This window comes from Miniopterus natalensis, chromosome 12 (genome assembly GCF_054644295.1).
Source record: "Miniopterus natalensis isolate mMinNat1 chromosome 12, mMinNat1.hap1, whole genome shotgun sequence".
NCBI classification, from domain to species: domain Eukaryota; kingdom Metazoa; phylum Chordata; class Mammalia; order Chiroptera; family Miniopteridae; genus Miniopterus; species Miniopterus natalensis.
In genome coordinates this window covers 26,557,439-27,134,154 of record NC_142092.1, presented here as the reverse complement: position 1 = coordinate 27,134,154, position 576,716 = coordinate 26,557,439, and the positions used below count along the sequence as shown (strand labels likewise).

Genomic DNA, 576,716 nt, shown 5'->3' with positions numbered 1-576,716 from the left:
AGAAGAATAGTGTGTATACTACAAACAACACAAGAAGTAAAATGAGTGTATCTTTCAAACTTATTTCATTTTTTTGTACTTTTTTCCCCTGGAAAAATAAAATATTACTGTCAGTTTTCTCACAGAAGAATTGAATCTATCACTATTAGTTAAATAAATATACAGTGTTGTTCTAGGTATTTTAAAATGATAGTTGTTAAGAAGAAAACAGTTGTTTTAAGAGTATATGAACAACTAAATAATTTTGAAATATGTACTTTTATTTGAGTAGTTGTGCTCAAACAACAAAGGTGAATTTCAAGAGTCTATTGAAGGAATTTCTATCTTTCTTGGGTTCTTCTAAAGGGAAAAAATAACTTTTCTCTCAAGAGTAGTTATATTTTATTGTATAAGCAGATGGTATTGTGTGTCATGAAATAAAGTAGAAGCACTTGGTTTCCATTAGATAGAGGCTGATTCTCAGAAACATTTCCTCACAACCAAAGTTTGGAACAACCGAGCTTGTGGGTGGCTCTTGTGCATGACAGGACTTAGGTCCTGGTTCCAGAGGGGTACTGAAAGGCAATGGTCCTCCCTCATCATGCATACAGCACCATTTTTATGTTGTAAAGCCTCTCTTATTAGCACATCGATATTTACGGCTTTACTACTCAGGAGATTGGTCTGAGAGTCTGGAAATTAAATTTAAAACAGCTTCCTAACATTAGATGGCACCTCAGTTTTTGTTTTTGTTTGTTTATTATTATCTTTTGTTTTGTTGGTAATGAAGACTCAGATGATCTCATGGGACACATTTTTGGCTTTGAGTTTAATACCTGGAGTATTAGATTATCAATCATGGCCAGTTAATGGGGTTTAGAGTTATGAAACAAAATAAATTCTATGATTAACACAATGGCTATAAAAATCTCTAAGCTTCTGGTTCTGCACCATGAACTTATACTCATATTAGACTCCAGGTTTATATTCTGAGGTTACCGTTTTGACTTTGTCTCCTTGGGACAAATGTTCTTACATGACCTTTACTTACTGTACTGCCAGTGAAACCTAGGAAACAGACATCATCAGCAGTCTTGCCTGGACAATTAAGAAATAAGTTCAGAGGGATAATTGCTCCATCATTATTTCTCTTTACCTTCTGACAAATTAGAATTTTTTTACATTGAGTTGACCATATGTTCAAATCTGGGCAATTTAAAAGGCATTGTTTCAACAAAAAACGCACACACGAACTCTGGTCATTTCCTCTCCCTCCTCCTATACCTTAGGCGGGTGATGGGGATCGGGTGAGGGTGGGGTTAAGTCAGATTCAGGTCAGTGTTAAGGATCTACTTTGCATTCACCTCCTGTGATTTATGCCCATGCCAGTAAATAGAGACAACATAGAATGAGGAGGACTATGGTTTTAAAATGTGGCTGAAGGTGGGAGGGGAAAGGGAGACATCTGTAATAGTGTCAATAATAATAATAATAAATGTCTCTGATTGCTTTGACATTTTAAATAAAGTTTTTGTATTATCCTGCTGCTTCCTAACAGACTCATGCCGATGAATCAAGAAGATAGAGAAAAGAATTTGAAGCAATTTTACACTGCCTTTGTCCCAGCAGGAGTCCTAAAGCAAAACCTACACAAGTGCTGTGGGAGGGTCTAGAAGGCCCAACACAGAGTGTAACATGAGACGGCTCCAGCTAAAGATCTAGCCTTAAGATCTTTAATGGGCAGAAGGTTCTAAGACTTTTGTAGATGTTCAAGCCTCAGTACTTTTAAACATACTGACTTTGAGAACTATTTCTTCCTGAAATATTTCTGCAAGAGTTCAAATACACTGCATGTTATTCACCCTTCCTGGCTTTAGACTATAATGGAAAGGACAAGAGTCAGCTGCCACAGTCTCTCCAAATGTCTCCAGAAGTTGCCCCTTCACCTCCAAAGTCTGCTGGTTTTTACCCAAGATTCAGAAATACACTGCAAATTGCAAGTCTGGAGTCAGACTAGAATTTGTGGTGGGAAAAAATAATTTTAAACATCTGTTTTCTTCTTCTTGCTGTCTTTACAGGAGAGAAAATGCAAAGATAGGCTTATGGTTTGGGGTATTATGAACATAAAGAAGTAAAATGAGATGAATGCAAAATTGGAAGAGTGGCAAGATCTTGCCATCTCCCAAAATTTTGGAATGAGTGCTTTTTAGTCCATGATGTGGGTTTAAAAGGTGAAACAGCAGATGCACAAATATCCAAATACATGTAGCCAAACCTAATCAAGTATTTGCACTTATTATATTTTATTGAGTGTCTACCAAAAAGGTTTATAGATTGGGAGAGACAATTATTTCAGATAGTTTCTTCAGAAATATATAAAATGATTAACTCTAAGAGAAGTTTTAAGTAAGAGTTAGATATTCATTATTGCTAACTACTGTATAAATCACCAGAATACTTCATTATCATAAATGATAATAAAATGCCATATTGATGGCTGGGTAAGAAATTTTAGAAAATTTCATTTCATCAGTAAGTAGAACAGGAAGAAATAATGGACAATTCAAAGTTGAGAGATGAGAATAAAGTATTAATGTAAGGGTTAGATGATTAAGGTTAACTTCCAGTATTGTCTTTGAGATAGAGAGCTAACTTCTATCAGTTACAGTCAGCCATATAATCCTGGCATAGCCTTATAAGTATTTTTCTATTTTACAGAATTTAAGAACTATTTTAAGGTTGGTATGGATAGATCTTAGCATAAAGCCTAGCACATAGTAGATACTCAGTAAATATGTTTAAATAAATTAGTGACTTAAAATGTGAGAGACAAGGGGTGAATCCAAGACAATCCCAAATTCTTAATCTTGGGGAACTGGAAGAGTAGCAGTGTTACCAGTAAAAAGACTAAAAGAAGTTTAAAATTGGGAAATTGATAAACTTGGTGTTGCATAAGTTATTAATCAAAAAATAGAGTTTAACAGTAAATATGAGCAGAGGTTTATATCTTAATTCTTTTGGTTCTCAATGACATCTCATACAATGTTACATATCCCTCATAGACAAGGAGATCAGGATAGATGCTGATTACTGGGATTGCTTCTTTCTGATCCTCAGACACATACCTTTTCTTAATAATCTTTTCTTTTTTGAAATAGATTTAATTCCTTCTGTGCATTGTAACATTTTTGGTGGATTGAGCATATACAGAAAAAGTCAAAATTTATAAAAGTGTAAGATATTGGTTTAAATGTGACATGAAAGCTAAAAGAATATTTAATTATAAAATGTATAATAGCCATTTTCATTGACTTTTTTTGGAAGGTTGCAGAGGGAACTTGAAGTGTTTTGCAGTGCTGCAAAGATTATGATAACCAAATCAGTAGAGGAGCAATAAAGTAGCTAAAGCAGGAGGGAAAAGATAAGGCTTATTGAAGGGAAGACATGAGCACACAGGAGAAAATTCCCTTAGCAATGAGCTGTCTATATTTAATTTAACTCTGTTTCTAAAATGTCCTGAATTATTTACATATTGAATAATTAGAAGCCAAACCATTAGCTGTTTGATAGAAGTTCATTGTAAATGTGTAAATAATAAAAACTTATAAAATATGATTAGACAAGAAGGCAGTTATTAATTCTACCAGCAATACCAGCTTAAAAAATGTTTCCATTACAATGAGTATGAAATAGAAAGTAGTCTATTTTTCTTAATAAAAAAGACTTAAATGTGTTTGCTAATTAATATACTTTGACTAAGCTTCACAGTTTCTGTGCCAGATTCATTATTACCCTAATCATTTCAGGTTCTACTATAATTAAAATGTAGATCATTGCTATTGGCAGATGAAGATTATGTATGGTGAGGAAAACGAATTGTGTCTCCAGCAAATATAAGGAGGTGTGCAGCAAATCTAATTAGAATAGCAAATTGATTGATCAACTACATAGTGTATTAATTTTGGTAATGAACACATGATTTTATTATTTCAATATTAGTTAATGGGTGAAAAAGCAAATGTGCAGGAAGGGAGATTTAAAGCAGTACTTATCAACCAAGGGCAATTCCTCCGGGGGACCTTTGCCAGTATCTGGAGACATTTTTGATGATTGCCACAATTTGGGGAATGTGTGTTGCTACTGGTATGTCGTAAGTATACAGGTCAGTCTCTGTAAGAAGGAATTATCCAGTCCAAAATTGCAATAGCACTGAGGTTAAACAACTCTGATTTCCAGCATGTATTTCTTATGGTTGGTTGTCATTTAATTTTCCTTATTTGGGAACACTTATATATTGCCATGGACTTCATATTATTTAATAACTCTCAAGAAGACCCTTCCCCTTTTTAAAGGTCACATGGGCAAGACCATCCTTACAGGTCTTAATGATCATAAAATGATGACCACAGTGACTTAATGTCCAAAATATTTTGCTTAAAGGTGAATCGCCATTAGTTTGACCTATTTTCTCCATTTCATGTTTAAAACAAGATAGGATGGTATCTGGGACAGACACCTACATGTGAGAAGAACTTATGCCTTCATGTCCTTGAGCAGCAGCTGTTCATCCACTAACCTAACTGGAAACCTCAGGTCTGAACCTGTTTATTCATTGTTATTTTCTTTGACAGCTGTAGCTCTAAGTACCCCTCCACAATGTACACATGGTTTACCAATGATGTTTTCTGCATGTAGCTCAGCTGGGGGGGGGAAAGCATCTTCCTGTCATTTTTTATGAATCTGTTCAATTCTGTTCACCTCTCTGGCCACTGTGCAATGCCTTCCCAACTGGACTTGTTTTGTCTCGAGCATCATTCAATCCATGTGTCACAAATGATTTAGAATGACCTTTAAAAATCCTTGTGTATGCCACTCTCTGCTTAAATTCACCAAGTGATTCCCACTGTGCCTGGGATAAAATTCAAGATACTTAAAATAATCAACATTGTCCCTACTAAGTGAACTGGTCCCCACTTCTCTAGCGCTGTTTTGATTCTCAAGCTCCTTCTCAGATTGTGTCACAATGACACCAACTTTACTCTTTCAGACCTAGGGCCTCTAAATATGCGGAGGGTCATCTCTCTACAAGGCTCCTCTTCATTATATGATATCTGTCCAGATGTCATTTCCTCATGCAAATCTTCCCTGACTTTGCTCATTTAAAACTAAGTCATCCCACTTCAAGTATCCTTAAAAATTGTACCTTGTATGGTCTGAAGAAAATAATATTCAAGACTATAGTTCTAAACATATGCATAAAATTAGGCAAATGATAAGATTACAAAATTATATATTAGTCATTGTAAACGATAAAAGGTCAATTGGTTAATCACAATAGCTTCAAATTATACTAACAAATTCTGTGTTCATTGAGAGCCTGCTTTGTGCCAGATACTATACTGGGTTCAATTAAGATATAAACGAATAATGTTGACATAATATTGGTGCTTTGATGAGTTACAGTCTCTAGTTGGAGACGTAAAATATTGAAACACATTAAATAGTGGATAATTCTGTACTCTATGCTATGAGTACACTTCAAAGATTAGGTCATCTGCCAACAGTATTAAAATGGTTACTGAAGAAACATACCTAGTTAAACCTAACAATACACATTATAAAGATGGTGCACAACTAGACTGAACTAGAACTAATCAATGAGAAGTATAGCAGTGGGAATACAATATGTTACTTTGGGAATTTTTTGGGACTGCATCAAACTAATTCACATTCACGTATGGTTTCTATTCTATATTTACAGAACTAGTTACTTTGAATCTTATGTTCATCATTTTATTATTTTTTCCCTTGAAAATTGCCTCAATTAAATCTTACTTTTAATTAAACAATAATATAATCTGTCTCAATTGTTTAATGCATTGGAAATAAGATTTACTAAAGATAGAACTTTCATTCAGTTATAAAACTTTATCACATTAACAACCGGTTTGTCAGTTATTTTAAAGAAAGTAACTACTGTCGTGGGCTCAGTAGGCTCCTTTCATTCATAAGAGATATGCCCCCATGAACTTTCTCCAATACCTAATATTTCTTAGTACTAAAAAAAAATAAAAAATTTTAATAGCTAGGCAACATCTAGGAGGAAAGAAGAAGAACAGAAGTTGAGTATGAAATATATATATTTTATTTGTTATGTTGATTCATTCACTATTTAAGGTCTAGCTACTTTTTATCAGCCTACTATGGCCATAACTAAAAATCTATCTTTAACAAATGGATAAATTATTAACTATCATGCTCTTTTGGATTACTCATGCATAGCTTATGAATGCCAATGGTCACCTCCATGATTATTTAGAGCAATGCTTATGGTCCTAGAAGTCATCAGGTTGAGATATAGGGAGGGCTTGCATAGCAACTATTAAGAATTCATTCTTCTATTCTTCTTTAATCCCATTTTGTGGTTGTTGTTTGTCTGTTTTATTTCCTGAAAATATGCTGCGGTGCTTCCTCTGGCTCTACCTGCCATGAATTATTTCCTATGACCTTTCGGCAAGCCTGAAAGAAACTTAGCAAGCAAATCATTCTCTTATTGCACCCCGACCTCATACCAGACAAGCCCCTGTTGTTGACAGGCATCTCTCTGTTACAGGGGTGATCTATTCCCTTTTGCTCTTCCCCAATCCCTATGCAATCCCCGTGAGGAAATGGATGCAGAGTATGGGACAAAGTCCATAAATTTACGTTGCATGCAAGACCCACTGTAAACTTGTTTCTGATTATTTTTCCAGTTTTATCTTTCTCCAGTCTCTAAATTCCATTTATATTTTAGTAATATTGGCCCATCTTATTGATTTGTAACCTGGTATCTTACTGTGTTTTAGGCATTCTTCCAAGGACGTTTATTCTTTTCTCCTCTTTTTTCTTTCCAATTGGTTAATTCCTATTCGCTCTTTATGACTCAGCTCAGACATTACCTTTTCCCTTGGAAACCATCCCTAATTTCTTGTAGCAATGTGAAGCAACTTCTCTGCAAATATCTAGCACCCTGTGCAAACAAATCACTGAACTTTGCACACTGAATTGGCATTTTTAGTTTACACATCTGCTCTTCTCTTTAGATGATATGCTGTTCAAGGGCATGACCTACCATACTGCATGGCAGTAAATATTCATTGGCTTGACAAAAGGAAACCCTGTCTTTTCTATTTTTAAATATAATTGCAAAGGTATTAGCACAAAATTACACCTAAAACAATAAGAGAGATTGCCTGAAAGTAAACTCTAAAATAAGCCAAACTTCAACCTACTATTAGGATAAATAGACCATCCTTGCCTTCAATCCAGGGCCCTGCTTTCCTATATTTATACACCAATATATAGTATTAATGATAATGATAATAATAAAAATAAATTGGTTTGGGATGCCATTCTCAAATCCTACAAGACACATAGTTGGTTTTATATAGGATTTGAAGTTTTAAGATGATTTAAGGGGGTAAATTAAATAGGCTTGACCATAGTAATATACTATGATTATTGAAATAGCCCACATGTATGTTATATATACATTTTCTGTTTCTTAGTTTTTCAACAATTCATTCTTATAAGAAAATTATACTGCAATAACACTGACTCATTAACTTTTTTAATACATTGTCATATTTTAAAGTCATCTTACAAAATAAAGAAAATCTGCTGTGGTGTGATTATGTGGATTTTACTAAATGTTTTGAATAAGTTTACCATTTGCAATTAGATTCAAGAAAAATGAGAACAGTCTACCATATGGATTAGAAAAGAGATTTTGATGGAAACAGAAAAGGGAAAAGTTGAAAGTTCATATTCATGTTTCCTCAGCACATGGTGCCTGACAGATTCCCTAAGCAAATCAAAGATATAGGGTTCACTCACAGGGTCTCAGATGGAAAGGGAGGATGCTGGCCATGATAAGACAGATAAAGAAACAAACATTGGCTACTTCATTGCCCTCATCTGTAGATTATCTATGGAACATAAAATTCAATTTTTCTTCTGATTTGTATGATTCATCCTAATTTTTCTATGAGGAATACTTGTAAACAGTTAAAAAGATAGATAGCAATCACATTTGATCCACTTATTTCCACTCCTGAGTAGGGCTCAAGGAGGCAACTGTTTTCAATTCTCTTAGCTATTACCTTCATGTTTTAAAATTAATCAATGCAATTTATTTATTCAACAAATATTTCATGTCTCCAGTGTGCCAGGGGTGTCTAGTACTTAGGACAAATCAGCAAGCAAATAAACAAAGACACCTGCCTTCATAGAGCTTGCAATCTAAGGGGCCACAAACAATAGATTTGATAAATTAGTAGATCACAATTAATGGCTGATAGTACAGAACGATTGCTGTGGAAAAAGAAAATGAAGAAAAGGGCCACAAAGGTGGGGAGAACTGAAGGAAAAAGCAGTCTGCAATTCCGAATGCAGTGGCCAAGGCAACCTTTCAAGAAATATGATATTTAAGCAAGACTTGAAGGAGGTGAGGGAGTTGCTATCCGAAAGCTTCCTTAGAGCTCTTCTTTTTCTCTGTGCATTTGCTATTTTTATTCTCTCTTTTTCCTGTTTTATACTTTCTTAAAATATCTGTTGATCCTTGAAGATTCAATTGAATTCAAGAGTGAGGGACTTAAAGCATTTTATATGCTCTGTGTACATGGGTAGGGTAGGGCTTGCTGCTTGGTAGAATTTATTTTAGTATGATATAGCAGCAAATCACTATTTCTATTGGAAAGCCCCAAATATTAGTATTTCATTTATTTCTTATAGGGCAGTTCAATTTCTTTAGAGAAAACAGTATCTATTTATATATATATTCCCTGGACGTGGAGCATAAGCTTGACTGTTGGCTTTCTAATGGACAAGGGAACAGAGCTGAGGCCTTACTGTTCATTTATAAACTTTTATTTACTCTACACCCTTCAACATTCCTGATGTCCTTGCATCCAGGGACTTGCTTGATGATTTCCTATGAGCGGAGGTGAGAATCCACTGTCTCCTATAAATCTGGGTTGGAGTAGTCACTTGGCTGCGTGAGAGGATTTTATATTCTAGGAGTCTAACTGTGCCTTACACAGATTTGTCCACTAGCTCCCTTATTTTCAGTCCCATACTTTATTCCCACCTTCTAGGATTCCTGGTCTCTTCAATTCCTGAGCCTTTCTGGGAACCTTCTGGAAAATCAACTTGCTTCTTGTCTTTACCTACTCTCTCTGCACATATTGCATTCTTTTGTTTTACTAATTCAGTTAAGATGTCTGAGACTGAGTTCCATCTTCCAAAATTGTGTTCCTATCTTGCCCAGCTGTAGTTTCATTTTCGATTCTGTTGTTATAGATGTTCACATATTAGAAATTACTTTCTAGTAATATCTGCAGGGTTCCCTGATGGGACAACAATAGATGTGTGTTCAATCTACCATGTTTAACAAGAAGTCAGTACAATTCAATTAAATAAATATTTATATGGGCTCTATTTAGTCTGAGGTACTGTGCAAGGTGTTATTGGGAATACATAAATTATTAACACAGGACTTCTATGTTGCAAAGGCTCAGAACTTAGTGTGGGAGAAATGCACACCCCTCCACAGCTGTAACTCATGCCTGATTAATAAATACCATTTACTGGGTTGAATCGTGCCCTCCAAAATTCAAGTCCACCCTGAACCTCAGAACACGGTCTTATCTGGAAATAAGGTCTTCACAGATATATCAAGTTAAGATGAGGTCCTAAAGGATTAGAATGAGCTCTAAGTCCAATAACTCTTGTCTTTACCAGAGAAAGGAGAGGGAGACTTGGCTATAGAGACATAGAGGAGAGACAGGGAAAAGGCCATGTGATAACGAAATCAGAGATTGGAATGATGCAGCTATAAAACAAAGAATTCCTGGGGCCACCAGAAGCTGGGAGAGGCAAGGAAGGATTGTTCTCTGGAACCTTCAGAGGGAATGTGGCCTTGCTGAAACTTGATTTCATATCGCTAGTTTCCAGAATGTGAGAGAATGCATTCCTGTTGTTTTAAGCCACCCAGCTTGTGGCAGTTTGTTACGGCCGCCCTAGGGAACTAGCACATAATAATGCAGTACAATGTGTGACAGGAGAACACAAGCAGTACACAGCTCACCACATATAAACGTCGCAAAGATCAAACCCTCTGCATTTATTTTTGGTCAAGTGGAAATTTTACAAGTAAAAACGTGTTTGACATTATTAAACTATACGCAGAAGTTCTTGCTTATTGAAGGTCTGATTTTTCAGTGTTAATTGCTAAAATGAGGGTTTGAACACCATCCACACATTTACATTAAAAAAATCACGTCTTTTCTCAAAAACAGTCATGGGTACCTTCTATATATATTTGAGAAAATAAAAGTATACTTATTTAACATCATGTAATCGTTATTTCTGAGAAAAAGTTGAATGCCATTACAAGGCATTCTTGCCTCATGAATTTCCTTCAAATCAATAGATATGGCCTCATTATTTTTTTGGCTGACTTTCTAACTTCATTAACACTGAGGATAACTTTTAAAGAAGTACTCTATTTTACCATTGTAATACAAAGTGTTACCAAGATTATCTCAGCTAAAGCAGGAGTAATGGTTTTTGGCAAATATATTTGAATATCTTGGAAGTGCGGATGAATGTTAAAGAAACTGAAGTCTAGAAAGAGACAAATCTTGTTTGATAAATTCTAAAGACATTACAAATAAAATGAAAAGTGCTGGTGATGTAAGATTCAAATTGTTAACATTTGCTCAGCAATTACATATGAATTAACCAACCCATCAATATGAATTGATGCTCCTGAGACATTTCAAGTAAGCTTTGCAATCTAATTTTGAAAATTTAACCAAAATCTTTAGGGAAGATAAACCAGCGAAACCAGCTATGGTTGCAAACACATGGCAGTTAGCTGAAAATTGTTTCCATAGAGAGGAAAATGACTTCATTCATCACTCGTAAGACCAAACATTTCCACTTGAGTGACTCACAATATATATAATAAAACAGTTTGGTTCAGTTTTTCTTTTGAAAGCCAAGTGCTTACTAGCAATTCTTTTTCTCAAGCTTAGAAAGTGATTTTTTTCTTTATTTATTTCCTTCTAAAATCCTATAGCCTTATCCAAAACTAAATTTTAGCTTACCTCTAGCCTATGCCTCCTTCTGTATTCTCTTAATTAGGAAACTGAACCATGCAATTGCCAAGACAGAAGACTGTAAGTCCCCCTTAGCTGTCATTCATTCCTAGCATCAAATCAGTTGCTGAGTCCTTAAACCACTAACCCCGGGCCTCTGCCTCTTCTCCATTCTAACCACCAGTGCTCCAGGTAGGATTCCATGACTTCTTGACAAAATTATCCCTGCAGTCTCCCTGTCAATCTCTCCTAGGCAATTCTCTGCACTGCTGTCAGTGTGATCATTCTGAATTACAAATCGGATCAAGTTAATCCTTGCTTAAAATCCTTCAAAGCTCCCATAACTTTCAGAATAAAATTCACACTCCTTCCCTTAGCACAAGCCCTTTATGATCTATCACTTGTGACTAGTTCAGCATCATTTCCCAAAAACTCATCACACTCTGTTTCCTCTCACTGCACTAAACCACCAGATCAAAACCCGGGGGCACATTCTGTTTGTCTGCATCATACCTTTGACCAGGCTCTCTCCTTAAACTGGGGCTAGCCCTCCTCACCATTTATGATAAGTTTTCCTGCAAAACTTCATTCAAATGCTATGTCCTTGGTGGGTTTGTTAGCTGTCTAGTTTTATTCTAGCCAGGTAGACAGCTTAACATTTGTACTTTCAGCCTGAGAATAAATTAAGAAAATTGTAAATTTATGGCTATGGTGTCTTTAAGTAAATTTTACTTTTGATGCAATCCTGGATGCATAAAAACAGTGTTTAAGAGCATGGCCTCTGGAATCAGACATCCTGTGTTCAAATTCTAGCACTACCATTTGTAAGCTGTGTGATTTTGGGCAAACGCTTCTCTAAGCAACAGATTGCATAAAATAATACCACTAACTGATAACACAAAACTCATATTTATTGTCAGATCATTCATGATTTCATGATGTAAACCCTAGAACTATATTTGAAAGGGAATAGGTGTATATGTATGTATAGTCAGTCTAGATCTTAAGTGATGAGAATTGAGAGAATATTGCTGTGATATGTTAAATATCTACTATATTTTTGGATGGCAAAAATACTAAAAAGACTCAGCACCATCAAATGTTTTGCTGTTTATTGAGGCTCCATTTCTTGAGAATAGATTATTGGAAAGAGAAACAAGAGATGGACTTTGTGATGAGATTCTTTTTCTGTAATTCTCCACCTGCTCTCCCCAGGAATAGAGCCAATCTACTAGAAACTATCTGTTACCTAGGGTTGTTAGTTGCTATCTTAGCTTTAACAGCATAAAGAATCCAAAGAATGGATTGAGAGTAGTTTTCTCTTCTATTTAGCTGCATCTGATTGAAATACATATGTAATTAGAAGTTTATTTTTGTAGATTAAAGAGTTATTAAAATGGATATTTTGATGCAATTTAAAACATAATATATTCTACAAATGAAATAATATTTTTGTGTCGAATTTTTATCACATGAATTTATTTAAACTACAAAATTCTTAAAGACTGTGAAGTATGCCTGGTTAATTAGCATTAGAGAGCAAAAATATCATCACACGTTATTTAAAGTAGAGTCTTCAAACTATTTTGGTGAAATTTATGTACTAGCACATTTTCCAGAAATAGCACTTAATACTACTACATTATATAAGGGATATAAGTTAAGCTGGATCATAAAATAAGGCACTTTACTTTTCTTCTTAGCCTCTCTGAAAAGCACAAGAGAAAGAAGTAGTAATTTATTTTAAAGTCTTTTTTTTTTTTTAATAAAAAACATTTTCTCATGAAGCCCATGTCTTTGAGATGTAGCCCTAGGATGACTTGGTGACCTCTTCCTGTCTGTGCTGTCTGTATCTCTGCTGTACTTTTCCATTCTCCTCCCACCCCCCAACCCAACACAAACACTCAACTTTCCCAAGTGGTGTAGACGAATGCTCAAAAAACAATTGTTTTTATTGCTGCTTAAAAAACAAAACCAAAACAAAAGTAGAATATCAACTTTCAGGAGAATGTCACAAGCCAATATTAGGCGGTAGCAACAAAGCTACCAGCTGCTGGAATTGTCTATCTTACCTTATCTCATATGTCCACCTACATGCCTCACAACATATATTCTAATATCCATACTTCCTGCTTATAACAAAGTCTCCTCCTTCACTGAAATGTAACCAGGCTCCTCTCAGCCCTCTGCTCAACCAGGCCTGGCTTTAAGGGTCTGTCTTTGTACTTACAGAATCCAATTAGTGCAAGAAACTAAGTCATCTTAGTGAAAATCCCCTACCCTTGACATCTGACCATCCTAGATATCTGCTATCATCTCCCATCACCCTAGCCTGCCTTCAGCAAGAATTCTGTTGAGTATATCTAGCAAGAATCTCCCTTACCCCAACGTTTCCTCTTAGTAATTTTTCATCCACAAGCCTCCACCCTACTCCTTAGTTATAAAGCCCCACAGTCCTTGTTGGAGTTGAGTTGAGTTGAGTCCACTTTCTCTCCCCTACTATAAGACCCCACTGGAGCAGCTCCCTAGAGTAAAGTCTGCCTTACCACCTGTAACAAGTGTCATGAATACTTTTTTTTCTTTAACAAGTCCTAAGACCAAATATTTCCTCCTTACTGCTCTCATTGAGCAGGGACCTGCTTTTTGAGGCTAGAGAATTATAGAAAACTTTTAGCACATCAAAGAGGACCTCTGAGAGAACAAGGTCCACCACAGAGTAGAATCTGACACTCCATATGGTCTCTGCTGTTCCATAAACTTTTTACAGAGAATCTTTGAAGACAAAACACAGCACAAAGCTATTTAGTCCCTCTACCCTCTCCTCTGTACTGCCACATTAACTTCCATAGTAAGTGACTCAAATTTAATATGAAGTGATTTAACTAGGAATCTGTCTGCTTGAGAAGGATCATGGATCATGGATATTCTCCTTACAATGTGTGAGGATGCTTGCTTTTATCCTACATAGGATATAATTCAGTATCATGTTAATAGAGTTTGAGTGCTTATCTGAAAACCTTCTCTACTATCATAGCACTCTGCAAATTGATTGGGAAAATAAAAGATTATTCCAAAAAGAAACTCTCATCCAGATTCCCTGTAGGTCTCACTTCTTCTGACCTGGATATACCAAGGCTACATCACACGGGTGGTTATATTTTGGCTCTGCTGATGTTTGTGAAATGGTGCTTGGAGAGAAAGTAGAAGGACAGAGAACACATTCAGGGATTTAATGACAAAGCATGGTGGGATGTGCCATAGTGAGGGCGGGTTTCAAAGCAGCATGACTGCAGACGCACAGCTTGCAGAACTGAGACCCTTATCTTGTTTCCACACCTGCCCTGTCAGCAGCTGCAGCCTCTCAGCACAAAGCCTTGCATGTTGCTTCTCTCCTTGCCCTTCCCCCCTGCTCCCTTCTCTGACCTGCTTCACCTGCAAGCAAAATGCGCTGAAGGTAACTGATGCTCTGTGGATCAAGTTCCTTCAACAGAAATCAACAATCCTGATTCGACAACCAGGCCTTTGGCAGAAAAGATAGAAAAAAAAGGTCCCAATTTGAAGTCTATTTAATGACCAGTTATTGCATACCTACTATGTGTAAAGCATTTTCACACATGGTATCAGATGTGTTTCTGGGTGGTAGGCCCATGCTTGATAGAAAAATAAAGAATCCAAGAAGGCAAATAATTTAGTAACCTTAGCAAATAAATGTTAGTACTAGAATTCAAACCCTTGTCTATTTGAGTCCAAGTTTGCACAGGGAAACAGGAAAAGGCAAATGCCAGTAATTACTAGTATTTATTGCATGGTTTTAGTTGCTTACATTAAACTATCTCAGTACTATGAAGTGGATATTTTCACTTTGAATTCCAAAGAGAAACTAAAGCTTCAGAGAGACTAAATAACTTGCATAAGGTCACAAAGCCAGAAAGTGATTGAGCAGGCATTTAATCCCATATCAAACACTAAATTGTTATGCTGCTATATAACAAAGGATGTGTAGAACTTCAGGAGACTTGCAAATATGCACAGCTACCAGTACATTAAAAAACAACACTGATAAATGTTAAACTGGAAAAATCACTCAAAGACTTCCAAAACAAGGAAATTGCTCCAGTGTCTTTCTATTTGCTTAGTTTAGGAAGTTCTCTAACTTTATATTACAATTAACAAGATACTCCCCAAACCTCTGCTGCAGACAAAATAACTAAACGCTATTATCATTTTACCTGAGGAGAATTTAGAAGAAGGATGCTCTTTCTTGCATGTGATCTTCTAAACTTACCCCATAATTAGCTGTAAAAATGAATTTAGAAACCCCTATCCCTGACAACCAAATTGTTCCTTAATCTAAACTGCAATCATTATAAAAATTTAAGGCTTGAAGATCCACCATTGCTTTAAAAATAATACAGAAACAAAAGAATCATTCTCCATTTGAAAAATCACTGAAACCAATTGACCTATACTCTATAAGCAATTGCATTCATTGAACGTATCATAGGTAGATAAAAATAGAATGTATAAAGTAATTAATTAAACTATAATCAGCAAACAATAATTCTAACCTTGCACATTAACTTTTTATCCCAGTGTCAATAATAGGTTCTAAGACACATTATAAATTGCAGTTAACTGTAGTAAAATAAATTGGAAGTTTAATCTGCAACCCCTGTTTATTCTCAGTAAAGGAGGTGTAAGTTTAGTACCCTAAAAAATGTGTTTTCCAATTAGAAAAATTTAAATCTCTTATATTTAATTAGTGTCTAATATCACAAACATTAAATTTTATTTCATTTGAATTAAAAGATTTCACCTGATCCTTAAAACAGACAAATGAGATGTGGAGGACCAGTTTTATTATACCCAATTAACAACTGTAGAAACAGCCTGGCCCCCATGGCTCAGTGGTTGAGCATCGACCTAGGATCCAGGAGATTGCAGTTTAATTCCCAGTCAGGGCACATGCCTGAGTTGTGGGCTCAATCCCCAGCAGGCAGTGTGTAGAACGCAGCTGATCAATGACTCTCATCACTGATGTTTCTCTCTCTCTCTCTCCCTCTCCTTTCCTCTCTCTGAAATCAATAAAAATATACCTAAAAAAGAAAACCTGTAGAAGCTGAGGATATGAGAGTTTAAATAATCAAGCTAGAGTGTTAAAGCATCTAGAGCATCCAGGAGTGCAACTTGAGTCTCTCTAACTCCATAACCATGTGGATTCAATGCATAAGATGAAGAAAATTCCAGATTACAGAGGATTTTAGAAGTTGCTTAGTCAGCACAGAGATTGGTCTCTACATTGTATTTGAAAGGAGAGGAATACAACCCTGTAACAGAAATGTATTGAAATGTACATTGAAATGTGTATAGATGATCTCTCTTTTGGAGCACTTGGGGGTAGGGATAAAGCAAATTCAGAGGAAAACTCTTCCAGGGGGTTATACATTTGATGCAGGATAGTAAGAAGCTAGGACAATTCCTGGGCAAGTGGAACAGGGAAACTGAGACAAGGTAATTAAACAAGGCCAAACAATTTGAACAATTTACAGCTAGCTAATGAATCACAAGCCTTATCTTCTCTAACCAAGGACACTTGAGAGCAAATGGTTTATACCTATCCTTTCTAACCAGAGAATAAATAACTTAAATCACCCTGGTCAGGGAGGTAGGTAACAGAGACCCAATTAGTGCCATTTGTGCCAGCCAAACCCAAGGACAGATGAAATCAGGAGAACAAATAACATCCACTCCCCCACATTAGAGACAGACAGACCTAAGATAAAAGTAAAGCAGTGAAACTGACCAGAGAACGATCCCCAAATCCCCTATCCTCTCATTTTAATGCATCAGCATAGTGAAGGACACCCCTAGAAAGCTTATGAATATTCTGTTAAGATGTTCCCCTGAGACCCCTTAAGGTTCCTGCCCACAGAAGGGAGATAAAAACCCTTAAGACAAAGGATGCTAGTACAGGGTCTCTCTCTGGAGTATGTCCATGCCTCTGTTCCCTCTCTGGCATGCTTCTTTACTTTTCTCTCCTAAGCTCTATGCTATGGGTCCCCACAAGGCTTGTAACCGAGGAAGCAGTGGGCAGTGGTAGCTTCTACCAGACTAAGCCCCTGAACCTGCCTCCAAGGTCCCCTTTTTTCTGACTTTTCAGTTAGCTAACAGTAGCCCTGCTGTGGCTCACTGCTTTCCTGAAACATTTCTAGGGAGCCAAAGCAGAGCACCACATGGGCTTTCCTTGCTGCTTCTTCTACCATAAGCCTTTCCTTAGTTTCACTATCCTTAGCTTTAATAAACATACTCTCAAAATCACCTGGATTTGCACTGTGAAATCTTTCCTGCTCAAAGTCAAGAACCCACACACTACAGGATGGCTTGAGGAAGACCTGCTCCAGGCCTGGTCCCTTTCCAGTAACACAACTATACTTTTAAAATAGGCCTTGTGCCTGAAAATAAAGCATTAGTATAAGTACAAGGTACTGAACAGGAAACCTGACCTCTGATTTTTCCCATAGAAAGGTTTAGAGACTGGAGGATCAGTCTACACCCTAACCTCAACCTGCTTCTGCTCTAGTTGTGTTAGAGAGAAGCCTAAATCTAGCTGCTCAGTGCCCAGTGTAACTCCCTAAGTCTCAAGGAGAATAGCTGTAGGCACCAATGAGGTGTAGGAATCAGGAAATATGTGCTTTGCTGATAATAGGGCAGGCCTAGGACCTGTTTAGAGTACTTATCTATGAGTAAAAATCTACTCAAACCCATGCCTCAGTCTCTGAAAAACAGAGAAGATTCTAGGAAGATTCCTGTATCTTTTTAATCCTCTTACAAAATTTGTTAAGACTTGATTTTATGTGTTGATTTCCTTATGTGTGCAGGCACACATACATGCATGTATGAAAACAAGGCACCTATCAACGTCTCTCTATAGACTTACTTTACATTCTCAGTACATTTGATGTTCAAAATCTAGACATCCTTTAGCTAGTTAAATAAGCAAAGAAGCTGTTTTACTCTAACAAATAAGAGAGAAATAGTTTATTTCTCAATAATATTTCCTAACTACTGTCAGTACTAGCATAATTTTCACCATTATTTGTTTGTTTGAAGGTGGTGGAGATATTGGCATGTGCATTAATAAGATAGTCTGAATATGGTAATTTTCATAATGAGATTTATTGTACACGCCTCCTGGAATAAAAAGAGGACTGCTCTGTTCTAAAGCATTTAAGTGGCTGTAGGATAGTGAGATTCCATTATTTTTAATGAAACAAAATTGATATTCTGTTCATTAGGATGCTGAATGAGTTGCAGAAACAAGTTCTATTCTTACATCACTTCATGTAATGAGGTGATATATGAAAAATTCAGTTTTGTGGTGTCAAACTCATGGATCGAATTTAAATGAATATAAATTAATAGCAAATGCCCCATCAAGGAATACAGGTGATATTTTTCCCTGCAGTTTTTGGTAATTTGTGATTTCATGGCACACATCCCAGCTTGACAAAATTTTACCAAGTGAATGTGGAGCAGCAGCTAACATTTGAGAGGTTTAAAAGGCTTCCTATTTTTCACTCACTTCTCTAGTGCCTAGTGTAGTGTAATAATGTAATAAATGCCTGTTCAATTAAAGCAAAATAATTTGAAATGCAATTGGACTGAGTCACAATGTGATGGATCAATTTGTCCATAACCTCTGAACTGGTGTCAAAATAAATAGCTTTTATTTTCATTCTCTAACTTACCAAAATGAACCTAAAATATCTCTAAGGCAATTTACTCTGATTCATTTATTTATTTTTAAATATATCTGAAATAACGGAGGAGATACAATAAGCACAAAGGACCATGACAATCTTCTATTTTTTTTCCTTTGATTCTCCAGACCCCAATTGCATTTATTACGGGAGTTTACTTTGTCAATCTCAGTCTCCTAAACTTCCCTTTCTGCTCATACCAGCTCCATGTGGCATCTCACCATGAAATATTTATAATATAACTCATCTAGGTTGTATTTACTTACTTTTATATCTAAATTTTAAATAAGGCCAGCTAAACTTAAGTTGACTTTTAGAATTTCATTAATCTTATATCACATTATCCTACAGTGAAGTTGATCTTTCCCTTATTTTCTTTTACTTTTGCAGCAAAAGTATAGAAAGAAGTTTAACTTCACCAAGCTTGCCTAATCATATATATCTTCACCCACAGTATTTCCTCCTTTGAAATGTACAGATAGAGTGGAAAGGGACTACACTTCACTGAGTTTGTTGAATAGTACAACTCAACAAATGGTTACATAGAGGGTGGGGCAAAAGTAGTTCTGCAGTTGTTTGCATGGAAAATAATGCAATAATAAATAATAATAAGGCAAGAATAAACAATGTGTTTCAGGTACTCACAACTGTAAACCTATTTTTCCCCTCCCCCATTTATTCATAATATCTCTGTGAGGTACATATCACTATCCCAGGAAGTTAAACTATGTTAAATACTTGTCTTGAATCACCAGATAAATAAAATGTATAAATGGAATTTTAGGAGCTTTTCCATCCAATTCCAAAGTCTGGGTTGTTTCTACCATACCAGATGTTAACTCAAAACATTGTTTTAAAATAAAGTTGAATGGAAAACCTAACCTGGTAAATCCACTTTTTGGTCAGCGCATTTTTATTTCTCAAACACATTGATTTTGTTGACTTATAGGTAATATGAGATATATTTTACTTTCATCTTTTTTTTTTTTAATTTTATTATTGTTTAAAATATTACAGATGTCCCTTTTTCTCCCCAATGACCCGTTCCACCCAGTCCCTCTCCCCACCATTGTCCATGTCCTTGGGTTGTGCATATCTGCATATACATTCTTTGGTTACCCTCTCCCGCTCCACCCACCCACCCTCCTCCATCCCTCTGACATTCGTCAGTCTCATCTATGCTTCCATGTCATTGAATCTATTCTGCTCATCAGTTTATTAAGTTCTTTAGATTCATCTCCTAGTCTTAAGTGTACTTATTATACAGAAGTTTCCTTCCCAGTCCTTAATTGTCTGATAAACAAAGGAAGGAGAAAACTCTAGGAGCAAACTGAATCTGGAGTGGAAGTCTTGTTACCTATTCTTTTTCAGATAATTTTCTTTATTGTAGTAACAGGCACATGTTACTTGCTACATGTGAGCTACTAAAAGTCACACGAAGAGTCAAAACACACACAAGGAACTTAAGATGCAGAGACTTTTTCTAGTATATTTCTTCAATAGATATTCTAATTCATTGACATGTACATCTACGTGCCCTTTGAATCTTATAGATGTTCTCATAGACAAAATATTTTACCAACATACAGTTTATGCCACAAAACTTTATGTTTGGTATAGGCTCCTAAGTCCCTAAAGATCCTGAAGAAAATTTTACATACTGACAATCTATGACAAAGTGTTTACTTGGAAATACCCTTCGGTTATCATTTTATACCACTAAGAAGCACACTTTTCCGAGAATTTTTCAGTCTATGAAATTCTTACAGGAATAAATAATGCCCTCCTTTTCTCTTTGTCTGTGATCCTCACTATTACTCCCTAGTATAACACCTGACCAGCAAACAGTTTCTTAAATATCAACCGACTGATACATTTTTCAGGTTAGACAGATTTGAAATTCTTTTATTAGAAAATCTATTTTGCAACGTATGTAGAGTTTCTGAAGCAAAATTATCCTCAAGTTAGTACACGTCTTTTATTAAGATGATTCATAGATAAGGTAAATGAGACATTTCTTGATCCAAATTAAAAAAACAAAGCTTAAGACACTATTAGTGTGATAACTCTTTGTGACATGTACATACAAGGCAAGCTTTATACTCTTTCATGTATCTTCTACTGTGGTTTTGTAGGGGAGGAATATATTAATAGTAAAATCAACTATGCCAGTTATCTCTCAAAATTATAACATGAAATTAAATGAGCAAAGTTCAATGCGTGGAATGATGCTCAGCCTGGTATCTATATAAAATAGCATTTAATAAAATAATACAACCAATCATAGATATATTTACCAAATTACAGCCACTGTATGGTCAACAGTTTCCCCAGGACTCTCAGGAAGCACACAGGGATCTTTATATGAGTCTTTGGTGAGTGACCTCTGTGATTCTGTAAATACTCCTGTCTCCCACAGAGCATATTGAGCTCATCAAGAATAAACCATCTCTAAAGTTAAAAACTCATTTACATCTGAATCTGCCTTCATCTCCTTCTCTACAATGTTGACAAACACTTCTCTCCTTTAAGACAAATCTCCCCACTGGTCTTGATCACTTCTCACTCATAAATATTAATCTAAAACAGCAATTTTCAACCTTTCTCATCTCACGGCAGACATAAATAAATTACTAAAATTCTGTGGCTCACCAAAAAAATATTTTTTGCTGATTTGACAAAAAATAGGTATGATTTTTATTCATTCACATCAGACAGCTATTGTTGTGTTGGCTGTTGTCATTTTATTTTCAATTTGACAATCTAAGAGAAAAGAGGTCAGTGCGCCTGACTAAATAGTCAGGTATTTCATGTTTTAAAATTTTTTTGCAGCACATTGGTTGAAATTGCTGACCTAGAACCTTGTTTATTTTCTATATGTGTTAATTACAATGTCTCCCTCTCTACTAATACATTTCTTACTTTAGCATCTAAGATTTCGTACTCCTTCAGAACTGCAATCATCCAGGTTCTGTCTTCTACTCACTCTGTAGACTTTCCAAAGATAGCATAATTCATGCCCACGTTCAACCCGTACTATTTACAGATAACTTCCCATCTAGTAGGTTGAGCAAAAGACACTTCACTTAGGTCAACCATCTGCTGCAAATCTCCCTTCTCTCAGGAGATCCACAGGCATGTCATATTCCGTATTTCCAAAACACAACTACTACTCTTCCCCAAAACCCTGCTATTCCTTCTGAATTATCTACGTTGGTAAATGCCATCCAACAAGCTTCAAACAAGGAAGTAATCCCCTATGTGTCTTTTCTTTTACCTCCTTTCATAATTAGAAATGAAATTCTGAAGTTCTGTTTATCCCCTGACCTAAGTCTCACATCTGCTTCTACCTCACTGCTATTGTCTTTATCACCTACACTAATTAGTCTTCTAGCTTATCTCTCTACATCCAGTCTTGTCCCTCTAGAGTTTATGCTCTACACTGCTGTCCATAATATAGCTAGAAAAATTCCAGTTCTGATCATCTCATTCCCCATTCTTAAACCTTACGATACCTCCTCATTTTCCATAAAATCAAGTGTAAACTCATTCACCTGATGCCCACGGCTCTATATACTCTGGCCTCTGCCTCAGTCTCTAGCTCATTTTTTAAGAATGACCCCCAAGAACCAAGCTATTTAATGCTTTCATGTTAGTTTCCCAGTGATTTTTGTCAAGAAATACGTTCAATCAACATTCATAAAGTCAAACACTATACTGAAGAAAATGTGGTAGAAACAATAAATTGGTTACCAAAATAGGTGCTTTCCCTTCCCTAGCCTAGAGTTTTATCACTGGAAAATCACCTTGCCTTCAGTTTGACCACGTCATAGTACTCACCAATGGATTGGAAGTGAAATTAGTGTGTGCCATTTTTGAGTCAAGTCATTAAAGGATCACTGTGCCTTCTCTATGCTCTTTATCTCTCTCTGCCCATTGGCTATATGCAAAGAACAATGGTTTCCTAGGGGAAGGCAAAGCCATAAGATGAAGAAGCATGAATTCTGAGATACGGCATGGAGAAAGCTGTCTGCCAACAATGATCATCCACATTGAATTGTTAGTTGAGGCAAACACCTGTTTTGGTAGACTACTAACACTTTATGCTATATTTATTACAATAGTTAGTGTAAGCCTAATAACATAAGAGACAAAAATGAGTTAAGTAAAATGGGATCCTTGGCATCAAGAAGCTCTCAGTTTAGTTGTGCAATGCTTTTCCATAATGTTAGTCAATATAATTTTAATAGTTGTATAATGCTACACTTAGGGTAAAGAACATCATTTATTCATTCTCTTAACACAAGACATTTCATTTCTAACTTTTCACAATGACACAAAACAATGATTAATAGCTTAGGTTATATAATTTGTTTCTCTTTCTATGCTAGTTCCATAGTCTAACTACCTTGAATAGAATTGCTGATCAAAGATAGAAGATTTAGATGAATTTTGAAACTATAGTTTGATCAATCATAAAAGCCTGACTCATGAACATATCTCTGAGTTGGAAGTTTGACTGATCTAGGATGTTGGCTTTTAAAGACTGTAACATTTATATACAACATTAAAGAACCATTTTTATTTAATGAAATAAAAATGATTTATGGCATTTTAAAAATCAAGCTATGGTGTCTCATAAGCACCTTCTATTTACTGAAACATACCCAAGTCATTTTCATAATGATAATCTATCAGGTAAGAAAAAAGTTATTAAGCTCATTAATCTCGATCAGTTACATGTTATAGCAGAGGTGATCTATGGTTTGGGGTTAAAAAAGTGATTTTGCCTTAATACTTGTTTAAAATGATTTGCCACAATCAATATATATAAATATGAAACAGTTTTCCAATGTGCCATTTAGAGGGTAGGAAGTAGTAGACTTTCTTGCAATATCTGAATTTACTGTGATATTCACTAAAGTCAAATAAAGCTGACAAGTGAGATTCTAAAGTCCCAAGAAATAATCACAGTTTGGTAGTAACATTATTTTATCTCTTCTCAATTCTAAGCACTAACTGGTATAAAGAGACAAAGACATTACAGAACTATAATAATGCTAGTATGTAAATATTTCAGATCTGTTTGAAGAACATCGCCTTTTAAAGATTTTATTTTTGCTGGCAAATAAATATAAAGGATTTGAAATAATCCTTTATAAATAGATTTCAAGATTTGATAAAAATGTTTTGATCTCTGATTATGCTCTACTGTCCTAATACAGCACTGATAGTATCCAGATAGTTTTTATTTTTGATCCATTATAACCTCTATCATAATATAAGATAACATCAGTGAACAACAGTTACATGTGTGCACAAGTTCATGATGGAGGTGAACTCGTTGACTTTCAAATGCAATGATAATAAAGGTGGGTAAACTCTCTGCTCTTCCTCCCACCTGCAGGCTTCTGGATTCATGTGTTGATTTATGCCAGCTCAATCTTCTGACTTTTCATCAAGGTGTTCAATATACAGAACCTTCATTATGAACTATAGTTTTCCCTATCATTATAAGAAACACAAGTTAAGTGAGCTTTACTCAAACAGCAGTGATTGCTTTCAAGTTCCTGAACATGCTGCATTCAGTGGGCTTGACAAGAAGGATTGATTTATCACTTTTAGATAGATTCTTAATCTGCAAATCAATAAAAGTGTTTCACTTCAGCAGTGGTACAGGGTGAATGACTCACCCTTGAAAGCAGAATAAACCAATGCTGCCTTTCTTCCTTTCTTTAATACACTCAGATTGCAACTGTGCTTTTTTCTTTGCTTGGATTACTTGCTAAACTCCAACATTTGGGAGTGTCTGAGACCAGCCTGGTTTCTCCATAGAACAAGTTGGGGAGTGAATGTTAATCTGCTATGATTGTTATTTTAACACTGTTGTTCTTTTCATTGTGTAATGAGAAGGTTAAAACTAAAACATTCTTTAGCTGCCCCCCTCATCCCCCAAAATAAAAAAAAAATGGGAAAACACACAGGAAATGGCCATCACCTTTCGCAGAGACATGGAGAACATTTTGCAGCGATGTGACATACAGTGTTTCTTGCCTTCAGAACTAGTAGAGATTTTTGAATTTAAATATAGGGCAATTAGGTTGGTAAAGGCTACAAAAGAGTAAAATTCAAACACAATTCTCCATATGTCATCTACTCTTCATGCTTTAATAAGGGTGTAGTAGATTTTAATTACTTCTTATGGGAACCTCTTAGGTAGTTCAGAAGTCTGTTCTAAGTTCTCAGGAATTCCAGAAAGAAGGCACATCAGCCTCAATAATCATCAAATGATTATTAAAATTCTTCTAGCATTAGTAGTAATTAAGACAAAAAAATCCCAAAGAACTCTGTAATGATCTTCTGGTATAACATAAGCATTTTGTAATTGTTTACATTTAATTTGACAAATCTAGAATAATTTTTTTTCCTGAGACAATTTAACTTAAGAAACTGCATGGTTTTGTAACGTCCTTATGAAAAAGAATGGTAGTGGCATTTCTACTTCAATTATATTGGTGATATTAAAAAGGAAACTTCTAAATAATAGTTGATGAGAAATCTAACTTTAACTTTGAAAGCTTTTGAGAAAGTACTCTCATGGTTTATCCAAATACTAGTTTTGTTTGAAAGAGCATAGAATGGAAATTGACTCAAATTTAGGTAAATATGATTTCTTTATTTGTTCATCTTAAAACTTGTTTTATCTTGGCTGGGTTTAAAGAAACCATATTGTCTTCTTTCTTTTTCCTTTTGTTCTTATTTTTACCCCAGTCTTATTATAAAGATCACTTATTAATGACCTACTTTTCTTCACCCACATATCAGCATCCATAGACAATGTGGGGAAAAATGAAGCTGAGATTGCGTATTATGTTTTTACTTAAGAGATATGTTTGGCGAGAACCCTCATCTGATGGGGAATGAAACATACTTAAAGAATTAAGTCTATTTATGAGAATCTCCATTTAAAAATATAACACTCATCTAGTTATTAAAATAAAGGAGGGATAAAAGCGGAAGAAAGAAATCGAACCCTGTTAAAACATCTGGTTAGTCTTCCTAGCCCATCTCTAGTACACACAGGTCCTTTATACTGAAGGGTGCCACCCTCATCAGTCTTCAGCCACGACCCCCCTGACCTTATTACACGGCATGGATTGGGTAGAACTTCCTGGTGGACAATGAGCATGTATAAGCCCAGACCATATGCGTGCGATTCATCCTCGTATGTTCAGGTCACAGCAGGGTGGTGGATATGTGGTGGTCACTAAGTATAGGGCTTTTAAATAGATTCACAGTGCAAAATCTCTACTGAAAATATTTTCAAAGTGGGGAAGTATAAGTGCTCCCATATATAAACACAATATATGGGCTTGAAGATATGCCACAAAAAGTGTACCGGAAGGCCTTTGAAAAAGTTTATGACACTGATTGACCCTAACAAGACAGCCAAAGCATAGAGACCTAAACTTCTTATATTCACCTGTACATCTTCTGAGTCCAATCAGCATCTCAGGGAAACTACTCATATTTTAATTGGACTGAGAAGTTTTATTTTGATTGAAAATCAGTAATAGTCTAAACAGGGTTCTCTTTAACCAAGAAAGTGGGGAGACACTTCACACCTTCAGTACCTGTTAGTAAACAAGATGGGCCATGACAATTCAAGGAATTCGAGCCAATGATTACAGCCTCAGTGAAAAGGAGATCATGATAATTCCTAAGAGCCCAACACTGAGTTATAAATTGACATCACTTCATGCACTGCATACATATCTTCTTGTAAAAACGTGTATGATACGTTTTTTTCCTCATGATTCTGACTATGTGTGGGACATAAAATATTTGGATCCTAAAGAAATTTAAAACATGTATCTTAGCCCAGAGTTCACTGAAATAAAAATTATGTTTTTATTAAAATGTAGTCTGAGTATCTGATTATTTCATAAAATCACAGTTAGAAATAAGAGATACTGGTTAAAATCTTTAGATCCACAGCATTCACATTCCCGTTTTCCATTATTTAGCAGCTATGTGACCTTAGCAAAGTAATTTATTTTCTCTTTTTCAGTTTATGCATTTGTACAATGGGAATAATGGGGGGGGTCTATCTCAGATGGTTGTAAAGAGGAATAAATGAGATAATTCATGTAAGGTGCTTGGCACAGAGTAAATGCTTAATATATGCCATCTATTTTACTAACTTTATGGTACTAGCTAATTAACTTGATTTTGATTGAGGCACTTTATAGCCTTTATTAAAATATACATTAATCCATCATCAAATATTTATTGTCAAGGCAGTCTGGTAAGTTGTAGTCTTAAAATTATTTGCCATAAATAATTATCAAATCATTGTAAATTCTGACTTCTTGAGGCCTGAATAGTTGAGCAGTTATTCTAATTATGCAAGGCTCCAAGGGTACAGACAAACTAAAGACATGGAAAACGGACATGCTTCAGAATTTAGTCAACAATGGTATGAAAGATACTATAGCTTAAAGATGTTTTAAAATATTGCACACCAGTAAAGAGTCCTATGGCCTTCATCAATTAAATCTGTGGCCTTCATATACTATTAGAATTCCAAATGATAAAAGCTACCAGTTACTAGGTATTTATTGTTGGCCAGGGATTGTGCTAATGCTTTATGTACATGACTGCATTTAATTCACAATTTTCCTATGAGAAGAGTGCAGTCATTATTCTACAAATAAGAAAGCTAATATCCAGAGAGCTTAAATAATTTACTTCCAAAGCACATTGCTAGTGGCAAAAGCTGAAATTTGATGGTAGTTTATAACTTAAACATGTCACTGTACCAAGCTACCTCTCATACACCCCTTCCTTATTGAAGACACCATTCTGGTGTCCTCTTACACAACTGGCATATGTATATAGCAGCAAAGGTCTCTGAGTCACACATGTGCATGGCGGGACCTCAGCCATGTGACTTGGATCACTGCTCTGTTTTATTCAATGAGTAAATCTGTGCAATGCTATATGAGCACTGTAAGTTCTTGGCGTTAGAGAATTTAGTATTTATGATTTTAATTATTTTATAGAGACTTCAAGGGTCCATAGACAAATAATTTGTAATTTTGTTGAGGTGGCAATTTGAATATGTACTGCCACAATAGTGTGTGACTCATTTAGAAAGGGTGGAGACCTGGCTGAAATCACATCTGCATTTTTACATATTATTCCACAGTATTTCTGTGCACAGTTTACTTGGACAAAGTGATTTCTAACAATTTCTATTATGTTAGACTTTTTTTAATAGAAAGATTACCCTGCCAAAAATAAAAAACAACAACCCAAAAACAAATTACTAAAGCTGGTCTGAAAGAATCACCCCAATTTTTCAGCTATTTTGTACTATATTTTTAGAACAGTTAGTTATTTTGAATATATCTGAATGGATATATTATGAAGCTGTTAGTGTACTGTAGGTTAAAATTTAAGTCAGGTTTTTTCCTAATGATACCATTCAAATGGTTACTATGTGCATTAACAAAATGAGAAATGATAGTCTGTTTTATTTAAAAACAAAGGAGAAGAAAACCTTATTTTGTTAGTCAAATCAATAATAACAACAATGCTTTCAAACTACACTGAGATTTACAGTTTAACCAGATATATATCTTTCACTTATCATTTAACTTTGTTCTTGAAACAACCATGTGAGCTAGCTAAAATTATAAGTATCCTAACTGCGAAGGTGGAAAAAGGAGACTGTCAGGTGTTAAGTAACACACTCAGAACTCATTTTATTCACTAGAAAACTGAGATTCAGGGAGATTGAGTAATTTTTCTAAGATTGCAAAGCTAATAAGTAGGAGGAAAATCAAGATCAGAAACCACATATTTGGACCTTTAATCATCTAAATATAAAATTTAAAAAAACAATGAAGAGGGTATAAATTATTATAGAAGCAAAATTTGGAAAAAAGGAAAAATATGAAAGCATTGGAAATACTAAAAAAGTGAGATGATGAGACAAAGACAAAATGAATTCTAAAATAAAGTACATTGAAAAATAAATGTCAAGGAGAGAAAGTAGGAAAAATATGCAAGCATCCAGAAAGGTAAAGAAAATAACAAAACTATTTTTTCATAAATGACTCACTTGAAGACACTGTTCCATCTTGTAAGACATAAAGACATTCAGCCTTGGGTTTAGAAGGCATTAATAGCCATGAGCAGCCCAGGCAGCAACTCTCTCTCGTCACAGAAGCTAATTACCTTTGCATAATGGCCTGTCACTAAGTAGCAGTGGCTTAGTCACAGTTAGGTTGGGAGGGGTGCTGGCTTCAAGAATAAGCCACAGAGCTAAATGGACAAAGTAAAAGGGACTATCCCCGTGTTTACTGAAGATGTCAATTTATTTCAAAGCATGAAGCTAGTCTACATTGTTTAGCAAGAACAATCTTACATAGAATCCCTGGCAGAAAAAGCTACCATTTACTGAAATTCATGGTAAATTATTAAACACTTGGCATAGACTCATTTATGTTGAGCAGAAGCAAAAAGATTAAAAAAGAAGTCCCACATGCACACAGCAAGAATGTAAATTAAATCTGCCTGTATCTGAGTCCTTCAGTGCTGCTACTTCTTTAGGAATATTCCCTATTCTGGTCTGTTTTACTTGATAAGCGATCAGGGTATTAACTGTGCTTGCCATAGAATCTAAAGTAACCATAACAGAAACAGTTATTTGACTTTTCTCCAGTAATTTTTTTTCCTATCTTGCTTTTTCTCTTTCAAACATTTACATTTGTAGGACAATCCAAGAAACTAAATGGTAAATCTATGATTGTTTTCACAGAAATTTGGAAGAACTACATGAAAATATATGTAGCAAAGCTCAGAATATGAATGAAAAACACTTTAAAATAGCCACATCCATGATATATAGCAATCGTATCTTGAATTTATTCTAATTCTGTTTCTACTGAAAGAAGTCAGGATAATTAAAGGCAACCTCCCTCAGCTCTGCTGCTCAGCCTGTTTGTTTTCAAGCTTTAAAAGTCTTCACTTAGAGAATACACAAAAATGGAGAAATGTGATTTCTCTAACAAACTGGATAAACGTCCAGTGTCCCACTGTGATTTAGAGACTTGGTCCTTGGTAGCTGTTTCGTCTTCAGAAACAACTTCATATTTCAGGCTAAGGCTGTATCAATTCAAATGGGTTATCAGCTAAATTTCCTCTGGCGTCTGAGATTTAAACACAATTCTGAACCCATTCGTTCATGTTCTACATAAACCAGTTTCCCCACTGAGACATCTGTAGGGTCCTACATTCCCAGAGCCACTTTTAACTGCTAATCCCTCTGATAGGTATCAGGGAGCTGGCTTTTCCTTCATTCTCTACCAATTCCCACAAAAAGCATTCACATACTAAGCTGACTTTAGTGAAAATTTAGGATGATGGAATGGGTTTATACCACAGCAACACAAACAACCTACAAATGAGCATCTGATTCCTGTGTCACTAAAACCTTTATCTGCAATGCCGTCTGGAATTTCTAATTAGCCATTGTTTGCCTCAAAACTCCAGATCCTGCCATGTTGTCTGATTTGCTTCTTTACTTTCTTTTCTCTCTTTCTTTCTTAAGCTCTTGACACTCAAAATACATGTCCATTCCTTATTTAAATCAGTTGTCTTACTGTCTCCTTCCAAACTTCTTGCTTAATGTATGCCTTCTATTTCCAAACCATTTTCCTAAAAAAAAATTCCATTTCTAAGTGGAACACTTGATAGTAGCTACATAAAGAGAAATACATATCTATGCTTTCTCCCCACCTGCTCCAGGCATTAAAATAATTTTTTTCAATAAAATCAAGTACAGTAACTTTTGGTGATTTATATTCTACACAAGTAATTGAAATAATGACTTCACATCAAGCAATTGTAATGTATGACCATATTAAGGAGGAAACATGTATTCAATATGAAAACTAATAGTCAAAGAGTAAATACAATATAATATTATTAAAAATCTGGTCAGTACATCTTTACTCTTTAATTATATAAATGTACAATGAGCTATTAATAATATATATTGACCCATTTTTATTAAATTTTGACAAGAAATTAATTTTACCCTAGTATAATCAATACCCTTAAATGGAACCAAACTCATATGTAGTATTGATTTCTAGGGAGAAAAAAGTCATTAAATTTTTGCTTAGGGGAAAAAGTACAATTATCCATAACCTGAATTTTGGAAAATATTAATTCACTTTTTTCTAGAAAGAGACATGGAAAATTTCTAGTGATATTGATCTATAGAAAATTTCAAACAGGAGTACCGTGGGAGGGAAGAGGCACTTTAAAAAGAAATCTTCGATTTCCATGTAGCAATTAATGGAAAGTTTTGCCAGTATTAGGTTCTAAGTAAATGGTAGTGAATGGAATATGTTGGGTCATTCGGTTGCATAGAATGGATAACTTGGCCATGCTTGCTAAGATATCAGTGTAGGAAAACTTGAAGACCAGGATTTGGGCTGGAATACTGTCATGCATGAGACAGCTCTAGGGACAAATGACTCTGTCTTTCTCATGGTACATGATGTTTCTTTACACGTGTTCTCTTTCTGTCTTTCCAACACCAGCTTCCATATAGTTGCTACTCCCTTATAACTAGTTTACACTTGGCTTAGGTTTACTACCTAAGGCTCTATATTTTATAGCAATTTTGCTGTATCCTGCCCTCTTCTATCCTGCTACCAAAGGAATGAGTTTTCTATTTTCTAATTAAAAATTTCTTAAAGCTCAGAAGGGCGTGGCTCAGCAGTTGAGCATAGGCCTGGGATCCAGGAGATCGAGGTTCCATTTCCAGTCAGGGCACATGCAAGGGCTGTGGGCTCAGTCCCCAGCAGGGGTTGTGCAGGAGGCAGTCGGTCAATGACGACTCTTTTATCACTGATGTTTCTATCTCTCTCTCCCTCTCTCTTCCTCTTTCTGAAATCAATAAAGAAATATTTAAATATATATTTTATATATATATATATATATACACATATATATATATATATATAAAATTCTTAAGGAGTAACATGGTTGTCTTTTTTAAATTTTATTTTATTTTTGTAATTCATAAATTGTACATCATTGGCAGGACCACCTACCATGTATAGATGTATTTTCTTGGATTAGATGCCTGCCTAATCCCATCAGGTGAGACTGGAAGAGTAGAGCACAGGCTTTGTCAGAAGAGCTCCCTTAAAGGGGAGTGCTGTCCGAACAGCCAGTATGAGGTCTCTCAGGAGAGCACATAACTATGGATTGATCTCTTATCAATAACAGGGGTATGCTTTACAAATCAGAAACCAGAGGATTCTTGCTAAGATTTCTAACTGAATCAAATAGCCATGGCTATGTAACACAGGTGGATAACTTTCACAGAATGGAATTTTCTGCTTGCTCCCAGCTTCCCACCTCTTTCACACTTGCTGTCAGTCACTGGATCAAATCATCTCAAATAAGTAGGTGCAATGACACAGCAGAAGAGGGGCATGCACAATAGAGGCTGAGCTCTGGTTTAGGAGACCATCCATCAGGTTGGACATGCATAATAATTAGTTCATTTTGATGTGCTCGACCTCATAGCAACTTCTCCTGGGGAAACCAGAGGGAGAGTTTAAGGAAAATTAATGTGACCTTTAGTTGTTGCTTAGAGAACAACTCCCCTTCTTTTTGCCCTGCCAATGGAGGGGACAAAAGGCTATGCTAATTACATATTTGTTCCCTCTCTATGGAGTTTGCCTGAAAGCTAGTCTATTCACATGTAGAGATCAGGAAGTCTGGTAAAGAAAAAGAGAGAGAGAAATATGCAGAGGATAAGTTCATGCTCAAATACGGTTCCAGTGTGGACATCTGAAATACACTTTTGTATCAGTCATTACTTTGTTCTTCTTTTACTGAGATGACAAAAGCCAATAAAGTAGTTGGGGAGAGGGTCAGAGTCAAATTAATTCCAGAAAGAGTAGATAAAGCATGCATACTTGTTCTACATATTCACACACACACACACACTCACAATGCAGATGGCTTGAAGAAGCATTTATTCTTTAGATAAACAGATTGATCCATATGCCACACAGTGTGTTATTTTATCTAGTTGCTAGCAATAATTGGAAAAACAACTCTATATGAATATGCAAAACATATACCTATTATCACTCTGTATCAAATATAGACAATAAATACCATTATAGAGGAAAGAAAGTGTGTCCCATTTGTGCTGGATATAAAAACAAAATAATACCATGTGGGTACTAGAATTATCAGGGGGAACATTTTTAAAAAGTATATGATTGTCTAATCACTATGTTGTACACCTGAAACGAATACAAAATAACACTGAATGTAAACTGTAATTTAAAAATAAAATTTAAAAATGGCTCAGATGGGAAAGAAAGAAGGAAGGAAGGAAGGAAGGAAGGAAGGAAGGAAGGAAGGAAGGAAGGAAGGAAGGAAGGAAGGAAGGAAGGAAGGAAGGAAGGAAGGAAGGAAGGAAGGAAGGAAGGGGGGAGGGAGGGAGGGAGGGAGGGAGGGGGGAGGGAGGGAGGGAGGAAGAAAAAGAAGAAATACGAAAAAAACCTTTATACTGAGACTGGGAGTCTTTCTTCAGGACGACATTCAACATTTTTTAGCAATGCTAAGGATAGAAACAACCAGCTCTTGAACTTTGAAGTAATTGGTTCACAGCTGTGCATATTCCGAGATGGAAATACGAAGATACATTTGTACAGAGGAAGGAATTTTTGGGGCGGGGGGAGGGAGGAGGGTAGTTGCAATAAGGTAGTTGTCAAACTAAACCCATACTGCTATAAGTAAAATTAATTGTATGAGGAAATTCAATTCCTGATACTTTCATTGGGTGGGTACATGTGCTATATTTCTTTTTTTTAAATTAAATTTATTGGGGTGACAATGGTCAGTATGAACATACAGGTTTCAGGTGTGGATTTGTTACAAGATCAGTATATTGCTCTGTGTGCCCACCACCCAAAGGCATATCTTTTCCCATCATCATATATTTCTGAAAAAGAACTCTTATGTTTTTAAAAAGTTTCTTGTTAAGGAAGCAACAGTGACCTAAAGTGATTTTTCTTTATTTTTCTATCATAAAAGTGTGAATTGGACATGGTATCAATCCAACATGATGCCCTTCAAGCATTTAGTAAATGTGTGTGTTCTTGGGGAGGGACAGAAAAGAAGAACACATTTCTGGCTACCAAGATGTTTAAAATATACTTGGGAAGGCAAGATTAGCACATCTGAAAGAGGGATGAGATAGAATACACCCATAATCCGAAGAGAAAGATTAGTGGGGCTGAAATAATAAGAAAAGGCTTGTTAGGCAAGAGAGGATCTTCTTGAAATAGTGGATATACAGTAACACAAACGCAGAAAGAAGGCATTTTAGGGACACATGAATATAAAACCCACAGAGCAAGAACTGAGCAAGTGTGGAGGAAGGGGAGATGATGGAGTGAAGACAGAAAAGGCAAGGCTTGCTTAGGGGAGAGTAAGAGGTGTGACCAGCGGAAACGTCCCATTGGATTCTTTGAAGAAAATGACAAAGAGAGCTTTGGTTCTATATGGGCTATTTGGAAACCAGGAGATAGATATAAAATTCTGCAACGCAATTATAAGTGGACACATGTTGAGGAAGGGGAAGGATGGGGGGGCAGAGCTTGTCACACAGTAAAAAGAGCACTGGTGCCCGGCCGGGCGTGGCTCAGAGATTGAGCATCGACCTAGGATCCAGGTGATCAGGGTTCGATTCCTGGTCAGGGCACATGCCCGGGTTGCAGGCTCGATCCCCAGTCAGGGGCGTGCAGGAGGCAGCCGATCAATGACTCTCTCATCATTGATGTTTCAATCTCTCTCTCTCCCTTTCCTTTCCTCTCTCTGAAATCAATAAAAGTATATATTTAAAAAAAAAAAAAAAAAAAGAGCACTGGTCTGTTAATGTAATGAAAATCTAGGACCTGACTCCAACTGTCTAACTTACATGCCGTATATTGTAAATATGTTACTTGATCTCTTGACTTAGCTCACAGAAAGATGATGGAAACTTCCAAGTCTAATATTTACAACCATTTTATTATGCATTCATATGATGTCAAAAACAACACACTTAAGCTAAAGAAATATACTAAGATGATGTGGCTAAAAAACAAGTACAATAAATAAGATAATTTTAAAATTCTAATGTACTTGCTATCTGTAGCTTTAAAAAAGTACATAGTATTTAAGTGCCTGAGCATCTAAGGGTGAAGGGGAGGGAATGTTGATGAACTAGAATATTTCCAAGTCCCTTCAACCCTCAAAGATTTTATTCCAACAGATTAGAACCTCCACAAGAAGAAACTGTGACTAACCTCATCTAGGCTCCTAATAGTGTCTGGCCCACAGAAAATGCCTAATTTGCTAAGTGTTGGGAGAATATACCTAAGTGTATATGCCCATAATGTATACTTTGCTGTAAGTTTCATCAGTTTTTAAAAATTTATTAAAGACTCACTCCAAGATGGTGATTCAATCATAGTTTCTTAAAAATAGACATGGTTTCAGTTGTACCTTACCTGAGGAACCTGCAATTAAGACAGCTCATATACAAATTAATCAAGAAACACAAGCACATTGATGGAACCAATAAAATAAGTGTTTATGTTAAGTGCAAGTGATAATCTCGCACTGAGCCCTAAGGGGAAGGCTACAGTGATTGCTAATCCATCCATTAACAACTGCTCCTTTGTTTGCTATAGTTTCTTGTTGGCTTTCAAGGTGTATGGGGCACCCATCCTATGGCTGAAAGCTGTAAAAGTGAGGGTGCTAACTGTGGCATCCAAACCCTTCACTCCTAAGGGAGATGCTGGGAGCCGGGAGTATCCTCCCCATTGTATGGCACTGTGCCTGTGGTGGGCTTTACAGCAAGAGTGTGTCTTGGTCTTTCCCAGCAGTTTTGATTTGGCAGTTTCGATTTCTCATCTGCCCAATGTGGAGGAGGTGCTCAGCTGGTTTGGGGATTTCCTGCAGAAGGAATTGCACCATGTGTAGCTGTATGTGTCTTTGGGAGACGGGGAGTTCAGAAGACTTCTATGTTGCCACCTTGGTTGACCTCTCCTCCTGGATATGTTTCATTATCTTTCCATGCCTCTGTTTAATTTGTCTATAAAATAGACCTAAACAGGGCCTCTTCCTAATGGGTAGAAATAAGATAATGTGGAAATCTATGAGCACACTGCCCAGCACTCAAAAAGCATCCAAAAACACGTTAGCTTCCACCATCATTATATTATCATTATTATCATTACTATTATTCCTACTATATTGCTGTGTTCAGAATTGCAGAGAAAACACAGATTTTTGAAGGTACTTTTAGGATAAGAAAATGATACTAGGTGAGAAATCAACATTAGGTTCCTATCAATATGTGCACATGTATCAAAAAGCTGGTCATAACCATTTAAAAAGGAACCCTTGTAAAGGTAGAATAATTGGAAAGTTGGGAGTAATCTTATGATCCAGCTTAATAATGAGTAAAAGGCAACTGTTAAAAAAACAATAGCTCTGCTAGTCTCTGTGCATTTAATATACACTCATCTTGTGGTCGGCTGCAGTTTCTAGACTAATAGTCCCCAAATGAAAAAATTGCATCAACTGAAAATTTGGTTTCTGCCTGATAGTCTGAGTTAGCTTTGCTATATTAGACTCAAATAAGCAGTTTGAAAAAGCCTTAAGAAGTCATTGTCATTCCTGATTGCAGTTCATATTAAATTACCTGGAGAATTCCATCCCCAGTTGAATTGCTCGTCACCAATCTGATCATTCTCCATAATTAGAGTCTTTTGGTGAAGGGTAAACTCTGAATATTAATACCAGAAAACTAGATTTAGAACGAAGAACAGGATGGAAGGCAATTTTGGAATCCATCATTAGGGTTTTCAGCTTTATAGTCATAGAAATTATTCCTTTTTATGTACGCTTTATGGGTAAACTCTACAATAGATAGCAACAAACTCATCTTGTCATTTGTTATGTTTAGCGAAGATATTTTTTTCTACTAAGTCTTCTTAAATTGGTCTTCCCTGGAATAGTTTTTTTTCAATCTGGTGTTTTAAATTAAATAGTCAATTTAGAGGTCCTAGGAATTTAACATAAAGTGAAATGATAAATTATTTTAACCAAAAGTTATGTATAGCAATCACATATTCGATGTTACTTTCTTTTTTTTTTTTTTTTTTTTGGTCTAGTTTGTTATCCCTCCCTCATTAATTTTTAGCATTAAAAACATAGAGGTGAATTGGACCTTAGAGACAACTTAATTCAATGCTCTTTTTTTTACAAATCAGAACCCAGAAACTTGAAAAAAGTAGATCCTTAAACTTGAAGGCAAATTGTACTTTTGTACAAAAGATACAACTAAATGTCCGATAAAATCTAATGTGTACAAATCCATATTCAGAATGTGATAACATAACATTTTATTATAATAATAAGGGATCCTAAAAACTAGAGTAAAATCTATTATATATATATATATGAATGATAAACCAAAGAATTTGGAAATGTGGGGAAAAGAAAATGCAGAAACCCAAAAGCAAGACATTGAAAAAAAGACCATTACAAATCTTAGGCTAGAGAGCTGATTGTGATCAGGTTGGAAATTTCAAGTTGTACACAGAAAAGGTATAAATGTCATAGTAATTTTATTTTCTAAGTTTTTAGTAGGAGAATGCATGCATAAAAACATTAAAGATATCACACATGCGTGCATACATTTTCTGTGAATGTCTTTATCACAGGAGAAATGTAAAGATATAACCTCTGTACCTTCATTATTAGAGAAACCAAGTCCAGGTTTTGATGTATCTTTCTAAAACTACTTCCTCCAGAGATATTTACAAATGTCTGACTTTGATGCTTTTCTGGAAAGAATGTGAAAATGTTGGTCATGGAGACATGAAAATAACATGTATTTTTTTCAAGGGCAGAATCCCTTGCCCACGTGCTCTGGTACTTAGGGAAGCATGTCACTCTATCAGTTTTTGGACTCTTAATTAGAAACTGTGAATTATAAACTTGTTACAGGGAATATACACTGAGTTTTTCCACCTTGCCCTTGGTATCCATCCAGTTGATGATGGTGGACAGGCTGCCTACATAGTTCTTTACTTCAGCAACAACTTCTGTACCTTTTCCACAGGCCGAAAGAGTAAGGATAACTGTTTTAGCCTGACTAAGCAACATATACTGTACACTGGCAGGCAGTTAATAACTGCCAGTGGGTGAGGCTAATCATGCTCTAGACACAGAAAGCAGATTTGGTCCAGATAGAAATAGGGCAACCTTTTTGAAATAATAAGTACCAATGAGATATAAGATAATATAATAATTGCTTTACCTTATATATGCCTGCTAATTTTAAAGAGTAAGCTTTTAAAATTCCCCTGAAATACTGATTTTAATAATTATGTCATAAATTATGATTAAGTTACTTGAATATGAATCTTGTCTTATGATAGTTTGTATTAGTGAAACATTTTTCAGTGACAGCTCCCTGTAGTGAACTACTATAGTAATTGTTATTTTGTTCATTGACATCCATAATATATTACTTTTTGCAAATATTTTTTTTAATCCTCACCTGAGAATATGTTTATGGATTTTAGAGAGAGGGGAAGGGAGGAGGAGGAGAGAGAGAGACATCCATGTAATAGAGAAACATCAATTTGTTGCCTCCCGTAAGCACCCCGATCAGGAATCAAACCAGCGACTTTTTGGTGTATGGGAAAATGCTCCAACCAACTGAGCAACCTCTCTGAAGCTTTTGCAAATATCTTTATATAAACTAATAGTTTTTTGATGGAAAGATCTATTTATGAGTCATTTTAGTAAGTTTTTTTTTGGTTTTTGTTTTGTTTTTTAAAGAAAATACACTACCAAAAGATTCTATTAAATAGAATACAGTGGGCAGCCCTGGGAGATGTTGCACAGCGCTTTCCCCTTGCCTCTCTCCCAAAGAACTTGGAAATGGGAAAGATAAATGTTTTGTGAGAGTGAAATTATGAAGTAAATAAGTAAGGAATTAGGACAGAAATATGTGATCCACCATTGACGGAGAAAATGTGACATCATCTCCCAACCAACATAACTATAGAAACAATATATCAAAGTTTGGTCGTCAGTGACAGCAGAGAAAAGGGACAACCTGAGACAGGTCTTGGCAGTGCGTCTTCTCCTCCTGAGAGCAGAGAGTGATCTGCCCCAGGCCTGTCTCAAGAAATGATGTTTTGTAGATCAATAACAGGAGCCATTCAGGTAATCTAATTCCTCTTATTCTAATTTCATGCACACACAGAGAAAACTCCCAGTTACAATTTTATTCAGAGATAGCCAGAAATATTTCCTTACAGTCATGTTTTTCATTTTAAATTCATAAAGTGTTGGTTTTATATACTAGTCTCTGTGAATTTGCTTAATAGGAATCTACCCATAACTGATGGAAAAGCTGACAAATGAAATACCTGGACCGACAAATTTGAGGACCAGGACTTGTCCTGTGGTTGACTTGGGAAGAAAAAAAAAAAAAAAAGCCACTCTATAGAACTTTCTGGGCAGCCAATTGGCTACTTAAGGACAAGGAACTTCCTGGGCAATGTCCTTTTACATTCAAATTGATCCATACAGGACATCCCTTGCCAAGAATATTATAAACTTCTCCATCAAAGGTAGGACTGCCTGCCTCATAATTTGTGTTTCTGACACTAACAAGTACTAAATAAATAGCTAGGGGTTGTTATGACATAATAAAATGCAAACATAAGTAATTCTAAAGCTGCCTTCATATGGGGTGAGCAAAAGTAGGTTTACAGTTGTGAGTACGCAAAACAGTTTATTCTTGTATTATTACTTATTAATTATTATATTATGTTCCATACAAACAACTGTACACCTACTTTTGCTCACTCCTGTATACTCTCCCCTCCACCAATGAAATAGATGTATTAAGAGCATATAACTTTGATCAAAACAACATCCCATGAATTTGTTCAGAGACTGTTTTGTTTCATGCACAAATTGCTCCGTTCCAGTGACAAAGTACATGGGAAAAGTGCCCTCATACAAGAAGGGAGTCGTTAAAGAAACGCGGCTAATTCCCTGCTTATTTAGTGTTTATCAGCGCCTCTGGAGTAATGCTCAGGAAGACGGCAACGACTTAATCTTGCCTTGACTCATATTCAGAAGATCAAGTTCAATAGCATATAGGCTTAGTTGTCTATTCTCTGTTAAGAATTCCATTGTTAATATGTTGTCCCTCTGGCGCTATGTTCTAATTCAGAATGTAGCAAAATGGCTACTTAAAATAGGTGTTAGAAAAGTATACTTAGACATTGGCTTAATTAGAAAATTAATGCCCAAACACTAACTAAATGAAACTATTTTAGGGCTTTAGGGAAAAAGTTTTAGGTTTTTTATCACACTGTTGTTATTTTAATTTTGGAAGGTATTTTACTTTTTTTTTTTTTTTTTTAATCAAACTGGTAGAACATTATAAAAAAGTCAAATTACCTAAAGTTTCCCAGCAAAAATGTTGGTAAAAAAATAAATTTCCTAGCTTTTCAGCATTTCTTTCAACTTTTTAACATTGGCAAACTTGTCACTATTTGAATACTTGTTTTCAAAACTTCCTACGCAAGGGGTTCTACCAAGATTAAATGAGAAATGTGGCAAGTTTTCTATATCTTTATGGATAACATATGGTGCCGATGAAGCTAAGACAAATGATCACCTCTTCTTTAGAGCTATAAATGAAAAATGAATTTTAATTTTGCCTATTCACCGGTGCCACTGGGAGGTGCATTTATATAGGCATGAAAAGCATGACCTACAGCTGAAATAAATGAAAAAGTGGTTTCTTGTTAACAAAGGCAGCAAGTCAAGAGTGAGATGAGATATCAATAGTTGAGTATGGAGGAATATATTAAAAGTTTATACACATGAAGGAGTCTTTATGTGATCATTTCCAATTGAACAACTTCTACACTTAAAGGATCAATATTATTCAGCATTTTTTTATCTCATTAAAACAGAAAAAGGGGTCAGTCTATGAATTGGCAAGACTCTCCTTTGGTTTCAGAATGCTAACTGTATTTAACAAATGAGAAAAAAGAAGTCTCAGGGCTTCTGGCTTCAGGCATTAGTGAAAAGTACAGCCAACTGAATGTAATTTTCAGATGTTCTTTATATTTTTCCATAATATATTTCAATTTCATGATGACTTTACTTTTAGATCAAAGAAACCAAGGAGACCTAAAAGTCATTGTTTTAAACAATGGCATTTTGGTTTTGAAATCATGAGTTATAGGATATTAGGGTTGTCATATCTGTACATGCAACCCTTTTTAATTGGTTTGGACTTGTATTTTTATTGCAAGCAGGTTACTCATCTACCAATGAAAACATAGTTTGACAGGCAAACAATTGGTCAAATACCACTAAGCAATCAATTTGTCTGAATTTCTTCCATATTATCTAATAATTCCATTTGTTCCAATTTCTTTTTTGTCCCCCTCTTCTTCATTCTTTTTTTGTTGAACACACGCTTTTGCATTACTTAAACTGGAGTGAACTTGAGGGATAGCACAGTGCCATATCCATCTCTATATCTTACAATAAGTGCCTGGTATAGTCCTGGCATGAAGATGTTGTTTAATACATGTTTATTGACTAAATAAATAAAAGGTATATGTCAAATGGTCTAGCAGTTTTATTCAATTATTTATATCAACTTGATTGGTAGAAAGCACTTCAAATACCTAATGAATATTTGCTTACTTCATTGATTGGCTGGTTCCCCAATATCTTAAGATCATTACTTGTCACATCAATTAACTACTGCAGAATGAAAAATGCTAACCACTTTGAGGCTAGGGCAATGGAATATCTTCACGAAAGCTTTTAGTACCAAATTAGAATACAGTGGGTATAAAGATATCATTTGTTTTAGGTCAGTTTCTATCACCAATATGTATAATTATAAATATGAAAATTTTAAAAATTGCTAATCTGTTTGGAAGCTCTTTATCAGAAACTAATATACTTTAAGTGGGTAACCTGTATGTAAATATATTTCAAGATGAGAGTAACTGTGAGAAGTCATTAGTAATACAAAGTCTCATTAAGAGAGATAAATAAATGGCACTCGAGGAAGGAATGAGAAATAACAGGTTTAATTTGCACTAAGGCACTCTAAAAAATTACCAAAGATAAAGTGATACTGACCAACTAGGATAATTGATCAAGATGGAAGAAAATTAACAGCCAATAATCAATATGGGAATAAATGCCTTTCATTCAAAGAGAAAAACAGATGTTACATCAGGCATTCTATGATGCTACATGTGAAGAAGAAAGTGTATGAAAAACTGAGACTATAATATGAAGAAACTAATTTATTTTTCAGAACACCGAAGATTGCTTTAGAAGGGAGTTTTATTTATTGACAGTATTAATCTCTTTTTAACCTTCTAATTATCCTTATGCATCACGAACAAATGTTTTCAATGTCGAAATGCCACAGGATGCTGCAAGTAGTTAGCCTGAAATACAGTATTCAAAGTTGTTCAGTTAATGGGATCAATCCCCATGTAATATATTAATTACCGCTAAAAGCTTGGTAGGTGTCTGATCATACTGTGAGTGACTATATAGTACAAAATTTAATATCTTTTAGGACCAAAGAGCTATGAATTAAATAATGTTGGCCTCAGCTGGAAAGCTGTTAGACATATCTTGGGAAAATGATTATACTTCCTACGAACAGGAATTAATACCAGCAGAATAAACACAAGATTATTGTAGACATTCAAAGCAAAAAAAGAAATATTAACTTAAAGATATATGTTAATTTCTTTGGCAAATAAATGTTTCTTGAGCTAGTAGTTTCCTGGATAAAAAAATATACCTAGCTAACCATGAGAGTAAATCACTTGTGACAAAAATGGTGATATTAGGACAAATTTTGAGGCTAAATGCTTTCAATTTTTCTAGCAATATATATTTACAAGTTTCATTATGTTCAATACAGAATGAGAAATGCATATGAATTTTTTCCTATTAATAGATGTATGTAAACATGTCTGTAAAGAAAAATATAAAATTATTTTCCATTGTTGTTAAAGCCAAGAAAGGGAAAATAAAACTATAGTAAATAATGATATCACAAAACATATTACAGTTGTAGACTGTGGTCATTTGAGGAAAAGATGGTGTTTCTGGCTTTCTTCCTGGCCCCAAGGCCTTTTAGTCTTGCAGCTGCTCCACTTAACCTCCTCCCTCCATCTGTGGGTTCAGCTTGACTCAGGGCTGTGAGATGAGTGTCACTTTAGGCAGATGGGCCTCTAAAAGAAGCCCTTTGTCAAAAACTCTTGACTCAGTTTCTGCTCCACTGTGAACTCAGTATCCCCCCAGGGTCCAGACATCAGATAGCATCTCATCTCCTCCCTTGTGAACCCTAATTCCCACTAACTACATTTTCATTCAGTTCCCATGCTCTAAACAGCCATTAGTGCTTGGTTTTCTGTCATTTGGCCAGCTGATGCCAAATGGCCATCTGGGGTTTCTAGGGGTCTGGACTGCCATTTACTGCTCTGCTGACCCATTTAAATTGACATCCTAGGTTCGGACCTTGAGTTTAGACCTTAGATAATAGTACTTGTGCCCAACCTGACCTTGAACAGATCTGATTTGGAAGCTGATTTTTGGAATGATCACTCCTTGTACCTCTTACTGCATTGCACTTACTAAAGGAAAATAATGTATGGATCAGAAGAATTCTCAAGAAAACACTTCAACAATTTAAAGTAAGGAAGTCTTTCAGTAGCTGGAAGAAGACAGGAATATTAAATAATATCTTTGTAAGTAATGAAAAGATTGGGAGATCTCATGGCCAAGTGGTAGGCAAGGAATACTACGCTGCCTTTTAGAACCTCCACACTCAATTTATTTTAACATACACTTCTATGTAGTGTGCTCTTAGGTCCTAGCTTATTTTATTCCCTTTTATTAGAAACTTAGAAAGAGGTGGAGAAAATGGTGAAAATAAATTTGTATCTTATTTTATTTTATAAGATGATGATACATGGTTGAAGGGAAAAACAGGAAGAAAAATGCACACAAAAGCAATATTAGTAAAGAAAACCCATTCCAGGGGAGGAGTTTAATGCACATTTTAGCTCTGTGCTTTCTAATTTGGTCAAAGAAATAGAAGAAACATGATTCATTATGTTGGCAGCGAAATGGCACCAGAATGTTACCAGCACATGAACCTCGGTTCAGCAGCCTCGGCACTTGAGTTCTGGCTAGAATTCAGAGGCAAGACACACACACAAGCAAAATTTCGTTTAGAAAGTCACAGAGGTAGAAGTGAGCTGTAGAAGTAGCTAGCTGGGCTGCCTGGGCCCAGGAAACAAGTTAGACTGAAGAAGGGCCCTTGGAGCTTAGGAAAAAGAAAGCAAGGATATAAGCATCTGGGGCAAAAAGAAATTGAAAGACATGGGCATGCTCCAGAGAGAGAGTCAGCGCTGCAGAAAGAAGGGGGTAGGAAAAGATGCTGGCATGCTGAAGAGAGAGCTGTGCTAGGTCCTCCATCCTAAGGACTTTTAAGGGCCCAGATTTTAGGAGAGATCCCAGAGGAGGATCTCAATAGAATATTCATCAGCTTTTCCAAGTATGTCCTTTCAGGGTCCTGGTCTCTATTGATTGGTTGGCACTAGGGGAGGGAAGCATTGTGCTTTTTTTTAGGGGGGCACTGAAACACAACTGAGGCTTAAATGTCATCTTTAGTTTGGCCAAAACTCTGACTCGGTGGTCACAGATTCGAAGCTTTGTTCCCAAGATTACTTGATGCAGGTCAGAACCTCATTGTCTTGAAGGCTTAACACTTAAGGGAGTGGTTGTGCAAGGACTTGTATGGGAGTTATATGAGGATATTCTCTGGCCCCTTTGTTTCTCCTCTAAGGAGGTGTACCTCATGACTAGTGACATAAAAGGGGAGGAAAGGTCAGGGGAAGGTCCAACCGAATGACCAGTGATATGAAAGGTCAGGGGGTCTAACTCATTAGACCAGTGATATGCTAGGGGAGAAAAGGTCACCCTGGGGGTGAGGTCCTTGTTTTCCCAGTTTGGCCCATTGCTAGGTATCCGAAGCTTTCCACCCTGGTGACATCCCATGCCTGGCCTATCTTTTCTACTCTGCTCATGCCTGCCTAACTGCCTACTACAATTACATGTATATTGGAGGAAATACTAGACTGGTTACTGAAAGAAAAAGCACGGCTTTTGGGGGGCTACTGAGTCCTATGGAAAACACTTCAGGAATCTTGACACAGTATTTTCTATTTAACAAATTTTGGTTACCTGCACATTCATCAAAGCAGTTCTCACAAATTATGTGTCTGACCTTTTTCAACTGATGATTGAGTCAATAGAACCTAACAATATAAGTAACTGCAGATATCAGAGTTTAATGCAATAGAGAAACTATTTTTTCCAGAGTTAATAAAATCAGATAAAACATTATCTCCGACAAGCCATGCTATGAAAAAAATTCTATTGGAAAACAATGAACAGGAGAGCCTTCCTTCCCCCCCTCTTTGAGGATTGCAGGGCAACTCCTACAGTGAAATGAAGTGAAACAAATATACTTTAAAAATAGAAATTAAATGAAAAGGGGAAGGATGCTCCTTCTTCAAATTTTAAGCTAATGGTTATTTCCTGTGTTAAGTTATTTATAGCCCAATACCAATGAGTAAGATAGGTTATCTAAATTCCTGAAAGCACATTACAACTTTCTCTTGGAAACTGAACTCCTCACTTTTCTTCCTAATTGAGCTTGTACACATCAATGATATATAATTTAAGGTGCTATAAATATCTCCTAGATAACCAATGGTGTTGAAAATACCCATCTCTCAATTGAGCAAGTGCATTAATTCTATGAAGAATATGTTATTACATGGGCAACAGGTCTGAACAACTTATTTGAAAAATGTTAACTCACTTTAATGAATGAAATATGTGTGTGTGCACATATATATTGCATTGTAATGTTCATGTTTAGTTTGCGTTCATGCCTAAAATTCACAAATGTAGAGAGAAAGAAGTCTCTGGGAGCGTTCCACAACCATGTTTTGTTTGTTTTTTTATCTTGAAAACCAGCTTAGCTTTTAAAAAATTAAAAAGTTCAACATTTTATATGGTGGACACAACCCAAAACAGGGCCAATGACCTGAATATATTTAATATTTTTATTTTGATAGAGTTTTGCATTCTATTTAAGAAGCCACATCTTATATGAATGAACAAACATATATTTGAACTCACCATAACTAGGAAAAAACATGATATATACATGTGGTTATTATTTATAGAAGATAATTAATGCATATTGTTAATTCTGCCAATGAGAAAAAAACTTCGTAAGACTTAGCTAGAAAGCCGGAGAGTATACTGAAGAAAACCACTTTGTTACTAATAATAGCAGTTGGAGGGATGGTGGAAAATATGTGATTTGATAAAATTACATCCTAAGGTTCATACATTTGGAGTTGGTAAATTGAATAGCCACCCACTAGGAATCCCAAGCTACTATTGATTTTGCAGAAAGGAAAGTGATTCCTCAAAGAAGTCTCTTGAGATTCTTGACTCTCAAAGTGGAATTTTATAAAAGCTAATTTCAGATCAAAATATCCATGTGGACTACCATGTAGATATTTTTCAGTAATTATAAGAACTTGCATTTAGAGATATACTTTTTCTTAATTAGTTTAATATTGAACTCTATTAATTCAGTAATAATATGTTCTCTAACCTATGAGCTACCTCTAAGAGCTCAGTCTCCATTCTCTGTACATGTCCTTTTAGTGGTTGCTGTACTAGGTTTTTGTTAAGCTAAGCAGTATGAGCCTTGGGCAGAGAGGGCATGGAGGCAAAGGCTTAAGTCTAGGTGACGGCTGGAAGATCATGAACTAGGCATGAACCGTGGGTCATGATTTTGACTTACAAATTTCCTCATAAAAGAAATTTTTGTTTAATACTTTCATTATACAGATTTTTTTTTAAATCCTTTCTTATGGTGTAGCCACTGTGGAAAACAGTATGAAGGGTCCTCAAAAAGTTAAAAATGAAACTGCCTTATTACCCAGTGATTCCACTTCTGGATATATATCTGAAGAAACCCAAAATACTAATTTGAAAGAATATATGCACCCCTATGTTCACTACAGTGTTATTATTTACAATGGGAGCAACCCAAGTGCCCATTGACAAGTGGATAAAAAAGCTATGGTACATATATACAATGGGATATTACTCAGCCATAAAAAATCATCTTACCATTTGTGTCAGCATGGTCCTAAAGGGTATTATGCTAAGTGAAATAACTCAGTCAGAGGAAAACAAATACCATATGATATTACTTATATATGGAATCTAAAGTAAAATATAGATGAATGAACAAAACAGAGACTCATTGATATGGAGAACAGGCTGATGGTTGCCAGTGGGGAGGGAGGTTGGCAGATTGATTTGAAAGGTGAAAGGATTGAGAAGTACAGATTGGTAGTTACAAAACGGTCATGGGGATGTATTGTACAGAATAGAAAATATAGTCAATGATATTTTAATAACTAAGTGTGGTGCCACATGGATACTGAAAATATCAGGGGGAACACTTTGTAAAGTATTTGATTGTCTAACCACGATGCTATACACCAGAAACTAATACAAAATAATATTGAATGTAAAATATAATTGAAAAAAAAATTTAAAAAGAGAAATCCAAACAGTAAAGAAATATATATAATTTTTATTATGAAAAAAATTGCTTCTTCAGAAGTTGCAAGTCTACATATATATATATATATATATATATATATATATATATATATATATATATATATATATATAATTATAATCCCATAGTCATCCCATTTGGCTAGCTTAACACCAAAGCTAAAATAATCATGGATTCAGGAGGTATGTTATCTAGATGCAAGTCCTGATCCTGACACCTTCTGGTTGTATGATCTTAGTAACTAATTTAAACTCTTTGTTCCTCGGTTTTCTTCTCTATAAAATGGGATCAATAACAGTACCCACCTTTGAAGGTTATAATAAGGATTAGATAAGTTAATAAAGTACCTGGTAAAGAAAACATTGCATAAGTATTTCTACTATTTCTCTAAACTGTGGCTTTATAATATTTCAATTTATTTCTATATTCATTAAATGCATTCATGGTATTAACAGTGGAACTCTGTCTTGCAGCAAATTTTCAGGTGAAAGTTCAACATGCAAAGAAAGTTCTTCTCTTGGAGAGGCTAGAATAGGGCCTTTTGTTGGGAAGCTTCCTCATCTATTGCCATAGAACTCTCTGTCTCCCCAGAGCACAGGTAGAAAATACATTTCTTAAAAACAAATCTGAAATGTAGAATACATCTCCTTAGCTATACTGTCCTTAGACGGCTAACGGAGGCAAATGTTCTACTAAAATGTGACTGTGTAGATGGCAGTTTTAATTAAGGAAAGAATTCCTCCAAATATTTAAGAAATAATATTACATAGCAAACACAAGCTTACAATAAAATAGCAACATGGGACAGTCAATAATCACATGGCCCACGTATAATAAAGTTCGATCTTGAGGAGAAGTAATTTTAAAGCAACCAAAAATTAATTAATGATAGAGATGTATAAAAACCATACAAAGTTATTACTATAATAATTACAAAAAAGTAATTACTAGCATCATTAAACAGGTCTATAATATAATTATAAGTATACTTATTAGTGATGTTTATTTCTAAAATTTGAAAGGATGTAAGACTTTTTTAAAGTTGTTACTTTAGTTAGCTAATTGCTGATGGGAAAGAAAACAAAAGGGGAGACATGGTTGAGCATGGTCAGCTGCAAAACAGAGGCCTGCTTGTTTCACCAGGAAGCTACCGCTTCACACCCCAGGGAGCAGGGGAGGTGAGGGCTTGTGCAGTAGACGTCAAGATGGGGCAGAGAGAGGTTCTGGACCATAGAGGCCTGTCAGTCTCACCTGGGAAAAAGATTACTGGTTAGGGGAGAGGAACCAATGCAAACCTGGGAAATATGGGGAAGTTAATTGGCTATTTTGAAAAAGCTTCTGGTTCCTCCCAAACCTGAGAATACATAATCCCAGGAGACAAAGAACTCTCCCTCCCTCCCTCTCCCTCTCTCTCTCAGTGACCTGCCCTGTTCCCTCTCTATAGCCATGTGGTCCTAGAAGCCACGTGGCCACTAGCCACATGGCCCCACATGAAGTCTCCACACAGGAGCCTGGGTAGAGCAGCAAAGCAACCAACTGCAGCCACGATCACAAGCTAAGCTAGTCAGATGCTGGACTGAACTAAGCTTTACTATGGCACAGGATCTCTGGACATCGACTCTGTTTCTGGCCCTGATTTTCCATGGTGAGTTGGACAGAGATGGAACATTGGGAAACCCCTTTAATTTTGCTTCCTGAATAAATATTGCCAACAGACCTCATACTCACTCCTGTGTCCCTGGAAATGCTTTTCCTTGCAACACTGCAAAGTCACGTAAAATGCATATAGAGAACTTTATGCTCTTTAACTGTGTTTACTTATGTTTTTAAGATATAATATCTTATTAAATGCTTTTTAAACCTTTACTCTTAACATAAATGCCCTTCATGAATAGGCAAAAAATTATGATTTTATTTTACAGATAAACCCGTGTTGTATATATTATTTATGCATCTATTTGTCGCTCTATAAACCTTACACTTCTGAAGAGTTTATGCTTTTTCTCTCTCTCTATATATATACACACACAAACACACGTAAGTGCACATATAAGTATCCTAGATGCCTTTCTTGTAATACAATCTACAAAATGAAGAATAACAATTCCTATTCACTTCAACATTATATTACATTATGTTTTTAGTTTTTATCCCTCAGGGTAAAACCATTTACTGAGTGGCCCTTATCGTTCACATTGATACAGAGGTTGCATTTTTGTGAAGCCTGTTTCAGCTATAAGTTTTCATTTTTCTTTAGCTATTACAGAGAATGGCAAGGACAAAAAAAACAACAACAGGCACTGTGTATGGAGTTACTTTATATCACTAGATGAGTGTGACTATAAGTTAAATATATAACATTAGATATTGGGGACTTGATTCATGGTGCATCTAAATTCCGTTATTAACTGGTGTGGTTACAGTGGTATTCTTTTGAATTTCAGACATTGAGGATAAGTGTGAGTAGTGTTTGTTGAGAATCACTTACAGTTCTCTCACTCTGTGCATGAACTCCACAATGGCTGGTGGAATCAAAAGCATCACTGCCTTGGATCCCAGCTCACTAGCCTTGCTACTGAAACTCTCTAAGTTACTGCTCACATGCCTTTCAGACACATGTAAGGATCTCAGGAACCATTCCTGCCTATGCAGTGGCAAAAAGAATTTCAATAGTACATCACGAAAGTTTTTAATTCTGTTTCAGCATACATATTGATATCTGCTTGGTTTAAAAAAGCGAAAAGCAGTCTACATATTCAAGCGAGAGAGTGGATTGAATATGTTGTTAATGCACTCTTTCACTGTTCTCCACCAAACAAACAGCATATTTGAACTTGATTTGGTATGTGTAGAAAGGAAACGAGAATGCTGCCTGGTACATAGGTGTGAACAAATAAGGTATTTTGTTGCTCTTTTTGGGTGATTTCAATTTACTTAAAAAATCATCCAGTAAGATAGCTATAATGTCTCTGGCAATGAAAGTTGTGACTAGAAAATAGTTTTCTACTTTCAAAATAAATGTCTTGGCTTCCCTCCAACATTTATTTTCAATAAATGCCTGAGCGTTTTTCTTGTAGCAAGAGACCATTATCCAGTCACGATGTTCAATCCCATGACATTATCTCTTAAGTAAAACTGTAATGTAAAGAATAAAGGACTTGCTGATTGAAAGAGTCTGTTAGTATGCTGGGTGGTGAACAAATACTATGGGTAAAAATAACCCCTTTAATTGTCGTTTGAAATGGAAAAAACACACCTTTCTTCTCTTCAGGCACACTGTATATTGGGGCTTATGATAAAGAGCTTGGCCAAGTGATAGGACAGAAAGTGAATATTCCAGCATTTACTAGATTAAATGATGATGCCTATAATTTAATCCCTGATGTATTTGGTGCTTTACATGGCTTCTCTTGAACAGTGTGTTGGATGTTCATGTGGCTTGTATTAGTGAAGATCTGCACTTACCCTAATTAAGGCGCTTTTTTTATGAAGCTTCCTATATAATATAAGAGCCTTGTGTATGGCCTCTCTTCTTCCAATAGTCAGTGGAGATTTGGGTCTCCTTAAATTTTAATCAACTCAGGTGGCTAAACCTATTTTGACAGGAAATGGTTGCTGAGATGATCAGTGACTGAGTAGATGTTCATTATCAGATTTATTGTTTGCATTTTGCAGCCAATCACTATCACAGTGGAGGCATCATACACCCTTAGGGAAAAGGAAGCCATTCTGAAAATCAGTGCTTCAAAGGGGATAAAAATACATTTAAGGAAAAAAAGTGTTCCTAGAGACAGATCAGATTGTATCACTCCTCTGCTGAAATATTTTACTTCGCAAACACCGTGCCATCTGTTAACTTCTGAACTCCTTTATATAGAAGGGCAAGGCGCTTCTTAACATAGAATAACAAGAAATATCGAAGACTAGCTTAAATTTACCAGCCTACCCCTTCTTTGGCAAAGCACTATCAGGCTGTGAGCTAACTTCCTCTCACCCCTCATCTTGGACATGGACCATGGGCTGATATTTTTCTGTCTAACATAAGGAACATTGCCATTGAGCTTTAAGACAAGTTCTCTGGTCTCCCAACAAGACTGCTGCCATTGTGAAAATAACTTTGTCACCTAACTTACTTACATTTCTGAACCTCATTGCAAGCAGAGTAAATTTAACTTTCTATAGATTGAGCCCTGAAGTTGTAATGTTTTTCTATTTCCATTATTTACTTATTTAGCATACTAATAATGGTTGCATAATAATGGTTGTGGATCCAGTGTTAATCTAAAACACCCAAATTCATCCTTACGGTCAGGCTGCCATATTTCTGGGACAAGTCATTATGGAAAGGGGCTTTTAGAAACTCATTTAGAAACACAATCATGCGTTCTCAGGTGCTAACACCCCTGATTTTGCAGATAACTCAATGATGAGAGTTAGTAAACCAAGGCTGGCCAGATAAAATGACAAATGTATGTTTTTTTAATTAAAAAACTGTCAAAGGTGCAATAAGACATGAAGAAATAATCTAATGAAAGCTGTCATGACCATCATAAAAAATGAAGCAATACTATTCCCCCAAACATAGGCTTATATTAAAATATAAGAATTAGCTATATGAAACTCATTAGGTATCATTGTAAAAATGCTTCCATGGATAATGTCCACTATAAAATTCATAAGCCTTGCATATGAGAACCCTTGACAAACATCTCTTGTTTTGGGAATAAACCTTAGACTGGATTCTTAGATATTCTTATCTATCTTTAGACAATTAGAAAGCTCAGAAGCAAATGGGCAGCTTAACTCTTACAAGTGCAGAGGTATATGACATGGATTTCTGTATACTAATTTTACTTCTGGTTTTATTTTTGTATTTTGTGGCCTCTTACTCTGACTTTCCCAATAGTTTGGCATGTCCTTTTGTACTATATGAATCTTTTTTATAAGATTCTCCAAACCTTTTGTGTAATCACCTGGGATACAAATAACATAATCCTAAACTGTTTGCTTCCTGTTTTGTGTCAATTTCTTCTGACAGGTAAACAAAGAGTCATGGTCTCATTCTTCTATTTTAATTCTAATATAAATTGATCATAAATATCTTTGGTGATAAAGGTACTCGTATATTTGCTTCAGAGAGGTACCAGAAAGGCATCTGTCCAGTGTTTCACTCTGATTATAACTCTTTTATTTTGAATGTAAAATTGAAAACACCAGTATTGAAAAGGAATTTTAAACAAAACACTCAAGTGTCATCTAAATTGAGCATAAATCATCAACTTAAAGGACAACAAATGTCATATTAAAATAACAAAAGGAAAATATCCTTCAGGTGACTGGGTCAGGAAATCTCAACCTTTTAAGATTTTGTTGTTGTTTTTTAACTGAGAGTGTCCAGCTGTCATCAAAAATGAACTCTGATGATCTTTCCATTTCAGGGCTTTGGGACATTTTTTTAAGCCTGCAAAGTCATTTCCGTGAAAGCTCACAGGACAACTGGTACCCTAAAGTCAATTCTCAATTACCTTTGGCATGGGAGATAGGATTACATGGACATGTGTTGACAATTTCTAGCCATCCCTCAGTTGGTTCTCTCAATATCTCCCATCAGCAAGAAGCAAAATGTACAGATTTGAGTTGTACATCATTTCAGCTTGAAGAGGGAAAGATTTGAGTTGTACATCATTTCAGCTTGCAGAGGAAACTGAAATTTCTAAAGCTATCTTGTAGAAAGTCAAATATGAAGAGAAGAAACAAAGGTAAGCCAAACACAGTATAGCCTGTAAGGGGACATGCACTGGAAGAATTCCAGATGATTAATAAATATTTGTTGAGATTTCCTAGAAAGAAGAAGAGAAACAGATGAAGGTGCTTGGGAAAGGGAACAGTATGCATTCTATGTACTCTAGTTCTCGAGTACCAAAGGACACACCATTTAAAACTCCTTTAAGGTGTTCAGGTGAACCTCACTAGATGAGAGGCATTATCATTCAGGGAAGAAAAATATTAAGCCTAGGAACATTATAAAAAAGACAAGTCATGGAGAAAACCAAGCAACCTTGGAAAGACACGTGTTGGCTGGGAAATAAATTACACTGAAGAGCTGGTCTTATTTTCTCTTTTCAATTTAGAAAGGACTTAGGGGCTGCTAATGTCTCAAACATATATTCTAATGTATGCATGAGCAACAGACTGTAAGGCTTAAGAGTGAAGGCTGTGGAGCTGCTCAGCTGAGTTCATAGTATGGCTCCACTTATCGCTTTGGGCTACTTGTTTAAACTCTGTGACTCCATTTCTGTATCTGTCAAATGGCCTGTGTGAAGATTAAATAAGTCAGTCTGGCATATAATTAGAGTTCAATAATAAGAGCCTTATTATTCATATAAGAATGCTATCTTAATGCTGATATACAAAAAGAAAAGAAAATATTCAATAATCCTACTGACAAGCTAATCCTTGATAATAAAACAAAAACAACTAAAACAATCATTCAAACAATGAAACACTAATGTATGCTTTTGGCATATAAATGCAAGTCATACTGTGAAGCAAAAATAGAACATAAAATCCATCTTTCATCTTTTCCCTCCTTTGTCAAGAGTTCCTTATGATGTATTTTTAGAAAAATAAATAAATAGCTCTTACATATTCTTTCCACTATTTATACAAAAGTGACCATACTGCCCATTATATACATTTTTTAGTACCTAAATTTTTGTCCCCCACATAATCATGTATCTTTGAGATCTTTCCCTGTGGGCACATGCAGTGCACTCTCACTTTTTAACAGGCTGCATAGTATCCCACGGTAGAGATGTAAAATAATTTATCCAGTGACTCTTTATTGTTAGAAGTTTAAGTTGTTTTGGTGGCTGATAAACACAAATAATATTTCAAAAAGTATTTATACATTACTTTGGATATTTTTTTGAAAAATTCTTAAGGTATATTCCTAGCAGTGGAATTTTCAAATCAAGAATATGGACCTCTTAAAATATGACATTTTTTAAAATGTCCTACAAAGTTGTAATATCAATTAAACCCCATATACACTTTCAACAGCATCTGGGAAGTCTTGCCAATCTGGTTATGTAAAAGTTTATTAAGGCTAATTAACATTGTTACTTGATTTTTCTATGCTGGCTAACAAAAAGCAGCACTTTGATTACAAAATATTTTGTGTTATTGCCATTTTTGCATAAAATAGTAGTTATAAAACTGGATGCTTTTATATTTACCCATGGAAGGGTTTTCAAACATCATATCCCTATCTTATGAAATTTTTATGGTCAAGAACAGTTAGCAACCTGAATACAGAAACTGCTCTTCCTAGTACTTTCTTTTTCTTTTTTAAAAAATATATCTTTATTGATCTCAGAGAGAGGGAGAGAGAGAAAAATCAATGATGAGAGTCATTGATCAGCTGCCTCCTGCATGGCCCCCACTGGGGATCAAGCCTGTAACCCGGCACACGCCCTGACCAGGAATCGAACCACGATCTCCTGGGTTATAGGTCGATGCTCAACCACTGAGCCGCACAGGCTGGGCCTTCCAATAACGTTCAAAATATTTCTTTCTTTCTAGGACTAACATACACACAGAGAGGCACAACTACAATACTACATACAGACACACACAGACAGAGACACTCACAGGCGTACACAGGAAGCCTCCTACTATCAAGAAACAGAGCACAGCTACTTTAGTAAATGTTAGCCCCGGCATTGCTATTTAAAGAAAACCTAATAGGTTAAGAATTTAGTAAAGTTAATTCCAGTTTTCTGAGGTGTGCTAACCCATTACAAATTTAAGATAATACATGCATAAGTGACATTTTATGTCTCTCGCAAGGGATCAAACAGATTTCTCAAATTTGAGGTTACTCATTAAAATTTCCTAATAATATATATTTATACCTGAAGCAAATTTATTAGAAATTTTACCTGCAATATAAAAAAAAGGACCTCATTTGTTTTCATGAAATTCTGCACTTAACTCAGCTTCTGGAATCTGTCAGGAGAAAAACTCTTCACTCTGCTGCCTTCACACAAAACTTCTGGTTGGTTTTTTAATGCCCCCGACTGGGGACCCAGCCCGCAACCCGGGCATGTGCCCTGACCCTGAATCCAACTGCTACCTCCTGGTTCGGACGTCCATGCTCAATCACTGAGCCACGCCGGCCAGGCAGTTTTTATTTATGAATCTTAGTAGGTTTCTAACACATTTAGAGAAAAATATAGCCAACTTGGAATAATTTTCCAAATTTAACTGTAGAGGCTTTCTTATGAACATGGCAGGTTAATAATTACTATAAATCATGCCTATATATTTCATATTAGAGTATTATAGTCTGTAGAAATATCTTTATTTTTCAGTGTTTTAATAACTGTAAATGTCTGGGAAAGGAATATCTCTTTAAATTTGTAGGAAAGGGATTGAGAATAAGTCATGCATGTAAGGGTAGAAGCAATTCTGTTACTTTATGATTTGAGTCTTTACTCAATGATTTTATACAAAATTATTTTTCTAAAATATAAGAGATTTATTATAATTATAATATTCATAAAAATAAAATGTGATTATTTACTTGTATTGCTTGGTGATTGTATTCTCAATTAATATATTAATGTATCCTACAATTTCCCAACTCTTCCAAATTTTAATGCAAGGATAAATCACATGGGAGCCCTCTGGTGGTCAAAACAATGCTATTAAATTTTCACTAGACAAGTTAGGCTTAGTTTTCAACTCTCACTGAAATGCTAAAACATTTGACATTTAATTCATATTGACATATTTATACCATATTTATTCAACTGATGTTACAAATTGCCTATGTATTCTATTGTTCGTCACCAAACTCACAAGGTAATACTTCACATACATAATTCAATATTTAAATTATATAAAAATATTATATTTCTTTGTGAATATAGAGAATCAGAGATTATCTTAGATCCACAAAATTACTTAATCATAGAATTTTACAGCAGGAATAAGTCTTAGAGTTAATTTAGTAAAATTCCTTCATTTAATGAATAATAAAAATAAAATCAAAGTAGGTTAAATGCTTTGCATATAGTCATAGAGTAATTACTGGAAGTGATGGGGCAAGAGTCCATTTCTATATGTTACAAAGTCAAGCACTCTAAAAATGCAGTCATTAACCTCTGCTTCAATTTATTTTGCAGTCCCTTTGCATAGGATTTTTACTTCTGGTTATTTTAACCTTCTTTTCATGAGTTTTAAGAAAATTCCTGCTTCTGAAAGTTTTTCCAGGTTAAGACATGAGCATCAAATGATTTGCAATTTAAAAGTAAGGCTGAGGAATAAAAATCAGAAACAAAACTAAGCAACAACAATAAATATATTAGTTTTCTATTGTTGTATAATAGATTACCAGAAAGTTAGTAGCTTAAAAGAAGACTCATTGTGAGCTCACAATTCTGTAGTTAAGAATCATCTGGGAGCTCTGGGAAAGAACCTGCTTCCAAGCCAACCTCATTCAGCTTGTTGACAGAATTCAGTGCCTGTGGTTATAGGACTGAGGTGCCTTTCTTGCTGATTTTTGGCAAAGGTGTTGCTTTCAGCTTCTAGAGCCTGTTCTAAGTTCCTTGCTACATGGCCTCCTCCGTATAAAAGCCAGCAAAAGAGACTCCTCTTTTTTTAAAAAACCATCAACCATCACATATCAACTCTCATTTTTAGGAAATGCCTGGTTCCTTTTAGGTTCACAGGGCTATTTATAGGTCAGTATCACTCATAATAATTTTTCCTTCTTAAAGTCAATTGTACTATAGGACATAATCTAATCATGTGAGGGATTGAACAGAATGTGTATCTTGAAGGACATTTTAGAATTCTTTCCACCACAACAAGATGAAATTTTCTTACTAAGGCATACCTCAATAAAAGGGAATATTTTACTTCTTTTGGTAGTTGTCGTGATTCTTGCACTATCTCAATGTATAATTTAGCATTACAATAGAGGTTATGCACTAATAAAGTTTTACAATATTAAAGTATAATCTTTAAAATTTATTAACTTTTCCAATGAATTTTTTAAAAATTCTGCCCTTATGGAACTTATATTCTAATGAGAACATAGAGACAATAAATGATAAATATAATCAATAAGTAAACCATCTAATATTCTAGGAGATGAGTGCTATGAAATAAAAGTAAACAAGATCAAAGAGATAATGATAAGAGGAATTCAGAGAATTAGGGATGGGATAGGTAAGTAGAATATAAAGGGTGTTCATCACTGAGAAGGTAAGGTTTGAGCAAAGACATAAAGGAAGTGATGGAATTGCTCCTGGAGATATCTGGGGGTAAAAACTCCAGGTAGAAGAAACAACAAGTGCAATAACCTTAAGGCAAGATCCTGCCTGGCAATTCCAAACAGCAAGGAGGAAAGTGTAACTGCAATGCAATGAGGAAGAAAAGAAGAGGCAAGGACAAGAGGCAGTGGGGAGCTACACATTATGGTGTCATTGCAGAGTCTGGATAAAATGAAACACCATTGCCAGAGGGTGATACATGCGGCCTAATTTATAGAAGGACCGCTCTGGCTGCTTTATTAAGAATGATTGTCAAGGAGTAGGAGTAAAAGCAGGCAGACCTTGGTCCACCCAATGGCTTGGACCAGAGTTTTAGGAATGGACGTAGTGAGAATTAGATTCTGAATATATATTGAAAGCAGAGCTAAGAACATTTCTATTATGTACAATCATGGCATATGAGATAAAGAAAGGAGCTAAGAGTGGCTTAAAGATTTTTTAGTTTGAAAGGCTAAATTGATAAAACTACGATCATTTGATGATGAGGGCGGAGAAGGTGATAAAGGTGAGGGCCACACTTTGTGGACATGTTGCATTTGAGATGGCTTTAAATATCCAAGTGGATAAGTGAAGTAGGCAGTTGGATACATAAGTTTGGAGTTCATGAGAAAGATCTGGCTTGAAAATATAAATCTGGGAGTCATTTTAGAAGATTCCCAAAGAAGGTATTTTAATGCAGTGATACTGGATGAGCACACAAGGGACTAAGTTGAGGCATAAAATAGACGAGAACTAATGGCTGAGCCCTGGAGCCCTTCAACATTAAGACATCAGAAGATGAAAGACACGTCAAGGAGAGGGCAAAAGAGAAACCAGTAAAGGGAAGGAAATTCAAAGTATCACAGAAGCCAAGAAGAAAATGGTATCAGAAAGAATAAATGATCAACTGTGTCAACTGCTACTGACAAGTTTAAATAAGGAGGGGCTGTGAGACTAGGTCATTTGATTTAGCAATTTGGAGGGCACTGGTGAAATTGACAAGTTTTGATGGAGTGCTGGGGTAAAAGTCTGACTGGGGCAGTCTTAAGACAGAAAATGAGAAGATAAATGGCAGAAAAGGAGTACAAACAACAATTTCAGGAATTTCACAGCAGAAAGAAGTCAAGAAATGGGGAGGGGGCAGATAGCAGAGAAAGTGGGATGAATGAAAGTTCAGTTTTTCTAAAAATCTTGTTTCATGGTTATGGAGACAATCTAGTAGAAATAAAAAGTTGATGTAGGGCAGACAGAATTGTTAGAGTGCTGTCTTTAATCAAGTGGTCTGGAGCTGAGGATTACTCTTGTTGGATAGCAATGGCCTTACTGTTTTTCATGCCTATCAAAAGCCTCCACAGCCCATGTTATAATAAATCAATTTAAATTAAAACACATTTTAATTCTTAGAGAATTTTTATTATGAATTGCATGGGTGCTTGGCATATTTTATTAAATAAGCTGTTTTAAGATATCATTTTTTTCTGTTTCAGTCACATTTAGAGCAAGTAAATTGTGTTGATAGGAGTAGTGAGGGGTAGAAATGTATTAACAGAGCTAATCATGTTCATGAGAAAATGCCTCTCAAAGAAGTCTAGTGTGAGAGTCAGAAAACTCAGTTTGGGGCCCCAAGTACCACTGACTAGCTCTTCTACATTTGCAAAGCCAGTTCTCCCTCTAGGTTTCATTTTCATTACTTAAAAAAAAACCAAAAAGACATTCTGTGAGATGATCTCTAAGTCCCATTCTAATACATTCAATACAAAAACAGTCCCTGAAATCCTCCTATGAGTAAGAGGTAAAATATAAGCTGGCACCTTGCAGCTAGTGGAGAAAGATAGAGTTTTAGTTAACTAATGAAAAATGAAAGACACATACATCTATAAAATAGAGTCAAGTGACACGTGTAAGGCATCCAAAGGGAATGTGGCTCTTAAATCCAATGTGCATCCTGCTATCCTCCCTCCTCCTGCCTCTCATTTGCTCTCCCATCAGTAGACTTCAATTCTCTTTTGTCTGAATAAGGAATTCAGAAAGGTCTGATCATATATTTGAGAGATTTGGCATTAGGTAGTCTCTTATTTTAATAGTTTTCCAGCAAATGACTTATTTAGACACAAACGAAATCTGGTTCCATAAACACTGTGAGCATACATGGATAACTGGACTGGAGGCTGATGTGAATGAAATCTTTTCTCTCTGTGGGGATTTGTGAGATGTCAGATATTAATCTTATGTTGAAATTTAATTTCTTGCTTCTGCTCATGTAGCTCTGAATTTAAACCAGATAAAATTCATTTCAGTTTATCTTTTTTTACCCCTAAAGGTTTGTGGACTTACAGTGACCTTATGTTACAGGGAAGGGACTTGTACACTATCATTAGGTCTGAAATGAGGCAAGATGTAGAGTTTGGTGAATACTTCCAGTAGCTTTAGTTCTATGCCTGGGAAATCATATGTAGGTCTCTTTGCAGCTTCCAGAATACATAAAATATAGGCAATAACCTTAAAAGTCAGTTCAATAATTCTAAGTATCAAATGAATGAAGGAAAGAAACAAAGTGGTTAAATACAGTTATTTTGCCCAAATATAATTATTAAACCAGAGGATGTGCCGCTCAATAGTGTTTAAAATTTAAAATAATTGTACAGATAAGAGGGCAATAGTGCAGACTATTTTAGAATGACCCTGTCTCAAGCAATTGGAATATATTTGACATTATATAGGTATTACAAATATATTTATTGATTGGACTTGAAAATGTATTTTTTTTTTTAGGTAACATCTTTACCTAATACAACAGCTTCTCTACTGATAAGTTTCTATTCTGTGATTCTCTGGAATCTGTACTTTCCTAAGAGAGAAATTACTGTTTTGCTGTTACGCTGAACTTTTTCTTTCTTCCTGTGAACAGACTGTACAAAGAAAAATGAGATTTTCTGTAAAAGTTTATTTTTGCCATCTTTAATTAAGGAATTAAAACAGGCTTCTGAACATATGTACTAGAAGATCCATCATCTGAAGAGTCTCCTGAAAGAGTATATGCTCCTATTCTTTGCATTGTTGCTCAAAGGCATTTGTAATATTTTGGAAACTACACTAAATGGTCACATTTATTGTTTTCCATTTAGTTTGGAATTGGTTACATTCAGTCTATTGTCTATTTAGATATAAAGACAGACCAATTTCATTTACATTATACCATGTGCTTACTTTTCCAGGAATTAAAAATAATTTTATTTTAAATAGCATGCATTATGATTAAAAGTATAATTGTCTAATATAATGAAATCAGAGAAAGAATACACACAGATATGTTTATATGCGTATCTAGCTTTATAATATTTTAATAAATACTCCTAGAAACTCTTTAGCTTCACTTCACCTAAGAAGAACTTGGAAAAGCAGCTTCTGAGAAGTTGAGAATTAAAATAAATGTCAACTGTTGCCATCATAGAGAACCTTTAGAGTTGCAACCCTGAATACAGCCTGCTAACTATGCCAATAGTCACAAAGGAACTGACTGGCTCCCATGATCTAGAAAGTGATTTGTCCATTCTGTATCTCATACTGTCTCTCGTGAGGCACTGCAAAGACCCAGCAAGACTGGTAGAGACAAAAGGAACATATTGAGAAGGGCCTGTGCCTGATTCAGATTCAGACTTTGTGATTGATCGGACACCTTTGCAACATGAGTGCCAGTCATTAATGTCATTAAGCTGCTTGTTTCTTAATTGCATTCTTGTGTGGGGAACTCCAGGCAAAAATGAACCAGCTCTGAAAAGCCCACAATCAAAGCTGATTGTGTCTAACCTTATTGTCGCACCTCTATTAACCTACAAGCTGTGTGGGCAGGACTTACAAAAAGTGCTTCATGAGAAAAACCGTCTCCTTCAGATTTTACTACACTTGCATCTATTCTGAATTTTCTGGAAATTATGAGCTAGAATTGCTAATAAGCCCTTCATAGACAGTCATTATCTCCAACTGTGAATACTGGTTGTCATTTTCAGAGTCAACAGATGTTGACCTTCGGGTGGCAACTTTTCCTTCATTGTATGAACCTAATCAACATTATATTCTTCAGTTTTCTATAAAATGCACTATCCAATTAGAAAGTAAGCTTTTTAAAAAGAAAGGTCTAGGGTTAAAATCTCATTTAAGCTGCATTAGGCTAAATGTGGCTTTGGGCTATTTATATTAGCTAAAGCTATTTATGGTTTCTCTAAAGGAGAGGAAAGGACACTTTGGGGACTACAAAGAAATTGATTTAATGTTATGCATGACTTCACCTTCTATTTCCATAAAAGTGGCCCTTCATAAAAGGTTGTGAAGATTTTTGACAATATCTCCCCTCTCATCTCTGTCTTGATCTTCATAGAGACATTGTTTGCAAATATGTAGCTAAATTGGCAAAGATACAGCTATAAAACAGTTCTGCAGCATGATCGGGATGCAGCAATTATTAGCTCCCAAAATTAAATTGAACTTGAAGTCCACTAAACCCAGTCACTATTCGCTGGAAATGTGCTATGAATTCCTGAGTCCAGTCAGCTTTTTTGTGAAATTAAGCTCTTCTTCCAACTTGCTCCTAAGCCTATTTTCTTCAGATGACTTTCCCAATCAGGCCCCATTGGATGTTGGTAATGGCTTTAATGGCATCTGGCTCAGTCTGATTGTCATGTATCCATTCATTCATTTATTCAGCAGGTGTACCAAGTGCTTACCATGTAGAGGCAATATGCTGGGCTCTGGTGAGACAGTGAAAAGAAGAGCCACAGACCCTTACTTTCACAGCTATTACAGACTAACAGAAATACAGATAAAATTCCATCTCAACACAACATAATCATGACTTTTTATATACATTTTTCATATCTTTGCAGATGGTCTCTAGTAAGGATGTTTCAGCAATTTGGTTATAGTACATTCTAGGAACTAAAGATTCTGTTTATTTTCCTTGTAGAAGTCAGCTTTCATAACAAAAATCATGATGTTTTCAAATTTAATATTTATGGTGAGTATATGGAGTTTAGAGTTTAAATTGTCCTTTAATAGAAGTGATTCTAAAAATCTGACAGTTTGATGTTTTTCATTTGGGGCATTAGACAGCTGAAGAAGACTATTTCCTGTAGACTGACAGGTGTATGATACCGGGGGCAAGAAAGGTTGGCAAAGCCATAAGAGAGGAAAGGTAAAAAGTGGGCAGTCTTTTATCTCAGGGTAACCAGAACAGATAAAAGAAAAAAAATCTGAGCTGGAAACATTTTAACTTAGAATTAGGCAAGGTTAGGAAAATAAGATCTCATTTGCTAACAAAAGATGTATAAATTTTTGGAAAATTTATATTAAGTTGTTTTCTAAAAATCGGCTGTTTGAAGATTATTCGTTGATTGGACAAGGCCAAGTGTGTGTCTGGGCCTGTTTGTTTGCATCTCTGAAGTAGGTAAATTGAGGAATTATCTCAAAGTAAAATGAATGATGATATAACTGTTTTTAAAAATTAGCAATATATCAGTAAATATATAAGATGTAAAAAAGTATAATGCAATAAAGTTCTAATCCAGTACACAAAAACTAACCAGTATATTAAAATGAATATAAGATAAATGCTATTTAGCAATTACAAGTTACTTCTATTAATCTGTATACTTTCTTTAAATAATAGTAAATTATTGTTTGATTATGAATAGCTTTATAATTTTTAACAACAGATATAATAATAGGAAAAGATTTCTGGTTGTGTTATGTGAAGATCTAGATGTGATACACTATTATTTATAACATCTTTCACTGAGTTGCAGAAAAATACTGATTAAGGCAAAGTGCTACAGATATATAAATCATTGATAGAAATTCCCTTAAATTCTACTAAAATGAAGTAATCAGAAATAATTGCAGTGCAAAATAGGTGTGACCTATTGATATCCTGATACATGACTAAATATTTTTAGTCCGAAGTTTCTCAACTTATTTTATTTAAAGGGATTATTTCCAGAAAAAAAAATTTTTTTTTTTGTATGTTTAAATACATTTTATTAACTTTCAATGGAAAGGCAGATTATTTGAGGGCCATGCTGTGAGTCAAAGATATACAACTAAATTTTGGTGAGAATTTAAATGCTTTTAGTGTCCTTTTTTGTATAACCCTTACAATTGAAAATGCCCAGTCTTCCTTTCAATTCATCTTCCACATTATCACCAGACATATCTTCCAAATATCCATTTGATCATGTTACACTTCTGCTTATTAATATTTAGTAATTCCTTTTCATAATATTTACAGCCACTGATAACTTTAATTTAAATTAATATTCTTTTACAGGACTGATATCTTGTTCTTTCCTGGGACTACTCAATTTTATAAATGATAACTTTTTTTTGTATTGTTTTCTAAACTGTATTTTATTTCATGACTCCTGGATTTAAACCTAATGCTGAACTTTTAAGGTTGAGCTTAAGTATAAAAATTGCTATCTATAAGAAAGATTTGATTCCTCCCTTGGTATTTTGTTTATGTAATAACTACTATGTCAACTACATTTTACACAACTATTTATTGAATGCCTATCATGTGTGAGAAATTCTCCTAGCAATGGACATCCAGGAGTGACTAAGAATCAAAACCTTCTACCTCTCCTGGATTTTCTTCGTATGTGTTGGATACTTACACATTTACCATAATAATTCATAAACTCCCTTTGGAAGAGCCAACATTTGTCATTCATGAGTCCAATAATGGAGACGTGAGCTAAGAACAAAGCACATGCTAAAAGGGTGGCTATTTTTAAAAAGTTGAATGGAATTAAACATCTAGTACTAAGTCACTTGGAAAACTATTTCCCTTTTATATCCCAAACAGATGAGGGGAGGGAAAATATATAATTGGGAAGTAAAAACATATTAAATATTTACATAGCATTTCTATGGTTTTTTCCTCAAAAGCTTCTGAATGGTGCATTTGAGAGATATAGTGCTAAATTCTTCCTCTAGCAGTAATACATATATAGGCATATTAAATATAAATACATATATCTGGATTCAGGAACACATATTTGTGGGTTTTCTTTCCACTTTATAAAGGAACAAGACTATATTTTAAAATATCAACTGACTACAAGCAACAACACAGTGTGATATCTACAGTTCAAGGAGGACATGTGTGAAAGCCAGAATGGGGTCCCTCATGGTACTTCATTGTCAACATTGTCAGAGAAACAGCAACTAATGCGTCTTGTATAACTTCATTTCTAAGAGATGTATCTGTCCCAGATGAATAAAAAAAGGCACATTTTCTGTTCTTAAAATTCAGTTACCTCCTGGAACAATTTTTTGCTGTTTCGCAGTGGGTCAATATGGGCTCACTGCTTGTCAATAGTATCTCCATTCACCATTTTTTAAATCTATAATACTTTTGAAATCTATAAATTAGGATTTCTTTGGTAAGATAACAAATGTGTTATTAATTACCAAGCTTAACTTACTGCTTTTTGAAAGAAATGGTATAAAAATGATATAAAATTCTATGAAGAATTTACTTATGATATAAAATAAAGTGTAAGAAAACATTTCTTATTGGATGTGCAAAGTGGTCAATGGTGGAAAGTATATATGGTAAACCTTTTTAATGAAATGTTTAGAAAGTTTTTAAACTACAAAGAGATAGCTCTAGTTTACAAATGCTATTTAACCTCCCATTTTACTATCCTTTCCTTGGGAGTTCTGGGCTGTACGGAGGAATTATCATCAGTGAATGAATATGCTTTTTGTTGTTGTTGTTACTGTGCCTGTAGCCACATTAGAACTGGGTATAAAACACTTTTTTTGTTTCTTCTTTTGTCATCCAAAATGAGGAATCACTAATACACACAACAATTATTGGCCAATATCTCAAAAAGGGTATCATAAATACCTTCGAGAATCATAAAAATTAGATATTGTACGTAGCTTTAATGGACCTCGACTTAGAAATCCTCATATAAGAGCTAGCACTGTACCCCTTGTGCTTGAAGAATAGACTCCCAAACTAGGAGACCTGGAACAAACATACTCTATTATACTTAGAAGGCAACTTCATTATAAACAAATGGAACTTCATCAAATTTAAAAGGTTTTACACAGTAAAGGAAACCATCAACAAGATGAAAAGACAACCCACAGAATGGGAACATATATTCACCAATGATACATCTGATAAGGGATTAATATCCAAAATTTATAAAGAATGTATATAACCCAACACTAAAAAAGCAACAATAAACAATTGAATTAAAAAATGGGCAAAGGACCTGAACAGACACTTCTCCAAAGAGGACATACCGATTGCCAATCAACATATGAAAAGATGCTCAATGTCACTAATTGTCAGAGAAATGCAAATTGAAACTACAGTGAGATATCACCTCACACCTGTCAGAATGGCTCCATCAATAAATCAACAAACCATAGTGCTGGCGAGGGTGTAGGGAAAAGGGGACCCTTATGCACTGTTGATGGGAATGCAGACTGGTGCAGGCCCTATGGAAAACAGTATGGAGGTTCCTCAAACAATTAAAAATGGAGCTGCCTTATGATCCAGTGATTCAATTTATGGGAATATATCTGAAGAAACCTGAAACACTGATTCAAAAGACTATATGCACCTCTATGTTCATTGCGCTGTAATATACAATAGCCAAGATTTGGAAGCAGCCGAAATGTCCATCAGATGAGTGTATAAAAAAGCTTTGGTACAATTATACAGTGAAATACTACTTGTCTGTTAAAAGAAAGAAAGAGAGAGAGAGAGAGAGAGAGAGAGGGAAATGAAAGAAAGAAAGAAAGAAAGAAAGAAAGAAAGAAAGAAAGAAAGAAAGAAAGAAAGAAAGAAAGAAAGAAAGAAAGAAAGAAAGAAAGAAAGAAAGAAGAGAAAGAAAGAAAGAAAGAAAGAAAGAAAGAAAGCTTACCTTTTTGCGCCAGCAAGGATGGACCTGGAGAGTATTAAGCTAAATTAAATAAGCCAGCCAGAGAAATAAAAATACCATATGATTTCAGTTATATGTGGAATCTAATGAACAAACTAAATAAACAAATACAATAGAAACAGACTCATAGATACATAGAACAGACTGACAGCTGTCCAAGTGGAGGGAAGTTGGGGGGTGAGTGAAAAAGGTAAAGGGATTAAGCAAAAAACCCCAAAACAACCACAGCTCATAGACTCAGACAACAGCATAGTGATTCCTAGAGGGAAAGGGGGGAGAAGGCAGGTAGAAGAGGGTAAAGGGAGATAGATGGTGAGGGAAGGAGACGTGACTTTGGGTGGTAAACACAGTATACAATATTCAGATGATGTATTATAGAATTGTACACTTGAAACATATAATTTTATTAACCAAGGTCACCCCAATAAATTCAATAAAAAATTTAAATCCCAATATTCATAGCAGCACAGTTTACAATAGCTAAGATCTGGAAACAGCCCAAGTGCCCATCAGTAGATGAGTGGATAAAAAAGCTGTGGGACATTTACACCATGGAATACTACACAGCTGTAAAGAAGAAGAATCTCGTACCCTTTGGGACAGTATGGATGGACCTTGAGAAGATTACGCTAAGTGAGATAAGCCAGGCAGAGAAAGACAAACATCACGTGATCTCGCTTATATGTGGAATCTAAAGAACTTAATAAACTGATGAACAGAAATGATTCAATGACATGGAAGCATAGATGAGACTGATGAATGTCAGAGGGATGGAGTAGGGCAGGTGGGTGGAGGGGGAGAGAGTAACCAAAGAATTTGTATGCATATATGCACAACCCAAAGACAGGGACAATGGTGGGGAGAGGGGCTGGGGAGGGGGAGGGGACAGGGTGGAACGGGTCATTGGGGAGAAAAGGGGACATCTGTAATATTTTAAACAAAAATAAAATTTAAAAATTAAAAAAAAAAGAAATTAAATAAGAGAGAGAGGAATTCAAGTCCATGATGTGATACTGAAGCTAATGAATATTTGGAAGTGCTAGGACTGTCTTTTTAATTTGCTGTATCTCATATTTCTATGGAAGTAGAAGACTAAACTGTAAGCTTGCCTAGAAGAGAAAAATAAATAAATTAAATGGAAATGGAATTTAAAATGTCTTATTTTTGTAGTTTCTAATAATAGCCTTCAATGCTTTGAAGAATTTTTCCCAGGCTGTGTGATGAATCTCTTTACTTATTTTTATAGAGGAGGTTGCGTGCTTTCTAGTCGCCCAGCAGAGATGGGCTCTTTCAGAAATTGGCATAGGTTCTCAACCACATCTTTTGGAAGAATCCCTGGACAAAATAAAAGAACATGACAGTCAGAAAAGTGTCATCATTTCTTTAAATTTAAATAAGTTATAAATACTGTTGGCGGGAGAACCACTGACTGAGAATAATTATGACAAAATTTTTGTATAGATCTTTTGATTAAAACACACATGCACCAATCTTTTTTATTCTTTGATTTTACCAGGAATTAAGTAAAATCAAATATGGAAGAATGAAAATGCTAATGGTTATAGATTTTTATTTTTAAGGGTTGTGGAAGAAGCACTATACCAATCATAATTTTGGGGAGGGTCTTGCCTCTTTGCTCAAACAAAATCTTAGGTGTCAGGGCAATACATAAAACTCATAGATGAAGAGTTTTCTAGTAGAAGGAGGTGGTATTGGTGCATAGACAGGGCTTGGGGTCTGAAGTTCAGACACTCAGCAGCCTTTTCTATAGGCAACCACTCTAGATTCTCTACGGGAGCTTTTAAAAGATTTTTAAATGGCCCTCAAAAATCTCAACAAGTAAAATTTTAAAAATGACTGTTTTTTTTTCCCCCCATTAAACACATTTGACAACTGAGGGACCTAAGGCCCAGTAAGGATAAATGACTTATCATGTTTCAATATTTATTATGCATATAGTTTCAGCCACTCTCTTCAGTCTTATTAATTAAATTATAAACAGAAACAATCCTTTGTAGTTCATTAAATCCCACTGTCTAGCACAGTTCCTTTTGTAGGAAGTATTCATTGATAGCTGATTTCATTTTATAAGTTTTAATTCATAAAATCAATATGGTTTTATATCATTTTCATGTGCTGAACTTCAGATCAAGGCCTATGGGATCTCCTAAATTAATATGCAGTTAGCTTTAAGAACAGAAATATAGATTCTAAACTAATAGGCTGATTATTTTTCTCTTTTGTGGAATCAACTACCTAATACACCTTTCTATGCACATAAAGTCTGTGTAGAAGCACATTCTATTTACAACTCATATACCAGGCACTATTTTATGAACTGGGCTATAGCAGTAAATAAAGAGAGCATATTCTGATATTGATAAGTATAGGAGAGGGGGATTTGTGGGGGTCATGAACAGCTACACATTTAAAGAAAGTGGCAAAGCCTCATTAGATGGTGATGTTTGAGACAATGACATGAGGGAGGGAGGGAGGGAAGGAGAGAGGCAAGGAGGGAAGGTTCTGCTTATTTAGGGCCCTAGGGGCTGCCGTGAGAACTGTGACTTTATCCTCAGCAGAGGGTATTGAGATAAGGAATGATTCTACTTTATTTTCAAAAGTTCAGTATGTGTTGTGAGCACCATTAGGGTGATCGATACAAAGGTGGAAGTGGGAAGATTAGGTGGGATGTTTCTGCAAAAATCCAGCAAGACCTCTCGATGGCTTAGAGCAGAGTGGTAGCAGTGGAGAGAGTAAAAAGAGGTGAAGTTCCAGGGATATTGTGATTGTATAACTCACAGGATTTGCTGATGGATTGGATATGAGTGTGTGAGAGGCAGAGAGGAATCAAAGATGACTCTTATCTGGCCTGAGAAACTTCAAGGGTGCAGCTGCCATATACTGAGCCGGAGAACGCCGTACAATACACGCCCAGACTCACACAGAGTTTATACCCTAGGCACAGAGGACACAGTGGCTGAGGCAACTCTGAAATTCCATTTTATTACAGGGCAGCGTGGCCAAGACAACCTGTTCACGCTGGGTTAAAGACCTTGTAATCAAAGCTCTTCGAAGATGTCTAGGTTTCCTCAAAGCAAAGGTTATAGATTATTTAATGGGCGTAAATAGAGAGGTTGGAAAGGATCAGCCAGAGGTTTTACCGCTTTCCTTGTGAGATGTCAGCCTACAGTTTAACACAGTCTCTTTATGGGTCTCACACAGGCATTTGCACAACCAAAGTCATCATTCCCAAACCTATACACCTTAGAATGACTAAATTCTAGAATGATACAAGATTCTTAAGTTAATAAATATGATGAAATAAATTATGGTAATTAAACAGTTATAATAAAATAATATTTTTTATATAAATATAGCATTGATCTGTGGAGATGTTAAAATATAACTTTATGTCTTTTAGTTATTTAGTTTTTTTGAATAACCTAACTTTATGACTTTTAGTTATTTAGTTTTAACTTCACTTGAGAATGTTTCCACTGTTGTTTTTTTTGTTTGTGTTTTTGGGGGTTTTTTTTGAGAGAGAGAGAGAAAGAGAGAAACATCTATGTGAGAGAAAACATTGATTGGTTGGCTCCTGTACATGCCCTGACCAGGGATTGAACTCACAACACTTTGGCATACATAACTATGCTCCAACCAACTGAGCAACCTGGCTAGGGTGGGTGTTTTTTCTTTTTTTATAGAAACTTTTTCTTTTTAATCTTCACCAAGGAATTTTTTTACTGATTTCAAAGAGAGGAAGAGAGAGAGAAAGAGAGAGAAAGAGATGGAAACAGATGAGAGAGAGAAAAATAGATCAGTTGCCTCCCATAATCACCCCACCCGGGGGTGGAACTCACAACCTAGGTATGTGTCCTGACTGGGATTGACCCCGAAGTCTTTAGGTGTACGGGATGATGCTCCAACCAGCTGAGTCACCTGGCCAGGGCTAGTCTGTTAAATAACATTCTAAATAAGGTTCTGCCATTGCACTTATCAAAATCCAGAGGATTTACCTATTTCTGGGAATAAGCTTTTGCACGAAAATTCAAATATATAATTTATCTACATACTAAACACCGAATTATTTATGGAATTAATTACTGTAAAATAATTAGCACTGAACAATTTTATCATCAAATAAAACTAAAAAAATAATTTAGATTTAATTTGTTGTACAACTGACTATATGGCTCATATCTCTAGAGTTGAGATTTTTATAACAAAGACTCCTTTTGGTGAGGATTTATGAGATATTTTTTTCTTTGAAAAGTATTGATTTTGGAAGTCTTCTAAATAAACAGCACTGATCTACCCATTCTTGAATCATTGAGAGTAAGTCACCTGTGGACAGCAAACAATTTTCATTTCCTGAAGGTAGACTTTCTTGAAGAGAAAGCAAAAGCAAGAGAAAGCTTAATTTATGATGCCAAGTAAAATTGCTGGAATTCAGCACTTAAGAATTTACACCGCACAGAGCATGAGAAAACACTAACTCCTGAACTGAAACAGAGAGCCTGATTCTGTTTTTATCAGACAGAAATTTTGTAACTTGAGCCAAGAACATAACACTTTTAAAAATCTATAAATAGAAACATTTCATTTATAATCATGCCAGCTACATTTCTTATTTGGTAATGATTTTAAGAAATAAAAATACTCTATTTAAAATAATGAATCATTAAAGATCTGAAAATATTTCTTTTAAGGGAGTAAAAAATAGGTTTCATAAAGGACAAATAAAATAAGGTCTTTGTGTTTAATAAATACAAGGTTGGACAAAAGTAGGTTTACAGTTGTGTGTGAAACACAGAGCTTATTCTTGTATTATTATTTATTAATTATTGTATTATTTTCCATATGAACAACTGTGAACCTCCTTCTGCCCCACGCTGTATGTATGTGATATAAAAGTATAAAACTAAATATATAAAGGGTAACAAAGGTGAACAGATCTTTGTGTAGAGAAATATTTTTTTTTACTTTTATGTGTATTTATTAATTTATCTTTTGACTATGTGTTACTGATTATGAGAAAATTTGTTATACTTTTAACAGATCCTGAATTTATTAACAAGTTTATTTAATAAAATGTTATAATATTTCTCAAGCTCTCTAGCAACATGTCCAATGAACTATCACTTGCAAAATTTTACCAAATAAATTATAGTTTAGGATAGTGTAGCATATTTGTGAACAATACATTTTAAGAAAATATCTTTAAAAAAATAAAAACCTTTATACCAAAGAAAATGATTATTTGGCTCATAAATAAATAGAAAATTTGATATAACTGATATTTATGTAACTATATAAAATTTTACATTATGATAATTTTTTAAAGTTTTCATGAGCGGAAACTAGAAAGAGTTTGTATAAATGGTACTAGTGGAAAAGTTAATGGAAAACCTGTTCGAGTATAGGCAAAAAATATTTCAAAGACATTCGATTTTAATATCTTGCAATAAATAAAAGGAAAATATACAAAGATGTTTTGAAAAATGTAAAAAATTGCTATGAGGCAGGACAGAAAATAGACATATTTAACCTCATCAATGTTTTAGCCTAAAATTATATTATCTTCAGCTCTATAAACTCTCTCTCAATTATAGTTTACCAATGAAACATGTAATTTTGCTAGCAATATCAGAAAAGTTTTCACCCTGTATTATCTGGTACAGGCTCTGTATCATTCATTAGAAATCTAAAAGTTAATATTTTTGAATAAGTAATTATCACTGAAACTCTGAGCATTCGGAGGACCTAGTAGACAGTCAGAAGTTGAATCCCTTGACTGTCCGTGGTAAACAGATGGGAGCTGTTCCCATCGAAACCTCCAGGGAAGTATTCAGACAAACGAATAGCTCCAGTTTCTCAGGTGCAGAGAAGGTTTCACAGGCTCACATATAATAAGCTAACTCGCAAAGCAATCTGAGAAACACTAGATTGCAGTAATAACAAAAGGTGACATCTGTACCATTTCAGTCTTACTTTGTATGTTGCGCCTAGAGTAGGATAATAGGGGTCCACTGTCTGTCCCTCTCTCTCACCTCTGTCAAAAGAGAACTCCTAGCCTGGCTGAATGCCCAGGAGGCCACAGAGGAACAACTGGGTGGCTACGCTGGCCTAAGGAGAGATCATCCTGGTGTGCTTAAATCACTGAACACATATTAGTGATCTTCATCTAGAACCTGAAACCCATTCAGTATGAATCCTGTTTCACTTTGTGCATTTGATTTGCAAGACTCAGCCAAATTTGACTTAAATATTTAAAAAACTGATCAAGGTCCATGTAGTGAAAAGTCCGATCTGCCTTTATATCCTTCCTCTCCATTTGCTGACTGTGCAACCTTGTAAACTTGCTTCATATCACTGAGCCTTAGCTTCTTCAGTTTCACAGTGGAAGATACAGCTTCAGCTTCCTGGGATTTTGTGAAGCTTAAATGCACTGATGTGTAGAAGGTATGAGCACAAATCTGGCATAGAAAAGCCACAGAAGATACTAGCAGTTCTTTCATTTTTTGCTGATTCCCACCCTTTCATCTAACTACAGCCCTCTGAGAGATGTAGCACAATCCTGTTAACTGCGCTACTTACTGTGGCAGTGATCCTTGTAATGAGAGTTTGAAACTCATGTTCCTAGTGAGAAATATTATTCTTGGAGGGAGGGTAGTTGGAAGAATAAATATAATACTTTGAAAAATCCCCAAAGGTTATTCTTACATGTCCCACTGTGGGAAGAAGGAGGTACTAAAACTCATACTAGTGGACTAGCTTAAGCTCACAGTAATGATATTATATTCATGAATAAGTACAATTGATATCAGCTAGAAAAATAGTTAATATGTTTAGGGTATTGCAAACAATGCTGTGATGGACTTATTTGTAAGTGGAATTGCTTGGCTCAAGAGTAATGCACACTGTCCATTTTGATCTGCCCAGCACCACCACCACAGAAAGGAACACCAGTTTATAGTGCCAACCACATGATAGGAAGACTTTTTTCCCTCTACATCTTTGCCAGCACTCATTGTTATCGATCTTTAATTGCCACCGCAACCACAAACAGCCCTCCTTTAAATCTGACTAATTATGTCCCTTGGACATCAACTTCTATTTCTGAGATTAAGAGTTCCCAGAAAGGCTGAATAGTATAATGGTAAGAAATGTGGACCTCAGGACCCGGGCTACCTCAGTTCAAATCCCTACTTTGCCACTTTCTGGGTGTGTGATCATGATTCCTGGTGCGTCAGAATCCTGCGAAGATGGATGTGACAATTAATTTGTTTTTAATGAGTTTATTAATTTGTATGTATAAAAGAGTGCCTAACAGCTAGAAGTCCTTATAGAAATCTTTATTAGTATTTATATTACTTTCCTATTACCATTGCAACAGATTACCACATAATTAGTGACTTAAAATAACAAAAAATACTGTTATAGTTCTGGAGGCTAGAAGTGTGAGAGATTCTATGAAGGCTAAATCAAGGGGTCAGCAGGGCTGGTTCCTTCTGGAGACTCCAGTAAAGAATTTATTTTTTGTCTCTTTCAGCCTCTGGGGACTGCCAGCATTCCTTGGATTATGGCCACATCTCTGCTTCTGGTTTCACATTGCCTTCTCTTCTGAGTCAAATCTGCCTGACTCTTATAAGGACATGTGATTATATGTAGGACCCACTGAGATAATTCAGGGTAATCTCTTCATCACAAGATCTTTAAATTTAATCACATCTGCAAAGACTCTTTTTATTATAAGATAACATTTACAGATTCCAGGGATTAAAATTTGGATGTCTTTGGGGACTTCACTTAGCTTATTTACCACAGTACTTTTAAAAATTTTATATTGGAAAGCTTGTATATTTCTTATATATTTGTTGAATATATGTTATGGACATTATATTATATCAGTTAGACATAACACAAATGTTTTCTCCTAATTTTTCTTTTGTCTTTTATCTTTTGCTTATGGCAATTTTCATAATACAGGAATTTTAATGAGTATATCGGTTATGATTTTTAACATCTCCATCAGAAGGAAATAAAGAAAACTGGTATATCCACATTATAGAATAGTATGCAAGCATTAAAAAATTAAGTGGATCTGTATATTAACCCACAACAATATCCCATAAATATTGTTAAGTGATGAAGGTAAGTCATAAATTTTATGTAAAGGAAAATTCCATCATGAATATGAAAGGCTCGGAATAATGCACTCCAAACGTCTTACTAGCTGCCAAGGGGGTCAGGATTAGGAGGTAAGATAAATAAATTTTTACTTTTCAGTTTATATTAATTCCATTTAAATTTTTTAAACAATCAATATTATTGTATATTATTTATATAACTAAATTTGAAACAGGGATATTGAAGTCAAAAGAGTACATTTAAATTGCTATAACATTTTAGAGGAAGTTGATAATTTCTTTTCCTGGGAGAATTGAAGGAGGAAACATTTGAGAAAGGAAAAACAGATTTGACCACACAACATTGATGTGTGTTCCAGGAGGTAATTTAATAGGAACAAAGCTTGTGTGTTAACCTGATTGAACTAGGGAATATGCAGCAGCCAGTAAAACATTATTTCTGGATGTGTCCATAAGGGTGTTGCAGAAAGCATTTATATCAGTGGACTGAGTAGAGAAGATTTGCCCTCGCCAATGTGACAGGCATCATCCAATCCGCTGAGGACACAAACAGAACATACAGGTGAAGGAAGGGCAATATTTTTTTCTCTCTATTCAGTGGCTGGGATGTGCATCTTCTGCCCTTGGACATGGGAGCTCCTGGTTCTCAGGCGTTCAGACTCTGAGACTTACAACAGCAGTCCCCCTGATTCTCAATCACTAAAACTCAAATGAACTTATATCACAGACTTTCTTTTCTTGGTTCTCTATCTTGCAGATGGAGACAGTGAGACCTCTAAGCCACTATGTGAGCCAATTTTATATATATGTGATCTCCTAGTGGTTCTTTTCTCTGGAGAATCCTAACTACTGCAGAGGACAATAAGGTTAGGTAAGTAATAATAAGGACAATAAGGTTAGGTAAGAAATAATGATGAAGTATTTCACCTGGACAAAATCTTAGAAGGCTTTGATGTAAGGGAGAGTTTAGATTTATGCCCCCCAGGTTAAGGACCTCAAAGCCTAGCAACTCATGGAAAGTCACTGACTGTTGAGAGGATAGCCAAGTTTTCCAACAACCTTTTAAGGAAATTCATGCATAAATAAAACTAAGACACAAGCATGAGAAATTCCCATCAGGTGTAACTTTCACCTTAATTAGGCATGGCTCTAAGCATCATCATTCTCTGCCAAGTCTAAATGTTCTTATCGTCTTAAGCCCTCCCTCCCCCCCAAAGATGTTATGTATACACTGACTGGCTATCAAAAAAATGATAGAGGAGATGTTAAGGAAACAATCTTTTTGATAGAAAAGATTTCTTAAAGAAATGGATAACATGAGCAAAAGTATCATATACAGAGAGAGACATAGTCATGCTATTAATTACTAGAAATGTTAAAATGTAACAGCACAAGTTAGATACAGGCCTATGACCAAACTTAACCTTATATTGTGTGTGCATGTGTGTGTGTGTATCTGTGTGTGTTTTAAATAAAAAATAAACATTTTGGTCACTATCAGTACACTACATCACAGTGACAAAAAAATAAAACGTCTGCTACAACAATGCTCATAACAGCATCATTCACCATCGTCAAAAGGTAGAAACAACCAAAATTTCCAATGATGGATGAATAGATAAACAAAATGTGGACATGGGATATTATTTAATCAAAGAGAGGAATGAAATTCTGATACATAATACAACATAGACGAACCTTCAAAACATTATGCAAAGTGAAATAAGCCAGGTACCAAAGGACAAATACCGTATAATCTGATTTATATGAGGCATCGAGAACACACAAATTCATAGAGACAGGCAGAAGTAGCAGCTGGATAGAGGGGACAATGAGGAGCTACTGTTTTATATGTACGGAAATCAGTCTGGGAAGATGAAACGTTTCTGGGGGTGCACAGTGTTGATAGTAGCATGACATTGCAAATATACTGAACACCACTGACTTGGATACTTGAAGATGGCAGAAACGGTAAATTTTATGTTCCATATATGTACCACAAGAAAAAATAAATATAAGGTCTGAGGATTGAAAAGAGATTCTCCTTGTAAAGAAAATGGTATTAAATCATTTTGATAATGCAATACATGAGAAAGGAGAAATTGTTTAAAGGGCATATTATCATTATTAGATCTTAACATTTTATTAAACTGTGATTCTTCTTGATTACATCACATATTTCATTGTTGAAAACCATTAAATGATCTCTATTTGGTGCACAGGCTTGAAAAAAGTCTACATTCAAAACAATTTTTCTATTATAATCTATATGCATAAGATATGTAAGATTATTTTCTTCCCAGCAATCTAATGGCTGGATAACCACTGTTGCAGGAGTCCTGGGTGAAGCTTGAGCTGCCCAAGTTTCACCCTGCTATAAAATTTGACTTCATATAGACAACTTAATCTGTGCTTACTAAAAACCAAACCTTCCTCCATTAATCAAGTTCTCTTTTTAATTACAATATGTATGCAACTATGTCATGAAATGCATTGACTTAATAGTGTTATGACTAAGAATTAAATTTCACCTATGAGTCCAAACCCATTACATAGCTTAAAGAAATTTGACAGTAGGTATTTAATTACTGATATCCTGCTCAAATTGGCATTTAATAAAGAGAAACATTTCCTAAACTCTAAAAAGCTTTAAGATATGAAATTAAACAGTCTATGTCTTGAAAATGAATCTAATCTTAAAGAGAAAAAAAATTAATAGAGCCATGTTCAAAAGTCTTTAATATGCCTAAAAGACTGAAATAAAACCCCTTGTATCTCTCATTATGAAGTAGTATATAATTTTCCTCACAGACTTGGAGATGAAAGAAGAAAGTCAGGCTCCAATGAAATATCACATTATACACAGAATATAATGTGCAGAATATACATTCTTTAGCATTCAGTAGTGATCTCAGCAACCTCCCCTCAATAGATAGTAAGCAAATTCCAATGAACAGGCAAAGAGGGCAAATTTCAGATCCACACACTAGGAAAAACTAAATATGGGTGTGTGTTTTTCTTCTAAATCTCAAGCTAAAGGAAGAGTTTGGCCAGAAAATTTAGTCTGTACTATGTCAACATGATTCTTTAATTTCAAAAGGAACTAAAACATATAGAAATCTGATCCAATTATACATATTTTAGGTAAACTACTCTTACACACATTCAGATACAGTTTAATATATACACATATATAAATTCAGTGTCTTTCTGCATTTATTATAGATAGAAGTGCTATATGAGTAATAAAGTAGTAATCCTCCATAAACAAAAAATACTTCCCTTGCTAATTTTTCCTGATATCAGAAATGGCACAGATATAATGTTTTCCAATCATTCTCAACAAATTACATGCATCAAGGGAGCATTTTATATTAAGATGTAAATATCTGTCAGCTAGTAAAGATCAGAGAAAAAATAACAGTTATCAGCTAATTTGTTGAGTACTTACTATGTGCTAAGTATATCTAATATCAAAATGCAACTCCATAGGCATGACACTGATATTAACCCCATTACATACATCAATGAGGAAACAGAATTTAGAGAGATTGAGACTTTTGCTTATGGTCCAGCAGAGTCAAGATTCAAATTTCAGCTTTTTATGACTCCAGAGCCTTTGGTATTGATCACTATCGCAATGTCTTCAAATATTACCTTACTACTGATTAACAGCAACTCAGTTAAAGGAAAAAATATTAGGGTCAAATGAAAAAGAAAGACAGGGAGAGGATAAAACTAACGAAAATGAGAGAAGAGACTATGGGTGAGAGACTGTAGGATAGTGCCTATTAGGCACAACTTCTTAAGTATTTAACATATATGAACACTGTGCTTCTGTCACTTGAAACAGAAATGTGCTTACAAGTCATCAGGCACAGTGCTTTTTCTAATAGTTGAGTATGTTCTCCTATTTTCCTCCCAAGTCATCACCACACTCTGCTTCTATATTTCTAGAATCTGAGAATTGCATTTTTAGACCAAAACAACTTTTTACACAGCACTAATATTTTTCCTTTGTGATTTGGCATGATTCAAAATCTTGTGCTGGTATAAAACTTTCATATATTTCTGGCATGAATCCCCAACTCTTCAAAGACAAGAAAAATGCCTTAATTTTCTTTATTTCCCAATGAACCAAATGCCTATATTCCCCAATGGACCACATGCTTTATACACATTAAGCACATGATAAATATTTGAGATTCTGATTAAAAAATAATTAAACAAATGTTGGAAAGTTTCAAGAACCTAGAGTCTTCTCAAACCTGAATGTATATCCTGAAGATACAAGTTCACCACCTTGTATCCTTAAGAAAAGTAGGATGATGTGATTTAAAAAAAAAAAATACTAACACAATTCAGCAAATTTAGGATAAGACCAGAGAACTTAAATAACTCGCTCTTAATCATCCTGAGCTTTTGAAGGAGGCACTGCCATGTTTGTCAACTTCTTTTTTTTTGGGGGGGGGGTGTAGATATGAAAACTTTTATTTTTTAATGTAAAAGGAATTTAAGAAAATACTAATATTTAATATCCATATTGAGATGAGCCCCTAGTTGGGAGTTTGGATGTCAGGGAAAGAATGAGCTGTTGGAAGAACAGGACTCCACAGGTGGAGAGGTTAGCAGCAGCACCGGCACTGGGAGATTGCTTTAGGGGCACTGCCACATACTATCAGCTACATTAAGTAAGCGTAGAGAGTAGATCACCTGATATTAAACAAGTTGTGAGGCTTACAACAGTCCACTCTCAGGAACTGATAACGGAGAAAATGCCAATATTATATTTATGGAGTATATGATTACGAAAAAAATGGTACAAGTAAGATTTCTCCTATTCCTGGCATGACTTCTTAATGTCTTCTTTAATGTCTTAAAGTCAAATGACTTGGCCAAGGAGAAATTGCAAATTCAGATATTGGCACTTTTTATACTGACGCTTACACTTATTTTTATGAAGAAGTTACCCAAAGCTTTTAGGAGGCACCTTAATTGTATTTCTTAGTCAAGATGGGCTAAGTTATGCTACAGTAACAATTAGTCCAAATCTCAAATAAACATTTCTTTCTCCCTCATGCTACAATTCCGGAGTCCCAGAGTCAGTCCCAAGGTTGTTCAGCTCACCATGGTCACTCAAGGACCAAGACTGACAGAGTAGGCGTTCCTGTGGGTCTAACAGCTCCATCCAAAGAGCTTACCCAGTGTAGAAGCATCATCTGTGTGTGACTCCAACCCTGGGCACCTGGTGTGTTGAAGCAGAGTCTTTGAGTTCTCGCAGTGAGAATCCACAACATTGTCATTTAACTTGTAAAATATGTACCTTCAGGGTCTTGGCACTTGTAACAACTTTTCTAATTAAGCTAACTCCTAGAAAATAAATAAGTAGGTTCTTTCACATTTTAAAATTGCTTTTTCACTTTCGTTGTTACTGTAGCTTGTAGGTGTAGGTAGTTTGCCAATACTGTACATGAACATGAACTCCTTTATCGCTAAGTACTACTGTTGGGACTTTCTAGTATGATTAATTTTGTCATCACTAATGTTTTCATACTTCACTATTTTCTTTCAGATTTTTGGTGGTGTTTCTATTTGATGACATTGGAAAACAATTTCCGCATTGAATGTGACATTAAAAAAATATAAAGTACCTGTGAAACAATTGTGAGCCCTGAAACTCTCAAATAGTTTTAAAAGCTGCTCATAATATCCCTCAAATTTATTGAACATGCAAGCATTCAATATATCATTTTTCTCAGCACAGCATTTTAAACTTCGTAGCATTTACTCTCTTTTTTTGTCCTCAGGTGCTATCTGGATGATAGTAATTTTATTTCCTGGCTCAAGCTATTTCTTGAAGTCTTCCGACACAGGTCTTCCAACATAACGCAGTAATGTAGACATAATATCGACATAAAAAAGAATAATGAATCCGCACGTTCTGTCTTCATGTAACAAGCATACCCATGTCTGAAAGCCTTGAAAATTGTTTGGCGTTTTCACCCATTTTCATTTGGACTCACAAATACTGTGAAGACAGTCAGAGGTTTCAGTCAAACATTTATTTTCCACAATTTTTCCCCAGGTATATAGATATTTTTTCTCCCTTTGATCAACAGTCTGCAGACATAGTCCCAGAAAGCTAGATAAATGAAAGGAAGGTGAAAAAATGAGAGGAAAGAGAAGTACTAGACAATCTTATACAAATAGCTCAAAGTGCTTACAGGTTCTGTCTTTGCTTTAAAACTAACATAGATCAGTGATCATAGCAAACCAATATTTTCATATATATGTTCAGGAAAGTGTGTGAAATAAGGTTATAAGTTCTTTCATTGAGCACACATTTCACCCAATACAGTTTCTCGCTGCTCTGTAACTAGGCTGTGTGCGTGTGTGTGTGTGTGTGCACACACGCGTGCCCAGACTAGACAAAACTTAGTGAAAGTAAATATGGACAAGCAGAATGGTTATCCCCAGCATGCTAGCTGAGGGAGCAGTCACTAAGCAAGGCACCTTTCTATGCATTTTATTAAGATTAATCCATTTAACAATTTTGAAGTGAATATTACTTTTGATTTTCATTTTCCATTTGAAGACACAACCTAATAGTCCAGAGATACACAGAAAGTAAATGGCAGAGGTACAATTTTAACCTGTGATTCCAATTGCATGATCTTTTAAAATATGCTGTCGAATACAATTATGACCAACAACTAGGGGCCTCTGTGAATGTACCCACTAGTTTCTGGAATAGCTATCTTAAGAAATTTCAGAAGTACAATGTGGCCTTCTTTGCGTCATAAGAAAAAACTTATCTTAGGTAACATTTTAGACTTCCAGCTAAAAAAGGGGGGAAGTACTTCTATCCTGAGCTTAGTTGGAATTGATTTGCATGGGCCCTAGTTTATAGGCTTAACTACAAAGACAATTTCCATAATCATTTGCAATGCCAGGCACCCTCTAGATTGCCTTAATCCTGTCTAAGTGACTGACACGAAGTCTGTGAACCTCTGGCAGGCACCTTAGAGGCTCAGGTGCCTCATAGGTATTTATCACCTAGGGTTACAGGCCTGCTAATCTGCCTCACATTGAAACAAAGAGGCGTGGCACTGAAGCAAGTCTCCAAATCTCCCTGGCAGACCTAGCAATGCATTTTAGCAGAGAAGCCCTGGCATGTAAAAGAGACTGAGGACTAAAGCCATGTGGGGGGAAATGAATGGTGGGTGCAAGTCTTTCTAGAGCCTTCTCAGCGGGCGGTAGTGAGATTCTTGGAGATAATTCTGTCCTCCAAGGGAGAGCAGTCAGCCCCTCTAAAGACTAAACGTTCTGTAGCAGTGGCTCTAAAAATCTGGGGAGGGGAGAACTAATTGCAGTAAAATGCATTTTAATAGCAAAATATTAGAACAATTAAAACCTTCCCTAATTTCATAAAAATTAAAACCTCTGTATGCAAAATAATCACACAAATATTGTGATTAATGTTGCACATTCATTTCTTAATTAGGCCCTTAAATAAAACACACACACACACACACATGCACACGCACACGCACACGCACACATGCACGCACACCAAAGGCAGGAAGTAGATTATAGGCCTGAGGCTTCACGGACAGTTGGTTGTACTCTTTAGAATATTACGAAGTAAAAGGGAACTGAGGAGCAGTCTCAGGCTCCTGAGTCCCAACACAGAGGAGATCTCCTTCATCTGAAAGGAGGAAGGAAAGAAAAAACCTCTCCATGTGACATCTACAGGTTGGGCCTCTCATGAATGTGCGTCCTAACAGAACTAATCCAAGAACCAGCAGGGCATTCTGGCCATGTGCTTGTTCAGTGCCAGGGGGCACCAAGGCCTCTGGGCGTGTGTGCAGGAGCTGAGGATGATCAGGAGTTTGTTTTTTCTTTCTCTTGCCAGCATAGCCAAAGACAAGGCTGATATTTTAATGAATTTGGTACAATAGTAAATGGAACACAGTATTTCAGCTGCTGCTTCTAGAAAACGTTCAGTGTGTGTTTATATGCAACCTAGTGAAGACCTAGAGTTAATAAAGGTTTTATCCTTTCTAGCATAGATCAATTATTTTAATAATTCAAGTTGGTTTTATCAGATTTGTTAAGTGAATTTCTATTAGGCAAGTAGAAGAATAATTTGAGCCTAGTCTATCTCACTTTGGTGAGCATATATTATTCCCCCTCGCCCCTGGATTTTAACTGATTCATTTTGAAATTAAAATAAAATTATCGAGGACATTTTTATCTTTCTTCTTTTACACTGAGGTTAAAGACTTCCTGTAAATATCATCTATTTACTTGAAGTAGGTGAACACAAAATGTATTGTTCATACTAAACACTTTTGAGACACTTTTGAAAGTAAAAGTACATACTACTATTAATAATATATCTGCATATATTAATAATCACACTGGGAAAACAGACATGAACTGTCACTTTCCAACCAAACCAGAGTGTACAGTTAGCTTTAGTTTTAAGCATCGATTAAGTATTAAAGGAAGGCAACAGTAAATGATTCCATGGATTCATCGTAAAACTAGTTTTCAACTACGGACATGTTCTCATCTACTGGTTTATGAAGAATCAGGATTTAAAACATGCACTTTAACAGGAAGGTCTTAAATATGCCCTGCTAAAACCGACGTAAGAGAAAACATAAATTAAAGTGTTTTATTCCTGTGATTGTAGGAATTAATCCAGGAAAGTGCATGACATATGTATACTAATGTAATTGTTAATTTCTCCAAGATAATTCTGAAACACTCAGAAAGAACAAATTAAAACCTGACTTTCTGAGATAATGACTTATAAAGGGATGCAATAACTTTGCCACTCTGGTGGAAAAAATTTCAAACTGGGGACCTTAATTAGGATCATTAGGGAGAGTTAGTGTTGAACAATGGATCTCAGTGTGAAAAAAAAGTACATATATATATATATATATATATAATTAGTTTGTAATGTGAACCTATAGGTTTCTCTGTGACTTTGGGCAAGTAACAAACTCTCTGTGTCTCAGTTTTCTCATTTTTGAAATTAATATAATCATAGTACCTTTATTATAAAGTTATGATGATATATTATACAATATATGTAAAACATGTAAAACAGGGATGATACCTAGTAAGTATGTATAATAACTGGCTATTACTTTAATTTTGTTTTTTAAAATAGTAAAACCTGGACCATATTTTCCAATAATTTATCTTGAATTGCAATAATTTTCAGTTCCACCTTCTTGCTTATCTCATATAAAATGGCATTTAGCAACCACTGACAAACCCTTTCACAAACCCTTTTGTGTATTAATTCTGTAAAGATGATCATTTTGTGCTGTACTTAGCATGCAATCATTCTAACAGCTAAGAAGGAAACCCTTGGCTAAGAAATTTGAGAATACGCATGTATTTGCTTGTTTCCTTCATTTGATTACTGTTCTTTCATTCGTGCAACAATTAGTTACTGAGCATTTACGTTGTGCGAGGGGTTGGAAATACAGCATAAAACATTCCAGTCAAAAGCACTGCCTACTTATAGCTTCTATAGATTATAGTAGGACAATTTGGACAAATAAACAAATTTATAATAGGTGTGGAGAGTAAGTACCCTGGGGGCAAAGAGAATAGATGAAATGGCATGTGGAGAGGCAGAGATGGGAGAAAGAGCACTGCGATGACATTTGAGCAGAGACTTGACGGTCATAAAGGGAAACCGCATGCTGCTATATCAGGAAAGCATTCCAAGGAGAGAAAACAAGTACAAAAGACCTCAAGTCTGAGATTGCTTAGCAGATTCCAGGGTCAGCGTGGAAACTGGATTAGCTTGAACACATCGCAGGGGGAATGCCACAGGAGACCATTTCAGAGAGGAGGCCAGATCACGGGCAACCTTAAAAGTCATGTAAGGACTTTGACTTTCATTCTGTGTAAGATTAAGAAGCCATTGCAGTGTTTGGAGCAAAGATCCCATGAACTGGGAATACAATGGTGCTTAGATTTTTGCCTTTAATATGGTTACCAAGTGATATAGGAAAACAAATTCCTGATTTTCCTGAAACTCTAGACGACTACCAGTCAACGGTGGATTATACCCTCCAGATTCTCGGACCAGTTTTCTACTGTCTCAGAGTTTTCAGAGGACAGATAAAAAGAGATAAGCAAGAGAGTGGGCGAAGAGCAAGGAGCAAAGGTTTTGGGTTTTTATTTTTTATATATTTCTTATCCTAGGATAGGTAAAAGAGAGAAAAAAAGGGGAGGTAATTCCTGCAGAAGCAGGTCTCATTACAGCTTCTCAGAGCCGCAGCTGCCTTACAGAAGCCACTTAAGCAGTCAGTGCTGCAGCTAAGGAGGATGGCAGCCACAGTCTTATCAAGCACTGAATTCCCTAGCTTTACCATGCAGGTGCAGGGTGAGCCTGGGAGAGACATGTGATCTGGGCCTCAGTCTCCTCATCTGTAAAATATGGTAAATCTGCCCCACAGGCTGGTTGTGAAAGGTATGTGCATAATAAGCAAATGTAAGTGTGTGTTGTTATTGCTTAACAATAACAAAATGGGATTCATAGTAAGAAAGCACTGAAGAAAGCATTTATTAAAATATCTTCATTATAAGACATTCTTTATTATAAGGTGCATCATTCGGTTAAGAGTTACTTTAAGAAAGCACATGAACTGTACTACTTGATTTTTAAACCCATCTAATTTTCAGAAATGTTAAAATGTTAATAAAAATGTAAAATACGTGGAAGGCTTATAATCAGCAATATTCTCTATATGCCACTATTTTTTTAATTTATTTTTTTTTGTTATCCCGGTTGAAACAAACATGAACATTGAAGATGGCTCATCATACAAAACATCATCAGTGTTGGCCACAAAAGGATTTGTGCAACCAATTTTCAAAACAATAGGCTGAAAATACTCTGATTTTAAATGATGTTGATGCAGGGGAAAGTTCATCTTTAAAATGACAGCAATATGATTACTGAAGATAAAAAATTGGAAAAAAAGTATTTGGCTAATTTGTAAAACATGCGATCAAATAAGTAAGACTATTTCTGCCATGAAACTACTTTAAAGTAGAAACCACAAATTATGTATATGCATGCCAAAATACGACTGCTTCAGCACATGATTAATTTGCATATACAATGATTTTAATCGAAGCTATCTATTCGACTGCATGATTATCTGTTTTGCATATATATAAAATTTAAATTCTGTACATGTGAATCCCAGTTTGTACATGTACCCAATTATTTTGTTGGTGCAACTTAGAAATCCCTATTCGATACATTAGGGCACTACTTCTCCTCCATTTACAGCAGCATGGACTCAGTATTTATTGACCAGTAAAACAGGACTCCCTGGAAGAACATGGGAAATGGATCCTACTTCCAGTCAAAACAGAGGGGAATGCTACTATACTTCCATTCTGTGCCAAGAGAAAACAAAAAGAATGTTTCCTAATAAACCCTTTTGTGCCTTCCTGTCTTCATACTTGGAAGTTATTAAAACTTTAAAGAAGACTCTAGTACACAGAGAGACCCCTTGAGTGGTGATCACATTGAGTTCACTCAACTTCCACACTGTAAGTCCCTCAATGACGGGAGTAGGCTGTTGATTGCTACTACTCTTAAGCAATAGAGAAAAATTTAGAGCTATTAAAAAGTACCAAATTTATAGTCCTAGAGACTGATGTCCACTGTGGAGCTCCTGGGAGGAAAAATAGCCTAAAAAGCAGTGAGACAAAATTCATATTAGTATGGCTTTGCTGGACAATGAAGATTCTCCTTCTCCTTGGCCCTAAGTGAAGGTGGTGTGGTATAGTAGGCTGGGAAAATTGATAACCGCCATAATGAAGTCCTGGATAACTGGGATGTTTGTTTTCTCACTAACCCATTTGACAGGCCCACTGGAACACAAGCCCATTCAAAATCCAAAGTTATTCACAAACTCCTATTAACAGGTTTCTCTACATTATAGATGTATCATTGGTAATAGCAGGAGTCTTCTGCCTTCTGAATCCGCAGATCCAGGGTGTTTTTTTTCTGAGGATTCTACTGAGATCCACTCTGGTAATCCAAGTAGATACAATATCATTGCTATCCCTCCTATTGTTCACCTGCATGCAGATGTGTTCCTTTGAGAATGGGATCCTACATTAGGACACCCAATATGTAAATATTCACAACTTTGCCAGCTATGCCTTGACTCTGTTTGATAACTAGACTATAGAGAGATCCTTTCAGAAGCTCTAAATTCTTGAACTTTGAACCTTGCCATTCACCTCTATATTTAATTTTGTACAATAAACTTGCTCTTGAGTACTTATATGTGCCTCCTGTTCTTTGTTTTTTATTTTTTTAAGTATGCCCAGGTCAACTCTGTCTATGGTGTTTCCTGAACAATAACATCTGGTCTGTTTTCTTCCAGTGTTCACTTTCAATAGCTCTAGGGAGAGAATATACTAGAGAAAGTAAAAGCACAGTGGGTCTTGGAGTCAGTCACATCTGGTACAGGAGACTGAACCAGATATGGTTCCATCCTACATTGACTCTGGGCTTCAGCATTTAACTTATTTTAATCAATAGGACTTTAGCAAGCATGTTGCAAGGTGAGGCACCTGAAGTAGAACTGTCCCTTGGAATCTTCCTTGGAACTGAGCTGCATGCTTTGTGAAGGTCTAAGCTGGTCTGCTGCAGAAAAATATGTGGAGAGCCTCCATGAGGATGGCTCGCTATGTAGGAGGAAAGGCCACAGGAAAATGAAAACCTCCTGATAAGCCAACTCCTTGAATATAACCACATAAGTGATCCCTGCCAACATTAAGTAGAGCAGAATAACAGCCCAGTCATCCTACAGAACCAGGAAGAATATCAGGAAAAACAGATTTTAAGTTACTGAGATATAAGGTGGTTTGTTACACAGCAATATACAGGAATGGGTAAAAGTAGGTTTACAATTATTTCTATGAAAAATAATATAATAATTAATAAACAAGAATACAAGAATAAACTCCATTTCACATACTAACAACTATAAACCTACTTTTGCCCACCTGTGTATAAAGGACGTATCTTAGATCAAATCTAGGCTCCATTACGTGTTCAGTTACGTGACTTGGGAAAGTCGTTTAAGCTTTCTAATTCTCTAGCTCTACATATGGGCAATAATTTATACTACCTCATAGAATTGTGAAATAGATTAAACAAAATAATAAATATAAAGAATTTAGAGCAATGCCTGAGCCATAGTTAATGCTTAATGAATGGTAATTGTTACCATTAATTTCATCATCTCATCTCAACCATCACCACCATTACGACAATCATCACCACTACCAAAACCAATGCCAATGCCAACACCACTAACATTGCCTCCAGCGCCTTCCTGAAATCTCATGCTTTCACAATGCCCTTAGTGTATAATGCCATGGGAAAAAATCTGTTTTTTAAATTAAAATGTTATTTAAGCCACACATACACACAACATTTCTTTCATTATTGTTGGTAATAATATAAAGTAATAAAAATAACTCATTTAGATATCTCTTCACATTATTTCTTTAGATTACTAAAGAAGTAAGGAGATTGGCTAAGATCATTCAGAATGCAAATGGAAAGGCCATATTTGAATCCTATATCAACTTGTTGTGAATTCTAAGGTATTATTAAAAATTCTGATTGTTCTTTCTCCCATGAGAAGGTAATTTTCATAAACTCAGACATTTTGTTGTGCTTATCGCTCTATTCTTACAACCTTGTACATAGAAGCTGCTCCAGAAATATTTGTCGAGTACATGGATCCATTGACAATTGATTGGTAGTTTAGCAGAATATGGGCTGTGGGGCCAGAAAGTCTGTATTTGAATCCCAAAAGGACCACTTGCCAGTTTTGTGAGTTGGGCAAATGAACATTTCTGTGCCCCAGTTTTCTCATATGTAAAGAAGATAACAGTACATATTATCTAGGATTGCTTTAGTGCATATGAAACACTCGGAACACTGGCAAATAGTAAGCACCATATAACAGTTAGTTATTATTATTTTGTTATATTGAGCTCTATTGACATATGGTATAGTATATATAAGAAGAGGAATACATATACAAACTGAAAGAAGTCCAGGAAAGAATGTAGTATGTGGACTAAAACAATGGTTCTGGACTCCTGTTTTCTGTCATCACCAGGGAGCTGGGGCATCAACCTTTGGATATCAGGCTCCACTTGGAGCCTCTGAATTAATTGGTCTGGATGGAATACAGGTGTAAACTTTTTTTTTTTTAACTCCCTAGATGATTCTAACATAAGTTTTGAGTGAAGAAACACTCATCAAGGGGAAATAATTTGAACAGAAAACTTCAGAATGTTTTTAGAACTTCTACTTCCTTTTCTTTCTCCAGGCTTCTAGGGGAATCCAGGTTCCAGAAGCTCTTTCATATTTTCTTACACCACTGAACCAGGGACTCTTGGCTTCATTACTCATAGTTACTGACCTGTCCTGCCCAGTCTAACCTCTACTGTGCTTTCTTGATAATCTCCTTAATATCTGAATAAGCTTAACAATTAGAGAACATTGTTGATGTCAATAGGAATGTGTTAAAAAACCAATAACATTTCTGACTTCATTACTCATAGTTACTGACCTGTCCTGCCCAGTCTAACCTCTACTGTGCTTTCTTGATAATCTCCTTAATATCTGAATAAGCTTAACAATTAGAGAACATTCTTGATGTCAATAGGAATGTGTTAAAAAACCAATAACATTTTATTACATTTTCAAGGCAAAGGAAAGTACTTTTAAGCACAGCAAAGATGATAATGTCTACTTGTATTATGGTTAGGACCCTCTGACTTGTGAAAAACAATATAAATGGAGGCACTTCAAAATGGAATCTGAGGAACTGCCTTGCAGGTCTTACCCTTCAAACCTGTGGAATGTTAAAGCTGGGCAAAACAAACTCTGAACTAAGCTAAAGCAGCACTGTGTCCCAAACAACTGTTTACAAAGCTGACAGGAAAGCAGACATGACTATAGGACTGAAAATGAAGACATTCTTTAGAATTAGCATCAATATGTTAGCCTATCTGCACCTATAGAAATTTCTTCTTTCTAATCATGTAATTACCCCCCTTCCTTTCTCATAAATACCCCTTGCCTTCACCTCCTAATCCAAACACTATTTGGGTTTCTGCCTGAATCAGTGCTTCCTAAATAGCTATCATCTCAGATCTTAAATATAAACTTGCTGCCTCTTACTACGGCCTTTTATTTTTAGGTGAAAAAGCCCCACACCCATTGTTGCTTTTTATAATTTGACTACTGCTAGGGGCTGATCTGATTGCCTTCAAATATATTGCAATACTAGAAAAAGCACAGTTATTTTTTATAAAATCTTACATCTCATTTTCTTGAAATTTGATGCAAACAGGTTGACATGCTTTGGTCCACATTTACCCTGGATTAATCAGTTAATGAGAGGGAAAGCTGATCTTCAGAGCTAGCAAGGCCTACATCTTTTTTTTGTGAGGCTGAACTACACTGGGCATTTTTTTCTCTAATTTTAAAATCAATCTTTACACAGTAATATAAGGGCATTCAAAATCAAATACAAATCAAATGTTTGAAATGTCTTGACTGAAATTCCTTGAATAGAATGCAAAAAGAGAGTAGTATTTAGTGTCTTGCTAGGCACAACGGAGTCCTTGGGCAGCTCAGACATCACTTGGAAGCCTATAGAAATCCAGATTCTTGAGCCTATTGCAGACCTACTGAATTAGAATATGCATTTTAACATGACAGCCAGATGATTCCTAGGCACATTAAGGTTTGGAAAGCAGTAATATAATACGCAGTAAAACTCAACTTTTTTCCTTCAACATTTTCTCTTCTCTGAATAATATCTCACACAGCATCCCAAACAGTTGTTCATTCCTTTTTTATTCAAACCCTTCATAAACTTTCCTTAGATCTCCAAACTTTTTGTTACCCTCCTTCTAAACCCCTCCCACTCTGGCCAGCTCTTAGCTATATAAGGTCACTCTTTCTTAACTTCTTTCTTATTGCAGTTGAATGAGAGAGAGAAATGCTAATACCTTCGTCAACCTACTCTAAACAAGAAAACTCTCACGGAAGTAAGTCTCCTTATAAGTCTGATGATGTGAAGAGGCCATGAAAATACCAGTTTCCAATATAGTAAACACACAAATATGTTGAGTTTATTCTTCCAAGACAGAGATTAAAGGGCCCCAACATCCCCCAAAATGAATTAGATTGATGCAAATGACACCCACTCATCTTAGTTTTTAATGAATAATCATAATAACCCAAAGGAATTATGTTAGTTAAGCCACAAATTAGTTTTCTTCTTTTGCTTCTTGTAAGAATAATAGAGAAAAAACAAAAATCATTTGTGCCAGTAAGTACTGGGCATTTCACTATCAATGTAAACACTATAAAATATCTCTTGCAACTACTTAAACTGTAACTAACAACAAAATATTACTTTTCTAATTGATAGAGATTTTGATTGAGAGTTTGAATAAGTGAAACATCTGTGAAAACAAACACCTTTGTTGACATAATCAGGTTGAAAACTAAATTCTCTTTTTTAAAATTAAAAAAGAAAAGAAACAAAATACCCTAAAATGCCATATAGATTGCATAAAAGTCTTTCCTCCCCTCTCCCTCCCTCCCTCCCTCCCTCCCTCCCTCCCTCCCTCCCTCCCTCCCTCCCTCCCTTCCTTCCTTCCTTCCTTCCTTCCTTCCTTCCTTCCTTCCTTCCTTCCTTCCTTCCTTCCTTCCTTCCTTCCATACATTTCAGCATATATTTTATTACTTCTATTATTATGATTTTCCACAATATTTAACAATGTGGTTTCTTCTCCCATATGAAAAATTACCCAATAGAAGTCCCCCAAAGGAGGGGACCACAGCACATTCATAACAAGTAAACTGTCTTCAAATTTCTGCTTCCCAATATGATAATTCAATTAAGATAAAGTTGAATTTAATCATCTATGAAATTAGAAAGTGAAAATCAGCCTGGATGTACATCATGACCATGATTGCTAACACCTCTACAAAATGAGGGGAGCAAAGAGAAACATTTGCTTCCTCTTGCTAAACTTCTAAACAACTTTAAATTACTTAAAAAGATGCTGTGCTGCCTTTGATGGTGTGACCATGTGGGTGTTTTCTCAGGGTCATCCCTGGGCAAGCAGATGGTGCATGTGACATGGAGAACTTTTGGAAAACAGTGGCTCTTCCTAGACTCCTGGTGAATATGTACAAGAGACTTGCTAATTTTCAATTTTGGCTCAGTTCAGAAAGACGAAAGAAAAAGAAAAAAAGAAAGAAAAAAGGAAAGAGTTACATCCCTGGAAAAACTGAAGCCTACTTTAAGACATGCCTGACTTTCAGTCCATTTAAGTGTTCACATTTTTATAGGTTTTGCAGGCAACATAAATCCTATCAAATCTTAGAAGGAAACAACATCCTATGCAGATTTGAGAAGAGAAAAACAAAACTCACCACAATTGTCCAGCTAATTGACAGGCACCATCATCTGAAACAGCAAAAAATGTTATTTTGATATTTTAATCAGACAATCACTGAAAACGTTCAAATTGTCTTTAAACACATTTTGTGAATATATCTACAGAAGCAAAATTAAATAAGCAATAAAAATACCTTGTTTTATCTCAACGATTTAGTTATTTTAAATGAAAGTGCTTCATGCCCACCATGTTAGATTCAAATTAGACAACTGGTTGTTTATTTCAAAATCTTTTAGATATGCATACTGGCATATGCATATATTATACCAATATTTTCTTCCAATGCTGAAGTCTATAAAGCAGGCAGAAATACAGAGCCACTGTTGGTCCTGGCATGAACACAACTGTGAAATACTTATCCTAATATACAGTTCTGATGATGCCATGTAAATCACCTACTGAGTTCAAAAATTCTTTCTCTCGTCTATACAAAAAAAGCTAAAGTATTTTGCATAGTGTTCAGTGGCTTCAGTCAGCTGCTTCTATTCTACCTTTCTAAGATTATCTTCTATAATTTTCCAATGCATCCTCATTCAACCTTTCAAATTTATCTCCAACTGTTTTCTCTTATGCCCTACACTCACAACATATCTTAAACACACACACTCTCTCTCTTTTAAAAGAACTTTATTGATTTTAGAGAGAGAAACAGAGAGGGAGAGAGAGAAACGTCCATTGGTTGCCTTCCGTACTTGCCCAACCAGGGATTGAAACTGCAACCTCAGTATGTGCCCTGACGGGGAATGAAACCCGCCACCTTTTGGGGTATTGGATGACTCCCTAACCAACTAAGCCTCACTGACCCTGGCCCACATTCTCTTTTTTAAACAATATTTTGGTTAACCCTTTTTTCTCTGCCTTAATTTCCTTTCTACCCATTCCTTAGGGCCAGATCAATTAACATCTCCTCAATGAAACCATCTTGATATCCAGAGAAGGAATTACTCTTTTCTTTCTAGATGTCCCCACCATATTTTGTACCTCTACTACACTACTCATCAGATTCTATCCTATAGACATGAGTTTTTATGCCTTGACCCTGTTCATTTTTGCCTATGAAGGAGACTGCCTGCTATGCCTTTGGCATGGGAGATGTCCAAAAGATACTGGTTGAGCTCAAGGGATCAATGCATTTAATGTAGAGATAATGTGTTTTGTACATTTTCTTTATGTTCATCTACCATCTTTTAAGTCTAAGAGAACAGCATAGTTGAATCACACCTGTTTCTGCTAAATAAAGCTAGAAGTTTAAAGAAATAGTAATATCCATTATGAATGAAACATTTTTGGTTTCATGAATAATAAATTAAAGAACTGAAGTGGAAAATGTCTTCTGTTGATAATTAACTTTTTAGGCAAGTTCTTAAAATATTTTTGTATCATATGGGGATACTTTTTTTTAGATTTAAGTTTTTGGGGTTTTTTTGTTTGTTTTGTAGGCTTGAATGTTGCATGGAAAGATGCAACTTACTGGATCTCTATTAGTAGAGCATGTGTTTGAAATTCTTGTTTTGAAGAAAAGTGACATGTTTGCCTTGAACCATTAACACGGTCACCCCAGCAAGAGGGGAGTTAGCAGCATGATCTTAGAACAAGAGAATCTATCTTCTTATATGAATAAAATTATAACTGCCTTGGCAATTTTGTACTCCCAGCCAAGTTAACTATGTCAGATCAGACTCTGCCAATATGAAGTATGCAGGTGTGTTATACACTCACATCTCATCCTCAATTCTCTTTCTGGGCCCACAATCACTTTAGGCTTAAAATTTTTTCTCAGATGACTGTGAATTGGGAATAGATATATTCATCCATTTTATTTAGTACTTTCTTAACATTTTCATGTAACATATTAAATATTAAGAGATATTATTATTCAGTTAAATAATATTTTAAATAACAGCTATAATGATTTTAATATGGATATTGAAGATAAAAGTCATGTTTCTTAAATTGGTGAGAGGGAGAACTTTATTAGATTCCTTGTACCTAAACCAAGAATGTGATATTTCAACCTTTAGCCTCTTGGATTATGTGTTCTTCATTCCAGGCCCTATACTTCTCACAGGAAAAACATGAATCTACCACACAATTAAGAAAAATACAACTTGTAAAACATTTTGATTCAGTGATTCCCTTAAAGGAGAATGATAGTAATTTAACATGCGTTGATAGTCTTGAGTCTACAATGAGGTCATTGATGGACACTTTCTTCTACAAATATCAAAGTTCCCGAAGTGGTTTAATAACAGTAATCAGCTATCTTTATGGAAACATCTGTTGAAATATTAGTAAAATTGGATTAATTTTTGATGTAATTATTAGTACCTGACAATTATCTATACATGACTTTGAGTTTTCTTAAAAAAGAGTGAGGACTTTACATACTAATTTGCTGGGGCTGGAACTGGCATATGAGGAAACAAAACAGTCGTGTGGCAAGCACCCTGGAATTTGTCACTGTACGTGAGTGCCAGAGGTAATGCATATATAGCTGGGCCAGGGATTTCGGGGATGTGTGACTTCCAAATGGTAGTGTCCTCTTTTCACTCAATAGGCAACCAATATGTAACAAAGATATTCCAATTAGAGAAATGTTAAGCAGGGACATGTTCTGGGGACATTTAAATGGAGTTTTACTTGCATGTGATTGGAATTGCCAAAGAACAGGACTAGTCAAACCCTCTAGTTCTAGTAAATCGTATTTTCAATGATTTATAATTTCTAACATGTTCCATGTTCATCCATCTAATTCACTATCTTGATCAATCCAAATTTTCTTCTTTTTTTTTGCCAAATATTTTTTTCATTCCTTTTTCTTCTTTTGCATTTTAATTAGGTTCTGAGAATGGCATCCATAAAATATGGAAATCCTACCATATAAAACATATAACTTATTCAATGGATAACTAAAGGACTGAGAGAAAAGAAAGAAGATTCTATCAAAAACTTTGATCAGGAGAATCTGTTTATCTTCTCCTAAAAGCTTTGATTTAGATGTGACAACATTGCCCTTTTTTACACAGCTAGGCTTCAGTTTGCTACTCAGCTTTCTAAAACTAAACAATGCATTATTCAGGAATACATATGGCGAAACTAAAGAAAAGATTAATGGAGAAACCAAGATAGTGGTTATTTGTGGATGGTGAGGAAGGAAAGTATTTTGGAGCTGAGCAATTAGGGGGTCTTTTTAGATATGGCAGGTTCTATTCTTAACTTGAGTGGTAAACACACCAATTTTTATTATTTTATTTTTGTTCTTTAAATGATATTTATATGTTTTATAAAGTCTTATGTATGATTCATTAAACATACAATCACAGCAAAAAACAAACAAACAAAAAAACTTTGAAGCTTTAGCCCTGGATGGTGTGGCACAACGTGGTTGGTAACATCTGTTTTTCTCTCTCCTTCTCCCTTCCTCTGTCTTTAAAAATCATAAAAATATTAAAAACAAAACAAAACAAAAGAAAAAGTTTGGAGCTTTATTTTGATTCCAGAGATGCTGGCACAAGTGTGGAAATGGAGTCATCCCAAATAAAATGATTTATGGATAGCACATGCACTTACAAAAATCTTCTCTTCAAAGTTTTCTGAGGACCTTTCATATGCAAATTGTTCACATAGCAGTTACAATTAGCCATTCACCTCCTTGTATCTGACCATTAATTTGCATAAAGGGTGTCAATTTTCTATTAAAGAATCATGGTGTTTGAATGCAGGAACAGAATACTAAATTGGATATCACTCTGTTATAATTTTTTTAGAAAATAAAGTGAAGAAGAAATTAAATATGTATTATTGCCTTCTTTGTATATCTGTACTAGGCAGGTGGTAGGAATAAGCCAGCTATTTCCATATTTACCTGTAGAACCTATTATGGAAATAATTATAAAAAACAAATGCAAATAGGTACCGACTCTCAGCATAGAAAATTATTTTAGCAATGACATGCTCGAGTTCTTATAATTTCATTGAAATACATACATGCATATATAATATATATGTTTCATATACATCTCTCTTTTGTCCTCACACACACATGCACACACACATACACATGTACAGATACAGATATATACAGAGTGGTCAGAGGAATTCTCTTCTTTTCTAATTTTATCAGATTTCTCTTTCTTTTCTTAATACCAAAACTTCTTTTCTCATATCAGTCATGAGCAAATCCAGGGCTCGGGCTGAAGTAGCAGAAGATGAATGGTATAGGGAAAGAAAATGAAAATGAAAGAGAATTGGTATGACTGAGCCTAAGTATATATAGTCCATAAAATGTGCCATCCCAGAATACTTTCTTTGTAAAAAACACACAAATAAATGGAAGGCTAAACATGAGGTCTTACTCTTTTTTTCCTGAACAAAACTCTGACTTCAGTCATAGATAGTTGTAGTCCTTTATCTTTACTTACAGAGCTAAAATAAAGGCACAAATTAAAGTAGCTCCATTTCAGTCAAAAAGATGCATCAATATTATAAACGAACAACAATCTCATTATATTTTTTTTGAAAAATGGGACAAAACATAATAACTATTCTTTGAAATTCAAAACTGAAAGAAATATATTAAGAGAATTTTCAATGACCAAAGCTGAAGCAAAAGTAGAAATGACTAATATGGATTTACTGATCTTTCGGATCTCTGTGATGTTTATTGACCTAAGCTTAGAGTCTTGGGATTTCAGGGACAAGAATTTAAAAGCTTCTCCTGAAAATATTACACAAGCTTGGGTTTTGATTGATACTATTGACAAGTTCAAGAAAATTCCAAAGAGAATATTTAACAAAAAAACATTTCTGGGTTTATACCCTCTGGAAGAATGGACCCTCAACAAAGCCCATTTAGAAATTACAAATATAAAGCCCTGCTAAACAGGAGCTCAAGTCCATGAGGAAATCTTGAGTGAGAGTCAGTATAATGATCGAAGAGCAAGATTAGAGACAGCGAAACAGACATATAATGGTAAACACAGATTACAAAATAATTGTTTGAAATTACTAAGAATAAAAGATGGGAGAGAAAGTATTTAAAAGAAATAAGATGTTATAAAAAGAACAAGATAGTTTTCAATGAGTACCATTTATAATTTTTAAAATAAAAATATAATCATTGGAACTACCTAAATAAACAGATATACTAAACAGACTAAAGAAAAAATTAACAAGTATATAGAAGAGAAAAAACTATCCATATTGTCAGAGAAACAAAGAGGAAAACAGTAACAAGAGAGGGCACGTGATACCTAAATAATGAGTGAGATAATCCAACATTTGTCTAGTAGGATCCAGAAAGAGAATGGGAAGAAGTGATCCTAAAAGAGTAACACATAAAAAAGGTTCAGGAACTGTGATATCACAGGTGTAAGTTATGATATGTACCTATATATCTATATAAATCTATTGCCTCTCTCTCTGCTTATGTTTCTCTCCAGGAAGCTAAATAAATCTCAAACAAGATAAGTAGTAATTAAATATACTTCACAAACATAAGCACAAACTTAAAAATAGCTAAAAGACAAAATAGGTATTTAAACTGAAGCAAATTAGATTTACAGCAAATTTTTCAACAATAGCAAAAGATGTAAGAGAAGAATCATAACTCAGAAGTAAGAGAAAATAACTGTGTTTACAGTTTTATATTAATAGCTGTTATTACCTATCTATATGCTAATTTATTAACAAAGGTTAAAAATATTTTTTCAGACAAAAAAACAACACTTATTTCTACCACATACTTCTACTGAGAGTAATCTAAAGAATATAATTTAGGAAAAAGGAACTGAATTCAGAAAAAATAAATGTAAGAAATATTGGTGAGTAAAGAAACTGATATAAATAGATAAATCTAAAAAAATCACTGAAATCATTTTTATGTAGCCGTTGGCATGATGTTTTTCCTTTGGCTTTTCTCTCTCTTGGGATAATTTTTAATTTGCTAACACATTGTAAACACTAAAGCTTTGCATATTTTTTGCATGTTTAATCTGTCCTAAAATATAGCAAATTTGTCCTTTAATTTTGCTAGTATTTTTCTTGTACATTAAAAATATATTCTTTGGATAACTTTGCTCTGGAATATGAAGTATTAATGTAAAATTTACCTTTGCACTCTGTTTATAGGAGTGAAATATATTGAGAAGATTGAAAAGCTAAAGTAGGATTTGAAGGAGAATGTTCACATGCCTAAGAAGAGACATTTTTGAAATATATTACAATTATCCTCTGAAAAGTACCATTGCTTTGATTTGGGGGTAGGAACAGCCCAAATCAGCCCTTTTGTTGTTCTCTTATTCTGAAATAGAAGCCTTAGAACATGAAACAAAGTAAACATTGAGCTGTGGTTCTACTCAATGAAGTAGATAAATTGAATGACTAGAAGTCGGAGATGGGGGGAGAGAGCTCTGTGGTAGAAAATGTGAGCCTTTTAATTAATACTAAAAAAATTCTAATTCTATACAACAAGAAAATCATTAGTAAATAAATTAATAGTTTTCAAATATATACATTCCTGGTATCCCATATTCCTGGGCTTGTCCATGGCCCATTTCTTCAGTTTCCCCATATTAGAGCTGTAGAATCTGGTCTCTTGGTGCGAGTTCGAGGAAGTGCTACAAATACGTAAATATCCCACCTGGAATTTCTGTCTGCTCTTCATGCCCATTTCCCCAGTACGTTCCCCACAATTAACATGTACCTCCCCTCTAACTGCAAAGTCTGTCCCTTTCACCCCTCACTTCCCTGACTTCTACTCAAGGGCAAATGTTCTGGTAAATACAATGTTTATTCCCACTGAGTTCATTTCAGGTTCTTGGCACAGCCTCTGTTCTACTGTGAATAAACCCGATTTTTCTCCAAAGTTCTATTTTTAACTAAAACGAAAACTTCAACTGACAACACTCACTGGTTTTTCCAGTGGAGGTCCCCCTCCACCACCTCCACAACTCTAAGATGGTAAGAGAAGGGGGAGAGTGTGATGTCCTCTTGAGTGTTCGATACCGTGCCCAGCAGTAAGGGGATTAAAGCAAGTCTATGAGGCTGGAAGCAGGTAACAGAATTGAAAGAGAGGTTTGGGTATAAGAGAGACTTTGTCAAAGCTGAACACCTGAGAAAGGCGTCCACGAGGAAGGAGAATGATTATACGCAAGTTTTTGGGGAGATAAGGTGGAAAAGGGTGGAGGCACATGGCGCTGATAACCCATCTGGTGTGAATTCTTTCCTATTCCGAGCGCCCCCGTTATTCAGGTGCTCCCTTTCTTACGTCTGTTGCAGAGGAAGCCTTAGGCCACTCTGACATCTATCAAGCCTATGACTGCAAAGTCTCGATTAACGTGCCTTGATTTTGAAAACCTTTAATGATTGAAAATACTTTCTCCTTTTAACGCTTTTCCTTATTGCCTGCCAAAGCAAAGGTATTTTTCTGCTGCTTCTCTATTTCAATGCTAAAATCTTGAGCTCCGGTGCTAGAAAGATTAGATTTGAATCAAGACTTTGCCACTAGCTAACTGGGTGCTCTTGAAAAAAATTAGCAAATTACTTAACATCTGTGGACCTAAGTTTTCACCAATGCAGATGATATTTATTTCATAATTATTTGTGTGTGTTGGATAAGCTCAGCACAGAGTCAGCTTGGAGTAGCGTAATGAACTCCGCACAATGCCTTCCCTCAACCAGCCACTGCCCCTTCCCCTCTTCCTTCTTCCAGTTATTATTTCTAACAGGTCTCCAGGATCTCTTCTACCCTTTTTTTAACCCCTCTCCCTCCCCAGTCAGAAAACAAGAATTGGCCAAGATCTGGGATTCATCTTGTTCCTACTCTGTCAGCCTGTTCTTTGGCAATCCTATCCACTGCCACACTACCGTTTCCAAAGACAAGCCTTCACATGGCACACGGCTCTCACCAAAACTTCTTTCCTAATTTTATTTTCAACCTTTGCGGGGGCTTCTCTGTCTGGATGTCCAGCTGCTGCCTCCGAGTCACCTTACGTGTGAGTCGATGTTCCACCCAGTGTGCAGCGTCCCCCTCGGTTTGCCCTCCCGCTGTCCCCCTGCCACACTCCGGCTGATCTGCAGCCCCCCTGGACATCGCTCTCCCTTTCGTGCCCCTTCCACAATTAACTAGCTTCGAGCTCTTCCTTAATCTCTGCTCTCTCTCCTTTCTGTCCTCACCACCATGGTTTTGGCTCAAGCCCTCATGACCTGACTTCAAACACCAAGATTAACTTGTCTGTTTCTGAAATTTAAATAAATAAATCAGAGGCCATATCTGAGTCTGTGTCTGGCTTTTTCTGCTCAAAATTATGTTTGTGAGGATCAACCACGATAATGTATATGGGGATGGTCTGTTTATTTCCACTGCTGTGTGGGATTCCGGCATGCGAATACACAATGACTTACTCATCCAGTCTACTGTTGATGAAATTTAGGCTGTTTCCACTTTACAGTGATTATGAATAATGATTCTATAAATACGCTTGCACATTTGTGGTGATACACAAATAGTTTTGTTGGATATATACACGCAAAGAAGGCACAAGCATCAAATACACAGAGAATACATCTTCATCTGAGTAAGAGTGGTAACCTCTGGGGGGTGGTATATAAGGAAAATGTTGCTTTATCCTAAGGTTTCTACAATAAAAACAAAATTTGCAAGCTGGTTTACTACAGTTATTTAGAATATGAGTTCTAATATTAAAAAGCCTGATTCAAACTCTAGTGCCACGAACTATCCCCTTTTATTTTACTTACATTTTATGAATTTTATTATTATTTATTTTAAATTAGTGTTGCTGAGGCTCAGTTTCTTCTTTTTCTCATCTGTAAAATTAAGGAACCAGAGTATCTCCTTCATAGGACTGTTGCAAGGAATAAGTTCCCTATTACATGTAAATTCAGTTTAGTTTCTGGCAAAACCCAACCACTCACTCAATACATCTTTGTTTGAACTATATTATTTTATTTATGATAAGAGAACACTGTTTTCCCTCACATAATTTTTGTCTTGCAAAATTTGGGTGACTATATGGGCAAAAGTATAGTATAACAATTTAAAAACTAGAGGAATCAGAAGCATGTTTAATGTTTATTGACATTACAAGCACAGAGTGGCAAACTACCTGTTGGATAAACTACCTGGAGGTGGGGTTGTAAATCTGTGAACTGAAGCCACCAGAGTGACACTTGCAGAAGAGAGAAGAAAAATATAGGGGCTTTACGGTATCAGTGTATTCACTGAATCATTACCAAGGCTTCTCATATTTCTATTTTTGTTTTTTAACATTCATATGTGCAAATTGGGTATCACTTTCTTAAAATTTTGGATCACTTGGGGACTATACTCAACTGAACCAGAAAAATCTCAAACAAATAAAAAAGCATTTAAAAAAATCACAAGAATGACAAGCACTTTTTCTAACCCATATAGCTCATCTATGATCCTAAAATGCATGTGTTGTGTTTATGAATGTGTTTTTACTGAGAGTCATACCTGCAATGCAATCCTTTGTTCAGAGACTTAGAATATTATAATAAAATGAAAACTTACCACTGTCAATTTGGGGATGCATTTCAATTAAGAAAAAGAAAACAAAAGAATAATTTTCATCAGCTTCTACTTATTTTTTTAGTAAATGCTGTGACAAAATGTAAAAAGCAAAATGGTATATTAAGAAGCATTATATTAAGGAAAAACAGATTCAGGGGTTTAGAAAAAGCCCAGTTTGAAAATCAACACCACTGTTTGCTAATATTTGACTTTGGGTTTGTTTTCTCAACTGTAGAAAAAGGTGATTGTGAGTATTAAAGAAAACAATGAACATAAAACACCCTCACACTGTCTGACACAAAATGGGTTTTCAGTAACAGTATGTTTTTTGCCCCTTGCGATTCTATTATTAATGTTATTCTAATTAGTAGAAATTTATCTTTTTTGTCATTTTTTGTCTGACTCACTAGAGACTTTTTTATATCACTCAATATATCACAAAATTTATTAAGGCCTTTTAAATCAATTTTTATCAAGAAGTAGGAGACTACAATTTGCTTGACCAAAATTTAGACACAGTTATTATTATAGCTTTTCTGAAATGTGTCTTTTCTCCACTCCAGAATGTTCCTACCTGACAAGGATACATGTGCATTATTCTTATATTAGGCTGTCAGATTTTAATACTCACACTAAACTTAGTCCACAGTATTTCTATAACATCAGGATTATTCTACCTATAATAGTATTTCATATATCTGTCTATTCCTGCCTTAGATCATCATCAAGTACGATAATCTACAATAGGAGTTTCTAATTTATAAGGCATCATTCAACTCATCGCATGTGACTTTAGGCCATTTTTAATTCATCTGAATGTTGTATTATAGTATGAGCTTCTCCAAATCTGGAACTGTATGCCTGGGCCACAATTTGCAGCATGGCCCACTAAGCTCATGTGGACATCCTTCACCAATTCAAATATGTGGCAATGCTGAATTAACTAGACTTTTTTTAGAAGCCAGAGAATTCATGTAAAACTAATTCAAGACCAGTAACTTCACGTGAGTTAATGGAAGCAGATTTTTAAAAGATCTGAAAGGAGACTACCACAACTAAGAGCACATAAAACTTCTATAGAAAAAGACTTTTCACTGAAGATGAACTCACAATATAAAAATTATAAACCACAAGAGTATAAAAGAAGAGAAGGAAAGAACCAGCAGATACAGAAAGCAGAAATATTGACATTCCAAGAAATAATAGTAAAGCCCAGGCAGGAATGATTACTTTCCAATCCTAATAGAGTCCCAGGGAAGCAGTTGATTTTCAAGTTAACTGGATGACTGGCTTTCAAAGATTTTATTCCATATATAAACTCATACTTCAGGGGGAAAAATGATAAGTTTTCAAATATTTTATTTTCAGCATGTGTGACATAGTTAAAATAAAGAGGAAAACCTTCTGCTTAATTTGGTTCCAAATCAAATATTTTATTCAAATATATGTGAAATGATTGAAAGGTAATGTTTTGGTCTCACTGACTACCATATTTTGCTACCTGCAGGAGGAACATATTAAAATGTAAATAACTCACTTTAAAAAATCTGTTGTCAAACATGCTAGTGAGGTAATACAACACAATGAAAATTGCAGCAAGGTTCACTAGGCGGCCTTATACAAATTCAGTAAGTGCTCAATTTCTTTAAAGACTGCATCAGTTGTTTAGATAAATGAAGTGGGCTTCTAGGCCAGAGGTTACTGGCATAAATCAGTATGCTGAAATATGCAGTCAGCCCTTATGGTATTTCAGTAATGGGTGCTTGAAATGCAGTACACAGCTTCACCATAAATCACAGGCAGAAATTATATTAAAAGAAAGCTCTGTGATTTGAACTATGAAATCAATGGAAATGTACAACAAAAATAACATTTAGATATATATGTCAAAAGAAAAATAATTTGTGTCATTGCCATTCATAATTCATATTTTTTGTTTCCTATGCCCAGTTTAAGCTGTTTTTTCCCTATGTGTTCCTTTTCTGGCACAAACTTTAATGCCCACAAACACTGTACACTGGGAAGAAATCCACGTGTGATACTTATTAAAAATGTAAGAAGAGCCCAGCTGGTGTGGCTCAGCGGTTGAGCATGGAACTATGATCTAGGTGGTGGAGGTTCAATTCCCAGTCAGGGCACATGCCCGGGTTGCGGGTTGGGTCCCCAGCAAGGGGAGTGCAGGAGGCAGCTGATCAATGACTCTCTCATCACTGATGTTTCTCTCTCTCTCTCTCTCCTTCTCCCTTCTCCTCTCTGAAATCAATAAAAATATATTCTTTTAAAAATGTAAGAAGAACAAAATTTTAGAATAGCTAGAATCTGAATAAGAAAATCTTCAACTTGCTAGGAAGGTATTTGGGGATGGGAGATAAAAACTGCTTTTAGGAAAAAACAGTATGGATGGAGGCTTATGTGATGAGGTCAAATAAATGCAGACTCATATCCACTCATCCGCACAACCTCCCCAACATGCACATGCATGTGTGCGGGCTCACGCACACACACACACTCAAACACACTCAGTCACACAATATATTTACCACTGGATATCAGAGAATGAACAACTAATTCTGAGGAGGGGATGCTGAAGGAAGTTTCCTGACGTAAGTGGGGCCTTGGTAGGATCATGAAGGAAGGAATTTTAAGAGATAGCAAGAAAATCAGAAAGCATTTTGTGCAGAAATTACTGTAGATACAGGAATGAATGTTATCTCAGGGAATAAAATACCTAAAGTCATCTACTGTGTACAATAAACAGGAAACAGAGAGAGGAAAAAATAGACCCCCCCTTCTTTCCATCTTCTCTCTCTCCCTTGCTCCCTCCTTTCTCCCTTCTTTCTTTCCTCCTGCAAATAATTACTAAGCCCCTACTACAAGGTTCTGGGGATATAGCTATGAAGGAAACTTTGTTGCTACCCTTCAAGAGCCAGAGTGGTTTGACAAAAACAAACCAGAAAACAACTTAAACCAATTATTAGAGTCCAATGTGACAAACTTCTCTTGTACTGTGGCACGGGAAGAAAGGGCTTTGACCACAGATAGCTGCAAGCATATACTGGGAAAGGTAGGACCAAGTGAGGAAGAGACTGGGTAAGGTAGGACCTAAAGGCCAGGTAGAGCAGTTGAGAGGTGACAGGGCGGGAGGAAAACAGGAAGCTTTAAGGACTGTTCACAGAAAAGACACCATAGAACAATTATAATTATAGTTCATTGGAGTACACACACACACACACATTCACTATTCTAGGCTTGAGCATTTATAAATTTGATACTATTGTCTATTAAAACTATCACTGCCACACATCATGGACCCTCCCCCCAAATTCATGCTTGCATACATGCGCATGTACATCCACATAAGAAACATGCCTAGCAGAGTTCTGTGACCACAATCGTGCTATGAGCAGAAGCTTCTGTGATGAACTGACTGAATAATGTTCAGTGACCTGAATTGGGGGTTAGAATATGCGTAGGTGCGTGCAGCCTTAATCAGATGAAAAGTAGGCCAAATACATGCCTGTCCTTTCTTTCTCCACAGCTGAGAAGCCTTGTGTGTGTGTGTGTGTGTGTGGTGTATGTGACTATAAAAATAAATATACCATTAACCTAAAAAAGAGATGAACCATAAGGTGGATGTCTATCAACATAGACATGTAAGGGATTAAAAATTAAACTCCAGACAGAAATATTTGTTCCTTTTCAATTCCTGATAATGCATTAGGACACACAGTAAAGGCCCTGAGGATACATGGCATTGCCTGTCCTTTCCATGATAATCAGGGCAGGGGTGCAAACAAAGACTTTTGTCTCATAGAATTGTGCCTTCTAAATTAAAACCCCAATTCAAAATAATTCCTAAGCTAGCAAAAGTATTCTCTTTTTTATGGTTGGAAGCATTTTCTGTGGGTTTGTGTAGAAATAATCTCCGTGAATATCATCATCAATGTCTAGAACTGTCTAAACAAAAGCAGCCAAATTACGCTTTTTCTCTAAGGCGTGGTGTGGTATCATACAATGCTACTCATTGTGTGGGTACTACTGAGATCTTTAGACCTGGAGTGGAAATGGCCTGTTGCTAACTCTTCTAAGATGAGAGTGTGAGCATCTTACATCGCCAAGTGGAAAGGGAGCATTTGCCTCTGACACCAGAGGAAGGGAGTGAAGCAGGTGCCGTCCATTCCCTGTGGAGGGGTAAATGGTGAGAGGGCCTGCATATGAGACTGGCGATGCTTCTTTTAATATTTTAAATTAAACAAGAAATTCACAACACAAAGAATTTTAACACCATGCAGAAATAGAACCCTACGTAATTAAAAGTGCATGTTTGAAAAGGTTTTCTAGGCAAGAAAATAAAATACTAAATTTTTAATGAGTTGATGACCCTACAGGTAAAGGGATACATGAAATCACTTAGAGTAGCGATTTGCAAACTTTTTCATCTCATCGCACACATATACTGTTACTAAAATTCTGCGGCACAGCAAAAAATATATATTTTTGCCATTCTAACAACAAAAACAGGTATAGTTTTGATTCATTCACACCAGACAGCTATTGTTGTGTTGGCTGTTGTCCTTTTTTTATTTGACAATCTAAGGGAAAAGAGGTGCATGTCCCTGACTAAATAGGCAGATATGCATGTTTTAAAAATTCTTGCAGCACCCCGATTGAAAATTGCTAACTTAGAGCAAGAGCCATTTTACAGGCGAAGAAACTGAAGCCAAGAGAAGGTAAGTAAACTATAAAAGGGGCACATAGTGAATCCATAGCTACCAACCACTAATTAGTGTTCTTTCTGCTATACCTTGGTATCCTTAAAAGCAAATAGTACAGGGAAGAGGAGATTATACCGCCAAATTTCAGATACAATTCAATTTTACCCCTAAATCATGCCAATACTACTAGTTTCTTTTAATTTGTTATTTGTTTTTTGGGGGGGGGGGCAGAATTATCTAGAATTAATTTCTGTTTTATAAGTAGAAATTTTACCCACTTTTGTATCTTAATGAATATGCCTTTTTTCATATTAAACAAATCCATTTTTCTCTAAATTTAATATTTGTGGCTTTGTACAGGGAACAAGCATCATATGATATCACCCAGCATCTCAACTACCCTGGCCCATTGCAGTCAATGATTAATTTAATGTGTATATGGCTTCCTATCTCTTCACTTTGTACTGCCAAGAACACAGCTGCTTTGGCTGCCCTCCTGGAATTCAATCCTCACAGGTCTGGGTATACAGACTCTCATTTCCCTAATGTAATTATTACTATTTCCACCCATCCCCTTCTCTAGTCATCTCCCTTTCACATTTCCCACAGTCTTGTGTCACTCTCATTGGGGACCCTATCACATCCTGGTCACCCCAGGAAGACAACCGCTGTTACTCCATCAAATCTAACATCCACCCCCCAATTTATCTTCATCCACACCCATCTACACCCTCGTAAATATCATTTTTCTTACATTTATTCCTCTCAGAGAACCTCACAGACTTCTCTGTTATGTGCTACCTCCAAAATAGTATCCATATTTTGCCCCATATCTTCAAGTTTTAATAACAAGACAAACAAACGGATGGGTTCTGATAGAGAAATGGGTCAGCAGTCTCTGGGAGCATTTCTGCACTCTCTCAAGACTTGATGAACATAGCACCTAAGTCAGAGAAATGAACTCATTAGGGATATTTCAGAAGGGGAAAGACCAGTGGAGGGATATGGTTTTGGCAGTGGGGCTCAGCAATGCCCTACCAATGATCAGATACCCCATCTGGATGTAGGGCTGGCAATTTCGTTCAGCCATTAATGATAAGGAAGGTCATTTTTAGCAAACATGTTATAAAATGCTTGGAAGCATTTGATTTTAGTTCATGTTTATCTTGTTGCATATTTATCTTAAAAAATATTTGCAGAAATAAAATGAAACAGAACCTTATTATAGTGGACTATGCTGTCATAATTTTAGTTATGACAAAGTTATGCATCCCTCTCTAAAAAAAACAAAAAAAAGAAAAGAAATTTTCCCAGATATAAACTTCCTGTTCAGATAAAGACAACAACTCGACACCAAAAAACCCCCAAACGATCCAATTAAAAAATGGGCAGAGGACCTGAACAGACATTTCTCCCAAGAAGACACACAAATGGCCAATACAGATAGAAAAGATGCTTAACTTCACCAGCTATTAGGGAAATGCAAATCAAAACTATAATGAGATACCACGTCACACCTGTTAGAATGGCTATTATTGACAATACACGCAATAACAAGTGTTGGAGAAGCTGTGGAGAAAAGGAACCCTCATTCATTGCTGGTGGGAATGTAAACTGGTACAGCCACTATGGAAAAGAGTATGGAAGGTCCTCCAAAAATTAAGAATAGAGTTACCGTATGACCCAGCAACCCCTCCCCTGGGTATCTACCCGAAAATTTTGAAAACATTTATTCTCAAAGGCATATGCACTCCTATGTTTATTGCAGCACTTTTCATGGTGGCCAGGACATGGAAACAACCAGAGTGTCCTTCGATAGAGGACTGGAGAAAGAAGACATGGTATGTATATACAATGGATTACTACTCAGTCATAAGAAAAGAAGAAATACTGCCATTTGTGACAAAATGGATATCATGCAAAGCAAAATAAGTGAGACAGAAAAAATTAAGAGCCATATGATTTCCCTCATATGTGGGATATAAAACTGAAAGCAACAAATGAACAAACAAGATAAACAAACGAGCAAAAACTCATAGACACAGACAACAATATGGTGGTTACCAGAGGGAAGGGGGTTGGGGTGGGTAGTAAAGTGTAAAGGGGCTCAAATATATGGTCACAGAAGACGCTTTGACTTTGGGTGGTGGGCACACAATAGAATATGAATGTCATGTATCACAGAAAGTTACACTTGAAACCTGTATAATGCTATTAACCAATATCACCCCAATACATTTAAGAAAAAACAAAAACTATATGGTCGTATTACCTATTTGTTTTCTAATTGAAATTTGGTTGTAATCTTGTGTCTGTCCTTTTTTCACACTTGTGACCTTAGTCAATGTATTTAGTTTCTTTAAGCTTTGATTTTTTTATTTGTAAAATGGGGAGAGTAGGGGGAGGATATCTGCCTCTAAGATTACGGGAGTTAAATTAGACAACATTTTGAAAGTACTTAAGCACTCTGTCTGGCACAAGATGGTCACTTGACAAATGACAGGTTTTATTATATTTTAGTTATGACTTTGTCCTTTACAAGTAATAATATAATCACTAATATCAATTTGAATTTGCAATTCAGGAGTCTAATACACATTTATTAAACTAAAAAAAGAGAATTTCCGGGGAAAGAACAGAATTTTCCCTTAAAACACCCTTTCCCCCCCCCTGCTTTAGAAATGGTTATTGCATAGCCCTATTGAGAATTCACCTCCTATTATTTAAAACAAGGTTTGATTGGATTCAAACCATCTTCTGACATCTTTTCAAAGGACAATCCAAACTCTTCAATTATCTTTTTCAAACACATCAGGAAAACTATTTTGAGTGCCTGAAAGGCCATAATTCTTTTTCCCTAAAGTTCTGAATTCCATCTGATGAAGTTATTACACTTGGTGGAGTAGCACCATGTCACAGAAACAATAGCTTAAATTAACCTCTTATTGCCTTCAGTCAGGTTCTTTCTTTTCCTTCATAAAAGTTAATTTAATGCTTTTGAAAGAAGCAAGATTGGCAAGAATGGAGAATTAAGGTCTTTACTCACAAAATAGGTACTGACTAGAATGAATAGCAATCTTCTTAAAATTGTTGGCTATTACAGAATCTCAAATACATTTAGAGAAGGACTGCCTTAGGGAGTGGTGGTAATTGAGTCTTCCTGGGCCATTCAGTCCATGGACACATCCCAGGATGATAATTAAAATCATTTAGCATGGTGGGTGTTGGTTTTTAATTTTTTATTTTTTTTAAATCACTGTATTCATATCTTGGATACATCATATAGCAGAGATTGAAACCACTGCATGAAATTACATGGAGGAAAGGTATTGGCCAGGACAATTGCCCTCAAAGGTTTTAAAACATGAAATTCCTACCTAAAGCCATTCTTGTATGCAATAAATACTTATTAGAGAGTTACCTCCTGTCAATTTTTTGTCCCCTCTAGGCACTGGGGATAACCAGGTATGATCACTGCTTCCCTGGAGTTTAGTGGAAAGGGGGCAAATGTGAAACAAAAGAACACATGAACATTTAAAAAATAATTACAGACCGAGGGGTGGCCTCCTGGGCATGGGACCTGTGCAGTCACGTGGGGCCTACCTTTCAAAGGGCCTCAAACTTGATTTAAATGATGAGAATTGCCTTCATGAAATTCTTAGTAATTTTTTTAAACAAGAGGCCTGCATTTTCATTTTGCACTGGACTCTGCCAATTATGTAGCCAGTTTTGTTCAGATAGTAGTAAGTGCTATAAAGGAAATAAAGCAAAGTAATGAGATAGAGAAAGATGGTATCATGAGTCACAAAGCTACTTTAGAAAGGAATAAAAATAAAAGAGCTTTCTTATGAGGCGACTTATGAGGCATAAATCATAATATTACTAAGTTAGTGGATCTCACTCCCTGACAAGAGACTGAACTTGTTTAAGCAAATTTAACAGATATTGATTTAACACCTATTCTGAATGAGAAGCCATTGTATTACTCTATAAGGACTAGTAGGATATGATTCTTGTCCTCAGGAAATTGGAATTGGAAAAATAAAGTACACATGTAGTTCTCAATATGCTCTTCAAGAGAGTTACTCAGAGACATGAGGATTCCAGAAGTGGAGATGTTACAAAAGTTTTTGTTGCCTGTGGAAGTAAGATTCCTGTGGTGTCTTGAGAAAAAGCATTTCCAAGGATCCACGAGAGAGGATGGGGTCTGGTGGCAAGATTTATTTGGGAAGCAAAATAAAAGGAGTTCCCCAATGTCCCATCTCTGTCTGTCTTGCCATGGAAAATCAGGTCTAGAATTAGAGTCAATGTCCAGAAATCCCGTGCCACATTGAAGCTTAGTCCCAGTCCAGCATTCAGCTAGCTTAGCTAGCATTCCCAGCTGCAATCAGTGCTGTGCTGCGGTATCCAGTGCCTGGGGGGAAGAGAGGGGTGTAAATCCCCATGGAGGGACAGTGCTGGGACTTCTTGGGGTGTGAAGTTACTGCTTCCTGATGAGGCCAACAGGCCTCGGCTTCCCAGCTGAATATGCTCAACAATGTCTGACGTCCTTTTGCTCTCTTTCTTTTAATAACTAGCTAACGATAACAGTATCATGGTTGGGCTTGGAATTGTCAATGTAGTGTTGTGGCGTGGATAAATCTTGATTCTGCAATCAGGCAGAACAAGATTTGGATCTTAGCTCTCCCACTTACCAGCTGCGCATGTTAGTAAGCTTCCTAGCCTCTCTGGTTCTCAGTTTCCTCATAGTAAGGCTAAGATAAATAAATAAAATAATATATGTGAATTGTTAACACTGCCTGGTTAACACAGAGAGCACTCAGTACATGTAATTGCTGTCAGGATAAAGCCAAATTTCTTTGTGTGGTGTTTAAGGCCCTAAATTAGCTAGCTTCTGTTTTTCTCTGGTATCATCCTTGCCTTTTTTATGTCTACAATACTCAGCTCCATGGCATGCTCTCAATTTTCTCCAGGCTGTTGACATGCTGTATATTCTTCCAGGAATGCTTCTCTTCATTACCTATTTGTCTCAGTCCTTCCCTCTATTGTTGTCATTCCTATATGATAAGCTTGAAAACTCAGACCCTGATTAGTCCCATAACTTTTTCAAAGTTACATAGTGAGTATCAGACCAAAGCCCTAAGCCAGTTCATATGGAGACAGGCCAGTAACCCAGGACAGGTGGAACAGGGAAACTGAGACAGAGAGCTAAACAAACTGACAGAGCAATTTACAGCAGATACAGGTCACATCCCTAGAAATAACATCTAGGTCTCATTTGCATTTCAGCCTCAGACCCAGAAAAGCAGCAAAACCAGGTGAGTGACACCAGAACCAGCTGCAGTGACTAATGACTCCCTGCCCTGACACTGACCCACTAGTGGAGACCATGACCCTGAAGGAGCAAACCTAGAAAACTAATGAATATTCTACTGAAACACTCCCCTGAGACCTCCCCCAAGATTCCAGCCTTCAAGAGAGAGATACAAGCCTCAAGACAAAGGATCCAGCATGTGCTCACCCTCCCAAGATCATCCCTGTGCCTCCCCCATCCCTTTCTTCCTCCACAGGCTTGCATCGCCTAAACTCAAAGGGCCCCACAAGGTTTGCAACCAGGGCAGCAATGGGCAGCAGCAGTTCATCCCAGACAAATCCCCTGAACCTGTCCCCAAGGCCCCCTTTTATCTGACTTTCTAGTGAGCCAAAGCAGACCAGCCTAGGCTCATTTCCCCAGCCCTTTCTTGTTTCACAGTCTCTGACTTTAATAAACATCCTCTAAAATTCACCTGGACTCATGTTGTGAAATTTTTCCTGCACAAAGTCAAGAACCCACACACTACCAGCTGGCCCTAGGGACACCTGGGTCATTCAGGGCCAGGTTCCCTTTGCAGTAACAATATTAGTTCAAATCCTGTGCTCATTTCCTGTATTTTTTTGCCTCACAAATTTCAGATGTTCTCTGGGAAAAGGTTATTTTTTTCTCTCAGTACAATTGTTCTCAAAATATGTACTTGGTCTGTTGCCCTTACAGTTTCCTTCATTTTTCACTTTATGGAGAATTGAGAATTAACGAGTTTTCACTAACATCTTACTTATTTTAAATAAGGTCAGAAAGCAGACAAATAAATGTGACATAACCTACTCTTGACAAGAATAATCCTCAACTTCTGAATTAATGGAGCTATCACCCCATTTTTGGAGGGGACTTGGGACAGTCATTTTCAATAGCACTTGCTGCAACCATAACATTGGAGCTACAGGGGAAACACTATCATTTTTAAGTCAATGAGGGAAAGCAGTCACAGATAACAATTTAAATGCAATGCTACTCTCCTTGGTAAAATTAAAGTTTTAATCTTAAAATCAGGGCTAAAGTAAATTCAGATTGATATAGATTCACTCCACAAACATCAATAATTTTCCATTATGTTAAAATCAATCCCAATTTTACATGAAAACAGCAAATTCAAGTAAAAACCTCAGAGGTTTATAATCTGCCACAAACACATTTAGTTTGTATCTCTGCAAGCAAAACAAAACAAACAAACAAACAAACAACAGCTGCACATTCTCACTCAGAAGGAAAAAGTCCAACTCTTACATTCTCATTAGCGATTGAAAACAGCACTTGGAGACTCACGGGGGGGGGGGGGGGGGGGGGGGGGATGAATTCCAAGGAAAAATTGGATTAAAACAATTATACTAGCCACGAAACTGGATTAAAAGCACCTGACACTCTCTGTAAGTGGTGCATATTTATAGTACTATGTAATATGCTTCTCTACCTTAAAAAAAAATGAATTTAGGAGGTGATTTACTCTCTGCATAATTCAGGGTTCCTCATCTATAAAATAAGAAGCAAAATGTCAGCCTTGCTGTGCTTCAGAAGTTGTGTGAGGTTTAAATGAAGTAGTACGAAAGCGCTTTGGACATATATATCCTAACCAAACAATGTGACATCATTTTCTATTGGGAAAGGGACATAAATCTTTCTAGTGGTGAAAAGATTCCCTTCAGCCCTTTCGTTGCTTGTCACTTGGAGTTGCTGCTTATGCTGGATTGTTTTTTCCCTTCCTCTCCACCCAAAATCCTCTAAAAATTCATTTCCTCCAGGAAAGTTTCTCTGAGACCTAGAGTCCTTGATCGTCTCCCTCTCGTCTAAAAATCCTTATCTTAAATTGTATAAGATAGCCCCTTCAAATTCCTGTCCGGCGTGTGCCTCGTGCCACTTGCATTGTTTGCAGGTTCCTGACACCGGCTTTCACGTTACCTCCCGGTGTGGGGCGCAGCGCTGAGCACAAAGGATGCAGCCCCGGGAAGACTGACTGGGTTTTCTATTTAGCCACCCTGCTGGTTATTCAGAGGATATAATTTGCTTTGACTCAAATGAACCTTTGCTAGAGTTAGGCATGTGGAGATTGACTCACACCAGAGAAAACAGGCATATCTTGCTGGCTCTGTGATTGTTCAAGTTTCTCACGGGCTTTCTAGCAATAAGAGCATTTATCTAAAGATCAGCCTGCAATGAGAGACATTCATAAATGTGGAGACTGGCATTAGGCTAACCTAGGTTAATATCTGGCATTTTCTAGTTAAAAGCAATGCAAATTTTGAAAGTTAGCCAGTTATTTTGTGCCTCAGTTTCCTTATGTGTAAAATAGGGATACCATTACAAATGATATTGTGCAGATACAACTGGCTATGTGTTATTAATGTCTACATCAGAGTACTTGAGTGACTCATTCATTTATCCATGTCTGTGTGTGTGCGTGTGTGTGTGTGTGTCTGTATGAATTAAATATAGTAGTCCTTTTGAGGACTCAAAGTGAAATCAAGTCTAGGCTCTGGCCAGGTAGCTCAGTTGGTGAGAGCATGGTCCCCATGTGCCACGATGGCAGGTTCAATCCCGGTCAGGGCACATACAAGAATCAATCAATGAATGCATAAATAAGGGGAACAACAAATTGATCTGGATCTCTCTTTCTCCCTCTCTCTCCCTCCCTTCCTTTCTTTCTCTAAAAATAAATTAATAAATAAAAAAGTAAAATCAAGTCTATAATTTGATCAGTAATAATGAAGGTATATTTGAACCAGACTGCTGTAGGAGTACAGGGGAAGAAATTATTAATTATGCATGGAGCTTTAAAAGGAGATGTTAACACAAAAAGAGCCATTTAATTTGGGCTTTTATTTAGTGAACAAGATTGTTTTAGTAAGCAGAAAGAGTGGAGGAGAAAAGCACTTTGCAGATAAGCAATTGATGAGCACTAGGATTTGACTTTGCAGAATGTTTTGTGCAAAAATATAATGAGAACACATGAACATGGGGCAAGAGAATCCTATTGTAAAACTAGGTAAACGGAGCTTTCTTAATTCTACTGATAGGATCTTTATCTAATGCACATAGATTTAGAAATTTATATATCACCAAATATTGCCTTTATCATTCATCTATAACATGACATACACACAGAAAATGAAGACTTAATATCATCATCAAAAAGAGTTAATATATTCAAATAATTAAAAACTCTATCAGATTTTACCAAGCTATTCCTGAACAATAAAATAGAAGTTGGTTGTGAAATAGCTTATGATCTAGATCTCCACTCATATTTAATTGAAGTTCTGTAGCATTATTTCAGTGACTGTTCAATACCTATTTTCAGGTTTCTTGATAAGTAAAAGTAATACTATCTTATCAATTTCAGAAATAAAAATCAATGTAAAAGAAGTCCCCCCAAGCTTGGAAGATTCAAGAAGCCTACAATTCTGCTTAGAAATTAATACATTTAGGGGAAAAAATATGAATATTGTTTAGAAACTTTAACAACAGCAGTATATCATCCCTTCTCTCTAACTGGTTTTGGTAGGCTAACAAATTTAAGACCCCCTTTATTAATTAGCATAATTTGCCAAGGATTTTTCAAGGATAGGTCAATATCAACACAGATAGTAAGATGACAACTTGTCACAGATGAGGTCACTCACAACAAAAAACTCTTTATAAAGATGAATGTAAGGAAAATAAAACATAACTTTTAGAATGTGATCAAAAGTTATGAGACACTTATTAGTAAAATTTAAATTTAAGAACAAAAGTGTTTTACTGATGGAGAAAGCGTTTGGCTTTGTTTTTCAACAACAAAAAGTTATAAATACCATTGAAGACCACATAGCATTAAAATAATTCTAATACTAATCCAGCACAGATATAGAACCTTCATAGATAACATCCAAATGTTGATGGCAAGAGATGGCAATTACTGAAAAAAGAGATATTTTTTTGTAGTAAATCTGACCACAACCAGGTTAAACTAGGTTAAATACACATAGTTTAATGACGATAAATCCCTATAATAAAGATTCTGATTTTATATGTAAAATCCAATAAAGCAATAAAATTTCTCCTCACCTAAGTTTAGGCAAAAGTTATCAATAGTTTAACCCCTATTATGGTTAATAGTATTTTATATATATATATATATATATTTATTATTGATTTGAGAGAGAGAGGAAGGGGAGGGAGAGAGAAACATTTATGTGAGATGGTAACAGTGATGGGCTTCCTTTTGCACACCCCCAAATGAACTACACTGGCCAGGTCCTGTTTAATAGTATTTAAAAAATCATTGCAATATTTACTAGTTATAAACATAATCAAATATCTATTGATATTGATTAGTAGATCTGACACGTGAACTATTTTAGCTTTAATAAACCAAGAAACATTTAGTAAAGTCTTATAAAGAATATTTATTCAATGTTGAAAATGAGGAATGAAATAATTCATATTTGTGGGCAACTAAGTAGTACTAAATCCCTTGTTTGTTATCATAATGGGGTTTATTGCATCTGATGATAGTTCATAAAGCGGTATTCCTAGAACACTGAAATTATATTTTAAAGTACTTGCTCTGACACTTAGCAATATACATTAAAAATCATATATGTACCAGCCTTCATCCCTGGAATAAATCCCACTTGGTCATGTTTATGGCCATGGCCCATGGATGGGGACATTGGTGTGGGGAGGGCCTGGGAGTGGGGTGGAGGGGATCAGTGGGGTAAATAAATAAATAAATAAATAAATAAATAAAAGCTAAATATAAAAGAAAAATCATATATGTATTTAACTTTGGATCTAATATTTTCATCAGAAAGCTACCAGATAATTATGCAAATATGTGCATATACTGATATTTACTGCAAGGTTATTTATATCACTGAAACTTGGAAACAACCAAATAACCATCAGTGGGAAACTGAGCAGACAGTGTCTGCAACTCAGCATGTATAGGATGACACCCAGTGTAACTACTAAAATAAAGGTGCAGCTCAATCTCTAGGACATGAAGAGATACTTATGATTCATTAAGGAAAAAATAAGTATATCAAAGTGCAGTGATTTTATTTATGTATTTATATATTTGTATATAGTATAAAACGCCTTTCATATATGCACACAGTTTGGTAAAATGTGTAAGGAATCCTTGACAGTGATCTTTTTTTCCTGAATGGTAAAATTTTCATGGTATCTCTTTAATATTTAATACCTTTCTAAGGCTGCCATTTGATAATATATGTCTTTGCCCATAATAGAAAAAAGGCATAACTTCTTTAAACACTTTACTTCCACTTATCAGAAAACTGTCATATTTAATGGACAACTGTATATTTGTAAATACACAGTTGATGATACAGCCGAGAGTTGCCCTATGCATAACCTACGCAGCCCTGCACAATGGTCCTGCTTTATATATCGCTTTTTGTGATATTGTGATTTATAAGAAATATATATTTTGTCATTCTGATGACTAAAATATATTTTTCATATATGTTTGGTCTTCATCCACAGCTCTACAGTTCCTTCACATAGCTCCCAAACTCCAAGGAATTTCTTAAGTGTTGAGAGTAATAAATGTATATATTTTTAATGTTAATAAGGTGACTTTTGGAGAGCATTTAAGGTTGAGTTGCCAATGGAGCCAACCATGTGGTTAGAGGGTTGAACTTTTATTCCCCTTTCCCCCACCCCACATATGGTAGGGGAGAAGGCCAGAATGTTAAGCCCATTGAAAATGGTCAAAGATTTAATCAATTATGCTTATGTAATGAAGCTTCCAGAAAAAAACAAAAGGACTGGATTCAGATGGCTTTCAGGTGGATAAGCATATCCGTACTGGGAGGATGACACACTCCAACTCCACGGGGATAGAACTACACTTGACACTCCCAGGCTTTGCCCTCGGTATCTTTTCATTGGCTATTTATCTGTGTCCTTTGTTATATCCTTTAATAAATGAGTGTTTCCTTGATTTCTGTGAGATATTAGAGCCAAGCAATTGAACCCAAGGAGAGGGTCCGTGGAATCTCCAACCTGTAATCCTTTGGTCAAAACCACAGGTGATAACCTCGACTGCAACTGGCACCTGAAGTCCATTGTTGGGGAGTCTTGTGGGACTGAGCCCTTACTCTATGGGATCTGATGCTACCTCCTGCTATCTCCAGGAAGATGGTGTAAGAATTGAGTTAAATTGTAGGACACCCAGTTGGTGCTGCAGATAATTGCTTGGTATGGAGGCAAACCTCCATGTATTTATTTGGTGACCATAAGTGTCAGAAGTGAAGTGTGCTGTGTGACAGGGAGGAAACACACAGCAGGGAAAAGCTGGAATTTTTCCTACATAGAAAAATGAAAACTGAGATTTTCCATCATACCTTTGAAAAGTTATAAATATGTTTTCCTATAATAAAAATACTTTCATCCTAAAATAAAACAGTAGATAATTGTATTTTGTCAACAGTCTTATACTAGTTTAGCATGTGAGATATAAGCATGTGAGAAATTTTGAATAACAATAATAAAACATTAAATATATAATTATGAATCTTTTCCTTCTTCCTTTCTCTTAGGAATCAGAAGAAAATCCCTGAGACTGGGTAAGCCATATAATATTTCTGAACATGAGTAGCTAAAACTTGAATTGCTTAAAGTGTCATTGTGTGCCTCACCTGTGGTACTACCAATTTCAAATGCCACAAACATGTTTTTCATTCTCTGTTCCAGGCAAAAGATAATCTGAGCTCAGGAATATAACCCATGCCTCTGGCTGGGCAATACACCACTTGAGATTTAATGTTCTTTTTCATAGAGGTTTTGTCAGATCATTTGATAGTGAACATTGAACAGGCCAAAAGGTAAAAATGATGTTAACCTAAAGAAAACCACTCATAGCATATAATCACTTGTATTCCTATTAAAAGGTTCACTTGATATTGTAGCTAATAAGATTGGACTCTGGCCACCAAATCATCAAGAAACATTCTTAAAACATTTTCGATCCAGGTCTATGGGAAAGAATGAAAACCCCAAAAGAATGTAGAAGACACAAGAGTTGGAGCAAAAGAAAAACGGTGAACATGAAAAAAATAATGAAAGTGTTTGATAATTAAAAATAAGAATTTAATTTACCTATTTGAGAATAATATTTGTGAAAATTGATTAAGTACCATATGCTTGGCACTGTGCTAACAGATCTGAAGCCATTGTTTTGTTCAGTAGTGACAAGTCTGTGAGATAAGTAAACTTATGATCTTCATTTTACCGACAAGGAAACAGGCACAAAGTGGTTTGTCTCAGGTCACATAGCTAAGCCTCCAGTTCTGTAGGTTTCCATATTGTTGGTCCCTAGGCATTAAACCATTATAATAAAGGGGTGCGAGTGAGGTAGAATCAAAATATGAGTTGAACCATTTCTATTTCTAGCCATGACAGAGTAGTTTGCTTGTAATAGACCCAATCTACTGCTGAGATTTACTAGAAAATCAATATAGGAAATACACACACATGAAAGCATCATCTTAAAGGTGCTGAAGAACTCTGAGTTTTCTAAGACTTTAGGGCCAAGATCTTGGAGAGAAGGGAAGCTCATTGGAGGTAAGACACAGGTTAATAAGGCCTTTGCTAAATTCTTAAGCAGCTACCAGCTTGAGACTCTGGTACCAACAGAAGCTGGCAGAGCCCTAGATAGTATCAAACAGGTAGGGAGATAAAAATTGATAAAGAGAACTATATCAGAGAAATGACATTTATGAAAATAAAAAATAAAAATTCTAAAATACTGTATAAAATAATGCAATAACTAAAAGTAAGAGCTCACTATGTAAGCTGACTGAACAGAATTGAAGAGGAGGTTGGTGACTTGAAAGATAAGTCAGGAGAAAATACCTAATCTACTGAACAGAACAAAAAAAAGATGAAAAAGTACTGAAGAGTATAAGAGACAAATGGGACCCATGGAAAAGTTCTAACCACCTTGTAACTGGAATCCTAGGGAAGTAGGTACTATGGTGCACCAGTCAGTTCTCTCCGACAAGAATCAGCCACTCATTTTCCCAGGTGCTGGGAATGTTGGCAACCCAAGCCTCTAACTAAATCCTGCCCTGGGAATTTCCCTGAGCCAAAGAGACATATCCTGCCCAAGGTCATGCCAGCTCTCTGAAGGCTGCCCATATTCAGCGTCTGATTGATGCAAAGTCATAAATGTGTGGCCATGTGGAAGGCACATCCTAGCTCCAGAGCCCCCCTTGGAATTGGCTCAGGCCTTTGCTGCCAGGTATCACAGCTCTCTCCGCCCTCTGCCCATGCTTACGTCCTTTATTGCCCACACAGATGATGACCCTGAGGATAGATACTCCTCAAATCCTCACCTCAGAGTCTATTTCCTGGGGACTTGTCCTAAGACAGTTGGTGCCTGAATATTCCCTGGAAACAGACACTAAAACAATATTTTGAGTTGGATCACCTCCCAGCTGGTTGGCAATGAGAAACCCACTCTTGGTAGAAGGTGAAATGCAGGACAGCCCATGGCATGCTGTAGCAGGGAATGCCACCACTAGTATACAATATTTCAGGGTTTTGAGAGTTTGGAGGAACAACTAATTATAAAGACAATAGAATCAGAAGATTTTTTTTGCTAAGTGTCAGTAATGCAATGGAGAAAAATAAAGAATGAGGAAGATTAATCATCAATTAATCAAAAATGAAAGTCAGAGGACTTCTTTAACAGCATACTGCTTTTTTAACAACATGATTCTGTATCTAGTCTGACAAATCTACTGACAAAGTATTAGGATTAAATAGTAAGTTTAGCAAGTTTACTAGATACAAAGTCAATATAAAAAGTGCATATATACAATATAAAAAGTGCATATATACAGGCAAACACTCATGTGTATGCTGAAGGATGGCCACTAAGAATTTCTTCATCCCTGTATACATATGCCTATCTGCCTATCAAGATGTAGATTCTGGAACATGGGGGTACATATAATTTTTTGAATTAGTGTTTTGGGTTTCTTTGGACATATACCCAGAAATGGAATTGCTGGATCATAAGGCTATTCATTGCAGTGTAATTTACAGTAGTTAAGATATGGAAGCAAACCAAATGTCCACGAATATATGAATGGATAAAAAGTTTGGTACATAAATTCAATGGAACATTACTCAGCCATAAGAAAGATCTTACCATTTGAGACAGCATGGATGGAATTAGAGGGTATTATGCTAAATGAAATAAGTCAGAGAAAGGGGAGGAATAAATGGTTATGGAAATAAATAAAGAAAAAAAGGCCAGGAGACAAATTCCATATGACTTCACTTATATGTGGAATCCAAAATAAATAAGCAAACAAAAAATAGAAACAGACTCATGGATACAGAGAACAGACTGATGCTTTCCGGAGGGAGGGGAGTTGGGGGACTGGGTGAAAACAGTAAAGGGATTAAGAAGTACAAATTGGTAGTTACAAAATAGCCACAGGAATGTAAAGTATAGCATAGAGAATATAGTCAGTAATATTGTAATAACTATGTAGGGTGCCAGGTGGGTACTGGAAATATTGGGGGGAACACCTTGTGAAGTATGTAATTGTCTAACTGTGCTGTACACCTGAAACTGATACAAAACAATATTGAATGTAAACTGTAATTAAAATCTATGTATTTACCTCCCAAAATAAAATAAAGTAAAATGGTTAACTTTTAAAAGAAGGTGTAGATTCTTTTTGCCCTCCACTTAAATTTCGGCTGAGTCTGTGGCTTGCTTTGCTTTGGCCAGCAGAATGCTACAGGTGTTGGTACGTGATTTTGAGCTTATGTCTTACAAAGCCTACACTACTACATTCATTTTTGGATGTAAGCTACCAAGTACAGACTCTTGCTCTAAACTTCCTAATGATGACAGACTGCAGGGAGGGAGGGAGAGTTCATGCAGAGTAGAATCAATGCATCCCCGAGGACAGCCAGCATCTAGGCCCCATTGAGGCCAGTCTGGATCCCAGAAGGACAACAGCAGCTGATCTCTGAAGAAGAGACAAGCCAAATGTGCAGAGCCTGGTCAAAATTCCTGACCTACAGAATCCTGAGCAATAAAATGGCTCTTTTATAACCCACAGTGTGTGTGTGTGTGTATTGTATATGATATCAGTGGAACAGAATAGAGAAATCAGAAACTGACCCTCACAATATGGAAATAAGTATGTATAAACAGATACAGGTAAGAGTAAACTATGGCATGAACTTATATTACTAAGTTTTGTATTTGAAATTGCCTCGAACAATATGTATATATAATTTTTAGCAAAGAATTCTTCCTGGAGTATTTCTCCATACAAATTCTATTTCATTTGGTTATGAAAATCATTATCTTAAATCAATAATAAAACTGGAATTTCTTCACCACTAAATTAGAAACATTTAAGAATGGTGTTCAGTTGATCTTTACGTAATCCTAATAGAAAGGAAAAAAAATGAACGCACCAAAGAAAACTAAAAGAGGAAGAAAGATTGAAACAAAGAAGGGACAAGTGGTATATATCATGTATTATATGAACTAGGTTAATCGTGAAGAGTGTTTACTGAATTAATTCTGAATCAAATAGAGGGGTGATGGGATTAGAAATCTAGCATTCTAGCATTAGAAAAAAGACTTTCAGACAGACATTCACTTACTGTTTCTGAGGCAGGTTGGTTTCTAATTTACACAGTTTTAATTGACCAAGTGTTTGACCACGTTTACTTTAAGGTTAAAATGTATTTCACTTGCCTAGTTAATATGGTGAGCCAAAGGAGCTAAAAGACAAACATATTTTTTAAAAAATGATTCATTAAACACTTGGGTGGACATATTATTATTTATAGTCCAATACCTCAGTTTGAAAAAGGGCAATATTGATCCTACAAGAAAGAGCATAATTTTGTGATTACTGAAGAGCTTTTTAAATTTACTTTATAGCTCTCTCTGAGGGTCTTTTGTTCTTTTCAATAATGTTGAAAAATAAATAACACAACAGAGCAGACCCATGTGTCTGCTCAAGGGAGAAGTTCTTTGCTGAAATAGAAATTAGCTATCATATTTAAGATTTTACAATGCACGGTAATATGTATGGACTTTCTAAACCATTCTTTAATGAATGATGTATCCCTTTAACAACTAAGAAAATAATAATGCAAACATTTCAAATAATCAGTTTATTTTGATTCCTTCTATTTCCTGTGGTATAACAAAGAAAGGATTACTGCTAACAATGAAGAGAGAAAGTAAAGTTCTAGAGGGATCAGGAAATCACTATAATTCCACAGTTGTAAACAGTATTTTGTTTTCAAATATTCATTAAGGGCATTCCTCAGACTCATTGGCAATTGAAATAGTTCCTGGAGTAGCATCAGTAAAGCATAGTGTGTGTGTGTGTGTGTGTGTGTGTGTGTGTGTGTGTGTGTGTGTGTACGAGTGCACGTGAGGAAGAGAGAATAATATATAGGTATATGTGTGGGGAAGGCACACAAAAGTTAAGACAAGGTAGACAGGGGCATAGGGGAAAGGAAAAAAGAAAAAGAGGAGGGAGAACCTCCAAAGCAAACACACACATTATCCTTAGAGATACAGTCCATTGCCAAGCATCCTACAGATGTGCTTTTGGAAAGACTCACGATGCTTATATGCTTAAGACATGTTTCAGTCTCAGCAGGCACAAGCTTACTGTTGTTGATCCTGGAACAGTAGGAAATCAATTTTCTTTTCAGAACTGAACTGAAGTTGGACCTGAATCATGTGAAGGACTTACAAGGGGTAAAGCGGATCCACTTTTCAGGAAGCTGGATAAGTTCATGGTGGCTTTATTAAGAAGGCTTATGCACATATGTTTCTCATTGAAAGGAATTCACAAGAGTCCCTGATAAAATCTGCTTGTTTTTCTTGGTCCTACTTTCTTAAGAAAATAATTGATCAGGTAAAAAGTGAGAAATTTATATATTATAAGGAAAAATGTGATTTTCATTTGAAATTATACCTGTCATCTCTCTCCTATACTACCCACTAATGTAAGAATGAAAACACATACGTGTAACCCTTTGAGGCAAATGTTACAATAGCTCACGAAACATCCTTAAACTAATAGATACATATCTAAAAAATATCTTGAGTATTACTGAATATTTACAAGAGGCAAAATAAAAGTATGCTTTTTAATTTTATCAACAAAATATCCACTTCATTTGAGGCCACATCAAGTCACCCAAATAGAAAATCTTTCTGGAAATTTTAATGTCAAACAAAACTGGGCCTGGTAGATGCCAGATTCTGAAATCCTCAACAATCTAATTTGGCAAAAGGGTTGACCCCTTTTTTCCTAATAATCTCAAAAAGTGGTTCACTTTCTTTCTTGACATGGGTTAGCTAAACAAAAAGAAAATGCCAGAATTATTTGTCTAGACAATAGAAATTATAATTGTAAATGTTTAGAATATTGCTTTACAGAGGGCATTTTGGCAGTCTTTAGTTCTGCATATACGCAAAGTATTCCTTCCAGAATATGACCAAGAGCTGGCTTTGTATGCTGAAATATGGGTTTTGAAGAATTAAGTCAATAAGAAATAGGAGTAAATAACTGCTTAACAATTAGGTGATGTGACCATATAAGGCAGGTATCCTACCTAGCAATGATGAAAACTGAGACGTAGTTAATACCCTTAGACGGTGTATGTGCTTTTAGATTCGCCACAGTTTTTACCAATTCCTGTTGCCAAATTTATATTATCTATCTGACCTCAGAAAGTATTTGAGCATGAAAAATATAATGCAATAATTGTGTTTTAAAAATCTAGGCATTATATTTCATCTCTGACATAACAAACTAACTTGTTAATAACTTGTTGATATTTAATTTTAGTCTTTTCCTTTTACCTACCACAAAACAAGGCTTAATAGTGCTGCTGAAAATAAAAAAAATAGAAATCAGATGCCAGAACAGTCAACATCTGGGAATACTAGAGTGTGCATGATCTTAGCCTTGATCTCCTATGGCACATCTTTTCTCTTAATGATCTTTTCTAATTCTTCCATTGCTGTCCATTTGGGTATCAGTCTTCTCTAGATTACTTGGCTGTAGTCTCCATTTAAATTGACAGATGAACCAAGGTAAGCAAAATCCTTAACAATTTCAATGCCTTGTCTATGTTAAAGTTGTTCTTTTTCTTCCGTAGTAATAATTTTTGTCTTCTTGATGTTCTAGTGCAGTTCCGTTTTGGCGCATTCTTCTGTCACTTTCTTCAGAGGCTGTTAGTAGTTGGTAAATAAAAGCTTCCTCTTCTATCCCTTAAGCAAACAATTCTCAGTTGTGTTTCACCTTTAAATCAATGTGATAAGACACAGTTGTCCTAAGTGATGACCACTCAGTAAGCTTTCATTCCTTCCTGATTTCACTCCTAATCCACCACCACGCATTCTCTGGGACCACTTCCCAAAATAGACTACCTGCATGTAAGCCAATTCTTAGGCCCAGTTTTTCAAGGAAATTAGACTAAGACACTGTGTAGGTTGAATCCTTTAATTAGGGATTTTGGCTGATACTGATTAGATACAGATTCACTGGTAAGAAGTAAACGTCACCCCTGATTTGTCATGGAGATTATAAAAGCATTTTAAAAGAAGTTCACTTAATTTTCTTAGTAAGATACAATTCCCTTAATAAATTTAAATGCATTAAAATATCTTAATAATGAGAACCCACGTAAGAAAGTGTATGCGTATATTGTCCCCTGGTTGAAAATACTGGATTTCAGGAAATTTTACAAAACGATGTATGTAGGAAGCAGCTATTGGAATATTTTATGAACATTTAAATATTTAGCAGAGTCATTAATTTTACACAACACATGTGTATATATTTTCAGTCAAGAAAATCTATGGAGCAGTATTTTCCCTGCTGGTTTCCATAAACTTTGGGCTAGTGAATCTGCCCCTTGCTGCCTGTATACCCAATAAATGCACTGTGAAAGGAAAACCTCTCTGTGGCACCTAAATCAAGTTAATAGCATAGAAAAAAAAAGAATTATAAGAAAACAGCTAGTCCCTTTGACACTTCCTCCATTCTTCTCTCCATTCTTTGTACTATAGTATGTAGTATAATGTAGATTTTTTTCCATTGGAAAATGTTATCTTTCTTAAAAGCAATATAATCAACTCTGTTTTTTAGTGCAGCCATCTTCATTGGAGCTCTGTATCCTAGTACACAGTCTTCCTTTATTTAGCAGAGGGCTGAAAGGGAAATGTTAAAAGTGGAAGATAAACCTTAAAAAGTCAGGGAATGAGCTCTTCCACAAAACACATTCTGTCATATAACTAAAGACTATTTTTTAAATTCTAGATTGTTATATTTATCTACCATTCTTCGCAATCTTTTCAAAATGTATTTCCTATTTTACTGATGTCTTTTATAAAAATATCTGAATAAAATTTATAATTTTTGATGGTGATACCACTGGAAATCACTGAATGGATGGTTGTAATCACAATGATGTCCTCAGGGACTAATGAGGTATGTCCAGTTTTTTTTTTATCCCTATGTCAACAATCTGAGATTGTTGGGTTTTTCAATACACACATCTCAAATTTTCATAACTTCATTAGTTTATTGATTATCAGGAGAATTTTTATGTTTGAATAGTACTGCTTGAATTCTCTTCTGTATTGGCAATTAGTTTTATGCTTTTTAGAATCTGTTGAACTTCTTTTAAAATGTAAATTGTTCACTAACTTCTGACTCATATTTTTGATGAAAGTAGATTGTGATATTCCTTATAACCATGATAACATAACAATGTGATGTGATACAGGGTTGAAATCTGCTACTCTGGGTGCAGAGTACAGCTAACCTGAGGTAGAATGCTGGTTCTCTAACTTAGCAAATGCCTATCAGTCAACAAAGATTTGATTACCGATTTACCCACTGCAAGTGTTACTTCTACTTATAGTGCTGTATTGATTTGCTAGTGCTGTCTTAACAAACTACCACAGACTGGGAGGCTTGCCCAACAGAAATTTATTGTCTTATAGTTTGGGAAGGTAAAAAGTCTCAAATTAAGATGTTGGCAGGATCCATTCCTTGTGAGGGCTGTAAGAGAGGATCTTTTTTGTCAGTTTGTAGATGGCTGTCTTCATGAAATTCACCCTGTGTGTCTGTGTCCAAATTTCTTGTTTTTAAAAAGCCATTAGTCATATTGGAGTAGGGCCCACCCAAATAAACTCATTTTAACTTGATTACCTCTGTAGATACCTGATCTCTAAATAAGGTCACATTTTGAGGTACTAGGAATTAGGATGTTAACATATGAGCTTTGAGAGGATGCAATTCAACCCATAATGAGCCCCTACAGCCAAAGATTAATGTTTATTTAACAAATTTACTCAAAAGAATGTATCCTGACATCTTGCTAGAACCAGAAACACAACCATGAAGATGGCATGTTCTATGCCATGAGGAACAAACAATTTAACTCGGTTATAAAATACTTGCTGGAATAAAATTCCTTCTTTCCTAATTTGCACTATGTAATGATCATGATATTCTCTGTGGAGTTTCACTACCATAACAATAATTAATATATGTGCAAGGAGTTCACAAAAAAGTCTATATAAAGTTGTTAATAAATCTTATGAATAAGTTTGTGTACTTGTTCAGACAAAGCATCTCTACCTCTGAACCTCTGAAAATGTGATGCATGTCTCTTATCAAAATGATCTTTCCAGCGGCTTTTCCATACTTATAGCCTGTCTTGCCCCATGATTCAGATTTTCCTAAAATCTCTCAAACAAGTGACATCTGGCCTCAGTGTGTCCATACCTCTTGCTAAGTGGCCCAAGGCCAGCACTAGCAGCAGCTGGTTTTGGTTCACAGCTTGGCCTCCCATGGGCACCTTCAAGCCCAGCACAAGTAGCAGCCATCGGCAGATCGATTTGTAGCTCATGTCCGGTGGCCCCAGGCATAATACAGGAGGAGGCTGACCTTGGCCTACACTTTTTGAGAGGCCCCAGAAGCCGTGCACCTGGTGGACAGCTTCAGACCTCATCAAAGCACCCCCACACCACCTCCACAAGCAACACACTCAAGGGGCAGACTCAGCAGACACCAGGGTCCTGATGAAGTAAGTCCTGGTCTGTGGGGTGGGCTCCTGCACAGCTGATTCTCCAAGGTGGTTAGTGGTTACAGTCAGACTTTGCAGCAGATTGGCCCGGGGATAAATCGCTCCCACTGATGTGCTAATGGCAATCAGAGCTGAACTACAACAGGAGGGTATATACAGCTCACATGGGGGAGGCGGTGGTGCACCTAGAGTGCCCAGTTTGGGTGATAAGGAAGGCTGTGCCACTGGACCCTACAGAACACCAACTACATAAGGCCACTCTACCAAGCCCTGGAAACACAGCAGCTCTACCTAATTTAAAGAAACAAACACAGGGAGGCTGCCAAGATGAGGAGATAAAGAAACATGTCCTAAATGAAAGAACAGAACAAAACTCCAGAAAAACAACTAAACAAAATGAAGATAAGCAATCCATTAGATGCAGAGTTCCAAACACTGAACTTAGTGAGAACTTCAACAGCATAAAAGAGGACATTAAAACCACAAAAAAGAACCAGTCAGAAGTGAAGGATACACTAACTGAAATGAAGAATAATCTACAGAGAGAATCAACAGTAGAGTAGATGAAGCTGAGAATCAAATCAGTGATTTGGAATATAAGGAAGCAAAAATCACCCAGTCAGAATCGCAAAAAGAAAAAAGGATTTTAAAAAAATGAAGATAGTGTAATAGTGTAAGGAAGCTCTGGGACAACTCTGATAAAGCAACCTTGATGCTGGAGACAAACAGTCACAGGCTAATGAGCACTTGAGTATTTCCTGTTTTCACTCACTGACAATTTATCAGGTAGGGCAACTGATGCCTTAGAACAATATGATCATAGAATCAATTTCTGCTTTCATTTCAATGTGGGGAACAACCTACAGAAAGAAGATTTCTAGAGGAAGACTGTTTTTAGCAAACTTGACAATAGAATCTGAGTAAACACAACCAGAGACTGCTTGATCAACCATTCCAGCTCCTCAGATGAAGAACTCTCGCATTTCATTAGAAACAAGGGAAGCTAAATATACTCAGATCATTTGCTTGTGTCCGATAACATCAACTTTTGTATAGGGCTAGTTTAGCAAAACATCAGAGATACTTCCACCACCGGAGGCCATAACTATAAAGAGCATTAATAGTAACTATAAATACTGGTACTTTGTATAATTTAATTTTATCCTCCCCATAATTTAGGAAGTTGGTATAATTATCAGTCCATTTTATATATGAGGAAACTCATATATAAAGTCCCAGAGTAGCTAAATACTTCACCCAAAGTCATGCAGCCAGTGAGTGGCAGAAAAAAATTCAGTCCCAAGTAGTTCAATACCAGAACCCAGCCTGTTGACTACCATGTTCCTGACACAGTAAAGTCCCTGGAAGTCAAAGTCCTCCAAACTTTCTCCAGTAAAATTATTTTATCATGCAGTCTAGTAATCATACAATCCCTTCAACTTAATCAACTTAACGGAATTAGGCACTTTAATGTAGCTTAATGACAATATCATTATATGTAAACATTAAATCAGAATCTTCAGTCTCATTCACAAAAAGTAGAAGTAATGTGATTGCTTTAGACCCTAATATGTTACTAATTACATCTTAACTTGCACAGATTTAGCCTCAAATCTTTATTCAATCTCTCAACACACAAACATTTTGTTTATTTTCCCTTTGGTTTATTCACTTGTTTTGCTTTGTTTTGCTTTCATTTGTTTCCTCCTTTATATTTCAGGGTTATTTACATAAGGAAGTGGAAAGGTAGAAAGGGCAATTAATTTGCATGGTAAGGAAAAACAGTCAACGGTCCAGGTTCAAAGAGGATGTGCTGGAGAGTCAATGAAATGTGCAAAAAACAAGGTCCATATTTCATACTTATCTTGTAGGTAGTCAGTGCATTCCAGGACAGCAAATGCCATTGATAACATAACTTCAGATAGATTTCTAAAAAGCCACCAGGGAGTGATGGATTCAAAAAGATCTACCTATCAGAGGTAGAAAATTATTCTTCTTTAAAACAGTATTATACCTCAACTTGTCTTTAAGAGATTCATTTGTACACTAATCCATCCAGACATTCATTCATTATTTATTGAGCATCTATTGTGTGCTGGTTTTCTTGAAGCTCATGTTGTGGGAAGTAGAGACAGATAGACAATCACAATATTGTGTTTTAATTGCAATAATATGGCAAGAGTAAGGTAAAATAATTCATAAATATGTTTTTGTATGTTGGCTTCTCTTAGACTTTAGAGTGCAAAATATTTATTAGAGCCTACCCTGGGGATTGGGCTCTAGAAGGAAGAAAAGGAAACAGGATTCGGTAGAGTGATGTCAGGATGTTTTATCAGCCTGACTTCAGTCTCAGCCAACCCTAGAGAGCGCTCTGGAGCTAAAATGTTCCATCAGACTTGTCCCCATTGGATCAAAATGCCTGGATCTGTATACGTCCCTCTTAGTTAGTCACTATATATGGGCCACTTCACCATGGAAAGTTTGAATTTTTGTGGGGTGGCTCTCTGGAGCTAAAGTGATACTGAAGATGCTTCCGGCTGAAGCCTGCCTGCTGACAGGACTCGAAGCATCCGGCAACAAGCTCTTCCTTGACAAGGTCTAGGTGACACATTGCTGTGTCCATCCCACCAGCTTTTAAGAGGGCTAAGCGTAGGAGCTACGAGTTAGAAAATAAAGTCTTCTTAGAGGAAATGAAGCTTCAACTAGAAAGATGAATAGAAAGAAGCCAGATAAAAAGGGAGGAAATAAACTTCTTGACAAAAGAAAAAGCATGTTTGAATTTCTCTAAAGGGAAGACAATGCTCTACACTAAGGGAATACAGAGTATTTGAGTTCAGCTGGGGCACAGAGTACAAGGGCTTCAACAGGCAGGAGGTGCTGCTGGGGAGAGGCCAGGTGACAAGGAGAGCGATCCATTCCTTGCTGCCTATAAATGAGACACTAGTTTCGCGAACAACCAAGCTGCTCTTTCCACAGTAACATATGTGTAAGGGTATCTATATTACATTTTACACTAAAATATGGATCAATGCGCCACTTTGGAACAATTTAGAGTTAAAATAGGATTAAAAAAGTCCACTTTTCCAAAATGAATGAATTTGGCCTTCATAATGCTTTTAAATATCATTCTATATATGCATATATATTTATACATTTATGTGTGTGTGTGTATACACAGTGTTATTAAGCTATCGTTCAACCTTTTGTAAAGATATCTTGAGAAATATTTTTGTAAGTGATAAAATTGCTTCTACTGAATCCATCACCTACATATTTTAACAAGAACGGTATTTTCTCCTGTTTGGAATTCTCTTTACCTATTATCTGAAGTAAGTAATGGGATATATTTCAAAATATATTTTATTGGAAATATGCTTACTTCCACAAGTAAGCTGGTACACCACACGGGGATCTCTATTTTCTTTCAGAGTTAGGATTTTGCAGTGCTACTGGTGTCTTCTAATTTTATTATAGCCACAGTTCCTTTTGCCTCAGCTCATTACAGAGACAAATATCCGTTAGTGACAGGTAACTTTTCATTCTAATGTGCCTGTACTACTGATGTCTGGGCCTCTGCGATATTCTATTTTGCACCTGAAATTAGTTTCTGTGTTACAGCTCTGGATGTGTGATAAGGGAAGAGATACAGTAATTTAGATAAACTCCACTAAATGGCTTGACTGAAATAAAGCCAAAATGAAGGTATAAATGGCTGAAGTGATTAAGACTGTCAAGTTCCCTGGGGTACTGTTAGAGAATAAAATAGCTGATGGATTATTATTTATCCATGAATGTGAATTTGGGGGGATTTAATTAAAGATGTTCTTTTATATTTTTCAAAGCCTATTTGAAGCTGTAAATCAAGAGCTGCAATAACAGAAGATGTTGCCACTGATGGAAAACTGCATCTCTAGCCATATTGGGAAAACCCTCTTTTGAGGAGCCTTTACTTTTTCTACTTGGTGTTTTATCGTACATATGAATATAAAAATGGAGAAAATATTATTGATGGGACTGTTTCTTTAAAGATTTTTGAGCCATTGCATAGTGTGTATGTTGATCTATTTATATCTATGTATATGTGTTTATTTATGCATATCCACACATGTGTGTATACATATATGCATATGTGAATTTTTTTGCTTAGTGACCAGTATTCTTTATTAAAGTGGGTTTAAAAATAAAACCCCAAGATGTGCCAATAGTACAATTAGGCTACAAAATTCTGTATCATACGAGATTGGATTCAATGTCCAATAGATTTTAATAATGGGACCATTTTATATACTTTAATCTTCAATCCTTAAGGAAACTTTACCTGTCATTATTAAAACATGGTACACATGTCACATGGGTTGGCTATACCGTGACAGATCATCATGCGGCATAAATGAACAAACCATGGGCATAGAGAAGATCTCAGATGGTCAACTACTTTTGCTTTTACTCTCTCCTACTTACAGTCAGAACCATTCCATGTACACTGGTATTAAACCACTTCAGAGACTACACACAAACTACTATTTTGTAGAGGATTAAAGATGATCACAATTATTTTATATTCCTCATAGTAAAAGGTGGTGTCTATTTTCCTCTCCTTTGAATCTGGGCTGGCCTGTAATGGCTTTGATTAATAAAATGTGATGCTATGCCAGACCAGGGCCTAGCTTTCAAGAGGTATGGTGGCTTCTGCTTTGGTTTCTTGAACCCTGGGCTGCCATGTAAGAAGTCGGACTACTGTGTTACGAAAACTCACCAAGGTGCCAGGGGTGTTAATAAAGCCAGCTTGGATCTTCTAGACCAGCCAGGTTCCCAACTGATCCGAGATGCCATTCATGGATTGAATTAAGTTGAATCAAATGATGGTCTATACTGTAGTGAATACAGATGTTTTGGTAGGCATGACAGTGCTTTCAGCAGTAAGGTATATGACGGTACTTTCAGCATGAGTAACTATCCTTGGCCTTTTCTAGCCATTCTAAGGAAACTTTCTGACTTCAAGTAAGACCGGAATAAAAATTACAGGTGATAAAAAGCAGAAGAGCCTTTTGTGTTTTCTGCGTACTGTAAGATCTTGAACATTTGCTTTTAGAAATAGTATACCTTTTCATAATTTCTATATGTTATTCCACATTGTTCTTACTATAGACAGATTATTCAAAGGGAAAGAAATTCTCCATTTGAGATCTATTGCCCTGTGCTGATTGGTTTCACTAAATGTGCATGTACTGGGCATTATTAATAATTTTATATGTATTTATATAAATTATTTTACTATGTTATGTATTATTTATTTAAATTTATGATGGTTGCAAATTATGCCCCATGAAAACAAATATTTGATCCACACAAATGTGAGACCGATCACTTAGGGATTAGAGCTGGAGCTTAAATGCAAGTTTACCCCACCTTATCTTCATTCTTACTCCTGCGACACTATTTCCTCTCTTCTCCACTTACATCATGTGACAAAACAACTTTCAGTTAATTGTTTTGCCTTATTATATGTACCTATAAATACTGTTTTAAATAATAAATGAGAAAATACAAACTTAAAGAAATCAATTGGCCTTTAACGTGACAATTTGGGAAGTTTTTATACTTGTTAATATATTATACGTTTAGTTGGTGAATACTAATTGGTATTATCTTTTAAATTAGAGATTATTCTGGATGATAAATGAATTAAGTCAAATTGTAGCCTGTTCACCTCTACCTGTATGACAACCCTGGAACCATGTATAATGCCTCTTAACTAAGCTTTTACGCCCCATGTTTATCCCTGCATATGAACAATACTAAATAAAGCTAGTCTGTTATGTATGTCATTGAGGAATTAGTAAATTTTAAACCTAAGAAAAGTGGCTCTCCCTTTTTACAGTTTCACGTCACAGACGGTTAATCCTCAGAAGCAGCATTCTAACCTCCCTTTATATAGTTTCTTCAGGTCTTAGGCAGCAGAGAGGATGTGAAGAAGAGGGAACCTTTGTATGCTGTTGGTTTAAATGTAAACTGGTACAATTTCTTCAAAAAAATTAAAACTAGAATGGCTATACCATCCAAAAATTCCACTTCTGGGTCTATATCTAAAGAAAAGGGAAACCGGATCTGAAAGAAATATCTGCACTCTCATGTTCATTGCAGCATTATTCACAACAGCCGAGACACGGAAACAACCTAAGCGTCCATCACTAGATGAATGGATAAAGAAAATGTTATATATATCTACATATATACACACACACACACACATATATACATATATACACACACATATATATGAATATTATTCAGCCATGAGGAAGAATGAAATGCTATCATGTAAAACAATATGCATGAAACTTGAGGGCATTATGTTTAGTGAAATAAGTCAGAGAATGAAAGACAAATACTGTATGTTATCTCTAATATGTGGAATCTAATAAAGCTGAACTAAAAGCAGCATATAGTGGTGGTTACCAGGGGTAGAGGGTGGGGGAAATGGGGTGATGTAGGTCAAAGGGTACAAAAGTCCAATTAAAGGATAAATAAGTTCTGAGGCTCTAATGTAAAGCATGGCGATTATAGCTAATAATATTATATTCTTGAAAGCTGCTAAGAGTGTAGATCTTAAATGTTTCACCATGGAAAAAGAAAGATAATTATGTAATGTGATGGTCGTGTTAAATAATGATATGATGGAAATCATTTTGCAATTTATGTTTATGGAACACACTCTACACCTTAAACTTACACTATGTTAAATGTCAAGTATATCTCAGAGAGATGGAAAATAGTGTACCACACACTTAAATAAATAAGAAACTACCCTTTATTTTAGATACTTTCCTATCTATTTTTATTTATTTATTTAGAGAGTTAAAGTATTATTTTATGAAAAGAAGATTATAAGGTATGTTAGAGGGTATTTTGTTATATGTATGTATAATATACATATATGTATGCGTATTTTTTATATTTGCTTATGGAATTTCTAAGATGGTTCCCCAAACAAAACAAAATAGAATACTATGTCCACAAAGTCAAATTATGAGAGTATTATTCTTAAAATTCTCTTAGAATGACAATCAAGTTAAGATTGACTCAAATTCCTAAAGTACTTATAACCAGCATTCCTCCCTGGTGTTGAAGTTCTAACAGTGTCATAGAGAGAACATCTCTTTTCTCCAAATAGAGGAGAGAGTACAGTATTTTATCTTCCATTGCACCTCACCCCGTGACACCCTTACTTAAAATATCTGTGACGAAAGACATTCCATTTTTAAGGTGTTAAACTGGGTCTGTGTCCCACCTGCTTTACGCCCTCTGAGATTTTCATGAGGTTTTAACATAGCAATGAAAGGGGCCTTTGGCAAATCACTCTACCCAACTGGGCCTCTACTGTTTCATTAATTTATTTTTTTCAGTTCTTTTATTGAGAGCCTTTTGTTGAGCATCCAGCCAATGTTATTGTCAATGGTGACACAGCTGAACAGAATGGATAAAAATTCTTATCCTCAAGGTACTTCTAGTGAAAGGGAACAGTCAAAACAACTAAAAAAAAGTCATTTGGTGACAATTGCTATGAAGTGCTGGCAAGGGTCAGGGGATCCACTTTTAAATATGCTAGTCATGGAAGGTCTTACTGAAAAGGTGACATTTAAGCAAAGACCTTTAAAAAAAAGATGAGAGAGCCAGGAACCTGGAGGAAGAGTTCCCAGGAAAGGGGATGAGTTCAAAGGCACTGAGGTACGAATATGCCTGCCTTGTTCAAGAAATAGCGGGGAGGTCAGTGTCACTGGAACCGGTTAAAAGAATGATCTAAGTGGTAAAATGTAAAGTCAGGGAGGTGCTCAGGGTTGAGACCAGATAGGGTCTGGCAGGCTGCACTAGCTTTTATTTCTATGAGACAGGCTGTCATTGAGGGGTTTTGAGCAGAGCAGCAACATGAGCTGACTTGTTTTTAAAAGGATCACACTGTTGGTGCGATAGGAACAGGCTAAGGAGAAGAAAGAGAGAAGCACGGAGTCCAGGTAGGATCTCCTAGCATTTAAATCAGGGTGGTAACAGTGGAGGTGGTAAGAAGTATGAAACTCTGGGAAATAAAAGAGTTCAACCACATTTATTCATTTATCCAAAAAGCATTTGATAAACATGCATTAGGTGCCAGGCACTGTTCCAAGAGTGATACATACAGTAGGGAAGAAAACGGATCAGCCCTTCCTGACACTGGTCTGAGATCTGACAGAATCCTTTAAGATGTAGGGCTGCTGTAAATTTCTCAGCACAGTTCAGAGATGCACAGAACGTTTACTCCTTCCAGCATGGGAATAAAAACACAACACAAACACATGGTGGCGCAGAAAGCAGGGCGGCTGGTAGACGATGTTGCTAATAACTGCCTCGTCTTCCATCGGCATTTCATTAAGAAGCCAATGAAAATGGCACAGATGTCTGCTCTTTCTGAGGAATTCCTATCCCCACTTTCGGCTTCTCAAAGCATGTCTCTTTATGGACCGTGTTATTAATGAAATGGAAAGGAATGTGCAGGGAAGGCTGCTGTTGTTGGAAATTATCTTTATTTCTAACTGCCACTGGCAATAACTGTCTCCAGAATTCCGGAACAGCGAATTCTTTCTTCACCAGATTAAAAGCAAAAACAATAGAGACAAAACAGAACTACAACCACAGGGGAAAAATATCTTACCACTATGGAATTATACTTTTGTTGTATTTTGATTTGGGGTGCTGTGCACAACATTTTAGCAGTTCATTTAAAATAATCCAAGATTATTCAAAAATAATTATTTTGAAGACAATCAATATAGTATCTGCTGATTAAGGTAATTCCTCATATTGCTTATTCTCTCAAATGTAATATGTGGGTGGGGAATTGGAATAGCTATCATTTTCCAAGCTAGCAGTAGTGAATTCTAGCTGTCATGAAGATGTCAACTGTGTAGCATCAGTCTCTGTCTGGAAAACTGAGAGGATATAAGGGACCAGCTTTATGTCCTCAAGTTTCTATAAGGTCCTCTAGTACCTACTTTATCTAAAACCAGAGTCCTTGCAGGTATATAGGGTAGAAGCAGAAGGGTTCCACATTTTCTCATTTACAATGGTCTAGAAACTTAAGACTAAAATCCTTCATAAATATTTGTCTATATATGTTATATATAGACTTCTATTGATGTATGTGTATATGTAATATATGTACGTATATATATTCAACCTGATATTCAACGCATAAACATATATTTTTCCATTTCTTCCTCTCTCTTTTATTATTTTACCTATTATTCATGCATAACTTCAAGTGCATCTGATAGCAGTTGTTTTTAATGAAAAGTACACATCAGAATTACTTTATTTTGGGACTTGGAATAAGAATTATGCAAATTCTAATCCTAGATATAGATATTATAATTCAGTAGATGTGGCATGAGGCTTAAGCATTTACATTACAAAAACATTTGCAAGAGTTTTGTTTTTTGGCAGTGTGGCAGACTTTGTAATTTGTATGATTCTCCTAATGGAAACAATTTTAAAAGCTAAAGAGATTGATGAAAAATATATATATTTAAATATATAGTAAATGTATGCATGTGTATAAATATATATTAAATGTATACATGCACACATCTTTTTAAATATATCACTGAGCTGGCAAGAAATAAAGAGTCTACATATGTAAAAAATGAAGTCCAAGCAGAACTCCTATAAGGTTAGTAAATGTCAAATTCAGCATTTGCCCTCTTAGTATGTCTAAATCTTGATAATCTTGAGCTTCTGTTTTGACAAAGTGCAGTACACAGAAGATAAAGCCTAAATTTTACCATATACATTGGATATATTGGAAAACTTCAAATAAATCAGATAGCCTAAGGAATAGAAACTCAGTATAAAGTTTAATGTGAACTAAACACATAAATCTACAAGAAGGAAATCTCTCTCTCTTGATTTTGGCAATGAATAGAATAATAAAAAATTCAAAATTGAAACAAACAAACAAAAAACTTCCCCAGATTTTCATAATCACAAACTAGAATGCATGTAATTCTTCAGCTAGTGCTTAAGTTTTTCTGCTATCTGATTGAACATATACATCATGAGAATAATTTAAAGTAGCTCCTAGTTTGGTAACTCTGAAATCAACGATAATTTTTCATTGAAGTAATGCAACTTCAATAAGGCCTCAAATAATTTCCCCAGAAAAAAAATTTCCCAGGAAAATGAGCCTGTGGTGAAAAACCACAAGTGATTATAAGGAGCAAGGCAGCAAGAATGAAGCAAGCAGAAATAATAGATAGAAGTATCAAAGTCACAAAGTCTTTTGATATCAAATTTAACAAACTGTTATGCTTCAAGAAAAATCTGAAATAATGAGAAAGGAACTAAAGTACTGAATCAATAAGTATACTTAAAATAATCAAGTAGATATTTTAGAAAGAAAAAGTACAATAATTGATTTTAGAAATTCAGTAAAATGGGTTAAATTTTACTGTAGACCCAACTGAATAAATTAGAAGTTGTATGAGAAGAAATTCAGCTTAGAAAGAAGAGATGGGGAGTTTATGAGAGGGCAAGACATAGTAATAATACAATAATATGTTATATCTACTTAAATTTCTAGAAGTAGGAAATGGAAAGAATAGAGTTACTATTTATACATACAATAGAAAATAACTTTACAAGATTGTTGAATGACATAATACCTCAGACACAGAAGCCCAAGAAATCCCTAGCACAATCAAAAATAAAACAAAACAACAACAAAGAACAATACCTAGAACATTATAATAATAAAGCTGAACAGCAAAAATAAAAAAGAGATCCTGAAAGTGGAAAAAAAGCAGATCAATTCAAAATGTGGTATTTTAAACAGGTAGCTATCAAAGTATGAGCAAAAACAGAAATCAAACAACAGTAGAATAGTATTTTGAATTTGCTGATAAAAGGTAATTTTCAACCCAGAATTCTATACCCAGTAAGTGTGCCTTTTAAAAATGAGAATAGAGCTTTTACTACCAACCATTTCTTACTAAAATAAATTTAAGTCAAAATAAATCTTTCAAACTGAATGTCTAAAATACAAGAATGAATGATTTAGGAAACATTCATAACCATTTATGAATATGTGGGTATATCTAAATAATCATGAAAATATACATCAGTAATGAATATGGTAAATTTGAGGGTAAAATAAAACCAGATAGAAAAATTGAGTAACAAAGAAATTGGTAAAATCTATGAGGAGTAGGAAAAAATTACACAGCATTCTTTTTCTTTACAAAATTATCACTCTTAAGTCACTTTCCTCCTCATAAATAATTTCTCCAACTCATTATTTTGATACTTGATTTACTAAAGAGTTAGAGACTTAAAGGCCCTTTTGGTAATTTTGCATGGGGTGGAACTGGGGGATCTGAACTTAGCTTACATTCATTTTGCATTCTAGATACTCATTTAGTTGCCTCAACTTATATATCCGGTAGAACCACTGAAGGGTCACAGGTTTGATTCCTGCCAAGGGCACGTACCTCAGTTGCAGGCTCAATTCCCCAGACTCAGGGGCACATGCAGGAGGCAACCACTTGATGTGTCTCTCTCATGTCAATGTTTCTCTTTCTCTCTCCCCCTGACTCACTCCCTTCTACTCTCTAAAATCAATGGAAAAAATATCCTCAGGTGACGATTAACAAAAAAACAACAAAGAACAACAAAAAAACAAACAACAAAAAATAAAATATATTATATGCATAAAACTCCCTGTTTTGAATATAGACTTCATATGTTTTCCACATAAACTTTAATTCTGTGTGAAAAATATCAGCTGAAGCCTCTTTACACTTTATTATTCTAAGTACCCATTAGAAATTTAATATCTGCAAGGTGTGGGGTATTGATACATATTAATAACTGTCCAAACAAATGGATATTAATATTGCTATGAAAACAAGTCTTTCAAATCTTCTTTAATATATTGCTGTAAAGTTAAATAATACTTTGTAGACATACTTGCTGCTGTGTACAACCACTCAAATATCTTTACAAGTCATTTATTTCACTCTGTTACATGTTCAACCTCATTTTATAACCCTTATGTTAGTAAGTAAATGTTAAAGTTAAAACAGCATTCTTTAGACTTCTAAGTGACTTATGAAGCCCAAAGGGTAACATAATATAATATTTTACAAAAGTGATCAAAACCATTTCTGTTCCATACAATGCTTATAATAGTGCACTTTAAAAGTGGAAAGCAAGATGAAACATGATCCAGGAATATTAAAGTTTATAAAATAAAAATGCATTGTCTCAATTCTACCCCTTATTCTTTTTTTCTTTTTTTTCTTCTTTTTTTTTGTTGAGAGCAAATCTATGCCTGGGGAGCTTTTCACGTAGAGGAAACATTTCAAAGAAATATTCTGTAGATGCCAGACTTCCGTGTTAGATTCTAGTCTAAGCGACTCTTAGCAACAAAGACAACTGTCACTAATTACCAACATGGAAAATAACCTGTATTTAATATTTAAGTCAAGTGCAGGGACATGAGAGGTAAATGTTTGTTTATTTTTCTCTTCAAATAGCTTAAATAAATATGGATATACCTTAATAAGTAAAACTAATATAAACTAAAAGATGAGGTACAGCATGGTTGGACCCGAAGATTATTATGCTAAGTGAAATAAGCCAGTCAGAGAAAGACAAACACCATATGATCTCACTTATATCTAGAATCTAATGAACAAAATAAGCTGATGAACAAAATAGAAACAAGGGCATGAATACATGGAACAGACTGGTAGCTGTTAGAGCCGAGAGGGGTTGGGGGACTGAATCAAAGAAGGTGAAGGGGTTAAGCCAAAAACAACTATATGTGTGTGTGTGCATATATATATATTCATAGACAAAGACTACAGTGTGGTGATAGCCAGAGGGAAAGGGCGTAGGGGTTAGATGGAAGTGGGCAAATTGGGAGGAAATGAGGACAGAAGGAGATTTTGCTTGGGGCAACAGGTGCAAGATGTAGCGTGCAGATGATGTTTTGTTGATTTGTACCCTTGAAACCTCTACCTCAATAAATTCAATTAAACAATAAATACATACATATTTCATTTAAAAAAAGATGAGTTTCTTTGAATTAACCTGAAACTTGAACTAAAAGAAGGAATTTTCAAAAACTTAAGCTTTTTTTTTTTTTTTTTTTAGTGAAGCCTTGATATAAAAACCTCAAGGGCTTATATAAGAAAGTTAGAAGAGTAAGTCTGAGTGCCACGTTAGTCCCAATCCATCACTGCTCCATTTGTCAGTGTTTAATTCTACATGAGCCTCGCTGCTAAAAATGTCTTTCTAGTACTCCATTTCTCTATGTCTGTCCTAATTCAATGTAATCCTCTTGTCCTTAAAAACTTAAGTTACAGTCACTTTTTATGTTTCTATTATCTATATGGTCACAAAGAACTATACAATAGATTCTTAAAGAAATAACAACTATATATGAAATTTTTATCTGAAATATCAGAAATAAAAATATCCATTTTTAAGAGCATATCCAAAACTGAGCTTTTAAATTATTATATCTTTCCAATGGTGAGCTGGCAAATGTTTGACAGCTGGCTTGCAAGGGGGAAAAACTCTGATTTGTAGCATTTGCCCATTTCCATGAGAAAATACTCTCAATATGGTCATTTTCAAACTACCAACGTGAGGTCAATGAACACGAAATTGGGCAGAGGTGATAGCAACTCAGTCTTGCAATCCAGTTTGAGCTAGCTCCAGCATACCACTGCAATATTTTGTTATAAAATAGCTATGATTTTGATGATTCCCAGGGTACTACAATGATATATAAATATTGACTTATTATGTCTTGAATAAAACTTCATAATTAAACTCTGGTATAATTAAACTGAATTCCCCACTGCTAATTAGAAATTCAAATATTTCTATTATTTCACTAAGAAAGCTCAAGATAAGTGTTTTAGGATCGCAAGATGTTTTAAATGGGCAAATAAAATTTTTTGTGAACGAAAATAAAAAAAATACCATGTATTTACACAAGTCTAATCTTTAGGGTTATATAGTTTATCTTTAACCATGTATATCTGTATAGCTATTTTACATAATTAATATGTTGTGAAATTCAAAATTCACAAACATTTATTTAACACCTACTATATGTTAGTCCCAGTGCTAGATGTTGGGCAAAAATGAGTGAAACAGATATAAATAATGTCCTATATACCATATTATGCATGCTAATTATTGGTTGTTAAATGCATGTAGAGCAAATTTTTCATTGTTTAAACTGAATCTGTATAATCATTGCCTAAGTTAGGAATTTGAAGAAGAGATCCCTAAAAAGCAGATCTATTCCACTTTCACCAGAAAAAAATTGCACTTTTTCACCTCTCTTCTCCACTTTTAGTAAGAGGTTTAATGTGCGATGCTAAAAAAACGGGTATTAAACATTTATATTTTGTTTTTCTCAAAAGGTTCATTTTCATAAATGCAATAACAACTGGCACTAGCAGAAGTGGTTAATTTAGAATTGACATTCTAAGTAACCCTTTTTCTGTTTACCAGTTATACTGAATGACTTTGATATATATAGATAGACAGATTAAATAATTAGATCATTTACTGCAATTCATATAATGAATGTCTCATGATTATTCTGTAAAACAGTATACAGAATATATGAAAGGCATGCAGTGAATGAAAATTGCATACATAGATATAATGGTAGATAATTGCAAGTTCCTATAATTTCATGTTTATTTTAATGTACAACATTATACATATTTAACAATATCAACAGTGCAGCACATTTTAACAATACTTCTAAGTGACAGGTTAAATAACAGATATGTGACTTTATCTCACCAGAATCACTTAAAAAATCTGGACTGTTCTTTCTCCATGCTCCCCAAAAGGCTTATTAAGATCAATACTATCATTACTCAGCTGTGTTTATTGGTTGGTAGATTCTGAAAGCATAAATAAAGATTCCAATAAACAAATTAGGAATACGGAGTTTTCTCAAAGTAAATCCTGGAGTTATTATATTTTTCAATATAAAAAAGTAAAAGAGCATGGCATGAGTATAGAAAAAACAAAATTTCTTTCTGACTTCACTATACTAAATATAAAAATGAGAAGCTACTGTGAAATTATTTCCCATAAAGTTTAAATAGAATAAATAAGCTTAAATGTATGCTACTAGAGGCAGGAAGGGAGAAGTGTATGAAGGGAGTGATTTAGGCATCGCTCAAACTAATAGTCTTACTAAGAGTGCTCTTTGGCTGACCAAGGGCAACCTTGACTGATTCATTTAACCCTTTATTATTACTTGGTATATTGTTTAGGTAAATGTTGCCAAAGATCAATTACCAACAACCAAATATTAAGGAAAATAATAACCCAACTATAGTTGAAAAAAGCCATACAAATTGCTTTGAAGTATAGCACTCCCATTTCAGCCTTGACAACTGCTACTTTGAAGATAAGCACAACAAAATGTATTATGTAGAAACAATGGCCTCTTTCCTTCTCCTGGCTCTTTGTAAAAGCTTTCCGCCCACAAAATTCCAGGGAATAGCTAACTGAAGAAGGCTGATTAACACTTTTCTTAGCTTCTCTACACCACTTCACTAGCTCACACCTACATACCCCCTCCCAACCAAGAATGTGATTTTTGCCTTTATATTCTCCCTGCAAAGACTGTTCAGGACTGGGAGTTTGTTTAGGGCAGGAGCCCACTCGCAGTCACCGGCTAATAAATTCCAAACGATCAATTTGGTCTCTGTGTGAATTAATCTCGCAAAAGCTGGCTATAACAGCTTTAGAATTCAATTCCTCCCAGTATATGGCACAATGATCTGCAAATAGTAGACTCATGATAGTATGGATGCCGTTGTAATAACATGGTTATTACTTAAAAGGAAAGAAGAAAAGGGGAGGGTAAATAATATAGGCATGGCATTTATACAGCTTTGCCAAAAAGCTGCATTTAACATTCTCAATGTCTGTGCAGGCCCTCACCCCCCCATTAGTCCGGGAAGGGCCTAGACAATAGATGCATACCCAGTAAGGTCTGAGTGACATGGGAAGGTGCTTTCCTGTCAGTCACACCTAGAAGGAGCCAGTGTCCAGAATAAGTGTGGCCACTGCAAGCTCATGAAACCTGAATGTTTAGACTTCTAGACAAAGAAATACGCTTTCTTGGTTTTTACTTTCTCTCTCCTGTGGCAGGGTGCTCTCCCCTTGCCCACATGGCTCATAGCCATGTGGTACTACACACAATAGATTAATGGACTTTAATTAGCTTGGATGCTCAACCACACCCAGCTGCAACATGGAGCGGAAGCTCTGGACACTGGCCTTGCTTTTGGATCCACTGGAACCACTGGTGCCCTTTTTTCAGAACTGGCTTAAGGGGCAGGAGACTTTGCAACCTGAGGAATGTAACCTCACACAAATAAAGCCTTTCCCCACATCTCATTCTCTTGTGCGGATCTTAGAAAATTATTTTCCTGAAGATATTGCATGAACCTCAACCCCACTCCCAAGAGCAAGGGGGTAATTTGATTCTCAGATAACAGTATCTGTTGAGTTAAAAAAAAAAAGAGTAGACTCTCAATATCAGAACTATGAAGAACTTCAAAATATCTTCTATACTATAATTTTACCTTCAGGCAACTTTGGGGATTTTTAAGAGGAAAAAAGATTTTAGAACTAGAGCTCTAGAATTTTTGCAATTTCTGCCAGTGAATTATTCAGCCAAGAAAGAAACTGACATCCATTTGAAATGTGAAATAATAGTCCTCATTTGTCATAGCCCCGGTCATTCATATTCATGTGTTTGTAACTAAAAGATTTTGCAGAAAGGCAATAAATGGTTCATCAGAAGTGTTATTATAAAATTACATATTTAAAGCAGTTAATATGCACTTAAAATTATTTTAGACTTAACATACACAGATACATTAAGTCAGAATCTTTTAAAAAGTTAATATCATCAAAAGTAGAGACTACAAAAACAACCCAGCAATAAAGCGATGCACGTGACTCTGCCAAGGCCTCTACAGATCCTTCGCCTGCATGTTCAAGCCCTTTCTTTTCCTCCTCCCTCTGATCTCCCTAAATGAAGAATTCTTTCAGCTTTTCGAGAACAAATTGGTTTGTGACCCTAACAACCTAATAGGAAGAACAATAGCACGCACACACACTGGGAGTCTAGCAACAGACACAGCAGATGACAAACACAGATGGAAATTTTGCTGCTTTCCTGGGATCTGTGAATCCAAAACATTTAGAAACACATTCGTCTCTCTCCGCCACCTTATCTTAAAGACTAGTTCTTGCCAGTTGTTCCCCAGGACAGAGAAAATAATAATTTTATCATTTTTTTGTTATCGCTTGTGCACTTTAAGGGTGTTAAATATGATTTTCAGACACTATGCTTTAAGGAACTCAATACTAAAAAATAAGTAAGATTGTTTCTGGCATCTAGTTTCCTAGCTGTTCAATGGGAATGGAACCTTCTTGGCCTCTTCAGATTGATCCACAGGTACTGGTATTAATTCAGCTTTCTGCCTTGGCTATCTCAGTTGTGGGAGGTGATTAAGCTGAAAGATTAAAGCAACATTCTTTGGAAATTTGCTTTAAAAATCTGGTAGCTAGAGATCAATGAATCCTTAAAGCTTAAAGTTAGCGAGACAAAATCAGCAATAACCACAACCACAGAAACACAGCTAAAAGAGAGGCTGCATTTACAAAATCCAGAATTTCCTTTACTCTTTAATATATTTTTCTCTTTCCCCTGGATGAGAGTGGGTGGTCAGGGGGACTGTGCATGGGTGTGTGCTGGCAGTAAGGGAGGCAGGCAATGCAGACCAAACCCAAAACCAAAACAAAATAACAACCAGGATAAGTGCTAACAGGGTTTAGAGTCTCTTTGCTATCATCTACTTCTAATTTTTGAGAGAAAATTGAAAATTTTCAATCAAAAGAAGATATAGTAAAAGGAGATATAAAGAAAAATGGTTTTTAATCTTTTTACTTCTTATTTTAATCTATATTTTATATTTACTATTGTTTAATTTTAAGCTCTTGAAGTACAGAAACAAAGTTACTAAGTTTTGCCTAATGTTCAGCTCCTTGTGACTATATATTTCTCAGTGTTTAAAACTAATTCCTTTGCTTGAGTTGCCTGAAGTCTAACATAGCAAGAGACACACTTATTAGTATGTTTTATTATTTGAAGTCATGAATATTTCCATGTTGTTCCCACTTTCTTCAACTCATAAGTCTAATCACCTCAACTTGGAGAGTCAATCATATTCCATCTCCTAGGTGATTCCCACCCTGGGAATCACATTAACCGGCTACATATAAAATCCATTGGCAGAAAACAGGTGTTTTTAGCAAATATTATCTCTCAACCTGATTATTCTTCCAATGGTTGATGTGTTCTTTCTTATCCAGGTCTTAAAGTTGACAGCAAAAAGTGACCTACACTCCTGACTTCCTTGGGCTTGCCTTATGGGATGTTAATTTAGCATGTCCACTATGCTAAAAGCAGGTGCACAAAGTACAGATTAAATCAAAGTTTCTTTTGAGATGATGGTATCTTAGTTACTTCTAATGGTGTTTTGCATGATGTTTATAAACACTGCTGGTTGCAGATAGATCTTCTGGTCCAAATAACTAAGCTCTGGATCTTTTCCATTTATTATTTCTGCAGTTTACCCTAAACTCTGTATTATTTGGATCCTAAGATATAGCTATATAGTTTAACAAGATGCAGAATTTTACCAGATAATCATCAAGTTACCAGCAAAAACTTTTTTTTTCAGTATGAGAGGACACAATCCATCTTCCTATAAGACAGATGCTTACAAAATGTGCAACTCTTAGAACCTCCAAGTTTCACAATAAAACAAACAACAAATACTTTTTTAAGATATGAAAAATGTACAATGAATTTGCTTGAGCATATAATAAACCCTTCCTGAGCATAAGCAAAATGATGTTTAGTAAGGTTAAGATCCAAAAAAGAATATGGCAGGTGAGACTATTAATTAAGAATAAAATATATCTATACTTATCAGTAAGATGTAAATGGGTAAGACCAATATAAATTAAAGTGCCTATGGAGAGTGAACACTAGATTTCAACCCCAGGAAAGACAAAGGAACTTCTCACTCTCTGCAGGAGAGTTTAAAGCACATTTCCAAAGTCCTAATTCTTCAGAATAATCCACCTCCTGCATATCCTGTCCTCTTCTACACCTAAAATCTAGGGTGTGGAGTTCTGGTCCTAAAAATGGGACCAAATATTTGGTAATGTGAGATTCTGCTTGATGAAAGTCCTTAAAGCTGTCATTTCTTACCAATAATGTTGTTATATCTCAGAGGGAATTTCCTTCTATAGGAATCAAGGCAGAAGAATGTCATTAGTTAGGCAGCTGGGTATCGACAGAACACTGGATTTTGGCAACTTTCTCCCAGATCTCCCATGAGGCCACAACTATTGCAATAAAAAACAGCCACAGTGACTACAAATCATACTCTTTTATCAAAGACTTCACAATAATATTAAATTCCACACCAGGTGCAGTGGTTACACACTAAGACATAGAACATAGCTTCATTTCTCCCCATGTCAGTGTTCCAAATAAAATTACTTATATTGATCATATCTCACACTTACTCAATAACATTCATTTGTAGTGAAATTTCAGAGTACAAACCAATGTAGGTAAAAGTAAATTTGGAGTGCAATAGAAGGTTTATATACTTTAACTGAAGCACAGGTAATAACTGATGAGTTATTTTGACTTAAGAAAACGTATTCAAAACAGAAACCTGAGTTTTAAACTTATTTTTCAAATGAGTGACCAAGCCCTGTCCATTTTACCTCTTTAAGAAATGTATATGATAAGAGGCAGAGCTCTTCCCTATCATTAATTTATTCAATAGTTCATCCATTCTCTACATATTTAAAATGCTATTTTTGCCCTGAAAGTGTTTATTTTTGTCCCAAGTGTTCATTTTCTGGCATTTTTGTTTTTCTCTTTCAGTCTATTTTGCCTAATGCCTCATCAGTTTTACATTGTTAGAATTTCCACTACCTTCTCAATTTCCACATCCTCTTTTATCTTGAAAATGGTCTTTGCTAACCTACAATTCTTTATCTTGCACGTAAATTTTAGGATTAGCATGTCAAGTGCTGAAAAAAAGCTCTTGTTGCAACTTTGATAGGTTGCATGGAATTTATAGATTAACTTGGCAGAACAATTGAATTTATACATTCCTGAATCTTCTCATCTATATATATGATATATCTTTTCATAGCACAAAATTCAATAGCTTAGAAAGTCTTTTATAACTTTTAATAACATTTTAATTTTTTCATAATGGTATCACATATTTTTACTAAATTGATTTTTCAGTACCTATTATTTTTCATTATATTTCAAACTGGTTGCTGTGGATATAAAATAATGCTACTAAATGTTGTCCAGTACCTTGATTTTATGTCCACCACTTTCCTGAATTTTGTACATTATCTACAGATGACGACAGTTTTATTTTTTCTTTCCAAACCTAACACTTCTTAGTTCATTTGTCTTTTTCCTTTTGGCTAAAATCTATCATAGAAGTTGAACAGAAATGACAATATTTCTTATCTTTCATAAATAACCCTGATGTTTGCTGAAGATTTTGGTAGCTAATCTTTATTTCACTACAGGAGAAATAATTTATCCTTTATTTTAAATTTCTAATAATTTCTTAATTTATTTTTAAAATTATCTTGAGTAGGTGTTGACTTTTCTATACTGAATTAAAAAACCATATACTATTTTCTCTTTCATCAGTTTATATGGTTAATTATGCTAATAGATTTTCTAAGATTAAATCACTTAACTTCCTATTTGGTAACTATTTATTTTAAAATGTACTGATTTGTTTGCTATGGTAATTTTTAACTTAAATTTTCTTTTATATATGGTCATAAGAGCCATTAGCCTATACTTTTTATTTGCAGTAATTGTTGAGTTTTACTATCAAATATTACTAATCTTAGAAAATACATAAAGTAGTCTTTGAAGACTTAGTATGAAAAAGAATATACAAAATATATTAATATTTCAAAATATAGTCTATAAGTCAAAACTAAAATATACTGGGTATACTGTATTAGATAAAATATTCATTATGTACACTTTTTACTCTTGTACAGGTAGGTATTAGTAAATTTAAATTATAGATGTGTCTTGCATTGTCTATTGGATATTTCCAATTTTGAAAGAATCTGAAGCTCTGTTGTCTTCTTTGCAGCTGTGATTTAAATATAAGGCTGCCAATATTCCTCAGAGGTCAGAGTTTTCAGTCAAAATGGCTAACTGGCTCTGTGTGGCAGGTCTAGTTGTGTCTAGAAAAGCCTCTATGGGATAGAGGAGTCTCTCATGCTTGGGACAGAGGCTATCTACCAAGTATTGGTGTATAGCAACTATATTTCCTATTTCTAATAATAAAGTATGGTAGAAAAAAATAGTTCATTGACAATACAGAAAAGGGACTTTTGGTTTCTGGTAACTAGTTTGCACAAACTCTATTCTAGTATATGTCATAGTAGATGTACAGTAAAGAAAAATATAAAGGTGATGCTAACTTACTTAGGGTTCAATGTGGGTAAGTGTTCTTCTTAAAGTTTTTTTACATGCTTTAATTTCTGTTTGAGTTTCTAAAGGGAAGAATATTTGCCCCTGTTATGCTTTGATATATATAAATTGACTTGCTTACATACTTTGGATAAAATGAAAATTCCCCTTTAGTGGTGGCCTGCATCAACTTAGGACCACAACATAAACCAACTGATCCAATCAGGAATTATTTTTGAGCTATGAGGAATATGGTCTTGAATGTAGACATAGGAAAGGTTTTTGCTTTTCCTGATTGTTACTTCTAGTGAGAAAAAAGAAAGGGTGAGGTACAAGGACTCTTAGAGAGTAGAAATGGTAGAGAATGAAGGGGAGGTTTTTATCCCAGGTATATGACTTTGTAGAAGTTGCGCAGGATGTGCTAGTGGTAGCCAGGCTTTCGGGTCATAGCTGTAGTTTGAACAAGCTGGTGGAACTAGTAGTGAATTTGTAAGATGATGAGGTGTTTCAACTGCATGTCTACAGACTCATATTTGTATGATCACTTCTAAGGTTATCTCTCTTTGAGTTTTTTGCCTTTGAAGATCTTTTTCATAATGAAATTTGGTTGCTCCTGGACTCTACTATCTTTTTCTTTAAGTACAGAAAAAAAAACAAAGCATCATCTTTTGGCAGAAGCTTCACTGATTCCCCAAATACCATACTTCTTACATTTTCAAAAGTCATTGTCACATTAAAATGTTACAATACTTTAACTTATCAGAATCTTTGAGCCCTTTAAAAACATTAAATATAACTTAAAGCATTTTACTAATTATAGATGCTAAAGTAGAACTCATTTCAGTCAGCTGATGGAGCTGAAAGGGGAGCTTTTCCAAACATTGTTCACTTAGTGGAAAGGGGGATACATATTTTGAAATAAAGGCAGCTGTCTTCTTCTCCAAAGACTTGGCTCCATTTTGAAGCTATATGAACTCAACTTTTAAATTCAAATAAAAGAAGAATGGAATATTCCTACATTCTCCACTGCCCTAATAAATTGCCATATAGATTGGGTTGGTATTCAGGAGATAGGAATTGGAAATAAATGCATAAGTCTCATTCATCATTAGTATAGAGGGTCTGGAATCAATGTGATGGTGCCTTGCTGTCTCAAATAGCTAAATGGTTCATGAGGGGATGTTTACAATTAGGCAAGACCAAACTGTTTAGATTTAATGTGAAAAGGTTCATTCTTCTATCATAAATAATTCGAAGGATAGGCGCTTAGACTACAGTATCTGGATCTTTACTCACAAGTGTTTTATAGACCAGAGTTCAGATGGGTGCAGTCATCTACCTATTTCCACGAGTTACTTGTAATGTGTAGGTCTTGGATCTAGCAGTAGTATTGATAAATCTATAACATTTAAAACATTAAGTACTTTGTGCTTCAGTGCCTCTGTAATTTTTAATATTTTCTTGTTTTTATAGTTGAAAAGTAACACCACTGCCATAGAGATATTTTAATTCAAAAATTGACTATATGTGTTTGTATATCAAACATATGTAATATTTATATTAATGAAAGTCAAAGGAAACATTTGGGTCTTTCCTTTAGCTGATTTATCGTAGTGCTAAAAGTGACAATGGCAATGGGAGAACTTCTCATAGAGTAACCTACAAGCCAATCATATTTCACTGATGACAACCAGAATCATAAAATTTCAATTTTAAATAAATTAGATTGTTGACATTTTACCCAAATCAATACTCTTCCCATTTCAAAGAAATAAATGAATACTCCTTTAAGAATATTAAATAACTTATTACGTAAATAGAAGCAAGAGCCACAATAAAAAAGAAATGTCAAAATTGCTATATTTTACAATTACCCTTATTTATTATGTCCTTATATTTCTGACCAAGTTTTCTAATTTTATTAGGTTCGGATTTTCAAATTTCATTGTAGGAAATGTATTGCTTCCATGTACTTACTTGGAACAATTCAATGCATTTGAACCACTCTATATTTTCTTTACCAAACTTTTAGACTAATTGGAGTGCACTCCAGACATTGACAAGTTACATTTAATGCAAAAATGTGATTATTCAGTCAGACAGCATTATAGTAGTCATATTTTTAGTGTTAAGCATTTAAATTGTCATATTTTATGTTTGAAAAGGACAAGTTCATCTTGAGATTTACATTTTCATGCTATTTTGATCACAGTTTTACATCTAAAATCATGTTTCCTAGAAATTAAAAGCATATTACAATTACCAGAAAAACTAGCAATGACATATTTATGTATTAAATATTTTATACACCTATCTGATTGACAGATATAAAATGGTAACCTATGCCTAAATTTTAATTTAAGCTTTCTATCCTGTTTCATTATTTTAATTACAAAAGTACATGTCTCTTTTGCAAGTTGAAAAACATATAGGCATATAAAGAATTTGATATTCTATCACTACATCTCAACCTCTAGTCACTTTCAGTTGGTTACCCCTTAAAGTAACCAATGTCAATCACTCAATCAGAATCTTTTCAAAATGTTCCACAGCTTTCTAAGGGGGAAAAGTACTTGTTATATTTCATATTAATTAAAATAACGATTCATAAAGTTAAATAATGCCTGTTGTGGCCAATTGTCACTGTAAAGCAGGTGCTAAACATTATTATGCACACTCCTGCAAAGCAACTCAATCTTACTCTATTAGAGTTCTGCTTTGTAAATTCAAAAACCCCTAATCAGTTTAGGATCTTGCAAATTTTAAGCTGAAAGGGGTCTTTTCAGTTTATCTTGCCCATCCTCTTACTTTTAAGCAGGAAAATATTTAGACCAACATATAGATTAAGCCTGAGCTTTTGGTATTTAGTTTGGTTGGGTTAAGACTCTAGTAAAGAGATTCCACAATCAATCTTACTAAATCCAGGGGTGATCCCACCAACTCAAATAAGTCAGTGATTCTCTTAACCCACTTCCCAAATATTTTCATTACATAATACAATTTATATTTATCATTTTGTTTTTCCAATATCCAGAGGAGGTAGAAATAACTATAACAATGTAAAACTTCCATTTAGCTAGGATTGACCCTCAACCTGTTTAACAAACAATATGGCAAGGAGTGTAATCACCAAAAACAAATACCAGAAGAACACTGATCAATTAAAGGGAATGACCATACATAACCTGTATAGCCTTACTCTTTTTCCATGTATCTCTACAGGAATAGCAGCTTCTATAGAAGACTGACTAAAACTGCATTAACAGAGACATTTTCAAGGGGCAGAAATCTGACTTAGAACAAGCAGATATAGATTTTTATTTACTTATAAAACCTAGAATAGTGCTAAATTTATACATGACTGGATTTAAGGTAGAATCAATGTCATCAAGACTCAGTCCTTTTCTCTCTACCAGTCTTGCTCACCACTTTGTTGAATCTAAACACAGAGAGGGTCTCGCAAAATGGTGGCCAACTTGTCACCTCATTTTCAATATATGTCCCTGACTAGACAGATAATGCCAAATATTGGTTCTCATTAGAATAGTACAGGCACTTGTTTAAAATGCCTATTCTACAGTTACATAGAGATTTGGAGTTAAGAGATATTGAGTGAGACTTGGGAATCTGAAATTTCAGCACACAATCCAAGTTTCTCTGATAAAGATCAACAAAGACCATACTGCTGTAGATACAGATTGTGGCCTATTGCTACTCATGCACTGATACTTTCATGGTGGTTGCTTCATACTTTTTAAAGCAATGTCTTTTATTTAAGTGAAATCTTTGGGTAATTCCTATATATTAAAAAGAGAAAAACAGAGCCTCATTGGTTCTATATTATACCTACCAATATGATGAGGGATATTTATGAACATTAGAACTTATGATTAGAGCTACAATATACTTTAAGAATATCTAAATTTAAAAATTTTCACTTTTCAATAAGAAAAGTGGCAGAATAATATCACATGATTGCCCCAAAGTTGCATAGTGTAGTGAGCTAGCCCTCAGAACAAGGATTTCCAGTCTAGTGTGTTAACTCCTTGTGTATCCACCTCCTCGTTTCTTATGATGCATAAATTCCATATATATAAATATATATGTATATATAAATTTTTACTGGATCTTGAGAAAATAGAAGCTCAACCAGCAAATATTTTAATTCACTTTGTCCATTTTCCATTTTTTTTCTTCTCAAATGGTGAATTACATGGTATAAACAAGTCAAGCCAAGGTGGTGTTCTCAGAGAAGGGAAGAGAGACAATATACAATAAATAAATAAATAAATATATTAGATAATTGAGTACCGTAATCAGTTTTGTGATAAAATGAATAGGTGATGTATTAAGAGGATAACTGAGGACAGGGGGTATTTAAATGGATTTCATTTTAGCTTACACATTTGTCTCCTCAGCTTGATGGGAAGCTCATTGACAGCAAAGATCAGATCACTTTTATCTTTGTTTCCCTCACCTCTACCATGTAGCCTCTAGAATATAATAGGTGAGTATAATGTTTGTTGAATTTTCCCTGTATATGACTGTTTTGCTCATAGTAATTATTATGCTGAGGAGAATTTGACTTTTTATATAAGAAATATATAATAAATAACTGCCAATTTTTTATCATTTTTGGTAACATTATTTCTAAACCATACAATAGCAATTCAACAAATGTATTATGTACCTGCAGTTTTTAAGTGGGTAAGTAGGTTAGTGTTTCAATAACATGGAGCATTGGGAGAGACAGTATTTGAACTTAGGACCCTTTGACTCGACAGTTTTTATTTTATGCCCTAAACCAAATTATTCCTCAGTATAGTGCTAGTCAAATGTAAATAGTCACCACTACTACGTTTGGTTCTGCTAACCATAAAATTAGGAATTCATCTATGAGGATACAACCTATGTTGATATCAACAGTAGTTGTCTGAGGATTCCCATGACCTTCATAGGTAAGACCACTGCATAATTTTTCTTATAAATTGGGACTTTTTGAGGGTAAAAGGAAGAGTTAGTAGTACTCATGCTGTGACAATAGGAGTAAATCAAGATGATCTCAAGCAAAGGAGGAAGCATGGTTATCCCACTCAGAGGGAAAGCAACAGAAAGTTAAAATTTTTAAACTCTGAATGTTCACTTTCACTCACTATTTCCTTTGCTACTCATTTCAATTATATGAGGCAGGTATTTTTTATGTTGATTTCAAAGTTGAGGAGGTTAAGGCAAAAAAGAGTTAGGTATGATAATGATTAGTAAGCGAAAAAAACTGGAATTTTGTGCCATAAACTATTAGACTCACAAACATATTTTTATACCTGAGTACCAAAATAATAATAATAATAATAATATTGGTTTTGTTGCTTATACAGTGCAAAGACTGCAATGAAATTAATGAAAACTATGGAAGGTATGTTATTAGACCTATACATTTCAAATGTGTTTCAAAATATAACAAACAAACCATGTTAAAGTAAGTAGAATGATGTTGCTCTATCTTTAGTGACTCTCAAATTGGATTTTATAACCTCTTCTATGATAGTTCTCAAAATTTAGGGTAGGGAATGATTTTTGTGTCTTCTAAAAGCTCCCAGAATTGATAACCCCTGGTCTAAAAAAATTAATAACACAGTAATGGAATTATGACATTTACATTTGTACCATTTATATGTCATCCTGAAAAATTTACGTTTATGATTGCTTACATTGAATCGCCTAAAAGAATTTGAATTTTATTCTTAGATTATGTATAAACATTCTTTAATTCTGTGTTGGTTTTAGCAATGAGTAAACTGATTTGATAATAACGTGAACAGTCAAGACATCTGTGTCTAGGCCTCTCTAATATTGATGAGGTTTATTCTATAGATTAAGTGCATGTGTATCAAAGAAGGCACCAATGTTTAATCAAGGGCTAAATGACTTCAGGCAATAAGGAAGGAAATAAAACGAAAGAACCTTATTAGTTCTGGAAATGCCTTTAAGGTGTTGGATTCTGACATCTGAGAGGTTAATAGCTTAATAACAACAACAGTAAAGACTAAAATGATGTCATTAATCATTTATGGGGCCCATATCATATGATGGGATAAGTACTAGTACTTTGCATATATTAACCCTAATTCTTACAACAAACTTCCATTTTGAAAATGAGAAAAGTGAGACCGAGAGTGGTATATAAATTGCCCAAGGTTAAAAAGCCAGTAAACACCACATCTTGACTTAAAGTCTGAGAGTTATTTTTCGACCCCAACCCTATACCCTCCACAACACATGTTCATAGAGCATAATATATTTTTTAAATGCTATGTTCTGAAATGTCAGAAAAGAATTTATTTTTATTTTTCCCATCAACATTAATCCCCTCTAAGCCCTCTTCTGCCCCCACCCCCACACTGCAATCACCACAGTGTTGTCCACGTCCATGAGTTCTCTCTTTTTTTTTTGCTCAATCCCTCCACCACCAACACCCCCCCACACACACACCGGAGCTGCCTGCCTGCTCTGTATCTATAAATCTGTGTCTATTTTAAATGTCAAAAAATAATTTTCAAAACTCAAAATAGTTCACATATCTCTTTTTTTGTTAAATAAAGATGATGCTTAAGGGTAATCTCAAGATTCTGCCCTTGCTATATAAAAGTAAAGCAAAAGTGCAGGTATGTTGTATCTGGTATTTGCTTATGCAGTTCATTTTTAATCCATTTTTACATATTGGGAGAATATTTATTTTTCAACTCCTTGCCTATCATAGTGACTACAGTCTAAAATTTGCAGGATAACTATAATACATAAAGACAAAAAATACATTATGTAAATAAACTGTGTTTACTTAAAAAAAAAAAACATAAATACACAGGCTAATTAGATGTGGCTTCCTGGAGTCAGGACAAATATTCACACAATGGTGCATAAGGTCTATGTTTTCCCTTATTCTTTACATCAGAATGTGCACTTTGCTCAAGGCCTTTAGGCCATCCTACCTCTAGGGAGGACTATTCATTTTTTATCATTTAAAAATATTCCTTAAATGAGGGATAAACAAATAAGTCTGTCACACACACATACACACACCCCTCTCACATTTAGTATCATGAAACATTTGTAGCATATTTCATTTCCTTTTTCAAAAAAGCAAACCAAAATATTTCAGTCTCCTGAGAAAATGTGATAACTGATAAAAAACATACTCAAGTTTTTAGCAGATTTTATGAAAATGAACTTAGAATCATTTCCAAATAATAATAGTTCTGTTACTGAGGACTTCACTTTTTACAGACATATTTAATTCTCTAATACAAAGAGGTAGATAGTATTGTTACACATATTTTATAAAAAAATGAACCAATGAATTTAATTAGCTTTCTTTGTCTACACAGAATTCATATGAATCAACACTGTGTATAAAGATTATTATACACAGTTCTTCCAAAAAGAAATTATTTGATTGATGTTAAATGATGGCACTCACTCTTATTTTATAGATTAAAGCCTTAGGTAATTGAGTCAATAACAAAATTGAAAACAAAAGTCTCATTTTCCTCATTCGTTCCCTTCAGTAAGATACAAATTATTTGGGAAGCATTACAGTTTTAAACACCCAGTAAGAATAATGCATTTTTTTTTCGTAAAGACTATTGCAAGATTAGAAAATTTAACAATATTTGGTATATAACTTAGATGATGAAAGTAAATCTGACAAACTACCTAGAAATATTGTTATACCAGGGACCACTACAAACATAACTGTTCTCTTTTCATGAACAAAAATAATGATAAATTTGATGGTAAAAGAATCTGAGACCAATTGTCCAACCACAGAATTTTGCTATGAAAAATATTGCCCACAAAATGTATTCCTGGGCACATTGAGAGAGTAAGGACACTCCTATGCTTCAGGGATTAAATCCATCAGTATGAGAGCACATGGATAAAATGTTGATGGAGAAGGAAATGTGATTGGTGGTATTCACACATTTTTTAAATCATATGCTGACATTAAAATAACTTTTCTCTTTTAAGTTTTTCTGCTTGAGATGTCGCTTGTGAGGGGGAAAAGGCACAACTGTTTTTTTAAAAGAAGACACGCACTCATTTAAAAGTATCTTCTAAATACAAGTTCCTTTTCCTATTAAAAAAAAATTTCTTTCAGATTTCAGAATATAAGAAAAGATCATGGATTTGTGGATATGCAAGGCTGTGGAACTCAGTTGAAACACCAAAAAAAAAAAAAAAAAAAAAAAGGTGAAATATTTTAAAAGATGAAATTTTTTTTTAAATGTTAAATTTCAAAGTTTGTGTTGATGTTTGCAGTGCTTCTTTCTTCTTTTCTTTATTTCCTATTGCTCCAGCTATAGTGACATATTTTCTTCAACAGACATTCTGTATAATACATGAAGATATATGCCATGTGTTCTTTAGTGTGTAAAATGCTGTGGCTATACAAGACCAACCTGTCTTTAAAATGGTATTAGTCTTTTTGAGGAGATAAGTCTAATATCCATCAATAATGTGAAAAAAGTAAAAGCATATGACAAAATGCAAAGCCATGTAGTGTATGGATTGTACGTGACATGACATTTGAGAGAAGACAAGACTGCAAAGTGTTGGCAACAGCAGAGGATTGTTCTGGATATTTACAGGCTGCCTTCATGCCACTCAGTGAGTCCACTAATTGCCACCAGACTCAGCTTGGGCAAATTATTCTACCCTGGGCCTTAGTTTCTGAATCACTTGCAGATATATAAGAATGTCTCTATGACAGATTTTATTTTAAAGAGTAAATAAATTGCTATAAATGGAAATGTGTACTGAATGCATACTTCCATGAGGACAGAAATTATGAAAACATTTGTTAAGCAGTGAAGGACAGAATACAAAACAGACAGAGGCAGAAAGGACAGTGAACAGTAAGGATGATAATAAAATATTTGAAATATTTACTACCAAGAAAATGACTGGTAATGTAGAAATTGGAGGGTATCAAGATCCAACACAGGTGGGTTTAACTCTTGATTCTCAAAATTACTTGGTTGTTTTCAAACAATTTAACTAATCTTGCTGATCCTCAGCATTCTCATCACGGGAAACAGGGATAAGAAAACCTACCTGGAGGGAAGATGGTGGCCCTGTGAGAGCAGCAGACCTTCCCGCCCCAGCCACGGGTGCGATTTACTCCTAAAATACTCAATTTACTCCTAAAATACTCAATTTACTCCTAAAATAATACGGAGCCAGCTGGGAAAAACCAGAGAAACATACCTGAGTGGACGGAGTGCGAGTGGGGAGCACTGAAGAGACATCATGGAGTCCGGTAAGAGAGGGGGCGTAGGAAGGGGGAGCCCCCCTGAAGCCTGTGCTGGGCGCCGAGCCCCGAGGCTTGGAGGCTGCAAAGCTCCCTCCCCTCGGGAGTGCAGACGGCCTCCAAAAGCGGGGACCCCACACCCAGAGCGACGAGGGGAAGGAGCACCCCGCGCACGCGGCAGAGGGACCCTGTGGAGCAGTGAGTCTTGGAGGGATCGGGGCCCTCCTAGGAAAGGAAGCTTCTAGTAGCAGACGCCACTGGAGTCTAGTGCTCGGAGCGCTGACCATAGGGAAGTCTGTCCCAAGGCCTGTGGTAGAGGGTCCCAGGGGAGCAGTGAGTCCCAGAGGGATCGGCGCCCTCCTAGGAAACGAAGCTCCTAGTAGCAGACGCCACTGGAGTCTAGTGCTCGGAGCGCTGATCATAGGAAAGTCTGTCCCAAGGCCTGTGGTAGAGGGTCCCAAGGGAGCAGTGAGTCCCGGTGGGGTCGGCGCCCTCCTAGGAAACGAAGCTTCTAGTAGCAGACGTCACTGGAGTCTAGTGCTCGGAGCTCTGACCATAGGGAAGTCTGTCCCAAGGCCTGTGGCACCCGAGTGGTAAGGGACCTGAGGACTGCGCTGAGCACCCGCACATGGGGACCCTCGGCCTCCCCGCAGGGCACTGTGTTGAGCCCCAGAAAGCGCTGAATCTGCGTGGCGCGGGGGAGGGGAGGAGCCCTCCCGCCCTGAGCTCCCGGTGCCTAGAGGCTGGGATCTGTGACCAGCCCTGAGGGGGCCCGTGGTGGCGCATGAAGCCGCCCCGGCTTTGCTGAGACCAGAGGTGCAGGGAGCTGCTGGGAGCTGACTCTGGGTCCCCTCCTGCTGGGAGCCTTGGCGCGTGGGCAGCGGGACCTTGCAGGGCAGACTATCTGCCTGTGTGTTGTTTTGTGCCTTTGTGAGTTGATCGAGGAACTGGCTCCCACCTTCCCCTCGTGCACTGCGCAGACAGACCAGCGGAGGCTGGGATTGGGGTCTGCACAGTAGACGGTCTGAGGGGCGGGCCTGGTGCGACCAGCCAACCAGAGCTGAGCAGGGAGGGGCGGAGCCCGCCGGCCTCTCCTGCCGCCGGGAGCCCAGCCCCCCACAGGAAAGGGGTGGTCCCGCTCACTGAGGCCCCAGACACACCCTGTGGGGAAAGGGAGAGCAGCTCACAGGAGGACTTTACAAGAGTAAGACTCTTGGGGACTGTTTGGGAACTGGAGCAAACGCTGAAAACCCCTGCTGGGGGCGGGGCAGGCAAAGGGCTCACTAGAATGTTCTTTAAAGAACCCACTGAGCCCAGGCTGCTGAAAGGGCCCGTACAGAAAAGGCAACAGGCTGAAATCAATCTGAAGCTGCAGCAGGTCAGAGCCTGGGGAACTAGAATCAGAGGACAGGGTAGGGAAGGAGGAGAGGGCTGTGGAGCAGAGACTAACTCCCGCAGAGTGAGCGCCTGACAGCGACACCTCTAAGGGGAGTGATACCCTGGGCCACACTAGCCACCCTGCACCCTAAAGACTCCACAGAAGACTCTGGAGCAAGACCAGGCAACTACGAGGTAGCAAAATAGCTGACAAGAGGAGGTGGCCCACGGAGAGACTCAGCTCAACCACCTACCTAAGAACACCAGAGCCAAACCTGGATGGCTCCTCACATTGGGTGATACACAAGTACCTGCTAGGAGAACAGAGTCAGCACACAAAACATTGACCCTCAGACAACACAAGCTGCCCAGAAGAAACCCACCTGATTGACTGTCTTTTTTTTCTGTTTTTTGTTTTGTTTTGTGTTTTTTTTGTTGTTGTTTATGTGTTTGTTTGTTTTTTTCTCTTTTTCCCTTAGGAAGAAGAGAAAGAGGGGGAAAATTTATTTGTTTTTTCTTTTTAAATTTTAAATTATTTTTTAAAATTTTTTAAAAAACATTTTTAAACTAAATTTATTTCCTTTTTTTTAATAAAAGAATTTTGTTTTGCTTAGCTTATTTTTAGTTTTGTTTCTCTGTTTTGTTTTATTTGCTTTGTTTTGTTTTATCCTTGCTTCTACTATCAAGACTTTCTTGCTATCCCTGCTTAATGACTGGGACATTATCATTATAACCAACAAGTTTACTGATTTTCTCTATAGTTTTCCCCAAATCTCCTACCAGACTCCCTCCCTGCCCAGGCTTTATCTCTCTCTCTCTCCTCTCGATCCACTGGCATAACTTTTTTTGCTTTTTTGTTTTTCTTCTTCTTTTCTTTTATTCTTTTGTTTTCCTCCCTTATGTCTTCCTGTCTTTTTGTTTGATTGTTAGTTTCTCTTATTCTCTTTATTGTATTTTTATTTTCTCATTTTCAACTATTATCCTACTCCTACTCTCTTAATTTTTTGCTGGCTCTTCTTTCAGAATCTTTTCTCTGCCTCTATTATCTCCCAGTGGCTTCTCTATTTTTTACATTTTAGTTTATTATTATTTTCTAAATTTTCATCACTATTAACAACAATATACATCTCTCTAAGAGTTACTTTTCTTTCTTTTTTTTAAGCTTTTTTTTTGGTGTATGTGTGTTCTCCCTTCACTCTCCCAGTTCTATTTTCACTTGGGTTGTTTTCATTGTAACTGTCAAGATATTTTGTAAGATACCCCTTGTTTCCTGGAAGTTTAGTTGGGTATTGTCCTGCCTTGCCAGCTCCCATACAACAGCTTACACAATGAGGTTGGGGCTGAGACACACAGCCAACCTGAGAGGAAAGTCCTCCCAAGGACTGGTCAACAACAACCTAGGCCCAACCATAACAGGATAACATATAGAAACCACAAAAGGGACACCCATAAAAGGGGCACACCTAGAACAAAGAGCTCAGAAGTATAAGGAAAACACACCTCTGGGCTCCACTGGACCCACAAGACAAAATCCCTACCCACAAGACTAGGAGACAGCAAATATAGCTAATATATAGATACAAACACTAAGAGCTACCAAAATGGAGTGACAAAGAAACAACCCCCAAATTAAAGGAAACATCGCCAGAAAAGGTCTTTGATGAGATGGAGTTAAGCAAGCTATCAGAAACAGTGTTCAGAGTATTGATTAAGAATATGTTCAAGGAACTTAATGAGAAAAACAAGGTGATAGAGGATAAGATCGAGGACTTTAGGGAAAACATGAAAAAAGAGATATATAACATAAAAATCAGACATAAATAAAGAATGCTGTATCTGATATCAAGAATACACTGGAAGGAATTAAAAGCAGGCTAAATGAAGCAGAGGACAGAATAAGTGACTTAGAAGACAAGATAGAAAAAATCACTCAATCAGAGCAGCAAAAAGAAAAAACACTTAAAAAGCATGAGGACAGTCTAAGAGAGCTTTGGGACAACATGAAGCAAAACAACATTTGCATTATAGGAGTACCAAAAGGGGAGGAAAGAGAGCAAGGGATAGAGAATTTGGTGGAGGAAATAATGACAGAAAAGTTCCCTAGCTGGCGAGAGAGAAAGCCACACAAGTTCAGGAAGCACAAAGGGTTCCAAACAAGAGGGACCAAAAGAGACCCACTCTAAGATACATCATAATTAAAATGGCAAATGTCAAGGACAAAGAGAAAATAATTAAGGGCTGCAAGAGAGAGGCAAGCAGTGACCTACAAGGGAACCCCCGTAAGGCTGACAGCTGATTTCTCAACAGAAACTGTTCAGGCCAGAAGGGAATGGCATGAAGTTCTCAAAGTAATGAAAAGCAAAAACATTCAACCAGGATTGCTTTATCCAGCAAGGCTATCATTTAAAATAGAAGGTGAAATAAAGAGCTTCCGAGACAAAAAAGGGCTAAAGGAGTTCAGTACCATGAAACCAGCATTGCAAAAAATGCTAAAAGGATTGCTCTAAGAAAAAGAAAGAATAGTGAGAGAAAGGTACATCAGCATAAAGAGGAAAAATAGCATTAAATAAGCTTATATCAATAGTAACCTTAAATGTAAAAGGAATAAACGGTCCAATTAAGAGACGTAGAGTACCTGAATGGATAAGAAAACAGGACCCAAATATATGCTGTCTACAAGAGACCCACCTGAGAGCAAAAGACTCACACAGGCTAAAAGTGAAGGGATGGAATAAAATATTCCATGCAAATGGAAAGGAAAAGAAAGCTGAAGTAGCAATACTTATTTCTGACAAAATTGACTTCAAAATAAAGACCGGTACAAGAGACAAAGATAGTCACTACATAATACTAAAAGGATCAATCCAACAGGAGGAAATAACCCTTATAAATATTTAGGCACCCAATATTGGAGCACCTAAATATATAAAAAATTTCTTGGTGGACTTTAAGGGGGAGATTGGCAGTAACACAATCATAGTAGGGGACTTTAACACCCCACTGTCAACAAGAAAACCTACATGTCAGGGATATTTTGAAGATCATATGAAAAAACAGCAAAAATATCTGTTGTGTTCAGTAAGGTTGATTTATCCATTAGGCACAGTAAGCATAAGGCCTGGGGCCCACAATACATTTAGAGGTCCACAAAATGTTTTAATTTTATGACTTCTAAAACCATAAGAAAGAAAAGGAACATAGTAATAATTACAATAGGTAAAATTAATTCAGCCTGGAATAAATACATGTTTTATATGAGTGCAGTCATAAATGTAATTTTTAGTATTTTTAAAGGAGAAAAGGCTCAGTTCAGGCAAAAAACCTAGGGCCCACAAAAGCCATAATGTAGCTTTTATTCAGCTCTATTCTTGTCCCATTTTGCCCCCAGTCAACAAGAGATGGCTGGGCCAAGAAAGTCACAGAAACACAGAGTTTGAGCTCTGATCTAACCATGCCCAAAGCCGGATAGCCCCTATCATTACAGTTATGTGAAAACAAGCTTTTCATTATTTAATCCAATTTTCATGGTGTTTTCTGCAACCCCAAGGATCCTAACTGATATAGCAACTATTCATAAAGTCTGCTTTAATTATCCAAAGTATAATTTAACGTTTTACTTTCACCATAACAGAAATGATTCAGTCAACATTTTAATCCAATTAAATATTTAAAGAATAAAAACATAAAAAAAAAAAAAAATAGCTGTGTATGATCAAAATAATGCTTAGAAAACCATGATCCTAGGAGACTGGGTTCAAAGAGGCTTTCTATTGAAAGTTAGTTACTTCAAGCTTTACTCACTTTACTCACAAAACTATATCCAGGTATATGATAAGCAGGAAATCTTATTAAAAATTCATATCTATTCCTATTTGGTAGCACCTCAAATCCTCCAAGAGGCTCTGACTCTCACCAACCTGTCTACATCATCTTGGTCCCTTCATGTCTCTTCTTGGTGCCACATTAGGCTCATGCAGCAGGTGCCTGTGTCTCTACCAGCTCCCCAGAGATTTTGAAAAATATGGAAAATTTGCAGTATTGCTCTTTTCCTTCCTGTCTGAATGCTTGAGTACAGGGAAGGCTTAGTGCTAAGAAGCACCACGTTTTAGCCTGTCACAGACGTGCAAATAGGACCAAAGTTCAAGTTTTTCTGCTTTTTGTGTTCTTCTGAGGACGTCAGCTACAATTATTAAATGACAGTAGTTCCAATTAGGGCTTAAATGGCACCTCTATACTTCTTAGCATATGTTTGTTTATAAACAGAAATTACAAATATATATGTATTATAATTAAGACTATGAAGAGAAAATTTTGTTTTGTTTTATATTTTGCTAGAGGGATTTAACTAGCAACCCCACAATCATGCACAAGGAATTGTTAAACTCCTACTTTGCAGGACATTTAACTATCAAATGCCTCTGAAATTTGGACCCTACCCTCTTTAAATGGTTTCTTAAGTAAAGTTAGTAAAATAATTGGCAAACTGCATATTTATACGTTAATTTTCTTCTCCATTTGAAAAATGACTTTAAAGTCTGCATATCTCTGATAAGGAAAAAAATCTGCATTCACTCAGTATGACTAAATGCTTTCCAATATTTCAATATCTAAGAATAAGATCTATCCTCTAAAAGCATTGTGGCATGATAAATGCTTCTTTATTTTAGAATTCATGCATAGAACATGACAGCAGAGAGAGTCAGCTGAGACAGACCACTTTAATTTTTATTGATAATGTGATCACAGGTGCATTTTTAATTATCTCACTACATTGCTTTCCCCATCATCTGTCACTAGTAATTTCATACAGCAAGCATGTTGCCCTTATGATATTATAGAACACAATTTTGAATTATTTAGGATATTTGTAGATTGACATGTAGCTTCACTTTTGTGAGACTACAACTAAGGGAGTCAATAAACGTAGAAAATTAGATGCCAATCACCTAGATGTGAGGAACCACATGAGTAAGGTAATAAAAAATATGGAAGTTTGCAGCATTAATCTAATGGCTATTGCTAATATCACTGTAGTTTAAAGACCAATTAGGCAGAGGAAGCACCTGGCTGGTATTGGTTGGGAGATGGGGAGAAAAACCTGATATTTGGTCTTTTCCTCTCTGTTAGAGGGTTTACAGAATCCTCAGCAATTAGTTCTTGCAGTGATGATGCCCAAGAATTGAGAAGACCCTGGAAGCTCTGGACCCAAGGAATCAGCAACTCATTTTCTGGGTTTATGGCATCATAGCAAAAGAAGAGAGAAATGTATTTTCAATCATGCTACAACCCTGTCCGTGAAGACTTGCTTTCTAATTGATATGTACAGAAACCACCCACTTCTCTGAGATTAAAAAAAAGACACTAAAATTCTTTTATATGTGTTATTACATTTATGTTATATTAAAAACAACATATTTTTAAAATGTTACACTTTCTAAAACCCTAATTACAGATTATCTGTGTTTAAGAAACCAACAAATTATGGTCTTTACTGTCTTCTACGACAGATCACATTTTCTGCCCCCTTTTAAAACTAAAGACCAGCTACATTTTATATTATAGTGAAGAAAATTATTTCAGCATTGGAAATAAATAATGAGTTAAGAAAAGTGTGATTAATTTGAACAACCCAAATGTCAATTAATAGGAAAATAAATTTTTTAAATGTGGCATATTCATATCATGGAATATTTCGCAGCAAAAAGAAAAAAAAAAACTTTCTGGTACATATACTAACCTGAAGAATCTCTAAATCTTCACATTGAATGAAAAAGCCAGTCACAAAAATATACATACTGTATGATTCCAGTTACATGAAGATTAAGAACATAAAATATTAAACCATAGGGATAGGATCAGTCTAGTGGTTATCAGGAAAGGGTGTTGGGGTATTTTCAGGAAAGGAACAAAAGTTCTTTGGTATATGGAAATGTAATTTATCTTGATCTGGGTGGTGGTTACATGGATATGGACATATGCAAAAATTAGTCAAACTGCACACTTATGATTCGTGTATTTTGCTGAAAGTAAATTATACTTCAATTAATAAAAGCAAAATAAAATAACTTTCTGCTATGGTTTCCATTGGTTCACATTCATTCACCACTTGCATACATTACTTCCTTTATTCCTGACAAGAACCCTATGAAGAAGACACTTATTATCCCAATTTTAGAGGTGAAACCAGGCACGAGGAAGACATAAAACTTTCCAAGGTTTCACAGCTAGTGCACTGCAGAACTAAGACCAGGACTCAAACTGTCTGTTTCTCTCTATCAGATATCTGTAGATCTGGTTTTAATTTGTAGAGGAGCTTTATGTAATAGAATACAACAATGGGGGTGCAGAGAAGAGGAAGCATTTGAAGCATCAAAGCTATGGAAATCGAAAGCAAAAACCATCAGTCCCTGCGTTTCCAGGCTTTAAACAATTTTCAGTTTATGAATTATACATACAGATGTGTAACGCTTTTCACTGTAAATATCACATTGTTCCCCAAAGGGCATTCAAGATAAGTTGTTTGCCTATTGTAGTTTTTGAAAGATCAATGGATGTTAAAATATGTCAAACACCTGTTGTTTCAGGACTTTTCTACCCACTTTTAAAATAATCTATATTACATTACCAGAACACTTTTACATGTCCTGAAAACAAATATTTTGTGGATTAAAAAACAAAACAAAAAATTGAGCATAATCCATTACTCCAGACTTAATCTCTCAGCACGATTTGCAAAGTAGGAAAATATGGCATTATAACGCTAAATAAAAATTGGTTTTATATTTTAGGGTACTAAATTTACTAAAATTCAAAAAAAATGTTTTGGAATAAAAATAATATACTCCAGTACAGCCAGCTAAATAATTATGAACAAATCACCCCTAGATTTATTTGTACCATTCTTAAATTTGTTAAGTAGTTGGCCTTGGGTTAGTATGTTCTTTAGGCTAAATTTATGACAAAATTTTCTTGAATGGACGCCCCTTGGGACTCAGGTACCCAAATTAGTTAAATCTGGCTCCCGCAGTTTATTCCTTCATAATTTTGAGCACTTTGATTAGATCATGGCTCATTTTCAATCTTTTCACTTTGAAGTCCCTAATTTTTAATCTATATTTATATGATATTTATTCCATTTTCCCTCAAACTTCAACTCCCCTGTTTACTTGGAAGATAATCTGGCCTCTTATTTAGCAATGAAATCAAAATGATCAAATAAGAATTTGTTCAATTTACTGCCATCATTCCAAAAAATGTCCTGACTCCTTTCCCATCATTTTCTTCTATCCTCCTCTGAGGCGGTATCATTCTGGTGTAAGATTTATCTCCCAGCTTTACTCTGGACTGTTTCTCTCGCTCGATGGGTTAGCCTGGTTACTATATAGATGCCCCACTTCCACTCCTCTGCCTGCTCCCTCTCCTCAGCATTTACATCTGCCCTAACCGCTCTCTCCTGAAGACTCTGCCTGGGATTCTAGTTGCTGTGTGACCTCCAGCCTGTCATTTTGCTTTCCTTTCACAGAAAACCTGCATGAATAAATTGCCAACATTCCTTATCTTCACATCCTGAAACAAGAATCTATTCTCAGTCTGCTATGACTTCCTTTTCCATCCCAAGACATCACTGGAAATACTATTCCCAAATCAATAATTCTCCTTATTGCTTCCAATGAACATTTTTCAATTTTTTCTTTCTGATTTTCAGCATTATTTGCTGAAACAACTTGTGGACAACTTCTTTGAAATTTTTCCTTAGGTTTTAGAGAGAATACATTCTCCTTGGCTTTCTCTGCAATTAAATAACACCTTAGCATTTCTAGATGTGTTTTTCCATGAAATTTCAGTTTTATATTATTTGACCACCATAATATTACCAGGTAGATTTTCTTACATTGTAACATAGGCCAATCCATTTTTATTCTTACCCTTATTTTGTAGAGCAATGGAAACACAGAAAGATCACAATCTGACTCATAACCTGACAAGGATCTGGGTCTCCCCAGTGCCAATGCCAAAGCACATTACATTACACTTTAATATATTCGTCCAGCCTGGCCTGCATGGCTCAGCAGTAGAGCATCGACCTATGATCCTGGAGATCATGGTTTGATTCCCAGTCAGGGCACAAGCCTGGGTTGCAGGCTCGATCCCCAGTCGGGGGCATGCAGGAGGCAGCCGATTAATGACTCTCTCATCATTGATGATTCTATCTCTCTCTCTCCTCTCCCTTCCTCTCTCTGAAATCAATAAAGATGTATTTTAAAAAAAAAAAGAGAGATGTGTCACCACTATACTATGAGGCCTTGTTCAATATCTCATCACTTTTTTGGAATAGAGGTACTGGTGTAGTAATTCACTGTAAGCAATTCCACAGTTTAATGGGAGTGACAGAGTTACCTCTCTGTTGCTCTTCATCAAAAGTACAAATTATTCCTTTCCTCCTGCTTTTCAGTATATACAAAGAGCCACTGCCTTTAGCTTGGCTTTCCCACTCAGCAGGATCCGGAAAGAAGTGAAGGACTTTGGTTCTTCTGTTACACTCTTGAGCTCAGATAACTTCCTGAGTTCAAGAAAATGAAATCCCCAAACCTAGATGAATTGCCAACAACAATTAGATCTTTAATTAAATACAATGAGCCAAGTATTTCAAGTGACAAATGTAAATGAGATACCAGTGGGAGTTAATGAGATCATCTAGTAATTAAGACTCGATTTACCAAATTATTTTTCTACTCTATAGTTTGGTGATATTAAATAATCCATTTAAATAATAAAATTGGCATTAAAGCCTCTTTTATTTATTGTTGTTACATTTCAATGACACATTTGAGGAAAGAACACCTGATTATCACCTGTACATCTTCAACATGCACAGTATTGATATCTATTCACCCAAACAACTATTAAATTTATAATCCTAATTATTCTATAATTAAATAAAGAGTGTTCTCAAACAAATAGTACTATTTTGACTGATTTGGGTGGGAACATTTTTCCACATTTCAACTCAGTAGACAATTGGTAGAAGTTGTTTCAAAAAAGAGTAGAAATAGAACTATTAGCTAACTTATTAACATGTAATTAGTATTTTTATGCTTCATCACCCAGATCCCCAAACCCAACACACACACACACACACACACACACACACACACACACACACACACACACACTCTGAACTGGCCATTATCTGGAATAACGGAAGCTGAAGGGATGTGAATGTTTGATTTTCATGTCCTCTTCCTCATGGCAGTGGATAAGTTATCTCCCTGTGATACAGTTTCATTATGTGTCAAATGAATATAATGATCCCTCCTTGTTTAGTGTTGTAATAATAGATGGCATAAATTATTTAGCATAGTACAAACCAATGGTATACAGCCAGCTCAATATTGCCTATTATATCAAGATAGCAATAAAGTTTACCCAAAGAGTGACAGCCTGCTAGAGTGAGAACCCTGGACTGGGCATTATTGTGACTCTGTCAGCTATAAACTCTGACTTTCAGCCAGAACCTTCACATATCAAGGTCTTAGCTTTCTTATCTGTAAACTAAGCAGGTTAATTTTGATTATTTTGTAGGTCCCTTTCAGTGCTAACCTTCTGGATTTCTATATAACCATCTTCTGCTTGCCTAAGATAATAGATCTCCATTTTACACATTGGAAGAGACCCTTAAGTGTTTTTAGTGGAGTCCATGAAGATGCCAAGAAACAGTTTAAGGATCGAGATAATTTCCGTCTCCTAGTTTCTTCCTCAGAATAGGGCCTTTGTTCAATTGTTTTAGTGGTATAGTTCTAGGATTTCAAATTTAAAATAAAACTAGGCTATTGGAATGGCGTTCTATAAGAAGAGAAGTGTTTTTATTGCTTAAGATCCCTCCTGTGTTATGCAATCTTGTAAGCCACGTATGAATGTTGGCATAAACGAGGTATTGCCCAAGTACAGGCTTCACAGATAGAGCCGTGACTTCTAAAGATCCAGAAAGATAAAAATTAAATCCATGCTGTAATTTAAATCCAGGTTAAAAACTTGATTCCACCTGGGGTTTAGTTTAGATTTGGTAAATTATCATAGCTCAGCTCAGAGAACGTTCTCCAGAGCTTTCATCCTCACTTCATTGACATTTCAGTAAACAGTATTTAAGAAGTGAATATGAAATTTTCCTTATTTGGCCTTTAGTGTCAGTCAGATTTACTGAGGAGGAAAAAAAAGAAAACAACTTTAAACAATAAATACAGTATAAGGGGAAATTAGTTTGAGGTTGCAAAATTTTATATAAATATTTATTTTGACAAATTTAAACATCCCATTAAATTTGTCATTCGGGAACATCATGGCAGTGATTTGAACAATAAGGTGATACACAAATAGAATACTGAATATGAGCACACTAAAATGTAATGACTAAGTATATGTAGGAAATTGACTTTGTGGTAAGTACAGAATGATTACACAACTAGAACATATCTATGTGCTTAATTTGAAAGTGTCCTTATAAAAGAAACCCACACTTAATCACAACCAAAACAATACCTTCAGGTCCATAAATACTTTTCATTAAACACTTTATGCTTATATTTTGTCTTGTCTATCAGTTGTTTCCCTGCAAGCTCAAAAGAATAGCTTTTGTAGCCATCCTTTAAGATTTTGGGAAATGGAGCTAAGCTTTCTCAAGACAACTTAGTAAATCAATAACAAGCTCAGACTAGAACATTCCTATTGTTTCTCTCCTATGAAAAACCATGGCACTGATATACTAGAGTACTTCACATATTTGCCTTCATGCTGACAAAAACATTGTGATGTAATCAAGACATAGGCTATTAGCCCCTTCTTAGTGGATGAACAAACCATTTTTAAAAAATTGAATAACTGCCCTGGCCTATGTGGCACAGTGGTTAGAACATCAGCCTGAGCACGGAAGGGTGGCTGGTTGATTCCCAGTCAGGGGCTCATACCTGGGTTGCAGGTTCGATCCCCGGTCCCTGTCAGGGCTCGTGTGGGAGGCAACTAATCAATGTCTCTCACATAGATGTTTCCCTCCCCCTCTCTTTCTCTCTCTTTGCCCCCCTCCCTCCCTTCCTTCTACTTTCTCTAAAAATCAATGGAAAAAATATCCTTGCATGAGGATAACAATAAAACTGAATAACCTGCTGGAATTTGTGTAAGCAGCAGTGGGAGATCATGAATTCTGACTGCTAGTTCTGTGTATTTTTCATAGACTCTCTATCTTTTCTTGTATTTTCTGCTAGTAGACACAATTTAAAAAATATATTGGCCAGATTCCATTTCATCAAATGGAAATCTATTGTTCTTATTAGAATCTTGACTAGATAATACCACATGTTCTTTGAGTTGTATTGGTATGTATAAAAAATTCATTTATCTTCACACATCTAAAAATAAGACATTATTTTAGGAGTGTGATAGCCTTATATAAAATGGTACTCTTCTAACTATCATTTATCAATGAATCAGACTGGTGTGTGGGCAAACACTGCACACAGCAGGCACTCAGAAAAACAGCTTAGTTTTTTTCAGAGGCAGTAACTTCTTTGTTCAAGAGTCCTAAAATACATTTAAACAAAACACTAACACTGGCAGTATTAGTGTATGCTCTAGTGTGTAGAACTTTCCCAGTGTAAGACAATGCAGGATTTGCTTCTTTCATTTGATACCATCTCATAAATAAAAAGATAAGAAAGCAATGAATTCTATTTTGTAAACACTAGAGCCAAATAATAACTGCTGATTGTTAATATACTGCAATGAAAATGGATCCATACCAAGCAGAAGTGATACTGCAGCAGTGAACACTTAGGAGAGAATTGCACATTAATAAAAATGCTTGGCCTGTTCCTTGAATATTAATTCTTATATGCATAGCTTTTGTTTAAAAAAAGATTTGCAAAATTATTATTTCACTCCAAATACCTGTCAGAAACTCATGTTTCCTCCATTTCTCAGATGCTTTCCCATTCCTGATATTTTTCAAAAAGCTACCTTTCATTTAGGAGCTATTTAATGAAAGGAAATACAACATTCAATATAATCATCCAAAATTAAAGTGTAACTTCTTTTTCCTACCAGGACAGAGAAGTGATCCTGGGCTTGCCATCCTGGTGTGAACAACAATAAAACTACACCTATCATATGAAGCAAATATTACAGGCGCTGGACAATAAGCAGTTCAGGACCACAGTTTTTGAGGAAGAAGAAAAAAAAAAGATATTCTATATTTCCTTAGATTTCTTCCTGGGAGCATTTTCTTAACAGCAGGGGAGAGAGGTAGAGCCCCAAAACACAGCAGTGTCACTGAGTTGAGAAGACAGATACTGAAGTTTAATGCTGCTAAGGTGACTGGGTGTAGTTGGCTAGAGTATTGCATCAGGAAAGCTCTGCAGATGACATCACTGAAGTTTGTGGGAAGGTTCACTGTGGGTCCTTGGGCTGGATGTAAACAGACCTACGCAACAAGAAATACTAAAGGGAGCTCATCTGGCAGTATTCCAGAGGGAGACATGGATCTATAAGGAGACCTCTATTTATGTGAACAAATAAAAAAGGCTATTTTTTTCTATTCTTTTCGTTTTTTTTTTAAAAGACAGTTGTTTAAAGTAAAAATAATAAAGCTGTTTTTTTGAGGGTGATAATAGATGTATCATTAAAACATTTGACCAAAGCACAAGGGATGATGGTAAATGGATTGATACTGTTTTATGGTACTTCTATTTTATGTGAAGTCGTTTAAGATTAATTCTAAGTATACGCTGATAAGTTCAGGATATACATTATAAAGGCTAAAGCAGCCATTAACAAACTGCAAACAACAAATGGACTAGCTAAAAATCTAGTTAGGAAATAAAATGCATTACTTAAAAGTGATCAATTAACCAACCCCATACAAGAAAGCAACAAATAATTGAAGGGACAATAAAGAAATAAATAATAAATAGCAAAATGAAAAGTTTAAAAATAATTACATGAATTACATAAATGTGAATTGATTAAACATTTCTATTTAAAGCCAAAGACTGCCAAGTTGGACAAACATGTAACATTAAAAAAAAATTATATCTTAAAGTAACACCTTAAATGTAAAAAACAGATAGATTGAAAGCAAAAGAATGCAGACAGTTATTGCATGCAAACAGTAAATAGAATCAGAAAAAGTAGCCTTCAAAACAAGGAGTATTACCAAATATAAAAGGGAAATATTTACTAGTGATAAACAGTTCAATTATTCAGAAAGACAAAACAATCATAGATGTGTATGCACCTAATAACTAAGTTTCAGCATATATAATACAAAAATGGCTATACTAAAGTGAGAAATAGACAATTCCTCAAGAATAAAAATTTTAACTTTCACTCAGCATTTATAAAACAACCACTTGCTAAAACAATCAGTAAATACATAAATAACTTTGATAGTTGATACAAGTATAATACTATATTCAACAAGTGAACATGAAATATTCACCAAAACTGACTACACATTGGGAAATATGTATCCTATGAGGTATATTTTTTGGCCACATATCACTAAATTATAAATGAATAAAAACAAGAAACCGGACAAGACCCAAATATTTGGAAATGAAACAGCATAATTCTACATAACCCTTGAGTCAAAGATGAAATCACAAAGAAAAGTTTAAATAAGCACAGAAAACTTGTCAGGATATTTCTGAAGCAGTAATTTAGAGGGAGCAACAAGAAGTCTTACTTAGGTTTTGCTGTTGGAGTATAAAATGATACAACCATTTTGAGTAACTGGCACTTTTTTATAAAGTATATGACTCAACAATTCCACATCTAGATCTTTAACCAAGAGAAATAAAAACATGTGTTCACAAACTGAATTATACAAGAATGTTTACAGCAGCTTTATTCATAATAGCCCTGAACTGTAAACAACCCAACTGTCCATCTGTGGGAAGGCGGATAAATAGCTTGTAGTATATTCATGTAATGTTTATTAAAAAAAGGAGCCATTTGATGATGTAACAGGTATGTGTTCTAAAAACATTATGCTGAAAGAAAAATCTACACATAAAAGAATATATAGTATATTATTACATTTATATAATATTCTAGAACAGCTAAAACCATTCTATTCTATGGTGATAGAAATTAAAACAGAGTATGATAATGGAGATTGACTGGAAAGGGGCTCAAGAGAATTTCCTGGTTGTGGAAAGTTACTATGTCTTGAGTGGGGGTGTGGGTATCAGATGCATATATTTGTTAAAATTTATTAAATTATGTCCTAAGAGCATTGTGTTTCACTGAATGGAAATTTACTTGGCCTCAATTCAAACTAACACATACATCAATAAAGTCAAAGGAGAGACTTGGGTGGTAGCTATTTGAAATATATTTTGCTAGATTTGTCATTTCCCTCAGGTGCTATTTTCTGAAGGTTATTCTTGTCTTAGCTACTATGTCTCAGTAATATTAGCACTGGGTTTTGTATAGACTGGTTTCATTTCTGGTACCTATACAAAGAAGATCTTTTTTATTTTATTTTTCATTTTTAAAAAATATATCTTAATTGATTTCAGAGAGAGAAAGGGAAAGGGAGAGAGAGAGTGATAGAAACATCAATGATGGGAGAGTCATTGATCGGCTGCCTCCTGCATGCCCCCCCCACTGGGGATCCAGCCTGTAACCCGGGCATGTGCCCTGACCAGGAATCAAACATAGATCCCCTGGATCATAGGTCGACGTTCAGTCGCTGAGCCACGCTGGCCGGACAGAAGGTCCTCTTTTTTGTTCCCCTCCTTGTTAGAGGTGTTGAAGCACACCACTCATTTTAGATGAGATACATGGGTTATGCTGTGGTAAAAACCTAACCCCAAATTTTCATTGGTTTAATGAAACAAGATTTATTTTACATGCTACACATCCCATTCATGTCAAACAGGGGGAGGGGCTCCAGGTTGTGCTTACAAAGACATTCAAGGGCCCAGGCTGATAAAGTTTTATCAACTTCTGTCCTATCAGCTCATGGCTTCCAGGGTAACAGAAGGGAAGAGAGAATATGGAGATCTTATAATGTGCTCCAGAGGTAACACACATCATTGGTTAGCGTGGATAGTGTTACCCTAATACACTGAGTTGATGCTGCAGCCCATCTTGTGAATTTCCTTTCAAAAGGTGGTCGCCGCCTTACCCTGTCATCTGAATGCATACCCACCCCTGCACGCAGGCACGAGCATGCACACCCTAGAAAGGCACGTGAATCGCAGCTGTGACAGCCAGGCAATGGCTCTTACAGACTCCTAGTGCAACAAACACTTTTGACCAAAGACTCCATCGTGGTGCTTTGAAACGCTTTGAAATCCACAGCTTCGTTTGCTATGAAAACACACGGCTCACAGGCTGCTCCAGACCAATGACTCAGTGGATCAGGGATTCTAAAAAAGAACTATCCCTAGAAGACTCAACAATCCTTTATTGACAGACTTCAGCTCAAGGACTCCTTCGACTAGACTGCAGTCCCAGACACTGGCACACAAACTTCTAAGTCTCTCTTCACCCACAGTCAGATTTGCATCACAGTTGGATGACTCTTCCTATTTTTCTGACTTCCCTCCTATTTCCTTTCCCATAAGTATTTTCATTTAATAAAACTTTTGCATATCTGATCTCATTGGCATCTTGTCAGAGGACCTGGACTAGCAAAAATGGCTTCTTTCAAGGGTAGGGCAGCTGACCTTAAAGATTACACGATTAGTCAATAGTAGATTCATTTCCTAATTCCACTTTTTATCAGCTCACTTGACATCTTCATGTAATTTTTCAGTCATCTAAGTTTACTTTGTCATAAGAATATTTTTTCCTCTTGCAAATGTGGTTCAGGGTTATTGGTCAGTATATAGTCTAAGCAGGTGGAATCCAGTGGTCATAAAGGTGTTCAGCCTGACTTCAAAGTATTTTGAATTCTGTAATGTATTTCATACTAGATTCAGTATCAGAGGAATTCACAGCTTTTATATTTGTAGTAACCGAATATTTGAATAAGCTTCATTTTAGATATGGTTCAAGAAACCACACATACAACCCTTTCCAAGAAAATGGGAACATTTCATTATTCCAGAGAAATTACTTCTTTTCATGCTCAAGTTAAAAATGTTTCTGAAAATGTAGTTAAAGCTGTGATTAGCCTTCTAAATGTCTTTAAGATTCAAAGAAACAATCCATTTACAGGATAAAGCTAACTACTCTGATTTCCTTTCTAATGTAGGGCTTGAAAACACAATAGATTACACTAAAGAGATAATTACTACCAAATATCAAATTCTTAAATCTGCACTATTCCCTATAACTAAGTAGGCAGGGATAAATGTGAGATATGACAATCTTATCATTTAAGGATATAGATCTGATTTTTCAGATTCAAGACATAAGAACTTAAATGGTAAAAACTTCAGGGTTTAAACTCCTATGGGAAGACTGTCTATAAATGAAGAAGAACTGGGTTAAAATTAACCTACTCATGCTACACTTTCAAAATGGATTGACAGATTTCAGATAGTCTAAAGTATTTAAGTTACATCAATTTAAAAGTAAAAACAAAAAACGAATGACAACCTATATAACTGTCTCCATGTTTATAATAATTGTTTTTATGTTTTCAAATTTTCTCATTCATGCTAAAGACAAAAAAGATTTGTACTATTAAATTGTATCAGAAATTCTAGAGATTTTCTTTTATTATTATTATAATAAAGGGAGAACTTCAAAGATGAAGACCTTATTACATAGTTTAAAAAGACTTTCATAAGACTAAGGATGCTTATTCCATGAAGAATAGTTCCAGTGAGATGGGTCCCATCAATCTTTGGAGTCTAGCGTTTGCATTCTTCCAGCTACATGAGGCTAAGATTGTGCCCCTTACCTGGGCCTCATGATGTGGAAGAAACGGGAAGGTTTTTATTTAGATAATGGCTACAAGATAACAGAACTGGCCCGAAGATGAATGTACAGATTGTCTCCAGATATCCTTTCTCTGCATATTCCTTTATTTTTTCTTTAATTAACTTTGGAATGCACAACTTGAGATGGCTTAGGCTAACCTACATAAACGTTGAAGCTATCCATATTTTAGCAGTGAGACACATTAAGAAATTATCTGGAGCAATGAATGTTTCATGGCTCTGGCTGTGACTAGCATCTACCAGTGTTATTTGGAAGAATTTCTTAGTTGGATTCTGAGAAGGAACTGGCCTGAAAGGTCACAGGACCTAGGTGAGTGGAAACCAAGACTGGTTAACAAAGAGAAAGAGTTGGAAAGTAAATAATAATTATGTTTTAAAACAATAGTTATCTGACTAACCCATCATTCTACTTCTAGAAATTAATTTAAAGGATGTACTCAAAGATTATGGTCTTAGTGCTATATATAATAATCACCAAACACTTAAATAATATGTATTCCCAACAATAGAGAGACGGCTGAACACATTATGGTCTATGTAGATGAGTGAGTTTTATGAAATAATTAAAGACGAAGTTTTACAATAAGTAGAATGACATTTAAAAGTGATCATAATATTATATTAACTGATAAAAAGTAGGATAAGTATTATAATCCAAATTTTGTAAAAGAAAAAAACAAAGATGCACTGTGCATACCCATTTTTCTGTCTACATACACCAAAACACGTTCATACAAACGTAGAAACTTGCATTAAATTTGCTATTTATTAAAGAGTACTATGGGGGTGATATGATTGAAGGTGCTTTATTGTTTTCTATATACTTCATTGGATATTCTGAATTGTATATAATAAAAATATAAAGCTCAATAATAAGAATAAAACATAATGGTATTTTGAAAGAAAAGTAACATTCAGCTAAAAATGGTTTGGAAAAGAAATCAACACAGAATGAATTACAAAAGGATTAGATTTTCACTCTATGGAAAGGGAGACATAGAAAGTACTAAGATGATGATTAAGGAAGAAAAATAATGAATCCTTTATATTTTGCAGGAATTTGTTGCAATCAGTCTTGAAATTCTATAAAGTTATGAACTTAATAAAAATATTTTCCCATCATTAGTAAGGGCAATTGGGTCATTTCTGCTATAACAGTGAATGATGTAATGTCATAAAGTAAATATCTATAACCTTAGTAAATACCCATTCTAAATAATCCAGATGTGGATCAAAAACTGTTTATAAAATGTATTTTATATATAGACTCATTGTTCAGGTTACTACGGTGACTATAATCCCAATTGTATCTTCCAAACCCAAAGTCTATTTGATTTTGTCATTCTTGTTATTTTGGGAAAGAGAAATTATCTCTTAAAATTTAGATCCTTTATTATTGTTTGTATAGTGCCATATTTCCATACTATCATACATGCAAAACCTCAATATTTACTTGATTAAATACTAATCTACTTTATGTGGTGCTTTCATAATTTATAAGTAACTTAAGCATGTTCACACTTCAGTATTTGTACTGGTATGTGTAACTGATCTCTAGATCTTTCTCACACACGCACATACACACAAACACACACACTCGTACACAGGTATACCATACACACAAACATATTTCCAACGGGGTTATGTTTGTGAAGATAACTTTTAAGTTTGTGGTTCTGAACTTCATATATACGTTCCTATCCAAGCAGTGCTCCAATGGCTCCTAGCACTGATGACAAATAGGCAGCAAGAAAGAAGAAGCCGAGGGGTAGCACAGCCCTTCTACTTTCAGTCCCACCAATGATCTCTACTTAACAGGAAAAAAGTGTCTTTTTTTCCCCACAAAGGAATTAAGTGAAGTTAAATTTATGTACACTGCGGAAGGGAAAAAAAGACCCTACAAATCAGGATTAATTTTCCTCAGTATATACTATTTACATCCTACTTGCCAAACTTACCAATATTTCAACTTAATCATGTCATTCTTAAATTCTTGATCACTTGCTGTTACTTTCCAGATAATGGCTACATTATATAAACTATCTCTTTTTTAATCTATGCTTTTATTGATTTTAGAGAGACAGGGAGGGAGGGAGAGAGAGAAACATAGATGACATCAATGAGAGAGAGAGAAACATCGATCACGCTGGGAGTCAAACCAGTGATCTCTTGGTGCATGGGATGATGTCAATCAGCTGAGCCACACAAGCCAGGGTTATAAACTCTCTCTTCATTCTTCTTTTTCTACTACCACATTTTCAATCTTCTCTGAAATCCCAAAAGCCCGCGTGTGTGTATATGTGCATGTGTGTGCATGTGCAAGTGTGTGTATTTTTTCCCCGTCGTCTTACTAGTGGGTCCTTCTACCTGGAGCAACTTGCATCAGTCACAGACATGGCCTGTTCTCACCTCCCTCCGTTTGCCTGGCTGTCCCCTGTTCTTCAGGACTTCAGATGTCACTGCCTCTGTGAATCCTACCGTGAATTACCCGTCATTGGCTAGGCCTCACTGGGTGGTCCTCCCATGTGCTCTCAGAGAATCTGAGCATCACCCTTTGTCACATTTACCACAGTTTATTAAAATTGCCTCAATGACATATCTTCCTGTTTTACTAAACTCTTTCCCAGGTTGTTTGCCTGTTTGATCTTAGATCTATTCTCTGTTCTGTTCATAGAAACTACATTTCCCAGGGTCCCTTACTAATTAGCTTTCTGAGACTTACTAATTAGAACCTAGAAATAAAGAAAAAATTAAAACCAGATAATTTCCCCTGTCTTTTATTTCCTCCAGTGGCCAGGTGCCTTTGGCAATTGCTGAATTTCCTCCATGTCTCCATCTCCCCTGAGCTCACCTCTGTCTCAGGGTCCTACCACCTTTTGAGAACATCAGTCCCCTAGGGGTGGGGTCGCTTCCTGTTTTCCTTAATCCAGGTTGCCTCATCAACCCTGGTGTCACTGCTTTCATTTTATAACCTGTTCTTATATTAAGGTCCTTCGGCTAGAAATTCCTAGGATAGTATCTCTTTCCTGACTAGACCCTGAAAGATATAACTACAAACTTTTTGAAAGCAGAGAATAAATATCTCACTCTTTTAGTCTTCTCAGCAATGAATATGAATACATTAGGTGATCATTACATGTGTGTTGAATTAAATTAAACTGTGCTTTACAAACCATAAACTTCTGGAAAAGAACATAAATATTTAAATGAAGAGGGGTATTTAGTTGCTTTGATGTTTGAAGTATCCATCAAGATACTTCATATTCATTTTAAAATATTTAGTCTCAAAAAGAGTGTCCTGCTTTAATAAGTATTTGGTCCTTTATTTTTTAATATTTTACTACTATCCATTAAGAAAGTACAAAATTACTTTTTTTTTCTTTTTCTAGAAAAAATAATTGCCATGCTTTCCTCCCCATTGACTGCCCACCCATTGGAGCAGCAGCATCTGTAGCAGTCTCTTCAGGCACAACTATGTGTCCTTGAATTATCACGTCATTAGGCAATAACATTAAAAAGTGGCAAACAGATACATTTTTTTAAAATCTGAAAACAATTAATGCCCTTAAATTTTTACTCATTTTACTTAATTGGCAAACATGCCCCAGAGAAAGAAAAGAAAGTTAAATACTGTTTGGTTTTAATTATCTCCATTTTATTTTCTAATTAAAGATGGAAGAGGAAAGCAGCAGGACCTCCGGGAGACACTGCAGATCTGCAGATAGCAATATTTCTGCCAAAATTAATAAAGGAGAGCAAAATATCCAACCCAAACAAGGCTCTTGCATAACAGAATTTATGAACAAAAGCCACGGCAAATGCTTTTCCGAAAAATGTGTGTGCTTTGGAGACAGCGTTTTGTTTGGCTTTTTCTAAGATTGGACTTGGTTTCATTTAATTAAAAACTTTCGCATTGCACATCTTGAAAAATATGCATGACTGTGTAACAGGTGGGGGCATTTTCCAAGTGTCCTCATTTTCTGTGTTAAAGAATGGGTGTGACGATAATCCACAGGCCTTGACAAACTGCTAACGGGCAAGGCAAAGCTTTTGGCGTGAAAATAAAATCTGGTGGTAGAGCTTTACTACAGCTGTTGCCTGGGAGACATAGCTGATGCCAGGTCAATGAATCTGCACTGAATTTTTAGCAGCCAAGTGGCAAGATAATTTGTTACTATATAATGAATATCTAAGCTGGTCAGCATATTTAATACATGTTGTTTTCCTAACCAAAAAGCAATCAAGTTTGGTATCACTCTTTGATGACCAATTGAAAGGATTTTTTTCCCCCTGAAAATTCACAATTGTCAATTTAAATAAATTTGCCCTGGCTGGGTGGCTCTGTTTGTTGGAGCATTGTCCCATATACCAAAAAGTTTGTGGGTTTGACTCCTGGTCAGGGTACATACCTAGGTTGTGGGTTCCATCCCACTGGAGGCTCATATGGAGGCAGCCGATGCATGTCTCTCTCTCACATCATTTCCCTCTTTCTCTCCCTCCCTTTCTCTCTAAAATCAATAAACGTATCCTCAAGTGAGGATTTAAAAAAAAAGTTAACTAAATTAAAATACTGCAACAGCAACAAGAAATCCCTTGCTTTGCTTTAATTGAATATGATTTGAATTTTCATGAAAAAAATAAGGAATTATATGCTCACATATTAAAATTTTTCTAAAATGTTTATTAAATCTTTTAATACTTTTACTTTAAAATTTTTATATTCAATACTTTATAAAATTTTAATATTAATACTTTTACATTTTTATACTCTATAATTAGATAGTTATATTTAATACCAAGATCCATTTATTATTTTAGATATTTCTGTAATGTAGCTGCAGTGTTCAAAGACATTTGACGTAAAGCCAAAGTTAAACCATTTTTAAACAACTAAGTTTTCCTCAATGGCCAGGAATTTAATTTGACATGGAGAACATAAAAGTGCCATTTCCATCCCTTCTCTATCACACATATGGTACATAATCTAGGATGCAGATCATAAATGTGACCTCCATGCAACTCCCAGCCAGGAGAACAGATCATGACAAATCTTGGAAACAGCTCTCAGTCTAGTTTCTATAGAGATGTGTATTTCCTCTCATCACATCTCACAAGAAGTTTAAGAGAAACTGCTAGGGACTTATTGAATTCATGATCTCTCTTATTCCAACAGACCCAACAGTATCTAGGAATGACATAATTACATGATTAGCTATTGAAAACACAAAAGCTATCACTTCAATTAGTATGCAAGCTTTCTTCTAACAGAATAAATGTAAAAATCAAAAATGATTGAGCAGATGATTATTCCTATTTTTCTAGGCACATGGATGAAGGGGTAACAGTTATTTTTAAAAGACTTCTTAGCAAGAAAAAAGTGATGTTTCTAAAGAGGTAAACTATTCTCCTGATAAGGTAGATGGTTTATCCTCACATAAAGTAATAGTCTTTTAATCAAGACAGTTACTTCTTAGTAAACTGCCACTATTTCTTTTGGTTTACAGAGAGCATCTAAGGTGCTTCAGCGATAAAAATGCAATTTCACTTTCCAATCAAAAAAGTTAATGCTATCTTATCTCATTAATCTCATTTTGACAAAAGTATACAATGACAATAAAAATCACTGCACCTGTATTCACAAGAGATACTTTTGGAAAAGTTTAAATGTGAGATGTATTCACTTCCATTGTTTTTCTCTCCCTGGAGATTAGGCATGACTATATTTGAGGGCACAGAGATAATTTAATTGCCTTATTTAATAGGAGCCAAAAGTTCATTCTAAGACTAAGCCCTGGGTTTCTGTGTCTCTTGCTGTTTTCTGCTTCCTATAATGAAAAGGAAACAACAAACAAACCATCAGTAGCAATGACCAGTATCATTACTAATTAAAAATGTGAGGTTTTCATGCATTCCTTCCATGGTAATAACAATTCAGGAAATTAATATTTTTAAGCAAATATTTTTTTTTTTCTTTTGGGACATGGATGTTACTGGCCAATATATCTACTGCTGACCTTTAATTAGTGGTTTCACAAATACTAGCAGATGGATTGAGCTTCTAACCCACTAAAATAACAAAATAGTATATTTCTGATTTCCTATTGAAAAGTATCAGTAAATGGCCAAGATATATAATGCTACATAAAATCTAACCAAGGCTTCAAATAACTATAAAACAAAGTGAAGATGTTTATAGGTAAAAATATGTAAGTGCTAAAGTATCTTACAAAGCATAAAAAAATGAAATATTCAGTTTGTATTAATACATTAACCTTCTGTTTTCTTCCAGGTGTTGCTAAAATGATTATTTTATTGTGCATTATGATTTACTTGACCATATTAAAACCACTTGGAAAACAAAGATACTATTACTAAAAGTATATGAGAAACAGATCATTGTATTTTAAGACATGTTCCCTATATGTAATCCAGTCTCATATATTAGCATTTCTCTTTTTAAAAAATGTAAAAATTATTCAGATTTATTGCATTTAATCTCCAAGCACTCAATAATAATCTGATAAAATATATAATAAAAAACAAAAACAAAAATAAAACCCAAAACTCATAGTTCTGTTTCTGGAAGATTAGGATTTTTCCTGAATAATGTTACTATACCTCCTGTCCCCAATCTTTCATGAAACACACACAGACATGCAGAATTGGAGTAATAAACATTTTAATCTCACAGGTAATACTGAACATCCAAATGAGGTTGTTATCTGTAATTAAGTTAAAGAATAATGAGACCTTACTTATAGTTAGAAAAACGGCAAAATACTACACTTGCTCCTGCTCTTTTTAGGAATTAAATTCCACCTGCCAGTTTCCACTTAGCGTTTCTCCCTCAAAGGGTGAATGAGTGATGAAGGCAGAAGACAGTGGCCCTTAACCAGTTTCCTGGGTTGTATTTATTGTTTGTGCGAGGGGCTTGTGCAGCAGCTTTTTCTAAATACTTCAGTTTTCACTGTACCCGCAGCTCTCGTGAGTGGGCACCTCTTCATGTGCCAGTATTATTAATATTGCTCGTCTCCTCTGTTTACATAAAATGTTATATCTAATTTTCTATATTTTTGGTTTCTATATGGTTGAGTGTCTCTCAGAATTTAAAATTGCCTGGCTAATGAAATTGATAAAACCCTGAAAAGCTTATCAAATAAAAGAAAAAGGAATAAATGCATACATTCAATTCAATCTGATCTTAAAATGATGCGGTGACCCAGGCAGAGCATGAGGGTAACTAAGTTCTAGTTTCCAAGTTGTCTTCTCTTCATAAGACAGACTTTTAAAATACATCATGAGGAAGAAAAAATCCTATATGCACAAGGATGTTCTATGTACCAATATGTAAAAGACCGAACGGAGGAGATGAAAAGTGTTCTCTTGGGAGGGTGTAAAATGAATTAAGTTATACATATTCATAATTATAATTAGAAGGTAAAGAACAACATGAATAACTGAATGAGGTAATATTAAATCTTAAAAAATCATAACATAAAATAAAATTATATCTATAGTGGGTTAATAATCACACACACAGAAACACACATATCTATTAAGGACTGATAGAAAAAAATTGATGTTCTAGCATGATTAAAGATTTTTCTCCCTTTTGCATGTCCTTTGTTTTTGTTATAATCTATGTGTACAGTGATTAAAAATTGAAGAAAAAATTAGTAAAAAAAAAATCATATTATGAGGAAGTCAAATATTACCCCCAGCTAACTGTCATGAGAATATCTACTATATTAGACTTTTGGAAGATTATGTGAATGCTGAAAATGGGCAATTAATTTATTTCCACTGAAATGCAAGCACTCAACTGTTATACAACAGTTAAACTTTGTGCTTGGCCTTCATGATTCCTGAGATAATATGATGATATTCCACCTTGAATCTTTTAAATTTAAAATTGATTTTCCCTCTTAGTCTCCTTGCACCACTGCAAATTTTTTTAAAAAAATATATCTTTATTGATTTCAGAGAGAGGAAGGAAGAGGGAGAGAGAGAGAAACATCAAAGATGAGAGAGTCATGATCTGCTGCCTCCTGCACGCCCCCTGCTGGGGATCGAGCCCGAAACCCTGGCTTGTGCCCTGACCGGGAATCCAACCTTGATCACCTGGATCCTAGGTCGACACTTTACCACTGAGCCACGCCAGCCGGGCACCACAGCATCTTATCACTTAGATTATTCCAAAAGGAAAAAAGAATACCCAAATAGTAACAGAAGAAAGGTTAAAGCTAAAGTCCATCTAAATCTATTCAAGTGCCACCTATACTTACTTAAGTCAAAAAGAACATACAGTAATTCGAGCAATAACACTATTTAGCTTTGGTTCCCTTGTGAGAAAACGACCCATAACTCTCAACAGACAGGCAGCCACGAAGATCACATCCTTGTGCAAACTTGATCAAGAACAGTTGGAGTTAAGCAGTATACTAATGAAAACACCTTACGGACATGATTTTAAAATTTGCTAATGGAAACCAACTACACGGGGGATATCATGTATAAGGTTATAAACTTGGTTCGAGAAATATATTCTTTTAGGCCCCTGGAAATTAAATTACTTCAGTTCATTTAATCTACACTAATAAATGAGAAAAGTGATAGATTAAAAAGAAAATCAAACAGTAACTATATATATATGTGCTTTTTATTTTTTGATAAATGTTTATCCTTTAAGAGTTTTGAATTAGATATTCTGGAATTAATGACTATGTTTATACAACATTAAAATTTTCCTTACATGGGCTTGATTTGGGATTTTTACCTTGTAGAAGAAAATTAGGTGGTAAGTGGGCAGCAATTGTCTATTTGTAATGCTAAATCATAAATATAAGTGAGGAACAAGACAGATCATAAAAGTCTTTTTATACAATGTTAAGAAGATTGAAATTTATCCTAAAAATGATGAAGAAATATTTCTTTATAATACACATAATTTTTTTCTAGATTGAGGAAGATATTCATACTGGTCAAAATATAGTAGCATTGTCAAAAATTGTTAGGTGGACATAACTTATAAATGTACATGGATAGGAGATAGATTCTTCATAATTTCAGATATATAAAGAAATGTATAATGAGTTCACAAAGTGACTTTGTAATAAGGCATAGTAGGGTTGGTCAATACAGAAAATGATATTCCAGAAATACAAATAAATGTGGAGAATATTGTATTGATTTCCCTGTAACATGGTGAAATACCAAAAACTGAAAACCCAAAGGGGCATTAAATATTTTCATCAGGAAAGACAAGGCTTCCACAGTAAAGAAAAAATTAAATATGGTAGATCTGTATAATATTTTAAAATAATGTGTGCAAATTTAATAGAAGAGCAGAATGGTAGGATTCTAAGAATTAAGTAAAGCTTAAGAAAAACGCTATTAATTTGAGTATAGTCATGTCAGAACAATTCACTTGGGAGTCAGATAGTTGCTTCCTAGTAAGCCTCCCCCCCCCCCCGCTTTTACATTACAGCTAAAAATAATTTTATGAAGTAAGTCCCTCCCTTGCTTAATTTGCTATGTCCTCACCATACTTGAAATACATGTATATTTTACCATAAGCAGTGCATTGTTCTTTTCTGTATACCATAATTATTTTGCAACAAATTTCAAATTAAAATCATATAAACTATAATTACAGTGCAGTTAATCCAGATATAAACCATCCCCAAAGAGTCCCCATGTGCTTGCAAAATCAGATACCTCTAAATAACCATGACTTGAAGACTAAAAGTAATATTTTAAAACACTTTGAACTGTATGATAACAAAATAGTACCTACCTAAATATGTAAAATGTAGCAAAAAGGAAGCCTGAAAATAAATTACTTCAGCATCCATTAAAAAAGAAAGAAGAAGAAGAAAAAAAGGCATAATACACTCAAGGAAAGCAGAAGTAAAGCAATGACGATAAGAGCATAAATAAAATAGAAAAGCAGAGATGGGAAGAATTGACAAAGCTACTGGTTGATGCATTGAAAAGACTAATAAAATTGATAAAAGCTTTCAAATCTGACCAAAGAAGAAAGAATACCAGAAAGAAGTCATAGCTATTGAGACTGCAGACATTAGGAAGTATAAAAGTATATTATGAACAAGTGTATGCAAAGAAATTTGAAAACTGAGGTGAAATAAATCCCTAGAAAAATGACAACATACCAAACTACGACTATCTAGGAATAAGTATTACAAAAAGAAGACAACATCACTGCAAATAAATCTATAAAACATTGAGTAGAATTTAGAAAAATACATAATAGACATAATTATATAAGATGATTCATGGGTTGAAAGACTCAACATTATGAACATGTTTATTCATCTCAAAGTTATCTACACATTCAAAAAACACCCAATCAAAATTCTAAGAAATAAATATGTGAAACTGGACAAGTGGGCTCTGCAATTTGTGTGGAAATGGAAAGGGCTGGAGGAGCACTAGCTTTACTGACAATCATATCTTATTATAAAGTTATTGTAATTAAAAGACTGTGATATTTGTACAAGAAGAAAAAAATAATGAAAAAATACAGAGTCTTAACATAAGCCTATGCATACTTGGACACTTTTTTTTTTTTTTTTTTTTAGAAGAAACTGTGCTACAGAACAATGGGAAGAAACATAGTACTGGACCAAGTATATAATCATTTTTTTTTTTTAAAGAAACTTGATACCTATTATCATCACACAGAAAATTAATAATCACAGGCTATTGTGGATTTAAATATGAAAGGCAAAAGAATCAGGCTTCTATGCTATCATATTTAAATAATATCTTTATGACTGGTGTTTTAGTAACAATTTCTTAAACAAGACCCAAAATAACTGAAGATAAAAAGGAGCAATGATACACTGGACTACAATAAAATTCAGATATTTTTGCTTCAAAAGACACAATAAGTGTGGAAAGGAAAAAGACATTTACACTTATAAGCATAGAAGGGTTTGTATCTAGGAAAATCAATTAATAATACATTTTAAATAAAAAATACTTGCAAATAGTTCCACAAAAGGAAGATAACCAATGGCTAATGAGTACATTAAAAAATATTTAATCTTAGTAGTAATCAGGGAACTACAAATTAAAATCATGTTAAAATATAACTACCTGCCCATTTTAAAACAAAACAGCTTGCAGGTTATTCAATATGTGGATCAATAACAACACTCCCACACAACTGGTTCAACCATTTTGGAAAAAACATTTGACTTGACGTTACCTACTGAACTAAACATGCATATATCCTGTGCCTCAGTAACCCTCTCCAAACAGAAATGCAGACATGTGTTCACTAGGAGACAAATACAAGAACATCCAAGTCAGAACCGAAGCAAATCAAAATTAGATTTATTAGTCACATATTGTAGTAGGAAAAATGAGTCAGGAACACTTGGACTTGAAGTCAGTACTTCTACTTTCCAGCCACCTGACCTGGAGTTATATATTCAAAGTTTCTTACTATAGTTTCACTGTCCACAAGAGGGATGTCATTCATGTGAAGGTTAAATGTGGTGGTCATGACTTTACGGTCATGTGATGATATACTAAGTATATAGGCAAGTTCCCAAATACATTTGTTATCGGCAAAAGCCATAGGTTTTGTGTGCCTTTAATTTCCTAAATGCAACTGATTTCTCCTCATGCAAGATATCAGTAATTCAACAGAATTGTTTACTTTTTTTTTTTTTTTTTTTTGTACCTGGCCATACAAGAAAGAAAATTGAAATAAAGGGGTTTGTTCTCACCTCAATCTACTTTACAAAGCAGTTATGATTTCTGTTGAAATTTAATGCTTCACATTTATTTTTAATATAATGTTCTCTGCCCCAGAGCACAGAACTTTTTACATTCAAATATGGAAATAAATTTCTAGGAATGATATACATTGCATAACAAAACTTATAACCTGGGAATGAAGTTTAGACATTTACAGATACTATGATGAGATTCTATATACCTTTAAACCTTATTTGAGTACAGTACGTGAACAGTTAACATATGGAAAACATTTCCATTAAGGGGAAGGAGACAGATTTAAACATAATTTACGTATTCCCATGCATCATGCATCCTTTGTATTTTCCTGACTGGAAGAAATAACAGTGTCTTTTTCAACTCAGCTGTTTAACATTTCATGCTTGTTTGTTTGCTCCACAATAACTCTCAAAGGCACAGACTAATTCTGAAGAAATCTGGTCAACAAACACTTATCAAGATATAAATTATTTTCCATTTTTGGTGTAGTCTACGATCTTGAAAATAATTGGCAGCTGGAAAAACTTTTTATAAGCACACAATTTCTCTCATGTTAATTGAACGTCAGTAACATTTTCAATGTCAGCCTGGATTACAGAAATACGGGATTTCATTACAGAAGTCTACAAGTCATAGAATCCGGGGTTCAGTACTGTTTAAACAAATCGCAGCAGGCAGCCAGCAGTGTCTCTGACCTGAGGAGGGAATTGCTGTCTACATCCCTCCACCAATGTTTCTCTAAGTGTTATCCCAGAACAGCTGCGTCAGATTCATTGGGGAGATTTGTAAAATTGTAGGTTTCTAGCTCACACCTTGAATGGATGGTGAACTGGAGCCTACACTGTTTCTTGTGGTTTTTTTACAAGCTTCCCAGCTGATTTTTATGCACACTAAACCCTAATAATCCAGCCCCTAACCTTTTGTTTGGGAGTGTTAAATTAATTAACCAAGGGGCCATTAGACTGATGTGGCTCTAATGCTGTGGAGGCCTGCTTAATGCAAAGTGAGACCCAAGCCCCAAGGTTACAAAATCAATACGCTAAGGACACCCACTCACAAACAGCCAACTAGGTTTCAAGCTATAGTGAATTTCTTTGCTTCTGTACTTTATAAGTGTTTTCCCTGGTTCCTGTCAGCAGGAGGAGCATGCCTTAACCCCCTTCTGGTTTGATGCTGCTCCATCAGAATCAATTTTGCTCAAATAAACCCTTAAAATATTTAACTTTCCTCAGTTTATCTTTTAAGAGAAGATTTAGATCTTCATAACTATTCAAAAATCAGAGAACCAAAATCTGTACTCTGGCTGCCTGAGAGATGTTCCTGGTTAAGATTCTGCTTGCTGAACAAGGAAGCCTGCAACAGCAGACACGGGTGACCAGGTCTGAAGTGGTGCTTTTCCTCTCAGCGTTCAATTCATAGCCTAAATTCCAGCAATTTCAGTTTCTTCTTGTTACTTGACATCCCACCTCTGCTCTTCATGCGTTAACTTGTAAACATGTTTAGTCCAGTCATCCACCATTCAGCCACTTGCTTGTCAACCCCCAATAAAAAGGACCCTGAATAGGCAAAGGCAAGAGAACATGTCACACTCCTTCTTCAAAATTTCCCAGTGATGCCATCTGCATCTTGAAGCTGGGGGAAACCTTAGTGAGAGAACTATGCCTGAAAAGTGGCATAAAAGTGTATGTATGATCAGAGCAATAAACTGCTCTGCTCAAATAGGAGGTTTAGCAGAGCGAATAGTAAGATCATGTCTACAGATACAGGGACATTGCTGTCTATGACACTAATTGCAGCAAGTAGAACCCACTTATTTGGTGTTGCTTTGAGGCTTATGATAACATCACATACTATGAAAGAGTTCACTGACTTAGATTTTTGCTACTTTGTTTCATAGTCTTTCAATTCACTGTTCGACTAGTTTACATATTAACTAAAAGTAAAGTTCAACCTTTAGCCACAATTCCATTAGGCAGGAGAGGAATAATAATAATAGTGTGTGTGTTGGAGAAGAGCTCGACAAAGATTTCTAAAGGGAAATATATAGACATGATAAAAATATAACCCATTTAACCAGCTAGAAGGAAAACAGGTAAATTCAGCTACAGTAAGTGCTTAAAAGAACACCGCTGATTGTGTTGCCGGGCAACTCCTGAAAAACTTCAAATTTCACTATCAATAATAGTAACAGCTTCTGCCCAGCGAGTATCTTAGAAAACAATAGGATCTAAATTGTAACCAAGTTCCTGAGCAACAGGAAAGAAAAAAAAGAGAGAGAAAACCTTTCTTGCCTGTTGGTGTAATTCCTTGCCTTCCACTCTCATTAAAAAAAAAGAAGCCCGGCCAGGCATGTGTAGGAGGCTGCCGATCAGTGACGACTCTCTCATCACCGATGCTTCTATCTCTCTCTCTCTCCCTCTCCCTTTGTCTCTCCGAAATCAATAAAGATATATTAAAAATAAAATAAAATAAACTTATATTTATAAAAAAGAAGGAGAAAGAAAAGGTTTTTGCAGAAAAATATTTGTGAAGTGGGGCAAGCCTCTCCTGTGCCACCTCCCTCTGGCTAATCAACAATGTCCCTGAAACAGGGACCTGAAAACTTAGCTACCTTGCAGAAGAATATTTCATAGGGAAGGAGAAAGAGCTTAAGTGTACAACTTTCTGTCCATAGAGGAGAGTGTATACATGGCAGAAAACAAAACTGCTGTAGGCTTACCTCAATTCATTGGGCTTCAGGTATTGTGTCGCTTATAAATGGAAGGTTTGTGGCAGCCCTGCTTCAGGCAAGTCTATTAATGTCATCTCACAACATGTGCTCACATCATGTCTGGGTCATGCTTTGGAAATTCTCACAATATTTCAAACGTTTTCATTATTGTTACATTTGCTAAGGTGATCTGTGATAAGTGATCTTTGATATTAATATTGTAATTGTTTGGGGACACTGCCAACCATGCCCATATAAAATGGTGAACTTAATAAATATTGTGTGTTCTGACTACTCCACCAATCAGCCTTTCACCCATTTCTCTCCCTCTCCTCAGGCCTCCTGATTCCCTAGGACACAACAGTATAAAAATTGGGCCAATTGATAACCCCACAATGGCCTCGAAGTGCTCAAGTAAAAGGAAGAGTCATACATCCCTCACTTAAAATCAAAAGCTAGAAATGATTGAGCTTAGTGAGGAAGGCATGTCAAAAGCTAAGATAGGCTGAAAGTTAGGCTTCTGGTGCCAACAGTTAGCCAAGTTGAGAATGCAAAGAAAAAGTTCTTGAAGGAAATGAAAAGTGATACTCCAGTGAACACAAAAATAACAACATGAAACAGCATCATTGCTGATACGGAGAAAGTTTTAGTGGTCTACAGAGAAGATCAAATTAGTGACAACATCCCCTTAAGCCAAAGCCTAATCCAAAGCAAGGCCCTAATTCTCTTCATTCTATGAAGGCTGAGAGAGGTGTGGAAGCTGCAGAAGAAAAGTTTCAAGCTAGTAAAGGATGGTTCATAAGTGAAACAGTAAGTGCTGATGTAGAAGCTTCGGCAAGTTATCCAAAAGATCTAGCTAAGCAATTAATGAAGGAGGTTACACTAAATGACATATTTTTAAAGTAGATGAAACAGCATTATGTTGGAAAAAGACTCCATCTAGGATTTACATAACTAGTGAGAAGTCAATGCCTGGCTTTAAAGCTTCAAAGAATAGGCTGACTTTCTTGTTGGGGCTAATATAGCTGGTGACTAGGTTGTAGCCAATGCTCATCTACCATCAGAAAATCCTAGGGTCCTTAAGAATTGTGTTCAATCTACTCTGTGCTCTATAAATGGAAAGATAAAACATGAATGATAGCACATCTGTTTACAACATGGTTTACTGAATATTTTAAACCCACTATTGAGAACTGCGGCTCAAAAAAAAATTCCTTTTAAAATATTATGTCTCATTTACTATGTGCCTAGTCACCCAAGAGCTCTGACAGGGATATACAATGAAATTAATGTTATTTTAGTGACTGCTAACACAATATCTATTCTTCAGCCTATGAATCAAGGAGTAATTTTGACCTCCGAGTCTTATTACTTAAGGAACACATTGCATAAGGCTGTAGCAGCTATAGATAGTTATTCCTGTGACAGATCTGAATTCACCATTCTATATACCATTGAGAACATTTTATGATTCATGGGAAGAAGTAAAAATAATTCACATTAACAGAAGTTGGAAGAAGTTGGTTCCAGCCCTTATGGATGACTTTGAAGGAGTTAAGACTTCAGTGGAGGAAGTAACTGCAGATGTTATGGAAATAGCAAGAGAACTAGAATTAGAACTGAAGCCTGAAGATGTGACTGAATTGCTATAATCTTGTAATAAAACTTTAATGGATGAGGGGTTGCTTCTTAAGAATGAACAAAGGTGTTTTCATGAGATGATACTGACTCCTCGGAAAGATGCTGTGATATTGTTGAAATGACAACAAAGAATTTGGAAATATTATATAACCTTAGTTGTAGAGCATTTGCATGATTTGAGAAGATTGACTCCAATTTTGAAAGAAGTTCTGCTGTAGGTGGAATGCCGTCAAACGGCATCGCATGCTACAGAGAAATCATTCGTGAGAGGAAGGGTCAATTGAAGTGACTAACTTCATTGTTGTCTTAATATAAAAACTTGCCATGGCCACCCCAGCCTTCAGCAGCCACCAACCTGATCAGTCAGCAGCCATCAACACCGAGCAAGACCCTCGGCCAGCAAAAAGATTATGACTCACGGAAATCTCAAATGAGGGTTAGCATTTTTTAGTCATAAAACATTTTTAATTAAGGTATATAGATTCCTTTTTAGAAATAATGCTATTTTTCACTTAATAGATCCACATATAGTGTAAATATAACTTTTATATGCACTGGAAACCAAAAAATTCCTGTGACTGACTTTATTGCGATAGTCCCTTTAGTGTGACTGTCTGGAACTAAATCCGATATCTCTGAGGTGTGCCTGTACTATTTTCAAACGGTGACCTAAATTAAGCAAAATTTCTTCATGTTATTAAAGTCAACCCTCTCACAAATTTCTTTCTGCAACCAAAAATTGGCAAAAATCAAGAAAAACAATAAACTTTGGCGTTTGAATTGTATTATTTTTAAGAAATAGCTGTTTTTCCCTAAGAACAATATATTATACAATAACACATGTGTGGATAATTACTACTTTAGGCAAGGATTATATTTAATTACTGGTAATTTTTCTTTACTGTCTCTTGGCTGATATCCTCCTATATGTTATTTTAAAAAAGCAGTTACAACAGGCATATGAAGAATCACAATTGCTGAATATTTATGTTTCCTGCAAATTGAAGGGGAAATATTTGACTTAATTCAATAATGTACATTGGTTTCATGAGCTGAATGCAATTTGCTAAGGGCATTTTAGTAGTTAATAAATATATATTAGATTATAGTGTGTTTAATCTTTCCTTGACACAACATATTTATCTAACTACTGTTCTATGTATCTCTTTTGCTCACATAATTCACAAGACTTTTCCCTGTCCTCACAGCCCTCTGGCATCTGCCTTCACTGACAATGCCCTTGTCAAAGTACCTGATTTTCCAAAGCAAACTCTTAAGGATCGTTTTCAGTTAGACTCATTTACTTGAGGCATTTGACCCCCCATGACTGCTCTTTCCTTAAAATTTTCTTCTTCAACTTCTCTGACAATATTTCTCCTAGTTTTCCTCACATTTGTTTTATGTTCTCTGAATTTTCCTTCTCTGCTCATCCCTCAAACCTTGCTAGTTCTCGGAAGAAACTGGCATTTGCCCTTTCTTCTGCAACTGTCTCAACTGAACTCTCAGTCCATGTATTTTAGAGGGTTTACTTCAGGAGTGAGTGATCCTAGATGAGCCACTTGGAGCACTGAATCTACATCACAAAAATCTGTCATTCATGAATGGACAAATGATCCAGGGCAGTCTATGTGAAACAGAATCAGGAGATGTGTCTGAGCTGTGGGTTCCTCTGGACCTATGCCAGGAAAGATCCACTGTATGTCACCAGGAGGAAACAGCCAGCTTAAAATAAAGCTGGCAATGGGAAAAGTCTGGCTGGGAGATAGTCTTTTCATTTTTTTTTTAGGTTAATATAGGAGCTCTTGAATCCAGCTGTGCCTGAAAGCTGTGCCAGGGCTTTTACTTAAAATAGTTTCCTTCCTTCTCTGTTTTCCTTTCTCCCCTCGACCCTTTCTTTGTCTCAATTTCAAAAATCAAATTAGTTCAATATATATGCCTGTGTTTAACCCTTAGCATTGCTTTTCAAGTTCTATTTTGTCTATTTAAATATTCTTTGTAATTCTCAGAGATTAAAACTAATATCTAATACCTCAACTTTTCTCCTAATTTATATATTTCCTTTAAGTAGGGGGTGTTCCAAAAAATGTATATACACTTTAACAGCTGATAGCTCAGTTTTGAAAATGAAGTGTATTTTAATAAACACAGACTTTCTAATTATTCAAAGTATGTGTATACATTTTTTGAGACACCCTATATACTTCTGCCTATCAAAACTCTTTAGGAGGATCTCCTACATGTCCCTCAAATGTAACATAGCCCAAACTAATATGAGTTCCCTTTCTTTTTCACAATATATTCATATTCTAGTCTCTGTTTCCTTTTATGGTCTTATCTACCCTGTTTCTGGGCCAGAAATGCTATTTCAAGCACTGGAATTCCTAACCAGTACATTTTTTTTCTAGCACTGATTTAGATAGAAAAAAATCAAACTTGCAATTAAAAAGTTCTTGATAACCAAAGAAATAAGTTAGAAAGTCAATTGCAAGAAAATTCAATAAAATGATAGTGCTAACAATATTCATTATATTGACATTTATTGATTTACAATTTGGCAGCCAGTGCTGTGAGTGCTTTTCATGTGCTATGTCATTTAAATTGCACAAACATTCCATAGGTTTTGAATCATTTATTTAAAAATATCCAAGCTCAACTAGTAATCACACTTTTTCTTTGCCAGAAACTGTTGGATTGTTAGGTACTGTCTCTGGAGATTCCTAGAAACCACCAAATTGGTCTCAGATGTGTGAGTACAATTACTCTTCTTAGTCATGTCTCTTCCTTACATCAAGTTTGCTATTTTGTTGCGATTTTAATGGTTTTAGATTTCATACTATATTTTAAGTAGGCTGCCCACAGAAAAACTTTAGTCTTGTTGATCATTTACTACTTTTTGGATTCCACTTGGTGGGTAGGATTTCTTATAGAAAGTGCATGTCATATAATTGTTCTTTGGAAAATCTGGTGACTGGTCCTCTCTTGGACATTTATCTTTATTTATTTGAGAGACCTGAATACTTTGTCCTTTCCTCTCTGCAGTCTATATTCCTCCTCTTACCCACAAAGCACGTAAGTATCCCATCCTAGATTCTTATATTTTAATGAAAACATGATTAGTGCCTATTATATATTAGCACCAGCAGTATCATCTGGTCTATGTGCTTTTTTCAAAATGTAAAGCTTATTAAATTACAAATAACAGAAGTACAACAACCATAAGTTAGAATGCTGTTTCACAAATTAAATGGAAAGTATATTTTTAATAAAATTCATACTTTTTGCTATTAATTTGAGATATATTATTCCTAGTAAGATATAAAAGCACCATATGGAGAAACTGACAGAGCTGCATTTGTTAAATTTTGTTGAAATAAAGGAGATTAAAATCACAGGTTAATCTTCTTGGAAATATAAAGAGAAATGCTTAACATTTACATAGCAAATTATAAAAATGAGGTAGAGAGAGTCAATTACACAGAAACTTGTAAAGAGCTTCAAGACCTGTTATATATCTAATATTGCTAGGCGATATATTTTGAAAATTTTTTATTACTGTAAAAACCATACATAAAGACAAGAACATTGAACACATTACTGTTTAAAAAATAGTAAGTATATGGCCATGTAAACACCATCTAGATCAAGAAAAGAAACATTACTGTACTCTAGAAACCCCCATTTATCCAACGAGGACCTTAACTTATATAGTAATAATTCCTTTGTTTTCTTCATTTTGTTTTTAATACCTAGGCATGCATCTCCAAAAATGAAATTTAGATTTGAATGCTTTCAAACCTTAAAAAAATAAATCATATTATATGCAATTGTATATCTTGTCTCCTTAGCTCAATTTATATTTGTAAGTTACGACTGTAGTGAAATGATTTTCATAGTTCTGTAATATCATACTTGAATAACAATACTACAATCAACTTAAACACTCAACTACTGATGAACATTAGGGCTTTATTCCCACTAATTTCAAGCTACTAATAGTACTTTTATGAAAATTTTACTCAAATATTTGGGTGCACATGGAAATGAGTTTCTCCAGGGTGTTAATGTAGGCTAAGTCACAATTTATGTCTATCCTGATCTTACATAGGTTAAGACCAAAGAATTTTCCAAAGTGGTTGTACCATAGCATTATATAATTTAAAGACAAAAGTTTTATTCTTGCTTTATAAATAGAATTACTGTAAGGTTAGGAAAACTATTTAAAAATATAAACTATAGTTTCTCTGCAGATATTTTACTACAAGTCAATCTAACTTTGAGGAATAATGGATAGTTCTTAGAAATCTGTAATCAAAGTTAGGCTATAATTGGACACACATTTAATCCTACAATTAATTAGTAAAGAGCAGTGTAAGTCTCATATCTTTGAGATGTACTTCTCCCTGAAATCTCCTTCTAAGAAAGCTACAATGAATTATTTAGAGCATCTAAAAATATTTCTATGTGGCGTTTCCAAGTAGAATTAAGTGAATAATTTTTCAACATGCTCATAATAATTAACATAATCAATTCTCTATGATTCCTGATCACTTGAAATTTGGAAATTTAAGTATAATTTATAATGCTCCAGAAATTTGTAGTTTTTATTATAACTCATATGTTCACTTTTATTTTTCTCATAAAATTCCTCTATCTTCCAGTGAACTATCAATCAATGATTGAATAAAGTATTTTAATATATGTATAGAATTAAGGTTCTCAGTTTTATATCTATTTAAAACAAAATTTTTACCAAGATATGTAAAATAAAATATTCAGCCCTAGCCAGTTTTGTTCAGTCGTTAGAGCACTGACCCTTCAGTCCCGGGTTTGATTCAGGCCAAGGGCACCTATCTCAGTTGCAGGCTTAATCCCCAGCCTCAGTCAGGGCACTTGTGGGAGGCAGCCAATCAATGGGTCTCTCTCACATTGATGTTTCCCCCTCTCTCCCTCTCTCCTCCTTCCACTGTCTCTGAAAAGCAGTGGAAAAAAATATCCTCGGGTGAGGATTACAAATAAATAAATAAACAAACAAACAAAATATTCAAGTAATTAGTCTATTAAAATTCCTTTTGACTTGATAGCTGATTTATTATCGCATTTCAATCATTTTGTGTGTGTGTGTACACATATGTACACCAAAATAATTAAATCAGAGTTCAAAGTTTTGATTTGACGTTTATTTTCAGAAGAATGGATTTATTCTCTTGAACAACATCTAATCTACTTAAATAAACTGATTCCTTCCATTGTTTACAGTATACTATGGCATTATCCCCTCTGTGCTTCTTTTTAGTGAAACTTATGCCTAATCACTGTGCATAAAACAAGGAGCATTTTATGACACAGAGCTTAATGACAGGAAAAATAAATTAAAAATACTCTCCTTGTCTAGACACCATTTGAGTCGTGGGTATCTGTTGTGGTGCCGTGTCACTATCCTGTCAGTAGGCACAAATGTTTGATACCAACTGTCACTTCACTGAAAGATAAAACTCCCTTTTAAAATTTTAAATTGAAAACTTGCTGAAGTTTTAGAAAATCAAGACACACTTCCTCTGCCTACCAACCATCAGAATGACTCTAAGTTTCTTAAAATTGTTTCTGTTTTAGTCTAACACAGGATTGCCTACTTTTTAAAAATCTTTATTCTTTATGTATAAGTCCCCCAAAATTATATCTTTAACCTTTTTACATTTTTACATATACTATTTCCTAATAAAGAGTTTATTTTTAACTTTTAATAATTATAGGTATAGAAATGCCTGGGAAATTTTACATAAAAAATAAGTCCCTCTGGAAGGACTTTATTTATCCTCTCTGACTCGCTGCGTGGTCCATTCCCCCTTAACTCAGCATGTAAATCAGTTAGAATGCCCACCTCTGCCCAGGAGGAATAACAAGGAACTTTCTGCCTTAAACAACCAAATGTCAGACAAATACAAGCAACACCGTTTCCAAACTTTGGACAACAGACAGAACAGGGCCTTGACCCCTGAGATAAGTGAAACAACAGAGGAGCTCTTCCACTGTACTGATTAATTGCCTAGAGGCTGTCCCCAGGCCAGTAGGCCAAGAGTGACCCTAACCAGAATCCAGCCATCTTGCTAAATTGAGGTCATCAAGATTAAATCTGGGGGAGGTCAGAGAAACAAGAGAAAAGGGTGAACTGAAGTGAGAGACAACAATGTGGAACATGAAAGGACCCCTCCAAGGCTTTCACTGAGTGTTGCTCTGGCCATTCATGAGGGGAAACTACCAGGAAGCTACATGGAAAGAGCCACAGAGAGAAGTGAGTGAAAAATTCCTGGCGCTCTCACAGGGCTGCGAATAGTGCGTGTTTCTACCCTCTAGAGTACAAACGCAGACTGGGGCAGCCACTGTGGAAAACAGGATGGAGTTTGTATCTTGCACCTCTTTAGCTCAATTTATATTTGTAAGATATGATTGTGTTCTTGTTTTATTTATTGTTAATGTTTATATTGTCTGTATTGTTCCTAGCTGAGGAGACACTCAGGGTATGGACCCAGGCAGTAACCTCACTGCTCTAGTCAGGAGGTGAAGTCACTGCTCTTATCTGAGGAGAAACTCGGGGGGAGCCAGGCAGTGACCTCACTACACTGAGCAGTGACCTCACTTCCTGACGATGGAGCCCAGCAGAACTTGGAACCCTTGTAACCGGGCAGCCACACTCCATAACTGCCCCTTCCCATCTCACGTGGACCGAGACGTTGGAGAGGACACCATGTTTTCGTGCTGTCTGCCACTGTCCCGAGGCCGAGGCCTCAAAAGAGACAGCGGGGAGGGTGTGTCCCGCCGAGGCCGCCAGGGGATCGGGACTCAGCCCCGACGACTGTGGCCCTTTTCAAGGCGGCACACGGAGGTAACACAGGGAGCCCCAGAATGGTTTTGTTTGGGCCAGGCCACCACTCTGATCCCACCTCAACCAGCCCTATGTTCCCTCTGTGTGAGAGAGAGAGAGAGTGTGTGTGTGTGTGTGTGTGTGTGTGTGTGTAGAATGGGGGCTCCTGTGGGAAGGGCCTGCCTAGAGAAGGAACAGGTTGCAGGTGGGGATGTCAGAAGCCTGCTGGGCCTGTCATGTTCGCACCCTAGGTCGAGGCTGGCTGGGTGGATGTGGACTGTGGGTGGCCCCCTCTGCCTGAGGTTTATCCTGAGCCCTGGAGGCGAATCTCATTTCCCCTGGAGGAGGTCTGTGCAGACACAGGGCTGGGTCTGATCCGGGAGCAGAAGGTCCAGTGGGCAGAAGCAGCAGGGACTAGGGCCAGGCACGGCTTGAGGCCTCCTGACCGGCTGCCTGTCACTGTCATTACAGAGATCAACCCAGGTCGTGGAGGAGCAGCAGCTGGTCAACAAAGACCCCCGCCCCATGTCCACCTGTGAGGGGCAAGTGAGCCACACCACTGAGGGCCAGAGCAGGCCTGAAGTGAGTGTGGCCACCTGGGGGTCTGGGGAACCAGGGCCTGCGCATGGCCAAAGAGGGGATCCTCCCCCAAAGCCCCTCAGGTTCTATAGGCCTCCAACCCTGAAGCAGCCTAGGTGCACCAGGCAGCTCAAAATTTTCAAATGCAACTTGAAGCATGGAGCTTATGTCAAACATACAAGGCCGGATGCCCTGGAGCCCAAGGAGGCAGAGCCCAAGGGTGAGAAGGTGGGGGAGGTGGGAGTGAGATGGAGGGGTGGAGGTGCATGTGAGCTTATGGGGACGGATGGTGCAATCACACAGGGAGCACCCCCAGAGGCTGGCCATGGGCAAACACCGGCCTCAACCCACCCATCTGCTGGACTGCCAGTGGGGAGAGTGTCTGTGGTGGGTCCTGGGCTACGGTTGTGTTCTGTCTTTGGGAGGCACATGGAAATCTAGGCATGTGAGCGATCTTTTCTTCTCTCTAAACTCCAGCACCAGTTCAGGAGGCAAAAGTGGCTCCTGCTATAACACCTATCATCCATTCTGAGGAGACTGATGCAGGGGCAGGCCTGGAGGAGTCACCACCTCCAGCTGCAGCTCTGACCTGTGCAGCATCTGCTGATGTAACTGAGACACCGCCATCCCCAGCTAAAGAACCCTCCCTCGAACCTGCCCTGGGTCCTGCCATAGAGGAGGAACATGCATCGGGGCAGGCTCCACAGCCACATGTTGGATGTGATCGCCCTGTTCCACCAGGAGCAGTTGATTTACCCCCGCTCTTTGACCTTTTTCTTTTATTAATTTTAATTATTATGCATTTCTTTTCTTCTTCATGTGATTCAGTTTTCTACTTTTTTAGTTTTATTATTTGGGCTGTGTGGAGGGTTTTTGCTTTTACCATTTTCTTTTTTATGTTTTTAGCCTCCATTCTTTCTTGGATTAATCTATTTTAAGTAACAAATAAAGTTTATTGTTTATATTTTAAATGGTGCCATTCCTGAGCATGAAGTACCTTCACAATGCTGTGCAAGCATCACCACTACCTGGTTGCAGGATGTCTCATCACCCAAAAGGAAATCCTGCCCCAAGAGTGCTCACTCCCCACGCCTCCTGCCCCTGGCAACCCCTGATCTGCTTTCTGTCTCTGCTCCTTTACCTGTTCTGGACATCTCCTATAAATGGAATCTTACAATAGGTGCCATTTTATGTCTGCTCACATATTTTTGTTGGTTTTTATCTGAAATAATATTTTTGTTATTTGAAAGGGAAATCCCAGATAGATTAAAGATCAGATGTAAGAAAAGAAGCCCTTTGAGTAAGTGTGAGCATAATCTCAGGATGGAGACCACTGTGCAAACTTGACCACAGGGCCAGAAGCCAGCCAGGCAATGGCTGGCACTTCCCTTGCTCCCCCACCAAAACTAGAAACATACAGAAATCTGGAAAGATAAACCACAAGCTAGAAAGCATTCCTCACAACCCAATGCCAGAGAAATGTTTCGCATCCTTGTGGTGCAGAAAACTCACGAAAGTCAGTGTTTTTTAGAGGGCAAACACATGCACTTCCAACGAGAGGCAGTGTACATACCTCTACATGTCAGAGATGCCCGACCTCCCTGATGGGGACACATGCACTGTCAGCACTGGGGAGAGAGCACTGTCACCATCAGACTGGCAGGCTTCTGGTCTGGTGGTACCAGCCCTGGGGACAAAGTGAGGCAGCAGAGGCCCCAGCAGCTCCCTAGAGAGAAGGCGGAGAGGCCCCTCCTCTGGGAAACAATGAGTAGGACCCATCAAAGGCCCACAGGTGCCCCCTGCACCTAGCAGTGCTCACCCAGGAGGTCACCCCAGAGAAATTCTTGCACAATTGTTCAAAGAGGTATTTTTGAGACTACTCCTCAGAGCACTGATGAAAAAACACCCAGGAATTGGAAAAATCTCTGATGTTCATGGACAGGGGTGGGATCCTCCAATCCTGGTCTACATGGACGAGGGAAGCTGAGCAGTTGCTAAAGTGGGTAGTGGGTGAAGGGGTCTCTATGTACCAACAGATGAAGATCTCAGGAGTCCTCTCACCTGAGACACCAACTGTCTGCGTCCAGGATTCCACTTGTTAGACCACATACATGTGATTTCAACAGGAAGACATTCATATGTGAAAATGAGTCTGTCTGTGACACAGACAAACAGAATGAGAGGCAGAGCCCGAGTAATATTCACCAAGCCACTCATGAGGGTCACCTCTGGGGTGGGACTTGCAAATATATTTTCTTCTTCTGAGGTGATGTCTAATTTTTTAATAAAGCATGTATGACTGATAGTTCTAAAATATGAAAGTCATATGTTTAATGTTATTCATTTATCACTCGTCTAGGGAGTAAAGAACTTTAGTTTATGTTTTTAAAGGATTTCTGGCATGTGTGGGTTCCTGTGCATGTTTGTGTGTGTGTATGTATGTGTGTGTGTACTTGTGGGTGTTGGGTGGGGAGGATTCTGGGGCATGTGCCCTTTAAAAACCCCATTTCCCTAGGGGTGAACACTGCCAATCAGTTCTCTCCCTCCTTGGCATTTTCTGTGTCCACACATCAGGATTTTCAAAGTTCCTGCTGTGGAACATGAACCATTTCTGATTTTTCACTCCTACCATTGTGCTGAAGAAAACACTTGTGTCCATAAATCTTTATTTAATTAGGACTGGTCTCTAGAAGTACAGATTCTTGGTCTAATGTAAACACTATTTCAAGGTCTTAGGGGCAGTTCCCTATATCCAAGCTCATCCTGTCCAGTTTGAACCTTGTTTGGAAAAGCAGGAGTGCTGAGAACTGTGGTGTAGACTTCAGGGAGGGAGGGAGGGGGCAGGCTGGGAGTGAGGACATGAAGGTACTTAGGAGTGACACACCCAGCTGGAAGGTCCTATTCATCCTGCTTGTGCCCTGCTCCATGTCCCAGCCACTCCCCAACACTTTTATAGTCAATTAATATTTGACAAAGGAGGCAAATACATACAATGGGTTTAAAGATAGTCTATTCAGTGACTTGTGTTAGGAATATTCAACAGATACATGCAAAAAAATGAAACTAGACCACTTTCTTACACCATACAAAAAAATAAACACAAAATGGATTAAATAATTAAATGTTAGATTCAAAACCATAAAACTCTTGGAAGAAAACATAGGCAGTAAACTCTCAGACATTTCTCATAGAAATATTTTTTTCTGATATATCTCCTGGGGCAAGGGAAGCAAGAGAAAAAATAAACAAATGGGACTATATAAAACTAAAAAGGTTCTCTATTTTGTTCCATTGTCTGTTTTTATGCCAGTACTATGCTATTTTGATTACAAGGGCCTTTCAGTATAGCTTGATATCAGGTAGCATAATTCCTCCACCTTCGTTCTTCTTAAGATCACTGTTGTTATTCAGCATATTTTGTGGTTTCATATAAATCTTTCATGTATTTATTCTAGTTCTATGGAATATGCCATTGGCAACTTGATAGGAATTGCATTGAATCTATAGATTGCTTTGAGTAGAATGGGCATTTTAATGATGTTTATTCTTCCTATCCATGAACACGGTATATGCTTCTAATTATTTGTATTTTCTTCAATGTATTTCTTCAGTGTCCTATACTTTTGCGACTACAGGTCTTTCACCTCCTTTGTTAAATTTATTCTGAGGTGTTTTATTCTTTTTGAATCAGTTGTAAATGGGATTATTTTCTTTAGTTTCCTTTTCTTATATAGTAAAAGACATTAAGTACACTGCATAATGATAAAGGGGACAATCCAGAAAGAAGTATAACCATTGTAAAGATTTATTCACCCAACATAGGAGAACTTAACTAGGTAAAGAAAATTTTGAGGAACATAAAGAGAGAAATTTACAATGAGACAGTCATAGTGGGGGATTTTAACAACCTATTGACACAATTAATAGATTTTCCAGAGATTCTAAGATGGAGTAGATTGAATGGAAGCTACACTGACACTCCCAGGACCAAACTGGAATTACAACTAAAATATAAAAAAGCCATCCTGAATAATCAACTGAAGGCTAGCTAGAGAGCACCCTCATAACCAAGGATGTAAAGCTGACACCACATAGAGACTGGTAGGAAGTGCGGAGATGTGGGAGGACTGACTGGGATCCCATAGGCAGCAGCTGAAGTTCCAGAGGGATATCTCCACTGTGGGAGGTTCCCACTGAGAACTTTAGGGTCTAAACCCCGACTTGGGTTTCCCAGCCCAGAGCACCAAAACTGAGAAAGGTGCCCACATAACATCTGGCTGTGAAAAGTAGTGGGGTTTCTTTCTGCCAGGAAAAGATGGCTGGAAATGCAGACACCCTCTTAAAGGGCCAATGCAAAAGTTTCATGTGCAGCCACTCACCTTGGGCTCAGGTGGAGGGAGGGCAGAGTGGTCTAGAGCTGTTTGAGGAGAATCCAAAGATGCTGGTTCTGGGGACAGAGCAAAGAGGTCAGCCATCTAGATTCCTGTGCTCAGTCATTCCCTCATAACGCAGAGGACATCTTTCTCAGGCAGACCTTTACCATCCAAGCAGCTTTAGCCTGGGGTGAGGGAACAATTGCCCCAAACTGTTGGAAAACCTCTCTCCCCACCCTGTGTAGTATCCACAGCCTGAGGCTCATTGAAAGACTGAATAACAATTAGCCTCTGGGTGCTTTGAGTTTCATTTGCTTCTGAGACCAGGGCTTGGGAAAGCAGACCTTGGTGCACATCTTGGTCCTTTCCAAATGCACACAGCCCCAGCAAAGGGAACCACAAGCTGTGGAGGGTGGAAAGCTTCAAACAGGGTACTCAACGCCAGTTACAAACATCATCTGGCATTGGCCTGCACCAGAGACCACCCAAAAGGCTGGGAGTTCTAGCAGATCTACCTAGTACATAGAAACAAATCCAAACAGGCAGCCAAAATGAGGAGACAAAGAAAACAAGCCTCAAATGAAAGAATAAAATAATTCTCCAGAAGAAGAGCTAAATGAAATCGAGATAAGCAATTTATCAGATATAGAGTTCAGAATACTGATCATAAGGATGCTCAACAGCATGAAAAAAGATATAGAAGCTATGAAGGAAATTAAGAATGACATAGTAGAAATAAAAACAATATATTGGAAAGAATGAACAGCAGGTTAGGGGAAGCTGAGAATTGTATGAATGAATTAGAAGACAGGGTAGAAAAAATTACTCAATCAGAGAACCAAAAAGAAAAAAAAAAAAAAAAAAAGACAATTGCCAGAAGATGTAGAAAGTAAGCAAAGTTTAGAGAACCTGTTTGAAGAAATAATGGCAGAAAACTTCCTTAACCTGATGAAGGAAAAAGCCACACAAGTTGAGGAGGCACAGAGAGTCCCAAGCAAGAAGAATCCAAAGAGGGCAACACCCAGACACATCATAATTAAAATGATGAAAATTCAAGACAGAGAGAATCTAAAGGCAGCAAGAGAAAAGCAAGCTGTTACCTACAAAGGAGCTCCCATAAGGCTGTCAGCTGATTTCTCATCAGAAACTCTGCAGGCCAGAAGAGGATGGTATGAAGTAGTCAAGGTAATGAAAAGCAAGGATCTGAAACCAAGCCTACTCTATCCAGCCAGGCTATTATTCAAAATAGATGGTGAAATAAAGAGCTTTCCAGACCAAAAAAAAAAAAAAAAGGCTAAAGGAATTTATCACCACCAAACCAGCATTGCAAGAAATGTTAAAGGGATGCTGTAATAAGAAGTTGAAATAGAATAAGAAACAGAGGCATAAAGAAATAAAATGGCAATAGATAAGTACCTATCAATAATAACCTCAAATATAAATGGATTAAGTGCTCTAATCAAAAGACACAGGTAGCTAAATGGATAAGAACACAAGACCCAAATATATGCTGTCTACAAGAGACCCACCTTAGAACAAAAGACTCACACAGGCTGAAAAAATCCCCAAAACTTCTGGAAGTCTTTAAGGGAGAGATCTATAGCAATACAGTCCTAGTAGGGGACTTTAACACCCCACTGACTTTACTGGATAGAACTTCCAGACAAAAAATCAACAAGGAAACAGTGACTCTAAGTGAATACTAGATGAGATGGATTTAATTGACATTTACAGAACATTTTACCCCAAGGCTGAAGAATATACATTCTCCTCAAGTGCACATGGGACATTCTCAAAGATAGACCACATGTTAGGACATAAAACAAGTCTCTACGAGTTCAAGAAGACTGAAATCATATCAGGTATCCTCTTGGATATTTACATCGTGGAATACTGTACAGCTTTAAAAAAGAAGGATCTCTTACCCTTTGAGACAGCAGGGTGGCTCCTGGAGAGTACAGTATTATGCTAATTGAAATAAGCCAGTCAGAGAAAGACAAGTATCACATGATCTTACTCATATGTGGAATCTAATGAACAAAATAAAGTAATGAACTAAATAGATCCAGAGACATAGAAGAATGGAACAGACCAATGGACCCCAAAGCAAACAGGGGGTGGCTGGGTGAGTGGGGAGAGATTAACCTAACAACTTACATGCATAACCCATGGACACAGACAATAGTGTGGTGAAGGCCTGGAAGGAGGGGTGCAGGGTGGAGGAGATCAATGGGGGAAAATAGGGGACATTTGTAATGCTTTCAACAATAGAGATAAATTCAAAAAATGTTCCAGACAGAAAATCAACAAAGAAATGGTGGCCTTAGATGGCACACTAGTTCAGATGGATTTAATTGATATCTTTAGAGCAGCAGACTGTACATTCTTTTCAAGTTCACATGAAATATTTTTTAGAATAGACCACATGTTAGGATACAAAATAAGTCTCAACAAATTTAAGAAGATTGAAATCATATCAAGTATCTTCTGTGACCATAATGCTATGAAGGTAGAAATCCATCACAAGAAAAAAAACAGAAAAACACAAAGACACGGAGGCTAAAATAACATGTTACCAAACAATGAATGGGTTAACAATGAGATCATGGATCAAATAAAACGATACCTCAAAAGAAATGAAAATGAGAACACAGCCATCCAAAATCTATGGTACACAGCAAAAGCAGTCCTAAGGCTTATAGCATTTGTAGGCCTTTCTAAAGAAACAAAAAGAAATCTCAAGTGAACAATCTAACTTTACACTTAAAGGAACTTGAAAAAGAACAACAAACAAAACCCAAAGTTAGGAGAAGGAAGGGAATAAAAAAGATCATAGCAGAAATAAATGAAATGGAGTCGAACAAAAATTACAAAAGATTGATAAAACCAATAGCTGTTTCTTTGAAAACATAAACAAGATGGACAAATCTTTAACCAGATTAATCAAGGAAAAGAGAGTACCCAAATAAATAATATTAGAAATTAAAGAGCAGAAGTAACAATTGACACTAAAAAAAAAAAAAAATACAAAGGATTGTAAGAAAATATTGTGAACAACTATATGCCAACAAATTGGGCAATGTGAAGGAAATGGATAAATTTATAAAAACATACAATCTTCCAAAACTGAATCAGGAAGAACCAGAGAATCTGAATAGACAGAGTACAGCTAAATGAAATTGAAGCAGTAATAAAAACAAAATACCAACAGATAAAAGCCTTGACTGATAAATTTATAGGCTAATCTCCTGGCTTCACAGGTAAATTTTACCAAACATTCAAAGAAGGCTAACACCTATCTTTCTTAAATTATTCCAAAAAATTCCAAGGGGGGGAAAACTCCCAAGTTCATTTATGAGTCCAGCATTATCCTAATTCTAAAACCAGTTAAAGACACCACAAAAAAAAAAAAAAAAAAAAAAAAATTATAGGCTAATCTCCTGGATGAACATTGTTGGCTCCATCTTTTATAATTGTAATTTACATACTGATCTTCTTCCTCCAATGGCATGAAAATGTAAAGTGATGATTATGTTAATGCAGGAACTATAATGCAATGGCAGGCAAATCTCACTTTTTAAGTAATTTCTTTGAAAATAATTAACTTTATCAAAGAAAGTATTTAGATTTCGGTATTTAATAAAAGCCTGCCTCTCTCAAAGAGAAAAAAAGACTATGACAATTTTAAAATAATGGATAGAAATGTGGAGGAGAAGGAATCATTTTTTACCAAAAGAATTAATGATTCTGTTATGTTTTCACTGATATAGAGCAGAGATTGCAACAAACTGAAGTGCCCTTAAAGTTTATTTTAACCAAGTCATCTGAAATGTAACTGGTAGATATTGCTAGAAAAAGTAATATGAGTTCAAGATTTTGTGATTTTTAAACCTATTTTTATTAAGTACTAATTCTAGTACAAATAGTTTTGTTTTGGTAAAATGTATATAATATAAAATTTACCATCTTAACCATTTTAAAGTACAAAATTGAGTGGTATTTAGTATATTCATGGTTTTGTTAAAACCATCAGTTCTATCTAGATTTAAAACATTTTTATCACCCCTAAAGAAACCATCTACCCATTAATTACCCCATTCCCTCTTTCCTCTTGTCCCTGGCAATCACTAATCTGCTGTCTCTAGGCATTTGCCTAATCTAGACATTTCCTATAAATGGAATCATATAACATGTAGCCTTTTGTGTCTGGCTTCTTTTATTTACTATAAAGTTTTCAAGGTTTATACACTTGTATATGTCTTAGTACTTCATTCACTCTACAGCTGATAACATTCCTATAGATTGTGTCACAATTGTTCACCCATTCATTAGTAGTGGGATATTTTATTTTTTTCTACCTTTTGGCTATTGTGCACTGTGTTTCTATGAATATTCATGTGCAAGTTTTTGTTTGACCACCTGTTTTCAATTCTTTTGGTTAGATATCTATGGGTGTAAGTGCTGGATTGAATGGTAATTCTGTTTAATTTACTGATCAAAAATATTTTTAAGTAAAAAGTATTATTTGCAGTGGTGATATTATGGCTAGTGAAGTTTGTAGAAATTGTATGCATATTGATACATGCAGATAATACCTCACATACAAATATATTACTGATCTATATCAGATATACACATATGTACATATACATATAGATTATATGTCTGGAAAATATCTATGTTAATAGCAGGAGGTTTCCCCAATAATACGCACTAATTAACCATTCATGCTGATGATCAATCACTATATGTCAAATTCTGTATTAAGCACTAAGGATATGAAAATAAACAAGGCAAAGTATTGTATGTGGTTCTTGCCTTAAAGAACTTAAAAACTAAATGAGTATAGAAAAAAAATACAGGAGCCTGGTGTAGTGGCAAAATTGGTAGGAGCCTTGTCCTGTACATCAAAAGGTTGCAAGTTTGATTCCCAGTCAGGGCTCACACCTAGTTTGCTGATTCAGTCCCAGGTCTGGGCCCTCTCTGACTCTCTCCCCATCTCTCTTCTTCTCTCTCTTCCTCTCTCTCTCTCTCAAATCAATAAACATATGCTTGGGAGAGCTAGGAAAAAACAAAGATGAGTGTGATTCATATCAGCTATGGGTAAAGAACTCATCTGTTTGGACTTAAGAGACAAAGTCTGTGTGGCATATGAGATCTAAAAAGACGTGAAGAAAGGAACTGTACACTTAAGACCATTCTATTGCTAAGTTTCAAAAACATCAAGACCTGGGCAAGTGAAAGCTGGATTGTTTCAGAGCCTAAAAGTAAAGCGTAACAATCTGTCCTTACCGAAACTAGATCCAGACTAACATCCTGCCAATCCCCTCGGAAACTGTGAACTGGCCTTTCTCTATGCTAGTTTTCACGTGGACTCGGGCTTTGGAAGCACAGATGGAGTAGTGGCTGAAAGATTCTTCTGAGACTGACAAGCTAGATTTCCTCAAGAATTCAGAAAAGCTCCATGAAAAGATTTTCCAACCCACTGCAAATCTGGATCTGTGCTGCTATTCTCCATGAACATGGGAGAGAATATTAGAGTAGGTTATGTGGTTCAGATCATTTTACAGGCTGGTAGAGTTGAAACTCACAGCAAACGGAATTCATAGAAGCCTTCCAGCTCACTCTTGCATCCAGCATTCTGTTCCAGAAGTGCGTATCAGAGCTCTTAGAGCAATCACGGAAAATGGTACTTAAAATTGTATGATCAACTGTAAAATAACTTGGGAGAGTTAATGTGATTAGCTGCTTATGAACTTGCAGAATCTCTATTGAAATGACCACTGTGTGACGATTTTAACATTTTGGTTTTACCACATTTTCCATTTCAGTTGTTTAATAACCATCAAATGAAGAGCTGGGTGAAAACGGTGACGGAAGAACTTCAAAGAGGTGGTCAGCAGCTCTGGCTTGCTTTATGGCCACAAGCTCTGAGGTGGGTATATAATCAATAGGTAGTATGAATAAGCATTTTGTATATGTACAGATAGCAGTGTTATTACTCTTTACATTTTCCTTTTTCTTGATAGAATGAAGGTGCCTTAAGAAGGGCCTAAGCCTCATTCATTTCTTAAAATCGCAAACACTCCCACAGAAGTTCATCGTACAAGCCATAGATAAATGACTGACCGTGAAAGAGTGAATTAAGATACACTTTCTAATTTTCTTAATGATTCCCAGAGACAACTTTCAGGTAGTCTCTACCTAATCTCTTCTTTCCACTTTCAGATAACACAGTATCTATGATGGGTTGATTCATATCACAGTGATATTACTCTTTTATCAGAATGATCAAAGAAATGTTTTAATTAATTCATATTGTGCCACGGTTTTTCCCGTTTTGATTTTCATGCTCTGGGTATTTTATTTTGTTTTGTTCTGTTGCCGTTTTAATTTTTTCCCCTTCTAATTCATGTTCCTATTTTAAAAACATATTATTCAGGGTTGCTTTTTCCTTTGAACAAAATAGACAGCATATGGAATGATCTCCAGAGTCTACAAAAATGGTGGCTTTAAGCAACTTAATTCCATTTAATTTGCCATATCGAATTCAGTTTTCTTTTGTTTCTTTGCCTCTATAAACCCACCTTAATATTAATGATGTCATTCTTCATTCACTAATCATATAAATTTATGAATACCATACCTGAACTCTGAGAAAATGATATTTATTTTGTCTTAATAATTATGTATGTGTGCTTTTGGGGGACTTGGGAGTGGAGGGGAAGGGCAGAAGGGAGAATGCAAACTGATCCAGAATAATTTTTCTTAATTAATGTATCTGGCAAAAATTAAAGTGCACTTGCCTATACTCATTTCTTCTTTAAAATTAATTTAAGATGAAACTTGACTCATGACAAATAATTCTTCTATAAAATGTCTCAAACTCATAACTCTTGTCAAAATGCTGATACAATTGCTGAATAAACCCACTATGTAACTAGAGAGAAAATAGCGGTACAGGCACACAAAAGCACATTAAATAAGTCGCCATAAAATCGTAGTTTAAGGCAGCGCAGAATTTAAAACTAGAAGCAAAAGGCAGATCCTTTATAAACCCCGATCCCATACATCTTGCTGCTATGTTAGTTGTGTTGCCTGGTGAGGAGGATCATTCTGACAGTTACAACTTGTTAATGTTTCTCTGTAAGAAATGACTAGAAGCACTGTAGGGTATTCTTGTGATGTGCTTGACATTTTAACAGTATTATTTATATAATACTGAAAGAATGGGGACACAGTAAAAGAGTCACATGTTCTTTATTTACCAAAATTGTGCCTCCTCAATTACCTCCACAGTGAGATCAAAGAGATTCCTCATTTGGCTTTGTTCAGAGAGGTAAAATCAATGCATTTCCTAACCATCAGCTGCCTAAAAACCCAACTGGGAAAGAGAGGGTGAGAGAGATCAATTGATTCTATTTATTGACAAGAGGATCAAGAGTTTACTAAGATGGTTATGAATTACATATGAAATAAGTTTGCATTATATGTTTCTTGCATAATATGTAAATATTATAAACACATGTACAATATGTATTACTCACATCATATATAGATAGATCTTGACTGATATATATTAATTAGGAACAAGTGCTCTATTTTAAATATTGGTTGTAAATAACATTGTAAGGCATTTTGCTTTATTTGCTATCTGAGTTTTGTCCTGGAGTTTGCTGCCTAAAGGAAAAATTGAGATACGCATTCCCACTCAAATAACAGTTAAAAAATAGGTAGAGGGGATCAATGGGGGGAGGGGGGACATCTATAATCCTATCAACAATAAATATAAATTTTAAAAAAGGAACAGAAAAAAAAAATAGGTAGAGGACAGTGTCTGTAAAGCTCCTGGATCCTTCCTGCTGTACTCATTTAGGGGCCTTCTTAGTTATCTCTGCTCTCGTTATTATTTTTATTTTTGCCTTTAGAGCTAGGGATCAGTATACATGATGTTGTCTTTAAAGTCTGGCTACAATTCTGGTTCCCTTCTTCATCCGTAACCCATGAAGACAGCTATTTATTTAGGCAGCAAGTGTTGGCTGGGTGCCTACTGTTGGTCCAGGAATGGAGGAGATGCAACTGCAAATATGATGAACAAATTTCCACCCTCATGAACGGACTAAAGATAGACAAGAAAATGGTCAAATAAAATGTAAAATATAACTGGCAGCAGCTATCATGATAGAAAAATAGGTATTTTCTTAACTTTGAATGGCCAATTTGCATATATGCAGTCCTTTGCTGCACTGTTCTGTGGGCTTCACCCAGCCCAGGAATGAATTATTCTAGGGATTTTCTCACAGAAATGGGACTCACACATGTGGCTGATTAATTTCTGAAAAATTTTATTGAAGATGTAAGAAATTTTGTACTTTTTTTTTTTTTGCTTTTAAGTACAAGTCAAAGTATTTTGGATGTTGTGGATTAGAGAAAACCAAGTTTTAAACTATCCAAAGGGGCTAAACTCTACCAGATGCTCTAAAAAGATAATATGGCATTTGAAATTCAGTTGATAGGTTCTGAACCTATTTTCATCTTTAATTTGTATGTCAGGTTTTGGTTTGAAATTAGTGTGCAAAAACAGATGACCAGTAAATAAAGCTCAGAGGAGCGTTGCTGTGTTGCTAGAACACTACCTTCCAGAGGTGCAGGCTTTGATGATCCTATATAAGTGCATTAAAAAATCTATTTTTATTCATTTCTTTATTTTAAATATGTTTTTATTGATTTTAGAGAGAGAGGGAGCAAGAGGGATAGAAAGACAGAAACACTGCTGAGAGAGAAACATCTATTGGCCACCTCCTGCACGCCCCCTAGTGGAGACTGAGCCCACAACCTGGGCATGTGTCCTGATGGGAATTGAACCAGCGACCTCTTGCTTCAGGGGTGGATGCTCAACTGCTGAGCCACACAAGCTGGGCTAAAAATAGATTCATTTTTAAAAATCAGCAAACATGCTAATATATATATTTTTTTCTTTTACAATATAAACTCTCTTAAACACTCATCACTATATGTTTATTACATCTATCAGAGTTTAATGCAGGCGGAAAAATGAGTCCACATTTAAGAGCCCGAACATGCTAGAGGATGCCATTTTCAGAAGGGGTTTCCCTTCTGTGCAGTCACCAACCAAATGACATGGAATAACTAAGTGTAGAGAGAGTTAGATTGTGTCTGTTTAGAGCAGTGTGATAGAGGTGAAGAAGACTAGTAATTGAGTCCCCCGAACCCGCAAAAACCTTTCCACCCTTCTATAACATTCTCTATTTGAATATAACTGCTCTATTGTTCCTAAGAAAAATCGTGTTCCTAGTCAAGAAAGTGAATGCTATATCAATATAAATATTCAGCCATACATAGATTTTGCTGATCTGATCATTAGGAACAAGGAGACTGGTTAGACATGCACTATTTCTGTTTCTTGCTTCCTAAGAGATATGAAGATAATTGCTTTTTGTGCTTTAGTAACATTCTATGCAAAATATTTTATTTGCTGCATTATTTTATAATGACCTACCTATTTCTGTATGAGCCTTCCTGCTAGAGGACAGGGACTCTCTCTTTTTTTTTTTAAAAAAAAAATAGGAACTCATTAGTCAGTGTTTTGTGGAAGGTTGGCCCACAATGTTTACTCAGTAAATGACTGTTTATTGGAAGGTCAGTCCTCTCCACGCTGTACTTTTTCTCTGAAGATTTCCTAAATAGAATTTGCTAGTTAAAGGGCAAAAACTAATCATTAACAAGTTGCCTAAGAAATGAAGTCTTTGGATGGCATCACTCTAATGAATCAGTAATATTTATGTCTCTGGAAAGCTTAGCAAGCCTTTGAAAATTTCAAATTACAGCTGGAAACATGAAAATGATCAGCGGAAGACGGCCACGCCTGCCGGACTGGACAGAGCAGTGACACAGCCCCTCTGCCAGATGCACGCCCGGAGCGTTGGGGGTGAGCAGCGGCCACATCCTCCCGGCGCTCCATTTCAGGCTAAGTCTACATCAGAAGCTGCCGGGGCGCGGGGCTGATAACAAAGCACTATCGCTTTCCAAAGTGACAGAGCACGGTGACATATCAACACCGGGACTTAAACGAAAAGCCCCTTCTAATTTAACTGGGAACCCGCAGAAGCTGTATTCAGTGCAGCACTCTTGTTTTCAATTAAAACTTTCTTGTAGCAAGAGAAAAGTTCGGCATAGGCTTTCCTTTTTTGAGGCAGTTATGGAATTAAGTAGAAAGAACAGTATCATGTAGACTAGAGAGGGCCCTGTAACAGCTAAGTACATATCAGCCCTTTTCATCTACTAATTGCAATGCCTATGGTTCAATGAAAGTTTTATCTACAACTCATGTTGCTAAAAGATCCTTTTCTCTCAATACCACTGTTCTTCCCACTGTTCTTCGAGGAATGTTTTCCTGATACAAACAGTGTACATATCAGCAAATGGGACATAATGTATCAATTACTGAGTATCTGCTATACTTCTAGTACGGGGCTGGGGGGCAGGGGATTCTTAGCTGTGCTATTTCATATCGTTCCTAGAAAGGTATATGATGCAAATATGACTAGTTCATCTTCTGTTTACACAGAAAAAGAAAGTCATGGTCAAAGAAATTAACTTCTGTATATTCACATACCCAATAAATAATAGAGTTAGAATATGAATATACCTTATGTCCCATTAGTCTTGTGTATTAGCTACAAATATTGCTAAAATGTGGGAGTGGAGAATTATGGTAGCATAAACACATTGACATAATTAAACTTTTTTCTTTATTTTTTATATGTTTTTATTGATTTTAAAGAGAGAGAAAGGGAGAGAGAGGAAAATCAATGTGAGAGAGAAACATCAATCGGCTGCCTCCTTATGCCCCCTGCTGGGATCAAGCCGACACCCCAGCATGTGCCCTGACTGGGATCGGAACCTGCGGCATTTTGGTGCATGAGACAACGCTCAGCCAGCTGAGCCACATGGGCCAGGGCAAACTTCTTTTCTTTACTTAATGGCATTTCCAATGTGTACTTTTGTTAAATGGAGTTCTTGACACATACTTAGCCAACAGTCTTTCTTGTCGCTCTAAACCAACCCAGAGCAATTTAGCAAACTGCAAATTTTGGGTAAACATCTGTGGCACATCTTAGAATCTGGTTTTGAAAGCTGCACATGTCTGCTGTTACTTTAAGCATAACTCTCACTGTTAGCTGTAGCGATGTGGTTAGGGTATGTTCAGATATCACCAATGACCTCTGTATGCTGCTTTATGACAAATGTTTCTCTCAAAGCTCAGTGCTAAAAGCCGCTATCACCACTACCACCACCAAGCTTTGCTTTTCTTAAATAACTGGTATTTGAAAACTATATATTCTCATGGATACTGCAAAAAACTCCCATTTCTGCTTCAGCCACTAGTAATCTTAAGGCCAAGTATATTAACCATTTTTGTGACCTTCCAGAATTTGTTTATTATTCTTAACTTTACCTTTAGGTTGATTTTAATAATTAAAAAAAATTCTCTGAGCATCATTCATTTATCCTAATTTATTTTATGTTATGATGCATATTTTTACAACTACCCCTGTGATTTTTAAAAATGATATGAGTTAGAAAAAAACAACTAAACAAAACCAAAAGTTAAACTAAACAGAATTTGGAATGGAGTCATGGGAAGGGTGTGGGCCAGACTTCTAGATGCAGTTTTTACACCATTAGATCATAATCAGAGCATCTTTTGAAGCATTGCCTCATATTTGTTGGTGGTGTTTCAAGTCACTAAACTGCAACATTAGGTTTTCAGATTGCTATCAGTGAAAGACTAGACTACCCTCCTTCAGGGGATAAAACCCTCCTTACTGTTGATATAGAATAACTTTAGTCAAACACATGAGCACAGCACTATCTAAAATTTTGGAAGGAGTATTTCCCTTTAGGGATAAAACAAGTTTCTGTCAATTTGCCTCTGAGACACCATTAAGTACCATATATATAGCTAACGCTACCCCTTTGATGCTCAAAGCACAGTTTTCTTCAAGAAAATACTTCAGTGGATTGGCTCCACAACAAATTCCTATCTTCTTTAAAATGGCAAAAGTCAGTCTGCCATCACTTGATTGATCAAAACTTGGACCAAAGAAGGGCAGCCATATGGCACCAAACTCAAAGACACTATGCTGCAAACTGGAGAATCTGGAACCAGCAGATGCCAAGAAGCAGAATGCACAGTGATGTATGAGTTCATATGGGCAGGCAGGAATAAAATATTGATGCACTTTTAAATTGATATTGATGCATGTATGTCAACGCACAGTTACAGAATCATCCCCATGTCCCAAACAAATGGTCTAAAGAAACACTATAAAAAACGTTGGTTTTAAAAAAAAGAGAGCGTCAACTACAGTTAAAAGTACATTTAAATGCATACTCTTTTTTCTTCTTCTTTTTTTTCTTTTGAAACATGGTAGCCAGACTGGCATCACAGATGTCATATAACTTAATAACTCAAGCACTCAGCAAAGGCTTACTGAATGCTTCCCAGTGCCAGACACTATTCTAGGCTCTGAAGACAGTGCAGCAAGTAAGTCAGCTAAGTTACTGTTACACAGCTTAGGTTCAAGAGCAGGGAGACAGAATTCAAGGCCAATTAATGCACAAGTACTGTGAAGAAAACAATACAGGGTGACGCAGTAAAATAGTGACAGGGAGGGGAAGAAGTCAGTTGAGGCAAAGTACTCTAAGTGACACATTTTTGAGACCTGAACGGGAGGAGTCAGTTATGAGAAGATATGAGGACAGAATGTCCCCTGGAGAATCAGTCCCCAGCAGGTACAAATGCCCTTAAGTGGGAATAAGCTTAGGATGTTTGAATGCTTCTGTGGCTTGAGCGGTGAGTGGAAGGAAGGAGGTGGTAGAAGAAAAGAGGAAAGACGTCTTGACAAGAGGGACGCCTTCTGCTGCAAACCGCTTTTGTCTCCTGCACTCTCTGGTTCGAGCAGAACTTATCTGGGCCTTATGTTTCTCATAGTCATGAGCTGATCTTTGGAGCCCCTCCAGTTCTAAAATATTGTCTTAAAGTACTTTTTTTTCCCTTATTCTTTGATAATGTATTCATATTAACTATTTATGGCATTTAGAAATACACAGTCAGCAACTAAAAGGGTTAAAGCGTCTATCTGTGTTAGTAGTGCATTAAGTTTTTAAAGCGCTGGATAAAAATGTATTTGTAAAATCAGTTCTCCTGAAGTGCTCGTTGCCATTAGCTGGGAGTGCTGTCCATTTCTGGCAACCGTGCTAAACTCTTTTTAGGATTTTAGGGTGCTACTTAATAAACTGCTGCCTTGCTCCGGTGGGTATGAAAAGCATTTCCAGTTAGTGAAACTCTAAGCACATATAGAACATAGAAACCAATCCACATTGAGGAATCTGATATTTAAATCTATGGTTTCCAGCCTTTTCCCAAGAGTTACACCATTCTCATATACATCTTCATTAGTATCATTCCTCAAAATGCAGTGGGTAGTGCCCTCGGGAAGACATGTGCATAACTTGATCTCCTTTTTTAGATGAGATTCATTCTGGGGGAATGTTCCCCCTGTTTATTCTCTTTCCCCAAGAATCTATGATCTAAAGTTAACAATTATACTAAATAAAAATCACTAAGTTAAAACAGTTCCTTATATTCTATTATGGCACAAAGAGCTCTGTTTTTATAACTTTGGCCACTTACTATTTTATCACTAGGCTGGTATCTCTCAGCCAGCATTTTGCAACATGCTGCTGTTACATTATCAGATGAGAGGTGTGTTAGTCACACATCCATATACTTAGCACTTTTATTGTGTTCACACTGAGTGTTGGGCACTGCGCTTGGTGCTGGGAACATGACTCTGAGGTGGAGAGAGATCATTTCTGTCTCGTGGAGCTCATGGCCTTGGGTGTGCGTGTATGTGGAGCTATGGAGAGCTCTACAGGGAGGTCCACAGTCAAGTGCAATAGGCAGTGACAATGTCTACAGTAGAGGAAGCACTGAGTGAAGTGGCACCAAGGAATAGTACCTAATACACACTTAAATGACCAGAGGCCATCCAAAATTTGGGGCACCTAGATAGAATCTGAGCAGATAAAGTAGGACATAAGAGATTCCCAGTTAGAGTATATATTTTTTAAAAAGGGTTGGTGTTAAAAAAAAAGAAAAAAAAGGAATATTGGCTTATTTGTATTATATTATATTTATATATTATATTATATTATTATATTATATATTATTTTATTTTTTTAGCTGCTTTTATAGGTCTGGTGAAAGGAAGTTGAATAAAGTCACTCGTATTCACTTCTGTTTCCTCTGTGTCATCAGTAGACAAGATTATTCACTTAGCTTAATGGGGGGAAATCTGTAGGCTCCTGGAGTATTAAGAATAGTGAAAAAGTATGAAATACAAGTAGTAAGCAGTGGTTCCACTTAGGGGTTAGATGAAAAAAGTTGTGGAAGATTCATGATCCCATCTGAACCATAAAAAGAAATGGATAGTCTACAAAAATCATAACTTTCATTGTTTTAACTCCTCAGATAGCTAAAAAAACTAAATAAGAAAATAAAAATATCTTTCCGGGAGAGAAGATACCTACAATTGCTTCAATTCCTTGCTGAGTGGCAGGTGGACCTATTGCCATAGGTCTCCAGGAAGAAGGAAGATGTTGCCATGGTGTCCAGAGTGAAGCAACCTTCCTAGGCGCTGCCTGATGGCTTCACTTTGGGCAAGGCACAGTTAGAAGCGTTGTGCCAGCAGAGCCATGAAAAGTGCTTGCACGTGGGGCTGATCCTTTGGAACGTTTCCTGTTAAAGCCTATCTGCCATGATATTAGAAAGTCCCGGTATGCTAGATGGAGAGATCAGATTGAGAGGCCCGGGAACACGACACCCCATGTCACTATAAAAGCTTGTGGAGAGAAACGGACACACACAGTTTGCATTTGTCCAAAGGCCTTAAACAGGAGAGAGGCTGTCTTGGAAGTTCCCACCTACAGCAATTTCTGGCTGAATTCAAACAGATACCTGAGTGATCTCAGCCATCGAGTGGAGCAGAAGCGCCTTGCTAACCAGAGTCCCCATGAACACTGATGTTTAGGCCATTGTTTTGCGGTCGTGTGTTACACAGCCACAGGTAACTGATACACTAGTTGAACACATGACAGGCATATGAATTAAAATGACAGGGAAGTTAGCTACAGACTAATTCTGAATTCCAAGGCTTTCCCCAGAGGCATTCACCTCATTCCTGAGAATGGAAGCTGATGGCTGAAGGCCGGGCAGGAGAGCTGAGGGAGTCCCCTGAGGCACATGGCGTGTTTCCAAATATAAGTCAACAGCAATAAGAATCATGATGTCTCTGAGCTTTGATTGAGTGTAACTCAGGGGCTAGCTGAGGCAGGGTGGTGCCTAAGTTTCTAAAACAGAAGAAAATAGAAGAATAAGAGTAAAGTAAGCAAATAATATAGATAATAGCAGAGGGTCCACAAAGTAGAAAAGAATCACAGGAGCAGAGAAAATTAGCGAAGCTAAAGTTGGTTCTTTGAAAAGACCAATAAAATGGATAAAGTCTGAGTTATCATAATCAGGAAAAAGGAGACAGTAAAAGAGAAAGAATGGGAAAAAGAGACAAATACAATGTGTACCAGAAGTTGGATATCTCAAATGAAATGAACAGATTTCTTCAAAAATAAGCTTTGACTCCTGTCTCACTTCAGAATGCCAAAAATTAATTTGAGGGAGATCATAGACTTAAATGTAAAAGCTAGAAATTTACAGGAGGGTATCTGCAAACCTTGGATTAGACAATGTTTCTCATGCAGAACACAAAAAGTTTTTACCCTCGACACAAGAGTATTAGCCCTAAAAAATAATGTTAAATGGAAATATTAAAGTGAAGCTCACTAACATTAAAATTGCCTGTTTCTCACAATACATCATTAAGAAAGTGAATAAGCCCAACTACAGAGTGGGAGAATCTAGCAGTACTTGCAAAAATGTCAGCAAGTTATTTGTATATATTATGTATGTAAGTCTCATATATATTATGTATATAAGTCTTTTGCACCAGACAAAATACTTACATACATAATATATAAAAACTGACAGCTCAACACTAGCAACAACCCAATTAAATATGGACAAAAGACTTGAATATAGATGTCATCTAAGAAGACATATATGAACAGTCGTCAGTAATATGAAATGGTACGCAATATCATTTACTCTTAGAGAGATCTAAGCTAAGTCACGAGATGCCACGTCTATGCAACACTAGAATGCATAAAATCAACAAGTAGAGACAATTCCAAATGTTAGCAAGAATGTAAAGCAACTGGGACTCTTCTAAAGTGTTAAGGGTTGCACTGGTAAAAATATAAAATTGTAGCACTATTTTGAAGAACTCTTAGGTATTTTATTACAAAGCTAAACCTAAACCAACCCTAAAAGGCACTAATTCCACTAATAGGTTTTTATCCAAAATACAAGAAAACATATAAGTCCACAAAAAGATTTGTATGAGAATATTCATAGCCATGAAAAACAATGCAACTATCTATAAGAAAAGAAATAAATTGTGAAATATTCATACTGTGAAAAATCACCCAACAATAAAAAGGAATGGGACTCCTGATAAACACATTAATGAAATTCAAAACCATTAAATTGAGGAAAACAATTCATATACAAAATTATGCACATTTTAAGATTCCATTTACATGAATTTTAGGAACAGGTGAAACTAATTATGAGAATAGAAATAAAATGTTCGCTACTGGTAGGTGCTGGAGTTTCAAAATTGACTGGAAATTTGTACAAAACAACTTTCTAGAGGGATGTAATGTTCTATATCTTATTTCAGGTAGTAATTTCAAGAACATATACAATTACCAAATTCATTGATTTTAATATCTTTATATTATATCAATTACATAATATATAACATAAATTTTATTTTATTTTATACAAATTATGTCATAATAAAGATGAGATATGTCCTTTAAAATTTAATTGACAAAGGATTTAGCTGTTATTCCAAACTAGAGTATATTTAAGGCTCTACTTTGGTGATGGATAAAGGAGATACAAATAACTTGCTGAAATTTTTGCAAGTCTCAGAGCTTATATTATGCCACTGATAGGACCAAGATAAAGGCCATTGATCCTGAATATACAGGAAACTAAGAAAAAAAAGATGAGTTGGAGAATAAATGAGCGTTGGTCCTGAGCTGCTTCTCTGTAATCTGGTCCCTACCAGTGTTGTACACTTGGTTTTTCTCAAGGTTTAATTACTTTAAAACATAAAAGTAGTTATTATAGTGAAATCAGAAGAATATCTATTTATTTTTCAAATAATTTGTACTTATTAAATGTGTATTATTAGAAGCTACCATTTTCCAGAGCTCTTAAAGTTTGCTTTGAGTTCAAATATTATCAAGCAACTGTCAGATTAGAACTTCTACCTTCAATTTTGTGAACTATTCCAAGTTTCATGAAACTGGACTTAATCTGTTCTCTTGTAGGAAGTACATCAAAGCTACCGTCTGTATCTCTGTGATATGCATCAAAATACCCTTGGTATGAATTAAGCTTGTGAATAAATGGCAAGCATTTACAAAGCCTATTTAATACCAAACTAATACCAAACCAGGGATGTGGGAGAAACGGGTATCACATTTGACAAAATTCATCAAATTGTGCAGTTATATAAAGATTTCACTGAATGCAAATTATTCTTAAACTTAAAAAAGCATATGAAAAATAATATTCATATAATATTCATATAATATTCAAATAATATTCATATAATTAATATGGAAAACCCCCAAAATGTATAGGAAGATGATATCCTGAATCTTGGATTTTTCTCTACACCTCTAGCTCTCATCTTCTCATTTCAACTGTAACTTTTTTTTTTTCAATTAAATTTATTGGGGTGACATCGGCTAATAAAATTATATAGGTTTTAAGTATGCAGTTCTATAATACATCACCTGTAAACTGCATTGTGTGTTCACCACCCAAAGTCAAATCTCTGTCACCATATATTTGAGCCGCTTTGCGCTTTACTACGTCCCCCCACCCCTTTCCCTCTGAAACCACCACACTGTTGTCTGTGTCCATGGCATCTTCATCTTTCTCCTAAAGAAGGTGCTATCGTTTCAGGAAAAAGAAAATGATATGGTTTGAGACAGTATCTCTTCTTTTAATTATAATAGGAAAAGGATTCTAAATTTAGTGAATTTCTAGACTGTCTTAAAAATGACTCACTTTAGGATTTCAGATAAGATGGTGAATTTCATGATGTTTTTGAGTAACTCTTTTCAACTCACTCACACTCAGTAGGCCCATCTTCCTTCCCCAGTACATGGAGAGCTACACAGCAGAAGGGGACAGTAGAGGAAGTAAGTGGCAATGTCCCCAGGCAGTATCAGTTTGGGCAAAACATGCACAGTGTTAGCCTTCGGAATGCCTATAGTCACATGCTCAGAACTGTAAATTATCACCGAATAGTCTCAAGTTAGCATTCTTTATATACCTAATCTGGTGGTATTTCAAGTAGCTGGGGCGAGGTGGAGGCCATCATTTCTAATGATAATCAACCTGACCCTGAATAAACTTTATAAAATTGTACTGGGAGAAGTATTAAATGCTTAATTGCAAAATTTTATAAAGCTGACCAATTGAGGTCTAAACCTTACAACCTTTAGAAATAGGTATTTAAAGTAAAGATCTCTAATTAATCAATAAAACTAAAATAGTTCTAGTTTTCTACTGGTGGTATTAGGTCACATTGCTTATATTTAACCTTCCATCAATACATGTGCTTTCTTACATACATGATAGCACATAAGTGAATGGTACTGGAATAGATATAATTTTGTATCTAAGGTATTAACATAAATATAACTAAAACCTAAGTTGAATGGTGATGTATTAAATTTTTTTACAAATACATATCAGGCCAGCAAATTCATTCTGCATCCACCTATTAGAGCTCTGAAGCAAGTTTCTATGAAACTAGGTATGAATTCAGGGAACAGAGGCTGAGGGTATTACATTCATGTTTGACCCTATGCAGTTCTCACCGTATCCTCTGCCCTCCTTCCATTAGCCTTCTTTAATTCAGTTGTATCCCCATTTTACTGGTCAATGAGCACCTAGAGTCCTAGGACACGCCTAGTGATAAAATGCTGACCATGCAGCCCCCCAACCAAGTCTCAGCAGTATGGACCAGAGTTAGGCACGACGGTCCAAGCCAATTTATATGTCTGCCAGTGGTCTGTAAGTTGGGGTGTTGCTAGATGGTGATCCTAAGTGAAAGAGTGACTAAGTGGAACAACGAGATCATCTTGCAGGGAGTTGGAATTCAAGACATGCACCAAGAGGCAGAGACGGGGCAGGGGCAGGAAGTGAAAAAAAAAAAAGATCTATTTATATCTATCTATTTATCTATCTATCATCTATATCTATCAAGAGAGAAGGAAGCAACTGAAGCATGAGGGAAAAGAAGAAACATAGAAATCAAAAAGATGCCTAAGCCTAACTGCTCATCACCGTCGCCTGGAAGGCTTGCTAAGTGTGTGGGTCTGATTCCCCGCTTCAGAATCTTCTCTACGTTTCACAATCATCAATATTCAGAATCATCTACTCTTGATATAAGACAAGTATAAATATCTCATATTTACAAATAAACTACAGCTCGGAGAGATTACATGATCTGCCCAGTCTGCCTGACTCCAAAACCCAGGCCACCTCCACTGTTCCATGGAGCTTCTAAAACAAAACAAAACCGAAGATGAACAGGAAGCAGGGGGCACAGCAGAAAGAGGAAAGGTGTTTTCATTCGAAGTCAAAGAGTCATTTTGGCATTTGTGGGAAAATTTCATTATCCTTTGTCATTTTCCAAGTTTAGTTATATCTCAAAACATTAACTAAAATCTCCAAATCTCTGAACTTTCGTTACTTCAAACAAGGGTAGTTTTTTCATCAAGTCCTCAGAAATACTGAGTATCAAATAAGTATACTTAGTTGTATTTTATAATTTAATTCTGCTTATTGAGTGCTGATTTGTAGCAGAACTTCTTTAATTAACGTTCAAATCCTTCCTTCTCTGTCGTGAACCTACCGCAAGCTTGCTCTAGACCTAAGAGCACTCCGAGATTTATCTACTCGTTTTCAGCTTTGCTCCCTGAGCTCAAGGTTAGTGCTTGAGAAGGCTCTAGAGATTCCTGCATTTTTATGAAGCAGGATTTTATGTGACATGAATTATTTTCAAAGGTGAATGCTTCATTCGGCAGTTTGCTTCACTTCCTAATACAATTGAAAAGTCATCTGCTGACGGTAAAGCGGCGGCAGGTGCGCTTTGGTGTTGACAGCTGCAGTTCTGACATGGATCACAGAGAAGCTCCGCTGGCAGCGCAGGAACATCTGGAGCATTTGGTCCGATTTCAAAAGCCAATTTGGGTGGACTGTCTTCCTCCATCTCAGAAAATAAAAGAAGTTCTGAACACTGGGGTCAAATTTGCATTGCGGTATACAACAATTTATTAGATTTCTTCTTTATTAAATATGAATGGGAAGGTCACAGAGTGTACCGACACTTCCAATGTCTGGGAAAATGGTTTTTAAAATAGATCATTGCAACTCTGCTTTTCTTAGGATTTCCTTTGATAATCTGAAAGCAACTGATTGGTAGAAAAAGAACTAATATTAAATCCCTAGAAGTTTGTTTCTGAGAAATTATTATACTAATTTGTACATAGAAAATATTTAATACTTATTGGATGAGTAAATGAATTAGGTTTTATTATTATTTTCTATTTTCTTAAGAATAACATCCATTGCTGACTAACACTTATTAAATACCATTCTGCAATATTGTACAAAGCAGCTAATGTAACATTTTTCAGAAATGTTCTGTCATGTAGTATCAAATGACATCATTCAATTTAAAAGATGAGGCAGCTCAGACTCAAAAAATTAGGACAATTGCCCAAGTCCCATACGTAGGAAGTGAAAAACAGATTCTTTCCCAGGTTGGGGTTACAAAGATCATGCTCCTTCATTGCATTTTAGTGCTTCTAAATTACATTATGAATATACTGAACTTGTATAATTTGTGCAGTTAATAAGGAGAGAATGTAATTTTTCTTTGCTAGCAAAGAAGTCCAGATATGCCAGACCATTTTGTGGGCAGTAAGGACCTTCCTACCAAAAAAATTCGGGTTGTGATGCTGTGAGCCACTAGTGCCTGGAGATTTTAGAAAAGTGAGTTTTCGGGAGCTTAATGTGTTTCAAAATTTAATGATTACATCTAGACTAAAAAAAATAAATAATGCTCATAACTTCTCAACATCAATCATCTAATTGATGATTATTGGGCCCTCTGGGTGTGAGGAAGGAAACAGCTCCAGGCACATATTTCCAAGAACAGAGCTTATGTAGGGAGTTTTGGCTGCTGTTGATTCTGTGGCTTTCTAAGGGAGTAAACTAGATGGGAACACGGTATCTGAGGATTAATGCCACTTTTGAACATTTGATTATAAAGTAGAAAAGCAAAATTTAAGCTTCACCTTCCACTTTTTCATATTACAGTATTTCAAAGGAAAGTGGGCAAGAATTCAAAAATATTAATTGCAAACTCCATCAATGTGCTCATGTGGGTGTATGAAATGCGGGAAACACTACCAAGCCATTTATCTTCAATGCTGTGCCAGTAAGAATGTGGCTTCCTCTCATCCCCATGCCAGAGAATGTCCATTCAAATGATATTTGAGCACTTTATGGATGAGTGTGTGACTAATGAGTAGAGACTAATATATTCTCCTGCCCCAACATTATTAAAACCAGAGAATTTATTTACTAGTACACACTGTGACACATGGCTGTGTTTTAATTTTTTTTTCTTTGATCTGACTCAATATTTTTTTTTAGATTACACTGGCAACTATTTAGAAAAAAATCCTGACATGATTTTTAAGGAGGGGCGAATGTCAAGCAAAAATAGCGTAGGGTTACATATCTTGAAAGAAATGTGTTCTGGTACCACCCAAGAGAAAATGAACACTCACACCCACTCTGGCACCTGAACATGTTGGTCGATGTTTGGCACCTGAAGAAATTACCCATGAAATGAACACTTGGAGCTTGACTCATTAGAATTCAGCTCTAGTGTCTACAAATGAATAAGAATCTCTACACAGATACTGAGAAATAGAGATAAAAAGAATTGCAGAGGAAACGACAACACTTCTTAACTATGCAAAGAACTTAGATTTAATGGAATTTGTTCCATAACACACAGAGTATGAAGGAATGATTATAGTGTAACAAGGTCATCAAACCCAAGCTGAGGAAAACTAAGTATATTCAATTATTCCATAAAATAAAATCAATTAGAAAAAATATAAATTTTAACTGAATTTTCTTGCTCATAGCTTAACATATTCTCTATTATATGTTTTATTTTATAGCTATAACCTAGTTTAACATGGTTTGGAATTTTTAGTATTTATATATACAGAGGAAAATAATATACTCAGAAAATTTAGACTCAGTTGCAAATTAGGTTTTGTTTGAAGACAGTATATAATGTGACATATTTCACAGTTCTGAGTGTGAGTTTTTAGAAGACATATGTAATACTCCCAATACATATTGTGTTCATTTTCTGTAGACTATTCAATATATGGCATTACTAATTTCTTATGCTTCTAGAACAATTTCTAATATAATAAAACAATTAGGGCATATATATGGGTATATTCTATGCATTGTTTACCTGTGTCAACCTATGTTTCCCCATACTCATTGACCCAGTTCACCTTCTAGGCAACATCACACATTACTGATTAGGTTCACTAGGATGAGGGAGAAAGTTGGTGGTTATAGACCTGGGCAACCCCAAAGACTGATTTCTGAATTGGGCTTCATTGTACTCTAATCTCATCAGCTCTGCTGACATACGCATACGCACGCACACCATTACACAATATTTCATATAGTATTTGCAACTACAGCTCGACATCACTAGGATGAAAAGCATCTTTTACCAACTGATTTCTTCCCTGGTGCTTTCTATTTTAGAAACAGGTTAAATTCAATATCATGTAGCACTAGTATATATAAGAAACTATGTTTTGTAGGGGTTTTTAAAATATATCTTTATTGATTTAAGAGAGAGGAAGGGAGAGGCAGAGAGAGAGAGAGAAACATCAATGATGAGACAGTCATTGATCGGCTGCCTCCTGCACACCCCTGACTGGGGATCGAGCCCACAAGCCCAGCATGGGCCCTGACCGGGGATCAAATCTCCATCTCCTGGATCCTAGGTCCATGCTCAACCACCGAGCCACGCCTGGCCGGGCTGTTTTATAGGTTTTTAGGTTACACTATATATCCCAAATCCATGTATTCTCACTTATGCTGATGAAAGAAAACATTAGCTACAGAATGGCATTCTATTACATTATATGAGAAAAGAATAAATGTGAATCTAATTGCCTTACAATAGATAACATTAATATTATTTAATAAAAGTAGTAATATTAAAAGTAAATGTGAAAAACTAAAAAATGTTTGCAAAGTTTTAAAGATTTTCTGCCCCTGAAAGTTCACACGTTGAAAAATAAATAGAACTTCTGCCTCCTTTACATTTGGTTTTTGAATACTGGCTCATTTTCTTCCATAGCCTATACCTGTTATTACCCATAACCACTGTGAGTAGATTGTAAACTCCTGGAGGGCTAGATTGTGTTTCACTTTTGGGATCTAACTTGCCCCTAGTTTTCTTGCCTAGTGCTTTGCAACATTATAAATAAACATTTTTTTTTTTTAGTTGAGATAAAATTGGTATGGAACATATGTAAATTTCAGGTATGCAAAATTTTAATTTGACATCTGTCAGTTTGCATTTACACTACAAAGTGATTACCACCAAGTGTAGTTACCATATACCACCATACACCCATTTCATCACCTCCAACCCTCTTCCCCTCTGGTAACCACTGATCCGTTCTTTGTTATCTATGAGTTTGTTTTTGTTTATTGGATTTCTTGTTTTTGATTTTTTAAATTTACATATGAGTGAAATCATACGGTACGTGTTTTTGTCCATCTGACTTTTTCACTTAGCATAATACCCTCAAAGTCTATCCATGTTGTCACAAATGGCAAGATTTAATTCTTTTTTATGGCTGAATAGAGTAGTATTCCATTGTGTGTGTGTGTGCATGTGTGTGTGTGTGTGTGTGTGTGCACATGTATCTTCAGTAAATACCCAGAAGTGGAATAGATGGTTCATATGGTCATTCTATTTGTAATTTTTTGAGGAATCTTCATATTGTTTTCCATGGTGGCTGTACCAATTTACATTCCCACCAACAGTATACAAGGGTTTCCCTCAAGGAAGTGGAGAAAAGGAAACCCTTGTGCACTGTTGGTGGGAAGCAAAATTGGTACAGTCAATACAGAAGACAATATAAAAAATTAAAAATTAAACTACCATAAGACCCAGCAATCCACTTCTGGGATATATCTAAAGGAAATGAAATCAGCATCTTGAGTAGATTTATATACTTCCATGTTTACTGCAGCATTATTTACAATAACCAAGATATGGAAACAACCTATCTTTCAATGAAAAAATGGGTAAAGAAAATGTGATACAGACACACACACACACACACAAATATTATTCAGCCATAACAAAGAAGGAAATCTGCTGTTTGCAACAACAAGGCTAAAACTTGAGGGCATTATGCTAAGTGAAATAAATCAGAAAGAGAAAAACAAACATAATGATCTTACATGTGGATTCTTATATGTGGATTCTAAAACAAACAAACAAACAAAAACAAAAACAAAAACAAGCTCATAGATGCAGACAATAGTTTAGTGGTTGTCACAGATAAGGCCTAGGGGAGAGTAAAATGGGTAAAGGTGGCCAAAAGGTACAAACTTCTAGTTATAAAATAAATAAGTTATGGGAATGTAAGGTACAGCATAGTGACTATAGTTAATAATACTGTATTGCATATTTGAACATTGCTGATAGTAGATCTTTAAAGTTCTCATCACACTCGCACAACAAAAAATGTTTTACAACTATGTTTGGTGATGATGTTAACTACATTTACTATGGTAATCACTTCAGTATACACATATATCAAATTATTCACCTGAAATTAATGTGTCAATTATATCTCAATTAAAACAGAACATGCTTAATACAAACTTAAATGACTGACATCCAGTTTACACATTGCCTATATCTCCTGTCTCCTGTTTCCTATTAACTACCTCAATCTTATATAATCTCATAAAAAATTAAGAAAGATACAGATAATAATACTCAGCCCGGCCAGTATTGCTTAGTAGTTGAGCACTGACCCAGGAACCAAGAGGTCACTGGTTTGATTCCTGGTCAGGGCACAGGCCTGGGCTGTGGGCTTGGTCCCCAGTCGGGGGCGTGCAGGAGGCAGATGATAGATGGTGTTTCTCTCTCACTGATGTTTCTCTCTCTCTACCCCTTTCCCTTCCTCTCACTCTAAAAATCAATAAAAACATATTTAAAAATACATATGATACTCAAATATTTATTAAAATTTATTTGGAGATAGTTTCATAAATTGTAAAGTATTGTCTAAGTCGGCAACTGTAAAATTACAGGATATTTTGTTAATTTTCCTCTTTCACACTCTAAACATACGTTTTACGACCACTAAATTCTGCCTTTATATATTTTAATTAGGAATCCTTCTGACCTGAAATAATACACAGTCTTTAAATTACAATTTTGAAGACTATGTAGAAATGGAGATATATTGCTTATGAGTGAAATGTTTAAGTTTAAGTTGGGAAGAAGCTGTTGTGGACAATGGTACTGGCACATGACTGTACGAGAGCTGGAAAGGAGAGCATGAAATTCCTCTTCATCTTGGTCCTTCAGCGTCTGCATCCTAGGATGATGGATTTCATCAGGATTCTTTACTTCTCTTTTTGATGTTGTTATTTTGCTTTATTTCTAAACTTGTTCTTAACATTGCCAAATACATTTATGAGATATAAAAATACTTTAAGATGTAAGAAATAAAAATAAAATGCTTCAAATATCCACCCATATCAAGAACAAGTTATGGGTCTTTTTTATTTTAAATTCACTTTTTATATATTTTTTCTACGCTAACATATTCCCAGAATTGTACATATTATTCATCTGTTTGCGCAATTATGAAAACAACCAAATGTCCTTGGTGCAATCAAAAGAGGAGATTAAACTTTGGCCCTGCTTCCTGGGATTTATGTGTTCAGTGTTACGGGTTAGAGCTGTCAAGGATGGAATGGAGAGAAATGAGATAAATGAAAATGACCAAATAACCCTTCCTAAACCCCTTTGTTGATGGTGTCATCTATAGTTGGAAATCTATAATTTCATTTTTCAGCCCTCCGATAGGCCAGAGATGTCAGATGGATTTATAAATATGCTATGATGGAGACAGAATGAATCATTTATTGGCTGCTTTCTCATTTGTGACAACTCAAATATTATGCTGTTAGGAACTGCTTCTCTTTTCCTGAAGACTTTTTTTTTTGTCTTCCCTAGTGATTTCATCTTGAGATATTTTTTCATTTCCAATATTGTCTAAAGCAATCATAATCTACTAATAATTACATTTATAAATGAACAACATATATATTTTCAAGACTGTTACATACTTGTATGAATCTTTTAATTTAAGAAGATAAAAATAATTTGGACATGTTAACCTTTTCAGAAACTGATATATATGAAGATAAATTGTAACAACACAGCCATAAGGATTTTATTTATTTATTTATTTATTTATTTATTTATTTACTTATTTATTTATTTATTTAATTTAATGCGCAGTGAGGTTAAATGAGTTACTCAATTAGCAATGAGGCTGTGAACAAAATATTATATCTTGTAGATTATTTTCTATTTTCTTAAATTCATCCTACTTCATTGCAGACTTTAACCCCTTAGGAACTATAAAATGGCTTGCCTACTGGAAATTGATTTTATGTAATGATACATAAAATATTATTTTATGCTGAACAAAACCTGGATATTTATGACATAGAATATAGATTTATTAGGAGTTTAAAAGACTAAACACTATAAAATATAAAATTAGCATGATTTTAAAAAATTAAATACCATATAAATTATTTCCTGTAGTTGTTTCATGTAGGTCAGGTGTTGGGTAGGAAAATATTTTGACGTTTGTGGGAAATTTTGAGAAGTGCTTCTCTAGGCTCTCTTTTTTCTAGACTTATCTTATTCTTATGGAAAAGGAAAGAAATATCCAATTATTTGCTTGGTTTATGTACACTGACTCTAACCCCATCAATTGCTTTGGCACACGCTCTGTCAAACACACACAATGAACCTTTCCTTATGCCAGTGTTTATAGGGTCAAATACAAAATCATCAAGGACAACAGTTTAGCCCTCAAAAAGTGAAAAGTCTAGTGCAGAAAGAGATCATCAGGTGAATGTAAAACTGTAACATAATCTAATAGGCATATGCTCAAAACTCATTGGGAAAATGAAAGAGCAGTAGGTCACCTGAGGACTTAAATATTTCAAAGGGGCAATTAAGTATATCACAGAAACCTAAAGAAATGAAAAAGAGTAGCTCCTTCTCTGTCAGTCAAATATGCATGAGCCGGTCAGGTACAAGGGACAGTTACAAGGGGAATTGATTGGGGGGGGGGGGGGGGGGCGGGTGCTGCTGGGCGTGTGATTGTCCTGGTGTCCAGAGAACAGCCTGGGAGCAAATGGCCTATGTATGCAGGTGGCTGCAGATGGGAGCAGAGCTGTGCAATTCAGGGAGAGACAAAATTGTTATTCTGTATATTTTTAAATTATTTTACTGAAAATGAGTAGTCACTAAAGAATTTGGGGAAAGGATAAGAATGTATCCTTACTTCTTAGGCAATCACTTATTTAATTGGATTTGCATATCCCTGGAGACCTTTTTATACTAAAGTAGGCCTACAGCTTATCTATTTGGTCTTCGGGGAATATAAAAATATTCATCCAGGAGAATGTAGTTTACTAACAAAGCAGAGTAAGTATAACAGATACCACTGAATGCCTGGCCAAGTACCATTCCTCCTTCTTAAGGAACTTGAACTTAAACTCTTTCCTTCTCTGTGCAGCCTCGCGCTTGGGCAGAAGCAGGACACATTTTCAGAGACAGAGGGTAAACGTGATTGGGCCAAGCCAGTAGTAACTGGTTCTTTTAGGCTGCTGCATATGACACATTTGATCAATGAGATGTGAAGAGATATTTGCTGGCAGTAGGCATTCAGGTGGGACTTTTCAAAAATAGCTTCTTTAATCTTAAAAGACAAACAAAGAGGACAAAGTCCTTTTTCTTCTACTGGGTATCTTGTGTCTGGATGTGAAACCTGAAACTATGGCAGATACATTTCAATACTGAGGGAAGCTGACCAAGGACAAACCTATGACGGAGACAGAGTATAAATATAGAAAGGATCTAGGTCCTTGAGGATGCCAACGAATCACTGAATTGATCATTCATGGAACTATACAGCTGTTCAACTTCTGTAATATATGATAATAAACCTTATTTTAGAGTTTAAGCAAGTTTGGTTTCCTGTTACTTGTGGTCAAAATCATCCCAACTGATACAATAAGAATAATTAAATTTAAAGCCTGAAGGGATTCAAATTTCACAACAATGTATGTCCTATTTGTCTTACAATTGAAGCAATGACTTGTGAGGTGACACAATTAATTATAAACAGAATCAGTCTTCTTAAGTACCACAAATATTCTGCTCACTTGTCTTTTATATATTTCAGTTTTATTTCAAAAAGAGTACCCTCTCATTTGTATAAACTCCCCCGCAGTGTGCAGTGTAATGAGTAAGTGCCTAGTAAATACTGATGAATACCTAAGAGCATGAGTCCTTACCTTACTCTTATCTTTGCCCAAGTAGTAAGCAGCTTTGACATTAACCATGCAATGATGGCAATGAAGATAAATATACCCTTACATACAACTCAGTTGATACAGCCCTTCGCAGATGTATAGGTTTCTCTGCTTGCTTTGCATCTTGACATTATCCCCACTTTCTTTACTAGCACCAGATGCTATGTCTCTTAACCACTAACTCCAACTTATTGCAAAATAGCTTCTAACTTTCCTCTGGTGAGTAGCTACTTATAATGGAGGACCAGGACATGGATAGCACAGAAAACCTCCTACATGATGACCCCTTTGTGCCTAGAGAACGACCTTAGACCCTGCAAGCCTCCTGAACTGTAAATTCCCTGCAGGCTCAGTCGACTTAGTTTTAGGCTTTTGTTTTCCAATACTAGCACAATGCCTACTTCTTATAGGTGCTCAATGTGTTGGGTGTTGTTGTGTGTTTTTTTTAATTAATAAAGGTATGAGCATTAGAAAATGGGTATCTAAAACAGGGTTTGGTGAACAAGGGAGAAAACAGCAAACACAGTGGGGAGAGTTAGTGGAGAAAATGTATTTTAACGACTTTCTCATTTTGTTAGGTACCAAGTTTAAAGTAAATCTTCTTTCTTAATTTTTACTTTGCCCTAACTTCATCTTCATAAAAAATAACTGTATCTATTTCTTTTTCTATCTATCTGAAGTCGCATAATGCTCTAGTAGTTTTTGGAATACATTATTAGTATAATGAAATTGAAATCATTAATTAAATGACACTATAATTTCTATAGAGTAGAAAACTGCATTTTAAAAAAGAAACTAGTTCACAGTGTAAATATTACTTTAAAAAAACATTTAAGTTTCAAGTTCAAAAATAGGAAGTCACCAAAGATTGGTATCAAGTGATAACAGTGGCAGTTTATTAATAATATGTCATGTAAAGCTGACATCGCAGCAGAAGCTGAATTCCGCTCAGCTTTACAATGAAATCCCATCCATTTTATTACTATCAGAATTAAATATGTTCTATTGAAAGGCTTTAGCAAGCTTAAATATGCTTTAAAGCGCTTTTTCCCCAATACATTTACTGCTTTTCCTATCACCTCATTATCAAAAAGTCAAATCAACAAAAGTCTAATCTTGATTCTCCCAGATATTTGTGGTATATCAAACAGGGAGCAAGATAACATACACATTTTTATAGCAGTTAAGTTTGCCTTTAGAGAAATAAAAAAAGTTTTAGCCACTAAATTACTTGTTTCTGACATGTTGGGAGCAGGGAGAAGGCTAGATACAATGTGGAAGTAATATAGAGTAAGTATTAAAAGTTAAGCCTAGGGGATTCACAGATAGAGAATTTATTTAATCAGAATTATGTGTGAGCTGGCCAGATAGGGACAATCCATTCAAAGGTCTGAAGAGATGACAGTCCGTATGTATTCAGACTGCAAAATTTAGGTGAGGTATTTAATAAGTAAACATCGCTGAACCAGTTTTTCACAAATATTAGTTGAAAATGCCCATCAGAAGTTGAACTCCATTTTCTCCATCTGTTGTCCAACTTGGTTGACTAGGATTAGATGATCACCTTAACATATTTTACATGACGGGTGTTAGCCTTGGGCTTCCAAAAGTCTGCTGACTTTAAGGATTTTAGGGACGATGGGCTAAAAGGCACGTGAGCTACTCCAGCGGGAGGTAGAAAGATCAAGGGGCTGCATACAGAATTAAGGAACTGACCAGAATTCAGAGGTTTTATCCTAACCCTCACCCAAGGAGTGAGGATATTGTTTTCCACTGATTTTAGAGAGAGTGGAAGGGAGGGGGGAGAGGGAAAGAGAGGAGGAGAGAAACATCGATGTGACAGAGACACACACATGGATTGGTGGCCTCCCACACAGGCCCTGACTGAGGCCAGGGGTGGACATGCAACCCAGGCACATGCCCTTGACTGGGAATCGAATCCGCAACCCTCCACTGAGCAACACCAGCCAGGGCCAGGGTTCAGAGGCTTTGATTTAGCACTTGGCGTGGCAATTAGAAAAAATAGGTAGCATCTGTCCTGTAAATGTGTTGAGTTAGAGTGCTAGTTTTCACCCATTAGATAGTTTAAAATATTTTTATTACTTAATTCCAGGGCTATGATTTCAGATTCAGTTTTCTTTATTGCATGACTAAAACTTTTTCCAAATGAGATTTGAAACATTTTTAATTTCACAAGTAAAGTATAAATGTTCTTCAGAGATATCACACTAGAATCTCTTTCATTCAAAATATTAATAATCACCTACTCGCAGATAAGAGTGCATGAAAAGAGGGAGGGTGAAAGCGATTCCGGGAGGTAAGTAGAAAATACTACCAAAGATAAAATGTTTCCATGATTACTAAAACTAAAGGTGTGCGTGTGTGTGTATTTTTCTTATTCCTTGGACAAAGCATTATGTAATGATACTAGTTAATAACTTTCTAAGGAGAAATGTTTAGAAATTCAAAAGAAGAATAAAAATAGAAGTCAGTCACTCTATGCCTCAGTTTCCCCACTTCTAAATTCAGGTAATGGGAAATAGTAATTTTTAGGGTTTTAAGTTCAAGTATAGATTATTTTAACTGAATTTTCTTAAATAAAAACTGAGTCATGATAATTGCTTAAGCAATTTAAAGTTTATTCCCTATATGAATGAAAACAAAAATTTTAGCCAAAATAAAAGTGTCTTTTCTCGAAAATGTTTTGAAGATCAGGTGAGCACAACTCCCAATAGTTGAATTTATTGGCAATATGTTTACACAAAGTTTTAAAGAGAAAGTATGTAGTGTTGAATTTAGAAAAACCTTCTGGGAGCATTAATGACATAATGAAGATTGTAAACCAGTCTGTAGCCATTAGTTCCCAGGTGGTGAACATCATTCATGGTGGTTGTGTTTGTGTGTGTATGTAGGCGTTTGTGCGCATGTGCGTGCACACAATGGATGATTAGGGAGACTGGGACTGCGTTTTCTTTTCTTTTTTCTTTTTTAGTCCTTAACGTACAACTGGTACTTGGCTTTTAGGAAGGTAATAAACACAAAAAAGTTAGTCTCTCCTGAGATGTTGCTTAAATGATTCATTTCTCCCTTGTCTCACACATTGCCTCAACTTTGCTTGGAATAGTGGAAATAGCAAAAGCTTTGGGATCTAACATGTTCGTAATATGTGAAAAAGTCATCGATAGCTTTAGGTCTCAGATTTCTATTGTATGAGATGAGTCCCATGGAGATTTTGTGAAGAATAAATAAAATAGTGAGTAATTAGTTTTAACTAAGTGCTTTAATACTAGAGCTCCCCTCACTCCCATTATTATTGTCTCTAATTTTTTATAGATTTTTAAAATTGATTTTTAGAGAGAGAGGAAGGGAGATGGAGAGAGACAGAGAGAGAGAGGAATATCAGTGTGAGAGCAAAACCTCAGTTGGCGGCCTCTCACACCCCCGCCAAGGATGGAGTGCATAACCCTACACTAGAGCCGAAGCGGCAGCCTTTCGGTGCACAGGACAACGCCCAACCAACCGAGCCACATTGGCCAGGGCTTCACTTTTTAAATTTTTATTATTATTTGTTTTCTCCTCACTTTGCTCTTCACATAAAAAAATACTCTCTTCTTCATTCCTCCCCAAAAGGATTTCCCAAAAGGTGATCTAAAAACAACCTGAATCAGAATCACCTTGGAATGCCTATTAAAATGTCACTCCCGGGCTTTGCTTGAGATGTCCCGAAGCAGACACCTGGAGGGCAGGGTACTTGAAATCTGAGCTTTAACAAACTTGCCCTGAGAAACGTCCTACACAGGAAATTTGCACAGAATTGCTCTAAACCAGTATGCTTACGTGATGGTTTTAACAGTTCTGTATTCTTGTCCTAGTACTTCTTTTCTAATAAAATCTTAATGATAGCTGGCAGGCTGCCTTCTAAATTTGACAGAAGAAAATCTAAAAATGGAAAACGGAATTAATTTCACTTAGCAACTCAGCCTAGATGGAGATGATGGTGGGAGTACATTATCGATGAAAATTCTCACTAGAAACCTATGGTTGACTCTGCCTGTCGTGGCTTTTGACCTATATTCTGAATTTTTTATATTCCTTGTCACTAAATACTAATAAACACATTGCTTTTTCATTTTAGAAAAAATATCTTAATATGCCACTGAAATTATAAAGGAAGAAATCCATGGTTAAGACTCCTTTGCCACTCTCCTCTGCAGACGTGAGGGTTTAAAGGGCAAAGCAACAATATAGTAAAATATTTTTTTTATATTTGTTTGAATTTGTAAAAGATCTGCCTGAATATTTCTCATTTATATTTTTATAGATGCAAGATAAAATTACTCACTATAGTAGAATTAATATAGCATACATTTGATGTAGAAGTAATGCATTTCAAACCACCAGTTCAATGAAGTAGATTAAAACACACATATATGTGTCCAGTTCCATAAAAAAAACTTTTGAAGATTATATAATAGTATTGTCTGGGTCTTCAGTTATGTAATTATGCTCTCTAGGTAGTACACAATATTTTTTATTGATTTGAGAGAGAGAAAGGAGAGAGAGAAAGAGAGGGAGAGGGAGAAACATGGATGTGAGAGAGATACATCTATCAGTTGCCTCCTGCACATGCCCCAACCTGGGAATTTAACCGGCAACTTAGGTATGTGCCCAGACCGAGATTTGAACCTGTCACCTTTTGGTGTATGGGATCACACCCCAACCAACTGAGCCACACTGGCCACAGAATACCTAGACTGTCCCCCCATGTCAATATTGTAGTTCCCTCCCCATTACCCTTGAAAGGGGGAGAAATCTGACTCGAAGCCAGCTCTCTTTGGAGAAAATAGATGATGTTTTTTCCATGCACAAGATAAAATAAATCTTTCTTCTTTTCTGTAGAATCAGTGGTATTTTGGCAGAAGTCTCAGATGCTTCAGCATTTACTCAGAAGTTTATTTTTATTTTTATGTAGAGTAAATAGATATAGCACCGTAACATTTTGACCTCAAAATATGTTAGTAATCATGTTGTCCGGTATCACATATTATAAATGATAAAACGAAGGCCAGAAGGCTATGCTCCCAGAAAATCTTATTAGATAGAAACATTCCCCTTATCTGCCTTCACAGTCAAGCAAACCTCATATTCTTCCTGAGACCTAGCTCAAACTGTACGCCCACAGAGGAGGATGCTTCCCAGGCTCCTGGAGGCATTTATTATCATTTCAGCCTCCCTGTAACATTGGCTTCACATCCTCCTAATAGGATCTATCATCTCCCTTACACTTTGCCCTGGCTGTGAAGCCCTGAGCAAGCGTCGTACCCTAATCTGTTTCACTGGAAATGACAGTCCCTCTGCCACAGGGATCCTGTGAGGATTAAAAGATGATCATCAGATAATCATCATAAAGCACATAGCACATTGCCTGGCACGCTCTGTACACTCAATAAATCTTACTGTTGGTGGGCTGACTTACATATCTACATGTCCTTCCCTTTCACTGATCGAGAGGTTAAAAATGAGCACTTATTCAGTCTACCGCCCAGGGGTTGGCACTGTGCTGTGCACACAGCTTACTTTCTTTTCTTTTCTTTTCTTTTTTTGCTATATCTTTATTGATTTCAGAGAGGAAAAGAGAAAGAGCGAGCGAGCGAGAGAGAGAGAGAGAGAGAGAGAGAGAAACATCAGTGATGAGAGAGTCATTGATGAACTGCCTCCTGCACGCCCCTGCTGCGGATCGAGCCCACGACCTGGGCATGTGCCCTGGCCGGGAATCGAACCCTGATCGCCTGGATCCTAGGCCACGCATGGCCGGGCCACAGCTTACTTTCAATAAGTCATTGTTGAACACATTAGAGAATGAATATTCTCCTATGCTTGGTCCCTGTTGAAATCTTCTCTCCATGTGCCCTTCAGAACAGGCACCATGTTTTTAAATTCTTTATTTATATATATTTAACCAAAAGTATTTCCAAAAGCTTAAAATATAATGTAAGCAAGCCAATGCTTTTGTTATGTATGTCTTTAGCAAAGCCAATTTTTGTTTTGTTTTACTTGAGAAACTTCATAGCAAGTTTAATAAGTGTGTCCTTCTTTGGTTCCTCAAGAAGAAAATGAAGTCTCTCCCAACTATATTGGATTTCATCCTTAATTTATATTCAACCTTTTCCTTGTGCTGTGGTTTGACCTGAAAATTTTGTAGTTATATCTCTATTTCATGCGTGGGCAAGTGCTCTAGCAGTAGTATTCAAAAACAATTTTGCATGGTAAGCCGTTTATAAAACATTTTATGTGGCATGCTTGAAATTTACATCAGAAGAACAACTGACTTCCTCACTTAATAATACTTTTAAAAAAACGATAAAAATTCATGAATAAAATTAAATGTTATGAATAATTTGAACTGAAGAATATTACTTTAATGATTGGGTTAAAAGATAAAAGTGTATTTAAGTATAGTAAAAATATATGTATGTGTGAAAATGAATTACAAATTTTGAAAACTACATCTACCAAATGAAAAAATAATAAAATATTCACAATGATAAACATGTTTACTCTGCTACTGCAAGCAGACTCTCTGAAATACTGATGACACAGTAATGCCATCTCTATAACAGATTTATATCCTAATAGAGAAACATATCCTATGAATATGGAAAAAAAATCTTATTAATAAGAGATGTTAGAACCTCTTAGAGTTTGAGATAAACCCACAAAGATTTTTGTTTGAATTTAGGAATCATTTGATTATAAACATCATCACTTATAATAAGAGAGAAGTACACTTTAGTATCTTAACTTCTGGTTTCAAAGACTTATTAAAATAAAAAGACCACTTAGTAACACTTTCAGGGAAAGAGTCTACGTTAGCTAAATTCATTTTATAGATTTTATAGCTGGGACAAAAACTCATTTTACAAATCTATACGTAGAAAACTAGAATTGCCTCCAAGCTACAGATAATCAGAGTTTATGATTTGTCCATTGATTTAAAGATAGTATTAAATAGTATTTTTAAGGTGGAGGCAAGGGTAGTGGAAAGGTGGATCTCAATCATGCTGTTTCAAAATATTTAGAGAATCTATAATCTCTCTGCTTCTGTCACAAATACATGCACTCCATTACCTCCTATAAATATAAATACCCAGTATTATAAAAATATCAAGAGAATAATAATTATTGTATCTGTTAAAAGTTACTATATATTTTGGAGTAATAATAAATTTTCCTCAACTTCCTTAGGCTTTCCCCACCCTCCATATTGTTCAATTTCCTTTTGTAATGATACAGATTATTGTTGATTACCAAACATTTGGCAGCAGTGCTGGGGAACCAGCAGAATTTCTATGCCCAGTTTTTATTGATACCTTTATAGTCCTTGTGATCATTTACTTATGGGCTAAAATACTCATGACCTTCCTTTAAGTCAATAATAGAAACTTACCAATTTAATTTAAAAATATATTTACCTCTTTGAATTCAGCAAAATAAATGAAACATATTTTCCTCAAATTTATTTCAAGAAAACAAGGTGTTGAGAATGACATTCTCTATCCTTATAACCCACCAGATTGGAATAAAATGCAATAGTTGAAATGAATACATATTCTCTGGAGTGTTTTACATTGAAGAGGATATATTTGCAGTTTTATAATAATTATACACTGCAATAAACTCACTGGCTATGTCATTACAATATGTAACAAGAGATGTTAATTAAACATACTTAGCCTACTTCTATGAATGTGAGATTGAAAATTCAATATATATAATTGATAGATAAAATTCTGAGATAATTTCAGTTTCAATTTTCTGGTTTTTACCGTATCATGATTCTTCTGCCATCGACATAAGTTATGGTTATCGTGGGGAAAGAAGAGCTCTTTGAATGAGAGGCCATATGATTAAATGCCAAGTTTTCCCTGCATCTATTAATTATAGCTAAATGCCATATGCTGATCTCAAGATTATCGTTAGGGATATGCTGGACTTAAATTTAGGTCTGCCAGAAGCAAGGGTCCCATGATTGCCTCCTTTGCCCTTAAAAGGTAATACTCAGATCTTTCTACTATGCAATCATAAAGTATTTTACTTAGTAGGTGAGGTGGTCTGAGTTAAATGCAAAAAAATTCTTAAGATCAAATTTTCATGTAAAGTGTATCAGAATACACATCAGATTGTGGTACTGCAGATGGGTGTAAATTATGATATACTTATGCTGTTAAATAAGTGAAACAAGGCAACAAGGATTGCATGCTGCAAATACAATTGCATGATAATCAGTTATCCCACCTTCACAGAAAACTATAAGCAATGGCAGGTTAAGTTTTGGTTTCCACGTTTTCAACTTTGTCAAAGAAGGCAGATGTGAATGTGTAGAAACCTCTTTGCAAGTTAATAAAATGAGAAAAAATGTTGTTTTTATTTCTCCTCTATCAGAATCCCTCAAGTCAAGAGATGTGATTTTCTAGAGAAGATAATGGTAATGACAGAAGTTTATAGAGATCTTTAATTTCCTCTTACTCTAGTAAATTTTTCCTCCCATATTGTTACTGCTTTATGTCCAACTATAGGAGGCCATGTGAAAGTTAGAAATTCTTAGCTCATTGAAGTGATCTTTTCCCATTTTCCCCAATTGTTTCTTTAAAGAATATCCAGGTACTGCTACCCTTTCCCTTCCTTATACTGTTCAGATCTCACTATAGACTCATTCTAAAACCCAGAGATTGTTAGAGTCTGCTGTGTTAAATAAATAATCTGAGCCCCATTCCATAGAATGCTTGGGCCGCAGTAACTTCATCCGCCTTACAGCATCAATTCACAGGTTCCTCCGCAAGCGTCAGCCCAGGGCATCGGCTCTAGCAGCCTGGTTTGCCAGGCCAATGGCTTTAACAAATTCTGAGAACGTGCCTATTGAATCTCCATTCCCTACTCCTAATTTGTTTTTTGTCTGGGGTAACAACTGCAAATCACACCTTGAGTGCAAAGAGGTAAGACAATACATCATTCACTCATCTCATATGGAGCTTATGGATTCTTTTGCTAGAGCCTGCCTCCCACCTTCACCTGAACCAACCCAGTTGTAAATGGTCAAATCAGTTGCTCAAATCTAGGATTCTTGTTTGTTTTCTCTTTTCCTTTCACCCTCTACATCCAGTCAGTTATTAAGTTATTTTGGTTCTGTCTCCAAATTAGACTGTAAATTCATCTCAGTGGTCCCATCTGGTCCAGGACTCTACATCTCTCTCTCTTTCCGAACTCTCCAAATGTCCTCTCCTAGATGATCTTCTCGCTTCTAGTGCTACTTCCCACTAACTCATTCTTCACAAAGCACTTATCTTAAAACGTAAATGGGATTGCAACACACTTTTGCTTCAAAGCGACTTATGGCTTCCAAAGGCGTTTATGAAACATCCAGCATAACAATCGTGGCCCAGGCCTCAAGGCCCTCCCCTTCCACTTAGCGTGCTCCACTCCAAGAACCTCCTTTTAATTCCTTGAAAATCCCAAGCTCCCCTTTCCCTCGAATCCTAGAAACCTCTTTACACACCTTCCCTTCTCCATTCCCTCATGTGATGAACAACATCTTTTCTTTAAACTATTAGGTTAAATATCAGCTCCTCTCCTAGCTACTCTATAGTTGAGAATGTTTTCCTTCATGGCATTTATCAGAATTGCCATTTGTGCTTTTATTCAATCCCTTTTTCTCATTAGGCTGTGATGTCAATAAAGACTAAAGTCCCGTCTGCTCCCCCCTTGTAGCATAGGTTAGCCATCTTCCTAGCACACAATTAAGTTCTTCATAAATATTTGTTAGTATGAGGAAGGAAAGAAGGAAGGAGGGAGGGAGGAAGGAAAGGAGTGAGGAAAGGAGGAAGGAAGGAGAGAGGAAGGAAGGAAGGAAGGAAGGAAGGAAGGAAGGAAGGAAGGAAGGAAGGAAGGAAGGAAGGAAGGGAGGGAGGGAGGGAGGGAGGGAGGGAGGGAGGGAGGGAGGGAAATGGAAGAAAGTTGGAAATGGGTTGTGCTTGAGAAAACAAATGTTCGATTTAGCCAAAGAAACCCAGAACTTCCCTGCTATTGCCAGACAATGTGCCAGGAACTAGAAAACATTTCTATTTTTCAGGGAGAAAAAAAATCATAAAACTCTAACAGTTCAGTGAAATAAATATATCATTGAATAGGAACTAAAATATATATAGAGAGTATTTTGTGTTTCCAGTTATTTTATTCTGAAGTTCAATCTTCATTTATATTACCAAAACTTTTTATTTACATCTTTTTTCTGACTGTATTTTACTGTTTTGTTTCTTTGTTTGGGCTGCTTAAAGTGTGTTTACGCTCTCAAATTAGAATTTTACTGCATAATTCAATCTCTTAATTTTGGATTCAAGTCATTCATAATAAAATATTTTACATGTTAATTATTCTTCATTTTCTACAATTTCCCTTCATGCAGTATGCTAATTGCCTATGTTTGAATTTTATTTGTCCCCAAGCTCTGTCATCTCTGAAAATGAAGTAATTATATTTAAACTAGCATCAATTACTTGTATCTGAGGACTGTGTCTATTGACTAAATTTTTCCCCTTTAACTATCATTTACTTTCAGGGACACCTTTATGAATTAAATCCTGAAATATTTGCCTATATAACCTGTGCTGTATTTTACAGTTGAACTCATTACTTAGCTCTTTGAAATGGCTAGCATAGGGTCAGAGATAGCTATTAATGCTATTTAGAGTGTTTGGATTAACCTTCAAGATACCTTTCTGTGTTTCACTTTTGTTTTTCCTGTTTTAATTATACCACAGAGATTAGTATTTTAATAAAAGTGAAAATCACCTAATTAGCTTTTAATTAGTACATGCTCTATATTACATCACTTTACCTAAAACAGGTGCTCTCCAAATATGTGAAAATAAATTCTTTAGTTTCAAGAATTTAAATTTATAAGCCTAAATTTTTTCTCATCAAATTTTCATTATAAAGTTTTGAAAAATAATAGCTAATTATTGAAGCAACATATTAATTAGTTTGTACCTCCATTGTTTAATTTATGAGTTACTCTGAAGTCAATGAAATGGCTTGGATTAAGGATGCAGAGATTTTAAAAATAGTCTAAATTTGACATGCACATCTTGAAACTATTAAACTTTCCATTTGAAAATAATTATTTAATTCCATCATATTTTATTACATCTTTCAAATATTTCAACCATTATGGAGATAACTGAGTATATTTAAATCAAGATGATCACTTCAAGAGGAAAAACACATGCAATTCAAAAAGCATGCATAATAAGACAATACAATGCCTGCCAAACATGTACACATTTGCATAATTGAATCAGAATTTTAAGGAAGGAATAATACTGATTTTTATACTATCATTCCTATTAGGCACAAATCAAGAATGTGATGTGCTGCTGGTTTTCACTGAAAATTACACAGACACAAACACACACACACACACACACACACACACAAATCACAAGTCAATTGAAATCTTAATGAAGTGCATACAACAACATCATGTAGTTAATCTTATAGGCTGTATTTATCATGGTTGTTATGTTTATGTAATTCATTAAATATAATATTTTGGAAGCAATTAAATAGATTTTAATAATTAATAAATACTTTCATCTGAATGCCTAAAGGTTAACCTACGATTGTGAGTTTTTAAATGATTCTGTAAAATATTTAGTATGAAGACTTTAGGTTCATTTGATAATATATAATGAAAATAAACTGTCATAATACATTTAGGATCAAACTCAAATACAAAATTTTTACGCTGCTGAATACTAATTTCAAAATAATAGCCACATAACTGACTGTAGTGTGTGACACTGTAGTGGACAATGCATGAATGCATATATTAAATTTACAAAATACTGTAAGTTGCTTATAAATAGCAGCATTAAATTATTAAATAAACGTAAGTATCAGTGGCTTCATATTTATATATTACTTTCACAGTAAAATGATGAAATATACACAGAGCAATTACTATTCTAATTAAAATCCACAGCTAACTAGATTGACTGCACAAGATAACAACACAGAATAATATCTTTAAAACCTGGTAATCACTGTGAGAGTTTAAACAATAAAGCTTTTAAGGAATCCATAAGAAAAATATCTTACAGACCACAGAAAGGGCAACTATTTCTTAAAAAGGGCCAAAACCCCAGTCATACAAGTAACAAACCTAGTAAACCAGAATGAATTAAAATTAAGAATTTCTATTCAAGGAGAAAACTCACTGAATGATTGAAAACTATACAAAATGAGTATCTGGTGTGTGCTAGTAAATATTTGACAACTAGTTCTCCAGAAGAAACAGTAAAGCCCTGCTTTCAGCGTTTGCCGAAGCATGCGGTATAAATACTTCTACAATGGAAGGTTTTCAAAGTACCAAGCAGCTCGTGGAAATTCTTTTTTTTTTTTTAATATATGTGTTACCTGTTATTTTATTTTATTTTTTAAATTTTATTTTTGTTTAAAATATTACAGATGTCCTAACAGTTGGATCTTGTGAATCAGATTGAGGCAGATACAACGTATCACTGTGTATATCCAAAAGAAGAATCAATACCCATTTTATATATAGATATATAAAATACTATATATAATACATTTAAGTATCTATTAAATAGGGGTAGGTAATGTAATAAAAAGAATATAGTAAAAAAAGTCAAAAGACATAGACACATCAAAAAAAGAGAATTATCTACCTGACAAATAATAATCGTGAATCTGACACATAAGCATAAAACCATGTTTAATACCATTAGCCTTCAAGATATTCCAATTAAAATATCCCAACGCACACATCAGAATGGCTAAAATATAAGGATGAAAAATTCCAAGTGTTACTGAGTATCTGGAGCAACTGAACTCTCAAATCCTGCTGTCAAAAACTGATATAACCACTTTTGTAAACTGTCAGTATCTATTAAAGCAGAACATGTCCTATACACACACCCCCAAAAAACAGACACACACATGTGTTCCCGGAAAGATATGTTCCAGATGTCCTTCCCGCCACTAATCGTAAGAGCTGCAGCCTGGACGCGGCCCAAATGCTTATAAACAGGGGAAAGAATCCTAATTTTGTGCATTCACGCAGCTGACTACTACACAGCAGTAGGAATGAATGATTTTCCACGGCACATAGTCTTACAAATGTGATGCTGAGCATGAGAAGCAAAGCAGTCCCTACTGTGCGATGATTTCATTCACAGAATATAAAAAAGAGGCAAATAATCTATCCTTCTGGAACTCAGCATCATGCTTATTCTCTGTGGGTACCGTTAACTGGACAGACACAAGGGAGTGGGGCTTCAAGGTGCTTTAATGTTCTATCTTTCTGTCTCTTAATTTATGTGAGTGTGGGTTATGGAAGTATGTTCACTTTGCGATAATTCACTGAGGCTGTACTTAAGATATGAGCAATTTTCTCCATGTATATTATGTATATATAAAAAGATGAAGAAGATTAAAGATGATATTAAAATTTCTAAAAAAATTCTGTAACATTGTACAGGTTGAAATAATCTGTGAAGTAACTTCTTTTAGGTATATTTGTAAAATATATGCTAAAACCTTAAAAAGTACTTCTTGGGGATAAAATTACTGTTCTATGCATATCCAGATAATATATTTCATAAAAATTTCGTCCATTATTAGCAAAGTCCTCTTGGTAGGGCACAGGAATTTTCCCTTGCTCTATCTGACGTTTGTTTTTAATAATCGTTTGTTGAGTATTTCTAAAAAATGTAACCAAAAGGTACGCCTTAGAGTTCCCAGAGGTGGTAGTTGCCTACAGATACCTAAACAACTTCTTCAAAATATATTTCAGTGATGCTGTAGGACCAACTCAACAGGAGTTTTTGTCAATTGCTTTTGTGTTTCCAAGGATATCATTTTCCCCCAATATAAACTGAATGAAAAAAATGTCCCTATTGTCTGTATTTTATGTCAAGTACAATCTAAATCTTTATGGTGTTTACTATTAAGGAACTGATAAATTCTGAAAATTGTCTTACAAAACAATAACTTCATCAGTTTCACAATACAAATAAACTTATATTTACTTACAATCTGTAGTAGTCAATCATAAACGTAATCTGGATTTACATTTTTACAAATGTTATTGAATGCATTTAACCAAAGAGATTCAACAAATACATAATGCCCAAAATGTCACTTTAGAGCCTTTGGTTATTTCTTATCATTTCCATTTCCATAGCTACATACTTTACTTTCAATCCTCTCAAGTTCTAACATCAAGCTTTCATAGAAGAACCAATTTTTTTATAAATCTTGACAGATGATAAAATAAGTTTTACTTTTAATAACTCATTGCCTCTGTTCATTGGCATCAAGTAGACCTCACTATAAAATTTTTAATATATAAAATTGTCATTCATGTCTAAAGAACTGTTTTCCACTGGTATGAATCTTTACCTTTCTGAGTGATGCCTTCAAGTTCACTTAGTAACTTATCAAAGACTATATCAAGTGACTATATTACTATTATCTACCGAAGAACATAAATATTTTGATAGAAAATATCACATAGTTTCTTCAATATTTATAAAATCGGATAGTAAAGTATCAGTTGAATAAATACAAATCCCCTTTACTATTACATTTACTGAACACTCAAACAGTTAAAGAAAAAAAAAAAAAACCTCTAAAATTTAGTATAGGAATTAAAATCTTACCATAAGCTCACAGGTTAGGAATTCACAAAAAAAATTCGCCACCCTGAGACCTAGAAAAGTACAACCGAAAACATTCTCTATTAGTACGAGTATTGCATTTTAATTCAAGCACCATAAAATGTTACATAGAGATTCAATATTATGAAAAATTATAGTGCATGTGTAATTAGTATACATATAATTTAACAAACAATTTTGACTATAATATTTGTAAAATAGCATTGCAATTATTCCGCTCACATCAAACTATTGTGATTTAAGATTATTACTCTAATTTGGGAATCTAATGCAGGGATGACAAACAAGCAGAGAATTTTTATTGTCTCCTTTGCTTCCAGATCACAGTGAATAAATGACTAAATATATTTTGCATATATTATTTTAGAGAAGCTTCTCAGTTACATTGAGTGTCAAATATATACACACACCCATATACACATGCAATACACACACAAACATACACAAATGTGGTTATCATAACATAATCCTATTTTTATCTTTGCCTAATCTGTTTTAATCATTGTATAATAGATAACTCCCCATGAATATAAATATTCTGTCATAATTTTAAAGACTGCATTGTACCACATAATTCGGTATACATCTTAAATTGTTTAAGATATTTAGTTTAACCATAACATTACATGACATTGGTTTATACACTTGTGTTTAAATCAAGCTATTTGGTTACCATCACACATGATCATATTTAATAGTTAATGTGATTTTTTTATCATTTTGATTCTGTAGTTACTTACTAATCAAAACACATTTATTAAGCTGTTAAATTTGCTTATTTCTATGCAGATACTGTTCCACATAAATAAAAGAAGCAAACTGAAAATTTAAACTCTACCCTTAATGGAGAAATCAGGAATATTTATGAACTCTTTAAAAAACTCGTGAACGACTGGTATAGAGGCAGGTGTCCTACTGTGTAACACATTGCAATGTAAGTTAATAGAAGAGAGACACTATATAAAAGAATGCATCTATTATATCAGTGCCTTAATGAATGATGTTGTTTAGGGGATATGTTTTCCTCAGATGTCTATGTACCAAATTGTCTCAACTGTTTTCTACTGTAAATGAAGAAACCATTATATAACATAGTTTATGTGACAAAGGAATGATATTAAACTCTTAGGAAGGATTATCATATGCGAAAATAATTCTGACACTAAAAAGAAAACAAAAAACATTTGAGGAGTGAAATAAAATGTTTCTAATATGATTCTTATGAAATGTTAGAGGAAAACAAAATATCACTACTACTAAGGTTTAAATGTTTGTATTAATATTTATTGGTCTTATTCTGCAAACTGAAGCGCAGATGGGGAATGAAACCTTTAATAATGAATGCCGAAGATAAACCATTAACCTCCCAGGACTTTTTTGAGGATTTCATTATATAACTGAAAATTATTTGAAAACTGCTACATAACAAAATGCATGATTAGAAAGAAAAAAAGTAGGCAATAAACATTGTAGGCTGAGATTTGTGTTTTAGCCTTTTGGCAGCGGTGCCTTTAACATCTTTGTAACTGAATATCTTTTGAAATTGTGCTTACAAAACACTAAAATGTTAAAACTTCAAAGAAAGTGTTATCCTCATTAAAAAGTATCCAATGAAAGTACCTATTACAAATATTTCTGGTGTTCAATAGATATAGAAACAATATTAAACAATCCATTTTAGGGGCAGGGATTTACATCTTAATTTAAAATGTATAGATCCTGCCCAGACAGAGTGGCTCAGTTGGTTGGGCATCAGTCTGTGTGCCCAAAGGGTGCTGGTTCGATTCCTGGTCAGGGCACATGCATGTGCTGCAGGTTTGATCCTGGTCAGGGCATGTCCATGAAGGCAACTGACTGATGTTTCTCTCTCCTCTCTCTCCTTTCCCTCTCTAAGCATGACCTCAGGTGAGGGTTAAAAAAGAAATAATAAAATAAAATGTGGAGATCCTTCTATTTGGTATTTTGATTCTTACACATCACTCTCCTGAAAATTGCCTCTCCAAATTATTCAAAACACTGAAATTTTGTAAAAATGTTTCCTACAGTGTTGGTATGTTTGGCAACAATAGTCTCAATCTATAAATGGGTGAATTACAAAGAGATCATCTCAACGCTTTTTTATGAATGACATTGTCATAATTTTCCTAAATTGACATTCAACTAATTGTTAAAGCTCAAACAACAACAATAATGCTAATTGTAAAAGTTGTCACGTTATAATTACCCATACATTTGAGAAAAAGTTACAATTATAAATTGTAATTACAAGCATCATATAATGGTCCTTTAGTTACTGGAGGTGGTTATACTGGAAAAACTAAAAAATGTGTGGAAGTTCACAGGATTGGTTTAACCTTTATGTAAATTAATTGGTTACTATAGCAACGTTCATTTTCATGTCACTTCAACTGTTGCAGGAGCTCAGATAAGCTTTGAGCTTCAGTCCTGTGACTGCCGTCATGACTCTTAGATCCTAATCACTCCTTCATCTGAAAATATACAGCATATTGGGACCTACTTACTTTGCATGGTTGGCTGCTTTAATAAACCCCTGGAAAATATCCTGTATTTCTATTCTTTCCCTTTTACCACTTTCTTGCCAATTCCCAGCTCAGAGGCAAAATAAGATACACAGCAGTACCTCTCAAACCAAATGCACGTGCAAATCACCTAGGATACTTGTTAAACTACAGATTCTCGCTGATAGTTCTGGGCTTGTTGGAAATGCAGAATCTCAGGCCCTGTTGCAGAAATATGAATCAGGATCTTCATTTTAGCAATATTGACAAGGCTTTTAAAGCTTTCTGAGGCAGTTTCTGTATCTCCAGGATGAGATAGTCGTAGACCACGTACGTGAAGTACCCCACGACTTCTCTGTCTCTGCTTAATCTCTCTTCCACTCTGATCACCCCGGCCACCGCCTCAATTAGATAATGATACCGAAAATCCTCTCAAACTTCTAAACTTTGCAAAAGAAAGCTGATATACTGAAATTTTTGTTCCCTTTTTGTCTTTGCTGTGCTACCACCCAACTAGTTCTATGTGTTGCTAGTATTTCATCATTATTATCATTTCTCAGCAGTTACCTGCTCTTTATATTGGCCACTAATGTGAAATATTCTCAGTCCCACCTCATTCCATACCTGCCCCTCTCTCCCGCTATTACATAACTTGCTCACAGGTTTTTGAATGGTTTAAAGTTCTTCATGTTAACAACTTCAAATTTTCTATTCTTCCTTTAATAATGCATGTGTATCTTCATCCAAACCCAGAAACAAATTCAGACTGTATCAAACCTATGGCCGAATTTTAGCTGTGTCACAGCTGGCCAATTATTTAACTTTTTGAGGCCTCAATAATGATTCTTGACCATAATAATAATAATGAACACAAACACATATAAAGATTATAAGTGTTATGGATTGTTTCAAACACTAGTCAATTTAAACTAATGCTGCTAACAACCTTAAGTGGTAGTCACTTCTATTACATCTATTTTATATAGAAATTAACTGAGAAATAGAGCAATTAAATAACTTGCCTAAGGGCATAGATCTAGTCAGGAGACGAATCTGCTAATGGCACAGCCTTATACACTGTTAGAATTTAAATGAGGTAATTTGCCCAGCAGGTGTGGCTCAGTGGTTGAGCATGGACCTAGGATCCAGGAGATCATGGTGCGATTCCCAGTCAGGGCACATGCCTGAGTTGCAGGCTTGATCCCCAGTCAGGGGCGTGCAGGAGGCAGCTGATTAATGACTCTCATCGTTGATGTTTCTATCTCTCTCCACCTTCCTCTCTCTGAAATCAATAAAGACATATTTAAAAAATAACTGACTAACTAACTAACTAAATGAGGTTATGTAGTTGAAGTGCCCACTATGATGACTGATTCCTTGGTTCCTGGTAGCTGCCCAACAAACAGTCCGCTTCCTTCCAACTGAGTATGAGTTATAACAGTGCTTCTCAAACTTCAGAGCACATGAGAATGGCTGAAGGGCTTGGTTATGTACAAATATCTGGGTTCTTCTCCCAGTGTTTCTGATTCAATAGGAAAAGAGTAGAGTCCCCAAATTTGCATTTCTGACAAGTTCCAGAGGACTTTGATGCAGCTGATCTAGGCACCCTGCTTTGAGAACCAGTGCTAACTCAACAGAATCACAGGTATCCAGTCTTGGACTCTCAAAGCTCAGAATCTAATTAGGACTGTTTTGAGAATAAGTAAAGCTTTACACAAACAGAATAAAAACAGGACCCATAAGATTAGTAAGCAAGTTAGAACCATGACCATGTGAGTTATTTACATTTTAAATAATCAAATCTGGTTTAAACTTACAAAATAAAACCCAAGTGGGAATAAAAACTTATCTGGCTAAATATATTATGCCAGTCACTTACTATGGGGTATTTACAATGTTTCTACAACATTTACAAATTAGAATCATACTTCAAACACTTGTCTATAATCTATTTTTTCAGTGTGTAATATATCACAATCAATTTTTATATTGTTAGTATGTGAATTTCACAATTGTTAATATATAGCAAGTGCTTAGAATAGAGCCTAAACGTAAAAGTGGCTCCTAAATGTATGCATGTCTCTCACTATTTCTTTTGGTTAAGAGGAATTACAGAATCAAAATATATGAATGGTTTTACGACTCTGGATTGGTATTACCAAAATGACCTCCGGAAAGAATGTACCAGCTGCCACTCCCACCAGCCCTGTGTGCTTGTGATTTCCCTCACTCACAACTGCTTCATAATTCTTCCAATAGTAACAATTACTGCTACATGTGTTTACCATATGTTGTTTTTCAAATTTTAATATCTCTAAAATCAAGATGCATACCCAAAGGGGTAATTTAGCTCTATTTTTTCATTTTGTAGAACTCTACAACATAATGATTTGTCTTACAATTCATAGCATTTTAGATTCAAAAAAGAAAAATTCAGTGACACATAAATCCTAGTACTATATTTGTGAATACTAGTCATAATTACTTCAAACGCTACCTAATGCCATTAAACATTTTGAAATATCACTGTAACACTATGGCTGAATGTTGTCATATACTGCTGATTAACTTCCTAAGAAATGTACTATTTTCCATGGGCTGAGTAAGGACTCAGAACTCAGAGGACCCGTCTTAATGCTACAAATCAGTATTACTTGTCCTATTTTCAAGAGAAATAGAAAAAAAATATATGTCACCAGATTTTAATGAACAAAATCCTTTAGAAAAGAAAAGATATATTAGGAAATCATGAAAAAAAGTTAATATGAATACAACCAAAAATATCTAAATTTTCTATGGAACAAATGTATAAAATCTTTAAGAGGATTTTACTGAATTTACCTGTCTTATGCTATATTGTGCTATTTTTACGCTCAAACATTAAAAATTAATCACATACCAAATAAAACTTTGTTGCATATTTGTTCACTATTATATAATTTTCAACATGTTATAGCTTTAGGAGCAAATATTTCTTTAATCAATTACTGAGAAATAAGAAAAATGAAATTGTGTGGATTGCTTCAACTGACCAATAAACATCATAAAATAGTCAACTTTATTAGTAATAAATAAATAAAAATTAAAATTGGATAAAAGTTTGTGATAAAACTGGACATATCTTATTTGAATGTAATATTAAAAATTGTAATATTAAAATTTTATTAAGACTCAGTTTCATCAAAGGGAGATACAAAATGTTCATACCTGATTGCAGGATTCACTGATATGATGCATGCAAAGCGTGTAAAATGTTCTGGCTCACAGTAAGTGTTCAATTATGATGATGATGTTGACAATTAAACTATTTCGAAAATAAATATATGCAGCTACTCTAGGTTTTTTTTCCTATTTTCACTTTTACTTTGATAGTTAACAGTTGGAGGCTATGTAGTAGTAACGGTATAATCGCCCACCTTCCTAAACATAAATATAGAGAAAAAACACATTAGCTTCCTGTTCTCTGCTGCAAAAGGGGCCAAGAATGCAAATAGGAATATGCACCCATGCATGTATCCCTAATATTGCATCGATATTGTCTTCTGCCAAGGTTTGAATAGTGAGCGGTGCTCCTTAAGAAAGGATGCAGGGTTTTGTTATGTCGCCTGGATTTTAATAGTCCATTAGGCACCCCTGCGAAAGTGCGGTGAGAACGGGGCCGGGGTGACAGGCAGCGGCTGTGGGCGCTGCTGAGAATGGGGAGCGGGTCCTTCCACAGCACAGGGAGCTGAGCACAAACGCCAGGTGCTCGAGCGCGGGCGCATTCTCCAGGAGCACCCAGAGCTAAACAGGGAGAGCACCCTCCCTCCTGACAGTCAGACCTAGCACAGAACCAAAGTGGAGTCATGGAGGAGGTTCAGTCACTTTTCATTTGATCACTAGCTTTTGCTGAAGTGATAAGCTCCTGTCATTCACTTGTTCCCTGGAGATGCTCTTCCTTCCTCAACACAGCACCCACCCACCCGCTGACTTTGCAGGGGGAGTGACACCCCATGACTTAGTTCAGTACCTTTCCATTACCCAGGAAGGCACCTGCTTCCCAAGGACCTCGGGCACCTGCAGCCGGGCGCAGTAAAGCAGTTGGCGCCCTAGCTATGTGTGGGCAGAGTGGCGCAGGGCAGTGCATTGCAGCGGGACAGGGACAATGCACAGTACTCAGCGACACAGTTATTACAGCCCTATAGTATCCCGTTGCATAAAACTGCCCGTGAGAATGAGTCACTTTAGAACACAAAGGAAGAACGCTTGGCAACACAGAACAAGAAAATAAAAACAAGCATTCGGAGATAAGGGAGCTAGAAAAATTTCCTTAGACACAACCGTTAGAGTGTTTCGTCAGTTCTCAAGATGGGCTATTTAATGGAATTAATACAAAAAACCATTCCTGTTAGCAGTCACTGCAGAGGAGTTTTCTCTTTGGACTGTGTGATTCCATGAACACACAGGTCCTTTAGAAGAGTTAGTGTTTAACTAGGAAAAATATATTTTCTTAAGAATAACCATAGTACATATATTTACGCATGCTCAAAGGAACACATGTGTACATTATTTATCATTATACTTAAGTAGGTATTAATATGTATGTAATGCATTTGTTTATTCTAATATTTGAGTCATGATGCCAAGTTTAAAAAAATAGGTAATATTAAAGGTATCTTTAGTAAATATTTCTTGACGGGACAGGCCAGATAAAATATCCTAATACAATAATTACTGAAAATAATTATATATAAACATGTGATTATATATAAACAGATGATTATATATAAACATCTTTATGTACTCAATGAAATAGTCAGAGGTAACCTCTGTATTTCCTTAATGATTCTTAGAAAGATAATATTATACTATATTTTTTCCATTGTTCATTTTATAAAAAACTGTATCTTTTTTATTTAGTGAGGTTAATTGTTATTAATACACAGACATTTTTAAACAATCCACTATCACCTAATATATCATTTGTGATGTTAGCCTCAAATAATCTAAGACTAGCAAAATGTACAAGAATTGATTGATTGCTAGTTTTCTTTTAGATGATACAGTGACAAATAAAAAGATGAAATAATGTAGTCTAGGATGCGGTTAAATATTAAAGTCTGTATTGTGTGCACCAAACCATATTTCTCAAACTGGTATCTAAATTGCCTAATAGAATTATGTACAGTAATTAGATAATGAATTGAACTATTATTATCTTAAATTCATTCTAAATATTTGGGTATAAAAAATATAAACCACATTCTGCCCTCAATTTAAAATGTTTCAGAATTTTAAATTAGAATATATGATGTTATTCACAAACCACAGAAGTCAGTATACAAACTTAATCATTAATGCAATTCTGATCCATTGTTTTGACAAGACTCTTCTGCTGTGAAGAAAACTGGATGGATCAGAGAAAGTGAATGCCTGGGGACTTATCAAAAAGTAATTAGCAGGAATGGAGATTAATTGACTGATATCAAAGAAGCTGTATGTGAGAAATTCCCAGTGATCTTTGAAAAACTAAAGCTTAAGTTAAAACTTTGGAGATTTCTAAAGATACCTCATTTGGCTTTCTTAGAAATCAGATATTAAGAAAGCTTATTTTGTTGATCAATGATATAATTCATTTTGTATCATAAATTAAATACACCCCAAATATTCTATGTATGCCTACTGGAATAGAAACAATTTAAATATCTAATATGGCTCACTATTCCAGCAATTATACCTGAACCCATTCTGAAATATACTTGTTTATGTAAATAGGTAGCAGCACAGTATAGAAACATTACGAGTTAAATATTCAATGTACCATAGCAATATTTAATCCAAATTATAAATTGGAAGAGTTTGATTAAGATATTCTAAGTTTGAGACGTTGTTTTAAAATTAGCATGTGCACATTGTTCTATGTTAACCAATACAAATGAACAGTCTTGCTGTCCTGCATTCAAACACTAAAGGGTATTCTTTAAATTGTCTCTACATAATGCTTTCATTTCTTTCTGTATTTATATGTAAACGATATCAAGGCAGTGGTGTTTCTAAAATATGTCCACAGATTCTTTGATACTCCTCCCTTCAAAGGTGGAGCTTAGTATCCCCATTCTTGAGTGTGGGCTGAACTATGAGACTCATTTCTAACCAATGGAATGTAGATGTAATGATGGTGTGTCACTTCCAAAATAGGTCACAATGTTGTGCATTTGCTTTGTTCTTTCTTGGATCCCTTCCTCTGATGGGGGAGCTATCTGCTACATCATGAGGACGCTTACATAGGTCCGCCTGACAAGGAGCTGAGGTCTCTCACCAACAGCCAAGACTAAATTGCCCAGCCTGAGAGTGAGTCACTTCAGAAGTGGATTCTCCAGGCTTGGTCAAGCCTTCAGATGACTGTAGCATGGCCAAGATCTGAGTAGAACCTTATGAGGGACCCTGAGCCAGACCCACCCAGCTAAGCTGCTCTTGGATCTTTGATCATCAGAAAATGTGTGAAATTATAGAAGTTTACTGTTTTATGCCACTAAGTGTGGTTAACTTGTTGCATAGAAATGAAGAACCAATATAAAGTAGAGGGCAAGGTAAGCAAAAATATTTTACATTATGATGTGAAAAGTACTGTATTGATGCAATGGGAAAAGAGAAATCAGAAATCAATTCTGGCAAGAAAGATCAGAGAGGTGGCATTTGGATTGGACAAAACTTGAAGAAAAATAAGAATCACTCCAGGTGCAGAAAGAGGTGGTTTTCTAGGCAGAAGAATCAAAGGTAAAAAAAAACATGGACATCTGAAGAAGTAGCCTGTTTGGGAAATGGCAGGAAGTTTGGTGTATAGGTTTGTTAAAATTTGAAAAAGTGACACACAGGTCACGCATTTCTGTAAATGAGTAGCATGTGCAGGAGTTAAAATACTCAAATTGATTACTTGATTCCAGGAAATACGTTTCCTCTTAACCATATGTATTTTCTACAGCACACATCAAAGAACACATTTCCAAAGACTGATTTCTATGGTAAAATTCCAGCATAGGAAAGTCCTTTGCATTCAAGGATAGCTACATTCCTTTTTCACAGTTTGGGAATTCTCATTTCCTACGATTCTCAGAATACATATTAATGAATCTAAGAATTATACAGCACATACTATGAACTAGCGTATTTCTAAGGGCTTGGAAAATATCAATTCATCTAATATTCACATAAGCATGTGGACTAAGTCCTATTAGTTTCTTCATTTTACAAATGGGAAACTAAGGCATAGATAGGTTAACTGATTTTGTCAAGATTACATAAATAGTGAATAGTGGGGCTTGGATTCCTGTCCAGGCAATTTGGCCTCAGGATTTTGCTCTTTACAATTATATTTACCATTTCTATTACACTGAAATCTCAGCAAAGATACCTTATCATCTATATTAATTTCTCAGGTGAATTTCTCCATGAACTCTCAACTTTTCCCTGTTGGAATAACACTTTTCATACAGTTTCATAAAATGTGTTCCACAAAATATTAATCCTATGAGATAATTTGTGGGAAATAGTCAAATAACTTTGGGAAACCCAAGACACCAGAATATTTTCTTGGTGATGAACAACAGATGTTAACGTATTTAAAGCTCTGAAAATTCCTACAAAAGCAAAGTCTATTAAATTATATTTTTAAAACCAACATTATGACATATTATACTCTACTAATTTTCAACTGTTTTCAGATATATTTGGGGTATTACGCTTCTTATTGCTCTTAACATCTCACTGACCACTCTGAGAATTGTTAATCAAGGATAAAATAACTGAATCTTTTCCTCCTTAAAAATAGGCTTAACCATACAAACACCACTGTACAAATAAAAGCACCCTCACTAAGGATACATTCTGACTCTGAAAACTCCCATATTTATTATGAAGTTTGTACAAGTGATAAAACTCTTTCACCAGCAAGTAGAACTCTTTTGTTTGCTGTTGGAAACTACCTTATTTCTCCACTTCCTTCTCACTCCTAGGCCCTATAATCAATCTTTATCCCATGGTTAGCCCTGGACCTCCCTCTGCGTAAGGCCCTTTCCTACCTCAACCACATCTCAAACTCCTTTGATATTTGGAGGATTGGAAGCAAAACTAGAAAGCCATGGCATCTTGAGATGAAATTAAAATTAAATTAAAATGAACCTTGACATCTTTTAGTCTACCCTTTATCCTGGCAAAAATGGAATCACTGAGACCTCAAGAGGTTAAATAATGTGCCCGGTGTCAGGGATTTAATATGGGTTAGGCCGCGGTTGAAGCAGCCATTTCCTGATAGCTGATGCAGGGTCTGAGCAGCCTGTGGCCTGATCAGCAAGAGCGAAGAGGAGGGGAGATAAACGCAGTTCTGCCGCAGGTGCGGGATCGAGCTGTCACTTGGCTGTTAGGACTTGTACCCCCAGTGTCCCCACCACTCCCTCAATACCAAGAGCCTCACGACTAAGGCCCCAGATTCCACTGTGGCACAGACATGCAAGAATTCAACTGGAGGGATGAACAATTTAAAAACGAATCTCTTCCCTCCGGGTGGACATGGCCCCGCCTTAGTGTTTCATGAAAATCTCTCCATCCTTTTGGACGGGATTCCTTGGCATTACACAACCTACACTGCTGTATGTGGTAGGAGAAAAAAATAAGAAAAAATGGGGTGAGAAGAATATGAAAGGCAAAAAGAGAAGGAAGATCCTAGCTTCATTATTTTTCTATCCAGGATTCATTATAATTAGAAACTATTTGCCCTTCTAAATCTTGAGTACTATATTTTGTTTTAAAAAGTCATTTTAAATGAAATTATTAAAAATTATAAAATGTTTATGGCTTAAAAATATGGAAAGTTATAAAGAACAAATTTCAGAGGAAAGTAATATAGACCTTTTAAATTTATATCCTATTTTAATTTTTTTCATAGTATATATATATATATATATATATATATATATATACTATATATATAAACATTATTGGATATGTGTGTGTGTGTGTGTGTGTGTATATGTGTGTGTGTGTGTGTGTGTGTATATATATGATACTATATATACGTATTAACATTATTGGTAAACATACTTTTTAATGCCTCCCTACCACTTCTTCTACATTCCAATGACTCAGCCCCTCCCATAGTAGCTTATAAAAAGAGAGATTTGTATAGAAGTGAACTTGGGTTTCAATATTGGCTTCATTGTACTCAGTTGTGTTATCTCTGCAAATGATTTTTCTGAGCTTCAATATTTTTTGATCCAAAGTGCCCCCTTGCCAGATATTTAGCTCCTCACAATTCTTGGTCCTTTGACCTGATAAATGAGGGTAATATTCTTCTATTACCAGGAGATATGCACTGCTAGATATGCATAATAGATGTCCCCCTACCATAGAACACTGCATAATACCACATGGTGGTGAGGGTTTCCAGTATTACTTTGTATCTGCACTTCCATGCAGTAAGAAATGTATATTAATCTAATTAGCACTACACTTCCAGAATCCTATAATAGGTGACATTCCCTAAGCAGTTATGTGTAGGCACAATGCTGAGTAGCATCCTTATATTAACTCATTGCTTGTCATGACAATGTCATAAATTAGGAACTCATAATATGCTCATTTAGAGGACAGGGAGGCTGAGTCTTAGAACTCATATTTTATACAAGGCCACTCACCCTTTTAGTAAATGTCTGAGCTGGAACTGCAACTGATTTTATTTCAGACCCGAAGCCTGTGCCCTCAAACACGATGTTTCAATGCTCTCCTGGGCTTCCCTGAGGCCTGCCACCACAGCCCTGGTTTTCCTGGGCCAAGCTTTTCTCAATATCTATAGTCTTCCTTTCTGGAACATTTTAACATAGACTGGTCCTCCCCATTCTATCACAAAGGTACCTCTATTTCTTCTTCTCATATTATAATCGATTTTTCTGGAATTTCACTGATTTCCTTAAATTTATCTTCTAATTTACTATTTTTCTCTTCAGATTTCACTTTCTATGTTTTAACCTATATTTCTATAATTTCAGTTATTATAATCAGCATTTCTAGACCTTCTGTAAACTTACAAACATCAGCACCTTTCTCTACACTAGAAATAACCAGCGGGATAATACACTAGAGAATATGCTACCATTCATAATAGAAAAATTGCTTTAAAATATGTATTTTTAAATGAATGCAGAATACTTATAGACTATGAAGAAAATTATAAAACTCTATCGAATGATATTAAAGACCTGAAGAAATGAAGATATGTGTTCTATTAATAAACAGAATTATTTAGCATTGTTCATTTCCCCTAAATTATTCCTTTTGCTCTCTGGGCTTGCTTGTTTGATAATATGTAAAACACGTTCTAAATCCAAGCAGATGAGCTCCAGGTGAGTTTTTGAAAACTTCAGTTCGTCAGTTGAGAACTATTTATGTGCTGTGTTCATATGTGTGAGGGGTACACAGACCAATCAAGTAAAAACAAAAGATATCACAGAAGTATGGGGAAATATAAAAGATCAAGGGGACTTTTTAGCTAACTCTTTTTATAACACAAATTACCTAAGAAGATAATAATGAACTTTCAAGTTGAGACTGAATGGTGACAGGAGAGAACATTTGACAAGTTCAGGTGGAAAACTTAGAGCCCAGTATGCTTCTTTTCTGAACAATGAAAAGACACAATCATAAACTCTCTTCTCTGAGGATACCACTCATAGATCGCCATTCATTCATTCATTCATTCATTCATTCATTCCTTCTTTCTTTCTTCCACTGTCTGCCAGTCCGCCCCTATTTGAAGATTAGGCACACCTGGGAGAATAAAGGGTCTAGGCGGGCACGTGGGCACGCGGGGAGAGTCGGCAGCCTCAGTGCAGGAAGCGCGTCACAGGATTGCGTCACTGCACAGGGAGGAGTGATGACTGTGGTCTTGGCATCGGCCTGCTGCCTGACAACTCAGAGGCCGTCCCCTGCAGACAACAGGGGCTGTCTGATGAGCCCCCTCCAACTGTCCTTTCCTTCCCGCTTTCCTCAGGCTGAACCTCACAAGACGTGGCTAGTATTCCATAACGATTATAGCAAAACTGCTCACCCTTCTCTTTTTATCCACTGGCTGATAACTTAGCTGTAGATATAAAAAAAATCCCCTTTGTACTAAAATGTAATGAATAGTCCGTTAGTGTAAGAACACGTTTCCCTTCCTCACAAAAACCTGAACTGTCCTCCCGCAGTTTATCAGTTTGTCTGTGACAAAGATATATCAACTAGTGATGTTACAAACTGTTTCTCTTTTTCCACTTCATGATATATTTGGGTCTTAGGGTGGCTTTTTTTCTAGTTCATGGTGTAGCTAAAGTCATCTAAGCATTGGCAATAAAACCTAGACATTTTAATTGAGAAATGGCTCAAAATTATGAAAGAAGGGGCACAGTAAAGGAAACCAAAATAGAAGAAGCAGTAAGGACCTATCAACAAAGCAAAGAAAGACCAAACATGGGTATTACACAGGGTAAGTACACCAAGGAAAAAGATGCAACCTTTATGTGTATATAGGGTTCAAAATTTAACAATTTACTTGCTATCATAATATTTGAGTTACAATTGCCTTCGATAAAAATGTTGTTTTCATTATGAGGTTGTAAAAAATCAATTTACCCTTAAAGAAACTTTTAGTCCAAGCTAATACTTAACATTGATAGTTAATAATCTTCTAGGGAATGGTGGTCTTGACCTCTACATCTACAGTTAACTATAATCTGGGATCTGTTTGTGGAGTCACATAAATAATAGCATATGGTTATTGTAAGATGACAGGTTCACTATTTCATCTTAAGAATTAATTCTGCACAATCTATTATTTGACAGGATGGAGTTAGGGATATTTAGATCAGCGATTCAATGCTAGGCTCTTAGTTCAAAATTCAGATCTTTACTCTTAATACAAGATATCTAGTCATCATAAGTATATTTACTGGCTTAGGAAATAATGAGGACTGCTTTGCAGCGGGGACTGTTTAAAAAAACAGACAAGGATCACTGTTCTGGCGATTCTGTACTATAGCAGGTGGAACAGACAATAAATACTAAATATAGTACATGACTCAATTATATAGCATATCAGATGGCAAAAAGTGCTAGGAAAAACAAGTAGTCGAGGTTAAAGGAGATCTGGAGTCCTTGGGGCAGGTATGAAGATTGTAGGGAATAAATAATTATAGGATCTCTGGTCATTATAAATCTGTGGATTCTATGTATATTTTGTACCATTACATACATAAAAGTGGCTTTAATTGATTGAGGATTGGAAGATTAATATGCATACATACGTGAGCCTTCTTCTGGAGAGAGAATCTATTACTTTCAACAGACCCTTAAATGAATCACGTTCCAAAATAAAAAATAATAAAAAATTAAAATGACTGACATTTTCAGTATTTTGTTTTTCACAAAACTAGATAACATTGTTCATGTCCTTCCTATACCCTTTGCTTTTATTATCAATAATTGTGGGACTTAGACTTTTTGGAAAATACTATATTATTACGTATGTTAATAGTTCTGTCTGAAAAGGGTAAGTAATAAAATTAATAATACAAATAACACCAGTTTCTTCTCCTTAAATTTCAGCCCTTTTCAGTACAAAGATAAAATGGATTTAGAAATATTCAGTGTGACCACAATTACTGACCTCACCTATATATTAAATTTCTACATCTAAACCGATGGTCATTAAAAACAACATCTAGAAAGTGTTAAGTACATGGGGAAACAAGAGCCAAGAGTGCATTCTAAACAGCTACAATTTTATCCTTTGTAAGGTTATATTGCTCCACTTATTTTTATGTAAAACGAGGATTATAATTCCTGCCTCAAAATATTGTTATAGGAATTAAATGAGGTAATATATATGTAAACACATTCTACATCCAAGTCCTTCTTTTTCTTTATAGACAATGTATTCCTATGATTTTCTCATTATTACAAAAGAACATACATGTAAAATTTCTTTGCTATGATGGAGTCTTCCTTGACATGTGGCTTCTCCAGTGTTACTGCACCTTAATGTTCTCTAGATAATCTTTGAAATGTTCCTTCCTTGAGATAAAACTGCTTTTCCCTGGTTCTTTTCCTCTTTTTTCATAATGAAGACTAATAATGCCATTTAACCATGACTGTTTTATTATCTCTTCCCACAATCTATCTCTATGTGAAAGACTTAGCAAGCTCTTATTATAAAGTTCTAAATGATTTGAATGATAACTTGTGTCAACCTGGAGAAAATTATTTTTCTAAAGGTCCTCAACTTGGCTGCTATGTTTTGGAAGATTAACTTGTGTTGCAAAATACATGAGAGTAAGAGCAGGGGAAAAATAGATTCTCTCCATGATTAAACTTAATCTGTAAGCACAAGATTAAGGTTCAAATGCTGCAAATATTTGGTTAAAGGGAAATTAGAAAAGACAATGTATAAGTGAGAGTGTATAGATAGGTGCTTCTGAGAAGGTAAATATCAAGGCAGAAGCCTGTGCTGCAGGCTGGGATCAGAATGCCTTTGTGTTGTCTAGGTCAGGCGGGAATGAATCATGAGATGAGTTCTTTCACTTATTGCGTGGACATGAGTAGCTGGCACCTGGTCAAATAAAATGAAGTATAAGCAAGGCCTAAACAAACTGAAGAATTCTAAAAAGTTTAAGTACCAACTTTGTTACTCAGCTTTGGTGGCCCAAGTTTCAAAGCTATGAGAAACAGCAAAATCAAGTTTATATAAATTATAAAGTATATAACAACCTCAGAAACTTTAAGAAGAGTAAACATTTGTTAACTACCTTTCTTTAACATAAATCGCAACTGATACCAAGTAAGATATGTGAGTGATTATAAAATTACTTAATTTAATTTTTTCTGTAAACTATTTATTTAAATTGAAACATTTGTAGCATTAGTGTGGTTTATATAATTTTGCTTTTAATTTCTAAAATTTAACTTTCTTTTCCCTGGGAAACATAAAAGTATGTTTTTTGAGAGTTGGTCCCCAGTTTTTCAATCATTAGCACTCAAGTGAAAGAACGATACTACTTGCTGAATACATGTAAATATGCACCACCATCTCAGCGACAAATCGCTTGATTAAACAATCTACATACCTCCAGTGAATTCAATACTATTTCAGTGACAACACATACTACAGAAATACAAGATTAACCCATTAACCAAATTTAAATGTATTTCTTTTCATTTATTAGAATACAATAAGAACAACCTTGAAAATCAAATTTCGTTTATCCAAGTCAGTTAAGATTCAATTTAAGCAAGGATAGGTATATATAGATCTTGTGAAAGGGATGTTAGTCTTTTGTAATCTAAGAGGTTCATGTATTGAAAAAGAGAGATCAGAGGAATTTTAGTTCTGACTATAACAAATAAATGCATTTATATGTTTTAGAATGAGCATTTTCTGATGCAGAAAGATATTCCACCATTTAGTATAAGAAACCATTTTAACTCTAAAAAAGCCTATTAAAATTCAGTATATTCTACAAAGTGTTCTTTAAACTGGAAATTTTATACTGGTCCTTCCTATAACCACATTACAATTATATTTTATCAATACTTATCTCCTTTTTTAAAGCTTATTATATTTAGAAATTTAAATCATGTCTATAAGTATGAGTGACAAGTTTCCAAGAGCATATCTTTGACAAGGTCAAAAACAATCCATTTCCATAGAAAAATATTTACATTTCTGGTCTTTGGTCAGATGTCCTACAGTTCTTCAGTATACTACCAAATGAACACAGCCTCCTGCCTCAATGGATTGTCATAGTAGAACAGTTGGTGACCAATAAATACTCATAATTCCCATTAAAATGTAGATCCCAAAAGAAACTAAAAGAACAAAATCAAAAATTGATAAGGAAAGATAGATTATAACTACTTTCTTATAAACTTCAAAATCTTATAAAACTCAACAAGAGTTTTTCCCTGATGTTACTGATGTAAAATCTACCAGGCCAGAGCTTATTTTCAACTGTAAAATGCATGCTTATAAATTCAGGTTGTTGCTTTTTCTTTTAAATTTAAATGGAACTTGCAAAGCATTCTATTTTCATCAAACAAAACATTTCCTCCCCTTTTGCCCAGCATTGCCACATAATTTATAAACTGGAAACTTACCATAATATCATTCCAAGACTTTGGGGCAATTCTGCATTAGACAATGTGTTACAATACTTTTCTCATTGAAATGAAGTTAAATTTAGGATATGATTATTGCGTGCTATGATTGAAGAAAATGCTTACTATATATGAGCAATATAAAAAATTTTCCTCGATCTGACCAGTGCTTAACCTGTATTGTCTTACGTCATGAACCCTTTACATAAAAAAAGCTAGGAAGAGCTTCGTCCATTCTCCATCAGGAAGGACATTGGTGCTACAGATAATATAACGACCATGTCTTCCAGGGCTTTGACAAAACCTCAGATGTGAGGCCTTCTGGCCAAGCGTCTGAGATTTCACATTGTTGGAGCTGTCATTGTATCACTGGGGGTTGCACCTTCCTGTAAGTTTGCTGTGGCTGAACCAAGAAAGAAGTCATACTCAGATTTCTACAGAAATTATGATTCCATGAAAGATTTTGAGGAGCTGAGGAAGGCTGGTATCTTTCAGAGTGCAAAGTGATCTTGGAATGTAAAGGATTTTTTTAGGTTGAATTCCATGGAAGCTTGTCACTGGTCTGTGTTTCCTGAACTCTGAAACATGAATATTTGAGCTGAGGGATGTTTCTCTTGATAAACAAAGAATTAAGAAATACTGGGGGGGGGGGGGGGGGAGCTAGGAAAATGCCTAGCAAAGATTTGCAGCATCTGCTCCTCCCTACATTGTCACTTTTTAAATAAAATGTTAGTTTGTGTATGTGTGTGTGTGTGTGCTCACTCGCCTTATAAAAACCTGGTTCCCCACAACCATTGTTTTACACCCTTGTATGTTTTGCTAATGATTTAGACTTTACCATGTAGACAATAAGGAACCACTGCAGATGTATAATCATGCAAATTAGATGATGAAATTTGTGTTTTTTACTCTCATTATAGAGAATAAACAGAAGGAGTTGAGACTGGAGTTAGGGAGAGCAATTAGGAAGTTAGGGCAACAATATAAGGGGAGGAACTATATGTGAAAATCCTTTGCAAATTTCAAAGCCCTTACAAATGTTAGTTATTATTATTAGCAAGATTAATGCTTCTGGTAATTAAACCTCCTTGGATTAGGTGCAAGAATGAACTGCATTAGCAAGACTCCCTACCCTAAAGGGACTTGTCATAATGAGACTCCTTTATGTTATAAGTAAGGTCAAAGTGCAACACTAAGCTGCTGCTTGACTGCTTTGCACTACAATGGCCCAGCTGTCTATTTAAATAACTCTTATGCTAAAAAGGAATCTGTTATTATAGCAGTGCCTCTGGGTACTGCAGGAAACCATCTAAAATAGTTCCATGAGTCTCTTTTAAAATAGGGCTTTCTATGCCAACTGGAATAAATTTTCCTAGATATAACCTAATTTAAATGGCATATAAATCTCCAATTTGCCATTTGCTATGTAGATAACCAGAAGCGCTCTAATAAGAAAATGTAGGTGTCATTACACTTGGTCAAATATACTATCAGACGACTAGCTAATAGACTTGGAAAATTTTACATCCTTTATCAATAGAGATGGCATTAAAAACAGACCCTAAAGCTACTTCATGAATTTCATTCTAAAATCAAAGCACATTATCCTTATCTGGTTCTGTCTCATTATAATTAGTTTAGTCTCAATGCAACAGCAATTTCTTGAAAGCATATTGTATGTTAGAATAAAATTTGGGGATTTAAAAAAAACCCCCTACAAATAGCTTTTAGATATTTGCTCCCTTTATCCCTGCCCATCCCTGGGCCCCCTACTGCTGACACAGGGCCAGTATGGAGGTATTCCAGTATTTGAGAAGTTATGCTTCTAAGAATGTCTGTGCATTTTAGAAAGTAGCTACAAACCTATATGTTAAGCAAAAGAGTCTCTCATCATAAAAATTTGGGGGGGAAAATGCTCTAATGCTTCTGAATTTTAGCCTGCAGAATGGGTTATATATTTATGATACCTACCACCTGAGGATAGCACAAGCCTCTAAAATGAAGGTTGTGTGACATTGGAAAAACAACTGATGTCCTTACTGAAATAACAGACTGAGGCAGACAAAAACATTGCTTAAGACCGAAGACAATAACTGATCAACAAGCACACACAGATTATGTCTGAGTATTTATTCCCCAAGCACCGGCCTGCAGACTATACTTTTGAGAAACGTATTCTTCAATGATTAAGGCAGATGAAACTATCTGGAATGCTCATTTTGGGGGAGAAATCTGATTCCTCAGCACTGCTATAAAAATGATGTGTTTCTGCCATATACAGCAGCATAATTCAGATAAATTTACCCTCAAATGAAAAGTCCCCGATGCAAAGCACATGACTGATAGCATTCTTTATACAGACTGAATATAATGGGTTATGTTTGCGTGCACATTAAAGCTCTGTGAACTTGAAGATTAGAGGAGTAGTATTTTAGTGATTTAGATCAAGTAAATCACAAGTAATTCAATCACACTGGAATCTATGGTGATTGTTGGGCATTTCTATTTATACTTATGGGACTTTAATCTGAATAATAAAATCTTTGTAGATGTGAATGAAAAAGACACCACATACTAAACCTGACAAGCTCAGGGGAGGCCTGCATGGCGGCCTTACAAACTCAGAGACCTAGAGTAACCACATAAGATGGTCTGAAATAATAACTTCCTAACTAAAAGCAAGTCTTGGTGAATAGTCGTGTCCTTGGTAAGGTCAATCTTTAGCTTAATTGAGCCTGTCTACTGTCTTTTTGCATTTAGGGTAACATACCTGTGAAATGTCAGAGTAATTCCCCTTTTCCAGACTGCTCAGGGCACAATCTCCCACCAGAGCAGAAGACCACAGAACCCGTCATTGTTATCCAAATACCATCTCTATGTGTTGTAAATGTTATTAACTTTTCTACATTCATCAATGTAAAAGAAGCATGTGTCTCTCCATTTTACTCATTTTGCAAAGAGTAAAACGGAGACTTCTGTGCTTTGCTTTCACTGCCTCCCTAATCTACCACCAATGGATTTCATGTAAGCCCTCATCTCTCCTCTTCTGACTGTAATGTATAAAATAAAGGTTTGGATGTTTCTTATGTAAACATAGAGAAAATCATAATATTTAAATGCTTTAGCTCATACTATTCACTGGACACTATGCTACATGAATTTAGCTAAATTTATTCTCAAAACAAATTTCAGAAAGAGAAATTATTAATACTTGTTAGAGAGAAAACCCAAGGCCCAAAATGTCATGACTCCTGCTAAATGCCCATGATGCCAAACCTAGATTTAATACCTGATCTAACTGCAGTTTCAACCTCTCCCAGAAATATAATTTTAACCAGCCAGTCTGGAATTTTCAGGTCAAGCACCAGTAAAATAATCTGTCACCTGGACCCTCTCAATCCCCCATAGAAAGAAGAGGCAATCTGCATGATAAAAACACTTCCCATTCTCTTCCCTCTAAGGAAAGATGTCCCCAGCCCCCAAACCATCGTGTGTGTGTGTGTGTGTGTGTGTGTGTGTGTGTGTGTGTGTGTGTGTGTGTGTGAATAAGTCCCTTGCCCTACCCTTTTTCCTATAAAAACCTTCCGTTTGTACAACTCCAAGAAGTACTCTTCCAGTTGCTACTGGATGGGATGCTCCCTCATTCATGACTTAGTAAAGCCAATTAGCTCTTGAAATTTACTGGGTTGAATTTTGGCTTTTAACACCCTCTATTCAATAAATGAGGAAACTAGATCAAGGTCACTATTACACTGGAATTTAATAGTTTGAATTCTGACCACAGTGTCACACATTCCTTAAGAAACAAAAAAACACAAAAATCTGCATGTCTTTTTTCCTCCCAGCCCCTGTCTGTATAAATAGACTGGAAAGATGTAAATTTGAAATGCTTGAGAGGAGAAAGTCTAACCTCAGAGGTTCCTGCAAACTCTTATACCTACATACATACAGTAGAGTGCTAGTTAGAGAAATTAGACTGGTGACTGTATTGAGGGATCTTTCCTGATAGAGTCCAAAAGTTTGCCCCAGAAAAGTTGCACCGGTGACCAAGCAAAGGTGGTAAAAGGAAGCAGAATTTGTCACTCCAAAACATGTCTCTTTGGCATAAGAATTATTTTAGGCTGATTACTTTTAAGAAACAGCAGATACAGCAGAAATCTAAAAAAAAAACCAAGTAGAAGTTACCCTTTTGTAAGAGATTTCTGCATTTATAATGCAAATCTCCATTTGTCAGTCTTTCTGTACCAGGAAGAGGAAGGTGGATCTAAATCTCTAGAAACTGTCCTCAGTGGAGAGGCAAAGACTTAAACTCCATAACCACCCTTGTTTGCTGTTGAAGGGGAGTAGAGATATCACCAGAAATATGCCTCTTTAGAGTATTGATTATTTTAAGCTGATTATTTTTATGGACCAGAAGGCCCAGGAAGGATCTCTTACTTCCTTCTTCCTACTTAAAATGATTTAATGTAGAAGGTCTGTTCTGGGAGGAACCATTACCACAGATAACTAGAGTTTAATGGTAGACAGCAAGGAATCAAGCAAGGCCCCTTTGACAAAGTCCTCTCTATGTCCCATTGTCTCCAGATATCACAACAAACATTTATTAAACATTAACTCTTTATCTCCTTGTGAATTGCATTACTTCCCTCTGAAGTCCCAGGTCAAGACCTCCTCCTAAATCCAAAATAACATATATATATGATTTTGCCTTACTGTCTTTGGGATTCTTCATGTTTATGCGAATTATTGTGCATATGTATTAAATGTGATTTTCTCCTGTTAAACTGCCTTATGTCATCTTAATTGTTTGACCACGCATAAGAACCAGGAGGGGAAAAGAGAAATTTTCCCTCCCCTACATTGTGCTTTACCTGCTAACCTTCTGTAATTGGATCCTTAGACCACAACATCTTGTTTTTAGCTGAAAATGGTACCTAAGGTGATGACATGGGCCATTTCAAGGAGTTACTCAGTCTCCCTGGGTATCTCCCATGTACAGAGGAAATTACATGTTAGTAAACTTCTGTGTGTGTTTTCCCCCCTGTTAATCTGACTTTTATTACAGGGGGATGGATTCCAGCTAGAAACCTAGAACAGTAAAGGGGATTTTATTTTTCCTTACATGGTAGGTGGGTAGCCACTGGGAAAACAAGAAAACAAAAAAACACTAGAGATATCCGCCAGTCAATGTTGCTCTAAGAAACATCAAAAGACAGTGCCAAGAGCTTTTTCCTGCAATGGGATTATTTCCTGCAGTATGCCCTATGGATTGTGGTTAAAACAGGGAAAATATACACTCCCAGTGTAAATATACACTTCCAGGCTTGCAGAGAAAAAATTTGCTGGGTTTTTAGTCATCAGTTGCATTCTGCAGATCCCTCATTTGTATAAAAGGTAGCTTGGCAGAGTGGAAAGAGCTTGTATTTTGAAGAACAATAAAGCTGGATTAAATATAAATTTGAATAAGACTCTACAGCCTACCAGGGAAAACATCTAACCATTATGAGACTCAGAATAAGACTAATCAGGTTCAAATCCCTGTAATTCTATGTCTGAAAAATAGATGTCATAATAGTAGCTACCTCACAGATTGACATAGGTTTAAGTTAATCAACCCATGTGAGATATTCAGTATGTTTCCTGGATGTGGTTACAAAGGGTTAATTACTATTATTGTTCTTGTTATTACATTAAAATAAACAATCATTTTTTAGTATAAATTTGGGTAAATTAGGTAGTGTATGCAATTTGAAAGCATCTGCAACATGGTATTTAATCTCAGCTATTCTTCCTTTATCTGAATGTTGTAATAAAGTCTTTGAATCAGCTCTATCCAGCAGGGGACATTTTTTGATTCTTAAAGCTGGGTGGGTCCTTCAATCAAGCATTATCTCTCTCTCAATCTGGCAGAAGACTAATATGGACCCCACTTTGACCCACATGGGTGGTCAATGAATAGAATGTAGACATGTGAAAAACAAAATGCCATCCTCAAGGCCGCTGAGATGGGCAAACACTGTTTTACACTGTTAATGACATGGAATTCTTTCCATTTCTGTGTTTTTGCCTTTGTACTTAGAATTTTATCTCCATCCTTTGATGATAGCTGTGGACATAACCTGACAGTATTTAAATGGCTCTATGGTTTCTTGCCAAGAGTTTTATTAAGAGTTTTAGATTTATTAGAGGCAATAGAGTTTGCTTGATACCTTGGTACGTTATTCTAAATTTTACTCTCTAAGAATTACCTTCTTCCATGACTTGTTGCCTCAAGTTTATAGTCACTAGGACTTGGTTTTTGTTTGTTCTTGGTATTGAAAAAAAATAGCTTTCCTTTGTTCTGGCCCTTTAGTTTTCCTATCTACTTTTGAAATGCCAGGACATTGAGATTATACCTAGCATTCCAAATCCAAGATTTATTATGTATTGCATTTTCTTTAAAAATTAGACTGTAGATCTAAGCATATGACATTTATGAAACTACATTGATTTATTATCAAATAAAAGTTTTAAAAAGACCAATAATTTTAAAAGCAAGCACATATTTAAAATGATAAACTTAATATTGAATCATCTGATTGAACATCAATAAACCAGACAATACAGACTGAGGGGGTTTCTATACACACACAGAGAAATTATAAATTTTTCTTTAAAGTTTTCCCTATGCTTCCATATGAAACAATAAGTTAGGAATCTACATTTTAGACACAAAAATTTCCAATTAAAAAAATACCAAGTTGCCAAACACAACACACCAGCCAACTGGATTTGGTTCCCCACAGGGAAGTTCGAGCTTATGAAACTTACACATTGTCACCTGTTTTACCCTTCTGGACACAGGCTCCTTTGCTTGTATCTACAGAAACATAGGCACATACAGGCTTTATGTAATTCTATTATTCATAGTACATTGGGTCATCATGGGTTCAGAATTTGCACACACACATGCACATTGTTGTGTGTGTACCAATTGTACATTTATTAACACATACATATATTCAATATCTGATATATACATATCCAACTGACAAAAGCAGAATTAAGAATAAAAATATTATTTAAAAAAAATAATAAAAATATTAATGTTAGTATAGTCATTTGAAGGAGTATAGAATATTAACTCCTGGTTTATCTTATATTTCAAAATATATTTATGCCTTGTTCAGATACTAAAACTATGCCCTTTTACACACACATACTTTGAATTGGCTAAATAATACCTGCCTTAGTAATTTCATATATGTAAGCCTTAACAAACACTAAATACCTTCACAAAAACTTAAATATATCAGGTATTTTCAACAACAAAATTGAAAAATATATATACTATGATATATTTTAAACTTTAGATTTGGGGGGCATAATTTATTTATGCTAGTTTGATAAATTTTATAAATATAATGTAGACACGAGGGGGGGATCAGTATTGAAGCTTCTGATAGGAAGTTGCAAGGGTGGCCTTGATTGAGTGCCCACACGGAACTAGCACAGCCTGGACATACCCTCAACTGTTCAAAGAACCCTCTGCCCTGGCACCCCAGGACACAAATCTGGTTGCTGCTGGCCAACTTTCAGATCAAGACTCGTGGAACCACTGCCAGATGTGTCTGCTTGCAACTGCGATTGGATCCATCTGCAGTTTGCACCTGTTGTTTTGCTGAGGCCAGAGTAGAGGTGAGAATGTAAAAATTCACAGGGCAAGTCAACAGCAAAATTAAGGAAGTCGTTTTTCCTCACTCATGACCTCTTGTTTCTGTTTTCTTCCTTCCCTTTCACCTCAAGAGTCAAGATACTGATGGAATAACCCATGATCTGCTTCAGCCAATTATCCTAAGACAGTAATTATCATAATTTTCCACTAGAGTATGTAAAAAAAAAAAAGAAAGATGAGAAAAACAAATTTGCAAGCCAAGGGCAAAAAAAGATAAATTACTCTTCAAGGGCAGCCTCTGCTTGGACTGCACTGATTCGTGTTGACATAAGAAACACTGCTGTCACAGGAACACTGCTACTGTGTGATTACATGCTGAGCACGTCATTTTTTTCATGAAACATTTGGTTTAAATATACTTAGAAAAAAACAATACTGAGAGATGTATTTTTCTTGGATCTGTCAATGACCAATTATAGTTTAAAAATCAGACCTTCTGTAAAACAGTAATTCTCAAACTTTGCTGTACGTATAAAACCATTAGTTAGTACTGTTACAATGCAGATTCTGATTCAGTACGTTTGGGTTGGGGCCTGAGATTTTCCTTTCTAACAAGCAGCTATCAGATCCAGCCCATGCTGCTGATGCAGGCAGGCACTACACTTTGAATAGCAAGGCCACAGATTATATGTATTTGATTTCATAACATTAAATAATTTTGAAAATTGTAAATAAATCATTCAAATATAAACAATATAATTATTAACATGTTTATAAGTAGAATAGGTAATAAACGTAACTAATTATATTAGTGATAACTAAAATCTAGCATAAGCTATTTTTTAGTTACTAAATCATCATGTTAGTATTTTAAGCATTTTCCTACCTTGAGAGAAAATTGGCTGGTGTTCTAATGATAATTGCCTTCATGATCATTCTTCCTGGGTATGGTAGTAGATAGATAAGAATTCTTTCTTTTGTTATCTATTTTTCTATTTGATTTTTAAAGACTATCTTGTTATAGAGAAGTCTTAGGTTCAGAGCAAAATTGAGAGGAAAGCACAGACATTTTGTACATAACACTTGCCCTATACATTCATAGCCACCCCCATCATCAACCTCACTCACCAGAATGTTACATTTTTTACCAAGGATGAACCTGCATGGACATATTATAATCACCGAAAGTACATTGTGGTTCACTCTTGGTTCTTATATTCTGTGGGTTTGGACAAATCTATGGCATACAGTATATCCGTTATTATATTATCATACGGAGTATTTTCACTGCCCTAAAAATATCCCTATTTATCTTCCCCTCACAGCCCTTGCAACTACTCTTATTTTTATTGTCTCCATAGTTTTTTTCTCTTTTCCAGAATGTCATATATTTGGAATTATACAGTACTTAGCCTTCTGACATTGGCTTCTTTCCCTTAGTAATATGTATTTAAGGTTCTTCCATGTTTTTGTGTTGCTTGATAGCTCATTTCTTTTTAGCACTAAATAATTTTATTTTGTGTGGATGTTTCACAGTTTCTTTATTCATTCACCCACTGAAACACACTCCTGGATGCTTCCAAGTTTTGGTAATTATGAATAAAACTGTTATAAACATCAGTGTTAAGGTTTTGTACAGACATACATCTTCAACTCCTTTGGGTAAATACCAAGGGGCATGATTGCTGGATTATATGGTAAGAGTATGCTTAGTTTTGTATTTTATATACCTGCTAGCAATGTACGGGAGTTCCAGTTGCTCCACATCCTCACCAGCATTTGGTGTTGTCAGTGGTCCAGTTAGTGGCCATTGTAACAGGTGTGTAATGATATCTCATTCTTGTTTTAATTTCAAGACACATGATATGTGTCTGAGGACACATGATATGGAGCATTTCTTCATATGTTTATTTGCCATCTATATGTCTTCTTTGGTGAGGTATCTCTTAATATCTTTGGGTCATTTTTTAATCAGATTGTTTATCTTCCTTTTGTTATGTTTTAAAAGTTATTTGTACATTTTGAATTATCCTTTATCAAATGTTTCTTTTACAAATATTTCTCCCAATCTGCAGCTTGTCTTTTCATTAGTTGACAAATTTTCTTTCACAGAGTACAAGTTTTCACATTTTAATGAAGTCCAGCTTGTCATTTATTTTATAGATTTTTGCCTTTGATGTTGTATCTAAAATGTCATCACCGTACCCAGGCCTTTATTCTATGTGATTATCTAGGAGTTTCAACATTTTGTACTTTACATTAATGTCTATGATCCATTTTGAGTTCATTTTTGTGAAGGGCTTCATGTCTGTGTCTAGATTCATTTTTTACATGTGACTGTCTAGTTGTTCTAGCACCTTTTGTTGAAAAGAACTATCATTTCTCCATTAAACTGACTTTGCTCTTTTGTCAAAGGCCAATTAACTGTATTTACGGGGTTCTGTTGGTCTATTATCTCACAAATGCCACACTGTCTCCATTACTGCAATTTATACAGTAAATCTTGAAGTTGAATAGCATCAGTCCTCCAACTTTTTTCTTCTCCTTCAATATTGTGTTAGCTACTCTGAGTCTTTTGTCTCTCCATATAAACTTTAGAGTCATTTTTTTTCATATCCATAAAATAATTTCCCAGAATTTTGCTTGAGATTTCATTGAATCTATAAATCAAGTTGGGAAGAACTGACATTTTTGACAATATTGAACCTTCCTATTTGCAAATTAGCAATATTTCTCCAATTATAGGCATACCTCAGAGATATTGCAGGTTTGGTTCCAGACCAACACAATAAAGTAACACAAATGTTTCGGTTTCCCAGTGCATATAAAAATGATGTTTACACTACCCTGTAATCTATTAAGTGTGCAATGGCATTATGTCTAAAAAATGTATATATCTTAATTTAAAAAGTTTATTGCTTAAAAATGCTAATGATAATCTGAGCCTTCAGTAGTCATAATCTTTTTTTTGCTAGTGGATGATCTTGCCCTTGTAACATCAAAGATCGCCAATCACAGATCACCATAACAACTATAATAATAATGAAAAAGTCTAAAATATTGTGAGAATTACCAAAATGTGACACAGAGACAGGAAGTGAGAAAATGCAGTTGAAAAAGTGGTATGGATAAACTTGCTTTATGTAGGGTTGCCACAAACCTTCAACTTGTAAAAAGCACAATATCTGCAAAGCACAATAAAGTGAATCAAAATAAAATGTGATATGCCTATATTTCATTCATTGGTGTTCTATAATTTTCCATGTATAGATCTTGTACATATTTTGTTAGATTTAAACATAAGAATTTAATTTTGATAGTGCTAATATAAATGCCATTGAGCCTTTAATTCAAATTTCAATTGTTCATTGTTGTTATGTAGAAATGTGATTGATTTTGCATCCTACAACTTTGCTATAATCAATTAGCTCTAGGAGTTTTTTTGTCAACTTTCTGATTTTCTGCATAGAATATTAAACTGAGAACAAAGACAATTTTATGTCTTTCTTCCCAATATGTATACCTTTTATTCCCTTTTCTTGCCTTATTACACTAGTAAGGACTTTCAGTATGATGCTGAAAACAGTGTGAGAGGAGCCATCCTTGCCCTGTACCTGATGTTTGTGGGAAAGCTTCAAGTTTCTTATCATTGAGTATAATGTTAGCTGTAGGTTTTTGTAGATAGTCTTTACCAATTTGAGAAAATTCCCCTTTATTCCTAGTTTACTGAGAGTTTTTATCATGAATGGTTGCTGGGTTTTGTCAAAAGCTTTTTGTGCGTATACTGATATAATTATGTGATTTTTCTTTTTTAGTCTGTTGATGTGATGGATTATATTGACTTTCATATGTTAAACCAGCCTTGCATACATGGAATATATCCCACTTGGTGGTGGTGTATATAATTCTTTCAACACTTTTTTTGGATTTAATTTGTCATTATTTTCTTGAGGATTATTGCACCTATACTCATGAGCAAAATAGATCTGTTGCTTTGTTTTTTTGTATTTCCTTTGTCTGGTATTGGCATTAGGGTAATGCTGGACTTATATAATGAGCTAGGAATGTTAACTATTTTTGATCCAAACTTGCCTTTGTTTGTGAGTTACTTTATAATGTTAACAGCAGGGTCTTCCAAATTCTCCTTTTCAAGTCCAGAAACCATAAATCATCTACTTCACCAACCTCTAGTTTTTCTATTAAGTTAGCTGCTGAAATCATAGTTATTTGGATCCCACTAATTTTTTGGTCTGTTCCGATCACACTGTTCTCTTATACTCTTCAATGCTACATATGTTTCATGCACTGGTAATATGGGCACGAATGAGAGCTTGTTAGAATCTCAGGTCTCACTCAGTCAAGCCTACTAACTGAGAGCCTGTATTTCATGAATATCCTCAGGCAGTACATGTGCACATGCAGGCTTCAGAAGAGTGCTGTCAATTCTAACACCTCTGATTATGAAGCATAAATGTCTACTTTGAACCTTGAATCAGAAACATGCCTAAAATCAGTAGAAGCTCTGGTGACAGACAGATCATTATTTAAATCCCAGCCCTTCTGCTTCTGAGATGACTCTCTTAAACAGGTAACTCTACAATTCTCACTTTCTTCATCTCTAAAATGACAATAATAATATTTTGTTGCTGTGATAAAAAGAGTGTGATGAAAATATAGGTATTCATCATGTGGTAAAGGATCAATTGCTCATAAAAATTATTATTATTGGGGAAAACTAAAAGAAAAGAGATGTTGTGGTTGCCTGAGATTCAAAGTGGTGACTTGTAGGTCTTCATGAATCAAAGTTGACCTGATAACCAGTGTGAGTCACTCTAATACTATGTAACTTTGTCAGCAATTCAACTAATTTTATATTTTTAAGGATACTTGGTTTTCCCCTAGCACAATGCTCAGCATAGTAATTTTTATTTTATTATTTTCCTCTGAGAAATATTTTTAGGTAATGGGGGAAAAATGAGCCCTCTCTTACAATATATCAAAGTAATATAATGGACTGTTTAAAATATATTTCTTAGCAAAATATATTAAATGGGTCATTATTTACATGCGATTCTAAAAATTCATTATGGCCTATTGTGCAGATTTTAAACTGACATTGGATAGGTAAATTATGTTTTGGCAGTTTTTACAAACTGGATTTTTGATTCAATAGGCCATAACATCTTTTTGATGTGCTATTTTGTAATTCATTAAATTATTTTCCAGCATACGCATAGCTATCATGATGCTAATGGATATTCATATTTAAATTATGAACTAAAGTTACCTTACACCTCTATAAGCCAATTTTTCACATAAAAAAGCACTTTGAACTGAAAGAGCTATAGAACAGTATTTGCAAACATTTTTACAGTGTTGTGATTTCTAGATTAGCTCTGTATTTGTTAGGGATATCTGCTATGTCAGTTATCAATTTATTGCCTCAGCTCTGAATGCAGCCTTCAGTGTGATAAAGAACAGAATTTGTTTAAGCATTCCTCTTTTAAAGTGAATATGATATTAAGCTTTCTCATCAGAGGTTGTGGGGGAGTACTGCAGGAGTTAGAGGCTTCCTACAATTTGCAGCAAAATCCAGGAGAGTCAGTGGTATGGGCACAAGGACATCTAGTAAGGAACTACCCAGCAGTCACCAGCCCAGGATGTGGTCCTTCAATCTAGTTAACAATTCTTTGTATTAAACTGCCTCTCCTGAACCTACTCTGTGGTATCTGTCTTTTGACTGGACCCAGACTTCTACCTTGGTTTTCTAGAACAGAAGTGAAAATTCTAGGGATCATTTTGTTATAAAAAGGGCTACCACTTATTGTGAACTATGTGCTAGGCTCCTCACAAATATTATCTCATTTAATTCTCACACATATATTATGAAATGGTGCTTCATTTTACACATTAAGAAACTAAGGCTTACACTTAAAGCAGTTTACTCAGGATCAAATGACTGACTGAAGTTTTAAAACCAGTCTTCTCTTAACGGTATGGTTGTGTTTTTAACTACTATCTTGTAAACATCCCTTAATTTTGCTAAATGTCTAAGAATACTTCACTTTTTTTGAATGACTGATAAACATAATATTTTATATACTTTTATTATCCAGACAAATTAAAATGTTTCTAGAATGTGTTATACATCAATTTTAAAGAACATGATCTTTACTTTCTGAGCTTTCATGGTTCCCCATGTGGATAGGGTGATATCCTGTGTCTTAATAAAAAAAAATTGCTGGCCTCAGAGAAGAATAGGGTTGTCAGATAGTATACAGGATGCATAAATGTACTGCATCTATCTGAACTGATTTCTTCTAATTTTAAACTAAGGAAAATAAATTATTATGCTTTCTCTTAGTGCAGAGTGTTCCAAGTGTCTGTATTTCTCATTGTCTTTTTACAGTCTTCATTCTCATTTGGTCAACTTCCTTTCACCCCTGTAGTTTTCAAATTTAACCTTTCAACATATATTTGAAGACTATGCCATAGCCCACATTGAGATAACTCTTTTTCACAATTTTGACTAACTTAAAATAGGTTCTGGCTTTAGAAAAAAATGTATGTTATCTCTTTGTTTTCTTCAAATTTTTGAGATTCAAGCGATGATGTGGTGCTCTGTTGTGAGCTACATCAGCAGTTAGCTTTGCCAAGTAAGGTTGCTAGCTCTTCTAAATGCAAATTGAAAGAGAAAAGATAAAAGGAGCAAGGCATTAGCAGGCAGCAAAATGACATGGTACATGTCCAACAAGGTAAATAGCCTTTATTGCAAGCCAGTGCTCCAAAGATATAGGGTTATCTTGTCAACGGTATTAAACTTAAGACCCACTTCCTCTTGTGTTGGAGTCTGTGGGGGGCAGGGATTGGGGTGCAGGGGAAGATAAGGAACCTCTCTCTAAATTAGTAATGAGCACCCTACTAACAGCCACAGAAGAAGTTTTAACATCAATGAGAGTAGTCACGATCCTGGCTGTGATGGTAAGATGGAGGAGGTGCATAACTCTTGTATCTCCCAACCATGAACGCTTTTGGCAACGAGAAAGAATCCGCAGTGCCCTCTTCATTCACAAAGGACAGTGCGATTATATATTATCACACAGTGGATATTAGAAGAACATCTCATCTATTTTTAGAGTTTTATTTCTTGTTCATAAAAACATTCCCATTTATCTCCTCCTGAAGAGCGCCTCTTGAACTGAAACTGCCAGTGACTTCCCACATCCCTCATCCTGTTTCATTATGGAAACACTCATAAAGACACAATTGTCTCCTATCAATAAATATGCTTGATGATCCAGAGAAGTTCTGTGCAACACATGCAGAACAATGGAGTCAGATTCTGGGATAAATTATTATCAAGGCAACTTGAAGCGACGAGCCTGCCTGGGGATGCTTTCCAGTGGATGTGATGCGGACGCTGTGTGTGATAGCAGAATGAGCCATAAAGCCCATGAGTAATAGTCATAAATCCCAAACAGGCATCACCCTTTCCCAAGACAGTTTTAAACTCCTTGAAAAAGAAGACCGTAAGGTGCTATCATCTTTTAGAGGCATTATATATTTTTTAATACATTTAGCTAAAGTTTGAAGTGGAGGATGGTTGGACCAGGTGGCTTTTACTTTTCTTTTTTTTAAAATACATTTTTATTGATTTCAGAGAAAGGAAGGGAGACTGCGAGAGATAGGAACATCAATGATGAGAGAGTCATTGATCGGCTGCCGCCTACACGCTCCCTGCTGGGGTTTGAGTCTGAAACCCGGGCATGTGCCCTCACCGGAATTGAACCCCGATCTCCTGGATTATAGGAAGATGCTCAGCTGGACACCAGGTGGCCATTTCAAGCAGCAGACTCAGCTGGAGCTCTGTGTAGATTGCCTCGGCACGATGTAAACACTGCTTGTGCTGCCGGTGGTGCTCTGAAAGGGCCCTTCTACTTTTCTTCACATGGGTGTCGGTTTCATTTTTACAACATATTCCTATTAAAGGCTTTTAGAATCTTTCAGCCAAAAAGTGTCTCAAAATACAAATGCTACATGGAAATTAGAGGGGAACAGAGAATAATTTAATGTGACTTATTTATAAGATAGGGGACAAAAAGGGTTGATGGTTTTTAGATAGACCATTAGGTCTGCTATATTCAACTCTGATTCTGTTTAGCACTCATTAAATTCAAAATTCAAGATACTGACTGCAAGATAAATTGCTTTTCATATTTTCTCACACAAAGACACATACACCATTAAGTCAAGTAGTAATTTTAGAACTGGACACATTGTGTGGACAGTGTCACACTGAATATATTTCCATTAGTATAGTCTAGAGGTGCCACTGATTAATATACAAAAGATTAAAGTGTCTTCCTTTTACTTCCCATTGTTTTTGTATCATGTACCTACTGCATAAATAAAATATCACTACACCTTAAAGGGGGAAAAATGTACTAAAGCATTTGTCAAACAAAACTGAGTAATTTATCACTGAATTTCTGATATATTACACATTCTATGAACCTAGTACGACCAAAGCCCACTGTCCTGTCATTTTTGGAGATTGCTAGGACCCCAGAAAAATGTTCATACTGTCCATTTTGAGTCTTAACAAAATACATTTATAATTCTCAAATAATGAGGAGACAGCAAGGCGATTTTTAAGAATAACCCTATTACAATATGCATTTTATATGCTTGGTAAAGAGATCAGCTCTTTCCAGGAATCTCAGGACAGGAGTCTTGATTATTTCTGGCAGCTCCACCAATTATTTAGTAATTACTAGAAGGGGAAAAATTCTAAAAGCCCAGGTAGAATGTCATTAGCATATAGCCTGGGCCCTGCAGATTTCATGCCACAAAGGTAGACGACATATGGCTCCTTTTATGAAAAATCAGACAGAGATATCCTGTTTGCTACCCTGGGATGTTAACATACAGAATGGGGCTGGCAAGACCTAGATATTTCTATAAAGGGGGAAGTAATTTATAATTATTTGCATATAAGTTGCCTTTCACACTTTACCATCTTTTACAAAATCATCTATGTAGTAAAGAGGCATGACATTATTTTTTTAGTGTTGTCTTTTCTCTGAGCACCTAAATATTATCTTGAAATTATGTTTTTACTTTCCGAACATCCTCATTAGACTTCATGCTCTTTGGAAGCATGGGGCATAGACAAAGTGTCTTTTTCCAGATATAATGTCTGGTTGCCTGTCCATTCCTCTCTCCTTCCCCCTTCTCTCCTCTCTCCTTATCTCCCCCTTGATAGGTGATGTAGATTAGATATAGATATAGGTATAGGTAGATATATAGATATAGATGATGATGAGATAGATAGAGATAGAGATGATAGAGATAGATGGAGATGGAGATGGAGATGGAGATGGAGATGGAGATGGAGATGGAGATGGAGATGGAGATGGAGATGGAGATGGAGATGGAGATGGAGATGGAGATGGAGATGGAGATGGAGATGGAGATGGAGATGGAGATGGAGTGGGAGAGGGAGAGGGAGAGGGAGAGGGAGAGGGAGGAGGAGAGACAGAGAGAGAGAAAGAGATAGAGAGATGATATATAACAACATGTGTTAAAATGTATGGGTTCACTTATATGTGAACTCTTTTCAATCTTGTAAACAGATGGCATAAATTTACAGTATCTGTAAATACCGTACAGTACTATAAATGCATTTTCTCTTCCTTATGATTTTCTTGATAACTTTTTTCCTAGTTGAGTTTATTGTAAGAATACAGTATAATACATATAACATACAAAATATGTGTTAATTGTTTATGTTATCAGTAAGCCTTCCAGTCCAAAGTAGCCTATTAGTAAAGTTTTGGGGGAGTAAAAATTTAAACATGGGTTTTTTACTATGAAGGGTTTAGTGCTTCTAACCCCCAGGTTGTTCAAGGGTGAACTGTATATCTATGTATCTATCTTATCTAGATGATTGGTAGGTAGATAGATGATAGATAGATTAGATAGATGATAGATAGATAGATGATAGATAGATAGATAGATAGATAGATAGATAGATAGATAGATAGATGATAGATAGATAGATGATAGATAGATAGATAGATAGATAGATAGATAGATAGATAGATAGATAGATAGATGATAGATAGATGATAGATAGATAGATAGATAGATAGATAGATAGATAGATAGATAGACAGACAGATAGATAGATAGATAGATAGATGATAGATAGATGATAGATGATAGATAGATGATAGATAGATAGATAGATAGATAGATAGATAGATAGATAGATAGATAGATGATAGATAGATAGATAGATAGATAGATAGATAGATAGATAGATAGATAGATAGATAGATGATAGATGATAGGTAGATAGACAGATAATATCCAATACCCGACAGTTACTCACTGAGTGCTGAGACAATGAATCAATGGGTAAATGAATGAATACCTCACATTTTCCTGTTTCTATTAGCACTTTTGATCATCCATTCAAGTAATTTCTTACTAAATACCAGCACTGTGCTGTACTCCAGGATATCATTGATATAGCAATCAATTAAAGGTTACTCCAGTGTGGTCCAGTGACTCAACTGCTGCTATCTGGAAGCTTGTTAAAAACTCAAATTCCTAGGCCACATCCCAGATTTACTGAATGAGAATCTCATGCACACTGAAGTTTGAAAAGCACTGTGTAGTAAGTTGACAATTTTATTGTAAAAACAATGTATTAAAAAAGTCATATTCAAGCCCAGTTGGGCGTGGCTCAGCAGTTGAGTGTCGGCCTAGGATCCAGGAGATCACAGTTCAATTACCAGTCAGGGCACATGCCCAGTTTCGGGCTCAATCCCCACTTGGGGCATGCAGAAGGCAGCTGGTCAATGATCTCTCTCATCATTAATGTTTCTCTCTCTCTCTCCTTCTCCCTTCCTCTCTCTGAAATCAATAAAGATATGTTTAAAAAAAACAAACACCTCATATTCAAGAAGCAGTGCTTCTTACAACCATTCTACATTTTCTTTCCCTGTGTAATTTCCCTCAGTTATAAACTGGGTAAAACTAAAATTTGGGGGAAATGGCAAACTAAGAACACATGTAAGTGAAAGTTCACAACCAAGGTAAACAGTGAACTAGTTTAGTGGGTCTGGAACTTCCTAAAGAATTGCATTTCTAGAAATACATTTTCATGAAAAACATTAATCATTAGAGCAAATCAGGCAGATCCACCAATGATATGGGGTCATAAAACAAATGGTAATTTGTGACCTTATCTAACTGTGGACATGTAGAAAATGAAAATACTTATTACCAGTAATGGAAAAAGCAAATCTTAGCTCATTAAATTATGGATTGTCATTAGCTTAAAATACATTTTTTAAACATATATATATTATTAACTCTATTACTCTCTTTTCCTCTGCTATTAACTGGTATTTTTAGCTACTATCACTGGTTTGTAACTGTCAGAGTTCGGTTTACTCGGACCTAATACAGAGTTGAAAAGCCCAGTTTTCCTACCATCTCAGGCCTGTTTCAGCAGGACTGAGTCAGTGCTAACAAACAGAATCAGATTCTGGATTTTCCAGCAGTCTCAGTCCTCAGCACTCGGATCATGCTGCTTTTGGGTCAGTTGTTACAAGTAGTCTTGATATATTAGTGAGGAAAAAGTAGAAATTTTAGAGTCAGGAGGACCTGGGATTTCTCAGCTCTGTTAGTAACCAGCCTTGGGTTACTTCCCTTTGTGGTCGTTTGTCTACTCTCAGCCACCAAAGCTTTTTTACCATTCTGGTCATATGTCTGCTCTCAGCCACCACAGCAAGGAACCATACGAATCTTAACTCTATTCATTCATGTACCAGTTCATAAATCTTGTTTATCCTTCATAATCTTGCATGTTATGTATCACTGCTCTTTCAATGGAAATTAATTCCAACCAGTACGACACCCATGTCCAAATTTAATACGACCGCAAAGGGTTAAGTTTTCTTTTCTCTAAAATTTGGTCAACACAATATTACAGAATTTTTGCAAGGAAAAAATATAAATGCTTGCTTATTTCCGACTCATTGATAGGGAAAATAACCACACCAAAAAACAACCACCCAAAAACCCACTGTTGTTAAATGACTCTTAAATCCATAACGATGATGTGTAGGCCTAGAAAATAAAATTATGTTAAGCCACGCAGCTGGATAAAGTGCAGTAGTCTTGGACTTGCCTTTACCCAGTCCTTCCCCAGAATGCTTTCCAGTCTACAACATCTCCTTCTAAGTGTCTAACTGAGCCACAGTGGGGCTCTAGATAGGACATGCAATGGTATGGAGAACTTGCAAGTGGACAGGGAAGCAGCAGCCCACACTGCAGCTAACTGATCTCAGGTAGGTCAGGAAGAGCCTGCTGGCCTGTGTCCCAGGGTTGTCTGTAGCCCACAGCAGCTGTCAAAGTGTCCAGCAGTGGGCCATGGCACTGTGGCACCAGCAGCTGTCAGAAAGCTTCTGCTGGTTTCTAACTTCAGGCAGTTCTGGTTTCCTACTCAGCCTCCGCTATCACAATACCTCCTCTGAATTAGTGAGGCCATTTTCTGACCAAATAGTGCTCCTCTGCAAAACAAAGAAATAAATAGATAAATAGCTACTGGGGAAGGAACCAACAGCAAAAAAATAACAAGAGGTACTTTAAAAAATAAGGGTTCACAGTCTGAGGGTTGTCACCATCTTGTGTGACTACCGGAAATCCCTTAGTTTTGCACAACTGGTGTGGGCCACAGTAACTAAGAGAGACAGAACTTCAAGGCTATTAGGGAAGTCTCTTCACATGCAAAAGGGAGGGTAGGTTCTATTTGAAGAAACAGCAAAGGAGTTATAGAGAGAACAGAGACAATTATAATATCTTGCTGGCTTGTTTAGAGAGCCAGCACTCTGATGAACATTGGTGGAGAGATTTTTCCCTAGAACAGAGATCAACAGACTTTTTCTATAAAGGGATAGACAGTAAAATGTTGAGCTTTGTGGACCATATAAAGTTTTGTCCCAAGTACTCAGTTCTGCCTTTGTAGCACAATAGTAGCCACAGACAATAGGTTAATGAATGAGTATGGCTGTAATTCAACACAATTCTATGTGCCAAGCAGACAGAAGGCTGGATTAGGCTGCCAGCTATAGTTTACCCACCCCTGCTCTGATAAAAGGTGCAAAATGAGGAAATATTTATTATGTTTCTAGTGCCCCTCACCCCATTCCCCCCAGCCAGTGAAGATACCTGTGGTTTTCATGGAGCAAAACCCCTCTCATATAACTCAGAAAATGCCTACATGTGTCAGTGCAGAGTTTCAGTGTGGGTAGGGTGCTAATAGTAATGGCTGTTTCTATAATGAAGCTTGCAAAGCAGACTGAAAGCTAAGGTTCTATTTTATACCCTGCTGTTTCCCAGCACCTAGCATAGTGCCTAACATGTCATTGGGTTTTATAAATTTTAATAAAGGAAAGCCATTTACCCACATGCAAATTTATACTTCAGAACTACTGGGAAATAATTTATCTGGCTTCAAATATGAACCCTGTGTTTACACATATAACTGAACTACTTGATTATAAATAAAGAAGAAACTGAAAAGAGAGAAAATGAGACTGAGAGAAAGGAAGGGAGGCAGAAAGGGAGGGAGAGAAAAAATAAAAGGGTGATTTTTCTTAAAATTTTTACATAGAGTTATGCATGTTTAAAATATAAATGAGAACCAAATTTTTGTAATTCTTAAATACTTAACATACGATATTTAATTTGAAACTCAACCCAGTTCTTTGAGGTAGGGACTACACTTTTCATTGTAGAGAGTGCAGTAGGCAGTTAGGCATGAGCAGAACAGGGACAATAGGCCAGGTATGGAGGGTCACCAGAGCAGGCAGAAAGCCACAAGTGCCTAGCAAAAGACAGTTGTAGGGTGGGACCTCACCCTCAGGGTGACCTTTCCTCCACTAGCATATCACTAGTCATGTGGTTTTGACCCCCTGACCATTCATATTGCTGGCCATGCAGTTCAAACTCTCCCCAGACCTCTCTTTCCCTAGCACATCACTAGTCATGTGGTAGATCCTCTTAGAGGAGGAACAAAGTGGGCAGAGAATAGCCTCATTAAACTCCAATACAAGCCCCTGCATGACCACTCCCTGAAGCATTAAGCCCTGAGGATAGTGAGGTTCTCACCCACATCAAATAAACTTAGAAACAAAGCCTCTGGGCTATTGACCACAGAGAGAGTTTTGGTCAAACTAAAGATAACACCTTGGCCTCAGTTGTGTTTCAGCTCCAGGCCCAGAAAACTTCAAGGCCAGGCACAGTGATGCCACACCTGACATCAGGCCCAGTTTCCATGACTAATGAGGTCCTGCCCTACCTACGACGAATCAGTGGGCACCATGACCCTGAAAGGACACACCTGAAAAGCTGATGAATATTCTACTGAGATTCTGCCCTGGGACATCGCCTAAAATCCACACCCATAAAGCCCTTAGGACAGAGGACCCAGAGGGTTCTCTCTCTCTCTCTCTCTCTCTCTCTCTCTCTCTCTCTTTCTCCCTCCCCCCAGCCCGACCCAGCACACCCTCACCTTACCCAACCCCCTTCGTTCCCCAGCACAAGCTCTCTCTGCAGCAGTGCAAGTTTTTCCCCCTCTCCTTCCTTCCAGGTGCTTATATCCTTGCTTGCTTTCTCCTGAGTTCCAAGGGCCCTTTTTTCCCCTCTGTAACTTGCTTCCTGAGCCCACCCAGCACAGCTGGCTCACTTCTTTCTATCTCTGGGCCTTTCTAAATAAAATTTTGCTTGTATTTGAATCCTAGCTCTGGATTTTTTTTGAGCCAGGGCTCAAGTACCAAGGTTGCTGAACTGAGGTCCGATCATGGGTGACATTTTGGTGCTGTTTCACCACTAACAAGATGAGAATAGATTTTGAGAAGTAAAATGAAATGACTTGCCTGAAACTAACTATCCAGTAAGCGCCATGTGGACATAAGTTCTGGCACTCTTACTGCAAATTTATTATTCTCTCTATAAAATCATAACTATATTGAAGTTGGGTGGGAGGAGTGGAGAAATCAATGGGAGAAACAAGTTGAATGACATAAAATGATCAACAATAAGTATTAATTTACAATTAATTTCAGGATAACTGGGGAATACTATAAAACTCAGAACTTTCCACAAGTCAAGAAAAATTAAATTCTCTTTACGGAAGAAATGCCAAGGCTTTTTGTAGACTTTTAGTCCATTCCTCTGCCTGATTTATTTGTATTCAACTTATTTGATATTTATGTTATCAATTTATTACTTGCTGCTGTGATGGAAGAGCTAGAGATAAATGAAATCAATTTGAATCAGCCTAATAGAGGTTTTTCTCCAAAAAGTAGGCGCTATTTTGCAACAACAGAAATCCACAGCTCATTCAGCTCTTCCCAGTGAGATGGGGTTGGAGGGTGAGGCAACTGTTAGTGAAGAACAAAATCTGTTTTAACATGTAACCCTAAAATTGTTATTATAGTTGTTAAATAATGAAACCCCACCTGTTTCTTTCAACAGAGATTGCAGGAGACCCTGGGAGGTGAAGGTTTCCAAGAGAGATTAGAGGAGAAAAGATATGTTGGAGAAGGGGAAACAACCACTAATTACATTTTAAAGTATGTGACAAAAAAAGCGCATTGCTTTATTCAAAAAATAAAACAAACTTATGAAGACATAATAAAATAGGAACAGAAGTGCTATTATTCTGAAGATATTTTACTCTGAACAATTTTTAAGGACAAAACAGAGTAAAAATTTCTACTTTTCTTAAGAAATACTGAAAGAAACAAAAGCCCCCAATTCCTACATGGTTCTTGGCAATCTTCACTAAAGGGGTAAATGCTAATAATGATTTCGTAACTGTCTTTCCAAGTTTTTCCATGATTATATAGTCGCTTTATAAAATTTATATACATTTTAAAATCCTTGTATTTATGTATATAGATATAGAGATAGATCATATATATGTATATAGATAGATTTCTATGGATAAAAATAGATGTAATTTTATTTACTTTTACATATCTGTATATCCACATATGCATATTTATCTAAGCATATTTACTTATTTATTTAAACTTTTTAAAAAAACTATATATGCATGAGGTGAGCTGCCTTAAATGCCACTTCCTCTCATTCAGAATGGTTTTCTTAGTTCCTCTAATAGGAAGCTTCCTCTTTAAAACATTTCTAAAGAACTTCCTTTGCATCTTTATTATTGCACTTGTACTATGATGTTGATTGAAATTTTGGGAGATCTTTATACTTTCAGCTAAGGCCTATAGATGAGTAATTAAAATGACAGAATAATTTACTATTTATGTTTCAGGACCCCCTAATACTGAGGTGCAGCCTACTTTGCAAAGGGCTTGCTGTGAGGTGACAGATTAGGGAACTGGCTCTAGCACACACTTCCTACAAACTCCCTATACCTGTTCCCCTCCCTATGCCAGCTGACAGAGAAGGTAAAGGAAATAGGAAAATGCCTTAAGCAAAAAATGAGAGCAATGGTAATAAAAATATTAATTGTGATCATTTATTACATCAAATAAGTGTATGTGTGTTTGTGCTATGACTATGAACAACCCATTTGCTAATTATTTAAATTCACACAATTGCCTTATCATAGGAGGAAGGAAATAAATTCTTAATCATCTTTCCCAGGTAAAAATTCATGTTTCATAATACAACCATCAAAATATCAACACATAATAAAATACCTTTCACAGCAATAGTTTATATCTAGTCAAAAGATATAATCTAAAAAGGAGTCAATTTTAAAAGCTCAAAAATCATTATATTTGACTGTAGAGTAGATTTCTGTGCATATTGCATATATACCGTCATTTGAACGGGTGTAGAGTGAAGTGTAGAGCTTCCCACTGCGTTAATGGGAACTTTAAGTACCAGTTCCCACAGAGTGGGGATTACAAGTTACTTTTATGTTGAGTACTTGTGCTATTTTGACTGCTAGCAACATTGTGAGATAACCAGTTAAGAGGCAAGATTGTGTAAAGCTGTAGGATAAAAAGAGGAGATTTAAAATGAAATGAGGAAATGTGAAACACAGATGAATGGATGGATTACATAGCATTTGATGTTTAACAATATATTGAGTGAGTGGTATTTAGTGTCTGAACAAGAGAGCGCACTCTATTTTTTTTAAAGAATGGATTAGACCAACTAAACAGTGTTCATCTGCCTTTAGCTAAGAAGGATATCTGTAGCCATGGAAATTGGAATAACGTTTTTTCTTTCTTCAGGATATTAGATCATCAATAGAAAATGAGAGCTAAAACTCCTTATGATATATTTGAGGGATTTATGCTTTCAAATTATATTAAGGGCCTACTATGTGTTACAATATGTCTTCTAGCAATTTGCCAAAGGAAGATTCTCCTCAATGATGAAATATCATATGCCCTACTAAGATTTTTTTTTGGGGGGGGGGGGCTAAGAGTGCCTCAGGGTTGCCCATGTTTCCCCCACTGAGTGCTCCCAAACTTAATTATAAGGTCCTGTGCTTTGCATGGAAACAGCTCCTGTATGGAGACTTAATATTTTCATTTGGGTGAATAGAGATTATTTACCGAAGTTCATTGAATTCTGGGGACAGTGATGAGCTGCTTGGTTGTGCTTTCACAGAGTGAAGACATTCTCCAGGCTTTGGAGCCACTGCAGATTTAAGCAGCATTGATGCAGTACCTCTGCAACCTGTCAGCCTTGGTGTTACCTCTTTTCTGCTGCTCTATCACTTCTTACTCTACAGTCTCAACATGAACCACTACCCTTGACTACAAGTAACGTCAGCAAACCCCAAACCCAGAAGCCATTGTTGCAGCATCTATTTCCTTGCTCCCTGGAACACTCCCCCAAACTATACACAATCCATCCAAGTTAGGTTTGCCTTCTAAATACATATCAGTCCACTTCTCTACATTTTCACCACCAAAATCCAAGTGAAAGTACTATCATCGTTCACCTGGAAAAAAAAATCTCATTTTTCCCCCTTTATTCATTTTTTGTCCCATTTTCAGAAGGCGTGATATTTCTGTGACTCTCCATTGTTCTATGACTCTCTATTGTACAGCCACAGTACAATGATTTTTCACGTTTTCTGTCTGCCAGAAACACTTTTCTGTCTGCTCCTTACTCATTAAAACACTATTCATTTTCTTGGTCTTTGCTTAAGTTTCCTCAGGAGAATCTTTCTAGACATCACATTTTCCTAGTAGAGGCTTTCTAACATGGTATCGGACACCTTCACATTTGTAATTTTTATTTGTCTCTGCAATTTATTGATTAATGTCTGTAGCAGACATTTTGGTTGATTCTCAACATCCATATAATCTAAAAATAGTCTAGGCCAATCATAACAATTCCTTCACTCTTTCTCAATGATGGATGCAAGAATATCTATGCACCTACTTGGAAACTTGTCTTCACTTCTGTGATAGAGACAGAAAGAAGAGAGAGTCTTCTACTTGCTCTCTGGACACTTTGAGTTTGGATATAGTTTTTGAAAGTATAGCAGACAAATTGTAACCAGCTTGAGGGTGAAGCCAACACCAAAGGTGGCAGAAGAGAGAGAAAGAACAATTATGGATATTTAGTGATGTCACTGATCATTTAATCATTTAAATTCAAATCCTTTCCTACATCTATACTAAGGGTTTTATGAGTGAATGGCTTCCTATTATTAAGCCACTTTGTTTGGGGTCTGTAAGGTCCATGAGAGCAGACCTTGTGATTGTTTTTACTCATAATTTCAATGCCAGCATCCAGTTCAGTGTCTGCTATATAAATTATTTTTGTTGATTAAATATTTTTTGAAAGAATGGATAGATGGATGAATTCCAAAAAATTCTTAAACAACTCATGGGATACTGTTGTTTCTTTCCTTCTATCTATTCTTATCCATGTGGTCAGTTACTTCTGTGTCTCAAAAGGCACAGTTTCATCATGTTCCTTTCCCTATGGGCAGACTATGTTTTTCTTGTCCCTCTGAAATATGACACTTAGTGCTAGGCAAAATCTTTTCACTAGTCTCTGGCCAGATAGAGAATAACAGATGCATAATTTCTCTCATTCTGTAGAAATCAGTGTCTCATAAATAAAATTGTGCAGGATAATTATTGTGATGCTTTTGAAAAAGATATATACCTTGTGCAGCATCCCCCCCAAATCCTGGGGTGACAGGTCAGGTGCAGTTTATACAGAGGCACTTTACTTTCTCAATGCTCCATCACATAATTCTGATATGCTTCCAAGAATCAGATCCATTGTTCTATATACCAAACTTCTGTTCATTCAATTTAAATTTGCATTAAAACTTAAAGGATCCTATTGCACTAATACTCATCCTAAATTTATTACAACTTAGAGAAAGAACATCACTGTATCTTCAAGAATCAACAGGTTGCAGAGAAAAGAGAAGTAATATTTGTTCTGTAGAACATGAGGAATTCATTATGGCTTAATGACAGGAGCCTCTAAGAAGGTAACTTGTTTGACTACAAGGACAAAAACATTTTATTTCTGTTATTTGTTTCCACTTCTCTTGGTAACTGAACCTTGATTTCTTCTTACAGACCTGTCCCAACTCTCACAGCCCATGTGGTATGAGCAGGGATATCCAAACCTTAGTCCAAAGGCAGTTATGTGGTATTTATCAACATAAATCACAGCACCCCATTTGTCCAGAATGACAGGTTCATTGAGGTCCATGTGACCTAAAAATAGCCAGTAACGCTTAATATGAACTTTGCTAGGAATGCTCATCAGTGGCTGGCACAGTCTCCTGCAATTTTTGAAGTTGAGCTACTGTGAGCTTTTAGGGCATGTGCAGCTACTCTATGAGTTTAGGGTAGAAGGCCTGTCTGCAAGCAATGAGACAGAACTGAGACCATGAGAGAGGAATAGAAATCCGACGACATTGTTTTTAATCTCTATATTCTGCCATGCCTGACGCCTTTGCACTTTTCATTTAGTTGGAGCAATAAATCACTGTTTCACTTGAGACAGTTTAGATCAGCTTTTCTGTTACTTGAAGTAGAGTCATAACTTGTCATAATTGATACAATGAGGAAGGACTTTTAAAATGATTAAACATATTCACACAGGAGGTAAGTACTCAGGAGGTATCAAGCTCCTAACCACTGAGCAGTTCTTATTCCAGCATTAGGCAATTACTTGAAAGGGATGGTTTAAAATGGAACAACCATCAGAATGGTGATTGGTCTTGATGACATTTATGGGGCTGGGAAACTGAGGGGTGATCCAAGGCAGCAATAAGTCAAAAAGGAGCAAATCTTAAGGGGATGTCCTTTGGCCTCGGGCCATCTGTCTGATTCGGCTATTGCTAAGAGGCTGTCGTAAATAATGGATACTTAGGGCAAGCACATTATATGTCAGGCACTGCTGGCACGGAGTGATTTGAATTGACTGATCTGGTCTGAGTCAACTGAAGACCAAATCCAACTGGCTTGCTGCCAAAAGAAAAGCTCTGTGTGCCCAACAGGATGGAAGGTTTCACACAGACAATGCTGGGTCAGCAGAAATTACTAATGATTTTGGCAGCCAACCTGTTCTTTGAGGTAATAACAAGCACTGTAGCTTTAAATAGCTTGGTGGAAAAATGCAATGGGGCAGAAGGGAATTGCAATGGGCTCCCTGAACTATTCTGTTGATGTTATTGAGCAAATATAGCTCCTCGAGTTGTTTCTGTTTCATCAAAATCATGATACTCCTGAGTGTTGGCAAGGAAATACCAGGTAATGAGAATGCAGCGAACATGCCTTTTATCAGCTGAAAATCTTTAATTGTAATTGCAGCATGTAATGATGTAATTAGCTGTCTAAGTGACAGGATAGGCTCAAATCATTCCTAGCGTTTTGCAAAAAAAGAAGAAAAAAAAGACCATTAAGTTTCCATAAACCTTTCTTCAAATGAGAGGATGAGCAGGCAAACATAGGAAAGGGATTCATTTTTAGCCCCATGAACTGAGCATCTTTACAACTAGAAATGCTGAGGCTATATAACAGTAAAGAGAATAGATTCCACTACTACTCTGATAAGCATAGGTTCTAAAGAAACCACATACAGAGGTAAATAATAAGGACCACATTCTGAACAACCCAAGACACTATCTGTATAGAGCATTTGCTTCCTGAATCCTAGACACAACCTTCCAAGAAGGGTATTGTTATCACCATTTTACACATGAGACAACTGGGGCTCAGAGAGCTCAAGCGATTCACTTAGGGTCACGCAGCTAGGATACTGCAGGAGCACAGATATTTGCTCTAGGACAGCGATTTTCAATCAGTGTGCCATAAGAATTTTTAAAACATGCAATACCTGTTTAGCCGGGGACACTGACCTCTTTTCCCTTAGACTGCCAAATTAAAAAAATGACAACAGGCAACATAATAGCTGTCTGGTGTGAATGACAAAACTATACCTACTTTTGGGTCAGATTGGCAAAAAATATATTTTTTGGTGTGGCAAGGAATTTTAGTAATTAGTTTATGTGTGCCGTGCGATGAAAAGGGTTGAAAATCGCTGCTCTAGGACAAAATCTGAGCCTTTGAGAATTCAAAGTCCATTAGCTTGTTCCTAGAATAAGCCACCTTCAACTCTCTTCAAACCTTTAAATGCTGGTTCTCAAATTTCTGTATCAATAAGAATTATAGAGAAGCTTGTTAAAACGTGGGTTCCCACGCGAGAGAGATTTGAGTTGGTAGGTTATGGAGGAGGCTAAGGAATGTGTAACTTTAAACTAATTCCTCAGGGAATCTTGAGGCAGGCATCCCTCAGATCACATAGTCTAGAAAGCCTCTTGCAGACCCCTGTGTGGCAGAATTCGGGGGATTTTTATACAGGGAAATCAGACAATGAGGATTCTAATGGCATCTTGACAACAAAGTGCAACATGTAAAATCACGGGCTTATACTTAATCAGAACCAGCCACATAGAAAGCTCTAGGCTTTGTAGAGTTGCATTAAAAAAAGAACAATCACGAAAGTCAAATTGGATTTGTAACTCCAGGACTGTTAGGAAAACAGCTTTTCATCTGCACCTGTTACGGTGGAGATGATTCTAGAATGAGCAGGTTGAATACAAGAAAATATTTTTCTTCATTAAGGAAGCAATAGGTGCTCCAGGCAACTGTGGCTGATGGATGTGATAGCTGATTTTTCCTTTGCATTCTCGCCTTTTAAAATTAATCCTATCCTCTCATTTAAACATGCTATAGAAAACTGAAAGGAGAATGAAACTAACGAAATCTATTTTTCTAAACTGAAAAGCGTGAAAAGCCCCACTTCCTTTGTCTATCACCTCATTGGATCACTTCCAAGTCAGAAGGTATAAATGATTGTTCTTAGATGATAGTCCCTTTTAGCAAAATACAAAGCTGCTTTCCCCACAACTCATATCATGAGTTTCCAAACACAATAAGTGCTAGTTTTCTAAAATAGATGCTTTATTTTGGAATCAATGTTGCCTTAATTTTAACCATTGTCTGCTAAAAATTATATCAGTGAAATTCACATGCATTTCAATATTCTACAACTATTTCCGTTGTATAAATTCTGTCTACTTAGCGATTCTGCCAAAATCATTCATTTTAACAAGCAGTTTATTCACTGAAGAGGTATGTTTTTTCAAAATGTTGGTCCTTCAAGGATTTTCTTTTCCTAAATAAATGTAAGTACTTCACTTTATTCAAGATATATAAAAGTGATATTGATAATTATTTTATTCATAAAAAGGATTGTATAGATGGCCTTGATACAGCAGAAAATATCGCTGGAGCTTTATTTAACCTTCTCAACATTTTGGATTTACTTTCTGTAGGAAAGGGGGAGGCTTCAAGCGGTAAGGAATGGCTGGAGCTGAGAGGGAAAGAGCCAGTCTGGGAGCAGCAAAGCTTTGGTTTGTCTGGGCTGCTTTGTTAGTTGATTTAATATGGCAGAAATCAAATATCCACTATGCTCATTCACGGTGCCAGCACAGTCTTGGCCTCTACGCTTAGGTTTTTCTACTCGCAGAAGAGATACAGAATTATCATTTTCAAATTATTTTATCTGAATAAAGATTTACAAGTCAGTTAACCTTCTCTATCTTGTATTACAGCCGTGGAGTAATGAAAATAATGAATATAGCTTTCTGTAAAGGGTTTGAATCTTGACTTTTCTACCGTGAGAACTTGGGCAAGTTACTTCATTGAACATCAGTTTCCTCATCTGTAAAATGGGGATAATACTTATTTCTAAGAGGTGTTCTAGAGATAAAATGACATCAAATTTGAGAACATCTAATCTATATTAAACTCTCTTTTAAAAAAAAAATGGAAAGGCTAACTAGGCATTGATTTTTATACTTTTGCCTTATAAAAATTATCAGGTTGCTTTACATATATATTTTTTATTTGTTTGAATTAACTATCCAATAATCAAAATATTTCTTATTACATTTTCAATCGTTTTAGCTTAAGAATGTAAGCTGTAATATAGTCTCGGGTTTGGGGTGTCTTCAAGAGGTGCTACAGAGTATAAGCTTTAAAATCACACCCATCTGGATTTCCCCCCTTTCTTGCCTCCTTATGATTGATATTTTCTTTCATTTTTCTTTTTTCATTTTCCCCAGTGTATATTTGGGAACTATATTCTCTATGTCTAATCTTTCAATGTTAATCTTTGCTATTTTAAAACTCATATTTTTACCTTTTCCTGAAAAATATAAAGAAAACACAGTATTTTAATGCCAATTGCTTTCAATAAAATTACATGCACATTTTGTACAGCATTTTTATCTATAGTTGTTCCTTTTCCACAAATGAGGCTTTGTTATTGCTGCTGCTGCTGTTGTTGTTTTGTGTTAGTTTAGAATATAGTTCACGTTTATTTATATTTAGATACAATATTTACAAATATCTTTATTTACCAAGATGCTTTCCATGTTAGCTCTTCCATCTGGGGTCATATTTATTCTACCTAATTACATGTTTAGAATTTCATTTACAGGGGCTCTGTTGGTAGTAAACTTAATTTTTGTTTGTGTTTATTTTGCCTCTGTTCTTAAAAGAAATTTTTACTGGGTCCTATCAGGACATAGATTTCTAGGCTGACAATTTTCCATGTTTGTGTGTGTTCACGTGTGTGTGTGTGTGTATTCTGTTCAGCCCAATAAGATACCAATCCACTGTCGTCTAATTTCTATTTTTAAAAAGTGTTGAAAGATCATTTAATATAATATCAGTCATTTGAAAGAAAGCTGCTAGTTTTCTCTCGTTACTATTTAGATCTCTTTATTTTTCTTCTGAGTCACTTATGTGTCTGAATGTGGGTGTTATTTTTCTGTTTATTGAGATCCACTGTGTTTGATTCTGCTTCCAAATTTTTTTAAATATGTTTTTATTGATTTCAGAGAGAGGACAAAAGAGGTAGAAGCATCAATGATGAGAGAAAGTCATCGATCAGCTACCTCCTGCACGCTCCCTACTGGGGACTGAGCCCGAAACTCGGGCATGTACCCTGAAGGGGAGAATCGTGTCCTCCTGGTTCATAGGTCGACACTCAACCGCTGAGCTATGCAGGCTGGGCAGGAGAGCACTTTAAATTATTTTTCCATATAGGTATATGGGAATGCGGGCCAAAATTAAAATTTGGCTTGTGGTCATAAGTTCTCAGTTGCAGACATGCCTTCCCTTTCTCCCAATGCCAAGGTCAAGACATGAAAGTTTCCTTGCAGGAACTCTGAGCAAAGGGTTCATTTCTTGTTTACCCTCATTGTGAGAGCAGTCCTTTAGTCTTTGCTTTATGTAGAACATTTCCTATTAGTCTCCACAACTTGGGCTTACCCTAGATTTTAAATCCTATCTCCCACTTCCCAAAGGAAATTTAAGCAGGAAGCTCAAATGAAGGGCTCCTGAAACCCTAAGTTGAAAGGCTTCTCTGACACACAACCCAGTTCTCAGGGCTTCGAGATTCATTTTGTGTCCTCTGCACATCACTTCCTTTGTTTCAGCAGAAAACCTATTTTGTAATAAATTTTTACAAATATTTTTTAAACATGGTGATTGTTAACATCTTCAAGTTTTTTCCCCCCTGCCTCCTTTTGTCCTTCTAGTTATGAGAATTACATGTTTTTTGCTTTTTTTCTGATTGTCAATATGTTGACTCTGAAAGAATTTTGACTTATGTATTTATTTTTATTATATATATTAAGATACATATATAATATATATCTGTGTATATTATAAAAATTAATTTCCTTTTGAGTTATTTGAGTCTATGTACATATTTCTTTAAAGGGTAATTACTGAGTGAAACATTGAAGTATAGATATTTAGAGACAGCAAAAAATATAGGAAGCACCTACACCTAAGCACCCTTGGGCAGTGCAGAGACTTGCCTAATAGTACCAGTCAGGATATGAATCCAATATTGCTTGAATTGATTAATGAGATCCATTTTATATTCCTTTATATACAAACCAAATGCCAGATCTAAAGGTATGTTTGCTATATTGTATTTTGTACTTTTCCTTATTTCTAAACTTTTTTACAAAAATTCAAACTATCTAAACAAATAGCCTGAACTCTCAAATAAGCTATAAGTGGGAAGTAGAAATATGAAATCCCTTCAGGAGGTATTGCTCAAGATAGCTTGTAAGCTATAGTTTGGGTAAGCATAGTTTGGGTAACAACAGTGAAAACTAACAGCAAAAACAAACAAACAAACAAAAAAATAGGTTCATAAAGGAAGCAAATATCACAGGAGACACCTGCCAAGCAGAGAGTCCTAGTTAATATGGTCTGAATTTCCCCAAGTCTCAGGCATGAGCCAGGGGAATTGGGCAACAGTTTGAGAGGAAGTAAACAAGCCAAGGCTGAAGTGCTAGGGCCTGTAAATAATGAAATTATAACTATATAGCAAATAGCCATATATCATAAATTTCTAGAAGACTCCTCACTTCTTATGATCCAATCCATTTTATATATTATCAGAATACATTGGAAATTCTAATATTGCATATTTCCCTATATCACCAAAAGTACTTCTAGAACACAGAGATTCCTCCTCACACAACATATTTCAGTTTGAGGTAAAAAAAAAAAAAAAAAAAAAAAAAGTGCACTAGCCCAGCCAGCATGGCTCAGTGGCTGAGCATCAACCCATGAACCAGGAGATCATGGTTTGATTCCTGCACAGGGCACATGCCAGGGTTGCAGGCTCGATCCCAGGCATGTAGGAGGCAGCCGATCAATGATTCTCTCTCCTCATTGGTGTTTCTATTTTTCTCTCCCTCTCCCTTTCTCTTTCTAAAATCAACACAAACATATTTTAAAAACAATGCACACTATATCTGTAAAGTAGAAACATAGAGAAAAATCTTAATGGTAGCAGTGATTATAAACTGTTGAAGTTCAATGGCATTCATTTATCTATAAATGTATGGAAAGGAAAGTTATAAATTAATTATATAATCTTAGAGTGGAAAATAGTTTTAAGCAGAAGCCATAAAGAGAAAGAACTGATAGTCTATATTCAATAAAAAGAGGAAAATAAAAGCAAAAAATATATATATACACATCCTAGTTTTAATGACACTAAATAATATCACAACCTTAGAGACCTTAGAGAACTAAAACATTTCTCACATTATCATCATATCTGAAATCCTCATAATTAGAGTCATTCATTTTGGACTCATCAATGGAATACTACCTTGAAGTAGGGTAATGCATTACATTCACATGCTAACACAAAATTACAAATGTACTTACATGATTATCCTATCGGTATTACTGTCAAAGTATAACATTCCAGATTTAAGATGAAGGCTTTAGCTTAAAAGTTAAATAGTTTGCATTTCATTCTACAACTTATGTGTCTTTGATTTTTTTAATTTAGAGAATACTTCATTAGTTTCTGTTACCAAACTCATGTAGGTTAAGACCTTATATATTTAATACAGTGCATTATCCCTGTACAAATGGAAAAAAAATATGTTGAACATTTCTAGACCAATATGGCTATTAATTTCTGCACAATGCCAACCCAACATGGTACAACTGGGATAGTTTTTCAGAAGTTGACAGCACAGCTAATGGACTATTAACTAGGGACACATGGTATCTGAAGTGATAAAGACAAATTACGCTTCTCTTCTAACTCCTTTACAAAAGTCTTGAAATCTATTATTAGTTTCAATAGAAGACTTATTTAAATGATGATTTTGGTAATTTTTATTATATATGAACTTTTAATTTTTGCTTTGATGCAGCTAAGATATTACAGACCTCACTTAGAACATGATGAAAGGGAGTTTAGGATTACAAAATTGAAATCTTATAAGGCCACTGTCTTAGATCAAAGACTTCAGCTGAAAATAATGGACTAGGTTCTGATAATTCACTCTTACAAAGGAATGCACTTTTTATCCAACCCAAGGCTACATTATAATGCTTCTTAGTGATATCATGTAACTAGGCAGGTAATAGCACTGAAAGATTTTTAATAACCCTATTGTCCCTTACTATTAATATCTTCACTAAGACTGAGAATTTATAAAAATACTAAGATGTGGCATGTATAATTTCATAAGTAATAACATGTTTAATATCTTCAAAATTGTTTAATTCTTGAGTTAAGTAATGGTATTAATATGGTAAATATGTAAATTATATCTATACAGATATGGTTAAGTATATACATGCAAATAAATTATATATATACACACACAGGCACATACACACATATATTAAGCATAAGCAATTTCTAACAATGCCATATTTAACTGGTAATTACTTATCTATTATAAATACTATTAAGAACACAGAATTAATCAAAAACCCACCTGAGCATTCCAAATAAATTGTGAAGTTCATTCATTAAAGATAATAAACATTATTCATAGCAAAGTTTTCCATCCTCAAGTTAAATTGTCCAATTTTTTTCATCCTCAGCAGGTTAAAATAATCCGATTATGACGCTAGTTAAAACCAGGCATAACCTCAACAGCAAGACATTGTCAGCTGAGATCACACACACACACACAAATATGTAGCATGCACATTTACACACAAGGCTGGCTTGCTAAGTATATAATAAATGACTTACTCTCTTTAACAAACACTGAAAACATCCCTATAATAAAGCCTAAGATAGAAATTGGTCATAGCAATGACTTTTAAAAAATCCTTAAATAATTTCATACAGTTTGCTTTATATGGAGGGTATGTGCGCAATATATTTAAAGATGACCCTTTAGCCCGGCCGGGCGTGGCTCAGCAGTTGAGCGTCGACCTGGGATCCAGGCGATCGGGGTTCAATTCCCGGTCAGGGCACATGCCCGGGTTGCGGGCTCGATCAATGACTCTCTCATCATTGATGTTTCTCTCTCTCCCCCTCCTTTCCTCTCTCTGATATCAATAAAGATATATTTTTAAATGTATTTAAAAAATAATAATAATAAAGATGACCCTTTATCACAAATAGCTAACTATTTAAAACTGAAGCCTACATGCATATTTTAGTTACCTGAAATGTTTGCTTAGGGCCCTCTGAAATAGGGATTGTAGTTATTCTAAACCTCTCTAACTTTCCTTATCTTTAAATGGAGATCATAACACCTGCTTCACCACATTGTTATAAAAACTATATGATTGAGAGAATAAGACAAGCCACAGACAGGGAGAAAAATATTTGCAAAAGGCGCATCTGATAACAGACTATTATCCAAAATATACAAAGAACTGTTAAAATCCAACCATAAGAAAATGAACAACCCAATTAAAAAATAGGTAAACTCATGAACAGGAACCCCACCAAAGAATATATACAGGAGTTCTCATTCATTGTTGGTGGGCATGCAAATGTTACAGCCACTTTGGAAGAGAGTTTGGCCGTCGCTTAAAAAACTAAACACATTATTATCACATGATCCAGTAACTGATTCCTGGGTATTTACCCAAATGATCTGAAAACTTATGTCCCCATAAAAACCTGCACAGAGCAGTTTAAAGCAGCTTTATTCATATTTGCCAAAACTTACAAATAAAATATCATTCACTAGGTGACTGAATATACTGTGGTACATTCATACAATAACATGTCATTCAACACTAAAAAATAAATAAATAAAAATTTAAAAAGCTACCAAGCCATGGAAAGATCTAGAGCTGTCTTAAATACTTAAATGCAATAAGTGAAAGAAGACAATGTGAAATGCTACTTCTTATTCCAACTATATGATATTTTTGAAAAGACAAAGCTATAGTGATAGTTAACAAATCAGTGGTTGCCAGGGATTAGTGGGGAGAGAGAATGAATAGGTGGAGCATAGAGGATTTTTAGGGCAGTGAAACTATCTTTGTAACACTAATGGTGGATACATATCATTATATATTTGTCAAAACCCCTGAGAAGGTACAACTCTTAATATAAACTATGGACTTTGGTTGGTAATGATGTCAATGTAGGCTTATCGACTGTAATAAATGTACCACTCTGGTGAAGGAACTTATGAGTAAGGAAGGCTGTGTAGGAGCAGAGAGTATATGGAACCCTTTGTACTCTCCCCTCAATTTGGCTGTAAACCTAAATATTCTCTAAAATAATTAAATCTATTTAAAAAATAAAATAACATAAACAACTAAAGGAGAAAATTATGCCAAGAATGTAGCTCTGTGTCTGGTGTCCAGTGTGCACTCATATATGACAACTCTATTGTAGAGTTAATAACATTGAACCCTAAACACCTAGCAAGGTACCTGATGTATAATAGGTGCTGGAGAAACAATTTGACTAAGTAAATGACCAAAACATCTAATCTTCTGGCTATATTATGTCAAAGAAATGAAATAAAACAACATTATAATAAAAATTGGGATAAATTATCTACTATTTCAAATTTTGCTCTCTAGAAAATAAATAACCAAGGTTGTGTGATGCTTATAACTTTACCCTTGGCTTTTTATTGGAAGAAGTTTTTCTTCCAATAATACACCATGAAAGACATATAGAGCAAACATTGAGCTGGGACCATAGGTTTCCACTGCAACAAACCAGTGGGCTATCATTTCCCTTTGACAGTGGTTGACACAATGTGCTTCAGAGTAAGGTGAAGCCACAAACCCTCCATAAAGCACTTAATTATAATACAGTTGCAATATAATACAGTTGGACATTTCTCCCTGACCTAAAGAGAGGCTGGGACCTGACTGCCCTTACATATTGAATCCAGGCAAGTGGAACCATTTGACTTTCATGCTTAATTTCATTTTGAACCTTACCAAACAATTTGCTTCTAGAGGCATTCCAGCAATACTTTTTGACAAGATCACAATTCCTCTATATGTTACGGGTGCAACCATCTTTTCATTTAATGATGGTTACTTCAGCATTATTTAGAGGAAACAATCTATCCAACCAAATTAGAACAGCCAAGGCCAGGCAATGAAAGAATCTGGTCCCAAATGCTTATCTTTAAAAATATTTCATCTTAAATTCATTGATGAATATTTGCCTTTCATTTGTTTGGCCTAATTGTTATGGGCTAACAATATTTTTGACCTTCAAAAAATGTCATGTAATTCACAACTGGATTACCCAAGTACCTGGGCAAAAGAACATACGGCTTTGGAATTTAAGTCATATTGTAAGTCATTGGTGGGTATAGACTGGAGGGGAGGCATGGCTTAATTTATATGTAGTAGAAAAAGAAAATCATTTGAATATATACCTTAGGTAGTTAAATTGGAAAACTGCAATTGCATTTCCCCAAGGAATGTGATCATGATCATTTTATTTGCAACACTGCTGCTACATCAGCAATAGGCGTCTTAAAACATTCTGCGCTCTAAATAAGCAATAACGTATGGTGAAAACAATCAACAAGAATATGAGAGCCGAGTCTGCTATGATATACCTGATTATTGCATTCCGTATAGAGCAATAGTGTTTTCTTCCTCTGTTAAAATACCTGAATAATATAAGCATGAAAGGCTAAAAATACATTTTCAGTCACCACATAAGTAGATCCTTTACGTAAAGATAATATGCACCGTACAAAGTAAGAGTTCTGAAAGACAAAATAAAATGTCTAAAAATGACTAGACTACATATATCTACTGAAGATTTGTCCATTTTAAAAATATATAAATTAATCCACATATGATGGATTGCTCCAAGGCATTTAATTCCACTTGGATTTAGTGTCTTTTGCATAATGCTCAACTTAATCTACCTAATTTGTTGTGTACATGTTTTATCTAGTCCAGTTTGTAGAGTGCTCCAGAGTAAAGATTTTTAGTTCTGTTTATTTCCACTGAAGTTCTGACCATAGTGATCAAAAAATCTCATCTGGTTTGACCAAGGCAACAACCAGATTTACTTTTTTCCCTTTACTTACGAGTTTATTGAAACATGGTTTTGTATTTACACACCTACTGCAATACCTATCTCATTTGGAGATTTGTACATAGTAATATTTGATATTTAAAAATGTAAGCTAACACATTTTCATATGCATATAGATATTATAACTAATGATTTTATGATAATTAAAAGCTCAGAAATGAAATTAAATGTTGAAATGGGTTGATATCATTAATCCACTTCTCTCTTTCCATCTCTGTGCAAAACTCAGCAATGTCATGCAAAGGAAATACTTATATAGAACAGGATAGATAATCATGCTGAATAATAAATAGAAAAAATATGACCATTATAAATAATTGTGTATGTAATTATTAGGTACAGTAATAAACAATTTCATACTAAATACTTAGTAAAAATATTTATAACTTGATGTAAGCAGAAAAGTGACATCATCTCAATAAGATAATTTTAAATACAAATTCAAGCCAAATTGGTAGAAGTAGGTATGAGCTTAAGTTATTTATCTGTCTCCACATAAGCCAAACACTATGACACCCCCAACCCTAACAAGCTCCTACTCCAATCTTGCCCATATTAATAATGTCACCATCCAACCTGTTTGCCTAAGTAAAATCATGAGCATTACATATACTGTATCTCTCTTTCTTTTTCTTCTTTCACATCCAATGATCACTAAGACTGAATATGATTTTTTCCACTGGTTAGAGTGACATAATAATAAATGTTTCACAGAACTGTGGATAGGCAGATAGATACTTATCATTCTCTTCTAATGGTTTTGATTAACAGCTGTAGCAGCAGACTGAATTCATACTTTAGATGTGAAAAGCAAAGTTTAAAGTGCAAAATTAATCCATTTTGTTACTAGTGTGGTAGCTGGGGTTGGGTAATTTTAAATATAATGCCTTAGAAACTTTCTCACAGAAATCCATCCTTTACAAATACTGTATTGTGCATATCAGTGAAAAAGAACTGTTTTCTTAAAATCCTCACCCTAGAATACGTTCATTGATGTTTGTGTTTCTGTGTATGTGTGTGTGTGTGTGTGTGTGTGTGAGAGAGAGAGAGAGAGAGAGAGAGAGAGAGAGAGAGAGAGAGAAAGAGAATGAATCAATGTGACAGAGAAATATTGATCTGTTGCCTCCCTTATGGGCCCCTATCCGGGATCAAACCTGAAACCCAGACTGGGAATTTAACCCATAACCCTTTGGTTTATGGGAGGACGCTGCAACCAATTGAGCCACCTGACCAGGGCAAAAGAGTACTTTTAATTACATTACTTTAGATTATGTTAACTAATAATTTAAGTAAACTATATCTATGTATATGCATAGAAACATTTATACACACATACACACACGCACACACACAAAGAAAAGGCAAGCTGTGAATCTAAGGAGAAGAAAAGCTATGAATTATGCGTAAAGAGCCCCCTACACAGCCTGTGTTTAAAATTAAAATTAAAGTAATTTAAAAGATGTAAGCCCTAAACATTAATATATTCAAAAAGTTTTATTGTCAGTGATAACCATCTATGAGCTTGATAATAGCAATTGAAGCATAATTATTTATACAGAAATATAAGAATCTTTTTCTAGAGCATAAAGAAGAATCTACTTTTTATATACCTTTAGCCTTTAAGAATTGCATCTCTTCTCATATATTAACTACACTTATGAACTACGCTGGAATTCAAAGCTCATAAGAAACCGAATTTGGCATATATGCTCGGACATGCAATTAGATCAGCTCTTTTTCCATTTTAATCCTAATACAAGGGTTTCTAATTTAAGCATTCAAACTAAATTGAACCCTATAAGGTCTGTCAATTTCATCCACGAAGCTCTTTTGTTAGTTCCATCAAAAGCTAGACAATTCGTTTTACTAGGGAAAGAACTGATCAGTAGAAAAGTAAATTGTATCCTTAATGCATGGACAGATCACTGGGTTACTGCTAATGTATTATTAGTCAAGCAGAGTCTCCTTTTGAAGGAGCCTTGCAGTCCATGGCATAAACCGATTAAAAATCAGTGAACGAGTACTTCCAACCTTTGTTGTATGTTAATGAGAAATCGTCTATCCCACAAAGTTTTTCTGAACTAGTAACCTTTAGATTCCTGAAACTAGAGCATATTCAAGCTGTGTAAGCAAAAGAAAAAAAAGAAAAAAAAAGTTTTCCCTGTCAGTCTTTGTACAGAAAATTGTATTTTAAAATTGAATTTATTTCAATTAATTAAAGCATTTTATATTTGATTCTCAGCTTTCATGCTCAAATTCTTATACATGTGTGAATAATGAAACAGTGTGGTTCTTCTCTCCTTGTGTGTATTTGTTTATAATAAGCAAGAGGAAAGAATAGGGCACAGTGGTGGGCGGAGGAAGGGAGGGAGCAAAGGTGGGTGAGAGAGAGAGGTGGAAGGGGCAAGGGAGGAAGACTTATTCAGAAAGTGACAGCCATACAAAATGGTATTCTGACTCAAAAAGATGAATAGTCAACTTTCCAGTAATGGATAAAAGCCTTAAAATGGGTTATTTAACCATAAATGGTCAATGGACTTACAAATAAGGCATAAATATACAGTATTCATTAGTATTTCTATTCAACCTGTTGTTTGAGCTGTATACTTTCACAATAGTTACTAAATTATTTACTAGTTACTAAACAGAATAGTTACTAAACCACATCAGAGTGGAACATTTTTAGTTAACAGACAAAATAGATTATTTTCATTTAATATCAAAAAGTATATAAATTGTCACTGTGGCACAAGCGCTGACTGCAAAGGCCAATCATCTAGAAGCAATAACTCGACAATCAGCCAGTTGGGATAGCTGGAAAATCCTGGCAAGTGCCCAGAGAGCTGGTTGTCAGAGATTAGTATGTCTCTGAATCATTTGTGGTGCCTATCAAAATGTAGATTTATAGAAAGAGACGTGCCATAGGGTGGTGAACACACAATACAACACACAGATGATGTATTATAGAATTGTACACCTTAAACCTATATAATTTTATTAACCAACATAACCCCAATAAACTCAGTTTAACAATGTAGATTTCCAGTACGTCAGCCAGAAATGGTTACTCAGAGGTCAGTGGAGTTGGAGGGTGAAGTGGTAATCTGCATTTTGTCAAGCATCCCACATGACTTTGCTGCAAGCAGTCTGGGGGACCCACTTTGTAAAACATTCCCTTAGAAATGAAACACTTGCAATTATTTCTATATAAGGATTTATGGCCTATGTAGATTATTAGAACAACCAGAGGTGACACAAATTTCTTGTGAAATGAGCTGACCGTTGGTCATTTTCCAGTTCAAAATCAGAAGGAGAATCATAGATCCTCAAACTCAAATAATAGTTTGCTCTGTTAAAGCTAAAACAAAATGATTCCCATTTAGCTTCTGAATAATAAGCCCCCAGGTCTCACTCGTGGAAAGCACAAGAAGCTCTTAAAACAAGAGGTGATTAGAAGACTGATAAAAGGAAATGAATTCCAGTGTCATTTTTTTCCTTACACAACACTACTGAATAGCCATCTGGACCCAACAATTTATCTCCTGAATGGCCTTCAGCAAGACTTCACATTTCTTCTCCAGAAATTAAAAAACAAAACAAAACAAAACCAGTTTCAAAGGATTTTGCTTATTGGTGGAAATTTTTGCTAATTGCAATATTCAAAGTCTAAATTAGGTCTGATTTGGTTACCCTGAGACATACAATATTACAGAATATTGTATTAATCCTTAAATGCCTTCTTAATTACTATTGCCTTTTTAGTACATCGTTTGTCTTTTTCTTCTAAATGGATCCAATTAAGTTTTGATTGGCTTTTTTTCCCCTCTCTGAAATTATAAGCTAACTCTTATCTTCTTTGTTCTTAATAGATTTGTTCATTCAGCATAAAGAGGAATTCAGTTGTACTAATCATTTAAGCCATAAACTTGCCCCCAGCAGTTGTTAATACTCTAAAGGTATTTGTACCTATTTACTTATTATTTTTTAAGCTCTTAAATTAGTTCAGCTAACTGATTTTCTTTTCCTCTTAGATTTAAAGGATTTTATAAATCCAGGACAACAATGTCAATAACAGTTCCTATAAACTGCCTACACTTTCTTCTGCATCTCCCACCTTGCAAATATCTATTCTGGGGGGCAATACCTTTTTGGGGAACAATCTTAAAAGTAAGTATTGAATGATATTTTGATTCACATATTTCTTTTAAAGTAAATCCTGATGAGCTGCTGTAACACAAAATAATAGTAAAGTGGTAAGTTAGTAGCAGATTTATTCTCTGGTCCTGTTTTCAACAATGGCAACAAGGGGTAATTTTAATTTCCACAGCTTCTGAGATGGACAAGGAACACAATAAATGGAGATTCCATTAGTACAACTGATAATATCCACTGCTCCTGATTGGTATGCAATCAGTTCTGGACCAAACACAGGCATTCTACTTCCTAACATTAAGGAACTGGTAGTATACAAGGAAGAGTTGAAAGATCAAAGTGCTGCATCAGAGTTCTTAAAGCCATATGTGAATGTTTTAGAAAGAATGAACACTATTTTTTTAGGTGTCATTTTAAACTAATTTTCAAAATAGAGGTAATTCTAATATGTATTTGAAATACTGAAAGTGGAGAGTTTTTAAATTTGTCAAATATCAAATTTATCGAGCTATTTGAAAATAAACTGTGCATTAGCTGAACATTTAAAAATCTATAGTGTTTCATTATGTTTGTAAGAGTTAAAATCAAAACTTTCATGGAAACTTGGCCAATTTCAATTAACCTCAGTATTTTTCCCTATCATTTTTATAACTCAAAACTGTCCATCTAAAATGGTGAAACAAATCATCTTTACGATAAGAATTTTGAAGATCACGTGTATGAATATTAAAGTCATCATCAACAATTTAAATTCTGAATATATATATGATTATAGTCATGTATCCATTAAGATGCACTTGTAATCCAATGACATTATCAACTGCAGTTTTGTTAATTCATTCATCATTGCCCTTTATAAATATTCTACTGATCCTTTCATTTGTTTTAGCTTATTTTCAACATTTCATTAGATAGAACTAAAACCTCTAATAGTCTGACAGTAAATTAGAGTAATATTTGACAGAGAATTGGAAATAATTTGCATTGAACTAAAAATGAATATAAGACATCATAAAAGTGTGTTTAATGTGGAAGAACTAAAAGCAACAAGACCAGAGTTGCTGAGAAGGGAGGCTCACAGTTACTACAAATATGCCTGCATGAACCATCCAAACCAAAGGAGACTATGATTAGGGAGTTTTTATGAGATTTGATGGGAACAATAAAAATTGCCACAGAACATTAAACCATCAGGACTTGTCAGGGACACATTTGAGATGGGGGACAACCTTTATAGCCTGTGTAACTGCTGTGAAAAATGAATCACATGAACTGATCAGCACGGGGGAGGAAATGCTGTTATTAACAGGGTTACAAGATAAAGCAAGAAAAATATTACTTTTTTCAATATGTAAATAATAGAAAACAGATATTATTCTATGTGATTCCAAATTATAACCACAGTGGAATTTTCTGAGAAAAACTGTAACAAATCTAAATAAGCAGAATTCTTAGTAAATTCCATTATTCAGATTAAAGACTATTTTTAATAAACTGGAAAATATTGATAGATGATTTACAAAAAGCAAAATATTTTTAAAAATTACTCACATAGGTGGATTCCTATAATGATATTCTCTACATTTAGATATCACTTATTGTGTGTCTGCTGATATTTTAAGTACTTAGTTAAATATTAACTCATTTAATACTCAAAACAATTCTATAAGAATACACTGTGGCTATTCTAATTTTACTTGTGAGGAACAGAATTACAGAGAAGTTAAATAACTTAAGTGATATCACACAGCTAATAAACGACAAAGATGGAATTCCTAACCAATTTATTCCTAGAGTTCATGATGTGGGCCATTATATTTAGCAACCTCACAGAAGGAATGGGATTGAAAATACATGTTAAAATTTATTCTCTCAATTTTTTCTTTATAGAAATCCTGAAATTTATTATTCATCCAGTTTCACTAATGAGAAAACAGGGAATACAACACACTTAGCAACCTAAGATTAAAGAGCTAATAAATATAGTCTAGAACTATAACCTCAATCTGCATAACTCGAATGCCTAAAGATGGGAAAAGATTCTAAATGTGCTAAGGACACTTAGATAGATAGTAAAATATATGCATTTATGCAATATAAAATATTTACTGACATTGGTTCTAGGCAGTGTAAACAGGTAATAAAATCCTTGTTAACCACTGAAAAGACAGACATACTTAGTGATGATAATAATATAAAAAATGGAATGGTGATATGTAGCTATGTACAAACTCTCAGCACTGCAGAGGTATGTTAAAAATAGTGAATCCAATACTCCTTCAAAAGATTGAAAAACAGGTATACATTTTAGATGCATTTCTGCAGAATTGTCAAGCATTATCCTTTTCGCCATACACTGTTAGCTTCCTGCTCATAATCTTTACGCATTTAAACACTTAATAATCTATTTGGTCCTGTATTTATTTGTTGACGTGCTAATTTCCATAATTCTCCATTACACTGTAAGCTGCAGGAAGAGAAGATCATGTCTGTCTCACCTGCCAAGATATACTTATAGCCTACTAAGTTGCTTTGTTCAGAGATATTATTCAAGAATGGTTAATGAGCCCGGCTGGGCGTGGCTCAGCCATTGAGCATTGACCTAGGATCCAGGAGATCGCAGTTAGATTCCCAGTCAGGGCATAGACCCGGGCTGCGGGCTCCACCCCAGTCGGGGGCGTGCAGGAGGCAGCTGATCAGTGACTCTCTCATCATTGATGTTCCTATCTCTCTCCCTTCCTCTCTCTGATATCAATAAAAAGATATATATAAAAGAATAGTTAATGAACGTTGACTTAAACTTATCACCAGATAGAAATTCTGTTTTGAGGAGAGTGGCATACTAGAAACTCTAAGGGTTCCTTCCACTGGGTACGATTAAAAACTGCATATAATCTATACTGCTGCATTGCTAGGTTTACAGGATGTTGCCAAATTGCCAATGCTATAAAAAACAAACCTCCATATTCATGAAGGGAAATCAGAGCTGCCAGCAGTGATAGTACACAAACACAAAAGAGAGGGCTATTTTGAGGATAAATTGTGGTATCAGTGTTACTAGGAGTATGTGGAAGGGAATTTAGTTTGTATGTGAAGGGAAATCTAAGACTTGCAGGTTAAGCTCAAGACTCTTCAACAGACTAAAGGGATCTATGTTATTCCTGGAAGAAACAAACACAAATCATTTCTGGAGAAATTATTTCTACCAGTAAAAGAGAATACCCCTTAGGTAGTCCACAAGGAAAGATTAATCAAATATGAACCCCTAGACAAAATAGATACGATATTTGAGAGAAAGACTGAGACTAAGGGATATCAAAACATAAGCCAGTCAAATATAGACCTAAAAATGCTAAAATAACTACATTGATATTAGACAAAATAAACTTTAAGACTAAATGACTTTTCAATACAGAAAATATCATTATAATATAATGTTAAATTTACTAAGAGGGTACAGCAATTCCAAATATGAATGCATAAAATAAAAAGACTTCATTGCCTATATAATAAAACAATACGCTTTATATCACTGATGGCTAGGGTAGTGTGAGGATTGGCAAACTTACCATAATAGTGAGAAATATGAACCCACTTCTTTCACTTATTAGTTGGTCAAAGAGACATAAGAATAGTTACGCTATAGCCCTGGCCAGTGTGGCTCAGTTGGTTGGGGGTCATCCCCTACATCAAAAGGTTGGCATGCAGGAGGCAGCTGATCAATGTTGGGATCTCATATTGATGTTTCTCTCTCTCCCTCTTCCTTCCTCTCTGTCTAAAAAAATCAATAAAAATACTTAAAATATAGTTAAGCTGTAGAAGATTTGAAAAACACAATACCAAGCTTTATTTTGGGACATATGGACTATGTAGAATCCTGTATACAAAACTAGAAAAAAAACCCTCATATTCAGCATTTATAAAAGCTGACATACTCTATTCCATAAAAGATCTAAAAAAATTTAAGAGATTTTTGACAACCAAATTATGTCACACTTAAAAGTCAACTATGAAAAATAAACAAATAGAAAATCTCTCTGTATTTTGAAAATAACCACTTTAAGATTTCCCATGAGTCCTTAAGAACCCATTTGAAGATATTTGAATTGAATATTAAATTTCTTAGAATCAAAAACTGTACAATGTGGTAAAAGAAGAATTCTCACAGTAAAGTATAGCAATAAGTGCTTATAATGGGGAAAAAATGACTCAACATTAATTAGTTAATGCCCAATTCAGCAATGTGGAGAAGGAACATCAGGATAGTCCCCGCAAAAACAATCTGATAGAAAACAATGATAACACTGAAAAAATAAAAAAAAGTAAAAGTTCTTTCTTTTTTTTTTTTTTTAATATATCTTTATTGATTTCAGAGAGCAGAAGGGAGAGGGAGAGAGAGAGAGATAGAAACATCAATGATGAGAGAGTCATTGATCAAGCCCGCAACCCAGGCATGTGCCCTGACAGGGAATCGAACCCAGATCACCTGGATCCTATGTCAATGCTCAACTGCTGAGCCACGCCCAGCCAGGCTAAAAGTTATTTCTTTACAAATAAAAAGCAGGAGAAAATTACAAAATGTCTTATTAGGATTAAAAAGAGAATGAACAAACACTCAATAATAGTGACTTTTTGAAGGACACAAAAAGAGATAGATTAAAATGAAAATTAAAAAAAAATGAAGCTACAAAATTTATTTTAGTAATTTGAAAATGTAGGTTGAATAGAAAAAGACTTAAATAATATAACTTATAAAATTTGTTTAAGAATAAATGGAAAAGAAAACAATGCAGATAAGCAGGTCAAAAACGATTGTATTGGTGAGTTCTATCAACATGAACAGATTTTTTTCCAGATACTGAAAACAGAGAGACAACTCATTCTGTGAAATTAATATAACCTTAATATATAAAAAAAGAACAGCATTAGGAGAGAAAATTATATCCAATTTTACTTATAATCATTGATGCAAGCATTCCAAACAAAATATTACTCAATCGCATCCAACAATAAACAAAAATGATAAGATATCATGGCCAAGTTTAATTTATCACCTTATTGCAAGGGTTCTTTTGTATTAAGGAACTACAAATACCATTTATCACATGAACAGATTAAATAATAAAAGGCAGGCTATTATTTCAAAATATGCCATAAAAGCATTTTACGTACTCCAATATTTCATCCTTAAAATGTCCTAGCAAAGTTAGAATGCAAAAAAAAGAACCTTTTATGTTTCGAATTAGATAACTCAAGGATATCTTCTAAACAGCATCACTGTTCACGGGGGAATGGTAAAGGCATTATTTGGCAACCCTGGTGGCTGCTCAGGTTCACATCTCCCTATATATCCTCCAAAATAATATTACAGAACAATAAAAAGAATAAAACTAGAAAACAAAAACAAAACAAAAGCCTCTTATCACAACTAGAAGAGTTCCCAACTTTAAAACAACTGTATGTATAAAAAACAAAACAAAAGAGCGCTAACTTCTAGGAACTTTCACACTCCTGCCAGAAGATTCTGTGACGATCAAAACTGCTGGCAAAGAAGAGGTGATCCAAAGTCTAAAATCGCTCTAAAACCAATGCCAGAAAGAGAAAGTCACCCTGCATAAAAATACTACCACTTCACTCTGCCTCTCCTGCCCAAAACACGAGGTTTCTGGTAAATGAGAATTCTGACGGGAGGAAAAGGAGAATTATAGCATGCACAACTTAAAGAGGTCGTCTTCAAAGTGTATGGGAGGGTCAGGTATGTAAAAGGAAAAGATACCTTTTGGCCAGTGAATGTTAAAGGGGGAAGGAAACCAAAGGGGAAAATGGACTGATTTAAAAAAATAAATCAAAAGATAATGCAAACATGCCTCATTCTCTCTCCCTCTTCTTTTCTCCCTTTGCTCCCCCCTCACCTCCACACACATAAACACTAACACTTTGCTCTACACAAAAGAGGACACCATTTATCTAGGAATCCTGCAACATACGGATAAATTCATACCTATAAGACAAAAGCTAAGCAAAGATGATGAATATATAATTAATAAAGAACAACTACCTATAGAACACTCAAAAAGCATTGCTTTAAAAGTAGAGACCATATGCCACCTGATGGAAATATACCCCATCTACAAGTCAATCTGGCTGAAAATTATAACCAACTGGATCATTCTTCTACGGTTAAGTGACAGTTTAGAGAGGAATGTTTTAAATAACATCACAGGATGGCACCGGCAAATTCCAACTGTGAGAACTTTCAAAAGTACTCAACAAACATAAGCCAGGCCAAATTAGTTGGGTGTCGTATACTCTCCAACATTGTACTGATTAACAGAGTATCATTAATAAAGAAAAGAAAAAAGGAATGGAAAAGAAATAAAATCGGGAGGGCCTGATCTGCCAATTCAAATGTACTTCAGTGATTCAAAGGTGTTTTGATTAAAAACAAAATGAAGGTATAAAAAAACACTTATTTCTGCCAATCTTTCTAGAAATCAAGAATCTTCTCAATGATTTTCAGAATAAATAATAGCACACAGGAGTAAAATAGTGTGTTTACTCCAATAGCAAAATTGATATAAGATATGCAAAAGTGTCACAAGAATATCTGAATATATCTCTTCCTTTGGAATATAAAATAATCTATGTTTCTGTTAAAAGCAATATTTTTGAAATAACATTTTCCTTCCAAATTTTTCCAAGATTAATATATTATCAGGGAAACAATGAATGCTGCTAAGATTCACTTACATTTGACAGTTATATGCCTTCTTATAGCTTCTCAATCTTACAAAGATATTGTATTTTCAAGCAATCCTATCAAGGCTATTTTTCATCACAACTGTTTTTCCACTTAAAATGATAGAAAGCTTTTATCTTCTGTAATCTACAAAATGATAAATAAATTTTCTGATTTGCAGGCGTGGAATGTTTCAAAGCTGACCTCTAAAGTATCTAATTCACATTTATATATTACTTTGGAAATTAGAAAATAAACAGAAAGGCTCATTTTGGTATCATTTGTGCATCAAGACCAAAAATTACAGAATACCAATTTCTTTTTACAAATTGCTAGAATCATTGCTAGTGTATATTAAAAAGTTTATTACAAAAAAAAAAGTTTATTACACAAATTGTCTTATTACAATCATTTGGTAATCTTCTATTAATAAAAAATCTTATATTTAGTCCTCAAAGTGATAAATTCAATAATTGTAAAGATTTTTTACCACATATTTGTATGTGATAAAAAGAGGTATATTAGTTCTTTTGTTCTAAGGCTTTAGTTTCTAAATTTATTTACATATTTGTATTTCACTTTTTTCTTCATAATATTTGTGATAAATATACCACATGTATTTTCTTGCTATTGGCTAAATAGTTTTAATCTGAATTGATAGTCTGATTGAATTATTATTATAAAGGTGGCTTATAATCTATTAAAATTTCAGCAACAATAATGTGGCCAATTATTATTCATTATTGAAATATTCTGTTACAATAATCAGAAAACACCATTCAAAGCGAAAATAACTAGCTAAAATGGAATGTATCTTTTTTTTTTTTTTTTTTTGGTCATTCATAAACCTAATTATCATCAGATTGAAGTTTACCAAAGCAAATAGATAAAGAGCAATTAATATTCATCTGTACAAATTACACCCTTATATAAACTAAATTTAAACAAGTAAAGGCCTTAAAGGTATGTAAATTATTAGAAAGAGATATTTGGAAGAACTGACTGGTCATTACTTACTAATAAAATATTATTATAAGGCCTGTATGACCAAGTATCTTGAGTTACATTCACCACCCCTCCCTTGGATCAAAAGGAGGGAGGGATGCAAATTCATAACTATTTGGGAAGTTAACTGATAAAAGGAGAAAATAAACTGCAGTTTAAAGAAAGCATTTTGCTACTTGAGCTGACTGCCAGACAGCACAGACGCTCCTCATGTGGGTGAGCTGAAGGAGTGTGAGTCTTTTTCATCTCTTGTGAGCATTGATATCATGGTACACTCTCTTGTATCTTGCAGACTTAATGGCCCATTAAATGCGGGAGGAAAAAATATAGGACTCCACATGAATAGATAACTTGTTTTCACTTGTTTGGGCTTTGGAATCCTTCAGTCCTACAAGCTCAAGCTCTGGCAGCTACTGTGGTCAGCTATATTGGTGGGGTTGGCGGAGGTGGAAAATATTACTGTGATGGTAAGAGTGAAACTAATAGTAATTGATCCCTAAGCTCTTTGCCAGACCTAAAATGCTGTGATTCTGTCTTTAATGAATGACTGGCAAAGTTATGTAAGAGCTAGAAAAATTCAAATGCTTTAAGGATAATATCTACATAACAGATGGACCAAAGTTTAATAGATATTAAATAAACCAGGATACCATGACCTATAGCATGCTGCAATAGAAAGAGAATTGGGAAAGTTGCCTGAAAACCCTCTTTAGAGTCTGGGCTCCTCTATATAATAAATGCATTATGCATTACTTTTGGAAGCTTACTTAACTTTGAGCCTCAGTATTGTCATCTATAAAACAGGAATATGTCTTTAGCAATGTGTCTTTCATAAGTTTCTGAGTGGAAAATAAATTACAACTAGCACAGTCTAGCACCTAACAGCTATACAGCTGCATATATGTGTGTCTATTTGGGATACATATTAATATGTTCTTGTGCCATATAATACTTAATTAGTATATATTATTGTATTCTAATAAAAGTATACCCACTGATTTGGTGTTTCCAGTTACCTATTGAGATTGTTGACTCTCTGATACAATTCTTTCAATAACCTCATTATAGTCAAAGTGACAAAAGTATCCAAAATAATTTAGCCTTCTGTTTGCATGTGACTGGATATCCATCTTTTCCATGATGCATTTCAAAGCCTTAGATTATTCAGAGTTGGGAATGTCAGCCATGGAGTGGTACAGCGATCTCTGTATCTCCCTTCCCCTTTGATCTCTCTCTGTCTTCATCATTTCAACAAAATGAGAGTCACAACATAGAGGGGGATTTGCACTGGCTTTATAGAAGTGGATCCCAGATTTTTTACATCACAAAGTTAAAAAATGAGAATATAATTCATAAGTTTGCCCCAATTATCAAAAAATAATAAAGAAAACTTTTAATATATATGTATATATATAATATTTTGTATTTTAAAATATAAAATATATTGTTTGTATAATGGAGACTTTGCTACCAAAAAAGTTGAATAGGAGATACTGCCAAACGATAAAGGGTCATCTCTTAAAACTGACCACATAAATCTTTCTGAATACCTCACTATGTTGTTCTCATTTAGCTCTTTTATGGTAACCTGTTAAAAATTTTGCCACAGAGCAGCATTTGAGAACCACTACTTTATCATACTTTTCAAATTCATAATAGCTATTTCAAAATATACTTTAGAGAGTCAAATATATAATCTAAAAATAAAAATACTGATCAAAGCTGAGTTTTCTATTTACTTGAATCTGGAATACACTTTTAAAAATTAATGAAATAAAAAAATTTATATTTTCAAAGTGTCTTAAACCAAAATATATTATTCTTTTTATAGTGTTATTCTCAGGTGTGAAGTCTTTTTCCTTGGTTAAAAGATTGTTTTCTTCACCAACTCTGTGTCCTTATATTGGACTGAATCAGTATCTCAAAGTTTCAGATATTAAAAATCTGAATGAATATGATTCTCTTTAGTTTTTCCCTTTTCTTATCTATTTTTCCAGTCTCCTAACATCCTGAGTAAACACTGCCCCCGTGTAATAGTCCAGTAGTATAAAAACAATTGGTGTACAAAGATATGATGTCGACACATAACCCTACTAAAAGCAATATTGTCTAAACCCAGCATGTCGCCACACGTTGGCCCTGACTGCCTTCTGTGTGACCTGTTTTCCTTTTCCCCACTTTGATATCTCTTTTAATCAGACCATCTGAAAAGAAGCAAACACCACATGAGGTTGGGAGGGATTCCTTCCCCTCTCTTTGCTTCTTTTATCTCCTTGAGGAAAATTAATTTGGTCCATGGTATCCCTGTACAGCAAGCAGTATGAAAAACAGAAAAGCGAATGTTGAGTTTAGCAGTTGCTTTAATTAAAAGGGGATCACCAGAGGGTTGACTTCCTAGCTGGTTGTTGACTTACAAACAGAAAATAATTGGCACATAAAAACCAGCAAGAGGGATGACACTCGGGACATGGAAGCTGTTGACGAATAAGAAAGTAATAACGCAGTGAAGTCATTTATGTTTGTTTCGGGGATGCTGTATTTATGTCTGTCTCCATTAGCATTCCAGAGCTCAGCAAAGACATCACCTTGAACTTTCTTCCCTGTCATTACCTGTTCTCTGTCTCTGACAATTGATGAGCATGACAACCTTGTTAAACTGCCAAATACATAATTTGCAGAGGCTCTAACTCGCCAGCCCCTGGGTAACAGCAAAGTGATGGCTTAACACAAACCTGGCACTGATCATAATGAAAAATTTGCTTTATAAGCCAGGTTGCTAGCGTGTCACCCCCCTGAAGTCTGTGCTGGCTCGAGGCAGACTTGTAAAGCTAGGGGATGATGGAGGATAGGGTTAGGTGATCTCTGAAGGCCCTTATGACCTGAATTCTCTGGTCCTACCGATAGTTGCATGACCCTCTTCCCCATACTCCTAATGATACACTTTTTTCCCCTAATGATTTTCTCTGATATCTTCTTTATATATTGGGAGTGCTTACACTTTTTATCAACTGCTATCAGGATCTGTGTTTAAGGGGTTTTCAAGGAACAAGAAAATAATAGATTGTGTTTTTTTAGTCTTTGATAGTTGCAATTGTTTCCTTTGTTTTATTTCCGGTGGGATAGGTCAATATAAGACTGTATGTGGTGGGAGTAAACATGAGCTTTACAGAGGGCTGGGGCAAGAGAAGAAGGCAGAGAAGGTTACCAGATTGGGAGGTGACACTTGGAAGTGTTTGGAGAGAGAAGCCCACTGCCAGACACTGCTATAGAACGCATCCCAGGGTGCGTTCGGGAGCTAAGACATTACCTAGAAGCCACCGATCTAGCCTTTCCTCCATCAAGAACTTTCCTCTCCAGTACTCAGAATCTTTTTAGAAATTTTGCTACAAGCATGTAACCCAAGCACTGCTTTGCATGAATACTGCCTATCAGTTTCACATTTGCTTAGTTCAGGAAAGACCCAGGGCCTCAGGACTCTGGGGAGACAGTGGTCTGGAACTGTGGTGGGTGGTGGTGTAAGGCCATTGGCAAAAAAAAAAACACCTTAATTGATGAGCAAGATATGGACAAACATCAGTGACAGCCTAATTATTGTTTACAGTCAAAGTGACATAGATACGTTAGGAACAGAGTATAAAATCAAACATTATTTTAAGACAGGAGACTTGAAATATAATGCTCTGAATGGCAACTTCTCAGGCTAAGATCCTAGATTCCTTCTGAAAATAGTTACTACTTTTCTCTGCCACTTGGTGGAAGGATTTGAGGCACTAAATTAGGTATTCACTGAAATGATAAAAGTTATGTTCAACAAGCTCAATGAGTTGTTGCTAATTAAGAAGTTGAACATGAAGTATTAGTGCTTGTCAGTTGAAGGGGAACAAGAAAAAATGACCAGGCATTTAGGACTAGATTGATTTCCTTTGGAGGCCTAGATAAGCCAGCTATTGGCAACACAGAACTCGGCCAGGTAAGTGGCATGTTTTCTGGCATAAGGGTGAAATTTGGGGATAACACCAGCCCTTGGTGAAACAGACCAGTGAGGACAGATAACGGGTACAAGAAAAATAAAGAACCAAAGACAAAGCAACAAAGTATATGTTGTTTTCTACTTGTGAGAGCAACTCAAGAGCAACAATGCATGTAAAAGACAACAGCCATGGTTTGCCTTTGAAAAAATAAAGAGCTAATAAGAGTTTCAGTAAAAAACATTTTCATTGATATGGAAATCTTTACAATGATATATAGATAAAAACTGATATATTGTTCTTCTATGTTTTTCTACGTATAAGATTAAGAGCAAACACTTGGGGAAAACACAGAATAAAAACTCCAAGGAAACAAGATTTATTTGCCTGTTCTATTTGAGCATTGGATTTTAATAATCACATAAGAGGAGAAATCTATAATGAACAATAAAAAAGCACATAAAGCACAAGCTAAGCATGCACTGAGTGTTTTTTTTAAGATGGTAGTGTGTGATATAATTATGTAATATATCATCTTATATGCATAAAAATCACAAATCAAATGATAGAAAATTCAAAGGTGATTACTTATTTTAACACATTAATATTTATACTCACAAGAGCATCTTTGGGTTTTAAGATACAGATATTCCAATTTTAATAGCAATTATATGACTGCAACAAACTATGCTGGCAGAAGCAGGAATGATCAACATTAATGTTCTTGGATGGAGAAAACATGCTCTGAAAATGGCAATAAGAGCTTCCTATTTGTAGCTTAAAGGAGATTTTATACACCTCTTGAAAGCCGTTTTCACAATCCTACCAGCAATAAAGGTCAGATTCCACAATCATTGCTGAAGAGACTACTTGCTCCTACTTCAAAAAGACAACCTGAGCGTATAATGTGAGACCTGCCGCATTAACCATTAAAAGCCACTTACTGTTTTGTATCACTCGAGAATCAAGCATTCTCTCAAAAAACAAGAATAATTCAAAACTAAGCCTCTAAGTAATTTAACATGATCCAATACATTTTGCTGTACTAATCACCATGACACTATAATAGGTGACATGTTATCACTTTCCAGCACCCGGATCCCATCATTGTTGGGCACATACTCATTCATAAAACATTTGACTAAAGGCTTTTTGAAAATCATATGTTAAATTGCAAGATCAGTTCATGCCTAAAAATATCAGATGAATGATCCCCATGGCCTCACCTAGATTTCTCTTTGCCACGCGATTCAACTCAAAGAGATTCTCCTTCTCCTTGGCATCGCTGCTTATTTTTTAGCTGGCTATTGAGTAAAAAGGCTTGTGATGAGGCAAAATAGGTGGGCAGGGAATTACTCTTTAATTATTCAGTAAATGCACATTAAGGCCTTTTGCTTTAACAATACATACATCTCCTATAAATTATTTTATGTGTATTTAAATATTAGACCACTATTTGTGATTTTTTTCTTACTTTTCCCTAGGTTGGGTTATTTGCCCTCCTTCAGGCATTTCAGAAGTGCTGTCATCCGTAGAGCATTACTAAATGAGTGCTTACAATCAGGTATTTAAAGTCACACTACCGAGATTCTAACCTTTTCTCTGTTATTTAATATCTTTTAATCCTGGGCATGTTATTTAAACTCTCTGTGCATCAGTTTCTTCCTCTCTAAAATTAAAAGACTGTAACTGGTAGTGTTATTAAGAATCTTATTTGATTTGATAACTTGCAGGCTATGTCCTTGGACCACAGTGAAAACTTAAGGATAGCCATTTATTATTTTTCAGCAAAAATCTTTTACTTTTTATGTTTAGAAATGGGTTTTTTCAAAAGTATATAAAAACATAACTTTAGGTATATAATTTCACCTGTATTTTGATATTAAATCGTGTTGAATATAGTTCTTACCAACTTAAGAGAAAATGTAAAACAAAATTAGTTTCTAGCACATAAGTACACAAAATCCTTAAATGCATGGTTATTTTTATAAGTTATGTATTTAGATCTCACATTCTTAGAATAATGCAAATATAATACACGCATATGCACACGTACATATAAAATGCAGACTTAAAACAAGAAGAGGCTCCCCAAATGCAAGTTTAATAAAAGTTTAGTGGATTTAAAATGGAAAATAAAGATATTTAACTTTAGAGAAAACTATTATTTTCACATTCCATTATTTATGATTTTAAGTGTGTAACTCCTTTGTTACTTTAAGTGTATGTGTGTGTGTATCACCTGAAGATGTGTTTTTATTGATTTTAGAGAGAGGGAGGGAGAGAGAGAAACATCAATGTGTGAGAGAGAAACATTGATTGGTTGCCTCCAGTATGCAACCCAACCAGGAATCAAATCTGCAACCTGGGTATGTGCCCTGACTGGGAATTGAACCTGCAAACTCTCAGTGCACAGGAGGACACGCCAACTAACTGAGCCAAATAGGTGAGGGCTTAAGTATATGTTTTGAACCGGATCTACTTATGGTAATATTTCAAAACATTTTAAAAAAGGAAATCCTAATAATATCCAAATCAAAACATGCAGGCAACTTCATTGAGTTAAAGGACTAAGGAAAAATATGGTGCATGTCTACTGAGAGCTTAGCTTTATATTAGAATTGTTGACTTTTAAATCTGTCATTTTTGCCTAGGGAAAAAATTTTAGTAAAGTAGATCAGAATACTTTAGCAGCAAAATTTGATAGGCAGTTTCGGGAGGATAATTAATGTTACTTCCAAGCATATTATTTTTAAATTTTAGCAGTTACCACTTTCCAGCTCTTTATTACCATTTGTCAGTAACTGATTCGTTTCTCTTTCTCTCAAGGAATAATAAAGGTTTACTTTATTTTATCTGACTGATCAGAAAACTTCACCACTTGCTTGTAAGTAAAATCCAACTCTTTTTGCAAGCACTGAAAAATATATAAAGCTGAACATTTAGAATTTTTAGAAGATATTCCAGTGTTTTAGGAGAATGTAAAAGAACTTAAGGCAGAAATATATATGTATCTATAAAATTAGTAAATTTCAGAGAATGTTTAATTAATTAATTTTCAGGCAAATAAATCTCCAAAGTTTTGGATTTGGAGAGCTAGATACTTCATTTACATTGGATTCTTTTCGGTTTTTATTTTGTTTTCATTGTTGAAATGACCATCTAAAAAATTTTAAATCTATATTTTACCATTTTTTCCTTCTTAAATGTTTTCTCCTGGATGTTGTAATACTGTATACTACCAACTTCACTCTCATCTCAAATTTAATGATTTATCGTCTCACCTTCTGAGTTATGTGTATAGGAATTAGTCTTAAAGTTCTACATTTGAACTTATCTACCTACTACTATGCATTCTGCATAGTATTTCAGTGATTCAATCCAGCAAATATTTACTGATCTACCTTTTAATTTTATTTATTTATTTATTTATTTATTTATTTATTTATTTATTTATTTAAATATATATTGATTTCAGAGAGAGGAAGGGAGAGAGAGAGAGATAGAAACATCAATGATGAGAGAGTCATTGATCAGCTGCCTCCTGCACGCCCCTGACTGGGGATCGAGCCCTGAACCCAGGCATGTGCCCTGACCCGGAATCGAACCGCGATCGCCTGGATCCTAGGTCAACGCTCATCCGCTGAGCCATGCCGGCCGGGCTGATATACCTTCTTAAAAGGTCTCTCTGACTCCATAGTCAGATCTAAGGTGACAAAATAGACAATCTATATAAATTTATTAGATAACTTATAAAAAATTATTAGATAATTTATAGTTTATTGCCTATACTAATAAAAGTCTGAACGGGTTACCTTTGTAATGGGCAACAAATGGAAGGCAGGAAGAGAGAGGCTTCTGAGATGCTGGTAAATTTTATTATCTAGAAATGGGTGTTTATTTATAAAGATTTATCAAATTGTACACTTGAGATTTGTGTACTTTAGTATATGTATGTTTTACAGCAAGAGTGTTTACAATAAATATACACACATGTATTTATGGGGGTATTAAAGAAGGCTGTATCCTCTGGAGCTGCTTATTTGGTGCTACAGGAAACAGAAAGATATAAAAATAAAATAAAAATTAAAGAATAAGACATAATCCCTGCCTTCCCAAATCTCCTACTTCATTATTAGGCCATGAACTCATTCAGTTCAGGCTGTGTCATTAATCTGTGTATCCTAACACCTAGCACAGCAGTGTTCCAAACAGTTATTAAGTAAGTATATAACAAATGAACCCAGTGGAGACAAAGAGAGGGTGGGCCATAAATGTAAACAAACACACAGATCTGCATACCACACCTTTAACAACCCCATCAGACCTATGGGTTCTCAGGAAATAGGAAACTTGAGACACTACTTGACATAAATATCACAAAAATATAGACCTTGCTAAAACAAGGAAATGTGCTCTACTAAAATAAACTTTGCACAGGTGGGAGAAATAACTCGCTTAGATGACAGGATAAGTGGACCCCTTTGTGGAAGCTTGCCTAAGGAAGGCTGTATCCTCTGGAGCTGCTTCACAGGGCTTCCTGGCGGTAAACAGCCTTGGGCCGTAGGGAATAGTGCTTCACAAATGCCAGATGCTAGCTGTGTGTTCTCTGCTCCTCAGTGAATTGGAAAACATAGCACAATGTAGGAAAATGTTCAGAAAGTTAAATGTACTTAGCTGAAACAAGGGTTTTAGGCTGCATACAAATAATTATGCAGCCTAAAAGGTGGATATTAAAATAAAAAGAAACCTGCTTCCAAGGGTTCTGCACACATTTTAAATAATCTTAGTTCCAGAGACATTTTATCCAACAGGTAATTTAAAACTGGGCTAAGGAGTTACATGCTGTTTTCTGTTTTAAGTGCCTGATGCTATATCCTGAATACTGGTAGAGAGGTGGTAGGTAGATGGTTAGCTAGATAAATAGCAGATAGATAGATAGATAGATGATAGATAAGTGATACATACATACATACATACATATATACATACTCTAGCATACGAAAATAAAACTGCAAAGATAAAAGAAGCAAAGTTGAAAATAATAAATGCTAAATTAACTGTCTATAATCATACAAATTGGTCAAACACAACTCAAGTCTTACATGGTAAAATAAATATTATATTGAAGTGTGTGTTTCTATCCTTTTGTTTGAGTCTCTTGAGTATTATTGTTCAGTGACAGACAGTATTAATGGCTGTAGATGCCAGTTTCATTACCATCCGCAAATTGTTTAAACTTTTTCTCTGCCTTTTTCCCCCCTCATCTGCAAAATGAACAAAATAATACAACATAAGTTCATACCAATTAAGTGAAATATAGTATTTTCTTTAAAAATTCCAAGTTATTTAATAATTTTGATGATAAATATCTGAAATAGCATGTGAAATTAATGTCAATTAAATATATATGTATGTGCTCTTAAGAAGACTAAAGAGTAACGGATTGAAGAGAGAAATGTGATAAACCATGAGGACAAAAGAGAGGAAAAAGCCACTGCAGGCAAGCTGCACAATGTGAAGGGTTATTTGTAATCTAACTTAGTTCATTTGTTAACTTTTCTGCTACAGACTTATCAAAAAGTGCAAATCAGACAAATTTGATACCTCACTCTTTTGTGTGTCATTTTTATCCAAAGAGGCATAGTTTTAGCAAGACTTTCTCCTGACTACTATGCAATTTTATAATATCTCCTACTCCTACTTGTGTTTATTACCTGGGGGAAGGGCTACAAGATACTTCCTTCCATTGAAAAAAATCGAATTTGTACTTTGAAAAAGAACCCATAGTTGTGTATTTGGAGTGTAGCTATCATGCTAGCAGTAAGGTTTAGTCCTGGTTCTTGCATTTTTTGTGAACATGGAATACAACCAAGTGCAACATTTTTGTCCTACATAGATGGGTCAACAGCATATTCCAATTTTGCAAATAATCAAGATCTAATGACCTCTATGTTCTTTTTGTTCCTGGATTATGAGTCACTATTTATTTATCTTTCAAATAAAATATCTTTAAAAACTCACTGATTCATGGTTAACCTACAACTCCTTTTTGTTCCTTTTCCTTCATAGGAATGAAATGACTGAAAAATAAAGTTGGGGTCTCCATGGTCTCATCCTCAGGACACAGGGACCTGGGTGTCTATGATCTCTTAACTAAGAGGTCAATGAAATTAGAACTTGAAAAGGAATATTCTCAGTTAGAGTTCTTTTTTCCCAATACCTGCAACTTAAAATATCCCATTTGGGGAAATGCTCATTTGGAAGAATCAGAGTTTTCTTTTGATCAGCTAAGTGCCATGGAAAGGTCATGACAGCGGGGCTTCTATATGCTAACAGTTCTGTGTCTTGCACTCACTGAAATCAGAGGGACAATTAAAGTTCCAGCAGTTGAAAATTATCCACTAATTAGAACTAGAAGTACACCACCATGAAGTCCAGGTGATAACAATAAATCAGAACAATTAGTCTGTCTAGAAAAGCAACATGATCAAATCAGAGTCACCATACCAGCTGCTCATTTAATTTGAGGTTGCAATGTTTTACCACTTCTTGCAAGACAACCCTGCAGAAGGGGTTTGAATCTGGCAAGTATATACCATTCAGAATTATTTATTACTCCAAGGAGGTATTGGTATGCTGATGCCTACTATTTTTACAAAAAAAAAAAAAAAAAAAAAAAAATTGGATTTGAATAGAAAAATATGACATTCAAAATGTTAAATTCCCTATCATGTCACATTTGAATCTAGGATAAATATAATACTTGAGTTGAAAAGGAGAGTGAAAAATAGATATTTTCTCTTGTGATTGATATTGATTGAGACTAATTATTATGTATATATTGCCATTTTGCTGTAATACTGGCCTTGGAATACATTAAACTCCTACATATAAGTGTGATTATTTTATAATTAACTTTTTACATATTCCACAAGTCACTACTTGAAATCTCTTTATTTTCTCAGAGATTAATTACAGTGCACTTTTAACAAGGAAAATATGTATTTTGACATGTAACATTATACTAGTGTTGGGTGTACAAAATAATGTATGTATATTTTGATATATATATAATTTGATATATGTATATATTGTGAAATGATTGCTATAATAAGTCTAGTTACTATCCATCACCACACATAGTTACAATTGCTGTGTGTGTGATAAGAACTTTTAATATATACTCTCATAACAACTTTAGACTATTCAAAGAAGTGTAGTCACCATGCTGTACATTACATTTCCATGACTTATTTATTGTAATACTGGAAGTTTGTGCCTTTTGACCACCAATTTATCCTATGGCCTTCTAATTTGGTTTGATATCAAGTAGCACGATTCCTGCAACTCTGTTTTATTTCTCAAGATTGCCATGGCTATTTGAGACCCTTTGTCCTGCCATATAAATTTTTGGAATATTTGTTCCAGTTCTGTGGAATATGCCATTGGTATCTTAATAGGAATTGTGTTGACTCTATAGATTGCTTTGGGTCATATAGACACTTTAATGATGCTAATTCTCCCTATGCATGAGCATGGTATATGCTTCCAAATATTTGTATCTTCTTTAATTTCTTTCCTTAGGGTCTTATAATTTTCCAAATAGAGGTCTTTTACATCCTTGGTTAAATTTATTCCTAGGTATTTTATTTTTATTCTTTTGATTGAATTGTAAATGGGATGGTTTTCTTAGTTTTCCTTTCTGATAGTTCATGATTGGTGTATAAAAATGCAACTGATTTCTGGGTATTTATTTTGTATCCTGCTACCTTACTTAATGCATTTCTCAGTTCTGGCAGTTTTTTGGTGGAATCATTAGGGTTCTCTACATACAGTATCATGTCATTTGCAAATAATGATCGTTTTACTTCTTCCTTTCCCATCTGGATGCCTTTGGAAGGCACGCTGTAGGTAGGGTTTCCATTGCTATACTGAGTACTGCTCAGTGTAATGAGGTCACTGCTTTTGTCAGGAAATGAAGTCACTGCTCTTGTCTGAGAAGATCGGGGCAGGGGACCCAGGCAGTGACATCACTTCCTGAGGATGGAGCCAAATAGAACTTGGAACCCTGGTAACCCGGCAGCCACATTCTACAACAGACCTTTAACCACTTCATCTGGTGAGAGACAATGGAGAGAGGACACCATGTTTTCGTGTTGTTTGCCATTGTTCCGACACCGTGAACCCAAAAGAGGCAGTAGGGAGAGTATATTCTGCCGTGGCCGCCATGGGGTTCAGACTCAGCCCAGACGCCTATGGCCCTTCTCAAGGCAGAACCCAGAGGTAACACAGGGAGCCTCAGGCCAGTTTGGATTGGGCTGGGCCACCACTCTGGTCCAGCCTTACCAGCCCTATGTCCCATCAGGTGACTGTGTGTGTGTGCTTGTGTAAGGGGGTTCACACAGGGAGGGCCTGCCTGGAGCAAGAACAGATTGGGGGAGTCAGAAGCTTGGTGGGCCTGTCATGACCACACCCTAGGTGAAGACTGACTGGGTGGAAATGGAGTGTGGGCAGCCCCCCCTACCCGAGGTTTATCCCGAGCCCTGGAGGTGAATCCCATTTCCGCTGGGTGGAGGGTCTGCACAGACACAGGGCTGGGCCTGATCCAGGAGCAGAAGGTCCAGTGGGCAGAAGCAGCAGTGTCTAGGGCCAGACACGACTTGAGGCCTCCCAACTGGTTGCCAGTCACTGTCATTACAGAGATCAACCCAGGACATGAAGGAGCAGCAGCTGGTAGTTGGAGACCCCCACTGCATCTCCACCTGTGAGGGGCCAGTGAGCCATATGACGGAGGGCCAGAGCAGGCCTGAAGTGAGTGCAGTCACCTGGTTATATGAGGAACCAACCGCCCATAGATGGCCAGTGATGGACTCCTCCAAGAAGCCACCCAGGCGCCGCAGGCCTTCAACCCCAAAGCACCCCAGGCTTCCCAGGAAGCTCAAATCTTTCAACTCAAACCTTGAGCACAGTGCTGATGTTAAACAAACCAGGCAGGATGACCTGGAGACTAAGGAGGCAGAGCCTAAGGGTGAGAAGGTGGGGGTGGTGGGGGTGGGATGGGTGGGGGAGGTGCATGTGAGCTTATGGGGGGGGATTAGGGCCAGGCACAAAGGGAGCACCCCCAGAGGCTGGCCAGGAGCAAAGACCAGCCTCAGACCACCCCTCTGCTGGACTGCCAGTGGGGAGGGTGTCCTGTGGTGGTGGGTCCTGGGCTGTGACTGTGTTCCATCTTTGGGGGGAGACATGGACATGCAGGCATGTGGTTGATCTTTTCTTCTCTCCAAACTCCAGCACCAGCCCAGGAGGTAGAGGCTGCTCTTGCTGTGACACCTGACATCCATCCTGAGGAGCCTGATGCCGAGCTGGAAGGGTGCCCACCTCCAGCTGCAGCTCAGGAGCCGGGGCTGGCTTATAAAGCATCTGCTGATGTAACTGAGGCCTCACCACCGCTGCCCAAAGAACCTTCCTCAGAACCTGCCCTGGTTCCTGCCACCCAGGAGGAACTGTGCCTGGAAAAGTCACCAGGGAAAGCTCAAGGGCTGCTCGTTGAATGTGTTTGCCCTCTCCCACCCAAAGAACGGGCTTTGCTCACACTCACTAAACATTTTGATTTATTTTATTTCCTTGGAGATTTTGGGTTTTCTCGATGCTATGATTTACTTGATTATTTCCTTATGTTTCTTCTTTGTGGTTTTTGGTTGGGGGCTGCTTTCATTCTTTTTTCTAATCTTAGCCTTCATTACTCCATGGGGTGATGCAACTTAAGTAATAAATAAAATTATTGTTTGTATTTCAAATGGTGCCATCCCTGAGCATGAAGTACATTCAGGATGCAGTGCAAGCATCACCACTATCTGGTTGCAAGATGTCCCATCACCCAAAAGGCAACCCTGCACCAAGAGTGCTCACTCCCCACTCCTCTGCCCCTGGCAACCCCTGATCTGCTTTCTGTATCTGCTCCTTTACCTGTTCTGAACATTCCCTATAAATGGAATCTTACAATAGGTCCCATGTTGTGTCTGCTCGCATATTTTATTTTTATCTGAAATAGCGTTTTTGTTCTTTGGAAGGGGAATCCCAGATAGATTAGAGATCAAATGTCAAAAAAGAAGCCCTCTGAGTAAGCGTGAGCATAATCTCGGGGTAGACGTCTCTGTGCTAAGGGTGACCCCAGGGCCAGGAGCCAGTCAGGCAATGGCTGGCTCTTCCTGTCCCCAAAACAAAAACAAGAAAAGTGCAGAAATCTGGAAAGACAAACCACAAGCTGGAAACATTCCTCACAACCCAAGGCCAGAGAAAGGTTTTGTATCCCTGTGGATCAGAAAACTCTGGAAAGTCAGTGTTTTCTGAAGGGACAGAGGGCAAACACATGCACTTCCAAGGAGAGGCAGTGCACACACCAGTAAACATGAGAGCCCTGACCTCCCTGATGGGGACACACCCACTGTCACCACTAGGGGGAAACACCTTCACCATCAGACTGGCAGGCTTCTGGTCTGGTGGTGACCAGCCCTGGGGACAATGTGAGGCAGCAGAGGCCCCAGCAGGTCCCTGGAGAGACAGGTGAGGCCCTTGCTCTGGGAGGACAGTGTGCAGGACCCGTCAAAGGTCCACAGGTGCCCCTTGCACCTGGCAGTGCTCGCCCAGGAGGTCACCCCACAGAAATTCTTGCATAATTGTTCAAAGATGTAATTTCCAGACTACCCATCAGAGCACTGATGAAACAGCCAGGAACTGGAAAAAAACACTAATGTCCAAGGAGAGGGGATGGGATCCACCAATCCTGGTCCACATGGACGAGGAAAGCTGAGCAGCTGCTAAAGTGGGTACAGGGGTCTCTGGGTGCTGACACTAAAAGACCTCAGGGGTCCTCTCATATGAGACACATGGACCAATTGTCTGCATCCAGGATCTCCCGTTAGACCACATACATGTGATTTCATCAGGAAGACATGCATGATACTGTATGTAGAACACCCTAAGATTCTATCAAAAAACTACTACTACTGATAACTGAATTTAGTAAAGTAGCAGGATCCAAAATAAATATCCAGAAATCAGTTGCATTTATATGCACCTATAATGAACTTTCAGAAGGGGAAACTAAGAAAACAATCCCATTTAAAATTGAATCAAAATAAATAAATTACTTTTGCATAAATTTAACAAAGTATGTAAAACATTTGTACTTTGGAAATTATAAGACACTGAAGAAAGAAGTTGAAGATACATATAAGTGGAAGCATATACCCTGTCCATGGATAAGAAGAATGAACATCATTAAAATGTCCATACTGCCCAAAGCAATGTACAGATTCAACGTAATTTCTGTGGAGATACCAATGGCGTACTTCACAGAACTGGAACAAATATTCCAGAAATTTATATGGAACCAGAGAAGACACCAAAGAGCCACAGCAACTTAAAAAGGACAAACAAAGTTGGAGGAATCACACTACCTGATGGCAAACCATACTGCAAGGCCATAGTAATCACACCGCATGGTGCTGGCATAAAAACAGACATGTAGTTCCATGGATCAGAATGGAGAGCCCAGAAATAAACCCACGCTTTTATGACCAATTAATATTTGACAAAGGAGGCAAGAACATACAAAGGAGTAAAGACAGTCTATTCAATAAATGGTGTCAGGAAAAATGGACAGATCTGTGCAAAAACCTGAAACTAGACCACCTTCTCACACCATACACAAGAATAAACTCAAAATGTATAAAAGCCTTAAAAGATAAACTCAAAGCCACATAAATCCTAGAAGAAAACATAGGCAGTATGATCTCGAACATTTCTCAGAGCAATATTTTTTTCTGATATATCTCCTGGGGCAAGGGAACAAAAGGAGAAATTAGCAAATGGGACATCAGACTAAAAAGTGTTTGCACAGCAAAGGGAACCATCAACAAACTGAAAGGACAATCCACTGCATGGGAGAACATATTTGCAAAAGAGACATCCGATAAGGGGTTAATATCTGAAGTTTATAAAGAACTCAACTCCACACACAAAAAAATAAAATAAAAATAAAACTTTTAAAAAGGCAAAGAACCTGAATAGACACTTCTCCAAAAAGGACACACAGATGACTGATAAACATCTGAAAATATGCTCAATGTCTCTAACCATGAGAGAAATGCAAATTAAAACCACAGTCAGATATCACCTCACATCTGTCAGAATGCCTGTCACCAATAAACGCACAAATGACAAGTGTTGATAAGAATGTGGAGAAAAGGGAACCCTCCTGCATGGCTGGTGAGAAGGAGATTGGTACAGCCTCTGTGGAAAACAGTATGGAGTGTCCTCAAAAAATTAAAAATTGAACTGTCTTATGACCCAGAATTTTGCTTCTCAGAATATATCCGGAGAAACCCAAAACACTGATTTGAAAGAATATATCCACCTCTATGTTCATTGCAGCATTATTTACAATATTCAATATTTGCATGCAGCCCAAATGCCCATATGTAGATGAGTAGATAAAAACCTGTGGTACATTTACACAATGGTATACTACTCGGCCATCAAAAAGGTGGGGATCTTACCTTTTACAATAGCATAGAAGGACCTACAAGGTATGCTAAGTGAAATAAGCCTGTCAGAGAAAGACAAACACCATATGATTTCAGTTATATATGGAATCTAATCAACAAAATAAACAAAATAGAAACAGATTCAGAGATGCAGAGAACAAACTGACAACTGGCAGAGGTGAGGGAGGCTAGGGGCCTGAGTGAAATTGGTGCAGAGATTAAACAAAGAATTCTCATAGACACCGATAACAGCACGGTGATTACCAGAGTGAAAGGGGGGTTAGGCAAAGAGGGTAAAGGAAGGATAAATGGTGACGGAAGGAGATTTTACTTTTGGTGGTGAACACACAATAGAATATACAGATGATACAATTAGAGAATTGTACACTTCTAATAGATTTAATTTTATTAACCAATGTAACCCCAATAAACTCAATAATAAAAAGACTCTTCTGCTACACTTTGTAGGATGGATTAGAGGCAGGGCCAGAATCAGGCCTTTAGAGATGCTATTCCCTAAAAAATATATTCCCCAACTGACCCTCCACCAAAACACACACACTCTCACACACACACATACACACACAGGTACACACTCACACACTATATACTGTAGTGTGAAATAAATGCAATCATATAACAAATATATTTTTAAAAAGTCTTTAAATGAACCAAATGTAAATGGGTGCTTATATTAAGCCTTTCTTCCTCAATTTTGTTCACTCCCTTCTGTATATTTATGCAGGTAGGGAAGGAAAGTATCCCCCACTTGCTGGTACCCTAAACACATGCTCAGTCTACTGACTGCGTAACACATTATTAACTAGAGAGTGGCAATGGTTTAAGTGAGACATGCTAGTAGCTTAGATGAAGATGGTAGTAATGAACTATTTAGGAAGTAAATAGACAGAGATGGCTGATGAATTGCTAATGGGAGGAAAAGAGAAGAGAAGAGGTCAAGAATGAACCCTCAGGCTGTGGGCTGGACAACTAACTGAATAATGCCACTCAGTGAGATGGGGAACACTGGAGCAGGACTGTATTTAGGAAGGACCTTACTGATGGTTTGGTCCTAGTTCAAGGAATGGATGGCACTGAGTGCTTCTCTTACCTGTGGTAGACATTGTTTGATAACCACATTCTGTCCTGCTGAGCCTTAGAGTCAGTACTTCAGATAAGGCCTCTTTGCCACCCCATATCAAGTACAAGGCCCTTATTTAGAAGGTAATAAACTGAGACCCAATGTTTAAAAAGTACAGTTTTACCAAAAAAATATTTTAAATAAAAGCATCCCCTTATTACTTTTTTAATTTAAAATTTTAATTAAAACATTTAATCTTAATTCTACATATCTGCATTATATCCTACTATATCCTACTATTTTCTTATATCTATAATTTAAGAAACTTAACTGAATTCACATCTAGGGGAGCATTGGCAAACCATTGAAAAAATAATGGTAAATCAACAGTAAATGTAAAGGTATTGTTGGAGTATATATAAATACCAATCAAGAGATGTCAAGGAACAGTACCATGGTCCCATCTGATGTCCTTAGGTCTCATTGGATTGTGTGTAGCTGCTGGAAAGAAACTGAGAGATCATCTAGTCCACTACTTTGAAGATGAGAATTGAGTTTCAGGGAGGTGACATTTCTGGTTTAGGGTCACAAAGCCTGCCAGTGACAGAGGCCAGGCAAAAACCAGAGCCTCCTGGTTTCCAGATCATCACCCTTTCCTGTGGACCGCACTATCTCCACAAACACATGGACACAAATACACCCTCTAACCCTAACTGAAAGACAAATATGAAAAACTCAGGAGCAATCGACTGGATTCGGTGTAAGATTATCAACCATTGTTTGAAATTCTATAAATAACACTCTTTTAACAAAAGACCCCCTCACTCTTCCTATTGCCCTACCAATATGCTCATCCAGCACCTCCTGTCCCATAACCTATCCAGAGCATACAGAATGTGCACCTTCACTCTCTCTCCATTTGTAAGTAGGGGGGAAATATAACAAAATGATGATTGAAGATAAACTGCATGTAAGGAAATTAAATATTCACATATCTAAATTTACAAACAGATAAATTATGGAAGATTACTCATATAAACCAGGCTTTCTTATAGGTTTGCTTTTAATAGCATGCTCCATTAGAACTTTCTAAATATTTATACATCATTAAATGTTTGACATGAAGATTGGGGGTGGGAAGAGGGGCCTTAAAATTAGAGTGTTAAGTAAAATATTCAACTAACTGATGAAAATCAGGAATTTTTAAAATAGAAACTACTTATATTACATTGTCAAATAACATAAAATGTAATCTTAAGCATCAAAATAATATTATACGACTTGAAAATACTGGTTCCTAGGAGAGAGGTGGATGGAAAGTGGATTGTCTGACCCTTGCTTTATTCCCATGTCTAATTCAATGGGTTTAAATGTACATAATGCTCTAAAGGAGCTCTGGAACATATGTTCTAGGAAATTACTGAAATAGCCTTGTTTTTTACTTTGGGAATTCTTTTGCTTGTGTCTCAACTGCTTCCAAATGAGAAGATGTTGTTTCAGATACAGTTGTATTTGACACAGAGATGTGCTGATTTGGTGATTTCTTTTATTAAGATTCCCTCCAAAGTGTGACATATATTCACTCTCAGAACCTCAAAAGCTGAAACACTCCTACTCAGATGCATACTTGGCCTTCAAATTATACTCCTCTGCTTTTGGTTTTGTTGATCTTACATAACTTTTGGGCACTAGCAATCGAATTTCATCTATAAGAGAGTTTAGAAAGTTTTCCAAAGACAAGGTAAGGAGAAAAGAACTAGCTTTGACTTTCCGATGCATGTTTTGTCAGATGGTTTCTAAATGTCTAGAATAGAATGCAGCGGCTTTAAGAGACCAGATAGGAAAAGTGGATCTTTCTCCAGGAAGGAGAAGCCTGGAAGCTTAGGAATACCTGCAGCCCACACTTTCTTGTGAAATATTTATAAAATACTTGGAGGCAAGGAGAGGAAAGGAAAAGAGACTTGGAACTCCAAAGTAGAGGGAAGTGGGCTTAGGTCGAAAAGAGAGTGAAAATCTGAAGACATTTATGTTAAAAGCACAGAGCAAGATGTGGAAACTAAAACCATAATCCTGGACCAAATCCTAGACAGGGGGGAGGGGGGAGAGAGAGAAACTAAAGGAAGGTAGAAAGGAAGAAAGAGATAAGGAGGGAGGGAAAAGGCAAAGAGGAAAGAAAAAGGAAGGAAGGAAGGAAGGAAGGAAGGAAGGAAGGAAGGAAGGAAGGAAGGAAGGAAGGAAGGAAGGAAGGAAGGGAGGGAGGGAGGGAGGGAGGGAGGGAGGGAGGGAGGGAGGGAGGGAGGGAGGGAGGGAGGGAGGGAGGGAGGGAGTCAATCACTATAAAGAATATTGGGGTAATTAGTGAAATTTGAATAGCACTGTATCCATGTCAAATTCCTTGAACTTGATAATCATACAGTGTAAGAAGATGTCTTTGTTCCTTGGAAATAAATGACATATTCAGTGGTGACGGGTTAAGATGTGTATAACTTAGTCTCAAATAGTTTAGAAAATAATAATGATGATGATGATGTAAGCATAAAAAGTGCTAAATCAAATATAACAAAAATCAAGAGAAAAAAAAAAACAAACAAGGAAAAAAATCTAAACAATTGATGAATCTAAGTGAAAAGTATCTAAGGTTTCATTGTATTATTCTTGCACCTGTTCTGTAACCTTGAATTTGCTCAAAATAGAAAGTTCTTTCTAATACGCACATAGCAGAGAGATATTAAGGAGTTAAATAGCCCTTGTAGTTTAAAAATAAATTTGGGGCAGATGAAAAATCAAAATGAAACATACATGGATCTTTCTCTCTCCCCCCAAAGTATTTGAAATGGTTTATATCAAGACATAAAGTTGGTTATATTAATACATTCAAAGATCCCACAGACATTGGTTAAAAATACTGACTTAGGAATAAGACTGTCGGGGTTCAAATTGTGGCTCTATTGTTACTAGTTACATGACCTTGGGCAAATTATTTAACCACTCCATGACTCATTTTCTTCATATGTAAAACGGGGGTAATAAATTGGTAGGACTTTTGTAAGGAATAAATTAAATAATCTTCAGTAAGTGCTTAGAAGACACCTATCACATGGTAAGCATTCATAAATATAAAGTATTTTTATTTTAAAGTATGAAGTAAATTAGATAATTGTTATTAAAAAAATATATGAATAAAAGTAAAAAATCAATTCCAAGGTGAAAAATAAGACAAAAAGACAGGCTACTATGACAGTATTTGTCACATTCATTTGGGAAAACCCCAACCTTCAAAGTGATGATATTAGGAATTGGGGCCTTTGGGAGCTGATCAGGCCATGAGGGCAGAGTCCAAATGAATGCGATTAGTACCCTTATCAAAGAGGCCCCATAGAGCTTTCTTATTCTTACTGCCACGTGAGGTTACAGCAAAAAAGACAGCTGTCTTGGAAGTTCATCAGATACTGAATCTGTCAATGCCTTGATCTTAGACTTCCAGCCTCCAGAATGAATAAATGTTTGTTGTTAACATGCCATGCAGTTTATGGTATGTTTGTTACAGCAGCCCAAATAGTCTAAGACACAGATAAACTGGTTAACATAGATGTCAGAGGTATGTTTCAAATTAGATCTTAGCAGCCTGAACACCAAAATAAATAGAGGAGGTAAAAAAAGTGCATACCATTAATTATCAGAAAAGGTGTGTATTAGGCTTTTCCAGAGAAACAGAACCAACAGGATATTTACATATAGAGAGAAAGAGATTTATTATTATGAATTATATCGCATGATTATGGAGACTGAGAAGTCCCAAAATCTGTAGTTCAATCTGAGTACAAAGGTAAGAGAAAACTGATATCCCAGCTCAAAGACCATCAGGCAGAGAGTGAATTCTCTCTTGCTCAGCCCTTTGTTCTATTCCAGCCTTCAACAGATTGAATGAGGCGCACCCACCCAAGAAGGGCAATCTGCTTTACTGTCAACCAATTCAAATGTTAACCTCATCCAGAAACACCCTCACAGGCACACCCAGAATAATGTTTAACCAGATACCTGGGCACTCCATGGCCCAATCAAGTTGACACATAAAATTAACCATCACAAGGTGATTCATAACTATTCCTCAAGGGAGGTAAAACTTCCCCGACACTAAATACCAAAAGAATTAATTTAGGAAGCATAGAATATTCTAGAGAAAATGTCCTAAGCAAGATTTCTTTAACAGTTATACTTACGGATTTGACTTGGCTTTTATAAAAATACTATCTTCTGATAAAAGCTAAGGAAATGCCATTAAAAGAAAACTCAGTAAGATATAATTCTTGCTGTGTTTTGGTTGTGCCCAAAGCTTTGAGTGTTGCTGGGCTTCTCTTTTGAGCTCTGACCACTCAAAAACAGCAGATTTGGTGTATACTGGTTAGGGCAAGCCTTGCCTGACTCCACTGGGTCATCTTTGTATGACTCCAACGGGGTGTGGTGGGGGGGTGGAGTTTGTTTTTGTTTGTTTGCTTTGGTCTTTCCCAAATGGTGTTTAGGTGATATTCCTGAAGAGCAGTGAGTATCTAGAACTGTGCCACTAATGAAAGGAAAGCCTGTCTGAGAAGGTATATTTCCTCCCAGAGCTGTGTCGTCCCAGCCTCTGCTGGGAAAATAGAATCAAGTCTCAAGCAATGCCTTTTGAATTGTATCTTCTAGTGTTATAGATGTAGGACAGTACGCTATCATGCTTCCGTGAATGTAAAATATCTTGTTCCTGCTTTAAGACACATAGTAGTGACAGTGCTGTATCAGAGCTGTTTTTAACGCCGTTCTTCTAGAATGTTTTCTTTCCAGATGGTGATAAAGAAGCTAATTTTAAAAAATGGTGCCAGGTACCACAACAGTAAGAGAACTTTGCTGTTTTCTGGGTATTTGTTTTTTTACCATTTTTTTAATGGAGTATGCTGGATGTCTCTATAATTTTCTTCAGATGACTGCAGAACCTGGAAGAGCTGTTGCTGCTATTGATGCATAACACACTGCTATTGGTCTTTTTATATAAATAAATGTACATACACACACACACACACACACACATATATATAATTTGAATTTTTGGAAACTTTAGTTGTGCTGTCAACTTTGGAAAAACTATCCCAGTTGTACCTTGTTGGGCTGTACAGAAATTAACAGCCATATTGGTCTAGAAATATTCAACATATTTTTTTCCATTTGTACAGGGGTAATGCACTGCATTAAATATGTAAGGTGTTACTCTACATGGGTTTGATAACAAAAACTAATAAAGTATTCTCTAAATAATGAAAAAAAGATATAATTCTGAAAGCAGCTAAAGTAAAAAGAGTTCAGCTGTTCATTATTCTCAATAACTGGATCCAAGAATAGAATCTTTGGTATCTAGAGCAGCGATTTTCAACCGGTGTGCTGTAAAAAAATTGAAAACATGCAATAGCTGACTATTTAGTCAGGGGCATTGACCTCTGTCCCTTAGATTATCAATTTTTTTTTAAAAAAGTGACAGCCAACATAATAGCCATCTGGTGTAAATACCCTGTCTGAAGCATAAATACATAGGTCATGTAATAGAGTTGCATTTTTTTGGTCATGTCACATAATAAGGTTGTGTCTGATTGGTTAATTTTTGGTATCAGAAATTCTTATATAAAACTATAGGCACCTGATTTTTAAAAAGTCATTCTATAGCGAAAAGGGTAGGTGGTTACCATTAGTAGTAGTAGCAGTAGTAAATCCATCAAAATTATATCTATTTTTTGTCAGATTGGCAAAAAATGTATTTTTGTTTTGCCACAGAATTTAGTAATTAGTTTACATGTGCCATGAGATGAAAAAGGTTGAAAATCACTGATCTAGAAGAAAGGGTGAATAGCAGAGCCTTTGAATGGTGCTTCATAAATATCACTTCTCTTATCAGGGCTTTGTTATCGATCAAATGACAAACAAAGGTTTTACTCTGTCTAAGGCCTAGAGCAGAGATGTCTGTGTTGTTGCTGGAAAGTGGGTCCTTATGGCTATGAGCAGGGCTGGGACTTGCATGACCCTAAGAGTGAGTATCTCCCTAAATTTTGTGCCCTAGGTGCCTCCCATACCTTATCCCAGCCCCATGCTGTTTAAGAAAAGCAAATAGTTCAATAATAATAAAAAAATAACATGTAAGTTAGTCCCACCACATTTTATATATGTGACAGTTGTTAGGAGGGGACAAATAATGCTCCTCCTCTTTCCCCACCAAAAAACAAAACAAAATCTAGAGTGCAGATGGGGCCGATCAAGAATTTCACCTTCTATTTAATTATTACATTACAGTAATGACTAATTTCCCAGTCAAAAATCAAACAATTTCTAACTACATATCATTGTTACTCCTCTCACAAGAACTCAGAAGGTCTGGCATCCTGCCTGTGAAGAAGTTCCATCTCTATAAACAATATGGATGTCTATGTACACACGGTACTTAAAATAACACCTTAAGTGTCAATACTTTTGATGCTGAAATCACAAATTGGTGAGTTAATTTTCAAAACTAATCTTTAAGTATAAAAAGAAGAAATATTGCTACCCTATAACCCCACTATTCACCATCCCAAGCCCTGAAACAGAGGCACCTCGTAGCCACCCTAACTACAATCCTGACTCTCATATTTCATTCAGGGGCAACACAGACTGTGTTCAGTGATCTGAACTACTTGATGAGGTTGATGCTTACAGTCGAATTGGGGAAGTGCAGGCTACTTGGACCTGTCTACCCTTTCACAAGGGCTTGCATCCAAGACCCACAGGTCCTCCAGACATGCTGAAGCAGCACTCCAGTGGTAAGAAAATTCTGGTTTGTAGTTTTGTGGCCCTAACAGAAAAAAAAAAATCAAGGACCGTTGTAGAAAGTAATTAGATTTTCACAACTTTGGAAGACAAAGAACTTTTGTCAAAATAGAGCAGCTTAAGCCCTCAGTGTGCTCTGGAGTGGGGTGCGATAAAGATAATATCTTTAATATCTTATATTTATTCCAGATTGCATTAGGTGGAATGTTAATGGTATCAAGAATTGTGTAATGATCTACTGCCCTCACGTCCGCCCTGGGTGGCAGTAAGGAACCATGAATTTAGAGTTACATTTTCAACAGATTAGCTTTTTAGCTAGAAATTGTGTGTGTGTGTGTGTGTGTGTGTGTTTGCTTTCATTTATTCAGATCGTTTCTAAATATTGCCATATGGTAATTGAGTTGTAATGCTGCAGCCTCTCTGAAAGGAAGATGGAGTATGAAACGGGACTCTAAACAGTTCAGCTCAGCCAGCACAGGCCATAAAGGGGAGGGAAGGGGAGGGGAGGATTCTCTTTACCATCTTTCCCCTTGGACAAATGCTCTTTCCGGGGAGGTCTGAATCCTACACTCCAGTGCCAGTCAGAATTAGAACAATCTACTCAAATGTCCTTTATGAGCCCAGAGCAACTGTTGGAGCTCTGTCGAAATTGTGTGGATCAGCAAGTATTTGGAATAAAACAGCTGTGTCTGGTGGTGCCTTTCCTCAGTTAACACCGTTAATGGTTCCAACACAGAGAAAATAGAAGTCTAGGAAACACCTTCCTCTCCTCACTTCAAAGCTTCCTCCAGCCCTCAGCCTCGAAGTGGTTCTTTTCTGACCCTGGTTTAACAGGGGCCTGAGTGTGTTGGAGGCACACATTTGGGATGGCAGTGGCAGACTCTGAGTATTTTTACATCCTTTCCCTCTATATCCTGTCCTATTCCCTCCCCAGAAAAATGAGAGACGATATGATGCCTTTTGTTTAACAAAAAGGATGGGCAAATAAGAGAAGACACATTATAAAATCCTGCTTGTTTCCTTCTGGTACAATTCCTTGTATCTCACAGTGGGGCCACCGAGTTCCCCAAAGGTGGATGGGCTTCAAAAGTTCCAGTCAGCTCAAAACAAAAGAAGACAAAACCAAACGCAGAGTAGAGTGTGCTTTTGAAACACAGTCACAACCAAGCAGGGAAATCAACAATCCAAAAGCAACAGCTGGGGGTGAGGGAGGGGCAATGAGGCTGGGGGGCCAGGGCGCCTGTTCTAGAAAGATTTCTGAACAGTCCCTTTGTATACATAACAATCATTCCTGGTGATAAAATGCTATCTGCAATAAAAGGCATTCTCTCCTGGCTTCCGCATGCTAATGAACTCCTCACCCACATTCTCTGGGCTCAGAAGGAATGGAAAGGTCTCTGCAAATCCAAGCAGATTCTCCTCAGTAGCTGCTGACAGGTATTTCAGCTGGAAGACCTGATTAGGAGCAATTGCTAACTGGCAACAAAAGCCTTAATATGACTTCTAGAAACAAACAAACCAGAAAGCAGTAGATCATTCCTACCTTAATAACCTAGCTCACCCTCACTCAGCCAGCCAGGTCTCCTAGGAGGACCCTGCAAACCTGGCCACTGCTTTTCACCATTTCCAATTCGTGGCCTTTGAAACAGGCCTCAGTGAACTGACAGAAGAGTTTGGTGAATGTGCCTCTAGTTCTGTCATTCCTACAAGGGCAACAAGGACCCAAAAAGCGCTAATCCCCCAAGCAAAGTCATTTGGACAGGTGCCTGTCAATTTATGTGGAAACATTCCACTGAAGGAAATAAAATGGCTATGAATCCAAAGAAAGTGATAGAAGCTGGGATCATCTTTTCTTCCTCTCACCAAATGTATTTTTAGCAAAAATCACCAGCTACCCACTCACATTCAAACATATTAACCTTGAAATCTGTGGCCTTGTGCTTTCTCTTGGAAATGAAAATGAAACATGTTTAGGGAGTGCATTTATGCCCTATTCTCCTTCCATATGCTAGTTTCTCTTTTATGCCTGTTTGCCTCTCCAGCTCATTCTTTCTGGTACGATGTACTTAGAAGGGAAGAGCACAGCCTGTGAAGTATTCTCAAGTCAGGTACTGTTTGTTTGCAGGATCTAAGACCACTCGAGAAAAACAGGCCTACAAGACTTAGTGGTTGTTTTTCATTTGTTGTTTTTTAAGTGAATAAAGATACATAAAATGACTATAGAATTAAAAAGTAGTCTATGAAGCCGAGCATGTGTTATACTCAGTATAAATCAAGCTTAATTAATCAGTTATCCCAAATCCCACCCACCTCTTCTCCTGGGTTTCCCATCTCTGCAAGTGGGACCATCACTTGCTCAGCTGCCCAAGTTGTAGCCCTGCTAGTCACCCTAGTTTTATACTTCTCACCTCTAGATTGAATTATCCAGTAGTACAGATTCTACCTCCTGAATGTCTCAATTGTGTTCCCTCAGTATCATCCCCGCTGTAGAGCAGACTATAAGATTTGCATATCAGGTAGTGCCAACAGGTGTCATTTATAGCTCCAGTCAAGTTACCGAGCACCTACTATGTGCTCAGTGAACATGGGTGTCTTAGACAGTGTAGGCTGCTATAACAGAATACTGGGTAGCTTAAACAGCAAAAGTTTATTTCTCACAGTTCTAGAGGCTGGAAGCCCAAGATCAGCATAATTGGGTTCTTGGTGAAGGTTGTCTTCCTGATTTGCTGATGGCTGCCTTCTCTTTATTTCCTCACATGAGACAGAGAGAGAGAGAGAAAGAGGGGGGACTAGCTACCTGTCTCTCCTAATAAGGACACTTATCCCATCATGGGGCTCCTCCCTCATAACCTAAGGCCTTATCTCCAAACAACCATCACATTACGGCTTGGACATATGAATTGGGGAGGCGGGGGCACAAATATTCAGTCCATAGCAATGGACTAATAATAAAATTACTGTATCCCCTCCCAAAAGAGACTGACACCTAGCTTTAGATAAATCATCTTAGATAAATGCCCTATACCTAACAGTGCCTATTTGTCAATTGTACGAACAAATGAATGAATGCCTACTTTGCACACGTGGAAAAGTAGTAAGACATTACCCCTGTTAAAAAGCAGTTCACTGTTATAGGAGATATAGGTGATTATTGTTCATAGGTTCAAGGGCAGTCAAGATTTAACTTATTTATGTCTTAATTTCTAGCTTAATTATCTATATCATTTCTAATGCCCACATTTTAAAAATTACCATTTGGATAAACAGTAAGCTCACAATATTATTCAAAAGGATTCACAAGCCTGATTCTTAGAGAACAGTGATTTTGGCTGAACTCTACACTGGAAAAAGGCAACCTACCCATTCAATCTGATTTCTATTCAGCTGAGAAATATTCTTTTCCAAAGTAAGAACTAATCACTGATTCCTGCACAGTTAGTCTTGATGTCAGTCATGCATCAAGAATCCTGGGGACAATTTGAGAGTCTAAGAAACATTTGGAAAACTTTCAAGTTTAATCTAGAACATCTCAGAAAGGGAAAGGAAAACATCAAGGAGGAAACAAAATCTAGAGCAAGTGGGGTGTTCCTTTGAGACATGATAATGGTGGATTACTGCTTAGTAATTAAGTGTACTTGTAACAAGGAAGAATAGTTTTACATTCTTTATGTGCACGAGGAATACACATTGTAAGACAGAGTAACCATGTTGAAAGTCAAATGCCAAGTCAGAGGCTCTTCATGTACTTTTTCTCCTTCAACAGATGTTCTAACTCAGGAGTATTATACAAAACATTTAACAACTGGTGCAGCATGAATAATGAGTAATCAGAACTGATTCTGCCCATGTACAAAACAAAACAAGATAAAACAACAGCCTGTCCATTTGGGTGCACACTGACTGAATATCGGACACCCGACAGTCCTGCTTCTAGCTCTTTCTGATTGCATTCCCAGGCTTATCTCCTGACTCCCTGGGTCACTTGGTGACATCAGAAAGGCTCTTCTGTTGTGATGAGGGAAGATCTCTCCCCTGGGAGTTAGAGGGTCTCGGTTGCAGTCTTAGTTCTGAATGATTTCTCATGATCTTAGGAAAATCTTTTCATTGTTCTGTGCTCTACTAGCTTCTTTGGTAAAACAAGGAGATGGACTGGTGTTTTCCAACAAGAGTATTATGGACCTTGGCAGGCAAGCAGCAATTGTTTATGGTGAAGGTCTGTCCTGCACATGGCCAGATGTTTAACAATCATGGACTCTGAGCATTAAATGCCAATAGTGCCCCCCAGTCAATGTGACAATTTAAAATTTCCCAACTTTTTTTGCGTGTGTGAGAATCATGGAACTAGATGGTCTCTAAGCCTTTCCAGTGTTAACTTTTCAATATTTCTTGCGTACACAGTTACAGTTCTATACCAGCAAAGTCTGTTTTACACTAGACCATGGGCTTTGCTTGTTCTCCACAATGACAGGCTTACTGATGCACAAGGAAAAACCACCTTTGAACAGTTCTATGACATAGATACCAAGGAGACCTTGCCACTCAGGTAAATGAGTACAGTGAAAAAAAGAATCAACAGCCCTATCAGGACAGAATTCTAACAAATCAGTAGTTATAAACTTTTTGGAGGTGTATCAGTAGGATTCAATTGTAAGAAACAGATGCCTGTCTCAGTATTTTAAGTAGAATGGGATTTAATACTGGAAATTAAGTGTGTTCAGAATTTTAGATGGCACTGAAGAACGCGTTCTAGGTTAGGCCTCCAGCAATAACCCCTGAAAAAAATATTCAAAAATGGTCCAGCCCTGGCTGGGTGGCTCAGTGGGATGGAGCATCGTCCTGTACACCAAGAGGTTGCAGGTTTGATTCCCAGTCAGAGCACATACCTTGGTTGTGGATTCCAGCCCCATTCGGGATGTGTATGGGAGGCAACCAATCGATGTTTCTCTCTCTCCCTTTCTCTCTCTAAAATCAATAAAAGCATATCCTTGGGTGAGGATTAAAAAAAGGACCATCAGAGGACCTCTAATGGAAATATGGGCTTCTTCTGGAGCCATGGACTTCAACAATATACTCTCGTTAATGATGATTTAAGGTTAGAATACCACTGCTTTCACCATCACTCTCACTACACTGCCTCTTACCACCCATGAAACTCCTCTTGGCCAGTTCCTGGGAAGATAACGCAGAAAAACCCAACAAAACTACCAACACACTTGCCAGCAGAAAACAATCAAAGCACCAGAAATATGGCTCCTTCCTCACTTCTGCTTCCATATACCTGGAAGAATTGAATTTATATTCAGTACTACAGCTACAAGTGAGTTTGAGAAATATAGTTTTTAACCATTCAGTCTCTGCAATGCAGGAAAGCACAACAGAAATTTGATGCTAATTTCCAATCCGTCACATCCACCACAGAGAGCATGGACCTCTGTTATAATCTGATAAAAGCCATGCACTGTCCCCAGGGGGAAAAAAGTACATGTATACATATTAAGTTTTGTATGCCCATTATCTCCCAAAACCCACCATGGACCCTAAAAACCCTTACACTAGAGAAGTTTCTGAGCCTTGACACAGTTGAAGTTTGGGGCTGGATAATTCTTTGTTGTAGAGGCCTTTTTGTGCATTGCAAGATCTTTAGCAGTATCTTTGGCTTCTTACCACTAGATGCCAGAAGTCTGTCCCCTCCACTCCCTCACTGTAGTTGTGACAGGAAAAAAACGTCTGATATGGCCATGTGGCCCTTTGAGGACAAAAATCACCCCCAGTTAAGCCTTATTTAACTCTAAAGTATTAATATGAATATAACTATTATGAGACAGCAGCCTTGATCAAGAGTCACAGAGAGAAACATCATAAATGACAATAGGTAAAACTGTTGCAGGAATATAGATATAAACAAGAGTGTGAATGACAGCCTCAAAAATAGATCTGGAAAGGGGACTTAATATTGTAATTGAACAAGCAGAGCATGGAATTTAGACTCAGAAGGTATGTGTGGTAGTGTATTTTATGTGTCAACTTGATTGGGTCATAAACTCCCCAGATATTTGGCTATTCTGGGAGTGTCTATTAGGGTATTTCTAGGTGAGATTAACATTTGAAGAGGTAGATTGAGTAAAGCAGATTGCTCTCCCTATTGTGAGTGGGCCTCATCTAATTAGTTGAAGACCTAGATAGAACCAAAAGGCTGAGTAATAAGAAATTTCTCTTGCCTGAGTTGAGGTATTGGTCTTTTCCAGTCCTCAGATTCAGACTGAAACATTGGCTCTTCTAGAGTCTCAAGCCTAAGCCTACCAACTTTCAGACTGACACAACATCAGCTCTCCCGGTTCTCAGGTCTTCAGACTCAGACTGGAACTACACATTGGTTCTCCTGGGTCTCCAGCTTACTTACAGCAGATCTTGGAACTTGTCAGACTTAATGATCACATGAGCCAATTCTATGCAATAAACCTCTCTCCCTCTTTCTCTCTTTCTCTCCCTCTCCTCTCTTTCTCTCCCGCCCTTCCTCCTTCCCATATATATAGACACACACACACACACACACACACACAGATATACACATACATATATATGCACACATGCATATATACACACACACAGATATACACATACGTATATATATATATACACACATACATATATACACACACACAGATATACACATACATATATATATACACACATGCATATATATACACACACACATATATACTGTTATATTTCCTATTGGTTCTGTTTCTCAGGAGAACTGTAGTTGAAGACTTAGCTCTACTTCCCAGTCTGAGGACAAATCAGTTAATCTCTCTGAACTTCAGTTTCCCCATTTATAAAATGGGAATGATGGCAACACCTATGTCACAAGATTACTGTTTGCTTGAGGCAATGTAAATTGGGTAGTACTCTTTACATATAAGAATTGTGTCTCTTTAAAAGTTTTCCCTCACTTCCTCCTTCCTACTACAGCCACCTTGAGTCATTGGTAAGAAGTATCTAAGGCTACATTTGTTGCCCCACCTCAAAGAATAGAATTAACTTTACTCTGTTCCACTTTGCTGAAGGTTCTATCTTCTGATACATGTAGAAGTTGTATGGAGATTAGTTCCATTTGACATTATTCATAAAGATGAATTTAGAAGAATTAAATAGTCAAAACTTAGCAAGATTTTATCTTCTGGAAAAAGTTTCCTTTTAGAATTGGAGACTGTTAAAGAAAACAATTATTGGGGACCAAAAAAAGTCATCTCCCTGCCAAACCATAAGCTTTGAACTTGCTTCTATCAATGGAAGCACTCCAAGAATTTGAAAAACAAATCCAGACAAAATCAAGTTAGCAATTTCTTCTTCTAGATTTTTAACCAAAATACCACTAAACCAGGAGATGCAATGTTTAAAAAAATTCTCATCTTCCAGCAGGAGCCATTATTTTCGCAAATCAATGCTTACTGCTAAAAAAGGAACGCTTAATGGATGAACATTGTGATAAAAGCAAAGGCCCCTCCAAACAGATTTTAAAAGGAAATTACAATTCAGTAGATTCTTCTTTCTCTCTCATGCTGTTTGCATTTCCATTCTCTACTGTTGCTAACTCCAAAAACTAAATTTTCATTCCTCTCATTCTATTCATCTTTGCAACATGGATAAGTCTTTTTGACACAAAAGACTTCATGTTGTGGGAGAAGAGTTTCCAGGCCCTAGATTTAAAGTCTAATTTGGAACTCTCCTATGCCAAATTTATCCACCTCTAGAAATAGATTTTGTAATAAAATATTGAAGGTTTTATTAAATCTCAGCATAATCCACAGATGTTCAAATATATCTGAAGGGGCAAGGGTTTTCCCTTAGGTTCAGATTTTCCTAAAACAATAATAAGGATTCTTTCCTATTAAAGCAAACAAGTCAATAAAAAATAATCCTTGTATCTCAAAGAAAGCATTCCTCCTGGGGCTATTTGTCAAAAGCTATTCATAGAATCATACAAATTACCATAATTAGTATGAAATTACCATCAATTTCATCAATGCAAAATTATAAAGATTGTTTAGAACAGCATTCCCTAACCTATTGTATACATGGTGTTAGTAGATGTTCAAGGAAAAAAATAATAGTAGGTACTGATATCAATTATCTTTGAAAAATATGAATTCCCTCTTGAAGGGTAATATTTTACATGGCATATTAAAGGGCTTGAGGAGCCCTGAAATAAAGAAATTTGACTTTGTTTCTCAATGTTTCCTCTACCAATTTAACTGCAGAATACCTCTTTCAAAAATCATCTCTTAGTATGTCAGACTAGAACTCTTTGCAGAACATAATTTGCAAAATTATAATACAGGATCTCAATCTACTATAATGTCACCCCCTTCAGCCTGGTGCATGTGTGGGCACACACATGCGTGCACACACATACACACACACACAAACCATAATTGCTACTTCTGGAAGCACCCGCTTTTTCCTTTCTAGTATAACCTTCTAAAACTAGCTTCCTTTCATCATCAAAACAGATTAACATTATGTGTGTGACCTCAAATTAGCCCTCTCGGCTAAGAAGCAATTTATCCAATCAACTAGCTGGAAAATCAAAGACAAAAACGAGGGCTCTAGAATAAGAATACCTAGGTTTAAATCATGATTTTATAATTTACAAGCTGTGTAATCTTGAGCAAATTACTTGACCTCACTAAGGGAGATCACAGATGGATTAGAGATCAGATGTAAGAAATTGAAGCCCTTTTAGTAAGTGTGAGCATAATCTTGGGGTAGAGGCCTCTGTGCTAAGTGTGACCCCATGGCCAGAAGCCAGTCAGGACAATTGAAAAAAATTCAAGATGTATAGATGGGGGACAAAGGGCAAGGGGGGAATCCCACAATTAAAAGGTTGAGTATAGTCCCTCTATTTTAAATCTGGACTAGAATTAGTGATTTCTATGAATTAAACAACGAAGTCAAAGTGATATTCTGAGACTCGTAAGAATTCTTGCAGATTCTGCCAGGGGTTCTTGAATAACTTTCTTTTGGAGACCTGGCCCACCGTGCATAAAGTCTGTCTACCTGGGACCACCACGATAGAGAGTCCATATGAAGGTGCTTTCGTTGACAGTCCCTGCTAATTTCAGTCTAATAGTCATGGCTATACCTGAGCACCAGACATAATGTAACCGTCTTGTACACTCCCAATCAGTTATCTTCTAGGTAAATAGCACTGAGTGACATATATTGATGCCACATGAAACAAAAGAATCTCCCAACTGAGCCTTGCCCAAATCCTTCACCCCCGAATTTATGAGATAAAGTAAAATGGGTGTTGATTTAAGTCACTATGTTTTGGGTAGTTTGTTAAATAGCAATAGATAAATGAACTGTAGGTACATGTTTTATATATGCCTTGCCTCTCTCTCTCTTTTAATGGAATAAATATGAGCAATTTTTAATGCTAAAAAAACACCTTGTATGCATCTAGAAATTCTTCTTACATCCTTGGCTGCATCTTAGGTCAAGTGCTATTCAGTAAACATTCAAGAATTTCATATGACAGGTAATATTTCATAAGGATTTCTTCATTCTCACGTTGGTGGTTTTGTGCTGCTGAATTACTACAAATGAATTAGGATTTAAGGAGGATTTTGAAATGTAGAATTATGCATTTTCCATTATGATGAGTTTAATTAGATGCAGAATTAAGCCAAGGAAGTATATACAAGCTGAAATCCAAATGTTTTTAAATAAAATTATATTGAAAAAATAAATTTTATTTTTATATTAAAACACTTACAAATGGCATTAATATAACAAAATGTTTTTCTATTTTACTTTACATTTTCCAGGAATGAGATAGCTCTTACTGTCTAAAATGGAAACTGTTCTCTCAAGTACTTAAGGTCTTTGCTCTCCACGGTCTAAGAAGCACATAATACAATATTAATTATAGCGTATGGTGATTAAACTATTAATTTTTCTCTGCTAATAAAATATTTTTTATTAAAATACAGTTTAAGAGGTTATAACTACTTAAATATTAAAAGTTAATTCAACTACTTTAACCAATTTTTTCATACATACTAATGTATAAAAATATCAAGAAGTTTTCTCTTTTCTTTTTTATGTGTAGAATGATTTTTCAGTTCGGTATTTTTATCAACTTCCACCATTCCTGAGAAAGTTTGACTGTAAGATATTGTGCTATATTTAAAACACTTTAAAATGTATTGTGTTTTCTGCCAGTGATGTCAGACAAGACAAAGAGGGAGGCAGCCATGCCTGGTGGAAAGAGTGCAGTAGGATTCCAGGGGCATTAGACCATGGTTTACTCAAATCTTGAGCCAATTACTTAAACTCACTGAGCAATAGTTTCCTCATCTGTAAAATGAGCATAATATTATCTCTTTACAAGTTCCTTGTGAGGATTAAGTTAAATAATCTAAGTGAAACACAGAGTAAAGTTGGTATTACATGAACATTGAATAAATGACAGCTATTTATCATCATTAATGCTACTACTGCTCTTACAACTACTCTGATTACTAAAGTTTGATTTGAATTACTAATCTGGGGAAATACACAGTTGCTGCATGAGAAAACTACAAATTGTTCTGTTCGATGTCTCTTATTTATTCATATTATTATGTTCTGGATGAAAATTCTCTCCTAAATAATTTTGATTATTCCAAAACATGAGACTGAGGTGACCAAGCCTCTTGCATACACTGACTTATTTCTTGTAAAGTTTTTCTTCCAATACATTGTCAGACACCAAAATAGGTAAAAATCACATTAAATTGTTACTTACATTATTACACATCCCCACACATTTGTTAGTTGTTAAAAGCTCAATCGTGTATCCAAATATTCTGTTAGAGACAAAGCTAAATATAAGATGCAGAAGAGCAAAAGCCTGTCTTTAGCTGGGAGTGAGGGAGGTAGGTATGCTAGAAGACATGTATTCCACAGACTAAAACCAAAACAAAAAGCAGACACATTTTAAAATTTTCGCATCTATCATCAAAAGGCTACTTGGGCATGCCCAGGTCTATCATCCAAACACACCCGGCCATACCCACTGTAATAATCAGATACCAATAAAGAAAGACAGAATGTTAGAACTAGTTAAATAAACTAAAACTGAGAAATGCTGCCCAACACTGATCATCTACAATTACAGATAAGTTAACATCTGATTTTTTAAATTAAAACTATCAGTTGCCAAAGCAACAATGGCATATGTACATCTGAGTAATATTTTTGAAATATCATAAAGGAATTCTTGTGTAAATATCATAAAGGAATTCTTGTGTAAATTCTTGTGGAATTATTTTTCCAATAAAAATATGAGGAGTCAGAGAGAGAAAAGTGGGCCTTGAAGACAGGTTGGGGGGGGAGGTTGGAGACAGGTTCAGGGGGTAAGCCTGGGACGAGCTATCACTGCACATTGCTCCCCATTTGTAAGCCTAGTAGGGTCCCCTCAGAGGGATAGAGAGGGCACTGGTGTGCTCCCCTGGGGTGGGGGGAGGATGCACTGGGTCCTTTGTCCTGAGGGCATTTATCTCTTTTTTACAGGCAGGAATCTGAGGGGAGGTCTCAGGAGAGGATCTTAATAGAATATTCATCAGCTTTCCTGGTGTGCTCTTTCAGGGTCATGGCCTCCACTGATTGGTTGGTGCCAGGGCAGGGGGTCCTTAGTCCATGCATCTGGTCCTGAGTCAACCAGGGGCCCTTGTCTGGTTTCCCTGCTCATCTGGGCCTGGAGCTGAAATACAACTGAGGCCTAGAGGTGATCTTTAGGGAGAAATGCTCAGGGGGTTTTAAACCTTGTGCCCAGGGATATGCTGGGGGAGGATAGGTTACCCTGGGGACAAGGTTCTTGTTTTCTAAGTTCTGCCCCTTGCTAGGCATTGGGCCTTCTTGCCCTGGTGAGTCTCTATACCCTAGTTTCTGTACCTGGCCCACCTAACAGTAAAGGTCATCCAAGGTGAAAGGGAGGGGAAGAAAGAAGCTGTCACTTGTAGGATAACCTTTACTGATGCAAATTCATTTAAAAATTTGGTAGAAACTTACATGATACCTGTCTTTCCAAAAAGTCTAGTTGAGGATGCCACTAAAAAGACCACAGGACACATTTTCCCACTCGCATTCCCATTTAGTTGAAATTTCATTGTAAATTAATAAAAATGACAAGTTTTAAAATTATAATCTTATTAAATTTAATTTTCCCCTCCATTTGCCAATCCCAGATGATCTTTTTTGGGACTCTCCAGGATGCATTATATAGCATCCATTATACCATAAGCTTCATGAGAACAGTAATTCTATCTTTTCATGTTTGTAGACTTAATTTCATGAGTGAATGAATGTGAAGAGTTTAGGACCTTCTAAAATATTTCTTACTCTAAAGCAATCTGCATACATGTTATAAGGTAAGAACATGTGGTTTTGCAGAGGTGCAAATACCCAAACAAACAGAATTATGTCAAGAAGAGATTATTAGTTGTGCATGCTTTATATTCTCTTTCAACTTTCTTAGATGCTTGCCCTACTTCTGTTTGTTTTGTAGGTCGTGTTATCTATTTGGAAGCATTTTTCTTCTCATCATTTATAAAATATAAAAATTTATTTTACAAAATGTCATTGTCAAGAGGTCATCAACTAGTATGACTTCAGCTTTCTCAATAACCTCTCACATTTGCAACAGCAAAGCTATGTGTGCACTTTTTCACTGTGGCAAAGGCTTACACATACCCAAAGTTTCCAAGGAGGCCTATACTCAGGTAGCAAACTACAGGCCTAAACAACAAAAAAACTAAAGATAAACCTGATAAGTTACTATAAAACGAAAAATATGTAATGAGTTATTTTTGTTTATGGTATTCATGTCCATTTTACTTAAGCAATCCATCTTAATACGTACTACAAAACCTTGCCTCTGCTCTATAAGCAGTACATTTCACCTTTGGTTGTTCTACAGGGGCAAGGCAGGGTTTAGGTAATATATCAGATCATTTCCATCTACTAGAAGGAACAATTTAAACACATTTTTAAGGGTTAGAATGAAAAGTACTGTTTGTTCTGTGTTACTGCCCTCAGTACTCTAATCACCATTTATATAGTTGCAGTCATTTAATCGTACTTCGGAGATTTAGAGACATTTTGTCTAGAGAGGTTGATTTCCCATGTTTACATATGGATGGATGTTCTTGCTCCAGAAACCTAATTGTTGTTTTTCCACATTTTACATGATTTTGTGTAAATATTTATGAAACTGTCTTCTACTCTAGAGACACTTTAGTTCAGGAGGGAGCCACTGTTTTGATCTTATCTGTCAAGCATAAGCTTTTTCTAGGTAGATTTTGTTACCTTCTGTGTAAAAAAAAGTGTAGAACAGGTTTCAGTGTCACTACTGTGAATGCCATTTTACTGAGCAGAAAATGCCAGGAGGAGCTGAATTTATATGTAGAGCAAATACACTTTAGTGCTTATAGTTTAATGTCTTTGTTACAAAGGTGTAAAATAAATAGGAAGGGCTGTTACTCCATATACCCCTTTCGGAAACTAAATCTTAAATAAGGTTAACTAACCTAGTTCATTTACATAGTTATTCAGTTAGCAGAAGAGCAAAAAACCCGGAACTCTAAAATTAACTCTTCGGCTCATGCCATACACCAAGAGTTAATTATAAAGGAAAGTGGTTAAAAAACGTACTAAAGACTTAGGCCTACAATAACATAATTCAATTCTTAGTAAATTGAATTACTTGATTCAAGTACTTGCTTCCTGACTATGAATTGAGAAGCAAATCAGAGAGAATTCAAAGCATTGCTTCTTTATTTCAGATCATTCTGACAACATTCAAAGATTTTTGCACTGTCAATTTTAATGAGGTTTTTTGAATTGTTTTGTTTTTATTGTTAATTTTAAGGTCTCACAAGAGAACTTGAAAGATTTATTTACAAAATGGAAACTTTAACTGAATCCTACTTTATTCTGCAATCCTTTCCTTAGGTTAAACAAAATTATACGATTTTAATCTGAGAACATACAGAAAGTTGTCTAAATTACTGCTGTGAATTGATACTTATCAGAGGATATATATTAGTTTATATATATAGTTCGATTAGTTAATAGATATATTAGTTGACATAGAGAAAGCTATAATAGTGAATATATGTATAAATATGTATATACATGTTAAAATATGTATATATTTATATATAATTAATGTATATGTATGTTGACATAACACAAGCATTTTGTTTCTATCTACTTTATAACTTTCAGTGGATAAATATAAAAATCTATCAATAGCAACAAAAAAGAAAAATAAAATTATATTCCAAATAATAATTTAGACTACTTATTATCTTATTTTAAGGGTTGCTTCTCAGAGATGTTCAGTATACTGAGAATAAAGGATTTCTATTAGAGTTACATCCACTTTACTCCAGTGGTTCTCAACAAATGGACATTTTAGCATCCATGTGACAGTGGCAATGTATACAGACAATCACGGTTGTCAGAAATAGTGGGTTGCTATTGTAGGTAGTAGACAGAAGCCAGGGATTCTACTAAACATTATGCTACAATACACAGAATAGTTTTAAATGTCAATGGTGTGGAGGTTGAGAAGCCTTGGTCTACTCACACAGTTCTCTTATTGTGGGTTACAAGTGAGATAGATTTGCATTGCCTAAGTAATTAGAACTGCTTCAGAGTAATGGCATGATTTCCAAACTAAATAGCTATGTCCAACTATATAAAGAGTTGTTCACTGGGAAAATAAACCAGTAACAGTTCCCTTGGCACAAATACTGTCAATTTTGATACATGAATGTACATGATTTTTCCTTTAGGATTCAATCAAGCATTAGTGTTTTGAGATCTTGCACCAGCTTAGCAAAATACAAAATTCAAACAAGCTTTTCATTGATTTTTAACCTGCAGAACTTAATTTTGAGTTTCTATGGCATTTGAAACCAAGTACAAAATAATATAGTAAAAGAAAATAATATCCACTGAATATTTTCTTTCATTCTGATTTCTTTTATTGGTGAACATGAAAATAGTAGCCAGTTGGACTATAAAAGAAAATAATAGCATCATTATTTGCTATTATTTGCTCTCTTTCAATAAAAAACAAAATAAGCCTGCAGGGAAGGAGAAATGCTACCCCATGAGAACAGGTTTCTCCTCAGCTTGTCAAGAAAGGCATTCCAAACTACTGCAATGATTGGCAGCACACTCTGCTAGATAACATTCTTACTCTGTAATTCATGGCCATTTTTGAACATACATGCAACTCCCCAAACACTGCAATGGATACCAATTAGACTGATAAAAGCTTGCTTTTCTTTTTTTTTTTTTTTAATATATCTTTATTGATTTCAAAGAGAAGAAAGGAGAGGGAAAGAGAGATAGAAACATCAATGATGACAGTCATTGATCGGCTGCCTCCTGTACGCCCCTGACTCGGGATCGAGGCCGCAACCCGGGCATGTGCCCTGACCAGGAATCGAACCCCGATCGCCTGCATCCTAGGTCTGTGCTCAACCACTGAGCCACACCTGGCCAGGCTTTTTTTTTTTTTTAGTTTAGTTTGCCCAGTTGGTCCCTGTATAATGCGAATTTCTTTGCTCCACCTGAGTACTTAAAAACCAATAACATACCCGGAAGACCCAAAATATGCATTGTAAGTAGTCTATTACCTAGTCTAGCTTTTTAAAAACTTCTATAAAACATTCTTTTGTGGTGTTTATTGTTTTCAGTAGAAGGGTATGTGATTGCTATAGTAATAGAAATAACTGAAAAGAGGAAGCCTATGATGGATGAATAAGTAATTCACAATACACCAATAAAAACACTCATTTACAAAATTAGCCACTAATCTTCCTGTTCACCTTGACTTGTTCAAATTCCTGAAAAACAATCCTAATATTCAACACTCATTAAGCTAAGCACAAACTTTTAAATAAAATAGTTGTAAATGGGAAATATTATTCTGCTTGGTAAATGACCCATTGCAGTGATATTCATATTTGCTACTTTAGAAATAAAACACTCATAGCCTTGCATCCTCTTTCTGCCAGATAGGCTCAGACACAAAGTGTTTATTAATATTCTTGGTTTAAGAACAAAGTTTAAAGACAACTGTTTCTTGCATGTTCTAAAAAAAAGACAGAATAAAAAATCTAAGAAATTTAGTGTGAGGAAAGGAAATCATGATTCTAATTAGTGAGCAATGTTGAAATAAGATGCATCAAGAATGTCCCTAGTTTTTTCCTGGTCTGTGTGGCTCACTTGGTTGGAGCATCCCCCTCTACACCTGAAGGGTGTGGGTTTGATTCCCGGTCACAATCGATATTTGTCTCTTGCATCTATGTTTCTCTCTCTCTCTTTCTCTGTCTCTCTCTCCTTTCCCTCTCTCTAAAAATCAATGAAATCAATGAACATATCCTTGGGTAAAGACTTGAAAAAAAAAAAGAATATCAGTAGTCTTTTTAGATATCTAGATCTCATACTACACATCATGAAGGACAGCAAGAAAAGTGAGTCATATCTCTGTCCTTGATTACTTAGAGTAAATGGAGAGGAGCGGTGTCACAAACAACCAGGAAACAATTATAATCAAATCATGTCAAGTGCAAAATACAGGGTTCAAGCCATAAATTAATGGTAGTTCAAGACAAGAGAAATTAATTTGGGACACTTTAAGGCATCATAAAAGAACTAAAATTGAGCTGGCAAAACATTTTGTGTAAATAAAAATAGTAGAATAGACAAAGTATTTATTTCACAGGGAATCAATATTTCTTATGAAGACAATGAATAACCAAAGTATATAAGGTCACTGACAACATTTATGTCTAAATTTTTTTTTGGAAAATTAAACATATTGTATAATATTGCCTTTCTTTAACCTCCATCATTTCATTACCTTTCCATGTTTCCCTCTTCATTCTTTATTTTTGGAATTGTGAAAGACACCTCATACTATATAGCTCTCACTAACAAAAAAGAAAACCAATTCAGCATCAACTCAAAAACAGGAATTATACTTTCTTATGTCTTAATATGTTTATAGGCAACTTTTCAAAATATATATCTTTTTTTCATACTAGAGTTTGTATTGCAGAAGTGGTTTTAGACTGGGGAATGATTCCCCAAAGTGGAAATGACTGTCTTAGCATCTTTCTCAAAAACAAAGAGAGAGGGAAGAGAAGTTGACAGGGTCTCAGCTGAAAATCAGAGTTTCCCTTGTGTCACGTGATATTGTTGAACAATAAGTTTAGAGGTCTAAGTTCCCAAAATAGAGGAAGTAATGTAGAAGAACAAAGAAAGAGTAATAAATAGGGAGTATAAAAATTATTTTAAAAAGTCTATTAGGGTAGTATTTCCTTTCTGGTGAACAACTGGAAAAGTACTACTTTACTCAGGACAGCAGGCAAGAAATTAAGCAGGGGATGTCATGCTTAATTAACCACAAAATGTTCTTTCAATATATTATTACCAAGATAGATAATGTCAGAAGATTTGATAGAATCCCTATTTAAATTGTTTACATAAAAGCATTTATTAATATTCTACATCAGATGAGAGTAGCTTAAATAAAAATGTAGATAATTTAACTTTTCACTCAAAGGACACTTTTCCATATAACCCAAATATTGAAACTAATAGAGTTCCACTAAGGATTGTTATGTGCAAATACGTGAATCCTATGTCAGTCATCTTGAGGAGCAAAGTACTAATATAAAATATTTTTGTTCAATGCCAAGGGAATGTGTTTACAAACTAGTAGTCTCCCCAGAATGGGAATATGCTGCCTTAAGAATGTTTTTTAAACTCTATCCCGAAGGTGAAATTAGGTAAGAGGAACAGCAGATACAAGGTTAAAAGAAATTGTTAAAGGAATGTAACACTCAAGTTGGATTAAATTCCAGATGTACTGACTTTGACTCTTAAAAGCTGAATAAATATTACAGAGGTAGATTTTAATGTCCCACAACCATTTTAGAGACTATTAATGACTGGCATGAAATACTTCATGAGGCACAATTTGTTGTGCCCTCTTCTGTAGCAGTATATTTAAATCTTTTCAGTTCCAGGTAATTGTATGTAATTATTTTTGATCTCTAGTCTTGTGTGTGAAGAAAAGGGAGTATGTTTAATTAATTAGCTGTTATAGAAATGATGTTATCTGGCATGTTGGTGGCACGTAATTTAGTGCATATCAAAAAATAAAAACGAGACAGAATACAGAGATTTCTACAATAAAAGGCAAAAAAAAAGAACCAGACATAGGAGAGGATTTTTGTTTCAGGTCATTCCAAAACCTAAAGAGTTAAATATAGATTACTCTGAGCACCATACCAAAATAACATAATTTAAGACGTGGAAACTCTTTTTAAGTTAGGGAGAAAAAAGATTGCTATATGGTCTTTAATATAAACTGTTACCTAGTGCTAGTTAAGATTAAAAGAGCAAAAGTACTATTTCAGGAATGCTGTTCATTTTTCAACTGGAAAGTGTGCCATTTTATATGTAAATACATGCCTTGTAGTTTTCCTTACCTCATGTTCTTTGCTTCATCTAAAGATATTTGGTAAGTGAAAAATAACTTATTTTTATTAAATTCTTCAGTACAGATTTTCCCAAGGCTTTTATTTAGGGGGCCCTATGTTGCCTGCTATGCCAAGTACCTCAGATTATTAGGTGATAGTCAAGAAAGAACTATTTTACAGTCATAAATACATAAATATAAAAAATAATATTGCCAACAGTAAATGTAAAGGTATTGTTTGCGTATATATAAATATCAATCAAGAGATGTCAAAAAACAGTACCACGGTCCCATCTGATGTCCTTAGGTCTCATTGGATTGTGTGTTACCGCTGGAAAGAAACTGAGAGATCATCTAGTCCACTACTTCGAAGATGAAAATTGAGTTTCAGGGAGGTAAAATTTCTGGTTTAGGGTCACTGCAATGCCCATTTTCCCAAGAGCTATTTGATTAGTTTGGGCAAGGTTTATGCTACAGTAACAAACTCCCCCACCCCCCTAAAAAACTCAGTAGCTTAAGACAAAAGAATTAACTTCATGTTCTTATAGGTTGTCTGTGGAAGGGGGAGACTTGCCACAGCATCTATCTTCCATCAGGTGACTCAGGGATCCAGGATGATTTATTCCTGTGGCTCTGTTATCTCCAATTGGTGCAGAGGCAGAGAGACTAGTAAAACACATGGAGGCTTTTCACCTCTTTTGCCCAGAAGTGATATACTTCATTTCTATTTTTCCTTGGCTGGAAGTGATCCCATGACCCCATCTAAGGTGAAGGGAAAATATAACCTCCCTTACGGTCAAGAGTGAAAGCAAACCCAAATATTAATGTGCACTAACAATGCTTCTCACATTATTTTTATGATTTGCAGTAAACTGCTATCCCAGCAAGGAAAGGGAAACAATAGAAGTCCTAAAACAAATGCTCAGAAATTTTTAATCAACAGCAACTTTTGAAGAAAATAAAAGCACCACAATTATGCAGAATATATAAAATGACAATTCTCATGTGTCATTTTTATTACCCAACCCCTATCAGATTGCTTGCACACAAAAAGTTACCCAATAAATTGTATGAAAATGAACGAATAAACAAATTGGTGGGAGTATGATTACTTTCTTTGGTTTCTGAATATATGATTTATGTTCACATAATGACAATTTATATCATGGTCGCATACTAACAGTAATGATGGCACACCTTTCATCTTTTCAAATAGCTGTAGGTACAAAGATTAAATCTCATTTTAATCACGTAAATATAAATTTTCTTAAGAACTGAAGATCAGGGTTAGTACTCCAATACATGTAAAGTTGGATTTTATTATAATCTTACTGAGGCAAGTTTTCTTTAGGAAGGCATCTCAGTGGAGTCTTTAGAGTCCTAGGAATAAGATTGAGATCTCAGCATTGTGATTATATAAGTGAATGTAGATGAACTAATTAACTTCTTAGACCCTTAGTCAGTTCAGCTCTAAAGGGGTGACCAAAATGCATGCCTCATAGTCTGGTTGGAAGGTTGAAATGAGTCTACACAGAAAAAGCACCCAGCATAGCACCTGATATACAGTGAATGTTTAAAAATACATACTCCCTTCATCTGTACATAATTGTGCATATGTTATTATTTTGACCTCTTAAAAGGGCCAAACTCCAGGTGCAGAAAACAAAATTCATGAATTGGAACAGATTGCTGAAATTGCACACGCAGATACAAAATTCAGTGAATCGTAAACATTAAACACATTATCTTATATAAGTTAAAAATGCTGCAATAAGGTTTTTTTGTAAATATTTTCAACTTCAATGTGGGCAATGTTAGCTCTGCATAGTCCAGTGAATTTTTATTGCTGGCATTTAGTTCTAGAGTAAACATTTTTTAGCTTGAGAGTTATATGATAATAAAATAGAGTATATTTTAATTTATTTATTTTGTGATAAATATTATCATTTGCATTTCAATTTGCATTTCAATATATAATGGTTTGAATTTTATATTTATATATTTTTCTCTAAATTATACTCTAAAAACAGTTTTATAGAGTGTATCATGTAGTTCAGAATTTGTTTCAGGAAATACTATTAATCATCCTCCATATTCATGTCATCGTTTCCTTTAAAAATTATAAATGTATATATAATTCTAGATATATATATTGAAGCAAACAATAATAGAACTAAAATTTCAGGTTTGGTCTTTATAAGTATAACTGAGATCCTAAATAAGTTACTCAGTTGAAAATATTTCTTGGGGACCTACTAAACACAGAGCAATCTGTTAGGTACGTCAGTGTAAGCAGCACAAGATGACATTGTTACCACATTTAACACTTTTGCAAAATTGCTGAGTAGAAAATTTGCATACAACACAAGAACCTTAGAACATGTAACAATGAATATAAGGTAAAGTGCTTCGTGATCCGGAAAATAAAGAGTTCAAGGAGAAGAGGAATCCAACTATAATATTTAAAATAATGCAGACTTCCAGGAGAAAATGGGAGTTGGAGTTGGCCTTGGCCTTGAGGAGTGAATAGAAAAGGGGTGGGTGATTGGGAACATAGAGGAAAGGACTGTTCACAAAATCGGAAACAGTGACAGTGGGAGCTGTGCGAGGAAAGAACTGATCGGCCTGATCAGCATTGAGTTTTCTTGGTAGTTACTCAAGGAATGGACGGAAGTAGTACAGAAAACTTAGGGTAACATGACCAGATGGTATTAGCTGAGAAACCCTGAGAAGCGTTTGGGAGTGAGAGGCCATGTACAATAACACAATAACAACATGCTGGACTCCCATGAGCCTCCCTTTCTAACGCAGCCATAACCACTTCTTAGTAAAGAATGCTGTGTAGGACCACACTCCTGCAATCTATCAAGAAGAACTTTCATACTACTCTTGGCTGGGTATTCTACAATGGTCTAGAGATCTAGAAGGCTGGGGAACCCCAAATCATACAAGACTAAAAATCCAAGCTAAATTATTCTTTAGAAAATAAAATGAGATAAAATATGTTTTATAGTCTTACATAAGTTCACAATATAGTAGGATTCCAATATAAGAATTTGAATGTGAGCAATATTTCAAGAATATTTGGAGAGAAAAAAGGAGGGGTCTGGGTGGAGTCTAAAGTGAATACAAAAGCTGTAGTTTGGAAAAATACAGCTAAGTAGAAACACTTCTACCCCAACCAGTCTTTTAAAAAATTAAACACTATATCATTCCCATGCCGATAATATATGTACCAGGCAAATATCTCAGGATTCTAACTACCACGTGGAAAAGAGCAGTGCCTTCAGTGTGTTCCTAGTTCTACACTATGTAAACTATAATACCAACAATATAGTAGTAAAAAAAACTTTTTAATAAATTTAGTTATCATACTCAGCTTGTCTGTGGTTTTTATCTTGCTGTTGCATTTGATATTTTTTAAAAGAAAATTTCTCCAGTTGATACCGTCTTCATCATACCGGAATAATCCTCTTTCTTATCTCAGACTCTTCCAGAAATTTTTATTTCCTGAAGAAATAAATGCTACCCCTTTTTGGAATATTCTCCTGATCCATGAAGTTGAATATTCTAGCATCAGAACTTATCAGATCACCCTACATGAGTAAAGATGAAACTGGCCCTCCTTCAATTGGTCTTATAAGACTCAATCTCAAGGGATGGAAAGAAGGGGAAAATTTTTTAAAAAGATTAAGCCTGAGATAGGAAGAAAGCCATCCTCCAAAGATTCATGGCAAAGGAAACAAAAATATTTGTGATATTACAGAAAAATGTTTCTTACCAGATTTTTGAAGTCACCAGATGATCCAGGAGTCCAAGCCTAATAAAACACAAAAATAAGGAAGACAGAGAAAAAAGTTTAGTTTCCTGATTTAAACATATATATAATAAAAATTTAAAATTCTATAATATTATTACATTTACAAGTACTACAGAATGCTAAAAATGCTTTGGGATAGCATTTTTAGATAATTTTTTTTTTTACTTAAATCTAAGTGTTTACTTAACCTCATATTGTGTCATTAAAAAAAAAAAGGAAATATAGCCTAGATCCTGAACACAAGTTTCTAATTATTCAGTTGATCATAAAATTATTCATTTAAAATATTTAAAAATATATTTTTTTATTGATTTTTAGAGAGGGAGCAAGAGATAGAAACAAGAGAGAGATACATCGATCAACTGCCTCCTGCATGCCCCATACTGGGGATCAAGCCGGCAACCCAGGCATGTACCCAGATTGGAAATCGAACCTGGGCCTCCTGGTGCACAGGACAATGCCCAACCCACTGACCCACACATGCCGGGTTCATTTTAAATATTTAAGTACTCAAAAGAAGGGAGACTATTATTATTAAATGTGCATAAAATCCTCTAATATTTATTATATATATTTAATTTTCTTACAGGCAAGGCAAACCAAAGCTTCATTTTAAAAAACCTTTTGTATTTTTCTGACTTTGGTGGCTATCAGACAGTAATTAGTTTTTGCTTTGATTCATTTTTGAAAAGTAAATTCATGGAAGATATTATAATGATAAAAATAAAAGACTTTTAATTTTCAAATTACATTAAAATGCAGACTCTATTTTTAAAAGGTATTTAAAGTTCAAACGAAAGGCAATATCTGATCAGCACATATCCCCAGGAGAAGACCCAGCACCTGCCATGGGATGCAAAGGTTTTATAAATGTTGTCTTGTGTAAAGGCAAGGGCAAGCATTGTGAGGCCTTCTGTAAATATGCCTGCCTGCCTCTGTGTTTGAGCAGAAATATTGAACTCCTAACATTTGTTATTATAAAATAAGAGATTTTTTTTTTAAACTTATGATGATCACCTTTTCTTTTTGCCTTGGGAATCAAGTTTCCAACTACATATTGTTTGGATATTAAAACACTTTTCATTTCATGAAAGAGAATGTAGAATACAATAAATGTGAAGGGGAGCTGACCCTATGTGTGTGTTTGTCTGCGCATATGAATGTGTGCCTGCATCTTATTCTCTGTATGTTTATTTACCTATTTATTTATTTTAAATTTATCTTTATTGTTGGAAACATCACAGATGTCTCCTTTTTCCCCCCACTGATCCCCTCCACCCCGCATCCACCCCACCCTCAGGCTTTCCCCATACCAATGTCTGTGTCCATGGGTTATGCTTATAGACATGTAAGTTCTTTGATTAATCTCTCCTCACTCCTCCCTACCTACCTTCCCTCTGAGATCCCTCAGTCTGTTCCATGCTTCTGTGTCTCTGGATCTATTTTGTTCCTCACTTTATTTCATTTATTACATTCCACATATGAGAACATCTAAATGTTTAAGTTAGGTTACTGACCAAAATTATATGCATAACACTAGACCACTAATTGGTAAAAATTGCCTAGAATGAATCTTAAAATTCTTTCTCTGGGACCTTGAATTATTTAAGAAGACTAGCAGTTCATTTGAGAAGAGTAGATAATGAATTTTTTTTTAAACATATCTTTATTGATTTCAGAGAGAGGAAAGAAGAGGGAGAGAGAGAGATAGAAACATCAATGATGAGAGTCACTGATCGGCTGCCTCCTGCACACCCCCAAGTGGCAATCAAGCCCACAACCCGGGCATGTGCCCTGACCGGGAATCGAACCAAGACCTCCTCGATCCTAGGTCGACACTCAACTGCTGACCCATGCCCGGCTGGGCCAGATAATGAATTTTGTTGTATTATGACAGAGCTCTTTGAATTCCCTAGCATGTCTTCAAAGGTGCGAGTGAGTGGTTTGTCTCCTGGAAGCCTCTGTCCCTGGATCTTTACTGCTCATGGGAGCCATGGAGAGTGTCTATTAGATTTTCTTTTCTTTTCATAATTTGAGTTATTTTTCTGTTATGAGTTACAATCCACACAAGAAACTTGCAAAAGTACAAATGTATATAGCTTAATAAACTGCCTCAAAGTGAATGTGTATGTAATCACCACTTAGATAAAAAAACTAGAAAAACATGACTAACTCATAGAAGCCTGAAGCTTGTTCACATATATACAGAGCATATACAAATATATATATATATGTGCATACACAAACAGATATACACACCACATATACACCTCGCATATATATAAACATATAAACATATACATACATGCAATTTGAATCCACATGATTACTTCTTGTGTGTTATGCTAAAATACAAGTTCAAATAAAAATACAAACCATCTGAAGCAACAGAGTTGCATATGCAGAGATCTGTGTAAATGCAGCATTAGTGCCCCACATTTTCCACACTTTAGCATGGGCATTGACTATGCATCACCAGAGAACGACAACTCTTTGAACATGTACTGCCATTGAATGTATTTGTCCATGTTTTCAGATTTTTTTGGTCATCCTATAGCTTTATTTTGCTCTGGACTTAAATAATTGGGATCATACACTTACTTTCTACTATGTCTAGTTTCTTTCCCTTAACATTATGCTTGTAAGATCTGTCTGTCTTATGGCTTATAACTATAGTTAATTTTCATCACTCTGTAATATTCCACTAGATGACTACTACACAATTTATACATTCAATCTCCTATTGGCAGGTATACGGATTATTTCTACTTTTTTTGTTATTATGAATAATTCTACTATAAGCATCCTTGTATGCATGTATATGTACTTCTGTTGGATATTTTCTGGGGGAAAATTGCTATGTCAACAAATGTGCGTATGTTCTACTTTAACAGATATTGCTAAATGGAGTGTAAGCGTTGCCACTGTTGTACGAATTCACCAGAAATATTTTTATCCTGCTTAATTATATTCATCAGCTTACTGTGCAGTGGAATATAATTATGCTTTTTATTTATATGGCCTTATTAATGAGCTTTATGACATTTCATATATTAGTCATTTATATATTCATTTAAGAATATACTTTTCAGTTTTCTTGACCATGTTCTGTGGGTTGTCTTCTCCTCATTGATTTGTGGAAATGCTTTGTGCATTTTAGATAAGGGCCCTTTGTTGTTTAGATGTGGTGCAAATATATTTCCTGCTCCACAGCTAAAACTTGTACTCACTGTGCCTTTTGCTGCAAATTTATTTTTAATTTCACTATAGTCAAATTTAAGCACCCCTTTAATTATTTTTGTGTCCTGTTTGTTATACAAAATGGTCATATATAGTCTCCTCTATTTTCTCCTAAGTGTTTTGTTATGTTATGATGTGTTTGCCTCTCACATCTTATCGAATTACCTGAAATTTGTGTTTTGTTCAGTGTGAGTTGGGTTATAATTTCATTATTATACAAATTGACCCAACAAAATGTATTGAAAATACCTCAGCTTTGCTCGCTGCTCGACAATGCTAGATCTGTCATAAAATAAGTTTCCGTAGATGCTTGGCTCTGTTTCTAGATGTCAGTGTATTCCATTTAACTTTCAGTCTTTATCATGCTCTTACGGGAAGTAACTTCAATACCTTGGTGCCTGTACAGCTGGCCCTTCTACCGTGCCTTTTCCTTCATTAAGAGTTTGACTTTGTAAAAATAACATTTTCACACAATATAGAATTCACTGTTTTAAACTGTAAAATTTAGTGGTTTGTAGTATGTTCACAATTTTGTGTAAACATCACCACTGATTCTAGAACATTACTGGTACCACAAGTTATTATTAGCAATCAATCCCTTTCACCTTTATCAACTCTTTCCCTGGCAACCTGTACACTGACTCTACGGACCTTCCTATTTGGGACATTCATTCAAAAAAATCATACAACTTGTGGAGATTTGTGTCTAGCTTATTTAACTTAGCATGTTTCCAAGGTTCATCTGTGTTGTAGAACATAACAGTATTCCCCTTTTCTGTGGCTAAATAAAGCACATTTTGTTTATCCAATTATTAGCACAGGGCTTTTTATTGTTTTGACTTTTCAGCTATTATGAATAATGCTGTTGAAAATTTGTGTAAATATTTTTTGTGGGAAAATATGTTTTCAGTCCTTGGGGTTGTTTATTTAAGAGGAGAATTTCCAGGCCATATGGTAATTCTATGTTTAACTGTTTGAAAAAACAGTTAAACTATTCTTCATTAGAGCACACCATTTTACATTCCGACTAGCAATGCATGAGGGGCTACAGTTTCTTCACATCCTCACTAGTGCTTATTTGCCATTTTTAAAAAAGCTGAGGTCATTACAGCCAGTGAGTGTAATTTCACTGTTTTCTTTTTTTTTTTTTTAATTTCAATTACCATTGATAAATTATATTAGTTTAAGGCATACAACATAGTGGTTAGACATTTGTATAACGTATGAAGTGATCTTCCAGGTAAGACGAGGACCCATCTGACACCATCCATAGTTATTACAATATTATTGATTATATTCCCTGTGCTGTACTTTACATCCCATGACTATTTTTATAACTGCCAATTTGTACTTAATCCTGTCATCTTTTCCGCTCATTCCTTCAACTGCCCTCCCCTCTGGGGAAAATCAATTTGTATTCTGTATACACGACTTTATTTCCCATTGTGGTTTTGAGTTGCATTCCCCTAATGACCAATGATGTGGAAACACTTTTTGTGTGGTTGTTGTCCACTAGTATATCTTAATTTGGAGAAATGTCTACTTGAATCCTTTGTCCACTTTTTCATGGGGTTGTCTTTTCTATTGCTGAGTTCTCACTACTTGTATATTCTGGATATAATCCCACATAAGACATATGATTTTCAAACTTTTTTTCCCTCCCATTTCATGGGTTGCTTTTTATTCTATTCTTTTATTTCCTTATTTCAATAATGTAGTTCTCTGTGTAGAGGCTTTACACCTTTCATTAGATTCATTTATATTTTATATTTTTTAAGACATTAAACAGTATTTCTATTTTCTATTTATCACTTGTATACAGAAATACAAGATGTGTTCTATTGGTTTCATACTGAGCAAACCTGATAACCTATATTGAGATAGTGTATATCACATATAGTCACAGGAGTGAACAGAAGCGGTGACCCTGGGCAGCCTTCAATTGATCTAAAAGGGAAACTTCACTATTAAGTCCAACATTTGTTGTAGGTATTTGGTCACTATCATTTATTATAATGAGAAAGATTCTTTCTATTTCTATTTACTAAGAGTTTAAGTTATACAGGTTTTTAAAATATTAATTGCTTTAATAGGTATATCAGTATTTACATTGTCTTATTCTTTCTTGTCTGTTTTAAGTTGTATTTTACTAGATATTAATTCTATTCAAAATTTTATTTTTCAAAACGTAATTTCCAACATCCTCTCAACATCCTTCTAATATTTTTCAGATTTGTATAGATTTAATGTTTTATTTCTGATAATAGTTAAAATGGACAGGTCTCCTTTTTTACTTGGTCAGGCGCATCAATACCTTCTTCTTTTATCAGTTTATTTACAGAACCAATTTTGGTTTTGTTGACTCTCTCTATCGCATGTTTGGTATAATATTTGATATAATATTTTTCTTTATATTACTCCCGATTTTTATTAGTTTTCTCTTATATATTTGGATTAAATGTATTGTTTTCTGCCAACTTCTTGAGACAGATGCAAATAGCTGGTTTCCTGCCTTATTCTTTTCTTATGTGTGTATTTCAATACACTTCACCCTAACATTGGCTTTAGTTTTGTTACAAAGTATTTTAACTTTTATTCATTTCTAAATATATTTTTAACTCAAGAAGTATTCCAAAAAATGTCTATTTTAAGTTTCCTAATAGCTGGACATTTTCTAGTTCAGATTAACTTGTACACAAAGTACTCACTCTACCATGTATTAAAGCTTGTTTTATAATTCAGCATCTGGTCACTTACAAATGTTCTGTGTGCACTTGAAAATAATATATATTCTGCAATTATATGCATTGCTCTATACGCATAAATTATATTGTATGTGTTAATCATGTTTTTTCAGATATTGGAATATACATGTTGTAATCTCCCACTATGATTTTGAGTTTGTTTGTTTTTTTCCTTTTAGCTCCATCACTTCATTTTTATATATTGGGCTATATTAAGAAATACATGCAAATTTAGAATTTTCACATCTTTTTATTCAATAGAAATTGTTATCTTATGAAGTGGTTCCATTTTATCTTCAACACTGCTTTTGTTTCTAAGTTGGTTTTGTTTATAATTAAGAGAAATGTACCAGCATTTACCTGACTTTCCTCAATACAAGAACAAATCACTTTACTGAAAGAAATGCATGTTTAAATCTATATACAGGCTAGTTATCTCACTACTGGAAGTAGCCAGCTCTTCCAGGGAAAGACAAAGAAGACTTTAACTGGGGTGAACACGTATTTCAAACAGGAAAAATGCCTTATACAACAACATGGATGGCAATATGTTCTGTGAAGCTGGGGTTTGAAGTCTGTGGTGGAAAGAGATGTGGCCAGTATTTGAAGACGATTTCAGAACATATTTGAAAGTCTTGATAATGGCAGGACTTTGGTAATTTGTTAGCAATATGAACATAAAGCAGATGGAATTATGGAGTAGGGTGATGATGCCCTTAATTAAAATGAAACAATCTAAGGAGGTGATAGACACATATAAGAAGTAAAACTTTAAATGAATTGTGTTTTAGAATCATGTATGTTTTCTAGTTGGGTAGTTCTAGAAGCCATCCGAATATGATCTGAAATTCAGGAGAACATTATCGACTGAAGATACAGATTTGAGGTTATGAGTGTTTCAGTGAATAATGATGCACGGAAGAAAAGAAGGACACCAAGGTGACAACCAGTAATCGATGCTTAAGGGAACAGCAACATTTCTGGCATTGCCGCGAAAACATAACAGGGAAAATTGGCCAAGAAAATAAATAGATGTAGAAGGAGTCAGGAGCCAAGAACAAGGAGTGACAGCAATGTAAAAAGTTTTTCAGGTGTTCCAAGATGAAGAAAACAGAAATTTGGCCTTTATATTGCCTTTAGAATGAGACATTTCAGCAGAATGTTACGATTAGAGGTTTAATGTTTTGGGTGATAAATGGTCATTTAAAGATGTATAGTTAATTAAACGTATGATTTTCTTCTTTGAATTTCCATGAAGAACAAAGAAAGGGACAGTAACAATGTAACAATGTTTGAGTATGGTAATGGAGTTAAGGAAAAGTAGCTTCTGTTTATGTACAAGTTATATTAAAAATCTCAGGTCAGCCCGGCTGGTGTGGCTCAACAGTTGAGCATCGACCTAGGATCCAGGAGATCCTGGTTCGATTCCCGGTCAGGGTACATGCCCGGGTTGTGGACCCGATCCCCCATTGATGTTTCATCATCATTGATGTTTCTTTCTATCTCTCTCATCATTGATGTTTCTATCTCTCTCTCCCTCTCCCCTTCTCTCTTTCTGAAATCAATAAAAATATATTTAAAAAAAAACACACAAAAACCTGAGATCATCACAGAACCTCACCCATATACCTAGTCAGCCTTAAGAGACCTGGCAGGGTTATAAAGACATTGTATGTGATTCTCCTGTTTTCTCACATATATGTAACGTAAGCTTTTATACTTAGATCCTTGGTTTCCATTAAGATATGTCCCTTTTAAGCATCAACTATTTTGACTCCTCTACTGGTTTCTTTTGGTCAAGATATGTACTTTAAATAATGTTCAGTGGTACCTGAACAATATATACAACCATATTTGCTAAAATTCCAAGTCTTCATTTTATGTTATACATACTCATTACAATGGCATATAGAGGTACGCAATCAATTCTATTATTTCTATCTTTCTTTAGTATTTTCCAGATAATTACTGAACATAATTGTACTTCTGTTATTCCAACTATTCCTTCCAACTATTCCAAATGGTGTCGATTTTATACATTTATTTTTTTTATTGTTGATACTATTATAGGTGTTTCCCATTTCCTCCCCACTTTGCTTGGGTAGGGGACCCAGGGAGTGACCTCACTTCCCGACGATGGAGCCCAACAGAACTTGGAACCCTGGTAACCGGGCAGCCACATTCCATAACTGCCCCTCCCCAGCTCACTTGGACCGAGACGTTGGAGAGGACACCATGTTTTCGTGCTGTCTGCCACTGTCCCGAGGCCGAGGCCTCAAAAGAGGCAGCGGGGAGGGTGTGTTCCGCCGAGGCCGCCAGGGGATCCGGACTCAGCCCCGACGACTGTGGCCCTTTTCAAGGCGGCACACGGAGGTAACACAGGGAGGCCCAGAATGGTTTTGTTTGGGCCAGGCCACCACTCTGATCCCACCTCACCAGCCTTATGTTCCCTCTGTGTGGGTGTGTGAGTGTGTGTGTGTGTGTGTGTGTGTGTGTGTGTGCGTGAGTGTGTATGTGTAGAAGGGGGGTTCACATGGGGAGGGCCTGCTAGGCAGGAACAGTTTGGGGGAGGGTCAGAAGCCTGGCAGTCCTGTCATGTTCACATCCGAGGTCGAGGCTGGCTGGGTGGACATGGAGTGTGGGTGGCCCCCTCTGCCCGAGGTTTATCCTGAGCCCTGGAGGTGAATCTCATTTCCCCTGGGAGGAGATCTGTGCAGACACAGGGCTGGGCCTGAACTGGGAGCATAAGGTCCAGTGGGCAGAAGCAGCAACGAGTAGGGCCAGGCACGGCTTGAGGCCTCCTGGTCAGATGATGGTCACTGTCATTGCAGAATTCAACCCAGGACACAGACTATCAGCAGCTCTTCGACAAAGACTCCTACTCCATGTCCACGAGTGAGGGGCCGGTGAGTCAGAGCAGGCCTGATGTGTGTGTGGCCACTTGGGAGTCTGGGGAATCAAGGTTGGAGGATGGCCAGAGAGGGACTCCTCCCCCAAAGCCGCCCAGGTTCCACCAGCCTCACAGGCCTCCAACCCCGAAGCAGCCCAAGCTTCATAGGCAGCTCAAAATATTCAACTGCAACCTGGAACACAATGTCTATGTCAAATGTACTGGGCAGGATGACCTGGAGCCCAAGGAGGCAGAACTCAAGGGTAAGAAGGTGGAGGAGGTAAGGGTGGGATAGGGGGTTAGAGGTGCATGGGAGCTTGTGGAGAGGGGTCTGTGTCAGACACAGAGGGAGCACCCCCAGAGGCTAGCCAGGAGCAAACACCGGCCTCAGACCACCCCTCTGCTGGGCTGCCAGTGGGGAAGGTGCCCTGTGGTGGTGGGTCCTGGGCTGTGGCTGTGTTCTGTCCTTGGGGGGCACATTGACATGCAGGCAGGTGAGTGATCTTTTCTTCTCTCCAAACTCCAGCACCAGCCCAGGAGACAGAACTTGCTCCTGTTTTAACACCTGACACCCATCCCAAGGAGCCTAATGCAGGGGCAGACCTGGAGGGGTCACCACCTCCAGCAGTAACATCACTTCCAACAGCCCTTCCAGCTGCAGCGCTGGTGGTAGGGCTGAACTGCGCAGCATCTCCTGATGTAACCGAGGTCCCACCACTGCTGCCTAAAGGACCCTCCACTGAACCTGCCCTGGTTCCTGCCACCCAGGAGGAGCTGCCCCTGGAAGAGGCGGCAGGGAAAGCTCAAGGGCCGCTTGTTGAATGTGCTCACCCTGTTCCATCAGAGAAAGTTGTTTCATCCCTCCTATTCGATCTTTTCCCTTTATTTACTGTTATTGTTTGGTTTTTATTCTTTTCATGGAGTGACTCTGTTTTTTATTTTTTTATTTTTCTTATTTGGGGTTTTATGGGTTTTTTTTCTGTGATTATTTTATTTTTCCTGATTTTAGCCTCTGTTCTTCCTGAGTAATTAATTTTAAGAAATAAATAAAAATTACTGTTTGTATTTTAAATGGTGCCATTCTTGAGCAGAATGCTGTGCAAGCATCACCACTATCTAGTTCCAAAATGTCCCATCACCCAAAAGGAAACCCTGCACCAAAAGTACTCACTCCCCATGCCTCCTGCCCCTGGCAACCCCTGATCTGCTTTCTGTCTCTGCTCCTTTACCTGTTCTGGACATTTCTTATAAATGGAATCTTACAATAGGTACCATTTTGTGTCTGCTCACATATTTTTATTTGTTTTTGTAATCTGAAAAAACATTTTGGTTATTTGACAGGGAAATCCCAGATAGAATTAGGATCAGATGTAAAAAAAAAAAAAAAAGCCCTTTCCGTAAGTGTGAGCATAATCTTGGGGGAAAGACCAATGTGTTAAGTGTGGCCCCAGGGCCAGAAGCCAGTCAGGATATTCCCCAAAAAAATTCAAGAGGCGGGAAGACTCCCAAGCTCATTTTATGAAGCTAGCATTATCCTAATTTCAAAACCAGATAAAGACACTACAAAGAAAGAATATTATGGGTCAGTATCCCTGATGAACATAGATGCACAAATCCTCAAAATATTAGCAAGGTAAATCCAGCAATACATTAAAAAGATCATACACCATGATCAAGTGGGATTTATTTCTGGGATGCAGGGTTGGTACAATATCTGCAAATCAATAAAGGTGATACACCCCATAAACAAAATGGATAAAAATCACATGATCATGTCAATAGATACAGAAAAAGCATTTGATAAAAACTAGTACCCACTTATGATAAAAATTCTTAGCAAAGTGAGAATAGAAGTAATATACCTCAAACATAATAAAGGCCATATATGACAAACCCACAGAAAATATCATACTCAAAGGGGAAAAATTAAAAGCAGATACCGTATTTTGACTTACCCAACAACAAAGATAGTGACTAACACAGAGTAGGTCATCCAGCATATAGAATAAATAGATAAAAAATAAATAAAAGAAATTTTATAGGGGGGCAGGGTGAGGGGAGATGCCGCGTGGAGATCAATGGAGAGAAGAAGGGGGACATCTGCAATACTTTCAACAATAAAGGTAAATTTCAAAAACAAAACAAAACTTGCAAACATGATTACTAACCATGCTCAACACCACCCAAGGGGGGAAAAAAGTTCTTAACCTGATGTGCTTGTCAATAAGTACGCAATAAATGGTAATTACTAATATTATAAACTGCAACATAATCTGATTCACCATAGAGATTTTGTGTAGCACCAAAATTTTGCAAGTTTTGAAATTACCAAAAATTTTGCAATGTAAATATGTGCTTGAAAATATCATTTATAATGCAGGCCTGGAACACTAGATACCAGAAATCAACAAAAAGTATTTTCTTAGAGCTGATTTCCATAATAATAAGCCATCTAAAAGCAATGTAAAATTTTTAAAAATCATTTTGATTAAAACATTTTTAATGTCCAAAGAAAAGTGAATTTGTAAAGTGTATTTAACATGGAAAATAATTCTTTAAAGTTACACTATGAAATTAACCAATATAAAGTAGTCTCAAACTAAAATTTAGACATTTCATAGTCACCAATGTTTATCATGTGTGTACTATTCTTGAGCAATTATTTTAACTGGAAATATATTATGTGGCTATGCCTAAGATGCATTGTAAAAATAAAACAGCTTTGTGTTGTGTGCTATACTAATTATGAACTTGCTTTTCATGATGAATTCAATAATTCTGATTACTTTCTTTATAAGCTGTTTCCTGGAACTAAAATTAAGTCTTTGGAACCACCTGGAGAGATGAGTAGAGCAAAAAAAAACAAAAAAATTTCTTTTTCTTTCTTCTACCTAAATGACTCACATAATGATATCGAAATTTATAAAACATCACTCTATTCAATTTCCCTATTTTTGACCATCACTACCACCCAAATTATTTTGGATGGCTCTAGCTTCCTGGACAATCTCTGGATAAAAATCTACATGCAACCCAGGCAGCGTGGCTCAGCAGTTGAGCATCGACCTACAATCCAGAAGATGGTGGTTTGATGCCTGGTCAGGGCACATGCCCGGGTTGCGGGCTCCATCCTTGGTGAGGGGCGTGCGGGAAGCAGCTGATCAATGACTCTCTCATCACTGATGTTTCTCTCTCCCTCCCTCTTCCTCTCTCTGAAATCAATAAAGATATATTTTTTAAAAAACACAAAAACAAACTCTATGCAGTCCTGGGCGGTAAGATGAAGTAACAGCCCAGTGAAAGAGGGCATCTTGCAGCTAGATTTCATTCCTCCAATTGCCCTATAAGGTGGGCAAATGAATATTTCCTTAACTGTGTTGCCATAATTTTTATTTGTTTACATATCACAAATGCTAAGAAGATTTTAGCTTTTTGGTCATCCTGCACAAACTTTCTGAAGATTCCAAACTCAAGAGCAGGTTGTCCACCAGTGTTCCTGAGGTTTACCACAGTCCGCATATTCCTGTATGCTTTAGCCCTTTCCCTATTTTTCTGGGCTCAGTTTCTTCTTCGCCTTTGCACTGTAGCCACATTGAGCTTTTTCAAGTCCTAATATTCACTCTCTTTTGTCCCCTGCATAACATGGGCCTTTGATACATGGTGCTGTGAGGCAGCTAAATGCCACACAATTCTCCAGGTTTTGTTCCTCTGAACTGCATTCAGGGAAAGAAACTATAGTCAAGAAAACTTCTTTATTCGCATGGATTAAATGTAAGCTCAAATCATTCCCTGCCACTTAAGTCTTAGGCAAAAAATAACTTTAAATTTGCTAACCAAAGACCAAAAAACACTTCAATCATAATATAATAGACTTTAATAAACAAATTAAAAAATGGAGACCCTTTATTATAAAGAAAATATGCCATCATATTTGGCTGAGATAGGAAAAAAACTTTGAAAATTTAAAAAAAAAAAAAGTTTTGGATTAATACTCTGTTTTAAGATGCTAAGTTTGCTAAGGAAATCTAAGAAAAACCCCAGAATGCTTTTAAAAATGTGCTTCAGTCTGGCCATCAGAATGGAAGTAGAAAATAAAATAATAAAATGAAAAGAAGAGAGAAAAGAAAAGAAAAGAAAAGAAAAGAAAAGAAAAGAAAAGAAAAGAAAAGAAAAGAAAAGAAAAGAAAAGAAAAGAAAAGAAAAGAAAAGAAAAGAAAAGAAAAGAAAAGAAAAAAGGTAGCCTGACTTAGATGAAGACAGGTTGTTCTTAAGAGGTTGAGATCTTAAAGGGTAAGCTACAGTATCTGAATGAAGGGGGAGACATGCTCAAGTCAAATAGGTCTTTGAAAGAATTTTATAGGGGGAAAAAAGTTTTTATTGCTATTAGATCAGAAATTTACTTCCACCTAAATAAATCTAACAAAAGAAGGGAGGAAAGGTTGCAGAAAGAGAGTAAACTATCTTTTTCAGGGGAAACATGTCCTAATCTATCAGGGGCAGATCTTCAGGTAGGGTCAATCATTAGCACTATTGGGGAGCTACCTTTTCAAGACTTAGACCATATCACATCTGAAAATCTGGAGAGAATTGAGAAGAAAACACCAGTGAGGTCAGTGTAGAATACTTATAACTTTATAAAACGAGGGTTTCATGAATTGGTGTTCACCAAATTGGCATAAATTTACAACAGACTGAGGTACAAATGTTGCTTAACCATTAGGGATTCTGCTTAAGAAGTTGGATGAAAGGTGGGATAAGAGAAGGCACAGAAAAGATGTAACATAGTAAACAAGAGCCCAGCAGGCAGTAATATCTGGAGTCCAGGTCTGACTTATGTGCTCTGTGGTACTGTACCCCTTGGACAGGATTATTCAACGACAGAAGGTGAAGTTAAACAAATATGTTTGAAAGTACTTCCTTTTGAAAGATGCAGTTCTCATTTATTTTTTAAATGTCAAAAGACAAAATCTAAGGAAGTACACTCCCAAAATAAATGCCTGGACCATGAAGCAAAGGGGAAGAAAAAAGAATCAGAGTGTTCTGAACCTGCAAACAGTACTAGCCCTGAGTGTGTTAGAAAAGGTGGACAGGTTGAAGAATTAAAAACTCAGATGACCCTCCTAGAAACCTGTGATGAACAACAACAGGAAATTAAACACTAGTGGCATCTCCATTGCTACAGAGAAATATATTAGAGACATAACAAAGTTTCTAAAGGAGTAGCATTTTTCAAGCCCTGGAAAAGAGGAAGGGATATTCCTGGGAGTAGCTCCTGGCAGAGGTATTGGGCTTCATCAGACCACCTGCAGTCACATGCTTCAGGACTATCAACAGCTTCAGATCAAGTGGATTGTCCAGATGAAACACATATAAGATTAAAAGATGAACATCCCCCCCACCCACCCCCCAAAGCACATTTCATTAAATTTAAGTATTAGATATCTAGAGTTAAGGCATTACAGAACTTGATCTGCCTACTGACAAGATAGTGTGTGAAACATGTCATAGAATCAACATTCATTACAGCATGGGGACTCTAGAGACCCAGTGCTCAAATGCGAAATGAAAATTAAAATGTTTTGAATAAGCTATTTGGGAAAAGGGCACCTCAGTTTACAACTCGTGATTGAATCTGCCATCTTTACAAGATTCTAAATTTAGCAAGATGACCAGAAAGTTTCAAAGAACACTCTGAGAAAGAATTTTCTAGTCAGGCAGGTTTCCTCTCAGACATGGTCAGTGTAGAGCCATGTTTAATCTTAAGATAGAAGAGATCTTGCAGGTGTTCCCAGGTTCTGAAATATTCAGGCAATCCTCATGGACTGAATGGCATTTTAGCAATCCTGATCCGAGCAAGATTTTCCTGGAATAACATTCTTCTACCAGGTACCACTGAATCTCTGGTTGCCATAATATTTGGGGTTGCTGTGTTTTCTAAACTTGTTGCATATAAAGCTAGTACTGTAATAATATTGTGTGTTCTCTTAGCTCACTGAGCTTTTTAAAAAGTAAAACCCCATACAAAAAGGAGTTCCTTCAATATTTGCATGAGTGCTATTCAGTTGTGTTCATTGTTATATATATGCATGTGTTATTAAGAAAAGTTGTTCTTAATAACAGGAATAAAAAATGAGCAATGATCCAAAGAAGTGATCAATAAACTGTAGCATATGCTATCATGAACCACAGCCACATACATTAACATAGATAATCCGGAACCAGGCTAGCAAAAGAAAGACGACAGAGGCTTATGTCCAGCAGGAGTCAATTTATTTCAAGTTCAGAAACGGGACAAACTAAATAATATATTGTGAGGGGTATATACGTAAGTAATTGAAAACTGCACAGAAAACTGGAATGGTGGTTACCTCAGTGGGGAGAGTATTCTGAGATGCTGAAGGCACTAAAACCAATTTTAGTGAGTGACAGGTGCTGAAGTCACCTGCACCACTCAGGAATCAGAGGAGCTACCACTGGCAGGCTGCCTGAGCAAAACCTTTGAGCTTGGACTGTAATTTCTTTGGACTTTAACTGAGGAATTCAGACTTTTGATTTGCTTGGAGTTTTACAGAGAAAGGTGATTTAATTAGGGACTTTAGTCAATCTCTGGGAATTTGACAATGAAAGAACACTTGAGGCTTTTTATATCAAAGGCATTATATTGTCTGTATGCTTATATTTTAGTCTGTAATTGACAACAAAGCTGATAATAATTTGAGATGGAAGAATTCAGCTTGTGTGAGAAATCCCAGGTAAAGAGAACCATTAGACAAAAGACATTGGGTAGAAACTTCTTTCTTCCTGGAGCCTCTTATTTTCATAAAAGTGTTCGTTAGAGCAACCCACCTGGCCTTCTGCTGGCTCCTCTGATCCCAAATTCTGGCAGAAGGCACCGAATACGTCTAGCTCAGCTGCCCTTGAGCTCTTGCCTCTCTCAATGTCTGTTGGTCTTATATCTTAGTCAAGTTCACTGTCGCCATGTGACAAGCTTAAAGGGGTAAAGTCGGTCCTTTTGGGGAGACCATTGGTTGCTCAGATGAGTCAATGACCAAGTAGGAAAGTCTGCTTAACTCAGTGGTGGGGTATTAATCCTGTTTGCCTGAACATTGAAAACCACATTTTCCAGACATCTTTATAATAAAACTGGCTATTTGTCCTCTATTTGTCTCTCTCCGGGGCCTTAATTCTGAATTTGTTCCAAGCTCAGGAGGGGAAGAACAGGGTATTATTTATTGATCTCCTAAACCCTAACAGCAGTAAATATAATAAAACATGGGTTGGCATTATCAGATCGATCATTGTTTAACAGTCTTAATTCCTTTCAAGACTCTATAACAAGACAACATTCTATATACAATCCAGAGTGTACACACCCCAGGGGCAGTGGAGGAGGTATGTCTTTTTAATAATAAATCATTTTTGAGTGTACTAAATTATTTTTTTGAGGAAGGAAGGCCTCAGGAAGGGATTTATATTGAGTCTGATAGTTCATTTGGAAACCTCGTAAGGCAAAAGTTAAGAGTATAGTTATTAGAACCTCTCTGTTTAGTAGCCCCTCCTGCCTCTTTCCCCCTTTACCCATTTAAAAAAAATAAAAAGAGAAAAAGAAGTTGGATTCAGTTAAAGTTGGATTCAGCTCAAATCACTTCAAATAACCAGCAATCTTACTACCTACAAAAGAGTGATCAGGGCGGCTCGTATGCTGACAAATGTGCGTGAAACTACTTGCGAAGTGCTTTATACGAAAAAGCTAAGGGGTTTTGGAAATTAGTGTTTTAATTGGTAACGATGACAAGAAAACCAGCTTTTGTATGACTCTAGATCTGCTTTACTTAACCATTGCCCCTGGTTTAGCAACTATTACTGATACAAATTGCCAAGTTTTTGCTATTATGTCCACCCCTCTATTGGTCTCCCCAATGCACCTCCTAAGTGCAATCAAAGGTGATAATTATTTAGATGTTTAAATTTATTCTAACAATTATATACTCCATGTATCTATTATTAAAATGCTCATAAATAAAACAATGTTAATGGGACTCATAAAAAAAACAAACATTATTTTTGCTTTTCTTCCACTGAAAAGCAAACCAAAAATATGACTGAAAGGAAACAGACAGAATGTCTAGTCTGTAGCACCAACACAGAGGAAAATAGCCTCCCTGGCTCGCACACATGCAATCCAAGGTGCCTCTACCATATATTATTTTTGCTGAGAAAACACATTCCTAAAGCACCTCCCCCTCCCTTTTACCCAGCTCTGCATCAAGACATCCACCTGTTCCGCTCTCGCCCATCTCAGTGTTCTTTAAAGCAAAGAGTGAATATAACTGATTCACATGGAATATGTGGGTAGCTAATACCCCTTAACTTCTCACAGAGGTTTGCATTTAAAAAATATGTTTATGAACAAGTAAGTTCCCATTTAAAAAAATAAGAAGAATCTTGACAAAGGAAAACATCTGCAACCACTACCAAGGTATTCTGAAGTGTCATGTTGATAAACTACTGGAATGATAGGGATTATTTGTTGGAGGAACCTAAGAACTCCAGGGACTCAAGGGCCTGATGGAAATTTTCCTATTTACCCCAGTCTCTAGATTCAGTTATTCTTTTCCCCAGTCCCTGAAATCCATCTGCTTTCTTCAAAGGCTCAACTTTCTGTCTCATATATTTCAGTGTAGGATATTAATCCAAGATGACTGGGCAGAGCCACACTGATGGGCAGCCAGTCAGTTTCACAAGCACTGATTGTTTAAGGACATTAAAGCATAATTGAGGGAAAAAATTGGGAACATGATGCCAGTTAATTTTGATCTTCCAATGCAACTTTTTATATATCTTCAAATGTTCACTGTCCCACTTGGGCCACAGTACTTTAATGAAATGTAAACACACACACAAACAGAAAAATGCTCCTAGGTGCTGTTTACCCATTCCCTGTTAAGTAAATACTTAACATTTAAAAACTGTTTTACAAGGACACTCCACTGTTAGACTCCTCAGGGTTGTTATGTATATAGAAATCCTCCAAGATAACCTGAGGTCCAGGCTTTTTGTTTTTTTGTTTTAATTCCTGCCCAGGCATGGAGATCTGCTTTAAAATGGACCTTGAGAATATTATGCTAAGTGAAATAAATCAGTCAGAAGAAGCTAAGAACCATATGATTTCATTCATATGTGGGGTATAAAACTGAAACTCATGGACACAAATAGCAGTGTGGTGGTTGCCAGAGGGAAGGGGTGGGGCTGAAGGGGGTCTTAATATTTGGTGATCAGGGAAAATAGGACTTCGGGTGGTGGGCACACAGACCAATATATAGATCTTTAAACACAGAAACCGACACCTGAAACCTATATTCATATTAACCATTGTCACCCCAATAAATTTAATTTTAAAAAAAAGAATCAGTTCTGACAAGTGCAGATTTAGTCCTGGTGCCATCAATAAAACTTGGATGCTGGTCAGTGTTGCTTAATCTTCTGCACCACACTGCAGTAACCAAAAACACTATGTTCAAATTTCTTAGTCCTCCGGGAATGAGTCCCAAGATTATTTTCTAAACAATAAGTCATCAGATGTGGATGTGAACCCCAGCTCCACCACTGACTGGTTTCTTGACCTTAGAAAAATTAATTTGATGTCATAAACTTAGTTAACTCTTATATAAGAATACTGACCTGTTATGGATCAAAGTGTGTCTCACCAAACATGGATGTATTTGAAGTCCTAAGTCCTAGTACCTCAGAGTGTGGCCTTATTTGAAAATAGGGTATTTTGCAAAGGTCATCAAGATAAAACGAGGTCTTATTGAAGTAGAATGAGTCCCTAATCTGGTATGACTGGTGTCCTTATGGAAAGAACACCCTGTGCAAAGAGAGGAACACAGAGAGAACACCACGTCAAGATGAAGGAGAGGTCAGAGTGACGCAGCTACAAGCCAAGGTGTGCCAAAATCACCCCCAAATCAGCAGGAACCAGGAAAGAGGCATGAAAGTGACTCTGGGTTTAAGTAACAGGATCTGTAAAACATCTGACTTCAGATAAGCTCTTAATAAATTATTATTAATAATCATAACAGTGTTGGGATATTTTGAAACTGGTTGGTAGATTATGCACACTCTACTTGATTTACTCATTTCTATTTTTGGAAATTTAAAAATCCAAATATCCTAGTGTGACGGCAGTAGAGATGAAATTACAAAGGAGATAAATCTCATGCCAGTATTTGCTAATTGTTTGAATTCCTTGTAAATGGTTTGGCAGGAGAGGAGGTTAGAACACTTAGCTAAATTGAAGTTTGGGGATTATCTGTGAATTTAAAGTATCTACGCCACTTTGGCCCCTATTAGCACAAGTAATTGAGAGGAAAATCTTGCCAGTTATGCTTTTCCATGAGGCTTAATGTGGAGTTGGATATTTAAGTAATTCATTAGCAGGTTTAAATGATGCCATGGACCAACAGTAAAGGACAGAAGAGGTAATCTGTGACCTTCATTTTAGAGATGAGCAAATTGAGGCCCATTGAGTTTATAGTGAACTCAAGGTTATATAGTTTACTTTGGAAAAGTTGACATTAGAATCCTTGTCTCCTAACTTGAAAATGGAGTGTGCCTTTCAGGATTTTGTGAGGCTCATTATCAGAATTCTTTGTAGCTTTTATAATTGTCAGAACCCCAACACTGTGCATGGAATCTTAAAACCAAGGTTGGAGCAACTTGAATCCAGAGAGAAGAAAGTAACTTTATAACATTTTTAATAGAGCCTCAAAAGATGAATTTGGGGAAGACAACAGTAGTGGGGACAGAGGGCAATTATTTTTACACTGAAATTATAAGCTCTATAACACATCTAGAGAAATCTTTTACATCATTTGGAAGATCCATTAAACACAGCCTGTCAGGACCTTTCTAGGACAAGTCATTACAGCCCTAAATGGTATTTGGAAATGCAGCTACCTCAGATTGAAGTCATTTGCATTATATTATAAAAAACACAGGACACTTTGACCATCAAGATCACTGGGAAGACTGAACTTTGGCCCTCCACGTGATTTTGCAAATACAAAGTGTGCTCTTAACCTGCTTAACAACTAACCCCACTTATCTTAAAGCAGGCTGCCCTCTTTCACCTCTGCTGTGCTCAGCTTTTAAGTAGACCTTGTGGGAAGAAATATTAGACTTTTCATACAACAAAGTTTGCTACATTGTTTGCTTTTTCTACTTTGGTTTATTATTTTATATTCTCAGTCTTTTTAGGACATCTCCATGTTTCCTCCCCTAAGGGTATCAGGACTGTAATTGAGGGGCCCAGTTCAGAATCCAAAAAGAATCATTCAGTTTCACATTGTGGCTTCATAGCCCAGAACCAGAACTTTTCAAGACACTCAATAACCTCAATGCAGGGATCCCTCTGGACAACATATCAATTTGTATTATGAAGTGAATTATGGCAGTACTCACCAGAGCTCGTATAGTTAAGTGTCTGTCAGTGTTTCCATTATATTTTGAGGACTTCTAACTTGGTTGCAAAAATGTCCTTCAGGCTGAAGCATACAAGGCCAGCCTAGGAAATGAGGGCTCCCTTTGTTTAGTTCTACTATTTAAAAACACTAGCTCTATTTTGTGTTCGCCTGTATACATTTTTAAACTTAAATTTTATTTATTAATTACAGTTTGCATTCAATATTATTTTGTATTAGTTTCAGGTGCACAACATAGCAGTTAAATTACCATATACTTTACAAAGTGTTCCACTGATATTTTTAGCGCCCACTTGACACCACATTTATTACAATATTATTGATTATAGTCCCTATGGTGTCCTTTACATCTCCATGACTATTCTGTAACTGCAAATTTGTACTTCTTAATCTCTTTACATATTCATCCAGTATCCCAACTCCCTCCCCTCTTGTCAAACATTAGTTTGTTTTTTTTGTATCTATTACTCTATTTCAATTTTGTTTATTTAACCTGTTCTTTAGACTTCACATATGAATGAAATCACATGGTATGTCTTTCTCTGTCTGACTTATTTTATTTAACATAATACTCTCTCTAGGTCCAAACACCTTCATGCACTGTTTGTGGGAATGCAGACTGGTGCAGCCACTATTGAAAAGAGTACAGAGGGTCCTAAAAATATTTAAAATGAAACTACCTTATGACCCAGCAATTCCACTTCTGGGAATATATCCAAAGAAACCTAATACATTAATTAGAAAGAATCTATGCATCCCTATGTTCATTGCAGCATTATTTACAATAGCCAAGATATGAAAGCAACCCAAGTGCCTATCAATAGACTAATGGATAAAAAATCTGTGATATATATATATCACATATATGTATACATATATATATATAATGACATATTAGTTGGCTATAAAATATAATGAAATCTTACCATTTGAGATAGCCTGTATAGATTTTATAATGAAGGGACGCCTGTTGTCCTCAATGAACATGGTTGCCAAAATAATGATGGTTCTAATGTGGTGAGCTCCTGGTGCTAAAGGTCTCATATCTGGGTATGATCCATATTGTTCTTTTGGGGGGATACCAAGGCTAAAAAATGAAGGTCTCCATGTAGCACAAATGCCATTCAAAAATTACAAAAGTATATATTAGGTCTGCCCTTTTTATGCGCTATTCTTACCACAAATACCTGTAAAATCTTGTCCTTCCTACCAAACCTAGCACAAATTTTCTTGTTTCTGAGACTTCCCCAACTCTCTCAAATAGACTCAGAGATTTCCCCCCTAAGTCACTCTGCACCTAACACCTATATGCAATATAGCTACTATTATATGATACAGTTTTTCTATGTATCTGTTTATCAAAGTTTATGTCCAGTTTATTAGCAGAGTGCTAGACATATTAAAAATTCTCAGTAAATATTGATTTAATGAATGAATGGTAGAAACAGTGACAAGAACATTCAAGGGATGAAAAAGTCATTTTGAAAAGGACTATCTTTCAATATGATTTCCCATCTCTACTTTTCAAACTTCCAGAGGACATAAATTCTCATATGCCCCATAATGAATAATCTCCCAGAAAATTGAATGACTTGTAAACTTTTAGAGGAAGTGATATATGCAACAGGATTTGTTGAGAAAATTACTGATTGAGGAGCTAGAAGATGAAGTGTTTGTTCTGATTTAGTCACTGACTGCGACCCTCTTCAAGTTACTTAATAAGTAGCTCAGTGATTCAATCTCTCTGCAATGATGATAAATAATAGCAGTTCTTGTCTGCTTCTCAGGGATGTTTGTAGGAAAATGTGTTAGCTCATCAGAGAAAATTTAAAGAAAAAAACCCTAAACTAAATATATTATATAAATTAAATGTTGTTCTATTGTTATTGCATACTATGTACTAAATAATAATTCACTATAAGCAATGGTGAAGTCACATTAGCTCAATTAAAAATATAATTGGAATATTTGGTTCTTCTACTTGTCATGAGCAGTTGGACTATATCCATGCTATAAAGAAATGGAATGATGTTCCATTATTTCTGCATTTGAGGATGGTCCATGTGATTATTAGGATGGATACACTGTCATGTTCTACCTGAATTACACATTTTCAAGGAGAGGAGCTGAAAAGAATTACAGATGCTTTTAGAAGAAAATGATTGGAAGAAATTATTTGTTTTTTAAACATGGGTTTGCAAACAGGTTAAACATGGAGGGCTATAGAGCGTCCAGTGTTTCTCAAGGCAGTCTATGAATCAAATGCGGCAGTGTAGTCTGGAATATGGAAACCTGCAGGTTCTCAGGTTTCAGTCTAGACTTAAACAGTAAGAAACTCTGGGGTGGGACCAAGGTCTGCATGTTAAACAAAGCACCCAGATGATTCCTATGAAGACATCCAGGGCTGAGAACCAGTACAGGAGTTTACATCCTTTGGTTCAGGAGACAAATGAAAACTAGTACAGATTGCAGAAAATCGGGAACAGGAAATAAAACTTTCCAGTGTAGTAAGGGGTGATAACTCTTCTCTCCCTGGAAGCTGAGAGAGTATGTTATCTTTTGTAAAATTTGCAAATAATAGTGTAATCCTGGTTTGGGGAAAAGGAGATTCGGGGAAAATTTGGGTAGATTGAACTATAAAGAGAAGAAGGAGGAGTTGATAGTTCCAGTCTGCTGTACGTTACGCAGGTTCAAGAACAATCTGTATTTATAGAAAAAAGGGGGGGGGGCGGTATTCTGCAAACTGCTGCTTTTTTCTTCTGCGGGCTCCTGGAGGCAAGCTAACCTGTTTCAGGTTCAAGATCACTTTGATATATTTTAAGTGTTTGTTCTCCCCTGAATTATCAAGACAAATTGGGTAAAAACATCAAACAAGGTATGGTTGCAATATATCTCTACTAGTAAATAAAGTTTATTGCTTTGTTTCTGTTAGTAAGACAGCACATAGTCATATGAAAATTTCAACAAATTAAAGAAAGGATACAGGGGCAAATGAAAGACACCCGAAGTTCTGACACAGAGCGGCAATCACTTTCTCTCATTCTGGTGAACATTATTCTAGAGCTATCCACACTGTAGAATGGGATTCCATTCATACAGATTATACCTATAATTAAATTTACATATATTTACATAGACAAATATAAATATGTGCTCATATATAATTTTATATTATATTTTTACATATTATAATTTGCTTTTCAATGTCAGTGACACTTTAAAAGATCTCATAATCATGCATACCTATGATATCAACTGGAAAATAATTGGACCTAAATCAGAGCTCCTGTCAGCTGTTTTATCTCCGACTATGTTGCGAAGAAAAGCATCCTCCCCCACAAAACCACTATATTCCTCTTCCCTCAGCATCTCTCTGCCCTAATTTCTACCTGGAAATCATGTTAGCCACAAACCTTATATGGAAAGACAGAGATAAGCATGGGTGCTAATTGTGGGTCTCATGGAGCACCAGTCTTATGTGAGATGCATTAACATCTAACCCAATGCTTGTGGTTCTCTCTCAGGCTCTGCCTGTTCTGTTGACTCTATCTGCATTTTTCAGAGAGCGCTTTCTTGAACAATTTTCCCCTTGGATGCAAAAAACAATCAAATAGGTTTAGCATTTTACTTAACATTTTAATTAAGTATTTTAATACGTACAATGTTCTAAGTGCACTTCATAGATTATTTTACTGAAATGTTACAACCACCATAGAAGGTAGAAGCCATTCCTGTTTTTCTAGTAATACCGAGGAGGCTGAGTCTCAAGGAGAGCAAGTAGGAGGTCCACACAATTTATCACAGTGGAGCATGTGGGGGATGGAGGAATGGGGAACAACTACCTAATGGGTACAATGGTTTCCTTTGGGGTGATGAAATGTTTTGGAACTTGATAGAAGTTGGGAATATATTGCTAATGTGCTAAATTTCACTGAGATGTTCACCTTAAGTGGTTAATTTTATTTTATGTGATTTTTACCTCAATTTAAAAAATAGTGGAACATGGAATCAAACATGGCTAGATTAGTGCCAAATTTTTTCTTGATCAAACAAAATTAATAACTTTCTACTGCAGAAATTTTCAATGTCTCTATCATGCTGATAGATGTGCTAAATCTCCCATAGGGTAATGGAGTACATAGGGGTGTGGTACGTAGCATTTCTCGAATTACTTTTTCCAAGGAACGTGTTTTACCTTGAGCATTTCTACAGGAATGGGTTTCATAAAACATCTTTATAGAATTACTGTTTTCTTCAAAGCTCTAAAAAGAATGTTTATTATGGAATTATTTTCACATGGATGGCCTATTTAGTACGTCAACACAACTTCACAGGGATTCAGGCAATATAATAAAAACAGGGCAGTTTACTGGAACTTCCTTCATGATCATTTCCTGAGCATTTGCTCAAAATAGAAAAAAGTGCAAAGGAAGCTATGCAATTACGTCTTTTATATTCTATTTGAAAACATTTAATATTTACTTTTTAGTTAAGTGTTATGCAAACGGTACCTCTTCTATGTGTGCATAAGACTGTTTAAATTTTATTATAAAACAAAATATGCAGGAGTATGTAGATTTGGCATCCTGACATTTTTAGCATAGCAGCTTCTGGACTTAAACAAGTTTTTCTTAGAATGTATACAACTCAACACCAGGAAGACAAACAATTCAATTAAAAAATGGGCAAAGAACCTGAACAGACACTTCTCCAAAGAGGACCTACTGATGACCAAGAGACATATGAGAAAATGCTCAACGTCACTAATCATCAGAGAGATGCAAATTAAAACCACAATGAGATATCACCTCACACCTATGAGAATGGCTAAAACAAAATAAAAAATTAGTGACAACACTAAATGTTGTCAGGGATGTAGAGAGGGCGGGTAGGTATCATTCTGAGCCTACTGTTTTGTAGGCAGCCATCATCGTGTGTGTTCGTGTGATTTCTTCTTGCGTGTGTGGAGAGAGAGCAGCAAGAGAGAGCAGGAAAGAGAGAGAAGGAGAAGGAGAGAGAATCCTCTCATAGACCACCAATCCTCTCAGATCAGGAACCTACCCTTATGTCCTCATTTAACCTTGACTATCTCCCTAAAAGCCCTAACTAGAAATAGTCACATTAGGACTTAAGGTGTCAACATATAAGTTTGGGGAGGATACGACTGGGACCACAGCAATTAGTTTCCTTTGCTCTGTAAGAAATTACCACAAATTAACAGCTTGAAATAAGACACAGTTTCTGTGGTTAGGTCCAGGCATGACTTGGCTTCGTTCTTTGCAAGGCTGCAATCAAAATGTAAGATGAGGCTGGGTTCCTATCTGGAAGTTTCACGGTCAATGCATCCACTTCCAACTTGTATGGGAAAAATGCTGCATTTTTCTTCTTTTCTCTTTTTTTTTTTTTTTTTTTACTCTCAGACTCACAATACTTCTGACACCAGATATGTGGGTTTTTTGTGTTTTGTTTTTTTCTTACATTAAGCATGTCTCAGATAGCAACTAGGTCTCCTGCAACTCAATCCAATTCCAACACTAACCGGAGTTAGCACAGATCTCATAGTTTAAGGGCTCAGTCACATAAGAATAGCCACCCACCCCCCATACACTCCCACTTCAGATGCCAATCCCATGTCCAGGTTGTTGTTACCTGAGCTTCTAACCAACCAGCTACCAATCATAGGTTCCCATGACCCTCCTCTCAAGTTCTATTAATTTGCTAGAGTGGCTCATAGAACTCAGAAAAATAGTTTACTTACTAGACTACATGGTTTATTACAAACCATGAGTAAACAGCAAGATGAAGAGATATATATGGTGAGGTACAAAAGGGTCCTGAAAACAGGAGTTGGAGTGTGCTGCCAAGGAGCCGGGGTGTGCCACCGTCCCAGCTGGTGAATGTATTCAACAGCCCGTAAGCTAAACAAACCCTGTATTTATTTATTTTTTTAAGATTTTTATGGAGTCTTCATCATGTAGGCCTGACTGACCATCTCCAATTCCTGAAATATGGGAGAAGGGACAGAAAGTTACAAGCTTCTCACCATGGTTTGCTCATTTTAGTGACCGGTGTGCATCATGAAGTTACCCAAAAGTCCACCAGAGTCACCTAACTAGTACAAAAGACATCATGCAGGAAATTTCAAGGGATTTAGGAGCTCTGTGCCAGGAACTGGGGCAGAGACATATTTTTTTCATTCACACAAGCATATCAAGTTGTTGGAAGAATTTATTTTCATGTGACTGAAGGAGAGAGGTACTTGACTTCTTGCGGCTGCTAGCGGAGGTCATGATCAGCTCCTAGAGACAGCCCTGAGTTCATAGGGGCTGTCACATTTACTTGTCATATGGCTCTTTCCATTGTCCCGCTTGGACAATGGGCACCTTGCTTCTTCAAGTTTCTGCAGGAGCAAGAACTAATCTAATATACTCATGGGACAGCCATTCCATCATCTTTGCCATCTAACGTAACATAATCTCGGGAGTTATATCCTGTCACCTTCTCCATGTTCTACTGGTCAGAAGCAAGTCAGAGGTCCTGTCCATACTCAAAGGGAGGCGGTCACACAAAGGTATGAAAACCAGGAGTCAGGATTCATATTAGAATGTGTTGACCACGATCGCCATATATAATGTAAAACACACAACAAAGTTTCAAAAAAAATAAAGACCACACATATACCTACTACATAGAGATAATCACCTTTAATTATTTTAGATGTGTTTTCTTCCACTATTTTTCTGTGTGTTCTCTTTGAACTCTGTCTCATAACAAAAGCGTATATGAATATCTGTGTGTTTCTGTGTTATATATACAGAAACGTTTAAAAGCGTATGTATAAAAGAGGAATAATACTGCAATATTATTTCACAGTTTGACGTGTTTTTTTTAGAGACAGTCTCTTCAAATTCTTTCCCAAATCATTAATTTTTATAGGCAAAATATCTTATAAATATTAATTTATTCAATAGGTTCCCCATTAGTTAATTTGTTTCTCATTATCACGTTATAAATAACACCATGTTAAGCACTACTGCACATCAATCAACCTTAATTCGGTAAAAGTAGCCTAAATACACCTTCAAATCTATACCTTCAAGAACAATGTGGGAGGGTTTCACTTCTCAGTTTCAAATCTATACCTTTATTATTACTATCTCTGTTTTCATTCAAACAGTAGATAGCCAACTGACTTCCCTGCCTTTATTCTTAAGCTCTTCCCACCCTCATTCTCTAAAGTTGACTAATATCCGCTCAGTTCATCATCACCTTTCAAGAAGGCTGAAGTGTCAACCCCTCCAGGAAGCCAGGTTGATTAAAATGACTGTTCTACATGACTCCTCCACTGGCACCTCTCCATTGAAGTATGTTACCACATTGTGTTAAAATTATGCATTTAGATATTTAGTACCACGTGCCAAATGTATCCTCTGTTCTCATTCCCTTGAAGGCAGAGAGCACATCTTCTTTGTAACCTTAGCACCTAATAGAGTATATGACACACAGTAATTTCTCAGTAAGGAAACTGGCAAACTATTGAACTAAACTAAGAAGATATTTTGGGCATGCTATGGGGGTGTAATTTGTATAAAACATCTACATTTTACAATGCAGTTTCCCATCTCTGACCACACTAACAAAACCTAAAATTAAAGACATTCAAACATTCTCCTACATGAAGACACTTTGTATCATGTGCAACTCTTAAAAAATAACTAAATGTAAAAAATAATTAAGAAGTTTGCAATAACATTTTTTTCCTCAGGAAAGAGTGCCCACCCAAAGATAATGACAAATGTTACTGAGCATGCTGACAAAATCCTAATCTTACACATGCATATCAGAGTCATTCCTCTTCTGTCCAAGTAATGACGAAGATGATTATTAAGTTTAACATAATATCCAACTCATTACAAAAATTGAAAAGAATAAAATAATATTGTTTTGGTGTTTATTATGCAACAGATATTAGAGGTGCTCTATGATCATTATGTCATTTTAAGACCCACGCAACCCCTGTGACAATTATTAGAAAATTTACTTTCTATTTGAGGTAACCTGTCTAGGATTCCATAGCTGCTTAATGACAGAGTTGCCCTTCAACCCCAGGAAGGTCCCCTTTCAAAGCCACGATTCTCCTACTTCTTCAAACTATGAGAACACCTAGTTTTCAGTTCATTGCCAGAAATATTGTTTCCTCGAAATATCAGAGAGAATGGCAGCCTCAAGGTTGGGGCTGAGCATCTGTGGGAAACCAAGATTATTTGCACTGTGCTATGTTTGATTTAGTTTCCTGCCAAATGTCATGCTAAAGCCTTGACACAACAGAGATTTGTGCCCAGAGCCATCCATTCCCGGTCTGCCGGTGCACATCGGCTGGCATGTTTTCCTTGGATGCTCTAAGTCACACAAGTCTCAAAACAGGGACTGAAAATGACTAAAAGGAAAGTTATATTAAAAAATAGGAACAAAAAAAATCTGGGAGTGTGTTTCAATTTTAAAATCTCAGAAAATTATCCATGTATGCAAAAAGATATGCTTACAGAACACTTTATTTTTTCACATAAGAGTGACATGGCAGAACATGCAGAGTATAGTTTGAGCCAAACTTAAATTATAAATATGTGTATGCAAGTATATTTCCCTAAATATTATGTTTGCATAAAATAAAATAGGCCTGAATTATTACTAATGATAGCAGATATGTCTGCATTTTCCTTTCCAATGTATAATTACCATGTCATGCACAAAAATAAAGCACCACCTCACCACTTTCTGCCTGGGGTTGGAAGGCCCCTGATTAGGACAAATGACCTAGAGAAGCCTTAGAGAAACTATAGAGACATTTGTCAATCTATTTGCTATTTAAATACCTCCAGAGAAATGGCATCAAGCTTCTCAATACTTCTCCTCAAGCTCACTTAAATTCTTTACGTGCTAGTTTAAGTATTCTTTTTCCGTTGCTACTTCATCCACAGAACAGGACTGGTTTTGCTAGTTCCATACATAAAACTCATTTCATCAGTCTTCATTTTTCTCCACCACGGTCCCTAAGCATCTTAGTTCCCTTTGGTCTTTACTCAGAGTTCCCACTGTGCACTTTTTATTCATCATACCTATTTTATTTTCAGCTCCCTCTTGGGAGTCAAGGTTACTACAATTCATGATCTTTACGGTGACCCCTGTTCACAGGTTAACAACAGAATTCCATTTTGAAATCACAGGCATCTTCGTATTGGCCTTGCGCCATCCCCCTTACCTTTCATGCAGTGCATTTATATATTTCTTACTCATTTATATGTTTATTGTCCTCTTTGTTCCCTCTTCAAATTGATCTAGAGCTTTGAAGTAATTTCACTGTTTGGTTACCCAAGTTTTAGACACTCCTAAATAGTTCTTGACTGACAATTTGATTCACATATATCCTATTTCAATAATATTCATCAGAGCTATTAAAGACTATGATAAACACCTTCCACCAACCTTTCAACGGGTAGTTCTATGGTTTTACGTTGAAGGGCATTAGTGATAACAGTTCTTTGAATAGATGCTGTATGGATTAAGGTTTTCTGTGCCCAGGCTGCAGCATGCATTTGATAATCAGATTTTTGATTCTGATGTTTTCTCCCTAGTATCATATGTTTTTCAGAGGTAAGTGTGTGTATGACATACATGAACATGTACTACAATTTCACATATCTAAGCATGTGACAACAATGTTGTTATTATCCTAACATTTTTACACTTTACTTGTGGAGATAATTTCAAATACATTTAAAATGTGCATACCTTTGTCCAAGGCACATCCTGCTGTGGTCTCAGGACAGGAACCTAATGGAATAAACAAATATACATTCTTAATTAGTATACTTAGTATAATAAACCGATTGCAAAATACCAATACAAGAAATGGCTTAAACCTCAACCATTGCTCAGGTGTATCTGTCCATTAACTTCAAAAAGATGGTCTATCTTTTGTCTTATTGGCTAAAGTTCAGTAAGGAAAGAAAGGATGGAAGAAGATAGTCTGATATACTTCTCAGTCTGAAACTCCAAAGGAGCTCTGTTCCTTTATGTCCTGAAATAAACTTTTTTCCCCAGAGAGAAATATAGAAACAGATTCAGTTCCTAATACACAAAGGTCGATTTTAGGCAAAAGCTCAGATATCACTTTTCAAAAATGCTACATGAATGATTAGGCTCCAAACAGGACGATGAAGAAGCAGGTTACACAGGTTTTATGATGATAAAAGTCTTATGATATTTGTTCATCAAAAAAGGGCAGTGGAACACCAACTAAAGTTAACACAATGATAATGTTTCAAAATTTTCGGCAGTAAAACTACAATGTATGTGCAGATAATATATTTAAATACGTTCAACTGAGCTTCGGTACTTTACAAATCAGGAGAGGACAAAGAATCAGGTTTCGCTGCCCTGAAGCCCAGCATCTCTGTCATTTCTTCCTGTTTAGTATTCTCTGAGATGCAGTGCCACCTCCCGAGATATGCTCAGAGGCCCACCTACCTAACAGCTCAGATCTAAGAACTCTCACTGCAAATGTGAGAATACAAATTACAAAAACTTCAATAATGTAAAATGGAAGAACTACTCACTTTGCTCATATTTTTTGGAGTCCTATCTGATTGAAATGTCTAGATTTCAGGAAAAATTAGAAGAAATAAACTTCTTTTGTGACCTCTTACCCATAGTTTGGAATAGAAGTTTTACCACGAATGATAAATAGCATCCATAGAGTAGAAATAAAAATAAATGTTTCTTCCATATTTAAAGCTCTCCGAAGTTTAGCTTTTGAAGTCACCTGAGTGGATAACCAAGTAAACTGAATTCAAACTATGAATTAGGGGATTCACAGTTTGAACCCTTCTTTCACCCATTGTTTAGGAACCCTCAATGTGTGTTGGTACACATGAGAATCCCCTATTTATCATTCCAGAATGTCCCCTCAGCCATTACTGAAGCAGAGCACACACACCGACTTAAAGAGTCTACATAAGGTAATGTTTAATGACAGGATTTTGTTGCTTAAAAATACACACACATATACACATTTATAAATGTAGGCCAAATTCTTTATTTTGTGGCCAAAACTAGAAATGTCACACTTCCTATGTTTATTTTTTAATTTTTTAAAATTTATATTTATTGTTGAAAGTATTACAGATGCCCTCTTTTTCACCCCCATTGACCCCTTCTACCTCGCTCCCACCTGTCGCCCCTGCCCCAGGCCTTCACCACACTATTGTCTGTGTCCATGGGTCATGTATACAAGAAAATAAATGTTGATGCCTGGATTACTAGCCAACATGCACGTCCTTGATACTGATTAAGTGCAATATACAACCTAAAAAACATACCAGGTTTCACTTTGTTGATTGTCTTCAAGGATCTTTTGTGCAAAGGCCAAAAATTGGCTGGGGTGGGGTGGGGATTAATTCCTTAAAACCATTTATTAATTACAGATGTATTTCTATAGCTAAAACAATGTACTGGGGAAACCAGGAGGGAAAGAATCACAGTGTGTTGTTTATGTTGTTATTGCTGCAATTCAATTTAGAGCAAACTTGGAAATGGCCAAACAGCAGTGCAATGCCTGGGGACCTACCTATCCTTCCTATGTTTTGAGCACAACAAGAGATGTGATTACAAAACTAGATCTAAGTCAATAATCATTTCACCAGACTAATCACTATCTTACTTTAAAATAAATTAAAATGAATATCACAATGACATAAGTCCCTATGCCCAATATAAATGCTTTAGAGTTGATCAAGACTTTGTTTTTTCTCACACCTTAATAATTATCAGTATCCATTAAGTGACTCTTCAGTATATCTATACAATCTCCAGATATATCAAAGTCAACATCTTACATCATGCCTTATCTCTATTTCTTCAAAAATGCCGAGTAAATAGTTGTTAATTTATGCATGAGTGAGTGCATGCATTTAGAAGCTGCATTTAAATTTTATTGTCTATACCTTATTCATGTTGTAAAGTATACAACAACTTTGTCTTTAATGGACAAAATTGGATATATCCATTTTCTGACTGAAATGCAACTAACTGTATCACATATGTCAAATTTGTAAGCATAAGCCATGGAGCTTACCATGGAAGCCGTTCTCCAGGCTACATCATTTCTCCCTGTCAAAGCTGTCAAAAGATCATAAGGATAGTGGCAGAGTTACTCCACATAACCTTATTGAAATGTTCAGTCCTAAAGCAACTTACTTTTCAACCTATCTTGGAGGAAATTGTCACTCCATTTTCATTTCCCTACTGATGTATGACCCAATTTAAGGAGCAAGTTCAATAGATATGCTGTATTGGAATGAAGGATGCTATTTATAGTGTGCAAACTGAACTTAAGAAATCAAATACAGCTATTACTAAATTTTATTCTTTGTGTCTGCTTATTATATAACCAGGTGTGTTTGTGAACATAAAGATTCAAAACAAATTCAGAATAATCCTGGTGTGCAACATACTTTTCTCTCATAAAAAATAGTGATTATGCCATAACAATTACTGAACAAATAGAGAGGCATCATGAATAGTATAGTGCACATAATATTTTAAAGAGAAACAAAAATTTTAATGCATTAGTGTTATGGGAAGAATTTTGTCCCCCTCAAAATTCATGCATTGAAATTCTAGCCTCTAGTACAGGGGTGGGGAATCTTTTTTCTGCCAAGGGCCATTTGGATATTTATAACATCATTCGAAGGCCATACAAAATTATCAACTTAAAAATTAGCTATGAAAAAAGCTCCTAGATTTATTGAATTTTGAGTCCCACCTGCACTTGCCTTGGCAGGGCCAGAGCAAATGACTTCTGGACAGGACGTTACCCACTCCTGCCCTAGTACCTCACAATGTAACTATATTTGGAGATAGCCTTTTAAAAGATAATTAGGTTAAAATGAGGACATTACAATGGGCCCAAATTTACTGTGACTAGAAGACTCAAAGAGAAGCTGGCCATCTACAAGCCCAGGAGAGAAGCCCCCGGAAGAAAATAACCCTGCAGACACCTTCATCTTAAACATCTAGCCTCTAGAATCATGAGAAACATTTTTTTTCCTGTTGTTTAAGCCTTCAGTCTGTGGCACTGTTATGCCAGGTAAGAACACTAATACAATCAGTAATTTCCAAAGTTTCAGAATAGCTCTACACAACTTAACATTTATCCCATTTTCCACTTAACATTTATCTGTCTCTTTTGTGGGCTTCCTGCATAACTAATGCTCTCTTGATGTTCCCAGGTTTCAAGGGGTTGTCTATCAGTGGACACAGTTTCCCTTTCCTGCCTCCGCAAATGTACTCCCAAAGTGATCCTTTCCTGACCTGAAGAAAGAGACTATCACAAAGATTTTAATTACTGAGAACAGCTTGGCCTATATCCGTATTTGAGGGTATTTGTCTACTCAAGGAAAATAATACCTTTTTAATAAAGTAAGCCTTGTGTTATTTTGTTTTGCGTCGACAGTAATGAGCAGGTGTGATGAAATTGCTATCATCACCCATTACTGGTGGTAGTATAAATTGGAAAGCAACTTGCCACCGTGTATCAAACTCTTAAAAATATTTGTTCCCTCTCACCCAGTTATTTCACTTCTGGGAATCTCTCAAAAGGATATATCAACAGATGCCATTAAACATTTATGTACTCTGATAACCCATTTCACTACTATTTGTACTAGCCTCTGTCTCCCACAAAAAGAAACATATGCTATTATATCTTATAATAGATGAGAGAAATTGAGTTTCTTTCACAGGTAAAAAAATATTGTGATTTTATTTGTAACCATGTTTACACAGACAATTTAATTGCATTGGACTATTAAGAAAATTTCATAATTTTAGGTGAAAAGATAAGGATATCACAGGATTTCATTGTATAGAATTCAATTAACCCCCCAAATCAGGTCCCTTTACTCTCCCAACCTCCTTTCCATCTCCCTCCCCCTAAAATAAATAATCTCTTTTTATAAGTTAGTAAAATACTCAGAATTCTAAGAGAAAAGCATGAGTCATAAGGGATTTTTTGGCATAGCCCTCTACCATCTTACAGGGTCAGGGAGAAAAAATATTCCTACATTAATAATCTGTGAATATGCCCTGGTAACTACTTCACTCTTTTACATTAAAAATAATTGACACTGCTGATATCCAGTTACAGCTTTCCTTTCCCCTTTGGAGGAGCAAGGGCTAGTCTTCCTTTATTTCCTAATAGAGGTATCACAAAATATCTCATGACATAAGACGTAAAGACTAAGGCAATACCGTATTTTACTCTATCTCCTTGTGATAAGGTACATACATTGTTTTACTGTAATGAAACTGTCTAAAACCTTGTTGGACTATGATCACCAAGTGGAAGTTTAGAAAATTCTTACTTTCAGAAATGAAGAAGACATTGTAAATGGCAAATGGTCATGGGTGCCAATCTGCCATTATCACTTCACACCTGTAAAAATGGCTCCATCAACAACAAATCAACCAAAGCCAAGTGCTGGTGAGGGTGTGGAGAAAGGGGAACCCTGGTACACTGCTGGTGGGAATGCAGATTGGTGCAGCCTCTATGGAAAACAGTGTGGAGGTTCCTCAAAAGATTAAAAATTGACCTGCCTTTTGACTCAGTGATCCCATTTCTAAAAATATATCCTAAGAATCCTGAAACACTAATCAGAAAGAATATATGCACCCCTATGTTCATAGCAGCACAATTTACAATAGCTAAGATCTGGAAACAGCCCAAGTGCCCATCAGTAGTAGACGAGCGGATAAAAAAGCTGTGGGACATTTACACTATGGAATACTATGCAGCTGTAAAGAGGAAGGATCTTGTACTCTTGGGAACAGTATGGAAGGACCTGGAGAATATTATGCTAAGCAAAATAAGCCAAGCAGCAAAAGACAAACATCACATGATCTCACTTATATGTGGAATCTAAAGAACTTAATAAACTGATGAATAGAAATGATTCAATGACATGGAAGCATGGATCAGACTGACAAATCTCAGAGGGATGGAGGAAGATGGATGGGTGGATGGGGAGAGATTAACCAAAGAAGTTATATGCATATATGCACAACCCAAGGACACGGACAATGGTGCAGAGAGGGACTGAGGAGGGGGGTGGGATGGGGTGGAACGGGTCATTGGGGAGAAAAAGGGACATCTGTAATACTTTGAACAAAAATATGTTAATTAATTAATTAATTAATTAAAAATAAAATATATGAAAATTATCTTGGTGGTTATCTCTGAGTGTTGATTTTCTTCTATATATTTTCTGTATTTTCTAATTATTTTCTGCCATGACCATGTATTTCCTTCACAAGCAAAAGCAATGTTTTATTCCAGAGAAGAAATGTGTTAATCTCTTTTTTTTTTACTTATTCTGAGAATAAGTATTCTGTTTTTACTTAAACAGAGAAATGGGTTGGAGCCACTAAGATAAGTGCCCTTGTGTTGGCAGCACTATGGACATCAGGAGTCAGGAGCTGCAGGCCACAGGGCACTCCACAGCAGGCAACCTTGACTCATCATGTACTACTTGGCCTTCCGTGATCACTGAAATACTTAAAGATTAATTTCCATTTCACCTCCTCAGAGGACTAAACTTTATCTAAATTAAATTTTTCTAAACATAGAGTCACTGGGGCAGAGAGAATATAGATACATATATACATTTCAGAAAACTGACCCCCTTTAAATATTATTTTATTATTCAAACAATAATGTATTGAAGGCTGAAATTCCTTAAGGCACAGTGGATACAGTGATGATGTGGGATTAGGGTAATAGGATTAGGTACTAGTTCTCCCAATTATTAACCTGCGTACTTAGCCAAGTCACTTATCTTCACTGGGAATGATGACTATCTGAATAATCTCATAATGAATATTATTCAGTTCAACAGTATCTGTAAAGTGGTCTCTCTCTAGGTGAGCTATTAGTTTATTTATCAGGCACTGATCCTTAGTTTGAAGGGACCGCTATCAACCTGGGTGCCAAATTGTACTTTTTTTTCATCTTCACCTGAGGATATGTGTTTATTGATTTAAGAGAGAGAGGAAGGGAGAGAGAGGTCAAGGGAAACATCAATGTGAGAAACATCAACAGGTTGCCTCCTGTATGCACCCCAACCAGGGATTGAACCCACAACCTAGGTATGTGCCCTGATCAGGAATCGAACCCACACCCAACTAACTGAGCCACCCAGCCAGGGCCTAAATTATACTTTTAAGGACCCTAATAGGAGCCTTAATGGGGTCATTAAAAACATCTACATAAACTCTGAGCACTATAGTGTGTTATGCTCTTAACATATTTATTTTATTCAAATTTTGTGAACATATTTTGAATCCTGCAAATCTCAAGAAGAGTTAACCATAATATATTCTTTCCCTGTCATATTCTTGAAAGCACTTCATAAGTGCCTGACCTTCAAAAATTCAGAACCTAGAGTAACAGAAAACAAAATATTAGTGGAATTAATGTGGAACACGGCCATTATGCTGGGTTTGCATGTCATTGTTCCAAAGGTAGCATTAGCACCTTGCAAGGAGGCAGGATGGAGGAAGCAGGTCCCTCATTATTTCTGAGAGCTGGACTTGAGCACTAGTTAGAGATTTGAATACTCCATTATCATCAGTCAATAACTGGCATTTATGGATCTGTCATCCTACTGGATCATCAGCTAATTACATTAGTGATCAGATCTTATTTTCCTTTGTCTTTTTAATTTTAACCACAGAGAGTTTTGTCCGTGAAGGTCACTTGTTTTTATGGTACTGCTAACACAGACACATCATCATTAATACTTTAGTTAAAATATTTCTCTGAAGCTGAAGGGCTGGTTCCTTGTGAAATTTAATCCATGTTTTTCTGAGAAAGAAGATCAAAGTCCTAAATTTCCAGTTGTGTAGGAAATTCTCTGCCATCGAGCAAGTCATTTAACCTGTTTGACCTCACTTTCTTTATTGTGGAATGAAATTATTAGTATTGCAATTAAGTATTTACTCATTTTTTAACAGCTACAGTTCTGTAGCTAAACATCACTTTGATGGGAGCTTCATGCAGCATCAAGAAGCTAGAATTTTCTAATTGCTTTCCCCGTCTTGAATTCTAGCCCCATCCAACCCACCGTCCATTCTATTATAGGGAGATTATCCAAAAGGTGAATTCTGTTTAGGTAATTCTCTCACTAACATCCTAAAAGAGTTTCCCATCATCTTGGACAATATATAAACTTGTTTTGGGCACTCATAAAGCAGTTTCATCTCACTCCATTCACCCGGGTCACCCATCTGCTCCAGAAGAAACAGACCTCTAGCTGTTCCCTGAATACGCTATGTTCTCTTTCATTTCTGTGTTTTTCACACCCTATTTCTTGTTCCTTGTATTTTTCATATTCGGTTCCTTGTTTCATGAATTCTCTTTTTCTGTTTCTCCTCTGGGTTAAGATAGTACTCAGGCAAAGTCCTTTAGAGCTGCGCCCCTGCGACCTCCCGTTAGGTTCCTCCTGGGCTTAGCTACATGCCCCTACGATGTGCATCTCTCACTATGCCTTACCTTTCCCTACCATAACCTTGCGCTTCCATTCTTGCTTTAAGGTGCACCTCTTCTGGAACACTTGCTAGTTCCTAACCAGAAGGGACTTTGCTTCGTGATTTCTCTTACCTGACATCTAGCGCAATGCCTGGCACTCAGAAAACATTTGTTGAAAAACAGGTGAAAACAACAAGATGGCGGCGTAGGTAACTGCGGTCCCCGCCGCCTCCCGCAACCACATCAAAATTACAACGAAAATACAGAATGACCATCACTCAGAGCCTCCTGAAATCTGGCTGAACAGAAGCCCTACAACCAGGGAACTGAAGAAGCACCGAGAGCGGTAGGAGGGGGGAGACGCGAGCGGATCGGGGCTGGATCTTGGAGACACGGCCGCGGGCCCACACCCGGTGCCGTGGGGTAAACCCGGGAGGGAATCTCGGGGTGGAGGTTTCCCAGGGAAGAGAGGAGTCCCAGCCCCACAGCAGGCCCCCAGCCCAGGGCTCCAGGGCCGGGAAGAGATGTCCCCACAACTCCGGGCTGTGAAACCAGCGGGGACTGTCCCTGAGGGTCGCGGAGGCTGCGGGAGCCCCAGCAGCTCCTCTAAAGGGCCCGGCACGGACTCACTCGGACGCTCCCTCTGAGCCCAGCGCCCGGCAGCAGCTGGGACACTCGGGGAGGAACTAACCTGCCTGGAATCCGGGCGAGAGGTGGAAGGGCAGCTTTCTTCTGGGCAGAAGGGCTGGCAGAGGCCATTTCTCCTTTGGCGAGTCCTCCCCGCACACAGCCGGCAGGCAGGCGCCATGTTTGAATCGCCAGCACCTGACTCACACCTGTGGCCCCGCCCTGTGATTCCTGGAGGCCCCGCCCCTCCCACCTGCAGCTCATCCAGGCCGTTTCCAGTGGTTTTTCTGTGCAAGTGGCCTCTCGAGCCTCATGCTTAGGACTCTCCTAAAATCTCTCAAACAAGCAGCAGCGGGCCCCATACGGCTTGATAAATGGCCCCAGGCCTGGCACTAGTGGCAGCTGCATTGGCTCATAGCTTGGCCTCTCCTGGACAATGCCAAGCCCAGCACAAGTAGCAGCCAACTACAGTTTGCTCTGTAGCTCATGCTGGGTGGCCCTGGGCAAGGCACTGGCACAGGCTGACTTTGCACCTCCCAGGAGGCCCCAGAGACAGTGCACCTGGTGGTCAGACTCGACCACCTTGGATTACAACCCTACCACATCCACGAGTAACACTCAAGGGGCGCACTTGGTGAACACCAAAGCTCCACTGAAGTACATGCTGCTCCATAGGGGCAGCTCTTTGGTTGTAGTTGCAGCTGGTTTTTACAGCCAATTGGCCTGGGGATCAGTTCCTCCCAGTGATGTCATCAGCAACCAAGACTCAACTACAACAGGACAGTGCACACAGCCCACACAGGGGAGCACCTAGAAGGCCCAGCTCAGGTGACTAGGAGGCTGAGCCACTGGGCCCTAAGGACACCTACTACACAAAGCCACTCTACAAATTCCAGGAGACACAGCAGCTCTACCTAATACATAGAAACAAACACGTGGAAGCAGCCAAAATGGGGAGGCAAAGAAATATGTCACAAGAAAGTTTGAGAAAAGGAGCTAAATGAAATAGAGCCAAGCAGCTACTAGATACAGAGTTCAGAATAATGGCTATAAGGATGCTCAGGGCTATTATGGAAACTAGTGAGATCATCAATGACATAATAAAGTACCTATCAGAAATGAAGGCTACACTAACTGAAGAATAATTTACAGGGAATCAACAGTAGAGTAGAGGACACTGAGAATCAAATCAGCAATTGGGAACATGAGGAAACAAAAAACACCCAACCAGAAGAGCAAAAAGGAAAAAGAATCCAGAAATATGAAGATAGTATAAGGAGCCTCTGGGACAACTTTGAGTGGCCCAACATTCGTATTATTAGGATGCCAGAAGGGGAGAAAGAGAGCAAGAAATTGAAAACCTATTTGAAAAAATAATGACAGAAAACCTCCCCTACCTGGGGAAAGAAATAGACTTACAAGTCCAGGAAGCACAGAGGGTCCTGGACCCAAACAAGAGGAACCCAAAGAGGCCCATGGCAACATCATACTTAAAATGCCAAAGGTTAAAGACAAAGAGAGAATCTTTAAAGCAGCAAGAGAAAAGCAATTAGTTACTTACAAGGGAGCACCCATACGACTGTCAGCTGATTTCTCAACAGAAACCTTGCAGGCTAGAAGGGAGTGGGAAGAAATATTCAAAGTGATGAAAGACAAGAACCTATGACCAAGATTGCTCTACCCAGCAAAGCTATTACTTAGAACTGAAGGTCAGATAAAGGGCTTCACAGATAAGAAAAAGCTAAAGGAGTTCATCACCACCAGATCAGCATTACATGAATTGTTGAAGGGTCTTCTTTAAGAAGAAGCTAATGAACAAAACAGTCTCACAAACTGAATAGATCCAGAGACAATGATGCATGCAACAGATGGTCATATTTCAGAGGGAAGGGGGTTGGAGGGGAGGAAGAGATTAACCAAAGAAGTTATATGCATATGTGCATAACCCATGGACACAGACAATAATGGGATGAAGGCCTGGGGAGAGGGTGGGAGCGAGGTGGAGGGGGTCAATGGGGGGGAAAAATGGGACACCTGTAATACTTTCAACAATAAAGATAAATTTAAAAAGAAAAAATAGGTGAAAAATTTTGTATATGTTTCATAGAATAACTCATTATTAATTGCTCTTTTTGCAGATGCAATAGGATATATCCAAAACATAATCTCCTCCCTTTTTACCTGACAAAAGAAAACCGAACATGCTAGCTTAATAACCTAATCAGCCATAACATGTTAGAACAGAGATGGTGACTTTCACTAGACTTTTCCTTATCTTTAAAATTACTTTTTTTCAAAACCTTAAATGGAAAACAAAAAGAAAGATCAATACAGCCTTGCAAAGCACCATTTATATCCTATTCCCAACAACTACTTACTTCCACTTCACAGCACACCAGACAGCAGAGCTTGTTTGTTAACTAGGTAATAGCAAGCTAATTTTATTCACACATTTTCCAAATAGTCACTACATAGCTTCTCCTATCCTCTGGGTTGAAAGGCATAAATTCAGGGAATCAAGTTACTAGCCATCCTCTAAAAATATACTTTAAATTGAGTGTTGCTGTGATGATAGTCTGGGCAGCACTGAAGAGTAGTTTTATAAATACATCCTTTGCCATGTACAAGTTCATGTTTGAGATAGATATGTTATCGTGGTTAACCTGTATTATAATAAAAGGACTGGAAAAGAAAGTAGGAAAACTAGATGCATTCTTATTTTTGGGGTTCAGATCTTCTTCTATAAAATGAGAAGATCAAAATAATTTTTTTTAAAAAAAATCAGCTTAGAATTCTTATTTGGCAGGAGAAAACTATCCCACAAATGTCTGGTACCAATTTTCTCTAATATATCCCCAACACACATACAAACCTGCACAAATATATGTGTGCACACACACAGCTAAAGCTACAATTTTCAAAGAATAAATATATCTCCTAAAGATAAATATATAATTTTAGAAACATGTCAATACTTTATATTAATTTTAAAGAATGATCTTACTGTTCCTTATAAAATGTATTGTAGTAAGTGAAATGCATAAATTTAATTGTCTAAGAAGAGAATTAGGGTATCATTGGGGGGAGAAAAACACATTCTTCAACACAATCAGCAAAGCAGGTTTTGTGGATGAGCCACTGTCTAAAATGCCATCTGAGTATTAGAAGGAAGATGTTAGAAAAACCTGAACAGAGAGGATATTCCAAGGGTAGATACAAGAGCTAGCTGTGATTCATCAGTAAAAGGCAATGGTGAGGTTGGAAGAAGAAAATGAGATTAATTAAATCACATTGATCAATATTCAACAGTTGCCTAATTGAAGCATTATATAAAGTCCTATGGAGAGCAGCTATACGGAGACATGCAACGTATCAGTTAATGTAACAAGTCTAAAGCACCAAACACTTGGTACAAAACCTAGTATGTGCTCAAAAGATGTTAAAACTAGGTTAAAACTTTCAAAGTTGAAATTTCTCCTTAAAGAACTTGTAGAATTTCTCAAAAGGACTATTCTTCTGTTCAAAAGGATTTTACACACTCCCCTTTCTTAAGATATTACTTCATTCTGTTGTGTATTAGCTAGCTTCTGATCTTTGTCAGATCTCAAATTAGATGTATTTCTTCAGAAATATTCCCTGGGGTGTGTGTGTGTGTGTGTGTGTGTGTGCGCGCCTGTGCACGTGCATGAACATAGCTGTTTCTCAGTAAACATGTACTGGATGCTATAAGATGTACTGTTAAATATATATGCCATTATGATATATTTGAAGCCATCATTAATGTTATAATTTAAAAAGCCAATAAGATTAAGCATTTCAAAAAATTTCTAAACCCTTCAGACCCACTGATCGAAGAAACACATTTGCATCCTGAAAAGATTACAAAAAACATGGACCTTTGCCCTAGCCAGTTTTGCTCAGTGGCTAGAGCCTCAGCCCTCAGACTGAAGGGTCCCAGGTTTGATTCCAGCCAAGGGCACATGCCTCGGTTGCAGGCTCAATCCCCAACCAATCAATGTTTCTCTCTCTCTCTCTCTCTCTCTCTCTCTCTCTCTCTCCCCTTCCCTATTCCACTCTCTCTGAAAAAGCAATGGAAAAAATATCCTCGAGTGTGGATTAAAAGAAAACAAAAAAAATCATGGACCTTCCAAAAATGATGTAAGTTACAAATTTATTAATTGAGGGAAATGGCAAAACATCTTTTCCTCAACTTTCATTTAATACATGGCGTAATCTAGGTTGAGAGAAGTTAAGGAACTTGCTCAGGCTTACACAGATAATTAGTGGCAGAACTAAAATGGGCCCCCTAACTGCAAAACTCCCCATTCAGTACATGCTGTGTTTGGGGAAGGACTCTGCAATGATAATGCATAGCTTGGAGTTATTCATGGGGAAGATAAAATAAGAGCACAAATGGTTGACTCAGGAATTTTACCTCCTTAATTGTACAATTCTATCAGGTCTGCAGTTATTATAAAACTCCATTGTTTAACAAGTAATTCTCAGTTTGAATTGTTGAAATTGCATGTTGAATATTAAGTATATTGAATACTCAGAAAATCCTTAAAATGAAAAAAAAAATTATTTTGTGGTTGGTATATCTGCTTCTTTGGAACTTTCCTTGTTTAATGCTATTCTGCTGGTAAGTAAATTATAAATATCTTATGTTATGTTTGTTCAAAATATCTTAGTAGAAAAGCCCAAAATATAATCATGAAATTTAAGTACATGAAGGTAAATAATCAAATCGTTACGGCACTTATTACACCATTAATATTTATATTTAACCTTTTTGGTTAAATTCTTACCAGTTCACCTAGAATGATTTTCATTTATTTAAAATAAAAGAAAGGAATGATATTAAAAGCTTTCTCTTCTCATGCAATGGTAACTCTTAAGGGTTATTTATAAAAGTGCAATTGTTTTAGATTCTGTATATATATTATATTCTTTTCATATTAAATGTATTGGGGTGACAATGGTTAATAAAATTATATTGTATGCATCTTGTATATATTGCATTGTGTGTTTACCTTTCTCAAACAATATTTCCTTGTGCATTTTAAAAGATACGCATTTTATATATCATTTTTAAGGTTCTTTATAAGTAAGCATATTACACAGTGCAACAAGAAAATACATTTTCAGTTTCTCTCTTGCATGAAATATCTGAATTAATAATTTGACCTACAAGGAGTAGAATCTTTCTTTTCATTAGACTTCTCCTCTCAACAGGGGCTTTGTTAGCCTACTGAGTCATGACGAGTAATCCTTTATATGCTATGTTCCCCCTGATGAACTAACAAATTAAAATGTAATGAGAAACAATGACACTGGGAATACTAAGGAATAGCCACGTAGGTGGGAAGAAATCCATAATTAAGCCAAGATGTACATTTTAATTATAATCTTATCAAAGTGATAATACAGAATAAAATACAGTTTGAGGAATCTAAGGAAACCATAATAAAGACCACAAGAAAGCTATCTCAGACCCCGTATTGTTTCCCCTACCTTCTGCGGTGGGGCCCTCCTCTCACCCTCTACCCTTCCAAAGCCTTATTTTACTATATCTTGCCAAGAATTAGGAAGCAATCAAGTGATTTTTCACCACTTTCATCTCAAGCTAAGGTAATTATTTGTCTGTTTTCTTTTTTTTTCTTTCCTCTCTCTTAAACTTGGTTTGCTCAAGGGTAAAATGAACCACAGTACTTATCAGCTTAATGCATACACAAGTGATACTGAAGGCAACTGACCACGACTGAAGCCAGAGGTTAGCTGCAAATCCATTAGCAATTTTAAATAGTGGGGGAAGGCATTCTTGGTGAATCTGTGATAATGCTGAATAACTGCAGAAGCCACAAAATAAGACAATGTCATTTACATTAATATGTCATTAGACAATTCACAGAAAGCTTTAAAGAGTGCAAAAGGTTTCCTATAAGACGAGCAAAGCCATATTTGCTGTTCATATATTTAAAAATAAAATTTCTTACTATTTTTGGACACATCATCATTTAGTTTTAAGGATCATTCTAGGTATAGCTGTACAAAGCAGGAAGCTAGCATACCTAGAAAATAGTCTTGCCAGCTCTGAAACACTCATATATCCTAGAAATATTTGGAATTTACAGAATATACTGTGGAAAATTCTAAAGTGTGTATTGGGGGGGAACTTAGTGACATCATTTTCATTTAAGTTTGCAATCTTCAGTTAGTTGTCATTTATAAACCTTCCACCATAAAATCTACAATTTATGTTTAAGGAAAATTCCATCTTTGAAATCTAATCTCACATTCTAGAATCACAAATCTCTATACTGTTTGCTTTGTTCTTGTTTTACAAATGTCCTTCCAAAGCTATGGTAAACTTTAATAAGAGTCTCTCAAGTCAGTCACTTATCATGACCATTCTTATTTTAAGAATTGTTAATTAACAGATCAGTGACATAACAGAAGCCATACCGACTCATTCAAAGCAGTTACAAAGATTGGTTCTTTAATGGAGCTGTGTTAGCTTAAAACCTGAAGAAAATGTCAATGTCAGTATGTATTGCCTACATATATTAGTAGCATTTAATGTGTCTGTGTGTGTGTGTATGGACATGGTTATTGGTGTGGGCAGGGTTTGGGTGAATGTAACTATTCACATCAGCAAAATTTAGCTAAAAACAAGTTTTAGAGAAGGAATGCTAGTCTAATACAGCTAGGATCCTTGGAAGGAATGCAAGAGAAGTCCTAAATAGATAGGAGCAAAAATAAGAAATAGCATATTTTGATGTTTCTGTTTAATAGTGATAGCAACTAATATTTTTTTTTAATTAAATTAATTGGGGTAATAATAGTTAATATGAACATAGAGGTTTCAGGTGTGGGTTTCTATGTTACAAGATCTGTATACTGCTCTGTGTGCCCACCACTCAAAGTCATATCTTCTCCCATCACCATATATTAAGCAACTGATATTTAAGAAACAAAAAGCTTATTATATAATAATAAATAGAAAAATAAGAAGGGAAATACAGAATCACCATTATGCAAAAATCACATTGTTGCACAACATTTAGCCTGGCTGGTGTGGCTCAGCGGTTGAACATCGACCTAGGATACAGGCGATCGGGGTTCGATTCCCGGTCAGGGCACATGCCCGGGTCTCGGGCTTGATCCCCAGCACGGGGCGTGCAGGAGGCAGCCGATCAATGACTCTCATCATTGATGGTTCTCTCTCTCTCCCCCTCTCCCTTCCTCTCTCTGAAATCAACAATATTTATTATCAGTGGATGCTAAAATAATTGGGTGAAGGATAATCAAATAATCTGAAAGTATCGCTCCCAATATATTAATTAGTTACAAACAGAGAAAATAGTGTGTAGTGGGAAGGCCCAGCACATGCTACCTTCATCAAGTACATCCCGAGAAATGAAATATATTTTATACCCTGTGATATGATGCACTGAGAAGGACACAGTGTTATTTCTGTGGTGTTGCTAAAAATGCATAATCTAAATCTAATTATGCAAAAAAGTTACATAAACCTAAATCAAGAGGCAGTCTACAAAGTAACTGACCAGTGCTTTTCAAATGTTTGAAGGTCGTGAAAGACAAGGAAAGACTTAGCAACTGTCAGAGATGAACAGAAACCAAGGAAATAGCAACTAAATGTAATCTGCGATCCTAGTTTGGATCCTAGAAGAGAAAAAAGGTATTTGTGGAAAATCTGGTAAAATGTTAATAAGAACCATGGATTACTTAATCCTCTTATACCAATGTCAATTGTATAATTGTATAAAGACATTATAACTATGTCATATGTTAACAGGGGATGCTGGATGTTGGGTATACAGAAACTTTTTAAACCATTTTTACAACATTTCTATAGATCTAAAAATGTTTCAAAAACTTTTAAAACTATTATAACAGAGCTTTAGGCAGGTAATGATGTAAATGAAACCAACACACTTCAAAACTTCCTTTGTAGCTAACAAATTATTCCAATGCCAGCATTTTGCTGAATTTTATGATTATTCCCTGTCCAAGTTTTCCCCCCAAACAAATTGATGAGAATATATTATCCCTCATAGTTCGTAATCAATAATATGAACCAAACTAATTGCTGAAGACTAAGCCTGTGTTTTCTATTATCACTACATTTGCCTATCCCAAAATCTTATCTATTTTATTATTTCATTAAATTCATGACAAGTATTTACTGATTGCCATGACAAGCCACACACTGAAAAAGATATGAGATGATTACAATGTACGTACCTGCACAGATTATCAAGACCTAGATAAATGGTTTATGTAATTAAATCTTACATACCTACTCTAAAGTATTATCATATAAGTTAAAATGATTTTGAAGGTGATTGTTATATTTGCATGTTACTTTTTAAAAAATTTATCAATTTTTAGAAAGAGGAAAGTGGGGAGAGAGAGAGAGCAAGAGAAACAAACACACACCAATTTGTTGTTCCACTATTTATGCATTCGTTGGTGTTTCTTATATGTGCTGGGGATCGAACATGCAACCTTGGCTTTTTAGCAAGACACTCTAACCAAACACATTTGGGAAGCAGTACTACATCGGTATTTTAATATTGATTTTATTAACTTTGTGCTTTAATCCCAAATTTATTTTCTGCATTCCATATATTTCACAAAAATAATTTAATAAAATATTTTATTTCAAAAAAAGCACAAACATTACTGTATAATGATGACTCTGTCAGCAGTAAATGACTGGGTGATAGAGAATACTGTATCACCAAGCTCAACATGTCTATTTCTTAGCTGCCAGGTAAAAGTCCAAACTTGCTTATGAGATTTGAGATCGGGCCTTTGATATACAATGACTAACAGTTTAGGCTGCAGCCAAGTGGAACCTAGTATGGTGTGACTTTCTTGTATTATTGGTAAATGCCAAAAGATGATGGCATAAGCATTTACAGATAAATATAAAGATCTAGAAATTATTTCAACTAAGTAAAAAAAGAGCCAAGTCCTATCTTGTCCAAAATTTCATAAATACTTAGATATATTTAGTTTTCTCTGTCAATTTTTTGTCACGATTTATTTAACATTCTCTTTCCTAAATACATAACTTTTGTAAGGAAATGAGAAAGTTAAATGAGATCCAGAATAAAATAAAATAAAGATTAGGGAAAGAAGACTGAAAAAATATCAGGTAAAAGGGATTTGGGACACCTAATAAGGTATATAAGAAAAAAGAGATGAAAGAATTGTATCACAAAAGGTCAAAGCAAAGACCTGGGAAAGATCAAAGCGCCAACAACTTGCAAAAAGTAGGAAAGCTTAAATCTGAACAATGTATGTAACTTTCTCTTATAATTAGCAGAAGTTCATAACACGAAGTACAAATAAACCGTGAAGTTATAATTTTCTTAAAAATGTGGGGAGGGGGGTTTCCTTCTCTTTTATGCATTTCTCAGTGTACAGCAGAGCAGCACCTGGCAACGTTTCTATTTTGAACAGTCATGCCATAAAAATAACAAGGTGTTAACAACAGTTTTTTCATTAAGGGGCAGGAGTATTTTATTTTAACTCCATAGATACAAAATATAATATTAATCCTACACAACAGAAAAAGCACAAAACATTTCATTAAGGGGGAGAAATAATAAAAAAGACCACCACAAATTGCCACCACATTTTCAAAAAGCATTACTTTGTCCACCTGAGGTTGACCTACAATGAGGAGTAAGTCGTTTAAACAGTCATTTCACTCTTTTGTATTCTTCATCTGAAGTGAAAATGACATGTAAGTGGAAACCACCGCAAGAACCTTCTGCTTTGGTCATGGCTTAGCATTGTCTCTCTAATGCTCTCAGAAATGTATTCAAATTCCTCCGATGAGCTGATTGCTAAGGTCCATTACCTAGAACAGTACCTAGCACATAATGGGCAGTTAATAAATACTTTCTTGCTGGCTAGCTAGCGGCTATAACACTCCTGTCCTTTACATACATTTAGCATTTAATATAGGCTACTTTGTACTGTTACTTATGTTTTTATGGCTTTGTATATTCTTTCTAAAAAGAAACTGTGTATTAGAACATTTCAGGAACCAGCCCCTATCAGTGAAGAAAGCTCTCACACAAAACCAAGGTAAGACTCAAGGCAGAGGGACTGAGCCTACAGACTAGTTTCCATTTTTTAGGGCCACCCAATGTGATTTTCAGGATGTCATACAAGGCGAAGTTCATAGGGTGGAAAGAGACCCAAATTGTAAATTGCTTGCTCCAAAATATTTCATCCTGGATTGTTTTTTAATGTTCACAAGGCCAAGATGCTCTATTGGGGGGAGGGGGGGAAGGATCAACATCTTACCTATGGAATTAAAACCTTTTAGTTCAAATTGGAATTTACCAAGGCAAGTGGGAATCCAATGTAAGGTGAATAAACCGTCTGGACTGTGGAATCTCCCTTACAGTGTTAAGTCCCTGGATGGCCTTCAGTTCTATTCTTGCCTTCAGATGTGGGGTTTAAGCACTTGAATAGATATTTCATTTCTGTTTGTGGAATATCTAGGAGAAGTCAAATAATTTCTCAGCTCCAATGGATCAAAGATTAGGCCGGAGTTGCCCTCTGATCTGTTCCCACTTTTCCTCTACAACTAACACAGAGGCAGGGTGTCTGGCTCAGAATCCGGACTCTACTGTTTGTTAGCATTCTGTCCTCAGATTTCACTTAACTGAGTCTCAAGTTGCTCAGCTGTAAAAAAGAACTATTTTTATGGCTTACTGTATTGAACACCTTTTTTTTTAATGAGAAGGAAAAGATGAAGCGTTTTATAAAGTACTTAATCATCACCATCATCAAATTTGTTTTCCTGCCCTCCAACATTTCTTCCCTGTGAGCCCTGAGAACATCTGTCCGCTGTTTCAGCGGTTGTGTCACTCTGTCTGTCGCTCATTGTTTCCTTTGCTCTGGGAAATCTTAAAGCCTAGCTGAGGCTTTGCTGCCCACTGCAGGAGGAAAGGAGAGATTCTTTCTCTTCTGGATTCTTCAGGGGCTTCACCTCTAGTGCTCTGATGGTTATTCTGTGATTTATTACTTGAAGAATCTTGTTAATACATATTTTCTTCCTGTGAATTCATTCCTAGTTCAATATGTATACAGATTAGTTTAATTAACTGTTATATCCAGTATACCAAACTAAGAAAAATGACAGGGATTTAATGCACATGAACAATTATTTTTGTTGTTGATTATAATGACTTATATGGACATTCCCACAAAATATTAGGCATTCATATTCAGTTCTTATATTTCCTATTTTCCTGCTATGATCATTTAATGGGTCTATCCAAAGCTTGTAATGCATTTGTCATTGCCTGGAATGGTACCAGGTATTATAGTAGGCAATAAATTTTGAATGAATAAATAGATTTACACTAATACACGAATACATGTAAAAACCCAAACTGTTCTCATGACAAGCAGGGTAACTAGTTCAATTTGAACAAGTCCCAGTGTATTGGGGAAAAAGAGTCAGGATTTAATACACATCATGAATTTACAAAATGAAGAGGAAAATGCAATGGGAGAATGTTCTGAGTTTTATTTTTAACAGCAGAATAGAATGTATTGGGGAGCTTTCCTCAACATTTCTACTATAGTAAAATCTTGTTACAAATTTTTTCAGGGAAGACAGGAAATGTTTTCTTGAACTCTCATTTTATTATGTGCCATGCTGCTATAACTATGTGGATTCTCTGCTGCAATTTAAAATATTTTTTTTTTCTGTTGTTATACAAAAGTCTCTAGTTAATTGTGTTATAATGAGATTACACATTTAAAAATAAAAAGGGTATACTGGAGTTCTTTGTAAACTGTGCACATATTTGGTCTATAAAGGATTTATAAGATCATAGAATTCTAGGCATCTGTTTTTAAAAGCTGAAATGGACTTTAGAGATGATAAATTTAAGGACTTTGTATTGAACCTGTGTAATTATAATAATGACCTTTAATTCTTTGCTAATGGCCTAGATGGAATTAATTGGTTATTTCAATATCAGGGTTCATTTTGTTTGGAATTTTAAGAGTCTCTTCTTTCCTATAATGGGTTCTATCAAGCTTATTTAAAATGTTCTGAAGGCACATGTTTAAGAGCCTTAACATTCTCCCTGCACCATCTCTTTCATCTCCCTTCTAACATTATTTGCAGTGAAGAAGATCCTAGCTTTGTTCCTTTGTAATTCTGCTTTGGTTGAGCTATTATGCAGATCTTAGTAACAGTCTTTTCTCTTAATTACGTTCTTTATATTGAGAAAATTTTATGATTGGAAATCAGATTACTATTTACAAAAATCCGGAAACTTTTTCCTTTAATGGAAGTTACAAGCTATCTAATTTCTAAATAGTTCCATGCTGCCATCTTCTGGTTATGTTGTAAGAATATTTTTAAGCTTATAAACTATTTTTAAATGTCTATTGATGTAGTTTGAAATATCAGAAAAATAAACCTGTATCAAATCAATGTCAACAATTTGAATGATTAGAGCCACTGTATCTACAGTCCACTGGCTTGAAATCTTAAAGATAATGGTAATGTCTTATGGATTTAAGTATAAAAATAGAATGGTAGCCAAAGACAAAGTGTTTTACCCCATGATTATTTATCTTAGATGCTAATGAGACGGTTCTGTGACATTTTTCTATTACATTACTTTCTACATAACTATTTTCACATCTTTTCAATGTGGCAGCAAGAGGAATGCAAACTAAGTAAGAAACTTTCCCAAATCTATAGTTCCTATGATTTTAGCGATACTATTTAATGGTGTTGCAGGTGGCACTGGATCATTTTGCCCATTTAATTGCCCTGTTTTCACTTTAAAACTGCCAGTACCTACAGCAACAGCACAGGCCAAAGGCCCACAAAGGGCAGGCTAGAGAAGCCAGGGTTTTACTTTTTTTTTTTTTTTTTAACATATCTTTATTGATTTCAGAGAGAGGAAAGGAGGGGGAGAGAGAGAGAGAAACATCAGTGATGAGAGAGTCATTGATCGGCTGCCTAGCCCGCAACCCGGGCATGCGCCCTGACCAGGAATCGAACCCCAATCGCCTGGATCCTGGGTCGACGCTCAACCGCTGAGCCACGCCCGGCCCAGCAGAGTTTTACTTCTTTAAGAGCTTTTGCATTTTGAAGAATCATTGAAACCTACACAGCCTTCTTTTTTGTATTCTTTTTTTTTTTTTTTCCAAAGATCCCCATTCACTCCACTAGCATTCTCATCTTCATAGTGTTTGAGACAAAGACAGAATCATTTATATATAGGACAAATTGATGTCTTTCACTGAAAACTGATTTCAAATGTAAGCTGTTACATATATTGCTTCACATTCAGATAAGGAACAGTGTCGTCATGTCCTGTGCCTTTTCAAGATGACTATAGGGGAGCATAAATCATAATAGCTCATTGAAAATCAAAATGCAAATGGCCCCAGCAAATGTTGAGCAACAGAGGATTTTTCTCAACTGTTTATTAAGTGCAATCCAAAATCTAAAGCAGCTCAGATAGGTGCTAATTTCATTCCTGTTATTAGTAATTAGTAATGAAATTTAATGATGTTTGTAAGTAGCTCTCAACAAGCGTTTGCGATATTAAACAGGGTCTAAATAGAAGGGGCCATTAAAATCTAGTTTTTAAGCTTAATAGTCTTGGGCAAACAGGTATTTCGAACAATGAGCACCTCTGAGAGCATATGCCACGTTTAAATGGCAAATTTGGCCCATGTGTTGTGGGCACAGAGTTGACCTTGTAAGTGCTGGATACAGTAAGCATTTACATGAATTGTACTACACTACACCATGGTTGATAACTATGCTGTTCACTAAACTGTAAGAATCTGAAATTCCTGTCATTACTTTGCCATGACAAAACTATTTTTAGTCTCCTATATTCACAAAAATTGCTGTTATCATACAATGATAGGCAGCTATCAGTTGAACGGATAGTCTATTGTTCCACAGCTTTACTCTGGATAAAACAGACATCTCTATTTATAAAATGTGCTTTTGGACCCATTTGAGGGCTGCTGTTTTGTCCCAATAGTGAAAAGAGAGTCTTTTTTAATTCCCACAAACAAAAACCCTTTCACCGGTGTCAAATCCAGGACTTTGTATTAATTAGCATCAAACTAGCTGACCTAAATGCATTAAAACACTCACAGATATGTATACATTATAAATATTAGATAGATATGATTGTTGATATGCCATTACTAAACCTTTGCTATACCATTACACTTATTGCTATTAGGAAAAAGTAAAATAAATTATTATACTCAAAATTTACTCCTCTGATAACATATCCTAAACCTAAATCTAGAGAGGGGGAAAAAACACCAACAATTTTATTCAGTGTTTTAAAGATTTCAAATTCAACTCAGGCATGTCATCTTAGAATGAAACTATGTAATAGTAAACATATCTCATTTATTCTGTCTTCTTGTTGGTAGTCACTACAGAATTTTCATCAGATTAAATTCCAATTTTCAGTTAACTTTTATGAAAATTAATCTAAAGGATGAAATAAACAATAATGTTAAGATAAAAACTTTTATCACTACAAAGTTTGAGGATAAAATTGACTTTTAATTGTATGATACTGAAAATATTTTATGAAATGCAACCTACCACTGTCTAAGACAGAAGAATAATTGAGAGAGCTAGAAATAAACAAAAGGGGCAAGAATTCCTGAGATAGATAGAATCTAATTCCACCAACATGTATTGACCTCCTACTCTACACCAGAAACTATGCTCCATTAGAATAAAACTGTGCATGGCACATTTCCTGCTTTCAAGGTATTCAGAATTAACCCAGGGAGTTAGACAGGGAGACATCTAACTACTGAACAATGTGATAACTGCATGAAGGTAACATTTTGAGTGCAAGTATAAATTAGGGGCCCATTATTCATGCCTGTGATGAGTCATTAATTATACCTGTGACAACCAAGAAATATAGCCTGGCCCTTAAAGAATGCCTAGATTTTTGACAGATGAAGGAGTGGGTATCTGAAGAAACAATGGTGGCACAATTAAAGGTTGGGGGTCTTCAAATTTGAGGTATTTGGTGGGCGGATAATAGGGATAGTCAATCCCTATGACAATAGCTTGTCAATACGGCTGTTTCAGAGAACACATAAGAGGGTAACAGAAAACAACAGAAAAAAGAAAGGTAAGTGAAGGACCTTGAACACTAAGCCAATCAGAAACAAGGAAAATTAAAACTTCAAGGGTGGAAATGTGTCTTGATGATAGTTAACATTATTCGGTGACTATTTTATATGTGAGATCTAATCTGATCTTCAAAAGCAGACCTAAAATAATAAGTACTATGTCCCTCATTTTACCAAAAGTAAAACCAAGGCTTACAAATATAAATATTTTGTATGGAATCAAACACAAAGTAAGTGACTCAACCTAGACTTCTCTCTAGAGGTTCCACTCCTCTACTCCCCTGCCAACTTAACCAAACCGGTGTTTCAAAAGATATCTTTACCTGTAGTGCTGAGTGAGAATAAATTAGGGAGGAGACCCCAAATGCCAAAGAACAGTTAAGAAGATCCTGCAGTAATCTACACCAGCAATATCACAGGTCTAAATGAACACGGAGTCAGCTTTGCCTTGGGGCAGAGAAGTTTGCTTCAGGGTCCTGGCTGGCACAGGCTACTGCCAAGGCCCTGGGAGGCGCCCCACAGGGACTCCCACGGCTGTAGACCTTTGCGATATGTACTTTCAAACGCATTAGCCACAAATGGTTAAGACTGCTGGGCCTCTCTACTCTTCCTTCCAATCTGTCACATTCTTGCTTCTTTCCTATGGTGTTGGAGAGGTCATGGGTAATGCCAATCTGGCTAGAGAGATATTTGGGGCATATATTTAGTTTCGGAATAATGCGGTTTATATATGCACTGTAACAATGTCCTTGCATACATAAGTTATGACAAACTATCCCATCGTAAGTAAAGTTGTCAGAATTACTCCTGTGTCAACTCATTCAGCTTTGAGATAGGAAGTTACAGGGCCAGAGGTCTGATCACAATACAGAGGCCCACTGGCTCTCAGCACTGTGGGGGAGGCACAAGTGGAGCCAGAAAAAAAGTCCGAGGAAAATTGTGAAATGTTATGCAAGGAAATTTTAAGCAGAGTATCGTATTCTCATTGATACTTAGAAAGGATGTAACCAGGTAATAAATCATATACAATTTTTAAATGCCATTCCCATTTTTTCTTAGTTTGTGGTGGAAATCAAGTGAAATCGATTTGAGCAGCATTTCTGAGTTGCAGGGTACTTCAAATAGCAGACCTGCCTGCTGTGAACTTGCATGTCCTGTTTCCCACTGTATCAGATCATGTCTTACTACATCCGACACATCTTCTCCTGACAATGTCTAGTGGTTCAAGACTAAACAGCCAGTGAATTGCCAGTGACAGAGCAAAATGATCAAACCATGCTAGAGAAAAGGCAATTCTGTTTCCATTCTCTCTATAAAAAATAGAATTGCCCCGGCCAGGTGGCTCAGTTGGCTGGAGCACTGTCCTGTACACCAAAGGGTTGCAGGTTCGATTCCCGGTCAGGGCACATACGTAGGTTGTAGGTTGGATCCTCCTTTGGGGCACATGAGGGAGGAAACCGATTGATGTTTCTCTCTCCCTTCCTCTCTCTCTGCTCTCTCTAAAATCAATAAAAACATATCTTCAGGTGAGAATTAAAATAATAATAATATTATAATATTATAGGATTGTTGTCATGTGAAGAGCTGATTGATGAGTATGGAACAAAAAAACTAAAGAAAAATGCTATAGAATGGAATTGTGTCAATAAAAAATAAGGTTATTTTTCCGAATTTGAGGTATTTGTCAGGCTTTTTAAATACGCAATTTCTTTAAATACGCAGTATCTTCCCAAAGAAGATATATCAAGTTTTGTCCTAGGAAACATGGATCTAGGCCTCAGTCAAAAAAAAAAGAAAAAAAGAATTATGGGACATTTTAGAAGCTTTTAAAATATAAACTTGCTAATATTCTATAATTCAATGGAGCAGAGAGTCAGAAAAATCCAGGGTGCCTACTATGGGTTTCTGGATAGAATTCTGAAAATGATTCTAGGTTTGCACAGAGGACAGTTGAATGTCAGATGCATCGTGTCTGAGGAATAAATGAAGTGTCTGGGAGGAAATATATAATAAGATAGACAGGAAATACATGGCTCTCACGTTCAGGAGAGAATAGAAACTGAACATATAAAAATATTTTGATTTTATGTTTGTTTGTATAGCAGTTTTAGGTTCACAGCAAAATTGAAAAGATTACAAGATACTCCATACACCTCCTTCTTCCACAAAAAAAGTTCAGGGCCTTACCCAAAGGATGAAGCACAGAAGGTAAAGAACTATCTAAATGGAGTTGTGCCTGTGAGAGAGGCAGTTTTGGTGGAGGCTTTCATTTTGAACTTTGATATTCACAAGGGCAAAAGGAGAATGAATAGGAAGACAGAGAAAAAGGACATGGGTTAAACCTGCTTTAAAGTACAAAGCAGTCTGCAAATTTCTTTTCTCAACAGTCCCTAAAGGGGACCAGCCACCAGAAATTCCTAAATTACACACATTTAAAAAACCCACATATATATGTATATACTTAATTACAGAAATGTTTTCTGTCAAAATAAGCAGAATAAAATTTTAAAGGAAAATACATTTGGGAAATTCTGCACACTACATCCCTTCTGGATTATCTTAATGCCCAACTGTGATATAAAAAGTCTCAGATACCTTCCAGTTTACAGAAAAATGATTCACTTAATTTAGTTTTATTTAACATTTTCCCAGCGTATATGAACTTGAAGCCATTTGGAAAAAAAGGAAGTAGAGTGACTCTGAATTGCATATGCTTTGGGAGAAAGTGCCACCAGCAAAGTGTCGCTTGATTAATTATTTTCAAAACACCTTAAAATGATTTATAACTATAAAATAGGAACCTGTAAAGTAAGAATGCATGAAACCAGATGGGTGAAGGAAGAACCACTGCCTATATATAGTCCATGAGTTCCTAAAAAGCAGATTCCACTTGTTTAACCCTTGTAGCTCAGTCTGGCACATAGAAAATATTCAATAAATCTATTTTGACTGTTTGGTACTTCACTGATATTGGGTATTTAATTCTACTTTGCCCAGTTTATGAAATGTTGAAAGGGCCATGGATATATTTTAAAGAACATGCTCACTGTTTAAGTGCCAATAAATGCAGCCATCCATATAGCTAGTTGATAATGCTACAGGCACCAATCAACGAAAGCTTGTAAACAATCGTACCTCAAAAATTTAATGAGCATTTCTTAAGAAATGTGCACCACAAGCATTTATGTCACTAATGCAAGGAGATAAATAATTAGGAGGCCTTTTGACAACTGCTCAAGCATAATCTCTTGGTTCTATACTAAGGGTTTAGAATGCATTTAAATAAGAAAGCCTTATAAATGAAAGAGCCACTTGACTGATTTTTTTTTTCCAGTTGAGAAAGAATAAAGAATCAGGCACTTAAAAGTCATCTTCTATCAAGGGTAAATATTAGTCACTTCCATCATCTAGCAACTCTGAATTTTAAAGGTCTTTTTAGTGACAAATAGAAGTAGATATTTTTTTTAAATGGTAAACTCCCAGAACACATTCATAGGAAGGAAAAAGCTTTCATACGCTAAGTCCTCTCTGATGAAGTAAAGTACCAGCTTAAAGCAGGCCCTCTTTTCTCTCCCTGCATCTAGTCTAAGCAAGTCTAAGAGGGTAAAAAAACAGTCTCTTCAAAATACCAAAGGAATGAAAATACACGGAGCCTAAACTTCAAAGGTATTTTCCTTTTGTCATAGGCTTCCCTAATATAATCTATTCTGATTTTAAAATCGTGCTAATCTCACTGTGGCTCTTGTACATCCATTTGGCTGTTAATTTAAAAAAATCTGTAGAAAGGCAAGTTTCTCAAAGCCAATAAATAAAGAAGGCATCCTTGTGGCTTTTGGAGATTGAATCAACGAAAATTTTCTTTGGATTTTAAAATGCACAAATCCCTCTCCCACCCCCCTCCACCCACCCCCCCAAAAAAGGTTTGGAATTCTGAGGATCCAGTTCCATTTTATTGGCTGTTTGGGTCAAAAGTCATTCTAAGTTTACAAGTGTTAACAATTCCACTTTTTAGAGGGCACATTTCAAATTACCTGATTGGTAAAAGTTAAACTCACCAAACAGAGATAAACTAATTAACTGCCTCTCAAGAAGAAATTGGCTGAGCCGTTGAATGACTTGTTATTAGGGTTCTCTATAAACCAGAAGGATGCTTTTTATGGCATTTCCATCAGAATATATTTTGGTATAAAATTCAAGCCTTTAATACTCACAATCAAAAGAGCATAATGATAACTACAGATTATGGTTTAGTTTACATGAGAATAGGGTTAGTCTGGGTAATTTTTAAAATATAGAAACACAGGACAATAAATTGATGGATATTGAAGGGGTGGGAGGAATCAACAATCCGATTGCTCCTTGGAATCTGGAGTCACCTCACTACATCATATAAGACAATAACTGGCTTCTCAGCCACATAACCCAAACTTAGTGTCCAGGCTTCAGCAGTGAATAGCTTCTTGTTCTATTACCCAGACCATCTCTCCTTATTTACACCTCTGTTCTATAACTTAGAGATTTATTATATTTATTTGTATGTTTAGGGCCTTTTTTGTGTGTTAGCCTAGCTAAACAATAACTCACCTCACTGAAACATAAGGACCAGGAGATAAGATTAGAAATTTATTCTTTTATTCAGCTCTCCTTCCCCAACATCTACACAGGGACTGGCCTATAGATGGTTCTCAATAAATATTTGTGGAATAAATATACCCATCATTCTTTCTGCATATATTCTCTTAGAACCTCTAAGACTGCTGTCAACTCCCTCCTCCACGCCCCCTCCCGAAGATAGCTAATGGAGCAGACTCACATTTTCTTACCCTCTCTCTTTCCATACATATATGTGTGTGTGCACACACATACACATGTACTATACCAAAGGCAAATTCAGGAAGGGGGGCAATTTTTAACCTGCAATTCCATTTTTCCCTTTGGCTGTCAGGAAAGGGACTTTTTCTCTCTTATTACTACATGCTATTATTATATAAGGTGAAAACACATAGCAAATCAGAAAAAATAAATTTATGTAAAAGGAGGCTCTTCAGTGTTCTGATAGTGGGCTTGAAGTATTTTAATGAGATGTGAGAAAGAGCCTGGCATAGTAGTTTTACGATGAATTAGAGAGGACAGGAGATCTAGAATTTATTTAGTGTTCCACCATCTCAGGAGAGGCTTCCAGGCACCTACCTTAACTGAGATCTTTTACCTAAGCAATGGAAATAAGACTGGGACATGCACATATACCTGCTATATTTCAATGTTAACGTTTATATCATGAGACATATAGTGCAGGAGTTCATTATGTTTTGTTTTTTTAAATTTATTTTTGTTGATTTCAGAGAGAGGAAAGGAAAGGGAGAAGAGAAACATCAATGATGAGAGTCATTGATCGAACCCACAACCCGAGCATGTGCCCTGACCGGGAATCAACCGCTGAGCCACGCCTGGCTGGGCAAGGAGTTCATTATGTTATGTGCAAAGGTTAACTTATCTGATGGTTGCTATTGATCAGTTTCTAAATTAAGAAAGAATTATTTTTTACTAGAATTAAATACCATAATCTATGTTCCATTTCACTTCTCTATGTTCCTCTCTTTCACTCTGATAGAGTTATTTTAGCTGAAAGAAGCCTTGCCTCTGGGACAGAACAATATGATTATGTAATTGTGCAGTATTTCATCATGTGGCAGGGGCTGTTCTGCATTCCCCCTCTCTAAAGCCCACCTGTGGGAATATGGGTCAGCACCCCAAAAGGCACTGAACAGAACCTTAATGTGTCTGCAACACAGGTAATGAGTTTATAAAAATGATTAAAAGGAGTGAATTTGTTGTCTACTGATACTGTAAATTCAGGAAGATTCTAAAATTCCTGTAGTATAAACCAATTTCATATGGCCTTTAAATGACATTACAAATTTTCAGTTGGAAAGGTACACCTTCCCTGACTCTGTTTTGAGGAAGAGTCCATTTTTATTCACTCGGTGCTTGGCACAACGTAGGCACTCAATAAATATTTGATGAATACATACATAAAAGCGTAAATGATTTTTAGGGAAAAATTGCATTAAGAAATTCATGAATAAAGAAGCACATAGTCTAAATAAGGCTTTTAGAGTTAACACAAAGCTTACTTCTTTAGCACACTATGCAATTAGAAGAGATAAGTGGGGTGTATTTTTTATATGTAAATTGTTTAATTATTTGGTGACTCTAAATATAATTTTTAATCTTATATTTAATTTTATCCACATTTTACATATGCATTTGAAATGCATATGTAAATGCATGTGAAATATAAGAATTTATTTGATAATTATTATAATTTATGTTGCTGTCCTAAAGGTTAAATGATGCATATGTACAAGTTATTTTTACATATAGAAACGGCAATATCTATATTTATAAAATATTGTATAGTTTATATAGTGTCATTATGTAATATTGAAATTGGCCCTCACAAAGACTTTGCTGTTAAGTATGATTATCCCCATTTTAATGAGGAATAAATACCACAGTAATTAGGAGCATAGGCTCTGGGGCCAAGCTTTCCTGGGCCTGAACCCTAATTCTGCCATTTACTCTGTGACCTTGTGCAAATGTCTCAACATCTCCAAAACCCAGGTAAATGAAATAAACAACATTACAATGTTCATTTAGGACCTGAAGAGATGATGCATAAAGTGCTTAGCCCCCTGTTTTTCATTCAACAGCTGTACAATCATGTCTCATTAGCAGCAGTCATTGTTAATAAGGGGTTGGACCAGTAAGTGACTTACTAGGATACCACAGTGACAGAACAGGGACAGCAGAGCTAGAACAGAGTGTGAACAGAATTTAAACTCAACAGTCTGACTTGACAGATTTTGCTCCCTACCAACTCACTTAAGTGGAAATCAAATGTAAAAATTCGCTATCTGAAGGAACACTTTCAGATTAGTTTTCACAAAATAAAAAGGTATAATTTGAATATTTAAAACCATTTTCATCTATTATAATTCAGGGTTCATACATATTGAGATTTCTGAGAGTACACTTTTATGCATTCATTATTTGTGCTAGAAAAGCTATTCATCAGTGAAAACAAGATACTAACTTTTTCAGCTTAAAAAGCAATTTGGGTAAAATGGTACCAAATTACTCTATTCATAAAGGAAGAATGACCTTTCAAATGTGTGTTTATCAGCCTCTTGCTTGTGAACATTAATGCTTCTCTTGAACTAAAAAAAACAGTGCTCTCTTATTGAATGAAAAATAGAGCTTAGGAGCACTATCATCAATGGACTTCTGTAAGGGAAAATACAAATACGGACCAAAAACAGGACAAAGTAGGAAAAATATACATAAAAACAAAATAAAGTAAACCAAATGAATATATTCACTCAAAAATGCAATATGTAGGAAAGAGTCATTTAACACTGCAATTTTTTTAAAAAAACAAAACAAACTGACATTGGGATCATAGCTTGCAGAAGGGCCAAAACAAAAATAAGAACATTTTCTATGGGGGGGTGATGGTGGAGGGTGACTTTAAAGGAATAGTGGGAGAAAGGTATTGTGGATGATGGAACAGTTTTGAATATGGGTTGTGGTGATGGTTACGTGAATCTATACGTGTGCTAAAGGGTATAGCACTTTTAATCAAAAGGAAAAAGTTAATTGTATTGAATATTAATTTGTAAAAATGAAATTAAAAAATAAAAATAAGAGATGATATTAGATCCCACCTCTGTTCCCCAGAATTATTATAAGACTAAGAGACCACAGATATTCGTGTGTGCATGTGTATGTGTGTTTATATGTGTGTGTGTATATACACATATACACACACATATAAAAAATAGTTGGCCTACTTACTCTTGGTACACAATAAATGGTACGCTGTGACCAAAAAGGATCAGTAGAAGCTGATGCTGATCTTAAATGTCCTTATGTTGCCTATATAATTTCTACCTCTTGAGATAACACTTCTAACATAAGAATTTATTTCAAAACACAGACTTTGTTGTAGAGGCATCATTATAGCTTATAAAAATAATTAAAATATTTGTTTCCTTGGCCAGTCTGAAAGAAGTTGACAAATTTCAGGTTTTATGATAAACAAATTTTCTGTTAAAAAATCTAAAACAATACATTTAAATATAATAAATTGGCTTTTATAAGAATGTGTTACTATATATTGCCACATTAAAAGAAACAAAATTCATCTTTTATTGGAAACATGTTCATCAGAATCAACCACTTTACATATTCAATAAATAGCCTTATGATTTACCACAAATGAGCTTCCTAATGCATCATAATTGTTAAAGTGCTTTGGTACATTTATATAAATCTCACTACTTAAACAATGTAATATGTTCCTGTGAACATATATAAAGGAATATTTCCCCAAAAAATGCCTTATTAGCTAAAAAAGAAAAGAAAGGAAAGGGGGAGGGGAGGGGAGGGGAGGGGAGGGGAGGGGAGGGGAGGGGAGGGGAGGGGAGGGGAGGGGAGGGGAGGGGAGGGAAGGGGAGGGGAGGGAAGGGAAGGGAAGGGAAGGGAAGGGAAGGGAAGGGAAGGGAAGGGAAGGGAAGGGAAGGGAAGGGAAGGGAAGGGAAGGGAAGGGAAGGGAAGGGAAGGGAAGGGAAGGGAAGGGAAGGGAAGGGAAGGGAAGGGAAGGGAAGGGAAGGGAAGGGAAGGGAAGGGAAGGGAAGGGAAGGGAAAACAAAGGCCTTTTGATTATTCAGAAGCAGCTAAATATGTTGCTTAAACTTTTCTAGAATGCATCATCCCAAGATATAATGAGTGGCTAAAACACTGTTATTATTAACATAGCTTGTAAGGTGCATACCTATTTCCAGGTGAACTGGAAAAGAATCTTGCAACAATAATATCTATTGTCCTATGCATGAAATGACAATCACTATTTAGATGAGAAAAGTGACAAGATATTAATGATAAAGAGTAAAAAAGTTAAAGTTTGTTTTCACTTAGTGGGACCAATTAATAGTAAATAAGTATTCTGTAGCTGCAGACTATTAGTTTATATGAAAAACTGCTGTGTTAGAAGACTTAATCAGGAAGCTGTAAATAAGCAAATTACCAGCTGTCAAAAAATGATCACTATTAAATTAAATGAGGTTCCCCCAGGGAAGCTAACATTGCTTTTGCCTGAAGGCCAGCTCAAAAATGAATCATGAGGGAGATAAGTCATATAAATAAAAAATATTTTAAATTAATTCTCTCTGTGTAGACAAACTTTAAAAATAAATCTTAGCACTCATTTCTAAATTTTACAACAAAGTAACTGTAACGATGGCTGACTACTGTAGGCCAGATTAAGTATTCCTTAATAAACACTGATTTCTTGCTTTTTAAGTTAACATAAATATGATTATATAATATTAAATCAGCTAGTACACATGGCTATCCTAGAGGTCTATTAAAAAGTGATTTTCAACATGAACAGTGGTAGATAAAAGCAACTGGTGATTTATATGTTTTCAATTAACTGGAGGTCAACTGTTTAATGCTACCTTGGCCAACTACTCAAAAAAATTAATCGATTTGAGAGGCCAAACCTACAAGGCATATATATTTTCTCATCCTGCCAAGTTTATTTGCCCACTGTTTACTCAAATGTGTCCCTAACAAAATTGAAAGTAAATTGTTGAAGATAGCTAATTTTGATTTTATTTAATCTCATTACGTACAATATTTTAGCCCACCCATTATCCACAGAAAGTAAAATGAATGTCTTGAGGAGTAAGGAAACCTTCTGTGAAGATTATGGGGAAAGGTGTCCATATACAAAGGTGTCTTGAAAGAACACTGGTTGCTCTATCAGTGTCAAAAAGTCCAGGGTTCTACCTGAAGGTGAAACAAATTTAAAGTTAGCCTTTAAATTTGTTTCACCAGTAAAGCTGTCTACCATTGTGGAACTAGTTAATAAGATATATGTAAAGGATAATCTATCATCTTTAGGAATCTTATGGATGTCTTGGGTAGAAAGTTAAAATTTTAATCTCCTAAAGGACTTTCTTTAATCTAATTACAAGGGCTGACCTTGGGGAAAAGAGTTAATATGTTACATTTAACTGTTTATCTCACAATGTCCTATTAGCGTGTCCTGGGACTCAGCTTGACTAACTGCCTCCTTAGCTGTTAATCTAATATAGCTTCCCTCTAAGTCTCACTGAGGTAGTGAATGACAAAAAATTTTAAAGAATATCTGTTTTTAATGGAGATCTATACTGATAAAGTGCCATTTAGATCTAAAAAAATGAATCTTTAAATGGTGGGATGTCCAGTATTGTGGTAGATAGTCTACACTGTTCTATATTCCCCAGGACACATGGTATAGCTGTCAACATGTACAATCAGCCCTGGCTAAGAGCTCAGCCCTCTTACCAGGTGTGCATTTAAGCCATGGATTTCACCCGCTCATTGCTCAAGCTGGTAAGGCAGGTCAGAGAACTCAACCCTAGACGCTCTATCTTCCCTCTTCAATACAGTGACTCTAGGAACATTATTTATTCATATAAGTAATGTTAATGTCACAAAAATTATATATATATGTATATGTATACATACATACACAGGTATGGCAAAAGTAGGTTTACAGTTGTTCATATGGCAAATAATACAATAATTAGTAAATAATAATATAAGAATAAGCTCTGTGTTTCATGTACTCACAACTGTAAAACTACTTTTGCCCCACCCTGTACATACTATGTAGACATGTAGACAGGGAGGGAGGGAGGGGGAGAGGGAGAAAGAGCAGTTTGGAAGACAATATTATAATTGTGATTGCCTTTAAAACAATAATTACAACCATTATTTATTCCAGAAAGGAAAACACAAATAGCTGGTAGGTGTGTCTCTTGGTTATTTGCTTATAACAACCGACAAAGATTTATCATATTACAGTACACTCATTAAACTGCAAAGTGCTCCGCCATCACATTGCTTAATTTTCCCATTGCAGTCCGAAGATAGTGCCAGAATGTTGTCAGAGGGGAAACACACAATTGAACAATGTAGCTCCACATGGTGATCAAGTCAGCTTTCTGGGATTTGGGAGGCTGGAAGCAGAGGTGCCCGAAGGGGACACCTGGACACTGACTCTGCCTCTTCCTGCCCCTCATGTTTTCTCCCCAGCGTGAGAAGTAATTTCACTGATGCTGATTTCGGCTGGGGAATCAGCAGGAATCAGATCTCTAGAACTATTTCTAATAGTGTAAATATCTTCAGAAGAGAGATGAAGCCCCAGGTGCATTTTAGACTAAGGTTCAACAGGAATTGCACTTTGTAGATTCTATGTGATTCTATCCTTAGTTAAGGACTTATGCCTAATGATCACTGATTTCTGCTGCACGTATATATTGCTGTTATGCATGTTGTGTCTTCCCTCCGTTTAGATTTTTTATAATGCAGTTTAGTTAATTAAACCCCGAGTGTAATTTAACTTTATTGTGTGAGTGGTGTTCATGAGGGTAGATGGGTGTGTGTGTGTGTGTGTGTGTGTGTGTGTGTGTGTGTGTGTGTTTCCCCTTAGCTATTTATCATCTATCTGAACCAGCACTTCCATTGCATTTGGGAGGCTTCTGGAATTTCTCTGAATAATCCTTAGAGATGTAGATATATAGAAATTATCATGTTTAGTACCCAGAATTAGAGAAGCCGAAGAAAAAATATATTACCCTTATTGTAATGGTTGTACACAGGTTATTCCCTCTGCTTATATGTTTTATTTTTAAGCATAAAAATATTGATATTGCCTGGCCGAGTGTGGCTCAGCAGTTGAACTTCTACCTAGGATCCAGGAGATCACTATTTGATTCCCAGTCAGGGCACGTGCCCGGGTTGTGGGCTGGATCCTCAGTGGGGAGCGTGCAGGAGGCAGCAGATCAATGACTCTCTCATCACTGATGTTTCTCTCTCTCTCTCCCTCCCTCTTCCTTCCTCTCTCTAACATCAATAAAGATAAATTTAAATATATATATATTGATATTAGTAACCACATGCATTTTTAAGCATTTTACATTTATTATGTAATGCAATATTACCAACAATTCTCTGAAATAGATTTCTGTTATTATTCTCACTCGTTGATGACTTTGAGAGGTAAATACCAAGGCAACGTATCTAGAAAAACAGTAAAGCAGGGATTTGAATTTAAATAAAGTCACTAGTTTTTACTCCCCAATTCCAAAAATAAAGAATATGCATGTGTATGCATGAGTATGTATGTGTATGTGAGTACATGCTTTTCTTGATTTATGACTGACATTCTTCAATTTGTAGGCTAAGCTAATTCCAATCTGTGACTGGAGTCTCAAATTCAGTGAGCACAGAGTTGGGTGGCAACTTTAAAAGGCATTGGGTAGCATAAAGAAAGTGAATGATACAGCCACCTTTCTTAATTCTTAACTACGAGAACAGACTGAAACTCAGTGTCACCTATCTCTTGTAGCCTTGGTTTAATAGCCAAAATATAATAGCAAAGTTCAGTTCTATGATTGATGATTTCCAATGTCATTTGAATTCACAGGACTAGAACATCTTTGAATGAGAGTATTGATCTGGAAAGAGTTATGCCCCAGGAAACTGGAATGGAGATTCACCACCCTTATCTAAGGCTACTGATCCTCCTCACCTGAGAAGTTAACATGTCTGATAGTGTTCATTCCCAGATTAAAGATGATAGTGCTCTTTTTTCTAAAGGAGTGAACTTGTAATAAAAGGCCAATGATCTACATACTTCCCACCCCAAGGACCCTCATTGTTCTTTCTATATACTGTTAGATTCAAGCATGACCTGAAGGGCTGATTACAGGATAAACTATTTTATCTATGGACAAAATGCAGATTTTTTTCTAATTTATAATTAGAGAATTAGCAAGTCATTGATTTTTATGTTGCTCCACCAAGGTGGGAGGGGCACATTGTTTTAGATCAAACTAAATTTACAAATATAAAAAATTGCTGGAGTTTGTATACCTATTGTGCTAACCTGGGCCTGTGGGTGATTGCAGTAGTTCTCTTGGCTGCTTTAAAAAAATGTAAACCTGACCGGTACCTTCATCAAATGCTATTACAATGCCAGAAATTACTTGGTATTTTATAGAGCAAGAATTCAAACAGAAATGTTAGAGGAATTTTTTTTAATGTGTCACCCACCTAATCACTTCTGAAAATACTCTCCAGTACATGAAGGTAATCAGTTAATCAAAATCTTGAGGGAGGCACAGATGAGCAGTGCCTTTTGTAGATCAGCATGCGAGTGAAAGACACTCTAGTGGAAAAAGAGACACCTGGTTTCAACATAAGTGCGGAGATCTTGGATTAGAAAAGAACAATTTATCACCAGAAGCAAAGTAGACAAGCTACCATAGTGGAGAGAGTCTGTTAAAATACAAATACTTCTAACACCAGAGATATTTGGAGGTTAGAACAAGTTGTGAATTCTTCAGAATCAAAATCAACATACTATCAAAGTCCTAAATAGCAGTTACTTTTGGTGTTCTTTTTAACAGGCATTCACTGTATATTCTATGTTAATGAAGTCCTAATTTTGTTCAGGTACACAGTACTCATGAAAATGATTTTTATGTACTACTCAGGTATACTTTCTTATCTAAATAATTTAATATTATCTCATTCATATTGCTAATGTCTTATTTAAACCTGAAGGACTGTGATTAAATTATGAAACATGAAGAGAAGACTTCTAGGGACTGCCTAGAAAGGATTCTGCTTAAAAATAAATGCAGGCCTGGCTGGGCATGGCTCAGCAGTTGAGCATGGACCTTGGATCCAGGAGATCACTGTTCGATTCCTCGTTAGGGCACATGCCTGGGTTTCGGGCTCAGTCCCCAGCAGGGGGCGTGCAGGAGGCAGCCAATTAATGACTCTCATCAGTGATGTTTGACTCTCTCTCCCTCTCCCTTCCTCTCTCTGAAATCATTAAAGATATATTTTTTAAATTTTTAAAAAAATATTACTTGAATCTTTAAAAATAAATAAATAAATAATAAAAATAAAAATAAATGCAGGAAGACATAGCCACTCTTTTATATCTGGACTATAACCTCCCTGGATAATGCCTGGAACTCTAACAGCCATCCTGCGATGATGGGACAACCAGCCTACAGACCAAGCTGACATGCTAAAGATAGCAGAGCAAAATACATATGTGCTTTCTCAATGAGTTTTTGGTAGGAATTAAGCAAATGTAAAGACTCATATCTCTGCATTCCTTCTTATAGGAGAGAAACAAGAAAGTCCATATTGTTTTAAACAGTTCGATATAGTTTTGTAGTCCTGGGTTACGAGGAAAGTTTTACTATAACTCCAATGATAGAGATTCATGGTTCTTTGCACAATTCCTTGACAAGCACAGAAGCTCTCCAATGAAGAGAAGGTGGGGCCATGCAGGAGGAACACAGATATGTGATGGACTTCATCGTTTGAGCCTTTCTTAGAGGACCCGCAGGGATTTATCATAGTATCTGTGCTGAGAAAAAGGGAAAAACCCAGAGCTGCTACGGATAAATGGACAGTGACTCTGATTGACACTTTAATTGTTGGTGACCCAGAACACCAAATTCACCAGTCAGAGTGAAGGCTTGTAGAGCTCTGGCAATGAATAGAATTTTGCCCCTAGTTCAGTTCATAATCAAGCCAGTGAAATTCCCAAACCATCCTGTGTTTATTCTATCAGTTCACAAATATGCGTTTGGAAAAGATAACTGAGAAACCAGCAAAAGTATATCACTAGCCTATTGGTTTTAGAAGTAAGTTCTATTTTGGCAAAAAGAACCAATTAAAAGCTACTTGGGCCTTTTCTCTCTATCCAAAAAAATTAATAAAAAGCAGTATTATTTCTCTGGGAACAGCCCATGATTAGCGCAGCCATCTAAAACTTTAAAAACATAGGATGGAGAATTCTATTGCATCTTCATTTAAATTTCTAGTTTAGTCAGTGGAGAAATGGAGAGGCCTTGAAGGAGGATAATGGATCAGCATGTGTTTAATTGATTAACAATGCGAATTACAGTTAGAGTTCCAGATGTAGTTTCCTTCCTGGAGCCAAAACTATAGCCTCTTATTGTAGTATATAGATAATAGCCTAATGAATATTCTGTATTTGTCCAACCTAGAAAACACCAGAATATTTTTTTTTCTGGTATTAGGAGTGCAATTTTACTACTTTCCTTTGTTGTACTAGCTTCTCAATGATGTCACAGAATATTAGCCAAGATCCTTAATTATGTATTCATTCCACAGGACATAAGCTGTTCTATTATTTGATGACATTGTATTGCTAGGACGAAGGTAGCAAGGAGAAGGTATTCTGGATATCTCAGTATAATACACATATGTTAGTACAAAATACCAGTCATTGCAATTTTAGGAAAGTTTCTGGGGATCCAGTGATCTTGGGCCTGGTAAGGTAGTACATTTCAAAGTGAAAGACACTTGTGCCCCTTCCATTAGCTAAGACAGACAACACTTAAGAAATTTTTATTATTTGGATGCAATAAACAGCTTATTTAGTTATACTGTTCTGACGCATTAATCAGTTGCCTAAAAGGATGCTACTTTTGATAAGACTCAGGACAAAAGAAGGCATGGAGGGACCTGGAGGGTATTATGCTAAGTGAAATAAACCAGTCAAAGACAAGTATCACATGATCTCACTTATATGTGGAATCCAAAGAACACAATAAACCGATGAACAAAATAGGTCCAGAGGCATAGAAGCTTGGAACAGACTGAGGATTCTCAGAGGAAACGGTGGAGGGGGCAGATTAACCAAAGAATTTATATGCATATATGCAGAATCCATATATCCCTGGGCGTGGGGGTAGGAGTGGGGTGGAGGAGGTCAGTGGGAGGAAAGGGGGGATATCTGTAATACTTTCAACAATAAAGATAAATAAAAAATGTTAAAAAGGAAATAAACACTAAAAACCCCCTATATGAGTGTAAAGTGTTATGTAAATATAGTGTCACATGTATGTAATTTAGTCCATAAACTCTTGTCTGAAAAAAATAAAATAAAATTGACCTATTTACATATTTTATTGGATCCTTATTCTATATTTTTGTGCATGGTTCATACTGAACAAACTCTGTTAGAACAGTAGTACTTATGAAATCCTGTAAGTAGGTAAAGTAATTTATCTGGGCAATGTACATGAAACTGTTCAAATGATAGCGTATGTGATCAAAGTTATTCAGAGATCACTAAACTGTCAAGCGGCAGTTAGCAAACTTTGGCCAGTCAGCCAAATGTTGTCTAACACCCGTTTTTCTAAAATAAACTTTCACTGGAACACAGCCATGCCTGCATGTTGTCTGGGAACAATTTCACACTATAATGGAAGAATAAAGTTGTTTCAACAGAAACCTTATGGCTTGCAAGGCCTAATTATTTTTCCCCTCTGGCCATTTACAGAAAAACGTTTACCATTCTTTTGAGAAAAAAAGATAAGTATTCAGGTCAAAGTTGTTTGTTGGCAAGGAGAGAATCTTAATCTCTCTCAGGGACGTGGTTCCAGAGTTTATTCAGAGTTGTTACACCTTGGAATTTTCGCAGTTGACAGCAAAAGGTGCCAGAGTATCACTTTTTTTTTTTAACCATAAATGCTAAGTACACTTTATATCTGTTTCCTCAAATTAGGTCTTTTCTCCAAGCTAAGAAAGGAGACTGACCTTAGCAAAGGTACTTACACACTATAAACCTTGGTTTATTTACACTAAAAAAATAATAAAATAAAATATAAAATAAAATGGACTATAATATCTTACAGAGATCTGTGTGATGCCTGCATTTGTTCCAAATTTGGCAAATGAGTACTCAGTAAATGGTAATTGCTTCTCTTCTTGCATATTTTGACAGAATATATCTCACATAGGATTCACTCTATAAAGTAACAGCTGAACACAGTACTTATTGATCTTTGAATATGTATATATATGCACGTATATACAAGTGTGTTTGTATTACAAATTGTATATCTTAAAGAGCAATACAAATAAGGTAACATTAAAATGAGAGCAGAAATATAAATGATGGAATAAATTGTGGCTGATGTTTGATTAGTGTTAATTGATTGATGAAATTTAGCCAGGATTTCGGCCACTGTTAGACTATGACAACCAGGCTCAGAGCGCGGGTTTAAGAACTAAGTGGGGAAGAGCTTTAACTGAATTTCATGGTTTAACTAGAAACAGAAATCTATTTAGATGCCTTCAAATATGACTGGTCTAGTGTTGCATGTTTCATTTTAACCATGTTCCTTTGATCCTTTAAAGATTTTGAGTTTTGTTCATTGGAATCAATATTCTTAATGGGAGGACCATGGACTTCTATCTTTACAGCCCTAATAACTAGCCAGGTGCCTAGAAAATATTAAAGTCTTAACAAGTATTTATACAATAAATGAAAAATAAAAGGAACTGCTGAGAATGAACTAAATGAATCTGTCATAACTATTACAAATGACTAGAGTTGATAATTATATTGTATTGTTTTTTATTCTAAGTATTTTAATATTTTAAATCTAATATTTATCTTTGAATCTTAAATGTTATATACAAGAAAAATAAATCTCAGTAGCTAGAATTTATAAGTCGCTGGTGGAAAAATCTAATATTTTTAGAACATTCAATCAAGACCTATTTTTTTAAAAATATATCTTTATTGATTTCAGAGAGAGGAAAGGAGAGGGAGAGAGAGATAGGAACATCAATGATGAGAGAGTCATTGATCGAGCCCGCAACCCGGGCATGTGCCCTGACCGGGAATCGAACCCCGATCGCCTGGATCCTAGGTCGATGCTCAACCGCTGAGCCACGCCCGGCCGGGCTCAAGACCTATTTTTGAGGTAAGTGCCTGCAAAGTTCCAAATTAAAAAGAAAAAAAAAAAGTTTCATAATTTGTGAGATTTTAATTTATAATTTAAAAAAATTAAAAGAAAGGTAACCCAGCTTGTTAGCATAGAAAATCTATAATGCAGGTTTTATATTATAGCTGGAATAATCTATTTTAATATACTTACATGTTATTAACTTTAAGTATAGTCTTTAATAAACCATTAAAATATCATATCTTCCCACTATAGGTATAAATGGTGACCTTATTTACTGTAGTCTAGTATTTTCAAAGAAAGAGCTATATTACAAAATAAAAAACTCTTAACTGCCATTACTTGAACGATCTTGTACATAAGAAAATTCAGTGGCGTACCCTGTCAAATGTGCAGACAAGGACCAGTGGGGAAAGACAGAGACTTTCTGACCTATAGAGGCTGACCCTCAGGGCACATTACAGAATCTCATAAGTGTGTGTGAGGTGAGAAAGTAAATTTAAATTAAATTTCAGTGGTTTTCATCACCCAAAGACTTCTAATTTGGCTGAACAATTCAAATAGTAGGGTCTTTCAATCAGTGGTAATAGTCAAAGTTATGTCCTGTTTTCTATGACATGTTGGATTGAGTTAGGCTCAAGTAATGAACTTGAGGTGAAAAAACAGAATCTATGAATGCTTGGTAGAAAGTCCTCAGCAAGAGGACATAAAGTCAATTAGGTCAAAGAAAATCCAGAATCCTAAACAAAGACAAGGGATGTCATAAAACCAATATTATGGACTGGCTGGCTATGCAGACCTAGCAATGACTAGCAGAAGGCTGCAATTAAATAAGGAACTAGGCTGCCAACTGTAGAACTACTTTCAGTCCCACATCCGCGGGGGTAGAACACCGCATATTTTTAGGGCAAGGGAGGGAGAGGCAGAAGCCACAGTTTGATGCTTTTCAGCACCAGCAACAAGGAAGAACAAAGGCTCTCAGAAAATTAATCCACTTGTGTTTTGAGGAAGACTAATTCCCAGTGTTACAAAAATTACATAGCTAGGCAAAAAAGATAACTTTGTCTTTTAAATATTTGCTATTTGGAAATTAACTTAGTGTTAAAGAGATGATAATACAGCCCCCAGGCAAGATATTTAGTTTCTCAATTTAAAAACACTTTGTTCTCACCCAAATCAGCCCCAGATTGCTGATCTTTACACCTGGGCGTGAAGCACTGCTGAGAGGGGTATTTCACAACCTTGGTGTCCAGCAGCATGTACAACTAAAATTGCTCTCAATGCTTTCAGCAATGCCCTAAGTTTTCACAAAGTTGATCCCAAAGTTTAAAATAAAACATCAGACTCTAGGTAAGTGTTCAAGCAACTTTAGTAGGATGATGTTATAGAAAACACACAACTATTTTCTCCTGAAACTCCATCTTTACAGAAATTAAGCCCTTAAAACCACACTAAATATTTTTTCTAACAGGTCAATGGAGTGTTTATAAAATAAATTCCTTTCAGGTAATTTGGCTCATGAGAGCAAAATTATTTGAACATATAGGATATATGGGTCTTAAGACATGTTGTGCATTAGAATTTCCAGGGGAGCTTACAGATTTCTGGACTTCATGTCAAGAGGTTCTGACTTTGTAGTTTAGACATAAAACTTGGAAATTTATTTTTAAACAAGTCACCTACATCTTTACTCTGCCAAATCCCAAATAAACGAGAGATAAAGGAAAAATGAAACTGAAAGTTCTCAGGGATGACACTGGACAGTAGAAATGGAATATTGAGGATAGGAGAAAGGAAAGTTTCCTTTTGATTGACTAAAAACTGCCAAAATCATCTTCGAAGAAAGCTGTGTTTTGTACCCACAGGAGAATTAAAGAGAGTGGGAGATTATGATAAAGCCTTTATCTTGGGCAAAACTGATGGAGCCACAGTGCTGTGATGCATGAAACTAGCAGAGAGGATAACATGCCATAAAATACATAATTCCCCAAGTATGCCACAAAAAATAACATTCAGATATTCAAGTAATTAGGTTATTCTTCTAAAGAGTTTTGGTTTTAAAATATTAAATTTTCCCCAAAAGTTACCTTTAACTTGGCTCCTAAATCGAAAGAACAAAATCTAAATGCAATCCTGAGTAGTTAAAATCAAGCCCTATTTTCCTGTCCCCATGCATGATTAAAAATAAATAAGTGAAATGGCCACACTGCATTTGACTCTATACCCAAGAAGTGATTACTTTGTCATTTTCAATGCAATGGCACACATATGCCATCCACAACAAATTACTAATGTGCTCTCTGATATTTTGCAAATAAATACAATGTACTTTCACTTGTAAGTACCATCTGCAGGATTTCAAGCATGTAAAATATTTTGATGCTTCAGGGAATTTTATATAATTGATGCTATCTTTTTCTAAGAATGCTTCGGATGACTGATTATGAAATATTTGCCCAGTTTCTCTTGCATTAACTCTTGAAAACAATGTCCCTATTCTCTGACCCCAATTTGGGCAGTCAACCTTCTGCTTCACCAGTGCCTCTCTGTATTCCACCAAATCCTTGCCACTTTATAGAAAAACAAAACCAAACAAACCCCACAGGTTATTTACGTAATGAAATAGAATTTTCACTGACTATTTCTCATTTACCATAAAAAACAGAGACATATCAGGCTTTCTTCACACAGTAGCTAGGTACCCTGTAACCACCAGTATTCCCTCCTTTCTGTTGTCATGAGAGGACTCCAGCAAGGCTAAATCCTCTTGCCAGGCTGCTGTCCTGACCAGGAACCCTCCTAATCGTCCCGGACTTACCAGAACCATCTGGTGCTTGGGAAATTATCTTGGAGCATTAAAGGGGGAGCTTGTAGGGCCGTCTGCAGAGCTGAGGCCTCAGGCTGAGAAATGAAACTGCTGTGCCTTTTCACTGAACCAGCTGAGATACCTGTCTGTAGGTGATGTACATCACACTTTTTAAAAGAGGCAGCTCCACGTGATGAAGCTACATCCTGCTAGAGCGGCCCCCAGCAAGAAGTGCCAGAAAACAAAAATCGCACCAGGGTAGCAGCAGCCCACGTGATTCACAATCAGCATTGAGGACTTTTCTCATACGGGAGAACTTGTGAACAAGTCAGATGAGCTAGGAAGCCAAATTGAGAGCAGTGGAAGGGGGAGAAAACTTTAAAAGGGCCCCAGAAAAGCTACATCCTAATTCAGAGTCTTTGCTCTATTTTTAGTCTGATCTATACTAACCTCATGAGTTAACCCATGGATTTTACCTTATAGTTTTCAGAAGCAATAGCTGCAGAGCCAAAGATCCTTCAATGCCTTTTCTCTTATGTTCACTTATACCATCACAGTTAGCAGCCATAATCAATTAAATCCTTATATGGCTGGAGTTGCAAATAAATACAGAGACATAGGACCACTAGACCATATACTCCCTGCGGGCCAGACATGCATTTCAAAAGCAGAATCCAAATTATAGTACATGCGATGGCAAATGCTAAGATTTATATAGAATAAAACAAATAGAGATGCCATTTGTCACATTAATAAGCATTTATATAGTTTATCTCATTTACTCATTACAACTACTCGAGAGGCAAGTGAGGAGGAAACAGAGACCTAGAGAAGTACATATATTGGCCAATATGACACGCTTCAAAGCCTGGCAATCTGACCCTAAGGGCTATGGATTCAACTGATAGTTCTGCCTATTCAGTAATGTATGTTTTAAAGATATTAAGAAGAAAATATATCACACAAAACAGATATATCAAATTAGTGTATCCTTATGTCCTTATTTATTTCAATAGAACAATCTTTTTCAAATGGCCCTCATGTGGTCAGAAATGATAAGTGCACACCCTTATTTCCCTTTCTTGAAAACAAAATAAAGTTATAGCTCTTTGATCTTTAGGGTTGGCAAATTAACCTTCATAAAGTTCTTAAATTTTAGGTGTAATTAGGAAATAGCTGTTACTCATAAATAAAATGAGCAAATATAACTCTTGTCACCCAGAGAACATTGAACAGAGATATACAATGAAGAAAAATTGATGCTTGGAAATTGTCAGAGACAAAAACTCTAAGATCAGGTGAACTGGATTAAAACAATCACTTATGCATGAGTTAAATTTACAGATAAATATAGAAGAATATTTCTTAGAAAAGAGTTGATAAGAACTGTATATCTAAAATTAAAATTTTGAATTACTGGAGGTCAAGACATTGAAAAGAATTTTTGGTAGCCATGGTTGTCACCAATAAGGAACTAGGATCAATGGCAGTATAGTCAAAGATTTATTAGATACTGAAAGAAAAAAGAGAAAATTGAGACCAAATAAAGTATTCTTTTCCTTTTGTAACAGACCCTAAATGAATATAAATTCAAAATTAAAATCAGAAATCTGCTATAACATACAGTCATACAAATATGCTTAACTAATTACAAAATAACTAAACATAATTATCATTCCTTCACAGGAATTTGGTAATTTTCATGCAATCCTTTTGTTATCTTTAAAAATTTATAAATTAAAGATCCTTTCTATGTGCTTATAGTTGCCTGTAATTTTAAAAAGAATAATTAGCAAGTTTTTGAGAGTTTACTATTTACCAGACATGGTACAAAATAGAAGGAAGATTTCATTTATTCTTACTGATAACGTTATGATGTAAATGCTTTTATTTCCCTATTCTTCATATGATGTGATGAAACCTTTGGAGACTTTCAATGATTTTCCCTGTTACACAGGTAATACATGAATCCTACCTAAGCAGACTAGGTGAATATCTAATGGAGTCCTACAGGCAAGGTTTTACTACCCAGAAGTGAGCACACTAAACAGGTATCACCCTTATAGCATTAAATATGCTACTTTACATGGTCTAAGTATATGTGATGCATATAACACACATTTAAGTCATTCATAATTTTGGTGTAGCCTTTTATGTAGAAGACTTCCAGTGTATACAGGAGAGATTGGCTTTTTCGCCCTCCCCCCCCACCCTTAGAGGGGCCAGGTTGTAAATATCTTAGGCTTTTGTGGTTTAGATAAGCTCTACTGCAACTACTCAACTCTGTTGTTACAGCATGAAATGAGTCATAGACAACACAGAAATGAATGAGCCTGGCTCATTCGATAAAATTTTATTTGTGAACATTAAAATTTGAATTTTATTATATTAACATATCATGAAATATTTTAAATATTTATTTTCAACCATTAAAAATGCAAAACCATTCTAAATTCTGGGACCATACAAAAACAAATGGTAGATCCAATTTGGCACACAGGCTGTAATTTTCTGACCCTAAAGTATCTAAAGTTTTTACTGGTAGTGGCATAGGGACTTGAGTATTAAAAAAATCTGGTACACCTGTGTCCTGCTGTTTACATCCAAGGTAACTGTTAATATACCATTCGGTGCATTATTTTAATGCACTATTCAGCTTTGAAGTGATATAATTAATTATGCCCATAAAACACAAGATAAGCAATTCCTGGTCATATCATAAAGAACAAGACATAAACTTGTCTCATCAGTGAAACTAACTAGCATTTTCCAGATTAGAATTTAATCATAGTTCTGGGATCAAGGAGAAAGTTCTTGAAAACTTCTTGTACATTTGACAGAATGAGAGTTTAGAAATTTTTATTCCAGCAAATCTTCAAAAGATTATCAAGCAGGTATCTTCCAAAATTCCAAAGAAATAAAATATAAAATATCTAATCTTTTCTCAGAAACAGCTCACTGTTACTTCTGCAATTTAGCTATGATACACTAATTTGTGTATTGTCTATATTTTTCCTAACTTCTGTTTTGTTTTGTTTTAAATAATATACTCACCATAATTTTACTTGTTTTTGGTCACTTTTCTAATTTTAAAAATAGGTTATGTGAATTATGATCCAGTTTCAAAAATCCCTTTTAACTTCATGGTTTCTTCATAGTCAAGACTCTCAGAGAAGCAATAAAAATGAAAACAGAATATGTGACCTGTTGTCCATTTGGACAGATGAAGCCAAACAGCAACTGTTCTTGCGTGTAATTGCACCTTTTGGCATATTCAGGGATGATACACAAAAGTCCCAGAAGCTACAACGTTATCAACTTCCTCTTCTTTTAACAACTGTACTACCAAATTGAGGGGTTTAGGGCACTTTAGCACTAACCTTTAAAATTACTAGAAGAAACAAACCATATTTCTTGTTTTGCTAGTCAAATAGCCATACATCAAGCAAAATTAAATAAATTTAATAATAACATGGTATTTGCCAGACTTTCCCCTTGCTAATGATCCCTCTACAGGAATTTAACTGATTCGGGATTTGAATGGCCCTGATCATAGTGCTGTCTTCACTCATGGCTTTGGGGTAAGTCGAGGCAGCCCTTTCTTTTACAGAAGCAAAGGCTGTTCAATGTTAGATTAGGAACATGAGAGCAGCTATAATTTATTCTTTTAAAAAAGCCACAAAGCCCGGCTGGGCATGGCTCAGCGGTTGAGCATCGACCTAGGATCCAGGTGATCGGGGTTCGAATCCCGGTCAGGGCACATGCCGGGATGCGGGCTCCATCCCCAGTCCAGGGCACGCAGAAGGCAGTGATCAATGACTCTCATCATTGATGTTTCTCTCTCTCCCTCCCTCTCCCTTCCTCTCCCTGAAATCAATAAAGATATATATACTTTTTAAAAGCCATTAAAACAAACAAACATAGAAAGCCAGAGAAACTGTGACTTCCTTTTATACAAAGCTCTGTGGTGTCAATAAATTCTCACATACTTTTCAGTTGATTCCCATGGCAATGCCCAGTAAAATAAAGGGCAGAGGGTCACTTCTAAACAGCAAGCTTCTAATTTGCCACATCATAACTGATCAAGAGAAGCAACAAGAAGCTAGACGTGCACACAGAAAATACTACTTGAGGTACTAGGGCATAAACCTACTTAATAAATACAGTAACAGCTAGAAGTACATCCAGCGCATAGAAGGTAAAGGGATGGAATCTTCATTCACCGAGATTCCTAGGATGGAGGGCAAGGCAAATAAGGCCCAGAGAGAGGATTCTCGTGCGATAAAGAGGAATTAGTGACAACACCTAGCAATCACAGAAGGATTTAATTGTAAGAAGAGGAGAATTTATTGTTTTAATTTTTTAATACTACTTTATTAAATTTATTGGGGTGACAATGGTTAATATGAACACTTAGGTTTCAGGTGTGAGTTTCTGTGTTACAAGATCTGCGTATTGCTCTATGTGCCCACCACCCAAAGTCATATCTTCTCCTGTCACCATATATTAAGACCCCCTTCAGCCCCCATCCCCCACCCCCTTCCCTCTGGCAGCCACCACACTGCTGTTTGTGTCCATGAGTTTCAGTTTCATATCCTACGTATGAGTGAACTCATGGTTCTTAGCTTTTTCTGGCTGACTTATTTCACTTAGCATAATATTTTCAAGATCCTCCATGTTGTAGCAAATGGCAGTATTTCCTCCTTTCTTACAGCTGAGTAGTATTCCACTGTGTACGTGTCCCACACCTTCTTTATCCAGTCCTCTATTGAGGGACACTTTGGTTGTTTCCATGACTTGGGCACAGTGAATAATGCTGCAGTGAAATAGGGCTGCGGATACATGTTTTTGAGTTTTTCAGGTATATATCCAGGAGAGGGATTGCCGGGTTGTCTGGTAGCTCTATTCTCAATTTTCTTAGGAATTGCCAGACTGCTGGTTGTACCAGTCTACATTAAGACGAGAATTTAGAGAAAAAGAGAAGTTTGTATTCAAAAGCCTTGGTGGGAAATGATTACAGAGCCTGTTAGGCTGTCCCAAATTCTGTTGACCCTGTCGCTGTAGGAATAGCTTTCCAGCAAATCTTCGCTTTCTTCTTCACTTAGTTTGCCCCTCATTTCCTGTTCCTTTTCAAACAGATACCCCAATAGAGAACAGCATTGCTCAACAGGATTGAGAAAGTCCTATTAATCAGTGAGCCACAGAAAAGAAAGGAGTGATCCAGGGCTGAAATGTATAAGAAACAAGACATTCAGGGAAAGAAGCTAGAATAAAATGTGAAGTGGGTCACGAAAGAATGAGCAATGGAAGCAGTGGTAATTGTTAAAGAATCCACATATTCTTCCTCTTTTTATCCCTCAATATTGGCTATAAGCCTTGGAAGTAGGAACTGTGTTCCAGCCTTTAAACCATAAGCACGTTCATCATCAGCCCTGTGGGAACTACTTAGCTCCAGCCCATCTGCCTAGTGGCTATTGCAATTGGTTATGTCACAATTTCAAATGCTTTGCCCTCGGTGTCCAACACTAGAAGTAGAAGGAGGGACATCTTCATAATTTTGTCTTTCCCCTAATGTCAGCTTTCTCAAGTCCTCAGACTTCTGACTCCTTATTACTAGGGTGTGAAACATCATTCTGTTTCTTCCCATTTGACTTGGCATATATTAGGGAGACAGAAAAGGGAGCGACAGTTCATTGGAATGGAGCCCTGAGTAAGTTAAATGCCTCCTGAATAAATGTGTAGTATCTCTTTCCCAGGCTTAGGTAATTGCTTTTTTATTTATCTCGAGCCATTTTCACCCTTTCCAAATGCCTAATAGAGTCACTCCCCCCATACAGGGGATTTTCATCACAGAAGCTCACAGGATGCAGGCTTTGCTGATAAAAATAATAAATAAATAAAATCATGGAGTTCACATTACAGCAAGTGGAAACCGAAGTTTTACATTTATATATGAAATTAAAATTGCTTTCTGCCCATATTATACAAAATGAAAATCGTAGCTCAGTCAAGCAGCAGACAGAGGTTGAATGCATTTTGAGCGGGATGTCTGAAAGTTCCTTTTTCAGGGCAAGCACCCTTCGTGGGCCATGCAGACGTTTATTAATAAGTTAATATGGCGGTATTCATTCTAATCATATATGGTATCTGTCTGGTGCAAGAGTGAAAGTCTAGGTAAAGGGAGAAAAGATTAATGTCGTCGAAATGAACATGGTTGATGAATACTCCCCTTAAAGTGAATGAAAATAAAATTTAAATGGAAGGAAATAATTAAGCAAACAAAAAGAAAGCCAAGATGTGAAGAATGCGTTATCACTCTACACTGAAACATTATCTATGTCAAAAGCTTTGCTCCTTAACACCAATCAGAGCTTTATATTTTCCCCCTTAACCAGACACTCAGGGGACTGAGATCTACAGTCTGTGCAATTGTTTTAGTGAATAAAGAACCTCAGGCCCTGAATTATAAGAAGAACACATTTCAGTCATGAGAGCTCTTTTTCATCATTAAAGCGCGGATTATTTCACAGTGCCCTAGAGGCTCTATAACTAAAAGACATTTGCTACTGGTAGACACATATGGACAATAAATACGATAACACAAAACAGTTATGCTTTGTCTGTATTTAGCCAACGTAATGAAAATATGCCTAATTTCACAGAGACAAACACTTTTACAGAAAACAGTGCATGTGACTTCAAATTTGCTTCGGTTTATTCTGCTCTTGGACTTGATAGATAATGTCTGCTCTAGGAAAATAAATACTTGGGATGTTAATTAATCTATAGCTCAAGAATGACCATGACTCCCACATTCTGCTCTCAGAACAGCCATCATTATTCATGATGGCACTCTCCCACCAGCCCCAAATTTCAACACGGATGACTCAAAAGAACATGCAGGGCAGTGACTAGCAGTTGCCTGTGTCTCAGTTTCTTAATCATTGGCATAGGTGGGCAAAAGGTTTGGGTTACATGGTTTCAGATAAAATTAGGAATTAATTTTACAATATTAAACTTTAAAATAACTGAAAGTAGTTTTAATAGTCAGTATAACCTCATTTTAAAGATGTAGGAATTAAGGCCAACAGTGAAGTGATTTGCTCAAACTAGCAGTTATTTGTAGAGCAGAAAAGGACCTAAGAGGAGAAAATTAGTCCAATCCATTAGTTTTATACAGAAGGAAATTGAGGTACAAAGCAGAAAGATTTTGGATTTTGACTAAGAACAGTTGTTGAATCCTATGCCAACCTCAATCAATTGAGGTGGCTTCTGCCCAGCTGGTGTGGCTCAATGGGTGAGCATCAACCTGTGACCCAGGAGATCACTGTTGGATTCCTGGTCAGGGCACATGCCCAGTTGCAGGCTCAATCCCCAGTGGGGGTTGTGCAGGAGGCAGCCGATCAATGACTCTCTCATCATTGATGCTCCTGTCTCTCTCCCTCTCCCTTCCTCTCTCTGAGATCAATAAAAATATATTAAAAAAAAAAAAAAAATTGAGGTAGCTTCCTATAGACTACTGTGTTGCAAAGGATTCTAAAGCTCACTCTGAGCCTAATGGATCAGTTGATCAATTAGCAATGACCAATTAGCAATGTCTCTCAGGTTTGAGGGTAGGGAAGGGCAGAAAAAGAACATTATTTAACCTTCTTATTCTGAGCCCAATGGCACCAAAATGAATACAAGAGAAGGGTCGGATTCTGAAATAACCCTTCACTTTAGAGGAGAGGATGCTTTTCTCATGTTTGCATACGTATTCTAGTTTATATGAAAGCAATTTTGCTCAATAGCTATAATTAGGTTGGTATTCTGATTTACTACAACAGTTCTGTGAATGTAGTTAATGCTCCTGAGATCTAGTCTTATAGTGCTGACAACTTCAATTTTCTGAGCCTGCAAGTTTCAAGGTCAAGCTCTGGAATATGGTAGCATCACCAAGGTAATGTGAGGCCATTTGGGGGAAAGCCAGCTGGCTTTCTTCTTTTAACAGGCCTCTGCTTCTTCATGTGCTGCACAACGTTGTCTTCAAAGTTCCATCCAGTATATTTGCACCTAATTTTAGATAACAGTATAGAAAATCACAACTTAGAAAACAAGTTAGAATATTTCATTTTAAAGAAGTGTTTATCACAAGGTCCCTAATAATAACAAACTCCCCTGGTACATTTAAAATAAGATTTGATTTTCACAAATTGTTTAAAAATAACTCCTCAGTAGCATAGATGGACTGCATCAAGTAATATTCACATGTCCATGAGCGACATCTACCAGAAAAAAAAGCCAAATAATTGGCATTGTAAAACGATTTCTCATTCTAAGAATCAGATAGCATATGGCATTTCGCAAGATCTGCTCTTGAAGAGTGTCATTACTATTCTGCAGTGGAGTCACTAAAGGCAAAACAGATGCAAGAAAGGATTACAAAGTCAGCAAGGAAAGGCATCATTGTTAACAACTTATTTTTGAAGACTCAAGTAAAGAACAAGCTCAAATTGAGTTTCAAGGAATTTTCTTTCTTTCCTGAGCAAGTATTTAATTGTAAATAAGTGGGCATATTCCTTTTTCAGGTTAAAAACAAACACGATATGGCTTTTTATGGTTTCTTAGTTATTGTTCATAAATGTTCACAAGGATATCAAGATATTAATAATATTTTACTGGTCTTTCTGGTAGTTGCTATATCCCTTCAGCACCCCTACTTTCTATTGCCTTCCTTATGCCTAGGTTACAAGAATAGGAGTTTAAGTCTATGAAAAGTATGCTCTTGTTTCACTCCCTGAAGGAAAAATGTAAAAGCATAGATTAAAACATGATGCAGAATATGTAAGTTTCATGTCAACTATCTCATTTTGGAAATATGTTTGTGAATCTTGCCTAGTACCACTAGCACTTATAGTAAATTGTTATCTATACCACAATGGTATTGCCACCAGAGATAGTCCTTGATCAGAGTCTTCTTTGTGCCTTTTATCACCATAGCAGAAAATAAAGTTGCTAGTTTTCTTGTACTTTAACAAACATCACAAAATTGCTATACCTGTGATATGGATCTGAAAATTGGCATTACTTCTTCAAGAAAAATACAGTGTTGGGGATAAAAACCTAAATTTACATACTGGATTATTAAGAAATAACTGTTGGCAAAATGGACACTATAGTTGAAAGTTTTTATTTTTATGATCAGACAATGATTTTAAAGTATTTATTGTATTTCTTCAATAGTAAAAGGAATCTCAGTTGTCTTTTTCCTAGCCTATGGTAATATACATAATAAATTAATGTTACCTTATTACAACTTTTAAATTACATACAGTGGAACCTCGTTTCTTGAACTTAATTCCTTCCAGAAGGCTGTTGGAGAAGCTATTTATTCGAAAACTGAATCATTTTTCCCCATTAGAAATAATGTAAATTGAATTAATATGTTCCAGACCCCCAAATAATTTCCAGTTTTAACCTTCCCTAAATACAGTATATGTCTAATGTACTGTTTAATCTATAAACAAACCACCCCCTACTAGCCTTAAATGAATTTTTCACATAGCATTGCCTCCTCAGAAATGCTATCATGGCTAACTGCTTTTCGTTTATCCAAATCAACAACAATTTTTCTACCTATTCAATTGTCTGTGATTGCTGTTTTGTGAACATGTTTTCACACCCTTAGCAACATTAGCACTCTTGATGGCCTCTTTATGCTTTTAAATTGTGCTAGTTGTCCATTTTGCCTGTCACAAAAGCATTCTCTTCTTTATTTGTTGCCTGAGAGATGCTTTTTGTCCTGCTGAGGTATCAGCATGAAAGTGTTGTCAGGTGAAAAACCTAAGTTTTGTTCCACAACCTAGACATTTTTTCTGTGAACAGCTTGGTCAAGAATCAAACTGTTCGAGTTGAGAGACTATGGCTTGACTGTAATTGCAAATGTATGTGATTAGGGAAAGCAGAGATACGACTAGAGGCAACTACAAAAATCTAAAACAAGAGAATGGTGCATAGACCAAGTCAAAGACAGAACAGAGGAGGAGGTTGGATTAATAACTGTTTCTGGGACACAGTCTAGAGGATCTGAAACTAGCTTGTGTAAAGGCAAAAGTCAAGGATAAATTAAAGTTTCCCAGCTTGGTACACTAAATAGTCAAATATTTACTACTAAATAGATATTCTTCTACATATATAATACTATATATGTAGTATGTATGTATATATATATATATATATATATATATGTGTGTGTGTGTGTGTGTGTATTGATGAAGGGAATAAATCAAGCATTTATCCTGAGTTTTCTAAACAAAACAAATAGGCTTAAAAGATTTATGCAGTTAAATTGATAATGAGTAAAGGGTCTTTTTCACAGAAAAAGTCAGGCTATTTAATGGAAAAAGAAAGGCTACCCTTAGAAAATCATCATTTTGCAACACCTAATGAAATAATGGAGCTAGGCATGGTCATTAATGCATTCTAAACAATTAGGTGAAAAGTTGATGGGGAACTTGATTAAGAATGGTTAGATTGACACAACTAGAAGACGGTGTTCAATCACAGCTTCCCCGACAGTAGGATCACAGACGTGCTATGCCTCCTGGTGTGATGCCATAGCAAGTGTATGTTGTCCCACCAGTGAAGTACTCTCAGGAAAACAAGATGAGAGCCTAAATCTAACCAAACCTCTGATAAAGTTATCAGTAAACCAAAAATTGAGTGAATGAGGAATGGTTTAAACATCATCAATAGAAAGTCTGCAGGCAAATACAAAATGTGAGACACTCCACAAATAAATGACAAAAAATTATGTTCAACAAGGAAAAGGCATGAAAAAATGTAAATGAAGAGACTTATGCAATATACAGACCATGCTTGGATCATAATTTGAAAAAAATCAACTAGAACTAGAAAAATACATTCATTTTGACAATTGAATGTGGTTAGAAACTAGATATTAGATGATATTAAACAATCATTGTCAATTTTGTTAGTTTAGTAATAGCATTTTACTGTGGGTAAATGTATATATGTGTGCATGTATATATGAATACATGTGTGCATGTATATAAGAATACACACATATATATCCTAACTGATAGACATGTATATTGAAGCACCTACAGATAAAATGATGAAATATCTGAGATTTGCTTTAAATTGCTATTCATAAGAAAATACCTAGAAGAGTAGATGTGCTAGACTGATAAAATGTTGATCACCATGAAAGGTAAAGGGGTGCATGGAGAGTTATGATACTATGTTCTTTGATTTGGAATATGTTTGAAAATTTCCACCAAAAATTTTAAAAATTCAAGAAACCTTTTTATGAATAGAATTATAATGGTAGATTTCAATATGTCAGCCTTCTTTATAATCTGGCTAGATCTGGTAGTCAAAGAGGGAGGAAGAACATGTTGAAAACAACTAAGGCAATTTACAACCTACATTTATTGTAAGCGTAGAAAACGTTGTTTCTTGAATATAGGTCATTTTAGTATATGCAGAGAAAGTTTACAATACATTAGGAAGTTCCTTATAAACTTTAACACTTTCAAAAAGTTGAGATTTACAGCAACATACTATGTTCATAATATATTACATTCAAACTCAAAGTTAAAGACAAATTACTAGAGATAATTACAGAAACTTGAATAGCAACTGTATATTAGATAACATTATTTATATTTTACTAAGTTTCTTAGATATGATGGTACTATTATGGCTATGTAGAAGACAGTCTTTGCTCCTAAGAGATGCCTGCTGAAAGATTTGGTGATGAAATGTACTTATCTCTGCAACTTAATTTTTTTCTTTAAATATATCTTTATTGATTTCAGAGAGAGGAAGAGAGAGGGAGAAAGAGAGAGAGAAACATCAATGATGAGAGATTCATTGATTGTCTGCAGCCCGCAACCCGGGCATGTGTCCTCACCGGGAATCGAACCCCAATCTCCTGGATCCTAGGTTGACACTCAACCACTGAGCCACGCCCGGCAGAGCATCTGCAACTTAATTTGAAATAATTCTGCCAAAACATTCCATATCCACAAACACAAGAGGGAGAGGTGAGAAATAATTCAATTGTTAAAAATGTTAGCAAATAGCGAATCTGGATGAAAGTTATGCATGTGTAATTATACTATTCTTTTAACATTTTTAGAGATGTGTGGGGGCTAAAAAATATAATTTTCTTCCCACCTTCTAAATTCTTCTAGTTGAACTAATAATCAAATAAACAGAGACAGATCAACAGGGAAAAAATGTACAAAGTTTATTATATGAATGCACATTTGTGGATGCCACAATGAGACCCCAAGGAGCACTGGGGAGTTGAGGTTTATATGCCACTATGGATAAAGAAGAAATGGGCAGTGATGAGACTTCAGAAGGGGAAGATAGGCAATTAACAGGTAGCCAAAAAGAATGAAACACACATGGTAGTCAAATACCTGCTAGGAAACCCAGAAACAATAAGGCAGGGGAGGAATCCAGTTAACCTTGCTTGGGTCCTTCTCATCTAGTGCCAAGGTGGGTGTGCTAAGATTCCCTACCTGGAGCAGGCCTTCCCTCTTAACTTCTCAGGCAGGAAATGGAGAGTGGCCAAGGTTCTTTTTGAGTCTTTTGTTTCTTAATCACCAATTTAAAATCAATCACAAAAAGTCAATGGGGGGAAAAAGAGGACATCTGTAATATTTTCAACAACAAAGATAATTTTTTTTAAAAAAGCACATTTTGGGGAGGTAAAACTTTGGTCTCCTTCATTGTGAAGCTTATTATGGTAGAGGGTTGGGAAGAAAAGTAAAATTACAAAACAATAAAAAAGGTGAATAAATAAAATTTTTAAGTTAGGAAGTTAAGAAATATATTAATCGTAACCCTTGGGTGAAAGAAAAAATAAAAATATGAAATTATATTCTCTAGTGTACAGAACATTTCATACAAATATGTTCCTCTCCAAATGGTCATGGGTGTAGGAGTTGACTTGATCTTTAAGGATATTTTAGCAACAGGAATGTATGAGTCTAAACACCCCAAAACCATCATAATGATAATAAAAGCTGATATTTCCTGGCAATTTACGAATTCCTGGCAATGAAATACATACTACAAATATAACCTCATTTAATCTTCACCAAAAACTTACTTGTAAGCACTATTATCCTCCAACTTGACAGTGGTCCCATGGGCTGGTAAAAGGTGGAGTGAAGATTGCTCCCCTTTATTACTATGTATGTACAGCATCATTACTCATCAGTTACATCTTGCCCTTCCCATCAGAGCTGGCAGTCGCCATGCTCTATAAATGAACAAAAAAGTGGAACCAGAAGCATGGATACATGCGACAGACTGACAGGTGCCCGAGGGGAGGGGGTGGGGGCGACTGGATAAAGAAAGTGAAGCGTTAGCTAAAGAACATACATGCATACCCCATGGACATGGACAGTGGTTCAGTGGACAAGGGGGAGGAGCGGGCAAAAGGCCAAAAGGCGGGAAAAGGGGGACACTTGCAATTATGTCAACATTAAGAAGTTTTAATTAATAAATAAAATAAAAGTAAAAAATTAAAAAAATATATAAAAATTAACAAAAATAGCATAACAGTGCCTGGTACATAAAAATATACAGTAAACATCAGCTATCATTATTGCAAAGGGCAGAGGGGGCAGGCATTCCTTCCTGCAGCAGGTTCATATGGTTTTGGAAAAAAACTGACGATGTTCCAAAATAAAAAGCTTAAGAAGAAACACGAAACACAGAGGTACTAAAAGTAGCAACATTTATCAATTCCTTAGAAGATGAGCTAAATTCAATGATATCTTCAAATAAAGTGCCTCCTTAATATTAAGCATAAGCTTAATAAACATTTGTCAAGTAACTGAATTTAATAATTAACATCTAATAGAGATGGCTAAACAACAACAAAAAATAAATTCCAGGGCTAAAAGTCTTTCTAAAAGAAAGAGTTAATTAGACCACTGCTAGCAAAGTGAAAAAAGACTGGTCTTGGGGCATGGAGTATAAACACCAGCAGAGTGGCCAGGTAGGAAAGACAACGTGTCCATCATCCCGGAGTCTTTCAAGGGTTTTTATACATCAGGTAAGAGGAAGAGAGATGTTAGCTGTTCTGAAAGGACTTACAACTATAGACAAAGGGGGCGGGAGAAGGTGAAGCAGGCTAGTTCTGGATAGGCACAGCAGAGTCCATGAGGAAGGAGTGCCTGCCCCTGTGGGCTGGCTGTGGGCAGCAGAGTGGAAAGTTCACGTGTGAACAAAGAGCGGAGGCCCCTGGGGTTCTGTGGCTCCTGGCTATTTTCTTAGATATCCATGTAAACAGTCACCTAGAAATTAATCCTAATTTCCAACAGATATACAATAATTAACAGGCTAACTGTTCTCTCCCTCTCTCCTCCCACCCTGTCTGACTCCTATGATTTTAGTTTAGAACATCTCAGGATTTTTTTCCAAGATTTAGAAAATCAGTATTATTTGCCTCATTTAAAAGTAGCAGTAAAATATCAAACATTGTGTTTAAACTTAATCTTGAATTCATGAATTAAAAGGAAAAAAAAATCCAAGATCATTCCATGAAGTGAGCGTATCTCACCAAATGTCCTATCACAGCAATAGGGAGATCAGACCAAAGAAATATTATTGAAGAAAGGTTGGTCATGGATGTGTTGCGAGCATTCACCACCGTCTATTTAACATGGAAGATAAACTGTTCTAATCTGTCAAGTAAAAAACAGCCCATTTTCTTCAGAGCTGTCTACCTTTCATGGCAGAAACGTTAGCTTTGGGTGGCTTATCTGCACCAATCCTTCCTATTTTATCAAAAGGATAATTAAGGAATAAAATAATCCTTAAAGCACAAAGCATGGTCAATATATTTCCCATCCATTTACAAAAAAAGTAATTATCCAGAAAGTCATAAGTTCTATCTAAAACCTGAAACATGCTTTTTTTTTTTTTTTTTTTTTTAATGAAGTTAATAAGAAGTGAGTGAAGTAAGGAGGACTCTCGGGGTAATTTACTACAGACTCTAAGGGGGCAGCACCTAATTTAAGTTAATGGAAATACGGCTCCCCTTCTGCAATCTACATCTCCATTAATGCCAAGCCTAAGGTTATCTAAGAATCTAAAAACACAGAAGCAAATTAGAATATAGTTTTGCTGTTTTCAAAACAGATTATGTAAATACCGAAAAGTGAGAGAATAAACAATCATTCTCAATTCTTTTTAACTACGATATCATCTCTCCAACCTGAGGCTCATATTTCCGAGTATCCCCATGGTAAAATAATTTGCAGAAGCAGAATTTATAAGCCTATGGGGAAACAGAGTTATGGAAACAAAACCAAGTGAACATAGTAAATTATTTTAAAAGGTTTAATAGTCACTAAAATAAAAATAATAGCTTAGATGTATTGAAGAAGTAACAACATGTTATTATACATGAAAGGAGGAAAAACATAAGCAAGATATAGACTTTTTGGGGAATATGACTTTTTTTTAATAGGAAAAAACCTCTTACAATGCCTTGCCCTTATGAAATATTTAGGAAGTTTCTGGATAAGCAAGCGTTACACAAAAAGACGGATAAAGTACTGGGTATAATAAAGAAACAGGAATCTACCATATGGAACTGCAGTGGGCTGTGAGTGTGAGGGAAAAGCTGAAGGTAAGGGAGGAGACTGGAGACAGTACCCAACTGAGGGTGAGTTGAGCATTTTATCCTGAAGGGAGGACGATTGAAGCTCTCTTCAGAAAGCTGTTCATTATTCATTTTTAAATTATTTACTCTTCGATTTTCTAATTCCTAGCCATAATCTCCAAATCATTACTAAAATTCTCTCAGAAACAACCAAATACCTTATGCGAATGGTGTTTTATAAAATGTCAATATTGAATAAATTTGGGTCAGATAAAAATAAACAATTGCAACAGATGAAATGCAAAATCTGTAGAAACAGGGATCACTATTAGGAGTGAAATGTGAGCCTCTCCTTCACCAACTTCTCAGAGATATTGAAAGGAGGGCTGGATTAAGTTGAATTTACCTGAATTTGCAAGAAAGAAGGAAGAGCCTGACTGACACCATCCCATCTCCTCAAATTCTCCTTTCTTTGTAGTTTAAAAAATAAGCTTACAAATATGTGCTGCTTTCTGACATATAGTATTAAAAAGCATCTCACACCACACACAAAAATTAACTCAAAATGGATTAAAGTTTTGAACATAAAATCTGAAACCACAAAACTCCTGGAAAAAACACAGGGAAAAAGCTCTTAGACAATGGTCTTGGGAATGATTTTTAAAATTTTACAGCAAAAGCAAAATACACAAGTGAGATTACATCAATCTAAAAAGCTTCACACAGCAAAGGAAACCATTAACAAAATGAAATAAGAGAAAAATATTTGTCAATCATATGTTTGATCAGAGGTTAATAACAAAAATACATAAAGAGCTCATACAACTCAATAACAAAACAAAATAAAAATATCATTAAAAAATGGGCAGAGAAACTGAATAGAAATTTTTCCAAAGAAGACATAACAAATGGCTTACCAGTACATCACTAATCATTAGAGAAATGCAAATAAAAAATACAATGAGACATCAAGTCACACCTATTAGAATGCTATTATCAAAAAGCCAGGAGATAACAAATGTTGAGGATATGGAGAGAAGGGAAGCTTTGTGAGCTGTTGGTGAGGATGCAAATTGGTGCAGCCATTACATTATCCAGTAATCTAGGTATATATTGAAAAGAAGTGCAAACAGACTATTGAAGAAATAATTGCACTCCCATGTTTTTTGCAGCATTATTCACAATAGCCAAGACATGTAACTAACCTTAGTATCCATCAATGAATGAATAAGGAAAGAAAATGTGTTGTATATGGGCATGGCATATTATTCAGCCATGAGAAAGAAGGAAAGCCTGCCATTTGTGACAGGACAGATGGATCTTCATTGTCCTAAGTGAAATACAAATACGACACAATATCACTAATATGTGGAATCTTAAAATAAAATTAAAAAGTCACATTCGTAGAAACAGAACACAAAATTGGCTGCCAGGGACTGTGTGTTGGGGAAATAGGGAGAGGCTGGTTAAAGGGTACAAACTTTCAGCTATAAGGTAAATATGATCTGAGGATATAATGTAAAACATCGTGACTACAGTTGATAACACTGTGTTGTATAACTGAAATTTGCTGAGAATAGAACTCAAGTGTCCTCACCAAAAAATTAAAAGCACAAACAAAACGGACCAAATAGGCATACGAGGTGATGCTGTATTAATTTACTAGGTGGAGGAAATATTTTTCACATTATATACACACATCAAATCACGATGTACACTTAAACTGTATTACAATTTTATCTGTCAATGATAGCTAGAAAAAAAATCACAATGTCCACAGTCCTCAAGCCAAACATTAAGTGATTATTTTTAAATTACTCAGAGTAAAACAGTTTCCCTAAGTCATAGAATTGTTGCCTAATTCACATATACTTGTGAAGTTCTTGTGAATTTGGAAAGGTATACAAGATAAATCTAAACCCTAATGCTTTGTGTTCAGGGAATTTGTGATTCGTGAGAAATCATCTGGTAGTGTACTTCATAGCCAAGAAATCTAAAATATTTTAGGTATAAAGTTTCATGATACCAAATTTTATAATATGCAGGTTACCTTAAACTTTGAGTTTTTGTGACATCATTTGAATGAAAAGCATGATGACTTGTTTTCTGCTACAAAGGGTTCTGAGAATCATTAGATAAAGCAAGTAAACAAAATTGGCAAATTAGCAATCTATACACCAATAAGGATTTTTACTATAATAATATTTATGTATTTTTGTTATCAGGTCCTGCATCCTCTGCCCCCTTGCTCCCCGCCAATATTCTCTAAACTTTTGCCTAGAAATCTATTAACTTGGGGCCCTAAATAACTTCTTAAAATTCTACAGATTTGGGGGCCCCATGAAAAATCAAGAGTCACTAATAAGTAGAGTTAAGTATTGATATCTTAAATTGCTGTGGAAACAAATGAGTGTTTTAAAAGGTTAGATCCTTTCACCAAGGTTGAATATTTGTTAATATCCTAAGTAGGATTCAAACCTAAGAGTAACTAATCTTAATACATTCTTACTGTACTTTCCACATGCACTACACCCAGAATGCTGGAATTAGATAATTGTCATCAGTATTAACAATGTCTCTTGAGTTTGGAAACACAACTTGAAGTTGTTTTCAGTCATAACATAGGTTCTATGGATCCATGCTCTAGACAGCTAACTTAGAGGCGGAATTTTGGAATATCAGCCCTTTACAAACTGAAAACTTCCAGGTTAAGGACAGAATGGTAACACCAGCTAGCATGGCTCAGTGTTTGAGCATCGACTCATGAACCAGGAGGTCAAGGTTTGATTCCCAGTCAGGGCACATGCCCGTGTTGTGGGCTCAATCCTCAATAAGGGATATGCAGGAGGCGGCTGATCAGTGATTCTCTCTCATCACTGATGTTTCTACCTCTCTCTAACTCTCCCTTCCTCTCTCTGAAATCAATAAAAACATATTAATAAAAAAAAAAAAAAAAAGGCAGTGGTAATAGTCCACAATATCAGCTAACCCTAAACTTTTTAGTCAAATGTGATAACTATTAATTGATAAGTAAAATATATAAAAAAACCCAACAAAATAAAAAATAAATATAAATAATGATAAATACAGAATCCAAGTAATGATTTTCTCTGGTAGGTGGAGGCAGGGAGAAGGGATAAAAGGGACAGAGGGTTAAATGTGGGATAATCAGGAGATCCTGGCTTTGTTTTACATGGTGGGTTTGCAGGTATTCATTTCAATATCATGAGGGAGGGAGGGAGGGAGGTCATGCATTGACCCGTGATAACTGCTTTGAACCAAGTATTATGATTAATTCAATTCTGGGCACCTGAGTTTCAAAGGTGGGCAGAGGAGGTTTTAGAATTCACTATGCTATAAAAACTTAGGAAGCATAGTCTTACACAATCAGAGTTTCCTTTCTTTATTAAAATGAATGATTTTATTTTATTTTTTCCTGATGAAGAAATCTATTAAATAAAGCAATCACTGAAAAAGTCTTGGAAAAATACTCTGAAAATCTCTTTTCAAGTAGGACTTCAGAAGCAAGCATACATTTAGAAATTTTGGCTAGCATCTGTGAAATTTCACTTATATTTAAACAGAGCTGTGAATGTCTCCCCAGGGCACCTACCATTCTATTTTAATTATGCCACTTAAAAAAATTGTTTTAGCATCTAACAGAGCACACATGATGTGAAAACACTTGTTAAACCACCTCCTCCGCAGTTTTAACAATAAGACAAATATGAGATCATTGCGTTTCTCAAGGCTCATTATATGAGAATTAGTACTGTGGCACTATTTTCACAAAACATTTGCCCTTGATGATACTGTCTTATTATATATATTTGCCATTTGGGGGAACTCTTTCAAATTTGCTTTACACAAATTTTATATTAGAATTATAAGATATTATAACATAAAGCTTTGAAATGTTATAGTGGTGGCACAAATCCACTCAAGATATTCAAAATAAATGACACGCCATCCATTAAGGATGGCTTTAAGTCATATTTTTATGTCAAACTCTCAGTCTAAAAAACAAATTGTAGGTTTTTTAGCTCAGTTGTATCATATCAAAGACATAATTTAAATACGCCAATTTTAAGATACAAAAAAAAAAAATAGGTTGCATGTATGAAAAAGTTAAATTACTTATCCCTTTGGAGTAACTCTCTTGGGAGAAGTTTAGGTTTAAAGTTACATTCCTCAAGCTACTTGTTTAAGCTGTATTCTACTCTACATATAGACAATTGTACAGAATACAAGCACGGTACTAGGCACCAAAAACTTCTAACTACAGTACAAGAGTTGGGGCAGAGATGTTGATCATGCTCTGCTGACCGTGATTGTGAAAGCGGGGAGGGCACCTAACAGGAATAGAACCATAATTGTTTAATGCTCATTCACCTTACTAACTGTAGGTTTTCTTACAGACCCTGGGACACTGGAGGATGTGCTGCAAGAAGAAAAACAGAGCTGTTAAAAGATAAGAGGCACCTTGGGGCCTGGATGGGTCCATTGCTCAGAAAAGAGAATGCATTTTGAGAACAAAGGACAAGATGCACTATAATTTGGTTGCCTTGCCTGGAGCCTGACCCCCTCTGGGAGTTTGCCTCAGGAATGCTGACCATTTTCAGGTCCCAGGAACCAGTGGATCTGGGTTCTAACACCATTGAAAATTAACTACCTTACTATCAGACTTCAAGATCCCGGAAGGAGACACATGGACCACAGACCCTGCAGCCATCCTCTCACTCCCCTTTTCCCTTACAAGCAGCCTTTCTTTCCTATCCCCATATAATCAGCCAGCTAGTAGCAGGTAAGCAGAGCAAATTTTATGTGGACAAATCCTGCTGCTCTCCCCATACTGCCAGCATTATTGGAATAAACACTCATATGATTCCACCTTGTCTCTGCTTAATTGGCTGAAGTAGTGACAGGCAGCCCAGGACCCAGTGTGTCCAGTTTCACAGGGAGTTATTATTTTATCTGAAATTTTTCATGGCAGTTCTTTAGATGTAGTAGTGCACTTGGTTAACTATAAACTTATACAGCTCCCAAGTGACAGGCGATTCAGGTAATTTTACATTTCTCTTGCAAAACCCACAGGATCCAAAAGCAACCCTCTTGGGAAAATAATATACAGGGTGCCCCCCTCCCCCCCCCAAAAAAAATGTATACGCATTTTAACAGCTGATAGCTCAATTTTGAAAGTGAAATGTATTTTAATAAACATTGCCTTTAAAATTATTCAAAGTGTGTGTATACATTTTTGGGGGACACCCTATATATTAGCTTTATAAATACACTCTGCTCTTTCACAGTTTAACATCATGAGGAGGAGGAGGAAGGTTTGAGGCAAAGAATTCAATCCCCCTTTTTTCACTCTTGAGTCTGGAGGAGACATTTTGGTTTGAGATCTGGACTAAAGATGAAATCAAGAAACTTTAGATAATATGTTGAAACCACTGTACTGAGGTGAAGATTCTTTTCCTCTTTGTGACTTACTCACACGGTCAAAGTGAGAGTAAAGCCCAAGGGAAAAGGAAGAATAAGAATAGTTTCTGCTCTTTTACATAAAATGTAAAGAGCTAATCAGTGTTCTTTTGGGCACACTCTAGATCACCAAGATAAGAAAACAGACCTAAATTAAAAGCAGGAGCCCGGCCGGGGGTGGCTCAGCGGTTGAGCGTCGACCTAGGATCCAGGTGATTGGGGTTCGACTCCCGGTCAGGGCACATGCCCAGGTTGCAGGCTCGATCCCCAGTCGGGGGCGTGTGGGAGGCAGCTGATCAATGACTCTCATCATTGATGTTTCTATCTCTTTCTCTCCCTCTCCTTTTCTCTCTCTGAAATCAATAAAGATATTAAAAAAAAAAAAAGGAGATTTTGAAGGAACAGATGGCTGCCTTTCCCATCTGATAGTCTCCAAAATGCAAACATAACCTCATTGGTGGTTAGATAAGATGACCCGTAAATTATGGTAGAGCTGGAAGACCTCAGTCACTTCTTATGGCTCCCAGCTAGAGAAACACAATGCCTTTTTGAGCAGGATTATTTTTTCGATATATGCATTTTTCTGAAATATGTTTATATACTTTTAAAATACGTTGGAATATTGCATCCACAAAGTTATTCATTTAATCACATAGGAGCATGTGTTATATGCTATGTACTATGCTAATTACTGAGAGTTCAGGTGAGTAAGAGAGCAAAGGAGCTTATATTCTAGAAGAGTAAATGGACACAGGCCATTGCAACACAGAGATGGGAGCTGTGGTTGTAGAACTTGCAGGGGGCACTCTCTAGAAGCGATTTATTCAGACTGGCAGAGAAAGCTTACAGGAAAGAGAGTCATCTAAATGGAGACGTAAAGAATGAATAGGCATTATCCAGGTACAGGAGGTGACATGGTAACGTCTGTAATTGCAGACAAGTAATCTGATCTGTAAAACAGACTTGTATGTTTGAGATTGGAGGAAATGTGTGGACCTTTGAGGCAAAGATCTATTATCCTAAGTCCTGGCTACATCTCTAGATGAATTGCAGAGCTTCTCTTGGCTCCTCATTTTCAAATAGCATTGTTAGGAGAATAAAGTGACATTTCATATAATCTACCAAATACAGTACTGTAGGTTTCGCATAATTGTTAGATTCTTTCTGCCTTTACTTTTCTCAAAATATGCATTCCTCTGTGTTCATAGCTTTTATAGCATTTATTGATGATGAGCATTTCCATAACTAGAAAAACAAAGAGAAGAGAAAGTATTTTTTTATTTTCTTGTTATCTTTCCCTTCACAGTCAACCACTGGTAAGGATTGTGGCAAATTCACTGTTGTGTCCACTGCACCTACCTCCATCACTCTGGACCCTATTCGGTGCTCCAGACCTATATGATAGATTTGTTATTCCATCTTCCTCCAAAATGCATTATATTACGCATCCCAACCTTTTCATTCAGTATTTTGCTGTGCTCATAGTGACAATGACATTTTTTTTCCTAAAGGTACATCTATGATTTAACCTTAGGCTCCATCCTCCTTACGGACAGAGGATGGGGGATTGAAGAAATTGAGGTCAGCAGTATTTGTCTTTTCTTCTTTTGTTTACACCAGAGCCTCTCCACATGGGCACTATTAACAATTAGAACAGATAATTCTGTGCTAGGAGAGGCAATCCTATGCATTATAGATTGTTTAGCAGCATCCCTGACCTCTATCCACTAAGGTCTTTATTACCTCATTCCTAACTGTGATGGGGGAAAAAAACATTTCCAGATATAGCCAAGCATGCCCTAGCAGGCACCCTCCTAACCCCATTGAGAAACAACCTATACTATTAATACCATTCGACTCAAAATAACTTTTTATCATAGAGGAAGCTGTCAATTAATTTTTTAATTAACAAGGATAAGTAAATTCTGAAAACTGGAGAACAAAAATTAAGGTTAAGATATTTAATGCTGCAACATTAACATTTTACCAATGCAGCTGGTTCTCTACTCACATCTGTCAAACCAGGAACAAATTGGCTGAATGGGAGTGTCACCTACGGGAATATGTTAGGTTTTCTGATTTAGGAAACAGTAGTCTCAAGATCAAGGGATAAAGTATCTTTGATTTAATAAGATGATCTCAGGAGATGAGATGCTTGAAAGAATAGAAAATGCCCTGCTTCTTGGTTTGCTATGATCAGGTTACTCCTGAAGAACAGCTTTGGTTTTCAGTTCATCCTATTCCGGACTGCCTGGAGATCAAGAGTAATCACTGACAGTGGGTCGATATTGACAAGAAAATTGTATTGGACGCCTGAAGCAGTCTATACATTTTATGCTTGAAGAAAGAAAATACTTGAATTTCTTTCCTAGGGTGCCTAAAAGATGATTATAGGACTAATTGCTAGCATTCAAGTGAAAATGTTATGTTGTGGATGAAAAGAAGCCACCTACTAAACCTGAAAAGCTCAGGGCAGGCCTGTGCGGCAGCCTTGCAAACTCAGAGGCCTAAAATAACCACAAAGGATGGTCTGAAATGAAAACTTTTTAACTAAAAGCATTCTATGGTGGGTAGTCACCCCCTAAGGCAGTATTTTTCCTTCACAAAGGTTAATTTTCTCCTTAACTAAGCCTGTCTTTTGCATCTGAGATAACATACCTAATTAACATGTCTTTGCAAAACAAAGTAATTTCCTGTTTTTCCAGGCCCTCAAAGCACCAGGGCTGAGACCAGGAATCTTCTCGTTGTTATTGATCTCTTGTTAACTGTTGACTGTTAACTATCCTGTACCCACCTATGTAAAAAGAAGTTAAGCTTCTATCATTTTACTTTTTATCCAATCCCAGAGGTTTCCTTGCTAATCTATAAAACAAGGTGCAAAATTGCCATTCTCTGCAGCATTATCTCCATCCCTTGAGGTTCTGGCTTCTTGGAAACTGTTGCCAGTCTGGCTCAAATAAACTCACAAAAATTCTTCACCGGTTTGAATAATTTCTTACATTAAAGATGTGCTCCTCAAATGTTAATTAGTTTACATTTCAGAATTTCAAAAATCAGATTTATTTTACCATTTCCATTGAGTATACATCTATACAGCACTAGAATGTATATTCAAATTCAAATTAGCATATATGGGATCTTCTCTCTAATATTTACCTGTTTCTTCTATCAGATTTGAGTCCCAAGTACACTTTACCTTGGTTTCAATGCCCTAGAGAGGAATTTAATTAGACTCTTTGGTGCTCTGTATGAGCTTGCACGTGTATGCTAGTGTGTGATAAGCAGTGTTTTTACAGTGGTGTAGTAATCATTACTTTTTTATGTATATATGATGGATCTTTTTAGATGCTATTTAGTGCTGAGACTATTAAAGACAATCAAGCATGTATTTCTGTTGATCTAGTAACCCTACAGAGTTCCTTCCATTGACACTGCTTTGAACTCTGCTGCTCACTTTTATTTTTCTGCCAAAATAGATCCTCTGGTAGTTTTTAAATAAAATAATCAGAGATTTCTACGTGCTCTAAATAATTTAAGTGAACGACAATCTTTCCTTTCCACTGGTACTTTTGTGCAGTCTAAAACTATTTTTCTATGGTCACATTTAAAGATCCTGTATTAAAAGATATTTTCAGTTCAAGTGTGAGAATGCTTACACTTGAAGGGTCACTTTTGAAGGGTACATGGAAATCCTTGAGCAGTAAGGTCAACCTTTATTCAACAATACTTTCCCCCCTCCATTCATTCTATACTAGGAAAATTAAAAACTAGTTATTTTGGTCCTGGCTGATACGGCTCAGTTGGCTGAGCATTGTCCCATGCACCAAGAGGTCGCATGGGTTGTTAGGGCAGATGCCTGGGTTCTGGACTCGATCCCCAGTAGAGGGTGTGCAGGAGGCAGCCGATCCGTTTCTCTCTCTCTCCTTCTCCCCTCCTCTTGCTCTAAAATCAATAAAATTATATTTTTGAAAACAAAGAGTTTGTTATTTTAAAATTGGCTAATATTGCAAAATTTAAACACTTAAAGAAAAATCAAACAAAAGCAGTAACTTTGGGATACTCAATCATCTTTTAGGTTCACCAACCAGGGCTTGATAGTCAGCAATTTTAACACCAGCTCTCTACTATCAATTTGTCTCCCTAGCTATTGATATTTTTATAATCACTATTTTGCCTCTCCCCAACTAGGAATAATTCCCACTTTCCCAGTTCTCTGCTCTTGTAATAAAAGTAAGAGCTTTGTTTGATTTGGGTGTAAGTCCAAGCTCACTGAAGCCAGTTATATACCTCTGCCTTGCCATCTTCATCTTTTGTAAATAGAACACATCTACCTCAAAGGTTGCTGTGCAAATAAAATGGAATGGTTATATAAAGAGTCACTGATAACTACCTGAATCTTTTGGATGCATAAGTAAGCTCTGGGGCCATAGAAAATGGCTGGAGGAATTTAAACAACTGTGTGCGACAGATGGGTTGTATTGATGCCTCCCTTTCTTTCTCTCTCCCTCCCTGTGTCTCACATGTGATAAAACAGAGCCCTGTAACTGGAATCTCAGAGGGGCCGTGTAACTTGCTTTAGCCAATGAGGTGTTAACAAATGTCAGAAAGTAAAAACTTTCTGAAAGAAATGCCTGAAAGATTGGGTTTGCGTGCTCTCACACATCTACATTCACCATAGGAACATGTCTAGAGTGGCTTGCCAGAGAAATGAAAAACCACTGAAGTGGAGCCCAGTTACCCAGGCAACACCTTGGCCTTGTGAGCCCCATCCAATAGCCATCACCCCAGCATCAGCTCCACCACGGACTCCATGGTGTCCTTTAGCAAAGGTCCTGTGCATGTCCTTTACTGTGTCTGGTGTTGAGAAAAGACTATAGACAAAGTAATACAAGGTAAATAATGCCTAATAGCTCTATATTTAATATTATGTACATATAGATTTAATATTTAGTTGTATACAAATATTTTGAACACTTACTTAGATCTTACTCCTCCGAACTGTCCTTCTACCACCTGCATTTCTCCCCACCTCTCTTCCCGTTTTGATTCAATCTTTCTCATTCCTCTCAACAATCAGTAAAAGGGTCTAAAGTGGGACATTTTTCTAGCAGCTTGGCAATGACTGAGCTTGCCCTAAAATAATTACTTAAGAGGTTTGTCCCCACCATTGTCACTTGTACCTATTTGCTTAATTCACATTTATATTTGGCCATTGCTTGGCCAAAGCAGTGTCCCAAAGAGAAAAGTTGGTTTCTTCTGTTGAGAAATGAATATTTCCACCTTTTTAGGGTAGAGGGAGGAAGGTTCCAACATATTTTCCCTTCCATAAAGGACTTTAATTCAGAAGTTCTGGATGTAGAATTGGTATCTTACCTAAACTAAGTTTTATGAAGAAGAGTATTAGGTTTTTTGTTGTTTGTTTGTTTGTTTGAATGTGTTTATTGATTTGAGAGAGAGGGAGGGAGAGGGAGAGAGAGAATAGAAACATCAATGATGAGAGAGTCATTGACTGGCTGCCTCCTGCACTCGCCCGACCGGAGATTGAGCCTGCAACCCAGGCATGTGCCCTGACTGGGAATCAATCCTCGATCTCCTAGATCATAGGTCAATGCTCAACCGCTGAGCCATGCCTGGCCTAGCAACAGTATTAGGTTTTTGTTGGTGGCATTTCAGTTCCTGAGCATCATCTTTGAGCCTATTGTAGTGTTTGCCAACTGCCAAATTCTGTTTAGATTGTGCATTAAATGCTTTTCTGTTCTCGTTGTTAAGCAGGAGGCCTTGCACACTTGTGCACACATGCACACACACCACCAAGAAAGTCCAAGTCCTGTCTTTCGAGGAGCTTATGCTTTAACAGATAACACACAGGAAAGACAGAGCCATGCTAAGCTTGTTTTTCAAGCTTCTCTTGTTGCTGCAAAAAATATAAACACAAATTCAATTATTTCATGTTCTTTGATGGACACTAACATTTCTTTATTCCTAGAGAAAAGTTAATTTTTTTTTTTTTTATAAGCAGAACAGGCTTTAGAGGGTGAAAAGAATCTGAACAAATTGACAATGAATAGAAAAAAGGTCTGACGAGGAGATTAACCAGGAGAAAGGGAAATACAGATGATATCTAATAATCATTGGGCACTAAATGCAGGTGTTTCCTGGTTTTCACTCTCACCCTTACCCAGTGTCTCCATCAATTATGAATTTTAAGACATCAGCTTATACTAAAATCAGAGAATCACGCATCCACTTTGTTATAAATGAGGCAATCACCAATTCTAAATATACTTTGGTGACATACAAACACTGTTTCACGTGTACTCAGTCTGACTTCCCCGCCAGCCTTTATTTTCAGCATTAAAATACATATATTTATCATTCAGCCATATGCTGTGAAATTCTCCCATCACTTGGTTTTCTCATTTTCCAGGGCAAACTTTTCAATACCCGAGAGGAAGCCACTGAAGTAGAACTGTACCACAGTGCGTTTCCAATGCGATGCGGCGGAAACAATGCTCAACGGAATTATTCTGTTAGTAGTGCCTGGGAAGCCAAGCTTAATATTCTGTGCTTTCAGTAAGTATTTGACATTTGGTCATTTTTCCCCCAGTTCTGGAAGCTTCATTCTTTGCTTTATTCCTTAGTGCATACTTATTTGGAAAAATAATATATTATCGAGAATAATTTCCAAATATTAACCCAGACACAGTAAGCTAAAGGATATTCAGTACCCAGAGCTGAGAATATGGCTGACTCTCTCTAAAACTATACAGTAGGCGAGGTTTATCTGGGGACTTCTTAGATTCCCCGCCACCCAGCAAACACTGACCGTGGTCTCTGTTGAGGAAACCATATCTGACATTGGAAAATGGGATGAGGGATGAGCCAGAGTTTGGTCTATGTAGCCTTAATACTTGTGTGTTCTTCCAGAATTCTGGTGTTTTTATTTATAATTTTTCTCTCACTCCTCAAGATAAGAAAATAGTATTATCAATTCTTTCAACTTCAATGTGTATTTCAGGCAAGAAGCTGCTGCTTCTCAAATTTGAGAAGTTGCTTCCTTACTTCTGTGAGGAAGCCTTTCCTGAATGTCATGGCAGAGCTCACCATTGACCTCCTTTGCTTACAAACATTTACCACCAAACCATGTAACATTTCCTTGTCTCCTGAAACACAGCTCTGGAACCAGAAGGCACTGGAAGCTGGGGGGCCTTGAGGAGACATGGAAGTCTGGTGGGCCTCCAGGAGGCTGATCAGAAGGCAAAGAAAATTCTGCTGGCACCTGGAGTAAAGGGGACACTTATGATGCATTGGCAGAAAGTTAGCAAAACTGTTGTCCACAGTAATGTGAAAAATAGAAAAATATTCTTAAAAACTAAATGCTGAGTAGATTTCCAGGCAGAGGGCTGATGGTGTTGCCTGGTCTCTTCTAGCTGCCTGTGATAAAATGAGAAAGGGAATAGATCAGCTAAAGAACTAAGCATTCATTTACTGAATGGAAATTAGAAATTACTGAATTAAACAGCAAGGAGCCAGACCAATCTTTTCAGCCAGCAAAGTGTTCTCTAAATAAGAAAGAGTCAAGATGAGATTATAAATGTCTTTGTTTAATACTTAGCAAAGATCTTATACCTTATAGGATCAGACCAGAAATCTGAGGAATTTTCCCCCCAAGTTTGTTATGATTATATAAAGTTGCTATGTTACTGCTTTTTTAAAGACTTTGTATTTTTGGAGCTGTTTCAGGGTCACAGAAAAATTGAGGGGGAGGTACTACTAATACAGAGATTTCTCCTATACCCCACATGCATAGCTTCCCGTTTTTTCAACTTCCTCCACCAGGGTGGTATATTTCTTACAACTGATGAAACTATGTTGACACATTATAATCACCCAAAATCTCTGAGCATTTTAAGGGCATGTGTCATGAATTCCCCTTAATTATGGATTCCCCTCGATGACATAAGGCTACTAGAGAGAGTTTTCCTGCAGCAGACTCACAGGAGACTTGTGGGTGGACTCTGTAGATCTGATTAAGGGTTTTGAGATGGGGAGAGAACCCTGAATTATCTGGGAGAACCCAATGAACCCAGGAGTCCTTACAAGGGAAAGAGAAGTCAGGGGAGAGCTATGGCAATGAAAGAGAAGTCAAGATTAGAGAGCTACAGCAATGGAAGCAGAGGTTGCATTGATCTGGGGCCACCAACAGAGAAATACGGGTCGCCTCTAAAAAAAGGCGAGGAAATGGATTATCTACAAGATCCTCCAGAAGGAGCATAGCCCATTTTAGACTTCTGACCTCCAGAGTTGTAAGATAATAACTTTGTGTTGTTTTAAGCCCCTAAATTTGTGGTTTTAGCTGCAATAGGAAACTGCTGCACAGCCCAAGACAGAGAAGGGCTTACTTCAAAGAGATTTGTGGACACAAATTTTGTCTAATGTAGTGGATTATAATTGATACATTACACAAAACCACATTTTAAAAAGGATGATTCCAAGTTGCAATGAAATGGACAGAGCACAAAATGAAAAGAGGACTTCGGATTTTGAACTCTGTGGTCAGGAAATGGGCTGAGAAAGTTTCTTACTTATGCATTCCAGCCATTCTTCATGGAATGAGAATGATGCCCAAGGGGTGCTGCCAAGAGATGCAGAAGACAACTGGAAAGAGCAGGAATCAGCCCCAATCAAGAAACTGGCAACATGCGCCCAGCTGGATGTCACAGATGTTACATACCAGCAATTGCTGTGTGCCTCGATCTTATGAATCTGTAATTCACAGGTCCGATGAGAGAAAATGATCCTCAAGGAGCTGTATCTTAGGAACTGCATGCAAATATCCACACATGAACACGATTTAAATAAAAGATGTTAGACCTCGAGCCTGAGACTCTTGCCATGAAACACTGGAGTGGAAGAAGGTGTCCTAGAGAAGGAAGTGTGTGTATTTTCCCTGTGGGCGGGATATAAATTTTGATGAGAAGGCTGACTATGGCATAGTGTGTTTTCCAAAATGGCTGCAACGATGTTTCCTATCACAAAAGCAAATCTACAAAAGATAACTCTCCCGCTGAAAAGAGGGGTCTGTCTTCCCTGCCCTTGGAATCTCAGCAGGCTTGTGACACTCTTGTTCCAATCAAATGAGGAAGAAATGGCACAGCATAACTTTTGTAATTGGGTTACAAAAGATGATGTAGCCTCTGCCTTGTTTGCTGGAGCCCAAGTCACTGTGCATGTTGCCCAGCAGCCCTGAAGCTTCCAGGCTGTGAGGAACCCTGAAGTAGCCCATGTGAAGAGACCACATGGGAGAGCCCAAAGATTATATGAAGAGAGAGGCCTGGACAGCGCTTACGGACTCCAACTCAGCCACTCAGACTTGCATTCCCACCACTGTCCCCAAGCACATCCCAAACTCTTGACCCGCAAATACCATGAGATATACTAAACTTGTTTTGTTTTAATCCAATAAATTATGGGGAGATGTATTAATACAACAATATAACCAAACTAGCGCCTCACCCCTAAATCTTCAAAACAAAAAAACCCTTTTTAAGTTATTTACTCATTGGTGGTGAATTACTTCTCATACTTTTACCTGTATTAGAAAGCCTTCTTGCATATCATAGCAGAACTAGGGGCTCACTTCACTTTACCACCATCAAGCTGTGAAATTCTTCCTTAGGATTGCATTTGTTATACTGGATATTTATTATTTACACACCTCTCAGTTTTTCCCACTGAGATATAAAATCCTCAAGGGAAAAGGTCCTGAGTCATCCAAGTATATGTTTCTTGAAATGAAAAACACAAAAGGATGCACGTAATTGGTAATGACTATAGGCCTGTTTTATAAATGAATGAATAACAGTTATTTGAAAAACACCTTTGTTGTAGTGGAAAAAAATGAGAGGAGGCTTTTTTTTCCTTTAAGGGATCAGTACACTTACAATGCAAGAAGAGGAACTTGCTTGTTTGTTCAGTGGCACTGGACCTTTACTGTAGTCCTTCAAGCCACAGAATGGAGAAGGGGAATCTTATCAGCTTATCAAGCCGTTCCTGAGTGGGTAAAATACATATGAGAAAGCAAAGTCTGATGTGTATGAACCACACTTTTGGAAAGAGCAAAAAGATGATCTTATGGTAAACCCCAAGGTCAAGAGACAGAACAAGATTAAAATTTCAGCTTCTTGTGGGACCAGCTTAGGACCCTTGAGTAAGAACATCACTGACACCTAGGTACACATCCAACCCTGGAGGTCCAGCTGGTGGTACTGGGGTAGGACTAAAGTAGTTTCTAAAGAATGACCTAGCTTCCAGCTCCTTAAAACATTTCTTGGGAAGTGGAAAAATTAGAGAAGGGTAAATGCTCTTTGCAGGAGAAACATATTTTACCTGTGGGGGGATATAGAAGGGATAATACTTTTGAAACGCCCCTAAGTAAAATCATTTAGTCAATAATATTTTATGGAAAATCTGCTCTATTGTTTCAGAAAATGCAGGTATAGGTGCAAATAAGACAGATATGTCCAGTGTTCATAGAAGTTTAATTCTAATGGAGGGAGACAATATACTCACAGGAAACTAACAAAATAGCATCAATTCAGAAAAGGTAAGTGTTGAAAAAGAAAATGACACCCCGGCAAAGGGAGAGACAGTGGCTTGGGTAGGGGGTGGGGGTTAGTACATTAGCTAGGATGTCTAGGGAAGGTCATACCCCATCAGTCCTAATGAAACAGCCCATGCCTCCACATACACCAGGGGTAGAGAGTATGAAACACAATCCTGAGGCCCTATGGAGAAACCTGTTGGTGCGGTAGAGGGAGAGCATTGATGCTTCTAAGAACGGGACATTTTTAATATAAAGAATTACTAATTATAACAGGAAATTGTAATAATGGTGGTTGCCGAGTAAAGAGATCTCTAAATAACTAAGGGCTAGAATATATAAGGAGCAGTTACTATCCTTCAGGCTGAGACAGAATACCCAAGAAAGGAACGGATCCGAAAGGAGCACTCTTTCCCCAGGATTAGGATCCAGGCCTCAGAGAAGAGGTGTGGTCATGGTTCGCTGGCGGAGAAGCCGGTTAAGCTGCCCTGCCGGCCAGGCTGGCGGTAATTCATCCCCTGGGATTCCTTAGAAACTGCACACAGCTGGGGTCACGTGCTGCTGGCTATTGTCTCTACAGCAGCTGCACACACTCGGGGAGCCTGGGCCCTGCAGGAACCCTGTACAATGAAGGAAGGAACTTGTTGGGAGGAGCCCACTGGAACCCTGGATCCGGTCATCTGTCTCCAGCTCCCTCTACTGACAAAGCAAAATTAGTATTGTATCAGTTGGCAAAGGAGAAATTATCGAGTCCCGTTCTGTTATCACAGACTAGGCACTGAAAGTGCATTTCAGGCTGGGAGGCAATAAATCAAGCACTAGCACACACATGCAACTGAATTCTGACCATCACCGTCTTGGAGCTTTGCTATAGGCAGTGCTTCACTCAAATCTGTGTCACAACTCTCCTTCTTCTGCATTCCTCATCTCGAGGTTCAGGAGTCACCTCCTCAACAAGGATGTGTGTGTTTAGTTGTCATCTGCACTGAATTGTCTCTTCAAAATTCATAATGTTAAAGTTCTAGCCTACAGTGCCTCAGAAAGTGGCCTTTGGAGACAGGGGCTTTATAGAGGTCATCAAGGTAAAATGAGGTCACTAAGCATGGCTCTTCATCCAACATGATTGCTGTTCTTATAAAAAGGGAAAATTAAGACACAAAGACACACATAAAAGAAAGAAGATGGGAGAGACTGAGAGAAAGTGGCCTCGTGCAAGCCAAGGAGGGAGGCCCAGAACAGGTCTTTCCCTTATGGCCCCTCAGAAGAACCAACATTTAGGATACCTTCACTGCAGACTTCCAGCTTCCAGAACAGAGAGAACACAAAAGCCCTGGGGATGTGTGTGTGCTTGCTGTGCTCACGGAAGAACTAGAAGGTCTAGAACATCCTGAGGCAGAGGGAAAGCAGTAGAGACAGTCAAAGATCCAACACACAAGTCAAGTAACCCAGAGCATTGTAGTAACATGAAATAACATTGACTCTTGCTCTGAGTGAGATGGAAAGGCACTGAAGCAACTAGAGCAAAGTAGAGTTGTGACATGATTCGACTGTATGCCTGTCACTCAGAGACTTGGTGGGGAGTGGGAGTGGGCAAGAGCCAGAGAGAAGGTATATTAGTCAAGAGGCTGTTATCATAACCAGTTAAAGATAATAGGGACCTGTACCTGAAAATAGCAATAAGGGAGCTGAGAAGTAGTCCAATACTGGGTATAATTAGAAGGTAACGTTAGTAAGATTTAGTGAGGTATTAGTTTTGGGGTGGGAGAAAGAAAAGGGGTCAAGGATAATTCACTCTGTTTCAATCAGAGCCAACAGGGTAGATCTGCCATTGTTTACCTTAGGGAAAACTGAGTAAGGGTGGGAGATCAGAAATTTGATTCTGGACATGACAACTTTGAAGTGCTCATCAGACATCCAAGTAGACATGTGGTTTAGGGACTTGGGGGTAAGAGTATGAAGTTTAGGAGAGAGCCTCAGTTTAAAGATATGCATTTGGAAAATAGCACCCTCACTACATTTAGAGCTATGAGACTAGATGAGTCACCATAGATAGTGCTGATAAGGCCTACTATGTGTCAGTCCCTCTGTTAGGTCCTTCCACTTTAATTCTCACATCAGCTCTGCAATATTACTGAAGCTGAGAAAGATTAAATAAGTTTCCACAGTAATACAACTAAGTAGATGGAAGGTGCAGTATTCAGTCCAAGGGGTAGCTGAAATTAAAACCTGTTCTTCCGTGCATTGTGGGTAAACCACCACATGCCTTGCTCTGAATGCATTGAATGCTCTCTCCTACCTGGCTGTAGGAAGGTCTTCAGTATTTAGGTATAAAAATCACCAGCAGCATTTCTGATTGCCCTGCCTCCTCTAATTTTAGGAAGTGTTGGCATCCTCTGTCTCTGATTTTCTCTAAACCTTACAAGCTTTGCTTAGAGATAATTTAAAATAATTACCTATTGCTTCCCTAGGGGAGGCTATCTGTAATCTAGATCTAGATCTCAATACACAGAGGCAGGATATTTGGAAATGTATTGTAGCAAATAACATTTTAAAACAGGCCCTAACTCATTGCATCTCACACTATCACTTCCTTTCTAGAGCTTGTGTATATTATTAAGGATTGGTGGTAACAAAGAGGTTTGTTTGTATTTATGTATTACAAGTGCCTGTTGTATATATAAATATAAATGTAGATGTTTGCTCTCAATAAATGCACGTATAAAATCAATTGCTACTTTGAAATTTTATGACTACTATAGTCTATAAGCTTTCAAGACTGGTAATTCCTGGTATATGTAACAAAAATATCTTATTAATAGTTAAGTCATATAAAATATTGATCATAAGCTTTTAAAATTTTAATTTTCTTGGAAATAAATTGAGATATTATGAAAATATTGATTGGTAATGGCTTTCTTGTTATAAATGTGATTTTAAATATAAATTTGTTTAAAAAGCTAACACTTAATCATTTCATTCTTCTGTATTTTAATGAAGGAAAGAAAAAATATTGTGTCATTGTAAATAACTCTGCCAAACTGGAGTAGATTAGTGCATAATAATATGTCTTGTCATTATTTTGTGCTCTTAGTCAAAGTTCTCAAGTATCAAGTCTTTTTCTCTCTCCCTCTGTTTTTTTTAATCCTTACCTGAGGATATTTTTTCCATTGCTTTTCAGAGAAAGTGGAAGAGAAAGAGAGAAACATCAATGTGAGAGAGACACATCGACTGGATGCCTCCTGCACGCATCCTGACCAGGGTTTGAGATCAAGCCTGCAACCGTGGTACATGCCCTTGGTTAGAATCGAACCCAGGACCCCTCAATTTGCTGACTGACGTTCTAACCTCTGAGCAAAACCAGCTAGGGCTCAAGTGTCACATCTTCTAAAGGAAAGCTCAATAGAAGAGAAAGTACTAAAATAATTAAGACCTGTAATTCACAATGAAAGAAAATTTAAAGTAAGAGTTTTGTCTTTATAAATGTAATAATCTAAGTTCTAATTTTCTATATATACTTTTAAATGTTTTTATTGATTTTAGAGAGAGAGGAAGGGAGAGAGAGAGAGAGAAACACCTATGTGAGAGAGAAACATTGACCAGTTGCCTCCTGCAGGCTCCCCAAGCAGGATCAAATCCGCAGCCTGGGTGTGCGCCCTGACCAGGCATCAAACAGGCGGGACGGTGCTCAGTGAACTGAGCCACACCAGCCAGGGCTCCTTTCCTGTATTTTAAATGATTATGGTAATAGGAGGTTTGGCATGGACACATAAAATAGAGAATTGCTTATTTCTGTCACAGAGATAATGTCCTGAATAGTACTGGTTTAGAAAATAGTCCAGTGAAATAAGACAATATGAAACACAGTAGTCATTTAGAGTTGCCTATCTGATATCCTTACGAATCCCCAATTTTGTTAAGGACGTCGGTGCTCTTGTCTCAATATGTTCAGATTCGCACAATGCTTTGCAGTGGGTGTAGCCGTGTGACACAGTACCAGCCAGTAAGATCAAAACAAGTTGTTGAGTGGGGCTGCCTCTAAGGCGTATTCCAGGTAAAAACATAGCTAACACGCACCTTTGTACATTTGACTTTTCGTTCATGCCCTCCTTCCTTTGTGGAATGCAAGCTGGAGGAACAACTGCCATTTTGCAACCATGAGGCAAGGAGCGGGGTGACAAAAGCCCAGGCTGAGGATGGCTGAGTCGCTGCACCAGCTACCTGATGGCCTCACGGAGCTGCCATATCAGCTTAGGACCACATATCTCCAGACATTTCTTAGGTGGCAAAAATAAGATCTTTTCATGCAATGTCACTATTTTTTGGTCATGATTAGTTTGGCTTATTACTCAGTATTTGCATATTAAAGCAGAAAGGAAAAAATTCCCCCCAATTCAGCAAGTGAATTGAGCAAAGGAAGTTTTATCATGATTACTTATATCCCCTAAAGTTTCTTGAGGACACATGCCATTTAGCCTTGTTACACAGCAGCTCTTCAATAATCGTTTGAGTGCATAAAATGATAAATAAATAAACTGATATATAGTTGCTAATAAAAGAATAAGGATTTTAGAAAGATATTAACATCAGAAAAATTGCTGAAATATTTTTAACATATAGGTTTATTTCTGCTCTTAGTAAGAGATATGTCAAGTTCCTAAAATATCTGTATCAAGGAAATATAAAATTTTGTATATGATGAATCACTGCATAGCAATTTCTCCTAATGTAATCACTTAAAACTGCCTAATATTGTAGAGAATTTTTAGTGATTACCTATAAACAATACAAAAGGGAATTAAAAGTAACTAAACTTCCATGAATTGTTTTAGCAGATGATTAGGCAAAAGGTTAATAATGTTAAAAAACTGCAGTGGAAAGAAGTAGCAGCCCTATGCCTGAGGACTTGAAACTTGCTGAATCCTCCTGCAATATTATCTCAAGGAATGGATGTGTGCACCTTTGCGAGATCCGGGTAAGTGGGAATGTGGCCAAGGAAGGCAGCTAGACAAGCAGTTATCATGGAGCCCTGAGCTAAGGGAGCTGCTGAGACGCTGCTGCCCCCGAAGAACGGAGCCTGGTGCCTGAGGGGCCGCATGTCCAGCTGGTCTCACAGACTCCAGGCCTTCTCTGAACTAGTTACTTGTACACATTTAGCTTAGCTCTTCTGACAACACACAGCTTCAGTGCAAAATGGCTGGGACGTGCAAGGCTTGCGCTGCGCTGCTCCTGTGTGCTGTGCTGGTTTTTGCCCTCTGTCCTGCACACCGTATGAAAGCTAAGTATGCTTGGTGCTGGCTGAAATCTATGCAGAGGAGAATGGGTGCTACAATTCACTGGTTCCGATGCAAGCCCAACACAGAGTACTTACCCCAGAATACTCTTGAAGTATCAGTGTACCCCAGTGTACTCTGCTGCATAAAACACTTCTCCCAAAAATACGTACAGCCCTGGATCTAGGACTAAAGCCCCGTCTATTTTGCCCCCACATCTGCTGTTCAGTACCTTCTCCCATCTCTGAAACCCCTGCTGTGGTTCCTAAATTGTGGCGTGAGGACCCACAATATTGAGACGCGAGGGAGGGGACAAGGCATTCCACAACACGGTCTTCCCCCTGAATTCGCCTCTGGCCCCATTCCTGCTTTTTCAAGAGCCTCACTCGGTTATATTCTTATATTTTAAGCTCCCCTTCTCTCTTATTGGATTCTTCTCAACGACTTTCAAGAATGTTCAATTTTCGGATATTAAAAACAACAAAAGACGTCCTGTTCAGTAGAACTCCCTCCCCCAGCTCCCAGTCTCCCCTCCTTCAGCCTGTTCCCTTCTCTCCACCTCCCCGCTGGCCTTTGCCGCCTCTCCCCTGAACGCCTGGAACAGCCTCCTGGCTGACTTCTCAGCCTCCGTTACGATTCCCCTCACATCTGTTCTCCACTCTGCCCCAAACACACCTCTGGGGAGAGTAATTCAGATCATGTGAGCTCCTCACACCGAAAGCCTTTTCATACACAGATTTAAACAGCATCCTTTAGAGGCTCCTCAAAGTCCCAGGTGATCCTCCGCTACTCCTCTCCATCTCCCCGATAGCCCTTAGCTCTTTGATTTGCAATCAGACCAACTTTTCATTTTCATTTTCTTTTACTTATACTGTTTCCTCTTGCCACAGAGAATCCCTTCTTTATTGTACTTTTCTTTCCCGCATATTGGTTTAACTGACTTCTACTTGTCCTTTATTTTGCAGCTCAGCACCAACCGCCCCCCACTCCCGGATCCTTGCTGACTCCCTGAAATCCCCCGGTGTTCCCTTATCAGCACACCACAGGCCTTTTTCCTGGGAGCAGTCTCAGAGTTACCGTAACACACATATTTTGCAGTGAATTAAAGAATATCTGTTTTTCTATGAGAATATATATGACATGGGTTCAGAAACTTAATCTCTGCTTAGTCTTGTAACCCCAGTGTCAGTGCCAGATATATACATGGCAATAAATATTTGTTGAGTAAAGTTATGTTATCCTCTGACTTTTCTGTTTCTTTTTGAGATGTTTCTGTGATTTCCAGCTCAAAGGGAGAGAAAAAAAAAAGCAAAAAGTGCCAAAATGCTTCAATTTCTCTTGGATCTCTAATCACCTTTTTACTTTATCTTTTATTTTTTCTGTAAAACTCTGCTAAGGACAGGCAAAGTTAAGTCTCCATATACAAAATGGGCTGAGAAAAAAAGTGAATATTTTAAAATTTCACCTAGATGAAGGATATGGGCTATGAAGCAATCTGAGGCTTTAGCTGTCTATCTGGAGGGAAAGTGACAAGAATGGAAATTGTCCTCTTGTATCATGGGTACCTGTTCCTGTCCCAAAACATGCATTTGGCCCAAAACTCAAGAAATGGATACTAGTAAACACTTGGGATTCTGGATATTACTAGAAAGATGATGAAGGAAAAAAAATTAAAAAAATCTTAAGTAGCAGCCAGTGAGGAGGGAAATGAATCTACCAAGATTCCTAAAATGTGAGGGATGAGAGGAAGGAAAAGCAGGCATACCCAAGCCCAAGACCTTCTATGTATTTGAATATTTCAGTTGAATTAATGCTATGTTTCATTTTTGCAAATTGTTAAGTGAAGGACCTGTAGCAGCTAAATTCCAATTTTACAGTCATGACATGTAGTTCCTTAAAATTTCATTGATTTATACACTTGCTATTCTTTTGTTATGGTTATGATAAATAACTTCAAAATTGAGTCTATCACAGTGGTGATGAATAAAGTCATTTTTCATTTATAATGGAAAGCTTGTCTTTCTTGAGGTTATATGGCACATAGGTAGACGCTGAAACTTACTCATAACATGAATGATGGGTAGCTAAAGGGTCCGTTCGTCATAGCTCGCCTGCTGTAAACGAGATCGCTACAAAGCTTAGGGCCCATCCATTTATTTACAGAGACAGATTAATTTTTCCATCTTTGATGTTCCCTTTGGAACTTTTCTTTACAATAAAGGAGACTGAAGTCTTCCCTAAAACACACATATCCACACACACACAGAGAATGTGAAAATGTGAAAGTCACAAACACACAGACTATGTGGAAAATTTTATGATCTCCTGGTTCAAATATTTCACTGATGAAAAAGAAGACTCTGGGAAGCTTTTAAGACAAGAAAAGAACAGATATATGGGAAAAGATTAAGATTCAGAGAGAATGTTACACCTTTAGAAATTATTTTTTCTACACAAAATAAAATTTTCAGGTGAAGAATTTTTCACCTGTGCAATTTGGAGGAATTTTTCACCTGTGCAAATAGGAGGAACAGGCCTCCTATTTACTCTTACAAGTGCTTTCAATTGTATTGCCATTGCCATGGGAAATAGTCTAGTGCACTTAGCTTGTTAAAGTTTTTAAAAAGGGAATATAAACAATGATTGGCAACAGAACATAAAAATCATCAGAACATTTACATTTCCTTTATAAAAGAGCTCCCACTAAATTAGATTTAGGGAATTCATTTTGAAGAGGATCAGCCTAAGGAGCTGACTGACTTATGGATTACAAAATAATATTTTAAATGACACATCAGAAAATGTAATTGCTTTGGGCATCCATTGAAATATTAGCAATTATCATAATTAAGTACATTTTCAAATACCAAATATAAATATAATGCAGATCTGACATCAGTTGCCACTTATTTGGGTTATAATAGGAAACACTTTTAATAACACATTAGAAAAATCATTAAATGGAGATCCATTTACTAAGTGACAGTAATAAAAATTGATGCATGAGCATGAGCAGATTTATATATGTAATCTCAGTGCTTTCTGTGATTTTTCATAGTCTTTGGATTTAGAGTGTTTCTCAATGGGGCATTAATGGTATTTTGACTAGAACAATTCTTCTCTCTTTGGGACAGGCTATGTTTTGCAAGACTTTTGACATTCTTCTTTCCTAGGCCTCAAACTCATCCCAGTAATTATATCGGCAAAAATATCTCTTACACACACACACACACACACACACACACACACACATATATTTTCATTAATGTTTTCTGTAAAGCTATTGGGCTTTCAATGTTCAACCTCCTGGAATAGCACTTAAAGCCTAGAGGCTAATTCACAGAACAAATTTTCATAGTTATGGATGAGGTCAAATCTTAAGAAAAGAAATGTATTGCAAAATGATACCCCCACTAAAGTTTTATCAAAAAAGATGATGTTACATTAAGTAAAATAATGATTTATGATCAATGAAATACATTAAATATTTATGAATTAACTGGTAAGGTTTTTGGGTGTTGATAACCACAGGTTAAATGTCTCACTCTACTCAAATGAATTCTTAATAAAAGAGAACAGAAATCTGACTTTTTTCCCCTGATAAACTCTAATGGTGAATTTATGAAGGATTTACATGTGGAATGCTGTAAGTATTCCAGGCCAGCAACTATCTGAATCAGATTTAGACCCACTGAGCCTAGAATCTTTTCCTGAACAACTGTTAAACAATGGAAGATGGCTGAACTGAAGACATGAGAACTTGTTTAAAGAATATTAGGCCTAACAATGATTTAATGTTAAAGCACACTAACTGGTTTTAATAACCATAATATTTTTAGTATTTCAAACATCATTCAATACAGTCCACTTTACACCAAGTTGGGGCAATTTAGAGCTCAGAAATGTAGCTCCGGCAGCATCTACTAGACAAATATAACAGCGATTTTTGTCAAAGAAGTAACATCTTACCATGGGATCTACAGTTAGAATTTAAAAAAACAATAGTCAAGTTTATTGTCATGTAAAATATCAGAAAGTAAAAACTTTTAAATAGGAAAAACTTAAAAGCATACAGATTCAGATGGCAAGGGGACCTGAAGTGAATCATATGCACTCATTCATATGCATGCAATCTGTGTGCTGTGTAAGATATGTAATCATTGGAAGAAAATGACTGGGTTCAACAAATTAGTTGCTTCTTCCTCATTTGATGTCTTATTTTATGTCAAAAAAAGGTTAAATAAATATATAGATCTTGCTCAAATACATATGTACATATGCAGAATCTTCACTTTTTCTGAAAACATATATATGCTCTTCACTCAGGCAAAACTCCCTTAAACTGGAAGGTTTATGAGGTCATGATAAGTTTTCCTGAAGAAAGAAAATCAGATTGAAAACCTGTCTTACTTCTTAAAAAAAAAAAATAGAAAAAGATATTATGACAGAATTAGAGCACAGAGTGAGCTACAGTTTTACTTTCACTGTAGCCAAAGTTGCTCTTTGGACTTCCACACATGATAAAGGATTTAGAAAATGCTGCCCTGTGCATTGAGTAATCCCTAGAACCTAAATTTCCAAATGCATTTTATACTCACTATAATGTTCTTGGAAAGAAGTTTGTGACAGAAAATGGTTCTAATTCATCTTTATATTCCCAGTAAACCTGAGGTCTCCATCAATTTATCTGTCTTCCTATCTACCTACCTACCTATTTATATCTGAAATCATCAAGTTACCGCACTATTTTGAATAGATTATAAAAAATAACTTCACAAGCTATCAGGCAAACAAACAGAAAGGTGTTTTAATTAGGTGACCGAAGTTGACAAGGATCTTTTCAAATATGCTATTTTATTTTTATTTAAATATAAAATTAATGACTTAAATACTGTGTTTTCCTTAAGAGCCACTTTCTACAGTGTGTTGTCTAAGCAACATGACTTTATTTGCGTGGCCCCTGCACTTCGGTAAGTGATTGATCTATTAATACTGAGTCACAAACTAAAGCACTGAAAGAAAAGCGAGAAACTTAGGAAAGGAAACAACTCCATTTATTGCATAGAACTCTAAAATTATTCATTTCCTTTGTTTATACCTCACCTCATTCCAAAAAAAGATTTAGGAAGCTTACAAAGATACACAAAAAGATAACTATAAATTAAAAGTCGATGACAAAGGTTAATAAAGAGGCGCACACACACACATACACACACACATGCTATAAACTTAGGGCTATAAAATGGAACCAAAAATAAGGCTCATGACAAATACATATCATAGATTAATAGGGAACCTCAGGAGAAAGAAACTAGTTGGCAATAATAGAAGAAGGGAACCAATAGGTGTTTCCCAGACTCATAGGCTACATTTTAGGAAATCCTCTTTCGAAGAGTTTATACGATATAATCTGGGGGATAGAGGATTTGATATGAAAATTATTGGCCACACAATCCTAATGGCTCCATTTAAGTAAACATAGGAGGAAGTAAGTTAAGAAAATGAGAAAAATGGACTGATCACACCCTGACCACGGGTTTGTCCAGGCTTCATCCAATGTAAGAAAAGGTTTTGTGAGCAAACCTAATGTAATAATAAAAATAATAGCCAGTATGTATTAGAGGTCTCATCTACATCAACAACACTGTCCATATCATTCTTATCATCCCACAACAACCTTTCAAGGCATGTGTTACACATTCATGACTAACATAAGAGAGCTGAGTTTGTCAAACGCAGCTTTTCTGTAACTTGTTCAAGTCATATAAAATCTAGAAACAGAATCAAGACACTCTGACTCCAAAAGCCTATTCATGCACCTCTGCAAGTGAGGAGCTTCAGAAGCAAAAGTCCTCATGCCAATACCTTCATTGGCCAAGTTAAACATTTTTTAATTGAGCATTTATTATTATTTTGTTATTTATTTAATATCCATAACGTGACAGAGAGTTTGCTAGGCACTTAGAACCACAAACACATTTAACCAATGTCTGGAGTTAAATTCCAACTCAGATTTCTGTGCCTCTGTTGCCACATCAGTAGAATACAAATAGTCATAAAAGCTGCTTCATGAGATTGTGAGAAAATATTTGTAAAGCACATAGAACTAAACTGGGCCCAGATCAGGCTCCTAAAAAAACCCTGCTTTTTCTCTTATGACATAGTAGTTCCTCTCATTTACTTTATTTATCAGGCACAGAAACAGTGCCTGAAACAAAAAGAAGCTCAATAAATGTTTTTTGAAAGAATGAATTAAACTTTAATTTAATATAAAAATGTTATTGTTAAATAAATCAACAGGGTTGATCTCTGGAAGTCCACATTTATAAAACACCCTTTCCTTCTCCTCCCCCCCGACCCTAAGCTCAGGAACGCAGGGGGTTCTCCAGGGATGGCGCCACCTCTCTAGCCCGTTCTGTCTAATGGCCATGCGGCACCACCATCACTAGGCATCCCACTAAATGTGCCAGAAAGATTTCCTTCTAACTTTTATTTGAACATAACAGTAATCTCAGTTTTCAAAATTTATCATCTAACGGGGCCATTGACTCAACAACCTACAGACAGTACAGGGAACATTAGCCTTTTCTGTCTCCAGTCAAAGCCCCTGCTTTCAATTTTGGGATCGTCAGCAAACCATCGGATCATTCCTGGCAAACTTCAGTCCTCCAGGTGCACCGATTATAGTGAAAGACAGTTTCCTGAAGCACATTCTGTTCTTTTTCATCATCACACTCACTTCTCTCTCTGATCACTGAGAACTGCTCTGTGTCAGACGAAGATGGGTGAGACAGTGTCTGGGTCGAAACTTTGATATTTGTTTCTTTTCTGAATCTTGACTATGTGTTAGGCCTAACCCTTTGATGAGTTGCAGGAGATGAGATCACCTCTTGGAAGCCAGATGCTCCTTGAGATGAGACTGGTCACTTCTCTAAGGTCCTCATTCACTGGTTGCTTAAATATGAGTGATTATTTTGAGAAGGGGCAAAAAAATAAACCTTCTTCTATACTTGTTTTAGAACTGAACTATTTGTACTATTATCTTAATAAATTAAACTTAATTTACTATTTATTTATTATTGTGAATCTTCAACTAGGTTTTAAGAACTCAAAGGCAATCTAAGGGTTGTGCTCTCATCTGCATCACTGTGTATGGTCATAAGTAATTTAATTTTTCTGAACCTCAGCTTCTACACCTAAAATATGAATATAATAATCTGTTTCCTTAATTATCTCAAAAGTATTAAGTGCAATAATGCATATAAAAATGCTCTGAAACAGGCAAACCACTAGATAAACACAAGGTAAGATACAGGTATAAAAAGACTAAGAGAATAAAGCACAGCTTTTTTTTTTAATTGAGAGAATTAATGATGCATCCAAATTTATTTGAAAAAAATGGATGCAAAGGAGGTTTACTAAAGTTTGGTTCACTCAAGATCAAAATCAGGGGAATCATAGACCTTGGTAAACAGCAAAGTGGGGCTTTAAATTCTCATGCTGAAAGTGCCTTTAATCTGTCACATATTTTTATTCAGTTCATTAAAGAACATGCATAAACATGGAGTTTTAGTGTGTTTAAATCACCTTCCTAAAGATTCAAATCAGTGAGGCATACATCATCAGTGCTGTCTTTAATATTCATTGTGATCTACTCAGTGGTTTTCTTTTCTAATGAGAGCATATCATTTGAATAACTCACCTTCTTGTGCTTGAACTTAGCAAATTTAATCCATTCTTGAATAGCACATATATTTTTTAAAGCTCTTGCTAAACTATTGTGTGTATTTATAGTCGTACACCTTCAGTATCTCCTCATCTACATGTAGTCACCCTAAATACAGTTTATTTGATTATTAAGTCATGTCTATTTGGTGTGTTTTTCCTAACTAGAATTATATTTTGGGTAAAGTTTTAAATAATTAGCTCAGTTGTTACTAATGACTAGCATATGAACACTGTGTCATCAAAAATATATTGTAAATCTAAGTGTCCAAATAACTATATTCTCATGTATGTTATTATATACAAAGCATATAGTTCCATGTAAAAACTTGGTATCATGTAGTTATATGCTAGCTATAACCAAATCAGTCACATATTTATAGAAAAAATATTTGTTAAATAAGACAAAAGATGACATAACTATATATGTGTGTGTGTGTGTGTATTTATATACATACACACTATATATATGAGTGTGTATGTATATATATTTCAAATATATATGGTCTTTCTTCTCAGAGAGCCTTATAAATGACATACCATAATAATGGAAACAAACATAAAATTAAACTTTCAATTCCATAACCCTTACTATATATGCAAAAGGAGGCCAATATAGACTAGGAGATTTTAAGATGATAAGGTATAGAAGTGAACCCAAACTAGAAAAATGGATGCAGCAGCAGAAAAAGAGGAGCATTATCACAGCCAAGGAAAAAGACAATTGGGGGAGCTAGGACACATGGGTCTAGGGTATGGTGCAAACTCACGAGAACAGCCCTGGAGAAGAAGGCGAGCTGGGAATTAAAGGGCCATAGAGAGAAAATAAAACCAGATGAGGAAAGGTTTGATCATCAGAGAGGACGTTTTAAACCAGATGCCATAGTCGGTGGAGGTCCTCCTAGCTTGAGGTGCAGGTGAGGACCCCGATGTAACACTTTAGGAGGGAGGACATGGGCTAGAAAACGAAGGATGGGTGTGAAGCAAACTCCTAGAGTTTGGTGGAGACAAAGAAATTATTCAAGTAATCCAGGCATGGGCCGGAGTAGACTGTTGGATTCAAGTAGGAAGAAAAAGGAAAGGTAAATAGGATTATATTTTTGAAGCACAACCAATTTCTTGACAGATATGAACGCAAAAGAAGAAAGAAGTATTCATTCAAGGTTTTTAGTCTTGGACACGATGAGAAGGTTGCTTATATGTGCCTTTGAAATAACAGCTCTAGATTCTTCCAAAAATTCTAACGTCACTCTATACTCATTTATCATTTTCATTATTTATATAGATTACACTACACCAATAATCATGGCTCATGTCTCATTTTTTTACAGATTAACCTGAATTTGTTGCCTCTATCATCAGAATGTTAATGATTAAGGCTTTTCATTTCTCTTATTTTCTGTTATATAATAATGGTGGTTGCATTGTTCATGTTAAATAAAAGCGTGATAAAGGAATTAAGTCACAGATAGACATTTCTGTGACACATGGGTCAAATCTTACATTAAAATATTTCCACAGAGAATTCCTTTGTGATGTTTCCACTCACATATCATGTGGTCAGCACTTCTCAAGGCCAGGGGTGTATCTATCTACACAATTCACAGGCAGGAAGAAAACAGTATTTTTAATTAAACCAGAACCCATTTTCAAAAGAATATGTGGATGAATTTTCTTTGTTGCATGACATTGCCAGTTTTCCGTTCAAAAAGAGATTCATCAAATTGTTTTCTTTCAAGTATCTAGATGGAAATATTGTATTTTATAAAAGAATTCTTTCTGGATCAAAAATTTGCTTGATATATTAATGTGAGATGTGACTTATGGGATGTATTCTGAGCTGCCCACACATGTGGCCCTCCAAGATTTCAACCATTCTGCCTCAGGTGAAAAAGCGCCAATGTCAGGAGTAAGACACTTAGAAAAAATTACTTAAATTTAATTCAGTATGATGAATTGTCATGCAACAATTTACATTTTCTTCTTTTTACATCTCCCATCCATTCCCTCTTCCTGCCTCTCCCCCCACACCATGCACACATACACACACGCACCGAGTCCTTGCGTGGTCAGTTCATGATGAAGGAATGAAGGGAAGAGTTCAGCAAGCACTTGACAGATAAGGGTTCTACTCTGACTACCCCCACCCCAAGCTTTGGGCTTGTCTTTTTTGTAGTGACAAATGCAGTCTAATTAGGTCATATGCAATCATTTCACAGGTGGTGATTACCAGGAGGTTTGAGAGTCTGGTATCTCTTTATGGGTTCTCATACAATCATCATTGCAGAAATGTCCTATCATGATCATATTAGTCTTCGAGGGCTGCCAGAGCAAAATAACACAGACTGGGCCGCTTAAACAACAGAAATCTATTTTCTCACAGTTCTGAAGGCTGGTGTCTCTTTCTCTTCTAATAAGAACACTGGATGAGAGCCCCACCTTTATAACTTTATATAACATTAATTATCTCCTTAAAGGCCTTATTTTCAACTATGGTCACGTTGGATATCAGAGCTTCAACATATAAATTTTAGGGGGGCACATTCAGTCCATAACTACAAAAGTTTACCAGTTTCAGAGAATATTGTCATCCCTGCCAATACAGCTCCTACTTCTACAATAACCATGAAATCCTATTAACCATATGTACTTTTTGTAAATCCTTCTGATTTTGTAATTAAAACCAAGAATCACTTAATCAAGTTAGCACTGAATTTCTTTTTTTTTGGTTAATCCTCACTTGATATTTTTTCCATTGATTTTTTTTTTTGAGAGTGGAAGGGAGGGAGGGGTAGAGAGAGAGAGAGAAACATCAATGTGAGAGACAAATCGATTGGTTGCCTCCCACAGGCACCCTGACTGTGCCCCAGGGCGGGGGGATGAACCTACAACCCTTCTTGCATGGGCTGATGCTCCCCTACTGAGCCACACCAGCCAGGGCTAGCACTCATTTCCTTCACTCATACCAGTAACATATAACATGTTTCACAGAATTTAAAATTTTTATAAAGCTCAATGGACTATAGTCATAATAAGCCCTGCAACTTTTCTAATCGCAGTTTTTAGAGTTTAATAAGTATCTCGCATCCAACCTATTACATCTCATGCTTTTTTGAGGACCATATGGTAAGTTATAACATTATAATGTAAGAATACACGCATAGAGGTTAGAGTAAAGGAAACACGGTGAGGGAGAATCTCAGAGAACAGTCTGCATACAAGTGAAAATGAAAAAGAAAGAAAATGAGAAGTCAGCAGTGACCAGTGGGACAAAGGAAAAGCCAGCGAAGGGTGAGAGAAGCAAATTGGTCAATGGCAGGGGAAGAAATTAAGTTCAACACCTTTCTGGCATTTAGCGCGCAGAGCATTCCTGCTCAGCCAAGACAGAAAGAAGTTAGGGGAAGCTCCTGACAAGCGAAATGAGGGAGAAGGAACAGAAATCACAGACCGATACTCCACCAGGTGCTCTCACCCGAGCCCCGCCTCCATGAACGACCAAATGGGAAGAGTTCATGGCAAGAAATTCTTGTGGTGGTTGCAGAAGTCAACAAGAAGTGGCTAAAACCAGATCAATCCGAGATGGAGGAATAAGTGACTGGAAAACGACCCCAAAGCTCATTACACCATCATTATAATCATTATAATGAAAACCAACACAAGTAGAAGGGGGACAAACGCCACGACACTTCCAGAACACACCATGTGAGAAACAAGACGCCCTTCCAACCAAAGGTGGAGACAGAATTTGGCGCCACTAATTTCAGAAACAACCCACCTTAGGAAACACAGAATTCTAAGAACCTACAGCCCACATCCACTTGGATGTGCAGTTTTGCTTCTTTCATGGACATGCCCTGGGAGACTTGCAGCCAGGGGAGCAGTGGGCAGGGCTGCTCATCCTGGACCTACACAGATCCTGTCTCCAGGAACCAGTATCCTGGGTTCTTTCTCTAAACCTAAAAAAAACCTGCTTTTGCTTTCACTCAAACTCACCCTAGAATTGTTTTCTGTTCAAGGTCAAGAACCACCTCTGATGACACTGGTATGTGTTCCACAGCTCCAAAGCCAGCCAGCCGGTGATTATCACATTACCTGAGAACAACAGGCCAGCAGCTGACATGAAGAGGCGAGGAAGTAGAGGTGCTTTCACCTGGCAGAGGTGGAGAGGCTGTCTCTGGGCCTGTGTGAGGACCAGTCCTGGGAAAGCAGTGAACCCGTCCCTTGCTGACTACCTTGCCATCGGAGCCTGGGAGTCTGTGTCATCCACCAGTGTTAGTCTATATTATTTCTCAGATGGCAGCCCAGACAAGAGATGAAGTGTCAAAGTTGTGGGTAAGGAAAATGGGTTTTCAAGGTTTAGTTGCCTGGGTAGATTCTAAAACTGTATACTTTGCATCCATTTGCTATTTCATATGTGTTTTCTGTTAATTATACTGCTCATATTTCTCTGTGTTGACTTCTTAACCGATACATCAGGTTTATCTAGGAGAGATGGACAAAGAAAACATGCCAACTTACATTAGTCTACGAAACTTATCTTTGGGAAATTTATGCAAACATTTACTGATATAAATGTTATGTCTAAGAGAATAAAGCTGTCTTGATATAATAATCACTGGTGTCAAGGCCAAAAAATACACCTTTGAAGTTTTATAGTCGGTGAAGCAAAATAGTATCATAGAGAGGGAAGATGCAAGATGTGTTCCTCATTTTAAGTAAAACTATTGTATAACCAGTTGTTTTAAGGTTGACTTGACCATATCTTAGCATTATATTCTATCAATATAATAGTAAGGTAAAGGATTTTTTTCACATATTGCCTAGGATTAAAAAGCAAATCCAAATTATAGAGTTCAAATTTCCCTTTTTATTCTGGAGGGAGGATAGGCATATTAATTGAGTGAATGCTGATACATATATTCTATTCATCAAAAAATAAATGAAGCAGCACGTTTCTACCTGAAATGGCACAGTTGTCAGTTGTGTGCTTAGTGTGTATTTCTCCCATCTCGTGTAATGTTGCCATGGATGAACAGCATGCTGATGAGTGGTCTTTTAGGTTGAGTGTTAATTTGAAAGATTTTTAAGGCTTTTTTCACTACCTACCAAAATTGCTGAGACCTGCAAAATAGGATTGGAAGTGATTTAAAAAAATGCTTATGTATGTGTATAAATGCTGGTGTTTTTTTTTTATTTATTAAAAATGACAACTGAAAAAACCCAGTGTAGTATTTTGTTAAATACAGGCCATTACCTCTCTACTCAAAATGCATTACTGTTCAGTGTATTAAACATATGGATTGCACATTAGGCACCACCTTAGACGTCATTGTAAAATGTTGTATAACATGCAGAGCAGTTTAATTGCTATAAACATGTCCAAATGTAAAATTACTTTGATAATTTCTCAATTTGATAGTGTCAGCCTTCCTTGTCTTTATAGTCCATTTATACTTTAATGAACTAATTAAGAAATTGACTAAATTGACTTGAACACACAGAAATGCAAGCCTTTGGGATATTATTATTTGCCAGTTCTACATTGTTTGTCAGGGGCATTCACTACTCACTGGATCTGACTCAACATCTGTCTTTCCCTATAAGTGCAATTATTTTTTCCTCTAATGTAGTTAGCTCCATAATGTTTTTCTTAATAGAAAAGTAATGCACACATATAATACCTCCTGAGAATACAGAAGATATGTATTGAAGGGACCAAAATTCTGCAACCTTGAAGCTGTTTGAGGGAATATTGATTTTAAGCTCTTTATTAAGAAACAGATGACTCAGAAAGAACCTTTGTTACCCCCCTCCCCCCAAAACCTTTTCCTGCCCAAGAGATTCAGACAGAGAAACCCGCTGCAGGAAGGAAACTTTAGGATGTCCCTTAGCCTAATTTGAATTAAGTATGATAAACAAGAGGGCTTCAGGCGGGCCTCTTACCTAGATCTCTCCCATGTCTCCTTGTTTCTGAGTTACCTAGCAAGAACTTCCCTGTCTATTCTTCCTCAGCTACCCGTAAATTGCCCATTCTCACTTCTGAAATCTAAGATATTGTTGCCCCCCTTTTCTCCTTTGCCCAAAAATGTCTTTTATACTCAGCGTTGCTTCACTGTCTTTGGAATTTTCATGGAGTTATCATGCCTGTGTGAATTCCCCATGCATATGTATTAAACTTTGATTTTCTCCTGTTCATCTGTCTCTGTCAGTTTGATAGTTGGCCTAGCCAGAAGAACTTAGAAGGCGGGAGGAAAAGTATTAATATTTTCTTAGTCCCCCCTAGTATAAAAATGACAAAACCATCCATCCTTTGAGCCAGAGAAAAGTTCTAATACCTTAGCACCTCTATTTTAAGGTAAATATTATGGTTCCTAGAGTCATGTCTGAGTTCAAATCCTGACTCTGTGACTTACTCCTATCTTAGCATCTTGGCAAGAGGCTTAGTTGGCTGTACTTCAGCTTCTAAATCTTTAAATGGAGATAACAATAGTCTTTCTCGTAGAGTAATGATTAAATGATCTATCAGGTATAAAGTACTTAGAAGAGCTCCTTGTACAGAGTAAGTATAATGCTGATGAATGTATCATTTTATAGTTTTCTGTGAGCTCACACATTTTTACTAAAATTGGCTGTGTATATGAACTTTTTTTCACTTAATGTAATGTGTTGGCATTTTTATTCTCTCATCTTTCTCATCATATAAATGTATATTTATATATGTGCCATCTTTTTAAAAATCTGCATAATTCGCAATGAACATCTGTATACATGTATGTTTACACATCTGTTCAAACTTTTTTTTTACAATAAATTCCTAGAAGTAAATATACTAAGTCTAAAATACATGTTGTTTTGAAGCATATGTCATCCTCTCAACAGCACAGGGATCTAATTATTTTCCTTCACTGTTACCAGCACAAAGTACTGCCATTTCACTCTCTTCTCTTTCTAGTCTAATAAATTTAAAACGTGTTGCTCAGCTTTGACATTTCTTTAATTACCTGTGCAATTAGGCATTGTTGTATATGTTTATTTTAATTTTGTCTTTTGCCTATCTTATTTATACGTATGTCTCTTCTTACTAATTCCCACAACATCATTTTATCTGAAACATTATTATTTTTTTAATATTAGGTGAAACATTCAAATGGGATAGTAATTTTCAAAGTTCTGGTGTACAACCAAGAGACTTTTTTTTAAATGATTCTTTTGTGTGTTTTTTAAATATATCTTTATTGATTTCAGAGAGAGGAAGGGAGAGGGAGAGAGAGAGAGATAGAAACGTCAATGATGAGAGAGTCATTGCTCGGCTGCCTCCTGCAGGCCCCCAACTGGGGATCAAGCCCACAACCCCGACATGTGCCCTGACCGAGGATCGAACCCCGATCACCTGGATCCCAGGTCGATGCTCAACAGCTGAGCCACACCCAGCCAAGCCCCAGAGACTTTTAATGGTCTAAATAAAACTTGGAAAGCTGAAAATGCCTAATAAGTTTAATGGCTCCAATAGTGATTCCAATGCATTTTAAACAACAAAAACCCGACACACTGGTTTTAAGGGAGCAGTTCTCATTCCTGTGGGATCCTTCCCTGTGGAACCCTCTGCTCCTGTTTCGCGCCTCTGGCTTCCGTTTCAGGGCTTCAGGCCTAGATTTGCCTTTTGGCCAATGCCTCTGTGTTGACACTGGGTTATTTCGTTTCCTGTCTGACTGAATCCTGTCTTGTCCCCATGGGTGCATCAGAGATCAGCCCATCCTCTCCTCTGACCAGGCCCCACATTCGTGGCCTGGTTGTTTGGGTAGGTAGTTAGTACTTGTTACTGTGCTCAGTAAAGTAATTTCAAGGCTGGGGAACCAGTGGTTTGACAGCCATTTTCAGCCTTCTCCATCTCACGGCGCACGTAAACGAATTACTAACATTCTGCGGCACACACAAAAATAGATTTTTTGCTGATCTGACAAAAAATAGGTATAGTTTTGATTCATTCCCACCAGACTACTATTTTGTTGGCTGTTGTCATTTTTTTATCTGACCATCTAAGGGAAAAGAGGTCAGTGCCCTGACTAAATAGTCAGGTGTTGCATGTTTTAAAAATTCTTGCTGCGCACCGGTTGCCAGTCTCTGGTTTGTGGGAATACTGCACTGGGATATTTCCTGTGGTTGAAAGCAAAATCTCTTGCTCACTAAAACATAGCGTCTCCATTTCATTCTACCTAACTACAGAGACCACTTCAACACTCGCTTGTAAGCAAACATATATAAAAATAAGCATTATCCACACTGTAAGAGGAGACATTAGAACAACACAGGCACACGCACCCCCCTTAAGTCAGGGTTGACTCCCACACCACAACAAGCCGCAAACAAATTCCTACACAAGGGGCTATACTGCTAAAATTAAATGCAGTGTAAAATTTTATAAGTTTAATAAAGTTTAACATTCCGGGGGAAAAAACTAAATTCATTTTGTTTTCATAATAATAATTTACTTTTCACGAACAGCCTTCAAGAAGCATTTCTTTGCCCTGGTTGGTGGGGCTCAGTGGGCAGGGTGTCGGCCCACACACCGCAGGGTCTCGGGTTTGATTCCTGTTCTAAGGCACGTACCCGGGTTGCAGGTTCGATCCCCAGCCTCAGTCGCACAGGCGGGAGCCACCCAATTGATGTGTCTCTCTCACTTCTATGTTTCTCCCTCTCTCTTCCTCTCTCTCTCTCTCTTTACCTCCTCCCTCCCTTCCACTCTCTCTAAAAATCAGTGGAAAAAATATCCTTGGGTGAAAATTGACAGCAACAACAAAACTAGTATTTCTTTAATTTTCCATTTAGTTATAAACTCTCATATTACTCAAAATGCCAAGTAACTGAGCTAAACAATAGTGCAATATAGGTTAAAAATGATTGAAATTTCTACAAAAATGTAGAAAAAAATATTTCGACTTTTAAGTAAAATTTCTAAGATAATAATGTTAATACATTAATCCATTATTGAAAGTTTGCTATGGCATTATTATTTACTTAAAAAAAAATTTTATTTATGGATTTCAGAGACAAGGAGAGAGAGAAACATTGATTCGTTCTTCCATTTATTCATGCACTTGTTGGTTGATTCTTGTATGTGCCCTGACCACAAATCAAACCCGCAACCTTGGGGTATCAGGACAATGCTCTAACCAACTGAGCTACCTGGCCAGGGTCTCTGGCATGATTGTTTAATAAAAGCACTTTTCGAACATTAAATCTTCAAAAGTGAGTAAGTCATTTTACTTGACATATAAGAGATCATCTGTTTCTTCTTGTCAATTTTATGAAGCCAGCATATACTGCCGTAATTTATTAGACTTAAAAATAAAAGCTCTTAACATTCTTTTATGAGTTTAGGGTCAGACAAGCAGAATAAGAAAAATGATGCCAATAATCTACAGCCTTGCTGATATCTGTAATATGTTTTATATGTTGGGGGGGAGACTAAAAAAAATTTATCACCTTCAAATACAGTCAATTTCAAGTATATTTATAAGTGAAAGCTGATATGTACAACTAATGTTTTTATATTTTAAATTAAATCTGAGTGCCTCTGGAAAATCTGCCATTTAAATTGAGAAGAACAGAACACTTACGAGTGGTCGCCAAATTAAAATACGCAAACTAGTGTTCAAGTAAGACATCTGTCTGAGACTGAGAGGGTCAACTCATTTGTTATGAGGAAAAGGTCTCCCTTGCCAGACATCAGCTTTGATTATGCTGTCAGTTCTACTGTTTCGCTGGGGTTATCATGGATTTTAGTGCTTTATTGCATAAAACAGCGTCCTTCTTATCATATGAACTTAAGCTTGAGATCACAAAAACACTCCTCAGTAGCAACATCCTTTGTCTTATCAGTGCCTAGAAACAGACCCCTCTACTTTTACAAAGATTTTCTTTCAGAAATAAAAATGACTGTATTTTCTTTCTGTAAACAAATGTGATTTAACAACACTGAAAATATGCCAGAACATTTATTTATGTATTTTTCAACCCTAACTTGAGGATATTTTTTCCATTGCTTTTCAGAGAGAGTGGAAGGGAAAAGAGAGGGAGACAGCGATGTGAGAGAGACACATCTATTGGCTGCTTCCCGCACATTCCCAACCGGAGCCGGGGATCAAGCCCGCAACCTAGGGATGTGCCGTGGACTGGAATCGAACCCGGGACCCTTCAGTCTGTGGGCAACGCTCTAACCACCAAGCCAAACCAGCGAGGGCTGTGAGAACTTTTCGATCTTGGTAATATTCCAACTTCCTCAGAGCAGAAAATATAAAACTAGGGTACAACCAGTACCCTGTATAATTTCTTCAATACTGACACTTGCTTTTCACTTTCCTTTCCTCCTCCTTTCATTCCTTCTTTTATAAATGTAAACCAAGATAGACACATTGGATAATATCAGGCTTGCTGAAAAATGATTAAGGATATGAAATTTTAAGTGCTTGCCAACTGCCTCATCTTGCAAGATCACACAAATATATATAATCTATTACAAATTTCCTGGACCATCAACGCAAGAGGGGACAGCATAGCAACAGTGAAAGTCAGTCACAAGTCAGGTTCTGATTGCTGCACACTCTATTTGATTTTACAAAAACGTTTGATATGTGTAACATCTGACAGTTAATACAAATAGCTTAGAGAAAAACTGAGTATGAGTTTTTTCAAATTAAAGAACCTTCCACAAAGAGTCTTTATTTTTGTCAAATGATAATGAACCTTACTTAGTATTGTATTTCCCAAAGTAAATTTATTTATTAATAAATAGATGCTATATATATTACAAATGGGGGGCGGTAGGGGGATAGAAGTACATCAATGGTCAACAAGCTTGGGCAATAACAGGTTCAACAATTCCAACGGATTTGGTACGATGGGACCTCTCAGAGCCTTTACCAAGCCGACGTGCACTGTGAATCTCTAACAGGGGTAGAAGGTACCCAGAAAATTCCCCAAATCAAGTTACCAACTCTTGAGGCACTTTACCACAGGATAATTATTAACATTCCCCAGAGCCTGTGTTCTGTGACACAGATTTTGAGAAATATCTTCCCATTGTTTTTCTTCCATAGAGTAAGTTGCTTTCAAAATCTGAGGTTTAAATTCACGGCAGAATATCTGGTCTTATTTTACCAGGGACTCCCATGTATGGAAGGGCGAGCAGGAAAAGCCGCAGCTTTGTTCCTACACTCAGGACCTGCTTTGAAATATTGCTTCCCTTGCTCACTGCATATTCTCTATTCCTAACGTCGACCCCCCTTTGAGCTGAGAGCAGGTATATTTGTCGCCTTGACACTCCTTTAATATCATTTGAGCACTAGGTGTACTTGAACATTTACTCAGCAGCCACCCTGAGAACCTTCCTAAACTCTAGTTTCGCGATCAACTTTGGTGGAAATACCACCGATAAAACAGGGATATCCCTACATACCCCAGAGGATTTCTGTACAGATTAGGAGAGGTGTGAAAGTGTCGAGAAGAAGGTCGTTGCGGGGGTGGGCGTTGTCTCTCATAAACTTCTCAAGGTGTGGCCACGCCTTGGACCTCACTGCTAGGATATTCAGTCTCTCAAGCTCTCCTTTGAAATGACTTGTTTAGCCTGCTGCCTTTCTCATGCCTGCAAATTCTCGTGTTCCATGTCAGGGCCGCCTGTCCATGTTCAAGTCCGTTCTGGTTTCACTTGTTTCTCAGCCCAGTCTGAGCCCCATGTCCAATTCTGTCAAAGATGTCTTTTCCAGTATTCTGGATTCCCTCACCCCTTTCTTTTTCTGCCTGTCTTGCCCTGGGACATCCCCAAACTTGAATAGAGCACCCCTTGACCTTTGGCCAGTTCTCCTGTTTATAAGGTACAGAGAAGGCTCTAGATATAACCGTGTAATGGATAAGTTCCTAGATATTTCCATTGCTTTTATGTCACTCTCAGATGTGTGTTACATATTTCACATAACTTGGAAATTACAAATTAAAGAAATTATTATTATTTATGCTCCCAAGGCACTGGCAACTTAGCATACAAGCCGGCCTTGTTAAATCTGACCTTCGTTTTGCCTGATATTCTTTGTGTTTATGAGAATAGTTTCCATTTCAAGAAAACTACCCTGAGCAACTTCTCTCCAGGTAGAGTTCGGATAGGTGAAGCTAATTATCATCAGTCACAACTGGGATGCTGGGAAACTCTGCCATTGCTGATCTCCCCTTCCACTGCCCAATGTATTCCAGCCTCTCTGCCATTTTCCATCACTTCTTAGGTTTAATTTGAAAAATCACATCCATTTACAGAAACTTGAGTATTTTTGGAGACTCTATACCTGGTATTACAGTAGATGCCACCAGGTGGCGCCATGGGACTGGCTACTTAGGTCAAAAGGTTAGAATTCCTTAGCCGTGGCTTTGGAGAAGGCGCAGATAAAGCTATTTTGTGTTCTTCCTATAAAAAATGTCATTTTAACATAGCACACATAGATTTTTATTTTTTTTCTAATTCTGACTTCCACAATATGTAATAAACAATTTTGAGAGAGAGGATATAAAGCTGAATACTCAATTTTCCCTACTTTGACAATTTTTAATCACTAGCTAACCTTAGCTGTATTTTTTTCTTCCCTTTTTTTTTTTTTTTTAAAAATATATCTTTATTGATTTCAGAGAGGAAGGGAGAGGGAGAGAGAGAGATAGAAACATCAATAATGAGAGAGTCATTGATCAGCTGCCTCCTGCAGTCCTCCAACTGGGGATCGATCCCCCAACCTGGGCATGTGCCCCGACCGCGAATCAAACCCTGATTGCCTGGATCCTAGGTCGATGCTCAACCGCTGAGCCACGGCCGGCTGGGCTTTCTTCCCTATATTGATCATCCGTTTTTAAAACCCAGGAACTTGCTACCACTTCTCACCCCTCCATGGCTGCCCACTCTACAAAAGCCACTCACCATTAAGAACAGGCTGATTGGCTTCCCCTGGATCCTAACTAGCCCTCCAGCCCTTCTTACATCTCTCCTCTCCAGATCCACCCACTTTGGTGAGTGAGAATATGTTCTCTCTCCTGTTGCTGTCTCCGCTTCTGGTGGTTCCAGCCTATTTCACTTATATTATCAAAATCATAAAGAAAAAAGAAAAGAAAGAAAAAAAGGCAAAGCTTTCAGGGAAGCTCACCATCCCCAGAAACCATCTTCCACCCAGGGTACATTCACATTGAAGAAACTCCAGCACCCATCTCTGAGAATTTTCATGGTAACGCAGAAACAGAATTATAGAAATACGAAGTTTTCAACATTCAGTAAAACATGAGTAGAAATACAAAAATAATACAGGGCAAGATTTTCCAACTTAACTTGCCTTTGAGCTCATAACAAAAAATATATAAAATATAGTACAATGTAGGAGGAAAAGTTATCTTTGCTTCTACTCCCTTCTTTAATCTTGAGATTTTTTTCAAACTACACACTGAGTTAACTTAAGCATTTTTTAAAAGAAAAATTATAGGATATTATAGTTATATTTTTAAAAAATATATAACAGCCTGGCTGGGCGTGGCTCAGCAGTTGAGCATCGACCTAGGATCCAGTAGATTGGGGTTCGATTCCCGGTCAGGGCACATGCCCGGGTTGCAGGCTCGATCCCCAGTCGGGGGCGTGCAGGGGGCAGCCGATCAATGACTCTCATCACTGATGTTTCTCTCTCTCTCCCTCTCTTTTCCTCTCTGAAATCAATAAAGATATATTAAAATAAAAATAAAAAATATAACAAAGTTATTTTTTAAAGATGTCCTTGCAAGTTTTATCCATGTATAAGGTCTAAGCACAGTCTGCCCTAGAAATGTGCTCGGCTTTCAGGCCCAGCCCCGGCCCCTGCGATCCAGGGGGGTCGCCTGTTCTGGGCGCTGCGTGCTCCCAGTTCAGCCCCGCACCAGCGCAGGCCCTTGTTTGCTGCTGGAAAGTGAGGAGCAACCCAGGCGGTGGCCAGCCTGAGGGTTCAACGTCTCACTCTTAAGCCTGAAGAGAAGGAGTGAATGAAGGAAATACTGTGAAACAGGAACTTAGAGTGAAGACTGGATTTTAGGAGAAACGCTGGAACAGATGTGCATCTGTAATGAGCTGAAATGGGGAGGGGATGCGACTGCTGACCGAGAGGACAGACAGACACCAGGACAGGGCCAGGGAGGGGGTTAAGAGAAAGACAAAGGAGATGTTAAAAGGGAGACGGAAAACCGGTTACAAAAGCAGGGGTTGGTCAATTTTCAGCTTTTAAGGAGCAGACGAAAAAGAGACAGAGAGAGATCTACTAAGTAATACTGTGAAAGCGTTAGCTCTGTTTACTCCTAGAATGTGTTTGGTGGAATCAGTGGTTCCAATGCCATCCTCAGTCAACCCCCAGAGAACTTGTTCACTGTATAAAGTACTCTACCTACCTGTGTAGTTTTGGGAATCTGCACTAAAAAAATATCATGAATGTATTCCCCAATTTTCTAAATAAATGTATTAACCATGCAATTCCATTTGAGGGGTACAATTATGGAGCTGTAGGATTATCTCCCTAAATGGATTATTTTTTTAAATGAAAGCCAATTAAGAAATCTGGTAAGCTGACAAATCATGGACTGCAGTTCAAAGGAAGGAAGGATCATTTTTAAGGGTCATATTCTCTGCTGGGCATTGTACTTGATGCTTTCCATGTTTCATTTCTTTCTCTCTATAGATGAGGAAGGTGATGTCAGAAGAGGTTAAGTGACTAAGGGCATTCAAAACGGAGGGACAGAATTGCCCAAAATGTCTTATCAGACTAATGACTTGTTTTTTCCACTGGACCACACTGCTTCTGTTGTCAAGCATAGATAGTCCTGGGTAACTCCCCTGTTCACCTCTCACTCTGTTTTCAGGTTTCGGCAGTCAGGGTGCCCTCGGGTGGTTGCACCTTTTGACATCATGTTACAGGGATGGAGTTTGGAGTCTACCTGCCTCTTCTACTAAGGCCCCCTTTCCAACAAACATTTTAAGTGTCTAATATAATTTATTATCAGCACACTAATTACAACTTTAATTCTGTTGCCCACCTTGCTTTGGGTATCCTTTGTCCCTATGTCTGTCCCTACAGGTCCAAACTGAACTATAAGGCCTGAAGGCTTAGGTCGAGTGTTGGCCATCGAGGACACTGCGTCTGGGAATAAGATCTGACCTTCTCTCCTGGCTGGGTCTTCTCAGAGTCTGGGCACTAGATGCCCCTGTTCTCTTCATTTTAAGTGTGATCCTTCCTACCTACTTTTAAGTAACAATCAAGTTTTCCTCTACTTCCACTACTCTCCCACCTCCCTTTTTGGGGCCACATATATGCTTCAAACTGCACGCTGGATTTTGCAATTGCTTTGTTTTTAATTTCCATGCCATCTTCTATTTAGATGGTTACTGTTTTAAAATATTGTCTAAATTGATACCCTCATATTCCCTCTCTGTTCTTCCAGCTAGAAAACCGCTTAAAGTTATAAAAATGTTAACTTCCTATGGTCAACATTCAAATAAGACCATTATTTTATGTATGAAGCTACTCATAGCACACTAATTTTCAATGGGACTTGAGGATGCCTAGAAAGAAAGATAAGGACAAAAATAAGCAAAGCAATATGCAAAAAAGTGTGAAAGATACAATTTGATGTTAATACCTTCCACCCGTATCAGAAGGTCTTGGATACTTTTCTGAACCATTGTTAAATTTGGTTTGGGGCATCCTGATAGGCTATTCAAAAAGAGAAACATCAATTATGGGATCTGTCTGTTTCTCACAGAGAACATATGCCCTGTGGCACTGAGGCTTGAGAGAGATGAATCCCATTGGCCTTCACAAAAAGTACACCTTGGGTTACGTGGAAAATACTCAAGTTCATTTTTATAGGAGAGTGTGGTAAGGATTTCAATAGCCTAGCTTATTATAATGTTAAATGTCTATGCAGGCTTCATTTAAACACAACCTATAGAGAATCTAGGGGGAATTGAGCAGACAATTTCTTGCAGCATTTCTTCAGTCATGTCTTTCTTCACAACTGAACTTTTGAGGAGGGCTTGGGAAGGCTTTCAATTACTACATATTTCTGGAACAGCCTGCTTTTTGTCTCAAATTGCTGTCAGTCTATAGTCTGTATATCCCTCTGCCTGGAAGGACTGGAGTTAAAGATAATTGTGAGTTATGCATGACCAGCATATCAATAATCTAGTGCAAGTAATAAAATCAACATTTGACTAATGTTCAAATTAGATGGAAGGGAATGAACTAGAGCAATAATGGTTGGCAGCAATGTTAAAATTGCCAGGGCTATGCAAACATGAGGAGCAATTCATTTTGGATTTCCTCTCTTGGAAATCCATGTTCACTGGCAGCCGAGTGTGAGCCAGCCCTGTAAGATGCAGTAATCTTAACCAGTTCATTAATTCTTTTCTTTGTTCTCACTATTTTGCAGATTCAGAATATTACTAGAAGAGTTCAATTTAGTTTAGAATCTAAGCCACCTCTCAATGTTTTGAATATTCCCTTCTGTATCCTGGCATTGAAGAGACATAATGTAAGTGAAAATTAAAAGGAAAAATTCTTATGGAATGATAAATCATGAGCAATGATTCACATCTCTTAATTGAATTGGTTAATCTTACTTTGCTAACTTTAAATTAAGAGATTAGGCATTTATTTAATAAGCCAAAGAGGATGCAGTTTTGTTAGTGTGAACTACTAACTGGTGGAAATAACAATGATTTATTCTGAAATACTTGGATTTATTGCACTGCTGATGAAAATGTCATTCTAAAATATGGCAAGTCTCATTCTGAACTGGTATTTCCTAGAATTCTTTATTCAGCTTGTATAATTTCTCTAAGAGCTCTTGAAAATTTAGAGTAAACACAGATTAATATTTTTATTTAAAAAAATAGAACAGTATATAATGGATGAAGGTTAAAAATAAACTTATGCCCAGTCCTGGCAGAGGTGTGGGGACATTTAGTGAGAGTATAAACTGGCAGCGCTCCCTAGAGGGCGACACCATAGGGGGAGAGGTACACAGACTTCCAGTCAGCAGTTCCACTTCTACCTCTTAGAATTTGTCCTGAGCAAATAACGGTACAAATTAACAAAGGTGTTTGTACAAATTTCTTTATTAGAACACTGTGTCTAATGAAGAAAAATTAAAAACAACCAAAATACTTAATAATAGGGACTAGTTAAAAAATATCAACAAATCAATGCAATGGATTTTTATAAAGCCACTAAGAACATTAGATTTTATTTACTATAGTGCACATACAAATATGTTCACAATCTACTGTTATTGAAAAGAGCAGTTTCTATCTCTCTCTCTCTCCCTCTCCCTTCCTCTCTCTAAAATCAATAAGGATATATTTAAAAAACAAACAAAAAAAACCAGGGGGTAATGAACCAAATAAGTGAACTAATGCTGAGTAAGCTTCTCCCCAAAACGTTAGCAATGATGATGATGATAAAAACACACACACATTTACATATTTATACATATAGAGAAAAATCCAGATGTAAATTATCAGCATTATTCAAAGTACTGGTAGTAAACGCATTTATTATTATTTATTTGTATTTTCTATTTTTCTCAAAATGGCAAACATATATTTTTAAAGTGAGTTAATAAAGGTATGTAATAAAACATGAATCTTTCTAAAATAGATTTTGAAATAATTCCAGTAAGTTTGGTTTGTAAGCACATATTTTAAATTAAAAGACCTTATGGTGACTTGTAAAGAATAGACTCTACAAGAGGAAAAAATCACCTGTGCAGCTTGTGTCCTTCCCTAAGGAACTGTCATAAAACTTAGAGCTCCTTTTCTTCCCACGTCATTACAACCCTCGAAGTTCATCAGCTTTTTAGAATTACAGATACAATTATAAATGACACAAAAGACACACAAGCCTTCCCTACTCTTGAGTTTTAAGCTATCATACACAATAAGCCATCATAAAGGAATTATCTTTCTGAACATACATTTTCATTTACATAATTTTAAAGAACTGTTTTCATTTACCAGCGTTTCAACTGTAATAATGAAAAGGCAATGTTTCCTTTTCATTTTAGGAAACCCTCATAGCTTTTGATTTATATTTTCTGTGGCATAGAGTCTATAATGCAATACAACGGTTTGTATAATTTCTTTTATCTTGCATGAGATCGTAACCTCATGAGTGCTCGCAATCGGGTTTAATTCATCTTCGTTTTATTTCCAGTTCCAAGTGACACTATGCCTGGTAGGGAGTTCAGTAAATACTACATCTGCAGTTGCCTATTTATTAATTTGAAAATTATAATCACTAAATCATACCTAATGTAAGTGTCCTCCTCTCAAAGTTTTGTGTTGTTTTTGTTTGTTTTTGTGTCATTTCCTATCCCTTCCTCCATTTTTCTCTCTCCCTTTCTGTCTCTTCTATCTCAGAAAAATGCTCCTTTCTGGGGCAAAACTCTATGCATGCACCTGGAATTTAATTCATTATCATTTCTTCTAGAGCCTTATGTAACAATAATTCCCTCCTCTTTTTCTTTCTCCTTTCTTAACTTGAAAATGTTGGTAATACACGAAGTTAATTTTGTGAAAAACGATCCTCTCGTTCAGCACATACCCACGATTCTTGTTGCGCAGGTATAGGGGTTATTATATAATTAAAGTAGAACTATTCTGAAGACAACACCATCATTTTGGGTGATAGGAAATACAATTCCTTTCGGAAAATAAATGTATAAGATATTCCAGCGAGTGAAAATAGTTGGTCTCTGACTTGATCATAGAGGTGATTTGGGAGAAAGCTGGAATGGTACATGGATTGGAATGGATTGAAATGAGGTGCTCTGCTTTGGACAGGATAGGAGTAAGATAAACAAACATTATTTGCAGTCGTTAGGCTCTGTAAAGTCACCAGGAATGCTAACGTGGTGAATACTGAAGAATCGCTCCTAGAGGGAATACAGGGTTAGGTTCCGCCAGCTTCCGTCACAATATTTTCATCCACCAATTAATACATAAACATTGTGTTTTTATTTTAAAATATCTTAGTTAATATATATTGTTAATTTACTCACATAGGATATATAGCCAATAGCACTGTAATTCATGCCTGAATGAAGCTTATCTAATACACATATTTTCTCCACTTAGCAAATCTCAGCTATTTTGCACATAGGAACACAGACAGCATTTCAGGACCACCCTTGGGGGCTATTTAAACAGTGAAAACACCAAAAAAAATAATTAAAAACTCACAAAAATTCAAAACCAAGTAGCACTAAGTAGACCATGAAAAGAACACTTGCTTATAAATATGAAACTTAAACAAGAAGACACAGCTTCCCCTGCTGGGAAAGTGTGTGTGGGGCAACTCATATTTGAACTGCTCTGTGCACGTCTGTAATTACCATGAAAGCATCAATGTTGGGGTTACCAATAAATTTTGGCAAGGAGCAAATTTGTAAATACCAAATGAAGATGAAATGTGTGTGTCTGCATTTTATCTATACAATTTTTTCAGTAACAGAATAGTTTATAACAGATTCTGTTGTGCTAAAAACCATGTTCTAGTGATGGTTATAACTCAAGTTAGTGTTTAAAAATGCAGTCTTTAAACTACATGTAGGTATACATTAGCCTTTATTGTATATCGTCATGCATCATGGCAATCATTTTTCTTACATAAGGTCGGTCATAGAGTGCTATTAGCCTTTTTATTTCATAAGAAATTAAAATAATCACACTGTAAAATATGCTAACATTCTTTCCTTTCTATTATCTTAAAAAGCAAAATTGGGAGACCTCCAGTCGAGATGGCCATATAAACAAGGTACTCACCTCCTCACAACCACATCAAATTTACAACTAAACTGCAGAAAAATCATCATTCAGAACCACCTGAAATCTGGCTGAATGGAAGTCCTACAACTAGGAAATTAAAGAAGACGCCACATCAGACTGGTAGGAGGGGTAGAGGCTTGGAATGGGCTGGTCCCACACCCATGTTTGGGGGATAAAAATCGGGAGGGATATCTCAGCTGCAGAGTCCTCCCTGAGGAGCGAGGGGTCCCAGCCCCACACCAGTTCCTCAAACCCAGGGATCTAGTGCCAGGAGGAGAAGTTCCCATAATTTCTGGCTGTAAAAACCAGCAGGTATTATGGCTGAGTAAGATGAAGGACTGCTGGAGTCCCAGACATTCCTCTTAAAGGACCAGCACACAGACTTACTTGGACTCACTCCCTCTGATCTCCAGTTCTGGGGCAGTAGTTTGCAAGGCACCAGAGACATATGGGGAGGAACAGAAATGTCCAGCATCAGGGAGAGCGCTGGAGGCGGGGAAGCTTTCTCCCAGACAGAAGTGCTGGCAAAGGCCACTGTCTTTTTGATGAACCCTCCCCCCATAGAGCTGGCAGAGAGATGCCATATCTGAGACTCTATCAACCTGTTTACCCAACCTCTGGTGATTCCCTGAGGCCCTGCCCCAACCAACTTTGGGCCCACCCAAGTGTTTCCAGTGGCTTTTCCATAGGAATGACCTGTCTTGGCTCATGCTGCAGGCTTTCCTAAAAATCTCTCAAACAAGCAAATAGCATCTAGCCTCAGTGTGCCTGTACCTTTTGCTAAATGGCCCCAGGTCTGGCACTAGTAGCAGCCAGCCTTGTTTTGCAGCTTGGCCTCTCCTGAGCACCTCCAAGCCCAGCACAAGTAGCAGCCATCTGCAGATCACTTTGTAGCTCAAGCCAGTAGATCCAGACAGAAAGCAAGTGGCAGCTGACCTTGGCCTGCACCTCCTGGGAGGTCCCAGAGCCAGTGCACCTGGTGGACAGCTTCAGACCATGTTGAAACACCACCCAACCACCTCCACAAGCAACACACTCAAGGAGCAGACTCAGAAGGTACCAAAGCCCCACTGAAATAAGCCCTGCTCTGTATGGTGGGCCCCTGCACAGTTGAGCCTCCACAGTAGTGAGAGATTAGTGGTCACTGGTTCCAGCCAGTCCTTGCAGCTGATTGGTGTGGGGGTAAATCCCTTCTATTGATGTGCCAACAGCAACCAAGGCTCAACTACAAGAGGAAGATGTACATGGCCCACACGCAGGACACATGTCGAGTGCCCAGCTTGGGTGATTGGAGAGGCTGTGCCAGTGGACCCTACAGAACTCCTACTATATTAGGCTACTCTAGGAAGCCTGGGAGACATAGCAGCTCTACTTAAGACATAGAAACAAACACAAGGACGCTGCCAAAATGAGAAGACAAAGAAACATGTCCCAAATGAAAGAACAGAACAAACTCTAGATAAAGAACTAAACAAAATGGAGACAAGCAATCTACTATATGCAGAGTTTAAAACACTGGTTATAAGGATGCATACTGAACTTAGAACTTCAACAGCATAAAAAAGAACCAGTCAGAAATGAAGGCTACACTAAATGAAATAAAGAATAATTTATAGGGAATCAACAGTAGAATAGAGAGACCAAGAATCAAATCAGCAATTTGGAATATAAGGAAGCAAAAAACACTCAATCAGAATAGCAAAAAGAAAAAAGAATTCAAAACAATGAGGACAGTGTAAGGAGCCTCTTGGACAACTTTAAGCATACCATTTGCATTATGGGAGTGTCGGAAGGAGAAGAGAGAGAGTAAAAAATTAAAAACCTATTTGAAAAAATAATGATAGAAAACTTCCCTAACTAAGTGGAGGATATAGACATACAAGTCCAAGAGTGCAGAGAGTTCCAAAGAAGATGAACCCAAAGAGGTCCACACCAATTCACATCATAATTAAAATGCCAAAGGTTAAAGACAAAGAGAAAATCTTAAAAGTAGCAAGAGAAAAGTAGTTAGTTACCTACAAGGGCACTCCCATAAGACTGTCAGCTGATTTGTGAACAGAAACTTTGTAGGCCAGAAGGGAGTGGCAAGAAATATTCAAAATGATGAAAAACAAGGACCAATAATCAAGATTACTCTATCCAGCAAAGCTATCATTTAGAACAGAAGGAAAGATAAAGAGCTTCCCAGACAAGAAAAAGATAGAGTTCGTCATCACCAAACTAGTATTATGTGAAATGTTAAAGGGTCTTCTTTAAGAAAAAGAAATAAAGATTAAAAAATATAAACAATAAAATGGAAACAAATACATATCTATTGATAATTACATCTAAAAAAATAAATAAACAAACAAGCAGAACAGAAAAAGACTCATAGATACAGAGAACATTTTGACAGTTGCCAGAGGGGAGACTGGTTGTGGGGATGAGTGAAAAAGGTGAAGGAATTAAGAAGTACAGATTGATTGTTACAGAATAGTTATGGTGATGTAAAGTACAGCATAGGGAATATAATCAACTGTATTCTAATAAGTATATATGGTGTTAGATGAGTGCAAGATTTAACGGGACGATCACTCAGTATGCTATGTAAAGTCAAATCACTGGGGTGAACACCTGAAACTCATATAATAATATATGTCAACTGAAATTGAAAAGTAATGAAATGATTTTTTAAAAAGAGAGTGTAATGGGCTTTGTCCCAACACAAAATATTCTGGGCATATTCAAGTAATATCATTCTAGTTTGAAATTCACACAAAGAGTTGGGTTTGCCCGATGTTATGTTGTAAATAAAAAACCAAAACTGTCCTCATGAGAAAGCAGATTCATTATTATTTTAGGGAATGACCTGAAATGTGGTAAGGGTGAAGGCTGTAGGGTTAAATATCCTGACTTTACCACTTAGTAGTCTTGTGGTTTTTTTCTGGGCAAGCTACTTAAACTTGCTGTACACAGTCATCTTGATATTTAAAATAGGAGTAATAATAGTCAATGTATTTAGAGTTCTTAGAAAGTGTCTGGCACATAGTCCCAACCCAAAAGAGGCTATAAATTTATTTTATTATTATTATTGATAACAATCTTATGTTAAGAAAGTAGAATGTTATCTAGAGCCTTTTAATCAGCTCACATGAAACATTAGAATAACAGCTTTTTTTAAAGTTAAAATATCCAAATCAATGACAATATTTGATTTATATGAATATGAACAAGTTCCTTATTTGAAATTTAGCTATCTTTTGTTCCTAATTCTTCAATACGTTCTCCTCACCCCGAGATCTCAGCACCTTTTTCTCACCCCTCTACTCTCCTTAATTACACTTAGTCCATTCTCTTGTGATCCGAAATGTGAAAGTTAATTTCTGTTCCTTTTAAGTAGAAGACTCTATCACCTTGACCCTGTGCAGTCTCTCTAAGTCAGTCTCACCGACTAGAGTGAATGATGTTCTTGTCTAAGCCCCACCCCAATCTCCCTGCAGGCAGGGAAGTCCATGCCCAGGGAAGAACTTGGCTTTCAAATCATTCACCCCCCATTCTGTGAAGTGCCTCAGACGGCCCTCTTACCAAAGATCTCTGTTTCCTATCCCTCAGATGGCTGTGGAGTCCCTCATGTGCCGCAGGACAATCATTCGAATGAAGTACACTTATGAGCTTCCATTCTCTAGAGGCCCATTGATCCACGTGATTCCCATATCGGCACAAATGACACGTCCCTGCCCGAATGCAGCAGATGGAGATGGAAATTATATACTCTGGCAACACTGATTTTATTACAGCTAAATCATTTGCATTTTGAAAGTTGGGCGCTCTTACAAAAACTAAAGGGAAAGAGAGAGAGTCCTGGCTGTTAGTTAGGTGCAGGTGCCAGCGGCGAGGAAGGTAGTTGTGTGGCCTGGTGCCAGTCGCGGGCCCTGCCGGTTCTCAGTCTTCCTTTCCGCGGCATTTGTAAGACATCGATGCCCCGTGAGCTCAGGTCGTACTAGGACTGTAAATACAGCGATAATCTCTTACATTTTATAACCTCTACATTCTTTTCTGCCTCCATCATAATCACCATCCTTTCTTCAGGTGAAAATGGCAAAATCTAACCCAGAAGCAGTGATGTTAGCAGTTTTCGGGAGTCGCACGTGTGTTTAAAAATTTTACATTTAAATCGATGACAGATCAATCCTGCTCTCAGTCTTGGTGGGCTGCTTCTACAACAGAATCTGTAAAGGGGCGCTGTGTAATCGCATTGGAAGATACTCGAAAACAAAACAGTGTGTTTACCTCAGCTTTCTGTGATTTGTGTGATCTGCGCACAGCTTTTCAATGAGCCGGTTTGTCTCCTTGTCTATACATAGGCTGTGCTAGAGCCATTTCAAGTTCAAAATTACTGCAAAAAAGTAATTGATCCTCTATTTCAATATCCCTGCTGTTTCATGAGCTCTCTTACAATTCCGAGGAATATATTTTTCACTGATGTCGAAAAACATAATAAGGTCGCAGCAGGGAAGCTTTAGCTTCATTAAGGAGCGTTGTTATAAAAATAAAATGATCGAGGGCAAATTGTTTTTGTCCTTGTGGTACTGTTTCTGCAGAGTCGCATTCATCTGAGCCCTTGAAGCTTCCCTGGATTTGTGTCTTCCTATCTGTCACTCCGCTATGGTGGCCCCTCGTGGTGGAAGGAGGTGCCAATCGCTCACCTTCCAGGGGACTCTGCCCCTCCGTTGAATGAGAAGGAAATACGCCTCTCTGGAAATAAGGGCTGCAGGCCTGTCAATGACAAAATTTATTTCTGCTTTTAAAATACCACGGAGAATGCTGGTGTCCAGCAAATGTAGATGCCGGCATTATTTAAAAAGTGACTGAGCAGAGAAATGAATTGAGATTTTGACCCACTCAGGCTCCCATCTGTCACGGGAGCCTATCGTAGGGGACCGGCGGGGAAGGATTTAAGACAGAGGATCAGTGATTGCTCTATTAATCTAGTTTAACTGATACTAAAATCTGACAGAGCACATTACAAGTTGCAGGCAGGAAGGCTTAGCGATTCATTACTGCGTTCAAGGCTCTCCCTCGCTTTCTTTTTGCCTTTAGCTCCTGGCAAAGGACAGCTTTCTACAGTTCAATTTCTCAGTTTATTTTTTGACTGCTTTTAATTAAATTTGATGGCCCGCTTCGGCACCACTGAAGTTATTGGAGTTGAAAAGCATTTGCTGTTGTGATGACAGCTCCCTTGATGTCTGTTCATTATTAACTGCTTTTCAGAAGTGCTGCTCTCAACTCGCATTTTATAAATATTTAAATAACTGAATTTCTATAACAAATATCTGTGCACAGGAGATAGGGATTCTATTGCCTATTTAATAGGTTATACACAGCAAAATAAAATTCCTTTTTTTGTAAAGTTTTTATTATTATAATATCATTAATTGGGATGTGTCCTTAAATTCTCACACAAATTTAAGTTCTCACACGAATAGCAATGTCTCAAAGTAATGGTCAGTAACTTAAGTAGAGTCTATGAGACGTCATGCATATACTCCTAAAGTAAAATATCTTAGAAAACAGAATGAGCATTTTTCATGTAACTAAATAAAGCCCTGAAATTAATCTGAGTGCTTTAAAAGTTTTCTTTCTTGCCTGGCCAGAGTGGCTCAGTAGTTGAGCATCGACCTAGGATCCAGAGGTCTGGGTTCGATTCCCGGTCAGGGCACATGCCTGGGTTTGGGGCTTGATCCCCAGTCGGGGGCGTGCAGGAGGCAGCCGATCAATGACTCTCTCATCATTGATGTTTCTATCTCTCTCTCCCTCTCCCTTCCTCTCTCTGAAATCAATAAAGACATATTTTTTAAAAAAAATTTAAAAAATAAGTTATTCTTTCTTGTTCTTAAAATGAAATTAAGGAGTATGCTGAAAGAGAATTTACTAATTATACAAAGATATTATTGTTCAGGAGAAGAAATTGGCAGGGGAATGAGAATAAAATTAAAAGCCTTAATATATATTTTAAAATCAACAACAACAAATGATTTGGCCACAGGTATTAACCTCTTCTCTTTCCCCAAATCTCAGGCAAATGACAGCAAAATAATTTAAAAACTAATCAACTTAGAGTTTAGAATTAAAGTGGAGATGCTAGTGGAAGAGAGATGACAATAATAGCAAGGTTGACAAGCAGCCAATTAGACTTTGGCCAGAGCTATTCCTTGAAGTTGACATACTTCATCAAGGAGCCCGTAACTGCCTCCCCTTGCCGGGTTTCCAGAACACCAGCAGGCAACTAACTTACCCCAGCTCCTACTCTAAAACCCCACTCTGGGAACAAAAGATCAGTCATCTGGGCAAAACTGCAACTTGACCGAGACCTTTAGCTAAGACCTACAATAACAACCTGAGGTAAAATATATAGAAAATTAAAGCACAACAACAACAACACTGGAATCAATACTGGAATAAGAAAACAATATGTGCTATGATTATAAAACGAAAATAGAATGCTGTAATAAAAAACAAAAATGTTACTTGAAATTAAGTACATGATAAATAAAATTTAAAACCCAACAGAACATCAGATGAACTAGAAGGGAGCAGAATATACCCAGCCCCCAAATATGTCACTTTGGCATACTGATTGTTTTGAATTAAAAGTACTTGAGAGACAGCTATCGCAAGAACACTCTGACCCCCCTCTGTCCCCCTTAAAGCAGGAGATGAATCTCCCATGTGAAGGTACACTCCCTATGCCAATATTGAGTAGCGATGCCCCCGACCCTAGAAAAAATCCTTAAAAGCATTGTACTTGTGATGTCGCTGGGTCCAACACAATGTGAAGTCTACAGATCACTGGAGGAAGAACATAAAATAAAGAACAAACTCCTTGGGCTAATACTCAAGGCCACCAAAATGAATCTCCACCCTTTTCAGTACTACTATGCCATCCCCAGCCGTATATCATTTCTGTTTACTTGATATCAAATTCAACTTCCTTCAAGAAGCCTTCTCTGTTGCTTTAACACAAGTGAAAAGTTGTCTGTCTTCCAGAAAACAATTGGCTCTTGATCTCTCATCTTTTGGTATTTAACACTAAGTTATCTGAATAAATATGATATATATCTGCATAAAATAATATGTGAGTACTACTTAATAGTACTATTTAATATGTCATCTGTGTATATATCGCATATCTCCTCTTACAGACAATAATTACTTAAAGGTAGAAATACTTTATTAATATCTATAATCATGACAGGTCTAGGGAGACACAATGTATGTAGTGAATACTTAACATTTTCTGAGTGATTGCAACTTTTAGTTATTGACTACCACCATTTTGAAAATCAGTCTTTTTTTTTTTTTAAGCTCTGGTCTATTTTCATATCACTTGAATTTTCTTGAGAAATATAAATAAAGGACACAGGGGGGAAAAAAATCAGTTGAGAGTTTGGGTTGGAGATGATCTAAGTCTGCCAGGTTTCACTTTGCATTATTTGGAACTCAAGTGGTTTCAGTGTGACCAACATGAAATACATTTTGATTTATTCAAGGCTTATCATTTTGAATGACTATTGAATACTGATTTGTATGAACAAATTCTCACCTTCTGATAATTTCCAATATTCTGTTACAGTTTGCAAAATATCCTCACTGTAGTCCTTCAAGTAAATGTAAACTCAGTTGTTAAAATTCAATATTACTAGAGTTGTTGGCGATCTTAAATAATTTTTGTTGCATGATAGCTGCAGCTTAAATTCCAGGTCACGAAGTGTTATTAATATTATAATGTTTGAAATAGTTTCCAGGCCAATGACTCAATGTTATCTTAATATTCGGTCTTAATTTTCATAACACATTTATTTTGTGAGTGGACTTCACGAAAGGAAGTTGCCTTGTGTTGCCAACCTCATCATCTTGGGATTTTTGTCCAGAGCTGAGTTCCCGCTGTGCTCAAAGGGCAGAGAACGCCTCCTGAGCCACCGAACCATGCTGCTCGGGCAGGCAAGCCACATACATGAAAGGAGAAGGGAGCCCGGCCAGGCGTGGCTCGGCAGTTGAGCGTCGACCTGGGACCCAGGCGATCGGGGTTCGATTCCCGGTCAGGGCACATGCCCGGTTGCGGGCTCGATCAATGACCCTCTCATCATTGATGTTTCTGTCTCTCTCTCTCCCTCTCCTTTCCTTTCTCTGACATCAATAAAGGCATATTTAAAAGAAAGAAAGGGGAGAGGAGGGGACTTCCTTTGCAAATAGGTACTGAGCATAAGTTCCTAGAAAGCAAACGTGATTTCATTACAGGACCAGCTACTACCTTAGTAGAAATAGTCTCTCTCTAGGTGCTCACACACAGACATCCCCCGTGTTCGTTTTGGTAAGTTGTATCTATTATTTACCGTCAGCAGCATCAGTCAATACTCACACCTGCAAAGTGCTTCAACATTTCTAAAAGGCTTCCACAAATACTTCATTAGTTGACTTACAGAATCTGGATAACTTGGAACTAATAATTAAGCATCAGAGGCTTGAAGAGAATAGTATGCTCTGGGCTACTTAACTCATTCAAGGCAGGGTAAATTTTGAGCCCAGGTCACCTGACACCAAATCTGTCCACCCACACCTGTGCTGGGCTGACAACTCTAAACTACCATTGCACACATTATTTTTTCCTGCCACGTTTCTAGTTTCCACTTCATGTTAGCTCACATGTTTATAGTGTGCATATTGGGAAGAAAAGCATAGGAAAGAGAATGATGAAGAATTACAAGAATAAAATCACCGATGATAGAAAAAAGGAAAAAAATAATTTTAATTAATGTTATTAATATGCTAACAAAATTATCAACAAGCTTGGCCCTTTCTCCTATTTACTAGGGATAATTCAAGCTTATTCAGTCAATCTGGACAGTCCCTCATATACATCTTTCCCTATCAAGCAGGATTTTGCTCTTTCAGATTTGATATTGGGGAAGGGTGAAAGGAGGAGACTTTGCTAAAGAGGAATCTGAAGGAAAGATAGCTGTGGTTCACTTGCAATAATGATCTAGTGGACAATTAGAGTGTGGGTTCAGATATGCATATATGTGTATATATACGTATACACACACACACACACATTTGGGAATGCTGGAGTCAGTGTGGCTCTCTAAGCAGAATATACAGTAAGAATAAAAAAGGCAAAGGATGGGAAAGATAGATACAGAGAAGTTAAGAGTTATTTCCTCTATGATATTTCCTCTATTTCCTCTTTTTTAGATAAGTAAATGTTCAACATATTCATGTATCACTAAAGTCAAAAAAATTAAGGGTTGCAGTAGAATATGGTAATGAAACATAAATAACTTCAAAGATTTGATGAATATTTTCTTATTGCCATCATGTATACAATGATGTAATTTTTGTTTTAAATGCAGCAGTATTTCCGGAGTATAAGTGTATGATAAAAGATAACCAATTTGATGCACTAAGGCGATTTGGTCTAAGCTGTAAAGAAGTATATTAATATTCAAATATGTGCAATGTGTAGCACTTATGCTATGATCGTCTACAAAATGAAAAGTGGAACAACCTAAATGAACATAATATGTACATTTATCCACTTCAAAAGGTCAACATTAGTTATTATCCATAAAGATGAAAGCCCATTTCTGTATATTTAGCCTTCGAGGCCCTACTCAAATGTCCTTCCTTCTTTGGGGCCTTTACACATTTACTAAATAGAAATTACCTCCACCCCCACCCCTCCCCTGAACTCTCATTTACTTAAACAAAAGAGTTTTATATTATTTTCTTATAAACAAAACTATATAAATACGTTTTTACTTTTAGACACATACAGGACTTCAATTCTGTTTCATAACCTTATTCTGCTATAATCCTATTTTTATCGTATAAAAATTAATGATTTAACGTTCACAATTAAGTTTTATTTTATTCTGATTATAGTAAAAATATTTATTGGAAGACATCAGGAAAAACGCACAGTAGGTTATAAGTATAAACAATAAAAAAATCATCATATATGCCTCTTTCCTTCTATTTTCTCCATAAACTAATGTTATCCTATAAAGATATTTTTTCACCCTGCCATTTTAAATTTAAAAATGTGCCTGCTCCCACCCTATTGGCATGGCTCAGTGGTTAAGCGTCAACCTATGAATCAGGAGGTCAAGGTTCCATTCCTGTCAGGGCACATGCCTGGGTTTTGGTCTGGATCCCCAGTAGGGGGCGTGCAGGAGGCAGTTGATCAATGACTCATCATTGGTGTTTCTCTCTCTCTCCCCCTCTCCCTTCTCTTTCTGAAATCAATAAAAACATATTTGAAAAAATGTGCCTTGTCCTTCTTCCACGTCATAAGTATTACTCTAAAGTATTTGTTTTAGTAGTTCTGTAGAAATTTACTACTTGAAAAAATAAAAAATATATATATATAAATTCTACACAATTAAGTATTGGGGCTGATTATCATTTTCACTGCTATTAAAACAGACCATGAAAAACATATTTTGTTTAAATCTTTGTAGACATCCTAATTATTGCCTTACATTAAATCACTAGAAATAGAATTGCTATGCCAAAAGGAGGGATTATTAACATATTTGATAAATAGACTATAAAGTCATTGTATGCTCCTTGTATCTTTTTATAGCACTTGCCCTATTTGTCTTGATTAGCTTACCTTCTTTATTAATCTTTGGAACTATGTGAATTACAATAAGACGTGCATGCAGACCTAGTATGTAGGTCTTGCAAAGTGTTAAAAATATGATTTTAAAAAATTAAGTTGTACAACATGTCTTTCATTCCCTAAACCTATAGCCTATTACTCTCCTCAGCCCACAGAAGTTTCATATGAATGATCCCAGTGGTGTATACATTCTGACTTAACAGATTCCTGAAGGTACAGACTCAGGAAGGATCATAATTGGAATCTGTGCAGCAAGGGATATATTTCACCATCACTTCTGATCTCTTGTAATTTGAAAATCAGAAATCAAAGAGTCTTTTGAGTTAAGGAATTATCTGTCTTCTCTGTGTAATTCTGTAAGTGACAGAGTTTTGAGTCCTCAAGGGTAACTCAGCCCTTAGTGCCTGCAGTTAAGAAAGCTATGAAAAAATGTATAATTTCAAAATGCTGATGACTCTGGGTTCCCACTTTGGTCCCTTCTATAAATAGCCTTCCCTCCTTACCTCCAAATACTGGGTGAAGTTTCATCTTTCACTCTATTTGCAGTTTAGGCATATTGACTCAGTTCAGAAGGAAACCCAGTCCTAGTTACCTTTTCTATCACTTAAAGTCAAAAGAAAAAAATAAGAGCATATGCACCGACTTGAAAGCACCATAGAATTTCAAAAACTATAATCTTTTAAAAATGCAGGAGCCCCACATTGTGAAAGGGTAACAGGCCTGACGGAGTTGCTTTATGAGCTCTGTGGGTGAGTCGGAAAGATGCACATGTTGTGTCTTGGAGAAACGAACTCACCTGGAGCTGAAGCCCATCGCTTCCCTCAATGCTGGTGCCAACATGCTGCCAGTCAGACACTCTCAGCTGGAGGAGTATCACAGGCCAGGAACTTCTCGCTTTTTATTCTACCTGGAACGAAATACAGTGTCAGTCCTTTTTTTTTTTTTATGTTCCTTCAAGCACAATAAGATATTCATTATGTTATCTTTTCGTGTCACATTAGACATTCATTTATCAGAATGCTCAATACAAAGGAAAGAAGTGTAAACTCCTCACCTCTATAATTTACCCCTCGATGATTAATACAGCACCTGTAGAAGTCAAAGGAACCATCTATATTTTATCCCCTATAAAGTGTTCCTTCTAAAAGGCTATTTATTATCTCAGGGCAATCCTTCTTATCCATTTGGTGTAAGTAATTGATGTGTTAATTTAAGAAGCCATTTTCTATATATCGACCCTAGCGACTATAAATCTATATTTTTAAACCCCAGAAAAAAAGCTAATGTTGAAAATATTTCATTTTCGGAACGCCCTTTTTTATTTATTTATTTTTACTATGAAAAGCAAGCTCACAGGAAAGGGAATGTCATAACGCAGGTCCACTGGGCTTAGGCCTGCCCTGGGTTATGCTCATCAACCCGAGAGACAGGAGTGGAGGACCCGGAGGCTCCCTCACCGGCACCGAGCGTGGCCGCTCTGGGACACGCAGGGAAGGGTCGCCCTGGCCGTGTCAGGGAGGCGAGGCGTGGCCGCCCGCTGCCCGTGATCAGAGCCCCTCGCCCTTCGGCGCTCGGCCCGCTGCAGCCCGCTGCCCACGGGGCGGTTTCAGGAAACAGCAGCTGCGGCGCTACACCAGGCTCGTCATTTGTCCAGCCAGTGCTTTGCCTTTGTCCTTTCGCGGGATCTGGAGTTGGGCTCCAAACTGAATTTTATGGTGGGGATCCTGCTGGTGGCCGACATCCCCCCGAGGCTCACTGCCCGCCTGGGTCCTCAGGACTAAGCTCGGGCAGAGAGATACACCCCACGGCGTGGCCGCCCGGCCAGGGTGCCCTCCCTTCGTGGCAGGCCTAGTGGAGACTAATCGCTTGCTTGAGTCACCACCCGATACCTGGGACCCCCACCTTTGTGCATGACAGATGTGCTCCATGTACTTCAACACACGTGACCTTAACTGTGTTTTTGTTAATTAAGAGCCACCTATGTTATGCCATCTTGCTACTAATAATTTACTCTGTTTTCTTCTGGGCAGTATAATGTGAAAGGTGCAATAAAGATCTGCCTGAACCCCTTTACAGAACTCAAACCGTAAGAAAAAAATATTGTTCGTGCCCTAGCTGGTAGTGTCTTCCTGCACACCAAAAGGTTGCGGGTTCGATTCCTGGTCATGTGCACACTGGAGGCAGCCGACTGATGTTTCTCTCTGTCTCTCTGTCTCTGTCTCTCTCTCTTTAAAAAGTCAATAAATAAATATCCTCAAGTGAGGAATTAAAAAAAAAAAAATATTGTTCTTTCCGTGTAGCCCTCTTATAATTCAGATTTCCCTCCTCTCATTCCGGAATCCATGTTATCCCCTTGGTTTCTGTGTCACTGCCAGACTAGACTTCCAGCAGCTCTGATAATAACTTCTTAAGTGCTGATCTGGTGCCAGCTGAAGACAGATGGCACTTTCACATAAAGATAATCTGAGGAGAGTTTAATAAAGAACCGATTTACAAAATGGTGGGCTGTATGTAGGGAAACCCCAAGGGAAGGCATAGTAGAGACATTACCGCCCCTAGGCCTGCAAAGGCGAGGGCAGACGGCAGTTTTTGCCATCCAGGAGTCGGATGGGTTGAGGGGGCCTCCTGGAGGTCAGCAGTGACCTTCGCTTGAGAGTCCCGGGTAGGACAGACGACAGGGTGGAAGGGAGCCCTGGGACCTAACCCTCGAATCTCCTCCTTTCCCTCTGTCTTTCCGCCTGCACCACCTATGGGACAAACCGCGTTGGAATCCCCGGTGCAGAGGGGACTGTTGATGAGCTACCTCCAGGCTAATTTCCAATATTAGAGAAGGGGTTGGAGAACGGCAAAGTATGAATCTGAGAGCACAGACCAGATCCCACGAACACTGTCTGTCTTACTTTGGAGCACAGGGTTGGAAAGCAGATGTTAATCTGAGCCCTAGATCTGTCTACATGTGCAACTCTGCTAGACAAATCACGTAAATTTTCTATATCTCAGTATCGTTATCTCCACCACGGACATAACAGTAAGTGCTTTAGTTTTATTGTTATTGTTAAATGGCATGCTGTACCTAGAGCGCATACTGCTATGAAATGCTTAATAAGAGTAGCAGTGATGGCAGTAATTCCTCTCAAAATGCAAAAATAAATCAAGGAACACATGCTAGTAACACTCAACTCTCCAGCACTTGTCCAAATAGACCATGTTTTTTTCTCAAATATCTGACTTCCATAAGTGTTTTTCCTTCGGCTTAAGGATAATTATCTTTTCTCCTCCCATCCCAACCTCTGTTTGCTCAGAGAATTCCTACTCATATTTTAAAATCCATGAAGGGATGCGATCTTCGGTCTCTCTCGGGAGAAGGGGAGCAGGCCCTGTTTGGATTTCCAAGGCGCGCATCACTCTTCCAAGCAATTAGACTCTGCCGTCTTTCTCTGTGACTGTGAGCTCTTTGAAGGAGGGAAAGGTTAAGTCTCACAGATTTGCATCCTCAGAAGGTGGTTCATTGCCAGATTCATAGTTGATACTCAATAACCATTACATGAAGAAATGAATATGTATTACTAGAATAAGTCCATTACAAAGGAAGAAAAAGGTTCAATAACTTATTTCCTCTTTGCCCAAAGGGCAGATCAATCTGTGACAAATGGTACAAAGTGGGGGGAATGAGACCATCATGGAGAGTCAAGAAGTCTCTGAAGAAGAAAAAGAGGCTGGAAAGGAACATCCAAGCAACTCTGCAACTTTTCCCTGGGACAGCCTGGCTGGAAAACTCAGCACAGTCATTTCAAGGCTGCCAGAAGGACTCCTCCTGATTGATTTCAAGCAATTCAGAACTGACAAACTAACTAGGTAACTATGACAAAAACCCCTCTACAGATCCGATGCACTTGAATGATAAACCAGCCTATTTACCAATATTTTCTCAAGGACTAACCAAAAGTTTCCCCCCTGGAACTTAACCTCACAAAGTGGCCCACAGGACAAAGTCTTATTCTCACCCTTGCCTCCACCCTCTCCATTTGTCACCCTCAACAAGACCACATTTACTGGCAGCTGAGTGTCCTTGCAACATTTCTGCAAAGACAAATTTGCATGTATATCCTTTACTCCTCCTTAAAAAAAAAAAGGATGGTATGCTTTATTCATTATTATGGACCTTGTTTTTATTCACCTAAAGTAATTTAAAGGGCTTTTCATATCAGTAAATAAACAGCATGTTTATTATGTCCAGCTTCATCTTTTTCTATTGTTCTGAGACACCATAAGTGATTTACCCAGACTCTCCCAACATTTATATTTTCAAAAGTTTGCTATTATAAAGAGGCTTTTAATGAAAAACAAAACAATTAACAAAAACAAACAAAAAACCCAACCTTGCACATGTAACCTAATATCTAAGAGGTACGTCAATGGGATACATTTCTTTGACCATGTGGAGGGAGGTCTAAGGTAAATGCATTTATAGCTTTCAAATATATAGCCAAATTTCCCTCCTCGAGAATCAAACTGAATTAATACTCCCACCAACAATCTATGAGACTGCTTGAATGGACAGACTTTTAGATTCTGAAAAATCTGACAGGTGAAAAACTGTATCTCAGTGCCATTTTAATGAGCATTTTAAAAATTATGAGGTAGGTTTAGTTTTTTCATGACATTTAAGGGATATTGTGTACCTTTTATGTGTGAAATTCCTGTTGATATCCTTTGCGATTTTTATTCCAAATACAACTTAACATATTCTTTCTTATCCTATGTATTTTCAAAATAAAGCAAAATTATTAACAACATCAGCAAAATATTCTTCTATCTTTAGGTTTTTTTAAAGCTGTTGTCCCCAAGCCTCTTTCAGTGTGGACTGGAAAGCAACACATCACAAAGCGGTACCACAGTGCCCTCTGGTGGCTCTCTGCTCCATCGCATCCTTCCTGCATTAACTCTTGGGGCAAAAACTATAGGTAGATCCAGCTTGGTCTTTGGGGGTTCCTTAGCCTCTAAGCCTACTCCAAGTCCCCTCACCCCTCAGAAAATATGGAGCTACACCCACCCTGAAAACAAAGAGATGTTAGAGCTACTTCAGCTCTCCTGCAAGTCTGTGAGTGTTCTGAGGGGATTCGTTACTTTTCTAGGTTTGTGTTTGTTTCCTGGTTGCTGTAAAAGACGACCCTAGAGCATGTTGTCAGTGGGCTGCAGGGTTGTTCCAGGCAGTCAGGCTCTGCTCCACCCTTCCCTGTACATCAGTGAAATCAAAAGGGCTATCATTACACACCAGAAATCCAGGTAGTAAGTATCACAGTTAGCTCAGTCAGACGCCTGAAATTCATTCCTTCATTCATTCCACAAATATTTGGAAACTTAGTATTCTAGGTGCTCATGAACCTTTCAGTGAACAAAAGAGACAAAAACCTCAGTCCTCTTGGAACACATCTACTAGTTGGAGGAGACAGACTATTATTAGTAAATGAATAATTAAGTAAATGCTCTGGGTCTGTGAGTACATATGTGTGGGGAAGATGGCATATGAGTAAGGATTTGAAGAAGGTACGGGAACGATGTGGTTTTGAGGAGGGAGAGGCTTCTAGGAAGTAGAAACAGTCCTAAGGCCAGGTATAGTGGACACCTGCAAGATGTTCTTATGGGATGAAGGGAGCTTTTCACCCACCTGCGGGGGGTGTTACCAACTGAGAGGCCCATTCCCATCCCACTCTGAAGTTGCCCTAAGCTGGTCTTGCTGACTCACCAAGGCCTCACCCAAGGGCAGCCTGTACCCAGAGGCCGGTGGGTGCAGACCATGAAGGCATGGTCTCCTAGCCTGTGCTGTTGGCTGGGGCCTCCGCTGGGATGGCAGTTGCCACCCATCTTGTTTGCCCATTCCTGCTTTCTTGCCCTCTCTTCCACAGAGTTTGATGCCCACAACACTGCCTATAACTCCCTGCATGCCAATCACTCTCATTCTGCTTAAGGAGCGGCAAGGTACCCAGTATGCAGCTAGCAACTAGATAGAACATGAATTCATTCATTCTTTTCATAAACATTTATTGAGTACCTACTCTATGCTAGCACTCTTTTGGTGCTTAGAATACAGAAGTAAAACATTCACAAAATTTCTGTTCATATGGAGGTTAAATTACATTCGAGACAAAAGTTAATGTTAACAAAATTCATTTTATAGGGCACAACAATAAGGGCTAAGGAAAACACACACGAATCAGCAAAAGAGTGTAAGAAATGTCTGGGAGGGGGTTGGAATTAGGAGGTGGGCGTGAGGCATATCCTTACCAAGGGAACATCTGCGTAGAGACCTAAAGGAAACGGAGGAGCCAGTCTCATGGGTCACTGTGGGAAAGCATGCCAGGGACAGGTGACATGAATGGCAAAGCTACCGAGGAGACAAGATTATTTATAAAACAGCAAGAGGTCCAATTTGTTTTGGGTGGATTGGCCGAGAGAGAGTAGATCAGGAAAGGAGGTCAGAGAGTCTTGAAGAGATACATCACCTAAAGCTGAGCAGGTTGTCCTAGGAGTTGGAGACATGGCTTTGACTCCAAGTGAGGTGGAAAGCCAGTGTCGGATCGCTGAGCAGAAAACAGGCAGGACTGAGGGGGTTCAGTCAGAAGCAGGGAAACAATTAAGAAGGCTACTGCACCCATCTAGAAAACAGTTGCGTATGGCTTGGACTCGAGCAGAAGCCATGGAGGTGGCAAGAAATGGTTAAAATATGGGTATATTTGAAGGTAGAAAATTCAGGAGGTTATTAGAACATAGGTCGTACTAAAAGGCCTAAGATCAGGTGACAGTGAAGGAGTGAGTGTGGTTAGGAAAGATCAGAAGTCCAAGGACAGAAGCCCTGGCTGGGCACGTCAACTATTAGAGACAGAGATGAAAAGAACTGAGCAGAGAGTGAAAAGGAGCTTAGTGAGCCCTGCAGGGGAGTTCAGGTGGGGCTCTGGGTGCGAAGGGTGCATCAGAGGAAGGGTGTGCACCTGCTGCTGCTGAGCCACGCGGACGGGGACAGAGCTGCGCAGGGCCCTTGCCATGTGGCCGTGTGGGTGAAGCTTCGAGGAGGGCACCAGAGCAGAGGAATCGAGACACATTTGCAAGATGAAAACTGGGGAACATGTATATACTCTTTTCACACGTACGTTTACCAAAGTGGACCAGGTTAATGTCAAAAAGTAAATCTTCATAAATTTCAAACGGCTGAAATCCTACAGGCCAGGCTCCCCACCACATTGGGAATAAGTTGAAAATCAGTAACAAAATAACCAAAGCATGGAAATAACAACCTATACATTAGGGAAGTTTTTAAATAATTGTAAAGAAAGAAAATTTTATTTTAAATTTAAAATAATATGAATTGAGTGATGATACAACGACTACGTATTAAAACTTGAGAAGCCTTTTGGATCCTTACCCTCTGCTACGTTCCTCTTTCGTGGGTGAATACTGTTTCTAGGGAAAAACAAACAAAATCTGCTGTGCAAACAAAATCACCAACTTTTACCACGCTTCTAAGGATTTGACTCTGCACTCAGCTGCCTCACTAGACTGTGGGCAATTTAAACGCAAGCACTTACTCAACTTCATCATTTTTAGCACTTGGCAAAATATCTAGAAAGCGGGTGTTCCATGAAAACTTATTTAATGAATGGGTGAGAATTCAGAGTGTTAAAACTTGATAAGTATAAATCAACCTGTATGGCTAAAAACACCCAGATTGTTGAGTGAGTGACATGTAGGACACCATCAGTTAAATTGTGTGAGTTTTTAAAAAATTCATTCTTCAAACTATCTGCAAAAATAAACTTACAGCAAGAATTCTGGGTTCATAGGCTGATTTTTAGTCTCCATAAGAGATCCATTCCTGAGGTTTGCTGTGAACTTTGGCCTGGCTCTTACTGAGACACATTCCTTTTGTAAAAAGAAAACACACTTTTTCATATCAGAGGTCCCCAAGCTATTGCAACCCCCAACCCCCAACCTCCTGCATAGATACTGGCTTCCTGGAGTGCAAATTGGCCAGTGAAAAGACTGGGAAGGTTCTCACAAGATATACAGACCCACTAATGCAATCGTAGGCATCGAACTCTTTCCTAAACTCATGCCTAGAACACCAAAGACATGTTTTCTCAGTAATGTCAGAAGTGAACACTCATGGGAGTTCCACTGCAACTTAATGAGTTTTAATTGAAGCAAAACATTCTGTGAAGCATAACCATGACTCTGTGCTGAGCCTATCACTTTTATAATGCAAATGACAAATTGAATAATGGTTATATATAATACTGAAATCCTGATTTTGGAAGCCATGCCTAGAATTCTATTTGCTTGTGAAAAAACAGAAAATGTCTGAAAAACTAAGGGAGATTTTTAGCTCAAGTGCCCAAAAATATCACAAAAGAAGTATATTTTTTATAAAGAAAAAAAAAAGAAAGACGTGACTTGGATGGACTGAGAAGTTGACACTTCCCTTTATCATGTATTTCTCCACATAGAAGATTATTCAGTATGGTGAATAGTTCAGTTACATGAATACCTCATTTAGCTTTCAGCAAGGTACCTTGGAATATAATGGTAACATTTAAGTGTCCAAATCCTTTGCTAGTTTCATTTAACATGTGTTCTAGAAATGACAATAAAGTTGAAAATACTATAGCATGTAGATAGTGAGCAACCCTGTTAGATTTTCATTTTGACTTTTAGTTCTAAAGATCCTTACAGTTAACTTTTGTAAATATTGCATCACTCAAGAGATCTTTCCTTCCCATAACATTTGTAAAACCAAATAAACAAGTTCTTTGCACATAAAGAAATTTGACTAATGATTCTATCAAGGTTATTTCATTAAATTGGTCATCCTTGAGAGGGAATCTACCCCTACAGGGAACAAATCAAAGTAGCATTAGAGAGGATCATTAGGAGATTTTATTAGTCTGGAAGAAATCTATTAAGTTTCCTTTCTGGAGGAAGAGTCTGCTTGTAAAATACCATTGTTTTCTTCTTGACTTTATCAAGAAAGGGGACAGGTGGAGAACAAAGGCAAAAAAAAAAAAAAAAAAAAAATTAAATAAAGGGGAAAAGAAGCTTAGAGCGTGAGGAGTGGCCAAGGTGTTTATTGATGATCCTAAAATAAGTTACAGTTGTCCCTGTGTTGTCCTCTTCGTTGAAGACCCTACTCAGAGGCGCCTTCTTTATGAGTCTGAGGCTATGCCCCTCAAAGCAGTTAGTTGTTTCATTTAATATACCTGTAAACTGCACTGGCATTCTCCTGCAATGCTCTCACTGTAGTTTCTTTTCTAAAGAATATATAATTCTCTCCCCTCATTAGAACAGCGGATGTCAGGAAGGGATATGCCTCCTTTATTCTTGCCACTCTTTTCTCCAGTCTGGCCTTGCCCCACTCCATCCCCAGGGCCTAACATCATGCCTGGAAATAGTAAGTCCTGTTGAATGTTTATTGAAAAAATGACAGACTGAAGAAAATGTGAAAACATGTAAAAAGTAAAGGCCAATAAGAGTAAGATTTAGAGATAAGTTAAAAGTTAAGTAGCCGTGCACTTTTAGCTTCTCCTCTTTAGTGATGAGTTTATTTATCTGATGATACAATACTCTGGTCCCATAAGGGAAAATGTCCAGTGTTTTGAATGTTAAGGAAAAGTATTGTCGATTTATCTTCCAAAATTAACTTAGGGAGCTATAGAAATGGGAATGGCAGGCTCTTTACATAAATATGCAGAATTTGTTGAAAAATATTCAAGGTGAAATGCAAAAATCAAAAAGCTTTGCAGTTTAAAAGGCTCATCCGAAGCGCCAGTCTGAACTTGGATCAATTTATGTTTTGAGATGAAAACAATCACAATAGAAGGAACTCAGGGAAGAGCAATTTATACGAAGTGTTTTGCTAATTTGAATAAATATTTTATTCACATTTTCAATTGTAATTTACATTTAGTTGCAAGAAGAAACACAGGGATCTTAAAAGAAAATTTAAAGCTTACTTGCTTGAAACTAATTTCCTAATTAAGTTTTTGCCTATAATTCCTATGTTATTTCTACATGGAAATGATATATTTTATAAATTAACAGAAACTCTGGGCTAGGGTAATGGATACTAAAATCATCTAGAGCTATACTTATTTCCCCTTTACAAAGTATCATTGTTTTTCAAACTTAGTATATATATTAAAATTGTCATCCTGTGTTTGTCCACTCCTTTCAAACATATGTATGTGTATTTTACAGATAACTGTGGAACATCTGCCCTTTGTACACTATTTAGATTTTCTAGACTCATTATTGTAAACTTCCTTTACGGCAATGATGGTCTTAATGCTCTGTATTGAACACTTCTGACTCTTGAGTTTTAGGCTACAGTAACATTGTACCTCCTTGCCTAGGGTGAATGAAATAAATATCTGGTCCTTGGCACTGAGACGTGGAAATGATAAACCCTCAAATGCCAGTCCTCTCCATATAATTAATGCATGTTCTATGTTATTCCTTTCACATGTGTATGATATGAAGCTAGATAAAATGTTTAAAAACCACAAGTCTAAGTCATTCAGTTTCACTCAAATGCCCAACAAGAGGCCCAGGCCTAAATATGGCTCACCTCGTTCCAAAGATAGCCTGTCCGATATTTTTAATCAACTTGCCCTAATTAGCTAGCTCACAAGAGCTTGCAGACGGGCCTGCTGCTCCTGCTGCCACCAGGGGTCATGCTAACAGAGCTGTGTCAATTAGTCACTGTAATTGCAGATGAAGGTAATTGGCTGTATAATTCTGAGCCATTCAAGTTTAATTTCATGTACTATTATCTCATTCAACAGAGGTATTAGTATGATGACCGAAAAGTGAATGGATGCAAAGTAGGCAGTTAAGGCATCTGATCTTGCTCAACTTGACCCACAAATGTTTTCAAAAAGGGAAAATGCCCAATTATTTTACTATAATATTGTGTAATATAATTACATATAATATATACATTTCTGATTAAATCTTAACTTTTGAAAAACGAATCTCTGCTGTTGTGACTTGCTGTCCCCAGAAGGGCCTCTCTCCCCCCTCCACCCACACACAGTTTCCCTTTACTCTAGTTGTTTTACACGCACACCTACCCACCGCAGATAAGCTGAAACTCACTGGCTGAAACGGTACTTTGAGCAGGTTCACTATTTTTACTTAGTCTTACTCACGGAGAATTTTCCTGGAAACATAAGAGCTCAATAAAGATTCTTCACAATATAACAGGAAAAATGTCAGCGCAATTTTCAAAACACAATGCACCATAACTTGAGTAAACCAATTGAATAACGTGCATTCACTTATGTCCAACACTAGAAAGACAACATTAATCCGCCATAACCATAAAATAATAGTGTGTAGCATTTAAATGGTGCCTGGTAATCTCAGGGAAGTAATAATTTTATTTTTTAATATTTCTATATTGATTTCAGAGAAAGGAAGGGAGAGGGAGAGAGAGAGAGAAATGCCAATGATGAGAGAGTTGTCGTTGATCGGCTGTCTCCTACGCGCCCCACACTGGGGATCGAGCCTGTAACCAGGGCCTGTGCCCTGACCGGGAATCGAACCATGATCTCAATCTCCTGGATCCTAGGTCGACGCTCACCCGTTGAGCCACACCCGCTGGGCCAATAAAAAAATCTTATTCCTTATTGCAACCAGAAAAATCAACTTTAGAAACAAAGTTATAGAAATAAGTCAAGCATATTTAATGTCTTCTTAAAAGTGTTTTCATAAATCTTTAATATTGAAATTTAAACAATCCTCGTTTAATTCAGACGCATTTGAAAAATGAAAGAACTTGCTAGAGTCCCTTAAAATGAATTCCATGCACCTAAATTTTATTTTCCGTTACAGCTGATTGCCAGGAATTTAATACTGCAAGTCTTTTTGCCACTCAAGAGGTCCCTGTTAGCCCCATTAACAGGTAACAGGAATTCTGTGGGCACTGGAAAAAGAGAAATACATGTATGTGTAAATAGTTTTCTCCTTCATAATTAACCTCTCTGCCTTCTACCTAATTCCTTATGTTTGACACTTTAACTCTCACGAAGAATGACTGGGTTGTGATGGAAACCAGACAGTGGTATCATGAACTAAGTAAGGACCACCAGTAAAGAGAACATCACAGATACTGACGTTTCACCAGGGCAGAGTCCATGCCATGCAAAATATGTGGGCAGTAGAGCCGGTGGGTATTTAAATATTTAACAGAGGAGAAAGTGAGGGTAGAGCAGTTCCCTTTGGCTACTGAAGACCAGAAGTCCAGATCAAGAGCTACACAGCTGTTATCACCTGAGAGCTTTAGAGCTGATGGAGAAATGAATCTGTGGCTTCAATTTGGTTCCTGGGGGGTTCTCTGCACAACCTCTTCAATGTTAAAGCACTCATCAACATTAAAGACTAAACACTTTAGGTGGGAGTGAAATTCTTAATCTAGAAATGATTCTGTTTACCCCAGAGACAAGTGGTGTTCCTAGGTTTCCACTGGGGGGCATTTATATAAATGGCATATGAAAGCTTATTTAGAAACATGTGTTCAATTGTGTGTGTATAATTTCCTCACCTTTTTTTTTTTTTTTTAAATAAAACCAGTGATATACCTATTCTCTTAAATTGGGGACTCAAACTCGGTGTCTCTAGTGTGGAACTAAAGCAGTCACCAAGTTAATACTGAATTTGGTTTCGGTGTGAAGGAAACCAGCTCTCAAATATCAGGCTGCTACAGGGCAGGGAGGAAAGTGACAGGAAATCTAACTGGAAATATTTCTCTCTACTTTGAAACACGTGGGGTGTGAGGTTAATACGATGCTCATGGTTTAGAAATGGAAGCCCAAGGGGATGGATTGAGGACATCTTCTTGGATAATTCTACAAACTATTTAGGATGTAGGGTAAAACTTGGAAGTGCCCAGCAGGGATAACAATAGTTTCCTTAACAGGAAAAAGGAGAGGATGGCACCTTAATCATGATTCATAATGGACATTTGAGTAAAATCTCTTGATGGAGGTTAGGAGTGGGCAAACCTCCTTTTCTAATAGGACCTTAAAAGGGGCTTCTTCTTCTTTAGTTTTATAGTTCTTACATTTTTTATTTTTAGTTCTTAAGACTTTTCAAACTGTGCATAACAGGCTAAGATTATATTAATATTTCTTCAGAAAAAAATCAGTTTTATTTCTATTGCTTGTAACTTAATATGCTCAAAAGTGAAACATTTTAAGAATATATTGAACAATAAAGGCTTAGTTTGTACAGCATAAATAGGAGAATTACAGGCATTGTGTTTAAGCCAGTAAATGTAATATTTATTCCAAGGTCTGATTTAACTGAACTTTATTTCATTTGAAATGTGAGCACATAAACAATTTGTTTTTTAGCCCCCTTTTACTTGGTGATTAAAGTGAAAGTATGGTAGTAAAAAAGTACATTAACAAAAATTCATGATTCTATTTTGGTCTTGGAATCCCTAAATCAGTAATGGTCTTACTGATTTATTTCAACAATGTACATTTAGAAGAATTTCCTGTAATTTGCACTAGATCAAATATGTGTGCGCATTTGTGTAAACACGCTCAGTCTACAGGGGGAGTATAAAATGACCAGTGCTTCCAGATCTGGGTAGATCCCGATAAACTGCTCTCAAAAAAAGGAAGAATATTTGTTCACGAAATGCAAGAGCTGAGGCAGAAAAAAATCATGAAGAATAAAGTGCTGTGAACTCCTGGGTTCGTGTGGGGATCAATTTGATTTTGGGGGGTTAGAGCACATAGATTTAAGGGGGAACAGAGAAGATTTCTAAGAAGAATCTGAGTTGGATACTACTCTAAGAGAAGAGAGAGCTTGCAAGGAGAAAGAAACTGTTGAGGCAGGTATAACAGTAGGTACGTAGTCATGGGTTAGCAGAAAAGGGACAGCTCAGTATGAACTTAGTTTGTGCGAGAGGAAAATGGTGTTAGAGGATGAGACTGAATATGTAGACTACAAACTAGCAGGGACGGACCTCACATAAGGAGATTCAGAGCCACACTGTGATTGTAATAGTGTAAAGACAAGCACTATTTTAATGTTCCATTGCCTGCTTTTCCTCCTCTGACCTAACACTGGTTTCCCATGAGTCCATAAAGAATAACAATTCAGTCACTGGAGACACACAAGTGTGAATTAGAAACCTGGTTTCAATGTTTGCCTGTGTGACTTGGATAAACGCTGTAAGTCCCTCCCAATTTCAGATTTCTCATCTTTTAAATGAACAGTCCCTACCACAAGAGGTTGTTGTGAGATTAAATTTATAGCACTTGAAAAATTATTTAGCACAGCCTGACACAGAAGGTATAAAATAAATTCAATTTGCTTAAGTATTACTATTTCTTAGTTTACATATTCTTAGTGTGCAAATTGTATGATAACATCAATAATTCTATTTATGGGTGATCTTTTGTTTGGTTTGGTTTTGAGCAAAAAGCTAGAATAATGCACTTAAAGTCAGTTTTATATTATTTGACTACCCATGCTGTATTCTCTTTTGGTATTTACACATAAAGGATGCATGTCGTTAACCCTAATGGCTTTTGGGTTGTTGACAAGAGAGAGGGAGACCACATTATATCAATAATTTGCTTACATATCTGGAGAAAAACTGTGAGGACCTGAGGCAAGACAAGGCGAGGTCTATTCTCAACATCTAAGTTATTAAGAAAATACATATTCTATAGACTTACCCAGGTTCCTATAGTCAGCCACATTTGCTAAATTCACAATTCACCAGTTATTCTTCAGTCTTTCTTAGGTCTATAGACCTAGTAGCTTTTTTTTCTCTTTTGACAGATCCAATCTGTTTGGCAAATGTGTTTATCAGCTTTTGCTAGACATATCAAGAAGGTATCAGTTTTCTCTTCTTTCAAATGTAAATTTTAAACTGTTTCAGGTAGGTCTGTGTTATATCAGCAAGGAAGGGCCTTAAGAGTAAAATATTTTTCTTCTAGTGTAGAACTTAGGGTGTTTAAATGTGAATAGTTATTCTTCACAAAAGCCTGAGCTATTAAGATAATGATCTCCATAAAGAGAATGTCATTAACAAAAAAGAAATGCCTTGCTATGTATATGAATTCATGTCAGTATATTGTAGTGACATTGGGCTGTGCACACTGTTATAGAAATATTGTGAATGGGGCTTGGGGGTTTAAGAGAAAGTCCAGTATCCGAATGATGGTTATTTGGGTTGCAGGCTCCTTGGGTTAGTGTTAGCTGCTCCTGAGCATCACAGAAAGGGAAAAGGCTCACTTTTCCCCAAAATCAATGAGTGCTTTAAAGGGGGCTTAGAGGCAGGGGGAAAAGGACAACTGATGCTTCTACATGTTAGCAGAAATAGCTGACTTTTATTCCTCAGTTATACTGTACAAAGCACTTTAATATACCACCTCAATAATTTTTTTTAATAAATGCTACTTTAACTTTACAGATGTATTATAAACTGAGTCTTAGAGGAGCTGAGGGACTCAAGATCACAGACAGAACTGGCAATGTCAGGATCTGACCCCAGGCAGCATGGCTCCGAAGGCTGAGCTCTCCAAAGGTGTTGACTGTGGATCCAGGGTGGTGTAAGGTTTCCTTCAGCTTCTGTGGTCAGGCTGCCTGGGGTCCATGGCTTATTACTTGGTCACCCTTGCACAAACGTCTTAGCCATCCCTAGCCTTGGTTTTATTATCTATAAATTGCAGATATGAATAATGCCTCTCAGAGCTGTGGTCAGGATACATGGACTGCACTGAGTATAATTCTCCTTACCAGCAGTAATATTATAGCATTAAGTTGACAAACTGATAGAAATATAGGCCTTAAACAATTAAGATGCAATGTATGCCAAGTTGAAGCTATTCTCCTAGGAAAGTAAAGGAGATCAGTTTCTAGATCTGGAAACCTCCTCCCACCCTGTTTTAAGTCATCTCTATGGCCCCTGAACATGAACAATGTTACACTAATATGTTGAAGATGGTGCAGGAGCAGAGGCTGGAAGGAAAAAGGGCTAAAACATTTACTTATTTACTGAGAGGCAATTATACATTAGGGCCTATTGCATAATCTACTCATCAGAGACCCTAAAAAATGAATATTCACTCATTTTTCAGACGGGGAACTTGAGGTTCATAGAATCTGAAACTTTTCTAAAGGCATACAGAATTAAAACTTTATCGGATTTGATATTCAGAAGGATAAATTAAATAATACGGAGCACAATTGTGTGGTTAACAACAAAATAACTGGGGGAAATAACTAAGGATAAAATAAGTATAAAGAGAAGACTTAAGTTTCTTTAAAGTAATTCTTAAACCTAACTGATTATCAGGATCAGCTGAAGAGTTTTGAAGCCATTAGACTGAATAAAATTCAGTAGGTCTAGATGGAAACCAGGTGTCTAGTGGGCCAGGTGTATTTAGAAAAGGGGGATAATAGATGAAACAAGACAGGCCACGAGCCGACAGTTGCTCACGCTGGACCACTGCAATATCACAGCACTCGATACCTTTGTGTGTGTTTTGAATTTCCATAAAAAGGTTTTCATAAAAGCAATAGATCAAAAGGTCTCAATTCTGATAATTTCAGGTTTATAAACTAATGAGATACATTATGGCATAGGGTTTAATTAATCTGCACTGAATCCTATAAAAAGATAAACTGCTTTTTGATATATATACATATATATACTATATATGTGGAAAGCACTCAACATCGATAAGAATCCTTGTGCTGGTTTGGTGGCTGTGCAAATAGCACCACCAAGCTGCTGTCATGATTCGTTTAAAGAGAAAAGGTAATCTATGATTCACAGAGAATAAACTAATTTTTTAAAATTTAAGTTTTATCCTATATTCCCTTGTGTACTTAAGTTTTAAACAGTGTAAACAGAACTTTTAGGGCAAATTTGGGATGAGTCACAAATTCAGTTACTAATTTGTATTAAAAAGTTGTATTTCATATGTAAAAACATCTTTAGAAATATTGCTATAGTAACATACTAGAACTTCAACTTTAGGAATAAAATTGGTTAACAAGTGAGTGTAATATTTAAGAGGCCTATTGAATTCCTCATATTACAAGTTTGTTTCATCTGAATGAGCTGCATTTCTTCCAGCAACACAAGCCATGTTTGTAGTGTTTGAAAATATATGGAATCACACGGTAAGCTCCCTGATTATGTAGAGCTTGTTAGTCAGAAACATGACTCTGAGTTCTGATGTGATCCAGAGAGAAAATAGTCAAAGGTATGTGGACATTTTCAGGAATTATGCCGATTTTTTTGTTCTACATTAAACAGTAAACATACGGTGTTTAACATGCACATTTCTTCCTTTCTTCTCTCACAAACAGTGAAACCTCACCCCTATTTTTATACCCCTCCAGAGGGGTTCTCTTAAAATTTAATGGGAGGTTTGGAGAGTCCCTTTGGACATTTTTGTTTCCTGTTTCAGTGATTACCGTGACTGTTATAGTCAGGCTATGGTGAAAGTTATTGTTGTTCCCATGCTACTTTTATATTAGTTATTTGATTTTAAATTCACTCTTTCGCTTCATTTAATATACATTACTGAATTATGTACAACAGCCAGGGGTATTAGCTTCCTATTACTGCTATTACAAGTTACCAACAACTTAGGGACTTAAAATAATGCCATTTTATTACCTTACCGGTGGAAGTAAGAAACCCCAAGTCAGCCTTGCTGTGTTCAAGTCCCAGTGTCAGCAGGGCTGGCTCTGGCGGCTCAGAAGGACAGCTCATTTGGTTGCCTTTTTCAGCTTCTGGAGACTGTTTTCCTGCTTCTTGCTTCTTTCCCACATCTCCTGCTATTAACTTTGACTCTTCAGCCTCTCTCTTACAGGGATCCTAGTGATTGCATGGGGCCCACCTGGCAACCCAGGGTGCTTGCCCCATCATTAGATCTTTAATTAATCACATCTGTAAGGCACCTTTGCAATGTAAGATTACACACCCATAGGTTCTAGAATTAAGGCGTGAACATCTTCCGGGGGGAGGGTGGGTGGCACAATGCAGTCTAGGCTAAGGAGTAAGCGGGAATGCACTCAAAACTAATATTGGAGAGTAACTTAGAAACTTCTAATAAGACTAGCATGTAGTTACACTTACCAGGAGGGAAGACCTCACACATTACACCGTTGCAGTTTTTGAACAGGAAGTTAAACATCGCCAGGAACTTTGATGACAACTGGAGACAGACTGCCTTGGTCTGAATTACTCAGAAAATTGCCTCAGCATCTCACTCACTTTCATCATTCATTGTAGACCTAACTGTCCTGGCTTAGAAAGGAAAAGGCTGCATTCTACTACTACAGAGACCAAGTGCCAGAGGCACCCAAAGGTGAGTCCCAGGTGCAAGCTTTTCACCTGGAGTTAAGGAAGGATACGTTGACCTGAAAATATGTTCCTTGGTACAAAATAAGGGTCTTTTAAATGTTTTATTTTCCCATTTTTGGGAATTTTCTAGGTAACCATTCAGTGTAAATGTGCTTTAGTATAATTAAGACTTAAGGGAGTCCACCAAATATTTAGAGGTGACCATAGATTCCCACACCTCTGAAACTGCTTCAATATTTGTAAAGAGAGAGAGCACATAACCTGTTGTTCTATAAATATATTTTTCTACATCATAGAAATTTAGAAATAGTGACCCTTGGAACAATTTACTTTCAATTATATTATGAAGCAGCTTTCACTACAGGCAGCTAGAAAACGTAGGCTGGCCCAACAAGTTGTCAAGTTGTCTTCTTCAACTTGAAGACAAAATAGAAAAGTCACCCTCCCAATCTCTGTTCCATATATCAGAGATTTTTGTGTGTCTTGTTTTCTTTTGTATGATTTACAGAAGATGTGTACTGATTATAAAGACTTAATGTATTGTTTTTAAACCATTTAGGCCTCCAAAGTTGTTTAAATAGAAAACCACCAATAAAAACCTTTTTCTTTTCCTACAGAAGTATGCACAGGTGGCCTATATTTAATAATGCCAAAATGTTTATAAAAAAAATAGTTTTCCTTTGCTATTAAAAAAGCTGCATTATAGGCTCAGGTGAACAGTGAATAAAATTCACTTAACAAGTTGACTTTCATAGAGGTGTTTTGACTTATAGCTCCACATCTCTTGTGCCAGGAAGCTTTTTCAAGGTAACCCATTTAAATGAACCAACACTTTGATTCTCAACCTAGACCTACTTAATCCATGATTTCAGGATAAATTTCCTAGGCTGGGTGCTGTTCTATGGAGTCTCTGACATCCTTTCAAAACCTCTTTGGAACACTTCCATACGTTCCTAGAAAAAGTATATGCTTACTCCCCACTCTACCCTAACTAGACTGTGAGTTCTTGGAGGACAGGAACTGTGTCTTACACCTTTAATTTTCTATCCTATTGTTTGACATAAAAAATATTTGTTGGCACAGTAAATATTTTCTCTAATTTTTTCATTTTATTTTCTCCATGGTGTGATTCAGTTTTAAATTTTTTAAAATTTTTTATTACTTGGGGGTTTTGGGAGCTTTTTGTTTTTATTATTTTCTTTTTTGTTGTTGTTTTTAGTCTTCATTTTTCCATGGTGTAATTCTTTTTAGGTAATTAATAAAGGTTATTTGTATTTTAAATGGTGCCATTCCTTAGCTTGAAGTATATTTTTGATTCTGTACAAGCATCATCACCATCTAGTTGCAGAATGTTCCATCACCCCAAAAGAAACCCTGCCCCAAAAGTACTCACTCCCCACTCCTCATGGAAATCCATGATCTTCTTTTTGTCTTGGCTCCTTTACCTGTTCTGGATGTTTCCAAAATATGGATTCTTACAATAGGTGCCTTTTTGTGTCTGCTCACATATGTTTGTTTGTTTTTATCTGAAATAGCATTTTGGCTGTTTGAGAGATAAATCTCAGGTGGATTAGAGATCACATGTTAAAAAAAAAAAAGCCCTTTTAGTAATTGTGTGTATAATCTTGGAGTAGAGACCTCTCTGCTAAGTGTGACCCCAGGACCAGGAGCCAGTGAGAATTATTCCAAAAAATTCAAGAGGAAGAAAGACTTCCAAATTCATTTCATGAGGCCAGCATTGTCCTAATTCTAAAACCAGATAAAGACACTACAAAGAAAGAAAATTACAGGCCGATATCCATGATGAATATAGATGCTAAAATCCTCAACAGAATATTAGCAAAATGAGTCCAGCAATACCTTAAAAAGATCATACACCATGATCAAGTGGGATTTTTTCTTCTTCGATGCAAGGTTGGTATAATATCTGCAAATCAATGAACGTGAAGCACCACATAAACAAAATGAAGGATAAAAGTTATATGATCAATCAATAGATGCAGAAAAAGCATTTGATGAAATCTAGCACCCACTTATAAGAGAAGCTCTCAACAAAGTTGGAATAGAGGGAACTCACCTCAACATAATAAAGGCCATATATGAGAAACCCACAGCCAACATCATACTCAGTGGAGAAAAATGAAAAGCATTTTCCTTAAGATGGGGAACAAGACAGGGATGTTTGCTCTCACTACTCATACTCAGCATAGTCCTGGGAGTCCTAGCAACAGCAATTCGACAAAAAGAAGAAATAAAAGACATCCACATTAGAATGAAAGAAGTAAAACTGTCATTATTTGAAGATGACATGATACTGTATATAGAAAACCCTAAAGGTTTCACCAAAAACTGGCAGAACTAATAAAAGAATTCAATAAAGTATCAGGATACAAAATAAATACCCAGAAATCAGTTGCCTTTTTATACAACAATAATGAACCATCAGAAAAGAAAACTAAGAAAATCATCCCATTTGCAATTGAACCAAAAGAATAAAAGTAAAATACCTGGGAATATATTTAACCAAGGATGTAAAGCACCTGTACTTAGAAAATTATAAGACACTAAGGAAAGAAATTGAAGAAGATACAAATAAGTGGAAGCATATACCATGTTTATGGATAGGAAGAGTTAAGGTCATTAAGATGTCCATACTACCCAAAGCAATCTATAGATACAATGCAATTCCTATCAAGATACCAATGCCATATTCCACAGAACTGGAACAAGTATTCCAAAACTTTACATGGAACCACAAAAGATGTCAAATAGCCAGAGCAATCTTGAGAAAAAAGAACACAGTTTGAGGAGCCACGCTACCTGACATAAAACTATACTACAAGGCCATAGTAATTAAAACAGCATGGTACCGGCATAAAAACAGACATATAGATCAATGAAACCAAAACACCTTTATGACCAGTTAATATTTGACAAAAGAGGCAAGAACATACAGTGTTGTAAAAACAATCTCTTTAATAAATGATGTTGGGAAAACTGGACATATACATGTAAAATAAAAATAAAAATGAAACTAGACCATCAACTTATACCATACACAAGAATAAACTCAAAATGGATAAAAGACTTAAATGTAAGTCTGGAAACCATCCTAGAAGAGAATATAGGCAGTAAAATCTCAGGACATCTCTCGTAGCAATATTGCCGATATGACTGAGGGCAAGAAAAATAAAGGAAAAAATAAACAAATGGGACTACATAAAACTAGAAAGCTTCTGCAGAGCAAAAGAAACCATGAACAAAATGAAAAAGGAACCCACTGTATGGGAGAACATACGCGTCAATGATACACCTAATAAGGGGTTAACCTCCAAAATGTATAAAGAACTTAGGCATCTCAACACCAGGAAGACAAACAATCTAATTTTAAAATGGGCAAAGGACCTGAATAGACACTTCTCCAAAGAGGACATACAGATGGCCAATAAACATATGAAAAAATGCTCAACATCACTAATCACCAGAGAGATGCAAATTAAAACCACAATGAGATATCACCTCACACATGCCAGAATTGCTACCATCAATAAATCAACAAACAAGTGCTAACAAGGATATGGAGACAAGGGAACCTGAGTGCATTGTTGGTGGGCATGCAGACTAGTGCAGCCACTGTGAAAAGTTATGGAATTTCCTCAAAAAATTAAAAATAGAACTACCATATGACCCAGCAATTCCACTTCTGTAAATATATCCTAAGAATCCTGAAATGGCAATTCCAAAGTATATATTCCTCTGTATGTTCACTGAATGTTATTTACAATAGCTAAGATCTGGAAACAGCCCAAGTGCCCATCAGTAAATGAGTGGATAAAAAAGCTATGGGACATGTACACAATGAAGATAATAATTTTCAATACTTGTATATTAAATTATATATTACGCTCTTTAAGCGAATAAAATTTACTGAGTAAACAGTTATATTGATGTAAACATTTAACAGAAATTCAAATCTATTTTACTATGAAGGTGATATATTACATGCTGGTGATTTACTGTTTAGTCTATGTTAAACTTATACATAAACTTATACAAGTACATATACATATCTTGTGAAATAACCCAAATAAATATGCATAACTGAAAATAAAATTTTACTTGTTTTTTTATAAATTGTATAATTTTTATTTGCTATAAAATACTGGACAATTACTTTTTTTTCCCTGTAGGATATCACTAAAATTGTTATTTTAGAACACATATCTAGTTAGTGATCATGTTTTGGAAATATACAATAGGGTATGTTATGTAAAATACCCAGAACGACTAAACATTTTTCACTGATATTTTCTAGGCCTTAGCCCCAAAGTATTCTTCTCTACCCCTCCTGATAAAACAAAATTGTTCAAACAACAGCTGTAGGCTTACGTCCCTGGTCTGCTGCCCTATCCCCTGAGCCTATAAAATTTTTAAGTTCCTTACTCCCTCCAAATGCTCATATCAGAGCTGTTCTTACACACAACATTGTAATAAAAATGTGAACCACTAGCTTCGCTTGTTTTTTTCTTCTTCCACACGGGACTTTAAAGAAAGAAAAAGCATGGCAGCTGAAGTTATCTATTTTATAATGTCTTTATAGTTGATGAGGTACAGTAATGGTACTTTATAACTTTTCCCATTATTTCAAATTGTACTGAGTATTTTTATAAAGGTGTTTGTGGATAAACATTTTGTTTTTGTATTATTATTTGTTTTGCAGATCTTTCTCCTGTTATTGAGAAATGTATCCTTCTGAGAGTTTCAGAAACATCAATGTCAGCATAACTCTGGCTTTTAGAATTAATATGGTTTTTAAAGTACTCCAGAAAGCTTTCTTAAACATTAAAATAAGCAAGCATACAAATAATAACACACTCAAGACTATCCTCTCTATTAGCCCTGCTATTTATTATAAAACTCCAAGTTCTGGCTAAATTTAGAAAATAATAAAAGGAATATGAGATAAGAATCGACTGTAAAAAAGCAAAACTGCCATTCTTCGCAGTTTCTATAATTAGCTTTATAAAGAACTGAAAGACTCTTCAAATTGTTAAAATCACTAACATAATCCTGAATACAAGATAAATTTTTACAATTTAATAGCTTTGCTCTATATCAGCAAAAACTGAACAAACTATAGAATAGAGAATATACTGCAACTGTTTTAAAGATGCCTGCAAATTCTTTAATATTCCCACCTTTAGAAAGAAAAGACTAATTCACCTCCCCTTGAATGTGAGCCAGAATAATAATTCACTGGTAATGAACAGACTATGATAGAGGAGATGTTATTTGACTTCTGAGTCCAAGTTATAAAAAATAATGACTTCCACTGAGTTCTCTCATGTATCCACTCTGGAAGAAGCCAGTGCCATGTTCTGAGGCCACCAACATCCTGTGCAGAGGCCCATATGGGGAGGAATTATCCTCCTGCCAACAGTCGTCACCAACGTGCCAGTCATGAGAAGGAGCTACACTGGAAGTGCATCCTCCAGCCCCAGTCAAGATGTCAGATACAGCAGCCCTGGCTGACACCTTGCTACAACTCCAAGCCAAAACTACCCTGCTAAGCCACTCTTAAATTCTCAACGTGCAGAAATAATACAACAAATAAATGTTTGTTGTTGCTTTAAGATACTGAGTTTTGGAGTAATTTGCTTTGCAACAATAGATAATGAATGTATATAAATATATATGTCTTACAATGCAACAATAAATATATAAGTTATATGGAAATCAACATACTGAAGAATGCTCAAGAATGTCACAAACAAAAATTAAAACAAAATGGAGAATGTGTCCACCTATTACTATGTGGTGATGCTTTTAGAGAGTAATTATATTAAATCATTAAAAAATAAATCATCCGGAAGCTATTTAAAACATTCTCTAGATAAAATGAGGAAAAGTTTCCAATTTTAAAAATAATTTGAATATAATTTTTATGCCAAAACACCAGATAAATTACAGATCATTTGCCACTATAGGAGTGTGAAAATCATAAATTTGCAAAGATAGTCCAGTTACCATTAAAAGAAAATAACCTATTCTAAAAGGGACTTATTCCAAGACTGCAAGGATGATTCAATAGTAGGGGATTTATTATTATAATTAATCATATTATAAGGTTTAAATAAATATGTTATCTTCATGGATACTGAAAGGACATTTGACAAATTTTACATCCTTTCTTCTTTATTAATACTCTTAAGAAAATAAGAATAGATGTAAATTTCCAAATATAAGCATATAGCTCATTCCCAAAGCCAACATCATGCTTAATGAAAACACTAAGAAGTAGTTCCACTGTGAAAAGATAGGAGACAACACTGATCAAAACTAAGCATGATTATTTCACGTATTTTGCAGGTATTAACCACTGAAAATAGACAAAAGAAAAAAATTACAGTATAAAACTGTAATGAAGGGGGCACAATTATCTCTATTTGTCTATCACATATTGTGTAGTTGGCAAACACAGGGAAATGAAGAAAAAAGTACTATCAACAATGAAGGAATTCAATGAGGTGACCAAATATAAAACGTATTCAGAAATCATAATCTTTCTTATATTCAAGCAATAACCCATTATAACATGAGTGGGCAAACTGTGGCCTACAGGTCAAATCTAGCACACTGGGGTTTTTTTGGTAAATACGGTTGTATTGGACACACTCGCACTCTTTCATGTAAGATGCGCCTCTGGCTGTTTTTCTACTACAAGGGCAACTGAGGCTGTCTGGTTCTCAAAGCCTAAAGTATATACTGAGTGGTCCATTACAGGAAAAAAAAAAAAAAAAAAAAAAAATATATATATATATATATATATATATATATAAAACCCCGTGTTTGAAGAAATAAAGGAAAGATCCCATTTACAACAGAAATATAAGTGATAATACCTTGAAAGGAACTTAAGATGTACAAAATTTGTTGAAGACACAAGACTTTGAAGACTTAAAGGAAGGAAATGCATATACTCTATTACTGGATCAAAAAGCTCAACATGACAAAAATGTGATCCTCCAAAAGTTAATCTGTAGATGGCACACCAACCCAATAATAATATTAATATGACTTTTAAAATATTATGACCTCCAACAACTAAAGTTGGAAAGATACAACCAAATCCAACAGTGGTGGTTGCCATTAAGAATGAAGAAAATAAAGAATAATGAGGAAATGTCTTAACAGATAGATATACTTTCTCTTTTCCCTTTGGATTTTGTTTAAATTTTACCTATTTAGAAAAAATAAAAATAATTAAAATATAAATTAAGTTATATAAAAAATTCAAGGTTTGAGTCATAATATATAATTAGAAAATTATCACAAATCAATCTGAAAATTCAAAATAATCACCATCAAAATGTTACCTGATTTTTTTAAAAACTAAAACCAAAAAAAACAACACTCTATAAAACATCAACATGGAATAATTTATAGCCTATGAATAACTAAACAAACTCTAAGAGTGCACATTTACCCAAACAGATTTTAAGACATACTACAAAAAATAGTATTCAAAAGAATATAGATTAATGTGAGCAAAACCCCAGATAACTCAGAAATAAATCCTTATACATATGGAAATTGGATACATATAAAAGGTTGGGGAAAAGTGGCTGCTTGATAAATGGTATTGAGAAAATTTGCTTATGGTATTAAAAAAGTAAAACTGGATCCTGAGCATAATGTACTCTGCTTGTATTAATAATCTAAATGTGAAAGGAGAATTCATATATCAAATAGAAGTACAAGTAGGAAAATAAATTGTAAAACACAATCATGAAAAGACATTAAGAACTAAAAAGGATAAGTCATAAGGTTAAAAAATTAGTATTTAAAAATTAAGCATTATGCTCAAAAAGGTTAAGAGACAGATGAAAAAAATCATCAGCTATTCTGATCAATAAAAATTAACACAAATTATAGAACTAAAATATTTTTTAAATGAAAACAAATAAGTTATTATCACATGCATTCTCAATTGGGGTCATACTGTCTGCAAGGTAGTAAAAATTTTATTTTATGAGTAACCAAATTTTACTTTTTAATATGTAAAGCACAGGTATATTGAAGTACACAAACAGATAAAATACATCTGTGGAATTAAAATTTCATGGGTAAAGGCTGTTAAGAAAAAGTATGTACAAAAGCTCTTTAGGAGGAGTGATAATGAAAAAAGAGAAAGAAAAATACTGATTATAGGATATAGAAAGAATTTTCTTAAATCAACAAGGGAGGAAATAGCGGGAAAACCAATAGATGACTATGCAAAATATTTTAATAGGAAATTCACAGAAAGGGGCGCCTGAAAGTTCAAACTCAAAATTTTTAAAATAGCTAATTAAAACCATTTTTTACTCATGGAAGTGGGAAGTTAGGAAAAGCATAATATCAAATGTAGGCCAAATACAGGAAAAAGGTATTTGGTACACTACTGGTGAGAGTATGCATCTATATAGCCATTCTGAAAAGCGATTTTATACTATTTATTAAATTGAATATCTTTATGCCCAGCAATCTCATTCCTAGATGTATATCCTAAAGGAGATCTGAGAGCCTGGCCAGTGTGGCTCAGTGGTTGACCATCGACCTAGGATCCAGGAGATCATGGTTTGATTCCTGGTCAGGGCACATGTCAGGGTTTTGGGCTCATCTCAGGGTTTCGGGCTCAATCTCCAGCAGGGGACGTGCAGGAGGCAGCCGATCAATGACCCTCATCATTGATATTTCTATCTCTTCCTCTCCCTTCCTCTCTCTGAAATCAATAAAAACATATATATATATATATTTATTTATTTATATATATATTTTTTTTTTAAAAAAAAGAGAAGTTCTTAGAAAGTTGGCAAATGGATCTACATGTTGTTATTTATGGAACTGGGAATTGGTAGCAAACTAAACATCTATTACTAGAGAAATGCACACATAAAATGCAGTATATGCATGCTATTGAAATCTATGCAGCAATTAGAAGTAAAAAATGCATATATATACAACAAGATGGATAAAATTCAAACATTAATTTTAAAACTGTAAGAAGCAGAACTAGATTTAGGGCCAACAACAGTTAGACAAATTAAAAACACATAAACATATAAACCATTACTACATTATTTACATGGATACATGCATATTAAAATCCATGCTAATGGAGAAAGCATAATAGAAGTTAGAATCTGGAATAAAGGGAAAGAAATAAGAGTAGTCTTTAGAACACACATCAATACTTTATTCTCTTTATTTTCATAATGACTCTCACCTTTTAATATAATATTTAATTTACTTATTTTGATTATTATTTAAAATATCTCTTTCATGCTAGAATATAAGGACCATAAAGAGATTTCTTTGGTCCAAGTTGTCTCAAACACTAATATATTTTAAAATGCAACAATGCTTGACACACAGTAGATGCTAAAATGTATTTGTTGAATTATCAATAACTTAATGATGGTAATTTGCTCATGATTTTCTTCAGCAAATCATTTCTTCTGAGCATGCAGTTGAGACTTCATGCCTTACTTGGTGGACAGCTTCTGGGATGAACATATGGCGAAGCATAGCTTTTATATTTCCTGTGATCCAGAGAGTGTTGCCAAAAATGCCGATTTCTGCCAGGAAACCTCTGGCTTCCTAAGCTTGACAAGGCTTTTGAAGATACCAGCCAGGAGCCTTTATACTCAACTTTGGCCACACCCCTGACTAGGATGATATAGTCCAAACAACCTCCACATTAACAACTCACAGCACATTGTCCTAAAGCTAAAATAGCCTTTTCTGTGACATATTATTCATGGTGCTAGATATAGAAGCTATACACATTATTGGCCAATAAATGAGCAAAAGTTACTTTCATATCCATACACAGTGGTAGGAAAGAGTAGGTTTAGAGTTGTGAGTACATGAAACAGAGTTTATTCTTGTATTATTACTTACATATTGTTATATTATTTATTATTATTAACCAATTATTGCCCACCCCTGTATAGGTAAATAGGAATAAAGGCATGAACTCATCGCAATTTCCTTCATTATAATAATAGAAAAGTGATATTTATATAAGTCTCCTCTAAGGTAAGAATCAGCACTTACATTTGTATTATGTATTTGGAGGTTATATAAGAATTTAGAACCCAGCTGTGCAAGCTTTTCTACCATTAGCTTTGTTTTGTTTTGTTTTGTGACTCATGCTATCTACCTGTTAGAATCCCAGAAGAAAGATCCTAAAAATAAAAAATAAAATAAATCAATATGCCAAGGAGGATACATTTTCACTTGGTTATAGCGTTTTCTTTACAATGCTTTTCTCTTTTAGATTCAGGTTTCTCGCAAATCAAGCTTGGTAATGATTCATGTACTAAATTAACGTCGTTCTAAGAAAGATGACACTGGTACGGTTGTTGGAGCTAAGTAGGCTTGTCTAAGTAGGGAAGCAAGGGGATATAGTGGACAGCGGTCATTTGTGACTGACTAAAATCTGTTGAATGTTCCACATTTTGAGAGATCTGTGTAAATCAAATCCTTTTAATGTGTCATACAAAACCCTTATTCCTGAACCTCATTTGTTTGGAGAAATAGATGAAAAACATGGTATAGTAAAACTACCCAAAGTTAAACCTCAAAAGACATGTACATTTTTAATTTTTTATTGCAACTAAAAATAAAATATAAGTAAAGCAGTTAGTGCTTGCTATATAGTAAGCTCTGTATTAGTGGTGGCTATTACTTTAAATACATTTTACATTAGAACCCAAACATACACCCCCCATGTGTGTATATATGTACATATAAATTGAAAACAAAAATATCATGAAATAATAATTGTTATCCTTACTGTTCTTTCATTCAGTTGTTTAACAACAACAAAAGAATAAAACACACTAAGTAATACACAATTTAAAACCATGAAGAACTTAAACATATTAAGAGCATTAGTGAAAACTAGGATATTTGAGTCGTAATCCTAACTTTTAGAGGCTAATGGCATAGGTAGAGATAACTCTTGCATCTACCTACTCATTTATTCAAGCACGCTTTTCCTACCAGTTAGTCTCTAGGGCCCTCTGAGAGAGAAAACCAAAGCTTGATTTAATATGACTATTCCTTTGTTTCCACTCAGTCAACCTCTGATAGAAGAAAAGATATCCAACCAACTAAGACAAAGAATTGACAAGCATGGCACAGTGATTAAAACAAAAAAAAAATTAAAATGGGATATTTTTATTGTTTTTTCCATATTACTTTTTCTTATTACAAATATAATTCGATAATGACAGAAAGTATTGACAGTAAAAATTAAAATAAAAGACAATAGAAATCACTCATTTAACCACAAGCTAGAGATAACTGCATGTAGTAGTCTGCATTAGGATAATTATCCAACTGGATAATTAGGAGAAAGGAACCACAGTGATTTATTTAATCAAGGGAAGTTTAATATAAAAATTACTAAATTCTGATGAAAGAGTAATTATAGGGTCTAAGAAAACTTTTATATCCGATACCCCTGGGTGGTGAAATATTGCCCTCGGAAAGATTAACTTAGAAGGGGCCTCCCCTCGTCAAGTTTGGAGTTCAGACCTCACAGGAGAAGAAGGTAGCTGCAACTCACTGGATGACAGAGAAGTTCACTGGGGGTTTGTATTCATGGGACATGCGGAAAGCACTCCTCCCAAGCGCAAGAGAGCCATCACAGGTAGCTAAGCATGTGGGTGCACAGAGGAATTCGGGGCACCACTGACCACTATCTGGGGCACAGGTGGAGTCAGAAAAGCTGTAGCATATGTCTGGGCCCATGAGCATTCAAGGGGAATGGGGAACAGATATAACAGGAGGACTAGAGCACGAAGTATCTCTGTGTGAGGGCCACAGTGTTGCGAGACAACGTTGTGTGGGAGGTGGAGGGTGAGCAGAGAGAGTCAGGCAGGGCCCTGGTGAGGGGACCTGGCAGGGACCTGGAGTGCCTGGCATCTATGTCGAGAGGGATAGTTCTGGGGGCATGTCTAGGCAGAGCAGCACTGGGTGGCCTCACCGCCATACTGCTCACTCCCCATGGAGCATCCAGAAACTACAGGAGAGCCCCTTCCTCCTGCAGTGTCTCCTCTACTGAGAGGCTTAACGTTGTGCTCACTGTAAAGGAGGGATGCTTAAAGAAATCATATTTTTGCAGAGCATGTATTGTGGGGTTAATATGGAACTGAGAGGCAATAATTAATAACTAGCAATACACACTGCAGTTACGATTTGTGTACATACCTTTCCTTACTTTGATCTACAGCCATTAGCACTCTGACTTAAACTCTTCTATTAACTGATTTAAACTCTTCTATTAACAACATACTGTGATCATTTTCTATTATCTTTTTTTAGGAAAACTATTTTTACAATAAGTATCTAAATATCTAAATAAATGCTTTGCCAGTAATAGAGATACTGGTGGAAATAATGAGCCTACATTTAAAGGCTTGTTCGCAATTCAAATAAATGATTTATAATGAGGGGAACTTCATTTATTGTGAGTAATCTTGGAGAGAAAGGTAGATTCTACAGGAGTCACCATCTTCAGTCATTTTACAGAGCAATTAAAAAAAAAAAACTGTGATACATAAGAATGGTCACCCAAAACAAAAGGATTCTGCTATAAATAAGAAATGAGTAAGCATTTTCAAAGCCAAAAAAGGAAAAGAAAATTATAAAATATAATTGACAGACATTAATAAATATAACAAGTTCTTAACAGGAATATTGAATACTGTAAAAATGTCATTTCTCCCCATATTATTTTATAGATTTACTGGGACCCAAATAAAATGTCTTACTCTTTTGGTTAAATTTGACAAGCTTATTCTTTAATATATAAAATAGTGAAAGGAGTCTGAGTCTGAATAGCAAAGGAATTTATAAATAAAAACAAGGTGGGTAGAATTGCAGTGTAATATATCAAGACTTATTACAAAAATATAATAATTGGAACAGTATGATGATAGTCTTGGGCTAGACAAATAGAAAGAAACATAAAATAAAGGCAATAAACTGACCCACACATATATGGACACAAAATATGACAGAAATGACATAGCAAATCTGAGGAAAGACAGTTTCTATAAATGTTCTGGAGAATTGTGTATACATATGGAAGAAGAATTAAATTAAATATTTCCTTCACACTCTACATAAAAACAAACAAACTGTTCCACGGATTAAAGACCTAAATGTAAATGGCACATCACAATGGAATCAGTCATAAAGATCGGTGGCCATACAAAAACGTGTCTTCAGAAATTAGCCAACAGATTGTCCATCGCCAATCAAGAGCCCTGCAGATTTCTCAAATCCAGATAGATATAACTACAAAGACAACTGAGGGAAGTCCTCATACATTTTGAAAATGTGTACCCAAGGTATTCCTAAAGAGACTTTCAGAACTTATTTTGAGGACAGACTTACTGAGTTTATGTCCACCTCATTCCTCTAGAATCTGTCTTAGAAATTTGCAATATAAATTGTCAAGGACTGACAAAACAAGCAGCAGGACTTGCGGTCTCAAGGTAAATTTCAGCTAAGAATGAGAGATTTCAAATCTGATCAGAAAATCAAGATTCCTTAAAGGCATCCTATTTTCTGGGATGCAAAATAAACTTAACATTGGAAGCTCAAAGAAAAGATCTGTGCCTGTATCTACTGTGAGACCTTCTTGTTTGGAAAGGCCTCTGAGCAGGGGCTCATCTCCCATTGGAGCACACTATTTCTGAGTTTTGAACTTAGGTACCGAGGAAGTCTTAATGGACCTCAGTGGGATTCCCCCAAAGTTCCGTAAACTTTGTGAACTCCCCAATGTATCGCCAGACAACCTGCTAATAAAGAAAAGCTAAACTTATTAGAAGTCACCGCAGTTAGGGACAGCACCACCTTAGCAAGCAAGATCTTAGCAATGATTCAAGAGAGAAGTCAGAAGTGGGATATTTATGATATTGGGGTCTTGGCACAAGTGGCTTAATGTAAGTGTTTTGGGTCAGGGGAATAATTAAAATTGTAAAAAGTCTGTGACATATTACTTCCAGACTGGCAGACATAACCAAGTGAAGATCTTGAAATACATCTTGAGCAGTTGTCTCACACATTTTTTGCATGTGTTTTCTGAAGCAAGCAGTGATATTATTTATTAGTTATAGTTTTATCTTTTCTGAGCAAAAATTTCCCAGGAACAAACAACTACATCATGTTGACAATATATAGACTCAATTCTTAGTCTTAATAGTTCGGTTTGATGCAGGTGGATATAGTTCTCATCCCAAAATACTGAAAAGAGTTGAAAAACTATTTAAAAAAAAAATTATTTCCACAAGGTATAAATGTAATAAATGATCTGAAAAAAATAGCAATATATTATTTACTATTATAATTTTTGATCATGAGAAACATGTATAATTAATTTATTAGTTAATGGTATATTTGGAAAAATATAATAATATTTTACAATTCATACTCTTTTTCTCCCCCTCTCCTAAGTCCTTGAGTAGAGACAGAGCAAGCTATATAACTGCTTGTCATAGCAAAAGTTAATGTGTAGTCAGAGTTTAAGATCAAACACTGAAAACTCTAACAATAACTATAAAAAATTCACCTTACTTCCTGGGACACTAGTTAATTTGGTTTGGGGTTGGGAGGTCAGCTATAGAAAACCACAAATGGTAATTCAAAAATATCACTTCTAAATTCTTACTAATTAAAAATTGATTCATTAGGCTGAGATAACAAACAATGAAGATATCCAGTGTTAGGCCTTTTTAAGGAAAACAACCTCTCTCTTAAATTGCTAAATACAAATCAGTACCAAATATGATAGAGCAGCTTTGCAGAATTTCAAAGCTTTGAAATTGGATATAACACTGAGCCAGAAATTCCATGTCCAGAAAATAATTAGACAATTGCAAAAAGGTATAAACATCAGCTTTTTGTTTGGTAATATCAGTACAACAGTGATAAATGGATATAGACCAAAGATCCATCAGTAGGAAGTTGAATAAACTATAGATCATGGATATAATGGCATGTGATAGACCCGTTAAACTGATGTTGTAAAACAATAATTTTGGTATGAATAGTTGCCATGTTATTATATAAGAATAAAAATTAGAATTATAATATAATCTTATTGTTATAAACATAATTTATGCATGTAATAAACACAAAGCCTCAAAGTTTAATCTCAAAATGATTAACAAGGGTCTACCATTGTTGGGGGCTATGATAGACTTTTCTTGTCTTCTTAATACGTGTTTATATTATCTAAATTGTTGAATAGATATGTGTTACTTTTATAATAAAAATACCAATTTTATGTTAAGAAAAAAAAACATTCACACACTTGGATTAACACATTTACTTTCAATATTTTACCAATTAGAAAAGCACCATTCCTGGTTTGTGATTAAAATGTTTTCTAGACTTGCTGTATCATGGGTGTGGTGTAGACTCTAAGTTATACAAGAGGGAAAAGTTCTGGAGATTGTTGCACAACAGTACACATGTAGTTAACAATACTGTACTGTACGTTTAAATTGCTAATAGGGTAAATTTTGTTTTATGCTCTTTATCCTTAAAAAATTCCCTAAGCCTGGTTGGCGTGGTTCAGTGGTTGAGCATCGATGTATGATTTAGGAGATTATGGTTGGATTCCCGGTCAGGGCTCGATCCCCAGTCGGGGGCGTGCAGGAGGCAGCCGATCAATGACTCTCTCATCGTTGATGTTTCTATCTCTCTCTCTCCTTCTACCTCCCTCTCTCTGAAATCAATAAAGATATATATTTTTAAAAATTCCCTAAAGTTCTGAAATGGTTACACTTGCCCCTATTGTTTTAACAGGAATGATATCTAACTGAAATGGGATTTAAGCAAAGGGGATTTTAATCCAGGAGAGTAGTTTGGGAAGAAGCTACTCTTCATATATTCAAGATATTCATACATGTGCGTGTGTGTGTGTAGTGGAAACAGAGAAAGTTATGTAACTCAAGAGACCTCTGTACTCTTAACTCAAATGAACAACCTTTTCTCTCAGTAGGCTAAATATTAATAGAAATCATAAGTATAATGAACCTCCAACCCAACCTTTAAATATTTGATTAATACTGCTCATTAACATCAAATGAATAACTTCATACATTAGATTTTATAATGTTAAACTAATTATACCTATCATTTCTTCATAAAGATTCATTCCCAAAAGTAATTTATACAGTTTCTTAAGGTTTGGTATTTCATATAGTTCATGAAATAGTATTTAATTTTTCATACTCAGCCTGCCTAGCAGTATAGCAATGTTTGGAATAAATTTTAACTCTCATGTAGGGTTTTGTTTTTTCCCCAGTAGTCTGATATCACCCTGGAAAAAGATAATAGGTCCACTGAAACTCATTTTTCACATTTTCACAAGAGAAATGTTATTTACTGTAATTGGTAATGAAATCCTACAAGGTACCTCTAGAGTCACATTAAACTGACAGACCTGCAGTAGCAGCAGTTTCATTATAATCATGTCTACACTTTGTCTAAGAGACGTCAATACTAAGGCATCTAGACACTCATCTGCTTTTACAACAGGTGTCTAAATATAAAAAATATTTTGGGGTGATTTTTAGCTAAATATATCACTAATTTCAAAAGTAAATTGTCTTTATTGATTATACAAACATGATGATTAAATTCTGCTAGTGAATAGACAATCATCTATTGATTACCATGGTGGAAAAGCAAATCTGCTTTAGAATGCATTGAACATATCGCTCAACTATTTCAGAAAAAATTGTATTTTATGAAATTCTATTAATTGTGTTTATGTTTTTCCTTATCTATTATTTAATTTTTATCACCTCTCTCCGAAGCTAAGACCTGACAACTGTGTATATTATGAATCCCAATTTTCCAGCCTTTATTAAACTGATTAGTTCAAGAGTTTCCTGATCTTTAACATGTGCAATGAACTGATTTCCATAAGTCAACTGATGACAATTTTTAAAAATTATATTAAATATAGTATCTGTATTTTTAGGATTAGATTTAAAAAAATATATCTTTATTGATTTCAGAGAGAGGAAAGGAGAGGAAGAGAGAGAGACAGAAACATCAATGATGAGGGAGTCATTGATCTGCTGCCTCCTGCATGTCACCTACTGGGGATCGAGCCCACAACCCTGGCATGTGCCCTGACCGGGAATCGAACCAAGATCTCCTGGATCCTAGGTCGGTGCTCAACCGCTGAGCCACGTCGGCTGCGCTAGGATTAGATTTTAATAACATACAGAATCTAAGTCTTAAAGTGCCTAATCTGAATTTGTCTATCACAAATACACCATTGCATGCGTCCCTATTTCTTAAAACATTTATTTTTTTCCTCTGTCTAGTAATGTATTATAGCCCTAACGACATTGAGGCTTTTTTTCTTATTAAATAATGCCATGGTGATTTTAAATAACAAGAACTGTCATTTCACATATCTAGAAGTAGTAGAGCTCAGTTTATTAAAACTAAAAAATATGTCTAAAACACTTTTAAGATACACAGATTCATTTTCCCAAATCCAATAGAAAGGCTTTTACTTTCTTCTTTAAGATTAGGAATTGAATAAGGATCATCTTTCTTACATAAAAAAAAAAAAAAAGAGAAAATTTTAATCTATTTTCAGTAAGAAGAAAAGGAAAGATTGCTCTTTGAAATTTAGGGAAATAAAGAGAAAATAAAAATAAGGCCTATTATTTTCTGCACCAATAACTAGACCATAAAGCAGCTATTAGTGTTCTTTCTCCCTACATCAGATGGTCTCTCTTCAGAAAATGTCACTCTAAACCCACTTATAGGGCCCGAGCTCGCTCTTCCTTGGTTTTGCTGGCAATAAATAACCCTACACAGCTACACCTGAAGAGTTGTTCTAGCTAGCAGCTCTCTCTTCTGCCAAAATTAAAAAGTTCAACTGTAGAGCCTACATGTTAACCCATATTTCTTTCACATTTCAGTATATGAAAAATTAACCAATAGAGAAAAAAATAAAGGAAATATATTCTGAATGGAATTATAGACCGAGGCCACATTTACTTCTATAATTAAAGCAATTATGCTTTAGTAACAAACAATATAATTTGAAACTTTATTACCAGAAATGATATATATAAAAAATATATAGAACACAAGCATAGGATGCCTTGGAAAGAGCGTGGCATCATAACCCCTGGAGAGAGTTAGATCAGAGTGTGAGTTCAGTCCTATAGGCTGAATGAGTTTAGATTAGTTGTTAAAACTCACAGAGGTTCAGCTTCTCCTTCTGTAAAAATGGGGAAATAGTTGCACAGGTTGCAGTAACATGTGGGATTACCACCACGAGGATTAAGTGAGGTAATATACGGAAGCCAGTCACAAAGCTGAGTGCGCGGTAAGGGATTAATATGCCATCATTTCATCTCTAGGGTGACAGGTGAAAATAAACTACATGTGAATCATATATGTAACGGACACAGTAGTTTAAAAAGTTTATGTGTGTGTGTGTTTATATATCTATCTATATAGATAGATAGATATAGATAGATAGATATATAAAAGCATTGAAAAGCAGCAAACTAGCAGGTTAACAGAACCCATTTTGTAAGGACATGAGCACCACTGTCCCTAAAGTTCTCAGTCATTAATTTTGCTTTGCTTCTGAATTTGTTTTGAAAAAATAGGCCAATTAAAGTGTTTTCTTAGATTTTGCTAATGGACACAGTCTGTGGACTGCAAAGTTTAATGAGGGTTAGATTCACAGCTGAAATTTTTCTTGGGACATGCATTTTCTGTTTTCTCTTTTGTGACAGGGATACCTAGCAGGAAAAGTTTATCTGAATTAGTAATTATGTCTATTCAGGCCATTGTTTTGGATTTATTTCTTGTAAGAGGATCACAAAGAGTTTATCATCATTAAATATCATAGGATTTCTCCTACAATACAAGCCAAGCTGGCCAAAGAGCTGTCATTTGCTGCCTTACATACCCTAGAGGGAGAAGAATTAGAAAAGAGAACTTAATCCATGTGATGTAAGAAGATTTGAACAAAACTGGTATGGGGATCAAACTAAAAATACATGAAATCAAGATGAGAAATAAAAGTAATTGGCATTTCTTTGTTTACTTTAAAGGTTAATGTTTGCATAATCTTATGTGTGTACATAAGTAAAAATTACCTTTGGTCATATGTTTTAGAATTATTTTAAATAATTCCATTTAAAGCCATTTGAATTACAAAGCTGATTATAATAATTTTAACATGGAACTATCTATCTGTAGAATGATGAATGTGGTATATCATCATTTTGATATCGTGATAACTTTGAGTCCCTATGTCAGGCACTATTTTCCCTTTCATGGAACCAATAATCAGAGTAACATTTTTTTTACTGAATTAAGTAGGAATTCCTCCATACTTCCTACCATTCATCCAGTATAGCTCTCTCCTTTCCACAAAATACCAGACCAGGCTTCCTAAAGACTTGCTACAATCAAGGTATATTCTTTTGACAATATACTTCCATTCTATAGACTGGTCTAATAGCTTATTAAAAGAAAGAAGCAAGGTTATTTATTCTGAATTTTTTCATTGTCAACAGTTGCATTTTGGTTTTTAGTGGTAATTACTGCTTTCTAAATCATTTTCCAAAATAATGATGTTGTTGCTGATATATTAGTTATAATAGCAACAATTTTAATGTAACAAATACCCACAATATACCCTCCACTGTTTTTAAACTTCTCAACATCATTCTAAGGAAGAGGTAATCATTTCTGTGTGTTTTTGTTTTTGTATAATATTAAAATTCAAAGAGTTTAACTTCTTTAAGAACTTATAGTCAGACATGATCTGGTCCAAGATTTACATGCAGTTTTGTCTGGGCCTATAATCCATATTTCTGCACCAAACTACATAAACTTTTAATGCACTGACATCAAACACATCAGCTTACTTTATTTGTACTATTATTATTTTTTAGCTTATCTTCTTGAAAAAAATAGAAGGAAAATAGAAGAAAAACTTGGGTTATGCTTTTAAAATATTAAAAAATTATAAATGGATTTTTTTCTCTATCTCTATAGAAGATCATCTCATAAAGAAAAATAACTTAAATTAGAACAAAAGTAGTACTGAGGAAGAACAAACAATCTTTTGATTATAACAGTGAGAACAGGCTACCAAGAATTGTTCTGAATTATTTGTCTTTGGCCGCCAGTTACATAGGACAGAAGGCCATCTAGAAAGTTTGGGCATTAATTTGTATTGCATTAGAGCTGAAACATATAATTACATGAATTGCTTCTGGTAATATGGTTCCATGCCAGTGCTATCCATCTCTTCCATGTCTAAATTACTTTTTCAAGAGAAGTAAGACAGCCCAAAATTGTCTTAGTAAGTCATCTAAATGGCCAAGCATATGAAAAATGTTTTGGTTAAAATATTAAATAAAGTTATGGAGATTTTCATTATAGCATTTGATATGTAAGATCTTAGCTTTCTCTCCAGATTAAAAATTGGTTAGAAATAATGTCTGTACACAATCCGTGCATTATAATAAAAACTTATTTGTCAACGATATTTACTTTACCAAAATTTTTTTGATATTTTAAGGTTAATGCCATGTTAAGGGAAAATATATTTGTTTTCATAATAATTGTTCCATGTTTTTAGTTCTATCTAAGATCCACAAATCCTTGGACATCTATAAGGAAAATAGTAATTAGCGATATTACGAAAAACACTCTTACTGCAGTACTGCAATATCTAAGGCTTGCCTTTGCCATTTAATTGATTCATTCTATGCGTAGGAGCTGTTACCTGTCTCTATTTTGCTATTATTGCATGTAGTTTTTCTATAGATACGGTTTATATTGTTATTCAAGTCTTCTATACCCTTGTTGATTTTCTTCCCAGTTGTCTTTTCAATATTGAAAACATGGTATTGACATTTTATTTTATTATTTTTGTGTGTGTGAACACTTTATTTTTTTTTAAATTTATCTTTATTGTTGAAAGTATTACCAATGTTCCCTTTTTCCCCCCATTGATCCCCTCTACCCTGTACCCCTCCCCCCATGCCTTCGCCCCACTGTCGTCTGTGTCCATGGGTTATGCATATATGCATATGCATATTATGTTAATCTATCCCCCTCTCCCCACCTTCCCTCTAAGATTTGTCAGTCTGTTTCATGCTTCTACTGTATGTCTCTGGATCTATCTTGTTCATCAGTTTATTTTGTTCATTAGATTCCACATATGGTATTGACATTTTAAATTATTAATATTGAAAGATTTATTTTTTCCCTTCAGTTTTGTCAGTTTTTGCATTATGTATTTTTATGTTCTGTTGTTAAGTGTATGTATTTTACAGTTGCTATATTTTCCTAAAGGATTTATCCTTTCATCATTATAAAATGGTGTTCCTACTTCATGGATAAGGAAGACTCAGGGAGGCTAAGTAATTTGCCAAGGCTGAAATCTGATTCAGGTGTTTAGGCTACAAAACCCATTGTCTTTTCACTTCTCCATTGTCTTCCAGAAGGAATTCTACATTCATTTTTTTACACTTCCTATGCAAACTGTTAATTGTATATACCAAATTCAATGGCCATAAATCAATCTATGTCAGATTTGACTTTTAGAGTTACTGATGTATTTATACCTTTATTTTCTAAAGACTTAGGGGTATAATAAAATATTATCTGCTCTAGAAATAATACATTGCATTACAACATTAAATTTTATTCATATGTAACCTGCTTTATTTCAGTCTATTTCACTTAAAAAGGGACAGTTTCAACAAATTATAAATATCAAAAGGAATCTGGATTTACAGATGAGAAATAAGACATGAAATAAGTTGATAAAGGGTGAGACAAAGAAGGAGAGACAATTTTATTTGGAATAAATTAATTTTTTTGTTTTTTTGTTTGTTGTTAAAGAAGTTTTATTAGTATTTTTAAAAAATATGTTTTTATTAATTTTAGAGAGAGAGGAAGGGAGACAGAAACATCAATGATGAGAGTCATTGATCAGCTGCCTCCTGCTCACCCCCTACTGGAGATCGAGCCTGAAATCCAGGCATGTGCCCTGACTGGGAATCAAATCAGTGACCTCTTGGTTCATGGGTCAATGCTCAGCCACTGAGCACACTGGCCTGGCTGGAATAAATTAATTTTTTAATCCTCCTTTAGAATAATACGATAGAGACTTATTTTTTAATAGTTGATTGATTTTTCACATCAATCTCTACTATAACAAAAGACCTCTGGTGTGATTAAAGAGCATGATTATTTCTATATTTATCTGTGTTCTTTCCCCCTTAAAATTCAAGAGACTTGCTACCCATTTTACGGGTGCATTTAAAAACTGCTTCAGTTAGTACTTCACCTCATTGGATTGCTTGGGGATGATTAATTAAAATGTCTGTGATATGGGCTCTATAGCTGGTAATGGCCACATAATAGTTACTGGAGCAGTTCCATCATAGGTAATCCAGTTGAAGTCATTTCTGTAGACAAGTGTCTTGCTCACATGTATGGAACTCTCAGGACCACTTGGGCAGCTTTTCTATAATTTACTTTTATGGTTTTCAGTTTCAGTTGGATTTTATCAGCTTAATGGCTTGGGAAATGATTATGGGTAAAAATAATTCAGAAATGACCTTTCAGAATTTAGCTGCTTTTTGACTGGGTTAGCTAGAAATGCCTCTAATTGAATTTGTCAGAAACAAAAATATGTGTTCTAACAGCTCCTGACTTACAGATTATAATTATTGTTATGTTAGATAAATATTTAACTAGTCAACAAAGCCATGGCAATAGGACAAAGTCATGCACCGTAACACAAAATCAAAGTGTCTATGTAAAAATATCTCATATTCAAATTAATCGTGCTTCTTTGTGAAAGAAAACCTTTGGGGACTGCTAAAAATGAAACTGCAGTCAATTGACAACTGAGCTCTGAGGTTTCATAAGACACAAGAGAAATATAAAGGAAATTCGATTTTTTATAAAGAAAATAAAGAAGTAAAGTAAATCCTAGCCACAACCCTAAAATAAGGATCACTGTACAATTTCTGTACATTATAATGCCAGGTACTTTACATATATTATGTCTTTTAATACTCACAAAATTCTATGGGGTATGTAATTCTATTAGTTCATTTTCTAGATGAGAAACTGAGACAAAGTTAGGAGAGGTTATTGCTCAAGTTCACACTGACAATAATAAGTTGAGGAAAGTTTTGTTTGTGTGTGTGTTTGCCTCAAGTATTTGATTCTGGAGCCAAATATCTTAATTAAACATCATGCTAGAATAATGACATATACTCAATAATTGTAAGCTTTTGGCTCTCTTCTCTTTTCTACCAATATTTAGTGATAAAGGTTTTCAGAAGAGAGAACTTCCTGGAAGAAAAAGGAAGGTTCCGCAGCAGTGCTAAAAAGCTTGATCTCCGGGCAGATATGATTCGACTAGGCAGGTGAAGAAACGGACATTATAGATAAGAAAGTATATGGTGATAGAAGATTTTGAGGAAGGACTCATCTTATCATGCTTATAAGAGATAGAGGAGACTGAAATTAGGAAAGTTTGAAGTGAAATGTAAGAGATAAAACTGGAGAGGTAGGCAAGCCCAGTGGACAAATATCTTGAAAAGCTTTGACTTGGGAAAAGATAGATCTCTGGGACCAGAGTGGCATGAAGTTAGTAAAAATTAGTGGAAGGCATTTAACTCAGATTTCAGTAAAGTTATTTAACCTTTTTAAAATTTAAATTGTTCTCAACTGAAAAATGGTGAAAATAGTATGTATCTCAAAGGATTATTATAGGCATTAAATTGTGGATGAAAAATGGAGTTCTATGGAAGGTAACCTCTCAGGGTGATCTGATCAGAAATTCCTAACTGGGCAGGTCATGGTGGGTAGTCAGGCCCAGGGATATAACATTTTAGTAAAGGGTTTATTTCTGCTTTGAAAAAACCCTGCCCATTTTGTGCGTGTGTGTGTGTGTGTGTGTGTGTGTGTGTATGCGTGTGCACATCTAGGTTAAGGCGCCTTTGAAATAAGCCATAACCACCCTCAAGAAAGCACATAATCTTGTTACCTATCCTGTAATCCAATTCCCACCTTGCTCTCTTCCACCTCCATGGAACCTTCCTTACATTCCCTCCCTAATTTCAAATGCGCAAAAGCAGCTGCAAACCTGTTATTCTCCTGAGCATGTGCGATCCTGCTCCCTGGCATATGCCATCAGTTTGGCTCCAATGAACTCCTGTAAAAACTCCCTACAGGTTTAGATGTTTCTTACATTAACCAAATAAAAGAATATGTAAAAGTACAGTACGCTGTCTGAAGCACTAAGTGGTTTATACGTTATATGAGGCATCTGCTAAAATTATTATTTTTGTAGTAGGAGGAAGAGGAGACAGAAAGGGGAGGAAGAGTGGGTGGAGGAAGGGCAGGAGGGCACCGCTAAGGCCAGCAGCAGCTGCCTGACCGAAAAGAGTTTGCCCTGCCTGGGTGACTCAGTTGGTGGGGTCACCCTCCTGTACACCAAATGGTTGCGGGTTTGATTCACAATCAGGGCACATCCCTAGGTTGCAGGTTAGATCCCTGGTAGGAGCGCATACTGGAAGAAACTGGCCCATGTTTCTCTCTCTCCCTCCCTCCTGCCCCCCCTCCCTTCCTCTCTCTCCAAAATCAATAAACATATCCTGGAGTGAGGATTTAAAAATAGTGAGAGAGAGAGCCCAGCCAGCATGGCTCAGCGGTTGAGCATCAACCTAGGATCCAGGCGACTGGGGTTCGATTCCCGGTCAGGGCACATGCCTGGGTTGCGGGTTCGATCCCCAGTTGGGGGCGTGCAGGAGGCAGCTGATCAGTGACCCTCTCTCATCATTGATGTTTCTCTCTCTCTCCCTTCCTCTTTGAAATCAATAAAGATATATTTTTTAAAAATTTACAAAGAGAGAGAGAGAGAATTTGCACCGTCCTAACAGTCCTCCCTTCTTCCTAACCCCAGGCAGCCACTGATCTTTTCATCGTCTCCATAGTTTTGCCTTTTCTGGAAAGCCATATAGTTGGAACCATACTGTATACAGCCTTTCAGGTTGGCTTCTTTTACTTAGTAAGGTGAAATTAAGTTTATTCCATACCTTTTTGTGGCTTAATAGATTGTGTGTGTGTGTGTGTGTGTGTGTGTGTGTGTGTGTACTAAAAATATTCTATTGTCTTAATATACCATAGTTTATTTATCCATTCTCCGCTGAGGGACATCTAGGTGCTTCCAAGTTTTGGTAATTATAAAGAAGGCTGCTATAAACATCCACATTCAAGTTCTTGTGTAGATATGTCTTTAGCTTAAGTCTTCAACTCCTCTGGCCAAATACCAAGGAGCATGACTGCTGGATTGTATAAGAGTATGATTACTTCTGTAAGAAAATGCCAAGCTGTCTTGCAAAATTGCTTGTGTAATTTTTCATTCTCACCAGCAATGAATGAGAGTTTCTGTAGCTCATGTGACTAAAACATCAGATAAAGTATTTATATTTCTAAGTTTTTGAAGATGTTTATTATTAAAAATAGCACTAGTCTGAGATGTAACTGTTTTAAGAATTGTATTTCCAATATACACATGGTTAATATGCAAAGCACTTTAGGGGCATTTTTATTTTTATAAATTTTTTATTGAATCTATTGGGGTGACACTGGTCAATAAAACCATACAGGTTTCGGGTGTTCAAGTCTATAACACATCATCTGCACACTGCATCATGCACTCACCACCCAAAGTCAAGTCTCTCAGGGCCACCATTTACCCCCCTTTGCCCTCTTCTGCTTCTTCCCACCCTCCTTTACCTCTGGCAATCACCACACTGGGGCATTATTTTTACAAAAATATTTGGTTTCATATAAATTTTTGAGGTATCGAGTAAGTTCCCTAAAGGAAATACTATTTGAAATCATTTAGACTGTGAGGCTAGTTTTATTCCAAACCACAGATATCTCTCAATATGCTTCCTAAGGGGTAGATTTAAATGAGAAACTAAAAATTTGAAAGTGTCCAATTTCTGATAGGTCCTGTTTTGCTATTTCTAACCAGTAGAATGGGAAAAAACAATAGTACCTTCTTAGTATCACTATGAGTTAACGGATATAAAGACTCATACACATGAAGGGTTTTTAATAATGCTCGACACAATCATTTTAATGTTTTTCTATTGAGTTCAGCTTCAGATGTTGAATATAAAGACTGAGGTTATCATCATCTTAATTTTGTGATTCAAAGAAGTTAAAGATTTATTGATAAGATGAAATACTTCCTACTCTGAAGGAGGACACATTTTATAATTAAATATTTTTTAAATGCTCCTAGTTTACGTGGGCTTTCTTCTTTTTCTGATAAAAATGAAACAATGATTTTGTCCCAATCTCTCTAGTTTAGAAATATATCTGTTTTATTTTCACATTTATAATACCACAATAATATTCTGAGAAATAGATGTGAATTCCTAAATATCAATATAACTGCAGAAGCCTATGATTTTTGTCTTCCCTACCCACTTAGGGACCACTTACTTTACCTGAAAACTTAATCATCCTTTCTGTCACAAGTATTATCCCCTCTGTGAAGTCTTTCTAGACTTATATACACCAATAAGGTTCTTATAAACTGTGTAAATCACAGCAATTTGCTTATGCCTCTTGTATCAAACATTGCTGGTTGCTCACCTAACAGCCACTGGCCTTCGCCATAGGCACAGGTCTTCTGATAGATCCATCTCACCTATAATGTGAAAATGTGAGGTACTTTTCCGTGCAGTGCTGCTTCCCAAATGTGGTCGGTGGCACTTGACAGAGTCCACAGTGAGGTTGCCTAAAGAAGGTGTCAGGCATTAGAAAATCAGACATGCACAGCTAAGTCAACTTATGTCCTTGAAGGAATGAACTTGAGAATGAAAGTCCATGGACTCAAGAAGGCAGAGCTACAAGGAGGAACTTTCCTGACTCTTCCATGATGTGTGTCACAGAACAAACCCAGAAATGTGTGCGCCCTGACTTGCTGCTACGTGTGATGATAAACCCCTATTGTTTAAGGCATTTGGGTCTCACATCTCTTAGTTGGTTCTGATATGCTATTCCCATGTACAGCATTCTACTTTATTGGTATGTGTAGCGGACAATGAATAAATGTTTGCTGAATGGAAGTTATGGAGGATTATTTTTCCTTTTCTGTCTGGATGCTGCCTGACAAGAATATTGCTACCTAGTTCCGGAAATAACTGCAAGGAAGTAAGCCACAGGCACTTATTTGTATTGCACACGTTAAAACCACTTGGCATAAGTTTTATATACTGGGTATTTCATTTTAAACTATAGGTAAAATCATTAAACTAATCTATTGCAGTTTATGTGGACTGCACAGCAATTAAGTTTTATATTGACTAAGCTTTATTTTAGCCACTAGAATGAATAAAATAAACTAGAGCCAAATACCAAATTCCTATTTTAGAAGTGATTTCTTCCATTAATTGTTTTCCTGTTCTCAATAATTCACTATTATAGAATAGAAAGCTCATTGAATTATATGGTTATAATTAGGTTGTTCCTTTAACATGTTTTATGTCTCAGTATTTTTATACTTCCCCTCCCCCAAATCTGATACTGGCTTTATATAAAGCTGTCCTTGGATGGAATAGTGTTTTGTCTCAGAAAATAATATTATGCTAGAAGAATACACTTTGTCTAAAATTTAAAAGTTAAAATAAAGTGAAAATAATATTTAGCCTATTTATTTATACAGGAAATACCTACATTAAAGCTTATGACATTACTGTAAAAGATACCTTAATTATATTTTTGTAAATCACTAAAATATATATAAATGCATTACTGTTATAATCCAAGTAAGGCTAATTATTTTAAATTTATAGCAAGCAATATATACAATTCTAAAATTTTCTTCAGAGATCAGAAACCACAATGGTTCAAAAGTTCTCCATTCAATTTTTTATATTTCATCACAGAAGTCAATACTCTATACACTGATCCCCTAAAAAAGAGGATTGTCAGACATTTCATCTCTTGTTTCCATACAGAAGAAAAGCCATACTTCAGCTATGCCTCAATCTTCCTACAAACTTGTCTAGTAGAGGAGACTTCAGGGCTTTCCCTGAGAATCAAGCCTGGGCCCCTCCAGCCCTGTCATAGGTGCATGTGCCTGTGGAATGGGGGTTATACGTTTAAAAACCAAGACTCTTGTTTGTTCTCAGGGAAACAAAATCAAATCAGCACATCATTTACCATGCAGTTGAAGAAAGAAAAACCCTGTCTCTTTTCTCTAAATAAATCTAACTCTATGTTTTCACCTTTAAATATTTCACAAACTTTCATCTCCACTGCTATTCTTTCTTGCAGACTGTTCAAGTGATCCCTCAGGTATTTTATCGTCAGGCCTCAAACTGAACACATTTTTTTTTTTTTTCCTGATAAACTATGAGAGTTGCTACAGAATTATCCAAAAACTATATTCTTATTCTTATTATTTAAATCCTAAGATTGCGTTACTAGCCTCTCCCACGCTATCACTATACTTTGCATTGAAAGTTAGGTCCTGAGTAAAAATGCTGTAGATGCACTTAATTGCTAAAAAAGGGGGTAGGAGGGTTAGTAATGCCTGTGCTCACTCCTCAGCAAAATACTGCTTTAATGTTTTCTGCTACAAAGTAATATTGCAAAATAATGGTCAGGAATTGTTTCAAATATACATTTTTCATAATGAGAGCTTTAATTTGTATGCTCTAATTATTTTAGTTTTAACTAAAAAGAATATAATTTATTTTGGGCCATGTATGTATACTTCCTTTACTTTTATATTGATAATTCAATGTCTGCTTGATCATTTTAAATTAATTTTCAAATGTTTTATAAAATTAACATTTGCATTTTCACTGTCACGAGATATAATTGATGGAAGATATTTTAGTAATATGTAATTAAATTGTGATAAGCATCTGTCATCATTGCTTGAAGTATTAACATTTATATTTAATTAATGCCTTTAACATTTATTCCAGAGTAAGGTTACATAAGATTTTATTAATAGATGTTTGTATATTCTGTTTCCAAACCTAGAAGGGAGTTCTCCCCCCAAAATTTTATTTGTTGTTTTGTTATGTATTATTGTTCCAGGTGACTGCCCGGTGCTCCGAGAAAAATAACGTCCCTTAGAATATAAACCTTTTATGACTACAAACCCGTAACACTTTTATAGTAATTGCATAATTAACTCTCATAATGTAATACTTTAAAGAAATGATAAAATGTTATATTATATTCAGCACATCAGTCAGATGTCCCAATTCACTAGTTCTAAATGTTTCATTTCTGATCCGCTCACAGGTTTCCACTTTTCTCCAATTCCTTATAGAAATTTTATAATTATTAAGCAATTTCACCTGACAATGATAAGTATGAAAATATGTATATCTGAACATAACCATAATCTAAACTATTTGACAGCCAGATTTAAACTGGCTTACTAGATTTTCTCAAGGCTCAATATTGATCATGAGAGAATTTATATTTCTCTCAGACTTTCTTTGTGTGTGTAAGAGAAAATTGGAATGGATGTTTGGCTGAGCACATCCAAGTAAATGCAAAATTTAGATAAATTTTAGGCAACTTACAATTTAAGTATCTTTTAAATCCCTCACTCACATTGAGAAAATAAGAAATTGTGTAATATATGAAGAAGATTTCCTTGGAGAGAGCTGTTCGATGAGCTTCCCACACTAACTTTTTTTCTGGTAAAACCTACTAATCCCAAGTCAAAAGAGTAACTCTAAAGAAACAATTTAGCGCTTAAAATACCTGTGTTACAGTTTGGGGGACAATTCAACTTCCCCACTTGAGAAATATAAAGGGTGAGATAAAGATCGTAACAGAAGGGAGACCAGAGAGCCTGAATAGATGACGAGAGGTAATGAGAAAAAAGCCCAGCTTCTGAGACCTAGAGGCCAGGCCAGGACTGTGTAACTAAGAGCTGTGCGGAGCCCCCGCCTCTTCTCTCACACGCCCCAAAGCTCAGCATCTGAGCTGCCTGGCGAGCGGGAGGAGGGGGCTCGGGGAACAGAGAGGCCAGAAGCTGATTGCTCCCTGCTCCCTGAACCACTGGCCTGCAAATGGCCCAGACGGCAGGGGGAGGCCTCATCTTGAACTCCTGGGGCTGGCCATGAACTCACTCTGTGTTTTAAGGTTCTGGAGGGGTTGCGGACCATCTACCATCACTGCTACCACAAAGTCAGGGAGCCCGCCTGAGTTTCTGAAGAGGCAGGGAAATATCTATTCTGACAGTGATTAAAATAAACAATAGTCATCAAAAATAAAGTTGCTTTTGTTTACTTTATCCCACCATCTGTGCTTCAACATCGGAACGGCATTGGCAAGAATGAGGCCGCCTTCCCCAGGGGGCACTGTTTTCTGGGCGCAGCAGCACTGTGAGGAAATGCAAACACGCTTCCGATATACTGCTTGCTAGATGTGATATCACCTGTCGTGGCTTTCACACAGCCACTGCGGTGGCGCTGCCTGGATTCCAGGCATATCGCACATTTACAAGAACTGTTTCCTCAGAAAAAGGAAGCTGTGGTCTCAGAAGCAAAGGAAGACACTGGTTTTGTGATGTAAAAATTTTATAAAGACATGAGAAGGTTATAAAATTGTAATACACCACAAAGCCTACCGTGCTTCTCAGGTGACAGAGAAATTGCTCCAGTCGATTTTAACATCCCATTAAGGCCAGCCAGCAAACCAGAGAATGTGTTGTCTGCAACAATGAAGCATTTCTCTGGAGATTCGGCCTTGGTAGAATAAATAAAAAGTGGCAATTCCTTCTATTAATTCAGTTCACTCTGGCCATTGATAGGAATATAGAGTCAGATTCCTGAAACTCTTACGCTGGGGGAAAAGTCTACAATAATTAAATAGACATTGGAACACAAAATGAATGATAAATTTTATGATATATTCTCAGGTCAATCAAAATATTTTATTCCATTAATAAAAAGGAAACACTAAGCAAATGGATGAAATCTTTCATTATGATGGTCAAAACAGTTGAGATAAAAGTATAAGCATTAAATTTGGGGGTAGAAAGAGATGGATGATATATGTCCTCCAGGTTGGCAGGACAACAATTGCCTAGTTCACAAATATAGCCCAGTAACACGAGGGGCTGTCCATAGGCATCTTCAAACAATATTTTTGGCTGTTCTAAGTTTGTGTACATGAGTATTAAAGCAAGGTTAGTACTCGGTCAAATGTATGTTAGATGTTCTATTAAATTTAAAAGAATTAGAAAAGAGTATATATGTTTGATCACTACATGTGGAAGCATTTTTATGTGAATATATGGTAATGATACAAGGGTTTTTTCCCCCCCTCACTGATGTTATCACATAATGAAAACTTTGGAGCATTAAACTCGCCAGGGTTATTGGGAAATGATACAATGGTTCTACAAATATACATGCATATATATTTATGTGTAAAAAATGCTAAATAAAATAAAGTTAAAGAGATTGGCGTTTACAGTAAAAATACAATGAACTAAATTATAAAATACTTTGGTATTTGTCCTCACTTGGGGATAAATTACCCTTTGCCCTTGTTTTAAACTACAATGAGCATTTTGTTTCTCTTAATGCATTTAGTTTCCACCGAAGCATTTCAAAATGGCATATATATATATATGTATATATATATATACACACACATATATATAAAATAGTATTTCTTATTTCCTGTAACATTTCCCATCTATCCAGAGGTGGCATTAACAAGACTTCATGAGTGATATAATAAGAGAGGTGAGAAGGTAAGAAAGGAATCTAACATATTTCCCAGATATCTTTTTGAGAAACTGGATAGATGGTACTTCTACTCACTGGGTTGGGAAAGACATAAGCAGGTTTGTGGGAAAACACTTTGAGTTCTAATTTAACACCTTGGAAGTTGAGAAATTAATGTGTTATCAAACAGATATGTTGATTTGGTTCTCAGGAATGAGACCCTAAAAGGACATATCAATTTGAATGTCATTAGATATAAATAATCTTTGAAGCTACAAGAGTAGATGAGCTGAACCATGAAAGCTATGGACTATAAAGAGACTCTTCTGTTTCTCCATAGAGGTTACGGGGCTAATATTAACTTTTGGGAGGGAGAGCTGGTAAAAAGGAAGACACAGGGCAAAAAAAAGTTAAATATTTTAATAGTTTGGTGATGGTTAAGAAAAGGAAGAGTGTTCCCTTGGTTAAAACTCATACAATTAAAGAAATTCCAGTTAGAAATTCCTGAAAATTTAAACAGTGGGTCCCTGTGTCTTGAACATGGCACATGGTTTATTCAGTGAAGAGACAAACCAAGCAACTTGTTATGTTAACATCCATATCTTCACCTTTGTTTTCTTTTTTCTTTTCTTTTTTTTAACTGAATTTATTGAGGTGACGTTGTTTCACAAAACCATACAGGTTTCAAGTGTACAACTCAATAAAACATCATCTGCACTCTGCATCGCGTGCCCATCGCCCCAAGCAAAGTCTCTTTTTGTCCCCACTTAGATTCTGAGGTTTGTGATCTCTCACCAGCAACTTTGAGTACAAAGCTGCTTAAATCTTCATCTGTGTTCAGAAAGATACCAAACTTTTTTTTTTTTCTCGGCTAAAGCAGACAACTCAGAAACATTTATGAAGTGGTTGGTTACACAAAACACAGAGAATGATATAGTCTATCCAAAATGAAACAGCAAAAGTGATTGCTCTGCTTGTATTTTCTTTCCCTCTATGGACAAATCCTAGGACTCAAGTACAGAGAGCTTAATGCAGATAAAAATGTGGTTTTTTGTTGTTGTTTTAAGACAAGCTAGATTTTGTATGCTATGACTTAGTGTGGCAGAAATTGATCCACACAATATCATTAAATTTAAATGAATTATCAGTTGGCTGGGCTATAGAGAAAGCCATAATAAATAAGAGGCATTAAGGATTCACTGAACTTGCCAGATAAGCATCACTTTATTCCACTTTTTTACAAAAAAACTGACAGACTTAACTAGCCTGGCAGAGTAAAGGAATGATGTAGATGCACTATACCCTTATTTCAGCCAGGTATTCGGCATGAGACTTTCAAAACTAAGAGATGGAGGACTGGTTCCAGGATAACAGAGCATTTAAATTGCTTCCTAACTGGTTTAGCAGTGAGTACTAGGTTCTTGAATTAGAAAAGGCCTCAAATAAGTGGAACCAGCAATTGCAAAGGCTTTTATATTAAAGATTTAATAAAGGGGGGCTTGTCTGGAAAGTCCTGAATTTGATATTTAACATCTCACCACCTCCTTGTCTGGCTTCAGATTTGAGCTAAGACTTTAAAATGTGAGGTCCTATTGTAAGGCTTAGGGGTGGGAAACTCTTGTTTATACTCAACAGTCAAAGGAAGTTATCTCATACATTGAAAAAAATAACTCTTATAGGATTATTGGTTCACACAAGCAGAAGCAAATTTAGGTGTAAATAATTTTTACTATAACCATTCAATCTTCCTCTGTTCTCCTTATAGTATCACATCTGGTGGCCCACCACTGAGGACCCTACTGAGAAAAAAGCTGGCCAGCGTATGTATCACTAAGGAATTCTATTGTACGGTGACCATAAATGGCGTGAATCTGCTTTGCCAAGATATCAACTTGGCAAGATATCTTTGGAGGTATTCCATTGACACAGGGTGTCACTTCTAAAAATTTGGCTCCTTGGTTCTCTACAACAATTCTTCAGCATTATTTTACTCCTGATGCTTTCCAGAGGGGCAATACTCAGTTAAGATCACAGGTGCCACTGTAAGTCACCTTAAACTCTTGACCCAACCAATCCCTTTCACATCAACCATATGCACACACATTTGTGTATATAAATGTATAAGCACACTTGCTGACTTGCACATGTAGTAAGTATATCTATTCAATCTAATAATTAAAATAAGTTTTCTTAAGTCTTTGAGTGTCCATTACATCTCCTGAGAGTTAATAGATATAGGAGAAAGCAGAGGATTTCTAAAACTGTGGTTCTCAAAGTTCCACTATAACTTTTATACATATATATTGTTTTTGTATCTTCTAAAATTTCTATTGTCTACGTTTTACAGTTTACTATTGTTTTTTGATTTAGCTATAAAGATAGTAGTAAGTTCATTTAGTTTATAAATAATGTACATATATTTGAGCACATATTAAATTTTTAAAGATTTTTTTAAAAATTGATTTTTAGAGAGAGAGGAAGGGAGAGGGAGAGAGAGAGAGAAACACCAATGTGAGAGGGAAACATCGATCAGCTGCGTCCTGTACAAGCTCACACCCTAACCAACTGACCCACACCAGCCAGGGCTGAAAGCATATTAATTTTTTAAATGATGGAATATTTCATCAAAAACATGCAGAGATCATAGCACTAAAGCACGTGAGGGTGTGAGAAGTGCCTCAAAAACTATAGTTTAGGGAAGTTCAGATTAACTAATGGTGAATGTGTTTAATGAATGAGTAATGGAGTATATGTGTGTGTGTGAGAGAGAGATTGACTGAGGGGAGGATTGTTCATAAACACAATACCAGGATACACTAATGCTATTTACAGGTAACAGATAAAAAACTAAGCTGAAGCAAAAAAGCACGCATTTGAATTAATACCATAAAAATACATAAGAATTAACTTTAAAATTGAATTTCAATATACAAAATAAGAAGTATGTATTACCAGAACTAATAGCATTTATTAGCTTTTATTTGATTGAAGCTTCAGACACCTTCATGGATGCTCATTCAACTATTGTTTATGGGCCATGGTATCAATGAATACAATATTTAAAAAATTACCTATAAGCAATACCACCACAATCTTAGATTTTTAAGAAAAATACTAGTTTTCATTCTCTACATAATTTTAATTTTATGTTCGCCACATAATTTTAACTTTAAATATGTAGATTTTAATTGCACTCTTATTAGTATTTAAAAACAAGAACAAAATCCTAAAGGTATAAATTTGTTTGAAAAAAAAGTCACTTTCTAATTAGCAAACCAAGATGTTGATATGCCTTTAATCCTGCTTATTCCATATTACAATCAGGTCATAGATTTTATTGAACTGAACTTCAGAAAGAGGAATTAGAATGAGTGACACTCACCAATGTGTAGCCTTTCCCACAAGATGGTTGATGACTGGAGGTTGAAAAGTATCAAACTCCTCAAGATTCCCCTGAAAGGAAAAAAATGGGAAACACATTTTGAATTCATGTTTTGCCAATTATGTGATGCCAAAAGTAAATCAACTGATGGGGTGAAGAAAGAGAGCACAACTGGTACTTTATAGATTAATGAAATTATCTCATTAAAGCTAAGAAATAATACCATCAAAAGGATTCCTGATGTAAAAATATCATAACCAATAATATTTAAACAATAAATACAATTCTTAACTTTTTAAAAATGTATTTTATTGTTGAAATTATTACAGATACACTGCATATTCTCCCTTTTACCCCTCTTCTCCTATCTCCCACCCCTCCCGGGTTCCTGCCCTTTCTATTGTCTGTCCCTGGGCTGTGCACATATGCTTCTAAGTTCTTCGGTCAATCTCTTCCCAGCCTCCTTCCCACCTTCCTCCTGAGATCTGTCAATCTGTTTCACGCTTCCATGTCTGTGGTCCTATCTTGTTTGTCAATTTATTTTGTTCCTTATAATTCTTAATTTTTGTCTCTGATATGAAAGTTCATGCTATGGGACAACAATGTGTCCACAAACCACATATGCACTTTCTTTTCTTAAATGATAATTTACTTTATTAAAGCATAATTTGTATTTTATGTATAAGATATTTAAATCTGTTTTTATTTTTCTGTGTTGCATAAAAAATGAACCACTCACATTTTTCATTGTGACATTACTTATCCTTCAGCTATGTTTTCTCATAGATTCAGGAAGCATTGCTGTTAAACTATGCTTACTCTTTACAGAGCCCATGTCCCACATCCAAGCAACTTCCAAATTAACGGTACAGTACTAAACATAAAATACCTGGGGTCACAACTACAATAAACAATGTACATCAAAACCTTTAATATATCAGGATAGAGAATATGCAAATCAATACCTGAACATTTACAAAATGAGCACAGCTCAAAGAAAAATCATATGTAATGAAATATTTAACTTAAAATCACACTTTTTAATGGCATAAAATTGAATGGTGACAAAGATCAGGTGGTCCTATCAACTGCTGGTCATTTGCTCCTGAGGTCCAAAGATAAATATGCAAAATTCCTGCCATTTACTGACCACAAGGAGTAAGCATTTATGATTCATCATGATTCCCCACATGTGGTCCAAATGCCCCCATCCACAAACACCCAAGCTTTTATGTTTCCCTCTTCCTAGAACATTCCCATGAAACCTATTAGACATTATTCATTCTTTCTAAACCAGACTCTAAACACACCTCATCTATGAAGTCATAATTTCTTATGAATTTTTATTGCATGCATAGGCTTGTTCTAATACAAATGCATACTCCATCATATTTTTATTATTACTAAAGTATAGTTGACATACAATATTATATTAGTGTCAGGTGAACAACATACTGATTCAACATCTATATACCTTATGATGTGATTACCACAATGTCTAGTAACCTTAAAAAATTATATTATTGACTATATCCCCTATGCTGTACATTACATCCCTGTGACTATTTATTTTACAACTAGAAGTTTGTACCTCTCAATCCCCTTCACCTGTTTGGCCCTTCTCCCCACATCCCTCCTCTCTGGCAACCATCAGCTAGTCCTCTGTATCTATGAGTCTGTTTCTGTTTTGTTTTGTTGGTTCACTTGTTTGTTTCTTTAGATTCCATGTATAAGTGAAATCATACAGTATTTGTCTTTCTCTGTCTGACTTATTTCACTTGCATAATACCCTCTAGGGAAAGTTCTATTCTTTTTTATGGCTAAGTAATATTCCATTGTGTATGCCACATCTGCTTCATTCATTCCTCTCTTGATGAACACCCAGGTTCCTTCCATATCTTAGCTGTTATAAATAATGTTGCACTGACCATTGGAGGGGGGCATGTATAATTTCAAATTAGTGTTTTTGTTGTCTTCAGATAAATGCCCATAAGTGGAATTTCTGGGTCATATAATAGTTCTATTTTTCATATATAATTTAAATGTGTCCTATTTCCTCAACTGAATGTTTAGTTCATTGTAACAGCAATCAAGTTCTACAGTTAAGTGTATTTTTAGAGATTCTGAAACAAGTTAAATTTTGATAGCAGGGGAGATATTATATATATATATATATATAGTCAGCAGTAATCAAAATTGAATGAAAACATGATTTAATATGTAGATATAGATATAGGCTTTGATTACTTAGTTAATTGGAGAGTCCTGGTACTCCACACTATATCTGAAATGGTGAATGTCAAAATCTCCATTGACTAACTAAGAAATGACTTTTGTTTTGAAAGAAAGGAATTGCTTTTTGTCTAAAACAGTTCTTACTCAGAACTAATTGAAAACTATATCAGAACTACTTTCTTCTACACTTCTTTAATGAATATTGTTAAAATCTTACAAGGTATTGCTATAACTTTCTGCTGAACCTACAAACAACTTAGGCTCTGCAGAAGCTAAGAAAATAACATTTATTGAGTACTTACCACATGTGTTACATGCATTATGTTGACCTTTTTTTCCCCCACGATTAAATGCACACTAATGAGGTAGAAACCACTGTTGATTTCCCTTCTTTTCAGATGAGGGACTTGAGGCAAAAAATAAATTTTAAAAAATTGAGTTACTTCCCCACAGCCACCTAGTCAGTAAATGATAGAGACTAAATTTAAATGCAGGCAGTCTGACTCAGAGCCTTTCATTCTACCTATAATAATATGCTACCCATGTCTACAAATCACATGTACTCGATAAAGGGGAAGAGAATACAGTAGGAAGGCATGAGAAAGATTTTACAAATCGTCAAATGTGAAGCTGACATTTTTAAAAAGCCAGTAGCAATTCCTAAAGGATTCTATTCTTCAAACTCCATCCCCAATAAACCCCAGGCAGTCTTAGAATCAGTGCTTTCACTTACATGAACCAAAAAGTTATAAAAATATTATCTAGACATAGAATTATATTTTGGAGTTTAAAAAGAAAATTGATATTTTTCTAGATATTTACATGGGCATTTAACATTATCAAACATCTTCTATAATACATTAGAATTTAAATTGTGGAATTTAATTTTAAATAAGATTTAAAATACTTTTAAATTTGACCTGTACCTTTAACTCTCTGTTCTCAAACACCTAAAACATTTTTACATTCCCATTAACAAATACAGCATCTGTAATAGCTGAGCACAATTTTGAACTTTTAGATCTGGAAACTTCACATTTCTCTAAACAAGCTTTTTCCTTAAACTATGCACATTTTGGATAATAAAGCAATATTTAATAATGGTGGTATTCAAAACTTATGCATGGAAATATTCTTACCCTCACAGTTATTACAGGACTTATAAAAAACATGTTTGAGATTTATAATATACACTTAAATACTGTGTTCTATAAACAGATAATAACCTTACATTTCTTAATAAAAGGTACAGATAAGGAAAAGATACAGATAATACATAACACTTTCCTAAGAGATCATAAAATATAACAATGCAAACAACTGACCTCAATCCACAAGTAAAGCCCAAACTAACTCCACATGTTAATGAAATTCTGCCTTTCTTACAACAGCCTCCTGTTACCCAACCTCCACTCCCTCTGCGGGTTGATGCCAGGCCGACCTGTTCACCCCCCTCCATCCCAAACCCTCATGACCTCAGCCTCCCTGCACCCTCTTAATTCTTTTAACTGAAAACGCCAACCCAACCCATCAGGCCCTTTCCTCCTTCCCAAGTCTTATGTTGCCCAGCTTGACAACTGGAGTTCCTTACGAATCAACCTCCTGATTAACAGCTTCGGTATAAATAATAATAGTTTACTTTCTCCAAAAACTTGGGATGGAAAAATAGTAGTGAGTAACCAGTACCAAGATAGTGTGCTTCTGACAATGAACTGTAGAACATTTGCCAAGAAGCGGAAAGCCTATATCCCCATTTGTTTACGTTTAAAAGGCAGGAAGATATGCATGCCCCTGGAGATCACGGGGTGGGGCAGGCTTTACCCAATGGTCCTTCCGATTCCTGCTGCCACTAAATCTAAAATAAGCTTCGCTGTTACATATTCACTGGCAGCTGCAGCACACCCACTGCTACCCATGTTGTATCTCTTCCAGACACACCCGGGATTAGGTATTTCAACAACCCATACTAATTTACTAATTCTTTTGATAAGAACTGGGGCGGGAGGGGCCAGTGGTGTGCGTCCCTTAGCGGCATCTGCTGACTAAGGCCTATTTGCATTCTTTCCTCACTGACATCGGAGGCTCACAAACGGTAGCTTGTTGACAGCTAGATGCTTAAATTACTGATGTTTCTGACCGACGAGTGTGGTTAAACATTCTAAGGCCCTTTTGCTTACTGAACGCCAATTTTATCACGTTTAAGCATCAAATTATATAATAGTCTACCATAAAACGTGAGTTGAGCACTCAGATATCAGAGAGCAGCAGAAGACACACACACAGGTCTATTTAAGAAAAGTGACCAGGATTCCACAAACTGCACAAATTCTTTTTGAAATAGAAAATAGATACATTCACTTTACACCTTGTAGATGGTTTAATCAAGTCAAGTTTCCCATGGAAACAGAATAATATTGGAGAGAGCAATGACCTACATTTTGTTGGAAAGTGTGTCATTTATCTTGTATGCAAAAAGATATTTTGTTATGTCAAACTGCAATTGTGGTATCAAGAAAATAACTCCGCCAAGGGGAAACGGAAAGACAGCTCAAATATTTCATCGGGAAAGAAAAGAAATGGAAAGGAAAAAGAAATGAAAAGGAAAGGAAAAATAAAAGAGAAGGGAGAGTTGTTTACCGTCACTAACCCTACTTCCAAGCCTCCTCTTCACAGAGTACATACTGTCTTAGAGACTCCTACACCGGCGCTGCTTTCCCTGGCGTTGCCGATGGCCTCCATATTGACAATCCCAATACAAATATAAATTTCAGTTATCTTACCTGTTTTATTTAACATTTGGTTCTTCTGACCGCTGTTACCATCTAAAATTTCTCTCTTGACTTCCATGACACTGCTTTTCACCAGTTTTGTTCCCATCACTCTGGTTATTTCTTCTTAATTAATTGATCATGTGTATCTCATAGACTTCATCTTTCTCACTTTGCCCATCTCCTTCTGTACCATCTGTCACAAAGGCTTCACATTAAGCCATAGTTTCAAAAATAATTACTGATAAGTGCCAAATGTATATACCTCAAATCTGCATATCACACTTACTATTAGGTAGTTATATACTGATGTCCCAAAGTCACCCCCAATTCAACTTGTGAAAATGTTCCATCACCTTTCTTCCATCAATCTGTTCCCGAATCCTCTATCTCAGTGACCAGTCCTAACACACAACATTTATTCAGCATTTATTCTGAACCTGACACTTGTGATATCTTACTTAAGGACTCTATAACTTCGTAAGAGAGGCATTAATATTATTATCATTTTGAAGATGAAGAAACTGATACACGAAGAGGTAAAATTACTTGCCTCAATTCACACGATAAATATTGGAGCTGGGGTCAGAACACATTGCCTACCCAGTTAACCATTACACCTTGCATTGCACATGTCAGACCCCTTAGAGTCAGTTTAGATTTTTCCTTTATTCCCCTCAAAGAACTGTAGTCACTCAGTTCACTAGATTAAAGGGTACACAACATTTATTCGATCTGTTTCATCCTCTCTATACATATGTCTCTGACTTTAATTTAGATCTTCAATTCTCACCTCAATTATTTTAATAATTATGGCTTTTTATACCAGCCCCACACTGACAATAAACTTTAATCTCTGGTCTTGTGTCCGAACACATTATTCTGCTGTTGTTTAAGATTAGTCCATGTACATGGGAGGAAAATACATGATAGTAAAAGAAGTTGACCTAAATACCACCTTGGTTCTTCACTGGCTTTCTATAAACAAGGCATGTACATAGGTTTGATCAGCACAAACCACTTCTCATCTTCACAGCTCTGTCTCCTAAAATAAGGGGAAAAGTTCCCATCACCAAAAAAATAATGGAATTATCTAAAATTGGGAATCTATAAAAATTATGAAATAAAAATCACCATTCTACTGATACCCTGACAACTTAAAGCTCTCATTTGCATCCACAGAAAATAAGTTAAAAAAACTATGATTTTTCTCTCATGTAAACTCCAAGATATGTAAACTGCCCATGTCCCCCTAGCTAATTATTTTCACAAGTTATGAGAAATAAGGGTCCATATGAGTTTGGGCTACCAAAATGTTACATTTACCAGTCTCTAGAATCTGTCTAGGTTTATACTAAACTTAAGTTGCAGTGGCACTGAAAAACTGAGGAGAGTTGCACAAGTAAACCACATTGCTATCATGAATTCAAGAATATTTTACTTCAGTTTCTAGCTGAAAATAAGTTTTTCTCACATAGAGAACACACAAACTACAACTCCTGAGTTAAAATTTCATTCCTACATATGTTCTAAGGAAAGTCACTAAGCTTCTATGGTCTCAGTTTTCTCATCTGGGGGAAACATGGTGTGTTGGGAGGTGGATTTTACTGCATGAATTTTAAGATCTTTTTCGGCTCTATCTTTCTAATTAGGGCAATTTTCTCAAATTGGATAAAACTGCTTTGGCATCATCATGTGAATTAGAGAGATGACAAAATTTGAACCATCCACAAAATAGTATGCCCGAAGAACAAAGAATATGAGGCATTTGTGATTTAAAATTTGAGTTTCACAATTTGAATTATTTTAATTTCTAAGGAAGACATTTCAGAAGCATTACAGCCATCCCCCTAAATTGCCTTTAGACCATGCATGCTGGATCAGAATCATGAAGGCATATACATCGTTTTCAGTAGTGAATGGCTTTGTTTCTAACTGAGGTTACAATTGGAATAGAAATAGTGAATGGCAACAGCAACCACAGTTATTGAAAAATTTCCATCCAGAAAACTAAGCTCAAACTAGAGGGAGAAGTGAGATGAGCAACCATTTTTGGTTGGAAACTGATAAAAATGAACGCACTGGTGGAATGTTTCTGACCAAAGAACCCACATTTATTCTCATTGTGTTGCAAGTCTGATGTCATTGAATCAGGAACATGCACAACATTTTTATGCATGGTGGATGTACCTTTGAATTAATAGTCATCCAACACTTTCAACAATTGGTCAAAACACTTTAGACGCATCTAATAGAGATTCCTAGGAACAGATGTGCTTCTGTCCAAACCACATAGTGAGAATTCCAATTACCCCAGCAGCCAAATCACTACAACCTAATTGCCACTACCCTGAATGTGGGGTGCAATCGCTGCTTACCCACACTTGCTTTCCCAAATAAGCATTAGTGAGCCTCTCAGTTTAGCAACTGTCCAGGGCTGTTTGGAGAAACAGCAGCAAACTGTTTAGCAACCAGAGCCTATAGATTGGTTTCTGTAGGATTGTTTATGGGGCTCACATAGTTAACTTCTTTCTGAACCTCTGGCCATGGATGAAGGTGACTTATCCATTTTCTTCCCTAGCAAGGAGTCTTTTAAAAATGATATTAAAAAAATAAGATAAAGAAAAAAGGAAGAAATAATTTAGCAAAAATGTATTAAATGCAAAGTTAAATTGAGCACTCATAAACCTCACTGTTAAAGGCATTTACACAAATTGAAATGTATTCTTCCATCTCAGTTTCACACAGAGTGCAATATGCACTATTTTAAAATTAGATAATCTGCTTAAAAGCTATTACTGTAAAACTCCACCTTCCCGCTAACCAAATTTACTGTAATGTGGGTGAGATTGTTTTTCTTTAACAATTTCTATTTGTTGTTTCAAAGAGGGTGATACATTTAAAAAAAAAATTTAAGTAAATGCATTTCAATGTTTTTGAAAAACAAGAATATAAAAATATATGCTATTTTCATAAAAAAGCTCATGCTTTCTCTAAAAAATATATATATTTAAACAGCCAACAAAAACACAGTATGCACTATAAAAGTAAATAGCTTTTAAAAGTAACTATTATAAATGATATCTATTTTTTTTCATGGCCACACACACAAAAAGTTATGGTTTAAGAAATTTGGAATTATATCCTGAGACAGTCTGAAATTATATGAAAGATGGATCGTTGAAGAGTTTACAGGTTTAACTTTGAATGTGCCAGGAATAAAATAAATAGAAATATGAAATTCAATAGAATTGAATTCTAGGAAAGTCAGACTTAAAAGAACCAGATTTTTAGATCTTATCAATAGAAAATAGTTTTCTCAGTAGCTCAATAACCCACTTTTTAGGGACCTAAA

General features: G+C 36.2%; 1 long non-coding RNA gene and 1 pseudogene across 1 annotated transcript; one reads left to right on the top strand and one right to left on the bottom strand.

The window, feature by feature from the left end:
* Positions 1 to 92,509: 92,509 nt before the first annotated feature.
* Positions 92,510 to 568,405, bottom strand: LOC107545512 (uncharacterized). The gene is made up of 6 exons (XR_001604041.2): positions 568,359 to 568,405; positions 515,484 to 515,594; positions 395,134 to 395,175; positions 364,949 to 364,987; positions 249,477 to 249,526; positions 92,510 to 92,767 (listed from the first exon to the last, which is right to left on the bottom strand). It is a non-coding gene; the product is annotated as an uncharacterized LOC107545512 (long non-coding RNA).
* Positions 267,452 to 267,727, top strand: LOC107545492 (cytochrome c oxidase subunit 6C pseudogene; annotated as a pseudogene).
* Positions 568,406 to 576,716: the final 8,311 nt, after the last annotated feature.